At 37.6% G+C, this 522,699-nt stretch overlaps 17 protein-coding genes and 11 long non-coding RNA genes across 81 annotated transcripts; 13 read left to right on the top strand and 15 right to left on the bottom strand.

The window, feature by feature from the left end:
* Positions 1-3,438: 3,438 nt before the first annotated feature.
* Positions 3,439-9,660, top strand: LOC127497202 (B-cell receptor CD22-like). Its single transcript, XM_051865564.1, has 12 exons — positions 3,439-3,807; positions 4,019-4,075; positions 4,340-4,684; positions 4,781-5,029; positions 6,238-6,489; positions 6,596-6,850; positions 6,937-7,179; positions 7,263-7,344; positions 7,448-7,493; positions 8,395-8,472; positions 8,565-8,620; positions 8,875-9,660. Exons 2-12 carry the CDS (start codon positions 4,021-4,023, stop codon positions 8,906-8,908), a joined length of 1,695 nt encoding a protein of 564 aa, XP_051721524.1. The 5' UTR covers positions 3,439-3,807; positions 4,019-4,020; the 3' UTR covers positions 8,909-9,660.
* Positions 9,661-12,587: 2,927 nt separating this feature from the next.
* Positions 12,588-28,569, top strand: LOC127499107 (anthrax toxin receptor 2-like). Of its 2 annotated transcripts, XM_051869276.1 has the most exons (13): positions 12,594-12,928; positions 14,396-14,467; positions 17,002-17,073; positions 17,318-17,399; positions 17,766-17,870; positions 17,960-18,028; positions 18,298-18,378; positions 19,890-19,950; positions 20,129-20,224; positions 22,692-22,760; positions 22,939-22,971; positions 24,429-24,569; positions 27,331-28,569. In XM_051869276.1, exons 1-13 carry the CDS (start codon positions 12,801-12,803, stop codon positions 27,360-27,362), a joined length of 1,041 nt encoding a protein of 346 aa, XP_051725236.1. In that variant the 5' UTR covers positions 12,594-12,800; the 3' UTR covers positions 27,363-28,569. The 2 variants fall into 2 exon arrangements, with proteins under 2 accessions (XP_051725318.1, XP_051725236.1); XM_051869358.1 differs by lacking the exon at positions 20,129-20,224 and having other exon boundaries at positions 12,588-12,928.
* Positions 28,570-48,984: 20,415 nt separating this feature from the next.
* On the top strand, positions 48,985-55,638 carry LOC127499800 (B-cell receptor CD22-like). The gene is made up of 7 exons (XM_051870441.1): positions 48,985-49,144; positions 49,489-49,827; positions 49,926-50,174; positions 53,765-54,007; positions 54,091-54,178; positions 54,286-54,331; positions 54,542-55,638. The coding sequence occupies exons 1-7, from the start codon at positions 49,090-49,092 to the stop codon at positions 54,545-54,547; spliced, it is 1,026 nt and encodes a 341-aa protein (XP_051726401.1). The 5' UTR covers positions 48,985-49,089; the 3' UTR covers positions 54,548-55,638.
* LOC127500827 (uncharacterized) lies at positions 49,923-119,052 on the bottom strand. Its single transcript, XR_007926449.1, has 3 exons — positions 119,024-119,052; positions 112,569-112,691; positions 49,923-50,025 (listed from the first exon to the last, which is right to left on the bottom strand). It is a non-coding gene; the product is annotated as an uncharacterized LOC127500827 (long non-coding RNA).
* On the top strand, positions 60,676-162,466 carry LOC127500450 (B-cell receptor CD22-like). Its single transcript, XM_051871550.1, has 12 exons — positions 60,676-60,737; positions 60,841-61,182; positions 61,281-61,529; positions 61,635-61,889; positions 61,967-62,215; positions 73,581-73,838; positions 73,916-74,164; positions 88,411-88,486; positions 119,715-119,781; positions 119,893-119,973; positions 161,167-161,247; positions 162,091-162,466. The coding sequence occupies exons 1-12, from the start codon at positions 60,683-60,685 to the stop codon at positions 162,109-162,111; spliced, it is 1,983 nt and encodes a 660-aa protein (XP_051727510.1). The 5' UTR covers positions 60,676-60,682; the 3' UTR covers positions 162,112-162,466.
* Positions 88,858-106,293, top strand: LOC127500746 (uncharacterized). The gene is made up of 3 exons (XR_007926415.1): positions 88,858-88,885; positions 104,234-104,314; positions 105,856-106,293. It is a non-coding gene; the product is annotated as an uncharacterized LOC127500746 (long non-coding RNA).
* On the bottom strand, positions 123,763-125,181 carry LOC127500867 (uncharacterized). The gene is made up of 2 exons (XR_007926456.1): positions 124,861-125,181; positions 123,763-124,629 (listed from the first exon to the last, which is right to left on the bottom strand). It is a non-coding gene; the product is annotated as an uncharacterized LOC127500867 (long non-coding RNA).
* Positions 144,200-147,313, bottom strand: LOC127499038 (polymeric immunoglobulin receptor-like). The gene is made up of 4 exons (XM_051869157.1): positions 147,063-147,313; positions 145,024-145,341; positions 144,597-144,905; positions 144,200-144,517 (listed from the first exon to the last, which is right to left on the bottom strand). Exons 1-4 carry the CDS (start codon positions 147,262-147,264, stop codon positions 144,207-144,209), a joined length of 1,140 nt encoding a protein of 379 aa, XP_051725117.1. The 5' UTR covers positions 147,265-147,313; the 3' UTR covers positions 144,200-144,206.
* A 3,720-nt stretch (positions 162,467-166,186) lies between the features above and the next one.
* On the bottom strand, positions 166,187-315,275 carry LOC127497565 (uncharacterized protein DDB_G0271670-like). 31 transcript variants are annotated; one of them, XR_007925836.1, is made up of 10 exons: positions 243,255-243,693; positions 239,690-239,853; positions 239,209-239,529; positions 238,656-238,973; positions 238,233-238,559; positions 237,944-238,033; positions 237,772-237,870; positions 210,008-210,060; positions 204,090-204,278; positions 166,187-166,315 (listed from the first exon to the last, which is right to left on the bottom strand). XR_007925836.1 is itself a non-coding variant. In XM_051867144.1 (9 exons), exons 2-9 carry the CDS (start codon positions 239,727-239,729, stop codon positions 209,834-209,836), a joined length of 1,392 nt encoding a protein of 463 aa, XP_051723104.1. In that variant the 5' UTR covers positions 239,730-239,853; positions 315,013-315,265; the 3' UTR covers positions 209,539-209,833. The 31 variants fall into 31 exon arrangements, 23 of the variants coding, with proteins under 23 accessions (XP_051723818.1, XP_051723735.1, XP_051722271.1 ...); XM_051867144.1 differs by lacking the exons at positions 166,187-166,315; positions 204,090-204,278; positions 237,772-237,870; positions 237,944-238,033; positions 243,255-243,693 and adding exons at positions 209,539-209,935; positions 210,256-210,354; positions 210,428-210,559; positions 315,013-315,265; XM_051867072.1 differs by lacking the exons at positions 166,187-166,315; positions 204,090-204,278; positions 237,772-237,870; positions 237,944-238,033; positions 243,255-243,693 and adding exons at positions 209,539-209,935; positions 210,256-210,354; positions 210,428-210,559; positions 251,992-252,222.
* On the bottom strand, positions 177,971-183,301 carry LOC127498701 (polymeric immunoglobulin receptor-like). The gene is made up of 6 exons (XM_051868372.1): positions 183,158-183,301; positions 182,755-183,075; positions 182,317-182,631; positions 181,936-182,238; positions 181,198-181,849; positions 177,971-180,805 (listed from the first exon to the last, which is right to left on the bottom strand). Exons 1-5 carry the CDS (start codon positions 183,255-183,257, stop codon positions 181,506-181,508), a joined length of 1,383 nt encoding a protein of 460 aa, XP_051724332.1. The 5' UTR covers positions 183,258-183,301; the 3' UTR covers positions 177,971-180,805; positions 181,198-181,505.
* On the bottom strand, positions 216,013-219,354 carry LOC127499925 (CMRF35-like molecule 6). Of its 2 annotated transcripts, XM_051870763.1 has the most exons (7): positions 218,812-219,354; positions 218,365-218,682; positions 218,184-218,240; positions 218,127-218,153; positions 216,686-216,802; positions 216,569-216,603; positions 216,013-216,454 (listed from the first exon to the last, which is right to left on the bottom strand). In XM_051870763.1, the coding sequence occupies exons 1-7, from the start codon at positions 218,849-218,851 to the stop codon at positions 216,128-216,130; spliced, it is 921 nt and encodes a 306-aa protein (XP_051726723.1). In that variant the 5' UTR covers positions 218,852-219,354; the 3' UTR covers positions 216,013-216,127. The 2 variants fall into 2 exon arrangements, with proteins under 2 accessions (XP_051726723.1, XP_051726641.1); XM_051870681.1 differs by having other exon boundaries at positions 218,127-218,240; positions 218,812-219,350.
* On the bottom strand, positions 255,036-361,425 carry LOC127499227 (CMRF35-like molecule 5). Of its 13 annotated transcripts, XM_051869988.1 has the most exons (13): positions 357,064-357,297; positions 356,283-356,591; positions 356,074-356,172; positions 355,255-355,329; positions 354,769-354,873; positions 354,645-354,679; positions 350,396-350,569; positions 319,983-320,045; positions 302,189-302,509; positions 301,741-301,884; positions 301,493-301,639; positions 301,306-301,355; positions 299,698-301,146 (listed from the first exon to the last, which is right to left on the bottom strand). In XM_051869988.1, exons 8-13 carry the CDS (start codon positions 320,020-320,022, stop codon positions 300,916-300,918), a joined length of 933 nt encoding a protein of 310 aa, XP_051725948.1. In that variant the 5' UTR covers positions 320,023-320,045; positions 350,396-350,569; positions 354,645-354,679; positions 354,769-354,873; positions 355,255-355,329; positions 356,074-356,172; positions 356,283-356,591; positions 357,064-357,297; the 3' UTR covers positions 299,698-300,915. The 13 variants fall into 13 exon arrangements, 11 of the variants coding, with proteins under 11 accessions (XP_051726196.1, XP_051726111.1, XP_051726022.1 ...); XM_051869516.1 differs by lacking the exons at positions 350,396-350,569; positions 354,645-354,679; positions 354,769-354,873; ... (2 more) ...; positions 356,283-356,591; positions 357,064-357,297 and adding exons at positions 292,457-294,810; positions 294,893-294,945; positions 296,337-296,435; positions 296,519-296,653; positions 297,387-297,725 and having other exon boundaries at positions 297,823-301,146; positions 319,983-320,095; XM_051869442.1 differs by lacking the exons at positions 319,983-320,045; positions 350,396-350,569; positions 354,645-354,679; ... (3 more) ...; positions 356,283-356,591; positions 357,064-357,297 and adding exons at positions 292,457-294,810; positions 294,893-294,945; positions 296,337-296,435; ... (1 more) ...; positions 297,387-297,725; positions 302,684-303,057 and having other exon boundaries at positions 297,823-301,146.
* LOC127500027 (uncharacterized) lies at positions 260,133-270,404 on the bottom strand. 2 transcript variants are annotated; one of them, XM_051870973.1, is made up of 8 exons: positions 270,276-270,404; positions 265,663-265,989; positions 265,504-265,539; positions 265,342-265,410; positions 264,835-264,951; positions 264,694-264,737; positions 263,664-264,616; positions 262,223-263,544 (listed from the first exon to the last, which is right to left on the bottom strand). In XM_051870973.1, exons 1-7 carry the CDS (start codon positions 270,313-270,315, stop codon positions 264,380-264,382), a joined length of 870 nt encoding a protein of 289 aa, XP_051726933.1. In that variant the 5' UTR covers positions 270,316-270,404; the 3' UTR covers positions 262,223-263,544; positions 263,664-264,379. The 2 variants fall into 2 exon arrangements, with proteins under 2 accessions (XP_051726855.1, XP_051726933.1); XM_051870895.1 differs by lacking the exons at positions 264,694-264,737; positions 264,835-264,951; positions 265,342-265,410; ... (1 more) ...; positions 265,663-265,989; positions 270,276-270,404 and adding exons at positions 260,133-261,161; positions 261,351-261,485 and having other exon boundaries at positions 263,239-263,544; positions 263,664-264,295.
* LOC127500111 (uncharacterized) lies at positions 270,716-275,414 on the bottom strand. Of its 2 annotated transcripts, none has more exons than XM_051871066.1 (6): positions 274,808-275,414; positions 274,337-274,699; positions 273,777-273,824; positions 273,527-273,640; positions 271,388-271,431; positions 270,716-271,306 (listed from the first exon to the last, which is right to left on the bottom strand). In XM_051871066.1, exons 1-6 carry the CDS (start codon positions 274,836-274,838, stop codon positions 271,013-271,015), a joined length of 894 nt encoding a protein of 297 aa, XP_051727026.1. In that variant the 5' UTR covers positions 274,839-275,414; the 3' UTR covers positions 270,716-271,012. The 2 variants fall into 2 exon arrangements, with proteins under 2 accessions (XP_051727026.1, XP_051727104.1); XM_051871144.1 differs by having other exon boundaries at positions 274,337-274,696.
* Positions 276,649-435,154, top strand: LOC127496649 (B-cell receptor CD22-like). 7 transcript variants are annotated; one of them, XM_051864341.1, is made up of 13 exons: positions 277,001-277,175; positions 278,266-278,610; positions 278,709-278,957; positions 279,121-279,375; positions 279,516-279,860; positions 366,405-366,653; positions 433,230-433,487; positions 433,577-433,819; positions 433,888-433,975; positions 434,089-434,134; positions 434,322-434,399; positions 434,484-434,534; positions 434,696-435,057. In XM_051864341.1, the coding sequence occupies exons 1-13, from the start codon at positions 277,103-277,105 to the stop codon at positions 434,720-434,722; spliced, it is 2,307 nt and encodes a 768-aa protein (XP_051720301.1). In that variant the 5' UTR covers positions 277,001-277,102; the 3' UTR covers positions 434,723-435,057. The 7 variants fall into 7 exon arrangements, with proteins under 7 accessions (XP_051720385.1, XP_051720301.1, XP_051720808.1 ...); XM_051864848.1 differs by lacking the exons at positions 366,405-366,653; positions 433,230-433,487; positions 433,577-433,819; ... (3 more) ...; positions 434,484-434,534; positions 434,696-435,057 and adding exons at positions 279,959-280,207; positions 280,371-280,613; positions 280,697-280,799; ... (2 more) ...; positions 281,323-281,382; positions 281,624-282,486 and having other exon boundaries at positions 277,055-277,175; XM_051864425.1 differs by lacking the exons at positions 277,001-277,175; positions 278,266-278,610; positions 278,709-278,957; ... (1 more) ...; positions 279,516-279,860; positions 366,405-366,653 and adding exons at positions 276,649-276,978; positions 381,670-381,726; positions 431,169-431,522; positions 431,621-431,869 and having other exon boundaries at positions 434,696-435,154.
* Positions 305,178-313,940, top strand: LOC127500712 (uncharacterized). Its single transcript, XR_007926409.1, has 3 exons — positions 305,178-306,622; positions 310,330-310,395; positions 311,335-313,940. It is a non-coding gene; the product is annotated as an uncharacterized LOC127500712 (long non-coding RNA).
* Positions 332,093-336,568, bottom strand: LOC127500555 (uncharacterized). Its single transcript, XR_007926357.1, has 5 exons — positions 336,105-336,568; positions 332,903-335,089; positions 332,450-332,776; positions 332,292-332,324; positions 332,093-332,185 (listed from the first exon to the last, which is right to left on the bottom strand). It is a non-coding gene; the product is annotated as an uncharacterized LOC127500555 (long non-coding RNA).
* On the bottom strand, positions 341,225-345,873 carry LOC127500234 (CMRF35-like molecule 8). Of its 2 annotated transcripts, XM_051871276.1 has the most exons (5): positions 345,730-345,873; positions 345,306-345,632; positions 343,243-343,389; positions 342,459-342,508; positions 341,225-342,267 (listed from the first exon to the last, which is right to left on the bottom strand). In XM_051871276.1, exons 1-5 carry the CDS (start codon positions 345,767-345,769, stop codon positions 342,052-342,054), a joined length of 780 nt encoding a protein of 259 aa, XP_051727236.1. In that variant the 5' UTR covers positions 345,770-345,873; the 3' UTR covers positions 341,225-342,051. The 2 variants fall into 2 exon arrangements, with proteins under 2 accessions (XP_051727236.1, XP_051727322.1); XM_051871362.1 differs by lacking the exon at positions 343,243-343,389.
* On the bottom strand, positions 358,134-360,376 carry LOC127500635 (uncharacterized). Its single transcript, XR_007926376.1, has 6 exons — positions 360,208-360,376; positions 359,966-360,098; positions 359,801-359,842; positions 359,562-359,660; positions 359,328-359,377; positions 358,134-358,471 (listed from the first exon to the last, which is right to left on the bottom strand). It is a non-coding gene; the product is annotated as an uncharacterized LOC127500635 (long non-coding RNA).
* Positions 381,607-399,193, bottom strand: LOC127500952 (uncharacterized). The gene is made up of 3 exons (XR_007926483.1): positions 399,002-399,193; positions 398,653-398,757; positions 381,607-381,737 (listed from the first exon to the last, which is right to left on the bottom strand). It is a non-coding gene; the product is annotated as an uncharacterized LOC127500952 (long non-coding RNA).
* LOC127500598 (uncharacterized) lies at positions 417,614-424,693 on the top strand. The gene is made up of 11 exons (XR_007926366.1): positions 417,614-417,655; positions 417,824-417,880; positions 420,614-420,694; positions 420,843-420,971; positions 421,213-421,353; positions 422,413-422,674; positions 423,485-423,590; positions 423,707-423,746; positions 423,949-424,026; positions 424,113-424,172; positions 424,437-424,693. It is a non-coding gene; the product is annotated as an uncharacterized LOC127500598 (long non-coding RNA).
* A 4,087-nt stretch (positions 435,155-439,241) lies between the features above and the next one.
* LOC127511277 (B-cell receptor CD22-like) lies at positions 439,242-522,413 on the top strand. Its single transcript, XM_051892081.1, has 14 exons — positions 439,242-439,322; positions 440,114-440,182; positions 440,285-440,623; positions 491,545-491,793; positions 491,880-492,078; positions 519,828-519,883; positions 519,965-520,222; positions 520,318-520,575; positions 520,657-520,914; positions 521,010-521,267; positions 521,349-521,606; positions 521,688-521,945; positions 522,041-522,236; positions 522,371-522,413. Exons 1-14 carry the CDS (start codon positions 439,292-439,294, stop codon positions 522,411-522,413), a joined length of 2,730 nt encoding a protein of 909 aa, XP_051748041.1. The 5' UTR covers positions 439,242-439,291.
* Positions 445,947-447,927, top strand: LOC127500789 (uncharacterized). The gene is made up of 3 exons (XR_007926432.1): positions 445,947-446,862; positions 447,299-447,364; positions 447,629-447,927. It is a non-coding gene; the product is annotated as an uncharacterized LOC127500789 (long non-coding RNA).
* On the bottom strand, positions 454,513-460,085 carry LOC127523882 (NXPE family member 3-like). Its single transcript, XM_051915438.1, has 6 exons — positions 459,756-460,085; positions 459,153-459,568; positions 458,999-459,069; positions 458,122-458,325; positions 457,024-457,364; positions 454,513-455,350 (listed from the first exon to the last, which is right to left on the bottom strand). The coding sequence occupies exons 1-6, from the start codon at positions 460,083-460,085 to the stop codon at positions 455,153-455,155; spliced, it is 1,560 nt and encodes a 519-aa protein (XP_051771398.1). The 3' UTR covers positions 454,513-455,152.
* LOC127500335 (tetraspanin-1-like) lies at positions 482,800-487,682 on the bottom strand. Its single transcript, XM_051871469.1, has 8 exons — positions 487,594-487,682; positions 486,294-486,371; positions 485,742-485,957; positions 485,559-485,633; positions 484,270-484,377; positions 484,003-484,134; positions 483,598-483,690; positions 482,800-483,203 (listed from the first exon to the last, which is right to left on the bottom strand). The coding sequence occupies exons 2-8, from the start codon at positions 486,348-486,350 to the stop codon at positions 483,153-483,155; spliced, it is 732 nt and encodes a 243-aa protein (XP_051727429.1). The 5' UTR covers positions 486,351-486,371; positions 487,594-487,682; the 3' UTR covers positions 482,800-483,152.
* On the top strand, positions 486,366-488,026 carry LOC127500918 (uncharacterized). The gene is made up of 2 exons (XR_007926473.1): positions 486,366-487,349; positions 487,554-488,026. It is a non-coding gene; the product is annotated as an uncharacterized LOC127500918 (long non-coding RNA).
* LOC127500679 (uncharacterized) lies at positions 492,141-492,634 on the top strand. The gene is made up of 3 exons (XR_007926385.1): positions 492,141-492,381; positions 492,466-492,496; positions 492,604-492,634. It is a non-coding gene; the product is annotated as an uncharacterized LOC127500679 (long non-coding RNA).
* LOC127498764 (B-cell receptor CD22-like) lies at positions 495,024-502,510 on the top strand. Its single transcript, XM_051868505.1, has 11 exons — positions 495,024-495,068; positions 498,601-498,667; positions 498,770-499,117; positions 499,216-499,464; positions 499,553-499,810; positions 499,906-500,154; positions 500,234-500,306; positions 500,650-500,695; positions 500,843-500,923; positions 501,072-501,131; positions 501,243-502,510. Exons 2-11 carry the CDS (start codon positions 498,625-498,627, stop codon positions 501,261-501,263), a joined length of 1,428 nt encoding a protein of 475 aa, XP_051724465.1. The 5' UTR covers positions 495,024-495,068; positions 498,601-498,624; the 3' UTR covers positions 501,264-502,510.
* Positions 522,414-522,699: the final 286 nt, after the last annotated feature.

The raw sequence follows: 522,699 nt of genomic DNA, 5'->3' as shown, positions 1-522,699 counted from the left end.
CAGAAGACGATCATCAAGACCCTCTACAATGAGAGTAAGCCACAGAGGGTCACTGCTGAAAGAGCTGGCTGTTCATAGAGTGCTGTCCCAAAGCATATTCATGGAAAGTTGACTGGAAGGAAAAAGTGTGGTAGGAAAGGTGTACTAGTGAAAGGAATGACCGCAGGCTTGAGAAGATTGTCAGGCGAAGCCGATTTAAGAACTTAGGAAAGCTTCAAAAGGAGTGGACTGAAGCTGGAGTCAGTGCATCAAGAGCCACCACACACAGACGTCTTCAGGAAATGGGCTACAACTGTCACATTCCACGTACCAAGCCACTTCTGAACCAAAGACAACGTCAGAAGCGTCTGTGGTAGATTTTCCAAGACGCACCTGACTTAAGTTACCTGTTCCTGGGGCGTCTCCTAATCGACACTCAATAATATATGATCTTTCGGAGCGTCTCCAAATCGACACTCAATAATATCTCGGTCAACGTCTTGATCCTCAAAAACCTAGTGTTCCCTAACCTGACTTGCTGCAGCAATAACCAGAGACTCCAGTTTTTGTCCTTCAAAGCTTTAATCACGGCCGGGAGAGTTCCCATCAATTCCAGAGAATCTCTCTCCGAACAAAGGAATACAGCAGGTTTTATAGGATTTCAGGTACATTTCACAGTCAGTATGGCATGATCTATTACTCATTATCATCAGTCTTAATATGATTGGTTCAGATTTAAGAAAAACATCTCAGTTCCTCTGTCCCGCTTACTGGCGGAGTAAATTTAGATTAGAACAACTGAATCACAAGATCATCAAAAAATATAACCGGGTTAATAGTTCAGATTACTCAATAGGTTAAAACCATTTTTCAAAGACTATTTTTTATCCTTAGAAGGATGCTGTCTAGCCAGCACAGCAGAATTTTTCCACTTGTTACAACACTCAGTCCTAGTGACTATTTCTCTATTTCAAAGTTAGCTCATTAGGCCTGTAGAAGAAAAGAAATGTTAGTTCATTATTAATTAGTATTTCCATCTCACGTCTTACCTGGGCTAAGGAGAAGAAGAACTGGACTGTTGCTCAGTGGTCCAAAGTCCTCTTTTCAGATGAAAGTAAATTTTCCATTTCATTTGGAAATCAAGGTCCCAGAGTCTGGAGGAAGAGTGGAGAGGCACAGAATCCAACTTGCTTGAAGTCCAGTGTGAAATTTCCTCAGTCGGTGATGATTTTGGGTGCCATGTCATCTGCTGGTGTTGGTCCACTGTGTTTCATCAAGTCCAGAGTCAACGCAGTTGTCTACCAGGAGATTTTAGAGTACTTTATGCTTCCTTCTGCTGACAAGCTTTATGGAGATGCTGATTTCATTTTCCAGCAGGACTTAGCACCTGCCCACACTGCCAAAAGTACTACTAACTGGTTTGCCTGTCATAATATTACTGTGCTTGACTGGCCAGCCAACTCGCCTGACCTGAACCCTATAGAGAATCTATGGGATATTGTCAAGAGTAAGATGAGAAACACCCGACCCAACAATACAGATGACCTGAAGGCCGCTATCAAAGCAAGCTGGGCTTCAATAACGCCTCAGCAGTGCCACAGGTTTATTGCCTCAATGCCACGCCGTATTGATGCAGTAATTCTTGCCAAAGGAGCCCCAACCAAGTATTGAGAGCAAGAATGAACATAAACTTTTCAGAAATTGAATTTATTTTGTATTGTAAATCCTTTTTTTTTTTTTTTTTTTGATTTATCTAAGGAAATATTCTAATAATTTGAGATACTGATATTTTGATTTTGATGAGCAGCAAGCTGTAATCATCAAAATGAAAACAAAAACGTCTGGAAATATTTTGCTTTGTGTCTAATAAATCTAGAATATATTTAAGTTTTACTTTTTGAATTAAATTACAGGAAAAAAAAAAAAAAAAAACTTTTCCATGATATTCTAATTTATTGAGATGCACTGTAATGTTCTGAAAGTAGGCCTGTCAATTCATCATGCTCAGTTATTTATTATTCATTATTCAGGTAAATAGATGACAGGAATGCAGTGAATATGATCTTTTAAAAGATGAAGAATACAAAGGAAAGAGCCAAGAACCCACAACACAGTGTTTGGTGTGACTAAAAAAACCTTTTGTGATGTCACTGGCTGGTAATTCGATTTAAACTTTTGACTTCAAATGTTTTCTGTGACCAAATAAAAAAATCCATATCAGTTTGACCAAAACCAAGCCTGAGAGTGGTTATTTCTTTGTGTGTTAAAAAATGTTGGTTTAATGAAAATACTAACGTTTTACAGAGCCCCTAAAGGGACATGTGCTTTTGCTTTCAATGCTTTTGCGTTCTCTCTTCCCCGGGAAAGCAGATGTTAAACCTTTGAAATAAAATGTTTCCTCCCATCTCATTCTTTTTCAACCACCATGTCCTTTTAGGTGCTTTGTATTAAGCAACATTAGCTGAGAATTTGATCGGTGACGTATATTGAGACACTGTCTGTGTGTTCTTCATTATGGGCTGGTGCTTGTGTGTGGGTCAGCTGATTCTGGATGAAGTCATTTCCTGTCCCACCCACCTCTATTGCCCACCACTTCATGATGCTATTCTTTCCACCAATAAACTAAAGGAAAAAAAAAAAAAAAAAAAAAAAACTCTCTAGAATTTCAAAATATAACTTTTCTGTCTGTGGTCAAAGTGTCGACATCCAGTCTTCCTCAATACAAGTTTCTGTATTGGGTGTCTTTCTCAGTAATTCTTCAGAAAATGTTTCCAGGAAGAAAGGCTTTATGGTTTTAAAACCCAGTTTTATTTTTATATATTCCTGAACATCCCTTCAATCTTACAGTTTTTTTCAACTGCTGACACACACATTTTCAAAACTTTGCCTCTTTTTTTTTTTTTTTTCAAAACTTTACACACAAATCTAAGAATTGCACACACAAAATGCAAAATGCCTCACATCTCTTGCAAAATGAAGCACTGCATTCAAAATATCACAAACATCTCAAAAGCAAACATTTGTCTTACGTTGCAAACACCTTTGCCATAATATTCTATTTTTGGGTATATCATATTCAAAACCTAAAGCTCTTCTTTCATGAGCTCCTGTGAACATTTCTGTACAAGATTAAAAGTAATTGTCAGAGAGATGTTGAAAAATTCACAGTAAACATGAAAGCAAGATTGAAACCAAACTATTTTATTTACTGTATTTGTGGTTGGTAATACAGTGTTACACAGTAGGAAAGAAAAGAAATACATCAAGCATGTGTAGTTGGACAGAAACTATGGTTGTGTTTGAAAAAGGAAATCAAGATACTTCAGGTTAGATTTTGGTGTGTTACATCGAGAATTGTGTGTTGTGTTTTGCAAAAAGTGTTTTATGAAATTGAAAAATGAGTCAAAGGCCAAGAATTAGTGTATGGTTTTGCAGATTTGGTGTGTGGTTCTGCTGTTTGAGTGTCAGGTTTCAGAAATTGTGTGACAAGTAAAGATTTTGTGTGTAAGCAGATGGAAAACATTGTAATATGTGCAAGCATTAGTGAAACTAAATATGTCCAATATGTTAATAAATCTGTGTGCATGATTCACTGATCAATCAAATTGGTGGACAAATTTCTTATAGCAAAATGTTTTTTGTTTTTTTTTGTTTTTTTGTTTTTAGAAATCAGTAAATGTCACTGGATCATGATGAAAAGTTGCTTGTGTGGGCAGGAGTCAAGAAAGAGGAAGAAACATTTTCTGTTTGTGAAGCATTTTAAAATAAACCGTGTTAACTGAGAATTTCATCAGTTCAACGTCTGCTGGAGAGACTCACCAGAACACGGTAAGAGTTACTCTGGTTACTGTGTGAATATAGTCTGATTAATACTGTTGTAGAAACCACTGACCTGTTCAGTAGGACATATTCTCTATGAATATGCTTCATACTTTTAATATATTAAAGTATTTTGCATATTTTTAAACCTAAAGTTTGTTTTTCTCATGATGTGTGTGTGTGTGTGTGTGTGTGTTATACTGTATTATTGTTCTTGTAGCGATGTCACTGATAAAGGCTCCTCCTCTTCCTCTGGTGTTTCTGCTCATGATTTACGGTGAGTCGCTCCTGCTGGAGAGTTTTTTATTTGTTTCTTTTTTAAAGTCATTTCTTAAAGGAAATTGTTAATTTGGGCTACCTTACAAATCAGCAGGGTACAAAAGCTACTGAACCCTCTGTTAAAACCCTTTTTTTTTCTTTTTTTTTTCCTCAAATTTCAGTGAATGTCAGTAAAGCAAAAAAAAAAGAAAAAAAGATTGACGTCAGGTCAGTTATGGAAGAATCATTTTTATGTGAACTATCCCTTTAATGTGTGTTTCAGGGGTTTCTAGTGCTGATTGGGGTGTGAGTTACAGTCCTTCACACATCTGTGCAGTAAATGACTCATCAGTGATAATGAGCTGCACTTATACATACCCTACTGGACATCAGATCAAGAACGTGTTCTGGACCAAAGGTCCTATACAACAGGGTGTAGAGCTTAAAGATCTGTCTGAGGACCCTGAATACAGTCAGAGGCTTCAGTATCTGGAAGATAAACAGCAGAACTGCACCATCAGACTGAGTCATGTGACACTGAAGGATTCACACGAGTACTATTTCAGATTCATCACTGATAAAGATGTGAAATGGATTGGTAAACCAGGAGTGACTCTTGCTGTCACAGGTGACTTTCATGAGGTTTCTCTCTTCTTCTGTACATTATGTTGAATAATAATCAGTGTATGACAGCAGCACTAGATATAATGTGTGTTGTGTTCAGATCTTCAGGTGTCTCAGTCTCCTGAGAGAGTGACAGAGAGAGATTCAGTCCGTCTGACATGTAAAAGCAGCTGCACTCTGACTGACAGAGCAACATTCATCTGGTACAGAAACTCACAGCTAGTAACTACAGGAATCACTGGAAACCAGCTCATCCTCTGGCGAATCAGCAGAGAAGATACAAGCAGTTATAGCTGTGGTGTAGATGGACACAGTTACACCTCTCCTGCTGTTCAACTCAATATCAGATGTAAGTATATTCTTTGAAGTTTGAGTTCAATTGTCCCTCCTTTTGTTTAAAAGTGAAAGTAAACTGGGCTGATCTTTAAACAATGTTTTAACATTACAGCACAAGATGTGAACAATATATGCGATTTTTAAACACATTTGAAGCTCAAATAATGCATGCATTTTAACAGAAAAATAATTCAAAATGATTCTATGAAATAACAAGCTTCACTTTTATGCCTTTAAATCCCCCAACTGGCCATTCATGTGCATTCATGTTGTTTAGGCTAAATTCTGTCCCTCTATCTCCATGTAACAACAGAAATAAAAGCACATTGGTGGGGTGAATGATGGGTGAAAGTGCTCTATAGTGGTGTAAATTATTAGATTTTGAGGGTGTTTTGTGCCATTTGGTGGAAAATCTTTGAAGGCCTGTGTGCCACGCTTCGACACACATCAGGGCTAAAAAGAAAAGAAAGAAAAAAGGCCTGTGTGCCAAAAAGCGTTTGCAAAATAAAATATTGATCTTTTAGCTCAATCTTTTGTTTATTCTGACCATACTGTAATGTACATGCATGTTCAAGTTCAAACACTTTATATATTGTCATTGTGTGACACATAATGATGTTTTATTAACAAGTTTGGGAGGAGCAAGTTCAGATAATTAACCTAATTAGCACAGGTGGAGAGCATTCAGTTAATCAACTCAACCAATGTCAAGAGGTATAAATGTAGCAGACTTACCTCTGTTCATCTGAGAGTTTATCAGCATCCCTCCTCCACCCCATCTCCTCACTTCTAGTTCTATCTACTTTTACCACACCGGGGGGAGTATTCTGGGTTCCTGCCAAAATTCCGAGCTCGAAGCCCTCTCCCCGGACAGCACGCCAAATACGCATAACTTTACTCTATTTAATTATATGGATATGTGAACTTGTGAAACAAAATTACTCTTGTGACAACCCCAAAATATATTAAAAATTAGAATCAAGAATAAAACACATTAATTAAAAACCAAATAAGTTATATAAATTATCATTATAAAATAATAAATAGAATACGAATAATTAACAATATAATAAATATAATCTAAAAAGGCTAAGAAAACAGTATCAACATACAAAGGCTCAAACATTACTAAGAATCGGAAAAAATGCCATATACCATATACATATTATTCACACTCTTAGTTTTCATGTGGAGTCTTGATATTACATATTTCTCCTTTAGATCCTCCAGAGAATCCAGTGATCTCCATCAGTCCATCTGGTGAAATAATGGAGGGAGATTCAGTGACTCTGAGCTGCAGCAGTGATTCAAACCCTCCTGCAGAAATCAACTGGTTTAAAGGAGGAACGTTTGTAGGATCTGGAAGAATCTACAGCATCTCAAAGATCAGCTCTGATGACAGTGGAAAATACAAGTGCAGATCCAGAAACAAACGTGGAGAGAAATATTCCTCTGTGACTTTAAACGTCATGTGTGAGTTTATTGTAAAACATAAGATGTTAATTCTCTGTTTTTATATTTTTATTTCACATTAGTAATTTAAAAAAAATTAAATAAATAGTCTGATAATTGTTATTAGATCCTCCAAAGAGCGTCTCAGTGTTCATCAGTCCATCTGGTGAAATAGTGTCAGGAGATTCAGTGACTCTGATCTGCAGCAGTGATTCAAACCCTCCTGCAGAAATCAGCTGGTTTAAAGGAGGAACGTTTGTAGGATCTGGAAGAATCTACAGCATCTCAAAGATCAGCTCTGATGACAGTGGAGAATACAAGTGTAGATCCATCAATGAACATGGAGAGAAATACTCTGATGCTGTGACTTTAAACGTCATGTGTGAGTTAATGATGATTCAGTAACTGTGACATTACATTTAAAATTTATTGTAATTGTTAATGATTATATATGTTTTTCTGTTTTAGATCCTCCCAGGAGTGTCTCAGTGTTGATATCTGGATCTGGTGAAATAGTGTCAGGAGATTCAGTGACTCTGATCTGCAGCAGTGATTCAAACCCTCCTGCTCTGAACTTCAGCTGGTTTAAGGAGAATGAAAGCTCAGCTGTTGGATCTGGACAGAGTTTCAGTGCACTACAGAGTGGACGCTTCTACTGTCAGGCTCACAATCAACATGGATCTCAGAGATCAGACGCTGTAACTGTCACAGGTGAAGCTTTTATTAACACACTCCTGTATCTTCACATCATTCATCAGTTTGGAGAGTTAATCATGATGATCTTCCTCTTTCAGTTCATCATGGTGCTGGTAGTAATGTGACTGTGTTCGCAGTGGCATCTGGAGAATTATTCATCTTCATCATCATATTTATAATGTAAATAAAATTGATCAATAAAGAGTAGAAATAAAATGCTTTTTAAATTAATACAAAAGGACATTATTAAAATAAATGGCTTGTTTGTGTTGTCTTTTAACAGTCAGAGGAAAAGGAAAAACAGAAGATCTGTAATACATGAGCATGAGGTGAGATGATCAAATAATTCAGTAAATCAGTTGGATCTTCTTTCTACATGTATAATACGTGTATTATCACACTCGTGTTTACTGCTGTAGTCAAAATGTGAGGAGAAAGAGACTGTGGAGTGATTACACTTTAGATCAACTCTGGACCTTGAGGTCCACTTTCCTGCAGTTTATCTCCAACCCTAATCAAACACACCTGAACAAGCTACTCAAGGTCTGCGTCCGGAAACTGAAAAATGCTGCCTCTGCAGGCAGGATACGGAAGTAGGAAGGTAACGAGTCACATCCGAATCCAATGATCGTTCCACATCCTGTCTCCTGAGATACCTTCATCTGAACGAGTTTTGAAGGCAGCACAGATGTATCCCTTCATGCCTTTAATATCCCACAATCCTGCATGTTGCATTCCATGGCAGATTGGTAAATTTTTGTGTGTAAAATGTACATTTTGACTAACTTTTTCCACTTTTGATGACATTTCTAGTAAGAAATTAGTATTGTAGTAATTAAATACTCACTTTGTTGTCACCAAAGCTCCCTCTGTTTTGTTGTTGATCGTTTAACCGTTATGCTGCATCATTAGTCTGTCTGAAATCAGTTTCATGAGGTACCTGTGTGAGGAAATGCTGCCTGTTAAGTCATTACCTGATAGGGCAGCGGGGCAACAATCAGCTGCCTAGGTTTTCAGATGCAGCTAGTGCCTTCAGGATTACTACAGAGGTAGGTAGGTGTGTTTCATTAGGGTTGGAGCTAAACTCTGCAGAAAAAAGTGGATCTCGAGGTCCAGAGTTGCTTTAGATGGACACTTTTGTGTATGTGTTGTTAGGGACACTTACTGTCATGGTAACTATTTAAAAACACTTGTTTTGTAGTGTAAGTCCTTCTCTCTGTTTCCCTGTAGAATGATTCTCCCAGCACAGGAACATATGCAGCTCTTGACCCGAAGTCAAGATCTTCTGATGTGTACAACACACTCACAGTAAGTAAAATATCAAAAACTATACATGTGACAGAGTTTGTGCTTTCAAATGTCAGGTAATCTGTCTAATAGTCAATGTGTCTTTCACATAGACTGTCCACCCCAGACCTGCTGTTCACCATTTGGGCTCTTCTGAATATGAGAATCAGTAAGTGTGAGATCCTCAATGTGATCTTCTCTTTATAATAAGTAAAGAAGAATATATCCTTAATCTAACAATCAATATATTTTTTTTTTTTTTTCCAGTTACAACAGACGATAGTCATTTAGCTGTCAGTAATCAAATCATAAAAAAGTGAAATAATTGTTTTACCATTGCACTGTAGATTTATTGTGTTTTTTTTTTTGTTTTTTTTTTAATGTTTGTGTAAATGTGTTTCCCTCGTCTTATTTCTGTTGTAGCCACATTGAAGCAGCATCCAGTCGCAACATATGAGCAAGATAGTGGGATAGTCCTTCATGACTCGTTCGCTGTCGGTCATCATCAAAAGAGCTACTGGTGAACTTAGCTTACATTTGATTTTATTTGATGGAAATACTATACAGCAGAAATCGACGCAATACGGTCAACAAAAAGTAGGTCCCTGCTACTCGCTCTTTCTACAAACAACCCGCCACAGGAAATAGAGAAAACAGAAATGATCACCAGTGCACACCTGACAGTGAACCAATAAGAACTAACAACAAATGAATGCTCCTCCACACATAGTAGACGTCACGTTAAGATGAAGCACAAGTTAAACTTTACTCACCTTTTGTCGCAGCACTGGACACGCCCACATCACAACTACCAATAAAAACTAAGGACTTTGTGTAAACACCACTATAGAGTTTACATTCTGCAGTGAAGTGACTTTTGTAAAAGATAGTAATGGATTGTGTTCATGTGTGACCATGTGATGAATGAGCAACCAAAAGGTGCATTCTGATTGACATGGTCCCTACAGAGCACTGAATATCCATTATCAAAAGCACGGGACAAACTAACCCAATGATCAGCTGGCTGTTCAACTTGTTGCAGTCACTGAGAGGCGACAACACAGTCAGCTTTCATCGCCACTAGTTTTTTGACATTGGCTTAGTGTGTCCCAAAGATTATGATATAACACAAATATTGTAATTTACTTTTTACGTAATAATGTAAAATATACAAATACGTATGAATCTAATAAATATAATCAAAACTTATATGCTTATTATATACTTTACTATTGCAGCTATTGATTGATTAATAATAGATTTGAAGCTGTACTGTAATTGTCATGCAGTATGAAAATATATTATGGTTTGGTTAACTATGTATAAATGTGTTCTTAATTCATTCTCTTAAAGGGGACATAACACACACACATACACACACACACTTGCTGCCAATCTCATGTCAATCTTGAGTAGTATAGAGTAGTATTGCATCCTTCATATCTCCGAAGAGTCTTTAGTTTTATCAGGTTTATAAAAGACTGATACGCTGTACCACTTCTTTCCAAAAACAGTCAAGCTCCTGGAAGCGTGCCGTGAACGGAGCTAAAGAGTCACGAGCATTAGATGCACTCACGCACCGATTGCCAACAACACAGACATTTGATGCAGTTTTACTTACCGCTTGCGGTCCTGACTCCTGACCGGGATCTTTTATCGCTGGAACCGCTCCATCTTCCAGTTTCAAACGATCTGCAAATCCCATGTCAAACTGAACCTTGTTTAAAAAACATTCGTCACCGAAATGCCGTGATGTTATCTTTCCCTCACAACCAAAAACACACTTCTTTGGTGACATTGTTGATTTCGTGGTCTAAAAACAAAATGACAAATCTTTCTTGAGCAAGTCCTGTGCAGCGCTGCCGATGACTTTCGTAACCCGAACGAAGCACATTGATGGGTGTTCTCTTGCTCTCGCTCTGGTTGATGTGTGTGTGCGCATTTCCGGAAGAAGTACCCATACAAGGAATCCCACCCCTTATAACATTGTACAGGGCCATACTCAAAAAAAAAAAAAAACTTTCCAAAACTTATATGAACCCTGAAGGAGTGTATTTGGCACATAAATACTCCGTCATACGCCCAACTAATTTTTTGACATTTTTGGCCATGTTTAGCAGGAGAATCCAACTCCAACTCTTTTATAAATCAGAATGCACTCATAGCATTAGACATCCCCTTTAATAATTGAAATGTAGCGGTCTCATCTCGTGCGCTTTCTTTCCCACTCGCAGCCACATAATAAACACTCCTGAGGTAAATAAAAACCTTGAAAACCTCCTTCAACAGTTCTGCTCCATCATTAGTTCTGACTGGTGACTGTGCAATGACAGTTGAGTGATTTTTTTCAACAGCTGGGCAATTTATTTTGGATAAACTAAGCCATCAGGCTAAGCAGGTATCTGTATATGCTAGTAAATAAGATAAGTAATACAGACATTAATAGGCATTATAAAACAGGTCAAATAGCATTTATCATAACCTGATTTTAAATAAATCAGGCACTAAAGAGAGTACTTATTAAAATTAATTTGAGCCAACTGGATCACTTGGGATCCTAACGCGGACCTGATTTTGAAGGAAGACCTGATTTGCCCCTGACTTTGATCAGGACTTTGAGTATCATGAGGACTCTTGATGGGGTGAGTAATTAATTAACGACAAAATTTTCATTTCTGGGTGAACTAACACTTTGACAGGAATCATATGGATTCACACATAAATAACAGCAGACTTTGATAGTTAATGCGTTAATTAACATTTATGGCTAAACCAAATCAAACAGCCTCTTTAAGAAGGAATAAGAAGTACTCTTTATATATTGTGTGTTGTTCTCTTTCCCTTCAAACTCACCCTACTGTGACTTATGTGCAGCTAATTAAAAAATAAAAATTCAAAACCCACAAAGAACATTTGTGGAACAGTTCCTAAAGAAATTACCAAACTGGCATCACTTTACTGGCCTGAATACTAGTTGTGTTAGTACATGTGTATTTGATAGTAAGTTTAAAATAAATCATGTGCTGAATTTAGTAAGTATACAGTGAATTAATTATGACTGGGCCCTCTCAAGTAAAGTCATGACACTATGATTCACTAACAAAACATTAAATAACATATGATTGAACATGCAGTAAGAGTATAATTTTTATTTCTTTATAATCCTTTTATGGTCCTATTCAAATATACATCCTGTTTGAGGATCACAGCTGCTGGGTATGTTCGACTCTGTTGACAGTGTTGCCTCATTTTCAGGGGAAGTTTCTTAAGGCGGGTCGATTTGTTGCTAAAAGTTGCTAAATGACGGCGTGATGTCATTGCGTAACCATGACGCAAACGTTATTGCGTAAAATACACATAAAAAATATGATTTGAAATATGCTGATTTAAATTTGTTCATAAAAATAATATAAACATTTTAATTGTAAATATAATATATTTATGATCAGATATTTTTATTTTTAAATACAACATTGAATTATTAAACAGTTGCACTTTTTTTTATTGTCATAAAATTACACATTTTGAACAATTATAGTTTTAAGCAGTGTATTCCGTAAAAATAGGGCAAAATGTAACCTATGTTAATATGAAGGAATTATCCGTACAGATTTTTTCACTGGTGTTTACCTGTGTTTTAAATTATGCATTGCATTTTGTGTTTTAGGGTTACATATAACTTTACAGATAATGTCCTGGCAGAAAATTACCAGTACCTTCTTACACTGTACCTAACTGAACAACAATAGTTAAAAGCTGATAACATGCTGTATCATAAATGAACAATTATTATTGAACAACTGCAACTACCAACTTAATTCACATATGATGTGTGTACTGTTAGGCATAATTCTTCAGCTCTCACCAGACAGATGTGCTGCTTGGCTAGCTAGCTGTTCGGTGGTCTAATTTAGATGAAAATGTGTTTTTATTGTTTGAGTCACTTTTCAAAAATTGCTAAAAGTTGCCAAATAAATTTTAAAAACAGCCGAATTTATTTCTAGATGCTTTTTGAAAATAAAGCTGCTAGGGTAGTCTGAAAAGTTGCTAAATCTAGCAACAAAATTGCTAAGTTGGCAACATCTGGGCGGACGCGCATGCGCACCAAAAACGACCCGAACTCGCAAGAAACTTTTCAAACAAATAGTCTACTCTCCCTTTTTTCCTGTCATTACTCGCAAAAGGTGACACCGGTCAGGGTGGAAAACGGATCAGACCGGGGGACACAGCGCTGTTGTTTTGTACTTGACATTGATTTTATGTCACTTAATATAAGAAAGCGTCATTCAAGTCGGTTTTAGGCATTCTTATGATTTTTTTTTTTTTATCCCGCGGACGCATAACTCATCATGACAAAGGAAACTCTCTGGACCGTGGCAACCACGGCGACGCTTTTCTTCTGTTTATGTTTTTCATCTTTTAAAGCAGAAAGCCTACATTGTCACGGCGCCTACGACCTTTACTTTGTTTTAGACCGGTAAGTACTCGGACATTTAAATGATTTTCTAAAAAAATAAAAAAATTTAAAAAAAAATTACCTATCGCTTGTGTTTTATGTTCTCGACACATGCAGTGCACTATAATTATTAGTTCAATTACCTTGTAGCTATTACATCAAGAGCACATTTCTTGGCCAGTTAACATGTGCCAGTTCCATTATCTACCAACAGCCTTGTCAATAAACATTTAACAGTTTCTATTTTTAAATTACACTACCATTCAAAAGCTTGGGGGTCAGTAAGATTTTTTTTTTTTTTTTTTTTTTACTTCTATTTAGCAAGGATGGATTACATTGATTTTACGTATATTATTTTGTACTTTCTATTAATCCAAAGGTTGCACAAAATATTAAGCAGCACAACCGTTTTCAACAATGCTTCACCCAAAAATGAAAATTATGTCATTTATTATTTACCCTCATGTCGTAATTAAGATACTTAACACAAATTAAGATATTTTTGATGAAATCCGATGGCTCAGTGAGGCCAGCAAGGTCACCCAGCTTCTCAAGATCCAGAAAGGTGCTCAAAACATATTTAAAACAGTTCATGTGAGTTCAGTGGTTCTACCTTAATATTATAAAGCAGCGAGAATACTTTTTGTGTGCTACAAAAACAAAATAAAGACTTTTTAACAATATCTAGTGATGGCCGATTTCAAAACACTGCTTTGAAGCTTTACAAATCAGTTGTGATATCAGCAGTTTGGCAGCTTGATTCACGATCCGAACCACTGATTCAAAACAAAAGATTTGTAAAGCTTCAAAGCAGTGTTTTGAAATTGGCCATCACTAGATATTGTTGAAAAGTCATTTTTTTTTTTTTTTTTTAGTGCACAAAAAGTATTCACGTCGCTTTATAATATTAAGGTAGAACCACTGTTCTCACATGAACTGATTTAAATATGTTTTTAGTACCTTTCTGGATCTTGAGAGGTTCGATGACATTGCTGGCAATAGAGGCCTCACTGAGCCATCAGATTTCATAAAAAAATATCTTAATTTGTGTTCTGAAGATGAACGAAGGACTTACGGGTGTAGAATGACATGAGGGTGAGTAATAAATGACATTATTTTCATTTTTGGGTAACCCTTTAAGCACCTATATCAGCTTGGATATTAGACCAGTAGTTTTTTGTTTGGTGTTGGAATGATGCAGTGTTTTCAGGACTGAGTGTTGCTGGGAACTGAAGTGGTCAGCAGTTGTGATGAAGTGTCTTGACTCAGTGTGTTGTGTGCTGTGTATATAGACAGACTCCATAATTTCTCTGAGATAGTGTTAACACTGAAGTGTAGCTGACTCAGCTTCTTTGCCACAGTGTAATTGAGAGCACAACTCCTACAATAACGACATGAAGAGATATGACTTAAAGATTTATGTATAATTGCCTCAAGAGTTTAGATTTTTTTTAGTGCTGACATTGTTTTTCATGTGCTTCATTACAGATCTGGAAGTATTTTGACCGACTGGGGTCGGATCAATGACTTTGTCAAAAGTCTTACAGAGAGATTTGTGAGGTAAATGTTCTTTCTTTCTTTTCTATTATTGAGTTTGTGTGATTAATGCTACCAAACAAGTCAGCTGTACAATAATGCCCGATCCTCCACATCAAAGGAAGTCATCCATAACAACTTGAATCAAAGCTAAATGCTAACTTGGCTACACAACAGCTACACATCCGTTTCCTAGATGGCCGAACATTCAGGGGAAAAAAACAAAACAAATATCCAGATGAATGTGAACTTATGTAGCGTTGACTCAGTGTACACTATATTGCCAAAAGTTTTGGGACACCTGCCTTTACGTGCACATGAACTTTAATGACATCCCATTCTTAATCTGTAGGGTTTAATATGGAGTTGGCCCACCCTTTGCAGCTATAACAGCCTCAACTCTTCTGGGAAGGCTCTCCACAAGGTTTAGGAGTGTGTTTATGGGAATTTTTGACCATTCTTCTAGAAGCGCATTTGTGAGGTCAGGCAGTGATGTTGACGAGAAGGCCTGGCTCACAGTCTCCGCTCTAATTCATCCCAAAGGTGTTCTATCGGGTTGAGGTCAGGACTCTGTGCAGGCCAGTCAAGTTCCTCCACACCAAACTCGCTCATCCATGTCTTTATGGACCTTGCTTTGTGCACTGGTGCGCAGTCATGTTGGAACAGGAAGGGGCCATCCCCAAACTGTTCCCACAAAGTTGGGAGCATGAAATTGTCCAAAATGTCTTGGTATGCTGAAGCATTAAGAGCTCCTTTCACTGGAACTAAGGGGCCAAGCCCGACCCCTGGAAAAACAACCCCATAATCCCCCCTCCACCAGACTTTACACTTGGCACAATGCTGTCAGGCAAGTACTGTTCTCCTGGCAACTGCCAAACCCAGACTCGTCCATCGGATTGCCAGACAGAGAAGCGTGATTCGTCACTCCAGAAAACACGTCTCCACTGCTCTAGAGTCCAGTGGCAGTGTGCTTTACACCACTGCATCCGACGTTTTGCATTGCATTTGGTGATGTAAGGCTTGGATGCAGCTGCTCGGTCATGGAAACCCATTCCATGAAGCTCTCTACGCACTGTTCTTGAGCTAATCTGAAGGCCACACGAAGTTTGGAGGTCTGTAGCTATTGACTCTGCAGAAAGTCGGTGACTTCTGCGCACCGTGCGCCTCAGCATGCGCTGACCCCGCTCTGTGATTTTACGTGGCCTACCACTTCATGGCTGAGTTGCTGTTGTTCCCAATTGCTTCCACTTTGTTATTGCACCACTAACAGTTGACCTTTGGAGTAGTTAGTCATGAGGAAATTTCACAAATGGACTTATTGCACAGGTGGCAACCTATCACGGTACCATGCTTGAATTCACTGAGATCCTGAGAGCGACCCATTCTTTCACAAATGTTTGTAGAAGCAGTCTGCATGCCTAGATGCTTCATTTTATACACCTGTGGCCATGGAAGTGATTGGAACACCTGAATTCAATGATTTGGAGGGATTTCCCAATACTTTTGGCAATGTAGTGTATGTGCCAGAACAGATTGTAGCGACCTAGCTAGAAGAAGGCAGTCTGCTTGAGAAAATAGCAAAAGGAGCAGGTAGGAGTGGGTGGCAAGGAGGCTCAGTCTTCTGGGCTGTGGGAATGGCCATTTGCACTTATCTCTCACACATGAAAGGAGATGATGCAGCCAATGTACTTTAAGTCATGAGTGCAGGAAGACCAGTGCAGTCTGCCATAGACTTTGATGGTCTTCTGTTGTGACATGTGGCTCTTTTAGGGTCCTTTTTAAGCATTGAATGGACCTGCTCTATGAATATATCTTTTAGGAATTATCTTGAAGAGCTGTGTGAAGGGTTCCTGTGTTGTTTTACTGTGTAATAAAGGACCAGACCGAAAGATGACACAAGTAGTTTACACCACGTCTTTATATCTTTAGGAACATTCAAGGTCATTTCCTTTTCAGAGCGATTATTCATTTATGCAGGGTATCGTAATACCATTTGGCGATTCATTGGTGTATTTATCACTCTATTAGCCTGCGAAATATTCAGACCTCCTGCCTGTTCTTCATTTGATTTTTGTTACCAAAATTTGGCTGCTTGAATACATTTGGATGTTCTCCCTGAGGATCTCATTGTAGATTGGATGCCATTCTGAGTGTGAAAAAGCTCTCCTTATGTTTAGTCCTGACACCTGATTTCAAATGTGTAGAGGAAACCAACATGTTCCTCTGCTGTATCAGCTTTCATGACAGAAGGTTGTGAAAAAGACCAACTGCTTCATTGAAATGTCCTTGTCATAATCAGCTATATATTTGTTGTCAAATTCTGTCAGTTCTTTCTGAGAGAAAAAAAAAAAAATGCTGTTCCAATATCATTAAGACAACATATAACTGTACAGTTTTGTAAATGTAAATTTAGCATTGTTATTAAAGTATAAATATATAAGTATTAGTCACTTCTGAAGCTTTTTTGCTGTGTGTATAACTAGAATTTGCAGCTGTACTTGATTTTCCATTTGTCAATCTACAGTGTTTTTCTATTTTCCCATACTTTTTCATTCCAGTCCAAATATGCGAGTGTCCTTCATAGTGTTTTCATCAAGAGCAGAAATTGTGTTACCGCTCACTGGAGACAGGTATGGAATCATGCTTGCGTAAAGTATTTGCAGTCCATAGTGTAAGAAAGCTGGTAATACACCATGTGTTTGTGTTGTGTAGTACATTAACGACAAGTAAATATTTATGGTGCAAAGGTTTCCTTCATATGTAGATGGGGTTCAATGACTCTGACATGACCATTACATCATATTGTATGCATAATGTTTAGTGGAATATTTCTCATATACACTGATCAGAATATTCCTTGCTTTTCATTATCAGGGGAAAAATTAATGATGGTCTGAGGATTTTAAATGAGATCAAACCAGCAGGAGAAACCTACATGCATGAAGGAATAAAACTGGTAATATTTATGTATTTATTATTTTTACTTTACATGAACAGTGGAATGGAATGTGATTTTTTTTTTTTTTTAATTAATTAATTTATATAAAAACGTATACAAAAGCTTTTTTCATGTTGTGAGGAGGACACGGGAGTGTACGAGACACTCAACACTCTAGTTGCCTCATGACCATGATAAGGCACAATTACATATTTCTAAATAAACACACCACATTCAGTGTCCTGAATCTGGGATTCTGTGTAAGTCTTTATTACAATGATAGATAAATTATATATTTTTATATATTTACATATACTGTGCATTTTTATCCCTGCAGTTTTTGAGAAAATAGACACATTTCTTATGACTCATCCTTCTTTCCAGGCTTCTGAACAAATGAAAAAGCAGCTTGAAAATTCCTCTAGTATCATTGTGGTGTTGACTGATGGAAAGCTTGAGAAATATATCCAGGAACTTGCTAAGGATGAGGTGAGCTGGTATCTAACACTTTACATATTTTTATACTTTTATGGCAACAAATGATTATGTTCTTATGACTGCATGTTGTGTATATATAGGCTAATATAGCAAGGAACTATGGGGCTCGTGTGTACTGTGTTGGCATAAAGGACTTTGATGAAGAACAGGTAATATTGGCATTCAAGCAGATTTTAAAATAGTGTGTATTCTACATGTATGCACTGAATCCATGTGCAATTAACACTTAAAATGCTCTCTAAAGCTCCACCAAGTGCAGGGGTTTTGCAGAGTTGCCTGTAATTGCAGGACTGCTGCTCTTTTCCTGTTTCTGTAGCGATGACAAACTGAATTAAAGGAGAGGAAATGTCAGCACATTTTTTCCCCTTGCTTGGCTATCAGCCCTATTATTATTATCTTTCCATTTGCCTGCCAACAGCTCGTCGATGTGGCTGATACCAGGGAGCATGTGTTCCCAGTCAGAGGAGGATCTCAAGCTCTCAAATGCATCATTAACTCAGTAAGTTCTCCATGCCAGGGGCACCCATCCCAAAAGGTGTGACATGCCTCTGTGGTTTAGTCCAGGGGTTCTCAAAGTGAGCTAAATAAGTTTAGGTCAATATGATTTCCACAATGTGGAAAATGCGGACGGAATCCAGTCATAAAAATGGAATTGGCGTGTAACGGTACACATATTCATACTGAACCATTTCGTTACAGGACTTCGGGTATGGTGCACGTGTACCGAATGCATTACATTGCAACTTTAAGGTCTCCTGTTTGGGAACGCTTTGAACCTTTCGATAAGAAACAAAGTGTCGTCTTTTAAATTCCATTTTATCACAAAATTTGACGCTCTTTAATGTGGCGTGACAGATCTCTGTATAGACACCACAAGCGGCGTTCAAGCTGCAGCGTGGAGCGCGAGTGAATGCGATCATCTCTTCCTTGTTAATACTAGTTACAGAATAAACATGAAGGAACATCTGAAGGTATGTTGAAAGATACAGTACAACTTACTGAAACTTATATCTCGTGTAATCGCTCAATCAGTTTCAACAGCAGAAAGAGGTCAATAAAACAGCTTGTAAATAACACTGTCATGTAGCATTTACCTCAGAAAAGCCATTTAGTGTCCACAGCTTGTTAGTTACCAAGAGAGATAAACTCTTTCCCTAAATATATGCACTGTATTAGCCTATATATTCATTATATTTTAATTAACCTGTTAGTGATGTATTGATTATAGGTATGCTTATATAAATCTGTCATGAAAATGACATCCACTGTTTATAAATGATTATATTTCAACAACAAATTGGAGTAAAAACTTAACTTTATAATTAATGAGTATGAATGAGCACCACAGGCGAGCAGGTTCGCATACTCAAGCACGCGAGATGCTCTTGGTGTTTTCAGCGTCTGCCGTCTCACTATATATGGACATGGTATATGTTGCTCTCTGCTCAGATTTCTAGGATTTGAGATCATTTGTGCAGCTTTGCAGTCTGGGGCTAAAGTAGATTTAACAGAGATTTTGCAAAAAATCTGAAGTGTTCCTTCTCCCCTTTAATGATAGCAGAGTTTATCAGGTGTCATATTCAATCAGCCTGTTTTATACGTGTCCTCCACTCCTCATCGCCGCTGCAGGTGATTCGGAGGACCATATCTTTCTGTTAATGTTGTCTTTTGTGCCCATTGTGTACAGAGATTTGCATAGTTTGTCCTCTGTTGATTTATGTGGATGATGGGAGAGGCGATGGTGGCCTCTCACAGGCCTGTTTATATGATAATGTCAGCCTGTGGTCTCTAATAGAGCTGAAGAGGGAAAATGGCACCGCATAATTTCCCCATAACGGCTGACACGGGTCTATCTCTCACTGCACTGCATGTGATGCTCATCTCATTGAGCTTGATTTGGCATAGCAAACATCCCCGGCGTGAATGCTAAAGACCCGGACACTGTGATAGCTGATATAGTGATTCAGCAGTGACAAGTACTGATTTGAATGCATTTTTTTTATCATACAGATCCTCAAGCAATCATGCACGGAGAACCTAACAATGGAGCCGTCAAGCGTCTATGTGAACCGTAAGCATTTCAAAAGGCTTTTACAGCTATCAGGGTGGATAAAATTGCCTTTTTTTTTGTGTGTGTGTGTGTGTGTGTGTGTGTGTGTGTGTGTGTGTGTGTGTGTACGTGGTTGTTGATTTAGGTGAATGCCCAGGAGTGCTTCTCATTATGTCCTCATCTGGTTTACATACCATAGAGTCCTTTGACATTGTTTTAAGAGTGAACGGGTTCACACAGGGGAAACAAACAGAAGGAGTTTTCTACAGTTTCATAGTGGATGGAGTTACTTACAGTAAGTATGATTATTCCACATATATTGACCTCAGTCTCACCCTTAAGCTTGATATGATATTGCATAGATAAAGCCAAATGATGAAAGAGAGATTGTGTCTGTGAGAGTCAGTTTTATCATACCGGAACTGACAAGCTGGTCACACCTATACATCTCACCATATATCGCCTTCGTTCTTCTTTCTCCAACCAAATTTGTTTCCGTTTCCGGTGTGTTCGGAACTAGTTGTCATATGACATAGTGGTAATATGATAAACATTTTGAATAACATAAAAATTTATGGTGTTGTACCTTCATTTGAAGTCTTTACATGCTGGGACAAAAGCAAAGAATCACAAGACCCCCAGAACTGCACATACGTATAAAGGGTGGAAACATTTGTGTAATGAAAATTGCAACCATGGCAAGTGATGATGAAGTGCCCCTAGTCTCAGCCTCAGACATCACATCCATGGACTGTTGGCTGAACGTCTGATGCATATGGCACACTTATCTGGAAACACTTCAGAAGTTTCGACGTCGTCATCTGGTTGGTTAAATTCTACAGGATGTCCGGGAGACGCGTGTGTCGCGCTCTTTAACGGTCCGCCTGGAAACAAATGGCGTGAAGCTAAACCCCTCTTGGTTGCGTTACATGTCAGTCAAACATCCTCTTGGGCGGTCCTTGGCCAATGAAAGCTGCGATAGAGTCCAGACCTTCTGCCGTCAGTCTGAAGGTCTGGCTACATGAGACTAGAGTGCCCCCTACTGTTGCGTCCAAAATCCAATGTGACCACAAGAGCACAGTGGCGACAAGGAGCAAGTGGTGCTCGCTGCAGAGCTAAATGACCTCCAGCTCCACCTCCCTGGAGCTCAAGAGTGGAGCTTAACCTGTTTAAAAGGTGGAGAGATGGGGTTATGGGTAGGGTTAGGGTGTTGTTGGAGGATGCAGCTCCACCCATCATGCCCACAGTATGAGAGGGGGAGCTGGAGGTTATACTCCACCCATGGCTCTGGAGGCAAAGTCAAGTCATCTTCATTTATATAGCGCTTTTCACAATACAGATTGTTTCAAAGCAGCTTCACTAGGAAAATTAATGGACAGAGATTGTTATGGCTTTACAGCAGCTGTAGGAAAAAAGTTCTTATCGAGCTAGAGTTGGTTTTTGATTGAATCACTTCTGTTGTAAAAATCGTAAAAATTATTAACTTAGGGGCCGCTTAAAAGACACCTTTTAACTTAAAAACAGAAGACTTTTAATGTGTTCTTGCCGTTCATTTATGTGTTTAGCCTATCGGCTTAAGCGTTTGAATGTGTGTGCAGACGCTTAGTCTTTCTTTACAAAGTAAATATTGGGGTAGACGCCATTCTTCTTATGATGTAGCGAGTACATCAGGTGTTATGGGAAGTGTTCCCGGTTCCAGCTGACCTAATCTATGCAGCCTAACAATTTACATAATTTGAATTATAGAAGTAGATAATGGTTTATGTGTATGCAAGTTTAAACAGATGTGTTTTTAGTCTAGATTTAAACTGACAGAGTGTGTCTGCTTCCCGAACAATGCTAGGAAGATTGTTCCAAAGTTTAGGTGCTGAAAAGGAAAAGGATCTACCGCCTGTGGTTGATTTTGATATTCTAGGTATTATCAACTGGCCTGAATTCTGAGATCGCAATAGACGTGAAGGACTATAATGCGTTAAGAGCTCGCTCAGGTACTGGGGAGCTAAACCATTTAATGCTTTGTAAGTAAGTAGCAAAATTTTAAAATCTATACAATGTTTAACAGGAAGCCAATGCAGTGTTGACAGAACTGGGCTAATATGGTCATACTTCCTGGTTCTAGTAAGAACTTTAGCTGCTGCATTTTGGACCATCTGTAGTTTATCAATCAGATAAATTAAGATAAATCTTCAGTAATACAGCTCAAATACAAATGATAAGCATTTTATTTTTTATGGTGTTGTTTCTTATGGTAGTAAGTTTCTGAAAATATGTTCTAATAATGATAATGTAAGTTTAATTTTAAATGTCATGTTAATGTTGACGTAAAATTGAAAATTCTGAATGTTGTTTGCACCATATAAGATGCTATTTTATGGCTTCAAAAGACATTTATTTAGGAAACTTAATGAATAATCAATGAGCCAATTAAGTGTCAATTTATCGGTTTCATGGTTACTTTATGTACTGTATTCAGTTGGGTGTTGTTTGACTTGATTTCTAATTTTGAATTCATTTAAAGTCAAATTTGCCATTCCAAGATCCAACATTTTTTGACGGTTGAATGTGCATCTTTTATGCAAGTTATTAGAGTTGCACAATTAATTGTTAAAAGATCTTGATCTCAATTAAAAAAAAAAAAAAAAAAACGACAAAATAATTAATGAGTTATAGACTTGCTACAAAACCGACATTCCATGTGATATGCTTTTCATATCAAACACATGGGCATGTGAGCTCACCAGCCTTTTTCTTTACATTTCCAGTGCCTGTGTCTGCTGCTAAAGACGATGCAGGATCAGGTGTGCACACTACAAAGCAAGTGTATAAGCAAAGTAAGCTAAATATTTTTATGTTTCAAAATGTACCAAACCTATAATTTTAGATTTGATTGATACACATTACAAAGTGATACTTTATGACAAAGATATTCCAACATTGCCTTGTAATTAATGGGTTTTTACAAGCCACATTTTAAGAGAGGTTTATCCATTTATTTATTTTCAATTTTAGTCCACCCACCGGACGTACAGCCAAATGTTGCAGGTTTGTATGTTTGTACTGTTTTGACATTTTTTACTGTTTATGTTTGTGTGATTTAAAATAATTTACATAAAATGGAAATAAAGCTTTACATTATTTAGTAAACTGATTTCCACTTTAATTAAACAATATAACAAACACAATTAATGGAACCATTTTAAACAAAAAGGGATGTTTTGTTAAAGCTTTTGGAGCAAGGGCGTTGCCATTTTGCAGTACCACAGCGTGCGACGTCACGGGGTTGGTTGTGTTGTCTGAGGTAAACAGATATAGTAGATGACTGACAGGGAAATTTAATGACAGAGACATTTTATTTTTTTTTTGGTTTTCACCCTAATTTGGATGAATATCCAACATCATAGTGTCTACATCACGAAGTTTTGATCATGGTATCCCAAACATTGTTTTCATTATGCATGATGTAAACAAACAATGCTTCATACTATATTGTTCATGTGGCATTTTATTGTTATGTCAGACCTTTCAGACATATTTGCATTACACTTGCTCGTTCACCAGTAGTGGTGTGTAACTTATTTTATGTTCACCTGCAAATACATTTAGCCTACCTCCTGTTAACAGGATGCTCCAATGTTTCCACTCGGACATCTTTGAGAAAGCATTGCCACCTCCAACACATCCACCTCACGGCAGAGTCCTGCACGGGTCCTGTTTGGTAAACCCGCCCCGCACCGGATAACCAGCGGGTGTTCTGTTAAAGGGTTAGTTCACCCAAAAATGGTGAACTAACCCTTTAACAGAACACCTGCCAGTTATCTGTCAGCAGCACCAATTTAATTCTATACACGACACGACCCATTTGACCCAAACTGCACCCACATTAAATCTAAAACAGGTAAGCAAAATTATTTTTCTCATGTAAAACAATCAATCAAACCAACATGGCATTTTGAGTTGATACATTTAAGAAAAATAGACACACAGCCCAACGTGGTGGTCATTAACAGAAAAAAGATGAGAACCTTCATCCATCATATAAACAATACAAAACTTTTGCCAGGCTATTTTGAACAAAGCTTGCTTAGAGGTCTCCAGAAATTAAAAGAATATATAGTCAAATGAGCCTACATTGTCATATTATATCAGGGATATTTCAGCAGATTCACTCTGCGTCCCTGAAACATACGCAATTGGACTTATTATAAGCTCAACAGTCCTTTCAAATTCATCTTCCTCCATTTCAAAACAAGTGTGTGTTCAAAAAGTAAAGAAATTCTCATATTACTGTATGCTACTTCATTGGCCAACAGAGCAAACAAACCCTGTGACGTCACACGCTGTGGTATTGCAAGATGGTGGCGCCCTTGCTCCAAAAGCTTTAACTTTAGCTTTATATATTCTGTCATGCCAATTTTGATGAAGGTTCACACTAACACGCAACACATTGATGTGTCTTACTAACATTAAATACTAACATTTTTCTTTGTCTTAACTATTAGAAGGAGCACCTACCCTACACATCCAATTACAGAATGCGAAGCAAACAATCGAAATTCAAAAACAGAAGATTGTTCACCTGGAGGATAAGGTGAACAGTCTGACAGATGAGAGAAATTATCTTCGAGAAAGACTTAAAGATGGTAAGTTACCCTACAAGTGAGCAATTAACCACTACTATTGGATGCTTCATGAAGCCACTTAACTTTAGGTCACTCCAAGGTATTTTCTGTGTAGTAAGTTTACCGTTTCTTCAGATGACTGTGAATTCTACTTAATGTAATGTACAGTTGCAGTCAAAAGTTTACACGCACCTTGCAGAATCTGCAAACAAAATAAAAGGGATCATTCAAAACGCATGTTATTTTTTTATTTAGTGCTGTCCTGGATAAGATACCTTACATAAAAGATGTTAAGAAAATAGTTCAAAAGTTTATTACACTTCTTAATACTGTGTGGTTACCTAAATGATCTACGACTGTTTTTATGTTTTGTTTTACGCAATATTAATATGGACAGTTTTTGTTAGTTTCAAACAAATAGTTTCAAACATAGCTCATTTGAAACACATTCTTTCCAAAACATTTTAAGTGTATATTCAATATATATTTAAAACAATCTCATAACATTATTTAATGCAATTGTAATTTCAGTGCAAATGATCTAATTTGATTGGTAACAACCCTATAGTGTCTTATTATTCTAATTGTATTTATTGATCAAATTTAAGAATTTAATATGAAAGACGAAGCATGCATTTAATAATATTAGGGAAAAATGCTCTTTATAAAGGTAAAAAGAAAAACAACCTTTGGGGTAAATATTACAAATCAAATATTCAGATTTAAATATGTCAAAGCTGATAGAACACTGATGAGAGTATTGCTTCAGAATAAATTATATTTACACCACAAAAAATCCTATTTTCTCCAGACAAGAAACTTTTTTATTCGAACAACTGAATGACCAATTTATTTGCACATAAGGCTTAATTTTGAGCTAACATTTAAACATATAAGCATTATATAATGTACTGTATAAACATTTTATTTGTGGTGCTCCTAAATTTTTGCTGGTGCTCCTAAATTTTTGAAGTTGGGAGCACCAGTGCTACCAAGTAAAAAAGTTAATTTCAAGCTCCGCCTGAGATTTTGCCTTAAAAATGGCATCCATCCATCCATTCATCATAAAAGTAATCCATACTGCCCCAGGGGGTTAATAAAGGCCTTCTGAAGTGAAGCCACATGTTTATGTAAAAAAAAAAAAAAATCCATATTTATAACTTTTATAAACTATAATCACTGGCTAACGTTTTTTACGGAAGTGGTGGTGCGTTGAACACCCTGTTCTGATGACGCAAGAGTTGCAACTATGGCAGCTGAGAAGGCCATTCTTTGTGTTCTTTTTGAAGAATTTTCGGAGCCTGATGAAATCGGTATAAATACGTGTTAAATATTGCAAAATACAATGTTAGTCACTGACCTTGCTGTCCAGAATAAAAGTGAACATCCCAATCGAGTGAAGGGATTTGTGGAAACTGTGATCTAACCTCGCATTTCAAGATGAAAAGACAGACATTGAAGGATAATCCACTTCTTACCTCCGAGACTGTGTTATGATCTATATGACCTTATTATTTTTATTGTGAGTATTAAAGAAACACTCCACGTTTTTTGAAAATAGGCTCATTTTCCAACTCCCCTAGAGTTAAACAGTTGAGTTTTACCGTTTTCGAATCCATTCAGCCGATCTCCGGGTCTGGCGGTACCACTTTTAGCATAGCTTAGCATAGATAATTGAATCTGATTAGACCGTTAGCATCTCGTTAAAAAATGACCAAAGAGTTTAAAACTTGACTCTTCTGTAGTTACATCGTGTACTAAGACCGACGGAAAATTAAAAGTTGCGATTTTCTAGGCCGATATGACTAGGAACTATACTGTCATTCCGGCGTAATAATCAAGGAACTTTGCTGCCGTACCATGGGTGCAGCAGGCGCAATGATATTACGCAGCGTCTCTCACAAATGTCTCCGTGGTTGCAAGGCACGCTCCCTGTGCAAGCAGGGGGTCACAGGCGCTGCGTAATATCATTGTGCCTGCTGCAGCCATGGTACGGCAGCAAAGTTGCCCTGCCCGATGCACGCCACCCGACGGCCAAGTAGCACATCCCTTCTGCGATTCAACACGTCAAATTAAAAACACCAGCGAATTAAGAAAAAAAAAAAAAAAAAAAAAACAGAATCAGTTTGACAACACGTGCTGCAAATGCTCACAATGCAACTAAATACAGAAACACGTTGCAAATAGCACAGACCACTATAGGAATGTTATAGTATTTCGTCAGATTATTTAGGCTAATAATATCCAAAAGGCTAAAGAATCATATGATTAAAAAACAAAAATAAAAAACTCACGTTTCATGTCATCGACAACACCTCTAAGGAGTAGACATTGATCAATAAGCATGTCCCAGCCAGGTTAGTCTCTTGTTAGGGTTCCCTTGAAACACTTAGAAAATTACAGATATTAAAAATAACTAGTAAATAAAAAAATAATCAACGAGTGTTCATCACAGAGGGGCTTTGAATCACAATCATACAAATATATCATGTGAATTCAACTGTTACATGAAATACGCCCTAATTGAATCACCGCAAAACTTTGCGCGACCTACCGCTGTGACGTCTCATGCAGACTGGGAAGCAACAAAGTGCGCTGACCCCCCAAGTCAGCATGGCGGCAGGAAACCCTAAATATGGTCATGGCAAGTGGAATCACAAAATAATTTTCTAAATACACAACTGCTACATTTGCAGCACTTTGTTACTGTTTAATCCTTATTTTGTTTAACCGTTATTTACTTTCATGTTATCAGTAAACTTGTAATTGTTCTCTGTCACAGCTCTGAAGATTACCTCAGAAAGGATATCTTAACAGACTACAGCTTCAAAGATGAGCAGTGCTTCTGAATCTTCAGATTCTGAGCCAAAATAAGAAGAAACACAGAGGGAAAAGAAACAAGAAGAAATCAAAGAAATTGTTGTGTGACTATTCCAAATTAGGTATCCACCTTATTCCCACGAGCCTACTGCGTGTTGAATTATGGGGGGCACTTCCGATTTGGGGATCTTCCATTTAAAATGACTGAAACAAATCATTTCAAATCATAAGGTTGCCATACGAATAAAGCTTATCTGTCAGTTTGACAATGATCTGTCAATTTTCCCTCATGTTGTATTTTCAGACATCGTGAGATTAACGTAATGCTTGTTATTTTAACGTGACGTTATAACAAGAATATCTATGGCAAGAGCTGTTTTCAGTCGAGGCATTTGTTTCCTCATGATTATTTTCTTTTTTCCCTTTGCATTCCGCTGTAGTAGTATGAAAAAGGACAACATTTACTGCACGTTGTGGTCTGTTCTCCCGATTTAATTCACAATATATCCCATTAATAATTCACTGGAATGCACGAAGAATCTCTCGTTTTTCTCCTCAAAAAGTATTATTGAGTTCATAGAGCGAGCCTTTCACTGATTGTTACACCCATAATTCGCACAAAGCGTCATGGGGCGTAGGAATAAGGTGGATATGATTTTAATCATGTCTTTTATACAAATTATTCTTTACTTGAGAAGAATGTCACCCAAAATATTATAGCCATCATTTACTTATCATTCTAAATGGTAATCAGTCTTCTATGTAACACAAAAGTAGTTGTTTTAAAGTGTCTGGGTAAAGTGTTGGGTAGCCAAACCTGCTCCTGGAGACCTTCCAGCAGACTTCAGTTCCAACCCTGCTTCAACAAACCTGCTTGGGTAACATAAATATCTGGTTCAGGAGTGTTTGATTGGGATTGTCACTGAACTCTGCAGGGCGGTAGCTCTCCAAGAGGAGGGTTAGCTACCCTTGTTTTAAAGAATGTTCAAACTGCTATGTTCACACTGTTATGCTTGTTTAAACATTTAAACTTTGTAGTCACCCACATTATGAATGTTTTTTGTTGGTTTGTTTGTTTTATGGCCTCCTTTGGTGTCAGTAGTTTTGAATGATATGACACATTTTTATTTTATTTTTTCAGTGCAAACACCAGAAGGATCAATAAAGAGATACTACAAGGTATTAAACCTTGTAAAACGAGGTTTAAGTAAGTCAGAGACCTACAACAGACCTAATGTCGACAGAAACACCATAGTGATTCAGGCTCCAGTTGCAGAGCTAGCAGCAGCTAACCCGGAAGCTTTCTGGAAGCTAAGGGAAATGTTTAAAAAGGGACACAGCATCCAGAAGTTTGCAGAAATCTGTCCTTTTATTTTATTTATTTTTTTTTAGAGTAAAGTACAACCCAATGAGGATGTGATTCACAGGATGATAGAAGCTAATGACCTACTAGACATAAATAAAAAATGAGTGGAAAAAAAGTAATTGGTGATTAGGGATGGTTGTTTAGAAAAAAAGTTTATAGTTTTGTTGTTTTATGGTTCGGTTTTAGACACACTTTTTTTGTTTTACTGAGTAAATAGTACGTTTTACAAGTTGATTTATATTTTAAAGGAAATGTTTGTTGAGATTTTGAATTCAAATTTTATATTTCTTAACACAGCTAGTAAAAGGTTACATTATATCATCTTACCATATTCATGTAAACGTTAAGAAAACATTTGTGATTTGTTCCAGTGGTCTTTTTTTATTGTTCAAAAAATCCAATGCATTTGTGATGGTTAATCTGTACTTCTGTTTAACTTTTTAACTTTCATCAAAGATTCCTCTTTGTAGTCTGTTTAATAGTACTTTAACTTTTTTTGGTTTTTTTTGTAACATCAAGTCATTAACTGCTTCTTCACTAACACAAGCTCAAGATTTGTTGATTCATCTTTATGCCATGAGTCCATGACTTTACTTGAAGGGGCCAGTGATGATTAACTCATTATTAACTAGCCATATACTAATTCATGACTAAAGTCATACACTTAAATGATCATTTACACATGTAGTACTATACACAGTGTCCAGGCTATTTAATGAAGGGAATGTATGGTAAACTATAACCCATGTCCTGCGCATGAAGGAAACAGAGCCATATAGTGACATGGGATCCTAAATTAGGACCTGACTTTGATCAGGACTTTGAGTATCATGAGGACTCTCTCACTTGATGGGGGCGAGGGATTCTCTAATGACATTTAATGACAAGTGGTCAAGCCTCAGGTGGTTCCACAGGGGAAAATGGAGAGCCGTCACTTTCTCCTCCCAAAGAAAATTGGGGGCTTGCATCCTATCCGAGATTTATCCTACATCCTAGTTTTTTGTCAATTTAACAAGCACCTCAGGTGTTACAGGGCGCAGAAAGTTTCCAAGGTTTTTCTCCGAGCGGATTGTGTACAAGTTTGTCTCCCATTTTCAAGCTCTGGTATTCTTAATAAATCTCTCTAAAGAGTTCATTGGTCCTGAGCCAGATGATTTCATATGTTGCTTTAGAGATAGATTCAGTGCAGAACACAGCTGTGCTGTCAGCATGGAGGGCAGCAGATTTTTGCAGCTATTGACTCCTTTTCAGCTGGGCAAGTGAGTTTCCTTACAGTTCTGTGGCTGCTAGGGCTTATGGCCTCGATGATAGCAGTCATCGTTCAAGCTCTGATCCCCTGGGGAAACTCGGATCTGTTGGCAGAGGGAATCCTCCTGGGCAGGGTTGTGTCTTGTATAGTGGTGACGACAGATGCATCATGACATGGATTGGTAGCTCTGTGCGATGAAAGCTCTGTAAGAGGGGAGTGGTCGTCAGTACTGAAAGAGCGTCACATAAATTATTTGGAGTTGAAGGCGGTCCTTCTGGCACTGAAACGTGTTAGTCCAGAGGTAGACAAGTTCGGCCCTAGAGAGCCGCTGTCCTGCAGAGTTTAGCTCCAAACCTGAAAAAAAAAAAAACTCACCTGCCTAAAGCCTTAGTAATCCTGGTTAGCTTGTTTGGGTGTGTTTGATTAGAGTTGCATCTAAACTCTGCAGGACAGCGGCTCTTTAGGACCAAAACCCTACCCCTGTGTTAGTCAGAAAGGACAAGGCAACTGTGGTGTCATTCACAGGCAAGGAGTTACTCAATCTCTTTCCCTGTTGCAATTGACATGGATGTTCTTAATATGGGGCAACAAACATTTAAGATCATTGAACATCAGGGAGTAGCGCTTCCACCCTGTAATAGTGTCACAGATATAGGATCGGTTCTGCTGGGCTGATGTGAAACTTTTTACATCTGCAGAAAACATGCACTGCCCACTGTTTTTTCAGTCAAGGACAGGAGAACCCCACTGGGGGTGGATGTCCTGTCACATGTATGGCCCGGGACCCTGATGTATGCATTTTCGCTGGTGGAACTGATACAGCCCACCCAAAACAGGGTGCGTCAGGTGCGTGCATCACTGATTTTGATGGCCAGCGAAGTCATGTTACGCAATCGTCATGACATTGCTGTCAGGGACACCATGGTGTCTTCGCCTATACATGGACTACTCGCTGAGAGGGAGAATCTGATGGCACTGTGGCTCCTATTCAATGTTGTGGCCACAATACAGAGTCCAAAGGTGCTGTCGACAAGAGGGCTTTATGAGTTGAAGTGGTGCATAATTGAAGCCTCATGCAGACAAAGATCTGTATCACCATATTAATGCCCAGTTGCGTGAATATTGAGTTTTCTGCATTGTTTTCAAATTGTTGGAGGAAGGTTGCACCCATTCCACACTGAAAGTTTATTTGGTGGGCTATTTTTGCTTGTAATGAAGGCATTAACTTTGTTGTGCCAAGAGCGTATCTGCTTGCTATTCAGTTCCTTAAAGAGGCATGACATCTTATGCCTGTTACCAGGGGCATTTCTAGAGTTTGATCAGTACTGGGGCACAGGCCCCCCAATAATTTTCCCAAAATGAAAATTTGTATGGGGGTCCGGGGGCATGCTCCCCGGGAAGAAATTTTAACAAAAACAGCACCAAAGCATTCAATTCTGGTGACTTTGGGTGTAGTAGGCCTATTTATTTTCTTTAATCATATTATGTAACAAACATTATGTGCTGCAGATAATTTCATTATTTCGATTTTACATTTTAATTTACTGTAAAAGGCTTTGCTTAAATTGCCTGTAAACATTTTTTAGGTATCAAAAGTGGATACAGTTTGGTTGATGACAATTAAAATTACATTGGAACTGTTTTACCATGGTCATTTTTAAACAACTAGGCCACTACCAACTTCATTAATGCAAGTGTACATTTTATTTGATACTTGACCAAACTATTTAAATAAATTTGAATAGAAATTTAAACAAAAATTAAAAACAGTCTTGATTTTACAGACTTGTGCTCTGGAGTGGAGCGCAGCGGAAACCCACCAGTAGGTGGCGACAATTCACATCTTATATGGTCACTGAACCATTCATTCAAATCGTCTCAGGTTATGACTATAACCATGGTTCCCTGAGAGAGGGAACGAGACACTGCGTCCTGAAGGGGGCGCTATGGGAACGCCCTCAGCGTGAATGCGTCTGATGCACGTGTGTCAACTAGTCCAATGGCGAGAGACGTCATGACCAGGAAAGGATAAATACACATCCGGAAAGACCGGCTTCAGCTTAACTCCCTCGGGTCGGCGGTCACGCCGGCGATACCACCTCGGTTTTTTTCTTACCAGTGTGAAAGAGACTCAAAATACTCCGTCAATGTTGCACATAATTAAGAGTTATACACCATTAAAACTTGTGGAATATCTTCTTTTATTTGTGTACACTTAGAGTAAAAACAAAATGATGTGCTTTTTGCAAAATAAAGAAAACTAACATGATGCGTGATCTCTCGTCTCCCTCTGAACAAAGTTTAATCTGATAGTTCTCAGAAAATGAACTGTAACTTAGTGAATACTAATGGACACAAAAATGAGACTTATGTCTAAAAAAATGTTGAAATGTCAGGTTTTAAATTGTGTAAGTCAAATCGAAAACAAATATTCTGTGTTTATGTAATCTGTATGAAAAGAGACATGTCAGACGCCCGTGATTCAGCTCATTATCCGCTAATGCGGCCACGCCCACGGAGCAAGCGCTATTCAGACGCAAATTCTGAGGCAATACATGTTTACATCATCTCAATCGTGCATTTATTGTCTTGAAAAGAGTTTATCTGGATGTTAAAGCCATGGTTAGCGATCTCTGGAAGACATGCCGTTAGTTCCTGAATGTCCTGTTCTTCTTTAGAGTAATTTGTGGACTGAAGGTGTACAGAGCACCCTCCGGCTGCAAGTATGAATTGAAAACACAGTATCCAGCGCTCACAGTGATGACAATAAATATTAAATAAATATTACTCCCCTGTATAGAAAATTGACATAAACATATGAGAATCCATCAATATTTCTCCAAATGTGCATGCTTTTAAGCTAAAAGACTATATGAAATGCCATAGAGGTAACATGAATGTTCAGACGCTTTGCATCACAGAAATACATTATATTTTAAAGTATATAATAGAATACCATTATTTTAAATTGTAATAATATTTCACAGTATTGCTGTTTTTTCTGTATGTTTGATATACACCATGATGAGCTTGGAGACATGATCACAGAGGGTTTTTTCACAGCCTACCTGACTGAAATGCCTCATTAATATGCAGCTCATTAGAGGTTCTTTATGCGATTCTTTTGTCTTCTCAAGTGTAAATCACCCATTATTCATGATGATTCACGCCTCCACGCATACTGTTTTTCTTGACAAAAAGTGTCTTACAAAAACTAAATCAATATATTGTTATAAATGAACGAGTATGCAGGATAATTTTTACATCATTTTGAAGCAAAAACTCTAGTCTACAACCTCCAATACCCAGAAGTCTTGTGAATACAGATTTAATATATATTTTTTGGCTTTATTTCAGTGACTAAAGTTTTTTGTTTTTTCAATAACCACGCATAAATGTTATTCCTTCAAAAACACACACATGTACATACATGTTCCTCACATATTATGGTAGCCTAGTTTGTGCTGAATACAGTGTAATGACACTTTTTCCATTAATATGTTTATGAACAACTGAAAAAAGCACATATGTCAGGGCATGTCAAAACTTCTCCAGGGCCCCAAAAATCCTCAGACCCCAGAGGGTTAAATTGCCGAAGCAAATCGATCACAGGGATGCAGGGAGTATGGCAACGCGACGCAGTGTCTCGTTCCCTCTCTCAGGGAACCATGGTTATAGTCATAACCTGAGACGTTCCCTTTCGAGGGAACTCGCACTGCGTCCCGAAGGGGGCGCTATGGGAACGATATCCCAAAACGCCATAATTCCAAAATGCCTGTCCGTGTGAAATTGTGGCACACTAAGACGAGAGCACTGATGAGCCTGGAGCTGCGTCCAGGTCGAGATATATCATCTCACAACGTGAGTGGCGAGGATCAGCCCACCACATCACAGACTTCCTTGAGGAAAACTCCCAACAACAAGGCTGTGGAAGCCACCATACTCCTAGAAGAGTGAGCTCTGACAGACAGTGGATACTGCTGACCAGAGACCTCATACGCAAGTGACAGTCTCAACTATCCACTTGCTAACCATGGATGCAGGGAGATCCCTTATTGCGCGGTCCAAAACAAACAGTTGATCTGAAGTCCTCCACAGGGCAGCTCTGTGGACATTAGGTGTCCAGTGCTCACACTGGACACACAAGATTCAACTTTTCCTGGTCTGGATCTGAGAACAGAGGACAGAAAGCTTGCAGCACTATAGGCCGTGGAATATTGGTCAGAACCTTAGGTATATAACCCGGTAGGGTAAAGGAACACTTTGACCATCCCTGGTGCTCACTCAAGGCATGTAGGGGATACAGATAGGGCCTAAAGGTCTCCTACTCTTTTTAGGGGAGAAATGGCAAGGAGGAAAACAGTTTTCAACGTCAGAAATTTTTCTGAGACAGAATCAAGTGGCTCAAATGGAGCTGCAGATAAGCCTTCCAACACAAAGGCCAACTCCCAAGCAGGAACCCTAGTGCATGCTGCAGGCCTCAGCCTCAGAGTGCCACGAAGGAAACGATACCTCAAAGGGTTATACCCCACAATTATACCATCCACAGGGACATGGAATGCAGAAATACGAGGATAGTTTCCTTGTGGCTGGAGTTCTGGAGTAAAGTATGGTTTCCACAACCTCGGTTGAGAGACCAGATACTATGAGTTGGGCCCCCTCAGGGGCCAAACCCACAGGTTCAATACTTCTGGGCGGGGTGAAAAATCAAGCCCTTCACCTGAGATATAAGGTCTCTCCTGATCAGAATCTCCGAGGGAGAGCCGTCGAAGAGAGACAAGTTCCAAGAACCATATCAGACTTGGCCAGTAAGGTGCTACTAACAGTAGACTTATCCCTTCCCGGCGAATTTTGTCCAGAACTCCTGGGAGCAGAACAATTGGGGGAAAAACATACAGACATGGCCCCGGCCATGTCTGTACCATGGCATCCAGTCCAAGAGGAACTGGATGCGTAAGGGATAACCACAGTGGACAGTTGTATCCTGAGACGCGAAAGATCCACTTCCACGTGGCTATAAATCTCCCATATGAGCTTCACCACTTTGGGGTGAAGTCTCCATTCCCCTAGCCTCAGCCCGTTTCGAAAGGACGTCTGCTCCTATATTCTAGGTCCCTGGAATAAGATTGTTCTTGCGGAGAGCATCTTTCCCAGGGACCACGGGAGGATCTGGTGTGCCAGATAGTGGGCGCGAGCGCAGACCCCCCTGTTGATTTATACAAGAAACCATTGATGCATTGTCTGTCCAGAGAGCTCGATGACCTCTCAGGACTGGGAGGAAGAACTTCAACGCATTGAAGACTGCCATCATCTCCAGGCAATTATGTGTCACGAAAGATGACTCCTCCACAGCCTTTGAGCTGAGCGGCCTTCCATTACCACTCCCCAGCCTGTGAGAGAAACATCTATCATGAGAGTGACTCAATGATATTAAGCTCCTAACACAGGGCCCTGGGACAGGAACCAACTTTTCTTCCATATAACCAAGGCACGGAGACACTGCCGCGTGATCTTGATCATACAAAGTGGGTTCCCCCTCAGGGAAAACCCTTGGTCCTGAGCCACTACTGTAAGGGTCTCATGAACAGCAGGCCAAAAGGTATCACCATTGGACGCAGCTGCCACCAGACCCAACAGTTTTAGAAAACTGTTTTACAGTGAGTGACTGGCCTAGATATATCTCCTGTGTGACTGAAAAGATTGCAGAAATACGAGTGGGCGACAGAACGGCCCGCAGCTTCACTGAATCCATACCATGCCCAGGAAGGTAGTTCTCTGTAATGGAGAAAGCACACTCTTCTTGGCGTTCAGCCACAACCCCAATTCTTATATGAGCAAGAACGACATCTCGATGTTGAACTGACCATCTGTTCCGACTGCGCTAATATTAGCCAGTCATCTAATCAGTTCAGAATGCGTATGCCCTGCAGCCTGGGCAAGGCCAGAGCTGCATCTACGCATTTCATGAACGTGTGGGGTGATAGAGCTAGACTGAATGGAAGAACCTAATATTGGTATACTTTGCCCCTGAAAACAAACCTGAGGAACTTCCTATGCTGTGGAAGGATAGAGACATGGAAGTATGCATCCTTTAGAACTATCATGACAAACCAGTCCTCGGATCTGGTTTAACGTCAACATTTTGAACCCAAGTCTCCTGACTGAATGATTCAAATGATTAAAATCTAATATAGGACGCAACCCTCCATCCTTCTTTGGAACAAAATAGTAGCGGCACTAAAAACCCTAACTCTCTGCTGGGAGGAGGAACCCATTTTGTAGCTCCTTTCACAAAAGAGTTTACTTTCTGTTCCATTACCAGAGCCTGCCCATTGAGATAAATTTGGCAGAAGCCTCAACTCTGCCAGAAAATCTACAAAAGGGAACCAGCCTCTCAAAGCTGGTCTCTGGTATACCTAGAGCAGCCACTTTGGTGACCTGAAATACACTGGCAGGAAACAACCCATTTGACTGCTTTTCGACCCTCCTCAGAGGGTGCGAACCTGACGCAGCGTCGTGTGAACGCTGAGTCATAGCTTGCTGGAAACTGCTGCGCCCTGAAGCACCAAGGGTGCCAGGGTTGGTAGAACGGCCCTTAGATTTCATTCAGAGGGTGCGAGCCTGATGCAACGTTGTGTGAGCGCTGAATCAAAGCTTGCTGGAAACCGCTGCGCCCCAAAGCACCGAGAGTGATGGGGTTAGCAGATCGGTCCCCTGAGGGCAACGAAGTGGCACGGGCACCGTATACTGAGGTGTACACCGCTCCACCCCGCAGGGGGCTGCCCTAAGAAGCCTAACACCACTGGCGTCAGGATCTACATGAAAGCCTGAACTAATACATGAATCTAACTACTTAAAGTCAGATAAATATGTATTATTTTAATTTCTCAAAATTAAATTACAGCCAATTGTCCATTTAATTCCTGAAAAATTAAATGCAGCAAATGATCTATCAGACAAGTTAATACTGTCTGAAAGAAATGCTAAATATAGTATGCATATAGGCCATACACACATCAAATTTTATTTAATCTCTCAAAATTAAATGCAGCCACATATCAACCAGACAGGTAAAAACGGTCTGGATGAAAGGCTAAATAAAGAGTTATTAGTGCAGACATATAGCTTTTAAAAACCAGGCAATATCCCATTTAACTCCTCAAATTAAATGCATCAATGAACCACCAGACAAGTGTACACGGTCTGAATGATTGGTTGAATATTTATAACTGCCGTCTGCACACCCTAATCGACGCGTTGCCTCGGCAAACACGAGATCAGAGCCACTAGATTCTTTATTGCAGTTTGCAGACACGAAATCTACGCGTCGCCTCGGCAGACGCGAGATCCGTGCCACTAGATTCTTTATTGCAGTTTGCAGACTCGAAATCTACGCGTCGCCTCGGCAGACGCGAGATGAGAGCCACTAGAATCTTTATTGCAGTTTGCAGATATGAAATCTACGCATCGCCTCGGCAGACGCGCGATCCGTGCCACTAGATTCTTTATTGCAGTTTTGCAGACCCGTAATCTACGCGTCCCCTCGGCAAACGCGAGATTAGAGCCACTAGAATCTTCATTGCAGTTTTGCAGACCCGAAAACAACGCGTCGCCTCGGCAAACGCAAGATCCAAGCCATAGATTCTTTATTGCTTAAGACTTTATTCCCTCAAGAAAAAAGCCAAGTGGAGCAGAGCTAAAAAAAAAAAAAAAAAAAAATCTCGATAGTGCATCACATCGGGAAATTTATGAATGAACATTGTCAGATCCAAATACAAGAGCTGACATGTATGCTCTGCTCTCAAACAAACAACACATGAATCGCGTGTATCCCCACTCGTTTTTCTTTAGCGAGGGCAGGGAAGCACACACGACTCAAGTTGCTATTTGCTCGCCAATAAACTCCTGTCTAGAAATATATAATGCTTGAGGACAAACAACAATAAATAGACAGAGACAGTTTCACACAGAGCGCTTTGCTGAGGCACAAAAGCTGAAGCCGGTCTTTCCGGATGTGTATTTATCCTTTCCTGGTCGTGACGTCACCCACCAGTGACGTTCACTCTCGCCATTGGACTAGTTGACACACGTGCATCAGACGCATTCACGCTGAGGGCGTTCCCATAGCGCCCCCTTCGGAACGCAGGGCGAGTTCCCTCGAAAGGGAACTTTTTATTCAAAAAAGTTCATTCAGGAACGAAACATGTCTGATGTGGCTTGTAGGAACAAAAACAGTCTACTGTGCCTAAAATGTAAGTTCTATAATTTGCAATGTATTCTATACATATAATCAGCACTCTTACTCATGATGTTGCTTAACTATCATTATAAAAATAAAAATCAGGAACTGATTAATTTTTGTCCTCATAACTTGAATTTTTGGGGACATTTTGGTTAATTTTGATGGCATTTTTGCCACAAGCTCCTGTTAATGTCAAACCCTGGTGTGTGTCAATTGAGTTTATAGACTGATAATAGAATAATCCCGTTTGAGAAATAAAACTTATTAAAACAATTTAATAAGAAGGTTTGTAATATACTTATAATTTACAGTTAAATTCCTTACTTAAGGATTACTGATTTTAAAAATGACTGATTTCATATATATTGTAAAAAATGTGTTGTGTTTATAAAGCTGTGAAAATATAGTTCCCGCGCTCCTGACAAACTTGAAGAGATCAGCATGCATTTTTTTTAGCAGTCAACAAGCTAACGTTATCGATCAAATCGTGTTAAGCTGGCATCATTAGAAAAATTATTTATTAGGAACATTTTACTGGGGCACAGCAAGATTTTACTGGGGTAAAAAGGGTCTAGTGACGCCCCTGCCTGTTACAAAATCAATGGTTCCATCATGGGATCTGATTGTATTTCTTGAGGCTATGTGTGAACCTCCGTTTGTGAGGTCTTTAGAATCTTTGGATCTAAGGATGCTGTCTTAGAAAACAGTCTGCTGGTGCTGACATCAGCAAAACACACTGATATTCTTCATGTGCTGTTGGTGCATTCCTTGTGCATCTAATTTGCTTTGGATGGGTCAAGCGTAGCGCACTCTCGTTTGAGCTGCCTGCCTTGTCACATCCCTCTGTTAACTCAGAGAAAGACAGGAGACTTCATGCTTTGTGCCCTGTGCGTGTATTACGGTTCGTGGTTTGTGAGAAGCCACTATTTAAACAGCCAAAGATGCTGTGGGCTTGAAGGTTTCTTTTTGGTTGTGCTGGTATTTCTTTGTTCATTTTTGTTTGTGTAGATTTGTTTTTTATTACCGTCATCAATTGTTGGTTCTGTTGGTATTATTTCTTTTTTTATTTGTGCTTGTGTGGATTCATTTTGTATTACTGTCACCAACCTCAGTTTCATGATTCTGACTGTTTCACAACAGTCTTCATTGATTGTATCAATTACCGTTATGTGGTATTAGTGGTTTCGGTCATTTTGCAACCTCATGACCTGTAATTTGTTCTGAGTTTGATGTGATCTTTATTTCATTGAGACAGTACCCAGAGAGCAACATTGTGTCGGCCCAGATCCGGCCCACATCTGGCACATGTGGCATGATGATCTGGCCCACATGCTGCAATGAATTACGGTCCTTGTGTGGGCCGTTTCTGTTTGCCAGATCTGAGCCACAAGCAGGCCATAGCAATGCCACATGTCAGCAAAGAGCAAAGAAATAAACCTAAACTGGACCTTATCTGAGCCACAAAATCTGTGTATATTAAATATAGAGTCATCTCAGCCTTAATAAGCCTGTTAACAAGCAGAATTACTGAAGGAAAGAAGAGAACAGAAAAAGAGACGAGCAGAAACACAAGAACTACAACTGACTTCAGCCACAGCCTTAGATGAAATCAACTGAAGATGAAAGACATTAAATCTCTCAAGATCTCAACAGAGGAGGATTAAACGACTCCACAAACAGCATTACCAGCTTCACTTATTACTAACCAGATTGACTTTATTTATGTTAGACATCTACAAAAGTTGTTATTGAGAATTAACAGAATTAGCCCCTGCAACGATCATTGTTAATTTTCTTTTTTTTTTTTCCCTTTTGTTCCTTTCAACCAATGACACTTGTGTTGATGGCTGGTTTTAGATGATTGTTGACCAACTATTTTAGTTTTTGTTTTTTGCACAGAAACTCACGCCTCTTTCCTTTTCTAAGTTACTTGGGTGCCTTCATTTGGGTTATTTTGTTATTTCGGGGTGGTGTAGTCACTACAATTTAACCACTTGCTACACATACAAGAGTAAAGACTAGATGTCACTGCGGCTGCGGTGATTCAATCTGAGCTCACTGCAGGGGTTTTACAGCAGGGATTTAACCTAAACTTTTCGATTCACTGAGCAGTCAAACTGATTCACTGACCATTCAAAATTTGGGCAGAGCATTGTTACGTCACTTGTTCCTCTGCTTGTGTGGGCAGGAGTCAAGAAAGAGGAACAAACTTTTTTTTTTCCAAAATAAACAGTGTGTAGTAATGAGAAATTCATCAGTTTAACGCCTGCTGGAGCTTAGACTCACCAGAACACGGTAAGAGTTACTCTGGTTAATAATGTGAATATAGTATGTGAACAATATGTGATTAATACTGTTGTGGAGAACAATGAGAAATATTCTCAAACCACAATGAACAGATGGTGATTTATGGAAATGGTTTTAAAGCTAAAGACTATGTTTTTCTCTTGATCTGTGTGTTATCTTATTTTTCTCGTAGCGATGTGCTTCAGAATGGCTCCTCCTCTTGCTCTGGTGATTCTGCTCATGATTCACAGTGAGTCATTGGAGAATTAGCAAACGTTGCTTAGTCGGTTATTAAATAAACCTGTTAATTGTGACTGTCTTTAGCTTAGGGTCTGCCAATCAGTGGACCCCTGCTGAATCACTTTTTGTAATTGTATTTATTTATTTTTTTTTTTTTTTGTATTAATCAAAAATAGAATATTATGTAAACTTTAGACAGAGCTCAAGTTTTAAAAACTAAAGTTTACCTAAATGTCTCTCCCACACTAAAATGTGCCATGTTACATTAAAACAGTAATGTACAAGTTTATGACAGCATAAAGGTTTAGGACAACATGAGGAACTTGGGAGAACCATTTTGGGTGAACTGTTTCTTTGATGTGTGTTTCAGGAGTTTATGGCCACTATGGTTGGCGTGTGAGTTACAGTCCTTCACACATCTGTGCCCTAAAGGACTCAACAGTGGAAATGACCTGCACTTATACATACCCTACTGGATATTGGATCAGGAAAGTGTTCTGGACCAAAACACTGGTAAAATATAATGGAGAATTTCCAGATCTGTCTAAGGACCCTGAATACAGTCAGAGGGTTTACTATTATGGAGATAAATGGCGGTACTATACTATCAGTCTGAGATATGTGACACCGAAGGATTCAAGCATGTACTATTGCAAATTTATCACTAATGTATGTGCAAGAAATTGGATTTGTAATCCAGGAGTGTATCTTGCTGTCACAGGTGACTTTCATGAGGTTTCTCTCTTCTTCTGTGCATTATGTTGAATAATAATCAGTGTATGACAGCAGAACTAGATATAATGTGTGTGTTGTGTTCAGATCTTCAGGTGGAGTCTCCTGAGAGAGTGACAGAGGGAGATTCAGTCTGTCTGACATGTAAAAGCAGCTGCACTCTGACTGACAGAGCAACATTCATCTGGTACAGAAACTCACAGCCATTAATTGGAGGAAATTTTGAAAACAAACTCATCCTTGGGCGAATCAACAGACAAGATACAGGAAGCTATAGCTGTGGTGTAGATGGACACAGTTACAGATCTCCTGCTGTTTATCTCAATGTCAGATGTAAGTTTGTATTTTAATTACTTTGTTCTTTTTTTCTTTGAAGGTTCCAGAGATACGAAATACATGGCCAACATTTTGTGGGATTTTCTTTTAATTTAATGGCTTTTACTCTTTGAGTTGCACCAACAGTTGCACACAATCACATCTGCACTCATATAATCTCCTTAGACAAACATTTTGATCAGAATAGTGTCTCCGTATCTATTTGGCTCCTGCATGACAATAGAGTGAGGATCATGAAGAAATTATGTATTGAATCTGGTCGGGAAGATCTTGATTGCACAAAGTCCAGATCTAAACCCTCTAAACACATTTGGGATGAATTGAATCAGTCTGTGTGAGTGAATTAATCATGAACATCTCAGAGTTTCCAGGAATGCAGTTTTTGAGGCTTTTTTTAATGAACCAATGATTTTAAATTATTTTTCATATATTTCACCTGTAGATCCTCCAGAGAATCCAGTGATCTCCATCAATCCATCTGGTGAAATAGTGTCAGGAGATTCAGTGACTCTGATCTGCAGCAGTGATTCAAACCCTCCTGCAGAAATCGACTGGTTTAAAAGAGGAGCGTTTGTAGGATCTGGAAGAATCTACAGAATCTCAAAGATCAGCTCTGATGACAGTGGAGAATACAAGTGCAGATCCAGAAATCAACATGGAGAGAAATACTCTAAATCTGTGACTTTAAACGTCATGTGTGAGTTAATGAAGTTTCAATAACTATGACATAAAATCATTTAAATATTTTATGTGAAGTCAGCTTTATTGTAATCAGATTTATTTGATCTGTTTTCTGTTTCAGATCCACCAAAGAATGCCTTTCTGTCAATCAGTCCATGTTGTGAAATAGTGTCAGGAGTTTCACTGACTCTGAGCTGCTGCAGTGATTCAAACCCTCCTGCAGAAATCAGCTGGTTTAAAGGAGGAACGTTTGTAGGATCTGGAAGAATCTACATCTCAAAGATCAGCTCTGATGACAGTGGAGAATACAAGTGCAGAGCCAGAAACAAACATGGAGAGAAATACTCTGATGCTGTGACTTTAAACGTCATGTGTGAGTTAATGATGATTCAGTAACTGTGATGTTAAATCCTATACACAATCTGTGATGTGAAATGTATTGTGCTGTCTGTTTTAGACCCTCCCAAGAACGTCTCAGTGTTGATAACTGGATCTGGTGAAATAGTGTCAGGAGATTCAGTGACTCTGATCTGCAGCAGTGATTCAAACCCTCCTGCAGAAATCAGCTGGTTTAAGGAGAATGAAAGCTCAGCTGTTGGATCTGGACAGAGTTTCAGTGCACTACAGAGTGGACGCTTCTACTGTCAGGCTCACAATCAACATGGATCTCAGAGATCAGACGCTGTAACTGTCACAGGTGAAGCTTTTATTAACACACTCCTGTATCTTCACATCATTCATCGGTTTGGAGAGTTAATCATGATGATCTTCCTCTTTCAGTTCATCATGATGCTGGTAGGAATGTGATTGTGATCGCAGCGGCATCTGGAGGATTATTCATCATCATCATCATACTATTTATAATGTAAATAAAATGATAAAGAGTATATACACTGAACAAAATTATAAACGCAACACTTTTGTTTTTGCCCCCATTTTTCTGAATTCAAAGATCTAAGACTTTTTCTATGTACACAAAAGGCCTATTTCTCTCAAATATTGTTCTCAAATCTGTCTAAATCTGTGTTAGTGAGCACTTCTCCTTTGCCGAGATAATCCATCCACCTCACAGGTGTGGCATATCAAGATGCTAATTAGACAGCATGATTATTGCACAGGTGTGCCTTATGCTGGCCACAATAAAAGGCCACTCTAAAATGTGCAGTTTTACTGTATTGGGGGGGTCCGAAAACCAGTCAGTATCTGGTGTGACCACCATTTGCCTCACGCAGTGCAACACATCTCCTTCGCATAGAGTTGATCAGGTTGTTGATTGTGGCCTGTGGAATGCTGGTCCACTCCTCTTCAATGGCTGTGCGAAGTTGCTGGATATTGGCAGGAACCGGAACACGCTGTTGTATACGCCGATCCAGAGCATCCCAAACATGCTCAATGGGTGACATGTCCGGTGAGTATGCTGGCCATGCAAGAACTGGGATGTTTTCAGCTTCCAGGAATTGTGTACCGATCCTTGCAACATGGGGCCGTGCGTTATCATGCTGCCACATGAGGTGATGGTCGTGGATGAATGGCACAACAATGGGCCTCAGGATCTCGTCACGGTATCTCTGTGCATTCAAAATGCCATCAATAAAATGCACCTGTGTTCGTTGTCCATAACATACGCCTGCCCATACCATAACCCCACCGCCACCATGGGCCACTCGATCCACAGCGTTGACATCAGCAAACCGCTCACCCACACAACGCCATACACGCTGTCTGCCATCTGCCCTGTACAGTGAAAACCGGGATTCATATGTGAAGAGAACACCTCTCCAAAGTGCCAGATGCCATCGAATGTGAGCATTTGCCCACTCAAGTCGGTTACGATGACGAACTGCAGTCAGGTCGAGACCCCGATGAGGACGACGAGCATGCAGATGAGCTACCCTGAGACGGTTTCTGACAGTTTGTGCAGAAATTCTTTGGTTATGCAAACCGATTGTTGCAGCAGCTGTCCGGGTGGCTGGTCTCAAACGATCTTGGAGGTGAAGATGCTGGATGTGGAGGTCCTGGACTGGTGTGGTTACACGTGGTCTGCGGTTGTGAGGCCGGATGGATGTACTGCCAATTTCTCTGAAACGCTTTTGGAGACGGCTTATGGTAGAGAAATGAACATTTAATTCACGGGCAACAGCTCTGGTGGACATTCCTGCAGTTAGCATGCCAATTGCACGCTCCCTCAAAACTTGCGACATCTGTGGCATTGTGCTGTGTGATAAAACTGCACATTTTAGAGTGGCCTTTTATTGTGGCCAGCCTAAGGCATAATCATGCTGTCTAATCAGCATCTTGATATGCCACACCTGTGAGGTGGATGGATTATCTCGGCAAAGGAGAAGTGCTCACTAACACAGATTTAGACAGATTTGTTAACAATATTTGAGAGAAATAGGCCTTTTGTGTACACAGAAAAAGTCTTAGATCTTTGAGTTCAGAAAAATGGAGGCAAAAACAAGTGTTGCGTTCATAATTTTGTTCAGTGTAATATAATTTACTTTAACTAATGCATAAAGATATTTGATTATTAATTATATATGAAACAATGAAATTACTTGTTAACGATTCCTTTTTTGATAGCCAGAGAAAAATGATGAACAGAAGACCTGCAATACATGAGTATGAGGTGAGATAATCAAAAGACCATGGAATCATGGAATAAAATCAGTTAGAGGTATCAAAATTAGCTTTTTTACACACATAGTTGTTTGTGTGTGTCTGTGTCTGTCTATCTATCCATCCATCCATCCATCTAATTTCACTTTCTGTTTCCCTGTAGAACGATAATCCCGGGGGAAACAGATATAGAACTCTTGAGTCCAGATCTTCTGACCATTACAACACACTCACAGTAAGTGAAATATCAAAAACTACACATGAAAAAGAGTTTGTGCTTTCAAAAGTTATAAATAATAAACATTTTTCACATAGACAGTCCATCCCAGACCTGCTGATCACCAGTCGGGCTCTTCTTAATGAGAATCTGTCAGTAAGTTGGAGATCCTCAGGTCTTCTCGATTTATAAAATAAAGAAAAAAATGTCCTCACTACTAGTCAATAGATACTGAACAACACTTTCATTCAGTTACAAGCAGGACTATAAAAAAGTAATTTCAGAAACACTAATCAAATTCAGTTCTGTGTAAAAGTGTTTCTTGTCTTCTTTCTGTTGTAGACACATAGCAAGACACCACGATAAGATGAAGCACAAGTTAAACTTACCTAACTTTTGCTGCATCACTGAACACGCCCACATCACAACTACCAATGAAAATAAGCAAATTTACATGTGAACGACATGATTTTCTGTTCTACAGTGGAGTGATGTTTCACATTGTTTTTTTTTATAAAAGAAAGTAATATATTCATGTATGATCTCAGTGTGTGATGAATGAACAGTTAAAGTGTAATCAATAAACAAGTTTTCCACTGTGAGCAAGTGCTGTTAGAAAGAACCTTATGCAGTAGTGTGACTACAATGAAATTTAAGTATCTTTAAAATTGAACTGTTTATTAAAATGCCTGTTTGACTCATATTTTATCTTTATTCTTTTTAAATAGAAATTAAATGATCAAAAATAAACAGACCAGTTTCAGCCCATCCTAGACAGCAACATAGCATCGGCCCAGATCCGGCCCACATCTGGTCCGTGTGTAATCCACATGTACCAGATGTGGGCCGGATCTGGGCCACACTATGTTGCTGTCTGGGATTGTTTCAAATCGCAGCTTATATCATCCTGTCATGTGATTTCAGCAAACGAGACTTCAAAACGTCACACTGTTTCAAATTTAGAACGGTAGGAACATTCAAGTAATCCATGTGACTCCAGTGGTTTAACCGGAAGTGACGTGAGTGGCCCCCCCATAATTTACCACTTTATTTAAAAAATAGTATTATTCAAAGTTCACGGAACAACTTCTGCTTTCACGCATATGCCGTGGTGCTCCCCCTACTGGATTGCAGTTTTTTGTGCAAACAAAGCACTCGCATTGCTTCATAAAATTAGGTTAAACTATTGGAGTTACATGGATTACTTTAATGATGTCTTTACTACCGCTCTGGACCTTGAATGTGTAAGTTGTGTTGCTCCCAATGGAGGGACAGAAAGCTCATTTCATTCTACTCTCCGCCTACTGAATGTGTAAACATTATGGGAAGTGCGTTAGCCAGATGGAATTAGGGTGCTTTCACACTTGAGTGTTTGTTTTCGGAACCTGGAGCGTTTTCTCCCTTGGTTTGGTTTGCTGGTTTGGTGTATGAGAACATGGCAATATAACCAAAATTTATATGTTTATTATTTACTTGTTTGACTACAGCAGCTATTGATTGATTAACAGAATTGAAGGTGTACTGTAATTGTCATACAATATGAAAATAAATTATGGTTTGGTTAACTATGTGTAAATGTGTTCTTAATCTATCGTCTTAATAATTGAAATGTAGCGGTCTTATCTTGTGCACTTAATTTGCCACGCGCAACCGCATAGTAAACACGCCTGTGGTAAATAAAGTAAAATAAAAACAGAGCCGCAGCTGCTTTTCAGCAGTTTACTTTGCCATTCCTATTCATGCTAATGTAACAATTATTGCCATACTCATTGATAAATACTCTATAATAATAAAATGTTTGAATACTTAAATATGCAACTCCTCCATCGCAGAGCTTTGAAAAACTTCTTCAACGGATCTATTCCATCATTAGTTCTGACTGGTGACTCTGTGCAATGACAGTTTTGCAAACAAAATAAACAATTTTGGATTAACTAAGCTATCAGTCTAATTGGGTATATGTATGCTGTGCTAGGTCAGAGGGCAAGTCTCTGAATCTATAAGAGTTGTCCAAAAAGTTGCTAGATTTGTCGCTAGTCTTTTGAAAAAAAGTCTCAAAAGGGTTGGGGATGCCGCTAAATCTAGTGACAAAATAGTTAAATTGGCAACACTGAGAGTGTCTATTGAAAATAATTTTAGCCAATGGGATCACTTGGTATAGACCCGATTTTGAGCGAGGACATGATTTGGCTGGTAAATACCCTACTACCATTGGTCTTTGGCGATTATGTAATAGGTAGGTGTGGCTCTGAGGCTCCGCCTTCCTTGTTGCGTAAACATTCTGTGGTTCAATTCTTCTGTTCAGTTTGTTGAAGTCATGAACGTAAACATGAACACACTGGAGGGCCAATTTATAGAAAAAAAATAAGTTTCCACTGTTTTTATTTTTCCATACTATAAAGCTGCTTGATTTAAAGCAAACTATTGTATAAAAAAGTTATAAAAAATAATAAAACAAAACGATGTGTAGTGCTGAATTGCAGAGCTTTTGAAAACATAACATCGCTATGATCAGATTTACATATTTATCAAAATGCCACTCTCAGCAGTGTGGGCAGCACTGGGATGTTATTTTAAAAATAAAAGGATGGTGCATTTGTCTGTGGTCAAAGTGACCATTCACTCTTATTTAATAAATGTCTTGAAATATTTTAGATTTTTTTATTATTATTGATTCAAGAGTAGAAAGAAAGAAAGAGTGGAGTTTCATTATAGAGCCTGACCACCCCTACTCTAAATTTAAGCAAGTGTTACGCAAAGCTTTCTGCATGTCAAAACATTTGAATTCACTGACCATTCAAAATTCTGTCTGAATTGTTGCATCACTGCTCGTGTGGGCAAGAGTCAAGAAAGGGGAAGGAACCTTTTTGTTGCAAGCATTTTAAAATAAACTGTAACCGTGAGAAATTCTTCAGTTTAATGCCTGCTGGAGATCAGAGTCACCAGAACATGGTGAGAGTTACTCTGGTTAATAATGTGAATAAATTGCAAACTGCTCAAAATAAGTTGTGTAGGGTTATTTTGAAAGTACACCCACGGATGCATTTGCGAGAGGAACATTATAGGAAAATTAGTTTTTTAAAAGTAGAAAAAATGGCAATTTTTTTTAAAACTAGTAATGGTGTTTAAGATATTAAAGAAAATGGTTCCAAAGTATCTGTTAGAATATTATGTATTTGTAAGAGAGGTTCACTGCCATTCTACAAGGGCAAGTAGAAATTATATATATCCTTGTAGGTTTAAGAGTGAAATGGGAAAAAAATCTGATTTTTATTTACTAGCTCTGTTGCTTGGAGTAAATTACCTAGGTGTATCCAAGAGATACAAGTTAAGAGTATTTTTAGAAAGGAAGTAAAAAAAATGGTTGTTTTATCATTGATGTTTGAACTTTGAAGTTTGTGTGTACTGAGTTTCTGAACGTGATGTGAATTGCACTCCATTAATGATTTGTTCATCCAGTTTTTTTAAGATACTGAGGACCACAATGGAAATAAGCCTAAGGCTTTTTTTGTGTATTTTATCCTCAACTATTTTGAAATGTGTATGAATTAGTCTTTTTTTGGACTTTTCTGTATTATGTTTTAAATTTTGTGAAATAAAACAAACAAATATAGTCTGATTAATACTGTTGTGGAGAACAATGAGAAATATTCTCAAACCACAATGAACAGATGGTGATTTATGGAAATGGTTTTAAAGCTAAAGACTATGTTTTTCTCTTGATCTGTGTGTTATCTTATTTTTCTCGTAGCGATGTGCGTCAGAATGGCTCCTCCTCTTGCTCTGGTGATTCTGCTCATGATTCACAGTGAGTCATTGGAGAATTAACAAATGTTGCTTAGTCGGTTATTAAATAAACCTGTTAATTGTGACTATCTTTAGTTGGGGGTCTGCCAATCAGTGGACCCCTGTTGTATCACTTTTCACGTTTTTTTTTTTTTTTTTTTTTTGGATTAATAAAAAAATGATATATTATGTAAACTTTAGTCACAGCTAAAATTAAAAAATTGAAAGGTTACTTAATTGTCTCTCCCACACTAAAATGTGCCATGTTAAATTAAAATAATAATGTACAAGTTTATGACAGCATGAACGATATTGAGGACAACATGAGGAACTTTTTGGGTGAACTATCCCTTTGATGTGTTTCAGGAGCTCATGGCCAGTATAGTTGGTATGTGAGTTACAGTCCTTCACACATCTGTGCCCTAAAGGACTCAACAGTGGAAATGACCTGCACTTACCCGTCTGGATATCAGATCATGAAAGTGTTCTGGACCAAAACAAATGTAATGAATAACGTAGAGCCACCAGATTTGTCTGAGGACCCTAAGTACAGTCAGATGGTTTACTCTTGTGGACATTACCAGTTGTGCTGCGCCATCAGACTGAGTCATGTGACACTGAACGATGTCAATGAGTACTACTGCAGCTTCATTACACCTATCGGAATTTCAAATGGTTATCCAGGAGTGTATCTTGCCGTCACAGGTGACTTTCATGAGGTTTCTCTCTTCTTCTGTGCATTATGTTGAATAATAATCAGTGTATGACAGCAGCACTAGATATAATGTGTGTGTTGTGTTCAGATCTTCAGGTGTCTCAGTCTCCTGAGAGAGTGACAGAGGGAGATTCAGTCCGTCTGACATGTAAAAGCAGCTGCACTCTGACTGACAGAGCAACATTCATCTGGTACAGAGACTCACAGCTAGTAACTACAGGAATTATTGGAAACCAGCTCATCCTCAGGAGAGTCAGCAGAGAAGATACAGACAGATATAGCTGTGGTGTAGATGGACACAGTTACAGATCTCCTGCTGTTCAACTCAATGTCAGGTGTAAGTATAAATGTATTTTCTTTTTGTATATGACAAGCAGGGCAGGGCAAAAGCCATGAGTGAACTGTGCGAGGCCGGTGGTGTGATTGCTAAGGAGCATCACCTGCGTGCTGCACCGATCTTGTATCTCTCATGGAGGAGCTTCAGAAGCATAAAGGGAGGAGCCATGAGAGAGGACCAGGCCTGGACTATTTATGTTTTGTTTATGTTTGTGGCAGTCATGATCAGGCGACCCATGACCATCTTCACATTTTTAATGTCTAATCTTTCAAATATGTTTTCCTGTAGATCCTCCAGAAAATCCAGTGATCTCCATCAGTCCATCTGGTGAAATAGTGTCAGGAGATTCAGTGACTCTGATCTGCAGCAGTGATTCAAACCCTCCTGCAGAAATCAGCTGGTTTAAAGGAGAAACGTTTGTAGGATCTGGAAGAATCTACAACATCTCAAAGATCAGCTCTGATCACAGTGGAGAATACAAGTGTACTGCCAGCAATGAACATGGAGAGAAATACTCTGAAGCGGTGACTTTAAAGTCAAGCTGAATTTGCATGCTCAGACCCGGCCCCACTTCCAGCATACGGGTATAAAAGGGCCCACCGTGCATTGCTCAGACAGTTCAGTTCTTTGCAGCTCAATGATAGCTTGCAGCCCTGTACAGATCAGCGGTGTTTCTCTCCTCTGTTCCAAGAAGATTTGTTTGTTTGTCCCCTTCTGAAAGAGTGAATTCCTCTTAAAGAGCAGTTCAAGGCAGTTAGTGTTGTCTTTCTGACCGTGTTCCTCTTCTGGGTGCAATCAGGTTGTCTCGGCCTCGGACGGACAGTGTTCAGTGTTTAGGCCGTGCCCACATTGAAGCAGCCTTTGTGGATGGCTCATGTTCTCACTGTGAGAACATGAACATCAGCACAATGTGCTCTAAACTCAGGTACTTCTTTAAGAGGCCCAGAGTCTCCTTTGATGCTCCCCATCCTGGTTCTTCTACCCCCGGGTACGAGGCCTTGGGGATGTACGCCAAGGACAAGCTTGAAGATGTGCCTTTGCAGAGAACTTGATTTCTTCGTCCCTAGTGGCGAAAATTTACAATGCTGCTGACCAGGATTAAGGAGAGCCCGGACCAGCAGCCAGGCCTTAACAACAGCAGAGGCCCTGTCGCAAGCAGGTGGAAATGCCAGCTCGTCCTCAGGCCACTAAAAATCCCGTAAGGGTACAAAGAGATCCTGATACGAGCAACCCAGAGGAGGAGGAGGGCACACTGTCCTGCACAGCCCAGGACTGGGTCTCCCGGCGGAGGGACGGGAGAGTTTGCTCCACTGGCCCACATGGCGCAATTTCCTCTTTCTCTGGGTCACACACATACATTCACTCTTGGTGCTCGTGGCCCTCATATTGATGGCCCAGCACAGAGTTGTGGCAACAGAACCGTTTCAGACACCGTTTCAGTTTTTTCTCCTATGGCGGTTCTGAGCCGGTCGGTCTGTGGTCAGAACTTAATGGTGCACAACGAGCCCCAGCTGGGGCTTCGAGTTAGCTGGGAGAAGAGCAAGCACTCCCCTGTGCAGAGCATCTCTTTTCTCTGTGTGGAGCTGGACTCAGTCTCCATGATGGCAAGTCTCTCAGAGGAATGTGCTAGTGCACTTCTGAAATGCTTGTATCTGTTTAAGCACAAAATGGTGGTCAATCTAAAACTTTCTCATAGGCTTCTGGGGCATATGACATCCTCAGCCACAGTCACACCGCTAGGGATGATGCATATGAGACCGCTTGAGAATTTGTTGCACGACCGGGTTCTGAGATGGGCATGGCGCATCGGGACACACCATGTATCAATTACATGGCAGCGTCGTCGTACTATATTCAGCCCTTGGATAGATCTTGCATTCCTACGGGCCAGGGTGCCCCTGCAACGGGTTTCCAGGTCGTTGTCATGACAGATGCCTCCAAGGTGGCCTGGTGCACTTTGTGCAATGGGCATGCAGTTTTAGGGACCTAGACAACTGCCAAGAGTTGTTGACAGTGCTTTTGGCCCTGAAGAGGCTTCATCCTTGGATTCAGGGCAAGCACGTGTTGGTCTGTATGGTCAATACAGTGACGGTGTCTTATATCAACCGGTAGGGTGATATTCGCTTGCGTCACGTCACAACCCTCCCACCATCTAGTCCTTTAGACTCTGAAGAGGCTAAAGTCAGGTTCTGATAGTTGCACAATACTGGTGCTGCACGATATTGGAAAAAGCTGACATTGCGATATTTAGTGTATTTCTGCAATATACAGTAGTCAACATTTGAAGTGGATCAAAAAAGTTAATCAAAGTTGTCCTTAGAACTTAGTTGTCCTAAGAAGAAGGTTTTAGGACAACTTTGATGAAAGGGTTTGATCCACTTCAAATGCTGTCTACTGCATGTTGCAATATTAAAATAAATAAATAAATAAATAAATAAATAAATAATCACCAGATGACTTGAATAGCTCTATTTTGAAAGAATTAAGCATTCTACGATGATTGGGGTGATTTTGTAGGTGAGTGAATATTTTTGCTTTATATTTTTCAGGCAAGTCTGACAGTATTCAGGTACAGAAACTGAATAATCAAATGAAAATAACACTACATAATCTGTATAAATTAAATATAATTAATCTGTGTTAAAACTACATACTTTTTTTTAAATTTTGTTGTTTGATTAACATTTATGACAGAAAGCATCAGGGGTCTCTGTCACGTAAGACCGAATATGTGGATCCAAAATACTTTTTCAATTGTTTAGTTCACCTAAGCCATAAGCAACTGTGTTTATGAGGATATTTGATAGTTTATGGGCATTTTGACTTGCGTGGTGTCTGGACCGTGTGGATTAACGATCCCTATACTTGACATCTATATATGATTTCGATGCTAAAACGAAATATCATGCAGCCCTAATACTGGCCCAATCAGACCTGGTTCGCAGACCTCATTCAGATGTTGGTTCTTCCTCCCTGGTGGATCCCCCTGAGAGAGAGGGCATGATTTGGCACCCGTGCCCGGACCTCTGGAACCTCCATGTTTGGTTCCTGGATGGGACCAGGAGGAACTCTGAGGTCTGCTACAAAAAGTGGCAGATACTATCCTTCAGGCCCACTCTACAAAGTAGTTGTGCAAGTTTGGTCCTAAAGAGCTGAACATTATAAAAAAAATAAATAAAAAATAAGACATTGATTAGCTTGTTCAGGTGTGTTTGATTAAGTTTGGAACTGTGCAGGACAGTGGTTCTCTAGGACCAAATTTGCCTAGCTCTGGATTAGGCTCTAAATGTGATTTAAGGCAATTGATGGTTATGTCAAAACCATCAGCACCTGATCACATTTTCTCTTGGCTGTTATAACTCCGGTACAACAGCCAGACCAAATTTAATGTTAAAAATTCAAGGTTCATAAACCCATCTAAAGCAAGCGTTGATCTCCATAATAGTGATTTAAGATTGTGTTTTAAATTGTTTTGCTTGTTAACATCAGGTGTCTTTACTACTGGTCAATTAACACTCAGGTATTAACAAAATTATCTTATTAACTTTAACTTTAACAGTGCTTCAGTATTTCAAATATTTCTCCTGTAGATCCTCCAGTGAATCCAGTGATCTCCATCAGTCCATCTGGTGAAATAGTGTCAGGAGATTCAGTGACTCTGATCTGCAGCAGTGATTCAAACCCTCCTGCTCTGAACTTCAGCTGGTTTAAGGAGAATGAAAGCTCAGCTGTTGGATCTGGACAGAGTTTCAGTGCACTACAGAGTGGACGCTTCTACTGTCAGGCTCACAATCAACATGGATCTCAGAGATCAGACGCTGTAACTGTCACAGGTGAAGCTTTTATTAACACACTCCTGTATCTTCACATCATTCATCAGTTTGGAGAGTTAATCATGATGATCTTCCTCTTTCAGTTCATCATGATGCTGGTAGGAATGTGACTGTGTTCGCAGCGACATCTGGAGGATTATTCATCATCATCATCATACTATTTATAATGTTGTAAATAATATAATATAATATAATATAATATACTTTTAAATAATGCAGAAATATATTTGGTTATTAATTAATTATGAAACTACTTATTTGTGTTTCCTTTTTGATAGTCAAAGAAAAATGATGAAAAGAAGATCTGCAATGCACGAGTATGAGGTGAGATGACAAAAAAATAACTACAGAATTAAGTCAGTTAAAGAATAAAATTTGTATTTTTACGACATATTTTTACGGCTTTGTGATGAACTGACTGTATGCTTTGTATTAATTATAACAGAATATAAATTATGTGCTCAAATTATATTTATTTCGCATTTGTCAAAGTAAAGAAATTATTCACATTAATCATATTAATTTTGTTTTTAGGGATGACCGAAGTCTTTCTGCAGAAAATCCATGAAACAAGGGGCTTAAGAGCCAGTAGTTTTAGTGTTTTAAGTTGATCATTTGTTGTTTATTTGTTGATTACGAGCTGGTTAAATATGTTTTTAAATTATTATTTTAGCAATATTTTTCGGTCAAAAATGACTGAAAATTTTCACGTTTTTAAATTTTTAAATTTTTTGCTTCATCGAAATGGGATGAAACTATGTATTAGCTATGTGAACACACAACAAAATCATGGATATGATTCGGATATGTTAAAAGGTCGTAAAAATATAGTCACACTTGGCTCCTTCGCGGTCAAAAACGACCGCCATAGGAAATGAATGGGAAATACGAAAACTCAAAGAAACAAGAAACCTTGACCAAAATTAGTCTTTGAGAATGTCTAAATATAAATCCAAATCCACATCTTAATAAAAATAAGTATTTATGTCTAATAACACTTGATAATTTATAAGCCACTTTATATAGAACTATATAGGAATCTAGTGGTTACACCATGGCATACAAAAGTTTTTCTTTTTTACTCCCACCAGATGGCACTAATATACCTTCAAAGAATTGGATTTTAAATGCCTCGTCTCTATTTTGACATGGGTGCTTTAATTGAAAAATAAATAAATAAATAAATAAATCATAATAATAGAAACAAATTGTGTATTATTTTCAATGGGGAAAAATAGCTAATAAAAATGTTATAAATATTGCATGGTATCATACAATATCCTAAAAATTCTGAATAATAGTCAAAAATAGTATTGAACAGAAATATATTTCATTGGTTTTCTGGGGCGAAAAAAGGTTACATTTTAAGGCTTCGATCATTTTTGAAGAAGCCAAGTGTGACCCCTAAACCAAAAGGACCAGAGGGTTAAATGTCCTATTGGGTTTCATACAAAGAAATGCACGTTTCACTTGTTCAAGGTGTTGTATTAAATGTTTATTTTTTTAGCTTACGCATACAATTAAGTATATGAGCATATTTGACATTAAATAGGCCAAAGTCTATTTGTAAGAACATGAAGGAAATAATAAAATTGCATATGCAAGTTACAAAATTCTATAGTTGAAGCCTATATCGTTGAACTAACAATAAATACTGTGTTTGTATACATTGTATCCATGTGTTTGTATCTATTATTAAGCATGATCAATAGGCTGTGTTGAAATATTGCTCACATCATCATATCTTATGCATGTACAGAAAAGTGACACTGTGACACAGTGACACTGAGGATAGTCTGTGCCGGCTATATATATATATCTAACTCGTAAACATTGAGGCTGAAAGATAATCCCAAGCTACCCACTTGTATCTACAAATTTGTGGTGACATTCATGTGAATTCAGCTCATAAATACCATATTTATGAACACACCATCCTTTCCCTGTTTACCTCACATACACACACAAGTCCGGTGTGAGAGAACAAAGTTCTTCAAGGGTTAGTTCTATGGATGCATGATATATTGGCCACCATATCGGGCCAATATATGTTAATTTTTAATGTTATCATTATCAGCCAGATAAGAAAATTTGGCTGATATATTAAAGCCGATGTACACCGATCAGGCATAACATTATGAGCACTGACAGGTGAAGTGAATAACACTGATCATCTCTTCATCACGGCACCTGTTAGTGGGTGGCATATAATTGTGGGTGGCCAAATTGTGATGGCTAGACGACTGGGTCAGAGCATCTCCAAAACTGCAGCTCTTGTGGGGTGTTCCCGGTCTGCAGTGGTCAGTATCTATCAAAAGTGGTCCAAGGAAGGAACAGTGGTGAACCGGCGACAGGGTCATGGGCGGACAAGGCTCATTGATGCACGTGGGGAGTAAAGGCTGGCCCGTGTGGTCCGATCCAACAGACAGGCTACTGTAGCTCAAATTGCTCAAGAAGTTAATGCTGGTTCTGATAGAAAGGTGTCAGAATACACAGTGCATCACAGATTGTTGCGTATGGGGCTGCATAGCCGCAGACCAGTCAGGGTGCCCATGCTGACCCCTGTCCACCGCCGAAAGAGCCAACAGTGGTGCACTGAACGGAAGGCTAACCCACCCCACCCAGGTAGGCTTTGTTGATATCTGAACCATAGGCCCACAAAGGTGTCCAATCCGGCCCGCGGGATGATTTGAACTATAATAAAAAAAAAAAATAGAGATGACCTAGTCCACTGGTCATAAATCCAAACGTTTTTTAGTTTTATTTTGGTTAATCTTTATTCCGGGCATGCAAACAAAGTGCTTAATTTCCCAAAATACTCTACCATGCACAAGCTCACTGTTCGCGAAAAATAGGAAGAATAATAGAAATATTAAACTGGGGTTGATATGAATGTATCTCTGAAGGGAACTGTCTTCAGAAAAGTTTTGATGGCTTTTCCTCTTATCTCCGTATAAAGTAACGTTAGTAGTAGGGCTGGGAATCGATTCCAAAAAGAATCGATTCCGAGGCATTGGGAATTGAGAGTCGATTCCAAAGGTTGGAATATAATAAAACAACATCCCCAATGATAAAACATGTTAGGAGGTGACAGAGGAGGATCAGGTAACAATTAACTAATCTGACGCACCATTTTACGTCAGATACATAAGCAGATCAATTTGAAGGTTTAAAAGACGGGAATGTAACTGCTCAATAAATTACTAACGATTGTGGTTAGTCAGATTTAGGTAGCCTAGGTAGCATATGTGTAAAGGCCCTAAAATAAAAGTTTATATGTGTAAAGACAATGTTAGACACGGTGTTGGTATTAAAAAAAAAAAAAAAAAAGAATAGAAAATAACAGTAAGGAATTGATTCTTGGAATCGATTCTTTCGATTCCAGAAACAGGAATCGGAATCGATTCCAAAAAATCCGGAATCGAACAGCCCTGGTTAGTAGCCTATTTATCGAAAAGCGCTGCTTTGTGTATAGCGGTAACCATGGAAACGCTATGTCACTGCTGGTCCATAAGCGCCACCTACTGTCAGAGAGTGAATTTGCATTTTCATTCAGCCCATCTGCTGATTTTGTTTTGTGCAGGTATCTTATGTAGCATAAGTTCACAAAGCTAAAGTCACACCATGCTGTTCTTGCTGTTAATCTTGAAATTATACAGTAATTTAAATTAAAAACACCTGCTCATGCTCATGTGCATAACATCTTTTTTGGGATTGTAACAAAAATGCATTGTTTGCCTCTAATATCAAAGAGCTACATGAAAAATAAAAATAGGTGCATCACTAATAAAAAAATATTAAATAAAGCATTATTTTAAAAATCTAAAAAACAAATGCAGTTTTAAGGAGCAGTGTACTAGTTTTCTTGCAAATTAATTTGTTGTTTATATGGTTAATATTAATGCAACTATCAGCACACTAAGGTTTTTTTATTTATTTATTTATTTATTTTATTTTATTTTTTTATTATTATTTCAGCCTGCACATGGTTATTTTTTTCCAATCCGGCCCTCAACCTAAAATGAGTTTGACACCCCTGGCCTAGGGGGTACGGTAGTGATCAGAGTAGACCCTGAGATAATATAATCAAAGAAGAGAATATTATATGCCTACCTGACTCCTCCTAAATCTATAAAAGCAAATCTTTTACAGGAGTTATGAATAGAGGAAGTGGCTTGTGGTACTTCAGGTCTGTATGCGTCAGTCAGCCAAACATATGTCATTTGAGATTAATGGGAATGTTAAAGAATAGCTTATAGGTATAATAAAGACATTCTTAAAATATTTTTTACCTCCTTGAGATATTCACAGTTCATCAGCATCATCTATGACGTCACCACTCATCTGTCCATGGATGTGTTCTGAAATCATTCCTCAGCCAGAGGAAGCAACTTCACCCTTATAGTGCACTATTTTAGGGTACAGACATTTGTAGTGGCAAAGAGAGTGCTAATTCAATCCCATAATGCACCGCAATAATGAGTGTACAATAGAATGGTGACTGGTGCAGAAAATGGTGCTCAATCGTCTTTATTCACTCTTTTAAGTGGACTACGGTGGGCCTGTCCAAATACCCACTCTTGAGGTTGTGGCTATTTGAGAGCGTTTGCATGTGACAGGAAGTGTGCAAGGCTGTCCCAGGTGTGAAAGACGTCAGCACTCAGTGCCCTTTACAAACACTCAAATATGCTTTGTGTATCCCATCATGCATCATATTCAGGAACTCACGTTCCCCAAATTGTTGAGGAAAATATTCCAAACTAAGTTAAATTAGATATTGTAATCAAATTAAAACCGTGTAAACACTTGCATTTGTACATCAGGTTATCAAAAGCTCTACACACACTTGCAGTCTTCACACCTACTTGAACACTTGGGCCAAATACAGGAATTACATCATGTTAGTAGACAAGGGCTCAAGTGCAAAGACCGCAAGTGTGACTATTTTAACAGGGTTAGGGTTTACTGCTTACTTCTTCTGAGCACCTAAAGGGACACGTGATGAAAAAATATATATATACAAGATGGGAGGAAAGTTACATGCCAGTGCTTTTAAAATGTGAATGGTGAAAGGGTATAGGGGATGATTTCGGAAACGGCCCGTCTCTTACAAGGGTCACACTGAAAGATGCTGCTAGTTCGAAGTTGGACTAAGTTAAATACAAATATATGGATACAAAACTGTATCTACGACCATATTTAGACTTAGAGACAACAGAGAATCAGACACTATGAAGGGACACACGGCCACTATTAGAAAAATAAGCTTAGAAGATCTCATAAGATTGATGTTTAGACATTCAGAGGAAGCATCTGTGATATTCTAGTACTTAATCAGCAAGTTCTTATTGTTTATTACCAAATTGCCAGTCAAAGTTTATCAAAAGCACAATGAAGAAATTATGTTATTAGTTCTTTAGGAAGATGCAGATAAGTTTGAAAACATTATAAAATGAGCATCTCTGAGAACCGGTGTAGAGTTTCTCTCAGTTTAACTTTTATTTTATGTCTTTAGTCTGATGTGTTCTCTGTGATGTTACTCTTTTGAAATGATAAACTAAACCAGCACTAGGTGAAGTGTCATGAATTAGACCACAGAGGTGTTAACCACATGTATTTTAGAGTGTGAAAAACCCAGTGCTGTTTCAACCCGGTCATTTTAGTGCTGGCAAAAAAAGGTAAGAGCATCATTTACTAATCGTTCTTTAGATTCATTATCATCAAACAGCTTTCTGTTAAATTAACTTTATTTTTTAATGGTGTGAATGATTCTGTTTTGAAAAATGTTCAAAGCTGCTGTTTGTGTTGTAATTATGGGGTATGGAGTGTAGATTGGAATGAAAATTGAAAGTATTTTAGCATACGGTGAAAACATGAAGGGGTAAGATATAATTCTGGCCCTCGAAATCCACTCTCCTGCAGAGTTTAGCTCCAACCTTCATCAAATTCACTGCCTATATCTTTCTAGTAGACCTGTAGACCTCGATTAGCTTGTGTTTGATTAGATTTGGAGCAAAACTCTGCAGGAAAGAGTAGAGAACCCCTGATCTAAATACACTGTTTGGTCTAATTTTTGGAAATAAAATGTTGTTTAATAATATATTTAACACGATTTCTGAGCTCAGTCAGTAAATACAGCTTTGGTTAAAAGCTTTATCATTTAGTACTACGACAGCAACCTGTGTTTAAAATTCTATCCGGTCTTCAACAGGAAAGACATTTATTTGAGGACAAGCATGATAAAATGAATAGATTTTTATTTAATCTTCGTTTTTCTGCTTCTTTTATTGTAGTGGTTGTGTAAGTGTTTAGTGTTTGGCCATGTTTTGCTTGTAGATGTAATAGAACAATTGCAAATACTGACTATTGATCATCGATTAGAGCAGGATTGTGTGTGTTTTGTTGTGTGTATAAGGTTCACTTTGCATTCTAGAGGCTCGATTTGCACTAGCTGGAAAAAGGAACTTGAGAAAATGGAGAATGTGTGATAAATTAGCTTCTTTAAACTATTTCTAAACCAAACCTCAATAAACACCACCACAGGCAGTGAACTAATGATAATATTTACGTTTATTATGTATTATCGTATAAAAAGTAGACTAAAATCAAGTTTAAAACTTCTGATTCATGACAGCAGAAATAAGCCACTGTTCATTTGTTGTAGGTGTTGCTCTGATGTCAGTCAGAATGGCTCCTCCTCTTCCTCTGATCTTTCTGCTCATGATTCACGGTGAGTGAATGACTAAAGAGGAAACTGTAAGCAATTTCCCTCCCCAACATTCTTTGTACAAAAGCAGATGTTGTTTTCTTCACTCTATGAATTCTGGTTTCAGGGGTTTCTAGTGCTGATTGGGGTGTGAGTTACAGTCCTTCACACATCTGTGCACTAAAGGACTCATCAGTGATAATGAGCTGCACTTATAAATACCCTACTGGATATCAGATCAAGAACATGTTCTGGACCAAAGGGCCATTACAGGAAGGTGTAGAACCTCCAGATCTGTCTGAGGACCCTGAATATAGTCAGAGGCTTCAGTATCTGGGAGATAAACAGCAGAACTGCACCATCAGACTGAGTCATGTGACACTGAAGGATTCACACAAGTACTATTTCAGATTCACCACTGATAAAGACAAATGGATTGGTAAACCAGGAGTGACTTTTACTGTCACAGGTGACTTTCATGAGGTTTCTCTCTTCTTCTGTACATTATGTTGAATAATAATCAGTGTATGACAGCAGCACTAGATATAATGTGTGTGTTGTGTTCAGATCTTCAGGTGGAGTCTCCTGAGAGAGTGACAGAGGGAGATTCAGTCCGTCTGACATGTAAAAGCAGCTGCACTCTGACTGACAGAGCAACATTCATCTGGTACAGAAACTCACAGCTAGTAACTGAGAGAAGAGACAGAAACAATGAACTCCTGCTGCAGTCAGTCAGAAGAGAGGATGCAGGCAGATATAGCTGTGCTGTACACGGACACAATCACACCTCTCCTGCTGTTGAGCTCAATGTCATGTGTGAGTACAGATTCATTTGTACTTTAAAAAAACACACACACACACACAAAAAAAAAACACTAGAGATTGTGTTTGAATGAGATGATTTAACTGTTGTCCTTTTAGATCCTCCAAAGAGCGTCTCAGTGTCTATCAGTCCATCTGGTGAAATAGTGTCGGGAGATTCAGTGACTCTGATCTGCAGCAGTGATTCAAACCCTCCTGCAGAAATCAGCTGGTTTAAAGGAGGAACGTTTGTAGGATCTGGAAGAATCTACAGCATCTCAAAGATCAGCTCTGATGACAGTGGAGAATACAAGTGTAGATCCAGAAATCAACATGGAGAGAAATACTCTGATGCTGTGACTTTAAACGTCATGTGTGAGTTAATGATCATCTGCACATTGTTCACATCCAAATCCACAATTTTCCAGCATTTTCAATTGTATCCGTTTTAGATCCTCCCAGGAGCGTTTCAGTATTGATAAATGGATCTGGTGAAATAGTGTCAGGAGATTCAGTGACTCTGATCTGCAGCAGTGATTCAAACCCTCCTGCTCTGAACTTCAGCTGGTTTAAGGAGAATGAAAGCTCAGCTGTTGGATCTGGACAGAGTTTCAGTGCACTACAGAGTGGACGCTTCTACTGTCAGGCTCACAATCAACATGGATCTCAGAGATCAGACGCTGTAACTGTGACTGTTAAAGGTAGAGCAGCTCATATACTTACTTTACTCTTTCTAAAGTGATGCAAATTAATTTACTTTTTTTGTAGAACGTCTGGTGATATTGTACATGTCCATTGGAGTGGTTTGTGGAGCTGCAGTTGTCCTTACGATGTTGCTCGTTTGGTAAGATGCTGTGTGTGATTTTTTTATTGTAGGTACAGTGGGTACGGAAAGTATTCAGACCCCCTTAAATTTACTCTTTGTTATATTGCAGCCATTTGCTAAAATCATTTAAGTTCATTTTTTTTCCTCATTAATGTACACACAGCACCCCATATTGACAGAAAAACACAGAATTGTTGACATTTTTGCAGATTTATTAAAAAAGAAAAACTGAAATATCACATGGTCCTAAGTATTCAGACCCTTTGCTCAGTATTTAGTAGAAGCACCCTTTTGATCTAATACAGCCATGAGTCTTTTTGGGAAAGATGCAACAAGTTTTTCACACCTGGATTTGGGGATCCTCTGCCATTCCTCCTTGCAGATCCTCTCCAGTTCTGTCAGGTTGGATGGTAAACGTTGGTGGACAGCCATTTTTAGGTCTCTCCAGAGATGCTCAATTGGGTTTAAGTCAGGGCTCTGGCTGGGCCATTCAAGAATAGTCACGGAGTTGTTGTGAAGCCACTCCTTCGTTATTTTAGCTGTGTGCTTAGGGTCATTGTCTTGTTGGAAGGTAAACCTTCGGCCCAGTCTGAGATCCTGAGCACTCTGGATAAGGTTTTCGTCCAGGATATCCCTGTACTTGTCCGCATTCATCTTTCCCTCGATTGCAACCAGTCGTCCTGTCCCTGCAGCTGAAAAACACCCCCACAGCATGATGCTGCCACCACCATGCTTCACTGTTGGGACTGTATTGGACAGGTGATGAGCAGTGCCTGGTTTTCTCCACACATACCGCTTAGAATTAAGGCCAAAAAGTTCTATCTTGGTCTCATCAGACCAGAGAGTCCTTCAGGTGTTTTTTAGCAAACTCCATGCGGGCTTTCATGTGTCTTGCACTGAGGAGAGGCTTCCGTCGGGCCACTCTGCCATAAAGCCCCGACTGGTGGAGGGCTGCAGTGATGGTTGACTTTCTACAACTTTCTCCCATCTCCCGACTGCATCTCTGGAGCTCAGCCACAGTGATCTTTGGGTTCTTCTTTACCTCTCTCACCAAGGCTCTTCTCCCCCGATAGCTCAGTTTGGCCGGACGGCCAGCTCTAGGAAGGGTTCTGGTCGTCCCAAACGTCTTCCATTTAAGGATTATGGAGGCCACTGTGCTCTTAGAAACCTTAAGTGCAGTCGAAATTTTTTTGTAACCTTGGCCAGATCTGTGCCTTGCCACAATTCTGTCTCTGAGCTCTTCAGGCAGTTCCTTTGACCTCATGATTCTCATTTGCTCTGACATGCACTGTGAGCTGTAAGGTCTTATATAGACAGGTGTGTGGCTTTCCTAATCAAGTCCAGTCAGTATAATCAAACACAGCTGGACTCAAATGAAGGTGTAGAACCATCTCAAGGATGATCAGAAGAAATTGACAGCACCTGAGTTAAATATATGAGTGTCACAGCAAAGGGTCTGAATACTTAGGACCATGTGATATTTCAGTTTTTCTTTTTTAATAAATCTGCAAAAATGTCAACAATTCTGTGTTTTTCTGTCAATATGGGGTGCTGTGTGTACATTAATGAGGAAAAAAAAAAAGAACTTAAATGATTTTAGCAAATGCTACAATATAACAAAGAGTGAAATATTTAAGGGGGTCTGAATACTTTCCGTACCCACTGTATTTAACTGTATTGTAGATTTTTTTTTTTTCATAATAGAAATGAATAAGAATAATTATACACAAAGTTGACCAATGAAGATATTTGAAATATTTTCCCATATTGTTTTTAAGGAGAAGCAGGATAAAAAAGAGAAATGACACACTGGAGTCTCAGGTGAGAAAAATGAGTTTGGTTATGGTTAGTTTACTGATCAGGGAAATGTACTAATGAAAAGATTGAAAGTCTGAATGCTGTTGTGACTTTATATTGTGTCAGTTATTCCTTCTGTTTTCTCTTTTAATGGCAAAGATGAATCAGTCCAGACCTCATCCTGACAGAAGTCAAGCTTCTGATGTTGAGTCGAATGAACCTGTTTATGAAAACGTAATGGTACGTTAAAGGGTTAGTTCACCCAAAAATAAAAATAATGTCATTTATTACTCACCCTCATGCCGTTCCACACCCGTAAGACCTTCATTAATCTTCGGAACACAAATTAAGATATTTTTGTTTAAATCCGATGGCTCAGTGAGGCCTACATAGCCAGCAATGACATTTCCTCTCTCAAGATCCATTAATGTATTAAAAACATATTTAAATCAGTTCATGTGAGTACAGTGGTTCAATATTAATATTATAAAGCGACGAGAATATTTTTGGTGCGCCAAAAAAACCCAAAATAATGACATATAGTGCTGGCCGATTTCAAAACACTGCTTCAGGAAGCTTCGGAGCGTTATGAATCAGCGTGTCGAATCATGATTCGGATCGCGTGTCAAACCGCCAAACTGCTGAAATCATGTGACTTTTTGGCGCTCCGGACCGCTGATTTAACACGCTGATTCATAATGATCTGAAGCTTCATGAAGCAGTGTTTTGAAATCGGCCATCACTATGTAAGTCGTTATTTTGGGGGTTTTTTTTGGCGCACCAAAAATATTCTCGTTGCTTTATAATATTAATATTGAACCACTATACTCACATGAACTCATTTAAATATGTTTTTTGGTACATTAATGGATCTTGAGAGAGGAAATGTCATTGCTGGCTATGTAGGCCTCACTGAGCCATCGGATTTCAACAAAAATATCTTAATATGCTTTCCGAAGATGAACGAAGGTCTTACGGGTGTGGAACGGCATGAGGGTGAGTAATAAATGACATTATTTTCATTTTTGGGTGAACTAACCCTTTATTGTTATAATTATCATCAGTTGGTGTGGACATTAATATAGTTATTTATTTTGTGTTTTTTTCTTTAATGGCAAAGATGAATCGTTCCAGACCTTATCATACGAGACGTCAAGCTTCTGATGTTAAGTTGATCGAACCTGTTTATGAAAATTTACCAGTAAGTTAATGTTATAGTTATCTTCCATTGGTGTGGACGCTAATATAGTTATCATATATTGGTGTGGATGGTAATATAGTTATTGTTATAGTTATCTTTACAGTACCATCCACATGTGGGCATTAATATAGCTATAGTTGTGGTTATCTTATCTTTATTGTTAGCATCTATTGTTGTAGATGCTAATATAATTATTATTATAGTTTGTGGTGTGATGGGTCAACACACTATGATTTAATGATGAAGACCTGATACGCTAAATATAATTTACTGTTTAAGATAAAGTAACTCAAGTCATTTTATACCAACCCGGGAGTTAAAGTGTATTAAATATTAATGTATTCATTCTCTAATTCTATCTTTCTTTTTTCAGCATGTGATGAAGAAGCCATAGTGTTTTGGACAAATGGCAAATTATTTTACAGCTTTGATCTGTCTCTCTGTGGGTGGAGCTCTGAATGATTGACAGGAGTGTCACGAGTCACATTTATTTGTTTAGCAGATGGTTTTATCCAAAGTGGCTTACAAATGATGAACATAGTTTAACAATATTTGCTACTGCACAATGTCAAGTTAAAAGTATAAGACAGATCAGTGCTAGAGCTTAAGTGAAATACAGTATAAATATTGTCAGTATAAAATGAAGTATAAAAAATGAAGATGTCATACTTTGCGTGTTCTTTGCACCACCTGCTGGTGACTACAAACCAATGCATCATTTTTTCTTTTCTTTAATTAATTAAAGTGGATCTGTGATTTTCAATGTGAAATAAAATCTTCTAAAGTCATACGACTGTAATGATCGGTCGGCAGAGCGGGGATCCATTTGCAAGCTTTATTAAGAACAGTATTTACACAGGTAGACAGGGGCAAAGGCAGGAACATAAACAAGGACAGGCAATGGTCGAGGCAGGCGGCAGACAAACAGAATCAGGGTACAGGCAAGGATCAGGGCAGGCAGCAAACAATCACAGTCCAGGAAACAGGCAAAGATCAGGGCAGGCAGCAAGGGTCACAGAGAATAAACAATCCAACGGTAACAGGGTAAACAGTCCACAAGAAAACGCTCAGAGTTGATCACCGGGGCAAATCAAGACTTCGACGTGAGGTGGTGTGTGTGTAAGTCCTTTATAGTCCAGGTAATGATCTGCAGGTGTGTGTGGCATTTGGTGATTGGTGTGGAGTGTGCAGGTGATTGGAAGGGAGGATTATGGGAAATGGAGTCCAGGAACTGACAGGAACAGACGGTGATCGTGACAACGACAGCTTTGTTAATAGGTTATTTACTACTAATCTGGCACTGTTGACCTCCAAATGGCTTTTTCAGCGCTACACAGTCACATGATAGTTGCCGTCTGACGTCAGTGACATCAAAACTAGAGCAGCCCAAATCCGCCATTTTTAAATTAAACACGACCACAAAGGGGAAGATTATCAGCTGCTCAGCACAAACAAACAGTAGAACAGAGAGAATCAAGATAATCACAAAAGCTGCAGAAAAGTACCTATAGGGATAGAGAAGCTATCAGTCAAATTAATTAATGCAGAACTAACAGCAGAGATATCTGAAACACTGTCAACATGTGGTGGAGGAGGAGGGCATTGATGATACTATCCATTTTACAATGGAATGTCAGAAGTTTAATTGCCAATGGACAAGAATTAAAACATTTCATAAAAGAATTATCTGTTAAACCAAACATCACATGTATACAGGAAACCTGGTTAAAACCATCACTTGATTTTATAATTCATGGTTATACAGCAGCTCGTAAAAATAGTAGTTCTGCAATTGGAGTGATTACTTTCATTCAACAAGGTAGTAATTATAGAGAGAGATGCTTGATAGTATATATGAGGTGGGAAATGGCAAAATTATAGTATGCTGAGACATTAATGCTCATAACACATTGTGGGAAAGTACAAAAACAGATGATTATTGAAGAGTTTATGGATGACAACCAATTAGTATGTCTAATGATGGGAGAGAGACTATGATGCAGTTCATGGAAAGGAGTCAGCTATTGACAATAGTTTCAGAATAATTAGCAAGGATAAGTCAATGGGATGTTTTTTTAAAGATAATACAATTGGAAATGACCATAATCCTATTTGGATTAAGATAAAACATCAAAACTTACAGGTAGAAGAGAACTGCTCCCAAGATGGAGAATGAGAGAGGCTAACTCGGATCTGCATAAAGTAAATCACGTAACTGGGATGTTGTGTGTAAACTGGGAGGCATGAAATGATGATGTTCATTCTATTCATCAGCAGCAGTTTCCATGTTTCATTAGCGGTTCATGTTAGTAGCATATTGTGTATTTACCATAGTAACCCCAAAATGCCACATTTCACTTTGTGTTATTTTGTATATTTTTAAATTACTGTATTTTACTGTATTAAGAAAAGTTTCGGACCTTATAGGCATTTTTATTCATCAATATGAGTCATATTCGTACAATTTATGTGTATATGTTAAGTAAAATGGGATTGTACTTTGTGTGTGTCTGTGTGTGTGTGTGTGTGTGTGTGTCAATTTTTTTTAAATAAATTTGCTTGGTTTAAAAAAAATACACTGTGCTCTAGTGTACATACAGCATATACAAAACATCACATTGAGTTATACATATTATGAAAATTGTAAAGGATATCGTATAAGAATATTCAGCCTGTCTTTCCTTTGCTTGTCAGCTTTGTCTTTGTTTGGTCAGCAGATGTCCTCGGTGTGCAAAATCATTTCATAAATGAACTCTCACATCACTAGTCTTATCATAATCAATGAATAAAGCAACGCAGCGCTAGCGCCCTCTACAGGAAGAACTTCAAATATATTACTCTTGGTTCACCCAAATGTTTCCTCATCTACATCTGCTGCATGTGAGCTTAAAGAGCTGGTACTTCAGGTCTGCATGTGTCAGTCAGCCAAACAAATGTCATTTGAGATGAATGGGAATGCTAACGGATAGCTTGTAGATATTATATCAAAGTCCCTTAATACAAGTCATTTCACTCGGCGGCCATCTTTGAAACGCCTCTCGGACATGCAAGTGCAACTCCTGTCTCTTTAGATGTGTCCCAATTCAGGGGCTGCGCACTTCGGAGTGCATGAAAGGGGTGGGGCTTTGGAGTGGAAGGTTGCCAGGTCTGCGCAACAAAACCATCCCAAAAGTAGCGTAATCACAGCACAAGTGTAAAAGTATCCCAATCCCAGACGTGGCAACAATGAGCCGAGCGTCGTTACATGGCTAGCGGCTGTGTGACAGACAGCTGACAGTTGACATTTGTGAGTGCATTTTAAAGTTTTATGACTTTCTATTGGGTTTTGACATGCTTCACTGCCAGCGACGACGGGACACTGGACCAAAATATGTATGGTTAAACTATGTAATGTTAGTTTTATATCGTTAGCAACTATCAGTTAACCTTGTTTGTTTTTTATGTTAAATGAAACGTTAACTGTGAAAATATATACATTCATATTTATACATTTACTCTGTTTTTAAGTCTAAATTTAAAGTACAGTACTTTAGGATTTTATTCAACTGCACTCCATCTCAGAGACAAATATTGTATTTATGAAAAACTGCAACAGGGAAACGGAGAGGGTGCACTTGAAGTCGCTCTCGAATTACGTCAGCCCTCCTCGCGCCGCGGTGACAATCGCACTTCAAAGGCCGCTTCCCCCCCACTTTTCTCAAGAACAGAATACAGTGCATAAAATGGGTACATTGAAATGTGTCGATATAAATATTATTTAAATGTCACTTTGTCAATGCAACAGCCTAATTTCTGTAGTTTATTTTTGTGATGTAAGTTAAAAAAGAAATGCATTTGTATACATTATATTTGTAATGTAATTTATTTGTAAATGAGCCGGAGTCATTTCTGTTAATTATTATTATTATTATTATTATTATTATTACTACATATGTTCACATGTGTAAATAAAAGAGAATTGTTCTGTTCATTGTTTATTTCTTTTATGGAACTTTCAATTTTACATGAAACATTAAACATATACAACATATACAATCATTTTTTCATCATGTAAATTAAATGTTTTTACAGTAAAAAGCATTTTCAAAAAGGGGGAAGAGTAAAAGAAACTAACTCACATACTCAAATCAAACCATAAAATATTTGAACGTACAAAACAGATCTATGGTCCATTCAAATTTTGTCTTTAGTTGCTAACGATATAAAACTAACATTACATAGTTTAACCATACATATTTTGGTCCAGTGTCCCGTCGTCGCTGGCAGTGAAGCATGTCAAAACCCAATAGAAAGTCATAAAACTTTAAAATGCACTCACAAATGTCAACTGTCAGCTGTCTGTCACACAGCCGCTAGCCATGTAACGACGCTCGGCTCATTGTTGCCACGTCTGGGATTGGGATACTTTTACACTTGTGCTGTGATTACGCTACTTTTGGGATGGTTTTGTTGCGCAGACCTGGCAACCTTCCACTCCAAAGGTCCACCCCTTTCATGCACTCCGAAGTGCGCAGCCCCTGAATTGGGACACACCTTTTGAATGGGGAAACATCAAATTCTCCAAAGCTGTTTGCCAAGCTTTGGATTAAATTTCATATTTGAAATCACCAATGAAATCTGACAACATCTGTCTCATACATTTTTTTCCAAACGCTCGAATCATGACAAAAAAAAAAAACTGTCAATCTTGTGCCTCATTTCGGAGGCGCGCGTCTGACTGTTTCTATAGAAACCGGTGCTTCTAACGGCTGCTGCAGTGACGCGATGACTTTACCAGTCGGTGATTGGCTCTTATTTTGAAGGCGGGACTTATTCCGCCATATTGCGCATTACACTTTCTCCCATTCAAAACAATACGAGTGACATGTCTTGTGTTATTCTATAGTCTTTGATTATATAGACATTCTTAAGATATTTTTTTACCTCCTTGAGATATTCACAGTTCATCAGCATCATCTGTGAAGTCTCGTCTGTCCATGGATGTGTTCTGAAATCATTCCTCAGCCAGAGGAAGCAACTTCACCCTTATAGTGCACTATTTTAGGGTACAGACATTTGTAGTGGCATAGAGAGCGCTAATTCAATCCCATAATGCACCGCAATAATGAGTGTACAATAGAATGGTGACTGGTGCAGAAAACAGTGTTCCATCGTCTTTATTCACTCTTAAGTGGACTACGGTGGGCCTGTCCAAATACCCACTCTTGAGGTCATGGCTATTTGAGAGCGTTTGCATGTGACAGGAAGTGTGCAAGACTGTCCCAGGTGTGAAAAACGTCCGCACTCAGTGCCCTTTACAAACACTCAAATATGCTTTGTGTATCCCATCATGCATCATGTTTAGGAACTCACGTTCCCCAAAATGTTGAGGAAAATATTCCAAACTAAGTTAAATTAGATGTTGTAATCAAATTAAAACTGTGTAAACACTTGCATTTGTACATCAGGTTATCAAAAGCTCTACACACACTTGCAGTCTTCACACCTACTTGAACACTTGGGCCAAATACAGGAAATACATCATGTAAGTAGACAAGGGGTCAAGTGCAAAGACCGCAAGTTATTTTAACAGGCCTAGGGTTTACTGCTTACTTCTTCTGATCACCTAAAGGGACATGTGATGAAAAAAAAAAATATACAAGATGGGAGGAAAGTTACATGCCAGTGCTTTTAAAATGTGAATAGTGAAAGGGTATAGGGGATGATTTCGGGAAACAGCCCATCTCTCACAAGGGTCACGCTGAAAGATGCTGCTAGTTCGAAGTTGGACTAAATTAAATACAAATATATGGATACAAAACTGTATCGATGACCATATTTAGACTTAGAGACAACAGAGAATCAGACACTATGAAGGGACACACGGCCACTATTAGAAAAATAAGCTTAGAAGATCTCATAAGATTGATGTTTAGACATTCAGAGGAAGCATCTGTGATATTCTAGTACTTAATCAGCAAGTTCTTATTGTTTATTACCAAATTGCCAGTCAAAGTTTATCAAAAGCACAATCAAGAAATTATATTATTGGTTCTTTAGGAAGATGCAGATAAGTTTGAAAACATTATAAAATGAGCATCTCTGTGAACCGGTGTAGAGTTTATCTCAGTTTAACTTTTATTTTATGTCTTTAGTCTGATGTGTTCTCTGTGATGTTACTCTTTTGACATGATAAACTAAACCAGCACTAGGTGAAGTGTCATGAATTAGACCACAGAGGTGTTAACCACATGTATTTTAGAGTGTGAAAAACCCAGTGCTGTTTCAAGCTTGTCATTTTAGTGCTGGCAAAAAAGGTAAGAGCATCATTTACTAATCATTCTTTAGATTCATTACCATCAAATAGCTTTCTATGAAATGAACTGTATTTGTTAATGGTGTGAATGATTCTGTTTTGAAAAATGTACAAAGCTGCTGTTTGTGTTGTAATTATGGGGTATGGACTGTAGATTGGAATGAAAATTTAAAGTATTTTAGCATACGGTGAAAACATGAAGGGGTGTGAGCTGATATATACAGTATATTAAGATGTAACTCGGGCCTCGAAATCCACTTTCCTCCAGAGTTTAGCTCCAACCTTCATCAAATTCACTGCCTATATCTTTCTAGTAGACCTGTAGACCTCGATTAGCTTGTGTTTGATGAGATTTGAAGCAAAACTCTGCAGGAAAGAGTAGAGAACCCCTGATCTAAATACACTGTTTGGTCTAATTTTTGGAAATAAAATGTTGTTTAATAATATATTTAACACGATTTCTGAGCTCAGTCAGTAAATACAGCTTTGGTTAAAAGCTTTATCATTTAGTACTACAACAGCAACCTGTGTTTAAAATTCTACCTGGTCTTCAAGACATTTGAGGACAAGCATGATAAAATGAATAGATTTTTCTTTAATCTTCATTTTTCTGCTTCTTTTATTGTAGTGGTTGTGTAAGTGTTTAGTGTTTGGCCATGTTTTGCTTGTAGATGTAATAGAACAATTGCAAATGCTGACTATTGATCAGCGATTAGAGCAGGATTGTGTGTGTTTTGTTGTGTGTATAAGATGCACTTGGCATTGTAGATGGGGCTCGATTTGCACTAGCCGGAAAAAGGAACTTGAAAAAAAATGGAGAATGTGTGATAAAGTAGCTTCTTTAAACTATTTATAAACCAAACCTCAATAAACACCACCACAGGCAGTGAACTAATGATAATATTTACGTTTATTATGTATTATCATACAAAAAGTAGACTAAAATCAAGGTTAAAACTTCTGATTCATGACAGCAGAAATAAGCCACTGTTCATTGTTGCTCTGTGTTGCTCTGATGTCAGTCAGAATGGCTCCTCGTCTTCCTCTGATCTTTCTGCTCATGATTCACGGTGAGTGAATGACTAAAGAGGAAACTGTAAGCAATTTCCCTCCCCAGCATTCTTTGTACAAAAGCAGATGCTGTTTTCTTCACTCTATGAATTCTGTGTCTCAGGGGTTTCTAGTGCTGATTGGGGTGTGAGTTACAGTCCTTCACACATCTGTGCACTAAAGGACTCATCAGTGATAATGAACTGCACTTATAAATACCCTGCTGGATATCAGATCAAGAACGTGTTCTGGACCAAAGGCCCTATAAAAACTTTTGCAGATCTGTCTGAGGACCCTGAATACAGTCAGAGGCTTCAGTATCTGGGAGATAAACAGCATAAATGCACCATCAGACTGAGTCATGTGACACTGAAGGATTCACACAAGTACTATTTCAGATTCATCACTAATAAAACTGATGGTAGATGGATTGGTAAACCAGGAGTGACTCTTGCTGTCACAGGTGACTTTCATGAGGTTTCTCTCTTCTTCTGTACATTATGTTGAATAATAATCAGTGTATGACAGCAGCACTAGATATAATGTGTGTGTTGTGTTCAGATCTTCAGGTGGAGTCTCCTGAGAGAGTGACAGAGGGAGATTCAGTCCGTCTGACATGTAAAAGCAGCTGCAATCTGACTGACAGAGCAACATTCATCTGGTACAGAAACTCACAGCCATTAACTGAGAGAAGAGACAGAAACAATGAACTCCTGCTGCAGTCAGTCAGAAGAGAGGATGCAGGCAGATATAGCTGTGCTGTACACGGACACAATCACACCTCTCCTGCTGTTGAGCTCAATGTCATGTGTGAGTACAGATTCATTTGTACTTTAAAAAAGATAAAAAATAGAGATTGTGTTTGAATGAGAGGATTTCATTTTTTTGTTCTTTTAGATGCACCAAAGAGCGTCTCAGTGTCCATCAGTCCATCTGGTGAAATAGTGTCAGGAGATTCAGTGACTCTGATCTGCAGCAGTGATTCAAACCCTCCTGCTCTGAACTTCAGCTGGTTTAAAGGAGGAACGTTTGTAGGATCTGGAAGAATCTACAAAATCTCAAAGATCAGCTCTGATGACAGTGGAGAATACAAGTGCAGATCCATCAATGAACATGGAGAGAAATACTCTGATGCTGTAACTTTAAATGTCATGTGTGAGTTAATGATCATCTGCGCATTGTTCACATCCAAATCCACAATTTTCCAACATTTTCAATTGTATCCGTTTTAGATCCTCCCAGGAACGTCTCAGTGTTGATAAATGGATCTGGTGAAATAGTGTCAGGAGATTCAGTGACTCTGATCTGCAGCAGTGATTCAAACCCTCCTGCTCTGAACTTCAGCTGGTTTAAGGAGAATGAAAACTCAGCTGTTGGATCTGGACAGAGTTTCAGTGCACTACAGAGTGGACGCTTTTACTGTCAGGCTCACAATCAACATGGATCTCAGAGATCAGATGCTGTAACTGTGACTGTTAAAGGTAGAGCAGCTCATATACTTACTTTACTCTTTCTAAAGTGATGCAAATTAATTTACTTTTTTTGTAGAACGTCTGGTGATATTGTACATGTCCATTGGAGTGGTTTGTGGAGCTGCAGTTGTCCTTACGATGTTGCTCGTCTGGTAAGACGCTGTTTGTAATATTTCATTGAAGGTATTTAACTGTATTGTAGATTTTTTTCATCATAGAAACGAATAAGAATAATTCTACACAAAGTTGACCAATGAAGATATTTGAAATATTTTCCCATATTGTTTTTAAGGAGAAGCAGGATAAAAAAGAGAAATGACACACTGGAGTCTCAGGTGAGAAAAATGAGTTTGGTTATGGTTAGTTTACTGATCAGGGAAATGTACTAATGAAAAGATTGAAAGTCTGAATGCTGTTGTGACTTTATATTGTGTCAGTTATTCCTTCTGTTTTCTCTTTTAATGGCAAAGATGAATCGTTCCAGACCTTATCCTGACAGAAGTCAAGCTTCTGATGTTGAGTCGAATGAACCTGTTTATAAAAATGTAACGGTACGTTAATGTTATAATTATCATCAGTTGGTGTGGACGCTAATATAGTTATTTATTTTGTCTATATTCTGTTTTTTCCTTTAACGGCAAAGATGAATTGTTCCAGACCTCATCCTGACAGAAGTCAAGCTTCTGATGTTGAGTTGAATGAACCTGTTTATGAAAATGTAATGGTACGTTAATGTTATAGTTATCTTCCATTGGTGTAGACGCTAATATAGTTATGTATTTTGTGTATATTCTGTTTTGTTCTTTAATTACAAACATGATTCAATCCATACTTCATCATGTGAGACGTCAAGCTGGTGATGTTGAGCTGACTGAGGTTATTTATGAAAATGTAATGCGAAGTTAATATTATAGTTTTGTCCATTGGTGTGGATGGTAATATAGTTAACTATATTACCATCCACACCAATATATGATAACTATATTACCACAGCTGCTAATATAGTTATTGTTATAGTTATCTTTACAGTACAGTCCACTGGTGTGGACACTAATAGTTGTGGTTTTCTTATCTTTATAGTTAGCATCTGTTGGTGTAGATGCTAATATAGTTATTATTATAGTTTGTGGTGTGATGGGTCAACACACTATGATTTAATGATGAAGACCTGATACGCTAAATATAATTTACTGTTTAAGATAAAGTAACTCAAGTCATTTTATACCAACCTGACAGTTAAACCCCCGGTTTCACAGACAAGGCTTAAAGGGATAGTTCACCCAAAAATGCAAATTTGATGTTTATCTGCTTACCCCCAGGGCATCCAAGATGTAGGTGACTTTGTTTCTTCAGTAGAACACAAATGATGATTTTTAACTCCAACCGTTGCGGTCTGTCAGTCGTATAATGGATGTTAATGGGAACTCCATCTATAAGAGTCAAAAAAACATGCACAGACAAATCCAAATTAAACCCTGCGGCTTGTGACGACACATTGATGTCCTAAGACACGAAACAATCAGTTTGTGCAAGAAACCGAACAGTATTTATATCATTTTTCACCTCTAATACACCACTATGTCCAACTGCCTTGCGCATCCGGTTGGTGAGGTCTGAACGCGCTCTGACAACAGAAGTCGAAAAATGATATAAATACTGTTCGGTTTCTCGCACAAACAGATCGTTTCGTGTCTTAGGACATCAGTGTGTCATCACGAGCCGCAGGGTTTAATTTGGATTTGTCTGTGCATGTTTTTTTGACTCTTATAGATGGAGTTCCCATTAACATCCATTATACGACTGACAGACCGCAACGGTTGGATTTAAAAATCATCATTTGTGTTCTACTGAAGAAACAAAGTCACCTACATCTTGGATGCCCTGGGGGTAAGCAGATAAACATCAAATTTGCATTTCTGGGTGAACTATCCCTTTAAGCTAATCCTAGACTAAAATGCATGTTTGAGCTGTTTTAACTGAAAATAATTTGTACTGACAGAACTTAAAATATGTCACTGCCATAGTTTTGTCTCAAGATGAACACCAGTAATATTAATATCTAGTGAAAGTTTATAAAATCTACTTTAATGCCTTTATTGAACAAAGACCCAATCCTGACTTAGGCTAAGCCCTGTCTGTGAAACTGGGCCAAAGTGTATTAAATATTAATGTATTCATTCTCTAATTCTGTCTTTCTTTTTTCAGTATGTGATGAAGGAGCCATAGTGTTTTGGACAAATGGCAAATTATTTTACAGCTTTGATCCGTCTCTCTGTGGGTGGAGCTCTGAATGATTGACAGGAGTGTCTCGGGTCACATTTATTTGTTTAGCAGATGGTTTTATCCAAAGTGACTTACAAATGATGAACATAATTTAACAGTATTTACTACTGCACAATGTCAAGTTTAAAGTACAAGCTAGATCAGTGCTGGAGCTTAAGTGAAATGCAGTATAAATATTGTCAGTATAAATAAGTCTGTCCCAGTGAAGATGTCATACTTTGCGTGTTCTTTTCACCACCTGCTGGTGACTACAAGCCAATGCAACATTTTTTTCTTTTCTTTAATTAATGAAAGTGGATCTGTGATTTTCAATGTGAAATAAAAATCTTATAAAGCCATACAACAGCTTTGTTATTAGAAGTGTAACAGAGAGAATCAAGATAATTACAAAAGCTGCAGAAAAGTACCTATAGGGATAGAGAAGCTATCAGTCGAATTAATTAATGCAGCACTAACAGCAGAGATATCTGAAACACTGTCAACATGTGGTGGAGGAGGAGGGCATTGATGATACTATCCATTTTACATTGGAATGTCAGAAGTTTAATTGCCAATGGACAAGAATTAAAACATTTCATAGAAGAATTATCTGTTAAACAAAACATCACATGTATACAGGAAACCTGGTTAAAACCATCACTTGATTTTATAATTCATGGTTATACAGCAGCTCGTAAAAATAGTAGTTCTGCAATTGGAGTGATTACTTTCATTCAACAAGGTAGTAATTATAGAGAGAGATGCTTGATAGTATATATGAGGTGGGAAATGGCAAAATTATAGTATGCTGAGACATTAATGCTCATAACACATTGTGGGAAAGTACAAAAACAGATGATTATTGAAGAGTTTATGGATGACAACCAATTAGTATGTCTAATGATGGGAGAGAGACTATGATGCAGTTCATGGAAAGGAGTCAGCTATTGACAATAGTTTCAGAATAATTAGCAAGGATAAGTCAATGGGATGTTTTTTTTTAAAGATAATACAATTGGAAGTGATCATAATCCTATTTGGATTAAGATAAAACATCAAAACTTACAGATAGAAGAGAACTGGCTCCCAAGATGGGGAATGAGAGGGGCTAATTGGGATCTGCATAAAGTAAATCACGTAACTGGGATGTTGTGTGTAAACTGGGAGGCATGAAATGATGATGTTCATTCTATTCATCAGCAGCAGTTTCCATGTTTCATTAGCGGTTCATGTTAGTAGCATATTGTGTATTTACCATGGTAACCCCAAAATGCCACATTTCACTTTGTGTTATTTTGTATATTTTTAAATTACTGTATTTTACTGTATTAACAAAAGTTTCGGACGTTTCCTTATAGGCATTTTTATTCATCAATATGAGTCATATTCGTACAATTTATGTGTATATGTTAAGTAAAATGGGATTGTACTTGTGTGTGTGTGTGTGTGTCAACTTTTTTTTAAATAAATTTGCTTGGTTTAAAAAAATACACTGTGCTCTAGTGTACATACAGCATATACAAAACATCACATTGAGTTATACATATTATGAAAATTGTAAAGGATATCGTATAAGAATATTCAGCTTGTCTTTCCTTTGCTTGTCAGCTTTGTCTTTATTTGGTCAGCAGATGTCCCCGGTGTGCAAAATCATTTCATAAATGAACTCTCACGTCACTAGTCTTATCATAATAAGTGAATAAAGCAACGCAGCGCTAGCGCCCTCTACAGGAAGAACTTCAGATATATTACTCTTGGTTCACCCAAATGTTTCCTCATCTACATCTGCTGCATGTGAGCTTAAAGAGCTGGTACTTCAGGTCTGCATGCGTCAGTCAGCCAAACAAATGTCATTTGAGATGAATGGGAATGCTAACGGATAGCTTGTAGATATTATATCAAAGTCCCTTAATACAAGTCATTTCACTCGGCGGCCACCTTTGAAACGCCTCTCGGGCATGCAAGTGCAACTCCTGTCTCTTTAGATGTGTCCCAATTCAGGGGCTGCGCACTTCGGAGTGCATGAAAGGGGTGGGGCTTTGGAGTGGAAGGTTGCCAGGTCTGCGCAACAAAACCATCCCAAAAGTAGCGTAATCACAGCACAAGTGTAAAAGTATCCCAATCCCAGACGTGACAACAATGAGCCGAGCGTCGTTACATGGCTAGCGGCTGTGTGACAGACAGCTGACAGTTGACATTTGTGAGTGCATTTTAAAGTTGTATGACTTTCTATTGGGTTTTGACATGCTTCACTGCCGGCGACGACGGGACACTGGACCAAAATATGTATGGTTAAACTATGTAATCTTAGTTTTATATCGTTAGCAACTATCAGTTAACCTTGTTTGTTTTTTATGTTAAATGAAACGTTAACTGTGAAAATATATGCATTCATATTTATACATTTACTCTGTATTTAAGTCTAAATTTAAAGTACAGTACTTTAGGATTTTATTCAACTGCACTCCATCTCAGAGACAAATATTGTATTTATGAAAAACTGACGTTTTGGACATCATGGATATTACAGTTTGATTTAGATATTACATATTGGTGAAACCGAGACATTACTTACATTTATGTGAATTCACACAGAGCTCCTGTCGTCACTGGCGCGCAATGAATTGTGGGATAGTGTAGACCGCGAAGTGTCTTGAGATCGACGCTTCATTCGACGGGGAAACGGAGAGGGTGCACTTGAAGTCGCTCTCGAATTATTATTATTATTATTATTATTATTACTACATATGTTCACATGTGTAAATAAAAGAGAATTGTTCTGTTCATTGTTTATTTCTTTTATGGAACTTACAATTTTACATGAAACATTAAACATATAAAACATATACAATCATTTTTTCATCATGTAAATTAAATGTTTTTACATTAAAAAGCATTTTCAAAAAGGGGGAAGAGTAAAAGAAATTAACTCACATACTCAAATCAAACCATAAAATATTAGTTGCTAACGATATAAAACTAACATTACATAGTTTAACCATACATATTTTGGTCCAGTGTCCCGTCGTCGCTGGCAGTGAAGCATGTCAAAACCCAATAGAAAGTCATAAAACTTTAAAATGCACTCACAATCGTCAACTGTCAGCTGTCTGTCACACAGCCGCTAGCCATGTAACGACGCTCGGCTCATTGTTGCCACGTCTGGGATTGGGATACTTTTACACTTGTGCTGTGATTACGCTACTTTTGGGATGGTTTTGTTGCGCAGACCTGGCAACCTTCCACTCCAAAGGTCCACCCCTTTCATGCACTCCGAAGTGCGCAGCCCCTGAATTGGGACACACCTTTTGAATGGGGAAACATCAAATTCTCCAAAGCTGTTTGCCAAGCTTTGGATTAAATTTCATATTTGAAATCACCAATGAAATCTGACAACATCTGTCTCATACATTTTTTTCCAAACGCTCGAATCATGACAAAAAAAAAAAAAAAAAAACTGTATTTTTTAGGCTGGATCAAGCTAATGCACATGCGCAGACCTAAATGCGCGTCTCTTGTGCCTCATTTCGGAGGCGCGCGTCTGACTGTTTCTATAGAAACCGGTGCTTCTAACGGCTGCTGCAGTGACGCGATGACTTTACCAGTCGGCGATTGGCTCTTATTTTGAAGGCGGGACTTATTCCGCCATATTGCGCGTTACACTTTCTCCTATTCAAAACAATACGAGTGACATGTCTTGTGTTATTCTATAGTCTTTGATTATATAGACATTCTTAAGATATTTTTTTCCTCCTTGAGATATTCACAGTTCATCAGCATCATCTATACGTCACCACTCATCTGTCCATGGATGTGTTCTGAAATCATTCCTCAGCCAGAGGAAGCAACTTCACCCTTATAGTGCACTATTTTAGGGTACAGACATTTGTAGTGCCATAGACTAGGACTACGGTGGGCCTGTCCAAATACCCACTCTTGAGGTCTTAGCTATTTGAAAGCGTTTGCATGTGACAGGAAGTGTGCAAGACTGTCCCAGGTGTGAAAAACGTCAGCACTCAGTGCCCTTTACAAACGCTCAAATATGCTTTGTGTATCCCATCATGCATCATGTTTAGGAACTCACGTTCCCCAAAATGTTGAGGAAAATATTCCAAACTAAGTTAAATTAGATATTGTAATCAAATTAAAACTGTGTATACACTTGCATTTGTACATCAGGTTATCAAAAGCTCTACACACACTTGCAGTCTTCACACCTACTTGAACACTTGGGCCAAATACAGGAAATACATCATGTAAGTAGACAAGGGGTCAAGAGCAAAGACCGCAAGTTATTTTAACAGGCCTAGGGTTTACTGCTTACTTCTTCTGAGCACCTAAAGGGACACGAGATGGAAAAAATATATATATACAAGATGGGAGGAAAGTTACATGCCAGTGCTTTTAAAATGTGAATAGTGAAAGAGTATAGGGGATGATTTCGGGAAACAGCCCATCTCTCACAAGGGTCACACTGAAAGATGCTGCTAGTTCGAAGTTGGACTAAGTTAAATACAAATATATGGATAAAAAACTGTATCTATGACCATATTTAGAGTTAGAGACAACAGAGAATCAGACACTATGAAGGGACACAAGGTCAGTATTAGAAAAATAAGCGTAGAAGATCTCATAAGATTGATGTTTAGACATTCAGAGGAAGCATCTGTAATATTGTAGTACTTAATCAGCAAGTTCTTATTGTTTATTACCAAAAGCACAATCAAGAAATTATATTATTGGTTCTTTAGGAAGATGCAGATAAGTTTGAAAACATTATAAAATGAGCATCTCTGAGATGCTCTCAGTTTAACTTTTATGTCTTTAGTCTGATGTGTTCTCCGTGATGTTACTCTTTTGACATGATAAACTAAACCAGCACTAGGTGAAGTGTCATGAATTAGACCACAGAGGTGTTAACCAAATGTATTTTAGAGTGTGAAAAACCCAGTGCTGTTTCAAGCTTGTCATTTTAGTGCTGGCAAAAAAAGGTAAGAGCATCATTTACCAATCGTTCTTTAGATTCATTACCATCAAACAGCTTTCTATGAAATGAACTGTATTTTTTAATGGTGTGAATGATTCTGTTTTGAAAAATGTACAAAGCTGCTGTTTGTGTTGTAATTGTGGGGTATGGAGTGTAGATTGGAATGAAAATTTGAAGTATTTTAGCATACGGTGGAAAAATGTGAAAACATGAAGGGGTAAGATATAATTCTGGCCCTCGAAATCCACTTTCCTGCAGAGTTTAGCTTCAACCTTCATCAAATTCACTGCCTATATTTTTCTAGTAGACCTGTAGACCTCGATTAGCTTGTGTTTGATTAGATTTGGAGCAAAACTCTACAGGAAAGAGTAGAGAACCCCTGATCTAAATACACTGTGTGGTCTAATTTTTGGAAATAAAATGTTGTTTAATAATATATTTAACACGATTTCTGAGTTCAGTCAGTAAATACAGCTTTGGTTAAAAGCTTTATCATTTAGTACTACAACAGCAACCTGTGTTTAAAATTCTAGCTGGTCTTCAAGACATTTGAGGACAAGCATGATAAAATGAATAGATTTTTCTTTAATCTTCATTTTTCTGCTTCTTTTATTGTAGTGGTTGTGTAAGTGTTTAGTGTTTGGCCATGTTTTGCTTGTAGATGTAATAGAACAATTGCAAATGCTGACTATTGATCAGCGATTAGAGCAGGATTGTGTGTGTTTTGTTGTGTGTATAAGGTTCACTTTGCATTCTAGAGGCTCGATTTGCACTAGCTGGAAAATGGAACTTGAGAAAATGAAGAATGTGTGATAAAGTAGCTTCTTTAAACTATTTCTAAACCAAACCTCAATAAACACCACCACAGGCAGTGAACTAATGATAATATTTACGTTTATTATGTATTATCGTATAAAAAGTACACTAAAATCAAGGTTAAAACGTCTGATTCATGACAGCAGAAATAAGCCACTGTTCATTTGTTGTAGGTGTTGCTCTGATGTCAGTCAGAATGGCTCCTCCTCTTCCTCTGATCTTTCTGCTCATGATTCACGGTGAGTGAATGACTAAAGAGGAAACTGTAAGCAATTTCCCTCCCCAACATTCTTTGTACAAAAGCAGATGCTGTTTTCTTCACTCTATGAATTCTGTGTTTCAGGGGTTTCTAGTGCTGATTGGGGTGTGAGTTACAGTCCTTCACACATCTGTGCACTAAAGGACTCATCAGTGATAATGAGCTGCACTTATAAATACCCTGTTGGATATCAGATCAAGAACGTGTTCTGGACCAAAACACAACTTAGAAATACAGAACATCCAGATCTGTCTGAGGACCCTGAATACAGTCAGAGGCTTCAGTATCTGGGAGATAAACAGCAGAACTGCACCATCAGACTGAGTCATGTGACACTGAAGGATTCATGCATGTACTATTTCATTTTCATCACTAATAAAACTGATCGTAGATGGACTGGTGTTCCAGGAGTGACTCTTGCTGTCACAGGTGACTTTCGTGAGGTTTCTCTCTTCTGTACATTATGTTGAATAAGTGTATGTTGAATCAGTGTATGACAGCAGCACTAGATATACAGTGGGTATGGAAAGTATTCAGACCCCCTTAAATTTTTCACTCTTTGTTATATTGCAGCCATTTGCTAAAATCATTTAAGTTCATTTGTTTTCCTCAATGTACACACAGCACCCCATATTGACAGAATTGTTGACATTTTTGCAGATTTCTTAAAAAAGAAAAACTGAAATATCACATGGTCCTAAGTATTCAGACCCTTTGCTGTGACACTCATATATTTAACTCAGGTGCAGTCCATTTCTTCTGATCATCCTTGAGATGGTTCTACACCTTCATTTGAGTCCAGCTGTGTTTGATTATACTGACTGGACTTGATTAGGAAAGCCACACACCCGTCTATATAAGACCTTACAGCTCACAGTGCATGTCAGAGCAAATGAGAATCATGAGGTCAAAGGAACTGCCTGAAGAGCTCAGAGACAGAATTGTGGCAAGGCACAGATCTGGCCAAGGTTACAAAAAATTTCTGCTGCACTTAAGGTTCCTAAGAGCACAGTGGCCTCCATAATCCTTAAATGGAAGACATTTGGGATGACCACAACCCTTCCTAGAGCTGGCCGTCCGGCCAAACTGAGCTATCGGGGGAGAAGAGCCTTGGTGAGAGAGGTAAAGAAGAACCTAAAGATCACTGTGGCTGAGCTCCAGAGATGCAGTCGGGAGATGGGAGAAAGTTGTAGAAAGTCAACCATCACTACAGCCCTCCACCAGTCGGGTCTTTATGGCAGAGTGGCCCGACGGAAGCCTCTCCTCAGTGCAAGACACATGAAAGCCTGCATGGAGTTTGCTAAAAAATTCCTGAAGGACTCTCTGGTCTGATGAGACCAAGATTTTTGGCCTTAATTCTAAGCGGTATGTGTGGAGAAAACCAGGCACTGCTCATCACCTGTCCAATACAGTCCCAACAGTGAAGCATGGTGGTGGCAGCATCATGCTGTGGGGGTGTTTTTCAGCTGCAGGGACAGGACGACTGGTTGCAATCGAGAGAAAGATGAATGCGGACAAGTACAGGGATATCCTGGACGAAAACCTTCTCCAGAGTGCTCAGGACCTCAGACTGGGCCAAAGGTTTACCTTCCAACAAGACAATGACCCTAAGCACACAGCTAAAATAACGAAGGAGTGGCTTCACAACAACTCCGTGACTGTTCTTGAATGGCCCAGCCAGAGCCCTGACTTAAACCCAATTGAGCATCTCTGGAGAGACCTAAAAATGGCTGTCCACCAACGTTTACCATCCAACCTGACAGAACTGGAAAGGATCTGCAAGGAGGAATGGCAGAGGATCCCCAAATCCAGGTGTGAAAAACTTGTTGCATCTTTCCCAAAAAGACTCATGGCTGTATTAGATCAAAAGGGTGCTTCTACTAAATACTGAGCAAAGGGTCTGAATACTTAGGACCATGTGATATTTCAGTTGCATGTTTTGCTTAGGGCCATTGTCTTGTTGGAAGGTAAACCTTCGGCCCAGTCTGAGGTCCTGAGCACTCTGGAGAAGGTTTTCGTCCAGGATATCCCTGTACTTGGCCGCATTCATCTTTCCCTCGATTGCAACCAGTCATCCTGTCCCTGCAGCTGAAAAACACCCCCACAGCATGATGCTGCCACCACCATGCTTCACTGTTGGGACTGTATTGGACAGGTGATGAGCAGTGCCTGGTTTCCTCCACACATACCGCTTAGAATTAAGGCCAAAAAGTTCTATCTTGGTCTCATCAGACCAGAGAATCTTATTTCTCACCATCTTGGAGTCCTCCATGCGGGCTTTCATGTGTCTTGTACTGAGGAGAGGCTTCCGTCAGGCCACTCTGCCATAAAGCCCTGACTGGTGGAGGGCTGTAGTGATGGTTGACTTTCTACAACTTTCTCCCATCTCCCGACTGCATCTCTGGAGCTCAGCCACAGTGATCTTTGGGTTCTTCTTTACCTCTCTCACCAAGGCTCTTCTCCCCCGATAGCTCAGTTTGGCCAGACGGCCAGCTCTAGGAAGGGTTGTGGTCATCCCAAATGTCTTCCATTTAAGGATTATGGAGGCCACTGTGCTCTTAGGAACCTTAAGCAGCAGAATTTTTTTTGTAACCTTGGCCAGATCTGTGCCTTGCCACAATTCTGTCTCTGAGCTCTTCAGGCAGTTCCTTTGACCTCATGATTCTCATTTGCTCTGACATGCACTGTGAGCTGTAAGGTCTTATACAGGTGCTGGTCATATAATTAGAATATCGTGAAAAAGTTCATTTTTTTATTGTAAATTATTTTAAAAAATGAAACTTTCATATATTCTAGATTCCCTACATGTAAAGTAAAACATTTCAAAAGTTTTTTTTTTTTAATTTGTTGATTAGAGCGTACAGCTAATGAAAGTCCAAAATTCAGTATCTCAAAATATTAGAATATTTACATTTGAGTTTCATTAAATGACCATCCCTACAGTATAAATTCCGGGTATATCTTGTTCTTTGAAACCACACTAATGGGGAAGACTGCTGACTTGGCAATGGTCCAGGAGACAATCATTGACACCCTCCACAAAGAGAGTAAGTCACAGAAGGTCATTACTGAATGGGGTGGCTGTTTACAGAGTGATGTATCAAAGCATATTAAATGCAAAGTTGACTGGAAGGAAGAAATTGGGTAGGCAAAGGTGCACAAGCAACAGGGATGACCGCAAGCTTGAGAATACTGTCAAGTAAAGCCGATTCAAACACTTGGGAGAGCTTCACAATGAGTAGGACGAAGCCGGAGTCAGCGCATCAAGAGTCACCACACTCAGACATCTTCAGGAAAAGGACTACCAAGCCACTTCTGAACCAGAGACAACGTCAGAAGCATCTTACCTGGGCTAAGGAGAAAAAGAACTGGACAGTGAACAGTGGTCGAAAATCCTCTTTTCAGATAAAAGTAAATTTTGCATTTCATGTTGAAATCATGGTCCCAGAGTCTGAAGGAAGACTGGAGAGGCACAGAATCCAAGCTGCTTTAAGTCTAGTGTGAAGTTTCTGAAGTCAATAATGATTTGGGGGGGCCGTGACGTCTGCTGGTGTTGGTCCATTGTGTTTTATCAAGTGCAAAGTCAATGCAGCCATCTTCCAGGAGATTTTGGAGCACTTTATGCTTCCATCTGCTGACAAGCTTTATGGAGATGCTGATTTCCTTTTCCAGCAGGACTTTAGCATCTGCCCACAGTGCAAAAACCACTTCCAAGTGGTTTGCTGACCATGATATTACTGTGCTTTATTGGCCAGCCAATATGCCTGACCTGAATCTATGGGATATTTTCAAGAGAAAGATGAGAAACTGTCGATCCAACAATATACAGATGATCTGAAGGCTCAATAGTGCCTCAGCAGTGCCACAGGCTGATCACTTCCATGCCACACTTCACTGATGCAGTAATTTGTGCTAGGAGCAAGTCATTTGCTGTAATATGTCCTGCCGATCAAGTATTGAGTGCACAAAAGAACATACTTTAAAGAACTTGAACTTTTCTGTTTTGCAAATCCATTTTTTGATTGATCTTAGGAAATATTCTAATATTTTGAAATACTGGATTTTGGACTTTCATGAGCTGTACGCTCTAATCATCAAAATTGTAAAAAAAAACTTTTGAAATGTTTTACTTTACATGTAGGGAATCTAGAATATATGAAAGTTTCATTTTTAAAAATAATTTATAATAAAAAAATGAACTTTTTGATGATATTCTAATTATATGACCAGCACCTGTATAGACAGGTGTGTGGCTTTCCTAATCAAGTCCAGTCAGTATAATCAAACACAGCTGGACTCAAATGAAGGTGTCGAACCATCTCAAGGATGATCAGAAGAAATGGACAGCACCTGAGTTAAATATATGAGTGTCACAGCAAAGGGTCTGAATACTTAGGACCATGTGATATTTCAGTTTTTCTTTTTTAATAAATCTGCAAAAATGTCAACAATTCTGTGTTTTTCTGTCAACATGGGGTGCTGTGTGTACATTAATGAGGAAAAAAGAATGAACTTAAATGATTTTAGCAAATGGCTGCAATATAACAAAGAGTGAAAAATTTAAGGGGGTCTGAATACTTTCCGTACCCACTGTAATGTGTGTGTTGTGTTCAGATCTTCAGGTGGAGTCTCCTAAGAGAGTGACAGAGGGAGATTCAGTCCATCTGACATGTAAAAGCAGCTGCACTCTGACTGACAGAGCAACATTCATCTGGTACAGAAACTCACAGCCATTAACTGAGAGAAGAAATAATGAACTCCTGCTGCAGTCAGTCAGAAGAGAGGATGCAGGCAGATATAGCTGTGCTGTACACGGACACAATCACATCTCTCCTGCTGTTGAGCTCAATGTCATGTGTGAGTACAGATTCATTTGTACTTTAAAAAAAAACACACACAAAAAAACACTAGAGATTGTGTTTGAATGAGATGATTTAATTGTTGTCCTTTTAGATGCACCAAAGAGCGTCTCAGTGTCCATCAGTCCATCTGGTGAAATAGTGTCAGGAGATTCAGTGACTCTGATCTGCAGCAGTGATTCAAACCCTCCTGCAGAAATCAGCTGGTTTAAAGGAAGAATGTTTGTAGGATCTGGAAAAATCTACATCTCAAAGATCAGCTCTGATGACAGTGGAGAATACAAATGCAGATCCATTAATGAACATGGAGAGAAATACTCTGATGCTGTGACTTTAAACGTCATGTGTGAGTTAATGATCATCTGCACATTGTTCACATCCAAATCCACAATTTTCCAACATTTTCAATTGTATCCGTTTTAGATCCTCCCAGGAACGTTTCAGTGTTGATAAACGGATCTGGTGAAATAGTGTCAGGGAGATTCAGTGACTCTGATCTGCAGCAGTGATTCAAACCCTCCTGCAGAAATCAGCTGGTTTAAAGGAGGAACGTTTGTAGGATCTGGAAGAATCTACAACATCTCAAAGATCAGCTCTGATGACAGTGGAGAATACAAGTGCAGATCCATCAATGAACATGGAGAGAAATACTCTGATGCTGTGACTTTAAACGTCATGTGTGAGTTAATGATCATCTGCACATTGTTCACATCCAAATCCACAATTTTCCAACATTTTCAATTGTATCCGTTTTAGATCCTCCAAGGAACGTTTCAGTGTTGATAAACGGATCTGGTGAAATAGTGTCAGGAGATTCAGTGACTCTGATCTGCAGCAGTGATTCAAACCCTCCTGCTCTGAACTTCAGCTGGTTTAAGGAGAATGAAAGCTCAGCTGTTGGATCTGGACAGAGTTTCAGTGCAGTACAGAGTGGACGCTTCTACTGTCAGGCTCACAATCAACATGGATCTCAGAGATCAGACGCTGTAACTGTGACTGTTAAAGGTAGAGCATCTCATATACTTACTTTACTCTTTCTAAAGTGATGCAAATTAATTTACTTTTTTTGTAGAACGTCTGGTGATATTGTACATGTCCATTGGAGTGGTTTGTGGAGCTGCAGTTGTCCTTACGATGTTGCTCGTTTGGTAAGACGCTGTTTGTAATATTTTATTGCAGGTATTTAACTGTATTGTAGATTTTTTTCATCATAGAAACGAATAAGAATAATTCTACACAAAGTTGACCAATGAAGATATTTGAAATATTTTCCCATATTGTTTTTAAGGAGAAGCAGGATGAAAAAGAGAAATGACACACTGGAGTCTCAGGTGAGAAAAATGAGTTTGGTTATGGTTAGTTTACTGATCAGGGAAATGTACTAATGAAAAGATTGAAAGTCTGAATGCTGTTGTGACTTTATATTGTGTCAGTTATTCCTTCTGTTTTCTCTTTTAATGGCAAAGATGAATCGTTCCAGACCTTATCATACGAGACGTCAAGCTTCTGATGTTGAGTTGAATGAACCTGTTTATGAAAATGTAACGGTACGTTAATGTTATAATTATCATCAGCTGGTGTGGACGCTAATATAGTTTTTTATTTTGTCTATATTCTGTTTTTTCCTTTAATGGCAAAGATGAATCGTTCCAGACCTCATCATACGAGACGTCAAGCTTCTGATGTTGAGTTGACCGAACCTGTTTATGAAAATTTAACAGTAAGTTAATGTTATAGTTATCTTCCATTGGTGTAGACGCTAATATAGTCATGTATTTTGTGTATATTCTGTTTTGTTCTTTAATTACAAAGATGATTCAATCCATACTTCATCATGTGAGACGTCAGGCTGGTGATGTTGAGCTGACTGAGCTTATTTATGAAAATGTAATGCAAAGTTAATATTATGGTTTTGTCCATTGGTGTGGATGGTAATATATGATAACTATATTACCACAGCTGCTAATATAGTTATTGTTATAGTTATCTTTACAGTACAGTCCACTGGTGTGGACACTAATAGTTGTGGTTAGCTTATCTTTATAGTTAGCATCTATTGTTGTAGATGCTAATATAGTTATTATTATAGTTTGTGGTGTGATGGGTCAACACACTATGATTTAATGATGAAGACCTGATACGCTAAATATAATTTACTGTTTAAGATAAAATAACTCAAGTCATTTTATACCAACCTGGGAGTTAAACCCCCGGTTTCACAGACAAGGCTTAAAGGGATAGTTCACCCAAAAATGCAAATTTGATGTTTATCTGCTTACCCCCAGGACATCCAAGATGTAGGTGACTTTGTTTCTTCAGTAGAACACAAATGATGATTTTTAACTCCAACCGTTGCGGTCTGTCAGTCGTATAATGGATGTTAATGGGAACTCCATCTATAAGAGTCAAAAAAACATGCACAGACAAATCCAAATTAAACCCTGCGGCTCGTGACGACACATTGATGTCCTAAGACACAAACCGATCGGTTTGTGCGAGAAACCGAACAGTATTTATATAATTTTTTACCTCTAATACACCACTATGTCCAACTGTCTTGCGCATCCGGTTGATGAGGTCTGAACGCGCTCTGACAACAGAAGCGATATCTCGCACTCATTGAAGTATACGCGCGAGAGATCACTTCCGTCATCAGAGCATGTTTTCAGACCTCACCAACCGGATGCGCAAGGCAGTTTGACATAGTGGTGTATTAGAGGTGAAAAATTATATAAATACTGTTCGGTTTCTCGCACAAATCGATCGTTTCGTGTCTTAGGACATCAGTGTGTCATCACGAGCCGCAGGGTTTAATTCGGATTTGTCTGTGCATGTTTTTTTGACACTTATAGATGGAGTTCCCATTAACATCCATTATACGACTGACAGACCGCAACAGTTGGAGTTAATAATCATTTGTGTTCTACTGAAGAAACAAAGTCACCTACATCTTGGATGCCCTGGGGGTAAGCAGATAAACATCAAATTTGCATTTCTGGGTGAACTATCCCTTTAAGCTAGTCCTAGACTAGAATGCATGTTTGAGCTGTTTTAACTGAAAATAACTTGTACTGACAGAACTTAAAATATGTCACTGCCATAGTTTTGTACCAAGATGATATAAAATCTACTTTAATGCCCTTATTGAACAAAAACCTAACCCTGACTTAGGCTAAGCCCTGTCTATGAAACTGGGCCAAAGTGTATTAAATATTAATGTATTCATTCTCTAATTCTGTCTTTCTTTTTTCAGCATGTGATGAAGAAGCCATAGTGTTTTGGACAAATGGCAAATTATTTTACAGCTTTGATCTGTCTCTCTGTGGGTGGAGCTCTGAATGATTGACAGGAGTGTCTCGGGTCACATTTATTTGTTTAGTAGATGGTTTTATCCAAAGTGACTTACAAATGATGAACATAATTTAACAGTATTTACTACTGCACAATGTCAAGTTTAAAGTACAAGCTAAATCAGTGCTGGAGCTTAAGTGAAATGCAGTATAAATATTGTCAGTATAAATAAGTCTGTCCCAGTGAAGATGTCATACTTTGCGTGTTCTTTGCACCACCTGCTGGTGACTACAAGCCAATGCAACATTTTTTTCTTTTCTTTAATTAATGAAAGTGAATCTGTGATTTTCAATGTGAAATAAAAATCTTATAAAGCCATACAACAGCTTTGTTATTAGAAGTGTAACAGAGAGAATCAAGATAATTACAAAAGCGGCAGAAGAGTACCTATAGGGATAGAGAAGCTATCAGTCGAATTAATTAATGCAGAACAGCAGAGATATCTGAAACACTGTCAACATGTGGTGGAGGAGGAGGGCATTGATGATACTATCCATTTTACATTGGAATGTCAGAAGTTTAATTGCCAATGGACAAGAATTAAAACATTTCATAGAAGAATTATCTGTTAAACCAAACATCACATGTATACAGGAAACCTGGTTAAAACCATCACTTGATTTTATAATTCATGGTTATACAGCAGTTCGTAAAAATAGTAGTTCTGCAATTGGAGTGATTACTTTCATTCAACAAGGTAGTAATTATAGAGAGAGATGCTTGATAGTATATATGAGGTGGGAAATGGCAAAATTATAGTATGCGGAGACTTTAATGCTCATAACACATTGTGGGAAAGTACAAAAACATGATTATTGAAGAGTTTATGGATGACAACCAATTAGTATGTCTAATGATGGGAGAGAGACTATGATGCAGTTCATGGAAAGGAGTCAGCTATTGACAATAGTTTCAGAATAATTAGCAAGGATAAGTCAATGGGATGTTTTTTTAAAGATAATACAATTGGAAGTGATCATAATCCTATTTGGATTAAGATAAAACATCAAAACTTACAGATAGACGAGAACTGGCTCCCAAGATGGAGAATGAGGGGGGCTAATTAGGATCTGCATAAAGTAGTACATTAGTTGAGGTTATGACACATCTGAGTGATGACATTTTTGGGTGAACTAACCCTTTAAATATCTCCGGACCACAACGTTTGTCTGATGACCATCAGTAGGACAGTTACAGATGTGAAAATGATGTGAACTTCTTCTTACAACGAACATAACAGATATATTCACCTCAGAGAAGTACGTACCTGTATTTCATGTTGCGTTTTTGTTCATCTTGATTTCTCACAACTTGTGTGCTTTTTCTGTGTGAGATGGAGTGAATTACAAACACGTCACAACTGTCAATCTGACTGTCATCAGACAAACTGAGTTCTGGTGTTGTGCTGAATTCTGACCTCCGCCAGATTATGACCTCACTAGTGTAGGTAAGTTTAGGATTAGGGGTTAGAATCAGGCAGTGACTTCAGTGAGGAGGGTAATAATTTGGCAGGGAGTCAAAATTCAGCACAACACCGGTTAAGTGTGCCATATGCATCAAACGTTCAGCCAACGGTCCGTGGGTGTGACGACTGAGGCTATGTTGTTAGTAAGTGTAACACCTTTCAATTGTTACTCAATTACTAAAGTAACAAAATAAACAATAGAATCAATCAAACAGCCAATATACAATTGTCGAAAGAGAATATATCACCTCCTCTAAGATAAATGTCCACTAAAGTTGGTTATATTCTGTTTTCAGTCCTGTTGTGTGTGGTATGTAATTTATGTCCTCTTTCCCTCTTGTTGAGGAAGTCAAGAGAGTTTAGTCCTTATTTCAAACAAATCCAAGTCAACAGTAATCCTACCACTCTGGTTGAGGACGTAAATGAATCACTCTTCCATTCTTGTCTTTGTCCTTTCTTTAGGTTTTTTCATGGGGTTGACTCGCCATCTCAAACACTGAAGAAATCCAGTAATGCATTGATAAGGGAAAAAAACAAACAAACAAAAACAACTAACCTGCATATATAAAACAGATTCAGTGTGATATACATCCACATTTTCTCATATATAATGTACAACATTCTCTATAAACTCTTACAATGATTTATCTTTTTAAATAAATCAAATTCACCTCACATTACTTTCTGCAACATTGATAATTCACCAATAGACCTAATATTCACAAAGGTAACAAATAAAACAATGAAATATTCAAATATTGCACATATGCAATTAGCATACGTCACGAAATCATCCTGAACTCAATTAAATGCCTTATATTGGACGTTAGCTCAAATATTAAACTTTTCTATTAACATAGTGTAGATCATTGTGATAAATGATCCGTTCAGAAATACAATGTGATTTGTGTATTCTAATGTGCTGCACCTCAAACATGTGTTGGGTCCTTTAAGAACGTCCTCCCACCCCCTGGGGCGTATGTACTAAGAATGCGCGAGAGCTATGTTCATGTGTGATGTGTCGTATGTGTGACACGAGCTCTGTTAATAAATATCATCACATTCACCCGTGGCTGTCACTGTATAATTTATCGGACAAACAACATGGTGTCAGAAGACGGCACGGACTTTTCGCCTGCGAGTTAATCAGTTTTGTACAGAGACTGAACTGATCGCAAAAGTTTTCTCGAGACCGCGCAGTGAGTGGCTATGGCGGAATCCTTTCGAAGACCAGACCCGCTCACTTTTGATGGAAATATTGCCGACAATTGGCGAATCTTCGAGCAAGAGTATGACATTTTCATCGCCGCCGCGCACTATGATAAGCCTGCCAAAACAAGGGCGTATATCCTCCTCAATCTCGCAGGGCCGGAAGCCATAGAACGAGAGCGTTCATTTGTTTATGCAGCGGAGGTGCGTGTACCGGGCGAGAATGGCGCGATCTTGACTCCCGCTGAATCGAGAGAAGATCCAGAGTGCCTGAATAGAAAATTTCGTGAAATATGCAACCCTCAACAAAATAAAACAATGGAGAGGCACAAGTTTTACTCTAGAAACCAAAAACAAGGTGAGACTTGAGGCATTCATCAGTGATCTCAGAATTAAAGCTAAAAGTTGTCAATTTGGAGAACTGACTGACGAGCTGATCTGTGATAGGATAGTATGTGGCATCAACAGTGAAAGCTTAAGGAAAGTACTGTTGAGAGACAGTGATCTAACTCTAACTAAGGCCATCTCAATTTGTCGCATACATGAAATGACAGAGGAAAATAACAAAACATTGGCTATACCTCAGACTGCCACTAATGTGGATGCAATACCGCCAGTTTCCAGCAGGAGGCGCCAACAGACAAGACATAAACAAAGAACGGAACAAGACGATTCACCAACCATAACCAATTGTAGAAACTGTGGAAGCAATCATGCAGCAAAGAAAGAGAAATGCCCAGCTTTCGGACAACAGTGTCATAACTGCAAGAAAATGAATCTTTACAAGAAATGTTGCAAAGCACGCAGTCAGTTTGGTCCGAAGAAATTCAGTCACAGGAAAGCGGTACATGAACTCGAAATTGACAAACCCCTTGACCATGATGACACTTTTTATGTTGATGGCATCGAATTTGACAAGTTTGTCAACACTGTTAACCCTCACATGCCAGGGTTGGAGGAGGGATTTGTCACTTTACACATAAACAAAACTCCAATTGAAGTGAAAGTTGACACTGGGGCAAAATGTAACGTAATGTCACAAATGACTTTTGAACAAATTGCCAACAACGAACGGCCAGTCAAGCAATCAAAGACACCTAACCTTGTAGCTTATGGTGGAAGTAAAATCGAGACAAAAGGCTTAGTCACATTGCAGTGTGGCCTAAATGGGCAAAATCATTCACTTCCATTCTTCTTGGTGAATCAAGAGGTCCAACCGCTGCTAGGATTTCGTGCATGCCTCGACATGGGTATCGTTACAATCAGCCCAGATGTGCATCATGTCAGTATGGAGGGCAGCACTGAAGACATTCTCACTGAGTAGAAAGACTCGTTCACAGACGAGCTTGGAGAACTCCCGATAACATATTCTATGACAGTGGACCCCAGCATACAGCCTGTACTTCGCCCTGCTCATCGCATTCCTCTGGCAATGCAAAGCCGTGTCAAAGCAGAGCTGGACCGCATGGAGAGCCTTGGCGTCATAACGACGATTTCAGAGCCGACAGACTGGGTCTCGTCCATGGTGGTTACACATAAAAAGGACAGACAAGAAATCAGGCTGTGTATCAACCCAAAAGATCTCAACACTGCCTTAAAAAGACCACATCACCCAATGCGCAGCGTAGAGGAAGTGGCATCCCAGATGTCGGGAGCAACTGTATTTTCAGTGCTGGATGCGAAGAACTCTTTCTGACAGATTCGCTTAGACCGCAAGTCCTCCATGATGACCACATTCAGCACCCCATTTGGGCGCTATAGATTTCTTCGCATGCCCTTTGGCATAAACTCCGCAAGCGAAGTGTTCCAGCGCTCGATGGAGCAGTTATTTTCAGGGTATCCCTGTGCAATTATTGTTGACGACATCATTGTCGGAGATCGCAACGCTGCTGAACACGACATTAATTTGAAAAGAGTGCTGAACAGAGCACGTGAGGTCAAGCTCAAGCTAAACCCTGTTAAATGCAAATTCCGCCTGGATCAAGTCAGCTATGTGGGACACATCTGTACAAGTGAAGGCCTGAAAGCTGATCCTTCCAAGACAAAAGCAATCTCTGAGATGCCAGCCCCCAAGGATGTCCCTGCACTACAGCGCTTCCTTGGAATGGTAAATTATCTGGGGAAATTTATACCAAACTTCAGCGACATTGCCGCACCACTCAGAAATCTGACACACAAAGAGACTGCATGGTGCTGGTACCAGCAACACCAAAACGCATTTCAAACCCTCAAGTCATATTTGTCTACCCCACCTGTCTTAGCATACTATGATGTAAAGAAGCCAGTTACACTAACCTGTGATGCCTCATGTTTCAGGCTTAGTGCTGCTTGCATGCAGGAGGGCAGACCAGTTGCGTATGCGTCTCACATACTCACAGACACAGATGCGCGGTATGCTCAGATAGAAAAGGAGCTGCTAGCTGTCGTGTTTGCCTGTACTAAGTTCAGAGACTATGTCTACGGAAAACCCACACTTGTTGAAACGGACCACCATCCCCTGGTGACCATTCTAAAGAAACCAATCCACACAGCCCCTGCAAGACCCCTGCCCCTACAAGACTAAGAATGTTGCTCAGGTTACAGTGCTACGACATCACTCTGGTGTACAAGAAGGGTAAGCACATGTATCTTGCAGACACCCTATCTAGAGCTCCAAACACAGAGGTCCCTCCAGACATTGAAAATGACACGTTTGAGGTCATGTCTGTCAATTACATCTCGACTGCCCGACTGGAGGAACTCAGGAAGCATACAGCAGAGGATGAGGTGCTACAGGATCTCAGCACTGTGATTCAACGAGGTTGGCCAACTAAAGAACATAGCTTGTGCCCTGCTGTGCATCCATACTTTCCTTACAGAGATGAGCTTGCTGTGGAAGATGGAATAATGATGAAAGGCCACAAAACAGTCATTCCTCGCTCATTACAGAGAGAATACATCTGTATAGTCCATAGAGGTCATCCTGGTCTGGATGCTACCAAGCACAGAGCTAGAGGTATAATTTTCTGGCCAACAATGACGGCTGATATCCTAGCAGAACTCCTAACATGCTCAGTCTGCAACAGCACAAAGCCGCATCAACCGAAAGAACCATTAAAGCCAAACCCTGTTTCAGACTTGCCTTGGTCTACTGTGGCAACAGATATGTTTGAGTGGCGTGGCCAAAACTGCCTGGTGCTTGTGGATTCATACTCGGGTTGGTATGAGATTGACCTTCTCCATGACATAACATCGTCAGCTGTAATAAAGAAATTGAAGAGACATTTCTCTGTGCATGGCACACCTCACACACTCATTTCTGATAATGCTAAACAGTACACAAGTCAGCGATTCAGAGACTTTGCCAAACAGTGGGACTTTATCCATGTCACCAGTAGTCCAGAGTTCCCACAGTCAAATGGCCTGGCAGAAAGAGCGGTCCGCAGTGCCAAACAGCTGAATCTCAGAGATGGGATGGATGTATTTCTCAATCTCTTAAATCTGAGAAACATTCCCCGAGACCCAACGTTGGGTTCCCCTGCACAACGCCTGTTGTCACGACAGACACGGTCAGCCATTCCTGTTAATTCTAGGCTATTAGAGCCAGCCCCCAAACATGCCCAGCAAGTCACCGCACAGCTCCGTCATAAGAGGATGACCCAAAAGCGGTACTATGACGCCTCAAGTCGTCCACTGCAACCATTGGCAGAGGGACAAGTTGTCAGAATGCAAACCCCAAAAGGATACGACCACCTTGGCACAGTAAAGGAGGTGAATAAGGAGCTTCGGTCATACACTGTCCAATGCAATGGGAGAACATACAGGAGGAACCGACGCCACATCCTTCCTGTTGCAGAGCCCCCTCCATCACGGCTCAACCCCGAGGACATTGACTCTCAGAACACCACTACACATACACAGGACTTTGCTCCCCCTACACCACACTCACCACAAATACACCTTCCACAACCAGAATCCACTCCTACTGACCTGCCAAAGCACATTGCACAGTCTCCTACTAAGGTCAGTAATGCACCTTACAGAACACGTTCAGGTCGCATCTGCAAGCCTAATCCAAGATATGAACAGTGAGTTCTAGTAATGGTATATTTAGTGACACTTTAGTTATTATTTTGAGTGCCTGTTTAATTGTGTTTATTATGGCTATTTCTATACTGCCAGTGCCATTCTTTGTTGATGTGTTTTCTTCATGCACACAGAGAACATCTTGAGATTTGTATCTGTTATCGTTCATTTATTCACTGCAATGGATACAATGTTATATTGGAAGTCATTCATATTCTTGGTCGTTGATCAAGTCTGTGTCATGCCTGTACTGTTCAGTGTTAAATATGTTTTCTTCCTTTTGATAGGAGGTTTCAGCTAAAGGAAGGGGATGCAGATCATTGTGATAAATGAATTGTTCAGAAATACAATGTGATTTGTGTATTCTAATGTGCTGCACCTCAAACATGTGTTGGGTCCTTTAAGAACGTCCTCCCACCCCCTGGGGCGTATGTACTAAGAATGCGCGAGAGCTATGTTCATGTGTGATGTGTCGTATGTGTGACACGAGCTCTGTTAATAAATATCATCACATTCACCCGTGGCTGTCACTGTATAATTTATCGGACAAACAACACATAGCAAACATTTTAATAATAAACATCAATATTTAACTATACTTAGTCACTTTAAAACAGTACTCATCTCAATTTGACATTGATTAGCACATAAAGACATGAATCTATTACAACACACCATGCGCTCGGTAACACAATTATCACTACTCACCAATCAAATGAGACAAAATGACAAAACAGATCCTGACAGTGTCCAGTGAAAGAAGAAAATAAAATGGGTAAGAAACCCTTCTTTAAACAAAACAAGCTTTTCTTTTCCTCTTAAATTAACAACTCGGTTTTAGTCACGTTTTCATCACACACTCTCCACCGATCCAACTCGTGCATGGGGGCGGGGCTTAACTCAACTGCAGCTCTGATTGGATAGCTGCCAGCGCTCTCTTAAAGAACCCACGCACATATATAGCCTATAACTTTGACACAATTATCTTATCAGTCATGAAATAAAAGTAAAGTACCAGTAAATCACGTAACTGGGATGTTGTGTGTTGGCTGGGGAGCATGAAATGATGATGTTCATTTTATTCATCAGCAGCAGTTTCCATGTTTCATTAGCGTTAGTAGCAAATTGTGCATTTACCATGGTAACCCCAAAATGCCACTTTAATTTCACTTCGTGTTATTTTGTATATGTTTAAATTACTGTAGTGGCTCATGCCAACTTACCAATTTTACAGTATTAACAAAAGTTTCAGACCTTACTTTACAGGCATTTTTATTCGCCAATATGAGTCATATTTGTATAATTTATGTGTATATTGTCACGGAGACAGTTCCCACCACCAACACTCGTTCACAATCGCCAGAGTACTGATCAGCGGCACCTGCACCTCATCACACCAGCACTATAAGAACACTCACTTCAGTGTCTGGTCTTGTTTATACATACCTGGACTCCTTACCTCTCCTCCGATGTCTCCGTGCTCCCACTCCTTCGGCAAGTCTTGTCTTCCCTCGTTGATACTTCTGCAAAAGAGAAAGGACTCTGTTATTGCTCAGCTAAGTGACTATACTCAACGTGCTCATATCTGCAAACTACTCACCTGTGTTGTTCCTGTGTTCGTGCCTCTGTTTCTGAATAAACCACCTGTTGAATACTTGCCCTCTTGTTCACGTCTGTGTCTGACATATATGTTCTGTAAAATGGGACTGTACTTCTCTGTGTGTGTGTGCGTAATTTTTGTAAAATAATTTTGTTTGGTTTTTTTAAAAAAAAACAAAAAAAACTGCACTAGTGTATATAGAAACATCACATTGAGTTGTACATATTATGAAAATTGTAAAGGATATCGTATTAGAATATTCAGCTTGTCTTTCCTTTGCTTGTCAGCTTTGTCTTTGTTTGGTCAGCAGATGTCCTCGGTGTGCAAAATCATTTCATAAATGAACTCTCACGTCACTAGTCTTATCATAATAAATGAATAGAGCATCCCAGCGCTAGCGCCCTCTACAGGAAGAACTTCAGATATATTACTCTTGGTTCACCCAAATGTTTCCTCATCTACATCTGCTGCATGTGAGCTTAAAGAGCTGGTACTTCAGGTCTGAGTGTGTCAGTCAGCCAAACAAATGTCATTTGAGATGATTGGGAATGCTAACGGATAGCTTGTAGGTAATATATAGACATTCTTAAGATATAATATATATATATATATATATATAATTTTTTTTTTTTTTTTTTTTTTTTTTTTTTTTAAACCTCCTTGAGATATTCACAGTTCATCAGCATCATCTGTGAAGTCTTGTCTGTCCATGGATGTGTTCCGAAACCGTTCCTTAGCCAGAGGAAGCAACTTCACCCTTATAGTGCACTATTTTAGGGTACAGACATTTGTAGTGGCATAGAGAGTGCTAATTCAATCCCATAATGCACCGCAACAATGAGTGTACAATAGAATGGTGACTGGTGCAGAAAATGGTGCTCAATCGTCTTTATTGACTCTTTCAAGTGGACTACGGTGGGCCTGTCCAAACACCCACTCTTGAGGTTGTGGCTATTTGAGAGCGTTTGCATGTGACAGGAAGTGCGCAAGACTGTCCCAGGTGTGAAAAGCATCAATACCCAGTGTCTTTTACAAACACTCAAATATGCTTTGTGTATCCCATCATGTTCAGAAACTCACGTTCCCCAAAATGTTGAGGAAAATATTCTAAACTAAGTTAAATTAGATATTGTTATCCAAATAAAACTGCGTAAACACTTGCATTTGTACATCAGGTTATCAAAAGCTCTACACACACTTGCAATCTTCACACCTATTTGAACACTTGGGCCAAATACAGGAAATACGTCATGTTAGTAGACAAGGGCTCAAGTGCAAAGATCGCAAGTGTGAGTATTTTAACAGGCCTAGGGTTTACTGCTTACTTCTTCTGATCACCTAAAGGGACACGTGATGAAAAAAAAAATGTATACAAGATGGGAGGAAAGTTATATGCCAGTGCTTTTAAAATGCGAATAGTGAAAGGGTATAGGAGATGATTTCGGAAACAGCCCATCTCTCACAAGGGTCACTCTGAAAGATGCTGCTAGTTCGAAGTTGGACAAGTTAAATACAAATATATGGATACAAAACTGTATCGATGACCATATTTAGAGTTAGAGACAACAGAGAATCAGACACTATGAAGTGACACATGGCCACTATTAGAAAAATAAGCGTAGAAGATCTCATAAGATTGATGTTTAGACATTTAGAGGAAAGATCTGTAATATTCTAGTACTTAATCAGCAAGTTCGTATTGTTTATTACCAAATTGCCAGTCAAAGTTTATCAAAAGCACAATCAAGAAATTATATTATTGGTTCTTTAGGAAGATGCAGATAAGTTTGAAAACATTATAAAATGAGCATCTCTGAGAACCGGTGTAGAGTTTCTCTCACTTTAACTTTTATTTTATGTCTTTAGTCTGATGTGTTCTCTGTGATGTTACTCTTTTGACTTGATAAACTAAACACTAAGTGAAGCGTCATGAATAAGACCACATGTTAAAACATAAGGTGTTAACCACGTGTTTCAGAGTATAAGAAACCTAGTGCTGTTTCAACCCGGTCATTTTAGTGCTGGCAAAAAAGGTAAGAGCATCATTTACTAATCATTCTTTAGATTCATTATCATCAACTAGCTTTCTATTAAATGGTATTTTTTAATGGTGTGAATGATTCTGTTTTGACAAATGTACAAAGCTGCTGTTTGTGTTGTAATTATGGGGTATGGAGTGTAGATTGAAATGAAAATTTAAAGTATTTTAGCATACGGTGAAAACATGAAGGGGTGTGAGCTGATATATACAGTATATTAAGATGTAACTCTGGCCTCGAAATCCACTTTCCTGCAGAGTTTAGCTCCAACCTTCATCAAATTCACTGCCTATATCTTTCTAGTAGACCTGTAGACCTCGATTAGCTTGTGTTTGATTAGATTTGGAGCAAAACTCTGCAGGAAAGAGTAGAGAACCCCTGATCTAAATACACTGTTTGGTCTGATTTTTGGAAATAAAATGTGTTTAATAATATATTTAACACGATTTCTGAGCTCAGTCAGTAAATACAGCTTTGGTTAAAATGCTTTATCATGGATTACTATTACTTCATAAACCGGTGTTTAAAATTCTAGCTGGTCTTCAGCAGGAAAGACATTCGTTTGAGGACAAGCATGATAAAATGAATAGATTTTTCTTTAATCCTTGTTTTTCAGCTTCTTTTTTTTTTTTTTTTTTGAGTCGTTGTGTAAGTGTTTAGTGTCTGGCCATGTTTTGCTTGTAGGTGTAATAGAACAATTGCAAATGCTGACTATTGCTCAGCGACTGTGTGTTTTGTCATGTGTATAAGGTGCACTTTGCATTGTAGACGGGGCTCAATTTGCACTAGCCGAGAAAATGGAGAATGTGTGATAAAGTAGCTTAACCACAGTATTTCTAAACCAAACCTCAATAAACACCACCACCGACACAGGCAGTGAACTAATGATAATATTTACATGTTTATTATGTATTATCATACAAAAAGTAGACTAAAATCAAGTTTAAAACTTCTGATTCATGACAGCAGAAATAAGCCACTGTTCATTTGTTGTAGGTGTTGCTCTGATGTCAGTCAGAATGGCTCCTCCTCTTCCTCTGATCTTTCTGCTCATGATTCACGGTGAGTTGAATGACTAAAGAGGAAACTGTAAGCAATTTCCCTCCCCAACATTCTTTGTACAAAAGCAGATGCTGTTTTCTTCACTCTATGAATTCTGTGTCTCAGGGGTTTCTAGTGCTGGTTGGGGTGTGAGTTACAGTCCTTCACACATCTGTGCACTAAATGACTCATCAGTGATAATGAACTGCACTTATACATACCCTGCTGGATATCAGATCATGAGAGTGTTCTGGACCAAAATACAAGTTAGAAATACAGAACATCCAGATCTGTCTAAGGACCCTGAATACAGTCAGAGGCTTCAGTATCTGGGAGATAAACAGCAGAACTGCACCATCAGACTGAGTCATGTGACACTGAAGGATTCACACGAGTACTATTTCAGATTCATCACTAATAAAACTGATGGTAAATGGATTGGTGTTCCAGGAGTGACTCTTGCTGTCACAGGTGACTTTCATGAGGTTTCTCTCTTCTTCTGTACATTATGTTGAATAATAATCAGTGTATGACAGCAGCACTAGATATAATGTGTGTGTTGTGTTCAGATCTTCAGGTGTCTCAGTCTCCTGAGAGAGTGACAGAGGGAGATTCAGTCCATCTGACATGTAAAAGCAGCTGTAATCTGACTGACAGAGCAACATTCATCTGGTACAGAAACTCACAGCCATTAACTGAGAGAAGAGACAGAAACAATGAACTCCTGCTGCAGTCAGTCAGAAGAGAGGATGCAGGCAGATATAGCTGTGCTGTACACGGACACAATCACACCTCTCCTGCTGTTGAGCTCAATGTCATGTGTGAGTACAGATTCATTTGTACTTTAAAAAAAAATAAAAAATAGAGATTGTGTTTGAATGAGATGATTTAATTGTTGTCCTTTTAGATGCACCAAAGAGCGTCTCAGTGTCCATCAGTCCATCTGGTGAAATAGTGTCAGGAGATTCAGTGACTCTGATCTGCAGCAGTGATTCAAACCCTCCTGCTCTGAACTTCAGCTGGTTTAAAGGAGGAATGTTTGTAGGATCTGGAAGAATCTTCAACATCTCAAAGATCAGCTCTGATGACAGTGGAGAATACAAGTGCAGATCCATCAATGAACATGGAGAGAAATACTCTGATGCTGTGACTTTAAACGTCATGTGTGAGTTAATGATCATCTGCACATTGTTCACATCCAAATCCACAATTTTCCAACATTTTCAATTGTATCCGTTTTAGATCCTCCCAGGAACGTTTCAGTATTGATAAACGGATCTGGTGAAATAGTGTCAGGAGATTCAGTGACTCTGATCTGCAGCAGTGATTCAAACCCTCCTGCTCTGAACTTCAGCTGGTTTAAGGAGAATGAAAACTCAGCTGTTGGATCTGGACAGAGTTTCAGTGCACTACAGAGTGGACGCTTCTACTGTCAGGCTCACAATCAACATGGATCTCAGAGATCAGACGCTGTAACTGTGACGGTTAAAGGTAGAGCAGCTCATATACTTACTTTACTCTTTCTAAAGTGATGCAAATTAATTTACTTTTTTTGTAGAACGTCTGGTGATATTGTACATGTCCATTGGAGTGGTTTGTGGAGCTGCAGTTGTCCTTACGATGTTGCTCGTTTGGTAAGACGCTGTTTGTAATATTTTATTGCAGGTATTTAACTGTATTGTAGATTTTTTTCATCATAGAAATGAATAAGAATAATTCTACACAAAGTTGACCAATGAAGATATTTGAAATATTTTCCCACATTGTTTTTAAGGAGAAGCAGGATAAAAAAGAGAAATGACACACTGGAGTCTCAGGTGAGAAAAATGAGTTTGGTTATGGTTAGTTTACTGATCAGGGAAATGTACTAATGAAAAGATTGAAAGTCTGAATGCTGTTGTGACTTTATATTGTGTCAGTTATTCCTTCTGTTTTCTCTTTTAATGGTAAAGATGAATCAGTCCAGACCTCATCCTGACAGAAGTCAAGCTTCTGATGTTGAGTCGAATGAACCTGTTTATGAAAATGTAACGGTACGTTAATGATATAATTATCATCAGTTGGTGTGGACGCTAATATAGTTATTTATTTTGTCTATATTCTGTTTTTTTCTTTAATGGCAAAGATGAATCGTTCCAGACCTCATCATACGAGACGTCAAGCTTCTGATGTTGAGTTGACTGAACCTGTTTATGAAAATTTAACAGTAAGTTAATGTTATAGTTATCTTCCATTGGTGTAGACACTAATATAGTTATGTATTTTGTGTATATTCTGTTTTGTTCTTTAATTACAAAGATGATTCAATCCATACTTCATCATGTGAGACGTCAAGCTTCAAGCTGGTGATGTTGAGCTGACTGAGCTTATTTATGAAAATGTAATGCAAAGTTAATATTATGGTTTTGTCCATTGGTGTGGATGGTAATATATGATAACTATATTACCACAGCTGCTAATATGGTTATTGTTATAGTTATCTTTACAGTACAGTCCACTGGTGTGGACACTAATAGTTGTGGTTAGCTTATCTTTATAGTTAACATCTGTTGGTGTAGATGCTAATATAGTTATTATTATAGTTTGTGGTGTGATGGGTCAACACACTATGATTTAATGATGAAGACCTGATACGCTAAATATAATTTACTGTTTAAGATAAAATAACTCAAGTCATTTTATACCAACCTGGGAGTTAAACCCCCGGTTTCACAGACAAGGCTTAAAGGGATAGTTCACCCAAAAATTCAAATTTGATGTTTATCTGCTTACCTCCAGGACATCCAAGATGTAGGTGACTTTGTTTCTTCAGTAGAACACAAATGATGATTTTTAACTCCAACCGTTGCGGTCTGTCAGTCGTATAATGGATGTTAATGGGAACTCCATCTATAAGAGTCAAAAAAACATGCACAGACAAATCCAAATTAAACCCTGCGGCTCGTGACAACACATTTGATGTCCTAAGACACGAACCGATCGGTTTGTGCGAGAAACCGAACAGTATTTATATAATTTTTTACCTCTAATACACCACTATGTCCAACTGTCTTGCGCATCCGGTTGGTGAGGTCTGAACGCGCTCTGACAACAGAAGCGATGTCTCGCACTCATTGAAGTATACGCGCGAGAGATCACTTCCGTCATCAGAGCATGTTTTCAGACCTCACCAACCGGATGCGCAAGGCAGTTTGACATAGTGGTGTATTAGAGGTGAAAAATTATATAAATACTGTTCGGTTTCTCGCACAAATCGATCGTTTCGTGTCTTAGGACATCAGTGTGTCATCACGAGCCGCAGGGTTTAATTTGGATTTGTCTGTGCATGTTTTTTTGACACTTATAGATGGAGTTCCCATTAACATCCATTATACGACTGACAGACCGCAACAGTTGGAGTTAAAAATCATTTGTGTTCTACTGAAGAAACAAAGTCACCTACATCTTGGATGCCCTGGGGGTAAGCAGATAAACATCAAATTTGCATTTCTGGGTGAACTATCCCTTTAAGCTAGTCCTAGACTAGAATGCATGTTTGAGCTGTTTTAACTGAAAATAACTTGTACTGACAGAACTTAAAATATGTCACTGCCATAGTTTTGTACCAAGATGATATAAAATCTACTTTAATGCCCTTATTGAACAAAAACCTAACCCTGACTTAGGCTAAGCCCTGTCTATGAAACTGGGCCAAAGTGTATTAAATATTAATGTATTCATTCTCTAATTCTGTCTTTCTTTTTTCAGCATGTGATGAAGAAGCCATAGTGTTTTGGACAAATGGCAAATTATTTTACAGCTTTGATCTGTCTCTCTGTGGGTGGAGCTCTGAATGATTGACAGGAGTGTCTCGGGTCACATTTATTTGTTTAGTAGATGGTTTTATCCAAAGTGACTTACAAATGATGAACATAATTTAACAGTATTTACTACTGCACAATGTCAAGTTTAAAGTACAAGCTAAATCAGTGCTGGAGCTTAAGTGAAATGCAGTATAAATATTGTCAGTATAAATAAGTCTGTCCCAGTGAAGATGTCATACTTTGCGTGTTCTTTGCACCACCTGCTGGTGACTACAAGCCAATGCAACATTTTTTCTTTTCTTTAATCAATGAAAGTGGATCTGTGATTTTCAGTGTTAAATAAAAATCTTATAAAGCCATACAACAGCTTTGTTATTAGAAGTATAACAGAGAGAATCAAGATAATCACAAAAGCTGCAGAAAAGTACCTATAGGGATAGAGAAGCTATCAGTCAAATTAATTAATGCAGCACTAACAGCAGAGATATCTGAAACACTGTCAACATGTGGTGGAGGAGGAGGGCATTGATGATACTATCCATTTTACAATGGAATGTCAGAAGTTTAATTGCCAATGGACAAGAATTAAAACATTTCATAAAAGAATTATCTGTTAAACCAAACATCACATGTATACAGGAAACCTGGTTAAAACCATCACTTGATTTTATAATTCATGGTTATACAGCAGTTCGTAAAAATAGTAGTTCTGCAATTGGAGTGATTACTTTCATTCAACAAGGTAGTAATTATAGACAGAGATGCTTGATAGTATATATGAGGTGGGAAATGGCAAAATTATAGTATGCGGAGACTTTAATGCTCATAACACATTGTGGGAAAGTACAAAAACAGATGATTATTGAAGAGTTTATGGATGACAACCAATTAGTATGTCTAATGATGGGAGAGAGACTATGATGCAGTTCATGGAAAGGAGTCAGCTATTGACAATAGTTTCAGAATAATTAGCAAGGATAAGTCAATGGGATGTTTTTTTTAAAGATAATACAATTGGAAGTGATCATAATCCTATTTGGATTAAGATAAAACATCAAAACTTACAGGTAGAAGAGAACTGGCTCCCAAGATGGAGAATGAGGGGGGCTAATTAGGATCTGCATAAAGTAGTACATTAATTGAGGTTATGACACATCTGAGTGATGACATTTTTGGGTGAACTAACCCTTTAAATATCTCCGGACCACAACGTTTGTCTGATGACCATCAGTAGGACAGTTACAGATGTGAAAATGATGTGAACTTCTTGTTACAACGAACATAACAGATATATTCACCTCAGAGAAGTACGTACCTGTATTTCATGTTGCGTTTTTGTTAATCTTGATTTCTCACAACTTGTGTGTTTTTTCTGTGTGAGATGGAGTGAATTACAAACACGTCAAACTGTCAATCTGACTGTCATCAGACAAACTGAGTTCTGGTGTTGTGCTGAATTCTGAACTCCGCCAGATTATGACCTCACTAGTGTAGGTAAGTTTAGGATTAGGGGTTAGAATCAGGCAGTGACTTCAGTGAGGAGGGTAATAATTTGGCAGGGAGTCAAAATTCAGCACAACACCGGTTAAGTGTGCCATATGCATCAAACGTTCAGCCAACGGTCCGTGGGTGTGACGACTGAGGCTATGTTGTTAGTTAGTAAGTGTAACACCTTTTTCAATTGTTATTCAATTACTAAAGTAACAAAATAAACAATAGAATCAATCAAACAGCCAATATACAATTGTCGAAAGAGAATATATCACCTCCTCTAAGATAAATGTCCACTAAAGTTGGTTATATTCTGTTTTCAGTTCTGTTGTGTGTGGTATGTAATTTATGTCCTCTTTCCCTCTTGTTGAGGAAGTCAAGAGAGTTTAGTCCTTATTTCAAACAAATCCAAGTCAACAGTAATCCTACCACTCTGGTTGAGGACGTAAATGAATCACTCTTCCATTCTTGTCTTTGTCCTTTCTTTAGGTTTTTTCATGGGGTTGACTCGCCATCTCAAACACTGAAGAAATCCAGTAATGCATTGATAAGGGAAAAAAAAAACAAAAAAAAAACAACTAACCTGCATATATAAAACAGATTCAGTGTGATATACATCCACATTTTCTCATATATAATGTACAACATTCTCTATAAACTCTTACAATGATTTATCTTTTTAAATAAATCAAATTCACCTCACATTACTTTCTGCAACATTGATAATTCACCAATAGACCTAATATTCACAAAGGTAACAAATAAAACAATGAAATATTCAAATATTGCACATATGCAATTAGCATACGTCACGAAATCATCCTGAACTCAATTAAATGCCTTATATTGGACGTTAGCTCAAATATTAAACTTTTCTATTAACATAGTGTAGATCATTGTGATAAATGATCCGTTCAGAAATACAATGTGATTTGTGTATTCTAATGTGCTGCACCTCAAACATGTGTTGGGTCCTTTAAGAACGTCCTCCCACCCCCTGGGGCGTATGTACTAAGAATGCGCGAGAGCTAGGTTCATGTGTGATGTGTCGTATGTGTGACACGAGCTCTGTTAATAAATATCATCACATTCACCCATGGCTGTCACTGTATAATTTATCGGACAAACAACATGGTGTCAGAAGACGGCACGGACTTTTCGCCTGTGAGTTAATCAGTTTTGTACAGAGACTGAACTGATCGCAAAAGTTTTCTCGAGACCGCGCAGTGAGTGGCTATGGCGGAATCCTTTCGAAGACCAGACCCGCTCACTTTTGATGGAAATATTGCCGACAATTGGCGAATCTTCGAGCAAGAATATGACATTTTCATCGCCGCCGCGCACTATGATAAGCCTGCCAAAACAAGGGCGTATATCCTCCTCAATCTCGCAGGGCCGGAAGCCATAGAACGAGAGCGTTCATTTGTCTATGCAGCGGAGGTGCGTGTACCGGGCGAGAATGGCGCGATCTTGACTCCCGCTGAATCGAGAGAAGATCCAGAGTGCCTGAATAGAAAATTTCGTGAAATATGCAACCCTCAACAAAATAAAACAATGGAGAGGCACAAGTTTTACTCTAGAAACCAAAAACAAGGTGAGACTTGAGGCATTCATCAGTGATCTCAGAATTAAAGCTAAAAGTTGTCAATTTGGAGAACTGACTGACGAGCTGATCTGTGATAGGATAGTATGTGGCATCAACAGTGAAAGCTTAAGGAAAGTACTGTTGAGAGACAGTGATCTAACTCTAACTAAGGCCATCTCAATTTGTCGCATACATGAAATGACAGAGGAAAATAACAAAACATTGGCTATACCTCAGACTGCCACTAATGTGGATGCAATACCGCCAGTTTCCAGCAGGAGGCGCCAACAGACAAGACATAAACAAAGAACGGAACAAGACGATTCACCAACCATAACCAATTGTAGAAACTGTGGAAGCAATCATGCAGCAAAGAAAGAGAAATGCCCAGCTTTCGGACAACAGTGTCATAACTGCAAGAAAATGAATCATTACAAGAAATGTTGCAAAGCACGCAGTCAGTTTGGTCCGAAGAAATTCAGTCACAGGAAAGCGGTACATGAACTCGAAATAGACAAACCCCTTGACCATGATGACACTTTTTATGTTGATGGCATCGAATTTGACAAGTTTGTCAACACTGTTAACCCTCACATGCCAGGGTTGGAGGAGGGATTTGTCACTTTACACATAAACAAAACTCCAATTGAAGTGAAAGTTGACACTGGGGCAAAATGTAACGTAATGTCACAAATAACTTTTGAACAAATTGCCAACAACGAACGGCCAGTGAAGCAATCAAAGACACCTAACCTTGTAGCTTATGGTGGAAGTAACATCGAGACAAAAGTCCCATTGCAGTCACATTGCAGTGTGGCCTAAATGGGCAAAATCATTCACTTCCATTCCTCTTGGTGAATCAAGACGTCCAGCCGCTGCTAGGATTTCGTGCATGCCTCGACATGGGTATCGTTACAATCACAATATCATCACATTCACCCGTGGCTGCCACTGTATAATTTATCGGACAAACAATACATAGCAAACATTTTAATAATAAACATCAATATTTAACTATACTCAGTCACTTTAAAACAGTACTCATCTCAATTTGACATTGATTAGCACATAAAGACATGAATCTATTACAACACACCATGTGCTCGGTAACACAATTATCACTACTCACCAATCAAATGAAACAAAATGACAAAACAGATCCTGACAGTGTCCAGTGAAAAGAAGAAAATAAAATGGGTAAGAAACCCTTCTTTAAACAGAACAAGCTTTTCTTTTCCTCTTAAATTAACAACTCGGTTTTAGTCACGTTTTCATCACACACTCTCCACCGATCCAACTCGTGCATGGGGGCGGAGCTTAACTCAACTGCAGCTCTGATTGGATAGCTGCCAGCGCTCTCTTAAAGAACCCATGCACATATATAGCCTATAACTTTGACACAATTATCTTATCAGGGTTACATAAGTCATGAAATAAAAGTAAAGTACCAATAAATCACGTAACTGGTATGGTGTGTGTTGGCTGGGAAGCATGAAATGATGATGTTCAATTTATGTGTATATTGTCACGGAGACAGTGCAAACTACTCACCTGTGTTGTTCCTGTGTTCGTGCCTCTGTTTCTGAATAAACCACCTGTTGAATACTTGCCCTCTTGTTCACGTCTGTGTCTGACATATATGTTCTGTAAAATGGGACTGTACTTCTGTCTGTGTGTGTGTGTGTGTGTGTGTGTGTCAATTTTTGCAAAATAAATTTGGTTTAAAAAAAAAAAAAATACACTGTGCACTAGTGTACATAGTGTATATAAAAACATCACATTGAGTTGTACATATTATGAAAATTGTAAAGGATATCGTATTAAAATATTCAGCCTGTCTTTCCTTTGCTTGTCAGCTTTGTCTTTGTTTGGTCAGCAGATGTCCTCGGTGTGCAAAATCATTTCATAAATGAACTCTCACGTCACTAGTCTTATCATAATAAATGAATAGAGCATCCCAGCGCTAGCGCCCTCTACAGGAAGAACTTCAGATATATTACTCTTGGTTCACCCAAATGTTTCCTCATCTACATCTGCTGCATGTGAGCTTAAAGAGCTGGTACTTCAGGTCTGAGTGTGTCAGTCAGCCAAACAAATGTCATTTGAGATGATTGGGAATGCTAACGGATAGCTTGTAGGTAATATATAGACATTCTTAAGATTTTTTTTTTTTTTTTTTTTTTTTTAAACCTCCTTGAGATATTCACAGTTCATCAGCATCATCTGTGACATCTCGTCTGTCCATGGATGTGTTCCGAAACCGTTCCTCAGCCAGAGGAAGCGACTTCACCCTTATAGTGCACTATTTTAGGGTACAGACATTTGTAGTGGCATAGAGAGTGCTAATTCAATCCCATAATGCACCGCAATAATGAGTGTACAATAGAATGGTGACTGGTGCAGAAAATGGTGCTCAATCGTCTTTATTCACTCTTTTAAGTGGACTACGGTGGGCCTGTCCAAACACCCACTCTTGAGGTTGTGGCTATTTGAGAGCGTTTGCATGTGACAGGAAGTGCGCAAGACTGTCCCAGATGTGAAAACCATCAATACCCAGTGTCTTTTACAAACTTTTACTCAAATATGCTTTGTGTATCCCATCATGCTTCATGTTCAGGAACTCACGTTCCCCAAAATGTTGAGGAAAATATTCCAAACTAAGTTAAATTAGATATTGTTATCAAATTAAAACTGTGTAAACACTTGCATTTGTACATCAGGTTATCAAAAGCTCTACACACACTTGCAGTCTTCACATCTATTTGAACACTTGGACCAAATACAGGAAATACGTCATGTAAGTAGACAAGGGCTCAAGAGCAAAGATCGCAAGTGTGAGTATTTTAACAGGCCTAGGGTTTACTGCTTACTCCTTCTGAGCACCTAAAGGGACACGTGATGGAGAAAAAAAAAAAGAAAAAGAAATTGGAGGAAAGTTACATGCCAAAGCTTTTTGCATTGTGAATATTGAAAGGGTATAGGGGACAATTTTGGAAACAGCCCATCTCTCACAAGGGTCACACTGAAAGATGCTGCTAGTTCGAAGTTGGACAAGTTAAATACAAATATATGGATACAAAACTGTATCTATGACCATATTTAAAGTTAGAGACAACAGAGAATCACTTATAAATACCCTGCTGGATATCAGATCATGAAAGTGTTCTGGACCAAAACACAACTTAGAAATACAGAACATCCAGATCTGTCTGAGGACCCTGAATACAGTCAGAGGCTTCAGTATCTGGGAGATAAACAGCAGAACTGCACCATCAGACTGAGTCATGTGACACTGAAGGATTCACACATGTACTATTTCAGATTCATCACTAATAAACCTGATGGTAAATGGATTGGTGATCCAGGAGTGACTCTTGCTGTCACAGGTGACTTTCATGAGGTTTCTCTCTTCTTCTGTACATTATGTTTAATAATAATCAGTGTATGACAGCAGCACTAGATATAATGTGTGTGTTGTGTTCAGATCTTCAGGTGGAGTCTCCTGAGAGAGTGACAGAGGGAGATTCAGTCCGTCTGACATGTAAAAGCAGCTGCACTCTGACTGACAGAGCAACATTCACCTGGTACAGAAACTCACAGCCATTAACTGAGAGAAGAGACAGAAACAATGAACTCCTGCTGCAGTCAGTCAGAAGAGAGGATGCAGGCAGATATAGCTGTGCTGTACACGGACACAATCACACCTCTCCTGCTTTTCAGCTCAATGTCATGTGTGAGTACAGATTCATTTGTACTTTGAAAAACACACACACACACACAAAAAAAAAACACTAGAGATTGTGTTTGAATGAGATGATTTAATTGTTGTCCTTTTAGATGCACCAAAGAGCGTCTCAGTGTCCATCAGTCCATCTGGTGAAATAGTGTCAGGAGATTCAGTGACTCTGAGCTGCAGCAGTGATTCAAACCCTCCTGCAGAAATCAGCTGGTTTAAAGGAAGAACGTTTGTAGGATCTGGAAGAATCTACAGCATCTCAAAGATCAGCTCTGATGACAGTGGAGAATACAAGTGCAAGTCCATCAATGAACATGGAGTGAAATACTCTGATGCTGTGACTTTAAACGTCATGTGTGAGTTAATGATCATCTGCACATTGTTCACATCCAAATCCACAATTTTCCTACATTTTCAATTGTATCCGTTTTAGATCCTCCCAGGAACGTTTCAGTGTTGATAAACGGATCTGGTGAAATAGTGTCAGGAGATTCAGTGACTCTGATCTGCAGCAGTGATTCAAACCCTCCTGCTCTGAACTTCAGCTGGTTTAAGGAGAATGAAAACTCAGCTGTTGGATCTGGACAGAGTTTCAGTGCACTACAGAGTGGACGCTTCTACTGTCAGGCTCACAATCAACATGGATCTCAGAGATCAGACGCTGTAACTGTGACTGTTAAAGGTAGAGCAGCTCATATACTTACTTTACTCTTTCTAAAGTGATGCAAATTAATTTACTTTTTTTGTAGAACGTCTGGTGATATTGTACATGTCCATTGGAGTGGTTTGTGGAGCTGCAGTTGTCCTTACGATGTTGCTTGTTTGGTAAGACGCTGTTTGTAATATTTTATTGAAGGTATTTAACTGTATTGTAGATTTTTTTCATCATAGAAACGAATAAGAATAATTCTACACAAAGTTGACCAATGAAGATATATGAAATATTTTCCCACATTGTTTTTAAGGAGAAGCAGGATGAAAAAGAGAAATGACACACTGGAGTCTCAGGTGAGAAAAATGAGTTTGGTTATGGTTAGTTTACTGATCAGGGAAATGTACTAATGAAAAGATTGAAAGTCTGAATGCTGTTGTGACTTTATATTGTGTCAGTTATTCCTTCTGTTTTCTCTTTTAATGGTAAAGATGAATCAGTCCAGACCTCATCCTGACAGAAGTCAAGCTTCTGATGTTGAGTCGAATGAACCTGTTTATGAAAACGTAATGGTACGTTAAAGGGTTAGTTCACCCAAAAATATAAATAATGTCATTTATTACTCACCCTCATGCTGTTCCACACCCGTAAGACCTTCGTTCATCTTCGGAACACAAATTAAGATATTTTTGTTGAAATCCGATGGCTCAGTGAGGCCTACATAGCCAGCAATGACATTTCCTCTCTCAAGATCCATTAATGTACTAAAAACATATTTAAATCAGTTCATGTGAGTACAGTGGTTCAATATTAATATTATAAAGCGACGAGAATATTTTTGGTGCGCCAAAAAAAAATAACGACTTATATAGTGATGGCCGATGTCAAAACACTGCTTCAGGAAGCTTTGGAGCGTTATGAATCAGCGTGTCGAATCATGATTCAGATTGCGTGTCAAACCGCCAAACTGCTGAAATCACGTGACTTTGGCGCTCCGGACCACTGATTCGAAACGCTGATTCATAATGATCTGAAGCTTCATGAAGCAATGTTTTGAAATCGGCCATCTCTATGTACGGGTGTGCAACGGCATGAGGGTGAGTAATAAATGACATTATTTTCATTTTTGGGTGAACTAACCCTTTATTGTTATAATTATCATCAGTTGGTGTGTATTGTGTATTTACCATGGTAACCCCAAAATGCCACATTTCACTTTGTGTTATTTTGTATATTTTTAAATTACTGTAGTGGCTCATGCCTAGCTACTTACCAATTTTACTGTATTAACAAAAGTTTCGGACCTTTCCCTATAGGCATTTTTATTCATCAATATGAGTCATATTCGTACAATTTATGTGTATATGTTAAGTAAAATGAGATTGTACTTGTGTGTGTGTGTGTGTGTGTGTGTGTGTCAACATTTTTTTTGAAATAAATTTGTTTGGTTTAAAAAAATACACTGTGCTCTAGTGTACACACAGCATGTACAAAACATCACATTGAGTTGTACATATTATGAAAATTGTAAAGGATATCGTATAAGAATATTCAGCCTGTCTTTCCTTTGCTTGTCAGCTTTGTCTTTGTTTGGTCAGCAGATGTCCTCGGTGTGCAAAATCATTTCATAAATGAACTCTCACATCACTAGTCTTATCATAATAAATGAATAGAGCATCCCAGCGCTAGCGCCCTCTACAGGAAGAACTTCAGATATATTACTCTTGGTTCACCCAAATGTTTCCTCATCTACATCTGCTGCATGTGAGCTTAAAGAGCTGGTACTTCAGGTCTGTGTGTGTCAGTCAGCCAAACAAATGTCATTTGAGATGATTGGGAATGCTAACGGATAGCTTGTAGATATTATATCAAAGTCCCTTTAATACAAGTCATTTCACTCGGCGGCCATCTTTGAAACGCCTCTCGGGCATGCAAGTGCAACTCCTGTCTCTCTGAATGGGGAAACATCAAATTCTCCAAAGCTGTTTGCCAAGCTTTGGATTAAATTTCATATTTGAAATCACCAATGAAATCTGACAACATCTGTCTCATAAAGTTTTTTCCAAACGCTCGAATCATGACAAAAAAACACTGTATTTTTTTAGGCTAGATCAAGCTAATGCACATGCGCAGACCTAAATGCGCGTCTCTTGTGCCTCATTTCGGAGGCGCGCGTCTGACTGTTTCTATAGAAACCGGTGCTTCTAACGGCTGCTGCAGTGACGCGATGACTTTACCAGTCAGCGATTGGCTCTTATTTTGAAGGCGGGACTTATTCCACCATATTGCGCGTTACACTTTCTCCTATTCAAAACAATACGAGTGACATGTCTTGTGTTATTCTATAGTCTTTGATTATATAGACATTCTTAAGATATTTTTTACCTCCTTGAGATATTCACAGTTCATCAGCATCATCTATCACCACTCATCTGTCCATGGATGTGTTCTGAAATCATTCCTCAGCCAGAGGAAGCAACTTCACCCTTATAGTGCACTATTTTAGGGTACAGACATTTGTAGTGGCAAAGAGAGTGCTAATTCAATCCCATAATGCACCGCAATAATGAGTGTACAATAGAATGGTGACTGGTACAGAAAATGGTGCTCAATCGTCTTTATTCACTCTTTTAAGTGGACTACGGTGGGCCTGTCCAAACACCCACTCTTGAGGTTGTGGCTATTTGAGAGCGTTTGCATGTGACAGGAAGTGCGCAAGACTGTCCCAGATGTGAAAAACGTCAGCACTCAGTGCCCTTTACAAACACTCAAATATGCTTTGTGTATCCCATCATGCATCATGTTTGGGAACTTGCGTTCTCCAAAATGTTCAGGAAAACATTCCAAACTAAGTTAAATTAGATATTGTAATCAAATTAAAACTGTGTAAACACTTGCATTTGTACATCAGGTTATCAAAAGCTCTACACACACTTGCAGTCTTCACATCTATTTGAACACTTGGACCAAATACAGGAAATACGTCATGTAAGTAGACAAGGGCTCAAGTGCAAAGACCGCAAGTGTGAGTATTTTAACAGGCCTAGGGTTTACTGCTTACTTCTTCTGATCACCTAAAGGGACATGGTAATGAAAAAAAAAAATATACAAGATGGGAGGAAAGTTATATGCCAGTGCTTTTAAAATGTGAATAGTGAAAGGGTATAGGGGATGATTTCGGAAACGACCCGTCTCTCACAAGGGTCACACTGAAAGATGCTGCTAGTTCGAAGTTGGACAAGTTAAATACAAATATATGGATAAAAAACTGTATCTATGACCATATTTAGACTTAGAGACAACAGAGAATCAGACACTATGAAGGGACACACGGCCACTATTAGAAAAATAAGCGTAGAAGATCTCATAAGATTGATGTTTAGACATTCAGAGGAAGCATCTGTAATATTCTAGTACTTAATCAGCAAGTTCTTATTGTTTATTACCAAATTTCTAGTCAAAGTTTATCAAAAGCACAATGAAGAAATTATATTATTGGTTCTTTAGGAAGATGCAGATAAGTTTGAAAACATTATAAAATGAGCATCTCTGAGAACCGGTGTAGAGTTTATCTCAGTTTAACTTTTATTTTATGTCTTTAGTCTGATGTGTTCTCTGTGATGTTAATCTTCTGACTTGATAAACTAAACCAACACTAAGTGAAGTGTCATAGATAAGACCACATGTTAAAACATAAGGTGTTAACCACATGCGTTTCAGAGTATAAGAAACCCAGTGCTGTTTCAACCTGGTCATTTTAGTGCTGGCAAAAAAGGTAAGAGCATCATTTACTAATCGTTCTTTAGATTCATTACCATCAAATAGCTTTCTATTAAATTAACTATATTTTTTTAATGGTGTGAATTTGACAAATGTACAAAGCTGCTGTTTGTGTTGTAATTATGGGGTATGGAGTGTAGATTGGAATGAAAATTGAAAGTATTTTAGCATACGGTGGAAAATGTGAAAACATGAAGGGGTGTGAGCTGATATATACAGTATATTAAGATGTAACTCTGGCCTCGAAATCCACTTTCCTGCAGAGTTTAGCTCCAACCTTCATCAAATTCACTGCCTATATCTTTCTAGTAGACCTGTAGACCTCGATTAGCTTGTGTTTGATTAGATTTGGAGCAAAACTCTGCAGGAAAGAGTAGAGAACCCCTGATCTAAACACACTGTTTGGTCTGATTTTTGGAAATAAAATGTTGTTTAATAATTATTTATAATTATATTTAACACGATTTCTGAGCTCAGACAGTAAATACAGCTTTGGTTAAAATGCTTTATCGTGGATTACTATTACATCATAAACCGGTGTTTCAAATTCTAGCTGGTCTTCAACAGGAAAGACATTTATTTGAGGACAAGCATGATAAAATGAATAGATTTTTCTTTAGCCTTTGTTTTTCTGCTTCTTTTATTGTAGTGGTTGTGTAAGTGTTTAGTGTTTGGCCATGTTTTGCTTGTAGATGTAATAGAACAATTGCAAATGCTGACTATTGATCATCGATTAGAGCAGGATTGTGTGTGTTTTGTTGTGTGTATAAGGTTCACTTTGCATTGTAGATGGGGCTCGATTTGCACTAGCCAGAAAAAAGGAACTTGAGAAAATGGAGAATGTGTGATAAAGTAGCTTAACCACAATATTTCTAAACCAAACCTCAATAAACACCACCACCGACACAGGCAGTGAACTAATGATAATATTTACATGCTTATTATGTATTATCATACAAAAAGTACACTAAAATCAAGTTTAAAACTTCTGATTCATGACAGCAGAAATAAGCCACTGTTCATTTGTTGTAGGTGTTGCTCTGATGTCAGTCAGAATGGCTCCTCCTCTTCCTCTGATCTTTCTGCTCATGATTCACGGTGAGTGAATGACTAAAGAGGAAACTGTAAGCAATTTCCCTCCCCAGCATTCTTTGTACAAAAGCAGATGTTGTTTTCTTCACTCTATGAATTCTGTGTTTCAGGGGTTTCTAGTGCTGATTGGGGTGTGAGTTACAGTCCTTCACACATCTGTGCACTAAAGAACTCATCAGTGAAAATGAGCTGCACTTATACATACCCTGCTGGATATCAGATCATGAGAGTGTTCTGGACCAAAACACTGGAAAAAGATAATGGAGAGCATCCAGATCTGTCTAATGACACTGAATACAGTCAGAGGCTTCAGTATCTGGGAGATAAACAGCAGAACTGCACCATCAGACTGAGTCATGTGACACTGGAGGATTCACGCATGTACTATTTCAGATTCATCACTGATAAACCTGATGGTAAATGGACTGGTGATCCAGGAGTGACTCTTACTGTCACAGGTGACTTTCATGAGGTTTCTCTCTTCTTCTGTACATTATGTTGAATAATAATCAGTGTATGACAGCAGCACTAGATATAATGTGTGTGTTGTGTTCAGATCTTCAGGTGGAGTCTCCTGAGAGAGTGACAGAGGGAGATTCAGTCCGTCTGACATGTAAAAGCAGCTGCACTCTGACTGACAGAGCAACATTCATCTGGTACAGAAACTCACAGCCATTAACTGAGAGAAGAGACAGAAACAATGAACTCCTGCTGCAGTCAGTCAGAAGTGAGGATGCAGGCAAATATAGCTGTGGGGTACACGGACACAATCACACCTCTCCTGCTGTTGAGCTCAATGTCATGTGTGAGTACAGATTCATTTGTACTTGATTTTGATTTTGTCCTTTTAGATGCACCAAAGAATGTCTGCACATTGTTAACAAATCCACAGTTTTCTAATATTTATTGATAATTTTCAATTGTATCCGTTTTAGATCCTCCCAGGAACGTTTCAGTATTGATAAACGGATCTGGTGAAATAGTGTCAGGAGATTCAGTGACTCTGATCTGCAGCAGTGATTCAAACCCTCCTGCTCTGAACTTCAGCTGGTTTAAGGAGAATGAAAGCTCAGCTGTTGGATCTGGACAGAGTTTCAGTGCACTACAGAGTGGACGCTTCTACTGTCAGGCTCACAATCAACATGGATCTCAGAGATCAGACGCTGTAACTGTGACTGTTAAAGGTAGAGCAGCTCATATACTTACTTTACTCTTTCTAAAGTGATGCAAATTAATTTACTTTTTTTGTAGAACGTCTGGTGATATTGTACATGTCCATTGGAGTGGTTTGTGGAGCTGCAGTTGTCCTTACGATGTTGCTCGTTTGGTAAGACGCTGTTTGTAATATTTTATTGCAGGTATTTAACTGTATTGTAGATTTTTTTCATCATAGAAATGAATAAGAATAATTCTACACAAAGTTGACCAATGAAGATATTTGAAATATTTTCCCATATTGTTTTTAAGGAGAAGCAGGATAAAAAAGAGAAATGACACACTGGAGTCTCAGGTGAAAAAAATGAGTTTGGTTATGGTTAGTTTACTGATCAGGGAAATGTACTAATGAAAAGATTGAAAGTCTGAATGCTGTTGTGACTTTATATTGTGTCAGTTATTCCTTCTGTTTTCTCTTTTAATGGCAAAGATGAATCAGTCCAGACCTCATCCTGACAGAAGTCAAGCTTCTGATGTTGAGTCGAATGAACCTGTTTATGAAAATATAACGGTACGTTAATTTTATAATTATCATCAGTTGGTGTGGACGCTAATATAGTTATTTATTTTGTGTATATTCTGTTTTTGGCAACGATGGCAAAGATGAATCGTTCCAGACCTTCTCATACGAGACGTCAAGCTTCTGATGTTGAGTTGACCGAACCTGTTTATGAAAATTTAACAGTAAGTTAATGTTATAGTTATCTTCCATTGGTGTAGACACTAATATAGTTATGTATTTTGTGTATATTCTGTTTTTTTCTTTAATTACAAAGATGATTCAATCCATACTTCATCATGTGAGACGTCAAGCTGGTGATGTTGAGCTGACTGAGCTTATTTATGAAAATGTAATGCAAAGTTAATGTTATAGTTTTGTTCATTGGTGAGGACGCTAATATAGTTATCATATATTGGTTTGGACGGTTATATAATTATTGTTATAGTTATCTTTACAGTACCGTTGTAACGGTGCTTGTTTAATATCAAACTCCAACAATGACAGGCAGGCAGGTAGTGTAAACACATAGGAGTGCAGGACAGGGAACAACTTATATAATGACACAGACGATTAACTCAAATGACGAACAGCTGATGATGATGATTAGTGTCCATGGTGACAGATTGTGATGGGAACATAGAACAAAGGAACACGTGATAAAAGACAACAAACTGAAAGTCCATTCAGACAGAAACTAAACAGAACTAAACGTGAAAACCGTCCACTGGTGTGGACATTAATATAGCTATTGTTGTGGTTATCTTATCTTTATTGTAAGCATCTATTGTTGTAGATGCTAATATAGTTATTATTATAGTTTGTGGTGTGATGGGTCAACACACTATGATTTAATGATGAAGACCTGATACGCTAAATATAATTTACTGTTTAAGATAAAGTAACTCAAGTCATTTTATACCAACCCGGGAGTTAAAGTGTATTAAATATTAATGTATTCATTCTCTAATTCTGTCTTTCTTTTTTCAGTATGTGATGAAGGAGCCATAGTGTTTTGGACAAATGGCAAATTATTTTACAGCTTTGATCCGTCTCTCTGTGGGTGGAGCTCTGAATGATTGACAGGAGTGTCATGAGTCACATTTATTTGTTTAGCAGATGGTTTTATCCAAAGTGACTTACAAATGATGAACATAATTTAACAGTATTTACTACTGCACAATGTCAAGTTTAAAGTACAAGATAGATCAGTGCTGGAGCTTAAGTGAAATGCAGTATAAATATTGTCAGTATAAATAAGTCTGTCCCAGTGAAGATGTCATACTTTGCGTGTTCTTTGCACCACCTGCTGGTGACTACAAGCCAATGCAACATTTTTTTCTTTTCTTTAATTAATGAAAGTGGATCTGTGATTTTCATTGTGAAATAAAAATCTTCTAAAGCTAAAGCTTATTGACTGCTAATCTGGCACTGTTGCCCTCCAAATCATTCGTGGTCGTGTTTCTAAAAGGTTTTTTGGTGCTACACACATGACACACAGAAACAGTTGGCATCTGATGTCAAAACTAGAGCAGCTCAAATCCGCCATTTTTAAATTAAACACGACCACAAAGGGGAAGATTATCAGCTGCTCAGCACAAATAAACAGTAGAACAGAGAGAATCAAGATAATCACAAAAGCTGCAGAAGAGTACCTATAGGGATAGAGAAGCTATCAGTCGAATTAATTAATGCAGCACTAACAGCAGAGATATCTGAAACACTGTCAACATGTGGTGGAGGAGGAGGGCATTGATGATACTATCCATTTTACATTGGAATGTCAGAAGTTTAATTGCCAATGGACAAGATTAAAACATTTCATAGAAGAATTATCTGTTAAACCAAACATCACATGTATACAGGAAACCTGGTTAAAACCATCACTTGATTTTATAATTCATGGTTATACAGCAGTTCGTAAAAATAGTAGTTCTGCAATTGGAGTGATTACTTTCATTCAACAAGGTAGTAATTATAGAGAGACATGCTTGATAGTATATATGAGGTGGGAAATGGCAAAATTATAGTATGTGGAGACTTTAATACTCATAACACTTTGTGGGAAATTAAAAGAATTATACAACAAGCAAAACGAAAATATATTGGAGAGATTTTTGCAGTAATGTCGGGACAGGAATCCAGGTTAGTAAGATATGGGGAATGATTAGGAAGAAGGGAGGCATTGGAAGGGACTTTTCTTTTCCTGTGCTTAAAAATAATGGTATGGAAGCAATAACTAATGAAGAGAAAGCAGGAATGCTTGCAAAAACCTTTGTTAAAGTACATAGCTCTCAGAATCTAATGAAAAGGTATCATGGAGAGCAAAGATATTTAAGGAAAACAAAGAAGTACTGGGAATAAAGGGGATAAGTGAGAGTCTGCTTGATGCAAAGTTCACATTGTTTGAACTTAAAATAGCAATAAAAAAATGATTGAACAACTGTCTGATGTAGCAAAAAAAAAAAAAAAAAAAAAAAATGTGATTTTTATACTTATGGGACAAACAAAATATGGGAACAAGGGAGGATACTGGTTGGAAAAATTCAGTAATAGTTCCTGTGGGAAAGGATAAAGGTTCCTGGTATGGATAAAACAGAAGTTAAAAATTATAGACCAATAGCTTTGACATCTTACCTTTGCAAACTCATGGAGAAAATCATAACTAAAAGGTTAGTATACGAAATAGAAAAACAGAGGACTTTTCTCCCCTTATCAGAGTGGTTTTTGTAAGGGACGAACAACTATGGATCCTATAATTTGTTTGGAGAATGAAATGTGAAAAGCATTATAAAGAAAAGTAAATATTATGTCTTGGCAACATTTTTTATTTTATTTATTTATTTATTTTTGACAGAAAAGGCATATGATATGTTATGAAGGAAGGGCTTTTAATTAAATTGAATGAGATGGGGATAGGTGGTAAGATGTTCAGTTGAATTAGAGTCTGTATCATTCATAAACGCATCATTCTTATCGAGTCTCTCCAACAGTGTGTAGCTTTAGCCACGTTAGCCGTGCAGCACTATCAAACTCATTCAGAATCAAATGTTGGCAAACATCTACAAAATACATGCCATACTTACGTGATCTGATACGCTGCATCACCAACAGTTTGTAAAGATCCATTTTGAGAGTTATATTGTGAACTTCAGTATTATTTATGCAATGTTTAATGGAGTCGCGAGCTTGGGGGCGGGGAGCACGAGCATTTAAAGGTGTACACACCCCAAATCAGAACATTTTTAATTCCACCCCAAAATAGGCAGTTAAATATGGTATAATAAAAAAAATATATATGGGGTATTTTGAGCTGAAAGACACATTCTGGGGACACCAGAGACTTATATTACATCTTGTGAAATATCACTTCTAGGGCACCTTTAGCTGATCCATCGATTAGATTTATTGTTTTTATAGATTTATTGTTTCTTTCATTTTATTTCCCTTTTTCCCCCAATGTGATATTTAATAGTTTTCCCCTTGTATAATGTAAAGGCTCTCTGACTAAATTATTTATTTATTGTCTATTGCAGTAAAACAAACAAACAAACAAAGATTAAATCAACTTGATAATATAAATGGGTTATTTGGTCAGTCTGACTGAGCTCCACACAATAACCAATGGAGTGATTTTGGGGCGGGACTATCAGTTTGTCTGACCAATGAAATGATAGTCATCAGTGTTTGAAACTTGTTTGAAAACAGTAATTTGTAATTGTGTTTGAAGACACTATGACCATAAAATAAACACTTCACCTTTAAATCAGAAATCTAGATGCTACAGTCTGAAAACAAAAGTTAAGAGTGAGATCATTTTATTTTTAGTTTGTTTTTCACATTAAATATTGCTTCAAAGCAGCTTTACAGAAAAAAAAAAATAAAAAATGGTAAATGTTCATCTTGAACTCTGTTTACTGCACATCTGTCTGACCAGATAAATCAATCACTTTTTTTTAAAAAACAATAAAACAATGAATTTCTAAATGTTTTTTTTTTTTTTCTTTTTTTTTCACACCTAGAACTTGACACTTTTCTCATGATACAGACACTTGTTACTGATGTCATTCACAGACTCACTACCCAGAATTCATGTTTGCTGATACACAGACACTTAGAAAACAGATCTGCAAGCTGTTTGTTTGAGTTTCTGGAACTTAAGCCTATGATTTCACACTGAATAATACACTACATAATGTTACTGGATGAACACCATTAACTGCAGTTAAAACACTGTAGTAATACTGTGTCCAAATTACCACACTAATGCTTTACTGTAGTAATATGAAATTAATTATTTTTAATTGCAGATCAAAATAAAGTGCAGCAATGTTAGACTTACCAGATATATTCATGGATTCTGTCAAACAATGAATAAATGACTGAAAGCGTCTCACTAAACTCGGAGAAGAAACTGTAGTCTTCAGAAGCTTTGACTGTAATTCTGTATTTTCCAGAATCATCGACATTTAGATCTCTGAACACAAGAGACCTGCAGATCTGTCATCATGAACGGAGAATCGTCTGTCCTGTTCCCATTCTGCTGCTCTGTTAGAGTTTATTACAGTGAAACATTGATCTGCTGCAGTTTTACAGAAATATTTCACATGGTAGTAACATTAGTAACATTTCCTCCTGAATATCCTCTCACACTCCTGATTTGCTGATCTGTTAAACACAAATCCAGATAATTTGTCATTTTGTTCTCAATATAAACACATATCTGCTCACTTTACTGCAACATTTATGAATGCAAGTCAAGATTATGAGTGTAAATCTTACGTAAAATGTAAAATAAAATATTGATGGTGTCTTTTATGAACGGCAGTAATTACAGTCAGTGTTGAGTATCGTGATGTTGTGGAGATCATCATGGGTTTGAGGCTCTCAGTTACTCACCTCTTATAACCTTCAGATTCACTTCAGTGTAGAAATCTTGTTCTCTAGTTTTATTAACCACACAGTAGTACGTCCCAGAATCCTGTTCACTCAGATCTCTGATGGTCACTTTCAGGACTGCTGCACTTGTGTTGTCATAGAGAGAATCTTCCAGAATGAATCCTCTTATCTTTAGTCTCAGTCTTGATGAGGTCAGAGCATGCATGTCTCTGATCATCTCTACAGAAATACTTTGCATTTGCTTTATATGTTTCCTCATATTTGCATATAATGATGACTCCACCTCCTTAATATCCTGTCACATTCATGGAGCTCACGACACCTACAACAAACCAACATCTTATGCTGCGTTCCAGGCAGTTTTTTGAGCCCGTAAGTCACGACTTCAAACCACAACTCACGACTTTGTAGCGTTCCAGGCAAGTCATGCCAAACTGCCTGAGCGCAAGGAATTGTGGTAGCTAGATGTAAACACACATCATGGCGGACCGTACGGGGCTTATGCTCATTTACAATCATTTCTATCGCCAAAGGTGCTTAACATTGTAATACATAATCGTGTGTGTATTATTTATCATTATTATATTATTATTAATTTGATCGCAACGTTATATTGTCCTAAAGTCTATTTCTCACCATGTACCACTTGCATAAACACAGCATCCGTAGGGGCTGCCATTGTTGTTTCACGGGCTAAGTATTACAAATAAAGGACCAAGTCTTTGACATTCAAAATACACATGAAAAACAGCATCATGAGCATTACAGAATGAACATAGTAAAACCATCTCTTTACATTTCGAAAACTATTTGAGGCTATAGCACAATGCAGTACTCTCCACTGAAAATCTCCACATCGCTTAGAGACAGGAGGTTTATATAACACTCTCCTTGATGGATGTACTCCTTCACAAATAGAGATCTTATCCCTCCATTTAGTATCTGTTCTTCCTTGCAGTTGTCCAACATGCACAGATTTAATAAAAATATAATAAAGAGTTTTCTTCCCTACATTATGAAAAACAAATATCCCTTCAACAGTGTAGTCTGATTAATGTTATCCCCAACTCCCGATGCTCACGATCCGAATCACTGATTCGAAACAAAAGATTTGAAGCAGTGTTTTGAAATCGGCCATCACTAGATATTGTTGAGAAGTTGTTATTTTGTTTTTTTTGGCGCACAAAAAGTATTCTTGTCGCTTTATAATATTAAGATTGAACCACTGTAGTCACATGAACTGTTTTAAATATGTTTTTAGTACCTTTCTGGATCTTGAGAAGTTCAATGACATTGCTGTCTATGTAGGCCTCACTGAGCCATCGGATTTGATCAAAAATATCTTAATTTGTGTTCTGAAGATGAACAAAGGTCTTAAGGGTGTAGAACGACATGAGGGTGAGTAATTAATGACATTATTTTCATTTTTGGGTGAACTAACCCTTTAAAGGGTATGTCCAATGAAAAGGATGATAGTTTTGTAAGTAAAAACCAAACTTTTATTAACGATTTGAACAACTTTTATGGCAGATTTGATAGAGTGGACGGTAAGACAGAATGTGATGAGATATGCAATAATCTCCCTGTAGAAACATCAATAGTTATTAAAGGGTTAGTTTACCCAAAAATGAAAATAATGTCATTAATTACTCACCCTTATGTCGTTCCACACCCGTAAGACCTTCGTTCATCTTTGGAACACAAATTAAGATATTTTTGATCAAATCCGATGGCTCCACCATTGATTTGAAACAAAAGATTCATAAAGCTTCGAAGCTTCATGAAGCAGTGTTTTGAAATCGCCCTTCACTGGATATTGTGGAATAAAGTCACTATTTTGTTATTTTTGGCACATGAAAAGTATTCTCGTCGCTTTATAATATTAAGGTTGAAACACTGTAGTCACATAAACTGTTTTAAATATGTTTTTAGTAGCTTTCTGGGCATTGAAAAAGAGAGTGTTATTGCTGTCTATGGAGGCCTCACTGAGCCATCGGATTTCATAAAAAATATCTTAATTTGGGTTCAGAAGATGAATGAAGGTCTTATGGGTGTGGAACAACATAAGGGTGAGTAATTAATGATGACGCAGCAAATAATTCCAATTATGAGCGCCATGCGCCATCTAACGGTGAAAAGTGGTATTACTGCAGAGAATTTCATGTTTACAATGAAAAGCTAATAGTATAAATGCCGGTTATTATATTGATTGAAGTTGTTGATGTTACTAATTGTGATTATTGTTAATTGTTTCAGACCACACCTATGCCTACTCATGTACAGTAACCTCACATATCATTATTGTGAAGATAATACCAAGCAATGCCCTGTGGTCTGGCTGTGCTGTTCACTGTGCTGACCATTGCTGAACTAAATAAAGACTGTTGATTCATATTCATGCCTCCTGTGTTCTGACCGACACACCAGGCGAACACACCTACCCTAAACCAGTGTAATACAGTCATAAGTAAACTCCATTACAACTAATGTGAAAATAAATATTTTGTAACACTGTTGCAACGTTACAGATGCTTCATGTTGATTTTATAGCAAAATTTTTTTGTAAATTTTTTACATCAAAATTAAGAATGTTTGAGGAACATTATACCTTTAAAAAAACGTACGTCTAATGTCAAGAACACTGGACATTTTTTATGTTCCCAGAACCAACACTGAATATTTAGAGAACAAAATTCTGTTAGCTGAGATCTTGCATTCATTTTCTCTGCAACATGTCAGGTTCTGCAGAGTCTAAGCATAACCTTTAAGATTATTTATCAGTTTCCTGGTGTTGCGTGAGATCTTTTAAATGAGGAATGAGCACTATCAAAAACAAGTGAATGAAATTTTATACCTGCGTTCATCATATCACATTTCATAATTATTTTTCTGGGTAATTGTTTTTACATTCTTACATGAAAAACTGAAAATAACTGTAAAATTATGACTCTATGGATGTTAATGTATCAGTTTGATCAATGTTGAAAATTGACAAAATCGTTTTAAAGAAAGTAAAACAAAAAATACATATCTAAAGGGATTGAGACCTCCTTCAGAGAGTGACGAACACGAGTCCAGTGCTGATCAGAAGCAGAACCACAGACACACTGACCACCAGAGAAGAGCCTGAAAACACCAGAGACTCTCAATCTGAACCACACACACAAATGAGCACTGTAAAAAATAATAATTATAAAAATCCATTCACTCAACTTAATCTTTTTGAGTTATCTTTTTGCACTGACAGCCAGTTAAGTTGTCTTTAAGTAGAATATTAAGTATGTTCAACTTGACAAATTTAATGTTGTTTGAACTTATAAAGTTTAGTTGGATTAACTTAATGAACATAAGGTGAAGGTGAAGTTTTCAGTACAAACATTCCCTGTAAAATATGTTTTTTTTTTGTTCACTCAACTTAACTTTTGGGGGAACTAATTTCAAGTGACTTATTTAAGTTTTAATTACTTTGAATATGAAGTATTTGGAATATTAAGTATATGTAACCTAATGTGGCTAATTTTATTAATTCAACCAAATAAATAATTATGGTAACACTTTAGTATAGGAAACACATATTAACTATTAACTACGACTTTTCCCTCAATAAACTCCTAATTTACTGCTTATTAATAGTTAGTAAGGTAGTTGTTCAGTTTAGGTATTGGGTAGGATTAAGAATGTAGAATAAGGTCATGCAGAATAAGGCATTAATATGTGCTTAATAAGTACTAATAAATAGCCAATATTATAGTAATATGCACGCTAATAACTGGCTAATAAGCAACTAGTTAAAAAACCCTAAAATAAAGTGTTACCATAATTATTTTATTTAAATTGTTCTTTCATGTCAGTTGTAAATAATTATTTTATTTCAAATGTTTCAGCCATGTTTCGGTTGACTTTATTCCCATTTAAATTCATTTCTACTGTAAATAATAACTGATCTAATTTCAGCCACTGAAACATCAACTGCAAACAATTAAATTAAATCTCTCAAGATCTGAGCAGAGGATGATTAAACAACTCCAAAAACTTAAAATTCTAAGTAAATACAACTTAACTGAGTCAATGTGAGTGAGTGTGTTTGTGTTTCAGAGAGAGTTTGTACCTGTTACAGGAGACACAGATGTGATCGCTGGAGATTCAACTGATGACAGTGATGATGATGATGATGATGATGATGGTGTTGATGTTTGCTCTGAAACACAGTAAAACCAGTGAAAACAAGACGGAGCAGAACATATGGGTGTTTTCTCACTCACAAACATTTCTTAAAGATACTAATGTTTTTCATTACTGAACCATCAGACATGTTTCACACACACAAACATCAAACTGATGACCTTTTTTTTTTTTCTTAAAGTGTTACAGATGCTGGTTTGTTTCATCATTTCTCACCTGTAACATCGATCAGGACTCGTGTGATGAAGCTCTTGTGTCCTTGATCAGACTGAACTCCACACCAGTATTCTGAATGTTGTTCAGTCACATGACTGATTCTTCCCGTCAGGAGCTGCTCTTCTCTGTCATCATACAGCTGGATCTTTCCCTCAGGACTCCATCTTCTGCTCTCCTTCACAGACGTCTCTTCAGCACAGAGATCAGCTCCAGATCTCCAGCAGAGAAACTTCACATCACTAATGTGGGATTGTGGGTATTTGCAGCTGATGTTCACAGATCCTCCTGCAGCAGCTGATAGACTGATGCTCTTCACACAACAATCATCTGTTTCAGATCCAAATCAAGTGCAGCAGTGTTACAATTACCAGATATATTCATGGATTCTGTCAAATAATACAGAAATGAATGAAAGCGTCTCACCGTCTCTGATGTCCAGATTAAACTCAGAGAAGACACTGTATTCTTCAGAAACTTTGACTGTAATCTCATATTCTCCAGAGTCGTTCTCATTCAGCTCTCTGATAAACACACGTAAGAGACCTGCAGATCTGTCATCATGAACGGAGAATCGTCTGTCCTGTTTCCATTCTGCTGCTCTGTTAGAGTTTATTACAGTGAAACATTGATCTGCTGCAGTTTTACAGATGTTTATCAAAGGACTCGCTTCTTGCATCTCATATTTGTAGTTTATAATGATGTTTCCTCCTGAATATCCTCTCACACTCCTGATTTGTTGATCTGTTGAACACAAACCCAGATATCAGCATGATGATGAAGAATGTTCAATCACTGACACACACACACACTACTCTGCTGCTGGCATCAATTATTTTGACTGTAAATCTTAAATTGTACAATAAAAATACTTTGTATTTGTCCTGGATATTGATTTTTTAACATATTTTAGTTTCACGAGTGAACGGCAGTAATTACAGTCAGTGTTGAGTATGGTGATGTTGTGGAGATCATCATGGGTTTGAGGGTCTCAGTTACTCACCTCTTATAACCTTCAGATTCACTTCAGTGTAGAAATCTTTTCCAACTCTTTCAGTTCCACACCAGTACGTGTCAGAATCCAGTTCTCTCAGATCTCTGATGGTCACAGTGAAGACTGCTGATCTTGTGTCGTCATACAGAGAGAATCTTCCAGAATGAACCCATTTATCTTTCTCATCAGTCTTGATTTGGTCTGTGTAGTCTGACCACTGTCCTCTACAAAAAATACTTTATATATGCTGTATATCCTTCATCATATTTGCATGTGATCGTGACTCCTCCTCCTGAATATCCTGTCACACTGATGGAGCTCACGACACCTACAACAAACCAGCATTAAAAAACACTTAATATATTTATGATAAGGAACGGAGATGCACTTTCAAATTTCCAAAAAAAAAAAAAAAACAGTCAATTCAACATCATGAACTGAAGTGAAAGACTCTCCTCATCAAATCTGTGCTGTTTTAGTTCAGATTCTTACCAGGAATCATCATCAGAGTGAAAGTCAAGATGATCTTCATTCTTCTCTCTTATTAAATGATCTTCTCTGTTGTCAGTAGATTCAGTTCTTCTGAAGCTCTCGATGTGTGTTCAGATGAGTTTTGAGTGTTTCTTTCCTGGTTACATGTTTAACATGAAGTGCTGAATGTGACGGAGACGCCCACTTCCTCTGAGAGAGAGTGAAAGTGAAAGTGAAAGTAAGACACTGGACAGTGACATCTGATGGTCACAAACAGCAGCGGTTCACATGGTTACCTTATAAATGCATGTATCTCTTTGATTAATTATTATACCAGTGAGAATATCAATTACACTTTAAGATTTAACTTAATAATCATCCAAACATCATTAACATGGAGACAAATTTAAGGCTCAGTACACATCATTTGTCTTTCAGTTTGAATGACATTTGCCATTTAATTACTAAATATCATAATAAGTTAAATATAATATCAATAAATATATAAGTGAATTCTCATTCATAAACCTCACCATCTGTTGAGTTTTCCAGCGTATCTTTGTTTGAATGACTCTTTTACTGCTTCAGTGAATCTGGTCTCCACAGGGACACACATGAAACACATCAGATAAAACCTGCTGGAAACCACAAACCACAAAAGAGTGACAAATAAACCTGAAGTGAGTGTGAAAGTCTCGAGGACTGAGAGTCAAGCGGCTCCATCTGTAGCTCCATCTCCATCCATCTCCAGTGTTGATCAGTCTGATCTCCTGATGATGGAGGAGAGTCGCTGCTCATGTTCAGAGCTGAACCAACCCATTCTCATCAGTCTGCGTATAAATAACACGACTTTACACTTTCCAATTGCGCGCAATACATACGCCAAAGTCCCATTTTGCGTGCATATGATACGCCAATCCTTCCCATTAACTTCGGTGGAGAGCAACGGCAATGACGTCACCAGCGATGCTCGGTTCGCCCAGCCCAGTTCACCTGATGCGCACTTCTTCAAACAGGTAAGGGCAACAATCTTAAAAAAAAAAAAACAAAAAAAAAACGGTATTTATAAATGAACAGATATTAAAAATCCAAAACAAATATTAAAGACACTGTCACATATAGATGAATTAACTAAATTATTAACTAAATTAAATTATATAAACTAAATATTGATTTTTACAACGGAATTAATCAATACTGAATTTACCTAAGCTGGTCAATGACACCATTTTGTTCTAGCGATATTAATTTCCTGTTATCACTGTAAAGCTGCTTTGACACAATCTGGATTGTAAAAAGCGCCAGATTGACTTTTACTTTAAACACACATGAGTCATGTAAAACATGATTTTAACACAATTAAAATCATATTAATGAAAACTCACCCACCCTGTCAGCTATCATAACTCTACACAAAACTCATCTCAACAAAACCAAGACATTTAACAGGCGATTACTCACATGTGCCACTAGATGGAGCCGAAGGTTTCAATTACCCTTCTGATAAACAGAGAATTACAAACACAAACTCTACAGAGATTCAAACAGACTAATTTAATAACTTAACTAAAAAAGACTAATCCAACAACTGAAGGCTAATTTAAAAATATCTCTTTACCAGTAATTTATTCCTGCAGATAGAAAAAAGATCCAAACAGTCGTGCTGACGGGACTTTAACATTTGAACACCAAGACATTTTATAAAACACAATGAGCTTGTGCTTCCCTTTGATAATGTAAAAACCAAAGTCAACAGAAGCATCTACATGTGCTTCAGACAACCAGAACAAAACCTTCTGAAAGAAGAACTGCAATATATTATAATTCATATTTTATAATACAATCCAAATTCACAGCATCTCTTCATGGAGGATGTTACAATATGTTATATTTATGGTCAGCAGGATGTGACAGACCATGTATGGTTGACTTGCGAGTCCTGTATAAATTATGTCATTGAGATGCGCAAGCACGTGAAGTAAAGTAGAAGCACTGAGAAGCATGCGGTTGTGAGATTCTTTATTTAAAGTGATTAACAGTAAGAAGCAAGCATAACATGGTGGCAGCGGTAAATTACTGAATAAAAGTAAAAGACTGAGTTAAGTTTGCTATCGAGAAAGTAACAGAGAGAGAGAGAGAGAGAGAGAGAGACGATCATGGAGGGTGCATTCGGACTGAAACCGCCAGCGAATTTGGACTGGAATGCAGCGTGCTTGATTAGAGACAGTATAGTATGGAAGCCCGTTTCCGCCACAATTGAGTAAAAAAATATTATTCTGTAAGTCATAATAATGAGAAACTTTCTCATAATTATGACTTAGTATCTCATTATATTGAGAAAGTTTCTCGTAATAATGACTTAGTATCTCATAATAATGAGAAACTTTCTCGTAATTATGGCTTAGTTTCTTATAATGAGAAACTTTCTCATAATAATGACTTAGTTTCTCATAATAATGAGAAACTTTCTCGTAATTATGACTTAGTTTCTCATAATAATGAGAAACTTCTACGCATGCGCAAAGCAGCGGAGCAGTGACACGCTAGCGACATCCGCTGGTCAAGTCAAGTCAAGTCAAGTCACCTTTATTTATATAGCGCTTTTTACAATGTAGATTGTGTCAAAGCAGCTTTACATTGATAACTGGTACATTGTTTGGCTGCACAGCAGCTCTTAAAGAATAGTGTCAATGCAGGCAGATCAAAGCACTGTTGAATATCAAATGTCAAGTCAAGTGTCCCCAACTAAGCAAGCCAGAAGCGACAGCGGCAAGGAACCCAAACTCCATCAGGTGACATCAGGTGGCAGACAAGTGGCAAATTGGTGTTAAAATGGAGAAAAAAACCTTGGGAGAAACCAGGCTTAGTCGGGGTGCCAGTTCTCCTCTGGCCAACAGTACTTTGTTACAATTCAGGTTGCTATCATAAGTCCAATAGGATCGCAACATTAAAAGTATTTATTTCAGTTCCATCCAATTGAGGATCGTATTCATCACGCCGGTATGGACGGTTGTTGAGGAACTGTGTCGTGGCTGTCGTGTCGATGAGGCCCTCACAGTGGATGATCTAGTTGACTCAATCTCTGCTGATACTTCAGGGCTGCGTTGTGGTCGTGTCAAGGTGCAGGTCCTTGGTCTCACCTGGATACGGCCCGGATCCGGCTGACTACGGTGAACCTCGGGATAAACAGAAAGACTAATATTAGCGTAGATGCCATTCTTCTTCTGATGTAACGGGTACATCAGGTGTTATAGGAAGTGTTCCCGGTTCCGGCTGACCTAATTTATGCAGCCTAATAATCCTTTAACGGATTTGAAAATATAAATTGGTAATGTATTATGTGTATGCCAGGTTAAAGAGATGCGTTTTTAGTCTAGATTTAAACTGACAGAGTGTGTCTGCTTCCCGAACAATGCTAGGAAGATTGTTCCAGAGTTTAGGTGCCAAATAGGAGAAGGATCTACCGCCTGCGGTTGATTTTGATATTCTAGGTATTATCAGCTGGCCTGAATTCTGAGATCGCAATAGACGTGAAGGACTATAATGAATTAGGAGCTCGCTCAGGTACTGGGGAGCTAAACCATTTAGTGCTTTGTAAGTAATTAGCAAGATTTTAAAATCTATACGATGTTTAACAGGAAGCCAATGCAGTGTTGACAGAACTGGGCTAATATGGTCATACTTCCTGGTTCTAGTAAGAACTCTAGCTGCTGCATTTTGTACGAGCTGTAGTTTATTTATCAGGCGAGCAGAACAACCACCCAGTAGAGCATTACAGTAATCTAGCCTTGAGGTCATGAACGCATGAACTAACTGTTCTGCATTTTTCATTGAGAGCATATGTCGTAGTTTAGATATATTTTTAAGATGGAAGAATGCGGTTTTACAGATGCTAGTAACATGGCCTTCAAATGAAAGATTGGTATCAAAGAGCACACCCAGGTTCCTAACTGACGACGAAGACTTAACAGAGCAGCCATCAAGTGTTAGACAATATTCTAGGTTATTACGTGAAGAAGTTTTTGGTCCAAAAATTAGAATCTCTGTTTTTTCTGAATTTAGTAGTAGGAAATTACTGGTCATCCAATTTTTTATATCAGCTATGCATTCCGTTAATTTTGTGAATTGGTAAGTTTCGTCAGGGCGCGAAGAAATATAGAGCTGAGTATCATCAGCGTAACAGTGAAAACTAACGCCATGCTTCCTAATGATATCTCCCAAGGGTAGCATTTACAGAGTGAACAGTAACGGTCCTAGTACTGAGCCTTGTGGTACTCCATATTGAACTTGTGATCGATATGACATGTCTTCGTTTACTACTACAAACTGATAACGGTCAGATAAGTATGATTTGATCCATGACAATGCAATTCCACTAATGCCAACATAATTTTCGAGTCTATTTAAAAGAATATTGTGATCAATAGTGTCAAATGCTGCACTAAGATCCAGTAACACTAATAGAGAGATACAACCACGATCTGATGATAAGAGCAAATCATTAGTAACTCTAATGAGAGCAGTCTCAGTACTATGGTACGGTCTAAATCCTGACTGGAAATCCTCACAGATACCATTTCTTTCTAAAAAGGAACATAGCTGTGATGATACTGCCTTTTCTAGTATTTTTGACAGAAAAGTGAGATTTGAGATCGGCCTGTAATTGACTAATTCTCTAGGATCAAGTTGTGGTTTTTTAATAAGAGGTTTAATAATAGCCAGCTTAAAAGTTTTTGGTACGTATCCTAATGATAAAGATGAATTGACGATATTGAGAAGAGGGTCTATGACCTCTGGAAGCATTTCTTTCAATAGCTTAGTCGGTATAGGGTCTAACATACATGTTGTTGATTTTGATGATTTAACAAGTTTAGACAATTCTTCCTCTCCTAAAGCAGTAAATGAATTGAATTTTTCCTCAGGGACACTACAATGCACTATCTGACACGATACTGTAGTAGACGGTTGCATGGTTATTATTTTTTCTCTAATATTATCAATCTTGCAAGTAAAGAAGTTCATAAAGTCATTACTGCTGTGCTCTTTGGAAACATCAGAAGTTGAAGCTTTATTTCTTGTTAATTTAGCCACTGTATCAAATAAATACCTAGGGTTGTGTTTATTTTCTTCTAAGAGTTTTGAAAAATAGGCAGATCTAGCAGATTTTAAGGCCTTTCTGTACTCATCAACATCGAGGTCTTCTAAGCTGTCTGGTATGCTAAGGCGATGAAAAAGATCAGGAAGATTATTTATAAAGCAATCTTTAGTGGTAGAAGTGATGGTTCTACCATATTTATGGCATGGAGGCAGTTTAGCCGCCTTGACTAAATGTAGTATACACGAGACTAGATAATGATCTGAGATGTCGTCACTCTGCTGCAGAATTTCAACAGCATCAATATCGATTCCATGTGACAATATTAGATCTAAAGTATGATTACGACAATGAGTGGGTCCTGACACATGTTGTGTAACACCAATAGAGTTTAGAATATCTGCAAATGCCAATCCTAATGCGTCTTTTTCATTATCTACATGAATATTAAAATCACCAACAACAAGGACTTTATCTGCAGCTAGTACTAACTCTGATAGAAAGTCAGCAAATTCTTTGATAAAGACTGTATGGTGCCCTGGTGGCCTGTATACAGAAGCCAGCACAAATGTCAACTTACATAATGTTACGTAAAGTACCATAGTTTCGAAGGAATTATATTTAAAAGACTTCTGACTAATACTGTAAATATTACTATAGATTACAGCAACACCTCCCCCTTTGCCTTTCTGACGGGCATTGTGTCGATAATCATAACCTTGAGGACTAGACTCATTTAAAGTAATGTAATCGTCCGGTTTTAGCCAAGTTTCTGTCAAACACAGCACATCTAGGTCATTATCTTTGATAATATCATTAACAATAAGTGATTTTGAAGAAAGGGATCTAATATTTAACAACCCGAGTTTTATCATTTGTTTAGCATTATTATCTCTATTTTTTATTTGTTGAACATCAATTAAATTTTTACCATTAAATGGGTTTGGAAGTTTTTTGTTTTTACTAATTCGGGGTACAGACACAGTCTCTATTTGAAAATATCTAGGTGTAAGAGTTTCTATGTGTTGAGAGTTATCTGAATTTTCTGACTTCTGTAACGTGAGGCAGCTAGCAGACGGTCGGTTTAGCCAGTCTGTCTGCTTTCTGACCTGGGCCCCAGTTTGTCATGTTTCAGTTCTAAGACTATGTGCCATATTACTAGAGAGAAGAGCAGCACCATCTCGGGAGGGATGAATACCATCTCTTTTTAACAGGTCAGGTCTGCCCCAAAAACTTTTCCAATTGTCTATGAAACCTATATTATTTTGCGGACACCACTTAGACAGCCAGCCATTGAGTGATGATAATCTGCTAACTATCTCATCACTCCGACGAACAGGAAGGGGGCCAGAGCAAATTACTTCTCCTGACATTGTACTTGCGAGTTCACACACCTCTTTAATGTTAATTTTAGTGATCTCCGACTGGCGAAGTCGAACATCATTAGTGCCGACGTGAATAATAATCTTAGAGTATTTACGATTAGCATTAGCCAGCACTTTTAAATTTGCTTTGATGTCAGGTGCTCTGGCTCCCGGCAAACATGTGACTATGGTGGCTGGTGTCTCTATTTTCACGTTCCGTGTAATAGAATCGCCAATAACTAGGGCACTTTCAACAGGATTCTCAGTGGGTGTATCACTGAGTGGGGAGAACCTGTTTGATGTTCTTATTGGAACGGAAGAGTGGTGTTTTCAGGTAGCAATGCTGGGAGAGGATGACATGACTCACCGTGTTTGTAGACTGATCCGACTTACCACAGCTGTTTGAAGAACGCGTTGAAAAAGGAGCGCGCGAGAGACTGTTAACAAGCTAGCGCTGCAAATGCAAATGCGTTGTAACAGCGATTTAGATTCAAATATTACAAGCTAGCGACGTCAGATTAGTGTGGTAGGCAATATTACATATAAGGTAATAAAAAAATAAGCAACAATGAATAAAAGTAAGAGATTCAAAACAAAGCTATACGGAGTTACAGACGCAAACCAATCTGAGCAGCGAGGCAGACAGGAGCAATGGTCAAATGCGATAACTCCGCAACCATGGCACTTTCTGCAAAAGTGTAATCTATAATATCGTTAAATAAATAACATTATTGATAAATTATCAGTAGCCTATGAGACGGGATATAGTCGTTTATTCATTTGTAACATTCATTTGTATTTTTGTGTAAGAACAAGCACTGGGGGCACTAAAAGACAACCAACGCAAACAGGCTTTGTACTACAACAGAGGAGCCTGTATATGTAATGTCATTGAGATGCGCAAGCATGTGAAGTAAAGTAGAAGCACTGAGAAGCATGCGGTTGTGAGATTCTTTATTTAAAGTGATTAACAATAAGAAGCAAGCATATAACAGAGTGGAAAGTGTGTGTCCATCGCTGCTAAAGAAACCACTTCCTGTTTTTATGATATACGCAGGCGGCTGAAGCACATACTGGTTCGACTAAACGAATATACAATGCAAGAGCAAAAGAAAACCACAAGCTGAAGAGCTTCTCATTTTAGTTTCTCTTTATCACACTGACCACATATTAAAAACCCTGCAAAACCTCACAAACACCCTTTAGCAATGCAACATATCTAAAACTTACCTCTAGATCATGTAGAATCTAATCTGATTAATTGTTTAAAAATAGTCATTTTGAAGTTTTAGAGAAACTAACTCAATATATTAAATACATAATGTATAATGGAGGACTTTTTATGATTTATAATTATGATTCACCTTCAACTTTGTTTCCATTGTTTCAACATGTATATGATGTTTACAGATATTCTGTGGGTTCATTAAATTTATTCATTTCAATTGACCAGTAAAAGTACAATTTTTAAATCACACATGGATAACTTGTTGATCATAAATGTTTTTCAGTCTCTTCCTCATTAAACAGTAAATATGATCAGCTCTTAGTCTTTATTGTCTTCTGCTCACAATGGATGTTGATCTTCTGTCTCTCTCTGTTCAGTCTCATGTGTCTCACTGTGGGTTTCCTGAGTAAACCTGTTTAATGTTCATAGAAAAGAACTAAATTTAGAGCCTGAAAGAAGCCTGTGGCTTTGAGATGGACGGAAACGGCCTGTTCATCATGGAAACTCAAACACAGTGTTCATGAAACACTTCATGAAGAAAAAAGATCATCAAAGCTTTTACATTTTGAAACACTTTTAATAATAACAAAAGAAAGAAACAAACAAAAAATATAATACTAATAATCATGATTAAAATTAAGGCCTTGTCAAACAAACTGTTGGCCTATAAACCTGCACATTCACAGAGCACCATGTGAAGTAGGGATGGGCCATATGGACTTAAAACTATATTACAGTGTTTTCTGGTATTTGTTGCAATAACGATATCAATGATGATATAAATATTTTTGGCTACAAGTGATAGCTGCATGCAGTCTTGAGAGACTCAGAAACACAAACAGTGATTCAAAGTAAAATGTACCCATCATCAAATAGGCTCCTATAATGGTGCTTTACCACTACATGGGACGGCACAGCACAGTTCGCTTAAATATTACAACCTCGGTGGAGGTTCCAAGCGTGCTGTACCGATACTAAATGTGACGTGTAAACACTGCAGATCACTTATTGGTCAGAGAGAATCGTCACTACCAGCGTCATTGGATTTTAAACACGAGACACCAAACCCCTAGCGGGTTTAAAGCTGCAGTCCGTACGTTTTGCCTCTTTGTCGCCATCTCTGTTTTTACCCTGCAATTGCAGTTATTTGTGGAATTATTTTATGTGGGTTGTGCTTCGGCACGGGTCCTCAGCGTGGATTAATCTAATGTTTGCTGTCAGTCACCATACCGGTGCGGATAATGTACTTCAGAATCACAGATTGCAGTCTTGGAAGTATGACCAAAATAAGTAACATGTCTCCCACTTTTGTTATGACCAACTGAGGAAAAAAGCATTACAATGAATCACGCTGCCAATGGTGATTAAATATAACGACTGCTTAGCTCAGATCACATCAAACCGTGCAAATTATTATTATTGTTATACTTTGTTCTCAAGTTGGTAATGTTAACAACATCAGCATTGCGTGACTATGTGTATTTAGTGAGTATTAGCGTTACCTGTAGATTTCAATTTCTGTAGCCACTCCGCAGTCTGACGTCTTTTGCTTTTGACTACGGGTTAATCTCCAGCTGTCACCAATGATTGTCGTTTGGTCCTTTCTGGATTACAATCCACCATCAAAATGACATGACTAATGACGCAAAGACGAACGACGGCATGCTCAAATTTCCTGCAGAAACCCACCAGTACCGATTTTATTATAAAACGTTATTACAAGCTTACCATTGTGAATCTGGCTGAAGTAAAGAGAGAGTTTTGAGCTCTGGCTGTTTAAGTACTTGCTCAAAAATTGATTTTCGATAAAAAAAAAAAATTACGGACTGCAGCTTTAAAGGTTGCACTTTATTTTACAGTATGTGTACTTACAGTGTACTTACCTAAGAAAGTACAGGTTAATATAAGGTAACTACATGGGTTAAGGTTAGGTTTAGAGGTAGGTTTAGGGGTAGGTTCAGGGTTAGTACCTAGTTATTACCCAGTTATTGTAATAACTATAATACGTACATTGTATGTACATGGGGAACAAGACTGTAAAATAAAGTGCTACCGCTTTAAATAGTCAGCAACAGCCACCGCAGTATCATTTGTTCACTTGACTTTTTTAAACCACTTGCTTTAAATGACCAGCGCACGCAACCTGAAAAAAGAAAAGGCTGTATTGTGGTCACTAGACAAGGTGAAGACTCGTTGGTAGCCGAGGAGCGGATCCACAGCAGTAAAGGCGGTGCAACTATATCAGTCTATAATCCCACCCGGTACTAAAAGGTACTAAACTGCAGTGGAAAAGCAAACCGAAAGTAAAGTGAGCCTAGTCGTACCACGCAGTGGAAAAGAGTCATGATATACCAATTACATAAAAGAATAAATACAGTCAAAATCCAAACACCAGAGGAAATCAAAAAGTTATAGTTTTTCTTCTGTAAAAGTGCAGATAATGTTTAAATAGTGCAACTGTGCTGAAAAACATCACACAATAATAATTCAAATCAATTACAAGTTTGAAACGTAAACACAGATTCTCTATTTATTCATACTCTCATGGTGCAAACAGTGGCAAAAATAGTGCAAACAGGAAAAGTAACAATCCGAACCATGTCTTCAGATAGGTTACAAAATGAAGTGTAAACAATCAAGCATTAATGATAAAACTTAAGTAATTAGAATTAAAACTTGGTAACCATGTATGAATGAAAACACATGAATGCATATTTGAAGTGAAGTGACGTGTAGCCAAGAATGGTGTCCCTGTCCCATACTCGAAATTGTGCTCTGCATTTCACCCATCCAAGTACACACACACACACACACAGCAGTGAGTATTGAACACACACACACACACACACACACACACACACACACACACACACACACACACACTTGATTCCAGCACCGGCAGGAAATGACTGAGGTGTCGTTGAGCAAGGCACCTAACCCCCCAGGCGCCACGGCAAAAATGTCCGCCCACTGCTCCGGGTGTGTGTGTATCACGGTTTGCAGTGTGTGTGTGATCACTACTCTCTGCTCCTTTGCAGAGTGCAAATTCCGAGTATGGGTTACATCTATATATTTCCAACAACCTGAATAAAAAATATTTTTATAATATTAAATTCACAGCATCTCTTTATGGAGTGGAAAGTGTGTGTCCATCATTGCTAAAGAAACCACTTCCTGTTTTTATGATATACGCAGGTGCCTGAAGTGCATTTTAGTTCGACTTTTAACTCTTTCCCTGCCAGCGTTTTTGAAAAAAAGATGCCGGTTAGACACAGCATTTTTGATCATTTTTACAAAGGTTCATGGCCCGCAGAACATTTTGTTGTATGAATATGCATACTTTGTTGTATGCAATAAATCAAAATAATCAAAAGAGCCCCTGCTTTAAAAAAAAAAAAAAAAAGAAAGAAAAAAAGTTGAGAAAATCGCATTTTTGTCAAAGACTATGTCTGGACCGAATTCAGAATGATGATCAAAACATAGATGGAGTAGATTGAGTCCATCAACACCCCTAATGCTTGAACAGTCCTATAGCTCATTCAGGGTCAACATTTCATTCAGTAACATTAGGCAGTTTTGATGTATGTGCTGTTTAATGTTGATGATCACATTATTTTACATATGCATAGGATTACATATGATGGCACTTGTTTCTGCTTCTACTTCACCTGAGTTTTGATCAGGATATTCAGTAATGTTCCAGAAGATGCGTAATAGCACCCCTTACCATATAACAGTGAAAACATGGAAAGCCGGAAATTTCTGTGAATGGTGAGGAAGCGTTGTCTCATAAATAATGGAAAATTCCATTACTGGCAGGGAAAGAGTTAGGTTCAAGGTGGTCCACAGGCTGAGAGTCTGGAGCTGGAGAGAAGCCAGAGAATGCCTATTTGAATTAAGCACAAGTGTTTATTTTGAGAAGGTGAAATAAAGAGTTTTGTGAGTTTGTCTTCTTACGAACCTCTTCACAAAGACATCACAATGTCCTCATTTGGTAAAAAGACTATTCAAAACACACACTTTATTTCAGGGTTTGGGTTAGTCTGTAGTACTATAATCTGTAGTAGTACAGTATAATCTGATTCATAGATAAACTGTTTGTGTTCATGAAGGACAGCATCACCTCATCTTAATAAACACTCAGTCACAGTGAATCCTCCAATCAGCAGCAGAGTCGAACACAAAGAAATAATGTTGAACAAAGAGAAATCTGAAAATACATAAACACATTATAGTGAAACAGGGACATAGATATGCAACATCCATGTCAAATATACACAGTTGTTAATGAATGTAAAGTGAAAATCTGAGCTGTAATATATTTATGTTAAACAATGTTATTTACAAACATATCAAGCACCAAAGTTAGACATCAGTTCCCAGTCTTGCTGAACAATTTTATTATTAGCTCATCAGCTCTTTAAATCAATGACAATTTGTTTAACCCGCCAACTGATTGAACAGATACTGTTCAACAACAGGATATACATAAGAACTCGCTTTAAAATGGCGGTAAGCTAAAAGAACGTTTTCAAAACGTTTTAATGAAAGCTTTCATTTTATTTTATTCTATTCTGAATGAACGTTTCTACTGCTTTTTTTTTTTTTTTTTACAATGGAATGGAAATTAGTACAGGGTCTCGAGACATGTTTAAAAAGTTATTTTAACTTGACATGCCATTGTAAAAATGCAGCGCTCGTGTGTAAGCGGAAAAGAGAAACAAGCAATGGTCAAAAATGTCCATCTAGCACATGATTGCATAGAACAACCAATCAAAAATCAAAAGCAACGTACAAACAAATGCCTTCTTTTATATATGCTTTATTATCTACGAATAATACAACATTTCACAACTAGAAAACCTTTCACATACCTTTCACATACAAAAAAAGCAAAGAATAAGAAAAGATAATTGTATTACAGAAAGATATATCTGTGAAGGTACATAAGATGTCATTATATAATTGCATCAAAATCTCATTCTGTGTTATGACAAAGTCATAAAAACCTATATTATTTGTGAAGTGATGTGTATAAATTTTCAAAAAGATCAGTGACTTACCGATATTAACAGTGAGGTTGACTTTAGTGGTGATTTGAGCTCCACACCAGTATATCCCAGAATCCTCTTCTCTCAGATCAGTGATGTTTACAGTAAAGACTCCAGTAGAAGCTTCATCACTGAAAGAGAATCGATCATCTCTGATCGTCTCCAATGAAACTCCATCCTTCACACACATGGAGGGTTCATGTGCTTTGCAGAAGAGTTTCTGATGTTCATCATGATGTTTGCACTGGATTGACATGTCGTCTCCTTCATACTTAGTCAAGTTCAGCTCTGGAAATGATTAGAAATATAAGAACATCAATTCACAGCCATAGTTTCACATATTCAGATGATAAACCTTCCTCACCCTCGTTCATGATGACGATCAGATGAGTGTAAAGATAATTCACGTCTGTCTCTAATGTCACTGCACACCAGTATTTCCCAGCATCCTCTGCTGTCAGTCCAGTGATGGTCCCAGTGAAGACACTTGCAGTGGCGTCATCATTCAGAGTCAATCTGTCAGTCTTGGTCTCTTTCTCTTCATTGAGAGTATTTCTATCTCTAGTGGAGCACTTCCCCTTACAGAGAGACTTTGACTTTGATTTATAGATTGAATCATAAGGGCAGATGATCTCAGCAGATTCTCCTTCACGTCTCACTACTGGAGCCACTGCAAACCAACAAACACAGACATTTAACACACATGATTCTGAATAGACTGTATTTACTACAATGAAATCATCTGAATTCACTCACTGATGATGTTGAGCTGAATTTTGGTGGTCAGGGAGATGAAAGTCAAATGTGTGTCTCTGGTTTCTGCTCCACACCAGTAAACTCCAGCATCTCTCACGCTCACATTACTGATGCTCACTGTAAAAACTCTCTCTTCATTTCTCTCAGATGAACCATTCATTTCTGTCACTGTAGATGTGCTGATGTTTTGACAGATGTGATTATCATCCTCTCTGCAGAAATGAATTTTATGTTGCTCTGGGATCTGACAGATGATGTTGACTTCTCCACCAAGATGAGCAGATTGTGTCACAAAAATTGCACCTGTAAACCAAGAGAAATGACATTAAACATTGGAACAAATATTTTATACATGCAAGATAAAGTATTTCTGGTTCCTCACCATCTGTGATGTTCAGCTGAAGTTCAGTGAAGCTCTCAGTATAGTGAGACACATTCACTCCACACCTGTATGTTCCTGCATCTGCAGCTTTCAGCTCTCTAAAAAACACCATCAAGACTCCTGCTCTGGTGTCGTCATATAAAGAAACATCTCCATTCTCCATCCATTCATCCTGAACTCCTGGATTCTTCCTCTCTGAACATCCATCTGATTCTTTACAGATATATTTTGGCTTGGTTTTATATTGAGGATGTTCACACTTGATCATCATACGACCTCCTGAGTACCCAATTACTTTAGATGCTTTATCTGTCAATCACAAATATCTGACTGAATCAGTGTGTTTATTGAATGCAAAATCTAGCCAGTACTGGAGAAGCAAACACTGTGAATTTATTAGATGACATTGATAGTTTGTTCTACTCACTCATTATGTCCAAATGAACAGTACTAATGATGGAGTAACTGTATGAGTGTCCATTGATCCAAACTCCACATAAATAAACTCCTCCATCATCTGGTGTCACAGCGGTAATTCTCACACTGAAGATATTTTTCTGTTTCTCATCAGAAATACTGAATCTTTCTTTCCTATTCCATATGCTGTAGATCATCTCAATAGAATCTTTTCCTTCTTTGAATATGATCTTGGAATCATTAATATGATTCTGTGAATATTCACAGCTGAATGTTGCAGTTTCTCCAATATTCACCATCTCTCTCTTTGACACTTTACAACATGAATCTGTAATTCACAAAATAAAGAAACTGATTTCACATACAGTGGGTACGGAAAGTATTCAGACCCCCTTAAATTTTTCACTCTTTGTTGTATTGCAGCCATTTGCTAAAATCATTTAAGTTCATTTTTTTTCCTCATTAATGTACACACAGCACCCCATATTGACAGAAAAACACAGAATTGTTGACATTTTTGCAGATTTATTAAAAAAGAAAAACTGAAATATCACATGGTCCTAAGTATTCAGACCCTTTGCTCAGTATTTAGTAGAAGCACCCTTTTGATCTAATACAGCCATGAGTCTTTTTGGGAAAGATGCAACAAGTTTTTCACACCTGGATTTGGGGATCCTCTGCCATTCTTCCTTGCAGATCCTCTCCTGTTCTGTCAGGTTGGATGGTAAACGTTGGTGGACAGCCATTTTTAGGTCTCTCCAGAGATGCTCAATTGGGTTTAAGTCAGGGCTCTGGCTGGGCCATTCAAGAACAGTCACGGAGTTGTTGTGAAGCCACTCCTTCGTTATTTTAGCTGTGTGCTTAGGGTCATTGTCTTGTTGGAAGGTAAACCTTCGGCCCAGTCTGAGGTCCTGAGCACTCTGGAGAAGGTTTTCGTCCAGGATATCCCTGTACTTGGCCGCATTCATCTTTCCCTCGATTGCAACCAGTCGTCCTGTCCCTGCAGCTGAAAAACACCCCCACAGCATGATGCTGCCAACACCATGCTTCACTGTTGGGACTGTATTGGACAGGTGATGAGCAGTGCCTGGTTTTCTCCACACATACCGCTTAGAATTAAGGCCAAAAAGTCCTATCTTGGTCTCATCAGACCAGAGAGTCCTTCAGGTGTTTTTTAGCAAACTCCATGCGGGCTTTCATGTGTCTTGCACTGAGGAGAGGCTTCCGTCGGGCCACTCTGCCATAAAGCCCCGACTGGTGGAGGGCTGCAGTGATGGTTGACTTTCTACAACTTTCTCCCATCTCCCGACTGCATCTCTGGAGCTCAGCCACAGTGATCTTTGGGTTCTTCTTTACCTCTCTCACCAAGGCTCTTCTCCCCCGATAGCTCAGTTTGGCCGGACGGCCAGCTCTAGGAAGGGTTCTGGTCGTCCCAAACGTCTTCCATTTAAGGATTATGGAGGCCACTGTGCTCTTAGGAACCTTAAGTGCAGCAGAAATTTTTTTGTAACCTTGGCCAGATCTGTGCCTTGCCACAATTCTGTCTCTGAGCTCTTCAGGCAGTTCCTTTGACCTCATGATTCTCATTTGCTCTGACTTGCACTGTGAGCTGTAAGGTCTTATATAGACAGGTGTGTGGCTTTCCTAATCAAGTCCAGTCAGTATAATCAAACACAGCTGGACTCAAATGAAGGTGTCGAACCATCTCAAGGATGATCAGAAGAAATGGACAGCACCTGAGTTAAATATATGAGTGTCACAGCAAAGGGTCTGAATACTTAGGACCATGTGATATTTCAGTTTTTCTTTTTTAATAAATCTGCAAAAATGTCAACAATTCTGTGTTTTTCTGTCAATATGGGGTGCTGTGTGTACATTAATGAGGAAAAAAATGAACTTAAATGATTTTAGCAAATGGCTGCAATATAACAAAGAGTGAAAAATTTAAGGGGGTCTGAATACTTTCCATACCCACTGTATACCTGTATAAAAGCTTTGAAATGATCGATAGTTTTACTAAACAAAGACTTTAACATTTAAACAACTGACCTTCTTTCACATTTAAAGCCATATTGATGTACCACTGGCCTTCAACCCCAATTTCGTATCTTCCAGCATCTTGGTGATTTAAATCTCTGATGTAGATCACAAGTTTTCCCTCATTGTTTTGAAACAGTGTGAATTGTCCTTCATTAATCCATGCATGTTTCTTATCATACAATATTGTCTTCCACTCAGATAACTTATGCATGTATTTCACAGAGTAACTGTACCAAAACCTCCGTGACTCAACAAGAAGACTTCCTCCAGAATATCCAGTGACACTAAAGCATCTCACTGCACCTGTCAATCAGATTGATACTGTGATCAGAAACCTCATGAACAGAAAACAGCATCATTACTGCAGTGATGAAAGAGAAAAGCTCTGACCTGAGATCAGGTAGAAAGTGAAGAAGATGAGGAGGATCTTCATTGTGAGTTGAGTTCAGTCACGGGATGTTTGTCTTCTTTATGACGAATGATCTCTGTGCGCAAGAGGGCTGTTAGTTAGGGTTTTTGTAGTATGACATCATATAGACCTCCTTTGACTCAGTACTAAATTAAATACTTAGACAAAGAGTGCCACCTGGCTGAAGTTACAGTTACTGATTTTAATGTGTGTCTTCTTTTTATGCAGATTTCATAATGAATGTAAGAAACTTCAACATGTGAATATTTGAAAATACTCTAAAAATACTCTGGTCGCTGGTTGCAGATTTGTGCTTGTATTTTGAGTGTCAGTAAAAACAGATTTTGGACATTTCTATGTCTGCTATTTCGGAGGATAAATACAATCTAATTTAAGGGTTAGTTCACCCAAAAATGAAAATAATGTCATTTATTACTCACCCTCATGTCGTTCTACATCTGTAAGACCTTCGTTCATCTTCGGAACACAAATTAAGATATTTTGATGAAATCAGAATATCTTAGAGTCAGTGATTCGGAGCGCCAAAGTCAGCAGTTTGGCAGTTCGATACACGATCTGAATCACTAATTTGATTCGTAAAGCTCCGAAGCTTCATGAAGCAGTGTTTTGAAATAGATATTGTTGAAAAAAAAAAAGTTATTTTGTTTTTTTGGCACAAAAAAAAAAAATATATTCTTGTCGCTTTATAATATTAAAGTTGAACCATTGTACTCACATGAACTGATTTAAACATGTTTTTAGTACTGTGAAACACTGAAATGTATGTTCTTTAAGTTTGTGACAAGCACATAAAAATTATTACTTTTTTCTTTAGAGTAATAATAAAGAAGCTGTCCTACATTCATTAGTCTCACTGTGTTGTGCTTGGAAAACTGCAACATCACCAAAAAAAAAAAAAAAAAAAAGAGAGAGAGAGAGAGAAATTAATAAATGTATAGGCATCGGTATCGGCGAGTACCAGAACAAAGTATCGGTACTCATACTCGGTCCTTAAAAAATTGTATCAGTGCATCCCTAGTATTAAATGACATTATTTTCATTTTTGAGTGAACTAACCCTTTAAGTTGTGACAGTTGTGGCCTAATGGTTAGAGAGTCAGACTTATAACCTGGAAGTTGTGGATTTGAGTCTCAGTACCGGCAGGCAATGTAAGTGGGGGAATAAATGAACAGCGCTCTCTTCCACTCTCATTACCCACAACTGTGGGGCCCTTAAACAAGGCACATAACACCCAGTCACTCCCCAGGCACCACAGCAAAAACTGACTGGCCTTAAAAACTGCTAGATATGCTTATTTCTCAAATCTTTTAGAAGAAAATAAACACAACCCTAGGTATTTATTTGATACAGTGGCTAAATTAACGAGAAATAGAGCTTCAACTTCTGATGTTTCCAAACAGCACAGCAGTAATGACTTTATGAACTTCTTTACTTCCAAGATTGATAATATAGAGAGAAAATTACAACCACACAACTGTCTACTACAGTATCACGTCAGACAGTGCATTGTAGTGTCCCTGGGGAAAAATTCAGTTCATTTACTGCTTTAGGAGAGGAAGAATTGTCTAAACTTGTTAAATCATCAAAATCAACAACATGTATGTTAGACCCTATACCGACTAAGCTATTGAAAGAAATGCTTCCAGAGGTCATAGATCCTCTTCTCAATATCGTCAATTCATCTTTATCATTAGGATACGTACCAAAAACGTTTAAGCTGGCTATTATTAAACCTCTTATTAAAAAACCACAACTTGATCCTAGAGAATTAGTCAATTACAGGTCAAATCTACCTTTTCTGTCAAAAATACTAGAAAAGGCAGTTTCATCACAATTATGTTCCTTTTTAGAAAGAAATAGTATCTGTGAGGATTTCCAGTCAGGATTTAGACCGTACCATAGTACTGAGACTGCTCTCATTAGAGTTACTAATGATCTGCTCTTATCATCAGATCGTGGTTGTATCTCTCTATTAGTGTTACTGGATCTTAGTGCAGCATTTGACACTATTGATCACAATATTCTTTTAATTAGACTCGAAAATTATGTTGGCATTAGTGGAATTGCACTGTCATGGTTCAAATCTTACTTATCTGACCGTTATCAGTTTGTAGTAGTAAATGAAGAGATGTCATATCGATCACAAGTTCAATATGGAGTACCGCAAGGCTCAGTACTAGGACCGTTGCTGTTCACTCTGTACATGCTACCCTTGGGAGATATCATTAGGAAGCATGGCGTTAGTTTTCACTGTTACGCTGATGATACTCAGCTCTATATTTCTTCGCGCCCTGACGAAACTTACCAATTCACAAAATTAACGGTATGCATAGCTGATATAAAAAATTGGATGACCAGTAATTTCCTACTACTAAATTCAGAAAAAACAGAGATTCTAATTTTTGGACCAAAAACTTCTTCAAGTAATAACCTAGAATACTGTCTAACACTTGATGGCTGCTCTGTTAAGTCTTCGTCGTCACTTAGGAACCTGGGTGTGCTCTTTGATACCAATCTTTCATTTGAAGGCCATGTTACTAGCATCTGTAAAACCACGTTCTTCCATCTTAAAAATATATCTAAACTACGACATATGCTCTCAATGACAAATGCAGAACAGTTAGTTCATGCGTTCATGACCTCAAGGCTAGATTATTGTAACGCTCTAATAGGTGGTTGTTCTGCTCGCCTGTTAAACAAACTACTAAATGACATACGTAAACAATTTTTATAACGGAAGTGATTCAATCAAAAACCAACTTTAGCTCACTAATAATTTTCCTATTGTCACTGTGAAGCTGCTTTGAGACAATGTGTATTGTGAAAAGCGCTATATAAATGAAGATGACTTGACTTGACTGAGCACTGCTCTCGGTGTGTGTTCATGGTGTGTGTGTGTGTTCAATACACACTGCAGTGTGTGTGTGTGCAGAGCACAAATTCCGAGTTTGGGACACCATACTTGGCTACGCGTCACGTCACTTTCAATTGAATTGCCGAGACAAAGAGTTAAACCTTTTGGAAGCTCTAAGTAAAATGATATGACAAACCACTTTTACGTTGGATGTATTTAATTTACACTAAATATGTTGTCTTATTTTAATGTTATATATTTAATATTATCACAATAAGATGTATTGATATTATTTTATAATAATTGTTTATTGACAAAATATGACTGCTGGTATTTATTTTTTTATTTTTTTTTGGTTGTTTTATTGTAGTGGTTGAGTAAGTGTTTAATGTTTGGCCATGTTTTGCTTGTAGGTGTAATAGAACAAGTGCAAATGCTGACTATTGATCAGCGATTAGAGCAGGATTGTGTGTGTTTTGTTGTGTGTATAAGGTTCACTTTGCATTGTAGATGGGGCTCAATTTGCACTAGCCGGAAAAAGGAACTTGAGAAAATGGAGAATGTGTGATAAAGTAGCTTAACCACATTTCTAAACCAAACCTCAATAAACAACACCACCGACACAGGCAGTGAACTAATGATAATATTTACATGTACTATGAAAAATACACTGAAATCAAGTTTAAAACTTCTGATTCATGACAGCAGAAATAAGCCACTGTTCATTTGTTGTAGGTGTTGCTCTGATGTCAGTCAGAATGGGTGTAGAGCCTCCAGATCTGTGTGAGGACCCTGAATACAGTCAGAGGTGAATACAGATTCTTTCTTTTTTTTTTTTTTAATCTGGAGATTATCTTTGAATGAGATGATTTAAGGATTTTTGTCCCTTTTAGATGCACCAAAGAGCGTCTCAGTGTCCATCAGTCCATCTGGTGAAATAGTGTCAGGAGATTCAGTGACTCTGATCTGCAGCAGTGATTCAAACCCTCCTGCTCTGAACTTCAGTTTAAAGGAGGAACGTTTGTAGGATCTGGAAGAATCTACAGCATCTCAAAGATCAGCTCTGATAACAGTGGAGAATACAAGTGCAGATCCATCAATGAACATGGAGAGAAATACTCTGATGCTGTGACTTTAAACGTCATGTGTGAGTTAATGATCATCTGCACATTGTTCACATCCAAATCCACATTTTCAATTGTATCCGTTTTAGATCCTACCAGGAACATTTCAGTATTGATAAACGGATCTGGTGAAATAGTGTCAGGAGATTCAGTGACTCTGATCTGCAGCAGTGATTCAAACCCTCCTGCTCTGAACTTCAGCTGGTTTAAGGAGAATGAAAGCTCAGCTGTTGGATCTGGACAGAGTTTCAGTGCACTACAGAGTGGACGCTTCTACTGTCAGGCTCACAATCAACATGGATCTCAGAGATCAGACGCTGTAACTGTGACTGTTAAAGGTAAAGCAGCTCATATACTTACTTTACTCTTTCTAAAGTGATGCAAATTAATTTACTTTTTTTGTAGAACGTCTGGTGATATTGTACATGTCCATTGGAGTGGTTTGTGGAGCTGCAGTTGTCCTTACGATGTTGCTCGTTTGGTAAGACGCTGTTTGTAATATTTTATTGCAGGTATTTAACTGTATTGTAGATTTTTTCATCATAGAAATGAATAAGAATAATTCTACACAAAGTTGACCAATGAAGATATTTGAAATATTTTCCCACATTGTTTTTAAGGAGAAGCAGGATGAAAAAGAGAAATGACACACTGGAGTCTCAGGTGAGAAAAATGAGTTTGGTTATGGTTAGTTTACTGATCAGGGAAATGTACTAATGAAAAGATTGAAAGTCTGAATGCTGTTGTGACTTTATATTGTGTCAGTTATTCCTTCTGTTTTCTCTTTTAATGGCAAAGATGAATCAGTCCAGACCTCATCCTGACAGAAGTCAAGCTTCTGATGTTGAGTTGAATGAACCTGTTTATGAAAATGTAATGGTACGTTAAAGGGTTAGTTCACCCAAAAATAAAAATAATGTCATTTATTACTCACCCTCATGCCGTTCCACACCCGTAAGACCTTCATTAATCTTCGGAACGCAAATTAAGATATTTTTGTTGAAATCCGATGGCTCAGTGAGGCCTCTATAGCCAGCAATGACATTTCCTCTCTCAAGATCCATTAATGTACTAAAAACATATTTAAATCAGTTCATGTGAGTACAGTGGTTCAATATTAATATTATAAAGCGACGAGAATATTTTTGGTGCACCAAAAAAAAACAAAATAACGACTTATATAGTGATGGCCGATTTCAAAACACTGCTTCAGGAAGATTCGGAGCGTTATGAATCAGCGTGTTGAATCATGATTCGGATCGCGTGTCAAACCGCCAAACTGCTGAAATCATGTGACTTTGGCGTTATGAATCAGCGTGTCGAATCATGATTCGGATCGCGTGTCAAACCGCCAAACTGCTGAAATCACGTGACTTTGGCGTTATGAATCAGCGTGTCGAATCAGCGGTTCGGAGCGCCAAAGTCACGTGATTTCAGCAGTTTGGTAGTTTGACACGAGATCTGAAACATGATTCGACACGCTGATTCATAACGCTCCGTCGCTTAAGTCATTTTTTTTTTTTTTTTTGGTGCACCAAAAATATTCTCGTCGCTTTATAATATTAATATTGAACCACTGTACTCACATGAACTGATTTAAATATGTTTTTAGTACATTAATGGATCTTGAGAGAGGAAATGTCATTGCTGGCTATGTAGGCCTCACAGAGCCATCAGATTTCAACAAAAAAATCTTAATTTGCGTTCCGAAGATGAACGAAGGTCTTACGGGTGTGGAACAGCATAAGGGTGAGTAATTAATGACATTATTTTCATTTTTGGGTGAACTAACCCTTTATTGATATAATTATCATCAGTTGGTGTGGACGGTAATATAGTTATTTATTTTGTGTTTTTTTCTTTAATGGCAAAGATGAATCGTTCCAGACCTCATTATACGAGACGTCAAGCTTCTGATGTTAAGTTGACCGAACCTGTTTATGAAAATTTACCAGTAAGTTAATGTTATAGTTATCTTCCATTGGTGTGGACGCTAATATAGTTATCATATATTGGTGTTGATGGTAATATAGTTATTGTTATAGTTATCTTTACAGTACCATCCACATGTAGGCATTAATATAGCTATTGTTGTGGTTATCTTATCTTTATAGTTAGCATCTATTGTTGTAGATGCTAATATAGTTATTATTATAGTTTGTGGTGTGATGGGTCAACACACTATGATTTAATGACGAAGACCTGATACGCTAAATATAATTTACTGTTTAAGATAAAGTAACTCAAGTCATTTTATACCAACCTGGGAGTTAAAATGTATTAAATATTAATGTATTCATTCTCTAATTCTGTCTTTCTTTTTTCAGCATGTGATGAAGAAGCCATAGTGTTTTGGACAAATGGCAAATTATTTTACAGCTTTGATCTGTCTCTCTGTGGGTGGAGCTCTGAATGATTGACAGGAGTGTCTCGGGTCACATTTATTTGTTTAGCAGATGGTTTTATCCAAAGTGATGATGAACATGATGAACATGATGAACATAATTTAACAATATTTACTACTGCACAATGTCAAGGTTAAAGTACAAGCTAAATCAGTGCTGGAGCTTAAGTGAAATGCAGTATAAATATTGTCAGTATAAATAAGTCTGTCCCAGTGAAGATGTCATACTTTGCGTGTTCTTTGCACCACCTGCTGGTGACTACAAGCCAATGCAACATTTTTTTCTTTTCTTTAATTAATGAAAGTGGATCTGTGATTTTCAATGTGAAATAAAAATCTTATAAAGCCATACGCCAGCTTTGTTATTAGCTTATTTACTACTAATCTGGCACTGTTGGCCTCCAAATGGCTTTTTCAGCGCTACACAGTCACATGATAGTTGCCGTCTGACGTCAGTGACATCAAAACTAGAGCAGCCCAAATCCGCCATTTTTAAATTAAACACGACCACAAAGGGGAAGATTATCAGCTGCTCAGCACAAACAAACAGTAGAACAGAGAGAATCAAGATAATCACAAAAGCTGCAGAAAAGTACCTATAGGGATAGAGAAGCTATCAGTCGAATTAATTAATGCAGCACTAACAGCAGAGATATCTGAAACACTGTCAACATGTGGTGGAGGAGGAGGGCATTGATGATACTATCCATTTTACATTGGAATGTCAGAAGTTTAATTGCCAATGGACAAGAATTAAAACATTTCATAGAAGAATTATCTGTTAAACCAAACATCACATGTATACAGGAAACCTGGTTAAAACCATCACTTGATTTTATAATTCATGGTTATACAGCAGCTCGTAAAAATAGTAGTTCTGCAATTGGAGTGATTACTTTCATTCAACAAGGTAGTAATTATTGAGAGAGATGCTTGATAGTATATATGAGGTGGGAAATGGCAAAATTATAGTATGCAGAGACTTTAATGCTCATAACACATTGTGGGAAAGTACAAAAACAGATGATTATTGAAGAGTTTATGGATGACAACCAATTAGTATGTCTAATGATGGGAGAGAGACTATGATGCAGTTCATGGAAAGGAGTCAGCTATTGACAATAGTTTCAGAATAATTAGCAAGGATAAGTCAGTGGGATGTTTTTTTAAAGATAATACAATTGGAAATGATCATAATCCTATTTGGATTAAGATAAAACATCAAAACTTACAGGTAGAAGAGAACTGGCCCCCAAGATGGAGAATGAGAGAGGCTAATTGGGATCTACATAAAGTACAAACCTGATTCCAAAAAAGTTGGGACACTGTACAAATTGTGAATAAAAAAGGAATGCAATGATGTGGAAGCTTCAAATTTCAATATTTTATTCAGAATACAACATAGATGACATATCAAATGTTTAAACTGAGAAAATGTATCATCTCTTCTTTTTATAACAGTCTGCAAACGTCTGGGGACTGAGGAGACAAGTTGCTCAAGTTTAGGAATAGGAATGTTGTCCCATTCTTGTCTAATACAGGCTTCTAGTTGCTCAACTGTCTTAGGTCTTCTTTGTCGCATCTTCCTCTTTATGATGCGCCAAATGTTTTCTATGGGCGAAAGATCTGGACTGCAGGCTGGCCATTTCAGTACCCGGATCCTTCTTCTACGCAGCCATGATGTTGTAATTGATGCAGTATGTGGTCTGGCATTGTCATGTTGGAAAATGCAAGGTCTTCCCTGAAAGAGACGACATCTGGATGGGAGCATATGTTGTTCTAGAACTTGGATATACCTTTCAGCATTGATGGTGCCTTTCCAGATGTGTAAGCTGCCCATGCCACACGCACTCATGCTACCCCATACCATCAGAGATGCAGGCTTCTGAACTGAGCGCTGATAACAACTTGGGTTGTCCTTGTCCTCTTTAGTCCGGATGACATGGCGTCTCAGTTTTCCAAAAAGAACTTCAAATTTTGATTCGTCTGACCACAGAACAGTTTTCCACGTTGCCACAGTCCATTTTAAATGAGCCTTAAATGAGGCTGAGACTACATTGTCAGTTAGAAAGACATGAAATAAAAGTAAAGTACCAATAAATCACGTAACTGGTATGTTGTGTGTAAACTGGGAGGCATGAAATGATGATATTCATTCTATTCATCAGCAGCAGTTTCCATGTTTCATTAGCGGTTCATGTTAGTAGCATATTGTGTATTTACCATGGTAACCCCAAAATGCCACATTTCACTTTGTGTTATTTTGTATATTTTTAAATTACTGTAGTGGCTTATGCCTAGCTACTTACCAATTTTACTGTATTAACAAATGTTTCTGACCTTTCCTTATAGGCATTTTTATTCATCAATATGAGTCATATTCGTACAATTTATGTGTTATATGTTAAGTAAAATGAGATTGTACTTGTGTGTGTGTGTGTGTGTGTGTGTGTGTGTGTCAACTATTTTTTTGAAATAAATTTGCTTGGTTTAAAAAAAAAAAAACACTGTGCTCTAGTGTACATAGTGTTTATAAAAACATCACATTGAGTTATACATATTATGAAAATTGTATAGGATATCGTATTAGAATATTCAGCCTGTCTTTCCTTTGCTTGTCAGCTTTGTCTTTGTTTGGTCAGCAGATGTCCTCGGTGTGCAAAATCATTTCATAAATGAACTCTCACGTCACTAGTCTTATCATAATAAATGAATAAAGCATCCCAGCGCTAGCGCCCTCTACAGGAAGAACTTCAGATATATTACTCTTGGTACACCCAAATGTTTCCTCATCTACATCTGCTGCATGTGAGCTTAAAGAGCTGGTACTTCAGGTCTGTGTGTGTCAGTCAGCCAAACAAATGTCATTTGAGATGAATGGGAATGCTAACGGATAGCTTGTAGATATTATATAGACATTCTTAAGATATTTTTTTACCTCCTTGAGATATTCACAGTTCATCAGCATCATCTGTGAAGTCTCGTCTGTCCATGGATGTGTTCTGAAATCATTCCTCAGCCAGAGGAAGCAACTTCACCCTTATAGTGCACTATTGTAGGGTACAGACATTTGTAGTGGCATAGAGAGTGCTAATTCAATCCCATAATGCACCGCAATAATGAGTGTACAATAGAATGGTGACTGGTGCAGAAAATGGTGCTCAATCGTCTTTATTCACTCTTTTAAGTGGACTACGGTGGGCCTGTCCAAACACCCACTCTTGAGGTCTTAGCTATTTGAGAGCGTTTGCATGTGACAGGAAGTGCGCAAGACTGTCCCAGGTGTGAAAGACGTCAGCACTCAGTGCCCTTTACAAACACTCAAATATGCTTTGTGTATCCCATCATGCATCATGTTCAGGAACTTGCGTTCCCCAAAATGTTGGGGAAAATATTCCAAACTAAGTTAAATTAGATATTGTAATCAAATAAAACCGTGTAAACACTTGCATTTGTACATCAGGTTATCAAAAGCTCTACTAACACTTGCAATCTTCACACCTACTTGAACACTTGGGCCAAATACAGGAAATACATCATGTTAGTAGACAAGGGGTCAAGTGCAAAGACCGCAAGTGTGAATATTTTAACAGGCCTAGGGTTTACTGCTTACTTCTTCTGAGCACCTAAAGGGACATGGTGATGAAAAAAAAAATATATACAAGATGGGAGGAAAGTTACATGCCAGTGCTTTTAAAATGTGAATAGTGAAAGGGTATAGGGGATGATTTCGCAAAACGCCCCATCTCTCACAAGGGTCACACTGAAAGATGCTGCTAGTTCGAAGTTGGACAAGATAAATACAAATATATGGATACAAAACTGTATCTATATGACTATATTTACAGTTAGAGACAACAGAGAATCAGACACTATGAAGTGACACATGGCCACTATTAGAAAAATAAGCTTAGAAGATCTCATAAGATTGATGTTTAGACATTCAGAGGAAGCATCTGTAATATTCTAGTACTTAATCAGCAAGTTCTTATTGTTTATTACCAAATTGCTAATCGAAGTTTATCAAAAGCACAATGAAGAAATTATATTATTGGTTCTTTAGGAAGATGCAGATAAGTTTGAAAACATAACATGAGCATCTCTGAGAACCGGTGTAGAGTTTCTCTCAGTTTAACTTTTATTTTACGTCTTTAGTCTGATGTGTTCTCTGTGATGTTACTCTTTTGACTTGATAAACTAAACCAACACTAAGTGAAGTGTCATGAATAAGACCACATGTTAAAACATAAGGTGTTAACCACGTGTTTCAGAGTATAAGAAACCCAGTGCTGTTTCAACCCGGTCATTTTAGTGCTGGCAAAAAAGGTAAGAGCATCATTTACTAATCGTTCTTTAGATTCATTATCATCAAACAGCTTTCTGTTAAATTAACTTTATTTTTTTTTAATGGTGTGAATTTGACAAATGTATAAAGCTGCTGTTTGTGTTGTAATTATGGGGTATGGAGTGTAGATTGGAATGAAAATTGAAAGTATTTTAGCATACGGTGGAAAATGTGAAAACATGAAGGGGTGTGAGCTGATATATACAGTATATTAAGATGTAACTCTGGCCTCGAAATCCACTTTCCTGCAGAGTTTAGCTCCAACCTTCATCAAATTCACTGCCTATATTTTTCTAGTAGACCTGTAGACCTCGATTAGCTTGTGTTTGATGAGATTTGGAGCAAAAATCTGCAGGAAAGAGTAGAGAACCCCTGATCTAAACACACTGTTTGGTCTAATTTTTGGAAATAAAATGTTGTTTAATAATATATTTAACACGATTTCTGAGCTCAGTCAATAAATACAGCTTTGGTTAAAATGCTTTATCGTGGATTACTATTACATCATAAACCGGTGTTTAAAATTCTAGCTGGTCTTCAAGACATTTATTTGAGGACAAGCATGATAAAATGAATGGATTTTTCTTTAATCTTCATTTTTCTGCTTCTTTTATTGTAGTGGTTGTGTAAGTGTTTAGTGTTTGGCCATGTTTTGCAGCGATTAGAGCAGGATTGTGTGTGTTTTATTGTGTGTATAAGGTTCACTTTGCATTGTAGATGGGGCTCGATTTGCACTAGCTGGAAAAAAGAAACTTGAGAAAATGGAGAATGTGTGATAAAGTAGCTTAAACACAGTATTTCTAAACCAAACCTCAATAAACACCACCACCGACACAGGCAGTGAACTAATGATAATATTTACATGCTTATTATGTATTATCGTATAAAAAGTAGACTAAAATCAAGTTTAAAACTTCTGATTCATGACAGCAGAAATAAGCCACTGTTCATTTGTTGTAGGTGTTGCTCTGATGTCAGTCAGAATGGCTCCTCCTCTTCCTCTGATCTTTCTGCTCATGATTCACGGTGAGTGAATGACTAAAGAGGAAACTGTAAGCAATTTCCCTCCCCAACATTCTTTGTACAAAAGCAGATGCTGTTTTCTTCACTCTATGAATTCTGTGTTTCAGGGGTTTCTAGTGCTGATTGGGGTGTGAGTTACAGTCCTTCACACATCTGTGCACTAAATGACTCATCAGTGATAATGAGCTGCACTTATACATACCCTACTGGATATCAGATCATGAGAGTGTTCTGGACCAAAACAAAAGATAAAGAGGACACAGGAGAGTTTCCAGATCTGTCTAAGGACCCTGAATACAGTCAGAGGCTTCAGTATCTGGGAGATGAACAGCAGAACTGCACCATCAGACTGAGTCATGTGACACTGAAGGATTCACACGAGTACTGTTTCAGATTCATCACTGATAAACCTGATGGTAAATGGATTGGTAAACCAGGAGTGACTCTTACATTCACAGGTGACTTTGGTGAGGTTTCTCTCTTCTTCTGTACATTATGTTGAATAATAATCAGTGTATGACAGCATCACTAGATATAATGTGTGTGTTGTGTTCAGATCTTCAGGTGGAGTCTCCTGAGAGAGTGACAGAGGGAGATTCAGTCCGTCTGACATGTAAAAGCAGCTGCACTCTGACTGACAGAGCAACATTCATCTGGTACAGAAACTCACAGCCATTAACTGAGAGAAGAGACAGAAACAATGAACTCCTGCTGCAGTCAGTCAGAAGAGAGGATGCAGGCAGATATAGCTGTGCTGTACACGGACACAATCACACCTCTCCTGCTGTTGAGCTCAATGTCATGTGTGAGTGCAGATTCATTTGTACTTTAAAAAAAATAAAAAATAGAGATTGTGTTTGAATGAGATTATTTAATTGTTGTCCTTTTAGATGCACCAAAGAGCGTCTCAGTGTCCATCAGTCCATCTGGTGAAATAGTGTCAGGAGATTCAGTGACTCTGATCTGCAGCAGTGATTCAAACCCTCCTGCTCTGAACTTCAGCTGGTTTAAAGGAAGAACGTTTGTAGGATCTGGAAGAATCTACAACATCTCAAAGATCAGCTCTGATGACAGTGGAGAATACAAGTGCAAGTCCATCAATGAACATGGAGAGAAATACTCTGATGCTGTGACTTTAAACGTCATGTGTGAGTTAATGATCATCTGCACATTGTTCACATCCAAATCCACAATTTTCCAACATTTTCAATTGTATCCGTTTTAGATCCTCCCAGGAACGTTTCAGTATTGATAAATGGATCTGGTGAAATAGTGTCAGGAGATTCAGTGACTCTGATCTGCAGCAGTGATTCAAACCCTCCTGCTCTGAACTTCAGCTGGTTTAAAGAGAATGAAAGCTCAGCTGTTGGATCTGGACAGAGTTTCAGTGCACTACAGAGTGGACGCTTCTACTGTCAGGCTCACAATCAACATGGATCCCAGAGATCAGACGCTGTAACTGTGACTGTTAAAGGTAGAGCAGCTCATAAACTTACTTTACTCTTTCTAAAGTGATGCAAATTAATTTACTTTTTTTGTAGAACATCTGGTGATATTGTACATGTCCATTGGAGTGGTTTGTGGAGCTGCAGTTGTCCTTACGATGTTGCTCGTTTGGTAAGACGCTGTTTGTAATATTTTATTGCAGGTATTTAACTGTATTCTAGACTTTTTTTCATCATAGAAACGAATAAGAATAATTCTACACAAAGTTGACCAATGAAGATATATGAAATATTTTCCCATATTTTTAAGGAGAAGCAGGATGAAAAAGAGAAATGACACACTGGAGTCTCAGGTGAGAAAAATGAGTTTGGTTATGGTTAGTTTACTGATCAGGGAAATGTACTAATGAAAAGATTGAAAGTCTGAATGCTGTTGTGACTTTATATTGTGTCAGTTATTCCTTCTGTTTTCTCTTTTAATGGCAAAGATGAATCGTTCCAGACCTCATCATACAAGACGTCAAGCTTCTGATGTTGAGTTGACCGAACCTGTTTATGAAAATTTAACAGTAAGTTAATGTTATAGTTATCTTCCATTGGTGTAGACACTAATATAGTTATGTATTTTGTGTATTTTCTGTTTTGTTCTTTAATTACAAAGATGATTCAATCCATACTTCATCATGTGAGACGTCAAGCTGGTGATGTTGAGCTGACTGAGCTTATTTATGAAAATGTAATGCGAAGTTAATGTTATAGTTTTGTTCATTGGTGAGGACGCTAATATAGTTATCATATATTGGTTTGGACGGTTATATAATTATTGTTATAGTTATCTTTACAGTACCGTTGTAACGGTGCTTGCAGGAAAGCAGACAAAGGCAGAAGATAAGTTCCAAATGTTTAATATCAAACTCCAACAATGACAGGCAGGCAGGTAGTGTAAACACATAGGAGTGCAGGACAGGGAACAACTTATATAATGACACAGACGATTAACTCAAATGACGAACAGCTGATGATGATGATTAGTGTCCATGGTGACAGATTGTGGTGGGAACATAGAACAAAGGAACACGTGATAAAAGACAACAAACTGAAAGTCCATTCAGACAGAAACTAAACAGAACTAAACGTGAAAACCGTCCACTGGTGTGGACATTAATATAGCTATTGTTGTGGTTATCTTATCTTTATTGTAAGCATCTATTGTTGTAGATGCTAATATAGTTATTATTATAGTTTGTGGTGTGATGGGTCAACACACTATGATTTAATGATGAAGACCTGATACGCTAAATATAATTTACTGTTTAAGATAAAGTAACTCAAGTCATTTTATACCAACCCGGGAGTTAAAGTGTATTAAATATTAATGTATTCATTCTCTAATTCTGTCTTTCTTTTTTCAGTATGTGATGAAGGAGCCATAGTGTTTTGGACAAATGGCAAATTATTTTACAGCTTTGATCTGTCTCTCTGTGGGTGGAGCTCTGAATGATTGACAGGAGTGTCATGAGTCACATTTATTTGTTTAGCAGATGGTTTTATCCAAAGTGACTTACAAATGATGAACATAATTTAACAGTATTTACTACTGCACAATGTCAAGTTTAAAGTACAAGATAGATCAGTGCTGGAGCTTAAGTGAAATGCAGTATAAATATTGTCAGTATAAATAAGTCTGTCCCAGTGAAGATGTCATACTTTGCGTGTTCTTTGCACCACCTGCTGGTGACTACAAGCCAATGCAATATTTTTTTCTTTTCTTTAATTAATGAAAGTGGATCTGTGATTTTCATTGTGAAATAAAAATCTTCTAAAGCTAAAGCTTATTGACTGCTAATCTGGCACTGTTGCCCTCCAAATCATTCGTGGTCGTGTTTCTAAAAGGTTTTTTGGTGCTACACACATGACACACAGAAACAGTTGGCATCTGATGTCAAAACTAGAGCAGCTCAAATCCGCCATTTTTAAATTAAACACGACCACAAAGGGGAAGATTATCAGCTGCTCAGCACAAATAAACAGTAGAACAGAGAGAATCAAGATAATCACAAAAGCTGCAGAAGAGTACCTATAGGGATAGAGAAGCTATCAGTCGAATTAATTAATGCAGCACTAACAGCAGAGATATCTGAAACACTGTCAACATGTGGTGGAGGAGGAGGGCATTGATGATACTATCCATTTTACATTGGAATGTCAGAAGTTTAATTGCCAATGGACAAGATTAAAACATTTCATAGAAGAATTATCTGTTAAACCAAACATCACATGTATACAGGAAACCTGGTTAAAACCATCACTTGATTTTATAATTCATGGTTATACAGCAGTTCGTAAAATAGAAGTTCTGCAATTGGAGTGATTACTTTCATTCAACAAGGTAGTAATTATAGAGAGAGATGCTTGATAGTATATATGAGGTGGGAAATGGCCAAATTATAGTATGTGGAGACTTCAATACTCATAACACTTTGTGGGAAGTTAAAAGAATTATACAACAAGCAAAACGAAAATATATTGGAGAGATTTTTGCAGTAATGTCGGGACAGGAATCCAGGTTAGTAAGATATGGGGAATAATTAGGAAGAAGGGAGGCATTGGAAGGGACTTTTCTTTGCCTGTGCTTAAAAATAATGGTATGGAAGCAATAACTAATGAGGAGAAAGCAGGAATGCTTGCAAAAACCTTTGTTAAAGTACATAGCTCTCAGAATCTAATGAAAAGGTATCATGGAGAGCAAAGATATTTAAGGAAAACAAAGAAGTACTGGGAATAAAGGGGATAAGTGAGAGTCTGCTTGATGCAAAGTTCACATTGTTTGAACTTAAAATAGCAATAATAAAATGATTGAACAACTGTCTGATGTAGCAAAAAAAAAAAAAAAAAAAAAAAATGTGATTTTTATACTTATGGGACAAACAAAATATGGGAACAAGGGAGGATACTGGTTGGAAAAAATCAGTAATAGTTCCTGTGGGAAAGGATAAAGGTTCCTGGTATGGATAAAACAGAAGTTAAAAATTATAGACCAATAGCTTTGACATCTTACCTTTGCAAACTCATGGAGAAAATCATAACTAAAAGGTTAGTATACGAAATAGAAAAACAGAGGACTTTTCTCCCCTTATCAGAGTGGTTTTTGTAAGGGACGAACAACTATGGATCCTATAATTTGTTTGGAGAATGAAATGTGAAAAGCATTATAAAGAAAAGTAAATATTATGTCTTGGCAACATTTTTTATTTTATTTATTTATTTATTTTTGACAGAAAAGGCATATGATATGTTATGAAGGAAGGGCTTTTAATTAAATTGAATGAGATGGGGATAGGTGGTAAGATGTTCAGTTGAATTAGAGTCTGTATAATTCATAAACGCATCATTCTTATCGAGTCTCTCCAACAGTGTGTAGCTTTAGCCACGTTAGCCGTGCAGCACTATCAAACTCATTCAGAATCAAATGTTGGCAAACATCTACAAAATACATGCCATACTTACGTGATCTGATACGCTGCATCACCAACAGTTTGTAAAGATCCATTTTGAGAGTTATATTGTGAACTTCAGTATTATTTATGCAATGTTTAATGGAGTCGCGAGCTTGGGGGCGGGGAGCACGAGCATTTAAAGGTGTACACACCCCAAATCAGAACATTTTTAATTCCACCCCAAAATAGGCAGTTAAATATGGTATAATAAAAAAAATATATATGGGGTATTTTGAGCTGAAAGACACATTCTGGGGACACCAGAGACTTATATTACATCTTGTGAAATATCACTTCTAGGGCACCTTTAGCTGATCCATCGATTAGATTTATTGTTTTTATAGATTTATTGTTTCTTTCATTTTATTTCCCTTTTTCCCCCAATGTGATATTTAATAGTTTTCCCCTTGTATAATGTAAAGGCTCTCTGACTAAATTATTTATTTATTGTCTATTGCAGTAAAACAAACAAACAAACAAAGATTAAATCAACTTGATAATATAAATGGGTTATTTGGTCAGTCTGACTGAGCTCCACACAATAACCAATGGAGTGATTTTGGGGCGGGACTATCAGTTTGTCTGACCAATGAAATGATAGTCATCAGTGTTTGAAACTTGTTTGAAAACAGTAATTTGTAATTGTGTTTGAAGACACTATGACCATAAAATAAACACTTCACCTTTAAATCAGAAATCTAGATGCTACAGTCTGAAAACAAAAGTTAAGAGTGAGATCATTTTATTTTTAGTTTGTTTTTCACATTAAATATTGCTTCAAAGCAGCTTTACAGAAAAAAAAAAAATGGTAAATGTTCATCTTGAACTCTGTTTACTGCACATCTGTCTGACCAGATAAATCAATCACTTTTTTTAAAAAACAATAAAACAATGAATTTCTAAATGTTTTTTTTTTTCTTTTTTCTTTTTTTTTTTCACACCTAGAACTTGACACTTTTCTCATGATACAGACACTTGTTACTGATGTCATTCACACACTCACTACCCAGAATTCATGTTTGCTGATACACAGACACTTAGAAAACAGATCTGCAAGCTGTTTGTTTGAGTTTCTGGAGCTTAAGCCTATGATTTCACACTGAATAATACACTACATAATGTTACTGGATGAACACCATTAACTGCAGTTAAAACACTGTAGTAATACTGTGTCCAAATTACCACACTAATGCTTTACTGTAGTAATATGAAATTAATTATTTTTAATTGCAGATCAAAATAAAGTGCAGCAATGTTAGACTTACCAGATATATTCATGGATTCTGTCAAACAATGAATAAATGACTGAAAGCGTCTCACTAAACTCGGAGAAGAAACTGTAGTCTTCAGAAGCTTTGACTGTAATTCTGTATTTTCCAGAATCATCGACATTTAGATCTCTGAACACAAGAGACCTGCAGATCTGTCATCATGAACGGAGAATCGTCTGTCCTGTTCCCATTCTGCTGCTCTGTTAGAGTTTATTACAGTGAAACATTGATCTGCTGCAGTTTTACAGAAATATTTCACATGGTAGTAACATTAGTAACATTTCCTCCTGAATATCCTCTCACACTCCTGATTTGCTGATATGTTAAACACAAATCCAGATAATTTGTCATTTTGTTCTCAATATAAACACATATCTGCTCACTTTACTGCAACATTTATGAATGCAAGTCAAGATTATGAGTGTAAATCTTACATAAAATGTAAAAAAAGATGTTGATGGTGTCTTTTATGAACGGCAGTAATTACAGTCAGTGTTGAGTATGGTGATGTTGTGGAGATCATCATGGGTTTGAGGCTCTCAGTTACTCACCTCTTATAACCTTCAGATTCACTTCAGTGTATAAATCGTTTCCAAATTTTTCAGTTCCACACCAGTACGTGTCAGAATCCAGTTCTCTCAGATCTCTGATGGTCACAGTGAAGACTGCTGATCTTGTGTCGTCATACAGGGAGAATCTTCCAGAATGAACCCATTTATCTTTCTCATCAGTCTTGATTTGGTCTGTGCAGTCTGACCACTGTCCTCTACAAAAATACTTTATATATGCTGTATATTCTTCATCATATTTGCATGTGATTGTGACTCCTCCTCCTGAATATCCTGTCACACTGATGGAGCTCACGACACCTACAACAAACCAGCATTAAAATACACTAACATATTTATGATAATGAACGGAGATGCACTTTCAAATTTATATATAAAAAAAAAAAAAAAAAAAAAAAGTAAATTCAACAGAAGTGAAAGACTCTCCTCATCAAATCTGTGCTGTTTTTAGTGATTTACTCTGAGTTCAGATTCTTACCAGGAATCATCATCAGAGTGAAAGTCAAGATGATCTTCATTCTTCTCTCTTATTAAATGATCTTCTCTGTTGTTAGTAGATTCAGTTCTTCTGAAGCTCTCGATGTGTGTTCAGATGAGTTTTGAGTGTTTCTTTCCTGGTTACATGTTTAACAAGAAGTGCTGAATGTGACGGAGATGCCCACTTCCTCTGAGAGAGAGTGAAAGTGAAAGTAAGACACTGGACAGTGACATCTGATGGTCACAAACAGCAGCGGTTCACATGGTTACCTTATAAATGCATGTATCTCTTTGATTAATTATTATACCAGTGAGAATATCAATTACACTTTAAGATTTAACTTAATAATCATCCAAACATCATTAACATGGAGACAAATTTAAGGTTCAGTACACATCATTTGTCTTTCAGTTTGAATGACATTTGCCATTTAATTACTAAATATCATAATAAGTTAAATATAATATCAATAAATATATAAGTGAATTCTCATTCATAAACCTCACCATCTGTTGAGTTTTCCAGCGTATCTTTGTTTGAATGACTCTTTTACTGCTTCAGTGAATCTGGTCTCCACAGGGACACACATGAAACACATCAGATAAAACCTGCTGAAAACCACAAACCACGAAAGAGTGACACAAATAAACCTGAAGTGAGTGTGAAAGTCTCGAGGACTGACAGTCAAGCGGCTCCATCTAGTGTTGATCAGTCTGATCTCCTGAAGATGGAGGAGAGTCGCTGCTCATGTTTCAGAGCTGAACTCATGAATGGAGGAAAGTTTTCATTTCACTCAAACATTTGTTGTTCAGTTTAAGTTTAGAATTATACGTGTGACACAAATAATGTATTTATATTGAGAGCAATAACTGTAAAGAGGTTTTAACATTTAATAGCATTTAAATGTAATTCAGGGCTGTAACCACTACAGATATTGAGTCTCTCGTGATGCTTCAATTTAATATTAATATTTAAGTTTAGTGATGCATCCAGTGATGCAAACTACTCTGTTTCCATCGTATCAGTTAAGTTTTTAAAGAAAATAGTGCAGATTTTAGGTCTGAAAAACATATGTCATTGGTTTCAATGTCTGAAATTTAAAATCCATGTGAAAGAGCCAAATTCAACATATGACCACGGGCATGTGTAGGCCCTTGCACCCACTGTACAAAATCATTTTTTAAAATCATTTACCAGAGGTTTAGTGGGGCAACACAAATTAATATTAAATCACCCAACACCAAGATATTATCAAAGAGTGGAACCAGTTCTCTTAATAGATCTGTAAATTCATCTAGGAAGACGTTGTTAATTCGAGGGTTCGATAGTAACACATTGAACTGGACATACCAGATCTATCTGAAAAAGCTGTACCTCAAAGCTAGAATAAACATCAGCTGGGATGATGCATGTAATGTACTTGCATTTGAAGACAGCAGCGAGTCTTCCTCCACGTCTGGAAATTGTAAAAAAGTGCAATCATGAGGGACGAGTTCAGAAAAGGGACTCGAGTCTCCCTCTTTAAACAAGGTTTCAGTCATTAATAGGAAATCCAAGTTCTTTGAAGTGAAGAAATTGTGCAGAATGAAAGTTTTATTGACCAGAGTACAAACATTGATTAATGCCATCTTGAGCGGCAAAGGTGGTGACCTCGATTTAACAGATGGAGAACTCCATGGTTCACTCATCCACCATGAATCTGGGGAGAAATGGGATGCACAGGCTTGAAGCTTGCAGTGCAGATAAACATAGGAATTACACAATAAAATGAAATATAACAATATTAATATTATAAAAAATACTAAATTTAAATTCTATACAGTAGGCTACAGTGATAGGAATATAGAACGCAAACAATATTTATTATGAATGTACGGATATGTTATTTGCAGGTGTACAGTTTAAGATGTCATTTACAGATGTACAATTTTGAGATTTTATGTACAAATGGAGAGTTATGATAGACAATGTATAGCTATGAGAGTTTCAACTGTTCAGACTGAAAAAGGTTAACAGATAAGAATTTCCATATTTTGTTTATGACCAACACAATCAATTAAAATACACTCAAACGATTCTCCAAGGACTAGGTGACTCACAACTGACTCACAAAAATATACAGCAGGCTTCAATATACAGCAGAAGAGCATCACTAAGTGACTTTATTACTAACAAAAATACCAAACATGGAAGCCTAATCCTAAAAACAAAACATTCAGCTCATTTATATTCTCTGCTGTGGCTCATCAAGCAGTGAGATAATTGACAGCAGTGTATTCACTGTAATCCTGGTTATTCCTGATACTGACACTGTCAGGACAGTCTGATTTCTTGTGGAAATTCACCACTGCGTAATTCAGATCCTCAGCAGATGTGATGCAGCGCTGAGAGTCTCCAGTGGCTTTCTCAACTGTAGCAGAGGAATCAGAGGGGCTTGTGGGTAATTGTTTGTGAGTGTCTTTAATCTCCTCATAATCACAACCAGTGTGAGAAACCTGAGGAGAGACAGAGAAATTATTTACAGCTCTGAAGATCTTCAGGATGGAAGGCATTAGACATTAATCTCATTTTATACAGTAACTGGACTCACCACTTCATGTTTTCCTGGTCCAGTCTGAGATGACGAATCACTGCCTGATAAAAACAAGCATCCTAAATTAATGACATTATATTACATTTCAACACTGACGTCTTGTGTAAATGTTTTCAAACATCATCAGATATCTGTATTTTGTATTTGTATCCAATAGGTGGCGACAGATATGAAAAACAAATCTTTGTGTTTTAAACTCGGTATAAATGGAGAATTTCTGCATCTGAAGAAGAATGAGTTTTACCTCGAGACTGTCGCTTCTTACAGAAAAACAGTAATAAGAGTCCAGCGATGATCAGAACCACAAGAACCAGAACCAGAGGAACGATCAGAGAAGAGTTGTTTGTCGTTTTTGGAACATATGCATCTAAAACAATAATAACATGGAAAGATAAACTATTAATGACTAGCACTTAATGACTAGCTGAAACATTCTAGGACTGAGCTCAACACACAAAGACTGTTTCCTTCAACTGAGGGCAGATTTACATACTTACAATTTAAACACCGACTGTAATCGCTGACTGAACGCAACTGACTCTGACTGCCCTGCTGAAAAACCAGCATATGCTGGTTAAGGTAGGTTTTGGAGCTGGTATGCTGGTATTATGCTGGTCTTATGCTGGTCTTATGCTGGTCCTATGCTGTTCCAGGACCAGCATGGACCAGCATACCAGCTCCAAAACCTACCTTAACCAGCATATGCTGTTTTTTTCAGCAGGGTGGACGTCATAAGTATCAGTTTACATTCATAATCGGCCTTACAGTTGTTAAGTGTGTGCGCGGCTTAAAGGATGTTTTTTTCACACAGAACTTGACATCATGTGTCTCATTGTTACTGATCTCATTCACACGTCTTCTACCCAGAATTCATGTTTGCTGAGGCACAGATGCCCAGAAAACAAAACCACAAGCTGTTCATTTGAGTTAAAGGAACTTATAAATAAACACATACGTTTTCTCATGGTGAATAATACAAAAAAAGCATAACTCAAGGACAGAATTTTCATCTGCAAGCATTCTTAACTGCAGTTTTTACTGTAAGTGTAGTAAAGTTGACTAACGGAAATACTCAAAACTGCACTTGTACTGCATCCAAATGACAACACTAGCACTGAAGTTAAAAGACTGTAGTAATACTGTGTTCAAATTGCCACAATACTGTAGTAACACCAAATAACCACACACTTGCAAACTTTGTTCAGATGTCCAGTTCTTGTGTTCACACACTGTTAGCTCTTCTCAAGATAATTACATATAAAGATACTTCAGTAACCACTTCATCAGTGGTTAATCTATATGATGGTGTTCAACCATGTTCCTGCCAGCCCAACCCAGCACTGCACACTTTGTCTCCTTAATCAAACACACCTGATTCAGGTCATCAGATCATTAATAGAGACTCCAAGACCTGAAATTGATGAGTGAGAGAAAGGAAGCATTCAAAATGTGCAGTGTTGTGGGTCTCCAGGAGCAGGATTAGAGAACTACTGATCTACAACTACAGCTCACTCTGGTGGAATGAGCTGGCAAACCTCCACCAGAACCGCTGAGACCACATCTTTATGAAGCAGCTGAAAACACACCTCTTTCACAAGCACTTAACTCTTTCCCACCAGCATTTTTTTTTTTTTTTTTTTTAAGTTGCAGCCATTGCCAGAGTTTTTTGATAATTTTCACAAAACTTTCATGGACCCCAGAAAATTTTGTATGAATATCTGAGCATGCAATATACCAAAAGAAAGAAGAGAGTCTATGCTTTTAAATTACCAGATATATTCATGGATTCTGACAAATAATGCAGAAATTACTGAAAGCGTCTCACCATCTCTGATGTCCAGATTAAACTCAGAGAAGACACTGTATTCTTCAGAAACTTTGACTGTAATCTTATATTCTCCAGAGTCGTTCACATTCAGCTCTCTGATAAACACACGTAAGAGACCTGCAGATCTGTCATCATGAACGGAGAATCTGTCCTGTTTCCATTCTGTTGCTCTGTTAGTGATTATTGCAGTAAAACATTGATCTACTGCAGTTTTACAGACTTTCACATTCTTGTGTTTCTTCTCATATTTGAAGTTTATAGTGACGTTTCCTCCTGAATATCCTCTCACGCGCCTGATTTGTTGACCTGTTGAACACATTTTGTTCTCAATATAAACACATATCTGCTCACTTTGCTGCAACATTTATGAATGAAGTCAAGATTATGAGTGTAAATCTTACACTCATAAAAAAGGTTATTGATGGCGTCTGTTATGAGTTTGACGAGTGAACGGCAGTAATTACAGTCAGTGTTGAGTATCATGATGTTGTGGAGATCATCATGGGTTTGAGGGTTTCAGTTACTCACCTCTTATAACCTTCAGATTCACTTCAGTGTAGGGATCTTCAGCTAAAGAAATATCAGCTGCACAGTAGTACATCCCAGAATCCTCTTCACTCAGATTTCTGATGGTCACTTTCAGGACTGTTGAACTTGTGTCGTCATACAGAGAGAATCTTCCAGATTTAACCCATTCATATTTAGTCTCAGTCTTGATGAGGTCAGAACATGTGGGTCTCTGATCACCTCGACAAAAAAACTTTTCATTTTCTGTATATCCTTCATCATATTTGCATGTGATCTTGACTCCACCTCCTGAATATCCTGTCACACTGATGGAGCTCACGACACCTACAACAAACCAGCATCTTAATACAACACTAACATATAACATTTTTTAAATGTCCCTAAAGATAATTTCACCATATTAGGTGAAGATAAAAGTTGAGTCCCAAATGACGCACTATACACTATGTACTTATGCACTATGTACTAAACCATGTGTGTGAATTTTATAAGGTTATTTTGTCATTCAACATCAGAGTCTGATGCCCCTCCCCCTCCGACACACAATTAAAGCTGCGACAGTCGAGTGCATGAAGTGTCCAACACTGACCAACGTTTTTTGTTTGTTTTGTTAAGTGCATCATCTGGTATTTAAAATGCACTTTTTTCTATGTGTAATTTTCAGTGTGAACACATTACTCACAATATTTATACTACAAAACGTCATTTAGTGCATAAGTATGCATATTGGGAATGACCTAAATACTTTTGATCATTATTTAATAACAGTTCTGGTTCTTCTGATGTGATTGTTGGATCAGAACTTGAGTTCAGATTCTTACCAGGAATCATCATCAGAGTGAAAGTCAAGATGATCTTCATTCTTCTCTCTTATTAAATGATCTTCTCTGTTGTCAGTAGATTCAGATCTTCTGAAGCTCTCGATGTGTGTTCAGATGAGTTTTGAGTATTTCCTGTAAGCATCTTTAAAATAAACTGCTAAATGTGAAAGAGACGCCCACTTCCTCAGAGACAGAGAGAGAGAGAGAGAGAGAGCGAGAGAGAGATGTTAATTAATAAAGAGGGAAATAAACATGCAGGACTCACAGACAGAACCATAATTTTTTAACTGACTTCAGAGTTTAATGAAGTGTTTCTTCAGTGCATCACATTCATTTTAAAGACTGGTTTTATTCTATTGGTATTTTATAAAGTGCTTTTGACTAAATTAATTTATTGCCTATGCAGTAAAAAAAAAAAAAAATGACTAAAACAGGAACTTGAGAGTATAAATGGATTATTTGATCAGTCTGACTGAGCTCTACATAATAACATTGGCTCAACCAATGGCGTGATTTTGGGGCGGGACTATCAGTTTGTCTGACCAATGGACGCCAGTCAGCGAACGTGTTTGAAACTTGCTTGCAGTGATGCCGACTTAGCAATTTTGTTGCTAGATTTAGCAACTTTTCAGACTGCCCTGGCACCTAGGAACAAATTTACCTACTTTTAACAATTATTTGTCGACTTTTTGCAACTTTTGAAAAATTGTTAAATCAAAGGCTAAAATGCACACATTTTCCCTCTAAATGACACAAACATTTTTTTTGCCAGGCTACAGCAGTGCTGTGAGTGACGTCAGCAGTAGTGACAGCTCGGACACAGAGGCAGCAGGAGCAGCAAACATTGATCTGTCCCAAATGGCACCGTAAACACTCGTGATCTTCCTAGTCCACACTTTCATGACAGTAATGCTGCTTTGACTGTCGGAAAGAAGTCTGCTGCGGAGCTTGTACCAGTGCGAGCTCAGCAAAAGTGCGCATCGAGGGCGCATATCGACTGCAAAGGGAGCACTCGCGAGCACCCTTCTGAAACCTAAAATGACAAATGGGACACCCTACACTCAAAAAAAAATAAAAAATAAAAATCTTTAAAAGTTTTATGTAATTGAATTACACTCAAATTTTCCATCCATTTGGATTACATAGTTTTAACATAAACAAACTAATAAACGTAATTTGATTCATATTTGTCAGTCATACGTAAATGAAACAGGTAAGATTTATGTAATAGTACGCAGAAAAATGCCCAGGTTAATGACCACTGCTTAGTGTTCATGTGTGTCCACATTACAGAGTTAAATACCATTGAAGCAGTGTTGGAGTTAATGAGATAATTAAGTGATGATTGAACATTAATGATAAACACCTGATGTTAACAAGCATAATTACCAAAGGAAAGAGAAACACGAGAACTACAACTGACTTCAGTCACAGCCTTAGACCAAATCAGCTGAAGATAAAAGACATTAAATCTCTGAAGATCTGATTAATCAACTCCACAAACAGCATTACCAGCTTCACTTATTACTAACCAGACTGACTTTATTTCTGTCAGACGTCTAGAAGTTCTTACTGAAAATTAACAGAGGTTTAGATGTTGATTTATTGAGATTCATTTGAAGTTACCATCTTTGAGGTCAGTGTTGGCTTTAATTGGGCTCTTGACTTTATCGTATTAATTGTTTTCTGGCTGCTGTAACTGAGTGTTTATAAAACACGTTTGTTATGGTACAAATGTTAAGAGAACGTATGATCAGGGGCTAATGGTGACGTATTGATGATGAGAGTCATCATTTAGTGACCTGATTGATCTTAATCAGATTTTAATCTCTGATGAAATGGGTGATGCATTATTAGTCTTGTGCTATTCATTATAGTAGAACTGTAAATCCACGGCATCTTCAGCATCCCTGATGACAGTTCAACAACACAAACTGGACAAAGAGTGACAATCAGCTTCCTCTCTTTCATTTCTGACTTTGGTCATAAAATCAACTGTATGAATGATGAGTGCATGTAATTATCAAATAGCCCATTATACATCAACCCACATTTGCCACTAGATGGAGCCAAAGGTTTCAATTACTCATCTGATAAACAGGACAAACAGAGAATTACAAACACAGACTCTAAAGAGAGACAAAGAGACTAATTTAATATCCAGACAAATAGAAGACTAATCCAACAACTAAAAACTAAGTATTTACCAGTAATTTATTCCTGCAGAGAGAAAAAAAAAAGATCCAAACAGTCGTGCTGACGGGACTTTAACATTTGAACACCAAGACATTTTATAAAACACACTGAGCTTGTGCTTCCCTATGATAATGTAAAAACCAAAGTCAACAGAAGCATCTACATGTGCTCCCGACAAGCAGAACAAAAAGACTAATTGCAATATATTATAATTAATATTTTATAATACAACCTAAATTCACAGCATCTCTTCATGGAGTGAAAAGTGTGTGTCCATCGCTGCTAAAGAAACCACTTCCTGTTTTATCACACCTGCAGGTGGCTGAAGCACATCTTGGTTCGACTAAAAGAATACAAAGTTCAAGAGCAAAAGAAAAGCACAAGCTGAAGAGCTTCTCATGTTAGTTTCTCTTTATCACACTGACCACATATTAAAAACCCTGCAAAACCTCACAAACACCCTTTAGCAATGCAACATATCTAAAACTTACCTCTAAATCATGTATAATCTAATCTGATTAATTGTTTAAAAATAGTCATTTTGAGGTTTTAGAGTAATGTGTTGAACTCAATATACTACAATATACTAAATACATGAAGTATAATGGAGGACTTGTGATTAGGATTTATAATTATGATTCACCTTCAGCTTTGTTTCCATTGATTCAACATGTATATGATGTTTACAGATATTCTGTCATTGATTTGTGGGCTCATTGAATTTATTTAAATTGATCAGTTTTTAAAAGTACAATTTTTAAATCACACATGGATAACTTGTTGATCATAAATGTTTTTCAGTCTCTTCCTCATTAAACAGTAAATATGATCAGCTCTTAGTCTTTATTATCTTCTGCTCACAATGGATGTTGATCTTCTGTCTCTCTCTGTTCAGTCTCATGTGTCTCACTGTGGGTTTCCTGAGTCTGTTTAATGTTCATAGAAAAGGACTAAATTTAGAGCCTGAAAGAAGCCTGTGGCTTTGAGATAGACGGAAATGGCCTGTTCATCACGGAAACTCAAACACAGTGTTCATGAAACACTTCATGAAGAAGTTTTTTTTTACATTTTAAAACACGTTTAATAAAAAAAAACAAAAAAACAAACAAAAAAAAAACAACAACAAAACATAACACTAATAATCATGATTAAAATTAAGGCCTTGTCAAACAATCTATTGGCCTATAAACCTGCACATTCACAGAGCACCATGTGAAGCAGGGATGGGCCATATGGACTTAAAACTATATCACAGTGTTTTCTGGTATTTATTGCAATAATGATATTGTCACATCCACGCCTTCCCGGACTCCGTTTCCCAGTATCCTCCTGTTCCGCACTCCTGTTTGCACTTCCCTCATCAGTCTTCCCGCCATCTCCCCGGATTCCCAGCACCTGTTGTCCTCGTCAGCACTCCCTTTAAGTTGGACTCACTCCCTGCACTCCTTGTCCGTTATATTGTTAGCTTTCCGTGTGTTAGTGTTGTTTCTGCTCCTACGTTCATTAAAGACCCTTACTTTGTGGATTACCGTGTATTGCCTGATCCCTGCAGCACCACACGTAACAGATATCAACAATGATATGAATATAGTACCATTCACCAGTGTTGTAGTACTCGAGACTCAGACTCGGTCTCGAGACCATATTGTAACGGTCATGAACTTGTGTGCATTGACTCAGAATTGACTCGTATTCGAACATATTAGGAATCGGACTCATTCCCGAGACCACTCGAGTCCCATTCAAAATATTTCATGACTATTACTGTATGTTAATGTTTGGGGGCAAATAGCAATGATAATACTGTGGTCAATAAAACAAAATGCATTTGAATTATAATTACCATGACAATGTGTACAATAGTAACGAATCGCTCAAAAGTCCTATTCCTATTAAAATTCTTATTATTCTTACATATCCCTCAGTGTAAGGCGTTGCCATAACGCGTTGCTAGGGGTTGCGTGCGTGTGCGACTGACTGATTTTCCACAGCCTGCCGGACCTGAGACTCGACCCCAAGGCTTTTGGGTTACAAGCCCGACTCTCTATCCATTAAATGTATGTTAACTACTACAAAGCCAAAAGTCGCATTAATGGTAAGTAGTGTTCAATTCATTTAGTGTTGATACTAGAGCCCGAATTATATATTGTTTTGCCGATTTTATAGGCCGATATGAGCCTGTCGCCGATATATCTGCATCGGCGTATATGGCGCCGATATGCCACTGATATGAACATTTATTTTTACAGAACATATAACGCAGATAAAATGGTTGTAAATGGTGTGATTACGCAGTTTGTTGTTCGTTACTGGCATCAGCCAACACTTTCACTTCAGTAAAGAGGTCTCTTGTTCGGGCAACGGCAAGCAGTCAAGCGGTGTCTTCACGAGAGTCAAAGCGTTGTCTTAACGGTAAGTTGCTAACTAGTTTGTGAAATACATAACTTACTGTAAAGTTAATAAACAAATGACCCCCTCATAAGTTTCCCTTTTCAATACAAGTCCATCCAATATAACATTATCCCCGTCCCTTAAAACTGCCATGTCACTCATGCATATCACATCGCTCACATCACATATCCTAAATTAGCATAGTTTGTCAGTACAGTCAGTTAACGTAGCAGATTGAAAAGTTGGTATCTTTTTTGCAGTCTAGTAGACCGCGATGCGATGGTGGCTTGAGTCTGTCGAATGGTGATTTTACGCTACGTTGTCACCTAGTTGGTGAAACGCGCTGCTATAAAGTAAATAAACATGTCCCCATCTTTTACTCTTACAACGAGCTTATCATACTCGTTTGCTACATTAGTAGGATTTCCGCGATGCAGAAAACCCGGACGAAATCACGGAATCCAGTCATAAAACCAATTTTACTGTATGAATTTGTCATATATTTGATGAATAAATAAAAAAACAGGTCGGAACACTTAAATCAAATCGCGATGTAGACTAGTGTCTGTGAATATTAAACTGCAAAAAGACTATTTAAATATGATCCTCATGTTCTGCATGTTCATTTGATTACCAGAAAATAAAGCCATTGACTGCATAAACCTGCTCCTGTTGGATTGGCAGTAGCTTGCTTGCCCTACACAGTTAACTTGTTTATTTTCTTAATTCAAGATATTTATAATATTTATTTTGTACACAACTTGCTTTAAATGACCAGCGCACGCAACGCAAAAAGAAATGGCTGTATTGTGGTCAGCAGATGAGGTGCAGAAGAGGCGGTGCAAATACACGATTAGTCTATAATCCCACTCTGAAGTGGTACTAAACTGCTGTGGAAAAGTAAAGCGAGCCGAGCCTGTCACAACAGTGGAAAAAAGTCATACCAATTACATAAAATAAAAAAAAATAAAAAACAGTCAAAATCCAAACACCAGCGGAAATCAAAAAGTTATAGTGTTTTTTTTTTTTTTCTGTAAAAGTGCAGATAATGTTTAGTGCAACTGTGCTGAAAAACATCACACAATAATAATTCAAATCAATTACAAGTTTGAAACGTAAACACAGATTCTCTATTTATTCATACTCTCATGGTGCAAACAGTGGCAAAAAATAGTGCAAACAGGAAAAGTAACAATCCGAACCATGTCTTCAGATAGGTTACAAAATGAAGTGTAAACAATCAAGCATTAATGATAAAACTTAAGTAATTAGAACTAAAACTTGGTAACCATGTATGAATGAAAACGCATGAATGCATATTTGAAGTGAAGTGACGTGTAGCCAAGAACGGTGTCTCTGTCCCATACTCGAAATTGTGCTCTGCATTTCACCCATCCAAGTACACACACACACAGCAGTGAGTACTGAACACACACACACACACACACACACACACACACAGCAGTGAGTACTGAACACACACACACACACACACACACACACACACAGAAAAACCGGCAGTAGCTTCTCCTTGTTCTCAAAGGAGACCTATTGTGCACAATTTACTTTTACATGGTGTGTGAACACTGATGTGTGTCCACAGTGTGTGTAAACAACCAGCCTATAATGGTAAAAATCCACGCACTCCTTTTTTATAATCCCCATAAATCATAAGCAGTGTCTGAAAATACACTGTTCCAGATTCCCACAAGGCTTACCCATGACTGGTGACAATCTGCTCTATCATCATAGATCCCGTCCCGAGTGAGCTGCACACAGTCCGCCATGTTTATATCCTCGCTATAGCACCTATTGATATAATATCTGCGCCAGATAAACATTACAATGTTCTGTTTTTGGATGTACCAATGAACATAAGAGTCTCCATAGACTCTTGGCATCTGAGGACGCAGTGGATGAACTGCAGAAGAATTTAGGTAAAGTCTTGTATGTTTGTGAATATAATTTTATGCTTCGCAAACAAGGGTCTGTTCAACGCTGGATTTGCACATAAGTTGATTATGAAAGATAATGGTAGACACCAAGTACAAATACTTGATACTCAAACTTCATATCCAGAAAAAGTAAGGATCACACTTCATATTTTGTGAATGTTTCCAAATCGCGCTTCTGAATGTGCTTGTTAGCATGCTGTATGGCTAATGTGGCTAAAGATGATTATATAAATTATAACTGTAATTAAACAAAACGATATCTGTTCTATCTCCATATGGCATATTCTCTGGCTCTGTAGACATCCGACTACAATTCCCACATGAGCACCTGTACAACAACTTATAGATGATCATGATGGAACATGCTAATCGATAAGTTGAATAAAGTTATCTCCACAACAACTACATAAATCATCAACTAACCTTTCAGAAACGTCCTGTTGGTCTTCCCTGAGTCTCTATCAGTGTCTGACTCCGGATGAACATATAAGGCTGAACACTGCTACTGACAATTTCTGATATTTTGGCTGCACATGATTTTCCAGTTATGTTGTAGAACAGTGGTTCTCAACCACATTCCTGGAGGCCCACCAACACTGCACATTTTGCATGTCTCCTTTGTCTGACACACCCATTTTAGATCTTTGAGTCACTACTAATGAGCTGATAACCCTAATCAGGTGTGTTTAATTAAGGAGACATGCAAAATGTGCAGTGTTGGTGGGCCTCCAGGAATGTGGTTGAGAAACACTGTTGTAGAAGCACAAGCTGTAAAAGCTCCGCCCTCTTCTGGAAAGGGAGTAGGGAGCAACAGCTCATTTGCATTTAAAGGTACACACACAAAACAGTGTGTTTTTGCTCACACCCAAATAGGGGCAAATTGGACGGGCTATAATAAATGATCTGTGTATTTGGGTATGGGTATTTTTGAGCTGAAACTTCACAGACACATTCTGGGGACACATTAAAGGCTGAATAATTCTAAATGAACTCAAAGGAAAACACAAAAATATAACAAAGAATACCGTTTACATGTAGCACGTCAATTCTGTGTTGTATGCAAGACTCTCTCGCTCTCTCTTTGAGTGTGTGAGAAACACTGAGCGCTCTCAGCAAAGCGACGGCGAGTCAGGCGCCCCACACTAGTGTTTACTGTGCGTCAAATACACTGTGCATTCATTGAGATTAACTGAAAAAGTGCACTTTTTGGAGAGCGAAACTCTCAAGCGCTCAGTCAGAGTGTTCAGTGAGCGAAATTATATCTGTTTGTGCCAGTTCCAGATTGTAGAGGTAGCTTTAGCGATAAACTCCTCCTCAACTTCACATCTGCCTTCTGCTATAGTTGTTTTCACTCTGCACTTTCGCTCTGCTGTGAATGGGTCGCAAACAGAAATACGTCATCAACTAGGCTTTATTGTTATCATGGTAGGAAGACTAATTCTTATTGTGGGGAGAATTTATCGCCAATAGATATCGCCTATCCCTAATGTGAAGCCATCAGAGGGGATTGTGGGAAGGTGACTAGAGGAATAAAGTGGATCTACTCCTGAATCTGCTCAAGAATGTATGATCTGAGATTAAACAAGAGAAAAACATGGTGTGCAGAACGAAACTTGCATATGAAACACACAAGAACTTCAGTGAAGATACCGACTCACTACCTCACTGACTCGTCCGATGATGTGATCATCCTTAAAATCTCAACACAACATCAGCGATGAACAACAGTGAGATGCATCTGACAAAACATCCATTTGAAGACATTTTAAAATGTCCTCATTTGGTAAAAAAGAATATTAATTAACATCCCTTTATTTCAGGGTTTGGGGTAGTCTTTAATAGTTATAATCTGCTTCATAGATAAATGTGTGTGTGTGTGTGTGTGTGTGTGTGTTTTCGAAGGACAGCATCACCTCATCTTAATAAACACTCAGTCACAGTGAATCCTCCAATCAGCAGCAGAGTCGAACACAAAGAAATAATGTTGAACAAAGAGAAATCTGAAAACACACAAACACATTACGGTGGAACGGGGATGTTTTCACATGTATTTAAAAAAATAAATATATGTAGCATAAATATGCAACATTCATGGCAAATATATGTAACCGTTCCTACTCGCACAGCTCTAAGTGGGATTCGAACTGGTATGCATGGGTGGCGAGCGTTCTAACAAGGATGATAAAAACCACAGTCCCTAGCATCAGTCTCTATCACTACTCTTGAGTGAGGTTTACATGCACAGCTCTTACTAGCTTGCCTCTGTTACACTCTCCCCCCCTAAACCTCACTCCCATAAGGGTCACGGCACCAAATGTAATAATGTAGGTCTTGAAACCTATATTATGTGTGAAGTGAAGTATATAAATCTTCAAAATGATCAGGGACTTACCAATTTTGACAATGAGGTTGACTTTAGTGGTGATTTGAGCTCCACACCAGTATATCCCAGAATCCTCTTCTCTCAGATCAGTGATGTTTACAGTAAAGACTCCAGTAGAAGCTTCATCACTGAAAGAGACTCGATCATCTCTGATCGTCTCCAATGAAACTCCATCCTTCACACACATGGAGGGTTCATGTGCTTTGCAGAAGAGTTTCTGATGTTCATCATGATGTTTGCACTGGATTGACATGTCGTCTCCTTCATACTTAGTCAAGTTCAGCTCTGGAAATGATTAGAAATATAAGAACATCAATTCACAGCCATAGTTTCACATATTCAGATGATAAACCTTCCTCACCCTCGTTCATGATGACGATCAGATGAGTGTAAAGATAATTCACGTCTCTCTCTAATGCACACCAGTATTTCCCAGCATCCTCTGCTGTCAGTCCAGTGATGGTCCCAGTGAAGACACTTGCAGTGGCGTCATCATTCAGAGTCAATCTGTCAGTCTTGGTCTCTTTCTCTTCATTGAGAGTATTTCTATCTCTAGTGGAGCACTTCCCCTTACAGAGAGACTTTGACTTTGATTTATAGATTGAATCATAAGGGCAGATGATCTCAGCAGATTCTCCTTCACGTCTCACTACTGGAGCCACTGCAAACCAACAAACACAGACATTTAACACACATGATTCTGTATATACTGTATTTACTACAATGAAATCATCTGGATTCACTCACTGATGAGGTTGAGCTGAATTTTGGTGGTCAGGGAGATGAAGGTCAAATGTGTGTCTCTGGTTTCTGCTCCACACCAGTAAACTCCAGCATCTCTCACGCTCACATTACTGATGCTCACTGTAAAAACTCTCTCTTCATTTCTCTCAGATGAACCATTCATTTCTGTCACTGTAGATGTGCTGATGTTTTGGCAGATGTGATTATCATCCTCTTTGCAGTAATGAACTTTATGTTCTTCTGGGATCTGACAGGTGATGTTGACTTCTCCACCAAGATGAGCAGATTCAGTCACAAATGTTACATCTGTAAACCAAGAAAAATTACATTAAAATCAGATCAAATACTTCAAACATGCAAGATAAAGTGTTTCCGGTTCCTCACCATCTGTGATGTTCAGCTGAAGTTCAGTGAAGCTCTCAGTATAGTGAGACACATTCACTCCACACCTGTATGTTCCTGCATCTGCAGCTTTCAGCTCTCTAAAAAACACCATCAAGACTCCTGCTCTGGTATCGTCATATAAAGAAACATCTCCATTCTCCATCCATTTATCCTGAACTCCTGGATTCTTCCTCTCTGAACATCCATCTGATTCTTTACAGATGTATTTTAGCTTGGTTTTGTATTGAGGATGTTCACACTTGATCATCATACGACCTCCTGAGTATCCGGTCATTCTAGACACGCCCACTTTAGCTGTCAATCATATATATCTGACAAAATCAGTCTTCATAGAACATAAACTCTAGCAAATATTGAAACTGCAAATATTGATATATTAACTTATTCTAGTTGACACTAAGAGTTTGTTCTACTCACCCATAATGTGCAGATGAACTTTATCACTAATGGAGTAAAAGAGTCTGTTGATCCAAACTCCACATAAATAAACTCCTCCATCATCTGGTGTCACAGCAGAAATTCTCACACTGAAGAGGTTTTTATGTCTGTCATCAGAAATACTGAATCTTCCTTCCTCATTCAGTGTGCCAGTGGCGTGTATCAACTCTTCAATGCAGTTTTGTCGTTCTTTGAATATGACTTTTGCATCATTAATATGATTTTGTGAATATTCACAGCTGAATGTGGCAGTTTGTCCACTATTTACCATCACTTTCTTTGACACTTTACAACACAAATCTGTAATTCACATAATGAACAAATATATCAATTATCCATACCTTTAAAATTAGTAGTTTCATTGCACACTTGAATTGCTTACCTTTATTCACATTCAAAGTCATATCTATATACCATTTATCAAGAACCCTGATTCTGTATCTTCCAGCATCCTGTTGGTTTAGTTCTCTGATGAATATCATGAGGTTTCCATCATTGCTTCGAAACAGTGTGAATCTTCCTTCATTAATCCATTTATCATGTTTTATATCATTTATTATTGTTCTCCACTCAGGTAATTTGGCCATATATTTAGCGGAGTCACTGTACCAAACCTTCTGTGAATCAACAAGAAGACTTCCTCCAGAATATCCAGTGACTCTAAAGCATCTCACTGCACCTGTCAATCAGATTGATACTGTGATCAGAAACCTCATGAACAGAAAACAGCATCATTACTGCAGTGATGAAAGAGAAAAGCTCTGACCTGAGATCAGGTAGAAAGTGAAGAAGATGAGGAGGATCTTCATTGTGAGTTGAGTTCAGTCTTCTTTATGCTGAATGTTCTCTGTGCGCAAGAGGGCTGATGGTAAGGGTTTTTATAGTATGACATCACATAGACCTCCTTTGACCCAGTACTGAATTAAACACTGAGAAAGAGCGCCATCTGGCTGAAGTTACAGTTACAGTTAAGGTGATGCTGCTTGTCCCAATACTTTATGTGGGGGAAATATTTGCACTTTGAGAGCCCCAAGCTGAGGCAGTGAGCTGGGTCATACCCCATACCAGTGACCATTTCCACTGCCCGACCAAAGGTGAGGGGGTATCGATAGCTTTTCTCCCCACGACCTCACGGCTGAACTCTGTCACTGTCCGGCAGTCAACCAGATGGCCAAATGGACATTCCTTCCCTTTCAAGGATTCTCCTGGCATGTGGTCATCACGTTGATACAAGTCACACAGGAGGATCCGAACTAACTGTTCTCCAACTATACGAGGGCCAGCATGAAGGCTGTCTGTGAGTGGAAAGATCCTTAGGCCCTAAGCCCAGGAATCCCCTCATCTATGTGATGCTGTTGGGATTACTTGCACTAACGCCCAGAGTGGACGGGTACGGGCGAGAAGCTCGGTAGAGCACGTGTCCGAAAAACAACTCCTCAGCCGCGAGCTCTAACTGGAACACCCGCCAGCTGTTTTCATACCCACCCAACCCTCTGGCAGTATGCTAAACATCATGGAGAGCCCTACTCAAATAGGTTGCCACTGCCTGCACCACATGACGGAGGCCGTGGCCGTCTTCGTTGTCTTTAAATGGCATCAACATCGGAACGCTTTCCAGAAACATGTTCATCATTATTTGGTTGAAAAGTCACTCGGTTGAAGCTGTGGAGTAAAATCTGGACCCACGAGGAAGACAGCCTCAAACCTACGATATGTACGAGTGATACGTACGAGTGATAGCCTTCAGAGCGAGGTCATCCAAGTGTTCAACGCACCTGTTGGCCATTGAATTTATCATTTTTCGATGCCGCTCGATGTGCATGTCGCACAAGGTCACCACATGACTGACTGGGTGCTTGACCGAAGCAGCCGCGTGGCAGTGAGGCGTCACGGCGTAAAGTTTATTTTGGCTTTGTGCTTATGCAAAACCTGAAGCAGCCGCGTGTCAACGTTCATGGGAAGGTGGTCGAGATTGCTCTGGAAATTGGCCGTCTCAGCCATTTAGTAGACTGGGAATAGAGTTCATCGCTGCCCCACCACCTCCTGCAAGCCACAGCGTGACCATAGAAGGTCGATTGCTGGATTGTCTGGATGAATCTCACAGGCGACATGATATGACATGTTGACGACCCCATAAGTGTGCACCAGACTATGTAGGTCGAAATAACTTGAGTCCTTCTGACCAAACTTTATCAGTGTCATAACGATTGCCATATCCGTGTCCACATTGACGTCATTCACTGAACTTGTGAACAAATCGAGAATGAATCGCTGGTCGTGAGCAAGAATGTTCGGCCCGGGTCGCTGAGATTGTTTTTCATTACACTCTCGAGTTTGTGTGCTGGTAGCCCCGTGAGAAGGTCACAAAGGTTTCTAAACACTGCGTTTATCATGCCTACAGCATGTGATTTGACCATCAGCTCACTCTTGAACATGGGATGAGGGTGGTTGGGGTTGGCCGGCACACAGCTTATGTTCAAAAAATAACCACCGTCCACAAAGGCCAACACGGTGCCCATTGACCTGTTTAGAGCTTGCACTCCCGCAGCCGAGTATCTTGTGAGGTCCACGTGCTTCTTGAGGATATGCCAGTGGTTAGTGATTTTTCCAGGGTCCACCTTCCTGACAAAAAGGTAGTGCAACCCAGCTTTCAAACAGCTCAGATCGTTTAACTGGATCACCAGCCCATCACCGTTTTTCTATGTGCATATGACATGACACTGTCTCTTTATCTCTCACAGTGAGGAGGACTGCTGCCCATGGGAGAAACCCTGGACGCAGCAAAAACGGTCAAAGTATGTATTCATTGAACTGTATTGCTCTCTCAATCGCATTTCTTTGTATGTGTTTATGCTTACATTCTCTTTATCTCTCACAGTTGGTTCTGGAGAGATAGAGCATTTATTCATGGGAGGAGAACCTTTTATTGTTATTTATTTATTTATTTATTTATTGTGGGTGTTTTTTTTTTTTTTGTTTTTGTTTTTTTGGTTTCATTGTTATACATTGTTTTAAATATTTAAAATTTAATTTGCCATTGTGTCCCTTGTATTTATGAAAATGTCAGAGCATAGCGCCCACGTGCTGATTCCATTCGGGGGGAAAGTGCAGTAACTTACACTTCCCACAGGGTGGCGTCGGTAATCCTCCAAACCTGAAACACGCAGTAAAATACAATTGATGCTAATCCTCACTTATTGAAACGCACACGATCAGACTCTGGCAATTACCCCCAAAATAGCCACCAGGAGCCCATCATCCACTCCACATCAGCATTGAAAACCAAGGTAAGTACAGTTTAGCAGCTTTTATGACGGTTTTTTATGCTGCCAGGTTGCATAAAAACTTTTAAATGGCCATGGAAGTAAATGCTAGTCTTCCACGTGCCTTCTGTAGACATAGCTAGTGTAAAAAATATTAAAGATCATCAAACTGCAGATGGATGTACATTAAAACTGAAAGAGTTTGGGGCTGGTATGTTTTGTTTAGAGACATTCTGATAAGAAAAAAAAAATCGTTTTTCTTTTTTTCCCATTTTGTTCTCACTGAAAAAAAAAAAGAGTTTTGTTTAAAAACAAACAAACAAACAAAAAAAACAAAACATTTTTTCCCCGTTTGGTTTGGTTATCATGTTGTTTACGAAAAAATACAAAAAAAATGAAACAAATAAATGAAAAAATGAAAAAAAAAAAAAAAAAAAAAGTTTGGTGCTGGGAAGGGGGTTGGTGGTGGGTTTTGGGGGACATGCAGACGCATGTTACACAAGTTGCGGTGTCAGAGGACAGCTCCTAGGTGCTGATTCCATTCGGGGGAAAAAAAGTGCAGTAACTTACAATCCCCACAGGGTGGCGTCGGTAATCCTCCAAACCTGAAACACAATTGATGCTAATCCTCATTGATAGTGTTGTTTAGAGATGTGTTTTATGTTGTTGTTGTTGTTTGTTAATATTTTCTTTTTTTTTTTTTTTTTTTTCGTTTTGTTTTCAACAGAAAAAAAGTTGGTGATGATGTTTTTTTTTTTTTTTTTTTTTTTACATACTACAACTAATAAAAAAGGAATTACTACAACTGTAAAAAAGGAATTTTTGAAAGTGCAGTACCTTTGTGTGACCACAAGATGTAGCAGTCACATCACGTATGAACCTAAATCATATACACATGAAAAGGAAAGGTTGGAAATGTAAAAATATTGCGTAGAAGTTAATAAAAAAACAAGACTCTAATCTACTCACCTTGACGCATGTGCCCTAGAAGAATGTAATAATGTAATTTCTGAAATACAGTACTTATCATATTGCAAGTAAATGAGCCATCAGAACCACATGTGGTACGCTCACTTGAACAAGTTGGGCCAAAACGTGGCCTCCATTTTAAACTACCGGAGATACAGGCACCAAACCACTATTGTGGTTTTGAGTCTTATTTCACAAAAAAAATAAAAAAAGTTGGTGATCATTGTTAGATTTATATAATATATATTTATAGTGAATATAGAAACTTGAGCCAGATAGATTTCTGCTTTTATTGTGAGGTTCAGTCATCAAGTTAGTGTAACAGATTTCTATGTACGCTTTTTGGGACGTTAAACACAAATTAATAAATAGTCTAAACAAATGAGAAAAGTGTGAAAACCCAGCAAAGAGTTAAAACTTTGGGAAGTCTCATAAAATGCCAGGATGAACCACCTTCATGCCAGATGTATTTAAAATGTGTGGAACTCCTCACTAAATATGTTTTGTATTATTTTATTTAATATTTATTATTATAACAGATTATAAAAACTCCAGTGTTAAACGAACTCTCTAAGTGTAAAATGTACACTGAAGCAGTGTTAAAGTTAGTTAGATAATTAAGTGATAAGACACCTGATGTTAACAAGCAAAATCACCAAAGGAGAAAAATCACAATTGTTAAGTCACCATCATGGAGATCAGGGTGTGCTTTAGTTGCGCTCTTGACCCTTGACTTTTTAATATTAGATTTTGTTTGGGCTGTTGTAACAGTCATAACAGCCAGACAAGCAAAGAGAAAAGATGATCAGGTGGTGTTGGTTATGTTTTCACATAATCATTATTTGTCCTGAATCACTGAACTCATTTAGAGCCCAATCTCTGAGTTAATTTACATTATTGATTACAGCAGCACTGCGATTCTACAGCAGAAGATCAGCTTCTTCAATATAATCAATACAATATAATAACAAAAGTTGTTCTGAACTTTCATTTTGAGACACAGACATCAAGAATCTGGAGTTTTTGCTGTGTATGAATATTATTCTATATTAACCATTTCTTGACAAAACGTGACCACTGATAATGCTCTTTCACTATGGCTGAATACTGAGCAGAAGCTTGTTAGCTCTCAGATTTTACTGCAGATATGTAGGATGCGTTCATACAGAGAGTCCATTCTTTCCATTGCTCTGCTCATTATAAAGAAGTTATAAAGAAATAGCTCCGTCCTAACGAATGCGTAACTCCATCTACTTGAGGAAAGACTCACTGCGGATGGTATACATTCATTTTATTATTTATAAGACATCAAAGAACTTAATCATATTTGATTTAAAAACAATACAAAGTAATGAGTTCTAAAATCATCAAAAACACTGTTTAAAAATGTTACATAAATATTATAAGAATAATTCACTTCAAATATGCTGCAGTGTGACACGCTTCATCTAAAACTAAAATATACACTTAATACATCTAAAATACACACTTAATATACACCAAATGATCACAGTCCAGCCATTGTTTCTCACTGGACGTTCACTCACAGTGTGTGAGATATCAGAGTGGTTTTGACTAGTCAGAGGGGTTTATGGGTAAGTGAACAGCGCTGTAGACTGCAGTTGTTCTGGTGTCTGTGTTGTTCAGATCAGAATGAAGGTCAGTTTTACTGACAGTCACATAACTGCAGGAAACTTGAGTGACCTGAGAACAGACACAATTCCTTCAAGTCATTAAACATCTTATTCAAATCAAAAAAGGCGGATGTGTACAGAAGCATGTGCATTTCTGTTCAAAGAGGCTCATTTCTTAGTATTTGGTTGAACAGAATTGCTGAGTATCTGCATTACTGATAAAGCTTCAATGTCATTATACACTTGAGAAAGTGCAGTGTGTGTGCAGTAGAGCAAGTAGAAGTGTTTATGATTTATGATGACTTACCTCATCCCCGAAAAATCCTGAACTCAGATCAGTGTACAAGGATTGCAGGAGAAGAGAAAACAAAAACACATCAGCCCAGAGTTTCAAACATCATTGTAGTAGCAAAAATCCTTCGCTATTCTTTCCAGAAAAGAATTGACTCAGTGATTCATTCAGGTTTCAGAATCGGAACGCCGATTCTTCAAGGCACTTAAAGGGTTAGTTCACCCAAAAATGAAAATAATGTAATTTATTACTCACCCTCATGTCGTTCCACACCCGTAAGACCTTCGTTCATCTTCAGAACACAAATTAAGATATTTTTGATGAAATCCGAGAGGTTTTTATCTCCCATAGAATGCAATGAAATTATCACTTTCAAGGTCCAGAGAAGTAGTAAAAACATTGTTAAATAGTCAACGTGACTGCAGTGGTTCAACCTTAATTTTATGAAGCGACGAGAATACTTTTTGTGCGCAAAAACAAAACAAAAATAACTTTATTCAACAATTTTTCCTCTTCCCTGTCATTCTCCTACGCACCTTCACTGTGCTTACTGTGGCAACTGCATGACAGGGAAGAGAAGAGATTGTTGAATAAAGTTGTTATTTTTGTTTTGTTTTTGCACACACAAAAGAACCACTGCAGTCACGTCAGCACGAAGGTCTTACGGGTGTGGAACGACATGAGGGCGAGTAATTAATGACAAATTTAATTTTTGGGTGACCTAACCCTTTAAAGTCAATCCAAAAGTAAAACAAAAGTAAAACAAACCATTACAGAATAAACAGGGGGGTGCTCAACAAATATACATAAATATCATAAACATAAATAAATTAAAAAAATGTATCTACCCAAATATTATAACTCAAGTGTTAAATTCAGATTATGGCTCTTACAATCATTATAGAACAGTTCAAAAGCATCATCACCATCCTGTCTGTCTAGTGAAGGCCAGTAGAGGGCGATGATGATCTTTGATGTGATGAATCTGAATCTCTTGTAGAGGGTCATTCAGTATTACAAACTGATGAAAAAATAGCAAAGATATGAAAATGTAATTACCGTGCATCTGCTTATTCTTCCGTACGGCCACTAGAAACATCGGAACACCAATTAGGAGCAAAACCAAAACCTCAGAAATGAAGATCACTAAAGAGTCTGAAAATACAAGAGAAAGAGGATTTTTAATGTTCAATGTGAGATTCATACGTGGAAATCTGATGAGGTTTTAATACAGTAATACTTACCGGTTATTGTTGTTGATGATGTTGTATTAAGTGAAATTTCTGTGATCATTTGGGTTTTCACTGATAATGATACTGACGATGATGATGGTGATGATGATACTGATGATGATGATGATGATGATGATGGTGATGATGATACTGATGATGATACTGATGATGATGATGGTGATGATGATACTGATGATGATGATGGTGATGATACTGATGATGATACTGATGATGATGATGGTAATGATGATGATAATACTGATGATGATACTGATGATGATGACGATGGTGGTGACGATGATGATGATGATGATGATACTGATGATGATACTGATGATGATGATGGTAATGATGATGATAATACTGATGATGATACTGATGATGATGACGATGGTGGTGACGATGATGATGATGATGATGATGACGATGATACTGATGATGATGATGGTGATGATGACGATGGTGGTGATGATGATACTGATGATGATGATGATGACAATGATGATGGTGGTGATGATGATACTGATGATGACGATGGTAGTGATGATGATGATGATACTGATGATGATGATGGTGATGATGACGATGATGAGGATGGTGATGATGATGATGGTGGTGATGATGATACTGATGATGATGATGCCGATGATGATGATGATGGTGATGATGATACTGATGATGATGATGATGATGATGATGACGATGGTGGTGATGATGAGGATGGTGGTGATGATGAAGATACTGATGATGATGACAATGATGATGAAGATACTGATGATGATGATACTGATGAAGATACTGATGACGACAATGGTGGTGGTGATGATGATGATGATGATACTGATGGAAATGAAGACGATGATGATGAAGGATATGGCGTATTCAGGTCATTTGTCTCTGTAATGACAGTAATGTGTTCACAGTGTCATAGAGATGCCAGTAAATTAATGCCTCATGCATAAAATTAACTTCCGTTTTTGTACATTAAAAAATAAACCACAGAGAGCTTCTGTAAACTTTCACACATTCATGTTTGCTGACACACCCTGATGCAGCGGCAAAAAAACTCAACTTCAGTTTCCAGTTACTTTAAAACAATCGAGATGTTTAAATAACAACATGAACCATATAAACCAATAATTGTAAATGATCAGTACTGTTGTCAGTACAACTTTAGTCAGTGAGACACACACACACACTGGGAGATAAAGAAAGTCAGTGTTTTGCCCTCGTTACTGATTTTCTGGCATCTTTTACGGGTTACGAACCGCAGGATTTACTTCAGTATCATTATTGAGATGTTGTGGAGATCATCATGGGTTTGAGGGTCTCAGTTACTCACCTGTTATAACCTTCAGATTCACTTCAGTGGAGGGATCTTCAGCTAAAGAGATATCAGCTGCACAGTAGTACGTCCCAGAATCCTCTTCAGTCAGATCTCTGATGGTCACATTGAAGACTGCTGATCTTGTGTCGTCATACAGAGAGAATCTTCCATAATGAACCCATTTATCTTTCTCTTTAGTCTTGATTTGGTCTCTGCAGACTAACCACTGTCCTTTACAAAAATACTTTACATTTGCTGTATATCCTTCATCATATTCACATGTGAACGTGACTGCTCCTCCTGAATATCCTGTCACACTGATGGAGCTCACGACTCCTACAACAAACCAACATCTTAATACAACACTAATATATTCATAAGACTGAACAGAAATGAGCTTTCTTCAGCAGTCACTAGAACAACATGAACTGAAGTGAAAGACTCTCCTCATCAAATCTGTGCTGTTTTTAGTTCAGATTCTTACCAGGAATCATCAGTAGAGTGAAAGTCAAGATGATCTTCATTCTTCTCTCTTATTAAATGATCTTCTCTGTCAGTAGATTCAGTTCTTCTGAAGCTCTTGATGTGTGTTCAGATGAGTTTTGAGTATTTCTTTCCTGGTTACATGTTTAACATGAAGTGCTGAATGTGACGGAGACACCCATTTCCTCAGAGAGAGAGAGAGAGAGAGAGATTAATGAAGATAAACTCAAGCTACTACTTCACACATAGTTTACATGAACACACAGAACTGTAATATTCAACAGACGACAAATAAAGAGAAAGGGATTGCTGGTGCTGGCGTCTTTATTCCAAGTGAAACACAAATTACCACACCTCTCCTTAGCAAATGCACTTAACTTTACACAATTGTATATTGTTTGTGAAACAATGTCATCCCCTCATGTCTCGACCCAAGTCAGACACCGCTACACCACGTAACAACAACAACAACAACAACAACAGCGGACTACATGCTTGTGTTCACGCTGCAACAGCTGCCGAGCCTATTAGCTTTACGAAAATAAAGCTTTATTTCTAAGCTTTACTAAAGTTTGTATACAGTGCGCAAGGTTTACACGCATGATCCATATCTTATTCTCGGTTTTTAGTCTGTCTCTATGGCAGAATTACAGCGCCACATACTGGTCTGGCATGTATACTACATCCTTTTGAGTTGTTTCAGTGGTTTCGTGTGTATGCAGATATTTCTTGAGATGAGGGGAAAAAAAAAAAGACCGGATAGGGAAAGCTCTGGCTTCGTGTGTATGTGGCCCTAGAAACTTCCAGACAGGTGTGTTGAGGCAAGTTGGAGCTAAACTCTGCAGGACAGCGGCCTTCCAGGATCGAGTTTGGACACCCCTGGATTAGATAGAGCTTGCTGTCCAGGGGAGAGCTCCGAGCTCGGATTGTTGTTCGAATCCAGAGTACTCCCCTGTATCTTTGCTTAGGATAGTAACCAGGCAAGTGTGAGGAGACGGGGTGGTGGAGGGATGCAGAAAAAAAAAAAATGTCGAGGAACATAGGTGAGTTGGCTACATATTTATAGGACTCCTCTTATCTTAATCATTAAAGATTTATGAAAAAAAAAAAAAAAAAAAAACTATCAATCAGAGGACAGAAGGCATGAAGTAGATTCTGTACAACAGATTTTTCAGTCAAGTTTTGGTCATATTGATAAATTATAGACCCTAGAAATTTGCATATTAAATATGATACAGTATGATAATATATTCATAAATAGGCATTATACTTAATGTTCAACAGAATTTTGCAAAGACAGTTTGCTTTAAGTTATGAGAGAATAAATGTTTGTTGGCTATAATGTTGTAATACGCATTGCCAAGCAAGCATTCTGCATAGGACAATGATGGGAGAGACGAATTTGTTGAATAAAATCGTTATTTTTGTTTTGTTTTTGCACACAAAAAGTATTCTCATCGCTTCACAGCGAGAACCACTGTAGTGAACCACTGTAGTCACGCTGACTATTTTAACGATGTTTTTATTACTTTTCTGGACCTTGAATCCGGTAATTGTGTTGCTTTCTTTGGGGGATAAAAAAAAAAAAAAAACCTCTCGAATTTTATCAAAAATATCTTAATTTGTGTTCTGAAGATGAACACATTCTTTAAGCTAGTCCTAGACTAAAATGCGTGTTTGAGCTGTTTTAACTGAAAGTAACTTGTACTGACAGATCTTAAAATATGTCAGTGCCATTGTTTTGTCTCAAGATGCACACCAGTAATGTGTTTCTTTAATTGTGGAGACAAATGAGAAAAGTGTGAAAACCCAGCAAAGAGTTGCCGGTACGAACCACCTTCATGTCAGATGTATTAAAAATGTCCCACTAAATACGTTTTATATTATTTTACAGTTATTCAATTTGATATTATAAGATGTATTAATATTCTATATTAATCATTTATTGACAAAAGGTAATGACCGCTGGTAATGCTGGTTTGCTATGACTAAATACACATCGAAAGCTTGTTAGCTCCCTCAGATTTCACCGGAAACACAAAGGCTGTTTGCGTACATTCCATTCTATCTGAGGATAATTGATCACTCACACATCATCCAACAAAAACCTCACTGCAGATGGTTTACATTTATTTTATTGAAGATGCTGAGAAACAAATTTGATTTACAGTAAAATACAATGGGTAATATAAACCAAAAACAAACATGTACAGATGTTATATAATTAATGTTGGGAAGTTGAAGTTGAAGACTGCAGTTGTTCTGGTGTCTGTGTGGTTCAGATCAGAATGAAGGTCAGTTTTACTGACAGTCACATAACTGCAGGAAACTTGAGTGACCTGAGAACAGACACAAAAACTTCAAATCATTAAACATTTTATTCAAATCAAAAAAGGTGGATGTGTACAGAAGCATGTGCATTTCTGTTCAAAGAGGCTCATTTCAGTATTTGGTTGAACAGAATTGCTGAGTATCTGCATTACTGATAAAGCTTCAATGTCATTATACACTTGAGAAAGACATTGAACCTGCTGTAAAAGTGTTTATGATTTAATCATGATGACTTACCTCATCCCTGAATAATCCTGAACTCTGATCAGTTTAGAAGGAAGGCAGGAGGAGAGAAAACAAAAACACATCAGATTAATTAACACATCATTAAATCGCGCATCATCTCCACATACAACATCTCTCTCATGTATGTCTAGTGAAGGCCAGTAGAGGGCGATGATGATCTTTACTTTCACTTCAACACACGTTAAACTGTCTGTGATAAAAAATTAAACTCTTTATTCGGGACTAAGATAAACTAACGAAACAAAATAAATAAATAAAATAATAAAGATTTGAAAATAATTACCGTGCGTCTGTTTATTCTTTCGTACGGCCAATAGAAACATTAGGAGCAAAACCAAAACCTCAGAAATGAAGATCACTGAAGAGCCTGAAAATACAAGAGAAAGAGGATTTTTAATGTAAAATGTGAGATTCATGAATATATGAAGAGATCTTAGTAATACTTACCTGTTATTGTTGATGTTGTATTAAGTGAAGTCAGTGTGATTCTGTGATCATTTGAGTTTTCACTGATGATGATGATGATGATGATGATGATGGATGTGGAGTTTTCAGGTCATTTGTCTCTGTAATGACAGTAATGGGTTCGCAGTAACATAGAGACACATGTAAATGAACATCTCACATGCAAAGCATTTACTTCCGTTTTTGCACATTAATAAAACTGTGAGCTTCACACATTCATGTTTGCTGACACATCATTGCCTTGATACAGCAGCAAAAACAGTCAACTTCAGCTTCTAGTTACTTTAAAACAATCAAGATGTTTAAATAACAACATGAACTATATAAACCAATCATCGTAAATGATCAGTACTGACCTTTGACATTGATCAGGACTCATGTGATGAAGCTCTTGTGTGATTAGTCTTGATTTGGTCTGACCACTGACCTCTACAAAAATACTTTCTGTATATCTTTCATCATATTTGCATGTGATCGTGACTCCACCCCCTGAATATCCTGTCACACAAAGATGATTTCAAGATGATATGAGATGAAGTTAAAGACTCTCTGATAGTTGGATCAGGATTTGAGCAGATTCTTACAGCAGAGTGAATGTAAAGATGTTCATTCTTCTCAGGCATCGCTCTTTATATGTGGTAAAATGTTTCTCAACAAAATATTCTATAAAAGAGGGTGACAAAGACTTCCTGTTTTTGACTTGCTCTCTTCCTGTATTTGTCAGAGAGTATCTCTCACATTTTCTGCTACACTGAAGGCGTTAAAAGTGGACTCAGTAGATTTTGAACTACGCTGTTGGACAATGTTGATATTTGAAATCAACCCAAACAAACCCACCCCTCTCTTCATTGCTCCACCTCCAAAACTCACTTTTGCTGGCAGGCGAGGCGAATGCACTGTCAATGACGCTAAACACCTCATTCTCTAGTGGGCGTCAGTGTGCAGTGGTTTACCTGCACAATTCTCACTATCTGGCTGCTGTTACACATGCAATGCGAGAGTGGATGTCTGTTTATCACAGCTGACGCGCAACAAAATGCTTCACAAAAAAATTAAAACGCAGTTGATGAACGAATGACAAGGAAGCACAAAAAATGAACATACAGTACACAAGAGTAAATACAAAGTGTTCGTTGTTAATCACCAACAGCACAGCAGCTCCAGACAATCAAAAACCAGTGTTACTTACATTATAAAGAAGCAAAGCAGCCTCCGCGTCTGTTTTCAGGCCTTCCCGATTAGCTCTCTCCAGCGCTGGAAAGCTTTTCTAATATAATCACGGGTTCTAAAGCGCTTGCCCAGTCATAAACCTTCATTCCAGTGGTATTCTTTTGAGCTCTTTATTGTGTCCCAGTGTGTTGCAGTTTTTTTTTTTTTTCTTATTTTCAAATCTCCCTCTTGCTCACTCTCTCTCCTCGAACGTCATATGCCCCCTAATGCTGATTCGTTACACGTTTGTTGTTGGTGTCGGCCCGACTAACTTCCAAACAGTGTTTTTGAAATTCTACTGACTCCACCTTTAAGTCTGAGCAGAGAAGAGTAGAGACAAGGATCTATACTGCTGCAGTTTTATTAAATAAGATTTCAACAGTACCGGTGTCACACCAAATTCTGTGACCATCAAATTCTGTGACTGGCCATAGTAGGCGGTGTCATTACCCTAAAGGCCCTTTCACACTGAACGCGATGTGAAAAAGCGAGGCGAATCGTGGAAGAACGGACCTTTCACACCGAACACGAAACGACTGATCATTTTCTGCTAATTCACACCTGCACGCTAGGTGGCGCCGACCAACAATGCATTTGTCCTCATGCATGTGTCTCGTATTATGGCTTTATATATGGCTTTAACATCGTCCACTGCATAATATGCAGCGTTAAATTAAAATGAATAAAGTTTGGTACTACAACACAAACTATATATATATATATATATATATATGCTTACAAGAATACATCATAAAATATAATTAGAGGTACAATTAGCATCCAGCTACATTTCAAAATTATTTATTATTATTATATTATATTATTATTAATGTCTTTGCTGAAAACGTACTTTAAAACATCATTGAGTTATTGTAATAACTTCTGGTATGATCTAAAGTGGGTTTTGATTCGATAATGGGCAGATATGCATTCTTTGTATGTTTTACAATGGATTGAATGCTAAATCTGCTTATCATTTTTCATAAACATCCTTTATTATCATAAAAAAAAATACAATGAGCTGCATAAAAAAAAAAAACATATCATCATAGTCATCTATTTGCCTTCATATTTTATCTGTAGAAAAATGTTTCTCTCAATTTTTATATAGGCTACGGAAGAGCAGGAGATATAATTACATGATGATTGACAGATCTAAAACGCGCTCTCATAATCATAACACTCGCACACATAGAAGAAAACGGACAGTGATCACATAATTCATTAGAAAAGATATTCCGTATAAAGAACATGTGAGAATAAATCTGTTCTCAGATACTAATGATAATCTCCTCCTGGATACTCTTCTTTGGTGTTTGTTTACACTAGTTTTCGAAACAGTGCCACCACTCTCGCCCTTCTGTGCAACAGCAGCTGCTCCGGGCACGTGGTCTAAGGCACAACTCTAATTGGATGGCCCGTTTCATCGCGGAGTGACGAGGGAAAAAAATCGACACACAGGTCGAAAAAAAAATCCTTGCTTTTTCACGTCGTGTAAGTTTGCGCCCGGTGTGAATAGCCCCATAGCGATCTATTGTTTCGATTCAAGAGCGTCATCGTGGCAAACATCCGCGCCATTTTTCACGTTCAGTGTGAAAGGGCCTTAACTCCTACTGTCACAAGAGCGTCTACTATGGTCACAGAAAGGCAAACATAAATGCAATAACTGACAGTTAACAGAAAATAGGAGTATAAAAATGCACAGGATAATGATAAACTTGACACAGGTGAGAAATATAACCATTAACAAAGGAAATGAGTGAGAACATACTTAGAAACCATTAACATCAAGGAAACAGGAACTAAGAACTATTGAATGAAATGAAAATCAAAATAACAGAAATCAACAAAACTAGATGTGACCGTACTCCTTAAACAATAACAAAAACATTCCTTAAACAAAAACTACACCAAAGGGGCGGGATTTCCATCATCACCTCGATGATGGATATCAGAAGGTGGGAGGTCTGGGGGGGGCTGGGGGGTGGAGAGATGGAGTCGGAGGTATAAAGACCCCAAGCGGTGCTTTAGGCGGTGCAGTCCAGGGTGGAGCCAGAGAGATGGAAGACTGAGGCGGAGTCAGGAAGGCTGGAGACCAAGGTGGAGCAAGAGGGCTGGAAAACCAGGGTGATGCCACTGGACCGGAGGGCCAAGGTGGAGTCGGAGTATCCAAGGACCATGGTAAAGCCAGTGGGAGTGAGGAACCTGGTGGAGCAGAAGGAAGTCCATGGTGGAGCCAGGGTAATGACAGAACAAGGTGGAGTCTTAAAAACAATGTGAAGCTGGAGGGATGGAGGTGGCGGTGCTGGAAAAATGGACAGAAACTGGAGGAACCCACGAAAGAAGCAGAGTCTGGGATCTGGATGGGACCAGCAAAGCAGGCAGAGCTACATGGAAACTTAATGCCAAAGACAAGTTTCAAAGATTCAAACATTCAGCTGATTTACATCCTTTGCTGTGGCTCGTCAAGCAGTAAGATGATTGACAGCAGCTGTATTCACTGTAATCCTGATCATTCCTAAAATCCTAGTTCCTGATTATTCCTAAAATTCCTTGTGGGAATTCACCACTGTGTAATTCAGACCCTCAGAAGATGTGATGCAGCACTGAGTCTCCAGTGGCTTTCTCAACTGTAGCGTAAACACAGTTAGAAGATACAGAGGGGCTTGTGGGTAACTCAACAGTGGCATAAACAGTGTTAGATGAATCAGATGGGTTTGTGGGTAATTGGGCAGTGGAATATAGAAAGTCGGAGGAATCAGAGGGGTTTATGGGTAATTGTATGTGAGTGTCTTTAATCTCCTCATAATCGCAAGCAGTGTGAGAAACCTGAGGAGAGACACAGAAATTATTTACAGCTTTGAAGATCATCAGGATGAAAGGCAATGGAATTCATTGTCATTATGAATAAAAATAAACATATTATTTTATACAGTAACTGGACTCACCACTTCATGTTTTTCTGGTCCAGTCTGAGACGACAAATCACCACCTGCCAAAAACAATTATTTCTAAATGCTTTATAACGCATTTCAACAATATCTTGTGTAAATGTTTTCATACATCATCAAATATCTGTGTTTTGCTCACATCTTGTTGTAGCCAATAGGTGGCGACAGAATCAAAGTGGGAAAAAAGGTAAACAAATCTTTGTTTTAAACTCAGTATACACAGCAAAATCCCTGGTGCTAAATTAACACTGCCCAATGTCTCTAGGGGTCCACAATTCAGAGTGTTAAAAACTAACGCTGAAGAAGTTTTGCAGTTAATTAGATAATTAAGTGATTAATTAAGTGCCAAGAGACAACATAATGACTATATATTTTTTCACTGCTATTGGTTTGCCATAACATATGTGTCGTACAGCAGCCAAAGAAAAACTAATGTTAAAAAAGTCAAGGGTCAAGAGCTCAACTAAACAAACACTGATCATAATGATAGTGACTTTAAATGAAACAATAAATCATCAACATTTAAACCTCTGTTAATTCTCAATAAGAGCTTCTGTAGACATGTGACAGAAATAAAGTCAGTCTGGTTAGTAATAAGTGAAGCTGGTAATGCTGTTTGTGGAGTTGTTTAATCAGATCTTAAGATATTAACTCCCGGCTTCACAGACAAGGCTTACGTTAGTCCTAGACTAGTGATGGCGAGATGAAGCCTCATGAAGCATTGAAGCTTTTCAGCCAAGTGGTTCACAAAAGGGTTCATTTCTGGAGGCTTAATTTGCTCACAATACCACCTGGTGGTCAAAGAGTGTAAAACAAGCAGATGCATTACAGATGACCTGATGTGATCTGTGATACGGTTTATTTTGCGGCAGTTAAGGCTTAGAATAACGGTGAAGAAAAAAAAAAAAAACAATTTCCACATAGACTAATCTATTTATATGAATATAATGTGTATTTTCTGGTGGTGTATGATGATTGTATAACATAACTGTGTAATAAACGTATTGGCTTCAAATGAATGGGACTATTAAATGTGTTTAAATAAATTCTTTGGTCATAATAGGCAGGAGGGGTGATTATTATTATTCGAAAACCACACATTTTTAGGGGATCCTATGGGTCGCTTATATATCTGTCAAAATGTCGCGCCACACGCTCCGAAGCCTCGGCACAGAACGTAACATCACTATCCTAGACTAAAATGCATGTTTGAGCTGTTTTAACCGAAAGCAACCTGCACTGACAGATCTTAAAATATGTCACTCTCATTGATTTGTCTCAAGATGCACACCAGTAATGTGTTTTTCTAGTGAAAGTTTATAAAAGCTACTTAAACGCCTTAATTGAACTAAGGCCTAATCCTGGCTTAGGCTAAGCCCTGTCTGTGAAACCGGGCCTTAATGTCTTTTATCTTCAGTTGATTTTATCTAAGCCTGTGGCTAGAAGTCAGTTGCAGTTCTTTTGTTTCTGCTTGCTAACAACAGGTGTTCATCACTAATGCTCAATCATCACTTAATTAATCAATTATCTAATTATCTACAACACTGCTTCAGTGTTAGTTTTTAGCACTGTAGAGTGGACACATATAGACACAGAGCGGTGTTAAATGAACACTGCTCTGTGTCTATATGTGTAGAGAGTTTCTGCATCTAAAGAAGAAAAGGTTTTACCTTGAGACTGATGCTTGTTGAAGATATACAGTAATAGGAGTCCAACGACGATAAGAACCAGAAGAACCAGAACAAGGGGGATGATCAGAGAAGAGCCTGAAAACACACAAAAAATAATCAGAGAATCTAATAATCTGGATAATCTAAAAAAAGATCATGGGCGTAGCTTGACGTTTGGAATAGGATGATACTGGGTTTGCAGGATTCACATCGTACATTTACACGAGCTGTTTAAATAACGGTCTTGTCTCGCGCATGTGTAGTTGTGCGTATAGCTGAATGTACCGGCCAGTTTGTCCTAAATACACTTTTTGGACCATATAGGCCATGACGCAACTTTTAAAAACGTTACATTCTTCACTCAAATTAACACGTTTTCCAACACAGTTTGATATGTAGATTTTTATTTAGTAAATTTAGTATTGATCTGGCACCACAAAGAGGAATTGACCCAGGAAAAATGCTGCTAAAACAGAGATATCGAGGTTTAAAGAGACAAGAGCACAACGTCAGACACTGTGAAAACCCAAAAAACATACCACAGCACTTTGCTACTGAGGATGGAAATGCAGTATCCATCCTCGTTAAGAGTTTTAAGTTATATTGTCTTTCAACCAGTGAATTCACTGCAAGTCCAACAAGAAAGATTGAGTCGTTGTTGTTGTTAATATTAACGATTTAAACAATTTAAAATTAAATTTAAATTATTAAAGTAATTATTAAATTATTAAAGTATTCAATTTAAATGTATTATATAATTTTGAGTTGAAAATATCATGTATTTTTTATGTTTAATAATATATTAGCAGTTATGAGCAGGCCTCTTCACAAGCTACACCCATTGATCATGTTTGTATTTCAGCACAAGATCACCTGCTGATGTGTTTAGAGACGCCAGTGATGAAGAAGATCTGGAAATACCTGTGAACGGTGAAGGTCTGACTGATGAGAAAGAAGAAGCAGATGATGATGATGATGGTGGAGGTGAGGATGATGATAATGATGATGATGATGATGATGATGGTGGTGATGATGATGGTGGTGATGATGATGATGATGATGATGATGTTGTTGTTGATGTTGTTGATGATGATGATGATGATGATGATGTAGTTTCTGTATATAAAATAATGAAACAATAAATTTCTAAGTGATGCTTTTTTTTCACACCCAGAACTTGACACACTTTTCTCATGATACAGACACTTGTTACTGATGTCATTCACACACTCACTACCCAGAATTCACACTTGGTGACACACAAACACTTAGAAAATAGAATTGAAAGCTGTTAGTTTGAGTTCCCAGAACTTAAGCCTGTGGTTTCTCAATATAGTGCATAGCAGGGTTACTGGGTGAATGCCCTTAACTGCAGTTAACTATAGTAAAAGTGTGGTAAAGGACTTCCAGCAGCACTAAAACCTGCACTTTTACAACATCCAGATGACACACCTGTACTACAGTTAAAAACTGCTGTAATACTGTGTCCAAATTACCACAATAATACTGCAATGCCAAACACTGTAGTAATACGATATTACCACATAAACTTTCAAACTGTGTCCAGATCTCCATGCATTCACACACTGCTGTAGTTTATATGTATTATATGTATATATAGATCTAGACAGTGAAAAAAAAAAAAAAAAAAAAACATTTGTAAACTTAGAGGCTGTTCTGCTCTGTTGCATGAACAGAAATGAGTATACAGTAATGTGATATTAACTAATGACCATATAGCTATTAGTGTTACAATATTAGAGCGGTCACATTTAAAGAATGAAATGAAGAATGAATCGGTCACACACACAAACACTGTCCATTGCTTTGTGAGCAGTGCAGTTTCTCATTGTCCAGAACAGCAACGTTTTTCTACACAAAGCTGCACTTTTACCTGCATAGACTGCAATCATATGAACTGCAGAAAAAAAACACTTCCTCTTTTTAGTTGTAGTTTGTGGTTTTGCTTTGTTAAACAGAAAGAACATCTAAATTAAAAAGAATCATGTGGTTAAACCCGCTTGAATAGAATGACCTTATTTTCTTAAATACCTCTGTGAATTTTAAGCAACATGATAGACTGATGCTCTTCACACAACAATCATCTGTTTCAGATCCAAATCAAGTGCAGCAATGTTACAATTACCAGATATATTCATGGATTCTGTCAAATAATGCAGAAATGACTGAAAGCGTCTCACCGTCTCTGATGTCCAGATTAAACTCAGAGAAGAAACTGTAGTCTTCAGAAACTTTGACTTTAATCTTATAATCTCCAGAGTCGTTCTCATTCAGCTCTCTGATAAACACACGTAAGAGACCTGCAGATCTGTCATCATGAACGGAGAATCGTCTGTCCTGTTCCCATTCTGCTGCTCTGTTAGAGTTTATTACAGTGAAACATTGATCTGCTGCAGTTTTACAGAAATATTTCACATGGTTCTTGTGTTTCGTCTCATATTTGAAGTTCACAGTGACGTTTCCTCCTGAATATCCTCTCACGGTCCTGATTGGTTGATCTGTTGAACACAGACCCAGATAATTTGTCATTTTGTTCTCAATATAAACACATATCTGCTCACTTTGCTGCAAGTCAAGATTATGAGTGTAAATCTTACATCAGGAGATAAAAAGGTTATTGATGGTGTCTGTTATGAGTTTGACGAGTGAACGGCAGTAATTACAGTCAGTGTTGAGTATCGTGATGTTGTGGAGATCATCATGGGTTTGAGGCTCTCAGTTACTCACCTCTTATAACCTTCAGATTCACTTCAGTGGAGGGATCTTCAGCTAAAGAGATATCAACTGCACAGTGGTACGTCCCAGAATCCTCTTCACTCAGATTTCTGATGGTCACAGTGAAGACTGCTGATCTTGTGTCATCATACAGACAGAATCTTCCATTATTAAACCATTTATCTTTAATATCAGTCTTGATGAGGTCAGAGCACCATCCAATCTGCAGTGTCCTCTGTTCTTTACAAAAATACTTTTCATTTGCTGTATATCCTTCATCATATTTGCATGTGATCGTGACTCCTCCTCCTGAATATCCTGTCACACTGATGGAGCTCACGACACCTACAACAAACCAACATCAAATACACTTTAATATATTTATGAGACTACACAGAAATGAACTTTCTTCAGCAGTCAGTAGAACATCATGAACCTGAAGTGAAAGACTCTCCTCATCAAATCTGTGCTGTTTTTAGTGATTTACTCTGAGTTCAGATTCTTACCAGGAATCATCATCAGAGTGAAAGTCAAGATGATCTTCATTCTTCTCTCTTATTAAATGATCTTCTCTGTTGTCAGTAGATTCAGTTCTTCTGAAGCTCTCGATGTGTGTTCAGATGAGTTTTGAGTGTTTCTTTCCTGGTTACATGTTTAACATGAAGTGCTGAATGTGACGGAGACGCCCACTTCCTCTGAGAGAGAGAGAGAGAGAGAGAGAGAGAGAGATTAATAAAGAGGGAAGTGAAACTAGTTCTTCACACATGGTTAATGAACACACAGATACAGATCAGACACAAGCAGATAAATTTTTTCTCTTGGGCATGAGAAAAGTTCTACAACAAGCTGCATAAATATTTGGGTGCTAAATGTTTACCTGTCCTTATGTTAGATTTGGGGTATTTAAAGGAATTTGGCAAACAAGGAAGCATCTGTAAGCAGAACTTCCCACACAGTTGCTGTGTCTCTATGGCCAGGTATGCTGACTATGAAACTATTTTTAATACTATGTTTTGAACTGCGTTTTATATTTTATGCTGATCAGTTGTGTACCATGTATTCTTTCTTTTTTAATTCTTTTAACTGATGTTTAATTCTGCCTGACAAACGATAAATGTTAATCTCGATTTATTTTGGGTTCTTCTGAAATCATTATGACCAGTAAATTAAGTGGAGTCTGGTGTTTCAGCAAATCTGCATCAGGATAGGTCAAACTAAAGGCTCAATGAAAGGAGCATATGGCACATCATTTGGAACTTTTTGATTCCGTCTATCACTGACTTAGGAAGTTGCTGCATTGTGGCTAAGATAACTACATTTTTGTATGAACAAGCATGGAGAGGTTTGACTCAAATGCATTAGTTAACTCTGCATCCTCTGACTAAAGATTAGAACTGACGAGTTTGTGTGAGACTACGACCGGCCGGCGTAAATTCTTTATGCGACATCGGATCCCTAACACAGCAAAAGTTTGGGATTATACTGCTGTGGTATCGTAATAAAGATGAATTTTAACCACTGATTCTTCACAGTCTTAACCTTTGGAAGTGAAAATAAACCAAATTTACTTTCACGGCACAGAGCGGTTCAGAGTCGACTCTTTTGAGAGACAATAACTTTATTTATGATGCACTTTCAACTTTACAACTTTGCACACTGCATGAAAGGTAATTTTCAAAAATCCATAATAGGGGCACTTTAAAACAGGATAAAAGAGCATCTGAATTAACTAAACAAACATTTTGAGCATTGCTAAAAATTAAAATGAGCACAGGGTTAAGCCCCCCCCAACCCCCCACCCCCCCCCCCCCCCCCCCCCCCACACACACACAGAACTTGACACTTTTCTCATGATACAGGCACTTGTTACTGATGTCATTCACACATTCAGTCTACTTCCGGTGAGAGTATGCTGTGCGCACTGTGGCTGTCTCTTCTCATTGTCAATTTTCATCATTTTTGTTGCTATTTGCTAACTGTTTGCAAGCTGTGTATGTGGATTTTTTTGCTGCTAGCAGCTTAAATTTCACCATCCTGTCTTTGTTACTGGTTGTCTGAATGTTTCTCTACTGCTATTGCTGCTTCCTCTTTGCAACTGGACTGAAAATAGCCATGATCATCCCTATACTTAAAAAAACCTGGCCTTGATGACACAGTCCTGAGTAACTTTAGACCAGTTTTCAACCTTCCTTTTTTGTCTAAAGTCCTAGAAAAGGTGGTCGCCACACAACTACTGACTCACCTGGACAAAAATAATCTGCAGGAACCATTTCAATCCGAATTTCGCCCTCTCCACAGTACAGAGACTGCTCTTCTAAGAGTAGTGAACGACCTCCTCCTCAACTCCGATTCTGGTGTCCTTAGCCTTCTGGGCCTCTTGGACCTGAGTGCAGCTTTTGATAGCGTTCGCCATTCTATACTCCTATCCCGTTTGTCTGCGATCGGCATTTCAGAAACAGTCTTACAATGGCTAAGTTCATATCTCTCAGACAGGCAACAGTTCATTAGCATTGACAGATTCAAATCTTGTTCTGTCGCCTTTTCCCGTGGAGTGCCTCAAGGATCTGTCCTTGGTCCACTTTTATTTTTAATCTACACACTTCCTCTGGGTCAGATCATCTGGTGCCACACTGACGATACACAAATCTATTTTACTGTACAGCCTAATTCTGTTTTTCCTCCCTCTTCTTTAACATCTTGCTTACATGATCTCAAAATATGGCTGGCTCAAAATTACTTAAAGTTGAATACGGAAAAAAAATGAAATTCTGCTAGTAGACCCTAAATCCTTTGATTCCTCCCAACTTGACTTCTCCATTAACATTGACGGTGTTATAGTCCACCCCTCTTACGCAACCTTGGTGTATTGTTTGATTCTAGGCTATGTTTTGAACCCCATATCAATCATCTTGTCAAGTCCTGTTTCTTCCATCTCCGCAATATTGTCCGTTTAAGACCCTCACTAAATTTCAAAGACGCTGAAACTGTTGACAATGCTTTTATAACTTTACGTCTAGATTATTGCAACTCCTTGTTTTATGGTCTACTGAAAAAAGTCCCAAATCACTTGCAGCTAATTCAGAATTCAGCTACTCTGGCCATCACTTTTACTAAAAAAATCAGCTCACATCACTCCTGTCTGTGTCCCTGTTAGTTACCGCTTTCAGTTTAAGATTCTTGTTCTAGTTTTCAAGGTTTGTCATGGTTCAACACCTTCTTATCTCTGTGAATTGATTCTCCCTTATGTCCCTGCCCGCACTCTGAGATCGAGCTCTGAAAATTTGCTTACAGTACCCAAGCTCCGTCTATCTACTATTGTGGGTGGTAGGGCTTTCAGCATATCAGCTTCTAAGCTCTGGAACAAACTACCACAAAACCTTTATGTTGTCTCTTCACTTCAGAACTTTAAAACAGCTCTCAAAACTCACTTATTCACATTATGTTTTGTTAATTGATTGTTTGCCTCAATTTTGTCAGCTCTACGCTTGCTTTTGTAACTTTTCTTGTATGATAACTATCTCTGTCTGTTCCATCTGGTTGATCATGTGTTGTATACTGACTGTATACTTGTATATGTGTTCATGTTATCTATCAACTTCATGTAAAGCGTCCTTGGGTCCTTGAAAGAAGGAATAAACGCAGCGCCAGTTAAATTTTTTCTGTAAGTAGAATAGGGAAGGCGTAGGAAGTACAGCGCAAGCTTTTTGAAGAATACGAAAGTACAGTTTTGGCGGAAGCACTTGGAAGGCATGTTTACATAAAGCATATACATTTACATTTTTTTCGAAAATGACAGATCGTTTCACTAGATAAGACCCTTATTCCTCGTCTGGTATCGTTTAAAGCCCTTTGAAGCTGCACTGAAACTGTAATTTTGACCTTCAACCATTTGGAGGCCATTGAAGTCCACTATAAGGAGAAAAATCCTGGAATGTTTTCATCAAAAACCTTAATTTCTTTTTGACTGAAGAAAGAAAGACATGAACATCTTGGATGACATTGGGGTGGGTAAATTATCAGGAAAATTTTATTTGAAAGTGAACTAATCCTTTAAGTTAGGTCCCAACAGTGACACGAGTCCCCATGAGTCATTGTGCATTCAGGTTGTCCCCACTGCGATAGAAAAACATGTAAACACATATTCATACACATACACTGTCCCTTCATCACTGGGTTCTTATATTTGTTCTCCAGCTTTGATCATTTATCATTAGTTTTCAGTGAAAACATATCTGATCACTTTGCTGTTGGTGCCATTTAAGATTATTTTATGAGTGTTACAACAGGAGGTTATTGATGGCGTCTGTTATGAGTTTGACGAGTGAACGGCAGTAATTACAGTCAGTGTTGAGTATGGTGATGTTGTGGAGATCATCATGGGTTTGAGGGTTTCAGTTACTCACCTCTTATAACCTTCAGATTCACTTCAGTGTATAAATCTATTACTAATAATGTATCAGCTGCACAGTGGACTGTGACAAGACTGCTGATCTTGTGTCGTCATACAGAGAGAATATTCCATTATTAAACCATCTCTCATTCTCGTTAGTCTTGATTTGGTCTGTGCAGTCTGACCACTGTTCTTTACAAAAATACTTTATATATGCTGTATATCCTTCATCATATTTGCATGTGATCGTGACTCCTCCTCCTGAATATCCTGTCACACTGATGGAGCTCACGGCTCCTACAACAAACCAGCATCGAATACACTTTAATATATTTATGAGACTACACAGAAATGAACTTTCTTCAGCAGTCAGTAGAACATCATGAACTGAAGTGAAAGACTCTCCTCATCAAATCTGTGCTGTTTTTAGTGATTTACTCTGAGTTCAGATTCTTACCAGGAATCATCATCAGAGTGAAAGTCAAGATGATCTTCATTCTTCTCTCTTATTAGATGATCTTCTCTGTTGTTAGTAGATTCAGTTCTTCTGAAGCTCTCGATGTGTGTTCAGATGAGTTTTGAGTGTTTCTTTCCTGGTTACATGTTTAACATGAAGTGCTGAATGTGATAGAGACGCCCACTTCCTCTGAGAGAGAGAGAGAGAGAGAGAGAGAGAGAGAGAGAGAGAGATTGATTAATAAAGAAGGAAGTAAAAGTAAGTCACTGGACATCTAGTGGACACCTGATAAATGTTTCTGATCGATTAATATGGTAAATATTTGTAATGTATTGATATGATAAATATTTAACTTTTAACTTATGTTAAATGGAGACAAATGTAAGACAAGCGGCTCCTTTTAGTGTTCAGATGATGTTCAGCACCGCGGACAGCAGCTGATCACGTGACTGCAGGAGACGGACGACGTTAAAAGGGTAGCGCACCGGCGCCATCTAGTGGCCATTGGCATTAATTCAGTAAGCCCAAAAAGTGGCTGTAAAAGGGGGGACAAAAACACTTGATGTGAAACTTAATCGTCTGCTTAACTGTACATATTGATTCACTGTTGCGTGTTTCACCCACCATACATTAGATAAGTCATGATTTCGGTCTAATGTAAAATCTAAAGTACAATTCCAAGAACCATACATGCATTATCAAGTTTTTTATTAATTCAATTTTTTAATCAATTCATGCAAAGCGGCTCTTTTTCTATAATTCCTTCCTCAGCTAATGTTAATTGTCCTCATTTTTATGCTCTCCATAAAGAACTGAGAGTCAAGTGGCTCCCTCTAGTGTTCAGATGGTGTTCAGCACTGTGGACAACAGCTGATCTGCAGCACGTGACTGAGATTCATCACCACACACAAACACACTCACAGTCTGTTCAGATGAGCTGCTGTTCTCATAGACATCACATTACACTTCAGCAAAACCTTATGGTGAATAAATGACCTTCTAGAGCTGCATATGAAACTGAAACATTAAATACATCAACAAATCATAAAGTGATTCATCTGCACAGACATGTACTAATGTGATTTGATTTTAAAATAATAACGCTGCATTGTTATAAAGAACAATTCTCTTTTATTTTGTTTATAATTACATACAAATATTGACATTTTTAAGTATATTGAACAAATGACGTAAATCACTTCTGCAGGATAGTTGTGTATATTGAGCAAACGACAAACTGAAAACTGTCGATCACTAACATGTATTTGCAGAAATCATAGGATCATAACTGCATATAATGACTCTGATCCTGATTGTTATTAAAGATGAACATCGTCAGGACCATCTGCGTCATTAGTACAAAAAGATGATGAAGATGAAGCGACATGTGAAGATCTGTGCTGTTAAACATTAGCGTAAATATTGTCGGAGGAATCGGATGTGTTTGTGGGTGATTGTCTGTAAGTGTCTTCAGCCTCCTCATAATTACAGTCATAATGATAAACCTGAGGAGAGAAAGAGCTTATTTAATAATATTTAAAAACATAAATCTTTTTTTAGAAACTAATTATACAAACCGCTTCATTGTTTGCTGGTGTCACGTGAGATGTTTTGGAGGAGGAATCAGTGTCTGTCAAAAAAACAAGCAAGTGAATGATATTTAATACATGTGCTCTATCATATCATATTTTGATATAAAAAGTATTTTTCTGGGTAAATGTTTTGACATCCTCACATTTCTTAATCTTTCTTTATTTCTAAAATAAAAATGTTTTATTAATGTGAAAAAATAATCAAAGTGTAAAAATGGAAGAATAAGTGTTACTGTTCGACCGACGCCTCCTGCAGAGAGTCCCGATCATGAACACGAGTCCAGTGATGATCAGAAGCAGAACCACAGACACACTGACCACCAGAGAAGAGCCTGAAAACACCAGAGACTCACAATCTGAACCACACACACAAATGAGTATGTTTGTGTTTCAGAGAGTTTGTACCTGTTACAGGAGACGCAGATGTGATCGCTGGAGATTCAACTGATGACAATGATGATGATGATGATGGTGTTGATGAGGATGGTGGTGGTGATGATGGTGACAGTGATGATGATGATGGTGTTGATGTTTGCTCTGAAACACAGTAAAGCCAGTGCCAATAATCACACTCACAGATACTTCACTTCCCTTTTCTCAGAGACGCTGACGTTTTTCACACCTTACTAAACCATCCGACATGTTTCACACACGCAAACATAAAACTGTTGACTTGTGTATTTGGGCAACTTGACACTCTCAGGAGGTTTTTCTTAAAGTGTTACAGATGCTGGTTTGTTTCATCATTTCTCACCTGTAACATCGATCAGGACTCGTGTGATGAAGCTCTTGTGTCCTTGATCAGACTGAACTCCACACCAGTATTCTGAATGTTGTTCAGTCACATGACTGATTCTTCCCGTCAGGAGCTGCTCTTCTCTGTCATCATACAGCTGGATCTTTCCCTCAGGACTCCATCTTCTGCTCTCCTTCACAGACGTCTCTTCAGCACAGAGATCAGCTCCAGATCTCCAGCAGAGAAACTTCACATCACTAATGTGGGATTGTGGGTATTTGCAGCTGATGTTCACAGATCCTCCTGCAGCAGCTGATAGACTGATGCTCTTCACACAACAACCATCTGTTTCAGATCCAAATCAAGTGCAGCAATGTTACAATTACCAGATATATTCATGGATTCTGTCAAATAATGCAGAAATGAATGAAAGCGTCTCACCGTCTCTGATGTCCAGATTAAACTCAGAGAAGAAACTGTAGTCTTCAGAAACTTTGACTGTAATCTTATATTCTCCAGAGTCGTTCTCATTCAGCTCTCTGATAAACACACGTAAGAGACCTGCAGATCTGTCATCATGAACGGAGAATCGTCTGTCCTGTTTCCATTCTGCTGCTCTGTTAGAGTTTATTACAGTGAAACATTGATCTGCTGCAGTTTTACAGAAATATTTCACGTGGTTCTTGTGTTTCATCTCATATTTGTAGTTTATAATGACGTTTCCTCCTGAATATCCTCTCACGCTCCTGATTTGTTGACCTATTGAACACAAAAGTAAAAACACAAGCTTTAGTCCATGAGATTCGGGGACACACTTTTTTTTCTTTTACAAATTATACTGATTCATGACCTAGGAAGCTAGGGAGCTGATTGAGACGCACCATCTGAGTGAGAAAGGAACCGAGTCCAGAGTGTGTATGTGACAGATAGAAGGCTAAGTTGAGAAAAAAAAAAAAAACTAACAATCACATTAATTTGCCTATCAAGTTTAACATCACTATCCAATAAAAAGCTCAGATGTTTTACATGCAAGGATGAACGTAAAAGGAGATTTTGTCAGTTTTAACGCACTATGGTTAGGCACATGCACACACACACAGGTTTGTTTTGCTATCTTAGTGAGGACATTCCATAGGCGTAACGGTTTTTATACTGCACAAACTGTACATTCTCTCCCCCTACACTACTCCTAAACCTACCCATAACAGAAAACTGTCTGCATTTTTACATTTTTAATAAAACATTGTTTAGTATTTAGTACGTCATAATACCAGTGTAATACCCATGTCATTATACAAATTTGTGTCCTCATAAATCACAAAAATGCGCGCACACACACACACACACACACACACACACACACACAGCTTAGATCAATTATCATTTTGTTTTCAGTGAACACATATCTGATCACTTTACTGTTGGTGCCATTTAAGATATTTTATAAGTGTTACAACAGGAGGTTATTGATGGTGTCTGTTATGAGTTTGACGAGTGAACGGCAGTAATTACAGTCAGTGTTGAGTATCGTGATGTTGTGGAGATCATCATGGGTTTGAGGCTCTCAGTTACTCACCTCTTATAACCTTCAGATTCACTTCAGTGTATAAATCGTTTCCAAATTTTTCAGTTCCACACCAGTACGTGTCAGAATCCAGTTCTCTCAGATCTCTGATGGTCACAGTGAAGACTGCTGATCTTGTGTCGTCATACAGAGAGAATCTTCCAGAATGAACCCATTTATTTTTCTCATTAGTCTTGATTTGGTCTGTGCAGTCTGACCACTGTCCTTTACAAAAATACTTTATATATGCTGTATATCCGTCATCATATTTGCATTTGATTGTGACTCCTCCTCCTGAATATCCTGTCACACTGATGGAGCTCACGACACCTACAACAAACCAACATCAAATACACTTTAATATGTATGGGACTACACAGAAATGAACTTTCTTCAGCAGTTACTGAGCTGAAGTGAAAGACTCTCCTCATCAAATCTGTGCTGTTTTTAGTGATTTACTCTGAGTTCAGATTCTTACCAGGAATCATCATCAGAGTGAAAGTCAAGATGATCTTCATTCTTCTCTCTTATTAAATGATCTTCTCTGTTGTCAGTAGATTCAGTCCTTCTGAAGCTCTCGATGTGTGTTCAGATGAGTTTTGAGTGTTTCTTTCCTGGTTACATGTTTAACATGAAGTGCTGAATGTGACAGAGACGCCCACTTCCTCTGAGAGAGAGAGAGAGAGAGAGAGAGAGAGAGAGAGAGAGAGAGAGAGAGAGAGAGAGAGAGAGAGAGAGAGAGAAGGCAGAAGCTCTACAGTGTCAGGAGCGCCTTATCACAGCTGGTGCTGAAACTACAGCCAAACCTACACAGCACAATCCGGCCCAAACAAATTGTTCAATTGCAAAAACAAAATTACATCAACTATTGGAAAGATGCCACTAAATTACAAAAAAAGATGGAACTCTATTTACAACTAAAAAGAGACTACAAACCAGCAGAATATCTTAGCTGTGTTAAAGAACATAAAGTTAGAAAGACCCTAACCAGATACAGGCTGAGTGATCATAGCCTAGCTATAGAGAGAGGACGGCACAGGCAGAGATTGCAGCCGCGAGAGCAGAGACTGTGTTCACTGTGCTCTCAGAGAGAGGTGGAGACGGAGGAACACTTCCTGTTGCACTGTGACCACTATCTCAGCATTCGATCGGACTATTTCACTAAATTCCAGCTACTAGAACCAAAATTTATGGCATCTTCAAATACAGAAAAAATAAATCATATTCTGGGAGAAAACAGCAAATTGATTGCAACAGCAGCAAAATACGTAACAGCTTGCCACAATCTAAGAGAGACAGCAACCAGTGGACAAAACTAGAATCAGAAATATTCTTAATGTTTGTACAGTTGTTTTTTTTTTTTTTTTACATTGTCTTATTCTTTTTTTGTTGTTGTTGTTATTTCTTGTATGTATATTTATATGTTTATGCATTATATAATCATTATTTGTTCATTGTAATGGCCACTGCTTTGGCAATACTGTGTAAGTCATGCCAATAAAGCAAATTTGAGAGAGAGAGAGAGAGAGAGAGAGAGAGAGAGAGAGAGAGAGAGAGAGAGAGAGAGAGAGAGAGATTAATAAAGAGGGAAGTGAAAGTAATGCCCTGTCCAAATACCCACACTTGCGGTCTTAGCCACTTGAGAGCTTGTGTACGTGACAGGATGTAAGTTTGCAAGTCCGTCCCATGTCTTAAAAATGCCAAAGTGCAGTGTCCTTAATGCATACTTAACCCACACTATCTTGAATACCACTTCTGAGGCTAAGCGTATCCCATCATGCATTATGTTCGGGAACTCACACACCCCGAAATCATGAGATGTCAAGGAAAACATTCGACTGTAAGTTAAATTAATTACATATTACATATAATTTGGTAGTAAAACACATTTTATTGATGCAAATATGGGTAAGGGTGTGTGTTCTTTGAATGACATTTGCAACTGCTTTTTTATCACTTAATTAAACGCACCACAATCTTAAAATTGTGTCTTCTGTTAGTTACATAGCGACTGAACAGACATTTAGAAGTGTATTTTAAAATGCATAGTATTGAAAATAAAAAAAAGGTCTGTAAACTTGCCTTTTTTGCAAGACTATCGGGTAATCAAAAGCTCTACACACACTTGTCTTCACACCTACTTGAACACTTGAGCGAAATACAGGAAATACGTCATGTACTCTAAGTAGACAAGAGGGCAAACATCGCAAGTGTGGCTATCAGGACAGGGCATCTGACACTGGACAGTGACATCTGATGGACACAAACGCAAACAGCAGCAGTTCACATGATCACCTTATAAATGTCTGTTCCTGATTGATTGAATGTCTGTTCCTGATTAATATGGTAAATATTTTTAACATCGTATCATGGTAAAGATTTAACTTTTGACAATCGTCCAAACATGTTGAAATGTAGACAAATCATGCTTAATTCTCATTCATAAACCTCACCATCTGTTGAGTTTTCCAGCGTATCTTTGTTTGAATGACTCTTTTACTGCTTCAGTGAATCTGGTCTCCACAGGGACACACATGAAACACATCAGATAAAACCTGCTGGAACCACAAACCACGAAAGAGTGACAAATAAACCTAAAGTGAGTGTGAAAGTCTCGAGGACTGAGAGTCAAGTGGCTCCATCTAGTGTTCAGATGGTGTTCAGCAACGCGGACACCTGATCTGCAGCACGTGACTGAGATTCATCACCACACACAAACACATTCACAGTCTGTTCAGAGGAGCTCCTATTCTCATAGACATCAAATTACATTTCAGCAAAACCTTATGGTGAATAACTGATACTGAGCGCTTCATTGTTTTAATGAACAATTTTCTTTGCTTATAGACAAATATATACATTTTTAAGTATCTTGAGCAAATTACATGTCACTTCACCACAGTCGTTGTGTATATTGAGCAAATAACAAACTGAAAATGGTTGATCACTAACATGTGTTTGATGTAATCACTAGATCATAACTGTGTATAATGACTCTGATCCTGATCGTTTTAAAGATGAACAACACCTTTCCAGCTCTACAGGACATCTCTAATGGTTTACCAATTCACCAAACTTAATTAAATAGATGAGCCGTTTTTTACCTTGTGCAGAAAGAGATTGAAGAAGGAATAATCCATTTTATTAGAAGAGAATAGGAGTGTTTAAAATGTGTTTTACACAGCACTCCAGACTTGATGTTTATTTACTTATTTACTTTGGTGATTCTGCTTGTTATCATCAGGTGTCTTCAATAATGGTCAATCATCACTCGATTTATCACTTATCTCATTAACTTTAACACCGCTTCAGCAGGTGGAATAAAAAATATGGCAGGACTTTTACTTTCTGACCCCTGGACTTTACACCTCTGCATCAGTGTAATGTTCTGAAAGAGCCTGAGAAGATACAGAGGAGCCGCAGAGTGTTTTATGCAATATCTTGGAAACACTATTGCATTTTAGACTTAAACTTCATCATGTTCATGCTCTGATTCTCCCTGACACACTTGTTTAGCTGCTAATTTTGACTCTTTTGTTTATTAATCACTGCTTGAAGCTATATTTTATATTTTTATTAGCTTTATTGAATTGTAGATGAGGTATAATTACAATGAATATATATATATATATATATATATTGTACTTTTTACATTTTATTTACATTATTTTTAGTTGTTAGTAACTTTATAAAATACTTATAACAGTGAAGAAAAATGTGTCAAAAATATTGATTCAATAAAAAAAGTTTTTTTGAGATTTTATTTGTACTTGGAACATCATTCACAATGTCTGTGGACAGTCTTTTATTCATCGTTGATCACTGAATATATCGGACCCTTGTTTGTTGTGATGTTTTGTGGATGTGTTGCTGTCACGTAGATCAGTTCTGTCCTGCTGTCCTGTGTTGGGTCAGGTGACTTTATATTAGCATAATAATCACAGTCTGAATCTGTCACCTGATTGGTCGAGTGGGTGTGACCGGGGTTTGAATCAGGCTGCCGATTGGTTACTGTGGTGTAAACAGTAAAGACTTTTGTACGGTTGTTGAGGTGTGATTCAGGCGTCTGATTGGATGAAGATGTTACCGCGGCGACGTCACTGTTTGGAATCTCTTCGTACATGTGGTCAGTCTGAAAAACAATCAATAATTTACTAGTTAATATAGATAATACTCTCTGTTAATCAATAAACAATAATTTAACATGCATTTCTGAACTTCTACAGGTAAAGGTTTGAACACCCACCTCTGTATTGTGCTGCACATTTTGCTGAAATAAAGCTGAATAGAGCATAAAAAGAGATTTAAAAAGTCAAATCAATTCAAACACTAAAAACAGGACTTTAAAATCACAAACTGTTACCTGTCCCACATTTCCTTTTCCTCTTTTTCAGGATGAGGCACGTTCCAGAACACAGAGTCAGAACCAGCAGAACCGAACCCAGACCGCCAGCAACAGAAGACAGGTCTGAACGCATTGCTAAACACATGATATTGTAATATTGTAAATTTATAGTTGTTATATTGTGTAACCGATGTGAAACCACAGTGGGAAACCTGAATTCCTCAAAGGAAACACTTCTGTCTAAACCAAGTTAACCACCTGAAAGCTGACATGTTATCATAATTATATAATAGCTAAAATGTGTCTCCACAAATGTTAAAACCAATTTCCTTTCAAAAAAGTGATCATGTACACAAAGGGGGGCAGTTGCATTATGGGTAGTGTAGTTTGAGCTTACTAGTGTTCGACTGATAGAGTTTATCTGTAGTTTTTCCTGTTCCTGTTATTTCAGTTTCTGTTTGATGAGTCACTGACAGAGAAAAACACCAGCGACGTGTGAACGTGCCGCTCATGTGATAATATAATAACAAATAATAATAACAAACCCTGAAAAGACATAAACAAGCAAATAACATTGTTTGCCCCCTGGTATTGCTGCATATGAACAAAGGTTGTGTTTATTCATATCACTGATTACTGAAACCAGTAATCAGGGCAGGTAAATAAATGCATGGGCTTTTTCAGATCTTTCGATCTAATGCACAGAAAACAGAGAGCAGCAGCTTTTGTTTCTGCTCTGACAGCCGCAAGACCAGCCGAACGCTGTGAGTGAGTAATGGTGAGAGAACATAGTACTTGGTACGTTTTTTATCTTCAAACCAAACTTGGGTCTTCAGCTGACAAAGTTTAAATCCTGTTTAGCTAGAGCGCTTCCCATAATGTTTAAGCTGTAGGTCAGTAGGAGGAGAGTAGACAGTCTTTTGCGGCTGTTCGAACACATTCAACCACATGAGCGTCTACAATACAAAAGCAATCCGGTCAAATGCATTTTCCACTACCTCTGGAAGTGCTTAAAAGTGGACAAGCTCACACATTTAAAATAACATTTACACCTAATGCTGTTCACTCGTGATCAAATTGACAAAAACGCTTCTTAATAGCAGGTGTAAACAGGGTGTTAATCTCTGACTATTGAAGCCACCGCCATTTTGGTTCTTTTTACATGATGTCAAATGGGTGAAGTTGGAGATGAAATTGATGAAAGTGCAACTTTGAGGAAGACACAAACTTGTAATTACAGGAATTGCATCAAGATCATGAATGCAGCATTAGATTTGTGTATAGAAGCTTTAATATCTCTGCATTCAGTATAATCAGACTAACTACTAATGTTTTATTGAAGTTATAAGACTTATGTATGCAAACACAGTAACTCACATTAACAATATTTTCACCAAAATGCATGTGAGTGTAGATGTCAGCAGGTGTATTCAGTGTGTGTGTGTGTGAGTACAGGTACCTGTGCTGGTGTGTTCAGTGCTGGTGTGTTCAGTGCTGGCGTGTTCAGTGCTGGTGTTTGTATGCGGACGAATGGTGGATGTTGAGATCTGGACAGGTTTTGGCCTCTGTGGAGCTGAGAAACAAGGTCAGACCGTACAAATTACATAAATATATTAATAAAACAATCATTAAATTTAGCATGAAGCACAAACATGAATGATGAAGCAGATTGTTGTTCGGTATTGAATATCAGGCACCTCTGAACACAACAAGATTGACTTCTTTGTAGCGGTCAGCTCCAGCTCTACAGCCGTACGGTCCAGCATCTTCCATCTTCAGGTTACTGATGGTCACTGTAAATGATCTGGTCTGACGATCATCCTGCAGTGAGAATCTGCCCTTGAACACTGGGGACTTTTTTCCATGAGATTGTAGTATAGTGACATTCTTTTTGAAAATTCCCTTGTAGAAGTATTTGTAAGAGTTTTCATATCCTCCTGGATAAGGGCACTTAATAATCACTGGTTCTCCCTCCATTCCTCTCACTGTAATGTCCACAGACAGTGACCTGATCACTGCACACACACACACACACACACACACACACACACACACACACACACACTGATTTACTCATGTACACTGATAAAACAAGCCATAATAATAGATAATAAACACTTTTATTAGAGATCTTTAGCTCTTACCCGTCAGCAGAAACACACAAACTGTCAGTGGAAACTTCATTTCTTCATCAGTTCAGTTCAGAAAATCAGTCTGAAACTCTCAGCAGTTCCTCAAACAACTTTCTGAAACTCAAACAGCCAATAATACTGCTCTCATCTATCAGTGGAGAATAAAATACATTAGTTTCTCGTCTCACGTGTTGAGAGTCAAACTCTACTGTTCACTGACTGTGTGTCTGTGTTTGCGTGTGTTGTTAGTTGTGAAACGCCTCTCAGTTTTGACCAGGAAATTAGCTGTGAATTCATGAATCACAACCTGTTTCCTGTCCTCTCTGTTTCTGTTCTGTCTTTTTATACTATAAAATTACATCTTTTAATATTTCCAAACACGTTAATTACATGTTAAGCATCATCCACTTATGGAAAAAAAAGTCAAACGTTTTAAGGAAACAATCCTTGCCAAACTCTAATTGAAAAGGACAAAAAACATTGAGATGAATAAGAAAAGTTTGTTAGGGTTATGGTAATCTTCAGCATGAGAAAATCTGTCGTTTACAGAATATATAAATAATCCAGAAAACTGCTTGAACATTAAGATCACTCTTTCTCCATCATATGAGCTCTGAAGCCGCAAAGCTCTTCCTGTGGCTGTTGTTTCCCTTCCTGTTTGGCAAGTGTGTGTCAAAGACATCTCATGTTTAACAGAAGCAAAAGGCTTTCTAGTATTATGTTGATAAAGCTATCCATTAGCATTAGCATCTCAATGGCTGGATTTATATATTGATTTAATGAATTATCAGAATATGCAGCTGCTTTTGAATAGTCATGAATGGAGAAAGATGCTCTCTGGCAGCAGATTATTGTAGTTACAACATCAACCAGCAGGAGTGAACAGAAGAAACTAACCTGATAAACTGAACATCCATATGTAGCCAGTGAGGTGGCTACTAGTAGAAGTTTTTAAGCACGCACCTGAAAGGAGGCCTTGAGACGGGGTCAGATATTTTGTTTTGTTTCATATTCACAAAGCCTTGTTTTACTAAATTAGGGTATTATGATTTTACTGCAGACACCGTTCTTATTTGATCTCGGAAATTAGTCTGCGGTTGATGGCTGTGTTGCAGCTAATTGTAGAGGTTTTTATATAGTTTTATATAGTGTCTTGATCTTATTATTTTAATGGGAAAATAAGTATTGTGGTTATTTTTGGGTATTGTTAATTGTGTTTTTGTGTTTGTTTGTTTTTGTTTTGTTTTATTTTATTTCCTCAGTTAGCCAGTCCCTGCATGTGTGCGAGTTTATGAGTTTAGAGTTTATGGTTGTTGTTGTGAACTGGACTGGCTAGCAGTGTGTTTTCTGTTTGTTTATCACTTCCCAGCCTCGTGTTGCCAGCCAATCTTTATACTCCTTATACTATATTGATGCTTTAAAACACATGAACTGTTCATTTGCATGAGGCTTATGTTTGCGGTGGAGTTAATGTTTGGTTTGGAGTACGTTTGTTTTTTTTGTTTGTTTGTTTTTTGAGTGTGTGGTACTTTCTGTGTAATATGATTTTAGGGGTATTTATGTACTTTACTTTTCTCTTTTTTATTTCAAATCGTTTTGTGTGACAAAGCTGGGATTTTATTGCGGTTTATAGAGGGTTGGCTTGTTATTAATATCTTTTGAGTGGGAATGAACTTTGATTAAGTTAATTTTGACATATTGGTTTATTTATTTGTATTAATAAATAATCTCTTTTTGAGATATGAGTTTCTTTTTTTACATTATAGTTTGCTTTTTTGGTCACCCTTGCTTAAAGGAAGAGTTATGTGGTTACACATTAATAACTACAGACATACACAATAATGAAAAAAGACATATGTTCCACTTGCAATCCAGAATAACTAGATTTAATTTGTCCATTGAACTGCAGAATGAAAGTATATAATGAGAATACATTTATATGATCCATATTTGTGTACATCAGCTGTAAACACAACAGAATCAAATATAAAACTGTCACATTAATCATAACTACAATAAAAAAAAACACAAAAGACCAAACAATCAAGTCATGAATATGAATCTGATCTTTCTGAACAAAACAAGCTCAATTATGACTCATGTTAAGTAAAACGATGAAAATTATGAGTAGGATAAAGATGATTTCTCTTGGTTCTTAATATGCTTATGAACGTAGTATACACTTAAGAGCCAAAACATTATGAGCAGTCACGGCTGAAGGAATATCGTTGATCATCTTCTAATAAACCCACATATTGGTCTCGGTAGATTAGATGGTAATCAAACAATCAGTTCTCATTATCAACATGTTGGATGCAGGAGAAATGAGCAGGAATAAAGATCTAAGTGACTTTGACAAGGGCCCAATTATTATGGCAAGGCAGCTGGATCAGTATCTCTGAAACGCAAAGGCTTGTGTGTTGCTCCCGGTCAACAGTGGTGAGAATTTACCATTGGTAGTCCGAGGAGGGACAAACCACAAACTGGTGGTGTTGGGCTCCCAAGGCTCATAGATGCATTAGGGAAACGAAGGCTATCCTGTCTGGTCCAAGCCAACAGAAGGTCTACTACAGCACAGGTCACACAATTTTAATGATAGTTATGGGAGGAATGTGTCAAATCACACAGTGCATCGCACTCTGCTGCGTATGGGGCTGCATAGCTGCAAACCAATCAGAGTATCTATGAAGACACCTGTCCACTATCGAAAGCACCTGCATGTGAGCATCAGAACTGGACCTTGGAGCAGTGGAAGAAGGTCGCCTGGTCTGATGAATCCCGTTTTCTTTTACATTACATGGATGGCTGTGTATGTGTGCGCTGTTTGCCTGGGGAAGTGATGGCACCAGGATGCACTGTGGGACGATATCAAGCCGGTGGAGGAGGGAGTGTGATGCCCTGGGCAATGTTCTGCTGGGAAACCCTGGGTCCGGCCATTCATTTGGACATAAATTTGACATGTGCCACCTACCTAAACATTGCTGTAGACCAGGTCCACCACTTCATGTCAATGGCGATCCCTGGTGGAAGTGGCTCTTTCAGCAGGATAGTACTCCCTGCCACACAGCACATTGTTCAGGAAAGGTTTGAGGAACATGAAGTGTTCAAAGTGTTTCCCTGGCCTCTAAATTCCCCAGATCTCAATCCAACTGTGCATCTGTGGGATGTGCTGGACCAACAAAGTTCAATCCACAGTGGTTCCACCTCACAACCTACAGGACTTAAAGGATCTGCTGCTAATATCTTGGTGCCAGATACAATAGCACACCTTCAGAGTCCATGTCTCGGCAGGTCAGCACTATTTTGGCAGTACACAGGCCAACAGCATATTAAGCAGATGGTCATAATGTTTCAGTTCACTGATGTATATTATATTATATTATATTAGTTGAAATGAACTGTTGTGTTGAGGAATTGATGAAGCAGTACTTGAGTCTGGTACAGTTTACGAAACACAGCTGTAAAATACAGTTGTAATTGTGTTTCTGTCCTCTGGATTACAGTGACGTCCAGCATCTTTGATCTATAAATCATAGAAAATAATTCAATCAAAGACAATCTATTTATAGTTTTAACACGTGCATATAATCAAGATTTAGTGTGCCGAAGATCACCATCACAGTCTCTGTTTCAGTGTCATTACAGTGTTGAGCAAGAAATAAAATCTGACTGTTTCAGTGAATCTGCCAACACAATTACTACTGTAAACCTTGATTATGGTTATTTATTTCACTCATCAGTTTCTGATGCCTCACCTGTTCATAAAACACTGGATTAAACTCTACAGTGGAGGACGACAGCAGACCTGTGAAACAGATCAACGTTAGTCTTTCTTAGATATTACTTTAAGGGCCAGGTTTACTTAGTTTTTTTTTCCCCATCTGCTTACACACAAAATCCTTACTTGTCACACAATTTCTGAAACCTGACACTCAAACCGCAGAACCACACACACCACATCTGCAAAACCATACACTAATTCTCAGTTTTCGACTCCGTTTTCAATTTCATAAAACACTTTTTGCAAAACACAACACACAATTCTCAATGTAACACCAAAATCTAACAGGAAGTATCTTGATTTCCTTTTTCAAACACACCATAGTTTCTGTCCAACTACATATGGTTGATGTATTTCTTTTCTTTCGTACGGTGTAACACTGTATTACCAACCACAAATACAGTAAAAAAAAAAAAAAAAGTTTGGTTTCAGTTTTGCTTTCGTGTTTACTGTGAATTTTTCAACATCTCTCTGACAATTACTTTCAGTCTCAGATAGGGCGGCGTGTTTGAAAATGAGCTGATAGTTTGATCTGAAGGAGAATAAAGACTGAGCTGTTATACTAACAAATTAATGCACATAATCATGGATTTAAGTGAAGAGAAACTTGAGCTGGAAGATTAATATTAAATATCAGGCACCTGGATAGAAGGTGGAGGTAAAGATCTGGATAGGTGTTGGCCTCTGTGGAGCTTTAGAAACAAGAGAAACAAATATATTAATAAAATAATTAATAGCATGATTGTTACGGACAGAATGACAGGAGACACAGATAGCTAGCAGATGGAGGTTTTATTGGAGAACAGCACGGTAAACACAGTAATGCAGGTAAGTAGATGGTAAATGGAGACTTAATGGAGTGAATGCTGAACACTGATACAGTCCTTGTCTTACAGGTTTGCAGATCGTGGCTGGGATGATGAAGGTAGGTACACTCACACACAGACGAAGAGGCACGGAGACTGGGAAAACACGCTGGAGTAGAACAGGTAAGTAGTTCAGAAGTCTTGGAGATCAACATGAAGAGTCCTTCGTTAGAACAAGACCAGACAACTGACTGAGGTGAGTGGTGTGCTTTTAAGTCTGTGGTGATGAGGTGCTGATGGGGAACAGGTGTGTGTGTGTTTAGTACTCTGGTGAGGGAGTGCACTGTGATTGGCTGATGGTGGAGCCTGGCGTGTCTGTGACAATGATGAAGCAGATTGTTGTTTAAGAATGATGCAGGCACCTCTTATCACAGTCAGCTGGATTTGTTTATATTCTCCCCATCCAGCTCTACAGCCGTATGTTCCAGCATCTTCCATCTTCAGGTCACTGATGGTCACTGTAAATGATCTCTTACGATCATCCAGCAGTGAGAATCTGCCGCTGAACACTGAGGACTTTCCTCCATCAGATTGTAGTGTAATGACATTCTCTCTGTAATTTCACTTATAGAAGTATTTGTTAGACTTCTCATATCCTTCTGGATAAGGACACTTAATTATCATTGGTTCTCCCTCCATTCCTCTCACTGTAATGTCCACAGACAGTGAACTGATCACTGCACACACACACACACGCACACACACAAAAAACCCTCCATTTAAGGAATCAGGGTTTCAAAGTGTACAAACCATGACACCAAGAAATAAGGGTGTGTCCAACAAACAGTTCACAGTTCAAAAAAATCACTTATCTTCTAAACTAAAGAAAAAATGTCCATAAAAAAAAAAAAAATAACAACAATTCCAGACCATGAGTGAGTGCAAGTGTGTGGGCTTTATGCCAAATAATTAGGTAATCCTTGGGGCAACGGAGGGAGGGAGGAGCCAGGGAGTACCCAGGCCCACAGTGAAGTTGAAGGAGCGAGAAGCCATGGTGGAGCCTTGGTGGAAATGCCAGGTAGAAACAGGGGGATGAGTGACTGAGATGGAGCTGGTGGAGGTGGAGACCCAGGCGAAGGGCCAAAGTGACCGGGCGACACCAAAAGACTCGAAGGCCAAGGCGATGACGCGATGATGAGCAGATGAGGTGGAGCCAGGGTGCTGGAGGACTGAGGGGAAGCCAGTGTGAGGGAGCTAAATGGGTGGAAAGACAAGGCACAGCTGAAGGACCAGAAGTCCATAGCATAGGCAGAGCGACAACTGACCAAGGTGGAGCCGGAGGGATGATGGTCCAATGTTGAGCGACTGGTCGATAGGCCAAGGTGGAGTGAAGGGCTTGGAGGTTTGAGGTGGAGCAAGGTGGTCGGCACACTTGGGTGGAGCTGGTGAACATGAAGCCGAAGGCGGATCCAAGCTGCTAGGTAGAGCTAGCATAGGAGGAGATGAAGGGTTGAATGGAGCCAATAGAGACAGTGCCGAAGAACTGGGTAGCATAGGCAAAGGGTTACATGACAGCCTCCTTGGCCATAACAGAACAGAGAGTTCGAAAATGGCCTCTTTGGCCGACACAGACATGCAGAGAATTCAGGAATGGCTTCCTTGGACAACACAGGACAGGCCGAGGAGGTGGGAGGCAGGGCGGGAGCATCAACGATGAAGGAGACTTGGAACAGACCAGAACCATCAGAGGAGGAAGGGATTGGGAACAGGAGCAGGAAACCAGGATGTTGATTATTTCTGACTGGGAAACACAACTCTCTGACACTGGAGGATGAAGCTAACTTTCCTCTTCCTCATCTAGCTTCACCAAAATTCCCGCATGCACAGATGAAAGAACCGGCATACAAACCTGGTCAGACTGCTTTGGCCCTTGTACAGACATGGCTGCAGACACTGGCTCCATAGAGGGCACCGGCTCTGCCATCTAGTCTGTGGTGGCCATCAGCTCCAGCTCTGGTTCTGGATCCGTGGTGGGGATGGGCTTGGTGTAAATGATTGATGGCATTATGATGGTGGGAGTGAGCTGGGAGGACAGTAGATGTGTGGCGATATCGTCCTCCACCTCTCCGATGGTAAATGGTGAGCCACACAGCCACAGCACAATGTCCAGATAATTTGCCAAGGACATGCTGGGATCTCCTGCTGGCATCCATAGGCCGATGTTCTTGTCCAGCCCACTCCAAAAGCAATCCTTCAGAATAGGACCTTTCCACGATATCAAGTGGCAATATTCCAAAAACTCCTTCATGTACTCCTCAATTTCCCTGCCATTCTGGAACACTGGACACAGAATATCCTCTGGCCCAAGAAAAAATCTCACTAGGTTCATTGTCATCAGTGTAGCCTTTCTGTAATGACACACCAACACAGACTATGGAGAAGAACCCAGGTGTGGGATGAAGCAGGTGAAGTTCAAAACAGGAAGTCAGGATATCAGTCTTTAAAGAAAAAAAAAAAAAAAGAAAAAAAATAAAAAGGAAAATAAAACTCCATTTTTGTACAAAATATACTGATTCATGACCTAGGAAGCTAGGGAGCTGATTGAGACGCACCATCTGAGTGAGAAAGGAACCGAGTCCAGAGTGTGTATGTGACAGATAGAAGGCTAAGTTGAGAAAAAAAACTCTAACAACCACATTAATCTGCCTATCAAGTTTAAGATCACTGTCCAATAAAAAGCTCAGATGTTTTACATGCAAGGATGAATGTAAAACAACATGTCCTCCAACCAATATGCCCATATAGGCCGTTTGTCACTTCCCTGAAAAACAACCCATACGAGTGTTTACTAAAGTTGCGCCCCTATCAGCAACAGGACACTTTCATTTTAATGCATTGTACACTTTTATCTGCATTATATTTCAGGTTTCACGTAGCTCAATTGGTAAAGCATTGCAATATGCAACAATATGCAATCATGTGATCAAGCGATCGTGGGTTCAATCCCAGGAACGCATGTGTTCATAAAGTGTATATGCACTATAAATCACTGAGGGTAGGTTTAGAGTTGGGGTAGGTGTAGTTGTTAATAATAAAAAAAGAGTTTTGCTAAATGGAAATAGGACAAATGGCGGGTAAAGGACCGTGTAAAAAGTCTACACATTGCATTTAAATGAAAATGCATTTTGACTGGTAATGACGGTCATACTTCATTTCATGACGACAGACGTAACACAACACTGTCATTATTTTTACGGCAGCTAGACCGCGCATGACTTTAAAACGTAAATATATACCTATAGGGTCGTTTTTTTTTTTTTCTTTGGAGGACAGTCTGATGTAAAAGGAGATTTTGTCAGTTTTAACGCACTATGGTTAGGTACATACACACACACACACAGGTTTGTTTTGCTATCTTAGTGAGGACATTCCGTACTGTGCAAACTGTACATTCTCTCCACCTATACTACCCCGACCCCTAAACCTACCCATCACAGAAAACATTCTGCATATTTAAATTTTTAATAAAACATTGTTTAGTATGTTTTTAAAGCTATTTTAAATATGAGGACTCATGAAATGTCCTCATAAAACATGTTTACTTCGTAATATTAGTGTAATACACATCATTATACAAATTTGGAGCATTTGTTGAGCTTATAGTTATAGTGAAGGCGAGGGTTAGTGGTTGGGGCGAGTTTTTTTGCGATCGCCATCACCACCCTAACATCAGGTCTGACGCTATGGGTCTGGTGCTGTTGTCCTCAGACTGCTGTGATCTCATTTTTTTCAGAACCTGGTGCGTTTTTTCCTTTAGTTCGGTTCATTTAGGCAAATGGGTGCTTTCGCACTGTCAGTTTAGTTTGAAACGGGGCATGGTTTGCATGAAAAATTGGTAATGTGAAAGCTGTCATGTGGAGCCAGGAGCACACCGGGGTACCGAACCCGAGACTACCTATAGGAGGTGATCTATGTTGCACTTTAACTGTGGTGCGATTCGAGTGAATGTGAAAGCAAATGGGACTCGTGTGTGCATTTGTTCAGGAAGTAAAATAACATGTGCATGTGTTTCAGCCAATGATGACTTCATTAGTTTAATAAAACACATGCAGGAGATCATGATTTACCTGGGATACAAGCAAGAGTGAACGGGCAGTGTAATTGTGCATAGTGAGTGCGTCTGAGCAGCAGATGAATGCCTCGCATTCTGCTGTCTCCTCAAAAGAGTACATTTGCAAGCGGCAGAAAACAGCCTTCTCGCAATGCACATACAGTAGACGCAAATGTCGTTCACTTTGCTGTGTATAATAGCACCAAACTAATAAAAAAATAACAATATATTGACCTGGGTCCTGTTTTCTATCATGTTTGTGATGATATAAGGTGAACGCAAGCGCACTGGGATTTGATATAATCAAGTGAGTGTGAAACCAGATCAACGCTGTGGGGGGCGCCTGGAGCAAGCGCACTCGCATCTCACGTGAGGTTACGTTCTCGTGACCTTGCACAACGTTCCCTAAAAGTTCTCTAAAGGTGAGGAACCTTTACAGAACATTAGGGACATTCCTAAAACATCCTCTTTTGGTAATGAAAGTGCTGCAGTTCAAGGTTCCTTACATGACTTATAGGGGGACGTTCTATATTGGTTATTTTATGGCCACATAAGAACGTTACAATGAGGACATTTGGGAAGTTAACAGAACGTTCCCACATGGCCCTCTGTTGGTCATTTAATAATGTTCCCAATATGACGTTCCATTTTGGCCATTATTGGTCACATAGCAACGTTACAAAGAGGACATTTGGGACGTTAACAGATTGTTCCCATATGGTTCCCTGTTAGTTAGATGGGGATGTTTCATTCAGGACAGAGCTGCATCTTCCTGACCCATTAACAAAAAAAATAAAAAAATAATAATCAATTACAATCAAATAGTAAATCCTTTTTATCTGTCATTTCCCTGTATTTGTGGACCACTGGATACCTGGCATTTCTTTAAACCAGCCTCAAAGGTTCTGGGCAGCATATACGTTGTATACTATGCACGGTCACTTCCACGTTTTTCCTCAGGCAGACTATTTACATCCGGTGCTGCACCAGAAGCCATTGTTCCTTGCGCAGAGCTTTCAAAATGACAAAGTAGAAGATGACTTCAGTTTACAAGAACTTCCCCGGATTACTGTAAATGATGTTCATCACATTTGCGAGTCTGTCAGCTTTGTGTTTTATCTTTGAATGTGTTAAACACACAGTGCTTATTCCTGATGAAGGATCTGCAGATCAAGTTCCTGTAATGTTATTAAAGGTTCTGAAAACATTCAGTAAATGTGACGGAAGGACCTACCAAAAAAAAAAAAAAAAAAAACATTCTAGGTTGGTTTCCTAAAGGTCCTGCAAACGTTATCAGAATGTGCAGGGCTGGTGGTCCTCAGGACAGGGTTGAAAACTACTTGTTGTAGAAAAGATTTCACAATAAAAATCCAGGTGCTTTTTTAAGACATTTAAGAAAAAATAGAATATAAATTAGGATATTTTACCTTAGTTTTACAGTTTTTGTTTGAACAGTCAATTTAGTTCTAATTTTCAATTAAATTTTTTGACAAGGGTAGCAAGAACATTCTGGGAACATCAAATTCCCAAATAAAATATTGTTCCCCGAACGTTCAGAGAACGTCCAGAGATCCTTGACACCAGTGGGGATGTTCTGAGAATGTTCTGGGAACTTACCCAGTTACCACTGTGATTTAAACTTCAAATAATAACACATTATTGTTGTAGAGAACAATTATCTTTAGTTATACAGAAATACATACATTTTTAAGATTACATAAATTACTTGAGCAAATACAATGGTTGTATATTGAGCAAATAACAAACTAAAATAGCCAATCACTAACATTTGCTGTAATCTCTGACTCATAACTGCATCTAATGACTCTGATCCTGATTGTTATTAAAGATGAACATCATCAGGACCATCTGTGTCATTCTGTACATGATGATGATGATGATGAAGATGATAATGATGATGTGACAAGTTCTGTGCTGTGAAACATATGCGTAAACAGTGTCGGAGGAACCAGAGGGGTTTGTGGATTATTGTGGAGTAGCATAAACAGTATTAGAAGAATCAGAGGGGTTTGTGGGTAAATGTGGAGTAGCATAAACAGTATTAGTAGAATCAGAGGGGTTTGTGGGTAATTGTGGAGTAGCATAAACTGTATTAGAAGAATCAGAGGGGTTTGTGGGTAATTGTGGAGTAGCATAAACAGTATTAGAAGAATCAGAGGGGTTTGTGGGTAATTGTGGAGTAGCATAAACTGTATTAGAAGAATCAGAGGGGTTTGTGGGTAATTGTCTGTGGATGTTCTTAATCTCCTCATAATCACAATCAGTATGAGAAACCTGAAGAGAGAAAGAGCTTTTATAAATTTACAAATAATTTAAATATTTAAAAATACTTAAAAACAAACATGGTTTTTCAATCACAGTAATGGTACAAACCGCTTCATTGCTTCCTGGTGTCGTGTGAGATCTTTTGGATGAGGAATCAGCAACTGTCAAAGACAAGTAAGCCAATTAAATTTCATACCTTCGTTCATCATATCATATTTCAATATTTATTTATTTATTTTTTTCTGGGTAAATGTTTTGACATCCTCATGTGTTTTTTTTTTTTTGTTATTTTGCTCATTTCTCAAAAAAACAAAAAATGTCAATGTGATTATTTACCAGTTTGATCAATGTGGAAGAATATACAAAGTCCATTTAAAGAAAGTAAAAATGGAAGAAGCAGTTTTACTGTTCGACTGACACCTTCTGCAGAGAGTCCCGATCATGAACACGAGTCCAGTGATGATCAGAAGCAGAACCACAGACACACTGACCACCAGAGAAGAGCCTGAAAACACCAGAGACTCTCAATCTGAACCACACACACAAATGAATGTGTTTGTGTTTCAGAGAGAGTTTGTACCTGTTACAGGAGACGCAGATGTGATCGCTGGAGATTCAACTGATGACAGTGATGATGATGATGATGACGATGATGTTAAAGAGGAGGATGGTGGTGGTGATGATGGTAATGATGAGGATGGTAGTGATGTTGATGATGTTCTGTGATTGTTTGTCTCTAAAACACAGAAAAGCAAGAGGTAAAAACCACGGAGAGGTAAAAAAACAAAACAAAAAAAAACAACTACAGGGGCAGATTAAAACTATTTGGTGCTCCTGACCACTGACACCTAGAGTCAAGATTAAACTGAATTAAATCTGGACAATTGACAAAAAACATGCCACTATCCTAAACAATCACAACCAACTGCCCACTAAAATCAGCCTTTGTAGGTGTAATGGCAGTGGTGTAACTTTGTATTAAAAAGTGGGTGACTCGGAGCGCCAAAGTCACGTGATTTCAGCAGTTTAGCCGTTTGATAGGAGATCTGAATCACTGATTGGATTCGTAAAGCTCTGAAGCAGTGTTTTGAAATTGGCCCATCACTATATTGTTGTATTGTAAGTATTCTCGCCGCTTTATAATATTAAGGTAGAACCACTGAACTCACTTGAACTGTTTTAAATATGTTTTTAGTACCTTTATGGATCTTGAGAGAGGAAATGTCATTGCTTTGAATGCAGGCCTCACTGAGCCATCGGATTTAAACAAAATATCTTAATTTGTGTTCCGAAGATGAATGAAGGCCTTATGGGTGTGGAATGACATGAGGGTGAGTAATAAATGACATTGTTTTAATTTTTGGGTGAACTAACCCTTTAAGCAATAGTTTGAAGCGCTCGTCCGTGTGAAGACTGCGCAGTGTGCACGAGCATCAAAAGAACACTGTTGTGCCACTGATAACAGTGGCAACGAGCACTCAACATGATTTCAAAAACAACAAATCCCATCGCCTGATTGCCTCTTATTTAACACGTACAAACTAATTGCTAATCATCTAGAGATAATTCTTTTGAATTAGTATACATCCATGCCACGAGATGTTTCAAAAAGTGGAAGGGACAATATCCACCATGGCAAAGAGTGTTGGGGACATGTCCCACCCATCCCACCTGCAAATTACACTTATTTAGGGAAGTAACAGAGAGGATCCAAATGCAGTTTAAGAGTATATTCAAGCAAAACAACAAAAGTAAACCAAAAGTAAATGTATCTCATAAATGTATCTTAAAAAACAAAAGTAAATGTATCTCAACAATGGTGACATTCTTCATACCGCAATGCATGCTGGGAGTCACAATAGTACAAAACTCATGACTCCCATCATGCATTGCAACATGAAGTATGTCACCATTGTTGAGATTCATATGCAAAATTCAAAATTCAGAATGTTTTATCTCTGGTGAGAAAATAATAAGTAACTGTTTTTGGTCAGTGATGATATATCACCTGATCGTCCTTGTTTAATTTGCAACAAAATATGCCTTGTAGTATAAGTAAGGGATAATCCACTGCTGGCCATGCATTAAAGGATTTTAATGCACGACATAGAGGCGAAGAACCACCCGACGCAAAGCGTCAACGTCGTGCATTAAAATCCTTTAATGCATGGCTAGCCGTGGATTATCCCGCTTATACCTTGGTTATTTGCCAAGTTAAAAACAAGTTAAAGCTGTAACTGATGTTTACAGTGTAATTTTTTTAAAATGACGGTTATTTTCTTAAGTTACGGCTCGTTAGTTCTAGCACTCCGTCCGCTTTAAATAAAGTAGAGCCATCGGATTGCTTTTATTTGAATGAATTATCACATTTATTTAAATTCATTATTAAAAGAGAGAGACAGAGAACTGAAAGAGATAGATCAGAGAGAGAGAGATGTGTTTGCGAGTCACCTGCACTGTGTGCGTCTCTTCTTTAAAGTCTACAGTCTGAAGTCCCCTCATTGCTTAAGCATATAGCTAACATAGGCTAACTTAATGATTCTTTAATGGATTTATTAAAATGATTTACGAATGACAGGCAACACTGACAGTGACAAGGCAATCTTTATTTGAACTAATCATATCATTTATTTAAATGAATTATGTAGAGTGTGAAATAAAACCGGTGTCTCTAACCACAGTTTACTATAAATATAAAGACATATTACATTTATTGAAATGCATTAAATTAAATGAAAAAAAAAAAAAAATCAAACAGTTGGAAATTTCGTTTGGGGATTGTTTTACTCATCATTATAGCCTACTAATTGATGTTAAACTCAACATTTCCATTTATCGTGAAATTAGACATGGAAAAGGGTAGGGTTATTTCAGGTTTAGGCTTGGAGGTGAAATTATGTTTCGCTTTGCTTGTTGAGGTTCTAGATGTCAGTATGTCACTCCATGCCCTCCTCTCTGACAAAGATGGGGCCTAATATGACCGCAAACTCGCCTCGCATCGGTGGCCTGTCACTGACATGATCTGGCGACTTTCTAGTCCTGCATCAGAGAGTCGTCCAACGGCAGTGCTCCGCAAACTATGGTTTGTGTACATTTGTGAGATACCTTCCACCGCAACAACAAGAATTTAAAGTATATAATTTAGATTTGGAAAATAATATAAACACAGTTTAAATTCATGGGCAAAAACAAAATATCTTTTATCAACCTCTTCACAAATATTTTTTAGCATATTGCCAAGGTAGTCCCTGGTGAACCACACTTCGGTGCTCTCGAGTTTGCACAGAGGGATGCATCTCGGATGCAAATAGAATGCTCCGGCATTTTCTGGACACTTTGACAGATATTTTTTAAAGCTGTCCACGGGAAAAAGTGGGTCGCCGGGGCTCGCAAACATAAATCCTTGTAAATTTTTTCTAACCAATGCAGTGGGATCCTTGTGGTTTTTTTGTCTCTGGGTTATGCACCAGGGTCAGGCACTCTTTCCCATTCTCGTCTTGCCGGAGAACGAAAGACTCTTTTGATAGGTTACGGTTTCCTTCTCTTCCCCTCCGTGCAAAACACAGCTGTATGTCAAACTAAACTTTTCTTACAAGTCCTGTGGGTGTGAAAGGGGAGAGTGCAGGTGCATTTCTAATTCTAAGTCAGACTCAGTAATATGCGGATGATGAATGCTGGTGTCTTTTCTATTTTTCCTGTACCGCTTTAAAACTGATTTAAAGACAGCATTGTTTGACTTGAAGTCTTTATCACTTATGATGTTGTATTTTGTAATGTGACGGTTAATACCTGCTCTGAGACACATCAAACTTGCAACACTGTATTCGCGTCCAGCGGTAGACTGAACAGAGGCATAAAACTCCCGCAATGTCTCATTTAAAAGAGAAGCAGAGTAGGTCTCGACATCACAATTGTTCTGTCTTTGGCGCAAAAAGTCACTGAAAGTGTTAACTGCCCATTTAGTTGTCTTTTTCGTATTGACCTCATCTTGTCGTCTTCTATCTTATCTAGATTTGCCGGTGTTAATTCTTTGTGCTGCTTTTTGTCATTCAACGTCTTCTCCAAGTCTTCTATTTTGTCTTGTGCCTGGGCCCATTTCTCAAAATTGCCATATTCACCGTACAAATTAAACGATATGCAAAAATCATCCATTTAGCCTACCTAAATAAACGTTTTCATATATGTTTCTCACTCTGTTTGCAAGTGTAACTGTGTTACTATGGTTACTAATGTTTAAAGTGGCGGATTAATTTCGATCTGTAATCAAACTGACTGGAACTACCTGTGCATTAAATGGTTTTACTGCACATCTTCCAGCCAATCAGAATCGAGTATTTAAACAGACCAAGGTATAAACACTGTTAAAAGACCACAAACTGACATAAAAAGCAAAGAGTGTAGCTGCACAACTAAATGAAACACCGATCACCATAATGGTGACAATAAAACATCAACATCTAATCCTCTGTTAATTCTCAAAAATAACTGTAAACAAATGACAGAAATGAAGTCAGTCTGGTTATTATTAAGAGAGATTTCATGTCTTTTCACTTGATTTCATCTAAGGCTGTGGCTGAAGTCAGTTGTAGTTCTTTTATTTCTATTTTCTTCAGTAATTCTGCTTCTTGTCATCAGGTGTCTTCAATAATAGAACAATCATCACTCAATTAATCAACTAATTAACACTGCTTCTGTGTTACTTTTAACACCCTGCTGGGGGTTCCCATATGAACACTGAGTGGTGTTAAATTAACACAAGGGAATTTACTGTGTACTTACATCTTATCTCACACTTTATGACCGTTAACTGAAGTGTCGCCGTCGAGTTGCACCGGAATTCACGCTAAGCAGCTTCTGGGAACATAAAGCCCGCCTACTTTGATTTGATTTCAAATATTTTTACGAGCGGTGACCAACCACTGTGGCAGCTCAGATAAGAAGATCTTGGTGCTGTGCAATATCCTTGCAGCTAAAGTAGTGATAATACTATATTAAGCAATTATTTCACAACATTTATTATATACACCTCAGAAAAATATGGTGACCTCATAGCTGGCTACTGCCATATACACACAATACATCGAACATAGGACAACATCAGGCAAAGAACATTATGACAGTATGTTTCTTTCTAGGTTTTGATAACGCAAAGTGTTTAACATTAACCATGTATAAATCTTATTCAGAGCAGCCAACAATGAAAGGGCAGATAGTTTGATCTGAATCATTGCCTTCAGCTCATTTGTTCATATTTAATTTACTAAATAATTTTAAAATGTGAAAATGCACTTCTTCGGCAGTATGTGTGAGGTTGGCTAAAGACTGTGTGAGCTCTGATATCACACCATGGCTAGAAAGACGTGAATGCATCACTTTTCTTCCAGAAGTAAAACATGTTTGTGTGGAGCCCCCTGAATGTGGTGTTCAGTTGCATGTATAGATGATCCACACATGGTTTTCTCACTCACAGATACTTTACTTCCCTTTTCTCAAAGATGCTGATGCCTTTCACACATTACGTACATCAGACATTTCACACACAAAACCACAAACTGTCGACAGATGCTGGTTTGTGTTTCATCATTTCTCACCTGTAACATTTTCAACTAACTTTTCCACTGTCATATGTTTTATATGTGAGGATCTGTTATGAGTTTGACGAGTGAACGGCAGTAATTACAGTCAGTGTTGAGTATCGTGATGTTGTGGAGATCATCATGGGTTTGAGGCTCTCAGTTACTCACCTCTTATAACCTTCAGATTCACTTCAGTGTAGGAATCTTTTTTTGCAGATATATCAGTTCCACAGTAGTACGTGTCAGAATCCAGTTCTCTCAGATCTCTGATGGTCACAGTGAAGACTGCTGATCTTGTGTCGTCATACAGAGAGAATCTTCCATCATCAACCCATTTATTTTTCTCATCAGTCTTGATTTGGTCTCTGCAGTCTGACCACTGTCCTTTACAAAAATACTTTTTATTTGCTGTATATCCTTTATCATATTTGCATGTGATCGTGACTCCTCCTCCTGAATATCCTGTCACACTGATGGAGCTCACGACACCTACAACAAACCAACATTAAAAAAAACACTTTAATATTTTTATGAAACTACACAGAAATTCAGATTCAGATCAGTTCAGATTCTTACCAGGAATCATCATCAGAGTGAAAGTCAAGATGATCTTCATTCTTCTCTCTTATTAAATGATCTTCTCTGTTGTCAGTAGATTCAGTTCTTCTGAAGCTCTCGATGTGTGTTCAGATGAGTTTTGAGTGTTTCTTTCCTGGTTACATGTTTAACAAGAAGTGCTGAATGTGACGGAGACGCCCACTTCCTCTGAGAGAGAGAGAGAGAGAGAGAGAGAGAGAGAGAGAGATTAATAAAGATGGAAGTGAAAGTAAATCACTGGACATCTAGTGGACACCTGATAAATGTTTCTGATCGATTAATATGGTAAATATTTGTAATGTATTGATATGATAAATATTTAACTTTTAACTTATGTTAAATGGAGACAAATGTAAGACAAGCGGCTCCTTTTAGTGTTTAGATGATGTTCAGCACCGCGGACAGCAGCTGATCACGTGACTGCAGGAGACGGACGACGTTAAAAGGGTAGCGCACCGGCGCCATCTAGTGGCCATTGGCATTAATTCAGTAAGCCCAAAAAGTGGCTATAAAAGGGGGGACAAAAACACTTGATGTGAAACTTAATCGTCTGCTTAACTGTACATATTGATTCACTGCTGCGTGTTTCACCCACCATACATCAGATAAGTCGTGATTTCGGTCTAATGTAAAATCTAAAGTACAATTCCAAGAACCATACATGCATTATCAAGTTTTTTATTAATTCAATTTTTTAATCAATTCATGCAAAGCGGCTCTTTTTCTATAATTCCTTCCTCAGCTAATGTTAATTGTCCTCATTTTTATGCTCTCCATAAAGAACTGAGAGTCAAGTGGCTCCCTCTAGTGTTCAGATGGTGTTCAGCACTGTGGACAACAGCTGATCTGCAGCACGTGACTGAGATTCATCACCACACACAAACACACTCACAGTCTGTTCAGATGAGCTGCTGTTCTCATAGACATCACATTACACTTCAGCAAAACCTTATGGTGAATAAATGACCTTCTAGAGCTGCATATGAAACTGAAACATTAAATACATCAACAAATCATAAAGTGATTCATCTGCACAGACATGTACTAATGTGATTTGATGTTAAAATAATAACGCTGTATTGTTATAAAGAACAATTCTCTTTTATTTTGTTTATAATTACATACAAATATTGACATTTTTAAGTATATTGAACAAATGACATAAATCACTTCTGCAGGATAGTTGTGTATATTGAGCAAATAAACTGAAAACTGTCGATCACTAACATGTATTTGCAGCAATCATAGGATCATAACTGCATATAATGACTGTGATCCTGATTGTTATTAAAGATGAACATCATCAGGACCATCTGCGTCATTAGTACAAAAAGATGATGAAGATGAAGATGAAGCGACATGTGAAGATCTGTGCTGTTAAACATTAGCGTAAATATTGTCGGAGGAATCAGATGTGTTTGTGGGTAATTGTCTGTAAGTGTCTTCAGCCTCCTCATAATTACAGTCATAATGATAAACCTGAGGAGAGAAAGAGCTTATTTAATAATATTTAAAAACATAAATCTTTTTTTAGAAACTAATTATACAAACCGCTTCATTGTTTGCTGGTGTCACGTGAGATGTTTTGGAGGAGGAATCAGTGTCTGTCAAAAACAAGCAAGTGAATGAAATTTCAAACGTGCTCTTCATATCATTTTTCAATATAATAAATATTTGTCTGGGTAAATGTTTTGGCATCCTCACATTTCTTAATCATTACTTATTTCTAAAAAAACAAAAAAAACAAACAGGTTTACAATGTTTGATTAATGTGGAAAAATAGACAAAATGTAAAAATGGAAGAATAAGTGTTACTGTTCGACCGACGCCTCCTGCAGAGAGTCCAGATCATGAACACGAGTCCAGTGCTGATCAGAAGCAGAACCACAGACACACTGACCACCAGAGAAGAGCCTGAAAACACCAGAGACTCTCAATCTGAACCACACACACAAATGAGTGTGTTTGTGTTTCAGAGAGTTTGTACCTGTTACAGGAGACGCAGATGTGATCGCTGGAGATTCAACTGATGACAATGATGATGATGAGGATGATGATGATGGTGTTGATGTTATCTCTAAAACACAGTAAAACCAGTGAAAACAAGACGGAGCAGAACATATGGGTGTTTTCTCATTCGCATACATTTCTTAAAGATACTAATGTTTTTCATTGCTGAACCATCAGACATGTTTCACACACACAAACATCAAACTGATGACCTTTTTTTTTTTCTTAAAGTGTTACAGATGCTGGTTTGTTTCATCATTTCTCACCTGTAACATCGATCAGGACTCGTGTGATGAAGCTCTTGTGTCCTTGATCAGACTGAACTCCACACCAGTATTCTGAATGTTGTTCAGTCACATGACTGATGCTTCCCGTCAGGAGCAGCTCTTCTCTGTCATCATACAGCTGGATCTTTCCCTCAGGACTCCATCTTCTGCTCTCCTTCACAGACGTCTCTTCAGCACAGAGATCAGCTCCAGATCTCCAGCAGAGAAACTTCACATCACTAATGTGGGATTGTGGGTATTTGCAGCTGATGTTCACAGATCCTCCTGCAGCAGCTGATAGACTGATGCTCTTCACACAACAATCATCTGTTTCAGATCCAAATCAAGTGCAGCAATGTTACAATTACCAGATATATTCATGGATTCTGTCAAATAATGCAGAAATGAATGAAAGCGTCTCACCGTCTCTGATGTCCAGATTAAACTCAGAGAAGAAACTGTAGTCTTCAGAAACTTTGACTGTAATCTTATATTCTCCAGAGTCGTTCTCATTCAGCTCTCTGATAAACACACGTAAGAGACCTGCAGATCTGTCATCATGAACGGAGAATCGTCTGTCCTGTTTCCATTCTGCTGCTCTGTTAGAGTTTATTACAGTGAAACATTGATCTGCTGCAGTTTTACAGAAATATTTCTCATGGTTTTTGTGTTTCATCTCATATTTGTAGTTTATAATGATGTTTCCTCCTGAATATCCTCTCACTGTCCTGATTTGTTGACCTATTGAACACAAACTCAGATAATTTATTCTCAATATAAACACATATCTGCTCACTTTACTGGAACATTTATGAATGAAGTCCAGATTATGAGTGTAAATCTTACATCAGGAGATAAAAAGGTTATTGATGGTGTCTGTTATGAGTTTGACGAGTGAACGGCAGTAATTACAGTCAGTGTTGAGTATGGTGATGTTGTGGAGATCATCATGGGTTTGAGGGTTTCAGTTACTCACCTCTTATAACCTTCAGATTCACTTCAGTGTAGGAATCTTTTTTTGCAGATATATCAGTTCCACAGTAGTACGTGTCAGAATCCAGTTCTCTCAGATCTCTGATGGTCACAGTGAAGACTGCTGATCTTGTGTTGTCATACAGAGAGAATCTTCCAGAATGAACCCATTTATTTTTCTTATCAGTCTTGATTTGGTCTGTGCACTCTGACCACTGTCCTTTACAAAAATACTTTTTATTTGCTGTATATCCTTTATCATATTTGCATGTGATCGTGACTCCTCCTCCTGAATATCCTGTCACACTGATGGAGCTCACGACACCTACAACAAACCAACATCAAATACACTTTAATATATTTATGAGACTACACAGAAATGAACTTTCTTCAGCAGTCAGTAGAACATCATGAACTGAAGTGAAAGACTCTCCTCATCAAATCTGTGCTGTTTTTAGTGATTTACTCTGAGTTCAGATTCTTACCAGGAATCATCATCAGAGTGAAAGTCAAGATGATCTTCATTCTTCTCTCTTATTAAATGATCTTCTCTGTTGTCAGTAGATTCAGTTCTTCTGAAACTCTTGATGTGTGTTCAGATGAGTTTTGAGTGTTTCTTTCCTGGTTATGATGAAGACGCCCACTTCTTCTGAGAGAGAGAGAGAGAGAGAGAGAGAGTGAAAGTAATGCCCTGTCCAAATACCCACACTTGCGGTCTTAGCCACTTGAGAGCTTGTGTACGTGACAGGATGTAAGTTTGCAAGTCTGTCCCATGTCTTAAAAATGCCAAAGTGCCTTTATGCACACTTAACTCACACTATCTGGAATACCACTTCTGAGGCTAGCATATCCCATCATGCATGCAACGATGCATATGTTGTTGTAAAGCAGTGAGCTCAGTGCTTTACAGTGAGCAGATATTAGTTGTTGTTCTATGATGATATAGTCATTGTGAGCTTGCCTGATTGCATCCAAAGCAATGATCATGTGTTTTGTCATTTATACATTTTGGTTTTGCATTATCAACCCTGTGAAACTACAGCATGAGAAGTGAGTGTTGCAGACAGATATATTGAATAATTTTAAAACCATGTAGTGCATAAAAAATGTTGAACTACTGCATCACTTAGACACACACAGACATCAATAATCAGCATATGAATCTCAACAATGGTGATAAAAAAAAAAAAAAAAACGCTTCACGCTGCAATGCATGCTGGGTATCACCATAGGACAAAACTCCTATCATGCACTGCAGTATGAATAATTAGTGTCACCACTGTTGGGGATTGTATGCTATGTTTTCATCTATAAGCCTGAGTGGTAAGTGTTGCTCATTTTTAGCGTTGAAGCGTTACAGTGGCATTTGTTTAATGGAATTTTTTTGTTTTTGTTGCAATAGCTGAATTTCAGTCAAGAAACCAAAGAGAAAGAGCCCTCTTTGTGATGTCCATTTGATAGGGCTTTCAAGCAGGAAATTCAAGCAGATCTGTTCCTTCAGGCTTTTGATTCAGTAATGTACAAGTGTTTGCTGTAAAACACTATTGCAATTGCTCAAACACAAACTATTTTATGGACATAAAATTGTCAAGAGCCCAACTGCACACTGTGAGCCGGGTGCACACTGTGCGATTTATAAAAGTCCTTTACGATTGTTGCTTGTCAGACTGTACGAACATGATCCTCATGTCACATTGTGGGATCTCAGGCATCATTTATGTCAGACTGTACGACAGTCAGAACGCGTTAAAAACGGACGTGCGCTTGAAAACTCTTCAGGAGTTTTACATCATCAACCCACACACATTCGGTGACTGTGAGCTGCATTACACACGGGACTGAAATGGTGGTTAACAAAGACATCTCTAGCGTTAATTTTGATCACGGATTGTCTTGAAAAACGAAGACAATTTGACGTTTGTCGTAGGAGAAGTCACACTGCAGGACTGTGCGCCAAATCTTCTGACACGTCGGAGGTAAAATTTTATCGCAACGGTCATTAATCGGCTGTGGGTGAACATGTCAAACTAGTGATCCAAGACTACAGATTTTAGCCTAGGATTACAGGAATCTTTTAGGATTCTCAAAATTTGTTTTAGACGACCAAATCGTAACCAAAATCGCACAGTGTGAACCCGGCTTAAGGCTGTGGCTGAAGTCAGTTGTAGTTCTTGTGTTTCTCTTTTCTTCAGTGATTCTGCTTGTTAAGAGCAGGTGTTCATCATTAATGTTCAATCATCACTTAAGTAATTGCTTAATTATCTGATTAACTCTGCTTCAGTGTTACTTTAACACTATTTAGAGCGGGACCATATGTACTCTGACCAGAGTTGATTTAACTCTGGGGATTTTACTGTGGATAGATACACACGCAAACAGCAGCAGTTCACATGATCACCTTATAAATGTCTGTTCCTGATTGATTAATATGGTAAATATTTTTAACATCTTATCATGGTAAAAATTTAACTTTTGACAACCGTCTAAACATGTTGAAATGTAAACAAATAATGATTAATTCACATTCATAAAACTCAGCATCTCTTCAGTTTTCCAGCGTATCTTTGTTTGAATGACTCTTTTACTGCTTCAGTGAATCTGGTCTCCACAGGGACACACATGAAACACATCAGATAAAACCTGCTGGAAACCACAAACCACAAAAGAGTGACAAATAAACCTAAAGTGAGTGTGAAAGTCTCGAGGACTGAGAGTCAAATGGCTCCATCTAGTGTTCAGATGGTGTTCAGCAACACGGACAACAGCTGATCTGCAGCACATGACTGAGATTCATCATTGTGGACTTACAATGGCTGTCGCGTGCGCGTGTCCACGAGACCGTAGGGTGTCCCGTTTGTCAATTTTAGGCTTCAGAAGGGTGCTCGAGAGTGCTCCCTTTGCCGCTGATATGCGCCCTCAATGTGCACTTTCGCTGAGCTCGCACTGGTGCGAGCTCCATGGCAGACTTCTTCCCGACAGTCAAAGCGACGTTACGTCACGAAAGTGCGGACTCGTAGGAAGGCCGTGAGTGTTTAGGGTGCCATTTGGGACAGGGCCTTTGGCACCAGTGCGGGCTTCACCCTTCTGAAGCCAAAAATTGATAATGGTCTTGTGGACTCGACGGACACGCGCCACAAGACCACAAGACCGAAAGTGCATAACCTATGCATAAAGTGTGCCATTTGGGACAGGGCCAAACACATTCACAGTCTGTTCAGAGGAGCTCCTATTCTCATAGACATCAAATTAAATTTCAGCAAAACCTTATGGTGAATAACTGATACTGTGCGCTTCATTGTTTTAATGAACAATTTTCTTTGCTTATAGACAAATATATACATTTTTAAGTATCTTGAGCAAATTACATGTCACTTCACCACAGTCGTTGTGTATATTGAGCAAATAACAAACTGAAAATGGTTGATCACTAACATGTGTTTGATGTAATCACTAGATCATAACTGTGTATAATGACTCTGATCCTGATCGTTTTAAAGATGAACAACACCTTTCCAGCTCTACAGGACATCTCTAATGGTTTACCAATTCACCAAACTTTAATAAATAGATGAGCCGTTTTTTACCTTGTGCAGAGAGAGATTGAGGAAGGAATAATCCATTTTATTAGAAGAGAAGAGTGTTTAAAATGTGTTTTACACAGCACTCCAGACTTGATGCTTATTGAATAATATAACTGCACTACTGCTTTATATGGCATATATTTGATTAGAAAGATGTTTTTTGTTCTTTTGTGTTGGTGATTTGGTATACCCCTCTTCAATCTGCTGGCAGCAAGTACTCTGGCTGTGTCAGAAATGACATACTCTCTGGAGTAAGTACTTTGTGAAAAGTTACGTTCTGTATGATAATAATCACTGGTTCTCCCTCCATTCCTCTCACTGTAATGTCCACAGACAGTGACCTGCTCACTGCACACACGCACACACACACACACACGCGCGCGCACACACTGATTTACTCATGTACACTGATAAAACAAGCCATAATAATAGATAATGAACACTTTTATTAGAGATCTTGAGCTCTTACCCGTCAGCAGAAACACACAAACTGTCAGTGGAAACTTCATTTCTTCATCAGTTCAGTTCAGAAAATCAGTCTGAAACTCTCAGCAGTTCCTCAAACAACTTTCTGAAACACAAATAGCAATAATACTGCACTTTTTTGTTGGTGGAGAATAAAATAATACATTTGCTGCTCGTTTCACGTGTTTAGAGTCAAACTCTACTGATCAGTGACTGTGTGTCTGTGTGTCTATGTGGTGTTAGGTGTGAAAACGCCTCTCAGTTTTGACCAGGAAATTATTCATGAACCACAACCTGTTTCCTGTCCTCTCTGTTTCTGTTCTCTCTTTTTATAAAAAAAAAAAAAAAGTCAAACATTTTAAGGAAACATTCCTTGCCAAACAAAAAACATTGAGATGAATAAGAAAAGCTTGTTAGGGTTATGGTAATCTTCAGCATGGGAAAAACAGTCGATTACAGAAACTTTAAATAATGCAGGAAATTGCTTGAACATTCTCTTTCTCCGTCATATGAGCTCTGGGAGAAGAGTTGCATTATGGGAAATGAAGTTTCTGTGTTTGGCTGAAGCCGCAAAGCTCTTCCTGTGGCTGTAGTTTCACTTCCTGTTTGGCAAGTGTGTGTCAAAGACATCTCATGTTTAACAGAAGCAAAAGGCTTTTTAGTATTATGTTGATAAAGCTATCCATTAGCATTAGCATCTCAATGGCTGGATTTATATAATGATTTAATGAATTATCAGAATATGCAGCTGCTTTTGAAGTCATGAATGGAGAAAGATGCTCTCTGGCAGCAGATTATTGTAGTTACAACATCAACCAGCAGGAGTGAACAGATGAAACTAACCTGATAAACCTTGAACCTGATGCAATAAAGCCACTCCCCCTGTATCTCTCGCTCCAAATTAAATCAGTTTATAGTGAAAACATTTTAGAGACAAAATTGCTCAACATTTGCTTTTAATTACTCATTATATTTATTTTAAATAAATTAAAGATATGAATAATTCATGACATATTCATATAATTAGGCCTATTATATTAATTGACAATATTAAACTTTGCTTTTAAATTAAAATAAATATAATACACGCATAATATAAAGCTTTTAAACAGATTAAGCTTACATGTATCCTTTTGAGCTCTTTGTGAAATATTAATTATTTGGTCTATTTGTTTGATTCACATGCATTGATATAGTCAGATATTTTTTTTTCGGCTGCCTTCTCAAACTTTCACTGCAGCAGTGTTTATTCCTGCTTTGTAAATGTATTTTATTTAATTTTTTTCATAACAATCTCTTAATCTTCAGAAGAGACATCAGGGGCACGTTCAAGCTCAAACCGGTGCGTAACGTTTTGCTACGGTTTCCGGGTTGAACAACATGTTTCCTGGAAACGGTGTGCAACGGGTTTGAGATACGTTTCCTCTTGTTTGGTGGGTGTGTCAAAAATGTCAGCCCAATCAGCAGCAACATGTATATAAACCACGTGGTATTAAAGAAACAGCTCGTAAATGTAATTAACATCAAAATAAATTCACAAGAGCAAGAATATTGTTTGCACATGTTTATTTACATTAATGGCAAAATAATGTAAATAATAAGAGCACAAGTATAGACCTAGAACTTCTTTAAGTCTGTCTAAATATCATTTAGTAATTGCAATGTCTTCTGGTCCATATCCTTTCCTTAGGAAGGTGTGCGAGACACTGATTAATGTAACATAAAAATACTATACTTATATATTTTGCTATTGTATTGTGGAGTGATACTTTCATAAACAATTGTGGTGAAATTCCGTTCATGGATATCTCCGCCCCGTGAGGAGTATTAATTGAGCGGTGTGTGTGTATATATAAAGGGCATCCCGAGGCTAGCGTGATATCGCGTCATTGTTGCGTCTGGGTGTCCGGTAGTCCGCCGCTCTTTCTGAGGTAGGTGTTTGCTTAGCATGGCTATGGTTTGGCATTCGTATTGTTTATTGACAAACTTTTTTTTTGTGTAGCTGGTGTCTGTTCGTGGTTACTTTATTACTGCTTAAGAGGGTTGGCTCCCCTGCGTTACTGCTGTAGAGTTCCTGTTTGAAAAGAAATCGCTTGAATGTACAACACAGAGTGCTGTGAGGGACTGCTGCTCTCCTGTCAGGTACGTAAAGTGTATTTTTCAGGTGCGTGCACGGAATGCTAATGAGTTTATTTGGTGTATGTGTGATGTGTTATTTTTCTGTTCAGTGAACTTTAAGGAATTGGTTTGCCGGATATCTAACCGGAAGTTGTTGGAATGTAAACCCATGTAAACCCATTATGTCCCTATGGTCGTCTTGAAGGTATGTTATTTTAATGTAATTGTTTTATGTATTTTAGGCCTGTAAATTGGGCGGGGTCTATATATATATTATATATTTGAGCCCTTAGTATAATTTATTTTTGTTTTCCTTTTGTAAAGATCAGTTAAATCTTTTGACTGTTGTGTTTTGTTGGTTTATTGTGGTGAGACTCATAACCAGTGGCCTGTTGCATGAAGCTAGTTGAACAAACTCTGAGTTTCAGAGTAGGTTTGCAGTTGAAGTTTGCAGAGTAGGTTTGCAGGATCAACTGTTGCACAACGCTCGGTATAAACTTTCTCTGTCAACTCAGGTTTAATCCAGAGTTTGCAAAGCGCTTGCACCTGAAGTGCAACACGTGCGGCAAACAGCCAATCACATGGAACAAGGAGAACGTCAGTTTGATTCACTTCTCGCAAGAGAGCCACGCAATTCATGTCGCTTCCGAAGATTAAGAGATTGTTATGAAAAATATGAAATAAAACGCATTTACAAAGCAGGAATAAACACTGATGCTGCAGTGAAAGTTTGAAAAGGCAGCTGAAAGAAAATATCTGACTATATCAATGCATGTGAATCAAACAAATAGACTAAATAATTAATATTTCACAAAGAGCTCAAAAGAATACATGTAAGCTTAATCTGTTTAAAAGCTTTATATTATGCATGTATTATATTTATTTTAATTTAAAAGCAAAGTTTAATATTGTCAATTAATATAATCGGCCTAATTATATGAATATGTCATGAAATATTCATAATTTTAATTTATTTAATATAAATATATTGAATAATTAACAGCAAATGTTGAGAAATGTTGTCTCTAAAATGTTTTCACTATAAACTGATTTAATTTGGAGCGAGAGATACAGGGGGAGTGGCTTTATTGCATCAGATACATGTCACTTTACTCACAGCTGATTGGTCGAGTTTGGGTTTGCAATCTCTAACCCAGAATAAAACCTGCTCCGGAGCAGGTCAGCCGTGTAGGGTCAGTTACTATAGCAACAAACCCCGCTAAAAACCAATCCACCTTCATAAACCCGAAAAACCAGAGTTTGCTCAAACTAATCTTGAACTTACCTGGGAAATTGAAACAGGCTTTGTGCAACAGGCCACAGTGCTGTGCTGGGTTTTTTTTTTTTTTTTTTTTTTTTGTGTACATATCCACGTCTCATTGTTTGGTGATTGTGGGAAGGAAATCGAACTTATGTGCCCTTAGTTGATATTTCCCTGGCTGATTAAGTTTGGGGTGGCGTAGTCGCTACTTTGTATATATTTGAATACGAGAGTACTCTCTTCGTGCCGCACTATCATAAACATAAAGGCAAATGTTGGATCACAATAATTAGGAACCACAGTTTCCACAAATCCCTTCACTCGATTGGGATGTTCTTTTATTCTAGATGGCAAGGGCAGTGACTGTAACATCGAGCGTATTTTGCAGTAGTATTGCAGTATTTAACACGTATTTATACCGACTTCATCAGGCTCTGAAAATTCTTAAAAAAGAACACAAAGAATGGCCTTCTCAGCTGCCATAGTTGCAACTCTTGTGTCATCAGAACAGGGTGTTCAACGCACCACCATTTCCGAACAGGGTGTTCAACGCACCACCGTTTCCGTTAAAAAAAAAAACGTTTTGCAACGTTTTGTCAGGGCTGAATGCAGCCATGAATTGCACGGCTCTCTTGCGAGAAGTGAATCAAACTGACGTTCTCCTTGTTCCGTGTGATTGGCTGTTTGCCGCACATGTCGCACTTCAGGTGCACGCACTTTGCAAACTCTGGATTAAACCTGAGTTGACAGAGACAGTTTAGAGCGTTGTGCAACAGTTGATCCTGATCTAAACCAGGTTGGATTTTTCTGGATTTGTCAACTCCAAACCTACTCTGAAACTCAGAGGTTGTTCAACTATTCATGCAACAGGCCAATGGTCTGGTGAGCAGGTAGGCTAAGTAAATAACGATTGTTTTGTTTCATATTCACAAAGCCTTGTTTTACTAAATTAGGGTATTATGTTTTTACTGCAGACACCGTTCTTATTTGATCTCGGAAATTAGTCTGCGGTTGATGGCTGTGTTGCAGCTAATTGTAGAGGTTTTTATATAGTTTTATATAGTGTCTTGATCTTATTATTTTAATGGGATTTAAGAAAAATAAGTATTGTGGTTATTTTTGGGTATTGTTAATTGTTTTTTTGTTTTTCCTCAGTTAGCCAGTCCCTGCATGTGCGTCAGTTTATGAGTTTAGAGTTTATGGTTGTTGTTGTGAACTGGACTGGCTAGCAGTGTGTTTTCTGTTTGTTTATCACTTCCCAGCCTCGTGTTGCCAGCCAATCTTTATACTCCTTATACTATATTGATGCTTTAAAACACACAAACTGTTAATTTGCATGAGGCTTATGTTTGCGGTGGAGTTAATTTTTAGTTTGCAGTACTTTTTTTTTTTTTTTTTTTTGAGTGTGTGGTACTTTCTGTGTAATATGATTTTAGGGGTATTTATGTACTTTACTTTTCTCTTTTTTATTTCAAATCATTTTGTGTGACGAAGCTGGGATTTTATTGCGGTTTATAGAGGGTTGGCTTGTTATTAATATCTTTTGAGTGGGAATGAACTTTGATTAAGTTCATTTTGACATATTGGTTTATTTATTTGTATTAATAATCTCTTTTTGAGATATGAGTTCCTTTTTTTTTTTTTTTTTTTTTTTTTTTTCCCCCGAGTACATTATAGTTTGCTTTTTTGGTCACCCTTGCTTAAAGGAAGAGTTATGTGGTTACACATTAATAACTACAGACATACACAATAATGAAAAAAGACACATGTTCCACTTGCAATCCAGAATAACTAGATTTAATTTGTCCATTGAACTGCAGAATGAAAGTATATAATGAGAATACATTTATATGATCCATATTTGTGTACATCAGCTGTAAACACAACAGAATCAAATATAAAACTGTCACATTAATCATAACTACAATAAAAAAACACAAAAGACCAAACAATCAAGTCATGAATATGAATCTGATCTTTCTACACAAAACAAGCTCAATTATGACTCATGTTAAGTAAAATGATGGAAATTATGCGTAGGATAAAGATGATTTCTCTTGGTTCTTAATATGCTTATGAACGTAGTATACACTTAAGAGCCAAAACATTATGAGCAGTCACGGCTGAAGGAATATCGTTGATCATCTTCTAATAAACCCACATATTGGTCTCGGTAGATTAGATGGTAATCAAACAATCAGTTCTCATTATCAACATGTTGGATGCAGGAGAAATGAGCAGGAATAAAGATCTAAGCGACTTTGACAAGGGCCAAATTATTATGGCAAGGCAGCTGGATCAGTATCTCTGAAACGCAAAGGCTTGTGTGTTGCTCCTGGTCAACAGTGGTGAGAATTTACCCTCAGTGGTCCATGGAGGGACAAACCACAAACTGGTGGTGTTGGGCTCCCAAGGCTCATAGATGCATGAGGAAACGAAGGCTATCCTGTCTGGTCCAAACCAACAGAAGGTCTACTACAGCACAAGTCACACAAAATTTAATGAAGTGATGGCACTAGGATGCACTGTGGGACGATATCAAGCCGGTGGAGGAGGGAGTGTGATGCCCTGGGCAGTGTTCTGCTGGGAAACCCTGGGTCCGGCCATTCGTGTGAACATAAATTTGACATGTGCCACCTACCTAAACATTGCTGTAGACCAGGTCCACCACTTCATGTCAATGGCGATCCCTGGTGGAAGTGGCTCTTTCAGCAGGATAGTACTCCCTGCCACACAGCACATTGTTCAGGAAAGGTTTGAGGAACATGATGAAGTGTTCAAGGTGTTTCCCTGGCCTCTAAATTCCCCAGATCTCAATACAACTGTGCATCTGTGGGATGTGCTGGACCAACAAAGTTCAATCCACAGTGGCCCCACCTCACAACCTACAGGACTTAAATGATCTGCTGCTAATATCTTGGTGCCAGATACAATAGCACACCTTCAGAGTCCATGCCTTGGGGAGTCTGCACTGTTTTGGCAGTACACAGGCCAACAGCATATTAAGCAGGTGGTCATAATGCTTTGGCTCATTGATATATTATATTATATTATGTTATATTATATTATATATTAGTTGAAATGAACTGTCTCATATGACAATAGTTTAGGAAACAAGGCTGTAAAATACAGTTGTTATTGTGTCTCTGTCCTCTGGATTACAGTGACGTCCAGTGTCTTTGATCTACAGTCACAGGAAACATTAATTAGTAGTTAACAGAGAAAATAAAACTATAAATAGATTTGTCTTTAATTGAATTAACACATAAATATAATCAAGATTTAGTGTGCCCAAGATCACTGCCATCACAGTCTGTTTCGGTGTCATTACAGTGTTGAGCAAGAAATAAAATCTGACTGTTTCAGTGAAACTGCTAACACAATTACTACTGTAAACCTTGAGTGAAATAAATAACCATAATCATCAGTTTCTGATGCCTCACCTGTTCATAAAACACTGGATTAAACGCTTCGATGGACGACAGCACACCTGACAAGAGATCAACATTAGTCTTTCTTAGATATTACTTTAATGCAAGTAAATCTGGCCCTTAGCATAAGAGCACAATCCCATAAAAACACAGATGGGGTGGAAAGTTCTCTACTGACGACACTCACATTTCCATAATGACCAACACAATCTACCAAGAGCAGTGCAAATTAGTGACTGGTTTAAGACATGCTTTTTTTTTTTTTGGTGTTAAAAAATGCTGCAAATACCAGTGAAAATTACTAGCTTAAACCTTAGTAAATTGTGTTAAATACTCTCATAAATTTGACAAGTGTTTCTCTTAAATAAAAGACCAAACTCTGTGACAAACATAACTGTCTTTCTCTTCTATACTGAGTGAACGACATGCAGCATCAGCAATTAAATAATGAACACTTCCTTCTTCTTTGTCTAACCACATTCAACTCTACACATGTTCTGAGAGCACATTTGTAAGCACTTTTGGCATAGTTGCGTCAGTCATTTTGCGTGTGAAAGGGAAACTTCTACAAATACATATGCAGTAAGATCAGCTGCAAAAATAACCCTGGGAATGCCTTTTTAGCACTGCTTTTTCACTGCGTGTCTTTAGTAAGTCCTGCAGTAGTTTTTAATCCCAAAAGAGGGTTTGGCATGGTGCAAGCTGTTAGTAAATCTGGCCCTAAAACTTTATAATTTCATCCAGTGATCATACATACTTTTGTTGATAATGATAAAACATCAAAGGAAAGGACTTATTTAGTGTAAAATATTACCTTTATTCTTCTTTTTCATTCTCACAGCCACTATAATCAGTGGAACTGCTATGAGGAGTAAAGCTAAAGCCTCCGCAGTGACGATAATCACTGAAAAACACAAGATGGGAAAAAAGAGTGATATGAGGATTTTTAAAAGTCATGTTGCCATGACAAACACTTCCTGTTCTGATGGACGATGTGATGTAAAGTTCAGTTCATGTGAGAGAAATATAGTGCAGAGAGACGTGTGTCAGGTGAAGAAGTGCATATTAAAAGATACTGAGAGATTACTCGCAGAAGATGAAGCTGTTGAAGAGATGCTCTGATGATCTGTGATCGTGATGCTGCTGGATTGTAGGTTTGTGTCTGATGTTCTCAGATAGGGCGGCGTGTTTGAAAATGAGCTGATAGTTTGATCTGAAGGGGAAGAAAGACTGAGCTGTTATACTGACACATTAATGCACATAATCATGGATTTATGTGAAGAGAAACTTGAGCTGGAAGATTAATATTAAATAGCAGGCACCTGGATGGAGGGTGGATGTTTTGATCTGGACAGGTTTTGGCCTCTTTGGAGCTGAGAAATAAGAGAAACAAATATATTAATAAAATAATTATTAGCATGATGAAGCAGATTGTTGTTTAATAATGAACATCAGGCACCTCTGATCACATTCAGCTGGATCATTTTATATTCTCCCCATCCAGCGATACAGCCGTATGTTCCAGCATCTTCCATCTTCAGGTCACTGATGGTCACTGTAAATGATCTGGTCTTATGATCATCCTGCAGTGAGAATCTAGGTGAGGACTTTTTTCCATGAGATTGTAGTATTATGTTATTCTCTATGTAAACTCCTTTGTAGAAGTATTTGTAAGAGTTTTCATATCCTCCTGGATAAGGGCACTTAATGCTCACTGGTTCTCCCTCCATTCCTCTCACTGTAATGTCCACAGACAGTGACCTGCTCACTGCGCACACACACACACACACACACACACACACACACACACACACACACACACACACACACACACACACACACACACACACACTGATTTACTCATGTACACTGATAAAGCAAGCCATAATAACAGATAATAAACACTTGTGTTAGAGATCTTGAGCTCTTACCCGTCAGCAGAAACACACAAACTGTCAGTGGAAACTTCATTTCTTCATCAGTTCAGTTCAGAAACTCTCAGCAGTTCCTCAAATGACTTTCTCAAACTCAAATACCCAATAATACTGCTCTCATCTATCAGTGGAGAATAAAATAATACATTTGTTTCTCGTCTCACGTGTTGAGAGTCAAACTCTACTGTTCACTGACTGTGTGTCTGTGTTTCCGTGTGGCGTTTGGTCTGAAAACGCCTCTCAGTTTTGACCAGGAAATTAGCTGTGAACTCATGAACCACAACCTGTTTCCTGTCCTCTCTGTTTCCATCTGTCTTTAACATGTTTGAGTGATTTATGATGCCCTTTTGCTCTTTTTCTACAACTAAATTACATTTTGTACATTTCAACAGGTTAAGTACAAGCATAATTAACCACTTATGGAAAAATGGGTAACACTTTATTTTACAGTGTCATTGTTACATATGTTACATGTAATTACTATAGTAATAACTATAAATTATGCATAATTACATGCAACTAACCCTAAACCAAACCATACCCTAATCCTAACCCTATAGTAAGTACATGTAGTTACTTAATATTACTCACACTGTAATTATACATTTAAGTACTAACAAAGACACCTTAAAATAAAGTGTAACCGAAAAATGTTAATAGTATATACAGCTACTTTTGAATAGTCATCAATGATGAAAGATGCTTTATGACAACAGATGCAGTTATGACATTTACCAGCAGGGGTGAACAGATGAAACTAACCTGACAAACCTTGAACCTCTGAATTTAACATCTGACCAGGAACACCATGTACAGATAAACAGCAACAAATAAAATATATAAAATAATTAAAAATTTACACTTGCATTACAAAATAAGTTATTTGATTAGTCCATGAAGCTGTAGAATGAGCAATGTAAGTACCTGATGAAACATTCAGACTGGTAAAATAATACATTTCTTTGTGAACATCAGCTGTAAACACATCAGGATCATGTTAAACTGCAGCAGTAATGATAGTCACAATAAAACCATCTTTCTGGACTCTCTATAAAAGACAAAACATGCTTATGATTTATTTTTAACACCATAATATATGCAGATGTTCAATAGGATGATTAAAATGAGGAGGAGGAGAGGTTAACATATTTTATTATTTTATAATACATTGTATTTTATATTAATTATATTAATTGGAATTTGAGTTGCTGATGAAGCGGTACTTGAGTCTCATATGACATAATAGTTTATGAACCACAGCTGTAAAATACAGTTGTTATTGTGTCTCTGTCCTCTGGATTACAGTGACGTCCAGCGTCGCTGATCTACAGTCACAGGAAACAAGAGTTCATGAATAGAGAAAATAACTAAATCAGTGTGAATCTATTTATAGTTTAAACATGAATATGATCATTCAAACATGAGCTGCTGGAGATTCAATGTCAAAGTACTGAAGATCACTGCAATCAGTATTGTTCCAGTGCAAGAAATAAAATCTGTGTTTCAGTGAATCTGCTAGTCAATAACTACTGTAAACATTGAGTGAAATAAATAACCATAATCATCAGTTTCTGCTGACTCACCAGTTCATAAAACACTTTGATATAGCAGACCGGTTAGTCTTTATTAGACACTTTTTCAAAACAATTTATAATTATTTTATCATTTAAAATTATCATATAATTTATTTCAATGCTCATGCATGCCATCCTAAACCAAACCAAGCATTAAGTGTAAAATATTTACTTTATTCTTCTTTTTCTTTCTCACAGCCACTATAATCAGTGGAACTGCTATCAGGAGTAAAACCAAAGCATCCGCAGTGACAATAATCACAACTGAACCTGAAAAACACAAGAGGAAAGTCAGGAGTATCAGAGAATCAAAATAAAAATACAATGACTAAATCAAAGACTAATACATTAAATAAGACAGATATGAGTCTTTTATTGAAAGTTGTGTTGCCATGACAACTGTCTGTCAGACCTTTGACTTCCTGTTCTGACAGAGCGTGAGATGGACAGTGAGATGTGGAGAGATGTTTACCTGTCAGGTTAAGAAATAACAGACGTCATCCAGACAAAGCATAGATCAATCTGAATTTGGATATTACGCTTGTATATTCGCACACTAATCTGAAAACTGCATTTAACCACGAATTAAGCAGTACATTTACCTTTATATAATAATATGAACCAGCTGACAGATTTCCACGTAAATTTCTACTATAGAAATATTCAAGTGACATAGTGTATGTCACATGAATCACTTACCAAGTTTAACCAGCAACATAATCTCTGAATAGACATAAGGTAAAGTCCTCTTCACAGCACACCAGTATTGTCCTTCATCCTCTGTTCTCAGATCAGTGATGGTGACGGTGAAAACTCTGTTCGTCGTGTCGTCAGTCAGAGAGAATCTCTCGTCTTTAGCTGGAGATCCTGATTCAACCATGATGTCTTTATTTCCAATGATGCACTCGCCTTTACAAAAATACTTGTAAATAACAATTGGCATAAAGGTCAGTCGCGTAACAGTGTTCCTCTCGTGTGAAACCATAAACTCACGACAGTCACCTCAAATATGTAAAAATCCATCTAGTGATTTTAACACACTTGCATGCACTGAACTAATAATCAGGTAAAAAGATGGGTGGGGTCAGACAGTAGACAGGAGAGCACATGGCTTGTCTTGTTATGCTTCCCTGTGCCATGTGCTCTCCTGTCTATTGTCTGACCCCACCCATCTTTCTACCTGATTATTGGTTCAGTTTCCCTACCTGTCCTCCCATGTTACCTGCCTTGTTTGTCACATCAAACATGATATCACACACAAGCACATGACCAGTAATAACCAGTAAGAATACGGGAGTGTCAGGGCTCTGTCACAAAACCAAGAAACACACTAGACCGAGGTGACAGAACCCTGACACTGCCTGAACAAAAATAATAAAAAAAACTTGAGCATATAAAACATTTCAGTGAGTCCTTTCCACACTGACCTCTGATGGACAACATATGAAATTGAACCAAAGCAACGTATTACCCTTTCCATACATCTTTATTACATCACTGAGGTTACAGAAACAAAATATGATGGCAAAGTGATGCACAGTCTAACATTAATCTACTGAAGACTATAATGACTGATATAACAAATGAAGTGCATACATTTTTGTAGTTGCAACATTTAAATTGAAGATATGTCATGATATTACAGTTGTGTGTTGTCTTTAATGTCACAGCTCAGGAAAGCCATTAGTGAGGATTTGAGACTGCAGCCAATCAATAGCGTCATGATTTCATTGTCCTGATTAGCCACTCCCTAATTAGTGAACATTGCTCTTTACAGTACATTTACTGAGTTTACGAAAGAGAAAAAAAAAAAAAAAAAAAAAAAATTACATTTATATATTTCTTAAACTAATATTTTTCAAGTTATATAGTACTACATTCATATGCAACAAAATGTTTTAATCAAATCAAATTACACAATATCAGTCTGATTTTAGCATGATCCATTTGATGTAGGGTGTTGTGGTGTTTCGTAAGTGTCAGGACACAAGAATCAATCATTTTATGTTGTATAGTGTGTCATGGTGGACGACAACCACTGCGACACTTCACAACGTCCCGACAGAAAGAATAGCATGTTTAAATTTTTCAGTTGTGATGTTGACCAATAGCAGCACAGAAGCTCTTCTGTACACAGCTTTCAAACATGGTGAAACAAAAGAGAGACAATGGTATTGGGGCTGCTAGGTGGAATTATGCAATGGAGGAAATGTTAGTAACAAATGCTGGCAAATGATAGCGAAGGCGCTTCAGCAACCCAGTGAGTACTGGAATTAGCATTAAGCTAATACACACCGCTTCAGTAGCCATGATTTGTTTACGCTCATTTCTGGAAGTCAGTCGCTAGTTTCGCCTTCTTGGTGACATCACACACATAGATAAAGACAGGCAAATGGTTGGTTGTGAAGCAACGTAGAGTCTAACATATTTCTTGTCCACTACACGACAAGAATTTATGAGTCAAGAATGGGTCACAACAGACAAAACTATGGTGTAGTCTGACTGATGAGGTGTTAGTGTTCAGTCAGTCATTCGATCAGTGTTGTGATAGATCGGCTCTTCTTGAGCAGAATCAGCTGTAAGACTCTGATAAATGTGACTCTGTCTACTGGCTGAGTAGATCTGATCCAGATTCAGACTGTTTGTCACTGTGTCGGCTGGTTCTGTGTTCACAGGTCTGTGAAACTCATTTTCTGCAGAAATATTATCACTTTGAGCTGTGTGTGAGTTCGGCAGGACAGTCGGGTTCCCTTCATCATATTCATTCTGTAAATGTGAAGGAGGAAATGATTGCTTCATCATTATTGAGCAAGAAAGTGAACCTTGACTTGACTACAGTTTATGATGGACATGTTCAATGAAGATGATCCTGACTCACCTCTGCTCCTTTTCCTAATGTCAGATAAACCCCTTCAGTGGAGGAGGAGACCAGACCTGTGACAGATGAATGTTATATAAGTTTCAAAACTTACACTATTTAAATTCAGTCCTTCATGTTAGCTTGAATCCAGACATTGTGTCAACGTCTCAATTGTTTTGTTTAGACAGAAATAATCTGACTAAAAAAGAATCTGAACAATAAGAAAACATGTAATCCAATTTACAAACCCAGTAGTTTTAATCTGAATGATTAGATCAGATTTCATCCCTACATTAGGGACTATAAACCGCTACACTGTCCAAATTCACTGGTGAAACATCAGTAATGTAGATTTTATTTACTCACATGTTGTTCATATATTGTTTGTTGCTGGCTGTTGATTCAAGAAAAGTGTGCAGTCTTAGTTTTACTTGATCTTACAGCAGCATTTGACACTATAGTACATGAAATCCTGTTAGAGCGTTTAAGATTGTGGGCAGGGACTCAAGGGAATGTTCTTAATTGGTTTGTTTCGTATCTTAAAGGGAAAATGCTTTCTGTCGATTTGGAAAATGTTCTTCCTCTTCTGGTCCCATTAAATGTGGGGTTCCACAAGGATCTATACTGGGTACAGTTTTATTCTCAATTTATATGCTTCTTTTGGCCAATATTTGTCAGAAACACAATATATGCACATACATGTAGATGACACTCAGCTTTATCGCCAAGTTCAACCTCTTCAAAACTAAGGTACATAGCCAAGTATGGAGTTTTGGGGCCAGATTTACTAAACAGGCAAATTAACATAAGAGCGCAATCCCATAAAAGCGCAGATGGGAGTGGAAAGTTCTGCAGGGTTTTTTTCTGCGGGTGAACGTGCACATTAATGAACACAGACGCAGCTGGATCATTTCCATAATGACCGACGCAATCTACCAAGAGAGTGCAAATTAGCATATGGGTTAAGACTTGCTTTTTTGGGGAGTTAAATAATGGTGTAAATGCTAGAATTTGACAAGCGCAAACTTTAGTAAATCGTGTTGCATTGATTCATTTAAATACTCTCCTCCCATAAATTTTGCATCTGAAAGGGAAACCCCTACAAATATATATGCAATAAGGTCAGTTGCAAAAATAACTGTGTCCAGACCTTTTCAGCACTGATTTTTCACTGTGTGTCTTTAGTAAATCTGTTGCAACTCCTCATCTCTGGAATAGATTACCTCTCTATATTAGATCCTGCACCAATCTCAATGTTTTTAAATCTCAATTAAAAAATCTTTTTAACTTTTTATTTATGCTCTTAAGGTGTAGGATTTGTTAGGTCCTGGTATGTAAAGCACTTCGGCCAACATGTGTTGTTTTTAAATGTTCTGTAGAAATAAATGTGATTGAAAAATATTACCACGAGTCTGCTTTTTCTTTCGTATGGCCACAATAAGCAATATAGCACCTATCAGGAGCAAAACCAAAACTCCTGCGATGATGATACCAAATAAACCTGAGAATAAAAAAATATATAATTAAATAAATATATACACTTTTCAATTGGTTCACAAGATTAAATGAATGATGTTTACATGAGAGAAAAAAGCAGTGAGGTGAGTGGAGACGTTTACCTGTGTCAAGTGAATAAGTTTGGGGTAAAGGGGTTTCAGGAGTCAATTTATCTGATGAAACACATGTGCTTGTAGATAAAAATGGGCTGATAGTTGAAACTTCAGTCATCTTATCTAAGAGGGTGACAATAAAGATGGACGAGAGTTCAGTTTTTATACTAATACATTAGCGAGCTAAAATGGATACAGTTGTTACACACACCATGACCACTTGCCAGCACTGACAAGTTAAAGCTGTAATTTATGTTTGCAGCACAAAATTTGGCTCGTAGGATAAAGATCTATCATACATCCCACTTTAAATCAGACACACATAAAGATAAAGCTGTGCAGTAAGACTACACTTATTTGAAGAATTATCAATAGACATGAAGAGAGGGGTGTGTGTGTGTGTGTGTGTAAATTACTTGTGTCTGTGCAGTGTCTCTGACAGTACTGTCAGGTTAATTACTTCAAAAACAGCGATCACCTCATTGCTAAGGAATATAATTAAGCAATTAAATGACGAAGCTAATTTATTGATATAAAAATTGCAGGAGAGCATTGACAAGTTTCTTTTCTTCTGAATGTTTCTGTGTGTGCAGCGCAACCTCCGATATCTGCTGCTGATTCATTTACATTTCTATAATAGATTAGGAGGTCACATTAATCACTTACCCTGTTTTACCAGCAACAAAATCTCTGAATAGACATCAGTATTTAAAGTCCTCTTCACAGCACACCAGTATTGTCCTTCATCCTCTGTTCTCAGATCAGTGATGGTGACGGTGAAAACTCTGTTCGTCGTGTCGTCAGTCAGAGAGAATCTCTCGTCTTTAGCTGGAGATCCTGATTTAACCATGATGTTTTTAAATCCAATGAAGCACTCGCCTTTACAAAAATACTTTGAATTTGATTCATATCCAGATTCATATGAGCATCTGATCTCAACTCTCTCTCCTCTGTGTCCTGTAACTGTATCTGGAGCTCCTACAACAACAGCTGAAACACAAATATCATTATCCAGGATTGGCATATTTATCATAAAGAACTACGGACTGCTGATTGCAGAATACAAGACCAGTGGAAAACCAGGGAAATCACAAAACAGTTATATAAGTCTTGAACTCACCGATATGCATGCAGGACCAGAGAAGAAGAACAAAGTTCCACATGGTTAAGATTTACGGCACTTTTTGACTAAATAAAATCCTTAAACACTGACAAACGTCTCTTTCTTCCGTACTGACACACAGTATTGTGCAATGCTTAACTTCTCCTTTCCCTTTAATCTCCATATCCATTCCCACGTCCTAAAATATCTCTAAAACATTAAGTGCGTGTCAAAACAATATAACCACAGCTCTAGCTCAGAACAATGTGTCAGTGTTATTTTTTATGGGGTCTCAGAAAGTATTTAGACACTTCACACCTAAAATGTTAATGTCATTGCATAGATATAATATCAAACTCTGCAGGATCTTTTCTCTTCACTAATTTCACTCAAAATCTTTTAATCAGTTGCATGTTTCTTGAAAAAAAAAGCCACTTGATTTGATATTTTGTTATCTAATGCAATGAGAATTTTAAATTACTTTAATTTATAATTGCATGACTTTAATTGTATGATCAAGCAACAAATGAGGCACTGAAGGAACAACCTGAAATTAATTTAGTTACTCAGGAGTATGAAATATTTCATAATATCGAAGAAAATTTGTCATACTCTTATTGAACGATACAATTAACCTTATTAAAGTACTTAAACTGACTTTAAAACTCGTCTCAAGTATAAACAAGCTGTGTATAATGAATACAGTGAAGTTGTTAAAAAAAAAACAAAAAAAAAACTATAGTACATATACTTTATATCCTTTGTATACACTTTATACCCCATATTTTCATCCAAAAAGCATTGGTGAACCATTTTAAGCACTAAATTGTCTCTCACGTAAATACAGAGATGCTTACAGTAAATTTAATATTTACTTTTCAGGTGCGTTGTACACTTAAGTCTATTCACAATCTCGAAATTGAGATGTTTGGCTTATAGTTTCTGCACTTTAACTGGGAAACATGAATATTGTAACGAGGCGGCAGACTCGGTGGGATCCATGTGCAGCTTTATTAAACAATCATAGTCGTACAGGCAGGGGTCAAATTCCAGCAAGAGCAATATCAAAGACCAAACATAATCAGAAACAGGGACAGGCAAAAGGTCAGGGCAGGCAGCAGACAAGGCAGAGTAATCCAGGAAACAGTCAGATAAATCACAAGGCAGGCAGCAGGCAAAACACGGAGGTATAAGGCAGTCCAAGGTCATACACAGAATCGCAATAAACAGGGAAAAACACTCAGTAATGTTAGCCAGGGCAAAACAAGACTTTGCACAGGATGAGAGTGTGCGCCGGTTTAAATAGACCGGGTTATAGGGATCAGGTGCGTGGGTTATGGGAAATGTAGTCCAGGACAGGTTAGTACTCAGTTGAGAGAGCCCTCTGGTGGTGATCGGAGGAAGCCACAGAGGCCAAGTTCTTGACAAATATATTTTAACATCCAAAAATGGCTAATCTCACATTGAAATGCCCCTAACTGATGGGGGAAACTGCCATACTGACTCATAATGTAAAATACATGTAGTTGATTGTATATATTAACCCATTCATGCAGACATGAAAATATTTTAGCAAACACCTCTATACTGTATACACAGTATACAGCATTTTCAACAACAGAAAGCTATTTAAAATATAAATTAAAAGCGCACTTGTCAGATCTACCTAATCTACAGTCCTTTACTAACTCTGGAATAGATTACTGAGTTTGGATCAGTGATGTTTGATTGGTGTGAATTTTGAACAGATGAATAAAGTGTTTCATTCAAGTTCATTTCAAACATCTCGCAGTTCTTGTGGTTGTGGTTTCTGATAAACAGCACAGAGGAATAGTTGAGACTGTCTGATTGTGCAGTGATGTTCAGTGTGGAGTAATTCAGAGAGTCGGGCTGATGTGTAGATGATGTCACACCGGAGGAGCATCGCTTCTGCTTGTACTTCAGCTGGATAAATATGAAGATGACGACTGTAAATATCAGCGCGAGAATACCAAGACCAACTCCGACATAAAGCAAAGGACCTGAGGACAGAACCAGCACACAAATGAAACATTTCCTTCTTTGCTATTGGATTCTCAAGTAGTGAATTATATATATATATATATATTATATAAATTTACCAGGATAATTCTTATCCATCCACACACGGTGTCTGCATGTGTCTGCAGACGCAGTAGAATATAACGATTGGATGGATGGATGGCAATTACCTGTTGTGTCTCTAGTTGTGTCTCTAGTTGTGTCTCTAGTTGTGTCTCTAGTTGTGTCTCTAGTTGTGTTGTCTCTATTAGTTGTTCTTGCAGGTAGACTGGATGCACTTGTTGGAACCGGTGTTGATATAGAGACTGTGAATACAAATTTTAGTAAAAAAAAAACCAAACAAACAGTTGTAGTGTTAATGAGCTGAAATAAACACGAATCAATAAATATGTGGATCATATTTCCTGTTGATTGTTTTTGTAACTGAAAAAATCTGATATTTCCACACATTTTAATAGGTAAAACTCTCAACAAGTTTGAACCAAGTAAGATTATTAAACAATTACAGTCAGTCTTACATAGCATGAAATGTAAATGACTTCTGCAGTAACAATAACTCATTTGGCAGTTTGATTTAAAGATATATATGGTAACACTTCAGTTTAGTGTCCAATTCTCACTACTTGCATTCAACTACTTGCTTATTCGCATGCATATTATAGGATATTGGCTGTTTATTAATACTTATAAAGCACATATTAATGCCTTATTCTGCATGACCTTATTCTACATACCCAATACCTAAACTTAACAACTACTTTACTAACTATTAATAAGCAGTAATTAGGAGTTTATTGAGGCATAGTTAGCTAGTTAATAGTGAGAATCAGACCCTAATCTAAAGTGTGACCATATATAAAAGAGTAAAGATTTTTGGAGATGATTTTAAGAATAATGGTAGAAAGGCCATAAATACAATCAATTGTAATGTGACATAATTGCTTATTACTTTTGACCAATATGTGGCGGTGACACAAGTTTATTTGATGTGGTCAGTGTTGGGTGACAATTACAAACGTAAAGTTTGGTGTATATATGTCGAATCTTTCCACAGATACAGCCTCAGATGCAGTCTGTCAAATTTGTTAATGCAGTATATGAAAAGTTTCATCTATCAACACAAAACCCACAAATTTTTGCCAGTATGGTCTGAAGATGATCAAGTTTAGTTTTAGATGACCAACAGTTTTACAATTTAGAGTTTACTTACAGTAGATATTCTGCACCAAATATACAGTCAAAATGGCCCATATTCAAAATAGCGGGAAAGATTTAATGACAGAAAATGACACTATAGTATTGAATTGACTCGAGCCAAGGAATCCAATGAAAAAAATAATTTTGATTCGAGCCTTCATGGTTCAAAACTTATTCGCTTAAACATGAGTGCAGGTTTGGACAGTTGCTGGCGCTAGAAGGAAATATTGCTGTGGTTAATGTTCAGACCGTCCTCTATTTGTGTGCCAATTTTCACAATCAGAAATAGGCTACTTTAGTAACATTTAGGTTCATTTTTTCAGGAAGACGTCCTACCTCTGAAAGTGAGATTTCAACAACTCTAAAAATAAATTTCTATTGAATAACTAACACAAGTGTAATGTTTCTGCTAACCACATTCTCCAGAACACCATGACACAAACAGTAAATACAGCAAGTTATTAGAAAAGTACAGCAGACATGAACCCAACAGCTCATAAAACTCTTAAAGGCCCCTTATAATGCCCCTTTTTACAAGGTTTTAACAAGTCTCTGGTGTCTCCAGAATGTGTCTGTGAAGTTTCAGCTCAAAATACCCCACAGATCATAGCATTTTAAAGCTAAATCAGTCTAAACTTCGGATGTATGCTTTTTTTTAGGGCAGATTCCCTCGCCAGTCGTGGGTGGGGCTTCTGGAACCGCTCAATTGAAGAGACTCTTTATGATTTATGGGGATTATAAAAAAAAAAGTATTGGATGGATTTTTACCATTGTAGGCTGGTTGTTTACACACATCTGTGTTCAAACACCTTATAAACGTGAATTGTGCAAAATAGTTTCCCTAAAATATGGATAACTTACCCTCAAATACATGAAGAGTTACATATTTGTAAGTGTCAAAAAGAAATCTGTCCACTGCACAGATGTAAGTGCCAGAGTCTGAAAGCTGCAGGCGTGTGATGGTCACAGTGAAGTCTGAGCCTTCATCATATAGAGTGAATCTGTCTGTGCAAGTCGGGTTTTGTTCTCTATTAGATCGAATGAGAATAAACTCATCCTTACAAGAGTTTCTGCAGAAATATTTGATGTTCCCATCGGCCAGAAAATGAGAACACCGAAATGTGGCGTTCCCTCCCACTGGAGCAGTTACAGGATTCAAAGACATCACTGGAAATGAAAGAGACACAGGATGCGACATCACATGATCAACTGAATCAATATCGTGAGTGAGTCATGAACATGAATATGCTCGTCACCTTACAAAAGATTAGTGAATGTTGACTCACCTGTAAATATGCAGGACAGGACAACTAGAAAGCTCCACATGCTGAGAAGGCTCTCACTTAACATGAGATAAAAACTGTGTGAAGTAGTAGCTACAGTTCGCCTTCTCTTTCTTGGTACAATAAAGTATTTACTTCTCTCTTTTTGTCTCTCCATCCTCTTAAAACATCTGCAGTGACGCAATCGAGATCTTTACTCACACTAAACACACACTTCTATACCAGTCTGTGCTGATCTCAGCACTGCTAAATAATGTCCACATTAACAGTTTTCAACTATTTGACATTCAAGTTTATTTATCCAAGACTACAATTCAATGATTTTTCTTCATATTCAATGAAATCGTCATGTAACTGATGAAAAATTGGTAACACTTTACATTAAAGTTCCATAAGTTCACATTAGTTAATGCATTAACTAACAATGAGCAATAGCTACATTAGTTAACAAAAACCAACTGATAATTCATGTTAGTTCATGTCCATTAGATAACATAAACAGATACAACATTTGATTTGAATAATGTATTAATAAATGTTGAAATTAACATTAAAGATTAAGATTACCAAACAGTATTTAAGTATTTTTCATTGTTAGTTCATGTTAACAAAACATTAACAAACAGAATCTTGTAAAGTGTTTCTGAATAATTGTTCCTGGAAAAATGTGAAGGAAAATAAGGATTTTCATTAGTTGTTGATGAGGCGTCTGTGTTCAGTCAGTTAATAGTTAGATCAATGCTCTGATAAACTGACTCTTGAACAAAACCAGGGTTCATTTCTGTGTAGATCTGATCTGGACTGTCTGCTAGAGCAAAATCTATGTAGTTGGCGTCTTTGTTATGTGTCTGTTCTGTGTTTGTAGGTCTGTGAAAATCATCAACAAGTGAACCTTCATCATTTTGAGCTGTGGGTGGGTTTGGAAGGACGGTTCGGCTCATGTTCACATACTCGTCCTGTAGAGAGGAACTTTATCAGCATCAGCATACTATGGTAATACTTGTGAATGTAACAGGATCAGTTAGAGACTTACAACAACTTGAGTTGATGTCTTCCTGGTGTGATAAGACACAGAAACTGGAGAGAAAAAAAAAAGATGTATTAATTGCATGATAAATGTTAAGCGTAAGTGAAGATTGTGTAGAAAAGAGGAAGTTTCATCTAGTCGTCTCACCTGACAGCTTGCAGGTGGCGGCCCATTTTAAAACCTTAAACACAGCGAACGGACACACAACTAGAAGTGTGCAGACACACACCAGACTCAACACGCTCACAAACTTGAGGGAAGATTCTGTAGAAAGAGGAAACAATCTGACACACCTGATCAAAACACGACTCATTTATGAGAAAGACAGAAACAGAGAGAGGAAGAGAGAGTGAGAGACAGATATTTGCAGGACTAGTTGTGACATCAGAGCTGTGAATAAACACTTCAACAAAACATTTGAACAGAGAAAATTAGTTCTGTTTTATAAGAAGTTAATAAGAACATTAAGATAAGATAGACAGAAAGATAATGAATCAATGAACGAACTGAATCAATGATAGACTGACTAAACAGAATAAACGAATGGTGGATTGAGCAAACAACAGACTGAATTAATGACAGACTAAATAAATGAATGAATCAAACTAATAAATGAATCAGTGAATGAAGCCTGTAAAAGGACAGACGGATCACCCTGATTTCTTGTCTTGGTCCAGTTCTGGGCTGTGATATTTGCAGGACTGTTCGTGCTGCTGACAATCACTAAAACACAACATTTGAACAGAGATCTTTAATATTGTATAAGTTGTTTTTGATTGATTAAAACAGAACAGTCATCCTACTTTACTCTTGTACCTCTTGGTAATGATATCGTGGGTCTCTGTGCTTCACCTGTGCAGAGAAGGAACATGAAACTATCGAGACTCATTCCTTCAGTCACATTCACTACTGCATTCGGTCATGTGTGTGAAAAAACAGACTCATAGCCTATTAAACCTGTAAAAGGATTCTCACCTCTCCTGACAGTTAGTTGTATATCACCAGACAAATCAGGTGACAGTTTAACATCCACACCGAAGGAGTACAAGCCAGAATCATCCACGACCAATTGCAAGATGGTGGCGGTAAGGATGCGCGCGGATGTGTTGTCGAATAGAGCGAATCGCCCTTGTTTCGCCCATCTGTAGGGATGAGAAGTCTGAACCAGTTTCTCAAAGAAGAAACCATCTTTTTTGCCAAAGTACTTGGTGTTTGTCTCGTAACCCTCTGGGTAGCTGATGTGAAACGTTACGTGTTTTCCCTCATATCCAATATTAGCACAGTTAATATCCAGTAGACAGGCTGGAAATGAAATGAAATGACAAAGTATTTCTAGATATTCAATCATGATTTCTGTAATACACAGACATAAAGCACATAAGCAGTAATCAGTGTTATTTAAATAAGCATATTTTCTAGGTAGTTCATCAAATCAAATGACACTTTAATATAACCACTAGGGTTATATTCACAAGATCACAATTCAATTTGATTCAATGAATTCATTGATTCGGTAACACTTTACAATAAGGTCTCATTTGTTAACATTAGTTTATGTATTAACTAACATGAACTAAAAATGAATAATACATTTGTTACAGTATATATTTTTTTTTTTTGTTCATGTTAGTTCACAGTACATCAACTAATGTTAACAAATACAACTTTTGTTTTTAATAATGTATGAGTAAATGTTGAAATTAACATTAATTAAGATTAATAAATGCTGTAGAAGTGCAGTTCATTATTAGTTAATGTTAACTAAAGTAGTTAACTATAAGGAAACCTTATTGTAAAGTGTTACCAAAGCTGGAGGGAAGGCGGAGCCAGACGGAGCCGTAGGTGCAGGCAGGTTTACAATGAATAAAATAGTTATGGTTTTTGTTGTTTTTTTTACACCAAAATTTTAGATACCAGTGAAATTTCACAATTCTCGATTCCAATTTCAATACCAAAGCTAATGTTAAGTGACGTGTGTATATGAAAGCACAAGGACGAAGGAGAATACGAGGAGTAATATTTATTAACAGAAACAGGCAGGAACTCACATTACACATGCTTAACGTCAATGAGAACAGACAAGGAATGAGGGAGAACACAGGGTATATATACAAGAGACAAACAAAGGGAACTTAACAAGATAATTAACGGGACACAGGTGAATGAAATGACTAATTGAACAGAATGGGGAAAACTAGGTCACAGAAAACACGGGAGACATGTGACAGATCGCCCCCTCCCGGGAAGGTGCGGCCTCGCGCCATGTAGAGTCCAACTGGGGAGGGGGGGCGGGGGCTCTGAGCAGAGGAAAAACAACAAGAGTCCAAAGCAAACACAAAAACAGTCCATGGGGAATTGGAGGGTGGGAGGAGCCAGGGGAAAGCCAGGTGCAGGAGGAGCCAGATGTTACCCCAGAAGCCAGCCAGGACGAGGCCCCAGGGTGGAGTCGCAGGTGGGAGGAGCCAAGGTTGAGTCAACTTTGTGGCAAACGACACCCTGGGGACGACCAACGGAGATGCAGCTGGAGATGGATACCCAGATGGTACTGATGAGCCGACGAGCCCACGCGCACCCGATGGTCCTGGAGACCGAGGAGGAGCCATGGTGACGGGCGCCCGAGGAGGAGGCGGACATCCAGAGGGCAGAGGCTGAGCCGGAGGGACCGAGGATGGAGGTGGAGCTGGAGGGAAGGCGGAGCCAGACGGAGCCGTAGGTGCAGGCAGGTCGACGACTAACCAAGGTGGAGCCGGAGAGACGAGGGAGCCCAGAGAAGCCGTATGGCCGATGGTGTCCGGTGGAGCCGAGGGAGGGAGGAGCCATGGTGGAACCAAAGCGTCAACAGGCCATGGTGGAGCAGGGGGCACAGAGGCTGGAAGTGGAGACAGGGGATCCTCTGAGTGAGATGGAGCTGGTGGCCTGAAGACGCTAGACATCACTACCTGGCATGTGGAAGATGTAGAGCGGATGCAGGTCAGTAGCGATGGTGGGGCTGAGGAACTGGCTGAAGAACTGGGTGAAAGAGGAGGCGGGAGAGGGGGGCTGGGTGGGCACACAGGGAATTCAGGAGACATAGGAGACACAGAGAGCGCTGGAGAGTCAGGAGGAACTGGAGAAACATAGCGTTCAGGAGACTCAGGGAACACAGGAGAATCAGGGGAATGGGAAATCACCTCTCCAAAAAAGTCAGTTAGGTCAGCATCAAAAATACCTTTCAGTTCCTCAGAATATTTGCCAGGGATAGCAGTCATCTCAACCACAGCGGTGGTGTGGGCGGGGCTTTCCTCCCAGCCCTCGAGCTCCACAAACACTCCCTCAGCGTCGCACGATGTTACCGGCTCGCGCACCTGGTCAGAACCTTGCTGTGAGGTGGGCTCCGGGACGATGGTACCATCCGACCTTGGTCTCGGTCCTGGCTCATCCATCGCTGCAGGCTGGCCTCCTCGGTCTGCGGTGGGCACGTGTAACATCTCTGTTGCGAAGTTCGTCGGTGGTGGCTGACTGGCCTCTGGCAGTGGAGTGGGGCATGTGGCAAAGTCATCTTCCGCGGGGCCGACGGTGAAAGGCGAGTTGCTACTCACCAGCACCCACTCCATGAATGCGGTGAAATCCTTCCGAGGACCGCTCCCCGGGAGGTGTGCCCAGGACCGCTCGCTTAGGCTGGAGATGGAAAACACGCAGAGCGAGCGGTCAGGAAAGTGTGTTAGGCATGCCAACTCCAAAACAATCCCTGGTGTGTGATTCCAGGGAGCGGTTCCCTCTGATTCCCTCTGCTCCAGGCATAGTAGGGCAACTGCAGGGTCCATAGTGACAGAGGAGGAAAAAAAAAAAAAAAAGAAACGAAAACGCCGCAAAAACTGTTTTGGGCCGTTCTTCTGTTACGTGACGTGTATATGAAGGTACAAGGATGAAGGAGAATACGAGTAATATTTAATAACAGAAACAGGCAGGAACTCACATTACACATGCTTAACATCAACAAGAAGGGACGAGGAATGAGGGAGAACACAGGGTATATATACAAGAGGCAAACAAAGGGAACTTAACAAGATAATTAACGGGACACAGGTAAACGAAATGACTAATTAAACAGAATGGGGAAAACTAGGTAACAGAAAACACGAGAGACATGTGACAGCTAAAACTATAACTAATATAAATTTCAAAGATTATTAAAGATAAGTAAACAGTCATTAATAAAAAAAAAAAAACAAAAAAAAAACAATCAAACTACAAGCAATAGCACAAATAAATAAATACAATAGAACAAAGATACAACTTATATAATCAGTGCTTTTCAGGTTTTTAGGTATACGCCTAACAGTAGTTCGAATGAAAAAATCAAATGTAAAACAACTTCACATACAATCTTCACTGTATAAATTAAATAAAGGTTAATCCTTATTAAACTTACAAAAAACGTTATTCAGTGAAGAGCAGGGAGTTTGTCTTTTGTAGCTTGATTAGCATTAAAAACACAGACAGCTGCAGGGATATTAGGCTGCTGTCACTTAAGGCTAATGCACTGATCCAATATACTGATACACATGCGCTGTCTTTCTCTACTATTTACATTCACTTAAGCCATAACCGACTATGTTTACTAGGATACTTGCCAATGCAGGCATTTTGAGATACATTTCTGTGAATCTGTCTGTCTTAGCAGAAGGAAACTTGAAAGAGAATTCATTTTGTTATTTGCACGCTGTCTGAGATGCGCAAATTTCTGTGTGTGCACAAAACTTCACACAAAGCGAGTTCTCTTTCACGTCTTGTGCTTGAATGCTTAAATTGGCAAGGCTTGAAAACACGTGCCAATTATAAACTTTCGTGACCATGCAGCAAGAGCCTGATCAAGACACTGACAGTTCCTTCAACTGTCCGGAACGTCTTTCACGCTGAAAGGCACACCAGCATCCGCCATGTTAAGCACTGAATGAATGACAGGGTTCCTGCTGTAACATCGCGCTAGGTAAATGACATCTAGTGGAGAAGACTGGTAATAAGATTAACGTCAATCAAATATTATGTTCAGTGTTTGCATAAATAATGGCTTTTGAGAATCAATATCGAATCGACCGCTTTAAAAAAAAAAAAAGATTATTGAAAAAATCATTTTTTTTTAACCAGCCCTAATAACCACTGATCATTTGCGGAGCCCTGAACCTATACCCCTAAACCTAACCTTAACCCATGTAGTTACCTTTTTAAGAAAAGTACACTGTAAGTACACGTACTGTAAAATAAAGTACAACCTATTTAAAGTTTAGGTTAACAATGTAGCTTCATAATCATAATTAAATGTTAAAATGCAGTAAAGTGATTTAGCTATTTTTATTGGTGATATTTAGAATAAATTGATCTGTTCGAATTGTGTTTGATGCTGTCACCCTAAAAGAAATCCTCATTTTTTTCTGCAATATATTAAAGCAATAAAAGTAATTAAGTTTATTAGTAGATTAGGTCATTTGTAGCTTTACTTTACTCGCCAAACTCTTCATGCTACAGTTTCAAAGTAGTTTCCCCAACACAGATGCAAGTCTGAAATCAAGATGCTGTTGTTTTATTGTAAAGCGATCTCTACAACTCACCTGTACAGATGAAGAAACAGAAGACTCTTACTTTCCACATGCTGAATGGTTTATGCGTGCAGTTAAGAATAAAACAGAGACTGTCTGGAATAAAACAGAGTCTGGCACCCTTTCTTTCACTTCCTTGTTTCTATTTGGGACCTATCCTCAACCCCAAAACACAACTGTAGTTCAAGTGCATCTTACTGAGCTTTCTCAATATGATCAACTTCTCTGTAAATGTGAACTTTTCACCCATATACAAGAAAAAAGATGACTCAAAATGCAGCCTTTTGTGGTGTTTTCCATATTACACTTGTTTACACAGCATACTATTGCACTTAATTATAAGTCTTGTTCTGACTATTGAAAGTATGAAAGAAATGTGCTGCACATTGATTCATTCAGTTGATTGTGACCAGCAGGGGGCCCCCAAATAAAGATCATAAAGCTATAGCCACTTGTTTTCCAATATTTATTTTTTTTAAAAACAAGATTAATTCATGTGAAGCAAAACTGCATAAGCTAATAAAACTTGTTTTCAGAGAAACAGTTTAAAGATGTTTATATATTTTTACTGAGCAAGACAAAAATGCAGCCAATCAGGTGCAAATGCAATGCAGACAGCAAAGTGAAGACGATAAACAAAATAGTAAAAACTCTTAAAATATCTTATTAGGCAGTTACTGTATCAATGAACTATAACTGAGACAAATGAGAATGATTTCTGTATTTTATTTAATAAGTAAAATACCATCTCAAGATGGCTGTTGATGAGGCTTCAGTGTTGAGTCAGTTGTTTGATCAATAGTCTGATAGATGGCCTCTTCAACAGAATCTGCTGTAAGACTCTGATACACGTGACTCTGTCTACTGGTGTCCAGTTCTGTGTAGATCTGATCTTGTGTTTGTGCTGAAACTACATCTATGTAGTAGGAATCTGTGTCGACCGGCTCTGTGTTTGTATAATCTGGGTTTGTGGGTCTGTAAAATTCCTCTTTATCACTTTGATCTTTGAATGAGTCTGGATGATTTATTCTTTGGTGTCCATCCTATATGAAAGAAATATATATAATCAGATTTGTCAGGAAATTATATGCTGATAACATTATGATAGAAGTGCATGAACTCACCGGCATTGAGTTTGATGTTGTTCTGGTGCGGTGGAGAACAGAACCTGACAAGAATGGATAAAGTGATTTATTTTTCTTCAAAGGGTCATTATGAACCGTACAACGTGATCTCATGAGAAAACGTGTATTTTTACGTAAATTGTGGTTCTGTATGTTTTCATACACACAAAAACGTACAACATTGACGTATTTATAGCACTAAAACGTAAAAATACTTACATATTAACAGCAAAAAACGTAAATCATGTAACGTAAAGTGTGAATGTATATGAATTCCCATGTATTAATATTAAAATCGTGGCTTTAATGATTTAACGATGCTTTTAGTCGAATTTATTAAAATCAGTTTACTCATCTACTTAATATGAAATAACATTTCTGTTCGTGACTTGTGCTGCTCGTTTCGGAGGATTACATAATGTTAAACAAGACTACAATTTGAAACCTTATGAATAAAATTTCTGTAATTGATTAACCATTTTGTAATATTTAGTTTGTTTGCTGAGAGACACAGAAGGCGTTTTCTCCAATGCAGCTACTGACAATACAACCATAAGATACACCAAAGCACAACATAAATTCACAAATCACATCCATTTTATTTGTTCTCTGTACTCCAAATCTTTAGAATCCATATGTTTTAAGGAACAGATCCAAATTCAGCCCTTTATCCATCGATCTTCATCTTCATTCTCAGCAACAGCGACAGTCACAGTCAAAGCTCGCGCTCGTTATGATTCAAATTTGAAAGTAGCGCCAGCCTCGAGAAGCGTTACGACATGGTTTACGGCACTGATATCGAACGCTCATTGGTTCTCCCCTGCTTCGTCACAGATTGCGACATGCCGTGTTTCAGTTGATTGACATTTGAAATGAGTGCGCGCCTTCACGGAGAGAAGCCGGATTTATCATATTTTCATGGATTAATAAGTTAAATTCTGCTCTGTACCCTATAAAAAACTATTACCGCCAGAGAGGACTGTGACTGGAACTCATCATCATTTGAACTACTTTTGGTATCACTTTTGATATTTTCGCAAAAATTGTCTGGCTTGTTTGTCTCATTCTTTTATTTATAACAGTGGGTAGTTTAAAGAAATGGTTATGGGTAGGTTTAGGGGTAGGTGTAGGATTAGTGGCTCAAAATATTGTTTTAATGTTATATTTTTACTAAAATTGTCATTTTCCTACACGTTTCTGTTCTTTATGTTTTATTCTTTTAACATACTGTATAAAATAGCTTTAGGTACGGGATGGGGTTTAGGGATCTTACATTTATCTACAAAACGATAAAATGGAAATTATACATATATCTTTATGACATGAAAGATACATAAATATTTCACGTTTTTTCGCTGTAAAAACGTAAGTATTTTTACGTTTTAGTGCCATAATTACGTCAATATTGTACGTTTTAGCACCTTTCTAAATGTACAAAAATGTACGTTTTGTGTCTTTGAAAGTTACGTATTAATACCTACGTATTAACAATGAGAAAAAAAAAGGATGAGAAAATAATCCATATTACATATAAAACAACACAAATATTACAAATTCTGACATTAAAAAGAGCGCAAGTCACTCGTATTTCTTAAGGAACACTGCCCAACAGCGACACCCGGAGGTAAAGTTACAGCAGGAGTCATGCCTCCCTTTGCTCTCATAGAAAACCATAGAAAACTACAGACCCCCGGCGTGCGGTGGGTTTTGTGGGGGGTAATTGAGAATGAATGGGGGAAAGTCACGTGAGAGGATGCAATGTCTCCATCGCGCTATGATTGGATGTAATTGGTTATGATTGGATATGATTGGTTTGTGTGATAAATCCCGCCTCTTGTTGACGTGCATGTTCCACGCGTCAGTTTGAATGAACAAATGATGGCATCAATGGGAAGACTAATTGAAAAGTAAGTAAACAGATCACCCATTTAGATATCACCGCTTTATGTCACGTCAAAATCAAACTTGAAATGGACTGAAAACACAATGACTGGGGGGGGGTTTAAGGTGAAGTCACCTTAAAAACCCGGGTGACTTTTTTTGAAGATATATACAGTAGCATATAGGCTGTACCCACATGGTTTAAAATAAATCACATGGTGCTCATGTGCTTGAGATGATCCACAGAGATCTGCTCACCTGAGTTACTGCGGCTGTTGTGCTTGAGGACTTGAAACAGACCAAACACACACACGAAAAACAGAGCGAAAACACACATCGAAGCCACCATCATCATGAACCTGGAGTTAGACTCTGTTGATGCAAAGACCACAATGAGTTGACTGAAAAAAGCCAAACCACATGCTGTGTGTGTGTGTGTGTGTGTGTGTGTGTGTGTGTGTGTGTGTGTGTGTGTGTGTGTGTGTGTGTGTGTGTTTCTTAACCTCACCGCCAGGTTCTTCCAGGAAGTGGTTTTTGGTTTGTTCTTGGGGATCCCCTGCACAGAAAACAAAAGTGAAAGGACTATAGTTCATCATATACAGTATATTGAAACCTCAGCTGGCATTCATTCACCACACATGTGTGAATTCAGTTCTCACACTGACTCATAATGAGACGTGTAAGAGGAAGACGATGCTGTATCACATCCCATCTGAAACCAATGTGAGTCTCAGTGGCACCTCAACAATCCCTGTAAAGGCCAGTTCACACCAAAACTATAAATATAAGAGCTATAACAATAACTATTAACGTCCACATCAACGCACAATATCTAGTCATTTTTGACTAGTTTGATAGTGCCACTATATTTAAATTATATATATATACATATATATCTGTGTGTGTGTGTACATATTTCAGATAAATGTATGTTTATGGACAAAATGACAAATGAAGAGAATATGAATAACAAACACAGAGCCTTTGAGGACAGTCACATCACATCAACTGCTCATATATTAAGGATATTCAGTAGGACAGTGAGTCTTCAGCTCTTGAGTTTCTCACCTTTGGTGACTGTTAACCAGATCTCGGAGGTGAAATCAGGCAGCAGACTGATATCTACACCACACCAGTACTTTCCAGAGTCTTCTGGAGCCAGTCTAGAGACGAGAGCTGTGAGAACATGAGAGCTGGTGTTGTCCAGAAGAGTCAGTCTCCCTCGTTCAGACCTCGTCTCTCTCCGGGTCGTCTGAACACACTGAGGATCTCTCTGAGCAAATGAATCGCTCATCTGGCAGAAGTACTTGCTGTTATTCTCGTACGTTTCAGGATATCTGCAGGTGACTGAGATGTTGCTTCCCACAGATCCAGTGACGGTAAGAGCCAGTGAGTTCTCCATCAGCCACAGCACTGAAAGACCAAGCACTGCTGACAGAGACCGATTCAGAGTTATCATGCTGAATTGTTGTTTATCAATGAAACTGAAGAGTAAAAAGTGAAATTCTCACTGATTTAGTGTAATGACAGATATAGTACCTGAGAAACTGATGGAGGTGACGGTTCTCATGACTGCCTGCTTCAACCTCGACTCCCACTACCTGTTCTCACACTAAATATATAATGGATAGGTATTCTGTGTGTGTGTGTGTGTGTGTAGAGTTACACTTCCCTATAAGTAAACACAACTGTGACAGAAGTATAGTTTGAAAAAAAAAAAAAAAAAAAAAAAACTCTTCAGAGCACTAAAGGTAAAGTCTGGCCATCATCCATTCATCCTTCCATCCACCAATCATCAATCCATCCATCCATTCATACATCCATCCATCCATCCATACATCCATACATAAATTCATCCACTAATCCTCAATCCATCCACCAACACATCATTCATTCAATTATCCATCCATCCTCCCATCTGTCCGCCCATCCAGGGTGTGTGTCTGAAATGATGCACCATTTCTTAAAAGGTGTTTTTTTTTTTTTTTTTAAATAACTATTTTTTTTTTTTAAATGGAGAAACATTTAGACATCAAGAATCAGCATATGAATCTGTGCATTCTGGGAGCCACTATAAAACTCATGACTCCCATCAAGCATTGCGGCATGAAGTATGTCACCATTGTTGAGATTCATGTGCTGATTTTGACGTGTCTATTTTTTTTTTTTTTTCCTCGAAAATGTATTTAAAAATCAAAATTCCAAATGTCAGATCTGTGGCAAGAAAGTGTTGTTGGTGAAAATAATCTATTAATAATGAATAACTACTTTTGTTCAGTGATGAGATTAGACAATCATATGATGATGAAAACTATGTCACCTGATCATGTTTGTTTAGGGCTTCCTTTGCAACACATTTGTGTTCATTGGTTCCCATATGAACACAAAGTGGTGTTAATTTAACACAGGGGATTTTGTGAGACCATCATGAAGACAAGAGCCAAAAGAAATAATTAAACAATGTTTTGAACGTATAGGGCTGTCAATGTAGCATGCTCAGGTATTTATTATTTAATAAATCAGGTAAAAAGATGGCAGGAATGCAGTGTCTATGATCTTTTTCACATTACAAGAGTAGAATACAAATGAAAAAGCCAAGAACCCACAACATGGTGTTTGGTGAGACTAGGAAACCTGTTGTGATGTCACTGGCTGGTAATTCAATTTGAACTTTTGATTTCAAATGTTTCCTGTGACCAAATAATAAAAAACATATCAGTTTTACCAAATTCAAGCTTGAATGTGGTCATTTCTGTGTGTGTGTTAAAAAAAAGGTCAAACGTGTTAGTTTCATAAGTTTGAATAAAACAGCGTTTTATGGAGCCCCTAAAGGGACACGCAATGAAAAAAGGTATGAAAATTTATGTCAATAGTTTTGTGTTCCCTCACAAATCTTTTGCATTCCACATGCAGGAAACTTTTGTGAATAAATATATATTATATATATATATATATATATATTTTTTTTTTTTTTTTTCTCCCATCTCATTGTTTTTCAATCACCATGCCATTTAGCGGCTCCTTATTAAGCAACATTAGCTGGGAAATAATTTTGATCGGTGATGTATTGAGACACTGCCGCTATGATTCATTACGGGCTGACACTTATGTGGGAGTGAGTTGTTTCTGGATGAGGTCATTTCCTGTCCCTCCCACATCTACTCCCACTTCCTGTTTCTTCTGTTATTGCCAGTAAACTGAAGACAGAATAAAACATCTCAAGGATTTCAAAATATATCTGTGTTTAAAGTGGCAACATCCAGTCTTTCTCAGTATAAGTTCCTATATTGAGTAATTCTTCAGAAAATGTTTCCAGGGGGGGGGGGAAAGGTTATGAAAACCCAATATAAAAACACAGATTTATTTTTATTTGATTTATTCCTGAACATTACTGCAGTTTTAATATGTGCAAACTCAAGTGAAACTGTAAATACATCTTATATGTTAATAAATCTATGTACCAATTAAAGTGGTGGACAAACATCATTTCTTAATGTTAAACATTTTGGGTTTCAAAATGTCAAATCAATAAATGCCACTGGATCATGAAAAACAACAACAACAACAAAAATGTTGAAGGTGTCTAATGTTGCTGGTGTGGGCAGGAGTCATGAAAGAGGAACAAAGATTTACTTCTTGTGCAAGAAAAAAACGTGAAGAGTGTGAAATCCATCAGTTTAATGCCTGCTGGAGAGACTCACCAGAACACGGTAAGAGCTACACTGGTTAGTGTGTGAATATAGTTTAATACTACTGTTGAAACCACTGACTTATTCAATAGGACATTTTCTTAATGAAAAATCATATTTTTTAGCTAAAGACTATGTTTTTCTCATGATGTGTGTGTCTAGTATGTCAATCAGAATGGCTCTGCCCCTTCCTCTGGTGTTTCTGCTCATGATTCATGGTGAGTCACTCCTGCGAATGTATTTATTTATTTATTTTTTAAATCATTAGTCACTTATCAAAGAAACTTCATTTTGGCATTATTTTAAACCATGTTTCCAGAAATCAGTGAAGCCCCTTTTAAAACCCTTTGGTGTTTGCAATGTCAGTGGTTCATGTGTTTAAAAAAAAAAAAAAAAAAAAAAAAAAAAAAAAGAATATGACAGTAATTGTTGGGGATTTCAAGCTGGCAAGCATCACACAATGGCTGTGGTCAATGAAGTGCACAATGATAAAAATACTATAACAACTGACTTTATTATAACATTCAGAAATAACAGGAAAACTCAGGAGAATAGGGCAAACACATCCACTAACATCGATGGCACTGAACAATGAACTAAGGAAACACAGCTTAAAGGGTTAGTTCACCCAAAAAAGAAAATTCTGTCATTAATTACTCACCCTCGTGCCGTTTTACACCCGTAAGACCTTCGTTGTTCTTCGGAACACAAATTAAGATATTTTTGTTGAAATCCGATGGCTCAGTGAGGCCTACATAGCCAGCAATGACATTTCCTCTGTCAAGATCCATTAATGTACTAAAAACATATTTAAATGAGTTCATGTGAGTACAGTGGTTCAATATTAATATTATAAAGCGATGAGAATATTTTTGGTCTGGTCTGACATCGTCTGACATCGGCGTGATGGTCTTGCTTGAGTATCAGCATTCGGATGGGATGTTGGTTTGCCATCTGCTGACATACTGAAGCACACTGCTAAAAATGCTTTTCTTATTTAGTATTGTTGTCTTGTTTCCATACTGATCTGATAATTACATGTAGATATTCTGACAGCTCCATCTGCGTAACGGAGAACATGTTATTTACACCAAATCTGTTTCTGCTAAAACTTGTGTAGTACGTATTTTACATAATAACACAAAATTGTAACACAAATAAAATACAGAGGTACATGATACAGAAATATATATATATATATATATATATATATATATATATATATATATAAGAATTCACAATAGTAATTATGAAAGAATGTTTTTTTTTTTTTTTTTATGTGAACTATCCCTTTAATATGTGTTTCAGGGGTTTCTAGTGCTGGTTGGGGTGTGAGTTACAGTCCTTCACACATCTGTGCACTAAAGAACTCATCAGTGATAATGAGCTGCACTTATACATACCCTACTGGATATCAGATCAAGAACGTGTTTTGGACAAAAGCCTTTATTAGGGGTGAAAAGCCTCCAGATCTGTCTGAGGACCCTGAATACAGTCAGAGGCTTCAGTATCTGGGAGATAAACAGCAGAACTGCACCATCAGACTGAGTCATGTGACACTGAAGGATTCACGCATGTACTATTTCAGATTCATCACTGATAAACCTGATGGTAAATGGATTGGTGATCCAGGAGTGACTCTTGCTGTCACAGGTGACTTTCATGAGGTTTCTCTCTTCTTCTGTACATTATGTTTAATAATAATCAGTGTATGACAGCAGCACTAGATATAATGTGTGTGTTGTGTTCAGATCTTCAGGTGGAGTCTCCTGAGAGAGTGACAGAGGGAGATTCAGTCCGTCTGACATGTAACAGCAGCTGCACTCTGACTGACAGAGCAACATTCATCTGGTACAGAAACTCACAGCCATTAACTGAGAGAAGAGACAGAAACAATGAACTCCTGCTGCAGTCAGTCAGAAGAGAGGATGCAGGCAGATATAGCTGTGCTGTACACGGACACAATCACATCTCTCCTGCTGTTGAGCTCAATGTCACGTGTGAGTACATTCAGTCATATTTTGGCCACTTGAGTAAATGTATTCACATATCAGTTTTTGCAAAATGGAAAATTCAGATTGTGTAAAAGTTTCAAAGACAAAATTGATTAGAATGCAAAAAAGCTTTTGTCAATTATTATCATTTTATATTCTGGACCTCTAGATCCTCCAAAGAGCGTCTCAGTGTCCATCAGTCCATCTGGTGAAATAGTGTCAGGAGATTCAGTGACTCTGATCTGCAGCAGTGATTCAAACCCTCCTGCAGAAATCAGCTGGTTTAAAGGAAGAACGTTTGTAGGATCTGGAAGAATCTACAGCATCTCAAAGATCAGCTCTGATGACAGTGGAGAATACAAGTGCAGATCCAGAAATCAACATGGAGAGAAATACTCTGATGCTGTGACTTTAAACGTCATGTGTGAGTTAATGATGGTTCAGTAACTGTTGTCATTAAATCCTCTAAACATTGTCCTCTAAAAAGTGATTGTGTTTTCTGTATTAGACCCTCCAAAGAATGTCTTTTTTTAATGTGAACTATCCCTTTAATATGTGTTTCAGGGGTTTCTAGTGCTGATTGGGGTGTGAGTTACAGTCCTTCACACATCTGTGCACTAAATGACTCATCAGTGATAATGAGCTGCACTTATACATACCCTACTGGATATCAGATCAAGAACGTGTTCTGGACAAAAGCCTTTATTAGGGGTGAAAAGCCTCCAGATCTGTCTGAGGACCCTGAATACAGTCAGAGGCTTCAGTATCTGGGAGATAAACAGCAGAACTGCACCATCAGACTGAGTCATGTGACACTGAAGGATTCACGCATGTACTATTTCAGATTCATCACTGATAAACCTGATGGTAGATGGATTGGTGATCCAGGAGTGACTCTTACTGTCACAGGTGACTTTCATGAGGTTTCTCTCTTCTTCTGTGCATTATGTTGAATAATAATCAGTGTATGACAGCAGCACTAGATATAATGTGTGTGTTGTGTTCAGATCTTCAGGTGGAGTCTCCTGAGAGAGTGACAGAGGGAGATTCAGTCCGTCTGACATGTAAAAGCAGCTGCACTCTGACTGACAGAGCAACATTCATCTGGTACAGAAACTCACAGCCATTAACTGAGAGAAGAGACAGAAACAATGAACTCCTGCTGCAGTCAGTCAGAAGAGAGGATGCAGGCAGATATAGCTGTGCTGTACACGGACACAATCACATCTCTCCTGCTGTTGAGCTCAATGTCACGTGTGAGTACATTCAGTCATATTTTGGCCACTTGAGTAAATGTATTCACATATCAGATTTTGCAAAATGGAAAATTCAGATTGTGTAAAAGTTTCAAAGACAAAATTGATTAGAATGCAAAAAAGCTTTTGTCAGTTATTATCATTTTATATTCTGGACCTCTAGATCCTCCAAAGAGCATCTCAGTGTCCATCAGTCCATCTGGTGAAATAGTGTCAGGAGATTCAGTGACTCTGATCTGCAGCAGTGATTCAAACCCTCCTGCTCTGAACTTCAGCTGGTTTAAGGAGAATGAAAGCTCAGCTGTTGGATCTGGACAGAGTTTCAGTGCACTACAGAGTGGACGCTTCTACTGTCAGGCTCACAATCAACATGGATCTCAGAGATCAGACGCTGTAACTGTCACAGGTGAAGCTTTTATTAACACACTCCTGTATCTTCACATCATTCATCAGTTTGGAGAGTTAATCATGATGATCTTCCTCTTTCAGTTCATCATGGTGCTGGTAGGAATGTGATTGTGATCGCAGCGGCATCTGGAGGATTATTCATCATCATTATCATCATCATCATCATCATCATCATATTTACAATGTAAATAAAAATCTGTCAATGAAGAGTATAAATTTAATGTGATTTTATATGAATACAGAATAACATGTCATTATTAAATGAAACAATGAAATGGGTTGTTTGTGTTTCCTTTTTAACAGTAAGAAGAAAAAAATAAACAGAAGATCTGCGATACATGAGTGTGAGGTGAGATGATCAAAGAAACACAGAATGATATCAATAAGAACATATATATTATCACACTCGGGATTTTACTACTGCTGTATAAATGTGAGAATAAAGACATCATGGAGTGATTACACTTTTGATTGACACTTTTGTTGGCAGGGACTCTTATTTTCATGGAAAACATTTAAAACCTTTTCTCTCTGTTTCCCTGTAGAACAATGATCCCAGTACAGGCACATATGCAGCTCTTGACCTCAAGTCCAGATCTTCTGACCTCTACGACACACTCGCTGTAAGTGAAATATCAAAAACCACACGTGCAAAAGAGTTTGTGTTTTCAAAAGTCAGGTAATAAATAATCAATGTGTTCACATAGACTGTCCATCCCAGACCTGCCGTTCACCAGTCGAGCTCTTCAGATTATGAGAATCTGTCAGTAAGTGTGAGATCCTCAGGTTGTCTCAGTATGATCAATAAAAACATTCATCAGCAATCAATCTACTGGTCAGTGGATACCAAGCATAGTCTTTTCTTTCTTCTACAAGCTGGATTATAGCAGTTTTTTTTTTTTTTTTTTAATTTTAAGATAAATCTGATCATTTGTACCATTGTAGTGTTGGTTTATCATTCATGTGCAGAACTGTGTAAAAGTGTTTCTTGTCTTATTTCTGTTGTAGCCACACAGCAAGACACCACGATAAGATGAAGCACAAGTTAAACTTTACTCAACTTTTGGGTTTTCGTTGGACACGCCCACATCACAGCTACCAATGAAAATGAAGGACTTTCTGTGTGAACGCCACTGTAGAGTTTCCATTCTGCAGTGAAGTGATGTTTCTCATCACGTCAAGTTCAATTGGGAGAATGGGAGAATGAAATTATGTGTCTCTTACAGGTCCTGGCAATAATTCAACATAAAACAGTAACAACAAGACACAAATGTATAAACAGGTCAATTTTTGCATATTATATAAAGTGTTAAATTAATGTAAATCCGACGGATTAGACAAAAAGACAATATACACAGTATACAAGACATATTGTGAGGTTCATTAGAAATGTATATGTTTGAAAGCATTTAAAATGGCACAGATACAATAGCAATCTAATACCTGAATGGTTTAAACAGTCTTACCCACCTTTTTCCTAATGAGCCTGATGTGTTTAGATTCTGCTCCATCTTTAGTTCTGACGGATGACACTGTGCGCAGTGACAGATGTGTGATGTTCCCTTTCCATTTCCTGTGAAGTGTATCGATGTTCCCTTATTCCCTATGCTGGTCGCAGTGCCTTTCAAACTGAACATGTTCCCTCCCTTTAAATTGTAATCTCACTTAAGAGAGCAGAATACCCTGAAGTTCACTTCACAGTCCACTTACAGTCGATTGGAACACAACTGAAGTGCTATCTGAAAGAGTTTTCCACTGAGTTTGTGCAAGAATATTTTTATACATTTTATGTTTATCAAAGGGTCGATGAGGCTGATTCATTTTAAATAGAACATAAATAGAACATTAAAAATTACCAAGATCATTTTCAACCTTCTGTTTTGAATCTGTGCTTTAAGGCCCTGATATACTTCAGATAAAATAAATGAACTGGTGTGACGGCATTTTGAACAAAATCAGTTTAAAACGCAGTTTGTTTGCAGTTCAAAACCGCTTTCCAAAATTAACTTGCAGTGTCGAGATAAATCGGGTCCTCCCTCGAAATCAGGTCTCTATCAAATATCAGTTAATGATTATACTAAGTACATATGAATGATATTAAAGGGTTAGTTCACCCAAAGATGAAAATTCTGTCATTAATTACTCACCCTCATGCCGTTCCACACCCGTAAGACCTTCAATCAACTTCGGAACACAAATTAAGATATTTTTGTTGAAATCCGATGGCTCAGTGAGGCCTATATAGCCAGCAATGACATTTCCTCTCTCAAGATCCATTAATGTACTAAAAACATATTTAAATCAGTTCATGTGAGTACAGTGGTTCAATATTAATATTATAAAGCGACGAGAATCTTTTTGGTGCGCCAAAAAAAACAAAATAACGACTTATTTAGTGATGGCCGATTTCAAAACACTGCTTCAGGATGATTCGGAGCGTAATGAATCAGCGTGTCGAATCATGATTCAGATCGCGTGTCAAACCGCCAAACTGCTGAAATCACGTGACTTTGGCGCTCCGAACTGCGGATTCGACACGCTGATTCATTATGCTCCGAAGCTTCCTGAAGCAGTGTTTTAAAATCGGCCATCACTATATAAGTTCTTATTTTGTTTTTTTTAGCGCACCAAAAATATTCTCGTTGCTTTATAATATTAATATTGAACCACTGTACTCACATGAACTGATTTAAATATGTTTTTAGTACATTTATGCGTCTTAAGAGAGGAAATGTCATTGCTCCCTATGCAGGCCTCACGGAGCCATCGGATTTTTAACAAAAATATCTCAATTTGTGTTCCGAAGATTAACAAAGGTCTTATGGGTGTGGAACAGCATGAGGGTGAGTAATTAATGACATTATTTTCATTTTTGGGTGAACTAACCCCCTAATTTAAAATGTGTATAGCTTACTATAGTGCATAATAACACAAACTTACTATAATTTGTTTCACTTGATAAACTGTTAATTAATGATAATAACATAATAGTAATAGCCAATTAAGTGAATAATTGAACATCATTACATTGTTCTTTTTTATAACTGAAATATTTGGACACACTGTAAAAAAAATAAAAAATAAATAATGGTCCAAGACTGTCAGCTACGGCTGCCAAACTAAATCTGTAAAATTAATGTAAAATACTCTAATTTAAATAAAGTTCAAAAACTTTAACAGAAATTTTCATTAAACTTTTTTACAGAAAAACACTCAAAGAAAAAAAAAAAAAAAAAACAGAAAAACACACATTTTACAGGGATTCCCTGAATTATTACAATAAAACCCCTTTACTGTAAAAAATAATCTTTAAAAAAACAAATGACTTTCAGCAACTGCTGCCTAACAAAAACTGTAAAGCTAATGTAACATCCTAATTTAAATAAAGTGCAAAAACAGAAAACTTTTACAGAAAAAAACATTTTACAGGTATTTCCTGAATTATTACTAACAAAACACATTCACTGTAAAATGTGAATCTCTGGCATTTAACCAGAAATAACACACACGCATGAATTAATGTAACCATATTAGTCACTGCATCACCAACTACACAGTTACTGTCTCTGAAATAAAGCAACTCGCAGCATAACAGCAGTGTTTTCTGGCTCATCCTGGACTGAAGCACAGGCTCTAGTCTTAAGTCATTATGTATAAATTATTCAGACAGGATCATGTAGACTCACACAGACATCAAGAGTCAGCGTATGAACCTCAACAATGGTGACAATCAGTTCATACACTGACGCTTGATGTCTGTGTGAGTCTATATGATCCTGTCTGAATAATTTCTGCATAATGACTTAAAAACATTCAAAATATTAAAGCAGGACAAAATTTCATGCAGTGGTATTCTATAAGGCTGAGGGCTGAGTGAGGGCTGCCCGTGCAGGGCCAGTGCTAAGGGGCCAACGTTTTGCCAATGAGCAAATTCTCAGGGGCCCTGCACTAGCAGCCCTAAGGCTTGTTTGCAGAGTCACGGACCATTTAAAATTTGGGCAGAGAATTGTTGCATCACTTTTTCCTCTGCTCGTGTGGGCAGGAGTCAAGAAAGAGGAAGAAACATTTTTTGTTGCAAGCATTTTAAAATAAACAGTGTGTAATCATGAGAAATTCATCAGTTTAATACCTGCTGGAGATCAGACTCACCAGAACGCTGTAAGAGTTACATTGGTTAATATGTGAATATAGTATGTGAATAATATGTGATTAATACCGTTGTGGAGAACAATGAGAAATATTCTCAAAACACAATAAACAGATGGTGATTAATGGAAATGTTCTTAGAGATAAAGATGTTTTTCTCATGGTGTGTGTGTTATATTGGTCTTATAGTGATGTCTGTCAGAATGGCTCCTCCTCTTCCTCTGGTGATTCTGCTCATGATTCACAGTGTCAGACGTCCACAGAAGATCAAATTGAGAATTAGCAGAGGTTTAGATGTTGATGTTTGCTTGAAAGTGTTTTGTTTCAAGTCGCCATCATGGTGATCAGTGTTTGCTTTAGTTGAGCTCTTGACCCTTGACTATTGTTAAGTTACTTTTTCAGGAATTGCAGGTGTTTTCAGAAAGCAGACCAACATGTCTGTTTTAATGGTCAAATGACTGCATTAAAGTGATTTATACAACTGCTACTTCTGCAATTATTGACTTCTGTTTCACGCACATTTGATGCTTAATGTAGTGTGACTTCTCTGAATCATGCACATTTGAGAAATGATGGTAAGATCAAATGTAGGATGTTTTCTACTCAACATTTTATAAATGAGGCCCCATGAGTCAATTTTAAAGAACCCTTAATGCCAAAGATGTTCTAAGTAAAGAGAGATGTCTTCAATTATTGCATAATACTTTCATGTTTAATAGGTTATTCATATTTTTTCTACAAACTGCTTGATCTGTAAAATTTAATTAAAATAAGAAATTCATTTAAACAAAAGTAATGAATTAAAGCAAATGATGGAAACCTATAAAAAGTTCCAAATATGAATCACCTGACAGAACGCTTTAAGGTTCTACATAAAAAGGCAAACTGTTAAACTGTAGCTTAAACCTTATCAGAAGAATCAGAGGGGTTTGTGGGTAATTGTGGAGTAGCATAAACTGTATTAGAGGAATCAGAGGGGTTTGTGGGTAATTGTGGAGTAGCATAAACTGTATTAGAGGAATCAGAGGGGTTTATGGGTAATTGTGGAGTAGCATAAACAGTTTTAGAAGAATCAGAGGGGTTTGTGGGTAATTGTGGAGTAGCATAAACTTTATTAGAGGAATCAGAGGGGTTTGTGGGTAATTGTGGAGTAGCATAAACTGTATTAGAGGAATCAGAGGGGTTTGTGGGTAATTGTGGAGTAGCATAAACAGTTTTAGAAGAATCAGATGGGTTCATGGGTAATTGTGGAGTAGCATAAACAGTTTTAGAAGAATCAGAGGGGTTTGTGGGTAATTGTGGAGTAGCATAAACAGTTTTAGAAGAATCAGAGGGGTTTGTGGGTAATTGTGGAGTAGCATAAACAGTGCTAATGTCAGAGGGGTTTGTGGGTAATTGTGGAGTAGCATAAACTGTATTAGAGGAATCAGAGGGGTTTGTGGGTAATTGTGGAGTAGCATAAACAGTTTTAGAAGAATCGGAGGGGTTTGTGGGTAATTGTGGAGTAGCATAAACTTTATTAGAGGAATCAGAGGGGTTTGTGGGTAATTGTGGAGTAGCATAAACAGTTTTAGAAGAATCGGAGGGGTTTGTGGGTAATTGTGGAGTAGCATAAACAGTGCTAATGTCAGAGGGGTTTGTGGGTAATTGTGGAGTAGCATAAACTTTATTAGAGGAATCAGAGGGGTTTGTGGGTAATTGTGGAGTAGCATAAACAGTTTTAGAAGAATCAGATGGGTTCATGGGTAATTGTGGAGTAGCATAAACAGTTTTAGAAGAATCGGAGGGGTTTGTGGGTAATTGTGGAGTAGCATAAACAGTGCTAATGTCAGAGGGGTTTGTGGGTAATTGTGGAGTAGCATAAACTTTATTAGAGGAATCAGAGGGGTTTGTGGGTAATTGTGGAGTAGCATAAACAGTTTTAGAAGAATCAGATGGGTTCATGGGTAATTGTGGAGTAGCATAAACAGTTTTAGAAGAATCAGAGGGGTTTGTGGGTAATTGTGGAGTAGCATAAACAGTGCTAATGTCAGAGGGGTTTGTGGGTAATTGTGGAGTAGCATAAACAGTGCTAATGTCAGAGGGGTTTTTGGGTAACTGATTATTGCACTGTTTACGGCACTCCACAGAGGGGTTTATGGGTAATTTAGCAGTAACATAAACAGTGTTACAAGAATTAGAGGGGGTTTTGTGTAACTGGGTGGTTTTGCAGTCAAGCCTGGTGTCTTTAATCGCATCGTAAATGTGCAGCATTTGAGGAACCTGGGAATAGAAATATAAATTATTTACAGTTTTGATGAAGGCCATCAAACACATTCTTATATCAAACAACTTGATTTTACAAACCCCTTCACTGTTTTCTGTTCCAGGTTCAGGCAATTTAGCAGCTGAATCAGGGTCTGTAATAATAAACACTACATTAAGCATCATTTCATATTGATGCTCAACATATTAGACTCGCATTGACTAGTTGTGACCAGCAGGGGGAAGCAACATCTTTCTTTTCACTCATTCCTCAGAAAACAATGTAATTCGCTGGCAAACAACTGTAAACATTATTCTGACAACATAAATGTCTATGACAAATTTCTAAATTGGTAACATGACATACAAATTTATCTGAACAATATCCAAAGTTCTGATAACACTGTAAGCTGGTTTACCTCGAGTCTGACGCTTGTAGAGAGTCACAATGCATGACACGAGTCCAATGATGAGCAGAAGCAGAATCACAGTCACACCGATGATCAAAGGCGACGACGACGATGATGATGATGGTGACGATGATGATGATGGTAACGATGATGATGATGATGATGATGGTAACGATGATGATGATGATGATGACAAAGGTGGTGGATTTGTCATTAGCTCTAAAAATAGAGAAAAACATTTGCTGTGACAAACAGTATGCACATTTTCAAGCTTTAAAAACTTTAGAAACCCCATCAATTTTCCTTTTTGTAAATAATAAATCTTCATGAAATTTGATTTTCATAAACCTTGAGTTTATTGAGAACTAGGGGAGAGCGGGGCACAAAATAACACTTGTTGACTTTCTCAGTTTGTGTAAATTCACTTGGGGTTCAGAGTATTTATTTTTTTCCCACATTAATTTCACACATGTACAGTACAATTACGTGATTTTGTTCAATTATTTTGTTCAATTCTGTTCAATTTATTTACCTGAAAGAATGGAAGTGAAATGTGACAACATGCCCCACAGGTTGGGCACATTGTAACATGACCATATGACAGCTTAAAATGTTATCTGATGTAATTATATATATATATATATATATATATATATATATATATATAGTCAATAAAATACAATTATTAACTTTTTCATATAAAAAAATAGCATTTTTTAATAATTAAAAATAAACTAATTTTTGCGTTTGAGAACAAACACCAGAAAACACAGCTATACAGCATAGTTCAAAACATAATAATTAATAATTTCTGAACATTGACTCTCAGGCTTTATTCACCTTTTTCTTGTGGTTTCTCAATAGAATTCATAAAAGTATAGAATAAAATAGCATAGCTCTAATAGGGGCACATTGTAACGCAGTGTAATGTGCCCCACCTGTGCAACTGGGATTTGAAACCTGCTGGTTAGAGCAGCATTAAGGAACTGTCTCAACTGTTAAATAACAGATATAAGATTAAAATAATATCAGCATGATATCTTCCAAGGTTTTTTTTTTTTTTAATTTTAGCACATTTTTTCTCAATATAGTGTTGATATGGCAACTAGTAAATACACTAGGTTTCGTCATGCTGGCATGTGTGGAAAGTTTTAAACCATGTTTGTTACTACTAGCCCCGCGTTACTTTGTGCCCTGCGCTCCCCTACATAAGGCAAACATCCTGCCTCTCATTATGATCATACTACACCTTCAGCTATAAATATCATACAATACAACCTGGGATTATATAAATATTTACATATGTCTCTAATAGAACAGACCATCTAAATGTGCTTCCACTTCTTTAAGACACAGTTTAGCTCATTGTTGTCTTGTTTAGGGGAACATTTGGCCATACATGTATATGTTTATCTTTAACTTCAGCAAGTGAAATTCACTTCATTGCAGCTTTAGCTGTTCTAAACATCCTGTTGACTAATTAAGTCTCTTAGTGCTGACATTTGCCCTTTGACATGATTTGTGTTAAAAATTGCTCAAAAATAACAGTTTTACACCAAATAAAGTGATTTTCTATTTTTCAATATAAACAATCTTGAATCAAGATGCATTTGTTTGAGATGCAAAATGACAAAAATCAAGTGAGTTTATGCTTAAAGAAGTGACAATGGGGTCAGGGAAATAAACTTAATTTAAAAGGAACACTAATTTTACCAATTAATATACTTTTACATTAAATTGCCAAAAAACACCAGCATTGTTGATGGTCATTGTCAAAATTACTCACCTCTTATAACCTTCAGATTCACTTCAGTGTGGGGATCTTCAGCTAAAGGGATATCAGTTCCACAGTAGTACGTCCCAGAATCCAGTTCAGTCAGATTTCTGATGGTCACATTGAAGACTGCTGATCTTGTGTCGTCATACAGAGAGAATCTTCCATTATTAAACCATTTATCTTTAATATAAGTCTTGATGAGGTTAGAGCATGTTGTTTTCCACTGTCCTTTACAAAAATACTTTTTATTTGCTGTATATCCTACATCATATTTGCATTTGATCATGACTCCTCCTCCTGAATATCCTGTCACACTGATGGAGCTCACGACACCTACAACAAAAACACACTTTAATAAAACACTAAAATATTCTGAACTGGGACTAATTTCAATGTTTTTTTAAAGATAATTTCACAATTTTAGTATACATAATATTAAATTACTGTTCTGGTTCTTCTGATGTGATTGTTGGATCAGAACTTGAGTTCAGATTCTTACCAGGAATCATCAGCAGAGTGAAAGTCAAGATGATCTTCATTCTTCTCTCTTATTAAATGATCTTCTCTGTCAGTAGATTCAGTTCTTCTGAAGCTCTCTGTGTGTTTCAGTGTTTCCTGATAGTGTTTTTGTCATAAATGTGATGAGATGCAGACTTCCTCTTGCTTTGTCTTCTGCTGCTGTATGTGTCACAGGTACAAGTTTCTCTTAATTATGCTCCTGGCTTTTGAATGAAAAAAAAAAAAAAAAAAAAAAAAAATTATAATAACAATAAGTAGCAAGTGAACACACTTCTCACTCTTTCACTTCCCGTCTCTCTTGTTCAAAGAAACTGCGTAGCTTTTTGTAATAATAGTGTACCAATAAAAGCTTTTTTTAAAATGACAGGGTACATATCAGTGCGTTTATACAGTAATTTTTTAAAAGCAAAAGTGCACGGATTAAGTTTGGGCTTCTGTGTTTCAAGGCAAGTAAAACTATTGCAACTTTTATTTAAATTCTGGGGAAATACAATCTTGTTTCATGAAGTTACAGGGTATTGCAGGCTGTAAATTAAAGTGGTGCTTGTTACCCTCTTGCTCTATGAAGTTACAGGCGAAGTACAATAAAAACACATACACAATCTGATATCACTGACTCGGAAACCTTTATTTGAAAAAACAACTTATTTCAAAACAGATTTTGGCACTTCTTATTATTTTAAAACTATTTTTTTAATCAGTATTTCATTTCAAATGCTAAAGTCCTCACTTTTTACTCATCTTTTACCTGCATGTCATTCAAGATCTATGACCTTCCTTCTTCAGATGAACACAAACGAAGGTTTGTAGAAAAATATATAATCTCTGCTAATGCAAGCGTTACCAATTTAGTTCTGCAAAACTGCTAAAGGGGAAGTAAACAGAAGGACAGAAGTTAACAGAAAGACAGAAGGTTTGTTTAATAAATAAATAATATATATAAAGGTTGAAGATCTGTATTATTAGTATAGATTTGTTTTTATTTTATTGGTGTAGATTTATCTTTGAGTCTGTTTCCTGCATCTCATTTAATTAGTCAAAGCACTTCATCCTGTACGTCACATCAGTCTAAGTAATTATGTAAAATATATTGAGCTTTATCCTTTTAAATACATTTGATAAGATAACACACTGCTTACATTTCACATAAATCACTACATAATACACAAATAAAACCTGCAGTGAGTAACATACAACTGCAAAAAGCCGCAACCCAGCTAATTAAAATCAAAGGAAAGAAAAACGACAAGAACAGAAACTATAACTTTCTTCAGGCACAGCCTTAGATGAAATCAGCTGAAGATAAAAGATATTAAATCTCTCAAGATCTGATTAAACAACTCCGCAGCATTACCAGCTTCACTTATTACTAACAGACTGACTTTATTTATTAGTATTTGTTTCTTATTGAGAATTAACAGAGGATCAGATTTTTTTTTTTTTTTTTAATATTTGATTTAATGTCACCAATATGGCGATCAGTGTTTGTTTGGGCTCTTGATCCTTTTCTTTCGTTAACTTATTTCTCCTTTAGCAAACACAATAGTGTTTTCAGAGAACATTTGTTTGCTGGTGAAGAAAGAGAAAGGTGAAAGGCAGATCTGTTTAATAGCAGTCAAATGACTGCATTAAAATGACTTAAATAATTGCTTCTCTGGAGTTTCATGATGTTTTCAAAAATTATGAAGTTGAAGCATTAAGGAATAATAATAATAAAAAAAAGCTCAGCCATCACTTGTTATACTTCTTGTGTCAACACTCATACAAACCTCAAAAATCAAAAAATAACTCAAATATAAATAGTAAAATAATTCAGCAGCATTGACATTTGTGCTGCAGTGCTTGCTGGGAGCCATGAATGTGTTTTGTATGCTGGCATGAAGCATGTCACCATTGTTAAGTTTCATTTGCTGATTGTTGTTGTCTGTGAGAGTTCGATATATAAGTTATTAACTTCCTGCTCACAATATGTTTTCATTTTTTACGAAAATATGATTTTCACAATAGTACGACAAGGTCAGTAGCACATTACGCAAATTCGTAGCATTTAAATGAATTAATAACTAAACACACTTCGGATTAGTGATTAGACTTCAGATGTGATCAGATCACTTATAATTAACAGGCAAAATCATCTGTCATTTTGTCTCATATTCTTCTGACACACTAAAAGTGTTTTCTGAACACTAATACTACAGCCAGATAAAAACTAATAAAACCAACAAAAGTCAAAAGCCCAACTACGGGAAACACCGATCACCACAATGGTGACTTCTAATGTTTGTTCCTGCTTCAGTGTTATTTTAACACTCTGTAATGTTGACACATATGAACACTGAGCATTGTTAAACAGAGCATTTTGCTGTGGGTTAGGGTCTCACCAGGAACTCATTTGACAGTGACTTCATTTGATGGACACAAACGCAAACAACAGAGGTTTACTTTGTCTCCTTATAAATGTTCCTACATAAATTATCAATGTTTCTGATTGATTAATATGGTAAATATTTGTAACGTATCAATATGGTTTAACAAAAGTTTTAACTTTTGACAATTTCCTAGATGTCATGTTAAAATGGAGACAAATTTAAGACTTAATTTCACATCATTTACATCTTTAAGTTTTAATGACATTTGCTATTAAATTATTAAATATAAGTGAATTCACATTCATAAAACTCTGTTGAGTTTTCCAACCTAGTTTTGTTTGAATGACATATGAAACAAATAAGATCAAAACCTGTTCAAAACTGAAAGTGAAACTAATTAAACTAATTAATTACTGTAAATAATTAAAGCATGAGAGTCAAGCGGCTCCCTCTAGAGTTCAGATGGTGTTCAGCACCACAGACAGCAGCTGATCTGCAGCACTTGACTGAGGCCCTGTTTGAATTTTGATGCTTTTTGGTCGATCGGATCACAAGTAGATGAGGCAGACACATTCCTGTTTACACGTGGTATTTTTATCGGTCTCTTTTGTCCACTTTCAACCACTTCTGTCCTGATTTCTTAGAGGGGAGGGTCTATGGGTGGGTAAATGTATAGGCTTATCCAGACCTTTTGATCTAATAGACAAAACCAGCTCACACAATTTACATACGACAGCGGAAAATCATATGGAGAGCACCCATTTTTTTATTTTATCAGGAATCAGGAATGGTGAGAGAACATTGTGCTTGGTACATTTAAATCCCGTCTGGCGAGCGCACTTCACATAGTGTTTGTGCATTATTTTAGTAGGCATATTGGACAACTATTTATATGTTATAATTTTTAATTATAACATATTAGCCAACATGAGCGTTTATACTACGAAAGCAATCCGGTCAAATGTGTTTTCAACTACCTCTAGAAGTGGTCAAAAGTGGACAAGTTCAAAACATTTTAGACCTCGTTTACACCTGTATTGAGCGTCATCCACTTGGGATCCGATCAACCAAAACACATCTTAAAGGAACACTCCACTTTTTTTGAAAATAGGCTCATTTTCCAACTCCCCTAGAGTTAAACAGTTGAGTTTTACCGTTTTCGAATCCATTCAGCCGATCTCCGGGTCTGGCGGTACCACTTTTAGCATAGCTTAGCATAGTTCATTGAATCTGATTAGACCGTTAGCATCTCGTTAAAAAATGACCAAAGAGTTTCAATATTTTTCCTATTTAAAACTTGACTCTTCTGTAGTTACATCGTGTACTGAGACCGACAGAAAATGAAAAGTTGTGATTTCCTAGGCTCAATGATATTACGCAGCGCCTGTGACCCCCTGCTTGCACAGGGAGCGTGCCTTGCAACCATGGAGACATTTGTGAGAGACGCTGCGTAATATCATTGCGCCTGCTGAAGCCACGGTACGACAGCAAAGTTCCTTGATTATTACGCCAGTAATAGGAAGGAACGACAGTATAGTTCCTAGTCATATCGGCTAGAAAAATCGCAACTCTTAATTTTCCGTCGGTCTTAGTACACAATGTAACTACAGAAGAGTCAAGTTTTAATTAGGAAAAATATTGAAACTCTTTGGTCATTTTTAACGAGATGCTAACGGTCTAATCAGATTCAATGAACTATGCTAAGCTATGCTAAAAGTGGTACTGCCAGACCTGGAGATCGGCTGAATGGATTCGAAAATGGTAAAACTCAACTGTTTAACTCTAGGGGAGTTGGAAAATGAGCCTATTTTCAAAAAAAGGTGGAGTGTTCCTTTAATACCAGGTGGAAAAATTAGATTAGAAAACTTTATTAATCCCTGAGGAATAAGGGAAATTCATTCAGCACCATTACACAATACAAACACCACAAATAGACAATTAAACATTTAAAAAAAAAAAAAAAGAAAAAAAAAAAAACCTAACTGCAACAGGGCCTACGTGATTTATCTGGACAGACTTGAGCTGCTGAGTTTGTAAGAACAAGAACATTAGTTAGCTATGAGATTTGATGTTAAAATAATTACACGTTATTGTTATATAGAAAAATTATCTTTAGTTATACAGAAAAACATACATTTTTTTTTAAGTGTATTGAGCAAATAACAATCGGAAAAAGGTTGATCACTAACATGCATTTGCTGTAAATCACTGACTCACAACTGCATATAATGACTCTGATCATGAATGTTATTAAAGAGGAACATCATCTGGATCGTCTGTCATTCTGTACATGATGATGATGATGATGATGATGATGATGATGAGGAGGAGGAGGAAACAACAAGTTCTGCACTGTTAAACAGTAGCATAAACTGTATTAGTATCAGAGGAGTTTATGAGTAGGCCTAATAGTGGAGTGGCATAAACAGTATTAGAAGAATCAGAGGGGTTTGTGGGTAACTGTGGAGTAGCATAAACCGTTTTAGAAGAATCAGAGGGGTTTGTGGGTAATTGTGGAGTGGCATAAACAGTATTAGAAGAATCAGAGGGGTTTGTGGGTAACTGTGGAGTAGCATAAACTGTTTTAGAAGAATCAGAGGGGTTTGTGGGTAATTGTGGAGTGGCATAAACAGTGTTACATAAATCAGAGGGTTTTATGAGTAACTGGCTGGTTTTGCAGTCCGTGTGAAGTCTGGTGTCTTTAATCTCCTCATACAGCATTTGATGAACCTGAGAATGAGAAATTGTTCACAGCTTTTGATTAAAGTCATTCATTCAAACACATTCTTATCAACAATGTGACTTTACAAACCGCTTCACTGTTTTCTGTTCCAGGTTCAGATTTTTTAGAGGCTGAATCAGGGTCTGTAAAACAAATATACTACATTAAATATAGTAATAATCATAATTCACATTTAATAATATATTTATATTTATATAAATATATTATATTTTAATAATAATAATAATAATAATAATAAATAAATACACGGTGTTGTGATCCTGAAGGAGTAGCATAAACTTCCTGAAGGATCACAAATAAGGAAAGGACGAGTATGTCAAAAAACATCTGAGCTTTATTTGACAATCATGCTTAAAATGAATCAATATTAAGCCCATCTCGGGCCAAAAGGTATGGACATGATGACTAGAGAGTTGACACTTCATCCAACACAGGACAAAAGCAGACCGCCAAGAGGAAGACTGTAGAAACAACATTCACTTAGAATTTGCAAGTAAAGATCACAAATAATTACAAAGAATCTACAAGTAATGCACCGAATTAAACAAAATTTTAATGTATAAAGACTAAAATAGTATTTTCTTGTAAAACGTATTTCAGTGATCTTTGTATTATTTACAACTTTGCCTCATGCCTCACTCACTACCCTGCATCTTTTATTACATCAGCCTCAACAAGCGGTCCAAGGCATGCCTGTTCATGGAAGGTCCTCAAGAGAGCTTTGAAGAATATGTTGAGTGGGTACAGGTCAGATGTGGATCCCCCTACACCATCTACACCAACCACAATCTGGACCCAGAGCCCAACAGGGTAATGTTTAGTTCAGTTCAGTTTCATTGTGTTTTGGTTTTGTTTTCCCTGTTCTCATCTCAGTTCCCAGTCATTGTTAATTTCCATAGTTTACTCATTAGTTCCACACCTGTTCTTACCTCTGTTAATCGTTCCCTGTGTGTTTAAACCCTGATTTCTGTCAGTTCATTGTTCGGTGCCGTCGTTGACACCAAGTGTTACTAATGTTTTTGTGATCTCCTGCATTTTTTTTTTTTTTAAGTTTAATAAAGACTTCATATTCTTGGAATTCTCCTCGCATCTTCATCGTTGTGCATGCAAGAAGCCAGACATTACAGTTTTGCTAAAATTCCATTCTCTGAACGCTCATAACACCCCGTTTTTTAAAACGTTAAAAGAAAAATGTAATGGTTATTTGAACAGTAAGGAAACATTGCATTTTATCATTCATCAAACATTATGGGGGCGTTACTTTTGAAAGTTCTTAAAACAAATATTAACATTTAAAAATGTTAGATGAAAGTCCAACTAAAACATTTCAGAAAGAAATGCTCCATGTATAAATAACATTTTGATGCTAATGTTTTAGAAACATTATTAAAGACCAGAAAACTTTGAACAAATGTTCTATTAATGTTACTGGACGAATCTTTGTTCATAACTTTGAGAAAACCTTACCAAAGCGTTAGCTAAAGTTCTGAGAATGCTCCGTTAGCTGGGTTACCTCGAGTCAGATGTTTCTTGTAGAGAGTCATTATGCATGACATGAATCCAGTGATGAGCAGAAGCAGAATCACAGTCACACCGATGATCAGAAACAAACCTGAGAAAACAGGAGATGAAATCTGCAGGCAATGTCTGCAGGCAAATGTTTGAAAATGAATGAACGGTTCATCACCAGAATACCATTCGAGATAGATGGAGAAGCCGATGTGAAATCAGATGTTGACGATAGCTGGGAATTTTGCGAAATAGGTGATGATGATGATGATGATGATGATGATGATGATGATAACAACGGTGGTGGAAATGTGCTTTGATCTTAAAAACAAAGGCATTGGCTGTGACAAATGATGTAGACACTTTCAAGATTTAAAAGCTTTTGAAACACCATAAAGTTTAATTTTTGTAAATGGTAAACCATGAAACTTTTTTTTTTTATAAACGTTGAGTTTATTGAGAACTCATTTCGATTACAGAGGATGATTCGCAACTCATATGAAAACGAATAGGCAAACATCCTGATCTTACTACACCTTCAACTATAAATATCATATACAACCTGGGATTATGTAAACATTTACACACAGCATGTCTCTTTTAGAACAGACACTCAAAATGTGCTTCTCCTCCTTAAAACACGCTTCAGCTCCTTGTTATCTACTTCGATGGAACATTTAGCCATATGTACATAACTGAATTTCACTTGAGCACTTATTGTATCTTTAATTGTTCTAAACTTACTGTTGACTAACAAAGTCTGTCTTAGTGCCCTTTAACATGATTTGTGCAAAAATTGCTAAAAATAAATAAATTCACAGTTGTACACTGCAAAAAGTAATTTTCTATTTTCCAACACATATTTAAACAATCTTGAATCAAGACAGATTTACTTTTCAAGACAGATTTTCAAAATGACATAATTTCTGCAAATTTTGATAAAATTAAGTGCGTCTCAGAAAAATAAACTTGACTTAAAAGTTGCTAATTAATATTAAAATAAAAATAACAGCATTAGTGATGGTCAAGTTCAAATTGCATCTGGGTTACTCACTTGTTAAAACGTTCAGCTTTACTTCAGTGTAGAAATCTATTTCTTTAGGGATATCTACTGCACAGTAGTACGTCCCAGAATCCTGTTCTCTCAGATCTCTGATGGTCACATTGAAGACTGCTGATCTTGTGTCGTCATACAGAGAGAATCTATCCTTCTGAACCCATTTATCTTTCTCTTCAGTCCTGATGAGGTCAGAACACCATCCGATCTGTAGTGTATCTGGCTTCTGACCTCTACAAAAATACTTTGTTTTTTGAGTATATTTTTTCTCATATTTGCATTTGATCGTGACTCCACCCCTTGAATATCCTGTTATGCTCATGTAGGTCATGACACCTACAACAAACCAGCACATTTAAATACAACACTTTAAAACTTTGATTACGATGCTTAAATGTTCAAAATGCTTGCAAACTTTCTGTCAGTTTCTTACCAGGAATCATCAGCAGAGTGAAAGTCAAGATGATGTTCATTCTTCCCTCTTATTAAAGCTTCTCTTGTTCAGTTCTTCTGTAGCTCTCTGTGTGCTTCAGTGTTTCCTGGTGTTTTCGTCATGAATGTGATGAGATGCAGTCTTCCTCTTCCTCTTCCTTTGTCTTCTGCTGCTGTATATGTCACAGGTCTTAAACTGAAACAGAGAGATTGTGTTAAAAAAAAAAAAAAAATAATAATAATGCATCAAAAACATACAGTAAGAACAAAGAAAGCAAGAACTGCTGACATATAAAGAGTTTTGTTGATAAAGTTAGCATGTTTTTCACACTGTAAGTGTCAGGAAACAGAAGAAGACAGACAAGGTGAGTATCAAAAATAACAGTTCTTTATTTAGGCAAAGACCAGGAGTGAGTAAATGGACTCAGACTACACTATATTTTTGTCGGTCATGATAGTCACTGTGTCAGATTCTATGATTTTGACTCCTAAAATCTTGGTGTGTCGTGGACAATAAATATGTCAGACAACACATTGCTACCTGATCATTCATCGCATGCCGTCTTTAACCACATGCGTGTTGTCATCAAGAAGGCGGGACTACTGACTGACAGAAGGTGCTGTGAGTGTGAACAAACAATGGCTAGCAGCGTGTTTTGCTCTGTCTTGTAGTCAGAAAAGCCCAAAAGTGGTTACATAAGATGATGATGAACAAAATCAGGCTAAAATCATGTAGTCTGAACTAGACATTAGCTGATGAATGATAGAGTTCTTTGTCTTTGCAGATGGAGATACTGAACAGGATACAGGAGAACCAGACCCAGGCTGAAAGTGGCTGCAGACAGATGACTCAAGACGGATGACTGAAGACGGAAGAAGACAAATCACAGGTAAGAAGTTCAGGTGAGTATCACAGGTAGGTCATCAGTAGCGTATGGTAGATACAACGAGACCAGACAGAGTCCTTGTGTTTGGTTAAAGCCAGGTGCACACTGTGCGATTTATAACAGACCTTTACGATTGTTGCTTGTCAGACTGTACCAACATGATCCTCATGTCACACTGTGGGATCTCAGCTGTCCTATATGTCAGACTGTACAACAGACAAGACATGTTAAAAACGGACGCGCGTATTAAACTTGTCCGGAGTTTTACATCATCAACCCACACACATTCGGTGACTGTGAGCTGCATTATACACGGGACTGAAATGGTGGCTAACAAAGAAAATTCTAGCGTTAATTTTGATCACGGCTTGTCTTGAAAAACTAAGACAATTTGACGTTTCTTCTGACACTGCCAGAATTTCGTCAGAGGTAAAATTTGATCGCAACAGTCATTAATCGGCTGTCGGTGAACATGTCAAACTAACGATCAAAGACTACAGATTTTAGCCTAGGATTATAGGAATCTTTTAGGATTCTCAACATTTGTCTCAGACAACCAAATCGTGGCCAAAATCACACAGTGTGCACCCGGCTTTAGGCTTTTATGGCAGTCTTGATGAGGCTGATGGTAAACAGATGTGATGATTGCGCATAGTGAGCAGGTGATGACCAGGGAGGATCATGGGAAATGTAGTGCATAGAGGTGACTGGACTGGTGAAAGGAGATTATGACAGTAAGACTGTAATCAATTGTCATGAGTTCCTCTTTTTTTACGATCCTGACTTTTGAATGAAAAAGGAACACAATAATATGAAGAAGTAAGTGAACACACTTCAATTTCACTTCCCATCTCTTGTGTTCAAAGTAAACCCTCGATTTCCACATTCTCTATTTGTCCATAAATTTAGTTCGGCAGAAACTACAGAAACACATTCACACTTTACAGCATGCTTGATCATACTGTTCATGTTTAAGTCAATGAGTAGAGTTGAATTAAATATTACATTTATTCATTTAGCAGACATGTTTAGACATGTAGAAAACACACCAGCAATATATCAGGAGCCAATAACAGCTAAAGCAGAAATAAAACCATGAAACAGAGGTTTAAAACAAATGTATTTAATAATATATATATATATATATATATATGCAGTCATTTGCCCAAAAACTGAAGGTTCACCTGCATTGGCCTGGCCATAAACACAACTGTTTAATTATGCAAAATATATTGAGCTATATTCATGTAAACCCATTTGATAAGACGAGCCAATGCCTGCATTTCAAATAAATAAAGTAATACACAAATAACACTCGTAATGAGTATAATATAACAAACTGCAAAAAAAAAAAAAAAAAAAAAAAAAAACTGTAAACTTTCTCTGAACAGTACAATAGATCAAAAATTGCTAAAGTGTTTTTTTGTAAATCCAGTGACTGACAGTCGGCATCTATTCCACAAAATGAAGCAGATAAGGGCATGGTTCTTCATTTAAACCCTAATCTAGCCAAAGTTTCTTCTTAAAATAAGGGATTGTTTTTGTCCTGTCACTGCATTGTGGGTTGAACTTCCACTCCATGAAGCTGCTTTGACACACGTTCTGCAAAAAACGTCATTAGTCTCTTTACTGTGAAGTTAGTCTTGCGTAGCCAGACCTTCAGACTGACGGCAGAAGGTCTGGACTCTATCGCAGCTTTCATTGGCTAAGGACCACCCAAGAAGACGTTTGATTGACATGTAAAGCAACCAATCATAGTTCGTTTTGTTCCGCGTCAGGTTTAGGGGCGTGAAAATGAAAGTTGATGTACCAACAATAACAGACCGGCGTGCATCTAATAAATTATTCATTCAAGAACATTGTGTAAGTTTACTGCAACAATGGAGCCATGAACTTCACATACTTTTGAAAATCCAGCGTTTATTTGATCCTGATAAGCGCTCGTTGTCATAGTTGTAAACATGACACCGTTCTTCTTCTACGAGGGGGTTTGGCGTCACGGCATTTGTTTCCAGGCGGACCGTTAAAGAACGCAACACACACGTCTCCCGGACATCCTGTAGAATTCAACCAACCAGATGATGACTTCAAAACTCCTGAAGTGTTTCCAGATAAGTGTGCCATATGCATCAGACGTTCAGCCAACGGTCCGTGGGCATGACGTCTGAGGCTGAGACTACTGTGAAGTACATCATCAGATCAGCTAGTTAATTTGCAGTGGAGTAGATTGTTGAAACTGGTTTATCTACTGTTGAGTAGACTGTTAAATCTGGTTTATCTGCAGTGGAGTAGGTCATTGGATCATCTGGTTCTTCTGCAGTGGAGTAGATCATTGGATCATCTGGACTTTCTGCTGTTGAGTAGATAGTGGTGTTTTGACTGTTCTTGCACTGAAACTCGCTGATTTCCTGATAATTATGGTCATTCCAGTCACTGTCCTGCAAAATAACTCATGTTATCTTCCAAAACCTTCCACATTTGAACATCTCAACAGTATTTGTTATCACTAGCAGATATATGTTGAGTTTTAGATGCTGGTGAGCAGGAGAAAGACGTCCAGAGCTCATAGATATAATATCATCATCATCATCACTCACCTCTGCAGTGATCTCTGCTGTTGTATTCAAAGGCAAAAGCCCGACAGAGACTGTCAAAACATGAGGAGAATTAAAGTTACATTCAAACAGCAAACATTAGAAAGAGATGTGTGTGTATCTGCGTCTTTAGATAACAGAGTTTTGTTAGTTAGTTTTGTTTCCGTAGAAACGTGCATATAAATCTGACCTTGCTGTGAAAGTCCTGTTTGTGTATCTCTTGGTGGTTTCTTGCTTCTCTTCTTACACCACACCATCAGCGTCATGAGGAAGATGATCACCATGATGACTAACCCAGCACTGACGTAGATGACAAACCCTGAATCTGAGACATGACCTGTAACACACGTTAAGTCCTTTAAACTGATATATAGATGCATCACATTCAAATATTCAAGAATTAAGAGTCATGAAGAGTGTCAAGACAGATGAACTGACCTGTTGAGAAGTGATGATTTGTTTGATTCATGCTGGTGGATTGTGGATTCAGTTCTGTTGTACTGAAATATGATGATGATGATGATGATGATGATGATGTGTTTGAAAAAGGGCTGATGGTTGAAACCTCAGTGGTCTTCTCATCTGATGAATGACAGGAAAGATCAACTTAAAGTCAGTGTCTCTAAAACACCGACAATGAATTAAACTTAAAACAAATAAACATTTATCTGTTCTATTGTCTTCTGTAGAGCTGCTTTATAGCTGAAAATAAAATAATTTTACAATTGATTAACTTTGCAATAATGAAACTGTTATTTCCCTGTTTATTACTGTGAAGCTGCTTTGAAATAATATTGTGACCTTATTTTATTTAATGACCAATTGGTCTGTTCCCTTGTAGTTCATTTCTACTGAAGCTACACTTCTAATAAATATAATCACTTACCCAGTTTAACCTGCAACATAATCTCTGAATATACATCAGTAAAAGGTAAAGTCCTCTTCACAGCACACCAGTATTGTCCTTCATCCTCTGTTCTCAGATCAGTGATTGTGACGGTGAAAACTCTGTTCGTCGTGTCGTCAGTCAGAGAGAATCTCTCGTCTTTAGCTGCAGATCCTGATTTAACCATGATGTTTTTATTTCCAGTCATACACTCTCCTTTACAAAAATACTTTGAATTTGATTCATATCCAGATTCATATGGACATCTGATCTCAACTCTCTCTCCTCTGTGTCCTGTAACTGGAGCTCCTACAACAACAGCTGAAACACAAATATCATTATATAGAGCTGTTATGTGTGAGTAAGAGACATTAGCAGGTCAGAATAATAACTTACAAATATCATCCATATGAGTCTGATGATCATGTGATAACAGAGTAAAATCAAGAGATCATGTCAAACTGTGTGTAAAAGAGCTCAGAGTCTCAAACTCACCTGTACAGATGCTGGAAAAGAGCAGCAGAACGTCCCACATGATGAACTTTGACAAGAGTTTCTCTTAAATAAAAGACCAAATTCTGTGTGACAAACATTACTGTCGTTCTCTTCCGTACTGAGTGAACAATGTGGCGTCAGCAACTAATATTACCATTTCCTTCCCCTTCTGTATCTCTAACCACATCAGCTCTACTAGACATCTTAAAAGAGCACATTTACTCTGACAAACACCACATGCTTTGCTTACATACTGATCTAAACAGCTTAGTACTTTTATTATTTATGAATGTCATTTTTACCAAAATCAAAACTAAGGTCCATGATAAAGGTTACAATTTGTATATTTTAGGTTTTGTATTTGCAACTGTTCTCTGCCTTCTTGCCTTCATTAGTTCATTTTAAACGGTCCTGTGGTCGACAAATAATAATTAAAAGTACAAACAGGCGATTCCATCCAATCTTTAAATCTTAATTTAATGAGCAAACTGCTGTTCATAATAGTTTTATATGAAGTAAAACATCACATCACATCACAGGACAGGTCATGTGTTTCCATGAAAGACTAAACATTCAACTGAGAAGTGAAGTAATTTGTCCAATAAACAAGTCTTTTCACGAGTTCACTGTCTCTTTGCAGCTGATTTCAGTCAAACTAAGTAGTTTTAGATGGAGATTTGCTACATAAGGCCAACAGGAGCGTGCTGAAGCTCTATGTAGTGTTTTACATCACCTGTAGAGGGCGTGATGGAGCGCAGCTCACTGAGCAGGGTTGCCAAGTGCTCAGTTTTCCTGCAGAAATGGACTACTTTTAAACTCTTGCAGCAGGTTGAAGGTTTGACATTGTATAAATTATATCTGACTGAAATGCTTTTATTAAAATATTTTACTCATTTTCCAGTAATAAAAGCATTATCTATACAGAGTACACAGTGATTATCAAGTTAGAATTGAGTGTACTGCATAACAGTGACTGTAAAATATCTATTTTTGGTATGGGAGTTGAATATTTGGACTCTGATGTAGAGGTCTACGCGGGACTGTTTTTTTTTTTTTTTTTTAAATAATGATATATAATAATATATATATATAATGTAAATAATGATATATATAATGATTTTCTTCCCGACCCAATGGGTCCCATTAATTTAGATCGTTTCCAGAATCTCACATTTAAAATTCCCCTAAAGAAAGAGAGTGACTGGGGATAACAAATATCATATTTTGGATAGCAAGATTTTTATTCGTTATTTGTCTTATGGTGCTGTCAACACTGTAAAAAATGTCACAGAGAAAAATAGGCTAAATTAAATACAACATCTGTCCCTCAAAACTATAGGCTAAGCCAAAAATATGAATAAACGAAAACTGTTGGCTTACTAGCTATGCTGCAAAATGATTTTTTTTTTTAACATCTACGCAAGAACAGAATGCCGCTGACTTACGGCGGTTTCAGTAGGCTACTGAACATCTCTCCTAAAAAATCTGATCACAAAGGCTGAATGTTATCTCTGAAGGTGCACTCATGGCTGGGATGCAAAGAACATATCTTGCCAGGAAACTGGGAACTGTGTGAACGCCACCACTGCAGAAAGCTTTGTTCACTTCAAGTTAAAGTGCGGATGCGCTGTTGTCAAAAGACTTTGGGAGTGGCCGGGTTATTGTCAGACTGCCCGCTCCTGTCAGAGTACACCAGAGTCACGGACCGCTACCGCCTTTCATTCAAAATGTAATCCCGTGCCGCAAGAAATCTTATCGGACCTCTACTCGGATGATTGGATCAGGGTCATTGAGTTAGTTTTGTTTCTTAGATCTGGCAACCCTCACTCTAAAAACATGCCAGAATCAGCGCTAAAGAGGCTAAAAAACTTTTTATTTGCTTTAACTGTACTAATTACATTTTTGCATTTATTTGTGTTGTTAGTAACATATCTTGTCAGTAACACTAAATATTAACTTACTATAAACTTTTTTGGATAAGCTGCTGTCAGGTAGATCAGTTCTGTCCTGCTGTCCTGTGTCATTTCAGATGACTATAATAATCACAGTCTGAATCTGTCACCTGATTGGTCGAGTGGGTTTGAATCAGGCTGCTAATTGGTTACTATAGCATAAATAGTAGACACATTTGCATAGTTGTTGAGGTGTGATGCAGGCGTCTGATTGGATTCACTTCATACATGCAGTCAGTCTAAAAAACAACACATACATCAATAATGTACTAGTTTATATAAATAATTTTCTCTGTTCCTTAATAAACAGTCATTTCACGTGTATTTCTGATCTTCAGGTAAAGATTTGAACACCCACCTCTGTATTGTGCTGCACATTTTGCTGAAATAAAGCTGAATGGAGCATGAATAGAGACAAAAGACCAAGCCAAATCAATTCAAACACAGGACTTTAAAATCACAAACGAAAGCATTACCTGTCCCACATTTCCTTTTCCTCTTTTTCAGGATGGGGAACGTTCCAGAAAACAAAGTCAGAACCAGCAGAACCGAACCCAAACCGCCAGCAACAGAAGACAGGTCTGTACGCATCACTAAACACGTGATATTACATAAAACAACACACTGCTGATTCTGATTATACTGTATGTGATGAAATTCCGTTCATGGATATCTCCGCCCCGTGAGGAGTATTAATTGAGCGGTGTGTGTGTATATATATAAAGGGCATCCCAAGGCTAGCGTGATATCGCGTATTGTTATGTCTGGGTTTCCGGTAGTCCGTCGCTTTATCTGAGGTAGGTGTTTGCTTAGCATGGCTATAGTTTGGCATTTGTATTGTTTGTTGATTAACTTTTCTGTGCAGCTGGTGTCTGTTCGTGGTTACTTTATTACTGCTTAAGAGGGTTGGCTCCCCTGCGTTACTGCTGTAGAGTTCCTGTTTGAAAAGAAATCGCTTGAATGTACAACACAGAGTGCTGTGAGGGACTGCTGCTCTCCTGTCAGGTACGTAAAGTGTTTTTTTTTTTTTTTTTTTTTTTTTTTTTTTTTTTTTAAATGTGCGTGCACGTGTAACCCAGGTTACTAAGAGCCTGTTAATGTAAAATAGAAAAAGGGAATAAAAACCATAAAACTCGTGAATATGTAATTCAGTACTTTATTTTAATAACATTTGTGAAACAGAAAATAGGAAAATGCATAAATTCAAAAAGAAATAAAACTAATTTGAAAAATGTATTCAAATAAAACAAAGTGAAGAGTGGTCCAATGAGGAGAGCGAAGAGTTAGCCCCGCCCTATGATCGGAGATGAGAGAGAGAGAGAGAGAGAGAGAGAGAGAGAGAGAGAGAGAGAGAGAGAGAGGACGAAGAGAGAACGCGCGATGAGAAAGAGAGAAACAACAGTTCCGACGCGGTCCTGAAAAAGAAGAAACCGAATTAGAGCACATAAATCAGCAGTTGTGTCAAGAGAAATAGCAGATTTCGAGAGAAAAAATGTGAATTGATTGTCAGTCGATTTATCACGGTTGATGCTAGCGCAAACTGTTACGGAGGAGAGAGAAACTTACAGAGGTTGGAGTTTTGCCTGTCTGGAAACTTCATAACTAGAAAATTCGAATTCTCTTGATTGGGTTATTTTTTATTTTTTTCCTCTCTATCTTCTGTTTTCCATCATCCCTTGAGTCGGGTGCAGCATATTTTCTGGAACCGGACGATTGTTGAAGAAGACTTTGAACTTGAACTGTCCCTGCATTGCACTAGAAAGAGACTGCGAGCAGGAACTGGCGAGCCATGCCCATATAAGGATCGAGCTACGAGAATCAAGAAAGTGGTAGGATTGTGCATACGCTTTTCCTTCGCTTTTTTTTTTCTGATTGAATTGTGCTGCTCAGAACTCAATTACGGAAGGAGGATCTCGTGTAAGCAGCACTGAACTGGAGCTAAAGTTTGGTGAAACCCTAATCCACATTGGGACTGTTATTGTGAGCAGTAAGTTTGATCTATTGTAATTTATTTTATTTTCTACTGATTTTCTACTCCCAAAATTCCACTGTTCTTTTGTTTGATTTAATTATTTGGTTTTATTTTTTTTATATTGTTGTTGTTCCGAAGAATAAGAGTGAAATGGGTATTTCAAAGTGTCATTTGGAAGAATTGTATTCATAGTCAAATTCAAAGTTCTCTATATTAAATAGGCCAATTAAACCAAATTGAATAAACAGGTGAAAAGAAATTCTATACCCATATTTGCAGAGTAAGAGTCAGTTAGCTTTATTAGGTTGAATCTAAATAGGTCAAAAAGAGAGAGACAAACAATTAATAAAAAGTACTAAAACTAAATAGAAATTTAAATATATAAGGGTTATAAGAAGAATACCTTTTTAGGAGCCGGGGTGACCCGAAGTGGGCAGGCTGGCTATTCTTGGAGGATGGAAATTGTCATTTCCTAAAAGCATGTGGTGTGGGTTTCCTTGCAGTGGATTTCACTGAGTGTGTTGTGAGATTTTGCCACCAGCATTGTATTACTTTAATCCTGTGATTCCTTTTTAAAACTATTTATCATGATTCAATAAAGTGTTTTTTGTACATATCCACGTCTCATTGTTTAGTAATTGTGGGAAGAAAATCGAACTTGTGTGCCCTTAGTTGATATTTCCCCAGCTGATTAAGGTTGGGGTGGTGTAGTCACTACTTTGTATATATCTGGATACGAGAGTGCCCTCCTTATGCCACATGTATAACAAACTTAATATGGATATCAATAATTTTGATTATTGTACTATCAAAGATCTAGTGATATTACAAATATATAGTGTAACTGAAGTGAAACTGCAATGGTAAACCTCGACTCTTCAGAAGAAAACACTTCTCTTTACGGTTGATGTCAAACTGAATTAACCACATGAAAGGTGATATGTGCATCATTTTATGTTTATACAAGAGGTAAAATGTCTCCACAAATGTTCAAAACAGTTTGCTTTCAAAGAGGGATCATGTGATGTGAGTTGCATTATGGGTAGTGTAGTTTGTGCTTACTAGTGTTTGGCTGATGGAGTTAATCTGTAGTATTTCCTGTTCTTATTTCAGTTTCAGTTTGAGACACTGACAGAAAAACACCAGTGACGTGTGAACAAGCGTGAACAAGATCATGAACACATAAACGAAGCACCACATTCACACACACAAACTATTCACATGCCTAAGCATTTTGTGATGTCACAAATGATAAGATCTGCAAATGGCTTGTTCTGAGACACTTATTATGATTTATGGGGATTAAAAAAAGAGTGAGTGGATTTTTACCACTCTAGGGTGGTTGCGTACACACACTGCTGACACATTTATGTTCAAACACTATGTGAAAGTGAATATTTTTTTTTTTATATAATAGGTGCCCTTTAATGACTAGTAATCACTCTATGGGACGTAATTAGATATCAACTTACCATGTTTAACTTTCAATCAAAAATCTCTGAACAGTCATCCGTAAAAGACATAGCGGAAGTTAAAGTCCTCTTCACAGCACACCAGTGTTTGCCTTCATCCTCTGTTCTCAGATCAGTTTCTGTTTAACAATGAACACTCGCCTTTACAAAAATACTTTGAATTTGATTCATATCTAGATTCATATGAACTTTTGATGTCAACTCAATCTCCTCTGTGTCTAGTAATTGCAGCGTCCACAACTGAAATGAACATTTCCTTCCCCTTCGTCTCTCTAAACACATCCAGCTCTACAGGACATCTGCAGTATACACTGACATGTTCTGTGCATATAGTATTAATAAAAATGGTACTTGCATTCATAATATATTAAACTTTTAATCAACATCAAGATTTTAGGTTAACATTTGTGTATTTTAGGTTTCATAACTGGCCTCAGTTTCATTTAAATTAACCTTCAATATTTTTTTTTTTTTTATTATTTATTTATTTTTTTTCATTTTTCTTGAGTTTGTTTGCAGCAGATTTCAGTCAAAGTACACAGAGTCTTTTTAAATAAAGATTTGCTACATAATGAGAGGCAACGATGCATGTAGAGGCCCTGTGTAATATTGTACATCACCTGTAGAGGGCACAGTGTAGAGCAGCTCTCTGAACTTAACTCACAGGCTGAACAGAAGTCTTCTTCTTCTGCTCTTAAGTCTATGGCAGCCCATATAACCTTTAATAGGAAAGTTGTGAAATTTGGCACACAGATAGTGGATAGCCTGAACATTAACCATATGTGAAATCTCTAACTTAGACCCTTTAGTGCCACTAGCTGTTTATGCTAATAACATTGACCTGTAAGGGCTAGAAACAAAATTCCCTCATGAAAAATGTTCTATTTTAAATTTTCTGAAAAACCTTCTATTTCTTTTTAAGATAGTTTTGGCCTTTATATGGCTTTATTGGATAGGACCGGACAGATCAGACAGAACAGCATGGTGTGGAGAGAGAGGAACAGGATCGGAAAAGGACCTGGAGCCGGGAATCAAACTCGAGTTGCCGGAGGCATTTGCGCTATATGTTGTAGTGCTGCTCACGAGGCTATCGGCTCTGACAATCCTACTTGTTGTTAAATTGTTCGAGACAGTTGGTCCAATTTTTTAACTAAATTAGCCCAGATCATCTTCAGCCCATGCTGGCAAAAAGTTACTAAAACCCTTTTGATAGACCAAACTGTTCTTGTGTAGTTTCAACTGTACTGTATGAAAGCAACAGCATATGGTTATGAAATTCGATATGTGTCATTAGCACCAAGAAGCCTAAGAAGATTGAAATTGTCGCCAACTAGTGGTCAAAAGAAAATAAAATGTACAAATATGCTTATAGGCTTATATGCTTATAGGCTTTGTGAATTTAGTTTGATGCCATAAATCTCACCTCTTTGTGTTCTTTGGGTCTTACATAATCTAACAATAAGCAATTTTACTATACAATACACAGACAATCAGCCAGACAATCAAAGAACACTGAATTTCATGTAACTTTCTTTTTTTTCTTTTTCTTTTTTTTTTTTAATTGTTAGTGACTTTTCTTGTTAGTAATATTACACACAGAAAAAAAATGATTAAAAACTCTTGTATAGGAAAGTGTGTCAATTTTGATTCATTATATAAATTTAGATTTTACCAGGTTCCAGATCTTTATTTATCATTGATCACTGAATATACCGGATCCTCATTTGTTGCGTTTTGTGGATGTGTTGCTGTTACGTAGATCAGTTCTGTCCTGCTGTCCTGTGTTGCTTCAGACGACCAATCTGTCACCTGATTGGTTGAGTGGGTGTGACTAAGGTTTGAATCAGGCTGCTGATTGGTTACTGTGGTGTAAAAAGTAGAGACTTTTGGGCGGGTGTTGAGGTGTGAGGCAGACATCTGACTGGATGAAGATGCTGCCACGGCACCATCGCTTTTTGAAATCTCTTCATACATGTGGTCAGTCTGAAAAACAACACATTCATCAATAATTTACTAGTTTATATAAATAATACTCTCTATTAATCAATAAACAATCATTTAACATGTCTGAACTTCTACAGGTAAATATTTGAACACCCACCTCTGTATTGTGCTGCACATTTTGCTGAAATAAAACTGCATGAAAACAGAATAGTCAATTTACATACTAAAACAAGACTTTATTATTATTATTATTATTATCACAAACAAACTGTCACCTGTCCCACATTTCCTTTTCCTCATTTTCAGGATGAGAAGCGTTCCCGAACACAGAACCAGCAAAAACAAACCCAGACCGCCAGCAACAGAAACCAGGTCTGTACGCATTGCTAAACACATGATATTGCATACACTGTAAAACCCATCAAGTTAAGCCAACTCATTTCATTTAAGGACACAAATTACCTCAGTTCAATTAAGTATAAACAAGTAGTTATGAGTACTCTGAACTTATTTTAATCGAGTCCACTAAAACAAGGATATTTCTTAATATACAGTTAAACTTTACACTGCATTCAAATACTTTATATAGCTGAAACTTCACTATATTGAGTAAAACTACTGAAATTACAAACTTTTAATGAACTCAGAGCACTTGCAGATACTGCTAGCTCACATTAGCACACACAAAGTCAAATCCAATAAGTCGAGCTTAGAAGTTTAGAAACCAATAGTTATGAGTATGCTAAACTTATTTCACTTGAGGTCACTAAAAGAAGATATACGTTGCAGTCGAGATATTAAGTGATTAATTTAGACTGGCCACACACTTGAAGATTTTAAGGCCAATTTTTGAGCCCGATTTGCAACCCACAATAATCTGGGGGGTGTGGCCCAATTTGAGGCTTGTCGCAAATGGCTTTTTGTCCAAAAAATCCTCAATTGTATGGTGTCATTATGATTATTTTACTATTCCCGTTCGCTCCAGTTGCAGAACACCTTAGTACTACCATTGGTCTGAGGCTCTGCTTTCTTTCACATGGAACTCTGACTCATTTCGTCTGTTGAGTCCGTCGATTTAAGATCTCCACTGCTGAAAACACACTGAACACACTGGATAGCTGCTTTATAATAGAAAATGAAGTTGTGCTTCTGATGAAATGTTTTTAATGTTTGATAGTGTAAAACTGCTTGCTTTTAACATAACTACTGAATAAAATGCCATATAAATAAACATGACGTGACTTTACTGGAGTGCTAATTTGCAGAGTTCATGCTAACATACCCATGTTGTTTCTGTTTATTTTGTTACAGAGAGGAAAGCGCGCAGCACATATTTACATATTCATCTAAACGTCATTCTCAGCAGTGTGGGCAGTGTCAGATGTTCAATAACAGTATATCGCTGCTCACATATTTCGAACTTTGTTTTACCCCCAAACGAAGAATGGAAAAGAACTTCGCCTTAAGTATATCGGAGCCTTTAGATGATGATTTATTTAGTTTCATTTGAAGTTACCACCATGGTGATCAGTGTTTGTTTTAGTTGGGCTCTTGGCCCGTGACTTTATGACATCCATTTTTCTCATTTTTCGCTGTAACTATATGTTTATATGATCAGGTGTCAGTGTTATGTATTGGTAATGAAAGTTGTCATTTAGTGACTTGGTTTACTGATCTTTTTCAGAGCTTAATCTCTGATTAAACAGGTGATGTATTATTAGTTTAGAATTCATTATAGCAGGTCTGTGATTCTACAGTGTAAAATCCTTTGTTGTGACAATCAGATTTTAAAAATCTCTATGGTCTCATGCTGACTCACACAGATATAAAGAAACAGCATATGAACCTCAACAATGGTGAAAAATAACAAAATATTCAGATAAACCTCTGAACATCACAAAACAAGTTACTAAAGTCACAACAAAAATGACAAACATAAAAGCAAATAGTAAGAATAAGAGAAAATAGAAAATCCAGCTGTATTATTTATTCATGCCACAATGCATGCTGTGAGCCATTGTTGTTGTTTTTTTACTGTGCTAGTACCCAGCATGCATTGCAGCATTAATTTTTTTTTTAATGGTCACCATTGTTGACATTCATATGCTGATTCTTGATGTCTGTGGCATAGATAAAAACATTTTGTGCGCAAACTGTTTGTAAACACTAAATGATCATCATCCACTAAATCATACTTAACCAGCACCTGATCATATTTTCTCTTGGCTTTTGTGCCATAACAAATGTGTTTTATAAACACTTAATTACAGCAGCCAAAGAAAAAGGAATGTCAAGAGCTCAACTAAAGCAAACACTGATCTCCGTCATGGTGACCTTAAACAAAACTCAATAAAAAATCAACATTTAAACCTCTGTTAGCTCTCAATAAGATCTTCTGTAGACGTGTGACAGAAATAAAGTCAGTCTGGTTAGTAATAAGTGAAGCTGGTAATGCTGTTTGTGGAGTTGTTTAATACTCCTCTGCTGAGATCTTGAGAGATTATCTCCCGGTTTCACAGACAAGGCTTAAGCTAGTCCTAGACTAAAATGCATGTTTGAGCTGTTTTAGCTGAAAGTAACTTGTACTGACAGATCTTAAAATATGTCAGAGCCAGTGTTTTGTCTTGAGATGCACACCAGTAATGTTTTATTTTTCTAGTGTATGTTTATAAAAGCTACTTAAATGCCCTAACTGAACTAAGGCCTAATCCTAGCTTAGGCTAAGCCCTGTCTGTGAAACCAGGCGTAAATGTTTATCTTCAGTTGATTTGAGTGAAATGAACTCATTATTACTTATAACTGTTAGGTTTTACAGTCTAAAACATCACACTGCTGATTCTGATTATACTGTGAAATGAACAATAACAATCTTCAAACTGATATAAATTACTTTGATTATTGTACCATTAAGAACACTGTAATATTGGAAGTAATAACAGTATTGTAATACTGTTGTTATATTGTGTAACTGAAGTGAAACTGCAATGGTAAACCTCGACTCTTCAGAAGAAAACACTTCTCTTTACGGTTGATGTCAAACTGAATTAACCACATGAAAGCTGATATGTGCATCTTTTTATGTTTATACAGGAGATAAAATGTGTCTCCACAAATGTTCAAAACAGTTTGCTTTCAAAGAGGGATCATGTGATCAAAAAGTTGTATTATGGGTAGTGTAGTTTGTGTGCTTACTAGTGGTTTGCTGATGGAGTTCAACTCTAGTATTTCCTGTTGTTGTTCTTGTTGTTTCAGTTTCTGTTTGATGAGTCACTGAAAGAGAGAAAAACACCAGTGATGTGTGAATGTGCCACTTATGCAATATATTAACCAATAATAATAACAAACCCTGACAGTAGACAGAAACACACATAACATTGTTTGCATAACATTGTTTTTTTTTTTTTTTTTTTTTTTTTTTTTTTTTTTTTTTTTCTTCTTCTGTTCATAACACTGATTACTGATAATCACATTACATTAGTGCTTATTTAGAAGATGCTTTATTATCTGAAATGATACAGAGTAACTTTGGATAAAAGTGTCTGTTAAATGCATGAAAACCCCACGTGAAGTAATGCTGCGTTCATGTCATGGTTGTATTACTGTCATTACGAGATGATTTTACTCAGAAACAGTCCCAGAAACTAGAACAAAAAAGTGTTAAAGAAAACGCTGGCTTGTAAAATGACTAAGCAAACATTTAGTTTTTACATTTAAATCAAGCATCTGTTGAACGTCACAACCTTTAAATGTTGAGTGTGCTGCAATTTTAGTTTATTTTTCAGAAGTTGAAGATTTGATGAAATTCAGAGTTTCCAAGTTGGTGCAAGTTTGTGAAAGACATAATTTGTCTAGTTTGAACGTGTAATTACAGGAATATTATCATGATCATAATTGCAGCATTAAAATTGTATAGAAGCTTTGATGTCTCTGTATTCAATATAATCAGACTAACTATTTATTGAAGTTATGGCTCTGAAAATATGATATCTGCTTCACATAAATATATGTAATAGCAATAACTTCAAATTAGCAATATATTTTCATCTAAATGCATGTGAGTGTAGATGTCAGCAGGTGTATTCAGTGTGTGTGAGTACATGTACCTGTGCTGGTGTGTTCGGTGCTGGTGTGTTCGTTGCTGGTGTGTTCGTTGCTGGTGTGTTTATTGCTGGTGTGTTCGGTGCTGGTGTGTTTGGTGCTGGTGTGTTTATTGCTGGTGTGTTCGGTGCTGGTGTGTTCGGTGCTGGTGTGTTCGTTGCTGGTGTGTTTATTGCTGGTGTGTTTATTGCTGGTGTGTTCAGTGCTGCTGTTTGTATGCGGACGAATGGTGGATGTTGAGATCTGGACAGGTCTTGTTGTCTCTGGAGCTGAGAAATAAGGTCACATCATACAAATGAAACAAATATATTAATAACACAATCATTAACTACAGCACGGAGCATAAACATGAATAATAAAACTATGATTATTTGTTTGTTGTTGTTGTTGTTGTTTGATTGTTTGTTTGTGTGATGAATATCAGGCACCTCTGATCACAATAAGATTGACTTCTTTGTAGTGTTCAGCTCCAGCTCTACAGCCGTATGTTCCAGCATCTTCCATCTTCAGGTTACTGATGGTTACTGTAAATGAACTCTTATGATCATCCTGCAGTGAGAATCTGCCCTTAGACTTTCCTCTATCAGATTGTAGTATAAGGACACTCTTTTTGGAAGGTCCTTTTAAGAAGTATTTGAAATAGTTTTTATATCCTCCTGGATAAGGGCACTTAATGCTCACTGGTTCTCCCTCCGTTCCTCTCACTGTAATGTCCACAGACAGTGAACTGATCACTGCACACACGCACACACACACACACACACACACACACACACACACACACACACACACACACACAGACACACACACACAGCTTTACTCATGTACACTGATAAAGCAAGCCATAATAATAGATAATAAACACTTTTATCAGAGATCTTGAGCTCTTACCCGTCAGCAGAAACACACAAACTGTCAGTGGAAACTTCATTTCTTCATCAGTTCAGTTCAGAGAATCAGTCTGAAACTCTCAGCAGTTCCTCAAACGACTTTCTGAAACTCAAACAGCCAATAATACTGCTCTCATCTATCAGTGGAGAATAAAATAATACATTTGTTTCTTGTCTCACGTGTTGAGAACCAAACTCTACTGTTCACTGACTGTGTGTCTGTGTTTGCGTGTGTTGTTAGTTGTGAAACGCCTCTCAGTTTTGACCAGGAAATTAGCTGTGAATTCACCAACCACAACCCGTTTCCTGTCCTTTCTGTTTCTGTTTTGTCTTTAACATGTTAAATATATATATATATATATATATTTCTGATTCAGTGAGATCCAGTCAGATGGAGAAGTAATGAATCAAAAATGATTTTATTCTTTATTATATAAGTAAGTAATAAAATGCATAATAAAAACAATAAAATCATGAATTGTTAAATCAATTTGTAAGTAATAATCGGCTTTTAATAATAAGTAAGTAACAATAAACAAGTCCTTAACCAAATATCTCAAGTAAAATAATGTTTCAGGAGAGCAAAGGAAGAAGAGCGAGCGAGAGGCAAGAGCTCCTGCAGTGCACGAGCTTTGCCAATATTAATGCTAAAGTTCAGATCAGATCAGGAAGAGTATGTTAATCATGTCAAAAATATATTTTCTAAGAATCTTCTCTGGCCTCTTGGTTTTATATTCTGCCAGCGTAGTGAAACATTGTGGTTTTAACACTATAGAAGCAGCGAGAGCCTAATACGTATCTTCACCATGTCTGGAATTTATGCTAAACTCATGCAGCAATTAATTTTAAACCGGATGCCAGACTTTGTGCAGGCGAACATGTCTCACTTTTTAGAGAAGTGACAGCAGAATTCAGACATGTACTTTGTCAAAGCAGAAGTCTGGTTTGAATAAGATATATGAGTATGCGTATATTATATCAAAAGATACAACAGACAAAAATATCATTCATAAATGGATTTATACAAGAATAATATGTTTGAAAGGATTAATCATGTAAATAACCATAAAATAATAATTAAAGAATAATCATAATAATCATAAGCATACATCCCCTGCTTTTTCTTATACTCCACTTTCAAAACATGCACAGCAATAACTCCAGGGTTAAATGAACTCTCCTGGCAGTACATGTGAGACCACACTCAAGAGTGTTAAAATAAGAGTGTTAAATGAACACTGAAACAGTGTTAAAGTTAATGAAATAATTAAGTGATTGATTGAGTGATGATTGACCATTATTGAAGATACTGATGATAACAAGCAGAATGACCAAAGGAGAAAATCACAATTTTCAATTCACCATCATGGAGATCAGTGTTTGCTTTAGTTGGGCTCTTGACCTTTGACTTTTTATTATTAGATTTTGTTTGACTGCTGTAACTGAGTTATACCACCTAGACAAGCAAAGAGTAAAGATGATCAGGTGGAGTTGGTTATGTTTGTCATGAGTGCTGTCTGATCAACCGCTGCCTTAGCAGAACATGTTTTTTTCTGCCATAGCAGTATGAAAGCGGCTCCAAGCTTGTCGGCCAAACATATGATGGTGCGTCTGTCATGTCGGGTGAACTAAATGGCGTGCAGGCAAAAGTTCTACATAGTGAACAACCCATTAGATTGGGACGAAACATCCATTCTGTCGATTGGGGGATTTTTGCATGATTTTCAAGACCCCAAATTTATTTTTCTATTGGAGCTTTTTTTCTGATGTTTTCTCTCATACAGACGTGCTTTTCCACATACTCCAATCAAAGGGCTCTGATGTTAGTTTTTGTGTAAGGGAAATGAAGAAAACAGCTGAGTACTTGCAAAGACAATGAGGGAAGTCTGATCGCATCTTTGCGTTTGTTGAGGAACATCTTGACACTTCAAAGAGGAACAGACATGCTGACAAAAAGGAACGGTATAAAGATTTTTTTTTTTTTAAACTTTATACACCATTGATTTGCATATGGAGAAGAAACTGGGAAAAAGGGGAGCGAATGAGCACTCAGCATTCCCAGTAAAAAATGTCACCGCTCGCCACTGATATAAATGCTGATTTTCCGTTTAATGCTCGTCTCTTACGATGAAGGTCAAAGGCCTGTAAGTGCGTATATATATATATATTTTTTTTTTTTTTTTTTTGTGTGTGTATTGTGTCATAATGGAAAGCAAATCAAAATAACTTTGGACCATTAATATTTTTAGAAAATCTCTTTCGGTCATTTTGTACCAAAACGCTTCATGCGCTCCTTTTCATGACAACAGAGTTTTTATAGGCCTACCACAAATGATAGAATGGAAAATGCATCTTTCATTAAACCTATTCCTTTCAGCCTGAAAAAAAAAAAAAAAATGTATTAAGTAAAACTTTAATGTGCTTTTTAATGCCAAATGAAACTAGCTTTTTTTCAGTGCAATTAAAGACTACAGTGAGTTTCAGCAACTCTCCACACTGACCTCTGATGGACAACATATGAAAATAAAACATTGACTGAACCAAACCATATACAGTATATTACAATTCCATACTGTATATTCATTGCATTACTGAGGCTGAAGAAAAAAGAAGCTAATTTATCAAATTTGTCAAGATGGCTGCCCAGTGAACTTCTCACTGTTCTTGCCAAGTTGTTAAAGTTTATCAAGAACCCATTAACCCCTGCTGGTAGATATCGTAACTACACCATATGGCTTCAAAAGCATCTTTCTCCACTGACGGCCATTCAAACCATTTTTTCTTCCCCGTTTGCGATATTTAAATTGTAAATATTTTATGATATTACTGTAAAGGCTCTTAAAGTATCAAATGGCCTTACATTCGTCCTGTCTGTTCTCGTTTTCATGTGATGTCATCAGCTAATTAGTGCTGTCATGACATCATTTTCCTGATTAGCCACTCACCAATCACTTTTTACAGCATGTTTACTTGAGTTTAAGACAAAGATAAAGAGATCATATTTACACTCTTTTACATATTTTAGACCTACACGATTATTTAGGACCATTCGATACATGAAGCAGTTTATTGATCGTTTGTTGATGGGGCTTCTGTGATCAGTCAGTCGTTTGATAAATGCTGATAGATCGACTCTTCTTGAGTATTATGTTGATAAAGCTACGCATTAGCATTGTTTTAAAAGACAAAAAAAAGTATGTGATATTTATAAGTGGTTTGCAATGATTTATCAGAATATGCAGCTACTTTTGAAAGGTCATTAATATAAATTATAAACCAGAGAAACAAACAGAGAGAGACCGAGGGAGGACTGAACTAATAAACAGACTATAACTATATTATAGTTTATGAACCACAGCTGTAAAATACAGTTGTTATTGTGTCTCTGTCCGCTGGATTACAGTGACGTCCAGCGTCGCTGATCTACAGTCACAGGAAACATTAAGTTAGTTAACAGAGAAAATAACTCTATTTACAGTTTTAACACATAAATATAATCATTCACACACAATCTGCTGGAGATTCAATGTCAAAGTACTGAAGATGTGTGTTGTGTTGAGCCAGAGAAACTGCTAACAAAATTACTGCTGTAAAACACCTTGAGTTCAATAAATAACCATAATCATCAGTTTCTGATGCCTCACCTGTTCATAAAACTCTGGATTAAACTCTTCCACGGACGACAGCAGACCTGTGAAATAGATCAACGTTAGATACTCACTTCTTCAATTATCTTATAGTTCATAATTATAAGATCCTTTATTTCAGTGCTCACGCATGTCATGCCAAACCCATCCAAATATTTCGTGTAAAATATTACCTTTATTCTTCTTTTTCTTTCGTACAGCCACTATAATCAGTGGAACTGCTATCAGGAGTAAAACCAAAGCCTCTGCAGTGCCGATAATCACAACTAAACCTGAAAAACACAAGAGGAAACAGTCAGAGGAATCAGAAAATAAAAATAAGAGACTAAATCATAAGATATGAGGCTTATTGAAAGTCATGTTGCCATGACAACCATCAGTCAGATCTTTCACTTCCTGTTCTGACGGACGGTGAGATGTGGAGAGACGTTCACCTGTGTCCGGTGAGGAAATAACAGACATCATCCAGATATAAAGAATATTAAATTATTAAAAGATGTTGACAGAGGAAGGGTATGAGAAAGAGATGAAGTGACCTGTTGAGGAGATCTGATGGTCTGTGATTCTGCTGGACGGATTCATTTCTGATTCACTCCTGACTGAAAATGAGCTGATCGTTGAAACTTCAGTGGCCTTTTCTCCTGAAGGTTGAAAGGAAAAATCAGAAGTTATTACATTTATATATTAGTACACTCATCTGAAATCTGCATATAACCATGAATTAAGCAGTTTATTGGCCACTATATAATAACATAAAGCTGCTGACAGTTTTACATCTACATTACTACTATAGATACATTTGTATGTCACATGAATCACTTACCATGTTTAACCTGCAACATAATCTCTGAATAGACATCAGTAAAAGGTAAAGTCCTCTTCACAGCACACCAGTATTGTCCTTCATCCTCTGTTCTCAGATCAGTGATGGTGACGGTGAAAACTCTGTTCGTCGTGTCGTCAGTCAGAGAGAATCTCTCGTCTTTAGCTGCAGATCCTGATTCAACCATGATGTTTTTAAATACAATGAAGCACTCGCCTTTACAAAAATACTTTGAATTTGATTCATATCCAGATTCATATGAGCATCTGATCTCAACTCTCTCTCCTCTGTGTCCTGTAACTGTATCTGGAGCTCCTACAACAACAGCTGAAACACAAATATCATTATATAGAGCTGTTATGTGTGAGCAAGAGACATTAGCACGTCAGAATAATAACTTACAAAGATCATCCATATGAGTCTGATGATCATGTGATAACAGTGGAAAATCAAGAGATCATGTCAAACTGTGTGTAAAAGAGCTCAGAGTCTCAAACTCACCTGTACAGATGCTGGAAAAGAGCAGCAGAACGTCCCACATGATGAACTTTGACAAGCGTTTCACTAAAATAAAAGACCAAATTCTGTGTGACAAACGCTACTGTCGTTCTCTTCTGTACTGAGTGAACAATGTGGAACCAGGTACTGATATGAACATTTCCTTCCCCTTTCTGTATCTCTAACCACATCAGCTCTACAGGACATCATAGAAGAGCACATTTGTGATGTTTCACTTGTGTCATACACAGGTCAGTCGTGGTACAGTGTTCCTCTCGTGTTCAACAGTAAACTCACTATAATCACCTCAAATATGTATTTACAAACACATGCGTTGATTTTAACACACTTGATAAAATTGCACGCACTGGATATCATATTTTTAGATCTCTTTTGGTGAAATACTGTGTCTTTCATTACATTGAGTGTCAAAAGGCCTTCACTAGAAAGAATGGTAAATCTAAATGAACTGGCTTTATTCAAGTCTAAAATATTACTAATTATTATAAAATACTAATATCACTGAATCAAGCTGAATACATTAATTGATGCCAATGAAACTTTTATGGCAGGGGTCTGCAATTAAGTTTGGCATCGAGCTAAAAAAAAATTTTGCCACTAGATGGTGGGCCAGAGCATGGTCAAAGGATAATTTAAGAAATTAATTGAAAAATGCAACTAGAATTGCCTGTGAAAGACTGTAACAGTGTCTTTTGTAACTGGTAAGCTGTTACTCTGTGTTAAATCATGTAGTAGGACAGTCATTAACAAAAAAGCCACATTTGTGTGGTGGTGTCCGGGTTTTACACTGGATAAACTAATGTAACCTGGCAAGTATCTTCATTCACCAACTTGCAACACAGACCGCCTTGCTAAAACACACACATACGTGGGAGATGCAGAATGGATAAAAATAACTTGAATAAGTCCATTAATGGCATGTTAACGAGCTATGTTTTATTTCCTCTTTCCATATTGTGAATAATAAATGTGTATAATTTTAATTTGCTTGTTACACAATGATCCTAACTTATTGTAATAATTATTTGATGTAGCCTACTTTTACACTCAGAATTATTCCTTGGCGTCCTCACGCACTAAAGTTCATTTTTTTTAATAGTTTGCGTGATGGAGGTATGCTATTAGCTATGTCGTGTGCAGAGTGATGTTAACATTTAAGCTAGCTGGTGAGAGAAAATGGCACCAAAGAGCTTAGAACCCACTTTGATACATTTTGGGCAACAGCCACTAGATGGCGCTCCAGTAGCGCGGCCGCCATTATGGGGTGAAAATACTAACTGGACCATAGAATCCTTCACATCTTACGCACCCGAAATCGGCGAATTTCACTGCCAAATCAGAAGCGGATTTTAATGGATCACGCTACAAACATTACGATCTTACAATACATGATGCATTACTGTGTCCGTTATCGCATAATTCACACTTTGGACACTTTTACTTTAATGGACATTAGATAGTATTAGATAGTATTTTATTCTGTGTTGTCATCATTCAAGTTGGATTTCAGCTTTAATGTATTTATTTATTTTTTTAACAAAGCAGCTGATATTGCCATAGAAACTAGTGGGCTGCCGACTTGCTTTCACCCCAAAATGGCGGAAACGCAGGGCTGCTGCTGGGCGCCGGTGTTGCAATGGAACGTTCTATTGAGTGTCACTTCTTGTTAGTGTATATTCATTGATGGCACTATCAAAGAGTCTAAAGAGGAAAGTTGTCAGCGAAATAGGGCATACAAAGTAGAATGGAAAGACAACTATGCGTTCATCCTAGTCCTACCTAGTTTTGTGAACGCAAAGCCGGTGTGTCTTATCTGCAATGAAGTTGTCACTGTTTGATACTACTTTGTATTTCAAAGAATATAACATCAACACCGGCCGTGAGCGGTGCGACAGGACACTACAAAAGATAATAGAACCCATTAAAATGATATTGTCTACACTGGACGCGGCGTGGAGCGACGCAACACATTCCCGACAGTAAACGGATTCCCCGTTCTATTTCTGATGTAGTCCAAGTGCTTTGCAACGGTCGGTTTGTCGCGTTCAGTGTAGACAGCTTTTAGCTGTTGTGGCGCGGCGCGTGTAGACACATTGATAATAGATTAGACGGCACCACGAGATGAAGATCTATTTCAGAACCAGCCGCTATTAAAATAATCTGGCTGCGGGCGTGGGCCAGATATTATTGCTGGTGGGCCAGTTTTAGCCCGCGGGCCGCCTATTGCCGACCACTGTTTTCTGGGTTAAATCTAATAGAAACAGCTCTTAAAGTATAGAGTACCTCAGAATGAAAAATGCCTAAAACAGTGGAAACAAACAACCAAACAAACATATTCCTTTGTGCCCGAAGAAAAGTCTTGAGGATGTAAAGCAACTGATTCCTTCTCTGACTTCTGATGGACAACATGAGAAAATGAACCAGTATTACTTCATCTTTATTGCATCGCTGAGGATACAGAAACAAACAAGATAATGGCGCAGTGATGCACGACTGTCAAGACTTCATAATGACCGATATGACAGACTAAGTACATGTATAGCTGTTTCTATCCAAAGTTGTGAATTTACTCATGCACAAAACTGGAATATCACATAAAACACTTGAATAAAGCAGCGTTTTCATCAGTGAGACGAAGAGAACAAAATGATCACTTCCTGATTAACTGACGGTAAATATCACTAAGAAAACTGTAAGTTGCTGCAGTAGAAGCCACTGTATATAATAATTTTTGTATATAATAAATTAATTGCACCTCAGAGCGTGCAGATGAAACACAAAAAAGTTGTCTTGCTTTTAGAGGAAGATGCTGCTGTTTGAGAATGCAGTCGTATAAGACGGTTCTGGGAGGGAATTATACCGAACCACTTTGACGACAGACTTTGGCTCAGAGATTACAGAATGACCAAACAGCTGCTGTGCAACAAGATCGATCCGCTGGTTAGTCCACTTATGCCGTCCCATCACAAAGTCACATGACTTTTTTGATGTGCATCGAGGAATTTATTCGGTAAATATGTTGCCATCATAGTTTATGCGCATGTTTTCATATCTGATAAAAAGTTTCAATTGAGCGCATACATTTAACGCACAACTTCGCATTTCCATGCAGGTTTTTTCCAATATTCCAAAAAATAGGTGGATGGAAACATATCCTATGAAAAACACAATGACCTGGCTTTTGACCTTACCATTCCTTTAGATGTGTAATTGTGTTTTAGAAAAAAACAGCTCTTGGTGTAAATCTATTACATGTACAGCATCTCCACACATCAGTCCCATGTTGACTGCATCATATCCTGAAACATCTGGACAAACCAGGGACTAGTGTGAGGATTCTATTTGTGGATTTCAGTTTGGCCTTCAACACCATAATCCTAAACCTCTTTCTGTCCAAATTAACCCACACTGTAAAAAAAAAAAAAAAAAAAAAATGCCAGGAATTTACAGAATTAAAGAGTATTATTTTACAATAAATTACGGTAGCAGAAATTTACAGTGAAATGAATGCATGCTGGGTCATTTTCTTACAAATTACTGTTAATCAACAGCAAAATGATGCTGACATCACAGGAATTTACTGCTCTTGTTTTACTGTGAATTCACACAATAAAGTTGTCTTTAATCATACCACTATACAGCCTGGTCTCATTGTTAATACGTAGGTATTAATACGTAACTTTCAAAGACACAAAACGTACATTTTTGTACGTTTAGAAAGGTGCTGAAACGTACAATATTGACGTAATTATGGCACTAAAACGTAAAAATACTTACGTTTTTACAGCGAAAAAAACGTAAAATATTTACGTATCTTTCATGTCATAAAGATATATGTATAATTTCCATTTTATCGTTTTGTAGATAAATGTAAGATCCCTAAACCCCATCCCGAACCTAAACCTACCCATTTTATACAGAATGTTAAAAGAATAAAATAAAGAACAGAAAAATGACAATTTTAGTAAAAATATAACATTAAAACGACATTTTGAGCCACTAATCCTACACCTACCCCTAAACCTACCCATAACCATTTCTTTAAACTACCTACTGTTATAAAAGAATGACAGACAAACACGCGTAATCACAATAATTTATTTTTTGCGAAAATGTCAAAAGTGGTACCAAAAGTAGTTCAAATGATGATGAGTTCCAGTCACAGTCCTCTCTGGCGGTAATAGTTTTTTATAGGGTACAGAGCAGAATTTAACTCATTAATCCATGAAAATATGATAAATTCAGCTTCTCTCCGTGAAGGCGCGCACTCATTTCAAATGTCAATCCACTGAAACACGGCATGTCGCAATCTGTGACGAAGCAGGTGAGAACCAATGAGCGTTTGATATCAGTGCCGTAAACCATGTCGTAACGCTTCTCGAGGGTGGCGCTACTTTCAAATTTGAATCATAACGAGCGCGAGCTTTGACTGTGACGGTCGCTGTTGCTGAGAATGAAGATGAAGATCGATGGATAAAGGGCTGAATTTGGCTCTGTTCCTTACAAATATATGGATTCTAAAGATTTGGAGTACAGAGAACAAATAAAATGGATGTGATTTGTGAATTTATGTTGTGCTTTGGTGTATCTTATGGTTGTATTGTCAGTCGCTGCATAAGAGAAAACGCCTTCTGTGTCTCACAGCAAACAAACTAAATATTACAAAATGGTTAAACAATTACAGAAATTTTATTCATAAGGTTTCAAATTGTAGTCTTGTTTAACATTATGTAATCCTCCGAAACGAGCAGCACAAGTCACGAACAGAAATGTTATTTCATATTAAGTAGATGAGTAAACTGATTTTAATAAATTCGACTAAAAACATCGTTAAATCATTAAAGCCACGATTTTAATATTAATACATGGGAATTCATATACATTCACACTTTACGTTACATGATTTACGTTTTTATTGCTGTTAATACGTAAGTATTTTTATGTTTTAGTGCTATAAATACGTCAATGTTGTACGTTTTTGTGTGTATGAAAACGTAAGTAAATGTACGTGTGGTAGAACCACAATTTATGTAAAAATACACACGTTTTCTCATGAGATCACGTTGCACTATAAGAACTATAAGAACCAGACTGCCTTCCGTATACAGGTTACAAAGAAGTGTATACTGGCGTCGCGTCAATTACACTTTTTCCGTAAGTTTAATAGGGAAGGCGCATGACGTAGCGTAAGCTTTGTGAACGGCAAGAGTTTTACACTTTCTGCGTATGTTGAATACGGAAGGCGGTCTGGTGGAAACTCGATACTTCATAACTTGTTTAAATATGGATATATTTTTTTACACCAAAGGCCTTTATTAACACTCCGGAGCCGTGTGGAGCACATATTTATGATGGATGGATGTGGATTGAAGCTTTTTCTTTAGCTCATACTCACTGAACCCTGTCACTGCCATTATAAAGCCTGGATGTGTCAGGATATTATCGATTATGTTCATCAGGAACAAGAAAGTCATATACACCTAGGATAGCTTGAGGGTGAGTAAAAACTTGGGCTAATTTTAATTTGAAAGTGAACTAATCCTTTAATGTCCCCTCTTGGCAATAACCATGAGCAATACACAACATTATTTATACATTTATTTATTTATTTATCACACCATACTTATTTACATTTCCTTGCATTTGTACATAATGTACCGGTACACACATATACCGCCTATTGTCGATTTTTGTAAATTTGTGTGTATGTATATTGTTATTTCCTGTTTACTTGTTCTATATTTATTATTTTTATTACCTGTGTCTTGTCACTGTCATTCTGTTTGTGCTGTGGAAGCTTCAGGAACAAATTCCTCATATGTGTAAACATACCTGGCAATAAAGCTCTTTCTGATTCTGACTTTACAACACTACTAAAAAAAGTTATTTAAATTCTCAATCAAAAGCTGTTCTTGCCGAGTGGTTGAGGTTTAGCTGGTTAGCAGGAACCAATTAACCCCTGCTGGTCGATGTCGTAACTACACTATATGGGTTCAACAGCATCTTTCTCCATTGACGGCCATTCAAACAGTGTTTCCTGACTGAGATAGTTTGTTTTCTTGCGAGGGCATCAGCCGATCAGTCGTGTCATGATGTCATTGTGCTGATTAGCCATTTCCTAATTAGTGAACATCGCTCTTTACAGTATGAGTACGAGTGTTCAGTCAATCGTTCAATCAGTGTTGTGATAGATCGACTCTTTTCTAGCAGAATCAGCTCTAAGACACTGATAAATGTGACTCTGTTTACTAGCGTTGAGTTCTGTGTAGATCTGATCCAGATTCTGACTGTTTGTCGCTGCAGAAGTAACATTTGTGTAATCGAGGTCTGTGTCGGCTGGTTCTGTGTTCCCAGGTCTGTGAAACTCATTTTCTGCAGAAATATTATCACTTTGAGCTGTGTGTGAGTTCGGCAGGACAGTCGGGTTCCCTTCATCATATTCATTCTGTAAATGTGAAGAAGGAAATGATTGCTTCATCATTATTGAGCAAGAAAGTGAACCTTGACTATTACTTGAGAAGAACTACAGTTTATAATGATGGAAATGTTCAATGAAGATGATCCTGACTCACCTCTGCTCCTTTTCTTAATGTCAAATGAAGCCCTTCGGTGAAGGAGGAGAACAGACCTGTGACAGATGAATGTTATTTAAGTTTCAAAACTTCTTCCAGTATCTGAATTCAGTTCTTCATGTCAGCTTGAATCCAGACATTGTGTCAACGTCTCAATTGTTTTATTTACACAGCAAGAATCGGACTAAAAAAAATCTGAACTTGTTTTTCCATCATTACGGACTATAAAGTGTCTACAGTGTCTGAATTCACTGGCGTAATGTAGATTTTATGTATCCATATATCATTCAAAAATATTACCACAAGTCTGCTTTTTCTTTCGTATGGCCACAATAAGCAATACAGCACTTATCAGGAGCAAAACCAAAACTCCTGTGATGATGATACCAAATGAACCTGAAAATACAAAAGACAAAATAAACTACTCAACTGGTTCACAGGATTAAATGAAAGAGGTTTACATGAGAGAAATATCAGCTGTGAGATGTGGAGAGGTGTTTACTTGTGTCAGGTGAAGTGATCTGAGTCAATGGACCTGATGAAACACATGTGCTTGTCATTAAAAATGAGTTGATAGTTAAAAAAAAAAAATGATTCAAATACGAATTTAGGCCACACTACTATAGTTCAATTAGCAGAAGTCACATGAATCACTTACCCTGTTTAACCTTCAACAAAATCTCTGAATAGACATCAGTAAAAGGCAAAGTCCTCTTCACAGCACACCAGTATTGTCCTTCATCCTCTGTTCTCAGATCAGTGATGGTGACGGTGAAAACTCTGTTCGTCGTGTCGTCAGTCAGAGAAAATCTCTCGTCTTTAGCTGGAGATCCTGATTTAACCATGATGATTTTAAATCCAAAGCTACACTCGCCTTTACAAAAATACTTTGAATTTGATTCATATCTAGATTCATATGAGCATCTGATCTCAACTCTCTCTCCTCTGTATCCTATAATTGTCTCTGAAGCTCCTACAACAACAGCTGAAAACACAAATATCATTAGCCATGATTAGCATATTTACTGTATTAAAAAATACTGCTGTAAAAATACAAGACCAGTGAAAATCAGAGAAGTGTAAAACAGTCACACATACAAATCTTGAACTCACCGATACGAATCCAGGACCAGAGAAGAAGAATAAAGCTCCACATGGTGAAGCTTTACGGCACTTTTTGACTACATAAAATCCTTGAACATTGAAAAACAACTCTATCTTCCGTACTGACACAAAGTATGGTGCAATGCTTAACTTCTACTTCCCTTCATTTCCACATCCATCACTACACCAGGTCCTTACTGTGCATTTCAAAACAATATAACCGCAGCTTCAGATCATAACATTGTATATTATAGTGTTGTCATGTTTTCATGTGGCTCAGAGAGTATTTGGACACTTTAAAATGTGTGAATGTTATCGCATTGGATAAAATATCAAACAGACTCTGCAGGATCTTTTCTCTAACTCATCATGTTTGCCCGATGTCATTTAATCAGTTTCTTGAGGAAAAAAAAAAGCAAATTGGTTTGATATTTTATTATCTAATGCAGTGACAATCAATCATTTTAAATTGTGCCTTTAATTTAGAATTGTATGATTTTAATTTTATGATCAAGCAACAAATAAGGCGCTGGACTAACCTGAAATTAATTTAGATCTCAGGAGAGACTCTTTCTTTTGCATCTCATAACTTTCTATTAATCCTGAAGACTTTGATCCTGGTGTGATAAGACACAGAAACTGGAGATAAAAAAAAAAAAAAAAAAAAAAAAAAAAAAAAATACACAATAGCTGTTAAGCTTGAGTTAGTGAAGATTGTGTAGAAAAGAGGAAGACTCCTCTAGCCGACTCACCTGTAGAAAGACACAACTAGCTGTGTGTGTGTGTGTGATTAAAAGATATGGATAAGATAGAATCAACAATAGAACAAACAATACAGATCAGAACATGAGATAGAAAGAAAGAACGTACAAACCACAGACTGAAAGTTACAATAAACCAATGATTAAAAGTATGAATGGTGGAATGAATGAACATATAATGACAGAATACATGTCAGAATTAATGAACAAATGACAGAGAGAAAAAATATACATTACGAACCACTGAATGAATGAAGGAATGAACAAATAATTGGAAAATAGAAACTGAAACTGAATGGTGTAATGAGCAAATAGACAGAAAAAAGACAGGATGAATGAATAACAAACATGACTGAGTGAAGGAACAAATGATTGAGAGACAGAATAAACAACAGACAGAATGAACAAGTGGAATGAGTGAACAAATGACAGAATAAACCTCAGAATGATAGAATGAACAACAAACTATAGACAGTACGAACAACAGACTGAACAAAGACAGAATAACCAATAAAAGAATCAACCATAGAAGACCGTACGACACACAGACAGTATGAAAGATAAACAAAACGAATGATAGAATGAACTGTACCAAGAACAGACATAATATTAAAGCTGCAAGCAGCGATGAAAGGGCCCTCGCACCCGTGCCACTGCCACCTGGTGGCTTTAGTAAAACAGAGCACGGTGGGCAATATGCATTTAAGTATATAAATATAGGAGGACTACGTCAGTCATTTGTATTTGCCACACTTCCTGCTACCAGCTTCGGAGCGGGATTCGAGGTTAAGCGTATCCCATCATGCATTATGTTCGGGAACTCACATGCCCAGAAATCGCGAGATGTCAAGGAAAACATTCGACTGCAAGTTAAAATAATTACATATTACATATAATTTGGTAGTAAAATATAAAGTGTTGCACATTTTATTGATGCAAAGATGAGTAGGCTATGTGTATTTTGCACATCATTTGCAACTGCTTTTTATCACTTAAAGAAGCACCATAATTTTAAAATTGTGTCTTCTGTTAGTTACATAGCGACCACTGAACAGACATTTAGAAGTGTATTTTAAAATGCAAAGTATTAAAAATAATAGTTTTTTTTTTTTTTTTTTTTTTTTTTTTAAAGCTGTAAACACTTGCATTTTGAGCAAGACTATAAGTGTGTCCCATCGGGTAATCAAAAGCTCTACACACACTTGCAGTCTTCACGCCCACTTGAACACTTGAGCCAAATACAGGAAATACATCATGTAAGTAGACAAGTGCAAAGACCGCAAGTGTGGCTATTTGGACAGAGCAATTGTATGCCTGAGTTATAACAACTTCCTGTTTCGTGGCGTTAATCGCATACATTAGCGTTTAGCCAAGGCCAGGACTCTTATCACACGTGAAGTTTGGGGCAGATCGGACATTGTATGCCTGAGTTACAACAGTTTCCTGTTTCATGGCGAAACAGACTTTGTCAGCCCAAGCTTTACTTGCATCCGAGCTTTATAATGGCAGTGATAGGGTTCAATGAGTATGAGCTGAAGAAAGTGCTTCCATCCACATCCATCCATCATAAATATGTTCTCCACACGGCTCTGAGGGGTTAATAAAGTCCTTCTGAAGTGAAACGATGCATTCGTGTAAAAAAAAAAAAAAAAAATCCATATTTAACAAGTCAAATATCGAGCTACCTCCAGACCGCCTTCCGTATACAGGTTACAAAGAAAGTGTAAACTGGCGTCGCGTCAATTACACTTTTTCTGTAACTTTAATAGGGAAGGCGCATGACGTAGCGTAAGCTTTGTGAACGGCAAGAGTTTTACACTTTCTGCGTATGTTGAATACGGAAGGCGGTCTGGTGGAAAGTCGATACTTCATAACTTGTTTAAATATGGATATATTTTTTTACACAAATGCATCACTTTGCTTCAGAAGGCCTTTATTAACCTTCCGGAGCCATGTGGAGCACATATTTATGAGGGATGTGGATTGAAGCTTTTTCTTTAGCTCATCCTCATTGAACCCTATCACTGCCATTATAAAGCTTGGATGCGTCAGGATATTTATTAATATTTCTTCGATTATGTTCATCAGGAACAAGAAAGTCATATACACCTAGAATGGCTTGAGGGTGAGTAAAGCTTGGGCTAATTTTCATTTGAAAGTGAACTAATCCTTTAATGTCCCCTCTAGGCAATAACCATGAGTAATACACAACATTATTTATTTATTTATTTATCACACCATACTTATTTACATTTCCTTGCATTTGTACATAACATACCGGTACACACATATACCGTCTATTGTCGATTTTTGTAAATTTGTATTTTTAAATGTTTATATATATATAACCCCTCTACCCAGGTCCTACTCAACCCACTCTGGCTAAAGGCTAAAGGCTGCAACCTCTAGCGTCAGTCGCTAGAGCATCTCTTGAGATCAGAGGACTGAGGTTGACTCGCACAGTGACTACTAGCTGGCCTCCGTTATATTGTTATTTCCTATTTACTTGTTCTATATTTATTATTTGTATTACCTGTGTCTTGTCACTGTCATTCTGTTTGTGCTGTGGAAGCTTCAGGAACAAATTCCTCATATGTGTAAACATACCTGGCAATAAAGCTCTTTCTGATTCTGACTTTACAACACTACTAAAAAAAGTTATTTAAATTCTCAATCAAAAGCTGTTCTTGCCGAGTGGTTGAGGTTTAGCTGGTTAGCAGGAACCAATTAACCTCTGCTGGTCGATGTCGTAACTACACTATATGGGTTCAACAGCATCTTTCTCCATTGACGGCCATTCAAACAGTGTTTCCTGACTGAGATAGTTTGTTTTCTTGCGAGGGCATCAGCCGATCAGTCGTGTCATGATGTCATTGTGCTGATTAGCCATTTCCTAATTAGTGAACATCGCTCTTTACAGTATGAGTACGAGTGTTCAGTCAATCGTTCAATCAGTGTTGTGATAGATCGACTCTTCTCTAGCAGAATCAGCTCTAAGACACTGATAAATGTGACTCTGTTTACTAGCGTTGAGTTCTGTGTAGATCTGATCCAGATTCTGACTGTTTGTCGCTGCAGAAGTAACATTTGTGTAATCGAGGTCTGTGTCGGCTGGTTCTGTGTTCACAGGTCTGTGAAACTCATTTTCTGCAGAAATATTATCACTTTGAGCTGTGTGTGAGTTCGGCAGGACAGTCGGGTTCCCTTCATCATATTCATTCTGTAAATGTGAAGAAGGAAATGATTGCTTCATCATTATTGAGCAAGAAAGTGAACCTTGACTATTACTTGAGAAGAACTACAGTTTATAATGATGGAAATGTTCAATGAAGATGATCCTGACTCACCTCTGCTCCTTTTCTTAATGTCAAATGAAGCCCTTCGGTGAAGGAGGAGAACAGACCTGTGACAGATGAATGTTATTTAAGTTTCAAAACTTCTTCAAGTATCTGAATTCAGTTCTTCATGTTAGCTTGAATCCAGACATTGTGTCAACGTCTCAATTGTTTTATTTACACAGCAAGAATCGGACTAAAAAAAATCTGAACTTGAATCTGAATCTGAGTTTTAAGGACTATAAAGTGTCTAGAGTGTCTGAATTCACTGGTGTAATGTAGATTTTATGTATCCATATATCATTCAAAAATATTACCACAAGTCTGCTTTTTCTTTCGTACGGCCACAATAAGCAATACAGCACTTATCAGGAGAAAAACCAAAACTCCTGTGATGATGATACCAAATGAACCTGAAAATACAAAAGACAAAATAAACTACTCAACTGGTTCACAGGATTAAATGAAAGAGGTTTACATGAGAGAAATATCAGCTGTGAGATGTGGAGAGGTGTTTACTTGTGTCAGGTGAAGTGGTTTGAGTCAATGGACCTGATGAAACACATGTGCTTGTCATTAAAAATGAGTTGATAGTTAAAAAAAAAAAAAAAAGATTCAAATACGAATTTAGGCCACACTACTATATTCAATTAGCAGAAGTCACATGAATCACTTACCCTGTTTAACCTTCAACAAAATCTCTGAATAGACATCAGTTAAAGACAAAGTCCTCTCCACAGCACACCAGTATTTGCTTTCATCCTCTGTTCTCAGATCAGTGATGGTGACGGTGAAAACTCTGTTCGTCGTGTTGTCAGTCAGAGAGAATCTCTCGTCTTTAGCTGGAGATCCTGATTTAACCATGATGTTTTTAATTCCAATGATGCACTCACCTTTACAAAAATACTTTGAATTTGATTCATATCCAGATTCATATGAGCATCTGATCTCAACTCTCTCTCCTCTGTATCCTATAATTGTCTCTGAAGCTCCTACAACAACAGCTGAAAACACAAATATCATTAGCCATGATTAACATATTTATTGTATTAAGAAATACTGCTGTAAAAATACAAGACCAGTGAAAATCAGAAGTGTAAAACAGTCACACATACAAATCTTGAACTCACCGATACGAATCCAGGACCAGAGAAGAAGAATAAAGCTCCACATGGTGAAGCTTTACGGCACTTTTTGACTACATAAAATCCTTGAACATTGGAAAACAACTCTATCTTCCGTACTGACACAAAGTATGGTGCAATGCTTAACTTCCCTTCATTTCCCTTCATTTCCCCTCCTTACCTTCATTTCCACATCCATCACTACACCAGGTCCTTACTGTGCATTTCAAAACAATATAACCACAGCTTCAGATCATAACATTGTATTTTATAGTGTTGTCATGTTTTCATGTGGCCTCAGAGAGTATTTGGACACTTTAAAATGTGTGAATGTTATTGCATTGGATAAAATATCAAACAGACTCTGCAGGATCTTTTCTCTTCACTAACTTAACTCATCATGTTTGCCCGATGTCGTTTAATCTGAAAAAATGGTTTGATGTTTTATTATCTAATGCAGTGACAATCAATCATTTTAAATTGTGCCTTTAATTAAAAATTGTATGATTTTAATTTTATGATAAAGCAACAAATAAGGTGCTGGACTAACCTGAAATTAATTTAGATCTCATGAGAGACTCTTTCTTTTGCATCTCGTGTATAACTGTTAACTATAAAGTTTCTCAAGTATAAATAAGCTGTGTGATCAGTGTATAATGAATACAGTGAAGTTGCAAAAAAAAAAAAAAAAGCTCCAACCTTGATCAAACTCATCTGCCTATAACTTTCTATTAATCCTGAAGACCTTGATCCTGGTGTGATAAGACACAGATACTGGAGATAAAAAAATACACAATAGCTGTTAAGCGTGAGTGAAGATTGTGTAGAAAAGAGGAAGTCTCCTCTAGCCTACTCACCTGTAGAAAGACACAACTAGCTTTGTGTGTGTGTGTGTGTGTGTGTGTGTGTGTAATTAAAAGATATGGATAAGATAGAATGAACAATAGAATGACAGTTTAGAAGACATTTAGAAGTGTATTTTAAAATGCAAAGTATTGAAAATAATAATTAAAAAAAAGCTGTAAACGCTTGCATTTTTTGCAAGACTATAAGTGTGTCCCATCGGGTAATCAAAAATTCTACACACACTTGCAGTCTTCACACCTACTTGAAAGCTTGAGCCAAATACAGGAAATACATCATGTAAGTAGACAAGTGGTCAATTGCAAAGACAACAAGTTACAAGTTGTGTGTACAGAGTTACAACAACTTCCTGTTTCGTGGCGTTAATACTTTAGCGTTTAGCCAAGTGTTGCATGATTTAACATGTTTCTACCACGTTTGGTACTTCATGGCATATTTAAATGTGTTTCTGTGAGTGAATTGCCATTTCCTGTTTCCAGCAGGTGGTACTATGACTAACTGAATATTTGCATGTAGATGTCTTCAGGCCAGGACCCTTATCACACGTGAAGTTTGGGGCAGATCGGACATTGTATGCCTGAGTTACAACAGCTTCCTGTTTCATGGCGAAACATCGAATTTTGTCAGGCCGCCGCGGACACGCCCTTCAGAGAAAACTCTAGATCTTCGCAATTTAATGTCGCAAAGGCCTTTAGATTAGACTGACCAAATATGATGTTATTCTGATGAGTTCATTAAAGTACAATGTCTGGAAATGTCAAAAACTACCAAAATTTTGCTGGGAAAATTCTAAATATCGTAAGTCTCCTGTTGGGTTTATAGATTTTGCACTCTGGGACGTTTTTGTAGGTATTGGCTGTTACATGTGTGTACCGAATTTCATTCGTGAAATTTAGCGTGAAGGGCACTTAATTGAAATCTTTGTAGGTGGTGCTATCAAGCCATTTTGCCACACCTAATTCTGAAACCCATATCATATGTAAATTTTCACCACTTCTGATGCATGTGCAAAGTTGAGTTTTCGAGCATGTTTAGGCCCTCGAAATTGCGATTAGTTTCAGAGAAGAAGAATAATAGACCGAGCAATTACAATAGGGTCCTCACACCACCGGTGCTCTGCTCTAAATATGATGCACAGACAGACAGACGGATCACCCTGATCTCTTTTTTGGTCCAGTTCTGTGTTGTGACATTTGCAGGACTGTTCGTTCAATTTGAACTAAGTTAATTATATTGTATGAGTAGTTTTTTGTGTGGATAAATAAACATTCTCTTCCTGGTTTACTCTGGTACCTCTTGGTAATGATGTTGTGGGTCTCTATGGTTCACCTGTGCAGAGAAGGAACATGAAACTTTCAAGATTTGCTCCTTCAGCCATATGACTTAAGCATTCAGTCATCCCAGCTAACAGGGAACAGGTGAGGTTCTCTCAAAGTTATAAACAAACGTTCTTCCAGCAACATTAACAGAGTATTTCCTCAAAATTATCGGTCTTTAAAATTGTCCTTAAAGGGTTAGTTCACTCAAAAATGAAAATTCTGTCATTTATTACTCACCCTCATGCCGTTTTACGCCCGTAAGACCTGATTCGCTGATTCATAATGCTCTGAATCTTCCTGAAGCAGTGTTTTGAAATCGGCCATCACTAAATAAGTTGTTTTTTTTTTTTGTTTTTTTTTGGCGCACCAAAAATATTCTCGTCGCTTTATAATATTAATATTGAACCACTGTACTCACATGAACTGATTTAAATATGTTTTTAGTACCTTTATGGATCTTGAGAGAGGAAATGTCATTGCTCCTTATGTAGGCCTCACTGAGCCATCGGATTTCAACAAAAATATCTTAATTTGTGTTCCGAAGATCAACGAAGGTCTTACGGGTGTAAAACGGCACGAGGGTGAGTAATTAATGACAGAATTTTCATTTTTGGGTGAACTAACACTTTAATGTCAGCACACAAACATTATATATTGTTCATCTTAAGTTTTTTTTTTTTTTTTTGAACATTTTAGTTTAAGGCTCATCTAACATTTTTAAATGCTTGTTTTTTACTTGTTTTAGAATGTTCACTTGTTTTAGAACGCTCAGAGAACATTCAAAAGTAATAATCCTATAATGTTTGCAAAATGTAACGTTCCATTAATGTTCACATAATAAAAAAGTACATTTTAAGACATTTTTCAGAGAACAGAAATAACGTTTTCATAACTTAGCAAAACTTTCTTATAACATATTTGTTAGCTGGGATGTGTGTGTGAAAAAAAAAAAAAAAAAAAAAAAAAAAAAATATATATATATATATATATATATATAGACCTTATTAATATTAATGAGCTCTCACCTCTTCTGACAGTTAGTTGTATTTGAGTATCAGGATCAGGCAGCAGTGTGTATAAGCCAGAATCATCTGAGATCTGTCCAAAGATGGCGGCGGTGAGAACGCACGCGGATGAGTTGTCTGGCCCACCTGTTGAATTCAGCGGTCTGAACCAGTTTCTCAAAGAAGAATCCATCAGGGGTGCGTTTCCCGAACAACGATGTAACTCGCTGCTGAACTACCATAGTACGAGATCGTTGAACAAATCAACTAGCTAGTCACGACTGTTTCCTGAAACCGTATTGTCGGAAATGGGGGAGGAAAAGTATCATGAATTTATACAAAGTGTCTAATCACTGAAGTGTGTTTTTTATTTACATTTTGTTTTTAATTACTTCATTTACATGTGTTATGGTGTTTCAATCTTTAGTATCAATGTTAATGTTTTCAAGGCATATAATAAAGCTTTATTATGGGAATAGTTTACAGTCTACTGTCCTTCAATACTGCCAATCAACATAAACAATAATAAACAGCAATACGTTTAGAATTTGCTAGACACACACACACACTGTACTGTACTAAACAACACTGATAACCCACAGTTCTTTATACTAGTTAATTTTGTATGAAAACAATACAAATATTGTGAGTCTTTCCCTGAAGATGTCATTCTTTTTGTGGTCTTTGCACCACATGTGGTGCACAGTGGTATGCCTAATTTTTCTCGTTTTAAGATGAATGTGGATCTGTGATTTTAAATGCCAAGCTCCAAAAAGCTTCATAAAACACTCCATAAGACTGGTAAGTAACATTAAAAGTCTTTTGAAGCCATACAGGTTTGTTAAAGGATTACTGACTGATAATCTTGAGATAATCTGGCACTGTTACTCTCAAAATCATTTGTAGTTGAGTTTTAAAATGTTTTTTTCAGCACGGCAGGGTCATGTGACAAATGGGAACTGTTGCTATTTGATGTCAATGATGTTGAATCACTGATGTATATAAATTACTGGACTGCTCATGATGTCATGATAAGTCTCCCTGTACATTCTTACATCGCAAACATCCTAAATATGTAAATGGTTATATATTTAAAGTTGGGAATGCCCATCATGTCCATCAACTGTCCAGAGCATCGCTGCCCCGGGCCATCAGGCAGTCCTTATTATCGAACCCTGTAGTTACTAACCTAAAAGTAAAAGAGATTTGTGGGTGCTTCTCAAGCAGAGGCTGCATCCTAGTAAGGATGAACATCATCAAGAACTGCTGAAGGCAGTCTCAATTTGAAGGATCCTTGGAAGACAGCCTTCGTTTCACGTCCTTCATTAAATGACTTTGCATCAAGTGTATCATTCATGTCCTTCAATCACCCAAAGTCCAATTCTCAAAAAAAAGCTGACTGCTTTTACATGGTGAGGGAGAGAAGCTAACTACTCAGCATACATGGAAAAATAATTTTAATTTGAGAACTGTATTCCAAAGGTGCATTACCCAGAGTGTTGTTAGTGTCCTCTTTGCTCTGCAATGTTTTTTTACACCATGAGAAAATGGACTTGTGGTGTGAGAGTCTCACGATGAATGCCTGAGAGTTTGCAGCCCTGATTTAAGTCAATATACACAATACAATATAAAATAAATAAATATAACACTTAATTCTTATGCAAGCTGTCATGCTAGTGAAAAGTTAGAGAATGTGTACTGTTCTGTAGTGTTTTAACTGTCATTGTTTCCAAGTTCCCCAAGAGTTTGAAGTGGAAGCTGGTCAATAAAAGACAGGAAATAAACTGCACGCTTCACTTCACAATTTCATGAAAAATGTCAATGCTTAATATTTCCTTCACAATTATGTACATACAGAAATATATCTTAATGACTTCTGTATATCGCTTATCCTGTGTGAAACAACTGTGCTAAAGTCCAAAGTAACAGTTAATTTATGTACATATATCCTAAAAACGAATCCTGTGTGAATGAAATGCTGCAAACCGGGTCCTTTTTTCTGTCAGTCAATGACTCTGTTGTTAGAGAATACCAATATGGTCGCTCGAACACTTGTGGTGACTTCACCTGCTGGCAGTTCAGAACGCAGTGAGCAATCCTGTGACTTATATGCATCAGTGGTGACTCCTTATGCCTGTTTTGTGCTTGGCCCCTTAATTGCTGCTTGCAGCTGTATTATTAGGGGCCAAGCACAAAACAGGCACAAGGAGTCATGCAAGCATGGCTGGGAGCTTCAGAGCAACGGCAACAATTAGATTAGATTATTTTAGGCAGAACAGCTGAAAATGATATACAGTCACTAGTAATATGATTTAATTATTATCACTTTTGACCATTAGGTGGTGCTGTTACCAAATTGATGTTGTGAGGTCACTGTGAGGAGATGCAGAGTTACAGCCTCAGAATCAGATGATCACGATGATCTGAGCAGATTTTGGTGAAAATTGGACCAACGGTCTAGGAGTTCAAAACAGTAGGTTTTTGAAGAAATTAAAAATGGCAGAATGCAATTTTGACTATGGCATAGTTTGTATCGTTGTTTTCAGTATGACTCAGTAAGTCTATCAAGACTATTTTCATTTAAACAGGCAATCAAAACTCACAAGCTTTTAGCTTTCTTTAAAATTTCATTTTAAATTGTTCCAATTTTTTTTAAGTACCTTCAGGGCATACAAAAATGTAAAATGGCAGAAGGCAAAATGGCCGATATGTGAAAATTGGGTATCATACGAATCGGTATGCTGCACATTTTATGATTTTTGGGCCATTCAGAAGCTATAAGCAAAAATAATATTTTTTTTCATATCACCTGACCAGTAGGTGGCGCTGTGCTGAAATAATGCATGTAGCCTCAGGTCACGCTTGTGATGACATGTACCAAGATTGGTCTCAGTATTGCAGAGATATAGCCTTGCATCCAATTTGGTGTGCTCTTCATCAAATTCATTCTTGAGTTTTTGGAAAATGGTTAGGTTTATCTGAAAGTTCTTAATAACTTTTTGCCAGCATGGTCTGAAGAAGACGTGAGCCAATTTTGGCGAAAATCAGATGACCCATCAAGGACGAGTTTGAAAAAGTAGTAGGTTCTTCATGTAACCACTAATGCCAATAAAGAACCTTTATTTTAAAAAGGAAAATCTCACCATCTGTTGAGATTTCCAATGTATCTTTGTTTGAATAATCCTTCAATCTCTTCAGTGAATCTGGTTTCCACAGACACATGAAACACATCAGATCAAAACAAAAGAGAAACAAATAAAGGAGGTTTTAAAGTGTTCAGGATTGAGTCAAACAGCTCCCTCTAGTGTTCAGATGATGTTCAGCACCACGGACAGCAACAGAGCTGATCTGGACAGACTGTGTTTGTTTGCTTGTGATGAATACAAGCAAACAAACACAGTCTGTCCAGATCAGCTCCTGGAATTACACTTCAGAAAAGCCTTATGCTAAATAACCGACGTTCAAGAGCCGTGTATGAAACTGAGTCATATTACATAAATCAACAAATCATAAATAGTTTATCTGGACAGACATGAGCTGCTGAGTTTGTAAGAACAAGAACATTAGTTACTGTAGTGGATTTTAATGCAATGTGTTTCCTTCTGAATGTTTGAACCTTTTGTAATAGTCCCTCAGTTGTCCTCAGTGTGAAAAGATGGATCTTAAAATCATACAGTCACTGCTGGAAAGGGTTCAAATACGCAAAAGACACTGAAAAAAATTTAAGAATCTGCAGGACCTGAAGGATTTTTCTGAAGAAGGTTGGGCAGTTTAACTGCTCAGGACATTTTTAGGATAATCAAAACGGGGTTGTGGGTAATTGTGGAGTAGCACTAAAGTTTTAGAGGGATCAGTTGGGTTTGTGGAAAGAGTGGATCACTGTGCATGACACAAGTTCAATGATGATCAGAAACAGGAGATCAAAACATCTGAAACACATTTGAGCTCTTATTGTATCTGCAGTTGTTCTGAACTTCCTGTTGACTAATAAAGTCTTAATGCCAACATTTGCACTTTAACATGGCTTGTGCACTAAATTGATTAAAATAATAGTTGTTCTTCCTCAGTATCTTTTTTTTTTTTTTTTTTTTTGTCAAATATCTACACATTTTAGCTCAAGCTGAATAACAACACTAATGTTTTCAGTAAAACTGCTTATAGCTGTATTGAACTAATGAATGAACTTTATTATTGAACTGAATCAACACTGACTCTAGCTGAATAATGACACTATTGTCTTTTTAGAGCTATTTTACAGAATTTGAATTTGTCTCATATTCGATGAAGTTTGCATCATTGATTCTGTTATTTTTCTGTTTATTACTGTGAAGCTGTTTTGAAATGATCTCTACTGTATAAAGGGCTTTATAAATAAAAAGAGAGAATTGACATTCTTAATTCAAGATTCATTTACTTTATGCAAAATGACAAATTAAGCAAGCAAGAGCAAATATCAGCCAATAGCCTCAGAAAATGTAATTTGTGTGCCAAATTACCTGGAAATCCTGTCACGCTGATGGAGCTCACGACACCAAAAACAGATCAAAATAAAATGTATTAATAATTTCCTTATGATGCTTAAAAGAGACCAACATCTGAACTGCTTTCCTCAGATTCTTACCAGGAATCATCATCAGAGTGAAAGTCAAGATGATCTTCATTCTTCTCTCTTATTAAATGATCTGCTGTTATCAGTAGATTCAGTTTTGCTGAAGCTCTCGGTTTGTTTCAGGTGGATTCTGGTTGTGTTTTTGTCATAATTATGATGAGATGCAAACTTCCACATCTTTTGTCTTCTGCCGCTCCGTGTCACAGGTTCAGACTTGAAACATCAACAAAAAAGAGCAAAATTTACAGAAGAAATCAGAACTGTTGACATATAAAGAGTTTTGTTGATGAAGACAAGCTTATTTCTCATACTGTGTGCTTCATGCGTCATTTGTCATTAGTTACAGTAGTAACTGAACACACTTCTCACAGTTTCACTTTACTCCCCGTCTCCCGTATTCAAAGCAAAGCCTCAATTTCCACATCCTCTATTCATGGATTAATTCAGTTCTGCAGAAACTACAGAAACACACTCACACTTTACAGCATGCATGATCATTCACTTCATGTTTAAGTCAAGGAATAGAGTTAAATTTACATATATTTCATTTATTCAATAGGAAGACACAGAGAAAATACATAAATATAATGAAACACACCAGCAATGTATCATAAAAAAGCCAAAAACCACTAAAGCAGAAGTGAAACTGTCGAACGGAATTTTCCCTTAAAAATCACAATATTAATATTCATTAATAATATATATGAAGTCATAAAGTCATAATTGTCCATAAACTGAAAGTTCATCTTTATTATGACTTGAATCCAGATCTTGTTTTACACAGATGAGCCCTTTATCAAGCTGTGAAGCTCTTTTGTGTTGTTTATGTCTCTCTGTCATTTAAGTCACAACACTTCATTGTGTGTCACTCCAGTGTAAACCAGCTGCCATAAACATACTGTTTAATTATAATTTATATTATATAATTTAAGCTATATCCCTGTAAACCCATATGATAAAATGCAACATTGTCTGTATTTCACATAAATAAACAAATAACACATGTAATGTGCATAATATAACATACAACTTTTGCTACTGCTCATTGTGTAACAAACAATATAATAGTAAAAGAATGAATGTATTAAATTTACTATAGTGAAAAGCTAAAGAACGTAGATATGGATTGACTGTCTATATCTATTCCACAAATCAAGCATATGAGGACATTATGATTTCTCATTTAAAGCCTGATTTATCCAAAATTTGGGAATTTTTTTTTTTTTTTTTTTTTTGGTCCCGTCACATGGCATTGTGGGTTTAGATTCCACTCCATGAAGATAATGAGAGACACAAAGTAAAAATGTTGCAATGGTGCGATTGTGTAGATTGTCAAATCATCTGGTTTATGTTGATAGATCATTGATCATCTGGTTTATCTGCAGTGGAGTCGATAATCTGATCAGCTGGTTTATCTAAAGTATAGTAGATAATCAGATCATCTGGTTTGTCTGCAGTGGAGTAGATCATTGGATAATCTGGACTTTCTACTGTAGTGTAGATGGTGGTGGTGTGTTTGTTCTTGCACTGCAGCTCACTGATTTCCTGATAATTATGGTCATTCCAGTCACTGTCCTGCAAAACAACTCATGTTATCTTCATTTAAACATCTCAACAGTATTTGTTATCACTAGCAGATATATGTTGAGTTTTGGATGCTGGTGAGCAGAAGAAAGACATCCAGAGTCGGCAGCTCCAAACCAATGAGCAAAAGGTATGTGCTTTCAGCAGCTCATAATCATAAGACCATCATCATCATCACTCACCTCTGAAGTGATTTCTGCTGTTGTATTCAAAGGCAAATGTGTGATGGAGACTGTCAAAACATAAGAAGAATTAATATTCAAACAACATATGCTAGAAAGTGACATTAAGTAAACTTGTGTGCACATACTTAATCATATTTTGGAGATTTTGGTCCCAGAAGAAAGATAACAAAACCTCCTGTTTGAGACATCCATGATGTCCCAATGTGTAAAAACGATATTAAAATTAAACGTGAAAAGGTAAAAGGTAAACACTGTTGCAAAAACCACAAACTGACATAAAAAGCAAAGAGTCAAACTGGCCAACTAAAATAAAACATATATTTATAACAAATATATGAATAAAACAATATTTTCATCTAAACCTCTGTTAATTCTCAAAAAGAACTTCTGAGATCTTGAGAGATTTAATGTCTTCTTTTATTTGTAGTTGATTTCAGGCTGTGTGATTTTAAGTCAGTTGTAGTTATTGTGTTTCATTTTCTGAGAGTTCAAGCATCACATTGTAACATTGATTCAATGCCACTATCATTGATTTTTGAATGAACATTTTTTCAACATTAATTGCAGGTGCAAAAGTTAATTGGGTGTGCAATGCGGTTAACATTGACACAGTAACATTGATTTAACATTGTTTCGATGGTTGCTTGCTATCTGGGTATGTCATATGCCCATTTAGATTCTCTAAGTAAATGTGTGTATGTGTGTGTGTGTGTGTGTGTGTGTGTGTGTGTGTGTGTGTGTGTGTGTGTGTGTGTGTGTGTTTCATGTATCTAATTCTGACCTTGCTGTGAAAGTCCTGATTGTGTAACTCGTGGTGATTTCTTGCTTCTCTTCCTACACCACACCATCAGTGCCATGAGGAGGATGATCACCATGATGACTAATCCAGCACTGACGTATATGACAGACCCTGAATATGAGACGTGACCTGTAACACACATTTAATGTCCTTTAAACTATAAATATAAATATATAGATGGTCTGTTATATATATTATCTGATGGATGACAGGCAGGGGCTGACTGGGACAAAAATTCAGCCCTGGCACTGTAGCCACACCAGCCCACATTACCACATCCACGGACACGTGCATTCCCAGGTGAAAAAAGTACACTTCTATAATGTACTTAAAGTGCTCTATTTTCACACACTAATTTTGTACTTTAATATACTAAAAAAATCTTCTTTAGTACTTATTAAGATAATGTTAAGAACATCTTAGTGTACACAATTGTGCTATTTTGAGACACCAGTTACCACTTGTAGTACACTTGAACCCATAGGTATACTAAAAATACAGAGATAGTATGTTAAAAGCTCATTTTAGTTCTAATTCATGGTGTCTCAAAATAGCACAGTTGAGTACACTTAGATATTCTTAAGATTATCTTAATAAGTACTAAAGATTTTTATTAAAAAATTCTATGGAAGTACAAAATTAAGAACAATCTTTTAAGTACAAAATTAGTGCGCGAAAAGAGAGCACTTTAACTACATTATGGAAGTGTACTTTTTTTCACCTGGGTTGCTATACGTTTTTGACGTGTTTTTGATTATATTGCAAGTAGCATACAGCAGTCTGTTTACCCTAAATCCCACCTTATCTGCTGATGTTTCAGTCATGTAATTCAGTAACAGGCTAGCTAACACTTGTAACCAATTATCTCGAAGCAATGACATTTTTAAATATATGGGGGTTGTACGCTTACAACTGTTTAATAAAAAAACAAAAAATAAAAAAACACTGGAGCAGTAGCGTGAATTGCATGAAAATGACTTGAGCTAGCTGTATTTTCTGTTTTTTCTTACCTCTACGGCACTGTCCTCCACTGCAGCAGCCGAATTTAAACCCTTTGACAAGAGTTCGGTTAATTTTAGGCATTTGGCAGCGTCGGACTTACGATAGGCCTACTTTTTTGCTTTCTCGAACCTTTTCTCCACCGCCTTTCCTTTTTTTCTAACTTTTACTGACAATTTGCTCGTGTTGCGCTCTCTCTCTCTCTGATGATGTGCTTGATTTTGACTGAGTTTGATTGACAGGCGATCTAACAATCATAACGCCGTATCCACATTTATGTCCGACAAAGCTAGATTAATTGAATTTGAAAAATGTGTAGTGTCACAGGTTGCTTGAACTGAGGCGCTACAGCAATCTGTCAAGACACATTAAAGAGCCACAAAATTTATTTATTGTTTAAATTTTTCTTGTCTGTTGACGCATTGTCAGTGTCCTCTTTGCTCCAATGTATTTTTCACTTTGACAGAGCATCGTGTGTGGCGTGAGAGCACCATGGCTTGTTGGACATACATAGCAACAGTAACTAAAGTGGGCGGGGCGGTCGGCCCATCACGGGACCGGGCCGGCCGGTGCCGACTGGGCTGGCCATTTCTTAACATTTATTATTATTAAATTATTATAACCATAGTGAAATCGTGCTAGCAATAAAAACCCGTCCTATGCACTGTCGGCCTGTAAAAACTATTTATTTATATATATTAAAAATAAAACTGACCGCCCATGATGACAGAAAAGATCAACTTAAAGTCAATGATTCTAATACACTGACACTGAATTCAATCAAAAATACATATAAATTTGTTATAATTATTATTGTTATATAATCATTTGTTCTGCTGCCTTGTGTAGAGCTGCTTTATAGCTGAAAATGAAGTAATTTTATAATTGATTAACTTTGCAACAATGAAACTGTTTTTTCCCTGTTTATTACTGTGAAGCTGCTTTGAAATAATATTGTGACCTTATTTTATTTAATGACCAATTGGTCTGTTCCCTTGTAGTTACTTTCTACTGAAGCTCCACTTCTAATAAATATAATCACTTACCCTGTTTAACCTGCAACATTATCTCTGAATATACATCAGTAAAAGACAAAGTCCTCTTCACAGCACACCAGTATTTGCCTTCATCCTCTGTTCTCAGATCAGTGATGGTGACGGTGAAAACTCTGTTCGTCGTGTCGTCAGTCAGAGAGAATCTCTCGTCTTTAGCTGCAGATCCTGATTTAACCATGATGTCTTTATTTCCAAAGCTACACTTGCCTTTACAAAAATACTTTGAATTTGATTCATATCCAGATTCATATGAGCATCTGATCTCAACTCTCTCTCCACTGTATCCTGTAACTGTATCTGCATCTCCTACAACAACAGCTGAAACAGAAATGATTATATAGATCATGTGATAACAGAGTAAAAACAAGAGAACATGTCAAACTGTGTGTAAAAGAGCTCAGAGTCTCAAACTCACCTGTACAGATGCTGGAAAACAGCAGCAGAATGTCCCACATGATGAACTTTGACAAGCGTTTCACTTAAATGAAAGACCAAATTCTGTGTGACCAACGCTATGGTTTTCCCCTTCCTTAGTATGTGAACAACTTAGCGTCAGCAGCTGATATTAACATTTCCTTCCTTTTTTGTATCTCTGACCACATCAGCTCTACAGGACATCTTAAAAGAGCACATTTAATCTGACAAACTGAACATGCTTTTCTTTTGTGTTTTAATCCCGTTCTTACTTTCACTACTTCATTTTAAACTGTCCTGTGGTGGACAAATTATTTTTAAAAGTACAAATAAGCTATTCCATGTAATCTTTAAATCTTTTTTTTAATGAGCAAACTGCTATTCTTTATATGAAGTATAAAACATCACAGCACTGGACCGGTCAAGTATTGTCACGAATCTAAGGATGGCAAGTTTGAAATTTGCTCAAAACTGAACATTCACCTGAGAATGAAGTCACTTGTCAAGTAAACAAAGAGTTTGAGAGTGCAATTCAAGTGAACAAGGCCATACATTGACAGTGAAAGTTTATGAGAGTGTTTTTGTGAGTTCACAGTCTCTTCGCAGCTGATTTCAGTCAAATTGGGTCATCTAGATGGAGTGTCAAAGCTGTGTCGTATTTGACATCACCCATAGTGGGCACTATGTCATGAAGGTCGTTTTGACACACATGTGTATTAGGGGTTGAATGACCTGATTTTTTGAAGTAGACTTTTCTGCGATTAATGTTGAGTAGATGTTCACTAATTGCTAATGACACCATTAATAAAAACAGGAGAGATGGGAATGCTTTGCAACATGCCACAATTTTAAACTAGAGGCTAAAGTTTGTGAACAAACTCTGATATTGTCTTGAGAAGCCTGAACCTTGTGCTCAGCTGCAGCAAATGTCAGAATGCTGGACACAAGGATATTGCTCCTACATAACAGCTTATTTTTATCAGTTCTTTTGCCTCTGGGTTGTTATATTTCTTACAGATTTATGCTCGTTCTAAATCAGATAAAGTTTATTTGAATGCATTAGTGAGAGAGTGATTGTGTGTGTAAATTAATCCTGTATGTCTGTGCAGCGTCTCTCTACTAATAGTGAACCTGTGGGTTTTAGTCACTTTAGTCACTTTCTAGTCACTTTAGATACAAACAGATATCAATACATGCTAGAACTTTTCAGTTTTAAGCTATTTAAAGCAAACTCTGATCACCATAACGGTGATCCAACCAAACTATTATTTTCAATAAAACATCAACATCTAAACCTCTGTTAATTCTCAATAATTCTTAACTGGTTAGTAATAAGTGAAGCTGGTAATGCTGTTTGTGAAGTTGTTTAATCCTCCTCTGCTGAGATCTTCAGAGATTTAATGTCTTTTTTCTTCAGTTGATTTAATCTAAGGCTATGTTATGATGTTATTTATGTCCTACGGAGCCCCTAAAGGGATGTGGTGGTGGGGGAAAAAATGGGATGGGAGGAAAAATTCTTTTTCAAATCTTTTGCGCTCCCTCGCAAAGATATTATCGTTCCCTTGCTGTGAGCTCAGACAAACACTTCCTCTTTAATGTCCCGCTGGCTGGCAGTAGTGTTTCAGTCAGCTCCATACGTTAATAATGCACACAAACAATGCGCGACTCATAGAGTTTGAACTTGTTGGACTCAAGTATAAAAAAAATGCAATCAGTGCTTATGTCAAGCAGTTCAGTAAAGTTGGCAATATATTCACAGATTCGAGATTCCCGGATCATTAACTCGTGAGCTAAACGTTGTTAAAACACAAATGCAGCTATTTCCAATCATAGTAACCTAGACAACGAGCTACAACAACCCAATTTTCTTCAAATGTGCTTTATAATATATAAATTGGTCTCTATGAGCAGGCGGCGGAGAGACGAGTCTGAAGGGACCGTCTGAAAAGTGCAAAACCCAAAACCCTTTTGCTAATTTTATATTATGAAATCACTGTAACACATTGTACTATTACCAAATTTAGTTCATACATCACTGCTCTCCTGCTGGTTATAGGTACTACAACACTTAGTTTGGCTAGTAGCACATAAAGGATTTCTTTACACAAATGATGTTGGTACACAGCTTACATACAACAGCTTTTGCATTATAATGGCTTACTGAATTTGATGGCATTACAATTTATTTAATATTTTTACTAATAACAGTGAAGTTATTTTATTTAATAATGAATAATCATAAAACTTTATATTTGAGTCCAGCAAGTTCAAACTCTAAGAGCTGCGCATTATTTGTGTGCATTATTAACGTATGGAGCTGATTGAAACATTACTTCCAGCCAGCTGGACATTAAAGAGGAAGTGTTTGTCCGAGCTCACAACAAGGGAACGATATTAGGCTCGTTTGAGATAAGCAAATTCTGCGCAGAACCGATCACCGGTGATCACCGCGAGATGCATGCCGGTTAGAAATGTGTCCGAGGGTGGGCCGCCTTGCTCTGATGTCATGCCGTGTGTCAAAAAAGTTTCGCGACGGCGATCGGCCTCATCGGATTCTGCAGTCGAGCGCAGTTGCTCTCCACCGACTGCGCTGACCAAAAGCACGATGGGAAACGACTTGCTGACGACACAGCTTAATGCTCATTGGTTTAAACAGCCGTGATGTATTGATCTCTTTTTAAAATGTTTGATTTTAAAACTCTAATATCATGATTTTATGTGTATAAATTATGTGTGAATATTACTAAACTCTCTCACAGTGCGATCTCTCTATGGGTTATGTGATTGTTATCATATTTATAAAAATATATAAAAACATGTCTGTAATTAAAATAAAAATGATTGATACACGCATCCTTAAAATGAAAATAAATAACAAGTACTTTGGGTGTATTGTTGTTATGTCTCGTAGGTGTCTGATCCACTACGAGAACGGAGAACTGTCCGTCTTGCCTGCACTTTTTTCACTCCTCCCCTCACTGCAGCCGCCTACTCTCACCTACATTTCAGGCGAGGCTAGGCGCATCTCAAACAAGCCTAATATCTTTGCGAGGGAACGCAAAAGTTTTGCAAGGGAACGCAAAGTTTCTCGGGGGAACGCAAAAGATTTGAAAAAATAAAAATTCCTCCCATCCCATTTTTTTTTTCCACCAGCACATCAAATTTCCTCCCTTCCCAATTTTTTTTCCACCACCACGTCCCTTTAGGGGCTCCGTAATGTCCATTCGTTGTTCACCCCCCTGTTTATTCTGTAATGGTTTGCTCTGTTTTACTATTGGATTACCATAAGCACCTTTAAGAAATGATGCTCCCTTCAATATTGGCACATTTCCTTTAAGAAAGAAAGAAAGAAAGTTCTTGCAGTGCAGTTTTTGACTAAAGTTAATTTTATTGTTTGTTTTTGATTGTGCAAGAACTTTCAGTAAACAACTGAAACCTGAATGAAGACCTGAATCAATTCTTTGCCCAAAAGGACAACAAAGGATTATTGCTACTTCATGCTTGTTATCATCAGGTGTCTTCAATAATGCTCATTCATCACTCAATCACTTAAGTATCTAATTAACTCTGCTTCAGTGTTACTTTAACAGCCTGCTGGTGGTTCCCATATAAACACTCAGCGGTGTTAATTTAACACCAAGGTTTTTACTTCACACACCCATATCAAAACCTGAATGCGTGAATTTATGGACAAATTCTCCACATCTGCAAATTAATATGTGAATTCATGCAACAAGAGTTGGACACTTGTAGAATATTGTCACACAAATGCATTGCTTTTCTTGGATATTTTTCTTGCTAAATCATAAATCCATAAAACACCTCCACTACGAGTCTCAAACACAGTTTTTTCACTAAGAATTTCCTGCTCTCTCAATTTTGTACCACATATCTGTGTGAAATGAGGAGTGAAAAAGTGATTTTGCACCTGTAGAGGCAGGGACGGGCACTGTTCAGAGACCAGAGGATTTTGGCCAATCAAAGGAGCTTATTTGAGCGTGTTGAGTGGGGCGACACGTGCGCATGCACATTACTTTGTGTTTGATTTTGTGAATGAATGATCTATGCTGTTTGGCTATACTCATGTGCCAGTATTACAGAAATATTAAAGGCAAACTCTAGCATTATATCTTATCTGTTTGGTAACAATGACGACTCAGTTATGATCTATGACGTATTATTGAACAAAAGACACAGAATAGATGGACTGTTACTGTTTACAAACACTCAGACAGAACACAGCTATTTGTTTGTAATGCATAACAGTGACTGTAAAATATCTATTTTAGGTACAGGAGAGTCATATTTTGAGTTCTGATGTTTAGATTTGGGTTAGTTTTGTTACTTAGATCTGGCAACCCTGACATACCAGAATCACTTCACACAGCGGCTATAGGAGAGGAGCAGAACAGGCTTTATTTATACATTAAACACTTTATAAATTGTTTTGTACAGAAAAATTGAATAATTAAAGCAATGTAGATTTTACTTTTTTATTCATGTTTTATTACTGAATATATCGGTCCCTCGTTTGTTTTGATGTTTTGTGAATGTGTTGAGATGTTTTGTGGATGTGTTGCTGTCACGTAGATCAGTTCTGTCCCGCTGTCCTGTGTTGGGTCAGGTGACTTTATATTGGCATAATAATCACAGTCTGGATCTGTCACCTGATTGGTCGAGTGGGTGTGACCGGGGTTTGAATCAGGCTGCTGATTGGTTACTGTGGTGTAAACAGCAGAGACTTCTGGGTGGTTGTCGAGGTGTGATGCAGGCGTCTGGTTGGATGAAGATGTTACCGCGGCGACGTCACTGTTTGGAATCTCTTCATACATGCAGTCAGTCTGAAAAACAATCAATAATTTACTAGTTTATATAAACAATTTTCTCTGTTAATCAATAAACAATAATTTAACATGTATCTTCTACAGGTAAAGATTTGAACACCCACCTCTGTATTGTGCTGCACATTTTGCTGAAATAACGCTGAATGAAAACAGAGAATCAATTCAAACACTAAAACAGAACTTAATATTAATAATAATAATAATAATCACAAACAAACTGTCACCTGTCCCACATTTCCTTTTCCTCTTTTTCAGGATGAGGCACGTTCCAGAACACAGAGTCAGAACCAGCAGAACCGAACCCAGACCGCCAGCAACAGAAGACAGGTCTGAACAGGACATGATATTACATGATATGATATTACATAAACAACACACTACTGATTCTGATTATACTGTTAAATAAACAATAACAATCAAAAAATCAATATACCTGTAAATCATTTTTATTATAGTGTTATAAAATATTGTAATATATTGTAATTATAGTGTGTAACTGAAGTGAAACTGCAATGGTAAACCTCAGCTCAGAAGGAAACACTTCTGTTACGGTTGATGTCAAACCAAATTAACCACATGAATATGGGCCTTCAAATCCAAAATGAACTTATTCTGTGTGATCAAAGAGTTGCATCATGGGTAGTGTAGTTTGTGTACTCACTAGTGGTTGGCTGATGGAGTTCAACTGTAGTATTTCCTGTTGTTGTTCTTGTCGTTTCACTTTCAGTTTGATGAGACACTGACAGAGAAAAACACCAGTGACGTGTGAACGAGCCGCTCATGCAGTAAGATCATGAACACATAAACGAAGCTCCACATTCACACACACAAACCATTCACATCATGTAAATATGAATAGATGTTGTATATATATATTTTTTATTCACAACATAGATTACTGTCTACTGAAAGCATTTTAATGTTCATTTTAAAGACACTTCCTTATCCAAAGCAACTTGCAAATGTTTAATAACAGGGAAAATCCCACTAGAGCAAATTTCTGTGGACTAAACCTTCAGTCTTTAATACCTTTAACACACATTTCATCTCAAAGGAAACATCTCTAACATACATAAATACATTAAAGTACATTTACATGCACAATATTCAAGAAATAAGAGTCATATAGTGTGACAGACTGATGAACTGACCTGATTGTGGATTCAGTTCTGTTGTACTGAATGACGACTGTGTTTTTGAAAAAGAGCTGATGGTTGAAACTTCAGTGGTGTTTTTATCTGAAGGGTCACAGGAAAGATGGAACTTAATGGATACAAAATTTCATTTAATCTCTATTTAATCACTCTGTTTCATGTCAGAAAAACACTTTAACCACAGTAAAATCACTGTAACGCACAGCTTGTAGTGGATCATTGCTGTATTTTACACTCAACACACTGAAATCTAAGCAGACAATCAACTCAACACAATGACATGAGTCAACTTACAAGATTAATGACATGGTCACTCACTCTCAGCTTGTTTCCATTCAGTTAATTTCTGATATTCACAAAATTAATCACTTACCCTGTTTAACCAGCAACAAAATCTCCGAATAGACATCAGTTAAAAAGATATCAAAAAAAAGAGTCCTCTTCACAGCACACCAGTATTGTCCTTCATCCTCTGTTCTCAGATCAGTGATGGTGATGGTGAAAACTCTGTTTGTCGTGTTGTCAGTCAGAGAGAATCTCTTGTCTTTATCTGGAGATCCTGATTTAACCATGATATTATTTGACAATAAAAAGTCCCCTTTACAAAAATACTTTGAATTTGATTCATATCCAGATTCATATGAGCATCTGATCTCAACTCTCTCTCCTCTGTGTCCTGTAACTGTATCTGCAGCTCCTACAACAACAGCTGAAACACAAATATCATTATATAGAGCTGCTATGTGTGAGTAAGAGACATTAGCAGGCCAGAATAATAACTTACAAATATCATCAATATGAGTTTGATGATCATATTATAATCAAGAGATCATGTCAAACTGTGTGTAAAAGAGCTCAGAGTCTCAAACTCACCTGTACAGATGCTGGAAAAGAGCAGCAGAACGTCCCACATTATGAACTTTGACAAGAGTTTCACTAAAATAAAACACCAAATTCTGTGTGACAAACGCTACTGTCGTTCTCTTCTGTACTGAGCAGCATCAGTAACTAAAATGAACATTTCCTTCCCCTTTTGTCTCTCTAACCACATCAGCTCTACATGACGTCTGTAATGGTTTACCAACTTACCAAACTTTATTGAATAGATAAGCAGTGTTGTACTCTTTGAGGAAAGGATGATCCACTTCATAATAAGGGGGGTTAGAGTATCTGTGACATTTATTCAGTATGTAAAATGTGAGTGTTTTACACAGCATTCCAGTCTTGTTGCTTATTTAATATTATTGTCAAGAACTGCTCTGAGACACAAAGGTTAAGGACCCAAACACAGTGTTTATTAAAAGGGTAATCCACAATCATAATCTACATCCAGGCAAAAGGTCATACAAAAACAAACAATCCAAACAATAGCCGAGTAAAGGGCTGAGGCAAAATGGCGAATCCATGGGAACAGGCAGAGAATCAAAAGAACCAGGACACAGGAGAAACAGGATACATAAGCACTTAGAAATGCAGTTAGACACATATAAGACTTAGCAAAGAATGACAGAGTTAACAACGTTTTAACAGACAGAGCTAATGAGGCTAATGAGTAACAGCTGTAGACAATCAGTGGTGATGAAACAGGGCAGAGGATTATGGGGGATGTAGTCTTTAATGGAATGGCAAAAGTCTGTGATAGAGTGCCCCCTGGTGGCACTCAAGTTCACTCCAGCTGGTGATTGCGATAATTATAACTGCACTACTGCTTTATATAACATATATTTGATTAGAAAGATGTTTTATGATTTGGTATAGCCCTCTCTCTTCAATCTGCTGCTCTCTGTGTCAAAGTTAATGAACAACATTGAACAACATCTCAATTAAGAAGAGACTTACACTTAATAGCCATCATACTCTGAGGGTACGTGAGGAGTTTCAGCACAGCTCCACCTAGTGTTGATAAATAATAATAGAAAATGTATATTTTGCCTATAACTTCAGAATAGTTTGACCTTCAATAGTTTGATATCAAGCTGAATGATATATAATTATCTCATACCAGCCATTTAGAATTTTGGAGTTATATTCTGTATTTTATGAACCCAATAAGATATTATTACAAATTTGATTTGTGTCATCAGCGTAATGTTCTATATGAGCCTGAGAAGATACAGAGGAGCCGCAGAGTGTTTTATGCAATATCTTGGAAACACTATTGCATTTTAGACTTAAACTTCATCATGTTCATGCTCTGATTCTCCCTGACACACTTGTTTAGCTGCTAATTTTGACTCTTTTGTGTTTTGCCCCATAATCACTGCTTGTAGCAAAACTTTACATTTTTACAATGTGTAATTTTATACATTTTATTTACTTTACTTTTAGTTGTAAATAACTTTTCTGGTTAGTAATATTATACACTTTATAAAATAGTTATAACAGTGAAGAAAAGTGTGTCAAAAATATTGATTCAGTAAAGAAATTTTACCAGATTTCATTTTTTACTTGGAACATCATTCACAATGTCTGTGGACAGTCTTTTTCTTGATCACTGAATATATCGGACCCTTGTTTGTTGTGATGTTTTGTGGATGTGTTGCTGTCACGTAGATCAGTTCTGTCCCGCTGTCCTGTGTTGGGTCAGGTGACTTTATATTGGCATAATAATCACAGTCTGAATCTGTCACCTGATTGGTCGAGTGGGTGTGACCGGGGTTTGAATCGGGCTGCTGTTTGGTTACCGTGGCGTAAACAGCAGAGACTTCTGGGTGGTTGTCGAGGTGTGATGCAGGCGTCTGATTGGACGAAGATGTTACCACGGCGACATCACTGTTGGGAATATCTTCATACATGCGGTCAGTCTGAAAAACAATCAATAATTTACTAGTTTACAAAGATAATACTCTCTATTGATCAATAAACAATCATTTCACATGTATTTCTGATCTTTTACAGGTAAAGATTTGAACACCCACCTCTGTATTGTGCTGCACATTTTGCTGAAATAAAGCTGAATAGAGCATGAATAGAGAAAAAAGACCAAGTCAAATCAATTCAAACACTAAAAACAGGACTTTTAAGTCACAAACAAACTGTTACCTGTCCCACATTTCCTTTTCCTCTTTTTCAGGATGAGGAACGTTCCAGAACACAGAGTCAGAACCAGCAGAACCGAACCCAGACCGCCAGCAACAGAAGACAGGTCTGAACGCATTGATAAACACATGATATTACATAAAACATCACACTGCTGATTCTGATTATACTGTTAAATGAACAATAACAAACTTACAACTGATATAAATCATGATTATTGTACTATTAAAGATATTGTAATTTTGGAAATATATAGTTGTTATATAGTGTAACTGAAGTGAAACTGCAATGGTAAACCTCAACTCTTCAGAAGAAAACACTTCTCTTTACGGTTGATGTCAAACTGAATTAACCACATGAAAGCTGATATGTGCATCATTTTATGATTATACAGGAGATAAAATGTGTCTCCACAAATGTTCAAAACAATTTGCTTTCAAAGAGTGATCATGTGATGTGAGTTGCATTATGGGTAGTTAGTGTGCTTACGAGTGTTTGGCTGATGGAGTTCATCTGTAGTATTTCCTGTTGTTGCTCTTGTTTCAGTTTCTGTTTGATGAGTCACTGACAGAGAAAAACACCAGTGACGTGTGAATGAGCCGCTCATGTGATAATATAATAACAAATAATAATAATAAACCCTGACAGTAGACCAAAAAATCACAAATTATATTGTTTGCTCTGTGCTGTTGCTGCATATGAACAACGGTTTTGTTTCTGTTCATAACACTGATTACTGATAATCACATTACATTAGTGCTCATTTAGAAGATGCTTTATTATCTGAACTGATACAGGGTCACTTTTGGATAAAAGTGTTTGTCAAATACATGAAAAACCCACGTGAAGTAATGCAGAAACTGTAAAAGAAAGAAACTAAAGAAAACAGGCTGTGAAATGACGTCAAACATTCAGTTGTTGTACATTTGATTGAAGTGTTGAGGAACAACTTGATCTCTGACTATTGAAGCTGCTGCCATTTTGTTTTGTTTTTTTTGCCAAGTTGGAGATTTGATGAAATTCAGACTTTCCAAGCTGGTGCAAGATTGAGGAAGACATGAACTGTGCAGTGGGAACTAGTTGGAAACTCGTAATTACAGGAATTGCATCAAGATCATGAATGCAGCATTAGATTTGTGTATAAAAGCTTTGATATCTCTGTATTCAGTATAATCAGACTATTAATGTTTTATTGAAGTTATGACTTATGTATGCAAACACAGTAACTTCACATTAACAATATTTTCACCAAAATGCATGTGAGTGTAGATGTCTGCAGGTGTATTCAGTGTGTGTGAGTACAGGTACCTGTGCTGGCGTGTTCAGTGCTGGCGTGTTCACTGCTGGTGTTTGTATGCGGACGAATGGTGGATGTTGAGATCTGGACAGGTTTTGGCCTCTGTGGAGCTGAGAAATGAGGAAGAGCCATCACACCATTCAAATTAAACAAATATACTCATAAAACAATAAACATGAATGATGAAGCAGATTGTTGTTTAATAATGAACATCAGGCACCTCTGATCACATTCAGCTGGATTTGTTTATATTCTCCCCATCCAGCGATACAGCCGTACAGTCCAGCATCTTCCATCTTCAGGTTTCTGATGGTCACTGTAAATGATCTGGTCTTATGATCATCCTTCAGTGAGAATCTGGGTGAGGACTTTTTTCCATCAGATTGTAGTATAATGTTATTCTCTCTGTAAACTCCTTTGTAGAAGTATTTGTAAGAGTTTTCATATCCTCCTGGATAAGGGCAGTTAATGCTCACTGGTTCTCCCTCCGTTCCTCTCACTGTAATGTTCACAGACAGTGACCTGCTCACTGCACACACACATACACACACACACACACACACACACACACACACACACACACACACACACACACACAGGGGTTTGTTTTTGTGAATTGTGGGGACATTCCACAGGCGTAATGGTTTATATACTGTACAAACCGTACTTTCTATCACCCACCAACCCTACACCTAAACCTACCCATCAAAGGAAACTGTGCACATTTTTACTTTCTCAAGAAAACTCATTCTGTATGATTTATAAGCCTTTTGAAAAATGGGGACATGGGGTAATGTCCTCATAAGTCACCCTCTCCTTGTAATACCTATGTCATACCCATGTCATTATACAAATTTGTGTCCTGATGTCACAAAAATGTGCACACACACACACACTCACACACACACACACACACACACACACTGCTTTACTCATGTAATGATAAAACACAACATAATAGCAGATAATAAACACTTGTGTTAGAGATCTTGAGCTCTTACCCGTCAGCAGAAACACACAAACTGTCAGCGGAAACTTCATTTCTTCATCAGTTCAGATCAGAAAATCAGTCTGAAACTCTCAGCAGTTCCTCAAACAACTTTCTGAAACACAAATACCAATAATACTGCTCTCATCTATCAGTGGAGAATAAAATAATACATTAGTTTCTCATCTCATGTGTTGAGAACCAAACTCTACTGTTCACTGACTGTGTGTCTGTGACCAGGAAATTAGCTGTGAATTCATGAACCACAACCTGTTTCCTGTCCTCTCTGTTTCCATCTGTCTTTAACATGTTTGATTGCTTTCTGATGCCCTTTTGCTCCTTTTCTACTACTAAATTACATTTTTTTTAAAAATATATTAAAACATGTTAACATCGTCCACTTTTAAAGAAACAATCCTTGCCAAACTCTGATAGAAAAGGACAAATGAAAAAGCTTTGAGATGAATAATAAATGCTTTTTAGAGTTATTTTCTGTGGTAATCGACGGCATGGCAAAAACGCTGACATTTACAGAAAGTGTAAATAATATTTAATATATTATAATATATAATAACATTAAGATCACAATTTCTCCATCATATGAGCTCTGGGAGAAGAGTTGCATTGTGGGAAATGTAGTTTGTGTGTTCAGCTGAAGCATCAAAGCTCTTCCTGTGGCTGTAGTTTCACTTCTTGTTTGGCAAGTGTGTGTCACAGACATCTCAAAAGGCTTTTTAGTATTATGTTGATAAAGCTATCCATTAGCAGTAGCATCTCAATGGCTGGATTTATATATTGATTTAATGAATTATCAGAATATGCAGCTGCTTTTGAATGGTCATGAATGGAGAAAGATGCTCTCTGGCAGCAGATTATTGTAGTTACAACATCAACCAGCAGGAGTGAACAGATGAAACTAACCTGATAAACCTTGAACTGAACATCCATATACACATCAATAACTGCAGACATACATAACAGTAATAATGAAATAAAATACATGCTACACTTGCAATCCAGAATAACATGATTTAATTTGCCCATTAAACTGCAGAATGAAAGAATCTCATGAGACTTTCAGCTTAAAAAAAGAATACATTTATTTTATGATCCATATCCAGAATCAAATGTAAAACTGCCACATTAATGATGATTACAATAAAACACAAATGACCAAATAATCAAGTCATGAAGATGAAACTGATAATGAACAGACAAAACAAGCTTTATTATGACTCATGTTCAGTAAAACGATGAAAATGATGAGAAGGATGAAGATAATTTGGTAGCTATATATTGCATTACATTACATTACATTACATTACATTATATATGACAATAGTTTATGAACCACAGCTGTAAAATACAGTTATTTCTGTGTCTCTGTCCTCTGGATTACAGTGATGTCCAGCGTCTTTGATCTACAGTCACAGGAAACAAGAGTTAGTGTAACGGAGGACACTGTAGACGAGCCGAACCCAAGTGCAGCTAATTAAAGATTATCCAGGACAAACAAGACAAGACAAGATGATGATTTAAACTAGACTTGATGATAATCTTAACATGAACCTAATGAATGAATCTAAACATGAAAATAAAAAAATAAACATGAACTTGACGTGACGTGACGTGACATGAATGATGAAGCAGATTGTTTTATTTTTTTGTTGTTGTTGTTTTGTTAATATGACCATGAACATGAAAATAAACATGAACTTGACGTGACGTGACGTGACGTGACTAAGAGACTCTTCAACAGCGGTTACAGGGAACAAAGCTCGACAAGAGAACAATGAAACATGAGGACTATATATACAGAGAGACTAATGACTAACAATGAACACCTGTTCATAATCAAACCATGAAACCAATGAGAACATGACACATACACAAGGGAACCAATCAGAACAACACATGAACAGGGAAGCACATGACAGGATCACATAAGGAGCAAGAGAAACACATGACAAACAGGAAACATGACTGTGACTAAACTTCAAAATAAAAGACCTGACAACAAGAACATGAAGCAAACGTAACAGTTAACAGAGAAAATAAATCTGTTTAAAGTTTTAACACATGAATATAATATTTCACACACAAGCTGATAGAGATTCAATGTCTGAAAATCACTGCCATCACAGTCTCTGTTTCAGTGTCATTACAGTGTCGAGAAAGAAACAAAATCTGATTGTTTCAGTGAATCTGCCAACACAATTACTACTGTAAACCTTGAGTGAAATAAATAACCATAATCATCAGTTTCTGATGTCTCACCTGTTCATAAAACACTGGATTAAACTTTACAGTGGAGGATGACAGCAGACCTGTGAAATAGATCAATGTTAGTCTTTCTTAGATACTCACTTCATCAGTTATTTTATAGTTCATAATTATAAGATCCTTTAATTTAGATACTCAAATATGTTATCCCAAACCCAATTCTTCAGTTTTTTGTTCCTCAAAATGCTGAAAAATCAAATAAAAGGACTGTTTGGTGTAAAATATTACCTTTATTCTTCTTTTTCTTTCTCACAGCCACTATAATCAGTGGAACTGCTATCAGGAGTAAAACCAAAGCCTCCGCAGTGACGATAATCACAACTGAAGCTGAAACATACAAGAGGAAACAGTCAGAGGAATCAGAATAGAAACTGGTTCACAGAATGAATAAATGAAAGACTTAAATGGAAAAAAAGGAATATGAGGACTATTGAAAGTCACGTTGCCATGGCAACCATCTGTCTGACCTTTCACTTCCTGTTCTGATGGACGATGTGATGTAAAGTTCACTTCATGTGAGAGAAATATAGTCCAGAGAGATGTGTGTCAGGTGAAGACATCAGCAGTAAATGATAGACATATTATTAGTATTATTTATATTATTGTTATTTTAAATAAAGGATATCACTGACAGATGAAGGTCAGAAGATGAACCTGTTGAAGAGATGATCTGATGGTCTGTGATCGTGATGCTGCTGGATTGTGGGTTTGTGTCTGATGTTCTCAGATAGGGCGGCGTGTTTGAAAATGAGCTGATAGTTTGATCTGAAGGAGAATAAAGACTGAGCTGTTATACTGACACATTAATGCACATAATCATGGATTTATGTGAAGAGAAACTTGAGCTGAAAGATTAATATTAAATATCAGGCACCTGGATAGAAGGTGGATGTTGAGATCTGGACAGGTCTTGGCCTCTGTGGAGCTGAGAAACAAGGTCACACCGTACAAATGAAACAAATACATTAATAATACAAACATTAACTACAGCATGAAGCACAAACATGAATGATGAAGCAGATTGTTGTTTAATAATGAACATCAGGCACCTCTGATCACATTCAGCTGGATTTGTTTATATTCTCCCCATCCAGCTCTACAGCCGTACAGTCCAGCATCTTCCATCTTCAGGTCACTGATGGTCACTGTAAATGATCTGGTCTTATGATCATCCTTCAGTGAGAATCTGGGTGAGGACTTTTTTCCATGAGATTGTAGTATAAGGACACTCTCTCTGTAAAATCCTTTGTAGAAGGATTTGTAAGAGTTTTCATATCCTCCTGGATAAGGGCAGTTAATGCTCACTGGTTCTCCCTCCGTTCCTCTCACTGTAATGTTCACAGACAGTGACCTGCTCACTGCACGCACACACACACACACACACACACACACACACACACACACACACACACACACACACACACACACACACACACACACACACACACACACAGGGGTTTGTTTTTGTGAATTGTGGGGACATTCCACAGGCGTAATGGTTTATATACTGTACAAACCGTACTTTCTTTCGCCCACCACCCCTACACCTAAACCTACCCATCACAGGAAACTGTGCACATTTTTACTTTCTCAAAAAAACTCATTCTGTATGATTTATAAGCCTTGTGAAAAATGGGGACATGGGGTAATGTCCTCATAAGTCACCCTCTCCTTGTAATACCTATGTCATACCCATGTCATTATGCAAATTTGTGTCCTGATGTCACAAACATGTGCACACACACTGCTATACTCATGTACACTGATAAATAAGCCATAATAATAGATAATAAACACTTTTATTAGAGATCTTGAGCTCTTACCCGTCACCAGAAACACACAAACTGTCAGCGGGAACTTCATTTCTTCATCAGTTCAGTTCAGAAAATCAGTCTGAAACTCTCAGCAGTTCCTCAAACAACTTTCTGAAACGTAAATAACAATAATACTGTGCTCTTTTATTGGTGGAGAATAAATAATATATTTGTTTCTTGTCTCACGTGTTGAGAGTCAAACTCTACTGTTCACTGACTGTGTGTCTGTGTTTCCGTCTGGCATTTGGTGTGAAAACGCCTCTCAGTTTTGACCAGGAAATTAGCTGTGAATTCATGAATCACAACCTGTTTCCTGTCCTCTCTGTTTCCATCTGTCTTTAACATGTTTGAGTGATTTCTGATGTACTTTTGCTCTTTTTCTACTACTACATTACATTAAAAAAAAAAAAAAAAACATGTTAATGTTAAGCATGATCCACTTTTAAAGAATCAATCCTTGCCAAAACTTGATTGAAAAGGACAAATGAAAAAGCATTGAGGTGAATAAGAAATGGTTTTAAGTGTTATTTTCTGCGGTAATCGACAGCATGGGAAAACACTGTTGTTTATAGAAACTGTAAATAATATTTTCTCTCAGCAGTTCCTCAAATGACTTTCTGAAACTCAAACACCCAATAATACTGCTCTCATCTATCAGAGAGTAAAATAACACATTTGTTTCTCATCTCATATGTTGAGAGTCAAGTGTGTCTATGTGGTGTTAGGTGTGAAAACGCCTCTCAGTTTTGACCAGGGAATTATTCATGAACCACAACTTGTTTCCTGTCCTCTCTGTTTCCATCTGTCTTTAACATGTTTGAATGATTTCTGATGCCCTTTTGCTGCTTTTCTACTTTACTACTAAATTACATTTTGTACATTTCAACAGGTTAAGTACAAGCATAATTAACCACTTATGGAAAAATGTTCATAGAATATACAGCTACTTTTGAATAGTCATCATGACGAAAGATGCTTTATGACAACAGATGCAGTTATAACATTTACCAGCAGGGGTGAACAGATGAAACTAACCTGACAAACCTTGAACCTCTGAATTTAACATCTGACCAGGAAATGCCATGTACAGATATATAGCATAAAATAAAATAAAATATATAAAATAAATAACAAAAAAACTTGCATTACAAAATAATTGGTTTTGTGCCAGCCAGTATCAAGTCAACACACTTGAGGTAAGTGTAATCCATTTATTTCCATCCAAGATTTTAACTAAAGAGAGAAACAAAAAAAGAAAATTGACAAAGCAACTTACCCCAATGCAGTTGAACACTGTTTGTGTGTTTACTGACAGGCATCTTAGTTGACTACTAAGGCTATGTTCAGGCTGTCAGTCCAAATCCTATTTTTGTGCATATCCAATTGAAATCCGATCAGATTTAGCAAGTCTGAACGGCCAAAAATCTCATGAAATGCGTTTTTTACAAATCAATTTCGAGCTACAATCATATGTGGTTTGAAATCCTATTCAAATCGCATTTCTGTAAATCCGTTTTGACCACTCTGATCGGATTTCTGATGGTTTATATAACTTTCTCACGCCACCTAAAATGTAAACGTCAGACATTCTTATAGGGAACATGCTGAAAAGGTTGTGCTGATGCAAAGTGCCGGACCAGCAGAATAATGGAGACATGTTTTGAAACCGACTAGTTGATATTGCGGAATAAATAAACTCATACCTGCCTCATACATTTCTGCCATTGCAGATTCCAGTCGGATACACAAAAAAATTCAGATGTGGACTGACTGTGAACGTAGCCTAAATCCCTTTAAGCAGGACCCTACAGGTGTTATCTAGGTGCAGTGACGAGAATACAACACTAGGGGTAGATACTCAGCTCAACAAAATGACAAAAATAAAAATGTAAATTTCACTCTCTCAATAAACAAATATTGTACTCTAATTCCAACAGACAACTCAAAGAAAATTAAGGATTAGGAGAAGTTGACAGAAAGAGTATAAGGAAGTGACCTGTTGAGGAGATCTGATGGTCTGTGATTCTGCTGGACGGATTCATTTCTGATTCACTCCTGACTGAAAATGAGCTGATTGTTGAAACTTCAGTGATCTTGTTAGCTGGTTAAAAACAAACAACAACTAAGATCAACCTGAATTTGGTTGTTATTACACTTATACATTGGCACATTCATCTGAAAACTGCATTTATGAATTCACATGAAGATTTTTTTATGTCACATGAATCACTTAATAGGCTTTAATAGTTAACAGTATGATAATATTTAAATAAATATCATTGTTGTGGTTTATTTATTATGATTTATTATTATGTTCCAAAAAAAAAAAAAAAGTAGTAAAAAATCCTCTGCAATGTTGTAATTTTCATAAGGTAATATTGCACTTAGTAATTATAGAACTTATTACTGCCTATGGATGGATCTGTGGAGTTTTTTTTTTTTTTTTTTTTTTTAACCTTGTATGGAGGTTCCATAAACGTCTATATCAGACGTCCAGAAGACATCAAAAAAGATATCATAAAAAAAAAAAAAAATATTCTGGCTCCTCAGTGGACTTCAGTCTTTTCATCGTGTGCCAAGACTTCTGGACATAACTTTGCTTAATGGTGTGTGTGTGTGTGTGTGTGTGTGTGTGTGGGGGGGGGGGGGTGTGTGTTTATAGAGTTACACTTCCGTAATGCACATGAATAAGTAAACAAACAGTGTCAGAAGTATGATCTGAAAAACAGCTCCCTCTTCAGGACAGTGGAGGTAAGTCTGGCCATCCTCAAAGTAACACCATCCATCCATCATTTTCTATGATTCTTTTTTATATAAGGGAATGCAGTTACATGTTACTACCCCATCCATTGATCCATCCATGTATCCATCCACAAATCATTCAAACATCATCTATCCACTCACCCATCCACCATTCACCCATCCCTGCATTCATTCATTCATTCATTCATCCATCCATCTATCCACAAATTCATCCATTCCTGCGTCCATTCATACCTTCATCCATCCAGGGATGATCCTTATTCTTTAATATAAGGGAAGGCAGTTACATATTCCTGCCACAAAGAGGTCTAAAATATTACTGAACATGCATGTTAACATACACAGTTTTCAGGAAACTGATAAACACCATCTAATCATGATTACAGGAAGTTTCCCTTCACACTGAAAGTTTTAGTTTATTTTTTTTTTTATTGAAAGCTCTGTAGTCATGAATTTAGACATGATCTACTTTTTAATCCTCTTAAGAGAGTGTTTATATCTTTTTCTATTCTTTGCAAGTGTGTTAATGTGGCATGGGGCAGGTCTCTAAAATAGACTTTAAAAAGAGGAAGGAACAAACTGTAAAACAGCAGAAGAAAGTTTTCAGCTCGCATTTGCAGTTCACTCTCCTGGAGTCTGTTTGCTGTGTCTGAAACTACAACACGGTAAGAGTTACACTTGTTCAGTGATGAATATTGAATAACTAATGAATCTCCATTCACAGAAGAAACTTCTGAGAAACATTTTCTTTCATAATAACCTCTGAACATCCAGAGCTCATGTGTGCCCAGTGTCGTCTTTACATGAGTTTCAACCGTGGAAAACTACTAACAATAATAATGTTAAAATAGTTTTATCATTTTTACAGTGTTTATAACTTGCTGTTGTAATTGTATTTATGAAACTAAAGATGAAACTTGACTGCTGTTGTAATTGTATTTATGAAGCTAAAGATGACGTGTTGTTGTGTAAATGATTTAGTTTCCTGCAGTGATGCCACTGATAACGGCTCCTCCTCTTCTTCTGCTGTTTCTGCTCATGAATTCAGGTGAGTCTCTCCTGTAAATACAATGGGACTTATAATATCTCAACATTAGAAAGGTTTTGACTAATCAGTTAGCCCTGATAGTAACCCCAGGAAACAGTAATCACTGGTAAAATATCAACTATAATGTAGTAAAATGTCTATGATTTATTTGTTGCTTCCAAACAAAATTGTATTATTCAGGTTTTTGCAGACATAATGAAGCTGCAAACATTTAGTGCAGACTGTATTTCATGTTTAGTGTTCACTGTTCGGTTTCCTGTATTTCATCACCTTCTGTCTGATGTCTGTAGATTTTACACATCATATGATAAGTGTAGTTCTTTATTCATATAAACACCAGTTTTGTGAAGAAAAACAAGTTTTAATGAACGTTTATGGTCCTGTTTTTAATATATGGGCATTTTCATTATTTTCGCCAGCAGCCATATCACCCTGTAGCTCTAGACTGGTTGCCCACTGAAGCTAAGCAGGGCTGAGCCTGGTTAGTACCTGGATGAGAGACCTCCTGGGAAAACTAGGTTGCTGCTGGTGTTAGTGAGGCCAGCAGGGGGCGCTCACCCTGTGGTCTGTGTGGGTCCTAACGCCCCAGTATAGTGATGGGGACACTATACTGTCAAAAGCACCATCCTTCAGATGAGATGTTAAACTGAGGTCCTGACTCTTTGTGGGCATTAAAAACCCCAGTATGTCCTTCGAAAAGAGTAGAGCTGTAACCCCAGCATCCTGGCAAATTTGCCCATTGGTCTCATCATAGCCTCCTAATCATCCCCATATACTGATTGGCTTCATCACTATGTCTCCTCTCCACCAATAAGCTGGTGTGTGGTGGGCGTTCTGGCACAATATGGCTGCTGTCGCATCATCCAGGTGGTGCTGCACATCGGTGGTGGTTGAGGAGATTTTCCCTTCCATATGCACTTTGAGTATCCAGAAAAGTGCTATATAAAAATTTAACAAATTATTATTATTATTTCTTGTGAATTTTGTGTTTCAGGACTTTGTAGCCAGTGGGGTGGTTTCGATGTGAGTTACAGTCCTTCACACATCTGTGCACTAAAGAACTCATCAGTGATAATGAACTGCATTTATAAATACCCTGCTGGACATCAAAATGTCAAAATGTTCTGGACCAAAACACTGGTAAAAGATAATGGACAGTTTCCAGATCTGTCTAAGGACCCTGAATACAGTCAGAGGCTTCAGTATCTGGGAGATAAACAGAAGAACTGCATCATCAGACTGAGTCATGTGACACTGAAGGATTCACACATGTACTATTTCAGATTCACCACTAATAAACTAAGTGGAAAATGGATTGGTGTTCCAGGAGTGACTCTTACTGTCACAGGTGACTTTCATGAGGTTTCTCTCTTCTTCTGTGCATTATGTTGAATAATAATCAGTGTATGACAGCAGCACTAGATATAATGTGTGTGTTGTGTTCAGATCTTCAGGTGGAGTCTCCTGAGAGAGTGACAGAGGGAGATTCAGTCCGTCTGACATGTAAAAGCAGCTGCACTCTGACTGACAGAGCAACATTCATCTGGTACAGAAACTCACAGCCATTAACTGAGAGAAGAGACAGAAACAATGAACTCCTGCTGCAGTCAGTCAGAAGAGAGGATGCAGGCAGATATAGCTGTGCTGTACACGGACACAATCACATCTCTCCTGCTGTTGAGCTCAATGTCATGTGTGAGTATGTTCTTTAAAGTTTTCTTTCTAAAGCCAGTAGAGTTAAATCATCCCTCCTTTTCTTTAAAAATGGAAGTAATTAGGGTTGATCTTTAAAACAACATTAAAATACTCACTGTTTCAATAGTACAGCCACAAGGCATGAACAATATGTGATTTTAGTGTGAAAATCACTTTCTGACATCTTCTGTTATATTCAGTTATATTCAATTTTACAGCTTTGTTGTCATGACAATGCAACAGCAAACACTAACACCCTAAAACAACTGTTAAAATAATGATTTAAACAAACGATTTAAAGCTCAAATAATGCACACTTTAACAAAAGAATGATCATACTGTAAATGATTTTATGAAATAATAAGCACGTTTATGCCTTTAAATCCTCCAAAATTAGTCCCTTATTTAATTCCATTGTAAGTACCTCACAATTTTTTTCTCTTTTACAATACATTTTTGTGTGGGGGGTAATCAGTATTATGCAACAAACGTCATTTTGAACATCATTTTGAAAAATATATGCTGGGTAACAACTGATTACATGTAATCTGGATTACGTAATCAGATCAAAAATTAAGTACTTGTAATTAGAACATATTACATTTTAAAATACTTGTAATCAGACTACACTTACTTTGATATTGATTACATGAGTACCATGATTACATGATTACATTTCACACAATGGTGAAAATCACAGCTGCAATGAATGATGAATCAAATCAGTAACCAAGGGAAGAAACCCTGACCCTGGCAAACAGAAAACAAACTCAAACAGAACATAACTGTGACATATACATTTAGAAGCTCTTCCAGGTTTGTGGAATCAGCCACATGTGCCTGAAATCACTGAAAACTGAGACTCAAACAACATTTGATCACTGGATTTACAGAAATAATTTCACTTTTAACAAGTGTTTTCTCAAAATTGCAACATTGCATATCTAATCATCTCCTGACAAACATTAATTATTATTTGAATTATCACTCAGTGAGTCATTTAACCACGTATTACTGTCTTTAGAAGGTTTTTGTCTTTCAAATACATTAAAATGTACAAATTCACACCATTTCATATTTACATGCAATGCAAGGATTCGCCAACTTTTTTGTCAGCTGAACCTCTTTGACCAAATATATTCATTCGAAGTACCCCCTGAGATTTTAACTTAAAGGTGCTGTACGTAGATCTTGAACTATGCTGCTGGACATTGTTGATATTTGAAGTCAACCCAAACAAACCCACCCCTTTCTTCATTACTCCGCCTCCAAAACTCAAACTCCAATCCTAACCACACCGCTCTGAGTCAGTCTCGAACCCCGGCCCAATCACTGCTGACATGCGAGGTGAATACACTAACAATGACGCTAAGCACCTCATTCTCTAGTGGGCGTCAGTGTGCAGTGGTTTACCTGCACAACTCTCACTATCTGGCTGCTGTTACACACGCAATGCGAATGGATGTCTGTTTATCACAGCTGACGCGCAACAAAACGCTTCACAAAAAATAAAGTGCAGTTGATGAATGAACAACAAGGAAGCACAAAAAATGAATGTACAGTACACAAAAGTAAATACAAAGTGTTCGTTGTTAGTCACTAACAGCACAGCAGCTCCAGACAATCAAAACCCAGTGTTACTTACAAGTGAAGCGGAGTCAAAGCAGCCTCCGTGTCTGTTTTCAGGCCTTCCCGATTATCTTTCTCCAGCGCTGGAAAGCTTTTCTAATATAAACACGGGTCCTAAAGCGTTTTGCCCAGGCATAAACCTTCATTCCGGTTATATTATTTTGAGCTCTTTTATGTATTGTGTCCCATTTCTCGTTCTGCAGTTTTTTTCTTATTTTCAAATCTCCCTCTTGCTCGCTCTCTCTCCTCGACCGTCATACACCCCTAATGCTGATTGGTTACACGTTTGTTGTTGGTATCAGCCCGACTAACTCCCAAACAGTGGATTTAAAATACTACTGGGTCCCCCTTTAATATGTAAGGTCAATAATAAAATTAACTCAGTAATAATAATAATAATAATAATAATAATAATAATAATTAGGTTCATGGTTTTCTGATGTTGATTGATTGCCACATGACATGCAGGTAGACAAATAAAATATTCTTAGTAAGTATTTTATTTTATTTATTTATTTATTTTTTTAAATTCTTATTTTATTTTATTTTATTTTATTTTATTTTTTAATTTTTTTTTTTTTTTTTCAAACCCCAGTCTGGGAAAACCTGACATCATGTAATATTTCATGCACTTCATGTTGTTAACAAAGAATATAATATATTTTCTTTATCTTTGTATTTTTATATCAATATGGTAATATTGATATAACAATGATATAATAATTTACATAATAATTATTGATATTAATATCAAAATTATCCTATTCAAATCAATGTGATAAAGAAGTTAGGTTAAAAGTAATCTTAAAGTAATCAAAAATGTGTAATGTAATGGATTACTGTTAGGATTATGTTTAGTTCCCTTTCAGTCGGTCACGTTCGACGTACGTCAGTAGTGACCGACGAATTGGGATATCGCTAGAGAGCCCTATCAGCTTCGAGTGAACTACAACAGGCCAATGAAGTTGGCGTGCGATATTTGCATAATGCGCACCGCCCCCGCCAGGTGGTATAAATAGGGGAGCAGATGCAATCGCACTCTGTCTTTCGCTTCGGAGCCAACCTGTGTGTTCCTGCTGTTAGTCTGAGAGTGACTTCGCAAGCCTTTGAAGAGCTTTTGTTCTACAGTGCTGGCTTTATGGCACCTTACAGCGAGGCCGCGAGCTTCCCAGAGTGAGCCTCTCGAGCTGTTATACAGCTCTCAACTGCTGTTTTCACAGCATTATTTGCCCCGTTGGTTTGCGATTTGGGCCGGTTCCTCTGTGTGTGTGACTCAGGGAGTGAAAAGTGTACCTGCAGTCACATCGCGGCTGTTCCCTGTGTGCTTCGGCACAAAGAACAAGAGCTTCTAAAAGAGCTTCACAGACAGACACTGCGTCTTTTTCAAGACGTCATTCTGTCTGTGCGTTTCTGGAGGCGGTCGTTTCCTATCCTCACTGACGGCCACAATCACTTTCTCTCATGTCTGCTTAGCGTGCTGAGACTGTGTTTGTGGGTGGTTCATATTCTCTTGTAAAAAAAGAGAGCATGCCCACGTCGGCGCGTTGTTCGTCTTGCCTTTCTCGTAAGGGCTTGAGCGCTCAGCGCGCCGTGTGCCGTCGAGCTGCCGGCTGACAGCGCGCGTTGCCATGGCAACCCAGCGCGTTGTTCGGCGCTCTAGATGCGTGGTCGAGACTCGAGTGCCTCAAACGAGGTGGAGTCCCCTCACCTATTCCCCGATCTAGTTTCTCTTTCTGAATCAGAAAAGTACTACTTTTGGTGAATAAGCCAGGGTGACCAGAGGATCACAGTGGGGCATTACCTGCCGAGCCAATCTCCGTGGGCCCCCCACTCCTCTAGCGCATCGCAAACATGCTGTGACTGTGTTCGTGGGTGGTTTATGTTTGGTAAAAACATGGCCACGTCGGCGCTCAGCGCCGTGTGTCGTTCAGTTAGACGACCACGTTCACTCTCTCACATGGCTGGTAGCTTCTGGGTGGATTGCTGGTCCTTCTCATGGGGGACCTAGCATCTTAGTCAGGGCTCCAGCAGAGGATCAGATGTCGACTGCTACATTGGAGAGAGGGTTGTTGGGCTCTGGACATGAAGATGAGGCTGAGCGTCCCACGGTTGTGATGTGCTCATGCTGAATCAGATTCAGAGTTAACGACCATGCTTTCCCGGGCCCCTGGGGGCGTGGTGTGACGCGTACTCGCCTTGCCCCGCCCCCTGTCTTAGCCTGGACGTGCATGAAAAACTTGGCAGTTTAGAAGCCTTTCTTGGTGCCAAATATGGAACACCAAAAGGGTCATATCTGCATTAAGTTTTTTCTCTCTCACTACCCTCTGTGGTGGGGTGGCAGTGCTACGGGCACACCACCTCTGCCCTGCATGGGTCTTGGCCCCCGGCAAGTCTGTGGAAGGCCAAAGCACTCATTGCATATGGGTAGTTCTGAGTCGGGGTTGAGCTACGCATGATGCAAGTCATAGCGCAGGCCCCTGGCCAGACAATGTCTACCATGGTGGTCCGGAAACACCCCTGGCTAGCCTTGCAGAGGTGTGTCATCGTCTAAGTACGCTTTCTCGATGCTCTCATCTCACAAGCTGGCCTAAAATCCAGCCCGCTCAGCCCGCAGCCAAGCCACTTGGCTAGCGAGAAGCGGTCCTGGAGAAACTGGTGACCTGGAGCTGAGGTAAACAGTTCTTCGGGAGACGATGCCCGCATCGCTCCCTCCCCGGAGGAGGGCCGGGTGGAGAATTTTGGTTTGTTCCGCCGCTGGCTCTCCGGAGACCAGCGGTGCCCACGGAGTAGAACTGTTTTCTGACCCTCCAGGTCCCAAGAGGGCGCGGCTGGCAGTGCGCGAGGCCCCACCTCGCCACTCTCAGCCCCCTCTCACTTCGCCAGCAGGTCCCAGTGTGTTGGTTGAGGCCGCCTCCCATGTGCCGTCTCCCATTCACACTGCCACCTTGCAGAGTCTGACCACACTACGGGCCGCTATGCCGTCCGAGTCGGGTCCAGCACTCTACCTCGCTGCCCCACGCCCGGTACGTCTGTGGTCCATTTGGTCCCGCTGGTTCGGTGTCTGGAAGCCTGGCTAGCGCTTTCCAGCCCGTCCCGCTGGCTCATTTGTACCATCAGACTCGGCTATGCGATTCAGTTCGCCCGGCGTCCCCCGGTGTTCAGGGGTGTCCATTACACTCGTGTGTCCCTGGACAATGCACCTGTTCTCTGGGCGGAGATTGCTGTCCTCCTGGCGAAGGATGCAGTCGAGCCGGTCCCTCCAGCCGATTTGAAGTCAGGGTTCTCCAGCCCCTACTTCATTGTACCCAAGAAGGGCGGTGGGCTACGGCCAATCCTGGATCTGCGTGTCCTGAATCGGTCCCTTCTCAGGCTGCCGTTCAAGATGCTTATGCAGAAGTGCATTTTCAAATGCATCCGTCCCCAGGATTGGTTTGCAGCGATCGACCTGAAGGACGCGTACTTTCATGTCTCGATTCTGCCTCGTCACAGACTCCTACGGTTTGCGTTCGAGGGTCGGGCATATCAGTACAAAGTCCTACCCTTCGGGCTGGCCCTGTCGCCCCGCGTCTTTACGAAGGTTGCGGAGGCGGCCATTGTTCCGCTCAAGGAACAGGGCGTTCGCATCTCAACTACCTCGACGACTGGCTCATCCTGGCCAGCTCGTGGGAGCAGTTGTGCGAACACGGGGACATGGTGTTAGCTCACCTCAGTCGGTTGGGTCTTCGGGTCAACTGGGACAAGAGCAAACTCTCCCCCGGGCAGAGGATCTCTTATCTCAGTAGGGAACTGGATTCGGTCGCCTGGACCGCGCGCCTCTCCGAGGAGCGCGTCCAGTCAGTGTTGACCTGCCTGAGTACGCTCAAGCGCAGGACGGCGGCCCCACTGAAACTCTTTCAGAGGCTCCTGGGGCATATGGCATCCGCAGCCGCAGTCATGCCGCTCGGATTGCTTCATATGAGGCCGCTTCAACACTGGCTCCGCGGCCGGGTCCCGAGATGGGCGTGGCAGCGCGGTACGTTCCGTGTCCCCGTGACACCGAACTGCTGTCGCACCCTCACCAAGTGGTCAGACTCTTCGTTCCTGCGGGCTGGAGTTCCCCTCGAACAAGTGTCCAGGCATGCTGTGGTCCACACAGATGCCTCTGCCACGGTGTGGGGGGCCACGTACAACGGGCATGCAGCATCGGGTCTGTGGACGGGGCCCCAACTGCATTGGCATATCAATTGCCTCGAGTTGCTAGCAGTACGTCTTGCACTGGGCCGCTTCCAGGAGCTGTTGACAGACAAGCACGTACTGGTCCGCTCGGACAACACTGCGGCCGTTGCGTACATCAACCATCAGGGTGGTCTACGCTCCCGCCGTATGTCGCAACTCGCCCGCCATCTCTTGCTATGGAGTCAGAAGCATCTGAGGTCGCTTCGTGCCATTCACGCCCCAGGCGTGCTCAACCGTGCAGCCGACGAGCTCTCACGGCAGCCTCCGCTTCCGGGCGAATGGCGACTCCGTCCCCAGGTGGTCCAGCTGATCTGGCAGCGCTTTGGCGAGGCACAGATAGATCTGTTCGCCTCCCGGAGACTGCCCACTGCCAGTTCTATTCCCTGACCGGCGGCACGCTCGGCATGGATGCCCTGGCAATCAGCTGGCCCCGGGGCCTACGCAAATATGCGTTTCCCCCAGTGAGCCTTCTCGCACAGCTCCTGTGCAAAGTCAGGGAGGACGAGGAGCAGGTCTTGTTAGTGGCTCCATACTGGCCCACTCGGACCTGGTTCTCGGACCTTACGCTCCTCGCGACAGCACCTCCCTGGCCCATTCCTCTGAGGAAGGACCTCCTGACTCAGAGACGGGGCACCCTCTGGCACCCGCGTCCCCACCTGTGGAAACTCCATGTGTGGTCCCTGGACGGGACGCGGAGGTTCTGAGTGATCTCCCGCAAGCGGTCGCAGACACCATCACTTCCGCTAGAGCTCCTTCTACGAGGAACCTCTATGCGCTGAAGTGGAACCTATTCGTCGAATGGTGTTCCTCTCAACCAGAGCGAGAGGACCCCCGATCATGTTCGGTCAGAACCGTGCTTTCCTTTCTGCAAGAGGGCCTGGAGCGAAGGCTGTCTCCCTCCACCCTCAAGGTGTATGTTGCCGCTGTCGCCGCACATCACTATGCAGTTGATGGTAAATCGCTAGGGAAGCACGATCTGATCGTCAGGTTCTTGAGGGGGGCGAGGAGACTAATCCTCCCTGGCCCCCCTCTGTACCCTCTTGGGATCTGACCCTGGTTCTTACATCTCTCCGGGGTCGTCCCTTCGAGCCTTTGCAATCAGTCGAGTTAAAAGTACTGTCCTAAAGACCGTCCTCCTGGTTGCATTGGCCTCGCTCAAGAGGGTAGGGGACCTGCACGCATTTTCGGTTGACGAATCGTGCCTGGAATTCGGGCCCGGTGACTCTCACGTTATCCTGAGACCCCGGCCTGGATATGTGCCCAAGGTTCCTACCACTCCCTTTCGAGATCAGGTAGTGAACCTGCAAGCGCTGCCTTCGGAGGAGGCAGACCCAGCCCTAGCTTTGCTCTCTCCCGTCCACGCTCTGCGCCTGTACGTGGACAGAACGCGAAGCTTTAGGACCTCAGATCAGCTCTTTGTCTGTTACGGAGGCCAGCAGAAGGGAAAGGCTGTCTCCAAGCAGAGGATGGCCCACTGGATAGTGGACGCCATCGCCCTGGCGTATGAGTCCCAGGGCGTGCCTTGCCCGCTCAGGTTGAGAGCCCACTACACCAGAGGAGTGGCCTCTTCCTGGGCACTGGCGCACGGCTCCTCGCTGACAGATATCTGTAGAGCTGCGGGCTGGGCGACACCTAACACGTTCGCTAGATTCTATAGCCTTTGTGTAGAACCGGTATCTTCCCGTGTACTCGCTTCCACCAGCCGGTAGACGCGAAGAGCCCGTTCTAGTGTCGGCTTGCAATGCCACTCCCGCCCCCTGGGCCGGATACGTGCATCCTTTTTACTCCAGTCGAGTTCCCCGCTTGGCGAACCCTGTCGAGTTCCTCCGCCTCCCCCTTCGGCTCGGACATTGCGGAGTGTCTGATGCCAGGCCAAACCTCCGTCACCGACGTTGACGTTTGGCTGGGTTCCACATGTCGTGACCCCTCCACGTGAGCGGTCCCATGTGTGTATTTGTCCACGGTCAACTCCCTACGGCGAGCCCGTGTCTTTCCCTAGCAGAGCCAGCTCTGCTGTCACCTGTCAGATGAGTCTCCCCCCTACCCAGGTGGAGCCATCCCAGGGACTCCATATGCGTACTGCCCACGGCCAGTCCATATGTGTACTCTCCACGTAAATTCCTCCCCTACAGGTGGGTAGTGGTCTCCGCAGCGTCCCCTACGGGTTCGCTTCCCCAGTGTAGTCTAGTTTACTTAGTGGGTATATCGGAACAGCAGTAGACTCTCTCGGCGTAAGCTCGCCCCCTTCCCCGTCCCACTGGTGCGCCGGGTGGCTAGAGCTTGCGCTGGGCACTGGAAGGGGTTCATACTGTGGCGCTTTATTTGGGATCCCAATTCGTCGGTCACTACTGACGTACGTCGAACGTGACCGACTGAAAGGGAACGTCTCGGTTACGTATGTAACCCTCGTTCCCTGAAGGAGGGAACGGAGACGTACGTCCCGTCGCCACAGTTGCTGTACCCTCGCTGTAGTGCAGACTAGGTTGTCTCCTCAGCGAAAAACAGAGTGCGATTGCATCTGCTCCCCTATTTATACCACCTGGCGGGGGCGGTGCGCATTATGCAAATATCGCACGCCAACTTCATTGGCCTGTTGTAGTTCACTCGAAGCTGATAGGGCTCTCTAGCGATATCCCAATTCGTCGGTCACTACTGACGTACGTCTCCGTTCCCTCCTTCAGGGAACGAGGGTTACATACGTAACCGAGACGTTTCTTTGGCCCGGTTTTACAAACAGGGCTTAGATTAAGCCAGGATTAGGCTTTAGTTCAATTAGGACATTACTGATGTGCATCTTTGGACAACACAATATTTTAAGATATGTCAGTACAAGTTGCTTTCAGTTAAAACAGTTCAAACATGCATTTTAGTCGAGATCTAGGTTTAAGCTTTGTGAAACCAGGGGTTTGTGTTTTAGTTTGGTTTTGGTTCTGATCCTGTTTGCCTGAGTTCCCTGTCATTGTTAGTTTCCATATTTGTTAATTAGGTAAATACCTGTTCCCTGTTCTGTTGATTATACTCCCTTGTATAAGCCTTCAGTTCATTTAGTTTATTTATTTATTTATTTTGTCCAGTATTGTCTATGTTTAAACGTGGTTGTGTTCTCCTGAGTTTCTCCCTGGATTTAAGAATAAAAGATGGGTTTATGTTTGTTTCTCTGAATCACCTGCGTTGTGCTCACTACAGCCACACCTGACATTACTGTACTAATTTAATTTGCTGAAGTGTGAAGCAATGCCAGACTCAGACCATGTGTGTAAAATGCATCAGATTATTTGAGTCCAGCTGGTCACATTTTGTCTCTGACTATATAATGTATGTTACAGCGTGTACATATTTTTCACTTTTTTTTTCTTGCATTTAGAGTCTTGATATTACATATTTCTCCTGTAGATCCTCCAAAGAGTGTCTTAGTGTCCATCAGTCCATCTGGTGAAATAGTGTCAGGAGATTCAGTGACTCTGATCTGCAGCAGTGATTCAAACCCTCCTGCTCTGAACTTCAGCTGCTCAGTGTTGCAACCACGGACTTGGGCTACTTTTACATTCTTGCCATGTTTTTTTTTTTTTTTTTAGTCTGCGGGTTGACCTATCCACCCCAGAACGCAATTGGGCTAGTTTTGGCTGTGATTGGGCAGGTTTTAAATAACAATTGGGCTGGTTTTGTTATGCAAACCTGACAACTCTGCCTCAGCTGCTGGATCTGGACAGAGTTTCGGTGGACGCTTCTACTGTCAGGCTCAGAATAAATATGGATCAGTGAAATCAGTGGCTTTTTTAGTGACTGCTGAAGATTTGATTTTATAAAAAGTTCAAAACAGTTGTGTGGCTTTGAGAATTAATCTTAATTCAAATTCTTCATCTTTCAGTGCATCATCGTCTTGGTTGGCATGTCTGGTTTGGGATCACAGTGGGATGTTTAGGATTCATCATCATCATCATCATCATCATTCTGTTTATAAAGTACGATCAAAAATTATTCTCAGTTATAGTGAGTGTGTGAATGTAATTCACTTTCAGACTAGTGCAGGAAATGTCTCATGTGATGTGATTAGTAATTAATCTTTAAAATGCAGTAAGTAGTAAGTGTAAGTTTAATGTCTGTTTTATCATTAGAAAACGAAGAGATGCTATAGCTGAAGACCTCACAGTGAAACAGGTAAATCATCCAGACACACTGTAAAAAAAAAAAAAAAATCCCTGTAAAATATATGGTAAAAAAAAAAGGCAGCTGTGGTTGCCAGAACTTTACCGTAAAAAATACAATAGAAACATTTTAGGTTTTACGGGACAGCACTTAGTTTACTGTCTCTTTTACAGTTCAAAACCATATAATTTAAAGGTTTATGTTGTAATAATTACAGTATATAACTATTTATTTACACTACACACTGTAAAATAAACATCCGTAAAATTTATAGTAAAAAGAAAAAAAAAAACTGTCAGCTGTTGTTGCCAGAAATTTACCATAAAAAATACGGTAGCAACATTTTAGGTTTTACAGATTTAACTTAAATTTACAGTAAAAAAAAAAAAAAAACGTATTTCATTAACTGATATAATGTTAATTTACCAACCTATTGAAGTACTAATATCTGTTTTGTACCTTTGTAATACACTGACAACCACCAAACACAGTGGTGATGAGAATCACATGATGAATCAAAGTTCATCACAAGCAGCTTTTCCACGAGCTGAGAAGATTAATACTAATATATAGAAGGTGCACAGTGTCATTCACCAAACACTAAACACCATCATGGTAACACACATGACATTTTAAAAATGCAATAAACATCAATTTAACAATATTAGATGTAACATAAATCCCTAATGTTGGAAAGAAAACTAAGAAAAAACAGTTTTATTTCAACAAAAATGTATCAAATGTGAAGTGTCACGCAGTGAATTGTGGGAATGTCAATTTACAGTTTTCACTGTAAATTATACAATGACTTGTTATTTTTCACTTCCAAAAACTGTAAATTTAACTGTATTTTACTGTAAAATTACTGTAAAATTCTACCATTAGATTTATTACAGTTACTCACTATATATAGTATGAAAACTTTCTGTAAACCAATTCATTATTTTTCACCGTAGCATTTTTACAGTCTTTTACCGTTAAAACCATGATCATTTTTTACAGTGCACAACATGTGAATAATCTAGTTAGATGGGGCCATTGATGCAAAACGTGAGAGACAAGTCAGTGGAAAAAACGTGAAGTCTAGGGATGTGTTTTTAATAGTTTACTGCCTTTTAATTTGAGCGCTGCATTTATAGAACGCTGTGTCACAACGGTCAAACACGTCCATCTAATGCGTGTTTACATAGAAAATGAATGGAAAAGTAGCACACTGAAATGGAAAATGTTCTGTGTGAACAATCCTTATATGTGAATAATAAATAATAATTAATTTTCTTCCGTTGCAGGACAATCTGTACTCTGACGTAACAGGGAGAGACATTCATGTTTCTGAATCAGCTGATTTTGACGACGCTCAGTACGCCACTGTTACTTTCAGCAAACCCAGAAGAGACAGAAACGCTCCTGATCGCAGAGATTCTGAGGAGATCCAGTACGCAACTGTACAACATCACAAAAACAAACAGACCAAGAGATCAGAGGAGAACGAAAGCCAGTACGACAATATCAGGATTCACCAGCCTGAATCTGCTGTGAGGTGAGAAGAACCAGCTTAAAGAGACAGTTCACCCAAAATAAAACATTTGTCATCTACTCATCTGCATGTTACTTTTATGATTATGATGAAAGAAGAATTTATAGTCCTTTAAATCTGGACATTTTTCTTAATAACCTGGTGTCTCACTGAGGTTTCAGAAACGTGATATGCCAGGTTTCTGTATTTTTAAAATGACATTATCATCGTATTATCTTAAACATAACATCAGTATTTAATTTGAATTTATTTTATGTTCTTTAGGCGATCAAATGTGCAGACCGTGGAAGAGACTTCTGTGATCTACAGCTGTGTCAAATGAGTAATAGAGACCATCATGAAGACAAAGGCCAAAACAATTAAACAATATTATGAAAGTATGGCTGTCAATGTAGCATATTTATTATTCATTAAAAGGGGACCTATTATGCCCCATTTTACAAGATGTAAAATAAGTCTCTGATGTCCCCAGAGTGTGTATGTGAAGTTTTAACTCAAAATACCCCACAGATAATTTTTTATATCATGTTAAAATTGCCAGTTTTTGGGGGTGAGCAAAAAAGTCTATCGCTAAAGTGGTTTAGTATAATTCCCTCCCAGAAGCACCTCATATGATTGTGTTCACAAACATCTGAATGCAAGATAACATGACAGTTTTTCTTGTGTTTCATCTGCGTGAGAAAGAGTCCGTCAGAGTCAAGCAGTCATGGGCGGTTTGTACATTATCTGCGAACTGCTTATTCTGAGACACTGTTTATGATTTATGGGGATTAAAAAAATCAGTGGGTGGATTTTTATCATTATATGGTGGTGGTGTACACACACTGCCAACACACATTTATGTTCAAACACCATGTAAAAGTGAATTTTGTGTAATAGGTCCCCTTTAAATCAGGTAAATAGATGGCAGGAACAAAGTGTCTGTAATCTTTTCTACATTACAAGAGCAGAATACAAATAAAAGAGCTATAGACCCACAACATGGTGTTTGGTAAGACTAAAAAACCTTTTGTGATGTCACTGGCTGGTAATTTGTTTCTTAAAGTTGATTTGAACTTTTGAATTCAAATGTTTTCTGTGAGCAAATAAAAAGACCATATCAGTTTTACCAAATTCAAGCTTGAGAGTGGTTATTTCTAGATCACTGTAGACCTAAACTCAGAATAACCTACCTTATGTGATAGCTGGGTTAATATTAATATTTGGTCTATTCTGACGAAATATTCAAATGTGCAACAGCGGATAAAATAAATTTGATGTACACCTCGTCACCAGTGATGATTATTTGTAGGGCAGCTTCTGTGTACGTGTGTTCAGACGAGGTCAATCATGATGGTTTAATCAGTTTGACTACAACAGGGGTAGGCAAGTTCGGTCCTAGAGAGCCGCTGTGCTGCAGAGTTTAGCTCCAACCTTAATCAAACACACCTGAAAAAGCCAATCAGGATTACTAAGGCCACAGGCAGGTGAGGGTTTTTTTCAGGGTTGGAGCTAAACTCTGCAGGACAGCGGCTCTCTAGGAACAAACTTGCCTACCCCTGGACTAAAACAACATTTACAGTGCCCCTTAAAATCACATGATGATGGAAATTATATTTTAATGCTTTTGCAGGAATCCCATGCAGGAAATTTTGTGAGCAAACGCAAAAGCATTGAAATATAATTTTTTTTCTCCCATCTCATACTTTTTCAATCACCATGTCCTTACATTGAGTACATCAAGACACTCTGCATTATGGACTGGTGAACTGCTTCTGGATGAGGTCATTTCCTGTGCCAGCCACCTCTACTGCCAACCACTTCCTGTGTGTCACGATCCCTGCCTGTGTTCCCTGTGTCTCCATAGTTGTTTGTTCACCATAGCTCGTGTCTCGTTTCATTTAATTTCGAAGGGTGCATCCTACAGAGGACGCATTCTGTGAAGGATGCGGTATACGGAGTGTCCTTAACCAGAATTAAACAAGACATCCTTCGTAGGACACACGGGTAGGAAAGAAAACAGGAAGTATCACGTTGCTATGCCAACACGTTCACGGCAGCGTTATTGCGCTCTCACAACAGTTAAATGAATGAAAATTATTTATAAATTTGGAAAGTAATTTGAAAAGAAAATGTATTTACTTGTTTTATTTTGGGGTAATGCTTGAGGAGCTGCGGTGTATGTACAACAGATATCTGTTGCAGAGACAAAGGAGAAGGATATTAAGAAGAACAAAGTTTAAAACAAAAACAAGCTTGAAACTATTTATATTTAAACACCACATCTGCAGCAGCGAAGGATACACCTCATGCGTCCTCTGAATTCCTGTGGAAGAAGGGCGCATTCGAAGGTCGCATTCGGAGCCTCCTACTTACTTTTCTGAAATGATACAGCCTCAGTGACATATGCAACCTTCGAATGCGACCTCCGAGGGGACGCAACCTTCGAAATGAGACACAGCTCATATTTCCCTGCCACTCTGCTCACTTGTTACTTGTTACCATGGACACTCATTGGACCACGCCCCCTTGTTAGTTTGTTAAGCTCATCAGCCTTGTTAACTCTGCCTATATAAGCCTGGTTCACTCAGCCTTTCCGTGTGAAGTATTGTATGTGTAACTGCAATTCTGAGCATTTCTCTGGTTACTTGTATCCTGGTTTTTGGATTCTCTGCCTGCCTTTGGTTTTCCTGTTTGCCTAGTTCCTAGCTTTGTGTGTTTGTTTGGACTGCCTTCTTGTTTTGACCTTTGCCTGTACATTGGATTACGATTGTGGATTACCCTTCTCAATAAAACTGCATTTGGATCCTCAGCCTTCGAGTCTCGGAGCAGTACGTTACACTGTCGCTATTCTTTTCACCAATAAACTAAAGGCAAAAATTCTCTCAAGGATGTCAAAATATAACTTGTCTCTCTGAGGTCAAAGTGTCGACATCCAGTCTTACTCAGTATATGTTCCTATATTGACAATCTTGCTCAATAATTCTTCAGAAAATGTTTCAGGGAGGAAGGAAGGGTATAAAAACTTTAAAAACCCACCCTCAATCTTATGTGGAAATTGTGAAATTGTAAATATGTCCTATATGTTAATAAATCTGTGTACAGGATCAATCAAAGTGGTGGACAAACTTCTTCATATTGTTAAACATTTTGGGTTTAATGACTTTTTAGATATCAATAAATGCCATTGGATCATGATGAAAAGTTGGCAAAGTTGCTTGTGGGCAGGGGTCAAGAAAGAGGAAGAAACGTTTTCTGTTTGTGCAAGCGTTATAAAATAAAACAGTGTTAACTGAGAATTTCATCAGTTCATCGTCTGCTGGAGAGACTCACCAGAACACGGTAAGAGTTACTCTGGTTACTGTGTGAATATAGTCTGATTAATACTGTTGTAGAAACCACTGACCTATTCAATAGGACATATTCTCTATGAAAAAACCTTTATGGGAATGTTTTTAAAGTTTTTATAATGATGATAGTGTGTGTTATACTGTATTATTGTTCTTGTAGCGATGTCACTGATGATGGCTCCTCCTCTTCCTCTGGTGTTTCTGCTCATGATTCACGGTGAGTCGCTCCTGCTGGAGAGTTTTTAATGTTCTTTAGTCACTTATCAAAGTCTTTCTTCAACAGGAGGTCCCACAGTCATTGAACCCCCTGTTAAAACACCTTTCACAAACACATTTATGTGAAAAAAAGTATTCATCAAAATAAGTAAATGTCAGTCAAAGCTAAATTTAAAAAAAAAAAAATAATAACCAGCTAAATGTTTAAATTATTCTCACTTAAATTACAGTTTTTTTTTTTTTTTTATTATTATTATTATTATTATTATTCGCCTTGGTACTATTTTCACAAGTAATGTGAACATTTTCAAAACTCTTAGTACAAAACTCCAGACTGATCACACTTGTAACACAACTAGTCATTCTTTCAAAACCTGATCTCATACTTTCATTCTAGTTGTACAAATTTTCATTCTATAAAGTTACACAGGCTACAGATGCTACATTAAAAAGTACACTTACATTACCTAAATAACATAACTGACATAAAATCCATAATGTTTGTAATAGTATCTATTATCAAAAGGTGTGAAGTATGACACAGTCATGAGGTTTTGTGTAATACAGAGTTTGCTACCAATACAGTAAATTATCTCACTCTACCATATGACTGAATCTATACTGTAGTCGACCTTTATAAGGGTGAGTTACAGTAATGTGGCAGTCTTTACCATGGTAATGCCTCTGTTTCAGTATCACATGGCATACTATAATGTAAAATTATGCCATCTGTCTCCCTTCTTCTGATGTATCTCTGATCAATCTGATGTTATACAGTTATTGACTGTTTCCTTTCCCTTGTACTCTGTCTCTCACACACACACATGTTGTTTTTTCCATGTTTTATGGGGACTTTCCATAGACATCATGATTTTTATACTGTATAAATATGCATATTATATCCCCTACCCCTAAACCTACCCATCACAGAAAACTTTCTGCATTTTTACATTTTATAAAAATATAATTTTGTATGATTTATAAGCTGTTTTCCTCATGGGGACCAAAAAATATGTCCAAACAAGGTCTAAAATTACTGGTATTACCATCTTTGAACATTTGGTTCACAACGCTGGGTTAACCAGGACCACACACACATGCACACACACAATTTGAACATTGTGGTTGTCTAAGATAAATTGCTTAATGTTGCAAAATTTGCGGAAATTGCAAATAATTTATATAGTAACTATGCCTATAGAAATCTATATATGTGTACCAAATGATTCATTGATTAACCATTAAGTTCAGTTGGATTAGATAATAGACAAATGTATTAAAATGAACGAGAAGAGATGCAAATCAAAAGTTTGATAGTAATAGCATTATGAAAGGCAGTTACTGGATGAAACACTTATTTTGTGTAGTGGATACTTTGGATACTTTGTGATTTTGTGTATTGTACAAACACAATTGAAAATATGCTGAAATGATTGAAAAAAGTGCAATTTTGATTATCTGTTGTGATATTAGTACTAAGAGTTTGAAAATTTACCAATTGCTTGTGAAAACTGCACCAAAGCAATTAATAAAACTGTAATCTAACTGATCTTAATGGTTAATCAATCAATCATTCGGTACACCTATAGATTTCTATAGATATTGATTCTATAGGCATAGTTTCTATAGAACTTGTTTGCAATTTACAATATGGATAACCAAAAGTAATGAATTATTTTTACATTATAAGCATTTTATCTTAGATGATAACCAAAATCTTCAGTGTGTGTGTGTGTGTGTGAGCAGGACAGAGTACAAGGGAAAAGAAACAGTCCGTAACTGTATAACATCAGATTGATCAGAGATACATCAGAAGAAGACAGACAGCTGGCATCAAATACATCAATTTACATTATAGTATGGCATATGACACTGTAAACAGGCATTACCATGGTAAAGACTGCCACATTACTGTAACTCACCCTTATAAAGATCACCTACAGTATAGATTCAGTCATATGGTACAGTGAGAACATTGGCAGCAAACACTGTTCTACACAAAACCTCATGACTGTGTCATACTTCACACCTTTTGATAACACACTGAATAGATACTATCACAAGCATTATGGATTTTATGTCAATTATGTAATTTAGGTATTGTAAGTGTATTTTCTAATGTGGCATCTGTAGCCTGTGTTACTGTAATTATTTCAGCAACAAGGGTAATTTGAAACGTGTTACGTCCTGAGGACGTATTATTATGTATACATGTGTTTGAATGTGTATTTTACTCTGTGTTGAGTATTATTTGTTACCGGGTAGTGATTTGTTTTCTTTTCTTTCTAACATTGTTTTGGTAATTAAACGGTATTGTATTTTTTCTTATATTAATTGTTTTTGTTATAGGAAGCTGTAGGGAGGGGGTGCCACTTTTTCTTTTGTAATGTTTATCTCTGTTTATGGTTAGCCAGGGAGTGGAGGGAAGCCTATGTTGTTTATTTCTTTTCTTTATCTGCATGGGTCATTTAGTTCTCCTTCTAACAGTCAGTAATTCTTTTGTTTGTTGTTTTGGCTAGCCCCTCTCCTGAAGACTGTTTGCTTCCATTTTTCCTTGCCTAACTAAAATAAATAACTTTAATTTGTATCATTGAGTGGCTGATTCACATTTCTGGGGCAGAGGACTGAAGGGAATCCTCCACGTTTTTTTTTTTTTTTTTGGTTTGTTTCTCCTTCGGGTTTAATTTAATCCTGTTACTGTCTCCCAACCCTAGACTGGGAGAGCTTGTAACAAGTGGGGGCTCGTCTGTCCATTAATTGGCTGGTGGTAAGTGCTCTTTTTCTATAAGATTGTTTGACTGTTTTTGACTGTGGGTGGGGAGGAAAGTATTGTAGGTGTGGAAATAATGGAGTTTGATTTTACAGCATTTACTCTTTCTCCTACAATTGAAGCCTTTAATCATTGTAAGAAAAAGGATTTAGTTTTGATAGCAGCATTCTTTGATATTTCTGTTAAGAAAGATGTCACAAAGCAAGTACTTAAGAATGACTTGTTTGAGAAATTAGTAAATGCGGGGATTTTGCCTAGAGAGTCGAAGGAAAGTGCTGAGGTTCAGTCTGAAGCATTATTTGAGGCTGAAGATGTGAATCCCAACTCTGACTCAGTTATGTCTCAAGATCCAAAGATTGTGTTGAAGTTAAAGGAATTGGATCTTTTGATTAAAAAAAAAACAGGAATGTGAGGCGGAAAAGAGAAAGCTTCGAGTAGTGGAGAGGCAGGCTGATAGAGATATCCAGTTATGTAAATTGGATTCGGAAGCACAGCGTTTGGCTGTAAAGCCAGTTCCAATTCCACGTACCTGACCTACGTCAGTCTCATCACCCTTAACTACTGCTGGTGGTACAGACACTGAGGATTTTTCTCATGCGCCCTCTAGCGATAGTTTCGACGTCAGTAAGTATATAAGACTTGTGCCTCCATTCAGAGAGACAGAAGTTGACTCTTACTTTGTTGCATTCGAACGCGTTGCTAGTAAATTAAGGTGGCCGAAAGATATGTGGGCTCTATTACTCCAGTGTAGCCTTACAGAGAAAGCCCAGGAAGTTTGCTTGTACATGGTCAAGTCTGCAGTGTTACGAGCGTACGAACTTGTCCATGAGGCCTATCAGCAGAAATTTCGCAGTCATTCGAAATCAGTCAACCAAACTTATGTTGACTTTGTGAGAGAGAAAATAGTTCTTTTTGAAAAGTGGTGTCTGTCTAACAAGGTTACTACCCTGGAGGACTTGCAGGAATTAATCTTGCTAGAGGACTTTAAAAACTGTGTTCTGGCAAAGATTGTTGTGCATTTAAACGAACAGAAAGTGGCTTCTTTAGCTAATGCTGCAGTTTTGGCCGATGAGTTTGTGCTGACACACAGGAATGTTTTCTCAGCACACACATCTGCCAAATCCCCATTTGTGAATGCGGAAAGCTCGGTGGTGCAGCGCGTTGTACATTTTGTCTAAAAGTGAGACGGCATCTAAATTTGTTCGTAAGTTTACAAACAGTGGTGATAGGCGAGTTTGTTTTTTCTGCCTTGATCCAAACCGTTTGATTGCGGACTGTAAGGCTTGGAAACAGAAAAATGCAGCTTCCAAGCCCAAAAACGTAGCACTTGTGCAGACCATGTGTAATGGCAGCTCTCTTAGTGGAGAGAGTTTTCACCCTTCCCTATTTGAAGGCACAGTCTCCCTATTGCCTGATTCTGGTGTTAAAACGGTAACAATCTTGCGTGACACGGGTTCAACCTAATCCTTTATAGCTGCAGATATATTGCCTTTTTCTGCTGATTCATTTACCGGTAATGACGTGTTGATTCGTGGAATCGAGATGCACTGTGTGAATGTGCATCTGACATTGTGAGTGGCCCAGTCAGTTTAGCTGTGCGTCCACAGTTACCTATTGAGGGGGTCGATCTGATTCTGCGAATGACCTTTCCTAGGCCAGTTGTATCTTATAAACCTAGCGCTACACAGAAACCTGATCTGGCTGAGAATTTCCCCTCTGCTTTTCCAGTCTGTGCAGTTAACCTGTGCCCAGTCAAAAAAATCTGAGGAAGTAGTGGATATCTCAAATTCGTTTTTGGTTAATGATCCTGACACTGTGGAGTGTGTCCTGTCTGTAACTCCAGACCCTGACACTGACGTAACTTCCAATGAGAAGTTGACCTCTGAAACCACTCTGAAGGCAGGTAGAGAAGCTGCAGCATAAAAAGCAGACCCTTCCCTATCCAAGTGTATAGTGGCCGCAGAACATACAACCCATGCGCCCAAATATGGGGGTGTTTTTCTTTTGGGAACGTGGATTGTTAATGCGTAGGTGGAGGCCCCAACAAGAAGAGTTAGGCTGGCAGGAAGTGCAACAAATTGTTTTGCCTTCTGGCTATCGACAACAGGTTTTAAAGCTCGTCCATGAAAATGCCTTGTCTGGACATGTTGGTATAACAACCTACTAGGTACTTTTTTTGGCCTGGTCTTAAGTCAGCAGTGTCCAGGTTTTGTAAGTCGTGTCATACATGTCAGTTGGCAGGAAAACCCAATCAGAAAATCCCATCTGCACCTCCCTGTGCTATCCCCATTGTAAGTGACCCTTTTGAGTGTTTAATTGTCGACTGTGTTGGACCGCTACCTAAAGCTAAATCAGGGCACCAATACCTTTTGACTATCATGTGCACTGCGACTCGCTTCCCTGAGGCTGTTCCTTTAAGGACACTGAAAGCTAAGGTTGTGGTAAAAGAATTGCTCAAATTCTGTACTACTTTTGGATTGCCAAAAGTGATTCAGACTGACCAAGGGTCAAACTTTACTTCTAAGGTTTTTAAGCAGGCTCTAGAAACCCTTGGTATACAGCACCAAATGTCCACAGCATATCATCCTGAATCCCAAGGTGCACTCGAGCGGTTCCACCAAACCCTGAAGACAATGTTACGCCAGTACTGTGTAGAAACCGGAAAAGACTGGGTAGAGGGCCTTCCTTTTCTAATGTTTGTGTGCAGGAGTCCTTTGGCTTTAGTCCTGCTGAGCTGGTGGCCACACCCTTCATGGCCCACTAAAACTGTTAAGTGAACAGTTGCTAAATCAGTTCTAAGCCTGTGCCTGTTGATGATTGTTACTTCTATTTGTGAGAAACTGCACAAGGCCCAAAGTCTTGCAAAACTTCATCTGTCTACTGCTCAGACCAAGATGAAAGGTCATTTTGATAAAATGTTTCTCCTTCGGGTTTAATTTAATCTTTTTACTGTCTCCAAACCCTAGACTGGGAGAGCTTGTAACACATGTATCTTGCATTGTTTGCTACTGAATGAACTGATTGTTAAAAGTACTAAACTGAAAGAAGATCATACTGTTGTGTTTCGGTGATTAAACCAAATGTTCTCATTACATATCACAATGATCTTGTGTTTTGAAACAGTGATTATGTAGAATGAAAATATGTAACTAGAATGAAAGCATGAGATCAGGTTTGAAAGAATGACTAACTGTGTTACAAGTGTGATCAGTCTCTAGTTTTGTACTAAGAGTTTTGAAAATGTACACCTTACATGTGGAAATAGTACCAAAGCAAATAAAAAAATAAATAAATAAAAAACTGTAAAGGGTTAGTTCACCCAAACATTGTCATTAACTACTCACCCTCATGTCGTTCCACACCTGTAAGACTTTTGTTCATCTTTAGAACACAAAAAAAGATATTTTTGATGAACTCTGAGAGCTTTATGTCCCTTCATTGACAGCTATGCAACTACCACTTTGATACTTCAAAAAGTTCATAAAGAGATCGTAAAACTAATCCATATGAATTGAGCAGTTTAGTCCAAAATTTCTGAAGAGACACGATCACTTTATAAGATGGACAGACTAAATTTAGGTGTTTATTCACATATAAACATTCAGCAACTCACACATCAGTTGTTGTAAACGGAAACTCAAGCATGTTCACTTGACGTGAGAACCAATGAGGTTTGTTCTCCCGCGTCAAGCAGGTTTGGTTGAGCTTCTGTTTATGTTTGATGTTCAATGTTTATATGTCAATAAAAGCCTAAATTAAATCTGTTCATCATAAAAAGTGATCGAGTCTCTTTAGAAAATTTGGACTAAACCGCTCAATTCATATGGATTAATTTTACGATCTCTTTATGAACTTTCTGAAGCATCAAAATGGTAGTCACATAGCTGTCAATGGAGGGATTTCATTAAAAAAGGTCTTCATTTGTGTTTCAAAGATGTACAAAAGTCTTAAGGGTTTGGAATGGCATGAGGGTGAGTAATTAATAACAGAACAGGTGACCCAACCCTTTAAATAATAGACAAATGTATTAAACTGAACGAGAAGAGGTGCAAATGAAAAGTTTGATAGTAATAGCATTATGAAAAGCAGTTACTGTGAATGAAACATTTATATAGATGAAACACTTATTTTGTGTAGTGAAAATGATACTTTGTGATTTTGTGTATTGAACTAACATAATTGAAAACATCCTGAAATGTTTGGAAAAAAGTGCACTTTTAATGATCTGTTGTGATATTAGTACTAAGAGTTTTGAAAATTTACCAATTACTTGTGAAAACTGCAAAGCCATTTAAAAAAAAAAAAAATGTAATATGAATATGTGCAATAATAATGATTATATTAATGTTTTTGCAATGTCAGCATTTCATGTGTTCTGCAAAAAGAATGAATGTGATGAACATGAGGGGTCAGTAATTATGAAAAAAAAAAAAAAAAAAAAAAATTGGTGACCTCTATCCCTTTAATGTGTGTTTCAGGGGTTTCTAGTGCTGGTTGGAATGTGAGTTACAGTCCTTCACACATCTGTGCACTAAAGAACTCAGCAGTGTTAATGAACTGCACTTATACATACCCTACTGGATATCAGATCATGAGAGTGTTCTGGACCCAAAAGGACACAAAAGAGTTTCCAGATCTGTCTACTGTCCCTGAATACAGTCAGAGGTTTAAGTATCTGGGAGATAAACTGAAGAACTGCACCATCAGACTGAGTCATGTGACACTGAAGGATTCACACATGTACTATTTCAGATTAATCACTGATAAACCTGATGGTAAATGGCTTGGTAAACCAGGAGTGACTCTTACTGTCACAGGTGACTTTCATGAGGTTTCTCTCTTCTTCTGTACATTATGTTGAATAATAATCAGTGTATGACAGCAGCACTAGATATAATGTGTGTGTTGTGTTCAGATCTTCAGGTGGAGTCTCCTGAGAGAGTGACAGAGGGAGATTTAGTCCGTCTGACATGTAAAAGCAGCTGCACTCTGACTGACAGAGCAACATTCATCTGGTACAGAAACTCACAGCCATTAACTGAGAGAAGAGACAGAAACAATGAACTCCTGCTGCAGTCAGTCAGAAGAGAGGATGCAGGCAGATATAGCTGTGCTGTACACGGACACAATCACACCTCTCCTGCTGTTCAGCTCAATGTCATGTGTGAGTATGTATTGTATGCACCCTTTTTTTTGAAGTTTCTTTCCAAATTAAGAAGGTTCTAGTGATATAAAATACATGGGCAAAAGTGTGTGTGGCCCTAGTAATTAATGGGCTTGACAAAATCATTTAAGTAGTAGTTTGTATTTTTTTTTTTTTTTTTTTTTTTTCCAGCATGGCAATACCCAAAGTGAGGTTCATAAAGAAATTATTTGAGTTTGGTGTGGAAGAACTGGATTTTATTTTTTTTAATTTTTTTTCAAGTCCAGATCTGAACCCCACTGAACACATTTGGGATGAACTGAAACAAATCTCTTGTGTCTCTAAATGAGAGCAAATCCCTGCATTCATATTCCAACTTCTAATGGAAAACTTTCACAGAACAGTTAAATATTTAACAAGCGCATACAGTTAAATGTGTTAGAGTTCGAATAGTCGTGTTAAAGCTTCAACTTTTCCCTGACAGCTGGAGTGTAACGATGTATCAAGTAACGATGATACATCGATGTACTCAAAGACTTTAATTCAACTCAGAGGCAGGCAAACGGACAGTGCAAACACATCTATAGATAGAGACTGGACAAAGAGTGCAGGAAAGAGTGAAGGTTAAATCATAGACAGAAATGAGATGATTAATGACGAACAGCTGAAACTACTAAACTAATGATGATGTTAACCATGGACACAAAGTAGTGGCGGGAAACTGAACAAAGGAGCAAAGGAACGAATCAAAATACAAACTGAAAGTCCAAACACAAACTGAAACATGACATGGAGGTTTTCAGTGGATAAAACTAGTGGTTAAAAATAATATTTGAAATGTTTCACCTGTAGATCCTCCAGAGAGATCGCAGATGTGAACATCAAACACACCAGTGAACATTTTGACTCTGTCCATATTTTTCAAATTCTTATCCTGCATTTAGTCTTGATATTATATAATTCTCCTGTAGATCCTCTAGTGAATCCCATGATCCCAAGTCACAGCATCAGAGTATTTCTCTCCATGTTCATTTCTGGACTTGCACTTGTATACTCCACTGTCATCAGAGCTGATCTTTGAGATGTTGAAAATGTTGTGCTGAAACAACTATCCACTTTTCTTTAACAGAGAATTCTATTTTAGATAGATTTCAGTCTGGTTTTAGGGGTGGACACAGTAGAAAACCAGCCCCTTTAAGGGTTGATTAATGATCTTCTTTTAATCACAGATGCAGTTAATCATGCAGCATTAATTTTATTGGATTTGTCAGCATCTTTTTACACCTTTGATCACCAGATCTTTCTGACTCATTTAAAGTTGTTTGTTTCTATTTAGGGGATAGTCTTAAAATGCTTTGCCTCTTATTTGGATTGTAGTTCCTTTTCAGTGAAGATTGGTAACATGTTCTCTGCGTCAGCACCTATTACCTGTGGGTCCCACAAGGGTCCATATTGGGTCCAGTCCTGTTTTCATTGTATATGCTCCCTTTAGGAATTATTTTTAAGAAGTATGATATTTCCTACCATCTGTATGCTGATGACACTCAAGTCTACTTGCCGTTGAGACCTAGTAGTAATGATTCCAATGCCATACTCAAGTGTTAGGAAGAAGTAAAGCTTTGGATGGCTGAAAACCTTGTTCAACTGAATAAAAAAACAAAACAAACAAAAAAAAACCCCCAGAAATTATTAGCTTTGGTCACGCAGCTTGTAGCCAGATGGTAAACGATAACTTGGGCCCATGGAAGGAGTACCTGCAGGATCAAGTCAAGAACTTGAGAGTAATTTTTGACTCATCTCTCATATCTGATCAACAGGTTCATAATTGCTTTTTTTTTTTAAATTATTATTATTTATTTAAGGGCAATAGCCAAATTGAAACCAATTCTGTTAGCTAGTGACCTGGAAAAAGTTGTCCATGCCTATAAATATTGTTTTTCTTGTCTAGATTATTGTAGTGCTCTTTATGTTGGGACCTGCCAAACATATGTTGCTCGCTTGTAGATTGTTAATGAATGCTGGGAAAACGGATCATGTTACTCCCTTGTTATCTTTTTTTAGGATGGCTACCAGTACAATTTAGGATACAGTTTAAGACTTTGATATGTTTTTAAAGCACTTCATGGAATGACGCCAGAATACTTAGCTGAGCTTATTAAGCCCTACAGTACAAGCGTAATACTAAAATCATCAAACAAGTTTCTTCTAACTATATTCCCTGTGTGTGTCTCAAATTGAAAGGGTGATCTTGCTTTCTCTGTTGCTGGTCCAAGACTGTGGAATAATCTGCCATTGGATGTTAGATCGTAATGTTTTTAAGGAACTTTTAAAAGCTTATTTGTACTCTCTGGCATTTTAGTACATTAATGTATGGATGCTTTTATGTCTTGTCTTCTTGTCTTTCTTAGTTTGTAGATTTAATTATGATATTCTTCCTCTTTCAGTTCATCGTGGTTGGCTTGACCGATTGGGGATTACAGTGGCATGTGTAGGATTATTCGTCCTCATCATATTGTATACAATGTAAATAAAAAATAAAAAAAATTCAACAGAGTAATATTTTTTTTTTTTACACTAATGCAGAAGTACATTTGATTATTAAATGAGACAATGAAATGTCTTGTTTTCCGTTTCCTTTTTAACAGTCAGAAGAAAAGGATAAACAGAAGATCTGCAATAAACGAGTATGAGGTGAGATGATCAAAGAATCACAAAATGATGGCGATAAATCAATTAGAGCTTCTTTATACACATAGAACATACATTATCACACTTGAGATTTTACAGGATATTATGCAGATGTGGATTGATTACACTTTTGATTGTCATGCAAAATCACTTTTTTTTTTTTTTTTGCTGATTAGTCTTTCTCTATGTTTCCCTGTAGAACGAAGATCCCAGTGCACGTACATATACATCTCTTGACCTCAGGTCCAGATCATCCGACTTGTACGATACACTCACAGTAAGTCAAATATCAAAAACTACATTTGCAAAAGAGTTTGTACACTCACAATCAGGTAATAAATAATCAACGTGTCTTTCACATAGACTGTCAATCCCAGACCTGCCGTTCACCAGTCAAGCTCTTCTGAATATGAGAATCAGTCAGTAAGTGTGAGATCCTCAGGTCTTCTCAATATCATCAATAAAGAAGAAAATGTCCTCAGTAGTCAATCTACTAGTCAATAGATACTAAACAGTCTTTCTTTCTGTTATAAGATAAATTATGAGTCTTTTCACTAACAGAAATCTTTTTTTTTTTTTTTAAACCGTTGTAGTTTTGGTTCGTGTACTTTTTAGATTTTTTTTTTTTTACAGACCAGTGTAAATGTGTGTTTTATTTCTGTTGTAGCCACAGCAAGATGCCACGGTAAGATAAGGCACAAGCTAAACTTTAGCCAACTTTTTTGGAGTCGCTGGACACGCCCACATCACAACTACCAAAGGAAATGAAATGCCTCTTCAGAGTTTCCATTCAGCAGTGAAGCGAGGCTGTGCACAGACATTTTGAGGGGCAGTGGCTCAAACCAGAAAAAAGGGGCACTAAGGGTATAATTATAATAACAATAATAATAATAATAATATAATATTTTTATTTTACAGAAAAGTTATTTTATGAAGACTACAGGGTTACCTCTTAACATGCCTGGTAGCCTATGACTATAAATCATTAGAAAGGTATAAGGATTTATTATAAAATATATTTTGTTGGTATGCTAAATCTAAAACATCCATGTCCATGTCTTCAATATGAAATATGAGCCTATTATGCAACTACCAACTGTGGGGAAGAAAAAGAAAAAAAAAAAAAAAAAAAAAAAAAAAAAAAAAAAAAAACCCTCCTGTACACTTCTGTACACTGGAGAAAAACATATGGGTTATCATGTTTACTTCAAATTTCTTTAGATAGAAGTATTATTTTTCCTATTTTTACACAAAGTAGGATGGACTGAGCATTATTGAGCACTATAAACAAGTTTTGTCTTCTTCATACTGGAAACCAGAGGGCACCCTCATGCAGAAACTCCAGATACGCCTCACAGAAGTAATATAACATTCCAGGAAATCCCTAATATGGACAAAGGCATCCAGCTAATACAGCTACCGCTGTAGCTGAATAAAAAGATGATAGAAACGCTTTGACTGATTAAACATGACAACAATAAACACACAACTGCGACGATATTAATTCATCTGAGTTCTTCAAGCATTCTTGGCTATTCTCATATTAATGAAGTATATTTATAATGCAATGCTAATCGACATAGCCTTTATCACTGAATAGGATACTATAAAATAATACATTGTCTACCTTATGCTATGATAACAAACCACATCAGCTCACAAAAGTAAGTTATGTTTCATCTTGCTTTTATCCACTATTAGTACAAGCCTGTTGTAGTGGACCGAATGATGGCCAAAACTTTACTGATGAGTTTTATGAAGTTTATTGTACATCACACAAAAGATGAAGCGTGTGTTTCACTCCAAAAACTCACTATAAGAGCTGAATGCACACAGTGCAATAAGTCTTGTCCATAAACTCTCTCTCGCTTGTATTATCATCAACATACACAGTAAATTACACAAAAACACTCATTACAATTAACAGTAAACAAATATACACAGACCTTATTCCTTTTCGGGGAGTGCTTAATAAACTTTATATCCATAAATCATCTCTGATGAACTGTAATAAAGTGCATGCTTTCCCCTTCATTATTGCTGTAACCAGTATCGCTCTGGAGACTACAAGCTGGATCACGAGTAGCTGATACCGATCCATCCTTGAGTAACAACTTTTTAGCAAAACCTGTTTTGTATTGTCCCTTTGTATTGACATTCATTCACAAAGCAGTCTGGTGTAAAATGATTCGCGCAGACATAAATGGGCGGTTTGTACGTTATTTGCGAACGGCTTGTTCTGAGACACTGCTTATGATTTATGGGGATTGAAAAAAGGAGTGGGTGGATTTTTATCATTATAGGGTGGTGGTGTACACACACTGCCAACACACATTTATGTTCAAACACCATGTAAAAGTGAAATATATACACACACACTATATTGCCAAAGGTTTTGGGATGCCTGCCTTTACGTGCACATGAACTTTAATGACATCCCATTTTTAATCCGTAGAGTTTAATTTGGAGTTGGCCCACCCTTTGCAGCTATAACAGCTTCAACTCTTCTGGGAAGGCTTTCCACAAGGTTTAGGAGTGAGTTTATGGGAATTTTGGACCATTCTTCTAGAAGCGCATTTGTGAGGTCAGGCAGTGATGTTGACGAGAAGGCCTGGCTCGCAGTCTCCGCTCTAATTCATCCCAAAGGTGTTCTATCGGGTTGAGGTCAGGATTCTGTGCAGGCCAGTCAAGTTCCTCCACACCAAACTCACTCATCCATGTATTTATGGACCTTCCTTTGTGCACTGGTACACAGTCATGTTGGAACAGGAAGGGACCATCCCCAAACTGTTCCCACAAAGTTGGGAGCATGAAATTGTCCAAAATGTCTTGGTATGCTGAAGCATTAAGAGTTCCTTTCACTGGAACTAAGGGGCCAAGCCCAACCCCTGGAAAACAACCCCACAATCCCCCCTCCACCAAACTTTACACTTGCCACAATGCAGTCAGGCAAGTACCGTTCTCCCGGCAACCGCCAAACCCAGACTCGTCCATCGAATTGCCAGACAGAGAAGCGTGATTCGTCACTCCAGAAAACACGTCTCCACTGCTCTAGAGTCCAGTGGCAGTGTGCTTTACACCACTGCATCCGACGATTTGCATTGCACTTGGTGATGTAAGGCTTGGATTCAGCTGCTCGGTCATGGAAACCCATTCCATGAAGCTCTCTACGCACTGTTCTTGAGCTAATCTGAAGGCCACACAAAGTTTGGAGGTCTGTAGCTATTGACTCTGCAGAAAGTTGGCGACTTCTGCGCACCGTGTGCCTCAGCATGCGCTGACATCGCTCTGTGATTTTACGTGGCCTAACACTTCGTGGCTGAGTTGCTGTTGTTCCCAATTGCTTCCAGTTTGTTATGATACCACTAACAGTTGATCGTGGAATATTTAGTAGTGAGGAAATTTCACGAATGGACTTATTGCACAGGTGGCAACCTATCACGGTGCCACGCTTGAATTCACTGAGATCCTGAGAGCGACCCATTCTTTCACAAATGTTTGTAGAAGCAGTCTGCATGCCTAGTAGTCAACATTTGAAGTGGATCAAAACCTTTCATCAAAGTTGTCCTAAAACCTTCTTCTAAGGACAACTTAGTTCTTAGGACAACTTTGATGAACTTTTTTGATCCACTTCAAATGTTGACTACTGTATATATATATATATATATATATATATATATATATATATATATATATATATATATTAGGTCTCCACTCATGCTGATTGGGTAGACTTGTTGATTGCTGGTTGGAGTGATGTGATGATTAGATCATTTTAATGTGTTCCTCCTGAACTTTGTTAATAAAACATCATTAAAAAAACTTTTGTGATGTCACTGGCTGGTAATTTGTTTCTTAAAGTTGATTTGAACTTTTGAATTCAAATGTTTTCTGTGAGCAAATAAAAAGACCATATCAGTTTTACCAAATCCAAGCTTGAGAGTGGTTATTTCTAGATCATTGTAGACCTAAACTCAGAATAACCTACCATATGTGATATCTGGGTTAATGTAAATATTTGGTCTATTCTGATGAAATATGCAAATGTGCAACAGTGGATAAAATAAATTTGATGTACACCTCGCTCTATTAAAGTCTCCAGTGATGATTATTTGTAGTGCAGCTTCTGTGTACGTGTGTTCAGACGGGGTCAATCAAGATGGTTTAATCAGTTTGACTAAAACAACATTTACGGAGCCCCATTAAAGTCACATGATGATGGGAATTACATTTCAAAGCTTTTACGTTCACTCTCAAATCTTTTGCATTCCCCATGCAGGAAATTTCATGAGCAAATGCAAAAGCATTGAAATATATATATATATATATTTATTTTTATTTATTTTATTTTTTCTCGCATCTCATACTTTTTCAATCACCATGTCCTTACATTGAGTACATTGAGACGCTCTTCATTATGGGCTGGGACCTATGTGTGGGTGAACTGAGTCTGGATGAGGTAATTTCCTGTCCCACCAGCCTCTACTGCCAACCACTTCCTGTCGCTCTTCTTTTCACCAATAAACTGAAGGCAAAAATTCTCTCAAGGATGTCAAAATATAACTTGTCTGTCTACAGTCAAAGTGAAGACATCCAGTCTTACTCAATATACAGTATGTTCCTGTATTGAGAATCTTGCTTAATAATTCTTCAGAAAATGTGTTGTTCTTTCAGTTTAATACTTTTAACAATCAGTTCATTCAATAGCAAACAATGCAAGATACAGGTTTCAAATCACCCTTGTTGCTGAAATAATTACACAGGCTACAGATGCCACATTAAAATATACACTTACATTACCTAAATAACATAATTGACATAAAATCCATAATGTTTGTAATAGTATCTATTCAGTGTGTTATCAAAAGGTGTGATGAAGTATGACACAGTCATGAGGTTTTGTGTAGAACAGAGTTTGCTGCCAGTACAGTAAATGATCTCACTGTACCATATGACTGAATCTATACTGTAGTCGACCTTTATAAGGGTGAGTTACAGTAATGTGTCAGTCTTTACCATGGTAATGCCTCTGTTGGTTTTCCATGTTTTATGGGGACTTTCCATAAACATAATGATTTTTATACTGTATAAACTGTATATTCTATCCTCTACCCTAAACCTACCCATCACAGAAAACTTTCAGCATTTTTACATTTTATAAAAAATATAATTTCATATGATTTATAAGCTGTTTTCCTCATGGGGACCAAAAAAATGTCCAAACAAGGTCTAAAATTACTGGTATTACCATCTTTGTTGGGACATTTGGTTCACAACACAGTGTTTACTAGGACCACACACACACACACACACACACTTTGAAAATCGTGGTTATCAAGATAAATTGCTTATAACTCATTACATTTCGTTATCCATATCAGAAGTGGCAAATAAGTTCTATAGAAACTATGCCTATAGAATCAATATCTATAGAAATCTTTATGTGTACCAAATGATTCATTGATTAACCATTAAGTTCAGCTGGATTAAATAATAGACAAACGTATTAAACTGAACGAAAAGAGATGAAAATTAAAAGTTTGATAGTAATAGCATTATGAAAGGCAGTTACTGTGAATGAAACATTTATATAGAAGAAACACTTATTTTGTGTAGTGAAAATGATACTTTGTGATTTTGTGTATTGAACTAATGCAATAGAAAATATGCTGAAATGTTTGAAAAAAAAAAAAAATGCACTTTTGATGATCTGTTGTGATATTTGTACTGAGTTTTTTTTTTTTTTTTTTTTTTTTAAATGTAGCAATTGCTTGTGAAAATTGCATCAAAGCAATTGAAAAAAAAAAAAAAAAAAAAAAAAACTTTAACGTCATTTACATATAAAAGATCACCACCAATGTCCAAATCCTTTAATTTAGAATGGCGAGCTGCGAGAATAGCTTAGATTTCCGAAATAACTGCAGTAATCTGGCAAGGAAAAATGTGTACGTCTGCTCCTTAGCACCTGACATGGTGCTAAGCACTTTTCCACGTCAAAGACCATTTTTATAAATGTGAGCGTTGGCGTGGGTTTAAGCGAACACACACTCTAAGATCAAATCTGTGTGTACGCACACTTTATAAATGAGGTCCCTGGTCTAAATGTAACATCCCTTTAAGCAGGACCCTACAGGTGTTATCTAGGTGCAGTGACGAGAATGCAACACTAGGGGTAGATACTCAGATTAACAAAATGACAAAAATGGAAATGGAAATTTCACTCTCTTAATAAACAAATATTCAACTCTAATTCCAACAGACAACTCAAAGAAAATTAATGATTAGGAGAAGTTGACAGAAAGAGTATAAGTAAGAGATGAAGTGACCTGTTGAGGAGATCTGATGGTCTGTGATTCTGCTGGACGGATTCATTTCTGATTCACTCCTGACTGAAAATGAGCTGATTGTTGAAACGTCAGTGATCTTGTTAGCTGGTTAAAAACAAACAACAACAAAGATCAACCTAAATTTGGTTGTTATTGAAAAATAGATTAAGCAGTGGATTTTTATGTTTGTCATGTAGCAGATATACTTCTTTTAACGTTACTTGTCTTGAACTATAATTACTAAACTAGAGTTTCAAAGCAGTTTCCCCAACACTGATGGAGACAGCTTTGAAGTTAGTCTGAAATCAAGATGCTGTTGTTTTATTGTAAAGCGATCTCTACAACTCACCTGTACAGATGAAGAAACAAAAGACTCTTGCTTTCCACATTCTGAATGGTTTTAACCGCATTTGCTGGTATGCAAAGTATAAAACCGCGTCTGTCTGTCAGTCTTTCTCTCACTTCCTTCCTCAACCCCAAAACAAGTCTTTAGTTGTACAAAGGCAGTTCAACTGAGATTTCTCAATATAATTAACTTCCCACTTTTCACCAGTATAAAGTGCCTCCAATATATAATTGTTTGCACAGGAACATTTAAAGTCAGTGTAAAGTCAATTCTGAGAATTGTTTCTAAATAAATTATACATGTTAATGTATTGCTGTTCATGAATTTTTTTGGGTGGGGCTAAAATAGTGTCTCAAAGCATGGCCCCGCCCCTAACACTATAATACCTAGTGTTTTACAGTGTTCCCAAGTCCGTGGTTTTCCCGCGGAATTGGGCTACTTTTACACTGTTGCCGCGGGTTGTTTTTCATGTCCGCGGGTTGTATCGACCCAAAATAACGTGATATTTAGCCACTGGAATGCGGATTTTACCAGGGAAACCCGCCAAAAACACCGATTTTACCGTGGGACCCCTTCTGAAATGCGACTGGGCTAGTTTTGGGAATTTGGGCTAGTTTTGAGTAGCAATTGGGCGGGTTTTGTTGTGAAAACCTGGCAACCCTGGTGTATTAGCATCAGTGGTTCGTCCACTCAGTCTCGAGTTACTGTCATTTTACTGTCATTACCGTTAGTTATGCAGCCTACATTTTGCTAGCTAGCTAGCCAGCTACGTCAAGCAAATGCATTTTACCTGGTTGTGATAACATACAAAACAGCTCGGTCTCCTTATTTAAATTTCCTAAAAACAATGAGAAGAAGTAGATTAATTTTGTGAAGAGCCATCCTGATGGAGTGATAATTTTACACCGGATACTTTACAAACTTTCATTAGAGACAACTGGGATTCACCGACAGTCCGCTGTTATTGGTGAATGGGGCTGAACCGACTATCTCCCGCCTCACTTCATCCCGTCTCGCGGCGCCTACATCTGCTGCCACAGTCGGCAGTACTGCCCACCAATGAGTGTAAATTGCCTTGTGTGCTTATGTTATAATTAGTAGGTAGTCCACAGTAACGCTACTAAATTTTGCAACCCTCTAACGTGATTATTTTGTTTATCTGCATCAGTATGTTGGACTTATTAGACAAGTTGAGAGAGAACGCATCTTTCTCGCGAGTGGGCGTGGTTTCAGCGCCAACAGTGGACACGCCCCCAGCGTTTCAGAGCAGACATGCTGTTTTTTTTTTTTTTTTTTTTTTTTTTCAAGATTTTGATAACTTATTTCATTTACTTGGCAGTTTTTTTAATCAAATTTGGCTGGGTGTTTAATAACATTTTTCTGTGGTGAAAAATAATGTAAAGCAGTGTATTGCTTTACATGGATTTTAAACAAAATTATGAAAGTCCATTTTACACTTATAAGGATGTTCCAAAAAAAGTAAAAAAAAAAAAAATCCTCTGCAATGTTGTAATTTTCGTAAGGTAATATTGCACTTAGTAATTATAGAACTTGTCTTGATTATCTGACAGGGTTTTTGTCGGTTTGATAAGAAGTGTGTTGCACATTGAGTGTTTTAATCGCTCGTGACCAGCAGAGGGCCCCAAATAAAAACTATAACACTGTGCAGACTGACACTGCAAAACATTTCCTTCATCAGTATTTATGTCTTGTTTTCCAGTATAATCTTTAAAAAAAGATACTTATTTGAAACAAAATTGCATAATCTAATCAAACTTGTTTTCAGAGAAATGATGTTTATGTATATTTATTAGATGGTGAGACAAAAATACCAATACAAATGCAGCAAAGTGAAGATGATAAACACAACAGAGATTATTATTACCTTATAATACTTACTGCTTCACAAAACTATACTGAGACAAATGTGAATGATTTCTGTATTATATTTAATAACTAAAATACCATCTCAAGATATGTTGTATAAGTTTGTAAAATTGCATTCTAACACTTTTCTGCTCTCTATCAACAAAAAGGCGTCAGTTAATTCAGTTAACTTAATATGTTTTATTTTATTGTGAAAATTATGACAGAGGTTAGATTATTTTAGCTGTCTGAGAAGTTTGGGGTTTTAATAGTCTGATAGATCGACTCTTGAACAGAATCTGCTGTAAGACTCTGGTACACGTGACTCTGTCTACTGGTGTCCAGTTCTGTGTAGATCTGATCTTGTGTTTGTGCTGAAACTACATCTATGTAGTAGGAATCTGTGTCGACCGGTTCTGTGTTTGTATAATCTGGGATTGTAGGTCTGTAAAATTCCTCTTTATCACTTTGATCTTCTAATGAGTCTGGATGATTTATTCTCTCATAGTCATCCTGTATAAAATAAACTTATAAATTACATAAGCAGATAAGAGCTAAGATATATAAATATATAAAAATAGTATCTCGATGATTCTAAAATAACACTGATGTTATAACAAGGTTATTAATTATGAATGAGATTTGCTGTCGTCACCTGCACTGATTTAATTATCGATTTATTGAAATATGCAGGGGCTCTTTCAGAACGTGTTTTGAAGAAAAGTACATGTTCTGTTAGTGCTGTAGTCTCACCTGAGTTACTGCAGCTGTTGTGCTTGAGTGCTTGAAACAGACCAAACAAACACACGAAAAACAGAACACAAACACACATCAAAGCCACCATCATCATGAACCTGGAGTGACACCCTGTTGATACAAAGATCCCCTGCACCGAAAACAAAAGCGAAAGTCCTGCTGTGTGACGAATCCGTTTTAAAAGTACAAATATTCCATGTAATCATGGCTCAATTTACATGAGGTCTTTATGGAGCTTAAATGTATTTTTTTCCACAACAGTTGAACAAATCAGTGTTCTTTGATGTTTAGACAAATGATTAGTCATCCTGTCAACTGCTCATATATTAAGGATATTCAGTAGGACAGTGAGTCTTCAGCTCTTGAGTTTCTCACCTTTGGTGACTGTTAACCAGATCTCGGAGGTGAAATTAGGCAGCAGACTGATATCTACACCACACCAGTACTTTCCAGAGTCTTCTGGAGCCAGTCTAGAGACGAGAGCTGTGAGAACATGAGAGCTGGTGTCATCCAGAAGAGTCAGTCTCCCTCGTTCAGACCTCGTCTCTCTCCGGGTCGTCTGAACACACTGAGGATCTCTCTGAGCAATCGAGTCGCTCATCTGGCAGAAGTACTTGCTGTTATTCTTGTACGTTTCAGGATATCTGCAGGTGACTGAGATGTTGCTTCCCACAGATCCAGTGACGGTAAGAGCCAGTGAGTTCTCCATCAGCCACAGCACTGAAAGACCAAGCACTGCTGACAGAGACCGATTCAGAGTTATCATGCTGAATTGTTGTTTATCAATGAAACTGAAGAGTAAAAAGTGAAATTCTCACTGATTTAGTGTAATGACAGATACCGTATACCTGAGAAACTGATGGAGGTGACGGTTCTCATGACTGCCTGCTTCAACCTCGACTCCCACTACCTGTTCTCACACTAAATACTGGACAGATATTGTGTGTGTGTGTGTGCACGTGTGTGTGTGTGTGTAGAGTTACACTTCCCTATAAGTAAACACACTGTGACAGAAGTATGATTTGAAAAACAGCTCCCTCTTCAGGACAGTGGAAGTAAAGTCTGGCCATCCTCAATGTTACTCCATCTATCTATTTTGTTGCCTGATTCTTTTATATAAGGGAATGTAGTTACATGTTACTGCCCCATCCATCCATCCATCCATCCATCTAAAAATGTATCAATCCATCCATCCATCTACAGTGGGTACGGAAAGTATTCAGACCCCCTTAAATGTTTCACTCTTTGTTATATTGCAGCCATTTGCTAAAATCATTTAAGTTCATTTTTTTTCCTCATTAATGTACACACAGCACCCCATATTGACAGAAAAACACAGAATTGTTGACATTTTTGCAGATTTATTAAAAAAGAAAAACTGAAATATCACATGGTCCTAAGTATTCAGACCCTTTGCTGTGACACTCATATATTTAACTCAGGTGCTGTCAATTTCTTCTGATCATCCTTGAGATGGTTCTACACCTTCATTTGAGTCCAGCTGTGTTTGATTATACTGATTGGACTTGATTAGGAAAGCCACACACCTGTCTATATAAGACCTTACAGCTCACAGTGCATGTCAGAGCAAATGAGAGTCATGAGGTCAAAGGAACTGCCTGAAGAGCTTAGAGACAGAATTGTGGCAAGGCACAGATCTGGCCAAGGTTACCAAAAACTTTCTGCTGCACTTAAGGTTCCTAAGAGCACAGTGGCCTCCATAATCCTTAAATGGAAGACGTTTGGGATGACCAGAACCCTTCCTAGAGCTGGCCGTCCGGCCAAACTGAGCTATCGGGGAAGAAGAGCCTTGGTGAGAGAGGTAAAGAAGAACCCAAAGATCACTGTGGCTGAGCTCCAGAGATGCAGTCGGGAGATGGGAGAAAGTTGTAGAAAGTCAACCATCACTGCAGTCCTCCACCAGTCGGGGCTTTATGGCAGAGTGGCCCGACGGAAGCCTCTCCTCAGTGCAAGACACATGAAAAAACACCTGAAGGACTCCAAGATGGTGAGAAATAAGATTCTCTGGTCTGATGAGACCAAGATAGAACTTTTTGGCCTTAATTCTATGTGTGGAGAAAACCAGGCACTGCTCATCACCTGTCCAATACAGTCCCAACAGTGAAGCATGGTGGTGGCAGCAGCGACTGGTTGCAATCGAGGGAAAGATGAATGCGGCCAAGTACAGGGATATCCTGGATGAAAACCTTCTCCAGAGTGCTCAGGACCTCAGACTGGGCCGAAGGTTTACCTTCCAACAAGACAATGACCCTAAGCACACAGCTAAAATAAGGAGTGGCTTCACAATAACTCCGTGACTCTTCTTGAATGGCCCAGCCAGAGCCCTGACTTAAACCCAATTGAGCATCTCTGGAGAGACCTAAAAATGGCTGTCCACCAACGTTTACCATCCAACCTGACAGAACTGGAGAGGATCTGCAAGGAGGAATGGCAGAGGATCCCCAAATCCAGGTGTGAAAAACTTGTTGCATCTTTCCCAAAAAGACTCATGGCTGTATTAGATCAAAAGGGTGCTTCTACTAAATACTGAGCAAAGGGTCTGAATACTTAGGACCATGTGATATTTCAGTTTTTCTTTTTTAATAAATCTGCAAAAATGTCAACAATTCTGTGTTTTTCTGTCAATATGGGGTGCTGTGTGTACATTAATGAGGAAAAAAAATGAACTTAAATGATTTTAACAAATGGCTGCAATATAACAAAGAGTGAAAAATTTAAGGGGGTCTGAATACTTTCCGTACCCACTGTATCCACACATCCATCCCTTCATTCATCCATCTACACATTTATCCATCCATCTATCCCTGCATCCATACACACATCCATCCATCTGTCCATCCACCCATTATATAGTTACCTGATTCTTTTATATAAGGGAAGGTAATTGCATGTTCCTGCGTCAAAGAGGTGTAAACTATTACTGAACATTCATGTAAACATACAAAGGTTGATTTTATTGTGCAAACACTTACTGTCTATAAATATGAAGAGCTACTTCTCTTTAAAGAAAGAAAAACACTTTTCAGGAAACTGAAAAACACCATCTGATCTTGATGACAGGAAGTTTACCTTCATACTAAAGTATGGACATTTTGTTTTAATCAATCCTCTTGCTAGAGCTTTTTTTTTTTTTTTTGCAAGTGGTCTTATTTGGGAGATTCCTGTCTCAGCATGGGGCAGTTCTCTAAAATAGACGTTAAAAAGAGGAAGGAACAAACTGTAAAACAGCAGAAGAAAGTTGTCAGCTCGCATTTGCAGTTCACTCTCCTGGAGTCTGTTTGCTGTGTCTGAAACTACAACACGGTAAGAGTTACACTTGTTCAGTGATGAATATTGAATAACTAATGAATCTCCATTCACAGAAGAAACTTCTGAGAAACATTTTCTTTCATAATAACCTCTGGACATCCAGAGCTCATGTGTGCCCAGTGTCGTCTTTACATGAGTTTCAACCGTGGAAAACTACTAACAATAATAATGTTAAAATAGTTTTATCATTTTTACAGTGTTTATAATATTGATGTTGTTGTAGTTTTTATGGAACTAAAGATGACGTGTTGTTGTGTAAATGATTTAGTTTCCTGCAGTGATGCCAATGATAACGGTTCCTCCTCTTCTTCTGCTGTTTCTTCACATGATTTCAGGTCAGTCTCTCCTGTAAATGCAATGGGACTTATAATAACTCAATATTAGGAGAAAAAAAAAAAAAAAAAACCCTGAAATGATAAGGTATTTATGGAAAAACGAATGAAACATATTTATTGACATTAACAGATTTATAATATAATTGGGGATTTAGCTTCAGGAGCCAACAGAGCCAAAATAACAAACAAAAGTAACTAATTTGTACCTCCTACTGCCCTAATCCACAAAATAAAAGAAAAGAAAATACAATTACTTCCCTAACTCCCTAATCCAAAAACAGGCAATAGCAAAAGTGTCATTAGTCTCTGTACCTCCCAAATTACTATATAAAATTATATAAAGTATAAGAGCTAACAAATCTGTACAGGGGTAATCTGGAATCGAGGTCGGTAAACAGGTGGTAGTCACTATCACAAATATGGCGTTTCACAGGAAACTAACAACTTCTCTCTCACACTCGAATGAGAACCCAAAAATAAACACTCTCAACAGTCTTACTCATACACTCTGAAACCTACTAGCAAAGTCAGGCAAGGAGAGCACAGAGAGTGAGCACAAGGCTAATGAAAGAAGTGATGAAGGAGGCTTCAGGTGTGTTCGGCTGCGGCTGGATGCAACTGATCGGCCAGAGTAGCCGCGTACAGTCGGGGTGCAGCTAAAAACGGAGATGTGAAGTCGGACACTTTTTGATTCCCGTAGTGACGCTCATGTGGTGTTTGCATACTTTATCACAGCTGAAGTGAAATAAATGTAATATTTGACTAATACACAGATGTTTCAGAGATTACTTAAATCACATATTATTTAAATACCAATGTCGTGGGGTCTGCGTTTTTTATCAGTTTTATTCAGAGGTGTAAAGTATTTGATTAAAAATAATTAGTTACTGCACTTGAGTATCATTTTGGCTACTCTATAGTTTTACTGAGTTTCAAAGATATTAGCAACTTTTACTCTTTACTTGACTACATTTTGAATAAGTATATGAACTCTTTACTCCACTACATTTGTAATGAGCAATGCAATTAATTAAAAGTCAAAGAAGGCTTTGACTTTTTAATTTTACTTAGCATTATTTTACATATCTGTTATATTGACGAGAGCTTTTTGAAGAATATTGGTTTACTTATGCTCTTTTTGAGCACTTGAGCTTGACTCAGACTTGATTGTCTGTCAGCATTTTAGAGGCTGTTGTGTCGACCTTGATTTATTGCAATTTTGATTATAGAAAATAAATATGATTGCTCTTCTCACAAATCAACTGTTTCTTGTGTTTCACTGGCATGTCTCGTAGGTGTTGAGGACTAGTGCATCTTTGAGCCTACATTCAGTACGAGTAAAATATTTAAGTACTGTTAAAATGAGATACTCTAAGACTTTTACTCAAGTCGTATTGGAATTGGTTACTTATAACTTGTAATGGAGTAATTTTCGATGTAAGGTATCTGTACTTTTACTCAAGTAGTTTTCAGGTACTCTTTACACTTCTGGTTTTATTTTGATAAACATGACACAATACAACATCACGACTACATGAAAAGAGCTTTAACTGTTATAAAAAATAAAGATTTGTGAGCATTAGTGGAACTGAAGGTGTGACAATAAACAAGAAACAGACATGATCGTTGTCATGCAGTGAATCCGGCCAATTGTGAAACAGCTGTGTCGTCATCAGAGCTCGTGCAGCTCCTCTTGAGAAACTGCTCCGGCTGACTCAGCCGGCTGCTCTCGAATCGCTCCCGCGGTACTTTGAGGCCATACATCACATTTGCATGGCGTCGGCGCTGTCTCAAGTCGGACAAAATTTCTAACTGGCATGCACTGCTTCAAATCAGCCGCCGATCGGTCTGTGCAGCGCTGCAAGTCGAACAAGCCTTTTTATAAACGTCCAGGAGTCACCAATCAGAAGGAACCAATCTGGTTTTCTTCCTGGACAGAATACATACAAACACCTCCCACAACAGAAGAGAACACAGAAACAAATTACAAGGGATGTAACAATTAGGAAAAAAAAAGTTTTGACTAATCAGTTAACCCTGCTAGTAGCCCCAGGAAAAGTAATCTCTGGTAAAATATCTACTATAATGTAGTAAGATTTATTTGCTGCTTCCAAACAAAATTGTATTATTCAGGTTTTTGCAGACATAATGCTAAATGCTGAAACTTCTGACATTCAGTCTTTCATGTTTAGTGTTCATTGTTCTGCTTCCTGCATTTCATCACCTTCTGTCTGTCTGTAGATTTTAGACATAGTTCTTCATTTTATATAAAGATTTTTTTTTTTTTTTTTTTTTAAATAAAACAAGTTTTAATTAACTTTTATGGTCCCATTTAACTCATAGATATTTTTCACAATTTCCTTGTGAACGTTGTGTTTTAGGGGTTTCTAGTGCTGATTGGGGTGTGAGTTACAGTCCTTCACACATCTGTGCACTAAAGGACTCATCAGTGATAATGAACTGCACTTATACATACCCTACTGGATATCAGATCATGAGAGTGTTATGGACCAAAACAAATGATAAAGAGGACACAGGAGAGCATCCAGATCTGTCTGAGGACCCTGAATACAGTCAGAGGCTTCAGTATCTGGGAGATAAACAGCAGAACTGCACCATCAGACTGAGTCATGTGACACTGAATGATTCACACGAGTACTATTTCAGATTCATCACTGATAAAGATGATGGTAAATGGATTGGTGTTCCAGGAGTGACTCTTAATGTCACAGGTGACTTTTATGAGGTTTATCTCTTCTTCTAAAAATTAATTCAGTCAACTTAACTTTTTGAGTTATCTTTTTTGTACCGACTCAGTTCATTTGTCTTTAAGTAGAATATTAAGTATGTTCAACTTGCCAAATTTAATGTTGTTTGAACTTATATAGTTTAGTTGGATTAACTTTATGAAAGTAAGTTTTCAGTACAAACATTCCCAGTAAAATATGTTTTTTGTTCACTCAACTTAACTTTTTGAGGTACTAATTTCCATTTCAACTACTTAGAATATTAAGTATTTTCAACTTGACAAATTTAGTTATTTAAACTTACAGTTCAATAGTTTTCAATACCAAAGTTAATGTTCATGTAACCTAATGTGGCTTTTTTTAATAATTCAACCAAATAAATAATTGTTTTATTTCAAATGTTTCAGCCATGTTTCGTTTGAGAACTTAATTTCCATTTAAATTCATTTCTACTGCAAATAATAACTGATCTGATTTCAGCCACTGAAACATCAACTGCAAATCCAATCAATGACATGTCTCTAAATCTGAGAAGAGGATGATTAAACAACTCCAAAAACACTTTACCAGCTTCACTTATTACACACCAGTTTGACTTTATTTCTTTGTTGTTTCGTTCTAGGTTTAGCTCTAATTAATGTTAATGAAAATTTTTGAAGTCATCATTATAGAGAAAAGTGTTTGCTTCAGTTGAGCACTTGACCCTTGGCTTTTCTTAAATTGCCTTTTTTTTTTTTTTTTTCCACCATTCGCAACAGTGTTTCATTAAGAGCACTTGTGCTTTGATAAAATTAATCAGCTGAAGTTTCTGCTTTTATCACATTCAAATAATTATTGTACAGTGACTGATTACTGTTTAAATGACTGTTTCAAAGCAAATACTGCAATAATAAAGTTGAGGCCCTATTGAATTATGAAAATATCTTCTTTTAACTAAAACTTAGCTAGAAGCACTAGTGCATCAACACTGACACAACTGAGAATATCCAAAACATCTTATGCAATAATTTCAAACTGGGCGTTTAGACACACTTAGATATCAACACTCATCATACAAACCTCAACAATGGTGACAAAACAACTACTGAAATTCATGCTGCAATGCATGTCATAGGTCAAAATCTACTGTCCAGCATGTTTCTAATTCTTCAAATGATCAGATTGTGACACTGCTGGAGCAAATGCTGCAGCATCGCAAGATCAGTAGAAAGTTTAGAGACTCTAATAACACTAAACCCTGACAATCAGTGATGAGGTTTCAGATGTGATCAGTAAAGCAAGCCACTTTCATTAATCATTAAACACATATCATTAATAAGTAGCAAGCATCTGATTTCTGGCTTTCTTTAACACAACAAGCATGTTTTCTAAACAGAGTGTTAAAGAAACCGGTGAAGCTGGTAAAGTGTTTTTGGAGTTGTTTAATCGTCCTCTGCTCAGATCTTGAGAAATTTAATTTGTTTGCAGTTGATGTTTCAGTGCAGTTCAGTGCGACAATTATTATTATTTTTTGGGTTTAACTAATAAATAACATGAACATGAGTTGTGGTATTGAAAAGTTAAAAAAAAAAAATAAGTTCACTGTACTTTCATAAAGTTATTCCAAGTTCAAATAACTAAATTTGTCAAGTAAATACAACTTAACTGAGTCAATGTAAAAAATATAACTCAAAAAGTTAAATTAAAGAAACTTCTTTTTTTTTTCTTTTTTTTTTTTTTTTTTACAGTGCAGATATAATGTGTGTGTTGTGTTCAGATCTTCAGGTGGAGTCTCCTGAGAGAGTGACAGAGGGACGTTCAGTCCGTCTGACATGTAAAAGCAGCTGCACTCTGACTGACAGAGCAACATTCATCTGGTACAGAAACTCACAGCCATTAACTGAGAGAAGAGACAGAAACAATGAACTCCTGCTGCAGTCAGTCAGAAGAGAGGATGCAGGCAGATATAGCTGTGCTGTACACGGACACAATCACACCTCTCCTGCTGTTGAGCTCAATGTCATGTGTGAGTATACGGGTCAAAACACAATAATGGTCTCAGATTGTTTGTAACATGTAACATAGACAATTAATCAGTATCACAGACAGAACACCAGTACTATCTGCAAGTTAAACTTTTTATTTTTTTATTTTTGACAAATTAATATGACATTTGTTCAAAAATTATGACAATTGTTAAAAAAAAAAAGAAAAAAAGTTCAACTTGCAGATAGTACTGGTCTTCTGTTTGTATTACTGATTAAACAGTAATACCAGTATTGTGTTTTGACCCATGTTTTTTAAAGGTTTGATTTCCAAATCCAGTAGAGTTCACCGTCCCTCCTTAAAAAAAAAAAAAAAAAAGAAATAAATAAAAAAGAAATAAATAAATCTGGCAGTAGACACTTTCAAATGCAAGTAAATTGGGATGATCCATAAATGTTAAAGTACTCGCTGTTTCAATAGTAAGGCTACAAGATGTGAACAATGTGGTTTTAGTGTTGGAAAATGCGGTAACACTTTATTTTAGGGTCTTTTAACTAGTTGCTTATTAGCATGCATATTAATAGAATATTGGCTATTTATTAGTACTTATTAAGCACATATTAATGCCTTATTCTGCATGACCTTATTCTACATTCTTAATCCTACCCAATACCTAAACTTAACAACTACCTTACTAACTATTAATAAGCAGTAAATTAGGAGTTTATTGAGGGAAAAGTCGTAGTTAATAGTTTATATGTGTTCCCTATACTGAAGTGTTACCGAAAATGCTTTCTAAACACATTTATAAAATTATAAGCATCACATTTCTGCTTTTAACTTCTCCAAAAACATCCTCACGTCTATTGCAAGTCTTTTGAATAACCTTAATTTTGTTCTCTTTTTTTCTAAAAAAAAAAAAAAAGATTGTTTTGGCTGTTCCTTAATGGGTGACCTGCACCAGCATCCTGGTCTGTTGACACAAGGATCCATTAATCATGTTATTTATGCTAAGTTCTGACCCCTCTATCTGCATGACAACAGAAATCAGACTCAGATGTGTGCAAAATGCATCAGATTATTTGAGAGAAAGTCCAGATGTTTACATTTATATGTATTATCCATATTTTGTTGCTGAGTGCATGGATATATTGTTCATATTCTTATTTTGTATTTAGTAGGGCTGACCCGTAAATGCTGACTAAACGTTAGCTGACTAGAAGACGCTTAGCTGACCAAGATTTCATTAGCCGGTTAGTTGCAGACAAAAAAAAAAAAAAAAAAAAACTTGCACAGGAAGTGGCAAAGTCATGCAATTCATGAGGGCCATAATGTTAATGGCGGGTCCTTGTGGTAATTACAGTATGTCGGGCAGAAAATCCAAACATTTGCCTATCATCCATCACCCTCGAATATGGTTTATCATTTGCAACATGTAAGTAGTAGCAACTTTACATGGCTACTTGCTCTAATGTTAGATAAATGTGCACTATTATATATCCAAGTGTTCATGCGGAGAAAGCAGCTAAAGTATAATGCATTTTACTTTACTAAAGCAGTCATGTTGATCTACTTTATTAATGCAAAAAATGTTTTCTGAAAACACCTACAATTGCTGAAAGCTTAACAAGGGTCAAGAGCTTAACTAAAGCAAACACTGATCTCCATGATGGTGACATATGTTTTTGTTTGAAAATGTTTCAAACAAAACATTTTCAACCAAACATCAACATTTAAACCTCTGTTCATTCTCAATAAGAGCTTCTGTAGACGTGTGACAGAAATAAAGTCAGTCTGGTTAGTAATAAGTGAAGCTGGTAATGCTGTTTGTGGAGTTGTTTAATCAGATCTTCAGATATTTAATATCTTTTATCTTCAGTTCATCTAAGACTGTGGCTGAAGAAAGTTGTAGCTTGTGTTCTTATTTCTCTTTCTTTCAGTGCTTGTTCACAGCAGGTGTTTGAATGACTGAAAGAATGTTTCAGGAACATTATACTAACCTTTAAATAACATTCTACTGACATTAAGGAAACTGCATATTTTTATGTTCTTGGAATGTTACGGATCAACGTTCCTAGAATGTTGAATTTAAATCTAAATTAAGTTGAAAGAATGTTTGAGGAACATTATACGTTATTAAAAAAACCCTGTTCCTCTAATGTCAAGAAAACTAGACATTTTTTACTTTCCCAGAACCAACACTGAATATTTAGAGAACGTTCTTATAACAAAATTCTGTTAGCTGAGAAGCGGTGGGATTCAGAATGATGTGCTCTGTATTCATGCAAGCAGCTTGTGATTGGCGTCTCAGAGCAGTTCTGTTTGAAGTAAATGCTGCACACTCCATCACTGCATGTGCTGTGAGTTTAACCTGCATTTTTGACTACTCCTGAGTATCAAGTTTAAGGTTCATACATTTTGTTCTTGTTACATACAGTGGGTATGGAAAGTATTCAGACCCCCTTACATTTTTCACTCTTTGTTATATTGCAGCCATTTGCTAAAATCATTTAAGTTCATTTTTTTTTTCCTCATTAATGTACACACAGCACCCCATATTGACAGAAAAACACAGAATTGTTGACATTTTTGCAGATTTATTAAAAAAGAAAAACTGAAATATCACATGGTCCTAAGTATTCAGACCCTTTGCTCAGTATTTAGTAGAAGCACCCTTTTGATCTAATACAGCCATGAGTCTTTTTGGGAAAGATGCAACAAGTTTTTCACACCTGGATTTGGGGATCCTCTGCCATTCCTCCTTGCAGATCCTCTCCAGTTCTGTCAGGTTGGATGGTAAACGTTGGTGGACAGCCATTTTTAGGTCTCTCCAGAGATGCTCAATTGGGTTTAAGTCAGGGCTCTGGCTGGGCCATTCAAGAACAGTCACGGAGTTGTTGTGAAGCCACTCCTTCGTTATTTTAGCTGTGTGCTTAGGGTCATTGTCTTGTTGGAAGGTAAACCTTCGGCCCAGTCTAAGGTCCTGAGCACTCTGGAGAAGGTTTTCGTCCAGGATATCCCTGTACATGGCCGCATTCATCTTTCCCTCGATTGCAACCAGTCGTCCTGTCCCTGCAGCTGAAAAACACCCCCACAGCATGATGCTGCCACCACCATGCTTCACTGTTGGGACTGTATTGGACAGGTGATGAGCAGTGCCTGGTTTTCTCCACACATACCGCTTAGAATTAAGGCCAAAAAGTTCTATCTTGGTCTCATCAGACCAGAGAATCTTATTTCTCACCATCTTAGCAAACTCCATGCGGGCTTTCATGTGTCTTGCACTGAGGAGAGGCTTCCGTCGGGCCACTCTGCCATAAAGCCCCGACTGGAGGCTTGCAGTGGAGGGCTGCAGTGATGGTTGACTTTCTACAACTTTCTCCCATCTCCCGACTGCATCTCTGGAGCTCAGCCACAGTGATCTTTGGGTTCTTCTTTACCTTCTCCCCCGATAGCTCAGTTTGGCCGGACGGCCAGCTCTAGGAAGGGTTGTGGTCGTCCCAAACGTCTTCCATTTAAGGATTATGGAGGCCACTGAAATTTTGCAGCAGAAATTTTTTGTAACCTTGGCCAGATCTGTGCCGTGCCACAATTCTGTCTCTGAGCTCTTCAGGCAGTTCCTTTGACCTCATGATTCTCATTTGCTCTGACATGCACTGTGAGCTGTAAGGTCTTATATAGACAGGTGTGTGGCTTTCCTAATCAAGTCCAATCAGTATAATCAAACACAGCTGGACTCAAATGAAGGTGTAGAACCATCTCAAGGATGATCAGAAGAAATGGACAGCACCTGAGTTAAATATATGAGTGTCACAGCAAAGGGTCTGAATACTTAGGACCATGTGATATTTCAGTTTTTCTTTTTTAATAAATCTGCAAAAATGTCAACAATTCTGTGTTTTTCTGTCAATATGGGGTGCTGTGTGTACATTAATGAGGAAAAAAAATGAAATTAAATGATTTTAGCAAATGGCTGCAATATAACAAAGAGTGAAAAATTTAAGGGGGTCTGAATACTTTCCGTACCCACTGTATGCAGCAACTTTGCACTTTGACAGTCAGTTTGAGATACAGGCTACATTTGAGTATTGTGTGTATCAGATAGTTTACAAAGAAAACAATACTCTTTGAAATCACAAATGTATTGCATTATGTTGTTTTTGAAACCCAAATATTTTACTTATAACATTTTCAATTAACAATTGTTCAGTTATTTGTAAAAATGTCATTGTAAAAAAAAAACAAAAAAAACATCTTAACATCCACACTGTTGAGAGCACCGTTTAGACAAATATGTAGGCTAAATATGTCCCGTGCTTTTTTTCTGTCAATAACAAAATATACATACAACAAAAATAGCAGTGGTGAGGAAGCATCTGATCATAGTGATGTGGATATGTTTGCATCAGCTCTGCAATTTGGCACTATCCAGTCAAGTCACGTCACATTTATTTATAGCCACAAATATCATAACTGTTATCTATAGGCCTACTGTAATAGAGACATGTATCCAAAAAATTCTTTACAAACAGAAAGACGTATAGTACAGAGAAATTTAACGTCACAGCGTGATCTGAGTGAACGTCATTTTACCAGTGAGTGTGAGCGGTACATGAGTGGAGCATTCACCTGGGCCGTGAGCGATTGAGCTTAATGATGGTTCTGTAACTGTGACATTAAATCCTTTTTCTGTTTTAGATCCTCCAAAGGATGTCTCAGTGTCCATCAGTCCATCTGGTGAAATAGTGTCAGGAGATTCAGTGACTCTGAACTGCAGCAGTGATTCAAACCCTCCTGCTCTGAACTTCAGCTGGTTTAAAGGAGGAACGTTTGTAGGATCTGGAAGAATCTACAACATCTCAAAGATCAGCTCTAATGACAGTGGAGAATACAAGTGCAGATCCATCAATGAACATGGAGAGAAATACTCTGATGCTGTGACTTTAAACGTCATGTGTGAGTTTACGATAATAACAAAATATAAGATACCAGTTTTCTGTTTTGATATAATTTCAATACATATTAGTAATTTTAATAATGTGTAAGAAGCCTTAAATAAATAATCTGATAAGGTTTTGAATAGCAATTGGGCTGGTTTTGTTACACAAACCTGGCAACTCTGCCTCAGCTGTTGGATCTGGACAGAGTTTCAGTGGACGCTTCTACTGTCAGGCTCACAATCAACATGGATCAGTGAAATCAGTGGCTTATTTTAGTGACTGCTGAAGATTTGATTTTATAAAGGGTTCAAGACAGTTGTGCATCTTTGAGAGTTAATCTGAACTCAAATTCTTCATCTTTCAGTGCATCGTGGTCTTAATTGGCATGTCTGGTTGGGGATCACAGTGGGATGTGTAGGATTCTTCATCATCATCATCATCATCATCATTCTGTTTATAATGTATGTTTGATTAAAATAATTTTTAATTATAGATAGTATATGAAAGTAATTCACTTTCAGACTAGTGCAGATGGAAATGTCTCATGTGATGTCTGTTATATCAGGAGAAAACGAAGAGATGCTAAAGCTGAAGACCTCACAGCGAAGCAGGTAAATCATCCAGACTCAACATGTGAATAATCTCTTTAGAAGGGGCCATTCTTACAAAACTTGAGAGACAAGTCAGTGGAACGAAAAAAAGAGAAAGTATAGAGATGCGTTTTTAAAAGTATACAGCTTTTTAATGAGTGCTGCGTTTATAGAATACCATGTCACGTGAGCGCAACGGTCAGACGCATCTATCTAGTGCATGTTTACATAGAAAAACAATGGAAAAGTACTGCACTGAAATGGAAAATGTTCTGTGTGAACGGCCCTTAAATGTGAATAATAAATAATAATTAATTTTCTTCCATTGCAGGACAATCTGTACTCTGACGTAACAGGGAGAGACGTTCATGTTTCTGAATCAGCTGATTTTGATGACGCTCAGTACGCCACTGTTACTTCCAGCAAACCCAGAAGAGAAAGAAACGCTCCTGATAGCAGAGATACTGAGGAGATCCAGTACGCAACTGTACAACATCACAAAAACAAACAGACCAAGAGATCAGAGGAGAACGAAAGCCAGTACGACAATATCAGGATTCACCAGCCTGAATCTGCTGTGAGGTGAGAAGAACCAGCTTAAAGAGACAGTTCACCCAAAATAAAACATTTGTCATCTACTCATCCGCATGTTACTTTTATGATTGTGATGAAAGGAGAATTTATAGTGTCTTAATAACTTTGTGTTCCACTGAGGCTTCAAGGTCTCTGTATTTGACTTTATCATGTAATCTGATACATGACATTATTTCTATTTATTTTTATTTTATGTTCTTTAGGCGATCAAATGTTGAAACCATGGAGGAGGCTTCTGTGATCTACAGCTGTGTCAAATGAGTAATAGAGACCATCATGAAGACAAAGGCTTAAACCAATTATAATTAAACAGAGTTTTGAAAGTAGGGCTGTCAATTCAGCATGTTCAGTTATTTATTATTCATTAAATCAGGTAAACAGATGGCAGGAACACAGTGTCTGTGATCTTTTACACATTACAAGAGCAGAATACAAATGAAAGAGTCAAGAACCCACAACATGGTGTTCAGTGAGTCTAAAAAACTTGAACTTTTGACTTCAAATGTTTTCTGTGAGCAAATAAAAAGCCCATTTCAGTTTGACCAAATTCGAGCTTGTGTGTTGTCATGTCTAAGTCATTGTAGACCTATAAAATAACGTACTATGTGTGATAGCTGTGTGTGATAGCTACTATTAATATTCGGTTAATATTTGGATTATTCTAACAAAATCTGTATATGTGCAACAGTGGATAAAATAAATTTGATGTACACTTCTCTCTATTAAAGTCTCATGATTATTTGTAGGGCAGCTTCTGTGTACGTGTGTTCAGACGAGGTCAATCATGATGGTTTAATCAGTTTGACTAAAACAACATTTTACAGAGCCCCTTAAAGTCACATGATGGAAATTGTATTTCAATTCCCCATGCAGGAAATTTTGTGAGCAAATGCAAAAGCATTGACATTTTTTTTTTCTCCCATCCCATACTTTTTCAATCACCATGTCCTTACATTGAGTATATCGAGACACTCTTCATTATGGTGGGTGAACTGAAGTTGGATAAGGTCTTTTCCTGTCCCTGCCTCACTTCCTGTCGCTATTCTTTTCACCAATAAACTTATGGAACAAATTCTCTCAAGGATGTCAAAATATAACTTGTCTCTCTGCGTCAAAGTGTCGACATCCAGTTTTACTCAGTATATGTTCCTATATTGAGAATCTTGCTCAATAATTCTTTAGAAAATGTTTCAGGGAGGAAGGAAGGGTATAAAAACTTTAAAAACCCACCCTCAATCTTATGTGGAAATGCAAGTGAAATTGTAAATATGTCCTATATGTTAATAAATCTGTGTACAGGATCAATCAAAGTGGTGGACAAACTTCTTCATATTGTTAAACATTTTGGGTTTAATGACTTTTTAGATATCAATAAATGCCACTGAATCATGATGAAAAGTTGCAAAAGTTGCTTGTAGGCAGGGGTCAAGAAAGAGGAAGAAACGCTTTCTGTTTGTGCAAGCTTTTTAAAATATGTGTTAATCATAAAAATTTCATCAGTTCAACATCTGCTGGAGAGACTCACCACAACACGGTAAGAGTTACTCTGGTTACTGTGTGAATATAGTCTGATTAATACTGTTGTAGAAACCACTGACCTATTCAATAGGACATATTCTCTATGAAAAAATCTTTATGGGAATGTTTTTAAAGTTTTTATAATGATGATAGTGTGTGTTATACTGTATTATTGTTCTTGTAGCGATGTCACTGATGATGGCTCCTCCTCTTCCTCTGGTGTTTCTGCTCATGATTCACGGTGAGTCGCTCCTGCTGGAGAGTTTTTAATGTTCTTTAGTCACTTATCAAAGTTTTTCTTCAACAGGAGGTCCCACAGTCATTGAACCCCCTGTTAAAACACCTTTCACAAACACATTTATGTGAAAAAAAGTATTCATCAAAATAAGTAAATGTCAGTCAAAGCTAAATTAAAAAAAAATAATAATAACTTCAGCTAAATGTTTAAATTATTCTCACTGAAATTACTTTTTTTTTTTTATTTGCTTTGGTACTATTTTTACAAGTAAGATGTACATTTTCAAAACTCCAGACTGATCACACTTGTAACACAGTCATACTTTCAAAACCTGATCTCATGCTTTCATTACAGTTGTACAAATTTTCATTCTACATAATCAAAACACAAGATCACTGTGATATGTAATCAGTTACAGTTTTTTTTTTTTTTTTTTATTGTTTTGGTGCAATTTTCACAAGCAATTGGTAAATTTTCAAAACTCTACAACAGATCATCAAAAGTTCAATACACAAAATCACAAAGTTTTCTTTTCACTACACAAAATAAGTGTTTCTTCTATATAAATGTTTCATTCACAGTAACTGCCTTTCATAATGCTATTACTATCAAACTTTTCATTTTCATCTCTTTTTGTTCAGTTTAATACATTTGTCATTTAGGGTATGCTCAAAGCATGCATCTTTTTATCAACAGGTACTTGATATCTGATTGGTGATATTAGTGAAGGTTTTGTTCACTGTTAAAATTTTGATTGTTTCTGATATCAGATGGCCACTTTGTGTAACCAGGATGAAGTATACTTGCTTGAAAGCAAGAAGAAGTCTTTATCACCGATTTTTAGAGGGGGCAGTCATGGCCTAATGGTTAACATGTCTGATGGGTAACCCAAAGGTTGCTGGTTCGATTCCAGCACCTGCAGGAAATAACTATACCCCTTCCCCTTTCATTGTCAATGTTCTTTGAGCATATCTGCACCGAATGGGGAAAAAAGCATGAAGCATCCGTGCAGACCATGAAGGAGGTCCAAGACTTTTGGGAAATGGCCCGTATTCCCGGCCTTTTCAGCACACTGTGAAGAAGTTCGAAGACCTTGTAGGAAAATGGGAGGCCTTGAAGAAGAACAAGGGGCAGAGGAGTGAAAAACACCAGAAAAACAAAGAAGAATGTTGGATGGATCATCATAAATATCTAGATCAGATCTCAATTTTGTTCTAAGTTCACTTTCTTTACAGTACAGTCATTTCACTTTTTAACATTCTGCTTTTACGTCTGCAAGAACTTTGTCGCTGAAGGATATGTCAGACTGTCATCATGATCTAGATCAGATCGCAATTTTTCAAAGATCAGTTCTCATCAGCAGCATTGTAATTTGACATCTAACATTAAGACTAACAACACTGTTCTGTGTTTGCGGTTTTTAACCTAATTCACCATTTACAAATGGTTTTGTGTAATTATTAATTATGTGCTGTTATGGTCATTAAGACAAAATTTAAATGTTGTTGAGCACACCCTAAACATACTCCAATCTCAGCGAAATTTGGTTTTGTTTGTGTGTGTGTGTGTGTGTGTGTGTGTGTGTGTGTGTGTGTGTGAGAGAGAGAGAGAGAGAGAGAGAGAGAGAGAGAGAGAGAGAGAGAGAGAGAGAGAGAGAGAGAGAGAGAGAGAGCAGGACAGAGTACAAGGGAAAATAAACAGTCAATGGCTGTATAAAATCAGATTGATCAGAGATACAGCAGAAGTAGGGAGACAGACGGCATTGTTTTACATTATAGTATGTATACCATGTGACACTGTAAACAGAGGCATTATCATGGTAGAGACTGGCATATTACTGTAACTCACCATTATAAAGATCGACTACAGCAAAAACTCCAGTGTTAAATTAACTCTCATCAGAGTTTATCTGAGTCCACACTCAAGAATGTTAAAGTGTTCAAATAAGAGTGTTAAAGTTAATGAGATAATTAAGTGAATAATTGAGTGATGATTGACCATTATTGAAAACACCTGATGTTAAGTTAGTAAGGTAGTTGTTAAGTTTAGTTATTGGGTAAGATTAAGGGATGTAGAATTTGGTCATGCAGAATAAGGCATTAATATATGCTTTATAAGTACTAATAAAAAGCCAATATCCTAGTAATATGCATGCTAATACGCAGCTAGTTAATAGTGAGAATTGGACCCTAAACTAAAGTGTTACCAAAATTTCAAACTGAACTTCATGAATACTGTAAATACTGAAAGGTTTTAGCACATAGCTACATAAAGATCACATTTTTACAGTTTTCATGTACTCGGTTTGCCAGTAGGAGTATAACTGTGGGTTGTTATCTGTTTAAATTTACTGGTTCTTTTTAATGCATTCAGCTGAAGTCAGGTTTTATAGACAGTGATAGCTTTTTTGGCCTTAATTGGTCATTTATGTGCTCGGACCATGACACTCAGTGGCCTGCAAATGAGCTCTTGTGCTGTATTTAAGAGCCATTAAGGAGTTGGATTTTTTAATGTGGTACTGATTTGTTGCTCCGCTGACTCAATCTATGGGGTCCGCACTTGTCAGGGTTGTAAGGCTGGCTCCACTCCAGACCAGACATGATTCCTGGCTTTGTTGAAGGGAGAATGAGATCAGAATGGACACCGAACATTACACGCATTCTGAATAGACGTCATTGTTGTAAGTATTTGGTTTTTTAATGCAATCATAAATTCCCTTTCTTCATTTTAATCCAGCTCTTGAGGAATGCTGCACTGTGAATGATATCATGTACCGCGTGGGTGACGAGTGGGACAAGCGCCACACTCAGCTCAAAGGTCATTAGATGTTCCCAAATACACTTATCTTACAAATATACTGGTGTTTTTTGAAAAGCAAAAAAGTAGTTCTGGACATGACACACATGAAATATAAATACAAAATATGTCATCATAAAGACGTTCAAATTTTTTTGGCATATTTTAGACCACTGCGTTGTGAATGGACAGACATATAAAGTGAACGAGACCTTCGATAAGCGTCATGACCAGGGCTACATGATGAACTGCACATGCTTTGGCCAAGGCCGTGGTCGCTGGAAATGTGATGCCATCGGTAAACAGGCATTTGCTAATTTTGTTGCTATGATCAGCCTTTTGTTCTGTTTTCTTTTTCTAACCTTTTTCTCAAAATGTTAGAACTTCCCTTTATACATTCAAAGTATTTTACAACATGAATGCTCCATAAATCGAACAGACTCATTCTAAACAATAGTTTTTGTAAACATGTCAGAGTTGTAATGAAAGAAAGACTATTTTTACTTTGTCTGCACAAACCATTTATTATTTTCCTTTAGACCAGTGCCAGGAACCCAAGACCAAGCTGTTCTACCAGATTGGCCAGACATGGAACATGGTCACCCAAGGTGTCCCGTACAGATGTTCCTGCTATGGGAACGGCATTGGAGAACTGGCCTGTGAGCCTCTGCAGTCTACCGGTAAGAGATCGCACAGCTTCAGCTGGCATTCATAAAAGACCTAGTTTAAATAAAATAATGTAAATGGCGAGAAGCAGTAGCGTTAAAGCAGCTTCGACCATCCCCTGAGTAACGCCCTGTCCACTCCATCCCACTGGTATGGAGGACTTCTTCGGGCTTACTCCGGACGCTGGAAGGTTACGACATCTGTCGTAGCAAAGGTCGACTACAGTATAGATTCAGTCATATGGTACAGTGAGATAATTTACTGTATTGGCAGCAAACTCTGTATTACACAAAACCTCATGACTGTGTCATACTTCACACCTTTTGATAATAGATCCTATTACAAACATTATGGATTTTATGTCAGTTATGTTATTTAGGTAATGTAAGTATATTTTCTAATGTGGCATCTGTAGCCTGTATCACTTTAATTATTTCAGGAACAAGGGTGATTTGAAACATGTATCTTGCTTTGTTTGCTATTGAATGAACTAATTGTTAAAAGTATTAAACTGAAAGAAGATCATACTGTTGTGTTTCAGTGATTAAACCAAATGTTCTCATTACATATCACAATGATCTTGTGTTTGAAACAGTGATTATGTAGAATGAAAATATGTACAACTAGAATGAAAGTATGAGATCAGGTTTTGAAAGAATGACTAGCTGTGTTACAAGTGTGATCAAGTGTGATTGTACTAAGAGTTTTGAAAATGTACACCTTACTTGTGAAAATAGTACCAAAGTCAATAATAATAAAAAAGCACATGCAGTTAAAAGTGTTACAGAACTTGAATATTCATGTTAAAGCTTCAGCTTTTCCATGACAGCTGGAGGTTTTCAGTGAAAAACTAGTGGTTAAAAATAATATTTGAAATACTTCACCTGTAGATCCTCCAGAGTGATCACAGATGTGTATGAGAGATGATTGGCCACATAACACTTAAGTGTGATTGGCTGAATGTTAGTTCACTCAATCCCAAGTAACAAACAAAAGTGAACATTTTGACTCTGTCCATATTTTTCAAATTCTTATCCTGCATGTAGTCTTGATATTATATAATTCTCCTGTAGATCCTCTAGTGAATCCAGTGATCTCCATCAGTCCATCTGGTGAAATAGTGTCAGGAGATTCAGTGACTCTGATCTGCAGCAGTGATTCAAACCCTCCTGCAGAAATCAGCTGGTTTAAAGGAGGAAAGGTGTAGGATTGTAGGATCTGAAAGAATCTTCAACATCTCAAAGATCAGCTCTGATGACAGTGGAGAATACAAGTGCAGATCCAGAAATAAACATGGAGTGAAATACTCTGATGCTGTGACTTTCAACATCATGTGTGAGTAACTGTGACATTAAATATTGAGGGTTTTTTTTATGATACACTCTTTAGAGGATCTAATACAGAAAAAACATAGATATCATTAACAATCACAATAGGTTTGAAATCGCAGACTATGTTTAAAGGATTTATTGTCACAGTTATAGCCAAATTGAAACCAATTCTGTCAGCTAGTGACCTAGAAAAAGTTGTCCATGCCTATATTTTTTCCTGTCTAGATTATTGTAGCGCTCTTTATGTTGGGACCTGCCAAACATACGTTGCTCGCTTGCAGCTAGTACAAAATGCTGCTGCAAGGTTGAATGCTGGGAAAACGGATCATGTTACTCCCTTGTTATCTTTTTTTAGGATGGCTACCAGTACAATTTAGGATACAGTTTAAGACTTTGATATGTTTTTAAAGCACTTCATGGAATGACGCCAGAATACTTAGCTGAGCTTATTAAGCCCTACAGTACAAGTGTAATACTAAAATCATCAAACAAGTTTCTTCTAACTATATTCCCTGTGTGTGTCTCAAATTGAAAGGGTGATCGTGCTTTCTCTGTTGCTGGTCCAAGACTGTGGAATAATCTGCCATTGGATGTTAGATCGTCTCAAATCTTAATGTTTTTAAGTTTTTTAATGTTCATTTTAGTGCATTAGTGTATGGATGCTTTTATGTCTTGTCTTCTTGTTCTATTGTAATGTACAGCACTTTGGAGCTACTGTGTAGCCTGTATGGTGCTATATAAATAAAGAAACGAATGAACGAACACACGTCTTTCTTAGTTTGTAGATTTAATTATGATATTCTTCCTCTTTCAGTTCATCGTGGTGCTGGTTGGCTTGACTGGTTGGGGATCACAGTGGCATGTGTAGCATTATTCGTCCTCATCATCCTCATCATCCTCATCATCATATTGTATACAATGTAAATAAAAAAAAAATGTCAACAAAGAGTAATATTATTTTTTAAACTAATGCAGAAGTACATTTGATTATTAAATGACACAATGAAATGACTTGTTTCTGATTCCTTTTGAACAGTCTGAAGAAAAGGATAAACGGAAGATCTGCAATACATGAGGTGAGGTGAGATGATCAAATAACCACAGAATGATATCAGTAAATCAATTAGAGCTCCTTTATATACGTTGAACATATATATTATCACACTTGAGATTTTACAGGATATTATGCAGATGTGGATTGATTACACTTTTGATTTTCATGCAAAATCACATTTTTTTTTTTTTTTTGGTGATTAGTCTTTCTCTCTTTCCCTGTAGAACGAAGATCCCAGTGCACGTACATATACATCTCTTGACCTCAGGTCCAGATCATCCGACTTGTACAATACACTCACAGTAAGTCAAATATCAAAACGTACATTCACAAAAGAGTTTGTGCTTTCAGAGTTAGGTAATAAATAATCAACGTGTCTTTCACATAGACTGTCAATCCCAGACCTGCCATTCACCAGTCAAGTTCTTCTGAATATGAGAATCAGTCAGTAAGTGTGAGATCCTCAGGTCTTCTCAATATCATCAATAAAGAAGAAAATGTCCTCAGTAGTCAGTCTACTAGTCAATAGATACTAAACAGTCTTTTCTTTCTGTTATAAGATGGATTATATGAGTCGTTTCACTGACAGAAATCAAAAAAAAAAAAAAAGAAGAGATAACTCAGATTATTCGTACCATTGTAGTGTTGATTCGTGTGCTTTTTAAAGAAATTTTACAGACCTGTGTAAATGTGTGTTTTATTTCTGTTGTAGCCACAGCAAGATGCCACGGTAAGATGAGGCACAAGCTAAACTTTACCTAACTTTTTTGGAGTCGCTGGACACGCCCACATCACAACTACCAAAGGAAATGAAATGCCTCTTCAGAGTTTCCATTCAGCAGCGAAGCAGGGCCGTGCACAGACATTTTGAGGGGCAGTGACTTAGTTAGTTAGTTCACCCAAAAATAAAAATAATGTCATTTATTACTCACCCTCATGTAGTTCCACACCCGTAAGACCTTCTTTAATCTTCAGAACACAAATTAAGATATTTTTGATGAAATCTGATGGCTCAGTGAGGCCTCTATTGGGAGCAAAGCCATTGAAACTTTCAAGGTCCATAAAGGTATTAAAAACATATTTGAAACAGTTCATGTGAGTACAGTGGTTCTACCTTAATATTATAAAGCAATAAGAATACTTTTTGTACGCCCAAAAAACTAAATAATGACTTTGCAACAATATCTAGTGATGGGCCGATTTCAAAACACTGCTTCATGAAGCTTCTGAGCTTTATGAATCTTTTGTTTCAAATTAGTGATTCGGATCTCCTATCAAACGGCTAAACTGCTGAAATCACGTACATTGGCGCTCCGATCCACTGATTCAATTCTTAAAGCTCCAAAGCTTCATGAAGCAGTGTTGTGAAATCGGCCCATCACTATGTTGTTGAAAAGTCGTTATTTTTTGCTTTATTATTTTTTTTTGGCACACAAAAAGTATTCTTGTCACTTTATGATATTAAGGTAGAACCACTGAACTCACATGAAATGTTTCAAATATGTTTTTAGTACCTTTATGGACCTTGAGAGTTTCAATGGTTTTACTCTCAATAGAGGCCTCACTGAGCCATCGGATTTCATCAACGGTATCTTAGTTTGTGTTCCAAAGATGAATGAAGGTCTTACGGGTGTGGAACTACATGAGGATGAGTAATTAATGACATTATTTTTATTTTTGGGTGAACTAACCCTTTAACATGCCTGGCAGCCTATGACTATAAATTAGCAAGGTATAAGGATTTATTATAAAATATTATATTATAATAAAAATCTGACGATAATTTATTAATTTTTGTCAGGAGGTATGCTAGATCTAAAACATCCATGTCCATGTATTCACTGTGAAATATGAGCCTATTATGCATCAACTGTGAAAAAAAAAAAAAAAAATCCTGTACACTTCTGTACACTTACTTAAAATTTCTTTAGGTAGAAGTATTATTTTTCCTATTTTTACCTAAAATAGGATGGAGTGAGCATTGAACACGTTTTGTCATTTCCATTGAATACTGGAAGCTGGAGGGCGCCCTCGCGCAGAAAATCCAGATATGCCTCACAGAAGTAATATAACTTGTGACCTTCCAGGAAATCCCTAATATGGACAAAGGCATCCAGCTAATACAGCTATCCTGTAGCTGAATAAAAACAAGATAGAAATGCGTTGACTGATTAAACATGAAAACAATAACCACACAACTGTGACAATATATGGTTCATCTGAGTTCTTCAAGCACTCTCTGGTATTTTCATAATAAAAAAAGTATATTTATAACACAATGCTAATCGACATAGCCTTTATCATTGTATAGAATAATATAAAATAATATATTTTCTACCTTATGCTATGATAACAAACCACATCAGCTCACAAAAGTAAGTTTATTGTACATCACACAAAAGATGAAGTGTCTGTTTCACTCCAAACAATGAACTGTAAGAGCTGAATAAAACACAGTACAAGAAGTGTGCATTAAAGGGTTAGTTCACCCAAAAATGAAAATTCTGTCATTCATTACTCACGATCATGCCGTTCCACACCCGTAAGACCTTCGTTAATCTTCAGAACGCAAATTGAGATTTTTTTGTTTAAATCCGATGGCTCAGTGAGGCCTACATAGGGAGCAATGACATTTCCTCTCTCAAGATCCATAAAGGTACTAAAAACATATTTAAATCAGTTCATGTGAGTAAAGTGGTTCAATATTAATATTATAAAGCGATGATAATATTTTTTGTGCGCCAAAAAAAACAAAATAACAAATTATTTAGTGATGGCTGATTTCAAAACACTGCTTCAGGAAGGTTTGGAGCGTTATGAATCAGGGTGTCGAATCCACAGTTCGGAGCGCCAAAGTCACGTGATTTCAGCAGTTTGGTGGTTTGACATGCGATCCGAATCATGATTTGACACGCTGATTCATAACGCTCCGAATCTTCCTGAAGCAGTGTTTTGAAATCGGCCATCACTAAATAAGTCGTTATTTTGGTTATTTTTGGCGCACCAAAAATATTTTCGTTGCTTTATAATATTAATATTGAACCACTGTACTCACATGAACTGATTTAAATATGTTTTTAGTACCTTTATGGATCTTGAGAGAGGAAATGTCATTGCTCCCTATGCAGGCCTCACTGAGCCATCGGATTTCAACAAAAATATCTTAATTTGTGTTCCGAAGATCAATGAAGGTCTTACGGGTGTAAAACGGCACGAGGGTGAGTAATTAATGACAGAATTTTCATTTTTGGGTGAACTAACCCTTTAAAGTCTACAGTCGTTGGCGGTTTGTATATTATCTGTGAACGGCTTGTTCTGAGACACTGTTTATGATTTATGGGGATTGAAAAAAGCAGTGGGTGGATTTTTATCATTATATGGTGGTGGTGTACACACACTGCCAACACACATTTATGTTCAAACACCATGTAAAAGTGAATTTTGTGTAATAGGTCCCCTTTAAACCAGGTAAATATATGGAAGAAACACAGTATGTGTAATCTTTTCTACATTACAAGAACAGAATACAAATGAAAGAGCCAAGAACCCACAACATGGTGTTTGGTGAGACTAAAAAACATTTTGTGATGTCACTGGCTGGTAATTTGTTTATTAATTATTTGTTTTCTGTGAGCAAATAAAAAGACCATATCAGTTTTACCAAATTCAAGTCTGAGAGTGGTTATTTCTAGGTGATTATAGACCTAAACTCAGAATAACCTACCATATGTGACAGCTGGGTTAACGTTAATATTTGGTCTATTTTGACGAAATATGCAAATGTGCAACAGTGGATAAAATAAACTGATGTACACCTCACTTTATTAAAGTCTCCAGTGATGATTAATTGTAGTTCGTCTTTTGTGTGTGTGTTGAAGGGTTAGTTCACCCAAAAATGAAAATTCTGTCATTTATTACTCACCCTCATGTCATTCCATACCCCTAAGTCCTTTGTTCATCTTAACACAAATTAAGATATTTTTGGTGAAATCTGAGAAGTATATTCTCAACCACAGACAGCAATTTACCTGACGATTTTAAGGTCTAGAAAGATACTAAAGACATCATTAAAACAGTCGATGTGACTGCAGTGGTTCAACCTTAATGTTATGAAGCGACGAGAATACTTTTTGTGCTCAAAAATAAAACAAAAATAAAAACTTTATTCAACAATCTCTTCTCTTCTCATACGTTGTTTATGTCCAGCGCTTCCAGGTTCTACGTCAGAATGCTAACTCATTATTGGCCGGCTCCTGCATCAGCATCACATGTGTGCATCGTGCTGATCACGTGATCAGCTTTGGCCAATACTGAGCCGACATTCGAACGTAAACATGGAAGCCTTCACTGTGCTTACTGTGGCAACTGCATAGGAGACTGACAGGGAAGAGAAGAGATTGTTGAATAAAGTTGTTATTTTTGTTTTGTTTTTGCACACAAAAGTATTCTCGTCTCTTTATAACATTAAGGTTGAACCACTGCAGTCACATGACTGTTTTGACGATGTCTTTAGTACCTTTCTGGACCTTAAAAGTGTTGATTATATTGCTGTCTATGGACGAGTCATATACCTCTCGGATTTCATCAAAAATATCTTAATTTGTGTTCTTAAGATGAACGAAGGTCTTACGGGTGTGGAACGACATGAGGGTGAGTAATTAATGACAGAAATTTCATTTTTGGGTGAACCCTTTAGGACAAGGTCATTCATGATGGTTTAATCAGTTTGACTAAAACATAATTTTATGGAGCCCCTTAAATTACATGGTGATGGAAATTATATTTCAATGCTTTTGTGTTCTCTCTCAAATCTTTTGCATTCCCCATGCAGTAAATTTTATGAGAAAATGCAAAAGCAAATATAAATTTTTCTCCCATCTCATACTTTTTCAATCACCATGTCCTTCCATTGAGTACATTGTTCTTCATTATGGGCTGCCGCTTATGTGTGGGAGAACTGATTCTGTCCCATCTACCTCTACTGCCCACCACTTCCTGTTGCAATTCTTTTCACCAGTAAACTGAAGGCAAATAATCTGTCAAGAATTTCAAAATATAATGTGACTGTCTGTGGTCAAAGTGTCGACATCCAGTCTTACTCAATATATGTTCCTATATTGAGAATCTTGCTCAATAATTCTTCGGAAAATGTTTCCAGGAAGAAAGGGTAACCCACTTTTATTTTTAATCAATTTATATCTGAACACCCCCTCAATCTTATGTGGAAATGCAAGTAACATTGTAAACATGTCCTATATGTTAATAAATCTGTGTACAGGATCAATCAAAGTGGTGGACAAACTTCTTCATATTGTTAAACATTTTGGGTTTAATGACTTTTTAGATATCAATAAATGCCATTGGATCATGATGAAAAGTTGGCAAAGTTGCTTGTGGGCAGGGGTCAAGAAAGAGGAAGAAATGTTTTCTGTCTGCGCAAATATTTTAAAATAAAACATTGTTAATGATGAGAAATTCATCAGTTCAACGTCTGCTGGAGAGACTCACCAGAACACGGTAAGAGTTACTCTGGTTACTGTGTGAATATAGTCTGATTAATACTGTTGTAGAAACCACTGACCTATTCAATAGGACATTTTCTCTATGAAAAAATCTTTATGGGAATGTTTTTAAAGTTTTTATAATGATGATAGTGTGTGTTATACTGTATTATTGTTCTTGTAGCGATGTCACTGATGATGGCTCCTCCTCTTCCTCTTGTGTTTCTGCTCATGATTCACGGTGAGTCGCTCCTGCTGGAGAGTTTTTAATGTTTTTAGTCACTTATCAAAGTCTTTATTTTGAATCACGAGTCTTTAATGGGGGTCTGGCAGTCATTGAACCCCCTGTTAAAACACCTTTCACAAACAAATTGCTGTGAAAAAAGTGGTAACACATTCTATGCTTTATAATACATGCATAATGCCTTATAAACAACATTATAATATGTTGTATCATCTTATAAATTATCATACAGTTTGAGGTGCACAAATGAGGTGCAGAAAAATATGTTCTTTTACAGTAGGGTTAATCATATTCATGTTAGCTGCATTTTCTAATGTCATGTAAAAGGCAGCCAAGAATTGCACTTTCAGTGGTTCATTGTTACTTTGTTCATATTTGAGTGTTTCCTATGAGGCTAATGTTTAATGTTTCCTATGAGGCTAATTTAAAGAATGTTGATAAAAAGCCATAGTAGGAAAAAAAAAAAAAAATACTATTGAAATCAATGGCTAGCATCTACTGTCTGTTTACCAACATTCTTCAAAATATCTTCTTTTGTGTTCAACATAAGAAAGAAAGTCATACAGGCTTGGATAAGCTTAAGGGTGAATAAATGATGACAGAGTTTTCATTTTTGGGTGAACTAACCCTTTAAGGTCACTGGTAACTCTTTTACATTTAAAACAATACAATATTGTTTAAGTTGATTTTACATATGGAGCATAATTTCTAAATATTGCAATAAAAATTTTCAAAGTATGTATTATAACACATTAAGAATACCCTTATAATGCATTATAAATACAGGCTTCATAGAAAATGTTACCAAAAAAAAAAAAAAAAAAAGCTAAATGTTTAAATCATTCTCACTGAAATTAATGTACAATATGTATATGTGCAATAAAAATTATTATTTGGTAATACTTAACAATATTGTTCTTTAGTTAACATGAACTAATAATGAACTGCACTTCTACAGCATTTATTAATCTTTGTTAATGTGAATTTCAACATTTACTTATACATTATTAAATTGTATTAATAATGTATTAGTAAATGTTGAAAGATGCCTCAGATGCCTCAACCCCTGCGAGGACTTTAGATGACGCAAACTCTGGAAAATTGCTATTTATCCTATTCACTGTTAACATGTATTCATTACTTCCATGAGCTCATTGTTTCTACCTTAAATTAATACATTGTTAGCTGTGTTATTTGTATATGTATATTTCTGAAATTACATAATTCGGACACAGCCATCTCTGATAACAGTTTACTCTAAATTGTAATGTTGACAAGCATTCTCTGTAAAACTGTTTTGAAACAATATGTATTGTGAATTGAATTAAAATCAAGAGTTGTATTTGTTAACATTAGTTAATGCATTGTGAAGTAACATGAACAAACTATGAACTGCTGTATTTTTGTTAACTAACATTAATAAAGATAATGACAAATACAGTAAGTAATGTATTGCTCATTGTTAGTTCATGTTAGCTAATATATTAATATATTAATTTATTAATGTTAATATATTAATGTTAACAAATGAACCTTATTGTAAAGTATTACAGTTATTTTAATGTTTTTTTTGCAATGTTTACCCAAAAAAAAAAAAAATGAATAGGGTGAACATGAGGGGTCAGTAATCATGAAAAAAAAAAAAAAAAAAAAAAAAAAAAAAAAATTGCATGAACTATCACTTTGATGTGTGTTTCAGGAGTTTGTAGCCAGAGGGAGGACTGGCATGTGAGTTACAGTCCTTCACACATCTGTGCACTAAAGGACTCATCAGTGATAATGAACTGCACTTATACATACCCTGCTGGATATCAGATCATGAGAGTGTTCTGGACCAAAGGTGCTGTAAAAGAGGATGGAGAGTATCTAGATCTGTCTGAGGACCCTGAATACAGTCAGAGGCTTCAGTATCTGGGAGATAAACAGCAGAACTGCACCATCAGACTGAGTCATGTGACACTGAAGGATTCACACATGTACTATTTCAGATTCACCACTGATATACCTGATGGTAAATGGATTGGTAAACCAGGAGTGACTCTTACTGTCACAGGTGACTTTCATGAGGTTTCTCTCTTCTTCTGTGCATTATGTTGAATAATAATCAGTGTATGACAGCAGCACTAGATATAATGTGTGTGTTGTGTTCAGATCTTCAGGTGGAGTCTCCTGAGAGAGTGACAGAGGGAGATTCAGTCCGTCTGACATGTAAAAGCAGCTGCACTCTGACTGACAGAGCAACATTCATCTGGTACAGAAACTCACAGCCATTAACTGAGAGAAGAGACAGAAACAATGAACTCCTGCTGCAGTCAGTCAGAAGAGAGGATGCAGGCAGATATAGCTGTGCTGTATACGGACACAATCACATCTCTCCTGCTGTTGAGCTCAATGTTACGTGTGAGTATGAATTTTATTTAGTATATGCACTTTTTTGAAGCTTCTTTCCAAATTAAGAAGGTTCGTGATATAAACTGCATGGTATCAAGTATGTGTAGCCCTAGTAATTAATGGTTTTGACAATCATTTTAGTAGAATAGTGTGTATATTTTCAGCATGACAATACCCAAAGAAATGACTTGAGTTTGGTGTGGAAGAACTTGATTTCATTTTTTTCAAGTCCAGATCTGAACCTCACTGAACACATTTGGTATGAGTTGAAACTCATGTCTCTTGTGTCTCTGAATGAGACCAAATCCCTGTATCCTGTGCTCTTCTCTCCTTTGTATTTGCCCTCTGCCTGTATTGTTTGATCACTGCTGCACTAATAAATCACCTGTCACCATTTACTCTGTCTCCGGGTCCCAGTTATGTAACAACAAGAGTGAAAGCATTGTTTTGAAATTAAATGTTCATCAAGCACATGCAGAAATATTTCACCTGTAGATCCTCCAGAGAGATCACAGATGTGCATGAGAGATGATTGGCCTCGTAACACTTACATGTGAGTGATTTAGTTCACTCAGTCCCAAGTAACAAACACCAGTAGCATACCTGCAAACTAGTCACTTTTCGGCGAAATTTGACGTTTTTAATCAATATGTCATTTATGTGAATCGTGTAGATCTGAACAGTTTTTTTTAGTTACAACATTAAAATTAACATGAATGAACATTAGAAGGTATGTTACCGAAATCCGTATCATCACATGTATTCGATCAATCAGTGTTTCAACCGCGGAAAGATGTCAATAAAACAGCTTGTAAAAATGTCACATTTACCTCAGAAAAGCCGTTCAATGTCCAAAAACTCATTAGTCAGCTACAAAAATTAACTTAGAGGGGAGCATTTTGCTAATATATGCACTATAGGCTATTGAATATTCATTGTATTTGAACTTAACATGTATAAATACGTTTTATGACAGCCACCATTTAAATGTTTAGGCCTATATAAAAAATGAATAGAAACAATTATGTCACTAAAAATGTTTTATACTGTTATTATAAAAATGTCCTTATGTGTAATTTATATGTAAGTAGCTTTCGAATCAATTAATTTGAACCTTTAATAATATAATGCTGTACCAATTGTGGTTCCCTGTAACATTATAGTTTACAGCATTAGTTGAGAGATGTTACACACACACACACACACACAAAATTTCATGGAGGACGATGCCCCCATGGCCCCTCTAAAATATGAACATAAACTTAGTTAGTTCATAAACATAAACTTTTTCACCTCTTTTGAGAATGTAGTACTCAAATTCAAATTCTTATCTTGCATTTTGTCTTGATTTTATATATTTCACCTGTAGATCCTCCAAAGAGCGTCTCAGTGTCCATCAGTCCATCTGGTGAAATAGTGTCAGGAGATTCAGTGACTCTGATCTGCAGCAGTGATTCAAACCCTCCTGCTCTGAACTTCAGCTGGTTTAAAGGAAGAACGATTGTAGGATCTGGAAGAATCTTCAGCATCTCAAAGATCAGCTCTGATGACAGTGGAGAATACAAGTGCAGATCCAGAAATAAACATGGAGAGAAATACTCTGATGCTGTGACTTTAAACATCATGTGTGAGTTAATGATCGTCTGCATTTTGTTCACATCTACATTCATAATGTTCTAATATTTGTTGTGAATTTTAATTTTTGTCTGTTATTAGACCCTCCCAGGAATGTCTCAGTGTTGATAAACGGATCTGGTGAAATAGTGTCAGGAGATTCAGTGACTCTGATCTGCAGCAGTGATTCAAACCCTCCTGCTCTGAACTTCAGCTGGTTTAAGGAGAATGAAAGCTCAGCTGTTGGATCTGGACAGAGTTTCAGTGCACTACAGAGTGGACGCTTCTACTGTCAGGCTCACAATCAACATGGATCATTGAAATCAGCGGCTGTGTCAGTCACAGGTAAGGATTTTATTAACACACATCTTTCTTAGTTTGTAGATTTAGTTATGATATTCTTCCTCTTTCAGTTCATCGTGGTGCTGGTTGGCTTGACTGGTTGGGGATCACAGTGGCATGTTTAGGATTATTCGTCCTCATCATCATATTGTATACAATGTAAATAAAAATTTATCAACAAAGAGTAATATTTGCTTTTAAACTAATGCAGAAGTACATTTAATTATTAAATGGCACAATGAAATGACTTGTTTCTGATTCCTTTTTAACAGTCTGAAGAAAAGGATGAACAGAAGACCTGCAATACACGTGTATGAGGTGAGATGATCAAATAACCACAGAATGATATCAGTAAATCAATTAGAGCTTATTTATACATGTAGAACATATATATTATCACACTCAAGTTTCAAAAGAAAGAAAGACCATGTAGTGATTACACTTTTGATTGTCATGCAGAATCACTTGTTTTGTGATGTAAGTCCTTCTTTCTGTTTCCCTGTAGAACGATGATCCCAGTGCAAACACATATACAGCTCTTGACCTCAAGTCCAGATCCTTTGACCTCTACGACACACTCACAGTAAGTGAAATCTCAAAAACTACACATGCAAAAAGAATGAAAGTTTAAGTCAGTTAATAAATAATCAATGTGTCTTTCACATAGACTGTCCATCCCAGACCCCAGTCGAGCTCTTCTGAATATGAGAATCAGTCAGTAAGTTGGAGATCCTCAGGTCTTCTCAATATCATCAATAAAGAAGTGTTAATTTTTTTTAATAAAATGAGATAACTCAGATTATTTGTATCATTGTAGTGCTGATTTATGTGCTTTTTAAATATTTTTATATTTTTTTAAATTTCTTATTTCTGTTGTAGTCAAAGCAAGATACCATGGTAAGATGAGGCACAATCCAGTCAACACTTTGATCTCACCATGAGCTCCCAGGATACTCATGATGTGATCACAATGTGAGGACACAGTGAGCTAAAAGTGTAACCTCTCAGCGCACTAAATTTGTGCTCAAACTGAGCTTACGCACTGTAAAATGTAATTAGTTAGACTTACTTAAAAAGCATGCAAACTGATTGCCTTAAAACTAATAGTATGTTGTACTGACAAATGCTTAGTTAGTATAGTTCACTTACACAAGAGTTCTAGTAACTAAAATGAACTGTAGAGAGTACTTGGAAATGTACTTTAAATAAAATGTAATTGTTACCATTGTTGAGTTTTATGTGCTGAATGTTGAAGTCTGTGTGTGACTCAAGCATGATCAATTGCAAGATATTGTCACAGATATTGAGGGATTATATCAACCCAAAAGGTTTTGCAAGGTGTTTATGACATAAGTGTTAGCAATAAAATAGTGAAAGATCATTATTCAACATGAAAAAGAGACTAGTTAATGACTTAGAAGTTAAATCGCTTTTTTAAAAGGAACATATTTATTATTTCCCTTCCTTTGAAACCAAATACCTGTGATTTTTTGTTCCATAGCTGCACCATGGTTCTGGGAACGTAAAAAACGTCCAGTTTTCTTGACGTTAGAGGAACGTTTTTATAAGGTATGATGTCCTGCAAATGTTCTTTCAATTTAATTTTGATTTAAATTCAACATTCTAGGAACGTTGATTTGTAACATTCCAAGAACATGAAAATGTTCAGTTTTCTTAATGTTAGTAGAATGTTATTTAAAGGTTAGTATGATGTTCCTGAAACATTCTTTCAATCATTCAAACACCTGCTGTGAACAAGCACTGAAAGAAAGAGAAATAAGAACACAAACTACAACTTTCTTCAGCCACAGTCAAAATTTTAAATCAAAATTAAGTTGAAAGAACGTTTGAGGAACATCATACATTATAAAAAATGTTCCTCCAATGTCAAGAAAACTGGATGTTTTTTACGTTCCCAGAACCAACACTGAACATTTAGAGAACATTCTTATAACAAAATTATGTTAGCTGTGTACAAGGCTGCTGAGGATTTGTGTTCATTGGGGGACAAAGGTGGGCCAGGATTACAGTTCGTCATCATGGGACGGATCGTGGACATCGCGAGGACCAAAACGGATATATTATTCTGTGAGTACATGTGGTTTCAAATTACAAAGAGCTCCAACTAGTGTGCCAACTTTATGACTTAAATCCCAGCTGGGTAGTTTCATTGGCAAGGCTGTCTTCTTCCTCTAGACCCCGGGGTGGGGATCAAATATAAAACTCCTGGAGTTTTATATTTGAATTCTTTTTGTCTGTGTGTGTGTGTGTGTGTGTGTGTGTGTGTGTGTGTGTATGAATGAATGTTGTAGTTTTTGAATTTAAGGTATAAACAATAAACATTAATTTTTTGAATGTGCTGAGCTGGGGAATGCTGATGTTATTTCCACTGTTTTGCAATGATTTGTGTGTGATCACAGTGTCCATTTAGGGGGATTATGCAGTGTGGGGTGGGAAGTAATCACTAGAGGGCAGTGCAGTGCTGGGAGGTTCACTTTTGATTGCTGTTGTCCTAGTGAGGGCATATAAGACTGATGTTTATTAGTAAATGTTATTTAAAAGATATTTCTATTATTCTGGATTATATTATCAAATGTCACTTTTTTTCTATGAAGTCTTGGTGGTGTACCCTCTGTCCTCCATATGTCTGATTAAATCTCTATTAAAACCACTAGGTTTGTTACACTATTAACCCTTAAATGCATGAATGTTTTGTCAATCATTATTCCATATTCAGGTCTTTAGTGACCAGGATCTATGTCTAACACGGATGGATCTGTCACAATAATATAAAACTCTCCTGACATTAGAGTAACAATTACAGAAGAATAAAATAAAGGATATTTTGTTAACTTTTGGAGCTTGGAAGGGTTCAGTTTGAGCAGATGTTTTATACCATCACCACTGTCCTCATTAGAGCTCATTTTCCAGTACATTCAACATCTGTCTCATATTCACGATCTCAAACATATTCTCAAAACTATAATTTTCAACATCTTCAAAATCAATATTTTGATCACTGACAGCTTCACCAGATTCTCCATCAAGACAATGACATTATTTGAATGTGTTCAGTACTTGCTCTGCAGTAAATCGCTGAGCCATTTCAAGTTTCGCTGATGATACTTCCTATTCTCTTGTTTTCTGCCTGCAGGAACTATGAGTGAAACGTCACTTCATCATTGTGTATCAGACATTGACACCTTGTGGAATAAAAGTGAATTGCACTTATTCAGTCATCAAAGATTGAATTGTTATTGTGCAGAAAAAAATATACTTACACTGTTACACACCTCGGGTCATTAGTGACCCTATACAATTCTTACATAAAATGAATGGGAAAACAGGCATTCTTAATATTTATTTATTTTTTTCCTTGTTATATTATTTGTAATGAATCAATTGAGAAATACTAAGAAGGTTGACGTCTAACTTAAAAAAAAATAATGAGGAGGAGGGTAGTGAATGACGCCCTGGGTCACGAAAGACCGTTTAAGGGTCAAAGAAATGTAATTTCGCCAAAGAAGAACTTTTGTTTTAAATAAATGTTCATTTAAATGCAGCCTACTTCAATGTTATATGTTACCATATCATCACGCTTAACACAATTTGTTTTTAACAGTGGATTTGGATGATGAAGAGCTGATCAGCGAATCTCTACTGGAGACAAGCTATGGGAGTCAGAAATCAAAGAGGCAATGATGTCGTCGGTAAACGAATATCACTGAACAACTGAACGATATTTGGTCTCTTTGTAGACAGAATACATTACAAAATAATACACTAGGCTGTAGGGCCGTGAAACTTGTGAATGATGCTCTTATTAGTTGTGCCATCACCGTTTAGTGACGTCACTGTATGTTCAGGGGAAAACTGAAGTTGGTCCCAACGCCTTTTAATTGTTGTTTTGGATCCTGCAATTATTAATTTACAAATTAAGCACCGCAGAGATGGTCTTATTGTTGGGAGATATGAGGGTCTGTGGCTTAACCATCGAAAAAAAAAGTAAAGCAGGGGTCTCCAAACCTGCTTCTGGAGGGCTACTGTCCTGCAGAGTTTAGCTCCAACCCTGCTCCCTGCAAATTACAGCCTTGACATTGAATTTCGTTCAGAGTTATGCGACAGTCAATCACTGTTTGCGGATTCTATAAATGAATGAGAAGTGCTGTAAACTGAATCATACCTCTTGTGCTATTGTCCTGGACTTCTCTTATAAAACAACATTTTTTGTGTGTGTAAACTATAAAAATAAATGAATCCAAAATGAATGTTTAAGAGCAAACATGTGTAAGATTAACCGATTGGCTGTCGATTAATTTAATGATAAGCTATTTCCTCACAAAAGTGGTTTATTCAGCATATGAAGCCTATCTTCCATTGTCATCCATTCAAGTGGCTTTGCTAATGTCCACCAAATGCACTGACAAATGGTATGATGGAATAAAAAAAAATTGATGATGACACATATCCGCCTTTGATCTCGTAGGTGTCTGAGCTATTATGAGAAGTGAAAACTGTCCATCTTGACTGCACGTATTTCTCTCTATCTCTGACTGCAGCAGACTATTCTTGTCTATTTTCAAGGTGAGGCGCATCTTAAAAGAGACTACCAAAACAACCCAGCACTACACGTCCTCTACAGGCAAAACTTTAAATACATTACTCTTTGTTCCGCAAATGCTTCCTCATTTCTACTTATATAGGATGCACATGAGCTTCAAGATCTGGTACTTCTGTTGCTATGTGTTAGTCAGCCAAACAAATACCATTTGGGACAAATGGGACACTAATGCTGTCTAAGGATCCCAGGTACTATATAGACCCCCTTGGGATATTGACAATTCAACAACATCAGCAAAATTCTGCTTATAACTACAGATGTTAGAGCAACAGGTCTGTGATGTCAGCACTCGTCTGTTCATCGCTCATGAGGGTCACATGATCATACGTTCTACTGGAGAGATGCTGCTGTGAGAAAGGAAACTATTTATGGCCATATTAAGAGTTTCATGAGACATCAGAGAAGTGACACAAGGCCTCTGCCAGAATACAAATCTTAAAAGGTCTCATATTATAAAACTTTTAGTCATAAGGATGCATGTTCAATATTCTGTTACTCTGTTAATTACTGATAAGTTCTTATTGTTTGTTTTATTACCAATTAGCTATTAATTAGTCTTAAGGTTTATCAAATGCACAATCAAACAATTATTTTATTGGTCCTATAGGAACAATTTAAACATACATTTATGTTTAAAAGCATGCTCATGAGCATCTCAACAGACTGACATAAAGTTTCACCAGTTTAACCAGTTCATTTTATTACTTGAGTCTTCAGTTGTCCCTGTTGTTGGTTGCCCTGTTGCTGTGTTTAACTTTGCTTCTGCTATATCAGCACTGGGTGAAGTCATATCCTCATGTTAAATATAAGGTGTTGATCTCACTCTGAAACCCAATACTGGTTTCATCCTGTTCATGTCACTGGTCATGAGTGTTGGTGAAACAGGTAAGAGCATCATTTACTAATCGATCTTTACATTCAAATATGTTATAGGGGAGACTGGGGCTAGTTGTCACATAGTAACTATAAGGTTTAAGGTCAACAGTTCAAGTGGTTTTGTATCTTGGTTACAAATACCTATTTAAATCTGCCTTAGATTATAATAATTCAGTATCATCGTGTATTGTAACATCTGTTGGGTGTCAAATGAACACAATAAAAGCACATCAAGACGCAAAACATTTTTAGGTGTATCTCTATACATAAAGTGACTTTTAAAAAAAGAAATCTACCTTTAGAAATATTAACTGGAGTAAAAAGTGTGACAACTAACCTCGGCTAACATTTGTACTAATTGATTTTTGGAGATAAAATGCTGTTGTTGACGTATATATTTTATATGATTTTCCCAGCTCAGTGGGTAAACATCCTTGAAGTTAAAACTTATAAAAACTTTATCTGTTGATTTAGTTGTGGTTTTTAGTAAATATTAGCCTATTAAAAAGACCAACATGTTGTTTTTGAAGTTGGTTTCATTTTTATAATCTTAACCCATAAGACTATCAACAGCTTTTATTGTAGATGGGGCTCAATTTGAACTGGCCAGAAAGAGGAAGTTAAGCTTAAATAAACCGTTTCTAAACCAGTCGCAAAGTCTGGTTGAACCTCAATAAACACCAGCATCAAAACCGATAACTAAATAATATTTACATGTTTAGTTATTGTACTATAAAAATAACAAGAGTTTAAAACACACTTAAATTTAACAGAAATAAGTCACTGTACATTTGTTGTAGGTTTTGCAATGCTGATGTCAGTCAGAATGGCTCCTCCTCTTCCTCTGATATTTCTGCTCATGATTCACGGTGAGTCACTGCAACACTTCAGAAACACTCAAGAGATTTTGCATACCACATTTTTTATGCACAACTGCTGCTACTTTGATCAGTATGAATTCTGTGTTTCAGGGGTTTCTAGTGCTGATTGGGGTGTGAGTTACAGTCCTTCACACATCTGTGCACTAAAGGACTCATCAGTGATAATGAGCTGCAATTATACATACCCTACTGGATATCAGATCAAGAGCGTGTTCTGGATCAAAGGCCCTATAAAAGATTTTCTAGATCTGTCTAAGGACCCTGAATACAGTCAGAGGCTTCAGTATCTGGGAGATAAACAGCAGAACTGCACCATGAGACTGAGTCATGTGACACTGAAGGATTCACGCATGTACTATTTCAGAATCATCACTAATATAACAAAAGGAAAATGGTTTGGTAAACCAGGAGTGACTCTTGCTGTCACAGGTGACTTTCATGAGGTTTCTCTCTTCTTCTGTGCATTATGTTGAATAATAATCAGTGTATGACAGCAGCACTAGATATAATGTGTGTGTTGTGTTCAGATCTTCAGGTGGAGTCTCCTGAGAGAGTGACAGAGGGACATTCAGTCCGTCTGACATGTAAAAGCAGCTGCACTCTGACTGACAGAGCAACATTCATCTGGTACAGAAACTCACAGCCATTAACTGAGAGAAGAGACAGAAACAATGAACTCCTGCTGCAGTCAGTCAGAAGAGAGGATGCAGGCAGATATAGCTGTGCTGTACACGGACACAATCACATCTCTCCTGCTGTTGAGCTCAATGTCATGTGTGAGTATTGACTTTTTCTCTTTAAAGTTGTCTTTGAAAAGCTAGTGAACTTCTGCAAAAATCAAATGTCACAGAGGCCACGTTCACACAGCAGCAGAATACGGTTGTCAGTCCTGTATTTGAGTCCTTAATACGGTTACATTCACAAACAGTACGGTTATTTACGGGTGTGACAACCGCATTTTATAACCGAACTCACACCCGTAAATTTTCAGGACTCACAACCGCATTCCCGGAATTTCCGCGCTGTGTGAACGGAACAGGACTGGACAACTACGTCATACAGTGCGAGAGAGCCGGTGTTTTGTGAGTGGTTTCGCTTTCGCTAACTTACAACGACACAGATATGAGCTGTGTCATCTTAAGGTGTTATGCCGCGTTCCAGGCAACCCGTAACCCGTGTTTTTCCAACCTTCTACCCGTGAAAGTGCACTGGAATGGCAGTCAAACCCGTGACTTCCCACCTGTGAACTCGTACTAGATCGATGTACTCCCAGTTCCGCGCTCTGACGTCACATAGCCTGCGAAACAACAATGTTGTTTATGCAAGTGTTTATGGAAGTGCACGGTAAAATAACGTCAAATAAAAGGTATAACAGCTTCTCTTGCCTTATGCGCCGTTTTTCCTCCTCCGTTTCCCTCAAATAAGCAAGGAGTAAGCACCTTTGGCGATAGAAATATTTATAAATGAACATAAGCCCCGTCCGCCATTCTGGTTTGTTTACACTCAGGCAGTTTGGCATGACTTGCCTGGAACGCTACAAAGTCGTGAGTCGTGGTTTGAAGTCATGACTTACGGGCTCAAAAAACTGCCTGGAATGCAGCATTAGATCCCCCGGAGTGGCTCCCGTCAGTTTTGTGTTTCTTTTCCAAATTCAAATGCCATGTAATTCGCGAGACGTCGCAAAGAACGTGACACGTGAGTGCAACGGTTAAACACTCCGACTATCGCGTGTTTACATGCTGCTGTTGGTTAATGAAGTTTGAATGGATACATTCGCGGTTCAATTGGTCTCTTGTCATGTCAAAAGTGATGAGACTTTTCAGTTTTATGGACATCGACATCTTTAATATTACGTTGGTCACTGTCGTTATGGTTACTAGTAAGAGAATATGGGCTTGACTCTCGTTGCACGTTCATACAGACAGTGTTCCAGACGCTACTGTAAGTTGCTGTGTGAACGGGACATGTCGAGACTCACACCTGTATGTAAATGCGGTTGAACGTGGCCAGAAGCTACGGTCTTTAGTCTTTGTTTGCACAACTCTGACGCTGGTTAAAATAGCTCTCAAAGCAGTGTGTGTAAATTTCTCCTATGAGAGACAATAAACAGTACCTTGACCTTGACTTTGAGTAGGACCAGTCACATATAAATAAATACTGAATGTACTACTTCTACCTGAGACCTGTAGTTCCTCCAGTGAGTCCTGATCTCCATCAGTCCGTCTGCTGAAATAATGTTTTTATTTAACTTGGTGTCCAGCTGACCCCGCTGACAGTTTCCTTCATTTTTAAAATGGGTTCCCTTCATCTCAGGGGCATGAGACTCTGTAACTTTTCCTAAATAATCTATCTAAACATGCACAAAGAATCTGGGCTTGATTTGGTTGTTCTAAAGGTGTGTAAAAAAAAAAATCACCGATTTAGTCCCTTGGGGTCAGATTGACCCCACATTGAAAATGAATGGGAAAATTAAAAAATTTACTTTTTTTTCATTTCATTTGTCAAAAAAAAAAAAATAAATAAATAAAATAAATCCAGAATAAATCTGAAATGTTCTACATTTAAATAAAGGTCTGGTCCTAGACCATAAACACAAAGTGGAACGAACTTTCTATCTCATACACACACACACATACACACATAAACACAAACACACACACGAACACACGCACACACACACGTGTGTGACTGCAACAGAGGGCATTTCTGTAGAAATTGGCAAATAAAATCAACAAAACTGGCCTAAATCTGAAAATTTTTATATGTAAATAAAGGTCGTCCTTGACCATAAACACAAAGTCGAACAAACTTTCTATCTCATACACACACACATACACACACACAAACACACACATGTGTGTGGCTGCAACAGAAATATAGAAATTGGCAAATAAAATCAACAAAACTGGCCTAAACCTAAAAAAAAATTACATTTAAATAAAGGTCTGGTCCTTGACCATAAACACAAAGTCGAACGAATGTTCTATCTCATACACACACACATACACACACATAAACACAAATACACACAGTCCCTATTGAGTCCCTATTGACCTCTATTGGATATACAGTGGGTACGGAAAGTATTCAGACCCCCATACATTTTTCACTCTTTATTATATTGCAGCCATTTGCTAAAATCATTTAAGTTATTTTTTTTCCTCATTAATGTACACACAGCACCCCAATATTGACAGAAAAACACAGAATTGTTGTGACACTCATATATTTAACTCAGGTGCTGTCCATTTCTTCTGATCATCCTTGAGATGGTTCTACACCTTCATTTGAGTCCAGCTGTGTTTGATTATACTGATTGGACTTGATTAGGAAAGCCACACACCTGTCTATATAAGACCTTACAGCTCACAGTGCAAGTCAGAGCAAATGAGAATCATGAGGTCAAAGGAACTGCCTGAAGAGCTCAGAGATAGCATTGTGGCACGGCACAGATCTGGCCAAGGTTACAAAAAATTTCTGCTGCAAAATTTCAGTGGCCTCCATAATCCTTAAATGGAAGATGTTTGGGACGACCAGAACCCTTCCTAGAGCTGGCCGTCCGGCCAAACTGAGCTATCGGGGGAGAAGAGCCTTGGTGAGAGAGGTAAAGAAGAACCCAAAGATCACTGTGGCTGAGCTCCAGAGATGCAGTCGGGAGATGGGAGAAAGTTGTAGAAAGTCAACCATCACTGCAGCCCTCCACCAGTCGGGGCTTTATGGCAGAGTGGCCCAACGGAAGCCTCTCCTCAGTGCAAGACACATGAAAGCCTGCATGGAGTTTGCTAAGATGGTGAGAAATAAGATTCTCTGGTCTGATGAGACCAAGATAGAACTTTTTGGCCTTAATTCTAAGCGGTATGTGTGGAGAAAACCAGGCACTGCTCATCACCTGTCCAATACAGTCCCAACAGTGAAGCATGGTGGTGGCAGCATCATGCTGTGGGGGTGTTTTTCAGCTGCAGGGACAGGACGACTGGTTGCAATCGAGGGAAAGATGAATGCGGCCAAGTACAGGGATATCCTGGACAAAAACCTTCTCCAGAGTGCTCAGGACCTCAGACTGGGCCGAAGGTTTACCTTCCAACAAGACAATGACCCTAAGCACACAGCTAAAATAACGAAGGAGTGGCTTCACAACAACTCCGTGACTGTTCTTGAATGGCCCAGCCAGAGCCCTGACTTAAACCCAATTGAGCATCTCTGGAGAGACCTAAAAATGGCTGTCCACCAACGTTTACCATCCAACCTGACAGAACTGGAGAGGATCTGCAAGGAGGAATGGCAGAGGATCCCCAAATCCAGGTGTGAAAAACTTGTTGCATCTTTCCCAAAAAGACTCATGACTGTATTAGATCAAAAGGGTGCTTCTACTAAATACTGAGCAAAGGGTCTGAATACTTAGGACCATGTGATATTTCAGTTTTTCTTTTTTAATAAATCTGCAAAAATGTCAACAATTCTGTGTTTTTCTGTCAATATGGGGTGCTGTGTGTACATTAATGAGGAAAAAAAATGAACTTAAATGATTTTAGCAAATGGCTGCAATATAACAAAGAGTGAAACATTTAAGGGTTTCTGAATACTTTCCGTACCCACTGTATGTGGTCATTGCACTTTCTTTCTTTAACTATAATTCCTAAAGTTTTTTCCACAAACCTGTAGATGGCAGTATTCTATCCCTAACACATAGAGCAATGTCCAAATACAATTTAGATTTAATTAAGTTCATCATTAAAGTGATTTTTTTCATTAAAAATCAATTTTTCATAAGCCAATTTATGACATGGTTAAGTAATTGTGCAGTAAATAGGTAAAAAAAAAAAAAAAAAAAATATCCACAAAAACACAGCATAAATGCATAGATAAGAAGTAAATAAAATATATATATATATATATATATAGTTTATCATATAAAAAATGTATATTTCCTTATGCAATCACTCTGTAAAAGTTTGGGGTCAATCTGACCCCAAGGGACTAAATCGTCGGTACAATTAAGGGACCTACATGTCATGTGTAAGTTAATGATGATTCAGAAACTGTGGTAACAAACAAATTAGTGGATTAGCAATCACAAAACATGAATATATTTTTTATTTAACAGTTTATTTTGTCTGTTTCAGATCCTCCCAGGAACGTGTCAGTGTTGATAACTGGATCTGGTGAAATAGTGTCAGGAGATTCAGTGACTCTGATCTGCAGCAGTGATTCAAACCCTCCTGCTCTGAACTTCAGCTGGTTTAAGGAGAATAAAAGCTCAGCTGTTGGATCTGGACAGAGTTTCAGTGCACTACAGAGTGGACGCTTCTACTGTCAGGCTCACAATCAACATGGATCTCAGAGATCAGACGCTGTAACTGTGACTGTTAAAGGTAGAGCAGCTCATATACTTACATTACTCTTTCTAAAGTGAAGAAAATGAATCTGTTCAGATGTTTTACTCTTTTCTCAGTTGTAGGACGTCTGGTGATATTATACATATCTATTGGAGTGGTTTGTGGTGCTGCAGTTATTTTCATGATGGTGCTGATTTGGTAAGATGTGTGTAGTATGTGATTGCAGATACTTGTACTCTGTCTTAACCTCTTTTTATAAACAACCAGGGCTGCATTTCTCAAAACCATTGTAAGCCGATGTAGGTCATAGAACTATTGGCACCAATAGTCTCTACAATCAAATTAACTCACAATGCTTTTGAGAAATAATCAGTTATCAGACTAACTTGGGTGTTTCTATACATATTGATTTCATTGAAAGATTTTTGGGGGTGAACTTAAGAAATAAAAACTGACAGCCCAGTATGAAGTATATCCCGTATCAGCAGGTTGAAAATGAAAATCGGGTTGACGTCTAAACCCAATGTTTGTTTGACATCAAGCTGCAAAGTTGGGCAGATGTTGAATTTTGGTTGGAATAAACACCACAAAAAAAAGTGAAACGCATGGCAGCACAGGGTGCCAAACAAAATGAAGACAGTATATGATCACTATATGCTGATTATATTTTTATCATCAACAAGTAACCAACATCATCTGATCATATATTGTCTTGCTTTTCTTGCCATAACTAACACAATTATATCAGCCAGAAAAAAAAAAAAAAAAAACAAATGTTAAAAATTCAAGAGTCAAACTGAAAACAAACACTGATCACCATAATGGTGATGTTTTCAACAAATCGAAACAAGCTAAACTTTTTCAACAAATCATTAACTTTTAAACCTCTATTAATTCTCAATAAGAGCTTCTGTAGACGTATGACAGAAATAAAGTCAGTCTGGTTAGTAATAGTGAAGCTGGTAGTAATAAGTGATGCTGCCATGCATTTCACCCTTTTTTATTTTATTTATTTTTTTTTTACCATGCAGTGCTTATTACAACCAAAATTTGACAATTGGAGCTTGACGTCAAACAAACGTTGGGTTTAGGTTCTAATTTTCAAACAAAATCTGACGTTTGACCAACGTTGGATTAATTGGAGTCCAACGTCTTGTTGACATAAACATACTGTGCCTGCTGGGATAGTTCAGACAAACTAAACAGATTTCCAAATAAAAATCTGATCACCTTTTTTTCTTCTTTTCTTTTTCTTTCTTTCTTTTTTTTTTTTTTTTTTTTTTTTTAAGGAGAAACAGGTGGATGAAAAAGAGAAATGACACACAGTCTCAGGTGAGAAAAATGCATTTGGTTATCAGTAGTTTACTGATCAGGTAAACGGACTGGTATCTAAAAGATTGGGCAGCAGGGTGGTTCAGTGGTTAGTGCTGTTGCCTTACAGCAAAAACGTTTGAGCCCCAGCTGAGACAAGAGTCCTTTTTGTGTGGAGTTTGCATGTTCTTCCCGTGTCGGTGTGGTAAAAATGCAAACATCCAGTTTCCCCCCACAGTCCAAAGACATGCAGGTTAGGTGAATTGGAGAGAGAGTGTGTGTGAGAGGTGCTTTCCCCTGCTTTTGGCCCAAGAAACTGGGACCCTAGAAGGTTGTATAAGGATTAATGAATGAATGAATTTAAAAGATTGAAAGTCTGAATGTAGTCGTGAAATTATCTAGTATATGACTTTTATTTATATTCTATCTATTCTGTTTTTTTACTTTAATGGCAAAGATGAATCATGACAGACGCAAAGCTTGTGATGTTGAATTGACTGAACCTGTGTATCAAAATGTAATGGTAAGTGTTTAAACCGAAGTTTTCCTACAAAAAAACTAAACTCTCCTCACCTTTGGCCAAATGAAATTAAACACTTGAATATCAAATGTCTATAGATTACGTATATGGTACACAGAATATAATTTACTGTTATGGATCAAATAACTCAAGTATACCAAATAGAAATTTGAAGTGTATTATTTATTAATGTATTCATTCATTCACTCATTCATTCATTCATTCTTTCTTTCTTTCTTTCTTTCTTTCTTTCTTTCTTTCTTTCAGCTTGACGGGAAGATGTCATAGTGTGGTACACATAGCGAAACATTTTACAGCTTTCTGTATCTCTGATGTGTGGAGCCCTGAAAAGCAACATGAATTGATAAAAAAAAGTGTGTAATTAAGTGTTTTAAACATTGACATCAAATGTTTTAAACATTAAAAACATTGACAGCCAATCAGAATCCATCCTGCTTTAAAGAACTTGAGCATTTAAAGTGACAGAATAAACATAACTGTGAACAAGCCTTAAGCCTCATTGTTTATGTTTTCAAAGCAGAAAATAAAGATCTGATATTGCAGTAGTTTAAAGTATTCTTTCATTCAATGTCTCAGTATAACAGCATAAATAACAATACACTTAGAGACTGGTAGAAGGGCACACACCGTACTGTGCTAACAGTACTTACATGCCATACTTTGCGTGGTCTTTGCACCCCCTGCTGGTGACCATATTCCAGTGCATTTAGTTTCTTTGTAAAAATGAAAGCGTACCTGTGATTTTAGATGTCTAATCTTAACAAACTGCTATAAAATCAGCCCATACGATTGGTAGTTTTGTGTGAAGAACAACTTAATGAAATGTAAGTAATTTCACACTTTTTCAGACAAGGCTTAAGCCTAGTCCCAGACTAAAATGCATGTTTGAGCTGTTTTAACTGAAAAGAACTTGCACTGATATGTCTTAAAATAGGTCAGTGTCATTGTTTTGTCTGAAAATGCACACCAGTAATGATTTTTTTTTTTTTTCTAAGGCATGTTTATAAAAGCTACTTAAAAGTCTTAATTGAACTAAGCCTTGTCTGTGAAACCAGGTATGATAAGGTTAGAGTCCACCCCTCTTGTGGACTCAACGGACATGCGCTGGCGGCCATTGTAAGTGCACAAGACCACAAGTGGACATGAAGTGAGCAGTTTGAGACAGGCCCTTTTTTTTTTTTTTTTTTAATTCCCTTTCGAAAGGGAACTCAACACTGCGTTTGACACGCTTTGGGGAACGCCTCCTCATGAACCGGTGTCTGAAAACAATTATCAAATCACGACAATCCTATTGGCCGGTGACAGCCTATGACGTCATCATTGCGCGACTCGGAAGTATATAAGGAGCGCCTAGAGAAGCAGTCAGTATCTTTTCGTCTTCAGGGACTGTTTTGTTTTAAAGCAAGCAATATCAAACCGGTATTAAGGTAACACTTATTATGTCTGACAAACATTTCAGGAAGTGTGTGCATCCGTGTCCCATAGTGTTGACATCTGATCACACACATAAATCAAGCGTTAGCGTCAGTTCTGGCAGGTCACGTCAGTCAAGCTCGCATCAGCTGACTCCCAGGTCACTCCCGTCTACCTATAGGAATACGACGCCTATCACAGCATCCATATATAAGCTCCTCAGTATTATCAGCAGCTATTGCATTTCTCAGGAGCTAATTACCCTCCTCCATCCCCAGCTCCTCCTCTATTCAGTCAGGATTGGCCTTATGATTCCCCTGAATCAAACTAATTCTTGAAATATGTGTATGTTAAGCATGTTAAATTATTGACTTTAATTATATCTGCATATGTTGGTTCTGTTCTGTTACCCTAAGGGGGGTAACTGCTCTCCCTGCTCTTATCCATGCTAGGCTGCATGGATGCACAGGAAGTTCTTGTCCAGAACAGAACCACACTGCCAATACAAACTCTATGCTATTATCCATCATATTTGACGATAGTGGTCCTAACAGAACTTATAACGTTGTCTTTTATGAGAACAAAAGAGCATGCACAGGCAGTTCTTGTGGGCAGTTCAGGCAGTTCTCTTCTGTTCCTCGAGAGGAGAAGGACCGGCAGCTGCGCCTAATGGTTCGGGTCTTACTCTTGCTGAGGCAGAGTAGAGACTAGATCATGGGGTTCTCAGCTGGAGCTTGTTGAAGAGTTGAAGGGGTGAAATTCCCCATGACCTTCGACGGCTGACGGGAGAGAGCTGTGGGATTATGATGATGTGTTGTCTTTGACATCATTAGATCGATAGATTAGGTATATAAGAAAATCTAAAGTTGTGTGCAAAGAACATGCCATGCATTTCTGTAATATAATAAAATATAAAATATTGATCCTTGATCAAAAATGTCTCTTAAAATAAAACCTATTTTTCCTTACAACTCACCAGTATATCAGTACAATCAAAAATATTAACCTGAGTGTTCCTTTTTTAACTGAGTGGCTTGAAATGTATAATAATAAATGTAATAAATGTATAACTTATACAAACATGGCTGCATCTCAAAATAGGAAAGAACAAAGTGGCACATTTGCAACATTTTAATAAAACTGTTAACTTGTACCTAAACCCCAGTGTATCAGAGAAAGATGTTTAGCTTCAAGGAAGACCAAACCCAGGGGAGTTTTGCATGCCATAATCCATGGCTTCTTGAAACTCTTCATAACTGGGTAAGATTGGAATTTTGATTGTGTTTGTACATACATTTGCCATGGGAAAGCGTGAGCTCTTTTGAAAACCTAGCTTTGGCTGTGGTTGTATTGCTGCAGGAGGAACTTCTTTCAGTCCAGTCCCAAACATAAGCACGTCTTCCAAGGAAGGACTAGCCTCTTTTTCTAGGGGGAGCAAAAGAAAAATATTAGACATGTTTTTTATTTTATTTATTTATTTATTTATTTATTTTTTTGGTACTTTATATCTATTTGCTGTAGTGATAATTCCGCACATTCCTTATAATTCTAACGTATATAATACCTTCCAGGTAGAGCAGATAATCTCGCCAGTAGCTCAGTACCCTGGCCTCCTCCTGACGGTTGGTGCTACCAGGCTGACTGAACTGATGGCACCAAAACAATGGCACTGACATATTTTAAGATTCGAAAGAATGAAATTCTGTGACTAATTTCTATATTGTACATATTTAGGCATATGTTACACATTCATCATTTATGGTCTACCTTCCAGTACACAGAATAAAGGTTTTTTTTTTTTTTTTTTTTTTTGGCTTTTTTTTGGGGTGTAGCACATCATTATCAAAGGATCTGATAAGAATATTAGATTAAACATACATGTTTATATTTCATTGACCTTGGTTGGTAATGGCCACCAAAACATCAGATTATGTTGTTGAATAAATTGACATTTTGAGAGATTAAATTAGCCTCAAACTGAAATTTTAACCCTTTTGATACCAGATATTAATAATGATGATCAGGCTAAAAATGAACAATAATAACATTTAAGAGATCATGTCAAACAGTTTGTCAAACATACGGTTTGTACAGCTATTGAGATATCATTAATGTGGGTAGTTTTGTGTCAGTTGATAAAAGTAAATTTCTTAAAGTTGTTTGTAATCCCAGTCTAACAGATTACCTCAACGAGGGCCTTCCTGACCTCATCGTCATGAATGTCCTCAATTAGGGCTTCAGTTGTCTTTACTTTACCAATTAAGTAAAGGAAAAAGTTCGGTGAAAGGCATTGAGGCCCTGGACCGCCATTAACATGAGACACAGCAATCATCCGTCCAATATTAAAATATTCATTTTCTTCTGCAGCTAAAAATGGCAATATTTAAACGTTAGGACACAATAATTTACAACATTGTAAAACATCATAAAAGTATTACCTTTGCTATCAAAGGAGAGGTATTTGGCATTGTCTTTGCCTTCAAATATCATCATTGTTTTGATAATGTCCATCAAAAGAGTCAGAAATTCTCCAGTTGGCCCCCTGCTGTCCAAGGCCTCTTCAGTCAGCCTGGCATCGTCTGTGAATTTCACCATCAAGCTGCAGGTGGGATCAAATGAGGATCGCCTGAAACCTCTTAAGGCACCATCCCAGACATTCGCCCGGTTAATGTTAAATCTGCTACAGGATGTTTTTTTTAAGATTTTGTGCCAGATTTGACACTATGTCTGCAGCTGTCAACCCATCATGTCCATCACTGGAAAGAAAAAAACAACAAAAAAAAACAATCCACAAACAGCAAACTCTACTTCCTCAAGATCTGAGGAACTGCTGTCAATGGTGATAGGTGCATAGATATGGGTATATGTACCGTGGAAGGGAGAACAACAATAACAGTTAATCCAGAAAGTATTCTGAAACAGATGTTGTGTTGTTTTGGCTGTAGTCCATAACTTTGGACTAATAGTTTTATTTCAAATCCAGTGAAATATTATGTAAAATTATGCCTTCTAACTGACCTGTAGAAGTCACATGACCTAGGTTCACCCACTGAGGTGGTTGTATGTTTAGGTCTTGTTGCTCTCTTGGCCTGTAGCACCGACAAAATCACACAGCCCAATAAGAATTTAGAATAATAATCACAGAATTAACCAGAAAATGAACAAATTCTGGTGTATTATATTACAGAATATGATATACTTGCTCATTAGATGACTGGGATGTTGATGCCACAGATGTTGTGGCTGACCTAAAACATACAAACAAATTAATAAAAATTATCATTGTGTTGTAAATAACATAAAATGCTTTCTTTATATCAATTTTAAAAATAAGTGCACTAAAACATACATTCATATAGCTGGCACAGGGAGAAAAAAAAAAGTGTCAGCAGAAATTTCACTTACCACTGTCTATGCTCTGGTGTACTTCTTTCAGGACTTGACCAAAGCTGTGAGGTGTATAAAATCCTAAACTCATTCATAGCCTTAACACTGTATATGCTTTTCCTTTTCTAATGATTGACAAGTCCAGGAGATCTTACTGCATTATAGCTGTACTGTAAGCACTGACATGCTGAACACCTAAATTCCTGAGATGTACCTACCACTGTGTCAGAAAGAGGTGACATATTGGGTTGTGCCCTAACAACAACATCATCATCCTCATCTTCTGAAACGGAGTCATCTTCATGACCTCACAAAAAATTTTGTGATCAATCTCTATTTCAAATGACGTTTCCAGTACTTAAAGTACTGTACTTATAACAGAAACTATTTAGTTTTTAGTTTAAATGCACATAAAATATATATTAAACATACTACTTTAATACTGTCTCTTTGACAACAAATCCTCAAGGGTACAGATGTACAGAGTAATCCTTTGATATGCCTTTCCAATGGCCTCTTTGTATTGTCCAATGGTAAAAGGTAATATTTTTTTTTATCAGAGAGCCATCTGGGTAAAGCAAGACATATTCTCCATCTTCCATGTCTTGGTTGAAATCTTTTTGTTTTTTCACAGCAGCTGGTAAAAATTGCTCAGATGACCACTGGGGGTCAACATGTAGAGGTAGGTTTCTTCCTCTCATGGGCTTGAAGCCATTCTTGGTCTTGCTCATGATCCCAATAGAAATCCAGACCATCAGACAGAAAAGGCGGAATACAAATGATAATACTGTTCTGTCTGACAACTTCATTAACTTAATAAAAGATTAGCTTACCTTTACTGTTTTATTTGATTTCTTTTTACTTTTTGAGAATGATTTCCTTTCAGTTTCTTTTAGTTCTCTGTATTTCATGAACTGGAGAACAGCTGAAGCTGACTTCACTGGAATGGCACATGCATCAGTCACTGAAACACACACACACACACACACACACACACACACACAATCAAAAACAGAGAGAAAAAGATTGACGAGACTGAAAAGATTATACGTTTTTATAATTTGATGGACGGAGCTCAGTAAGAGAATATTACCTCTGGGAACTGTCGGACATGACACATGGTCATCACCTGCAGTTCTAGGGGCGTTCTCTACAACAAAGCTTACATCTCGCCCACATGAACTGCAAAATCTGGGCAAGTCAGCCATTGGACGCCACATAAAGGACAATACATTGATCTGAAAAAGACAATGTGACTGAAATTAGCACATTGTATTCTGTTGTCCTTTCTTTCATTACTAAAAGGATTTCAATAAATTGTAATATTTTAATTATACCATCAATCTGCAATTTATTTTGACCTGGTTTAACCCTATTTTCGTGAACCTTGAACGTTATGGCCCAGTTTCACAGACAGGATTAAACCTTCATTAAGTTCAATAAGGGCATTTAAGTGGCTTTTATAAACATTCACTAGAAGAAAAAAAAAAAAAAAACATTACTGGTGTGCATATTGAGACTAAACAATGGCAGTGACATATTTTAAGATATGTCAGTATATGTTGCTTTCAGTAAAAACAGCTCAAACATGCATTTTAGTCTAGGACTAGCTTAAGCCTTGTCTGTGAAACCGGGGGTATATTTAGTTGCTAAATTAAGCCAGCTAACATATGCGACAATATCGTAACGTTTCGCAGTTAATTGTGTACTGTGTCAGATTATTTAGGCCAATAATATCCAAAAGACTAAGCAATTATACGATCATGATGTTAAAGTAAACAAAAAAAACTCACCTTTCAGGTCACTGACAACAACACTGGCGAGTAGACAATTAAACAATAAGCAGGTCCCAGTAGGGTTCGTCACTTATTGGAGTCCCCTTGAAACATTTCCGTTGTGGTCTGTGCTATTTGCAGCGCGTTTCTCTGTTTGCTTGTGTTGCGAGGATTTGCAGCACGTTTCTGTATTTGCATGTGTTGTCAAACTGATGAAGATGTTTTCTTTATTTGTTGGTGTTTTTACTATTTGCATGTATTTTCTTCATTTGCAGCGCATTAAGCTCTCTTGGCTATCATATTTATTATCTGATCTTCATTGCTTATGGCATCCTTTGTAACAAATTATGTGTTTTGGTAAATACTGTTACAAAAACCTCAAATGCATATAAGAATCAAAGAGTCAAACTGGCCAACTAAAGAAAACACTGATCACCATAACAATGACCAAACATTTTCACTAAAACAACAACTAAACCTCTGTTAATTATCAAAAAGAACTGTAGACTAATGACAGAAATAAAGTCAGTCTGGTTTGTAATAAGAGAGATTTAATGTCAGTTGATTTCATGTAAGGCTGAGTCTAAGGTCAACTGTAGTTCTTGTGTTTCTCTTTTCTTCAGTGATTCTGTTTGTTATCATCAGGTTTCTTCAATAATCGAACAATCATCACTTAATTAATCACTTAAGTATCTAATTAACTCTAACAGTGCTTCAGTGTTACTTTAACACCCTGCGGGTGGTTCCCATATGAACACTGAGCGGTGTTGATTTAACAGTTTACTGTGTACTTACTTACTTACACTTTCCCACTATTTTAATTTAACTAAACAAACTACAACTCACCATCCTGTACAAAGGAAATGGAAAACATCAAAACCACCAGTGACAGGTTTCCTGAGGCAGGCCAAGGTGAAGTGCCACCAGCAGCTCTTAAATAGCCAGAGGCCTCAGGTGGTAGAAATAGTTGGTCCCTGCCCCCGTCTAATTGGCAACTGTGCTCAAAAAAAAAAAAAAAAAAAGAAAGAAAAGAAAAGAAAGAGACAGGAAGAAACAAGAGAAAGAGCAGGCAGGGGCTCGTAACAATCTCAGTGAGTCAGTGGTAATGTCATCACATTCTAATCCGGTCAGTGTTAGAGGAATTCTGGTTCCTGGCCCCGGATGAGGTTAGTTTCCATATCGACTGGAACAGGCCTCAGGTAGGACAGATATATGAGAGCAACATGTCGACTTCGTTAGCAATGACAACAGGTCCTGGGTGAATATTTTCACGTAGATAGTGACAGGAAGTCATCTGCCAGACATCTAAGAAGATTACTCCATCAATATGTCTGAACATCTCCCGCATCACTTTGTCCAACTGCATCATTAACCAATCAGACTGAAAAATATTCTGGAACAACACAGATTAGAATCAGAAAGAGCTTTATTGCCAAGTGTGCTTGACAAAACAATAATATATGGAAAGAAATGACCCCAAGATCTATTTCTCACTTTTCTCACTTGTTTATAGCTGAATGTTCAAGAAAGTGAATAGTGTCCATTTTTTTATGAAAAACTATTTATATTTTACTCTACTAACTTCAAAAGACTTCTAAAATAGCACTTAACCCTGTTTTATGTTTTGGGTCTACTGGTAATACTGGTTATAGGTGGTTGTTGTTGTTGTTGTTGTTTCAATTTCTCATTTAGGGTCATCAACATGGATGCAAGGTTTTGAAACTCTGAGGTGTCATGGAATGTGCATGCAACAATGTAATTACGCTTTTGATGTTGGTTTGACCCGCAATGTCACGGTTAATAACAGCTGCACAGACCCAAAATAAAATAATAAAAAATGGATGTATTTTGTCATGTCAGGTTCTCACTACCCTATGGGGGTGTTAACATTTACATTTACATTTATGCATTTGTCAGATGCTTTTATCTGAAGAAATGTTCCTTGCGTTGAAGGTGTAAATTTTTATCAGTTCAGGCATGATGATTTTACTGGGAATCAAACCCATGACCTTGCCATTTAAAAAAAAAAAAAAAAAAAAAAAAAAATATATATATATATATATATATAAACATTGAAAAAAATTGTTGCAATACTATTTATACTAATCATATTTTCCTAAAGGGAAGTTTAAAGATAATTGTTAGATACAGTTTCTAAAAAAATCTCATGTTTATTTTTGTTGTAATGTGTGAGAAGTATACAGTTTTTTCCTGATTTTTTTTTTTTTTTTTTTTTTTTTTGGTGAATAGCTTGTTTGCAATCATGTTGTTCTGATGATGCACAAAATTCAGGTGGAGGGCAGGAAGTGAAAATTAGAATGGACGAGATGGAGAAAAGTCTGTACTGTGCTGGTTTATAAAGGTATAAACAGAAAATCACAACATATGTTGGACGTGAACCTTATGTTATGAAGAGGAGCGATTTTTCTACTGAACTGAAAAACTTGCCTGCCACCGAGGCTGTATAGAGAATGTGAAGCTGCCGTCACTGTGGTTTCTTGGTTTGATCGATTTGAGCAACCGTAAACAACACAAAACATAGAATTTTTGAGTTTGTGATAACGATTCCTATATAGAAAAATTACCTCCTGCCCTCCAGCTGCATTTTGTGCCACAGCAATGACGTCATATGCAAACAACCTATTGTATTGAAACCATTTGGGATCAATTTTACCCACAACATAAAAATCATACCCAGAATTCAAACATAATACAAGGGTTAAGTCCTATTTTTTCATTTGGGCAGCCTCTAGTTGAATTTCCAATCATACTTCACTGTATAGAAGAGAGCTCACAAACTGCTAAAGTTTTTTTCTTCAGTGTACCACAGATAAAATTCAGTTATACGGATTTGGAATGATATGTGGGTGCATAAATGATGACAGACTTTTTAATTTTGAGTGAACTATCCATTTAAAAGAAGCAATTTTATGTCAATTGGAAAAAAAATATTGCCTAAACATTCTGAGACACATTTTTTTGGCCTATGTTTTTACACTTTCATGTACAACAAATGTACAAAATTTTCTTGTTGAAAACATAGGATTGGAAAGTGACTAAGAGTACCTTTAGTCCACCAGTGTTTGCAGACTTGATGATGATGGTAGTCTCTGGAGCGCGTCTCAGCAGTGCAACAACAGACTGGCGGATTTTGGTCACTTCATGCACATAAAATGTTATTGGGTGAAAAACCAGGTGAGCAAAGAATGTGAAGACAACAACTGCGTGAGCACCACCAGCTATTTCATCAATATCATTGGCGATATAGTGCAGGTCGGTAATAGGCATTTTACTAAATCGCAAAGGAACACCGTGTGGCCTCCAGTGAATAATGATATTATTTTTCAACTCCACAGCCATCAGGGGTCCACCTGTACGAGGAGTGTGGAGGTCCATCCTTTTTATGCCTAAAAAGATACATAAAACTAACATTAGATCGTAGCTTGAGAATGTCATACAACTTTGGAACCACAAAAGGGTGAGTAAATAATGACCAAATTTTCATTATTAGGTGAACTATCCCTTTAAGTGGCACTGATTTATGAACATGTCTCAATGTTGTTGCATTAGACACAAGATACTTAACCAAGTATCTGCAAACTGAATCTCCATGAGCTTTTTTCATTTTTATAGAACGTTTTTGATGCTTTGCTTGAAAAGTGTGCCACTTGAAAAGTGCCACTTAGGGGCTGTTTACACGACACCATTTTCAATTAAAAACGGAAAACTTTTTATGCATTTTGGCTGTTCATTTACATGACAGTGGCATTTTCGAAGCCTGAAAATGCAAACTTTTAAATACGGGTTTCAAAGTTTTTGAAATGATAAGATGATACCATTATCATCTCAGTGTAAACAACTAAAACTCAAATCTGTGAAAACGGTGACGGCATGCACATGTGTATTATGTGTTTAGTCTACAGGCATGCACATTTGTCGCAAGTGCTCTGTAAAAGAATGATTATGTGCCCCCCTAAAGCCCCGCCAGTGACAGCCCTGTTTTCATCTAATGCCAAGATATTCATGCATCTTTGGAATAAGAGCCCTGTGGGGCCTCTGTATGTCATTTTCTTATTTAATTTATTATGTACATTCATGCTATCATGTATTCAATTAAATAACAAAGACAACATCAATGACAAGTCATGTCATTGAATAACTTGCCTGGCACTTTTCTTTCTAAGTACTCGAACCACTGCCTTGTGGTGGAGTCTCCCATCAAATAGACTATCTTGTTTTTAAGACAATTTCTCATTTGTTCAGAACTGAACTGCCTGGTGTTGCATACCAAAGACTTCCAGACATCTTTAAGGTAGAACCCTGCAGGAATCGGTGTCGTCATGCCAGACCTGCATTTCTCCATTGTGCCTAAAGCAAAGATGCAGATTACATGAAAAGAATGTTTTAATTATGTGAATTTTCTTGTAACTAAATTTGATTTCAGAAGAAATCTGTCCTCTGAGGTCCGTGTATGTTTTGACCATTTCCTTTTTGGAAAAAAATCAAGAAAAAGCAGAGGAGGGCTTTTTTTTTTTTTTTTATGGAAAGAAAAAATGAGAATTTGAGCAAATTTACTTTTTTACACATCTTCTGAAAGAGTACAGAATCTCTTTCAAAGAGATCAATAAACCCATGAAGCGGTAATGACTGTGAAGCTTTGGGGTGACGTAGTCTTTGAAAAAATGTGATTTTCTCAGCTTTTTGTTTAAAATTTGGCTTTTTTATGAAACTCACCCACATTCAAGTTTTGTTTTTTGTTTAAAAGCAGAGGCTTTCTTTTGATATATTATACATTCAGATATTCATGCAACAAAATATTCTGGGGGCCATGAAAGTTTTGTGAAATTAATCAAGGCTGGCTTTCGCTGACAAAAAAAAAAAAAAAAAAAAAACGGAGGTTAAATATTCAGCCCATAAACCAATTTGTATACTATAAACAAAAAAGGAGAACTCAAGCCTAATTCTGGTTTCCTGTGATTTTTTCCTTTCTCCTTATTTCTTTCCAAATAGGAAATGAGATGGTCACCATATGTAAACATACCAATGCCTGCAGTGTTGGGAAGAACATTTATGATTTTGTCATCTCCAGTAATAGCAACATTTGTTAATTTCCTGTGAAAAAAAAAATAATAATACATTTTCTACACTTCACAATTCTACAATTATTCTGAAATTCATCTTGAATCATTACCCACTGTGTAAAAAATTGCTTCTCCAGGGAATTTAATGGGTTTTCCAAACCTCCCATTGAGTGATAAACCAGTCTGTCACAGGAAAGTTTCTTCGGTCTCTCACACTGCCACAATGTCCCCGTTTTTATATTCTTATACTCACAGCAGCAGTCTCCTTTCCTCCAACTTCCATCTAGACCCCACTTAAGATTACATTGTACTGTTTCCCTGATCCTTGTTTTATTGGGTCCTGGACCTTCAAAGTGTCCATTATAGTGGCTGCGTGGGAATGAAGACTCCCTGTATTTTTTAAGAATCCGCACAACCTCACTGGAGTGCTCTAGACGTACAAAAACTTGTGCCTGACCGTCCCAGGGCAGAAGAAGAGCAACAGAGTAAGTCCCATTACGATGATCCACAACCTCCCCGTACACACTCGCCTTCAAGAAGAATGGAGAAGGTTAAAGTGTAATGCAGAAAACTAATGTCTTTCGGTAAATAAATTTGAAACACTTATAAACTTAAACATAAATATGTTGTAAGTGAAACTCAATATGACAGTTGTCTTTATATTGATTTTAATAAAATACATTTTAATAATAATAATATATTATAAAATAAACACACCTTTAGCTTTGAATTGAAGAGTTTGGCTTGGAAATAGTCTCCTCCATATCTTTTCAGGTTCTTGTTGTGGTCTCTGGCTGTGATAGTAACAGAGATCTTTTCTCCCACTTTGTAAATCTCATTGAGTCCCACAATGGAGAATGTTGAGTGGACTGGACTTGTGCTCAGTTCCAGCTGAGTGATTTCTTGATCTGAACTAGGCCAGTCCAGAACCTTCTGCAGTCTTCCCCACTCCTCATCACTGATTCCCATGTCAAATGTGGATATTGTGGATGAATTATCTTTATTTATATGAACTGGTTTAGGTCTGGGAGGCTGAAATGGTCTCATGTTGATCCCACCTTTCAATGCACACAGAGCCTGAGAGAGGACCGACATATCATTCACACCAAATTATTTTTCCCCTATGCAAATGTTTTATGTTCATTGTAGATATGGATACATTGCAAATTTACAGGATTAAAGAGTATTATTTTACAATAAATTACTGTAGTTAGAAATTTACAGTGAAATTAATGTATGCTGGCTCATTTTCTTATGAAAAACAGCAAAATGATGCTAACATTACTGTAATTTACTGCTCTTGTTTTGCTGTGAATTCACATTATAAAGTGGTCTTTAATCATGCCAATGTAAGAAATTATATTGTTTACTACTGTAATTTTTGAAGTCACCATAATGGTGATCAGTGTTTCATTAGCTTGGGATCTTGGACCTTGTATATTCATATTCAAATTTCTGAAAGTCAAAAGTCAGAAGTGATTTAAGCAGAAATAGAGCTGTTTCCCCAGTAACCTCTGTAAACAAAGCAGCACTGCTTATACTACACGTTATGTGTAGGGAAGATGAAAAGATGCCATCAAATCAAATATTAAAAAGTCAAGGGTCAAGAGCCCAACTAAAGCAAACCCTGATCTCCATGATGGTGACTTAAAATTGTGATTTTATCTGTTGGTGATTCACTTGTTAACATCAGGTATCTTCACTAATGGTCAGTCATCACTCAATTAATCACTTAATTATCTCATTAACTTTAACACTTACTCAGTGGGTGGAATAAACATATGGCAGGACTTTTACTTTCTGACCCCTGGACTTTACACCTCTGGTAAAATTGCGTTACTGAGTATGCCTACAGTTTGAATTACAAACCCAATTCCAAAAAAGTTGGGACACTGTACAAATTGCAATGATGTGGAAGTTTCAAATTTCAATATTTTATTCAGAATACAACATAGATGACATATCAAATGTTTAAACTGAGAAAATGTATCATTTTAAGGGAAAAATAAGTTGATTTTGTAAGGAACCACGCATCGGCCCAAAAACGGAATCCGACGGCCTGGGCGAAGGTTAACGCGTGTATGCCTTTTCAGCGCATCTGTGAAGTTCACTTAATTTCACTCGTTTAATCTGACTCCAATTTTAAATGATTATTACTCTTAGGTTTTGTTCCCAATTGGAAATTAATCATTTGTTATGTATTAATTTTGATTTTTGATTATTCTGGGTATCTCATAATTTCAATTATTCGTTCATTACGGTCTCATCATCGCTTAGAGAAATTCACATCGGCCGACTGCGTTCTCACGGACATAAATTCGCCAGTTTATGGTCTAGTCAGAGGATGCAGAGTTAACTAATGCATTTGAGTCGAACCGCCACATGCTTGTTCATACAAAAATACAGTTTTCTTAGTCACGATACTGCAACTTGCTAATTCAATAACAGACAAACTCAAAAAGTCCCATGATGTGCCAATATGCTCCTTTCATGGGGCTCTCTGGCTTGGCCTGTCCTGACGCAGATTTACGGAAATGACGGACTCCATAATCTACTGGTCATAATGATTTCAGAAGAATCCAGAGTAAATCAAATATAACATTTTATTTGTCAAGTAAAAATGTATCATGTCAATTTCATAGTTGGACAATTAGAAGCCAATTCAGAAATAATAAATGCATAACATCAACTGAAATGCACATGCACACAGTGGTGGATTAGTGTTTGAAGACACTTGTCCACCACTGTGTGGGGGCTTCTGGCTACAGAAAATCCCCCCTGACTGCTTTGCACTTTACCTTATATACCAAGACCAGAACAAAAGGATTGTAAATTTTTATTACACCAACACCTGTTTTGGGGGAGAGGAGTGGGTGTTTCAACACCCAAAAGGAGGACAGAATTCTCCTTAGTTTTTAATCTTCTTCATAATACCAGTGACTGCTGTGAAATTGAGACCATTTTACCAATCGCACTGAGACATTTAAAATGATACCAAACATGAAAGGAATAAACAATAGATACACCAGATACATTATACTTCTTGGAGAACTTTCAGTGACTTGAGTCAGGGGGAAAGGAAGGAGGGTGTGTGTGTTTTTGGGGGGAGGGCTATTGCATCCTGTAGATGTGTGAGGGCAAGGCGTTGTCCTATGCTATTTCTTTGAGATCTTCTCTCCAGATAAGCTTTATTGCTTTATTGCAGGGTGCTTGATCTCAGTTTTTGTCTTAGCAGGAAAATCAAGTCTTACATTTTAAATTTCATGGCATCAACACATCTCAAAAAAGTTGGGACAAGGCCATGTTTACCACTGTGTGGCATCCCCTCTTCTTTTTATAACAGTCTGCAAACATCTGGGGGCTGAGGAGACAAGTTGCTCAAATTTAGGAATAGGAATGTTGTCCCATTCTTGTCTAATACAGGCTTCTAGTTGCTCAACTGTCTTAGGTCTTCTTTGTCGCATCTTCCTCTTTATGATGCGCCAAATGTTTTCTATGGGTGAAAGATCTGGACTGCAGGCTGGCCATTTCAGTACCCGGATCCTTCTTCTACGCAGCCATGATGTTGTAATTGATGCAGTATGTGGTCTGGCATTGTCATGTTGGAAAATGCAAGGTCTTCCCTGAAAGAGACGACATCTGGATGGGAGCATATGTTGTTCTAGAACTGGGATATACCTTTCAGCATTGATGGTGCCTTTCCAAATGTTTAAGCTGCCCATGCCACACGCACTCATGCAACCCCATACCATCAGAGATGCAGGCTTCTGAACTGAGCGCTGATAACAACTTGGGTTGTCCTTGTCCTCTTTAGTCCGGATGACATGGCGTCCCAGTTTTCCAAAAAGAACTTCAAATTTTGATTCGTCTGACCACAGAACAGTTTTCCACTTTGCCACAGTCCATTTTAAATGAGCCTTGGCCCAGAGAAAACGCCTGCGCTTCTGGATCATGTTTAGATATGGCTTCTTTTTTGACCTATAGAGTTTTAGCCGGCAACGGCGAATGGCACGGTGGATTGTGTTCACCGACAATGTTTTCTGGAAGTATTCCTGAGCCCATGTTGTGATTTCCATTACAGTAGCATTCCTGTATGTGATGCAGTGACGTCTAAGTGCCCGAAGATCACGGGCATGCAGTATGGTTTTCCGGCCTTGACCCTTACGCACAGAGATTGTTCCAGATTCTCTGAATCTTTGGATGATATTATGCACTGTAGATGATGATAACTTCAAACTCTTTGCAATTTTTCTCTGAGAAACTCCTTTCTGATATTGCTCCACTATTTTTCGCTGCAGCATTGAGGGAATTGGTGATCCTCTGCCCATCTTGACTTCTGAGAGACACTGCCACTCTGAGAGGCTCTTTTTATACCCAATCATGTTGCCAATTGACCTAATAAGTTGCAAATTGGTCCTCCAGCTGTTCCTTATATGTACATTTAACTTTTCCGGCCTCTTGTTGCTACCTGTCCCAACTTTTTTGGAATGTGTAGCTCTCATGAAATCCAAAATGAGCCAATATTTGGCATGACATTTCAAAATGTCTCACTTTCAACATTTGATATGTTATCTATATTCTATTGTGAATAAAATATAAGTTTATGAGATTTGTAAATTATTGCATTCCTTTTTTATTCACAATTTGTACAGTGTCCCAACTTTTTTGGAATCGGGTTTGTTATATTGAAACCTTTGACCGGCATATCAGTAGCCATTAAAGATATCTGATCGTAAACGGACTAATGAAAACCCTGCGGCTCATTCTCTCATCTCTCAGTCAGCGCGTTTGACACACACCCGCCTCCTTCTGCTGGTATTGCGCAGGTATTTTAATCATACCTGCCAGTTTTCTATGGTGTATTTTAATAACAAATGTCGAGAGCTCATTATTGTAACATGAGAGCACATTCATGCAATGGCAGAAAACGACGCAAGCTCTCAAATATACTGTGTGAACTGCCTCTCCTCTCACAGATGAGTGTGCTCGCACTCTGTGTAGTGTGCAATCGCGAATCTCTCCGTGCTCTTAAATTAGACGTTGTCAAAAGTTATCAAACAATCAGAATAGACCTCCATGCTTGACCGATGAAAATGCTACAGGAAATCTTATTTTTCTATAAGTGAAATGCACCAAAAAGTCTTTTGACAATCAAAGGTGGATCTTTAATTTCTTTACATTGTAATTGTATGTTTCAGAATGGGGCATTTGTATGATTTGGACATATAAATAATGACTGCAAAGTAATTGCAACTTTCAAGGCCCAGAAAGATAGTAACGATATTGCTAAAATAGCCCATAATAACGTTGCAGTCTATGGAAGGTCAAAAAGCTCTCAGATTTCATCAAAAATATCTTAATTTGTGTTCTGAAGATGAACGAAGGTTTTACGGGTTTGGAACGACATGAGGGTGAGCAATTAATGACAGAAATTTCATTTTTGGATGAGCTAACCCTTTAAGATACACGGAATATAAAAATTCTGTGTTGTCATATTTCAAATATCTCAACTGAATTGAGGTCATTTGTTTTATTTGTTCTTATTTTATTACTGACTATTTATTGTCTTTTTTGTAAATTCAATTCAGTTTGAAATCAAGCTTTCTTGTGCTGCGTGTGAGCTATTGCAACAAAGTTACCCTATTGTAAAGACACAAATACACAGAGTGCGCAAATGTTTAAGTGACTGTGGGATTAATTTAATGGTAACCAATCAATGTTTAAATATGTAAACAAAAGCCTAAATTAAAATATGTTCATCGTATAAAGCGGACGTGTCTCTTCAGAAGACTTGAATTAAACCGCTCCATCTAATTTGATTACTGTTACAATGAGAATTGTGCTTTTTGAAGCTTGAAAATAATGATATAGCCTTGACAAAATGGATGGACAAAAAATTAGATATTAAGATATCTATATGGCAGTATACAGTATGTGGTGGTTTTTCCAATGGTATTTAAAATGATACTGAATATTGATCATTTTCAAGGAATTGTATTGAAGTTAGAAATTACAGTATCGTGACCACTAATTCATGAACTTCGTCAATAAGGTAAAAGTGTGTTTTGTTGAAAGTAGCCATTTTCTACTTAGATCTATGTTTTGATTGAATATTATTGGTAATTCATTAAATATCATCAGCTAAAAAGTAATTAGTATTTTGAGTACTTTTACTTGTAATTGAGTATTATTTCAGCAATGTAACAGTACTTGTACTTAAGTACAAATTTTCAGTACTCTTTCCACCACTGTGATGCACAGACATCAATACTTGACATACAAAACACAATGGTGACACTCAACAAATAATAATAATAATAATAATAAAGATCAATTCTGAACATTACAAAATCAACAAACAAACAGCACAAACTGCTAAAAGTGAACCAAAATAAGTTCAGCAGTTATATCCAACAAGTATCAAAAAAAAACAAAAAAAAAAAACTCTACAGCATAATCTTGTGTTCAACAGTAAATGCAAACATCTTCAATTCAATTCTTCAAATCTCTAAAACTGCTCGCAACCTTGCACACTCATATTTAAATAACATATTCCAAATCAGCAACAAAATCTGAGATGAACTGTCATATGAATGTTTTCTATGACGCTTAAATTGGATTAAAAAACATATTTTAGGTTGCTTAAATTAACATGCATGTGCAGTCTCAAGCGTGCGCACTTGCTATATCTAAAATGTTTGGTCAGACTGGGCTCAGAGATGATCGCAAATAAGTAATGCTGTAAGCGGCCATGGCACTGATTGAGCAATCGTTATTATAGTTCAAAAGGGCAAACAGTTGAAGTTATCTTATTATGTTAGTTACAAAAAATGCAAAGTTGCATTTGTCATCCATCACCGTGACAGCAAGTGGACTTTTGAAGGTGGAATAAGTATGCTCTTTCAATCAGCAAGAGAGGAATAACATGGATGGAACTTTCTTGGTAAGGAGGATTGTGAGCACCATTTTCGCATCTTGTTTATTGACTTGTTAATAGAAACTTGCTGCGGAATATGTGCCGATCGGGTTCTAGTTGAGTCTGTCTTCCCGGCTGGGTTTGGGTCCAGCTTTCTAATAATAGACAGGTCCACGTCGGTTCTGGGTAGCACATTTACAGGTCTCTTTGGGTTCGGGTGCGAACTTTTGGACCCGTGAAGACCACTAAGCTGCTTTCTTGAAAACGACAAATATTAGATAGAATCCATTGTTTTCTACAGTATATTACTGTTTTAATGGCAATTTTTTACAGTGTATATCCCGCAATTCAGACTTTATATCTTGCAATTGTGAGCAAAAAAAGTAAGAATTATGAGATAAAAGGGAGCAATTATCTTTTTGTATTATTCCGTGGTGTAAACAAGCTTCCAAAACCTATTGATTTTAACATTTAAAATACACTTACAGCAGTAAAACAAATTTCTACTTAAAATAAAATTCTGCATTTTGCTTGCTAAATTTAGTGCCTAAATTTAATTGAGATTTAAAATGCATTCTTAATTCAGTTGAGCTGAATGCTGAATTTGGAAGAAATAAAACATTTATTTGATGATTATTTAACATCTGCTTTAAAAATTCTTATAAACTTACCAAAGAGTACGATGTCCAAAGAAAACATGCCAGTAGTAATACACATAGGCTTAACCTGTAGACTGATGATACATGGACATAATCAATATCCAAATCCTTCAAAGCATGAAACCATTTTGACCCATGTTATGACAAATGTAATAATGTCCATAAATTACTGATTACCTGGTGTATTTGATTTCTTCATAAATTGTGTGACCATGGCTAAGTCTTTTGTTCTCCTATTTTATGTCAGCTTGTGAGTGAAGAACTGGCCACACTGCTATGAAAATAAGGCGTTCCCATTAAGTTTATTACATTCAGTTGAATGTGGCTGTCTAAAATGCAGCAGTTCTTTTTTTACTGTTTATCAAAAAACAAACAAACAAACAACAACAGCAAAAAACCCAGAAACACAACAATATCCAGTGTAAACACTGGCACTCTTAAAACATGATTTGTTGCAAGGAAAATCATACCACATTCAGCTGATCACTATTACTTACTCATTCGTTAACCACAGTTTATTGTTATACTTGGTAATAAAGCTCTTTCTAATTTTAATTCTAATAGTAGAAATAAATAATAATAATAAAAAGAAAGGAGAGAGCAGAGCCACTTCTGCTTTTATTTTTATTTTATTTATTTTATTATTATTATTATTATTTTTTTTTTACCACTGAACACATTGTACCATATGTACACTTTAGGTACTAATATGTATGTTCATTTAACTGACTTATGTTCTTAGTTAAACCAAATAAATAATTATTTTATTTTAATTTTAAATAATTATTTTATTTAAAATGTTTCAGCTCTGTTTCGGTTGAAAACTTTTTCATTCACATTCATTTCTACTGCAAATAATAACTGATGTGATGTCAGCCACTGAAACATCAACTGAAAACAATTAAATGAAATGAAATTAAATTGTTTTTTAAAGTCACCATTCTGGTGAATAGCATTTCCTTTAGTTGCTTTAACATTGTGTTTAGAAAACATGTGTTAAAGAAAGCCAGAGTTGAGATAAGGAGGTGCTTATTGTTTGTTAGTGAATCATTAGCACATCATAAAGTGGTTTGTGTCACTGATCACATCTGAAACCATCTGAATCACTGATCGTCAGGGTTTAGTGTTATTAGTGTATTTATTATTAGATATAATAAAAGATTTACAAAACTGTGAGGGGTGTATTCACTTCTGTGAGATACTGTATATGTATGTATGTATGTATGTATATGTGTGTGTATATTACTTATCTTCAATAGAAAGATAATTATAATAATGTAAATGAAGTTCCAAGTGTTCAACCAAAGGGAACACTAATCACAATAATGGTGAGTGAAAACAAAAACATTATAGGAAAATCAACAACAATTTATGTAGTCAGCTTATGTGATGTTCTTTCAAATGTTTCAGTTGTATTGATAATTCAACATTTAAAATTACTTTTGGAAATGAGCGAATACAACTAGAGAAAAATAACTGCAGAAGTGGAGGAAATTAGTGAAAAGTCTATTAAGAACTGCCCTGCCTCAGAAATGTTTTTGTTTGTTTGTTTGTTTGCTTGACAAAATGGCACTCAAGCCAATCAATATTCTTAAATTGAGTTTTCTGAGTAAAAAAGGCATAGTATGTGAACTACGAGATTATTACAATTAATTTAAGACATTATGTAAAGTTAACTAAAAGTGTTGGTTAGAATCACTGTTGGATTATACAGTGTACACTGTAAAGCCTTGCTGTAAAAAGAAAAATGGCCAAATTCTGACAATAACATACAATTTTTCATTAAAACAGTAATATACCATAGAAAACAATGCATTCTGGGAAATATTTGTTGTTTTTGAGAAAATAGCCTACAGGAATATACTGTGAATTAACATCGCTTAAAGTCGACACTCCGAGGCTGTGTTCTAAATCACACCCTATACCCTTGTTCACTATTGCCTACATTAGTTCACTAATATAGTCCACTTGACAGAGTGAATGAAAAGAAGTGAGTGAATTCAAACACTGATGAACACCTGATAAGCAGAATCACTGAAGGACAGAGAAACAACACCAGAAAAAAGAGAAGAGACGAGCAGAAACACAAGAACTACAACTGACTTCAGCCACACTGAGTGTCAAACCAGTTCACAAATCAGTTTGACATTATTTCTTTCATACATGTACAGAAGTTCTTGTTGAGAAATAACAGATTTGGATGTTGATGTTTAATTGAAAATAAAAATTTATTGAAGTTTGTAGTTACCATCGTGGTGACCAGTGTTTGCTTTGGTTGGGCTCTTGACTCTTGAACATCAGTTTACTCTGGCTACTGTAACTGAGTGTTTATAAAGCACATTTTTTATGACAAGAAAAAGCTGAGAGGAAGTTGATCTGGTGTTTTTGGCTGTTGTGATAATACTGTAATCATCTTCGACTAATTCGCTGATCTCTTTCTGTGTCTAATCTTTGATTTCATGGGTATTTTATATTGATTATACTATGTCTGTGATTTGACAGTGTAAGAACCTGCAATGTTTCAGTAATCAGTTATTTTGAAGAATATTGAAGTCACAAAACATCTTGAGCTCCTGCATCACTTAGACACACACAGACATCAACAATCAGCATATGAATCTCAACAATGGTGACATTCAAAAGTTTCATATCGCAGTGCATGCTGGGTGCCAGTTTGGTTTTACTGTGTTTAGAGTATTGGAAAACACAAAAATGACAGTAAACAAACAATATCATACTGTATTTTTACAGTGCATATGTACTATGAAGGTACCCAGCATGCAATGCAGCATGAATAGATTATTCATGTTAAGAATAGTTTGATTAACTTATTTAGCTTATTTTTATTCCAGCTTGTCATTGTTTTATCAAATGTTTTCATTTGTTACACTTTTGACTTGGTTAGAACAGAATAATATGAATATGAAAATTTGAATATGAATATACAAGGTCCAAGATCCCAAGCAAATGAAACACTGATCACCATTGCGGTGACTTCAAAATAATTACAGTACTGAACAAAATAATTTCTTACAGTGGCATGATTAAACACAACTTTATAAAGTGAATTCACAGCAAAACAAGAGCAGAAAATTGCTGTAATTTTAGCATCATCATTAGCATTCATAAGAAAATGGCCCAGCATGCATTAATTTCACGGTAAATTTCTGATTACAGTAATTTATTGTAAAATAATACTCTTTAATCCTGTAAATTCCTGTGTAGTTATTGATTTTAATGATGGAATATTACTAGAATTTGTCTTGGTTACAGGAGAAGATAGAAGATAATGATAAGTATTGTTCTCAGTTATTTAATTACAGGGGAGAATCTGAATAAAGTTTTATTGTACCTGTCTATAATGGCAATAAAGTGTCTTCTTCTTCTAAACCTTTTGAAAGGGTACCGCCACAGTGACAGCCTTGTTTGGACCTTCTACCCCACTCTGAGAATTACACTAAGGGTATATTTACATGACAACGATGTACTAAAAACTGAAAAGTTTTTCCTTTGTACAGATGATGGTTTTTAGTTGAAAACGGTGTCATGTAAACAGCCCATAAGGAAAATATTTTAAAAAATTGCAGGTGAGAACCAACAAAGACGGTCAAACAGGTTTGTTCCAGTAGAGGCAGAAATGTCATAGTCTATTGTTTTATTAGTTCATAAAATATGTTTGTATAGCTGTCCCCATGGTTTTGAGAATGGGATGTTTACCGACTGTTATCAAAGTCTTTTACAATTCCTTTACTTTACACCCATGTGAATTATATGCACTGTTCAACTGCTCAGTAATGCAAATATCTAATCAGTTTTTTAGGCATGTAGACATGGTCAAGATGATGTGCTGAATTTCAAACTGAGCATCAGAATGGGGAAGAAAGGTGATTTAAGTACTTTACTGCCAAATTCAGTCAAGTTTTTACAATACTGTAAAAAAGCTCAGTTTTACTGAGTTTACAGTATAGGAAAACAAAATTACTGTAAACAAACAATATTATATTGTATTTCTACAGTGTATATGTACTATGAAGGTAACCAGCATGCAATGCAGCATGAATAGGTTATGCTGTAGAGTTCATTTACATGTTCTATTTTGAAAATGTTTGACTTTAAAACTGATATCATGTTTTTATGTGAATGAATTATCTGTGAATATTCCCAAAATCTCTGACAGTGCAATCTCTCTATGGGTTATGTGATTGTTGTCATTTTTATAAAAAATATATATAAAACATGTCTGTATTAAAGTAAAAATGATTGATAAACACATCTTTTGAATGGAATAAAAAACAAGTACTTTGGGTGTCTTGTTCATTATATTTAATTTCATCTAAAAGCAACAGAACTTAAATTATATCCAGTTTATCAGCAACAAAGCGCATGAGTGTGAATCCTGCGATATCCGCCTTTGATCTCAAAGGTGTCTGATTATGGCGGGCCGGAAGGTCCTAAAATAAGACTAATGATAGTCCTGCGGTGGATCTGTATACCCACTATCCTCACGCAGCTGGCAACTCACTTTCCTCAAGTGCATTGACCGAATATTATAATAAAATCTATGCCTTTTTCAAATACTGTGATGACACAATAACTAACATCGTACATCTAGTAAAGTTTATATTTTTTGTGTTGTAAATGTCATTTATTCTGAAGCACAGATTCTGCATCAGAAGTGGCATTTAGATGTATTTACACACACACACATTATATATATATTATTAAAACAGACATGTTGATCTGCTTTATCAGTGCAGAAATGTTTTCTGAAAACACCTGCAATTGCTGATAAAGAAGCAACTCAACAAAAGTGAAGGGTCAAGAGCTCAACTAAAGCAAACACTGATCTTCATAATGGTGACCTAAAACTAAACATTTTCAATAAGACATCAACATCTAAACTTCTGTTAATTCTCAATAAGAACTTCTGTAGACGTGTGACAGAAATAAAGTCAGTCTGGTTAGTAATAAGTGAAGCTGGTAATGCTGTTTGTGGAGTTGTTTAATCAGATCTTGAATGTCTTTTATCTTCAGTTCATCTAAGGCTGTGACTGAAGAAAGTTGTAGCTTGTGTTCTTATTTCTCTTTCTTTCAGTGCTTGTTCACAGCAGGTGTTTGAATGATTGAAAGAATGTTTCAGGAACATCATACTAACCTTTAAATAATGTTCTACTAACATTAAGGAAACTGAACATTTCATGTTCTTGGAATGTTACAATTCAACGTTCCTAGAATGTTGAATTTTAAATCAAAATTAAGTTGAAAAAACGTTTGAGGAAAATTATACCTTATAAAAACTTTCCTCTAACGTCAAGAAAACTGGACGTTTTTTTATGTTCCCAGAACCAACACTGAATATTTAGAGAATGTTCTTATAACACAATTCTCTTAGCTGGAATAACATTATTAAAAGACAGCACACTCTCAGAAAAAAAGGTACAAAAACTGTCACTAGGGTGGTACCCTTACAAAAGAGGTATACATCTTTGTGTCTAACAAGTGCATATTACTATCTCAAACGTAGGCCTACATATTGGTAACAAAAATGTACATATTAGTACCTAAATGGAAGGGTACATGCAATGGGTCTCAGTGACAGCCAGAGGTGTAAAGTCCAGGGGTCAGAAAGTAAAAGTCCTGCCATGTTTTTTATTCCACCCACTGAAGCGGTGTTAAAGTTAATGAGATAATTAAGTGATAAATTGAGTGATGAGTGACCATTATTGAAGACACCTGATGATAACAAGCAGAATCACCAAAGGAGAAAATCACAATTTTTAAGCCACCATCATGGAGATCAGTGTTTGCTTTAGTTGAGCTCTTGACCCTTGACTTTTTAATATTAGATTTTGTTTGGACTGCACTGAGTTGTAACAGCCAGACAAGCAAAGAGAAAAGATGATCAGATGTTGTTGGTTATGTTTTCACATAATCATTATTTGTTCTGAATCACTGAACTCATTTAGAGCCCAATCTCTGAGTTAGATTTACATTATTGATTACAGCAGCACTGTGATTCTACAGCAGAAGATTAGCTTTTTCAATATAATCCAAAGGATTTCACAAAAGGTGTTCTGACCAAAAAAAAAAAGAAAAAGTGATTTATTTAAAGACACAGACATCAAGAATCAGCCTGTGAATCTCAACAGTGGTGAGAATAATAAAGCATGTTGCAGTGCATTCTGGGAGCCACCAATCAAAATTCATCCATGGCTCCCATCATGCATCGCTGCATGAATAAATTATGAGCTTAATTGTCTTAGTAATTTCCTTTATTGTCACTATTTTTATTTATTTATTTATTTTTTTGTTTTTATGTGACTTTTTAGTAGCTTGTTTTCTAATGTTCAGAGTTGATCTGTTTATCAGAATAAGTTGCTTGTCGCCGTTGTTGAGGTTCATACGCTGATTCTTGATGCCTGTGTGTGCATAAAAGAAAGATTTTTTTTTTTTTATTCAGAACAACCTTTGTGAAATCCTTCAGATTATATTGAAAAAGCTGATCTTCTGCTGTAGAATCACAGTGCTGCTGTAATCAATAATGTAAATCTAACTCAGAGATTGGGTTCTAAATGAGTTCAGTGATTCAGGTCAAATAATGATTATGTAAAAGACACCACCTGACCATCTTTTTTTCTTTGCTTGTCTGGCTGTTACAACAGCCCAAACAAAATCTAATATTAAACAATCAAGGGTCAAGAGCCCAACTAAAGCAAACACTCATCTCTACGATGGTGGCTTAGAAATTGTGATTTTCTCCTTTGGTGATTCTGCTTGTTATCATCAGGTGTCTTCAATAATGGTCAATCATCACTCAATTTATCACTTATCTCATTGACTTTAACACTGCTTCAGTGGGTGGAATAAAAAATATGGCAGGACTTTTACTTTCTGACCCCTTGACTTTACACCTCTGGTGACAGCTTTTGTACAATTTTTTTCTGAGCGTGCATAATACTTAGTTTGTTATAGTGATAATATTTATGTATAATTATTGGATGGTGTAAAGGATTGTGTATTTTGAATGTTTACGACACTGTTTTGGATTTGCAAAACTCTGCAGGCCAGTGGCCCTCCAGGACCGAGTTTGCCCATCCCTGTCCTTTAGTACAGGGGTTCCCAAATACATTCCTGGAGCCTCCCCAACACTGCATGTTTTCCATGTCTCCTTAATCAAACACCTGATTCAGATCATCAGCTCGTTAGTCGAGACTCCAAGATCTGAAATGGGTGTGTCAGACAAAGGAGACATGCAAAATGTGCAGTGCTGGGGACGCTCCAGGAATGTGTTTGGAACCCCTCCTATAGTAATAGTCCCCTAAACATTCCCAGAAGGTACTGAATGTTCCCTGAAGGTCCACCAAATAACGTCCCCCAACCCCGAGAATGTTCTGGGAACGTAAAATTTCTTGCGGGGTATGTTCTAATATTTCTGTTCTATTGTGTACTTGTATTTGTCTTACTGCTACCTTGGCCAGGTAGGATAAAAAAAACCCAAAAGATTTTAATGTCAATGAGACTTCCTGGTAAAATAAAGGTAATTGAAATAAATTAAATGAAATATAACTTGTGTTTCAAGTCCGTGCTTTGCATTTACACGCGTTTGACCAGCAGATGTCCTCAGTATGCATGTTTGAAACAGTGGCTCGGTTGATTCTGAAACAAAAACATAAATACAAAACAACTTTAACAATCTTTAACAAACTAAATTAATATATAAGAATCAACACACATAAAACACTTGTCACGATGCAAATCCAAAACAGTGTCGTAAACATTCAAAATACACAATCCTTTACACCATCCAATAATTATACATAAATATTATCACTATAACAAACCTAATCATCTAACACACACATACCTCTGAGTGTAATAGAAACGCTGCGTGATACAGCTCGTTGCTATAGGTGAAATACGGTGTCTACAACTTGCAACTTGCCCACGCGCTCACACTCTTGCATCTGGGGTTACCTCTCTGCAACCCAGATAGCAACATTGTGTCGGCCCAGATCCGGCCCACATCTGGCACATGTGGCATGATGATCTGGTCCACATGCTGCAATGAATTACGGTCCTTGTGTGGGCCGCTTCTGTTTGCCAGATCTGAGCCACAAGCAAGCCATAGCAATGCCACATGTCAGCCAAGAACAAAGAAATAAACCTAAACTGGACCTTATCTGAGCCACAAAATCTGTTTATATTAAGTATAGAGTCATCTCAGCCTTAATAAGCCTGTTAACAAGCAGAATCACTGAAGGAAAGAAGAGAAGAGAAAAAGAGACGAGCAGAAACACAAGAACTACAAATGCCTTAGATGTTTGCTACATTTCAAAAGATTATTAAACAGCAGCACAAACTATGCAAAATCGGCAGCCCTTCTGGTGCACTCAGTGTCTGAATTCACTCACTCGTTTCATTCACTCCTTCAAGTGGACTATATTATTGGACTAATGTAGGGAATAGTGAATGAGGGTATAGTGGCGATTTCGAACACAGCAACGCTCTCTTCCTCTTCTTCTCTATTAGAAATCCGGCAGTGTAGACGCTGCTAAGTGTATTACTGCCCTCCACAGGTCAAAGTTTGAACTAATTGTTATACTTGCACTAGCATATTCTAAGATTTAAATAGACTTTGTATTCATTCTGGTAGTATACTCACTCAAAGCCTTTGATGGCAGCATTCCTTCATCAGCCTCTCTCCACCGGATAAACACACATGTGATCATCTGTCCCTGTAACATCCAGACAAGATTCAAGTTTCCTCTGAGATTTATGTGCAGATTTACATGTTGAGGTAGTTGATGGTGTGTTAACTCACACAAATGTTCCTTAATTTATCAACAATACTAATGGACAAGAAAAATAGATAACTTATGTTTAGTTACTGTAGATTTTTTGACTTGTAGATTTATTTATTTACATTATTTACATTCATATAATGTAAACAGTGTGTAGGAAACTTTTCCCTCGTCGAAGCAGAGACCAGGAGACGTTGGGATATCTTTCAAGCAGAAGTTACTCTTTATTGAGAAACGCGCTGTGCGTCGCTGTAGTCATCCAAGTCCAACTAAGGCAGTGTACTTGGTAGTTCATATACATTCAAGGGGGAGGGATACATAGAGTAGAGGTGGAGACAATCTAAACAAAGCATGCAAATGCAGTGCAGGAATCAGCCCGTTACCGGCATTTCCCAGCCATGATCTAATCAGCATAACAGTGTCATTCAAATGCATAGGTGCTAATCCAATCAGTCTGACAGTATAGCCCATACCTTCACATTATCATAGAGACAAAGGCAGAACTAGAAAGTCATCCTTTTTACCTTAAAATGCTAAATACAATGTACTTCACCATAGTATTTCATGTGATGTTATGTCAGGATGTAGGATCAGCAGATCTTAAACAGATTCTTAAATTTGTAATCCCACAAGTGTTGACAACAGTGAATTCTACATAATAGCACACATCATTCTGATTAGATGTCTATTTCATATTGTGATGTGCTCATCTGCAATACTTTTCGAAAATTTTTCCTTTCAGATGTTAAATAAACATTTAGTAAGCATCTTTAAGATGTATATAGTTTAGAATTTATGTAAATCCACTTTGGATTACGTGTGTTTACTAGCTCCCCTGTTATCTATACACAATAAAATGTGTTTTTACAGCAAATTCACAACTATACTATACTGTCTAGCGTCTTTATACCTTCAACACTTTAACAGTTTACTCTACACCTCAACAAATTTTAACACAAGGAAACGTGTTTTTTTTTTTTTTTTAATACATTTGAAAACATCCGTGTCGCTTTTAGTCCTCTGAGTTTGAATATGACGTATCCTCTCCCTCTCCTCCTGGGAAAGCTGGGATAGAAAAGTATCCATCGGATGAGCGCTCAAAAATCTGGGCAGGAGCAGTAGGCCATCCGGGAACTTCTCGCCTACTCTTTCATGTATACTGAGCTTTTGATCATACTACTCCTTTCACGTACTGTTTTTTCCTACTATATAGTAGAAAAGTAGGCATATTTGAATGCACTTTAAGTATATGTACGTCCGAATCTCATGTGAATTAGTATGTCACCCAGGTAATTCTCGCCTACTCTTTTATGAATACTAAGGATTTGGATATACTATTTGTTCGCCTACTGCTTTTTGCCTATTATATAGTAGGGAAGTATGCGGTTCCGAATGCAGCCACCGCGATTAGCTGCTTCAGGTGTGCTTGTTTGGAGCTGAACTCTGTAGGACGGTGGCTCTACAAGAGCAGGGTTGGAGATTCCTGCTCTAAACCAACAGCAATGAGTTTGACTAAACCTTAATATACTCCAGCATCCAAACAGTGAACTAACTGTAATATTTGCATTTACTACATATTGCCTTATAAAAATATGATGAGAGTTTAAAACAAACTACAAAGAAATATAATTTCTGATTCATGACCTCTAAAATGAGACACTGTTCATTTGTTGTAGGTGTTGCTCTGATGTCAGTCAGAATGGCTCCTCCTCTTTCTCTGATCTTTCTGATCATGATTCATGGTGAGTCACTGCAACAGAAACACTAAAGAGAGTTTTGCATGTGTTTTTTCCTCCAATATCCTTCATGCAAAAGCTGCTGCCATTTTGTCCACTATATGAATTCTGTGTTTCAGGTGTTTCTACTGCTGTTTGGGGTGTGAGTTACAGTCCTTCACACATCTGTGCACTAAAGGACTCATCAGTGATAATGAGCTGCACTTATACATACCCTACTGGATATCAGCTCAAGAACGTGTTCTGGACCAAAACACAAGTTAGAAATACAGAACATCCAGATCTGTTTGAGGACCCTGAATACAGTCAGAGGCTTCAGTATCTGGGAGATAAACAGCAGAACTGCACCATCAGACTGAGTCATGTGACACTGAAGGATTGACGCATGTACTATTTCAGATTCATCACTGATAAACCTGATAGTAAATGGTTTGGTTATCCAGGAGTGACTCTTACTGTCACAGGTGACTTTCATGAGGTTTCTCTCTTCTTCTGTGCATTATGTTGAATAATAATCAGTGTATGACAGCAGCACTAGATATAATGTGTGTGTTGTGTTCAGATCTTCAGGTGGAGTCTCCTGAGAGAGTGACAGAGGGAGATTCAGTCCATCTGACATGTAAAAGCAGCTGCACTCTGACTGACAGAGCAACATTCATCTGGTACAGAAACTCACAGCCATTAACTGAGAGAAGAGACAGAAACAATGAACTCCTGCTGCAGTCAGTCAGAAGTGAGGATGCAGGCAGATATAGCTGTGCTGTACACGGACACAATCACACCTCTCCTGCTGTTCAGCTCAATGTCATATGTGATTACAGATTCATTTATTTATAAAAAAAAATTTAATTTATTTTTGAAACTACACATTTCATTACGGATTATTTTTGTCTTTTAGATCCTCCCAGGAACGTCTCAGTGTTGATAAACGGATCTGGTGAAATAGAGTCAGGAGATTCAGTGACTCTGATCTGCAGCAGTGATTCAAATCCTCCTGCTCTGAACTTCAGCTGGTTTAAGGAGAATGAAAGCTCAGCTGTTGGATCTGGACAGAGTTTCAGTGCACTACAGAGTGGACGCTTCTACTGTCAGGCTCACAATCAACATGGATCTCAGAGATCAGACGCTGTAACTGTGACTGTTAAAGGTAGAGCAGCACATATACTTGCAATACTCTTTCTAAAGTGAAGAAAATGAAACTGTTCAGATGTTTTACTCTTATGCAGGAAGTCTGGTGATATACATATCCATTGGCGTGGTTTGAGGAGTTGCAGTGATCATTGCGATGATGCTGATTTGGTAAGATGTTTGTATGATTGCAAACAATGCAATGTCTTTTTCGCAAATGTCCAGTATAAAAGAAAAATTTGTTGTCAGGCTAAAGACTGACACCTGATCGAAGTACCAAATGTTACTGCACAGTCTGAACAAGCTAAACATATTTTTTTTAACTAAAAATAAGATCACACTCAATGTCTTTGAAGGGGAAGCAGGTGGATGAAAAAGAGAAATGATGCACAGGAGTCTCAGGTGAGAAAAAAATGATTTGGTTTTCAATAGTTCAGGTATGAACTGGTAACTAAAAGATTGAAAGTCTGAATGCAGTGAGAGTAGTTGTTTATAGACATTAGTTATTTATTTTCTTTTGATTATGCTTTTGTCTTCCATGTCAAAGATGAATCATTCCAGACCTCATCATGACAGATGTAAAGCATCTGATGTCGAGTTGACTGAACCTGTCTATGAGAATGTAGAGGTGAGTTTTGCTCATTTACAAATGTCTAAACTCTCCTCACATTTAGCTCTTCAATGTCAGTGTGAGAATATCAAATAACTATTGACTAAATTTATGCTAATTCAAATAACAGAGAACAAGCTTGCATGAGACATTTTCAGATTTAGAGACATTAGTTAAAGGGTCAGGGCTTAGTGATGGGTCAATACTGGTTTACAGCTGATACTCAGAATATGATGATTTATTAATGTTTTGATTCACCTTTCATTTTTCTTTCTTTCTTTCAGTTTGACAGGGAGATGCCGTAGTGTTTGGCACACATGGCGAAACATTTAACAGCATTTGTGTCTCTGTGTTTGGAGCCCTGAAAAGCAGCATTAATTGGTTTAAGTAATCGAATGCATGTGTGTTTTTCCTTTACAATTTGTATCATATAGTTTGTTTACTTAATTTTACATGCTTTTCATCCTTTGGTCTCATGTTTTCGAGGCAGAAAATAAAGATCTGATATTGCAATAATTTACAGTCATCTGTCATTCAATACCTCAGTATAACAGCATAAATAGTAATACATTTCGACAAAAGGACACACATTGTACTGAAGTAAAAGTACTGATAGCCTATAGCAGTGTTTACTTGTTGGTTAGTTCTAATCTGGTTTGTCTCGCTGAATGTCATATTTGCTTGGTCTTTGCACCACCTGCTGGTGACTTTGTTCCAATGCAACATCATTTACTTTCTTTCTAAAATGAAAGCGTATCTGTGTGGCAACCACTCTAAGTCTACAAGATCACAAACGCACATGCGTTGTTTGTGCGTGAAAGTCTGCAGTGAGCGTGTGTGCATCTGTGCGTTAGGTGGTCAGGACCTCGATCCGAAATAGACTGTACATTATCCCACTTATTACAGAAACTTACAGAATAAATGCCCTGTTGGAAAATCCAGATTAAGTTGGTAGCTTTGGAATGTTCTGGAACATGAATCTGGAACAAATACAGATGTTTTACTAATGTTCCCCTATATTTACAATAAGATATAAAGCATATAGAGAATTTGACTATAAATAATTAAATATTGAATTAGTATGAACATAATCTTCATTTACAACAAACAAAAACTGCATTTAAAACTAATACAACCAGATATCTCATTGTATGTTAAATTGTACATAGCCTATTCTGCAATGCTTCAGTATAGACCCTTTTACTGTTTGTACACAATGATGCCGTAGCAACGTATGCGCGCGCATTTTGGCAACGAAACTATGGCGAGAATCAGCAGCGTGTCAAGCTACGCGAGCGGATTAAGCAACACCGACAGAGAAAGTTATTTTAAAAATGGACTTTATCAAATGGTATCTGGCTACCAGATCCGTGTACTATAGTGGAGTGGATAGAAGACGTTAGCAGATGGCCAAATATACAGTGACCAAAATATATATACGTATTTAGTTGAGAAACCGAGCGTGTACACCCGAGAGAAATTACGAGCATATAAATCACTGGATGCTTATGAATACGTTAGAACCACTGGGGAACAACACCACTTCCGTTGCCAAAATGCGCGCGCGACTATTTGATCACGTGGGTTGTAAAAGGGTCTATTTAAGGATATTATTAAATTGTATTGCAGTACTACAGCTCGAGTCTTTTCATTTGCATTTACACACGTTTGACCAGCAGATGTCCTCAGCGTGCGGTGTTCGAAACAGTGAATCATTTTACAAAGCAATTGGTTCAGTTGATTTGAAGATTTAAAAGCTTCGTTTCTCGGCTCACGTCACTGATAAAAGAATTGAGTATCCCAGCTTTACAAGACTTAAACTACATTACCCTTGGTTCCCCCAAGTTTCCTCATCTACTCCATCTTTGGTGCATGTGAGCTTCATTAAGCGGACTAATGCTGCACATACATGAAGAAGGCATTCACCACATGTTTTCCCAGTTCAGTTGAGGCAGATGAGGATGATGATGACTGCCTTGATGATTCAAAACGTTGGAATAGCCCGCCAGTGGATGAGAGACTGAATGTGACTTTTACCTCTAAAAGTCATCATAGACTACAATGCTTTGCATATACACTACAGTCTTGGGCTGTCAGTTCAGCTCTGGTCAAAGCATCGCGGTTCAGTTCTCTGCTCCACACAAGTACTTCCTTTAAGGAATTTGAGAAAGAATTTGGCCAATGTGGACTTCCTGTTTCTGATGTCACACAATGAAATTCAACCTTGCAACAGCTCAAGTCCTAGCTTAGCTGTGACTAACAAATATGGCACAAGGTTTTGAATGTTAGGAGGCACAGAAAGAATATTTTCACTCTAAGAGATGGGCTTAGATTAAAGAACTGGTCAGCATTCTGAAGCCCTTTGCTGATGCCACTGATCTCAGGGAGAGATTCCATGTTTAAAACTTTATAAACTCTAATCACTGGCAACGGCTATGTTAACAGACTGCTGACTGACAATCTTGTGATAATCTGGCACCGTTGCTTTCAAAATCAATCGTGGTCGCACGCGACATACGGGAACCTTTGGGGTTTAGCGTCAATGAAGTCAAGCAGCCAGTCCAAAGGCGCCATTTTTAAATTGAACATGACTGCAAAGAGGGGGATTATGTGTGATTATGGACTTCAGTTTTGGTCTAATCATAACACAATTATGTGGTTTCAAAAGGCTTGGAATATTACCCACCAATCGTGTGCATTACGGTCAAGGAGGAAGAAAATAATACTGTGTTGGAATGGCAAATGGAGGTGAGTAAATTAATGACTGGATTTTCTGAAGTCTTCATGTTAAGTAATTCAAATAGAGAAGGACTCATATAGTGGCTGTGATGTGATACATTCATGGGACAGCCTTAAAGCAACACTCCACTTTTTTTGAAAATAGGCTAATTTTCCAACTCCCTTAGAGTTAAACAGTTGAGTTTTACCGTTTTCGAATCCATTCAGCCGATCTCCGGGTCTGGCGGTACCACTTTTAGCATAGCTTAGCATAGTTCATTGAATCTGATTAGACCGTTAGCATCTCGTTAAAAATGACCAAAGAGTTTCGATATTTTTCCTATTTAAAACTTGACTCTTCTGTAGTTACATCGTGTACTAAGACCGACGGAAAATGAAAAGTTGCGATTTTCTAGGCCGATATGACTAGGAACTATACTCTCATTCCGGCGTAATAATCAAGGAACTTTGCTGTCGTACCATGGGTGCAGCAGGCGCAATGATATTACGCAGCGTCTCTCACAAATGTCTCCATGGTTGCAAGGCACGCTCCCTGTGCAAGCAGGGGGTCACAGACGCTGCGTAATATCATTGCACCTGCTGCACCCATGGTACGACAGCAAAGTTCCTTGATTATTACGCCGGAATGACAGTATAGTTCCTAGCCATATCAGCCTAGAAAATCACAACTTTTCATTTTCTGTCGGTCTTAGTACACGATGTAACTACAGAAGAGTCAAGTTTTAAATAGGAGAAATATTGAAACTCATTGGTCATTTTTGAGCGAGATGCTAACGGTCTAATCAGATTCAATGATCTATGCTAAGCTATGCTAAAAGTGGTACCACCAGACCCAGAGATCGGCTGAATGGATTCGAAAACGGTAAAACTCAACTGTTTAACTCTAGGGGAGTTGGAAAATTAGCCTATTTTCAAAAAAGTGTAGTGTTCCTTTAAATTTGCATTGACTTTTCCACCAGTGTTTTGCTGCCTTTATTTTTTTTAAGCCAAGTTACACAAAGTAAACTTCCAGGGTGTTTCTTTTTAACAAAATATAACCCTGTCATTATATTTTGAGATGTTTACAGCATGCTTCAATATATTGTATAATGTTTTTAGGCTATATGGAAAAGGAAAAACGTCTTTATGTGAGAGTGTGTGCTTCACAGGGAGCAAGAGAGTTGGTACAGAGCTTTAAAAACATCAGTTTATTTTAGTGATCCATGATACATGAAAATATTACAGGATGCAGATTAATTGAATCATATAATGTTGAAAATGTTGCATTGATCTTTAATGAGCTGTAGTATTCAACACGACATCAGCTTTATATATTAAACCTTTGGAGTCAGGGTCATAGTAGTTGAGCACTGCAAAAAATATACTTTTACTTGAGGTAAAAATTAATTTAAAAGAGAACTTAAAATATCAAAGATTTTAGTGCAAAATGTCATTCATACTGCAGCAGATATAGTATTTACATAACATGATAAAATGTTACAGTAAACAGTGATGTAAACGGAAATGTCTTTAGTCAGTCCTCGACTCATTTTCCTACATTCTTATAGAGGATCATGGAAACGACCATCGCTGCAATCTGTGAAGAAACAAATTAGATTGGTTTAACCACAGTTGGGCCAAATTTTGGTTATACAGATGTTTACATAAACCCCAATATCAATATCTCAGGATGGTCTGTGAAACCAAACTGGTGAATTTTATGAAATATGACCCAGACAAAAAAACAAAAACAAAAAAAAAAAAACAAAAAAAAAACATAATGCATTGATTAATCAAGATCATGACCATTGGTATTAATGCACACAGAATTATCTGATTAAAGCTTTGCCAGTTATTCAGACCATCAGTTCTATTGTATCACATACTGAGATTTTGATCATCATGATATTTGTCTTTTGTCATTCGGTGCATATTAGTCTACATAGGGGATTTTGCATGTGCTGAGTTAAAAGTAAGAATGGAATAAATACCTCTAAAGCAGCAATTCCCAGAGCCACACCAGCCAGCAGAACTGCATTATCCTCAATTAGCTTCAGTAATGCCTGGAAGCAGCCTTTGATACCCTACAACAACAACAGCAAAACACACTGATATAACACACATAGCAACACAATACCTGCATTTGCTTAGACAATTATTTTTGCAATAGGTCTGTAAACAGATCTCAGTTCGGCTAAACTGTGTTAATTTCACTTTTCAAAAGTTATTTTAAACAATATGTGCACATCATATGCATATTTATTCACATGTATATTTAATTTGGTCTAGGACAGTCGTATCTTTTACCGTACCACAGCTTACATTCATTTATTTCATCAATCTCATCAATTTCACCTTTGGTAGTAAGTTTCAGCACAAAGCGTTCAGTAACATACCGCTTGTAGTGCTGCAGTTTCACTACAGCGTCCTGAACTGCTGTTGCAACACGTGTCGGGATATAATGAGGTTGTATTTACGAACCGAGAGTCCGTGAAGTCAGTGTAGTTGTTATATCCACAGCATTTCAGCTAAAACAACAAAAAAACAAAACATGCGCATGCAGTGGTTTACAAACAAGAGTTTGAATTATTAGGGATTGTAATGTCAGAAAACATAAATGGCTGCTAGAATTATCATTAAACACACGATGGCTGGTGCCGTACCTCCTTCATAGTGGTATTCCAGACTGAAGTGAAACTGTCACCATCTCCATAATTATCCTCAATGCTTTTAGCAACTTTCTGTCCAATGTCATCCAGAAATTTCTGAACCTGCAATGCAGTTAAAATCGCCTTCAGTCTCTGATTTTACAGCCATTTTCTGTAATACTTGTAAAAACAGATTAAATCATAAACAGATCATATAATAAGGTGTATGTGGGTGTTGCATGTATTTTTCACAAATGGACAAATGTACAAATGGAATAATGTACAAATGGAATAAGCCATTGTGGTTCTTAATGTGCTGTATTTTGTATTGAGCTTGGTCATGGAAAATGTATTTATTCAAAATTAATATTAAAACACATCTTTTAAGGCTCAAATTATTATTTTAAACCTCTTCTATATAACATCATTACTCAGTATTTTTGAATTTACTACATAGGCTTTTTGAGTTGCTATGAAATTATTTTGCATTTGTGTTTTTCTGTTAGCTCCCACAGTTATGAAATGTTTTGAAATATGGACATTTCTATAATGACATTTATATAAATTTGTCTAAATATGTTTGAAATTGTTCTTTGTGAGTGCAATTTACATAAAATGATTCTTAAAAATCCTTATCCAATAATAATGATCTTGAAAAAGATTAAATAATCTTGAATATATATATATACAGTCAAACCAAAAATTATTCAGACATTTTTGATATTTTTGATATATTTTTACTAGTGGGTGCAGGACACTATAGTTCATATACTGTATGTAAGTGAGGATAGCAAAATAAAGTAAACTGTGACATATTATACCCAAAAATTCTTCATACAGTGGACTACCAGTAAAATTGATAAAAATTTGGAGCCAAAAATTATTCAGACACTTTGACCTGACCTTTGATCTGACATATTTAAGATTATTTTTTTCTGACACAGTTTAACTCTGAGATCTTGTCATATTTTATTACCTTTAAAAAAAAATAAAAAAAAAAAAAAAAAAAAAAAACTATAGTGAATAAACTGTATTAATGAATGAAATGTTCAAGGCATCTGAATAAATTTTGGTTTGATTGTATATATTGTAAACTAAACAACGTCGTAAACAAAACAAAGATAAAGTTTTACAAGAAAATACAATTTCAGTCTTTCTACTTTTAATTCAATGTGTCACTTCCTGTTCATTTTATAATTATTTGTGAAATTTGCTAGCAATTTTTGAGTGAAAATTATAAATCCTTCACCAGATTTTTTCAGCGTATATGTGCTTTTGTTCTGGTGCGGTGCATCAGCTCTCACCAAAGGCTCAAAGACGATGAGCACTACCGCCGCTGCCACTTCTATGAGGAAGATGATGAGCACGATGACGAAGAACTAGGGAGAAAGTTGAGAAATTACAATGGCATCTGGGACTAAAGTTTGGGAGTTAAACATTCAGAGCAGCTCTAGCTGAACACATTTGATGGGAACAGGCTGACTCACCGAGAGCAGCATGCATTTGCTTTCCTTCACGGCTCCACAGCATCCCAGGAAGCCCATGAGCGTCAGGAACGCGCCCACTCCGATCAACAAGTAGCCGATGTTTGCCAGCTGTGCCAGTTCAGGTGGCGCATCTTCAATGTGATCTAAAAACCCCAGAAGAGAGACTCTGTCCACCGTCACCCAGATGCCCACCGCCAGTATGGCCGCACCTGCCAGCTGCAGTGAGGAAGAGAAGGACGGAGGAAACTGTGTCAACTCGTTAATATGTCGTTTTACAGTTTAATGAGAGCCTACAATAAAGGTGCACGTGGAAACGTGGGCGAATGTGCTTTTATCATTTTCCTTGTTTGATAAGAGTTATTGTAGCTCAGTTTTGGAAAGTCATTCAGTGATGTCAGACCTTTATGAAGAAGTGGTTAATATTTAAGAGCCATAGATTTGAGCTCTGAAGTATTTTTTTTTTAAATAATTAGATTAAAATAGATCTGTTAGTCACTGTCAAAGGAAGTCATAAAAATTGTTTAATGATGAAAACAAATGTCTTTTACTCACAAAGATGACGCCATTGAAGACAAACATCATAACTTTGAGAAAACCCTTACAGCACATTTTGGCAGATTTTCGTTATTCCTAAAAAAAAAAAAAAAAAAAAAAAAAGAGGAAGTTGTTTTAACATTATCACATATCAGATTAACATATCAAGTACAAATGTCTTTAGAGAACCTGTCATGATCACATTTATGAAAATTCAGTACATTTATGAAAATTCATGTAAAAAATTACATTTTTCAATATATTTCAATATATAAGATTTTAAATGGTAATACATTTTACAATATCACTGTTTTTACTGTATTTTTGATCAAATAAATGTAGCTTTGGTGAGACTTTACAAATATCTTGCCAACCTCAAAATTATTATATGTATTTTATAAAGGGGTGGAATGTAACCTGGACAATAATGGGTAATTTCGATGGCCCACTTTAGACATTTTACTAACTATAAGTAACTTTGCAACTACGTGTCAACTAACTCTCATTAGAGTATTAGTAGACTGTCTTTTAATATCCGCTAGCACTTTATTTTGATGCTCCCAACAGACATTTTACTGACTAAAGTAACTTTGCAAGTACATGTCAACTTATTCTACTTATTGACACCTAACCCTAACCTCACAATCTACTAATACTCTAACAGTGTCTAAAGTGGACCATCGAAATAAAGTGTAACTCAATAATGTAACTGACAGTTCTGCTTGAGTGTTCAGATCAGTAGCAATGTGTGTTATCAGCAGCTTCTCTGAGATGACGTCAGAGCTGTAAAGAAGTAAACCATTAAAATAGAATCTATAAAAACAAGACTAAGCACCAGAACACAGAGATAATAGAAACCTGTGTCTGAAGAGCTGCTGGTGATATCTAAACTGAAGATTTATGGACACTTAACGGCTCTACTTCCCAGACGCTGGTACAGTGTAACTACATGAGTAAATAAAACTGTATCTGTTTCTGGGAAATAATGTAGGAGATTCTGAAGAAGTCTGGGTGTTTTGGTTCCTCTAAATGTGGTGAAGCTTACTGGAGGAGGTTCTTTATTAAAGTCACTTGGTTGGTATTCTCTATACGTCAACGGTTTCTGACTCATTGTGTATGTGTGTGTGTGTGTGTGTGTGTTATTTTGAGATTTTACACTAACAACTGTGTAACAAATGTGTTCCTTATCTTGCAAATCTACTATTAACAAACCTATAAATTCACTTCAGAGTTTTAACCTTGAAAACCTCATCACTGTTTGCTCGATGTATGTCTCAGTATCTCCAGTACATGTAAGAACAGATGAAAGCGGTCTTACCTGTCCACAGGTGAATGGTTCTCTCAGGTGTGTGGGACGAATGTGAAGCCGCAAGCAAATCCCGATTCAAGTAAGTACTGGGGGCGGGTCTTAAACACAAATGCACCTTGTGTTTTTCCCAAAAAGACTTCCTTATGGATAATGCTTTTATGGCATGACATAAAGTCACCTGATGATACAGTCATGGAAATTTTAATTTTATATACTTACATATTGGAATGGACCTTTGTACCATCTGAAATGCAAGAAAACTCTGGTAGGCCACAAGCAGCAAAATTAAATTACATGGAGAGATCTTTATAATTTTTTATCAGCACCATCTGTTTACTTTCACATATGATATTGTGCTTATAAGATAAAGGTCAATTAGTCTTTACTAGGACTGAAAAAAAAAAAAAAAAAAAATTGTCTATAGTCTGCCTGATCTATCTATCTATCTATCTATCTATCTATCTATCTATCTATCTATCTATCTATCTATCTATATGTGTGTCTGTCTGTCTTTTTTTTTTTTTTTTTTTTTTGCCACAAACCAAAGGACTCACTCAGGAAGAGGAAGTTAAATCATGTTGGTTTACCATGATGAGGTTCAGAGCTCCATGTTGGCCCTGATCTCATTATTTGTCATTTGGTCACTACATTAAGGAGCACGGTAAGACAGACTTTAATATTTCTCTCTCTCATTACTTCTTTATTAGTTTTGATGATTTTGCAGAGACAAAAGTGTTTAGAACGAAAAGAACAGTTGATACAATTATTAGTAGTAAAACAATTATAGTGAAATTATAATAAAAACAACAAAAAAGTACTTAGATATAACAAACTAATGGAAAATGCAGTACAATTTAGGGGGAAAGGGAGGAGAAAGGGAAAAAAGACAAACTGCAGTTCTAGCTGTGGTCAAAAATATGGTCATATCTGAGGCCTATGAGAGGCATCTAAAAAGCTGTATAAATAATCACTGTTCACTTCTTGATGCATGGCATACTGGATTATAGTTACTTCACTAATAGATTATGAAAATTTTAAACATGATAATTCATATTTTTAAGATGGATTTACATATGATTAAAGGTCAGGGTCAGATTAAGACAACAAAATCCATGCATCAATGAAATTTGAATTATTTCTTTTTTTTTTTTTTTTTTTTTAAAGAAAGAAAGAAACAGGTTTAAATGATAATGTCTGAAGTTTACAGTTTTTCTCAATCGCTTTGGCACATTTTTCGAGACAGTCTTAACATTCTCTGAACTGTAAGCTCAGCTGTCACAACTGTTGGCTGGAACATCAGAACTCTATTGCATGTCTGCAAAATGTAGTTACTCACCCAAAACAACATGCTTCAAAACCTAGTTATTGTGTCAGTAAGTTGACAAATGCCACCAAAATAAAAAGCGTGAGCCACACTGGTCAAAATCTTTAGATGTTTTTTCACCATGGAAATATTTCAGTTCCGTCTAGCTGAATGCTCTTGTGTATTGTGATGGAAATTTTGAACTAATTAATAATGAACTAACATTTATTTTCTTCTACAGGCCTAATAAGCTAACTTTGAAATAGAGAAATAGTCACTAGGACTGAGTGTTGTAACAAGTGGAACAATTCTGCTGTGCTGGCTAGACAGCATCCTTCTAAGGATAAAAAATAGTCTTTGAAAAATTGTTTTAACCTATTGAGTAATCTGAACTATTAACCCGGTGATATTTTTTGATGATCTTATGATTCAGTTGTTCTAATCTAAATTTATTCCGCCAGTAAGCGGGACAGAGGAACTGTTTTTCTTAAATCTGAACCAAACATATTAAGACTGATGATAATGAGTAATAGATCATGCCATACTGACTGTGAAATGTACCTGAAATCCTATAAAACCTGCTGTATTCCTTTGTTTGGAGAGAGATTCTCTGGAATTGATGGGAACTCTCCCGGCCGTGATTAAAGCTTTGAAGGACAAAAACTGGAGTCTCTGGTTATTGCTGCAGCAAGTCAGGTTAGGGAACACTAGGTTTTTGAGGGTCAAGACGTTGAGCGAGATATTATTGAGTGTCGATTTGGAGACGCTCCAAAAGATCATATATTATTGAGTGTCGATTTGGAGACGCTCCGAAAGATTATATATTATTGAGTGTCGATTTGGAGATGCTCCAAGTACTATTGAGTGTCGACTGGAGACGCTCCGAAAGATCAGGAAATTTATTGAGTGTCGACTGGAGACGCTCGGGTGTCGATTAGGAGATGCCCCAGGAATAGGTAACTTAAGTCAGGTGCGTCTTGGAAAATCTACCACAGTATCTCAACGAGCTTTTTAGATACAGATTTCAACAGTAGGTAAATATTTACTGGGAAAAGTCAGTACTGTAGTACACACACACACACACACACACACAAAGAAAGAACATTTTTATTTCTGTACATTTCTTTTTGTAGAAATATGTGACATGTAAACTGAATATTCTTTTACATGTCACATATTTTCTCCCAGTACCACATTGAAAGATATATCATACAGCAGTTGTAGTATCAGTTGCTAATTTATTGTTTTCTCTGAACACCACCACACATTCTTACATATCTTCATATTGCTCTTACAAGCAACTTTGGATTTACATGTAACGCATTTATACAAAAATTAATGTACTGTATAGCTGCTGCTGTTTAGGGTTGTGACGTTCCTCCATGTTCAAAAATAGTAGTGATTGTGTTGGCCAACTCCATACACATGCTTCTAAACTCAGTTGGTTGATTGGTAAAATGTGATTTTTATTTCATTACAATAGCAGGCCATTTGCTAATTAAACATTTCATGTCAGATATGGAATATACATGCATGTTTGACAGATTTTGATAACTGAATAGATAATTTTGTGTGTGGCGGCTCACACGATGAAATGATGTTTAGAAGTTGTGAAGAACTCATCAGTTTTGATCAACAAGCCTCATGCATTCAGTGACTGTGCCAATTATAGACAGTTGTACTTACAGTTTTGCACACATCCGCCAAAGCACATGTGATTTTCTTAAATTAATAAGAAATTTAAATCTGGTGTTAACAAGAGTCTAACTGTTTTGAGAGAAAAAAAAAAATTCTCATTTGAGAACTGAGCCAAAGCGATTGAGGAAAAACTGTAATAGATACAGGTGGGCGTCCAACTCGGCGAGATTTGCTGATCTCACAGGGGATTTCTATCCACTGTAGGAGACCGCTCAAATTATGGTTAATTACAAAATACCAAAAATATAATTTTGAAAATCGTCTGCATGTTTGGTTGTAGGTTTTGCAATGCTGATGTCAGTCAGAATGACTCCTCTTATTCTGATCTTTCTGCTCATGATTCACGGTGAGTCACTGCAACTGTTCACAGAATTGTTTTGCACTCATTGATGTATTGCATGTTGCATATTTCAAGGATTTATTAAGGATAAAATACCTATCAAATTATATAACACATTTTGATGATATATTGTGCTCATGATGAATTCTGTGTTTCAGGAGGTTTCAGTGATGATGATGATGATGATGATGATGATTGGCGTGTGAGTTATAGTCCTTCACACATCTGTGCACTAAAGGACTCATCAGTGATAATGAACTGCATTTATAAATACCCTCCTAAATATAAAATCAAGAAAGTGTTCTGGACCAAAACACTGGCAAAAGATAATGGAGAGCATCCAGATCTGTCTGAGGACCCTGAATACAGTCAGAGGCTTCAGTATCTGGGAGATAAACAGAAGAACTGCGCCATCAGACTGAGTCATGTGACACTGAAGGATTCACACATGTACTATTTCAGATTCACAACTGATAATGGTAAATGGATTGGTAAACCAGGAGTGACTCTTACTGTCACAGGTGACTTTCATGAGGTTTCTCTCTTCTTCTGTGCATTATGTTGAATAATAATCAGTGTATGACAGCAGCACTAGATATAATGTGTGTGTTGTGTTCAGATCTTCAGGTGGAGTCTCCTGAGAGAGTGACAGAGGGAGATTCAGTCCGTCTGACATGTAAAAGCAGCTGCACTCTGACTGACAGAGCAACATTCATCTGGTACAGAAACTCACAGCCATTAACTGAGAGAAGAGACAGAAACAATGAACTCCTGCTGCAGTCAGTCAGAAGAGAGGATGCAGGCAGATATAGCTGTGCTGTACACGGACACAATCACATCTCTCCTGCTGTTGAGCTCAATGTCACATGTGAGTACAGATTAATTTGTTCTTTTAAAAATTGGAGATTGTGCTTGAATGAGATGATTTAAAGTTTTAAATTTTGTCCTTTTCAGATGCACCAAAGAGCGTCTCAGTGTCCATCAGTCCATCTGGTGAAATAGTGTCAGGAGATTCAGTGACTCTGATCTGCAGCAGTGATTCAAACCCTCCTGCAAAAATGAGCTGGTTTAAAGGAAGAATGTTTGTAGGATCTGGAAGAATCTACAGCATCTCAAAGATCAGCTCTGATGACAGTGGAAAATACAAGTGCAAGTCCATCAATGAACATGGAGAGAAATACTCTGCTACTTTGACTTTAAACATCACGTGTGAGTTAATGATGGTTCAGTGACTGTACTAACCATCAAATTAATGGAATAACAATCGCAAAACATGAAGAGTTTCTTTTAGGTTGAGCTCATGTACTTCTATTACTCTTTTTAAATGGAGGTAAACTGATTAGTTTCTCTTTATCTTTCCTCTTCTCCCAGTACAACATTGGAAGATATATCATATAGCAATTGTAGTATCACTTTGTGGAGTTGTAGCTGCTCTCATCATTGTGTTACTAACCTGGTAAGAATCTGAATTTTCTTATTTGTATTTAGTTATGTAGTTAAATATTATGTTGCTAATATAATATGTTGTCTTTTCGAGCAGCTGTATGATCAGGAAGAAACTGCAGTCCAAGGTCAGTCCTTTTCACTACAATATGGGCTCAACTACAAGGTTTGACATTGAACATGAACTGAACTGATTGCAACACTGCTGGATTTCTTTCTGTTTTCTTCCTCTCAGTCCTCCACAAACAATTCTGATAGCATGAGTGTAAACTCTGATCATAAACTGATCTCATATGTGTATGAGAATGTGATGGTAAGTGTACTTCTTTATCGTCGACCCTACCCTAATTCAGAAACTAGTTTTGTTTTCCTCTTTCTCTTGGTTCTCATGTTTTCTTCTATCTCTCTTCCATTAAGGCTGTTCATCCCTGCACCAACGCTCCTAAAATGAACATCCCTCTGTATGAGAATGTTACAGTTTATGAGAATGTTACCGTAAGTGTCCAGCTCTCAATAGAGATTAATCTTGTGCTATTAAATGTCCCACTCTGTCTTTCTTCTCTCGACATCACTCCAGACTATGATATGTGCCTTTTAAACATTTCAAAATGGTTAATCCTTGTAAACTTATAATATATTAATATATTGTTGCTTGACTTGTTTGATTATAATGGCTTACAGTTAATGCTAATTGTTTATTTTGAAGCTATATTTTTATGCCTTTATTCAGAGAGGACAGTAGAGAGCACACAGGAAAGCATTGGGCAGAGAGAGGGGGTCAGGATCGGCAAAGGACCTCGAGACAGGAATCGAACTCGGGTCGCCGTGAACGCATTTGCGCCATATGTCGGCGCGCTAACCACCAGTCTATCGCTGCTGGAATACAAATGTTCTAGTAAATACACTTTTAATATTTAACATTTTGAATTAATTTTTTATTAAAATAAAATTTAATAAATTAGTGGAAGTCAAAGACTTGTGGCCGGCAAATAATGTCGTCATGAAAATATATGGTTACCTTATGCATTGTGACTTGTTTGGTTATAATTGCACACAGTTCATGCTAATAGTTTATTAGTGTTTTGTTGTTGTTTGTGTCACTGTAAACATATTTATGATCAGTGTAGGAATACAAATGTTCTATTAAATACACTTTTAACATTGAACATTTTGAATTCATCTTTCATTCAATAAATTAGTATTCTCAATACTAGTAGTCTTAGCTGACACACCTGTGGATCATTTCAATGCTCACTTTTCACAATCCAATCAACAACTGATGGATAAATCAAGTCCTATTCTGTTTTTTTTTTTTTTTGTTTGTTTGTTTTCTTGTTTTATAAGCCATTTCACTTTGAAATGTGTCACAATATGGAAGTGAAGTTGGTTGCAACTTTCGTTTCAAGGCCGACTTTAGTCACTGGAACTTTAGCTTTTGCTGGTCAAACATAATCATAGTCCCTTTAAAGTTTATTTGCAACACTTTCAGGCAGCTTTTTCACTCCTGCAAAACCACCTCCTTTCTGCTTGAATGATGAAATACACTGAAAAACTGCTGGCCAAAGTTACATTTTAATAACATATTTCAAATCAGCAACAAAATCAGACATGAACTGTCTCATAAATGTTGTTTCTTATGTGCAAATAGCATTAAAAAATGTGTTTATTTTAGGTTTGTCCAGCCAATGCACATGTGCAGTCCTGAACGCACATCTGAGAACTGTTTTTGTGGAAACTGGAGCTTTTAAAAGCAGCTGCAGTGACACGATGACTTTACCAACTGCTCATTTGATCTTTTATTTAGAAGGCAGGACTTCCACTACTAGAGCGGCCATATTGGATATGTAAAAAAAGGCCTCAAGCTGAACTCTGACAGGACTGATTTCCTCTTCCTCCTTGTGTGACGTCCCTCAGTGTCTCTCCATCGCTTATGAGAGTCACGTGATCACACTGTGGTGCTGCTGTCAAATGTTCACGTGTTTGGTTTTCTCACTTTCACTCTAAAAAGGAAACTGTATTTGTGACCTTGTTTATGATGCATTCGAAAACAAGGCTGCAAGATAAAATTATAAAAACTTTCAGACATTTAGGTGAATAAATTCTGCCTCCATCAGCAATGTAATAGAATGATGATTAGTTATGGCTGCAGCATAGGTGGAAATTGCAGGGGCGTCAGGATCCACCCCATCTGAGGGTTGGCTCCCCTAAAAATATAATTAAAAACCACACGGTGTATTGCAAATATATAATGATATATACTTAAAATAATTGTGTAAGTAGTAGAACAATACAAATGCGAACAGGGCAAAAAAAAAAAAAAAAAAAAACGTTTAGACACATTTTCAGTCCCTCCTCCCTTGTCTCACAGTGCTTTGGTCCACCACGCATCTCACGTACACACACAAGTCCAGTGGGAGAGAATAAAGTCCTTCAGTAGTTGTGGATGATGATAACCGCCGTCATGAAAAAAATGATGATAACTGATGTATTTTTCCATAAGTTCACAACAGATTCCTCTAAACCTCTAAAGTTTCTCTCAGTTTAACCTTTATGCCTTTAGTCTAATGTTGTCAACTAAAACTTCTTCTGCTCGATCTGCAAAAATATGTGTTAATCACATGTCATTCAGTGTGAAAACGGCAAAACTGTCTCCACCCTTGTCATTTGTAGTGCTGTCAGTCACGAGTGTTGGTGAAACGGGTAAGAGCTTGATTTTATAACAATTCTGTCCAATTTTTTTAATGTGTGGGGGATTTAGGGGAGATTGGTTGGGGCTAGCTGTCACAGGGCTGTGTCTCAGTAACTAAATGGCTTAAAATCAAAAGTCCAATAGCACAAAAATGTGTTTTCTCTAGCAGTATTTTGTATGTTATTGACAAACACCTTGATAAAAAATTTTACACAACAGATAACTATGTAATGAAGGGTGATTATAGACTTATATCCAAGACTTACATATTAAATTATGTCTCTATACAGTGCATGTAACCTGCCATGAGAAATATTCACCAGAGTAAAAGTGTGACAGCTAGCCCAAGAGTATGTGCTATTAACATTAGCAATGCGCTGATAAAAGTCAACCAAGGTGCTTCATAACAGTTTGTCAGTACGAAATTAAAAGCCATCGTTCTGGCAGAGGGGAAAAACGTTGGACAGTTCCGAACTTATGCAGTGCAAAAATGACTGTTGCTTTCATTTTCTTTGATAAATAAAGTATTTTAATGATTTCTGTGTGTATTAAGCAAAGAACTAGAGCTTATTTCTCTTTTGGTTTGTTCTGATCAATCTCGAAATGGATGGTGCCAAATTTTCACTGACAAGAAAGAGGAAGTTCAGGGTGCAGTGCAGCATGATCAACATTCCAATCAACCAATCAGATTTAAGGGACAGTTTACAGTTTATGTCAAATTTAGACTTACAACCAGGGTTAAGTGCTTCTACATCAGTATAATTCATCTATCATTTCCCTCTTATTTTATGGATTATTTATGGGTAGGGTTAAGTTTAAGGGTAGAGATATGGTTAGCACAACATTTTCAGACAGGAATGTTGACCCAGGAACGCATCTAACTCAGCAAAATCAGAATATGCAATAAGGGCACCGATGCTACATTAGGTGAACCACATTCTAGTACATGTGAAGCTATAGTGAAGATACAGTGGGTGTTTTTTTTTTTTTTTTTTTTTTTTTTGTAGTTGAGCTAGTGTTCCCTTTCGAAAGGAAACTCACACAGCATCCTGAGACACTAAGGGGGAATGTCTCCGCGTGACTGGTATCTGAAGCAACTGTAAAATCACAGCAATCCTATTGGCCGGCGACAGTCTATGACGTCATACTAGTGCGACCAGGAAGTATATAAGGGGCGCCTAGAGAACATACCCTGCAAACAAGCCTGCACTGGCCCTTTACGAGCCCACTTAGGGCTGCCAGCACAGGGCCCCTGAGAATTTGCTCATTGGCAAAACATTGGCCCCTTAGCGCTGGCCCTGCACGGGCAGCCTTCACTTACAGTAGCCTCCAGGAAGCCTTAGCGCTGTTTTATTGAAAATAATAAAGTTTGAAGTCACTGTTATGGAGGTAGATTCACAGGCTGATTCTTGGTGTCTAAAAGAAAGACTTTTTTTTTTTTTTTTTTTATCAGAACAACTTTTATGAAATCCTTTGGATTATATTGAAAAAGCTGATCTTCTGCTGTAGAATCACAGTGCTGCTGTAATCAATAATGTAAATTAACTCAGAGATTGGGCTCTAAATGAGTTCAGTGATTCAGGTCAAAAACTGATTATGTGAAAACATAACCAACACCACCTGATCATCTTTTCTCTTTGCTTGTCTGGCTGTTATAACTTAGTTACAACAGCCCAAACAAACTCTAATATTAAAAAAAATCAAGGGTCAAGAGCGCAACTAAAGCAAACACTCATCTCTATGATGGTGGTTTAAAAATTGTGATTTTCTCCTTTGGTGTTTCTGCTTGTTATCATCAGGTGTCTTCAATAATGGTCAATCATCACTCAATTTATCACTTAATTATCTCATTAACTTTAACACTGCTTCAGTGGGTGAAATAAAAAATATGGCAGGACTTTTACTTTCTGACCCCTGGACTTTACACCTCTGGATCTGTACTCCCATTGTTTAAGGTAGAGGTCTTAAATCTTGCTCCTGGGGACCCACTGTCCTGCAAAATTTATTTCCAACCTGCTTCAGCACACTTGCCTGTGATTTTCAAGTGATCCTGAAGAGCTTAGATGGTTCAGGTGTGTTTGATTAGGGTTGGAGCTAAACTCTGCAGGACAGTGGGTCCCCAGGAGCAGGGTTAAAGACCTCTGGTTTTAAGGGGTAGAAAGTGATATATTGAGTACATCGCTTGTGTGGCAATGTGAATGAGTATTCCAAGCCTGCATACCCCCGTTGGCTATTTTAGACTGGCAATCCTCCGGGTTGAGCTACATTCCTAGCACTTCTAGCTAGTTTGAGTGTCCTGGCTTCCCAGAGTACACAGATTGAGTTCTAACCCCATTCTAGTTGATACTCTACTCAGGTAAGGATCGTCCTATAGAAAGCCTCACTCCCTGAGTTTGGTCTGAAAGGTTGGGAGATTCTTGTGAACCCCCTTGGTAGATCAGCTCCTAAAAGAGCTGGAGGTGCTCCTCTCATTTGGGAGCCTATGTAGAGTACCCAGCCTTCATAGTACTTTAAAAAGAAGCGCTCTGTAGGTCCAGGGTCAAACAGAGTAACTCTCTTTGTTTGTAAGTGTTGGAAAGCGCTATGCTGAGTCCTGCTCCCCAGAATGTCTCTTTGTCCGGTGTGAGCTGGTTACTGCCTCTTCTGCAGTTCCTCTCATCTGGTTACCTCTCATGAGGCAATTATGGTAAGAGGCTCTGTTTAGGTAACAGACAGGTTGTTGGTTAGACTAGGTCACAAGTCAGACCAGGTTAGTCTCCCTGGTGGTTCTGGGGGTTGACAAAATGTCCTCCTAAAAGTGACTTTTGGCCCCTGGCCGTATTCCCTTAAAGGAACCCCTTCCCAGTGAAGATGCTGGTTCCAAGCTCTTGAGCAGCCTTTTGACAAGTTCTTCCAGTACTATATGAAGGCACTTTCTCATTGAGCATGTAACTCGGGCAGTGGCCATAGGGAATATTGTCACTAACAGCCTAGTGTGTGACCAGAAGGGGGAGTGATTCTGGCATTTCAGTTGAAACTGCTATTATTGTGCTTAGTCACAGCCATTTTTCAGCACTCACTCCCTTCAGCATGGCAGCATGGGTATTTTGTTCCCCATAGTGTCTCAGGACAGTGCGAGTTCCCTTTCGAAAGGGAACGTCACGGGTTACAACTGTAACCCTGGTTCCCTGAGAACAGGGAATGAGACACTGTGTCTCGAGGCCATGCCTCCGGGCTGCCTGTTCAGTCTCTCCAGACAAAAAAAGTGGATGACATGTTCTCTAGGCACCCCTTATAGACTTCCTGGTCGCACTAGTATGACATCATAGACTGTCGCCAGCTAATAGGATTGCCGTGATTTTACAGTTGATTCAGATACCAGTCACGTGGAGGCGTTCCCCATAGTGTCTCAGGACGCAGTGTCTCATTCCATGTTCTCAGGGAACCAGGGATACAGTCGTAACCCGAGATGTTTTCATCTGTATGTCCAAGAATAGTGACACATATGGTATTATGTGTCATTATTTTAAAGTTCAAAAATATGCCACTGTATATTTGTTGTAGGTGCTGATAACAACGTCAGTCAGAATGGCTCCTCCTCTTCATCTGATCTTTCTGCTCATGATTCACAGTTAGTCAATGCAACACTTCAGAAACATTCAAGATAAATTGGATACTGCATTTTTATGCACATGCTGCTGCTAATTTGTTCAGGATGAATTCTGTGTTTCAGGGGTTTCTAGTGCTGATTGGGGTGTGAGTTACAGTCCTTCACACATCTGTGCACTAAAGGACTCATCAGTGATAATGAGCTGCACTTATACATACCCTGCTGGATATCAGATCAAGAAAGTCTTCTGGACAAAAGGCACTGTAAAAAAGGGTGTTGAGTCTCCAGATCTGTCTGAGGACCCTGAATACAGTCAGAGGCTTCAGTATCTGGGAGATAAACAGCAGAACTGCACTATGAGACTGAGTCATGTGACACTGAAGGATTCACACAAGTACTATTTCAGATTCATCACCAATATAACAGAAGGAAAATGGTTTGGTAAACCAGGAGTGACTCTTGCTGTCACAGGTGACTTTCATGAGGTTTCTCTCTTCTTCTGTACATTATGTTGAATAATAATCAGTGTATGACAGCAGCACTAGATATAATGTGTGTGTTGTGTTCAGATCTTCAGGTGGAGTCTCCTGAGAGAGTGACAGAGGGAGATTCAGTCCGTCTGACATGTAAAAGCAGCTGCACTCTGACTGACAGAGCAACATTCATCTGGTACAGAAACTCACAGCCATTAACTGAGAGAAGAGACAGAAACAATGAACTCCTGCTGCAGTCAGTCAGAAGAGAGGATGCAGGCAGATATAGCTGTGCTGTACAAGGACACAATCACACCTCTCCTGCTGTTCAGCTCAATATCGTGTGTGAGTACAGATTCATTTGTTCTTTTTTAAAAACTGGACATTGGGTTTGAATGAGATGATTTAAGGATTTAATTTTTGTCCCTTTTAGATGCACCAAACAGCATCTCAGTGTCCATCAGTCCATCTGGTGAAATGGTGTCAGGAGATTCAGTGACTCTGATCTGCAGCAATGATTCAAACCCTGCTGCTCTGAACTTCAGCTGGTTTAAACGAGGAACATTTGTAGGATCTGGAAGAATCTACAACATCTCAAAGATCAGCTCTGATGACAGTGGAGAATACAAGTGCAGATCCAGAAATGAACATAATGAGTCATACTCTGATACTGTGATGTTAAACGTCATGTGTGAGTTAATGATGGTTCAGTAACTGTGGTAACCATCAAATTAATGGTTTAACAATTGCAAAACACTAATATACACTTTCTTTCATCTATTTTAGACCGACCGAGGAACATCTCTGTGCTCATCATTCAGTCTGGTCAGATTTGGGCAGGAGATTCAGTGACTCTGATCTGCAGCAGTGATTCAAACCCTCCTGCTCTGAACTTCAGCTGGTTTAAGGAGAATAAAAGCTCAGCTGTTGGATCTGGACAGAGTTTCAGTGCACTACAGAGTGGACGCTTCTACTGTCAGGCTTACAATCAACATGGATCTCAGAGATCAGACGCTGTAACTGTGACTGTTAAAGGTAGAGCAGCTCATACACTTACATTACTCTTTCTAAATTGAAGAAAATGAATCTGTTCAGATGTTTTACACTTTTGTAGGACATCTGGTGATATTATACATATCCATTGGAGTGGTTTGTGGAGCTGCAGTGATCATCATGATGCTGATTTGGTAAGATATGTGTCTGTGGTACTATGTAGTGTGTGTGAATGAGTGACTGAGTCTGAAGGTTGTGAATTCAGTGAGACGTCATGATGAACGTGAGCCAAGGCAAAATTTCCAATTTTCCATCCTCTCTTTCCACACTGACAGCTACTCAGTTAGTTATTGAATGAGGAAGTCTGAAGCTCACATCTTTACTGCAGTAAATCCTGAAGATACACCAGATTTCATCACATTCAAAATGGCAGTGTCACGTCCTAGAGAAACCTCATTGGTTCAAAATCATAATTGTGTATTAAACATCATATAAATTCTGATTGGTTGTAATTGTGTCAAATCATTGTCTTTAAAGGGGAATCAGGTGGATGAAAGAGAGAAATAACACACAGGAGTCTCAGGTGAGAACAATTTATTTGGTTATCAGTAGTTTACTGATCAGGTACATTAATTTGTAACTAAAAGTTAAACTTTAAATGTAGTTGTGACTTTATCTAGTGAGTTGTTTATATATTCAGTTTTTTTTTTTTTTTCTTTTAATGGCACAGATGGTTCATTCCAGACCTCATCATGACAGACACAAATCTTGTGATGTTGAATTGAATGAACCTGTGTATGAGAATGTTACGGTAAATGTTCAGAGGATTTCCTACATCTTTACTCAAACAGAATTAAACGCTCCTCAATGTCAGTGTGAAAATATCAAATATCTTTTGATTAAGTATATGGAAAATTAAATAACACAGTAATGTTTTTACTGTCTCTTCATTCATAAAGGCTGCTCAACTTGATGATTGTAAATCCGAACTGAACTCGTCTGTGTATGAAAATCTTCCAGTAAGTAAGAATACCTAAAAGACCTATTATTCTTTCCTCATGAGGTATGTTCTTGATGCTTTTATTTAAATATCATTATTAATGTTTTCACTTTCTTTCTATCTTAATCAGCATTACAACAAGAGGCTGTAATGTTTTAAACACACAGTAAATATTACAGCCTTTATGCATCTCTTTGTGGGCGGAGCCCTGAATGATTGACAGGAGTGCCATGATGACATGTGATTGAAGTAATTTGGGGATCATTTTATAGATGGATGGGCAACAATGGAAGCAAAAGGTTAATGAATTGATGTAAAAGTGTGTAATCACTGAAGTGTGTTTTTCTTTATGCTTTGTATCACGTATGAAGCTTACTTCATTTACATTATTAATGTTTTTAACCTTAAAGGTGCAATAGGTAATTTTATACAGAAACATTTTTTTGTAAAACTGGTTGAAAGTCTCCTCATATCCTGATAGCAATCACTATGTTAAATGGTCTAAATGTATTTTTATAAGTATATATCATCTGTGGAAGGTGTAGGACCATAAAATGTTCGTTCAATCATTATATTCGGTCTGAATGAAATGATACAATGTCAGTGCAATTTTGCACTGTACATTGACTTTGTTTGTTCGAAGTTTAGTTAACAAAAAAAAAAGAGTTTATGTAGGAAGACATCAGTCACAGAGCACGACAAACAAACAGCAGCCACCTTTTTTGCAGTTCCTACCAAATAAAAAAATCAGCTTATGCTGCGTTCACACCATAACTACTCTAACTAAGAGGTGGCAACCCGTGACGTTCTAACTGGTGCAGTTCACGTCCTCAGACTCGGATTTATGCGGTTCTATGTCAACAGTATCAGCACTGAAATGAATCTGCAGCAGTCAGGTACAAGCTCTCTAAGTTGTTTATGTATGTTCATTTTTATTGTAATGTTATGTGCTTTGAGACATGAGGTAGTTTAACGCCACCTCTTGTGACGCTTTGCCGAGTGTTTTTTTTTTGTGTGTTTTGGAGGAGGCGCACCTTTAAGTATCAGTATTGTTCATGTTTCCAATGAAAAGCAGGAAAATAATGATCTCGTTGTACAATTCACACTTTTCTGTCATTCAATAATATATATGATATTAAAGAGCATTACATTTAGAGACTGCAAGAGAAAACCAATTATCTAGTCAGATTATTAATATAATGATTATAATACTACACAAAATTACACTCACAATCTTGCTGTGGTTCGGAACAACAACATTTCAATAAAGAAGTCTACTTACTAATAAAGAAGCAACTTGCGTTTCAACCTGCCTGTCATCGTGTCTCATCCCTGCCTACTGTTTGGACTGTGTTCTCCTCCTCATCTTGTCTTGTAAAATAAACCTGTTACACTCAACCTGCATTTGAGTCCTCCCTCATAGATTCTGTGACAATTTCACTCTGAAATGCATCACATACGGAAATGAAGGCAGTCACAACTTCCATTTCAATGCCGACTTTAGTCACTGGAGCTTCAGCTTTTGCTGGTCAAACATAATCAAAGTCCCTTTCAAGGAAAGTCAGTTTATTTGCAACACTTTCAGGCAGCTTTTTCACTCATGCAAGACCAACTCCTTTCTGCCTGGATGGTGAAATATATTGAAAAACTGCTGGCCAAAGTCACATTTTAATAACATATTTCAAATCAGCAGTAAAATCTGAAATGAATTGTTCCATAAATGTTGTTTCTGATGCTTAAAGCTGCAATATGTAAATTTTTTGCTTGCTGAATTCACAACTTTCTGACTCAGTCATTAATTCACACACACTATATACCCAGCTAACAGAATTTTGTTATAAGAACATTCTCTAAATATTCAGTGTTGGTTCTGGGAACGTAAAAAACGTCCAGTTTTCCTGACGTTAGAGGAACTTTTTTATAAGGTATAATGTTCCTCAAACGTTCTTTCAACTTAATTTTGATTTAAAATTCAACATTCTAGGAACGTTGATTTGCAACATTCCAAGAACATAAAAATGTCTAGTTTCCTTAAAGTTAGTAGAACATTATTTAAAGGTTATGATGTTCCTGAAACATTCTTTCAATCATTCAAACACCTGCTGTGAACAAGCACTGAAAGAAAGGGAAATAAGAACACAAACTACAACTTTCTTCAGCCACAGCCTTAGATGAACTGAACATAAAAGTCATTAAATCTCTCAAGATCTGATTTAACAACTCCACAAACAGCATTACCAGCTTCACTTATTACTAACCAGACTGACTTTTTTCTGTCACACGTCTACAGAAGTTCTTATTGAGAATTAACAGAGGTTTAGATGTTGATGTCTTAATGAAAATGTTTCATTCACCATCATGGAGATCAGTGTTTGCTTTAGTTGACCTCTTGACCCTTGACATTTGTTGAATTGTTTCTTTATCAGCAATTGCAGGTGTTTTCAGAAAACATTTCTGCATTGATAAAGCAGTTCAATATGTCTGTTTTAATAACGTTTTAATGATGTAGCGATGTAATCCCAAGTCACCCTTGTGGGCGCAGGCTCATAAATTGCGGCCTGTCGCGCTACCTGCAGTGGGCTCAGGGTGTTGATCCTCGCCATCTGGATGGTTCTGGCTGGGCACTGGATGGGGAGTGCTGATCCGCAGGAGGCCAGCACCCACTCCACCCCTCTCCGGACAGCTGTGCACGTGTGGCGGCATTGAGTCCGACATACAGGAATGTGCACAGGCAGTAGTCTGGGAAGTTGGTCTGATGGGCAAATCCAGAAACCCCTCTAAATGATTCTCGAGGGAGCTTTCTCCCTGTTGAAGGCACATGAGTTTGACTGGTGGAAAGTCTATGGTGCAAGCAGGGGTGAAAACGGAACAAAAAACACTGAATATGAAAAAAATAAAAGAAAATAAACTGAAAAAAAAAAAAAAAGGAAAATAAACTGAAAGTCCATGACAACTAAGACAAACTTGAATGTGACTGTGACAAAAATAGAATTTAAAAAGAGGAAGGGAAAAAATTGCAAAAACAGCAGAAGAAAGTTTTTAGCTTGCATTTGCAGTCTGATTGCTGTGTCTGAAACTACAACACGGTAAGAGTTACATTTGTTCAGTAATGAATATTGTATATCTAATGAATCTCCATTCACAGAAGAAACTTGAAGCGAGAAACATTTTCTTTCATAATAACCTCTGAACATCCAGAGCTCATGTGTTTCAACCGTGAAAAACTACTAACAGTAAAATCATTTTTACAGTGTTTATAATATAGTAAACTGATGTTATAGTTTTTTATGGAACTATAGATGACGTGTTGTTGTGTAAACGATTTAGTTTCCTGCAGTGATGTCATTAATAACAGCTCCTCCTCTTCTTCTGCTGTTTCTGCTCTCCTGTAAGTGCAATGGGACTTATGATAACACAATATTTGAAACAAAGATTTTGACTAATCAGCATGGTCCAGTTAGCCCTAATAGTAGCCCCAGGAAAAAGTAATCACTGGTAAAATACCCAGCTAACAGAATTTTGTTATAAGAACATTCTCTCAATATTTAGTGTTGGTTCTGGGAATGTAAAAAAGGTCCAGTTTTCTTGATATTAGATGAACATTTTTATAAGGTATAATGTTCCTCAAATGTTCTTTCAACTTAATTTTGATCTAAAATTCAGCATTCTAGGAACGTTGATTTGTAACATTCCAAGAACATGCAAATGTTCAGTTTCCTTAATGTTAGTAGAATGTTATTTAAAGGTTAGTATGATGTTCCTGAAACATTATTTCAATCATTCAAACTCCTGCTGTGAACAAGCACTGAAAGGAAGAGAAATAAGAACACAAACTACAACTTTCTTCAACCACAGTCTTAGATGAACTGAAGATAAAAGACATTAAATCTCTCAAGTTCTGATTAAACAACTCCACAAACAGCATTACCAGCTTCACTTATTACTAACCAGACTGACTTTATTTCTGTCACACGTCTACAGAAGTTTTTATTGAGAATTAACAGAGGTTTAGATGTTGATGTCTTATTGAAAATGTTTGGTTTGAGGTCACCATCATGGAGATCAGTGTTTGCCTTAGTTGAGCTCTTGACCCTTGACTTTTGTTGAGTTGCTTCTTTATCAGCAATTGCAGGTGTTTTCAGAAAACATTTCTGCACTGATAAAACAGATCAACATGTCTGTAAAAGAAGGCCTTTTTTAACTCCCCGGAGCCATGTGGAGTACACGTTTATGATGGATGTATGTGAATGGAAGCACAGCTCATACTCATTGGTCCATTTCACTGCCATTATAAAGCTCGGATGTGTCAGGATATCTATTAATATTTCTCTGATTATGTTCGTCAGAAAGAATAAAGTCATATACACCTAGGATGGCTTGAGGGTGAGTAAAGCTGGGGCTAATTTTGATTTGAAAGTGAACTAATCCTTTAAAGTAACACTGAAGCAGAGTTAAAGTTAATGAGATAATTAAACAATTAATTAAGTGATGATTGAGCACTAGTGATGAACACCTGCTGTTAACAAGCAGAATCACTGAAGGAAAAGAGAAACACAAGAACTACAACTGACTTCAGTCACAGCCTTGAAATCAACAGAAGATAAAAGAAGACATTAAGCCTGCGTCTCATCGTGCATACTACCCATCCTAAATAGTATGTGACATTAGTAATTTTCAATACTATTTAGGGCAGATGGGGTGGATAGTATGCACATTGGGATGCAGGGTAAATCTCCCAAGATCTGATTAAACAGCTCCACAAGCAGCATTACCAGCTTCACTTATTACTAACCAGATTGACTATTTCTGTAACACGTCCACAGAAGTCCTTATTGAAGATTAACAGAGGTTTAGATGTTGTTTTATTGGTCAAGAAAAGAAAAGAAAAGAAAAGAAAAGGAAAAAAGAAAAATGATGCCACCATCATGAAGATCAGTGTTTGCTTTAGTTGGGCTCTTGACCCTTGACTTTCTATGTTAGATTTTTCTCTGCATATGCATATGATGTTGTAAAGCAGTGAGGTCAGTGCATTACAGTAAACAGATATTAGCTGTTTTTATTTAGTGATATAGTTATTGTGAGATGGCCGATTGCATACAAAGCAAAAAATTTTTTTTTTTTTTTTTTTTGTCATTTATACATTTTGGTTTTGCATTGCCAACCCTGTGACACTACAGCAATAAAATGTTGCTGCAAACAGTTAACATCTTGAATGATTTTAACACAGTGTAGTGCATAGAAAATTTTGAACTCCAGTATTATTTAGACCGGTGTTAATTTTTGATTTAGTCTTAGTCTTTATCTTCAGATGAAAATGTGTGACGGAACGGCTGCCTCTCCCTTATTATCAGCGCCACCCCGTCCTTTAAATCGCCGCCCTTCACCAGGTTCCCGACAGACACAGTGGGTGTGGCGTCAGGCCTCAGAGAGGCTTTTATTTAACAGAAATAAACATAAAACCCCAAAAACAGAAAATAAAGTGTCCAAATAAACAGGGACCTGGTGTCCTCGTCGTGCCAGGGAAACGTGAAGGAAGGGCAGTGAGTGGATAGGATGGGTCCAGGTAAGGGGCAGGGTCCGGTGGCCGCACGTGCTTCTCTCTCTTTGGTCTAAGGCGCGAGGGGCGGCGGCTTCGGCACAGCGGCTCGTCCTCTTTAAGCCATGACAACTGAGAGGAATAGCGGCCCGCCGTCCTAACCTGTCTGCAGCGTTACGCATGCTTCTCCATTCCGGACCGCGGCTCCGGCAACTCACATCTATGGCGGTGCGGGAGTCCCTCCGCGCTCCCTTCCTGGACCCACGAGGACACCAGCGTGCATGCACAGGGGAAAGATACCGGTCTTTCCAGGAGAGGCGCGCTCAGCATTTAACAGCGGCGGTGACGAGGCTTCATTATCTTCAGGTGTGCCTCTTCACACGCCGCCAGACCTGGTTATTTCAGCGCCCCTCCTCTCTCTCACACCCACTCCAGTCGGGAACCTGGTGAAGGGCGGCGATTTAAAGGACGGGGTGGCGCTGATAATAAGGGAGAGGCAGCCGTTCCGTCACATTCCCCTCCCCTAAGCGTTATCCCCGTCATGCAGGCACCGCCCACCCGGGAGTGCTACTTCCTCAGCCAGGCCCCATACAGTCGGAGTGGGCGGGTCAGCGGAACCGGGGAACCGCCGGTACAGGAACAGAAAAGCACGGTTTTAGTTGACAGCCTCAACCAACCACAGGGCAAATGGTAACTGAAGAAACATCACTTACCCTGATGGTGGTTGGGAGGCTGTCTTCACTGTTTTTCTGTCCCAGTCCGGCTTTCCCCGAACTTCCACGAGCGAGAGGGGATGACGTCATCAGCTGGTACCCAACTGCGCCGTCTAAGCTCCGCCTTACCCGCATTCTCCACCAGTGTGGCGGGAGTTTGGGGAAAGCCGGACTGGGACAGAGAAACAGCGAAGGGTGTGATGAGGCACACCTGAAGATAATGAAGCCTCGTCACCGCCGCTGTTAAATGCTGAGCGCACCTCGTGCCTTGGACTGAAGAGAGAGAGAAGCGCGTGCAGCCACCGGACCCCGCCCCTTACCTGGACCCATCCTATCCGCTCACTGCCCTTCCTTCACGTTTCCCTGCACGACGAGGACACCAGGTCCCTGTTTATTTGGACACTTTATTTTCTTTTTGGGGGGTTTTATGATTATTTCTGTTAAATAAAAGCCTCTCCGAGGCCTGACGCAACACCCACTGTGTCTAGTTTTAGTCAACGAAAAGTCATTGCATTTTTGTCACCTTTTAGTCATTACTTTTAGTCAATCTACAGTTACCAACATTAATTTTGGTAGCTATTTTATATGTAGTCTTTAGACAAAATAGTCATTATAATTTTTCTCTTTAGACCAATTCAATTAAGCTTATGAGAAATTTGAATCAAGGCTGTATTGACATTGCACTCTTAGCAGTAACATTTGTGCAATTCTACATATCCCTTTTCAGTGGTTCTCAAACCTTTTAGAGTGTCGTACCCCCTGAGGGATTTAACATCCTTCTGCGTACCCCCTCTTTTCCACTTACTGTAGTTACATCTTTCCTATTAAGGGACTCTATTTGCCCTCTTAAATTGATTTTTCAAGTGCATTTTTCAAGTGCAATAATGCTTTAAATGAAAAAAAAAAGTTATAAATAAAATGATAAAAACAAAGTGATACTTCTAAATATTAGATTAAAACCGACAGTAAGTATGGAAGCATTCGTGTAGCAATTTTCAGTTTTGAAATGTAATATGCAAAATGGCAATGCTTTCTATTTAAATTTACATTTTGCAATTTTTGGAGCAAAATGATCATTCAAATTCAATAATATAATTTACATTTGCTATTTCCTACACTAGTTTTAACATATAATTTAAACATATATTTTAACGCATTATAAGTTGCGAAATTAAAATTAAAATGTATTAAAGAAATGATTATATACGTTTAAAACGTTCAAGCAAAAATTGTAGCAAAATGACCATTTAAATTTTATTTTTCTTAATTGCATTTGCACTTACAGTTAAGACACTTGCGAATGCATTTTCATTAAATGTCCCGCAATGAATGTAGCAAAATTCTATGTGTATTTGAAAATGCATTTCGAGCCGAACACGTCCCCGCCTCGCCCTGTCAATCATTGCTTCAAGGTGGGGCCAGGTGTTGGAAACATGGCAGCAGAGCTAAGAAGAGCAAGGCATAAACTGGCAGATGAAGTACAGCAAGAACAGAGAAATGTCAATGTTTCTGAAGATTGTGCGTGCCCGTCAGTGATAGAACCAGTACGTTATTAGAAGCATAGATATTTATGGTTAGGACGACTCGCACTTGTCCACCTTGGGAGCTTGAGCAAAATTCTTAATGTGTCATTAAATGCTACCTGAAGCTTTTTCATTTTAGCTTTACTATATCTACACCATAGATGCGCCCTTATAAAATGAAGTACAGTAAGCTCTAAAAAGTGCTATTTTAACATCATCTGTGCACATATAAAATTTATGAGCCAACATATTTGCCTGTCCTTACAACTTACAGCACTGACGCTGCACATCATCATCATCATCATCATCATTTAAATAATTTCTAATAATGTGACCCAAGTATTTTATTTTATCCACCACATTTAATACTTGGTCACACAAATAAAAAGAGGGAAAATTTTGCTTAAGATCCTCTTTGGATTTAACAATCATAACCACACTCTTTTTAGTATTAAATTTGATATCATACTGCACACCATAACTTGAACATATACGAAGCAACTGTTGTAATCCAGCACTATAAGGGGACAGAATAACTAAATCATCAGCATACATCAAATGGTTAATAAGACTATCACCTATTACACATCCGGTCTTACATTCATTTAACTCAATAACTACATATTCAATATAGCTACAATTATCTCTGTTACCATTGTTCTTTGATTTCTTGATTCCTTTGTTTGCTGCTGTGACTTTAAGAACTGCCCCTGCTGCACATGGCGCAGATCTGATGCACATCTCATGTTCTCACAACTCCTTAAGTTCATTTAAGATGTTATTTAACTCATTTAAGACTGCGCTTATGAGAAAACTCATACTCAAGACAAACAAAATTGTGCTGTCTGTGAATGTCATGTTCTATGTCATCATATAATTAATAAAATTTGCTATAAACACTAAATACTGTTTATTCTATTAGAATTTCCTCCCTAGATCTAACAGGGTGGAATCTAACAGGGTGGAAAATTTTGAGCTAAGTTAGCCATAGTTCTTTGAGTGATCAACATTTATCTAGCTAACCTTCTACAGATAAACAGAACTTTTATAACTATGTCAGATTTATTTATTTATTTTTTTTTTTTTGATAGGACAAACATTCCCCATAATATAGCCTAACAGGGTAGAACTTTAAGGGTGGGACAAGCAGGATAACATTTCAAAAACTAAAATAAAAGTTAGGAGTGAGAGTTGTAGCTTACCTCAGTTTGTACAGTTGAATTCCAGCAGGAAAAAGAAATGATGTCACTTCTTGAAAATGAAATGAAATTGCAGTTTTGGAAGGCGGGAAAGTACATACTAACAGGGTGGAAGATGACTTCAGGGACATAGTAATTGAAGAACATTGTAAAAAAAACAACAACTATATTTTCACATGATTTATATGTATGATTAGAGGCAGTTTGGCCTAGTCTATAACATAATTTAAAAATATTTTTGAGGTTTTTATTATTTCATGGTTTATATCTCTAGTGGAAGTTGATTACTTTGCACTGAGGACATGATAAATTGAATGCATATATCAATAAAAAGGTGGCAAAGCAAATGGCTTGTGACAGAACACAGACCGACTATAACACTTTAACTTAAGTAGAAAATCTCAAATGAAGATCCCTGAACTCCAGCTTACTTGCTTACTGTGTTTTCAGATCATCCATGCTTCATCCTCAGTGTAGAAAGCACATGTGCGTGGTTGTTAGATTGTAAAGATTAAGTAAAACGTGTTCTTTGAACAGAAAAGCTCTGACTGGGGGTTTAAATTCTTGAAATCTAAGCATGAAAGCTCATAAAAACAGTCTGTAATGTTTTGTCTCCTCCTTTATTCGACAAAAACAAAAAGTGATTTTAAAAGAGTGATTTTGGTCAAGGTTTTAGTTTTTTCGTCAACGATATTGCATGTGTTGATATAATCACAGTCATCTCTCATCATCTTGTCTTAGTCATTAAAAAAAAGGTCATCAATGAACATTTTTCATCATAGCTTTCGTTAAAGAAATTAACACTGATTTAGACACAGAGACATCAAGAATCAGCATATGAATCTCAACAATGGTGATAAAAATGAAAAGGAAAAAAGCGTCATGCTGCAATGCATGCTAGGTATCACCATATAGTACAAAACTCCCATCATGCACTGCAGTATCAAAAATTATTGTCACCACTGTTGAGGATTGTATGATAAGTGCTCGTGTCTAAGCCTGAGTGGTAATAGTTAGCGGTGGTGAGATGAAACCTCATGAAGCATTGAAGATTTTCAGCCAAGTGGTTCACAAAAAGGTTCATTTTTTGAGGTTTCATTTGCTCACAATACCATCTGATGGTCAAAGAGTGTAAAACAAGCAGATAGCCTACATCACATATGACCTGATGTGATCTGTGATACACTGTGTTTTGCACCAGTTAAGGCTTAAAAAAAAGTTGTAATTGCAATTCTGTAATGGCTGAATCTCACTCAAGAAACCAAGTAAAAAGTGAGAGACCTCTTTGTGATTTTTGTTTGAAAGAGCCTTCAAACAGAAAATTCAAGCTGGTCTGCTTTTGACTCAGAAATGTGTAAGTGTTTGCTGTGAAACACTATTGCAATTACTTAAAAAAAATCATTTTAAAAACATAAAAGGGTCAAGAGCCCAACTAAAGTAAACATTGACCACCATGATGGTGGCATAATTTTTTGACCAATAAAATATCAACATCTAAACCTCTGTTAATTCCAGGGCTTAAAGTTTTCCGGCACTGTGCCGGATCCCTGGCGTGTGGTGTTTTGCTTTGGAAAAAATGAGAGACCTACATTTAAAAAAAAATAAAAAATTGCTTATAACACATCCAAGTTCATAAGTTTGCCTACTAATAGTATGAGAGAAACACTTTCACTCTCAACCAAACTAACATTGCTAGCCAATCAGAAGTTGAATGGGGTGGGTCTTGGAAAATTTGTGGTTGAGAGATCCAGCTGCAACCGAGTCCTACTAACTTGGGGGGAGATCGGGGTGAAAAGCACAATAAACCTCACAAGAATCAAAAATGGGCTACTTTCCGATAGACTGAAGTGTCTTAAGCATAGATGTCTCTCGAGCTGTCTTGATGCTCTGTGGCGTGACAGATCGCTGTAGCTCTTCAGTTCACGCAGAGCGCACATGAACCGATCATCTCCTCTGCTTTATTAGTTACAACACAAAATAAACATAAATGAACGTCCAAAGGTATGTTGAAAGATACAGTACAACTTACCAAAATCCATATTGTCACATGCAATCGATCAATCAGTGTTTCAACCGTGGAAAGGCATCAATAAAACAGCTTGTAAAAATGTCATAAAAACGTTACATAAAAAACGAGTTGAAACATGATCATGTCATTAAAAATTTATTATAACTTTATTATAAAAACTTCCTTATGTGTAATTTATATTTAAGTAGCTTACAAATCAATTAATTTTAACCTTTAATATTATAATGTTGTACCAGCTGTGGTTCCCTGTAACGTTATAGTTAGAGCATTATTAAGGCACAGGTGGAAAGTCCAGGGGTCAGAAAGTAAGTCCTGCCATATTTTTTATTCCACCCACTGAAACAGTGTTAAAGTTAATAAGATAATTAAGTGATTAATTGAGTGATGACTGACCATTATTGAAGACACCTGATTTTAACAAGCAGAATCACCAAAGGAGAAAATCAAAATTTTTAAGTCACCATTATGGTGGTCAGTGTTTGCTTTAGTTGAGCTCTTTACCCTTGACTTTTTAATATTAGATTTTGTTTGACTGCTCTAACTGAGTTTTAACAACCAGACAAGCAAAGAGAAAAGATGATCAGGTGGTGTCGGTTATGTTTTCACATAATCATTATTTGACCTAAATCACTGAGTTAGATTTACATTATTGATTACAGCAGCACTGTGATTCTACAGCAGGAGATCAGCGTTTTTAATATAATCCAGAAGATTTCTTAAAAGTTGTTCTGATAAGAAAAAAAACTTTCTTTTAGGAACACACAGACATCAAGAAACAGTGTATGAATCTCAACAACGGCGACAAGCAACATATTCTGATAAACAGGTCAACTTTGATCATTAGAAAACAAGCTACTAAAAAGTCACATAACAAAAGCAAAAAAAAAACTAGTGATAATAAAGGAAATTACTAAGACAATTAAGCTCATAATTTATTCATGCAGCAATGCATAATGGGAGCCATGGATGAATTTTGATTGGTGGCACTCTGAATGCACTGCACTGATTTTCTCCTTTGGTGTTTCTGCTTGTTATCATCAGGTGTCTTCAATAACGGTCAATCATCACTCAATTAATCACTTAATTATCTTTTTTTTTTTTTTTTTTTTTTAACAGAGGAGGAAAAACTTAGTTTATAAAAATACCCATGTATGTGTGGACTAGGCCTCAGAGAGGGACCGTATGTACTCTGAGCAGAGTTGATTTAAGTCTGGGGATTATGCTGTGAGCTGCAAACATTTAGTACAGAATGTTTTTCATGGTTAGTGTTCACTGACTTTTGTGTGATGTCTGTAGATTTTACACATATCATATGATAAGTGTAGTTCCCTTTTGAGGGAACTTGCACTGCGTTGATAACGACACTTTGGGGAATGCCTTCAGCATGCTTCTGAAGCCATGTGCAACTCAGTCCAATCTTGATTGGTGCAACATTATCCCTTGATGCGTGCCGGTGGAAAGTGGAAGTTATAAAATAGCCGGTCTCACAGCTGTTGTCAGCTTTCAGATCTTTAGCAAGAGCTCTGCTTCATAATAGTTTCTCAGTATGAAATTAAAAGCCATCGTTCTGACAGCATTCTACTGTCTAGGATGTGCTGTCAATCAAAAACGGGACAGGGAAAGACGAACAGTTACAAACTCATGCAGTGCAAAAATGACTGTTGCTGTGATGTTCTTAAATAAAAAAAGTAGGCTACTATTTATTATTCTGCTTTACTCTGACATTAAAGCTGAAAAATAAGCCACTGTAAATTTGTTGTAGGTGTTGCTATAGTGATGTCAGTCAGAATGGCTCCTCCTCTTTCTCTGATCTTTCTGATCATGATTCATGGTGAGTCACTGCAACACTTAAGAAACGCTCGGGAAGTTTTGCACACTGCATTGTTTATGCACAAGCTGCTGCTAATTTGTTCAGTGTGAACTTTTTTAGGGGTCTGTAGTCAGAATGAGAATGTGATCTACAGTCCTTCACACATCTGTGCAGTAAAGGACTCATCAGTGATAATGAGCTGCACTTATACATACCCTACTGAACGTCAGATAATGAAAGTCTTCTGGACCAAAACACTGAAAAAAGATAATGGAGAGTTACCAGATCTGTCTGAGGACCCTGAATACAGTCAGAGGCTTCAGTATCTGGGAGATAAACAGCAGAACTGCACCATCAGACTGAGTCATGTGACACTAAAGGATTCACGCATGTACTATTTCAGATTCATCACTGATAAAGATAATGTGAAATGGATTGGTGTTCCAGGAGTGACTCTTGCTGTCACAGGTGACTTTCATGAGGTTTCTCTCTTCTTCTGTGCATTATGTTGAATAATAATCAGTGTATGACAGCAACACTAGATATAATGTGTGTGTTGTGTTCAGATCTTCAGGTGGAGTCTCCTGAGAGAGTGACAGAGGGAGATTCAGTCCGTCTGACATGTAAAAGCAGCTGCACTCTGACTGACAGAGCAACATTCATCTGGTACAAAAACTCACAGCCATTAACTGAGAGAAGAGACAGAAACAATGAACTCCTGCTGCAGTCAGTCAGAAGAGAGGATGCAGGCAGATATAGCTGTGCTGTACACGGACACAATCACACCTCTCCTGCTGTTGAGCTCAATGTCATGTGTGAGTGCAGATTCATTTGTTATTTTTAAATTCTGGAGATTGTGTTTAAATGAGATGATTTAAGGATTTAATTTTCGCCCTTTTTAGATCCTCCAAAGAGCGTCTCAGTGTCCATCAGTCCATCTGGTGAAACAGTGTCAGGAGATTCAGTGACTCTGAGCTGCAGCAGTGATTCAAACCCTCCTGCAGAAATCAGCTGGTTTAAAGGAGGAACGTTTGTAGGATCTGGAAGAATCTACAGCATCTCAAAGATCAGCTCTGATGACAGTGGAGAATACAAGTGCAGATCCATCAATGAACATGGAGAGAAATACTCTGATGCTGTGACTTTAAATGTCATGTGTGAGTTAATGATGGTTCAGTATTGTGAAATATAGTGAAATCAGCTGGCTGAGTTCATGAACAGCAAAAACTCCAATGTTAAATTAACTCTCCTGGCAGTATATGTGAGACCATGACAAACTGGGGCCCAGGTCAGAAAGCAGACAGAGTGGCTTAACCAACCGTCTGCTAGCTGTCTCACGTCACAGAAGTCAGATAATTCCCAACACATAGAAACTCTTTCACCTAGATATTATCACATAGAGACTGTGTCTGTACCCCGAATTAGTAAATACAAAAAAACCATTTAAGGGTTAAAAATTAAATTGATGTTCAACAAATAAAAAACAGAGATAATACTGATAAACAAATGATAAAGCTTGAGTTGCTGAATATTAGATCCCTTTCTTCAAAAGCACTTATTGTAAATGATATTATCACAGACAATAATCTAGATTTGCTGTGTTTGACAGAAACCTGGCTAAAACCAGACGATTACATTACTTAAAATGAGTCTAGCCCTCAAGGTTACGATCATCGACACAATCCTTGTCAGAAAGGCAAAGGGGGAGGTGTTGCTATAATTTATAGTAATATCGAAGTGATGGTGCTTTATGTAACGTTATGTAAGTTGACATTTGTGCTGGCTACTGTATACAGGCCACCAGGGCACCATACAGACTTTATCAAAGAATTTGTTGATTTTCTATTGGAGTTAGTACTAGCTGCGGATAAAGTCCTTGTTGTTGGTGATTTTAATATCCATGTAGATAATGCTAAAGACGCATTGGGATTGGCATTTACAGACATTCTAAACTCTACTGGACTTAAACAACACGTGTCAGGACCCACTCATTGTCGTAATCATACTTTAGATCTAATATTGTCACATGGAATCTATACTGATTCCATTGAAATTCTGCAGCAGAGCGATGACATCTCAGATCATTATTTAGTCTCATGTATACTACATTTAGCCAAGGCTGCAAAACCACCCTGCCATAAATATGGTAGAACCATCACTTCTTCCTCTAAAGATTGCTTTATAAATAATCTTCCTGATCAGTTTCATCGCCTTAGCATACCAGATAGCTTAGAAGTCCTCGATGTTGCAACAGAAACTATTGACTATTTCTTTTCCAGCACATTAGACTCAGTTGCTCCTCTGTGCTTAAAGAAGATTAAGGAAACTAATCCAACGCTGTGGTACAATGTGCACACTCAGGCCCTTAAGAGAGCTGCCAGAAAAATGGAGCGCAGCTGGAAGAAAACGAAACTAGAAGTCTTTCGTATTTCGTAGAGAGAGAGAATGATTGAGTACAGAAAGGCCTTAAAGGATTAGTCCACTTTGAAATAAAATTTTCCTGATAATTTACTCACCCCCATGTCATCCAAGATGTTCATGTCTTTCTTTCTTCAGTCGAAAAGAAATTAAGGTTTTTGATGAAAACATTCCAGGATTATTCTCCTTATAGTGGACTTCAATGGACTCCACTGTTGAAGGTCAAAATTACAGTTTAAGTGCAGCTTCAAAGAGCTTTAAACGATGCCAGACGAGGAATAAGGGTCTTATCTAGCGAAACGATTGGTTATTTTCTAAAAAATTCAAATGTATATGCTTTATAAACACAAATGATCGCCTTGCGAGTGCTTCCGTCTTCCGTATTCTTCAAAAAGCTTACGCTGTATGTCCTACGTCTTCCCTATTCAACTTACGGAACGAACGCGGCGCCAGTTCCGTTTTTTTCCGTAAGTAGAATAGGAAAGGCGTAGGACATACAGTGTCACTGTGAAGCTGCTTTGAAACAATATGTATTGTGAAAAGCGCTATATAAATGAAGACGACTTGACTTGACCATACTCCAGAGTATTAACCCTTTAAGCCCTGAGGGTATTTTCAGAGATTTTTTTCTGAGTGACACACAAAAAAGTAAAGACGCATAACTCCAAAACTCTAGCAAGAAGAGTCAAAAAATTGGTATTGTTTGAAAGGAAACATTTGAAATTTTTAAATTATTTATTTATTTATTATTTTTTTTTTTAATTTGGACATTAAAATTTTTGGTGATGTTCCCCTATATGTGATCTGTATCTGGATCAAATTTCATAGTGATCCCATAAAGAAATCAAAAGTTACAGCATTTGGAACCAAGGTAGCCTTTTGGTTTAATTATTGGCGCCCCCAATGGGCATTTTTAAAATCGTACTTTCATGTGGAGTAACTCGTGACCAATGCATTGGATTTTGTGGATCTTGGACTCATTTCAGTCGGTAGAATCCACTGTAAGTAATGATTTTCTACAATCTATGCATGTTTCATGACGTTATAAGCTAAAATGCCAAGTGATAGCTACATATTAGTTTTAGTTAGCGTCTGTGCGCCTGTGTCGTAATTGCGTGATCAATATCTCGTGATCAGCTTATTGGATTATGGTGATATTGGACTCATTTTAATTGTGAGAATCATAAATAGTGATGTCCAATTTTCCACAATCGGAGCATGTTTCTTGATGTTACGTGCAAAAACGTGACGTAACTGCTGCATCGGTCTATTATTTACATATGGGTCTTGCGGGGCTTCACATACAAAAACTCGCTCAAGTTTAGTCAAAGCCCAAAACAATTATACTCGTTGTATTCTACTCCGTGAGACCTTTCAAATGACATATAACTGAGCTCTATGATGCTTTTAACACATTGGAGTACATAGTAAAAAAAAAAAAAAAAAATCCTAAATTATGATTTTAATATTGTTATTATTATTATTATTATTATTATTTTATTTTATTTTTTTCAGCAAATAACTCAGTACTCAGTACTTAGGAGTTAATCAAATTGGCTACATTCATTGTAAAGTTCAGACTCTACAATGCTTTCAAGTGACACCTATTTTGTTATTAACTAGGCAGGAGTTCTGAAAAATATGATTATTAATTATTATTATTATTTTTTTTTTTTTTTTTGGATGCTTTAAAAAGCTGAGTTTCTAAACTTTAAAATGACACCTATTTTGTGTTACTCCTGTCAGTGGTTGCTTAGTAATTTATGAATTTTAAAATAAGAGTGTTAAATGAACACTGAAGCAGTGTTAAAGTTAATGAGATAATTAAATGATTAATTGAGTGATGACTGACCATTGTTGAAGATACCTGCTGTTAACAAGCAGAATCACCAAAGGAGAAAATCACCATCATGGGGATCAGTATTTGCTTTAGTTGGGCTCTTGACCCTTAACTTTTTAATATTAGAATTTGTTTTGCTGTTGTAACAGTTATAACAGCCACACAAGCAAAGACAAAAGATGATCAGGTGGTGTTAGTTATGTTTTCACATAATCATTATTAATGATTAACATTACTAAAAAGTCACTAAGACAGTTCAGCTCATAATTTATTGATGCAGCAATGCATGATGGGAATCATGGATAAATTTTGATTGGTGGCACCCAGAATGCACTGCAACATGCTTTATTATTCTCACCACTGTTGAGATTCACAGGCTGATTATTGATGTCTGTGTCTCTAAATGAGAGAGTTTTTTTATTATTATTATTTTGTTTTATTTTAAACGGAACAACTTTTAAGAAATACTTTGAGTTATATTGAAAACACTGGATCTACTGCTGTAGAATCACAGTGCTGCTGTAATCAATAATGTAAATCTAACTCAGAGATTGGGCTCTAAATGAGTTCAGTGATTCAGGTCAAATAATGATTATGTGAAAACATAACCAACAACACCTGATCATCTTTTCTCTTTGCTTGACTTTTACTTTATGAACCTGGACTTCAGACATCTGTTCATTTGTTCTTTTTAAAAACTGGAAATTATATTTCAATTAGATGATTTAAGGATTTATTCTTTGTCCCTTTTAGATCCTCCAAAGAATGTCTCAGTGTCCATCAGTCCATCTGGTGAAATAGTGTCAGGAGATTCAGTGACTCTGATCTGCAGCAGTGATTCAAACCCTCCTGCTCTGAACTTCAGCTGGTTTAAAGGAGGAACGTTTGTAGGATCTGGAAGAATCTACAGCATCTCAAAGATCAGCTCTGATGACAGTGGAGAATACAAGTGCAGATCCATCAATGAACATGGAGAGAAATACTCTGATACTGTGACTTTAAACATCATGTGTGAGTTATTGGTGGTTCAACAAACAAATTAGTGGATTAACAATCCCAAAATATGAATATAGTTTCTTTTGTCTGTTTCAGACCCTCCCAGGAACGTGTCAGTGTTCGTAACTGGATCTGGTGAAATAGTTTCAGGAGATTCAGTGACTCTGATCTGCGGCAGTGATTCAAACCCTCCTGCTCTGAACTTCAGCTGGTTTAAAGGAGGAACGTTTGTAGGATCTGGAAGAATCTACAACATCTCAAAGATCAGCTCTGATGACAGTGGAGAATACAAGTGTAGATCCAGAAATCAACATGGAGAGAAATACTCTGATGCTGTGACTTTAAACGTCATGTGTGAGTTAATGATGATTCAGTAACTGTGTTAACCTTCAAATTAATGGATTGACATTAGCAAAAGATTAATATACACTTTCTTTTGTCTGTTTTAGATCCTCCCAGGAATGTGTCAGTGTTCGTAACTGGATCTGGTGAAATAGTGTCAGGAGATTCAGTGACTCTGATCTGCAGCAGTGATTCAAACCCTCCTGCTCTGAACTTCAGCTGGTTTAAAGGAAGAACGATTGTAGGATCTGGAAGAATCTACAACATCTCAAAGATCAGCTCTGATGACAGTGGAGAATACAAGTGCAGATCCATCAATGAACATGGAGAGAAATACTCTGATGCTGTGACTTTAAACGTCATGTGTGAGTTATTGGTGGTTCAACAAACAAATTAGTGGATTAACAATCCCAAAATATGAATATAGTTTCTTTTGTCTGTTTCAGACCCTCCCAGGAACGTGTCAGTGTTCGTAACTGGATCTGGTGAAATAGTGTCAGGAGATTCAGTGACTCTGATCTGCAGCAGTGATTCAAACCCTCCTGCTCTGAACTTCAGCTGGTTTAAAGGAGGAACATTTGTAGGATCTGGAAGAATCTACAACATCTCAAAGATCAGCTCTGATGACAGTGGAGAATACAAGTGTAGATCCAGAAATCAACATGGAGAGAAACACTCTGATGCTGTGACTTTAAACGTCATGTGTGAGTTAATGATGATTCAGTAACTGTGTTAACCTTCAAATTAATGGATTGACATTAGCAAAAGATTAATATACACTTTCTTTTGTCTATTATAGACCCACCCAGGAACGTCTCAGTGTTGATAACTGGATCTGGTGAAATAGTTTCAGGAGATTCAGTGACTCTGATCTGCAGCAGTGATTCAAACCCTCCTGCTCTGAACTTCAGCTGGTTTAAAGGAGGAACGTTTGTAGGATCTGGAAGAATCTACAACATCTCAAAGATCAGCTCTGATGACAGTGGAGAATACAAGTGCAGATCCATCAATGAACATGGAGAGAAATACTCTGATGCTGTGACTTTAAACGTCATGTGTGAGTTATTGGTGGTTCAACAAACAAATTAGTGGATTAACAATCCCAAAATATGAATATAGTTTCTTTTGTCTGTTTCAGACCCTCCCAGGAACGTGTCAGTGTTCGTAACTGGATCTGGTGAAATAGTGTCAGGAGATTCAGTGACTCTGATCTGCAGCAGTGATTCAAACCCTCCTGCTCTGAACTTCAGCTGGTTTAAAGGAGGAACGTTTGTAGGATCTGGAAGAATCTACAACATCTCAAAGATCAGCTCTGATGACAGTGGAGAATACAAGTGTAGATCCAGAAATCAACATGGAGAGAAATATTCTGATACTGTGACTTTAAACATCATGTGTGAGTTAATGATGATTCAGTAACTGTGTTAACCTTCAAATTAATGGATTGACATTAGCAAAAGATTAATATACACTTTCTTTTGTCTGTTTTAGATCCTCCCAGGAACGTCTCAGTGTTGATAACTGGATCTGGTGAAATAGTTTCAGGAGATTCAGTGACTCTGATCTGCGGCAGTGATTCAAACCCTCCTGCTCTGAACTTCAGCTGGTTTAAAGGAAGAACGTTTGTAGGATCTGGAAGAATCTACAGCATCTCAAAGATCAGCTCTGATGACAGTGGAGAATACAAGTGCAGATCCATCAATAAACATGGAGAGAAATATTCTGATACTGTGACTTTAAACATCATGTGTGAGTTATTAGTGGTTCAACAAACAAATTAGTGGATTAACAATCCCAAAATATGAATATAGTTTCTTTTGTCTGTTTCAGACCCTCCCAGGAACGTGTCAGTGTTCGTAACTGGATCTGGTGAAATAGTGTCAGGAGATTCAGTGACTCTGATCTGCAGCAGTGATTCAAACCCTCCTGCTCTGAACTTCAGCTGGTTTAAAGGAGGAACGTTTGTAGGATCTGGAAGAATCTACAACATCTCAAAGATCAGCTCTGATGACAGTGGAGAATACAAGTGCAGATCCATCAATGAACATGGAGAGAAATACTCTGATAATGTGACTTTAAACATCATGTGTGAGTTATTGGTGGTTCAACAAACAAATTAGTGGATTAACAATCCCAAAATATGAATATAGTTTCTTTTGTCTGTTTCAGACCCTCCCAGGAACGTGTCAGTGTTCGTAACTGGATCTGGTGAAATAGTTTCAGGAGATTCAGTGACTCTGATCTGCGGCAGTGATTCAAACCCTCCTGCTCTGAACTTCAGCTGGTTTAAAGGAGGAACGTTTGTAGGATCTGGAAGAATCTACAACATCTCAAAGATCAGCTCTGATGACAGTGGAGAATACAAGTGTAGATCCAGAAATCAACATGGAGAGAAACACTCTGATGCTGTGACTTTAAACGTCATGTGTGAGTTAATGATGATTCAGTAACTGTGTTAACCTTCAAATTAATGGATTGACATTAGCAAAAGTTTAATATACACTTTCTTTTGTCTATTATAGACCCACCCAGGAACGTCTCAGTGTTGATAACTGGATCTGGTGAAATAGTGTCAGGAGATTCAGTGACTCTGATCTGCAGCAGTGATTCAAACCCTCCTGCTCTGAACTTCAGCTGGTTTAAAGGAAGAATGATTGTAGGATCTGGAAGAATCTACAACATCTCAAAGATCAGCTCTGATGACAGTGGAGAATACAAGTGCAGATCCATCAATGAACATGGAGAGAAATACTCTGATGCTGTGACTTTAAACATCATGTGTGAGTTAATGATGATTCAGTAACTGTGTTAACCTTCAAATTAATGGATTAACATTAATATGTCTGTTTTAGACCCTCCCAGGAACGTGTCAGTGTTCGTAACTGGATCTGGTGAAATATTGTCAGGAGATTCAGTGACTCTGATCTGCAGCAGTGATTCAAACCCTCCTGCTCTGAACTTCAGATGGTTTAAGGAGAATGAAAGCTCAGCTGTTGGATCTGGACAGAGTTTCAGTGCACTACAGAGTGGACGCTTCTACTGTCAGGCTCACAATCAACATGGATCTCAGAGATCAGACGCTGTAACTGTGACTGTTAAAGGTAGAGCAGCTCATATACTTGCATTACTCTTTCTAAAGTGAAGAAACTGAATCTGTTCAGATGTTTTACTCTTTTGTAGG

Source organism: Ctenopharyngodon idella, chromosome 1 (genome assembly GCF_019924925.1).
Source record: "Ctenopharyngodon idella isolate HZGC_01 chromosome 1, HZGC01, whole genome shotgun sequence".
Classification (NCBI taxonomy): domain Eukaryota; kingdom Metazoa; phylum Chordata; class Actinopteri; order Cypriniformes; family Xenocyprididae; genus Ctenopharyngodon; species Ctenopharyngodon idella.
The sequence above is the reverse complement of the archived record's forward strand: the minus strand, read 5'-3'. Positions and strand labels throughout refer to the sequence as shown.

Excerpts from the sequence above, each read along its gene's own strand:
- LOC127500450 (XM_051871550.1), top strand. The coding sequence starts at position 60,683 with ATGTCAGTCAGAATGGCTCCTCCTCTTCCTCTGATCTTTCTGCTCATG. Across the intron at positions 60,738-60,840 it reads CTTTCTGCTCATGATTCACG|GGGTTTCTAGTGCTGATTGG; the intron begins GTGAGTGAATGA and ends TTCTGGTTTCAG. Across the intron at positions 119,782-119,892 it reads AAAAAATGAGTTTGGTTATG|ATGAATCAGTCCAGACCTCA; the intron begins GTTAGTTTACTG and ends TTAATGGCAAAG.
- LOC127498701 (XM_051868372.1), bottom strand. The coding sequence starts at position 183,257 with ATGATATTCATCAGAGAACTAAACCAACAGGATGCTGGAAGATACAGA. Across the intron at positions 183,076-183,157 it reads GACTTTGAATGTGAATAAAG|ATTTGTGTTGTAAAGTGTCA; the intron begins GTAAGCAATTCA and ends TGTGAATTACAG. Across the intron at positions 182,239-182,316 it reads TCAGCTGAACATCACAGATG|ATGTAACATTTGTGACTGAA; the intron begins GTGAGGAACCGG and ends CTTGGTTTACAG.
- LOC127499800 (XM_051870441.1), top strand. The coding sequence starts at position 49,090 with ATGTGCGTCAGAATGGCTCCTCCTCTTGCTCTGGTGATTCTGCTCATG. Across the intron at positions 50,175-53,764 it reads TGTTCAACTCAATGTCAGGT|ATCCTCCAGTGAATCCAGTG; the intron begins GTAAGTATAAAT and ends TTTCTCCTGTAG. Across the intron at positions 54,008-54,090 it reads AGACGCTGTAACTGTCACAG|TTCATCATGATGCTGGTAGG; the intron begins GTGAAGCTTTTA and ends TTCCTCTTTCAG.
- LOC127497202 (XM_051865564.1), top strand. The coding sequence starts at position 4,021 with ATGTCACTGATAAAGGCTCCTCCTCTTCCTCTGGTGTTTCTGCTCATG. Across the intron at positions 4,685-4,780 it reads AGTGACTCTTGCTGTCACAG|ATCTTCAGGTGTCTCAGTCT; the intron begins GTGACTTTCATG and ends TGTTGTGTTCAG. Across the intron at positions 7,494-8,394 it reads CTGTAATACATGAGCATGAG|AATGATTCTCCCAGCACAGG; the intron begins GTGAGATGATCA and ends GTTTCCCTGTAG.
- LOC127523882 (XM_051915438.1), bottom strand. The coding sequence starts at position 460,085 with ATGAGACCATTTCAGCCTCCCAGACCTAAACCAGTTCATATAAATAAA. Across the intron at positions 459,569-459,755 it reads TCTTCAATTCAAAGCTAAAG|GCGAGTGTGTACGGGGAGGT; the intron begins GTGTGTTTATTT and ends TTCTTCTTGAAG. Across the intron at positions 455,351-457,023 it reads CAAACACTGGTGGACTAAAG|AATATTTTTCAGTCTGATTG; the intron begins GTACTCTTAGTC and ends GTGTTGTTCCAG.
- LOC127500335 (XM_051871469.1), bottom strand. The coding sequence starts at position 486,350 with ATGTGCTGTAAGGGTTTTCTCAAAGTTATGATGTTTGTCTTCAATGGC. Across the intron at positions 484,135-484,269 it reads GGAATACCACTATGAAGGAG|CTGAAATGCTGTGGATATAA; the intron begins GTACGGCACCAG and ends TTGTTGTTTTAG. Across the intron at positions 483,691-484,002 it reads AAACTGCAGCACTACAAGCG|GGTATCAAAGGCTGCTTCCA; the intron begins GTATGTTACTGA and ends TTGTTGTTGTAG.
- LOC127499227 (XM_051869516.1), bottom strand. The coding sequence starts at position 297,862 with ATGAACATCATCTTGACTTTCACTCTGCTGATGATTCCTG. Across the intron at positions 296,436-296,518 it reads TTCTCCATCTATCTCGAATG|GTTTGTTTCTGATCATCGGT; the intron begins GTATTCTGGTGA and ends CTGTTTTCTCAG. Across the intron at positions 294,946-296,336 it reads CAAGAAACATCTGACTCGAG|ACCCTGATTCAGCCTCTAAA; the intron begins GTAACCCAGCTA and ends TTTGTTTTACAG.
- LOC127496649 (XM_051864341.1), top strand. The coding sequence starts at position 277,103 with ATGATGTGTGTGTCTAGTATGTCAATCAGAATGGCTCTGCCCCTTCCT. Across the intron at positions 433,976-434,088 it reads ATCATCATATTGTATACAAT|TCTGAAGAAAAGGATGAACA; the intron begins GTAAATAAAAAT and ends CCTTTTTAACAG. Across the intron at positions 434,135-434,321 it reads CTGCAATACACGTGTATGAG|AACGATGATCCCAGTGCAAA; the intron begins GTGAGATGATCA and ends GTTTCCCTGTAG.
- LOC127497565 (XM_051866311.1), bottom strand. The coding sequence starts at position 239,729 with ATGAAGATCATCTTGACTTTCACTCTGATGATGATTCCTG. Across the intron at positions 203,929-239,689 it reads CACTCTGATGATGATTCCTG|GTGTCGTGAGCTCCATCAGT; the intron begins GTAAGAATCTGA and ends GGTTTGTTGTAG. Across the intron at positions 190,089-190,177 it reads ATCATCAACAACAATAACCG|ACTCTTTAGTGATCTTCATT; the intron begins GTAAGTATTACT and ends TTGTATTTTCAG.
- LOC127511277 (XM_051892081.1), top strand. The coding sequence starts at position 439,292 with ATGTCACTGGTCATGAGTGTTGGTGAAACAG. Across the intron at positions 520,576-520,656 it reads TGTGACTTTAAACGTCATGT|ACCCTCCCAGGAACGTGTCA; the intron begins GTGAGTTATTGG and ends TGTCTGTTTCAG. Across the intron at positions 521,946-522,040 it reads TGTGACTTTAAACGTCATGT|ACCCACCCAGGAACGTCTCA; the intron begins GTGAGTTAATGA and ends TGTCTATTATAG.
- LOC127500234 (XM_051871276.1), bottom strand. The coding sequence starts at position 345,769 with ATGTGGGACATTCTGCTGCTGTTTTCCAGCATCTGTACAG. Across the intron at positions 345,633-345,729 it reads GTTTTCCAGCATCTGTACAG|CTGTTGTTGTAGGAGATGCA; the intron begins GTGAGTTTGAGA and ends TTTCTGTTTCAG. Across the intron at positions 342,268-342,458 it reads CAGCAGAAATCACTTCAGAG|GACAGTGACTGGAATGACCA; the intron begins GTGAGTGATGAT and ends GTTGTTTTGCAG.
- LOC127500111 (XM_051871066.1), bottom strand. The coding sequence starts at position 274,838 with ATGAGAACCGTCACCTCCATCAGTTTCTCAG. Across the intron at positions 273,825-274,336 it reads CTGGTTAACAGTCACCAAAG|GGGATCCCCAAGAACAAACC; the intron begins GTGAGAAACTCA and ends TTTTCTGTGCAG. Across the intron at positions 271,432-273,526 it reads CAACAGCCGCAGTAACTCAG|GTTCTGTTCTCCACCGCACC; the intron begins GTGAGCAGATCT and ends CATTCTTGTCAG.
- LOC127500027 (XM_051870895.1), bottom strand. The coding sequence starts at position 263,817 with ATGGAGAGACAAAAAGAGAGAAGTAAATACTTTATTGTACCAAGAAAG. Across the intron at positions 263,545-263,663 it reads CCTGTCCTGCATATTTACAG|TGATGTCTTTGAATCCTGTA; the intron begins GTGAGTCAACAT and ends TTTCATTTCCAG. Across the intron at positions 261,486-263,238 it reads AACTCTTCATGTATTTGAGG|TCTCTATATCAACACCGGTT; the intron begins GTAAGTTATCCA and ends TTGTATTCACAG.
- LOC127499107 (XM_051869276.1), top strand. The coding sequence starts at position 12,801 with ATGACAAAGGAAACTCTCTGGACCGTGGCAACCACGGCGACGCTTTTC. Across the intron at positions 18,029-18,297 it reads AGGACTTTGATGAAGAACAG|CTCGTCGATGTGGCTGATAC; the intron begins GTAATATTGGCA and ends GCCTGCCAACAG. Across the intron at positions 24,570-27,330 it reads TCGAGAAAGACTTAAAGATG|CTCTGAAGATTACCTCAGAA; the intron begins GTAAGTTACCCT and ends TCTCTGTCACAG.
- LOC127499038 (XM_051869157.1), bottom strand. The coding sequence starts at position 147,264 with ATGCATAAGTTATCTGAGTGGAAGACAATATTGTATGATAAGAAACAT. Across the intron at positions 144,906-145,023 it reads TGTTCATTTGGACATAATGA|ATAAAGCATCTAAAGTAATT; the intron begins GTGAGTAGAACA and ends TGTGATTGACAG. Across the intron at positions 144,518-144,596 it reads TCAGCTGAACATCACAGATG|GTGCAATTTTTGTGACACAA; the intron begins GTGAGGAACCAG and ends CTTGGTTTACAG.
- LOC127499925 (XM_051870681.1), bottom strand. The coding sequence starts at position 218,851 with ATGAAGTTTCCACTGACAGTTTGTGTGTTTCTGCTGACGG. Across the intron at positions 218,241-218,364 it reads CAATCTTGTTGTGTTCAGAG|CTCCACAGAGGCCAAAACCT; the intron begins GTGCCTGATATT and ends CTTGTTTCTCAG. Across the intron at positions 216,604-216,685 it reads GAAAAGGAAATGTGGGACAG|CTTTATTTCAGCAAAATGTG; the intron begins GTAACAGTTTGT and ends TGCTCTATTCAG.
- LOC127498764 (XM_051868505.1), top strand. The coding sequence starts at position 498,625 with ATGGCTCCTCCTCTTCATCTGATCTTTCTGCTCATGATTCACA. Across the intron at positions 499,118-499,215 it reads AGTGACTCTTGCTGTCACAG|ATCTTCAGGTGGAGTCTCCT; the intron begins GTGACTTTCATG and ends TGTTGTGTTCAG. Across the intron at positions 500,696-500,842 it reads ATAACACACAGGAGTCTCAG|ATGGTTCATTCCAGACCTCA; the intron begins GTGAGAACAATT and ends TTAATGGCACAG.